The sequence below is a fragment of the Pseudorca crassidens genome, chromosome 4 (genome assembly GCF_039906515.1).
Source record: "Pseudorca crassidens isolate mPseCra1 chromosome 4, mPseCra1.hap1, whole genome shotgun sequence".
NCBI lineage: Eukaryota > Metazoa > Chordata > Mammalia > Artiodactyla > Delphinidae > Pseudorca > Pseudorca crassidens.
In genome coordinates, this window is record NC_090299.1 from 64,724,166 (window position 1) to 65,300,881 (window position 576,716).

At 41.8% G+C, this 576,716-nt stretch overlaps 3 protein-coding genes, 2 long non-coding RNA genes and 1 other non-coding gene across 40 annotated transcripts; 2 read left to right on the plus strand and 4 right to left on the minus strand.

The window, feature by feature from the left end:
- The first annotated feature begins 34,939 nt into the window (after positions 1-34,939).
- Positions 34,940-98,782, plus strand: NSUN7 (NOP2/Sun RNA methyltransferase family member 7). Of its 3 annotated transcripts, none has more exons than XM_067735811.1 (12): positions 34,940-35,586; positions 36,108-36,522; positions 50,197-50,255; positions 50,956-51,086; positions 59,858-60,010; positions 60,349-60,532; positions 61,683-61,893; positions 69,970-70,113; positions 76,108-76,209; positions 77,981-78,098; positions 96,230-96,353; positions 96,955-98,782. In XM_067735811.1, the coding sequence occupies exons 2-12, from the start codon at positions 36,195-36,197 to the stop codon at positions 97,588-97,590; spliced, it is 2,190 nt and encodes a 729-aa protein (XP_067591912.1). In that variant the 5' UTR covers positions 34,940-35,586; positions 36,108-36,194; the 3' UTR covers positions 97,591-98,782. The 3 variants fall into 3 exon arrangements, with proteins under 3 accessions (XP_067591912.1, XP_067591913.1, XP_067591914.1); XM_067735812.1 differs by having other exon boundaries at positions 61,683-61,761; XM_067735813.1 differs by lacking the exons at positions 96,230-96,353; positions 96,955-98,782 and adding an exon at positions 83,095-96,223.
- A 1,582-nt stretch (positions 98,783-100,364) lies between these two features.
- On the minus strand, positions 100,365-474,347 carry APBB2 (amyloid beta precursor protein binding family B member 2). Of its 30 annotated transcripts, XM_067735795.1 has the most exons (21): positions 474,141-474,347; positions 446,153-446,311; positions 400,993-401,149; positions 372,981-373,031; positions 363,733-363,838; positions 362,743-362,847; positions 333,876-333,992; positions 299,012-299,080; positions 287,111-287,926; positions 216,819-217,027; positions 208,338-208,400; positions 207,870-207,955; positions 207,715-207,775; positions 172,221-172,367; positions 169,016-169,143; positions 114,810-114,924; positions 112,156-112,243; positions 111,418-111,501; positions 109,619-109,734; positions 107,861-108,040; positions 100,365-104,187 (listed from the first exon to the last, which is right to left on the minus strand). In XM_067735795.1, exons 8-21 carry the CDS (start codon positions 299,028-299,030, stop codon positions 104,020-104,022), a joined length of 2,280 nt encoding a protein of 759 aa, XP_067591896.1. In that variant the 5' UTR covers positions 299,031-299,080; positions 333,876-333,992; positions 362,743-362,847; positions 363,733-363,838; positions 372,981-373,031; positions 400,993-401,149; positions 446,153-446,311; positions 474,141-474,347; the 3' UTR covers positions 100,365-104,019. The 30 variants fall into 30 exon arrangements, with proteins under 30 accessions (XP_067591896.1, XP_067591892.1, XP_067591893.1 ...); XM_067735791.1 differs by lacking the exons at positions 362,743-362,847; positions 372,981-373,031 and adding an exon at positions 356,769-356,840; XM_067735792.1 differs by lacking the exons at positions 362,743-362,847; positions 372,981-373,031 and adding an exon at positions 356,769-356,869.
- Positions 474,348-483,300: 8,953 nt separating this feature from the next.
- On the minus strand, positions 483,301-493,789 carry LOC137223660 (uncharacterized). Of its 2 annotated transcripts, XR_010942963.1 has the most exons (4): positions 493,607-493,789; positions 490,527-490,639; positions 488,743-488,994; positions 483,301-483,951 (listed from the first exon to the last, which is right to left on the minus strand). It is a non-coding gene; the product is annotated as an uncharacterized lncRNA (long non-coding RNA). The 2 variants fall into 2 exon arrangements; XR_010942962.1 differs by lacking the exon at positions 493,607-493,789 and having other exon boundaries at positions 490,527-491,562.
- A 21,971-nt stretch (positions 493,790-515,760) lies between these two features.
- On the plus strand, positions 515,761-527,956 carry UCHL1 (ubiquitin C-terminal hydrolase L1). 2 transcript variants are annotated; one of them, XM_067735818.1, is made up of 9 exons: positions 515,761-515,894; positions 516,015-516,026; positions 516,461-516,589; positions 519,362-519,512; positions 521,718-521,803; positions 521,882-521,929; positions 522,774-522,840; positions 523,729-523,787; positions 527,538-527,956. In XM_067735818.1, the coding sequence occupies exons 1-9, from the start codon at positions 515,862-515,864 to the stop codon at positions 527,622-527,624; spliced, it is 672 nt and encodes a 223-aa protein (XP_067591919.1). In that variant the 5' UTR covers positions 515,761-515,861; the 3' UTR covers positions 527,625-527,956. The 2 variants fall into 2 exon arrangements, with proteins under 2 accessions (XP_067591919.1, XP_067591920.1); XM_067735819.1 differs by lacking the exon at positions 516,015-516,026 and having other exon boundaries at positions 515,847-515,894.
- A 26,023-nt stretch (positions 527,957-553,979) lies between these two features.
- TRNAG-CCC (transfer RNA glycine (anticodon CCC)) lies at positions 553,980-554,052 on the minus strand. The gene has a single exon. It is a non-coding gene; the product is annotated as a tRNA-Gly (tRNA).
- Positions 554,053-561,858: 7,806 nt separating this feature from the next.
- On the minus strand, positions 561,859-566,872 carry LOC137223662 (uncharacterized). 2 transcript variants are annotated; one of them, XR_010942965.1, is made up of 2 exons: positions 566,744-566,872; positions 561,859-564,341 (listed from the first exon to the last, which is right to left on the minus strand). It is a non-coding gene; the product is annotated as an uncharacterized lncRNA (long non-coding RNA). The 2 variants fall into 2 exon arrangements; XR_010942964.1 differs by lacking the exon at positions 566,744-566,872 and adding an exon at positions 564,758-566,134.
- Between the last annotated feature and the right edge of the window lie 9,844 nt (positions 566,873-576,716).

Below are 576,716 nucleotides of genomic sequence, written 5' to 3' on the forward strand. Positions count from 1 at the left end.
CCCCAGACCCCTACCCCTTGGCAACCACTAGTCTGTTCTCTATGTCCGTGATTCTGTTTCTGTTTCATAGATAGGTTCATCTGTGTCATATTTTAGATTCCACATATAAGCGATATCATATGGTATTTGTCTTTCTTCTTCTGACTTACTTCACTTAGTATGATATTCTCTAGTTGCATCCATGTTGCTGCAAATGGCATTATTTCATTCTTTTTTGTGGCTGAGTAGTATTCCATTGTATATATATAATTCATCTTCTTTATCCATTCATTTAGGTTGTTTCCATGTCTTGGCTATTGTGAATAGTGTTGCTATGAACATAGGGGTGACTGTATCTTTTTGAATTATAGTTTTGTCTGCATGCATATGTTTTTTTGATACCCTGTTAAGCATGTTCCTTATAGCTACCACATGGCTGAATTTTGCTTTTTCACCAAATCTGGCAGTTTCTGCTTTTTAATGGGTACATTGAGCTTATCACATCTAATGTTCTTATCTTACACGATATTGATCAATTTAGATTTTTGTTTGCTCTTTTCCTTTTTCTCTATATTTGCTCATTTCAACCAGTTAATATACTTTCCATTATCTAATTTGGCATATCTCCTGTATTTTTTCCCATTCTATCCCTTTCCCTATCCTCTATATCAGGATATATGTCTCTAGTATTATTTGAAAATAAGTTAACCCTGAGTTGCAGTATAACTCCCACTATAATGTTCTAATCCAGCCCTGCTGACCACCACCCCATCCCCAACTCCCCTCCATCCCACAGCTAAGACCTTTAGGACAGTTCTACTCACTCTCCTTTTCCACTATTCTCCACGTCCCCATGGATCATCTTGGACTCCTCCTCCACAGACCCCGATAGCCAGAAGACCTATTGCTTCCTGGCCTCAGTTTTTAAAAATCTTCTATTTAAATCAATTAATAAGTCCATCCTTACCTATTTCATGGAGTGGTTGGAAGCTAAAATGAGAAACCTTCTGTGAAAGCACTTTGTGAACTGTGAAATAATGCCCAAATACTAGGGAGGGAGGATGTGTAGGGAAGACTTGGCTGGTCTTGATCACAGTGGACAGTTGTGGACAAGGTGAGATTATAGTCTCTGTGCTTCTGTGCCAGGTAGAAAAAGTGCTCCAGCTCTATTACTCAGTACAAAATCACCACTATTTGAGATTGATCTCTCTCAGCCAAGGTATTTTATTACAGGGTACGTGCATTTAATGGACACATTTTAAAAGATGATATCCTAAACGTCAGAATCTATTAACAACGTAGAAAGCTAAATATCTCACAGAAATGGGACTCTGAACAGTAAAGTTCTGATAGGATAGGACACTTTTGAAGTATGGAAAACTGCCTGGAAATAGCTCCATGAAATGTGTCTGAGTCCTCTCAGAGTTCCAGGCAGAAGACTGAGGGATCAGGCAGTACCTAAAAGAAGAGAAAGTTAAAAAAGAAGCCAGCACATTTTCACTTTTTCGTAGTGTTGCCTCCTGCCTGTGCTGGTTAAGAAGTTTGTGGTGTTACATGGACTCAAGCCAGGACATAACACTGTACCAGCGCTGTCATGCAGAAATATAATGAGAGCCACATGTATAATATTAAAATGTTCCAGTAGCGACATTTTTAAAAAGTAAAAATATGAAATTAATTTTAATAATATATTTTATTTAACCTAATATATCTACAATACTGTTATTTCAATATGCCATTAACATGAAATTATTAATGAGATATTTTCCTTTCTTGTTTTCTTACTAGGTCTTTGAAATCTAGTGTGTATTTTATACTTAGAGTATATCTTAATTTGGACTAGCCACAGTTCAAGAGCTCAATAGCCACATGTGGCACGTGGCTGCCTGATTGGACAGCACTGCTCTGCCGTGAGGATGGTAAATACAGCACAGTCTTGGACTCTCCCACACCTCACCCCAGGTGGAAGTCACCCATCAGCCACAGCATCCTTCCTTAATGAGCCCTGGTGTGGTTTCCTGATTCTTGTCACTAGAGAGAGCCTGACGGTCAGGCCCTCTATTAGAGTTGGTGCCTCAACAGAAGGCAAACTTCAGCAGAAGGTCATTTTCATGAGGGTGGGACTTTGGTCTGTTTTATTCACTGCTGTATCCTAACACCTAGAGCAGTGCCTGGAACGTAATGGGCATTCAATAGATACTTATTTAATAAGTTATATCTACTTGCCATTCTCATTGTAGAGATGGTGAACACAGCTCATTTCCAGTCATTATTACTATCTGAGAATAATTTTAAATTAAGCCTAAACTTTATAGAGAGAACATTTTCAAAACTTGTAAATTAAAAGAAAATTCTAAGTCAGTTTTAAAACTGAAAAGAGCCAATCCCTCTCTTGCGTCACTCACTGCGCTACTACTGAAAACAAATTTTAACCTTTACAGATTTACTAGAAGTAGACGTTACACTATGATATAAAAAAAAGGAAATCAGCCCATGGCTGTATTTATCACAATGCCTATAATCACGTTGTTTGCTGAATATGTGACTGCAGTACTATACAACAAAATCTAACACTTTGCAAAGTTTTCTAAACTTTCAGTCTATTTCTTAACAAATTCTTTGAAGAAGCACAGGATCAAACGAACAGGTGCATTCAGAGCAATTGGTCACAACACTTGAGTCAAGTCACTGCCTTTTAGAGTTTTAAAAAACATCCTAATAGAACCTTAATTTTATGATCATTATCATGGTTATTATCATAACTATTCTTTGTTGAGTGCTTATTACATTCTAAGGATGATGCTAAGGGTTTCATGCACATTATCTCATTAAAGCCTTAAAATAATGCTAATAGTCACTTACTTAAAGTCATCTAGCTAATACATGAAATAGCCAGGATGAAAATCCTGCTCTGCCTGACTCTCAAGTCTAGAATCTTGTCCACTCAGTTTGTCCACCCTCCCCATTTTTGTAGTGAGAATACTTAAGTCCCCCCAAATCATGTGATTTGTCCAAGATTATACAGCTATTAAGCGGCAGAGTCAGAACTAAAATCTACATCTCCTACTCTCAGGACCAGATTCTTTTCTCCATACAACGCAGTTTGTTCATAAGCGAAGCATGCGATAATAATTTATTCAAAACATATATTTAAAATAATTTAAATTAGAATTTGACCTTCACATAGAGAAAACTAGTGATTACTGATTTTTAGTCTATTTTGCCACTAACAGCAAAGTATTGTTTTGGGCAGCCAGGATGGGGATTTGGGGAAGCAGAATCAAGGCAGTCAGTAGGGTACATAATCATTGATCCTGGTCCCAAACTAAGCGAATGAAGTGAACCATTATCTGTGACAGTGGTCAGAGATTACATGTTACTAGTAGAGGGACTCCACAGAAATCCTTGGTTGGAGCTAAGAAGCATGAAATGTGATTTAAAGGGGAGAGAGCTGTCCTGGGTTGCTCACAGAGTGGAAACTGTCTCTCCAGATCCCTCCTGAGGGCTCTTCCCACACCTTCTGCCCACGTCTTTGAATCTCCAGCATGGGCTGGGTGATTCCTGGATGGCTGTGGGCCAGAGGCCGGGGGAGTGTCCCAGCCCTGGGTGTTTTCAGGGCTGCCCTGAATGTTCAGCTCTGGAAAGCAGCAGGTGCCTTGTCAATCTCCATAAGCCCCAGGAGAACTTAGAACAATGGGCTTCTCAGTCCTGGCAGTCCCGCTGCTCTCCTCAAGGCCACCTCTTTTCCATTTAAGTCCCTTTTTATTGAAGCCAGTTGAATGCTGTCTTATCCTCATTAAGGGGGCTTGGGCTTCTCCCGGCTACAGTTAGATTTTTATGCCACCTGGGCATAGAAGCTCACTTCATTTCCAGTGTCCCACCATTCTGGTAAATTTTTCACTTTGAAGTTCACAATTAATTTTTGTTCAGCAAACTATTAGATGAAAGGAAAACTACACTGGCACACAACAGTAAAAATACTAGCTGAGTTATTCAGAAAGTCCAGTGCAAGAGACATGGTGACTAACAATCAACTGTGGGAAGTAACTGTCTCAGCTCAAACACCTGAAATTGTTCCTATAACTCCCCTTGCTGGCCAATGTGAAGAGTGACACAAGAAAGAAAATTGTACACTTCCTGTTCTCCAGGATATTTCTTCCTTTTACCATGTATCCAAATACCTCAAGGTTAGAAAAGACAAAATGGTTAGAAAAAAAAAAAAATGGTAAGAAAAAAATCTAGTATGAGGGAAACTAAAATGAACAGCTTTGTTTGCTATGTTTTTGAGGGGTCAGCTATTCAAGTGGGAAATGCAATAGTGTAATCACTTTGATGGAGAAGGAAGTGTCTTCCTGGGTATGAAAACTACATGCCATTCACCCTCACTTACCTCATAAGAAAGAACATAAGTTACATGGGCAAGATTTATATCCATAGCACCAGGGATTCTAGCTATTTCAAAGCCATGGCATCAGCTAATCTAAGGGTAGTGGGTGAAAATGAATTATATTTATTGAATCTGGCACTAATCATGAGGAATTGCAAACACAAGAGTACCATCAATTCAGTTATCTCAGTGAAATGACATTTTTAATTCAGAAAGAAAATCCCTGTAACATATACATATTGAGAAATTAAATACTGGCACTACACTCAATTTATTTAATCTTAGGGAAAGGCGAAATGGGGAATGTAGTCCACCAAGTACACAGATTTCTGACAGTTATACTCTTTAGAATGTTTTGGAAGATATAAGCAGGTATCAGCTATAAAAACTCTTTGTCACTTAAAATTAAAGTACTAGTTCCTATGCCCCTGAGTCTTGTCTTATAATAGCAGATTTGTTCTTTCTTGAGGTTCTGCCAGTTAACAGTCCCATCTCTAAGGCAGCTTCTGGTCTTACCCCATAAACAAATTCTGTATAATCCAGAAAGGGTTTTCCTCCTGGTGGTTAAATTACTCTAAGAAAATAAGCTTATTTGAATGCCATTTAGAGATTTTACATTAACTTTCTGAAGTTCTCCCATGTTACTTAATACTTTTATGTTCTTCTAATAATTTGCAAAATGATATCCTCATGGCAATTATATTCACTATTGCTGATCAGGAGTGATTGTATATACTACAGGATATCAATGATTATTCATTGGTGATATGGATCAAAATGATCAAATATCAGATCATTCCCCCTAAAATGTTAAAAATCTGCCTATCCCTGCTTCAACTCATTTATCCTGTGTGGTTAATAATGCTGTTAAGCTCTTCCAATGACACCGGACATTGCAATCTTAAGATATGATGTCTAAAACAAGGACAACAATATAGTATTTAATGGTCAGATGAAGCTGGAGTACCATATAAGATTGAGGGACCTGGATCTGTCACATTCTAAAAGTGGCACTTTCAAATGGGAGGACCAAATTTCAAAGGTGAGACCAGGATACAGCAAGAGGACTCAAAGCATGTGATACCAGGAAAACATGACTCCTACACCTTCTCCTTACTTATCACTTTCTGTTTTCACCTCTCTCCCCTTACCGTTTGGGTTCCATGGCCCATTACTGCAGCTACTTTCTTATAAATAGCTTTGTCATCCTATCTCCATTTAGTTCTTCCATCGCAACTGCCAGGCAAAAGACTGACTCTGGATCAAATCACCTCTTCCCTTCTCTGCTGAGCTCCCCAGGCTGCTCAGCTTGCAGGAGAAATCATACAACTGCATGGATTGATTCCACCAAGACTAATGGTCTTCAACCTCAGTTGGTCTTCAACCTCAGCCTGGTAGTCATTTCGTATTTTCCTAGGTCGCTCTCTCTGTCTGCCATGCTTCACAGGATTCAGCTTCTCTTCACTTTCCTCAAATCTCTGACATCAGCACGAAATCTGCCTTCTTACCCAACAGAGAAAATGGTGCTATTCAGAGAGGAGCTCTTTCACTTTCCTACCTCGAGGGGTGTGGTGGTAAATTACTGATAACTGACAGTCTTCAGGGTGGGATGTGGGGGAGTTCTGATCTGCTGTGTCTGCCAATTTCCATGGTGTAAATATTCCCATTGTGGCTGAATTCAAGCTATTAACATAAGTTAACCGGATCTCAAAATTCCTGAAAGTTTAACAATTGGCTCCGGTGAGCTAGTAGGAGCTGGCAGCAGCACACACTGCGTGAAACCCAGAAACAAATGCATCCAAAACATCCTCTCCTTCCCTCTCAGTTACAATGAAAGAGACATCTCTCCTGTTTTCCTTATCTATCCAAAGTGAATGCCTCCTGCCTTCTGCAATATTTTGTTCTATCAGTTAAAACCCTTCTCTTGCATCTTGAAATTCTTTTTTTTTTTTTTTTTTGGCTGCACCACGAGGCATGAGAGATCTTAGTTCCCTGCCAAGGGATTGAACCACCAGGACCACCAGGGAAGTCCCTCTTGCATCCTCAACTTTCCCCTCTTTATTGGCTAATTCCTTTTATCTTTTAAATTTAGCTAACTCCCTCCCACTCTTTTTGTTTAGTTTGTTTGAAGAAAACTTCATTTGATCTCACATTTCTCTTCAGCTATGTCACAGACCCATTTCTTCAAAGGATTGTTTCCACTGCCTTATCTTCAGATCACTCATTTACCTACTAAAATCTGGTTTTCCACTGAAATCCCAAAATTACCAACAACTTCCTTGTTACTAAATTCGATAGAGAATTCTTGGTCCTTCTCTTACTGACTTCTTTTTAGCATTTGACACATTTGACCACTTCTTCTTTTCTTTGGCTTCTGTGACACAATGAGCCTCTGATTCTCCTCCTTCCTCTTGGCTTCTGGCTCCTTAGTAGGCTCCTCCCTTTGGTTCGTTTCTTACTTGTTGGTGTTCCTCATGATTCTGTCCTGAGATCCCTTCTCTTCTTATTATACTTTCCCTGGAACTCATCTCTTTCCATGGTTTCAATTACCATCTCTAGACTCACTGGTCCATGGCTCCAGGCCAGTCTTCTGAGCTTTAGACATGTACCACCCACTGCCCACTATGCATATTCATGGGGATATCTTTAGAGGCACCTCAAGCCTAATATTTCTAAAATTGAAATCTCCCCTTCTGTGCTCTCAGCTCAGTGAATGGTCCTGAGTTGCCTATGCCAGAAACAGAATAATCCTTGCCTCCTTCTCTCTAATATCGCATTCCAATGAATCACAAAGTCCTGCTGATTCAGTTCCAAAATCTCTCTTCCTTCTACCCATCATCCTCCCTGCCACCACCCTGGTTCAGTCACACTATCTCTCACCAAGATTTTCCTCCTAACTAGTCTCCCTGCTTCCAGGCTTGCTCACCCTAGTCCATTCTCCATTCTGCAGTAATCTCTCAAAAACTCAAATCAGGTCATGTCACTTGCCTCCTTAAAACCTTTTGATGGTTCTCCATTGTTTTGGGGATAGAGTTCAAACTCCCTGATGTGACCTGTGAGCCCCTGTGTGGTCTGACCCCCATCTGGGGTCTCTCTCTGCTTCCCACCCTGTTCCCATTGATCTAATTTTTTTTTTTTCAGATTCCTAACTATGCCATGTGCTGATTCATCTCTGATCCTTTGAATATACTGCTTATTTTGCCAGGAACACCATAATTTACTTCCTGCTGCCTCCCATCCCTCTTCCTCTAACTAACTCTTACTCATTCTTAGAACTTACTTCCTGCATAAATGCCACTAACCTGGCTTCCTTCACTTTTCCCACTATTGCATTTAACAAAATGTACTACAATGATTGTTTTACTTGTCTATCTCCCTCATAGATACTAATCTCCATGAAGGCAGGAACCGTGTCTCTTCCCTTCACCACCCCATTGATTTTAATTATGAAACCCCATATCCAGTAGCAGTCAGTCCCCATCCACTCCCCATGCCCAGTCCCTGGCAAACACTAATCTACTTTCTGTCTGTATGAAATTCATCTCCCTCAGCAAGTTCACAGTGAGAAATATTGAGCCTGGACCTAACTACAAACTTTTAGAATAAGAATATTGTTAGTGACTTACGGCAAATGATTAAACCCTCCTGTGTCTTATCTTCCTTAACTTTGAAAGGATGCCTACTCATTCAAGGATGCAGGCCATAAGAGGACCTGTAGGTTTTTTTTTTTTTTTTTTCGATACGTGGGCCTCTTACTGTTGTGGCCTCTCCCGTTGCGGAGCAACAGGCTCCGGATGCGCAGGCTCAGTGGCCATGGCTCACGGGCGCAGCCGCTCTGCAGCATGTGGGATCTTCCCGGACCGGGGCACGAACCCGGGGCCCCTGCATCGACAGGCGGACTCTCAACCACTGCGCCACCAGGGAAGCCCTAGGACCTGTGGTTTTTAATAAGGCATTCATCGCTCAATTTCTCGTCTATTTTCTTGGTCAGTTTACAGAATTTCCAATTCCACGAGTGTTGATTTCACAAGTGTTGCCCGAAGCAAAACCTCTCATTACGTTTCAAAAACCTCCTGTTTTGCTATGGCTGGCTCCTCAGGTCCCTGCCTTCTGCCTAGGATCCTCTCTGTTTCTCTAGACATGAATTTCTTCCACTCTGATCTCAAGGAACTTAGATCCCTGCAAGTTTACCATTTAAAAACTTGTCTTACATTAAATATTTTATTGTTCCCATCCAAAGCCTATTTATAATTAAGACTTTTTTTAGACTTTCAGTTTTTGTTTTCAGAAATATGTAATGAAAAAAGCAGTGAAAATACAATAGACATTATTGTAAGGGTCAAATACATCCACCATTTCCAAGAACTCCATGGCTGCTTTGTGAATTGTAATTGGAGAAATAGGCAGATTAATTAACCTTTTCCTCCAATATCATAGGTAATGTTAATTGAAAACTATGAAGTACCAGGTACAATGCTAAAACCGTTATTTACATTAGTCTTGAACTCAGGACAACCTTGAACTTGCTGCAACTCAGGGCAGCAAGGTAGGCAATATTGCTACCTACCTTTTACAGATGAGGAAACTGAAGCTGAGAGATTAAATGACTTGCCCAAGTTTACACAGCTAGTAACTAAAGGTGGAACCTTGGTCAATTTCTGACGACAGAATCCAGAATCCATTAAGTTCTTTCTGGAGAAAAAAAAATTAATGGTAAAAGTTAAATGGTAGCTTAATCTCAAGCTGTCTACCCTGAAAAATAGAATTAAATTCTGATTTAAATATTTATGGCATCCAATTTGAATATGTATTTGATAATAGAAAGATATAAATATTTACGTAGGTGAATACATGGGCACCTTGAGAAACACTCGTATTTCCTAACCACAAATTTCATTGCTTCTTCTGATTGTTAATATGCTATCACAGGATAGGACTGAACTGGGGAAGTGCAACAGTGAAATATGTCTGCTATTAAGCTGATTGAAATCCCTCTCATTTCCTTCCCATAATGCTAGATGCACATAGCTAAACTGAGTCATTTTCATTTTCGTAATAATTTCAATTAGCGGCATTTAGATCTCTGGCACATAGCAGACTCACTAAATATCTATTGAATAGATTAATGGGTTTGCCCCTTTTCACAACTCTATCACACTTAATTCCTAAAGTCGGGACCTGCAAAAAGAGAAGTTTGAGATAAAAGAGTACTAAGGATTGCAATTCTAGGAGTCTGTACATACCATTCAGTCCTAAATTATATACCACACTTGCTCCCTAAGTGCTTCATTTACTTTAGTCTTGTTTCCTGAACCAGATTTCAAACAAGGACTGTCATTTATATAAACCCCATGGAACCTAGTACAGTGCTGGTCTTATAGTAGATAATCTATCAAAATGCTCATCATGTTCTCTTAATGGTATCAGTTTAATAAATATTTGTTAATATGGTTATGAAAATTATTATCAAGTTGATAAATTTCATTGGAACCACCAACAACCTGTTTCCTTCTAATTTTCATAAACTGAACTTTAATTTTCCCCCAAGTTAACACTAGTGTAGTAGATAATTTACAACTTAAAATTTTAAGCCAGGTAAATATATACAATGTAATAAATAGCATTATAAAGAATTACTCTGATGTCACCTTTATGTTTATGAGTCAGATAAAATTAATTTGTTTGCATGGTCTATGTGTTTTTTTTCTTTTTTTTCTATGCGGGTTTGATCTCAGCCATACACTAGCATTTTTTTCTCATACAACTTTTTGATTAAGATATAATTCAAATGCTTAAAATTCAACCTTTCAAAGTATACAAGTTGTGCAACCATCACCACTAATTCCAGAACATTTTGATCACCCCAAAAAGAAACCCCATATCCAGTAGCAGTCACTCTTCATTCTTCCTTCCCCCCAACTCCTGGCAACCAGCAATCTATTTTTTGTTTCTATGGATTTTCCCATTCTGACAATTAATATAAATGGAATCATACAATTGGTGGCCTTTTCTATCTGATTTGTCTCCCTTAGCATGATGTTTTCAAAGCTCAATCCATGTTGCATTATGTATCAGTCCTTGATTCTTCTCTATGGGTTGAATAATATTCCATTATCTAGATAAAGACATTTTGTTTATTTGTTCATCTGTTCGGATTGTTTCCACCTTTTGGCTATTGTGAATAGTGCTGCTATGAACATTCATATACAAGTTTTTGTTCGGACACCTTTTTTTTTTTTTTAAGAAGATGTTGAGGGTAGGAGTTTATTAATTAATTTATTTATTTTTGCTGTGTTGCGTCTTCGTTTCTGTGTGAGGGCCTTCTCTAGTTGTGGCAAGTGGGGGCCACTCTTCATTGCGGTGCGCGGGCCTCTCACTATGGCGGCCTCTCTTGTTGTGGAGTACAGGCTCCAGACGCGCAGGCTCAGTAGTTGTGGCTCACGGGCCTAGTTGCTCCGCGGCATGTGAGATCCTCCCAGACCAGGGCTCGAACCCATGTCCCCTGCATTAGCAGGCAGATTCTCACCACTGTGCCACCAGGGAAGCCCTGGACACCTTTTTCTCATTTCTCTTGCACATATATCTAAGAATGGCATTGCCGAGTAAAATGATGATTTTACGTTTTCGTTTTTGAGAGAACTACCAATCTGTTTTCCAAAGTAATCGCACCATTTTCATTCCCACCAGTAATGTATAAAAAGCGTTCCAATTTCTCTGTCCTCACCAACACTTGTTATTTTCCTCTACTATTATTATTTTTATAATCATCCTAGTCGGTGTGACGTGGTATCTCATTGTGGTTTTGATTTGCATTTCCGTAATGACTAATGATGTTGAGTATCTTTTCATGTGCTTATTGGTTATTTGTGTATTTTCTTTGGAAACATGGCTATTCAGATCCTTCGCCTGTTTTTTGATAGGGATATTTGTCTTTTTTATTGTCAGTTACAAGAGTTCTTTATAATTTCTGGATACAAGTCTCTTATCAAATATATTTGAAAATATTTTCTCCCATTCTGTGGGTGTTTTCATTTTCTTGATAGTGTCCTTTACATCGTTAAAGTTTTTCCTCTTGATAATATATATTTAAACATTTGATGAAGTCCAATTTATCCATCTTTTTGTATATTGTACATATACTAAATTAAAACTTTTTCATGTGTAATCATATACATTATCCACCATCATTTATACAGAAGCAATACAAAAGATTATAGATTTAAGTAGTGGAAAATGACAATTTCCAAGTAATCAAGCATATTAAATAAGAACTCACAGTAAATACAGTTAATCTTAACAAAAATTAATCAGAAATTTTCCTGTCTTGAGGATAGTAAGTAAAAATATAATAACATACATTTCCTTTGTATGTTGCATTAAACTCAGTGACTTTTTCATAGCATTTGCTTAATCTTTATCTGTAGATAGTCCTTCTGTAATATTTTAGCAGGTAAGATGAATTTTGATAAACCCATTATATATCTTTCTTTTATTTTCAGAAATATAGTCAATTTTAAGTTGTCCTGTTCAAATAAAGTAGAAAGAAGTAATAGGCAAGATTAGAGCTATTTCCTTATTCAGTAGTTGATGTTGGAAATTTTATTCAAGGCAACATAATGTCAAGGTAGTTACTTATCAGACCTACTTAGTACCTTTCTTGAGCAGATATTTCAATTTGAAAGCATTTTAACAACTATATAAACTGTGTACCCAGAGAAATAGGACAGCAGCAGAATTCAAGAAGAGAACAAAGAAACAAAGATCAAGCAGGTTTGCCAAATAGTAGGTCCCTGTGTTTGAAACAACTGGAGAACTTTGTAGCAATTCCATTTTAGAAGTTTTCTGTAAACTAGAGTTTAACATCCAAAGCACAAAGCTCAATTTGGATCGCAGTTACAGAATCCTCCATAACTAGCATTGCTTCCTTTCCAGTATCATAATTTATTCTAATCCTCTATTAAATTCAAGTTTCTGAGAAAAAAATTGAAAGTGATAAAAAAGTATTCTCCTAAAGAAGACTTTGTTTTAAAAAAACAATTAACAGAAATTAGAATGAAGAGGTTTTACATGGATATTGAAGCAGAAGCTATTTTTAGTTTTCAATAAAATTAGGAAGATTGGCTGTGGGGCATTGGTGGTTCCTGAAATATAATTTACTTCATGTTGTCAAATGTCCTTTCAGATTGTACCTTTCATCCACAAAAGAAAATCTCTTTCAGCAACTAGAGGTGAGAACAGTTTGACATGGCACATATACAAAATCATGTGGCATCGTGGTTGTTCTTTGGGGACAGTGGTGCCCAATCCTTTCTCACTCTCATTTCAGTTGAATATTAAAAAATGTTTTGTCATCAGGAGGTTTGTCCACTTAAGATTCTTAACAGCCAGTTGACATGGCTATGAAAGCAAGCCTGCCTTGCCAGGGAATGATCACTCTGGGTTTTCCTACATTTTGAAAGTTGGTGAGTGTGTCTTTCCTTGGATTCTCTGAAATCCTTTTTGGTGACACTCGCTTGTTTGTGACCTGGGAACATACAATGGCTGCTTTTCAAATTGGGATACCAATGTAAGCTTTGTGATGGCAGAGACTGTCTTATAACTTCTATAGCCCTAATGTCTAAAATAGTCTGGTGAGGTGTTTATAAATAATTATTGAATAAAAGAGAAGAGGAAGAAGGAAGAGAAGGAAGAGAAAGAGAAAGGGGGAGAGAGATGGGGGAAGAAAGAGAAAGGGAGAAGAGAAAGCGAGAAGGTAAAGGGGAAAGAAAAAAAGGATCAGAGTAGAAGAAGTAGTAGGGGGAAAGTGTATACATTGATACTGCATCACTAGGATTATATGGTGGTGGGGAGGAGATATGCAAAATTAAAGGACAAGTATAGGACTATTTGGGGAGGATCAACTTTACCCAGAAAACGGAAGTGGGAAGCAGAATATTATATTAAAATAAACATAAATATGTGATAGAGGAAGATGCAAAACTTGTTATTAGATAAGAAACTTATTCCCTGCCTCCACAGACTCATAGAATCTCATATTGGGAAGAAATCAGAGAAGTTGCTTTGTCACAGCAGCCATATCAGAAGCTTTAAAACGGGTTGGCAAACTTTTTCTGCAAAGGGCCAGATAGTAAATATTTTAGGCTGTAAAGGGCAGAGCCTCTAGCACAACTGCTCCATTATGCCACTGTAGCATAAAAGCACCACACACAATATGTAAAAAAATGTGTATGGCTGTGTGTCAATAAACCTTTATTGACAGAAACAGGTGGTGGGACATATTTGTCCTGCGGGCTGTGGTTTGCAGACCCTACTTTCATATTTCCCACAATATCCAGACAATGCTTATAACCACTGTTAACATCTGCAGTAACAGAGAACACACTACTTTTCAAGGAAAACTATTCCATTTTTATATAGCTGTCATTATAGAAAGGCATTTTTATATTGAGTCAAAATACACTTTGGTGTTGTTATGGACTGAAAGTTTGTGTCCTCCCAAAATTTTGTATGTTGAAATCTAATCCCCAAAGTAATAGTATTTGTAGAAGGGACCTTTAAGGAGATACCTAGGTCATCAGAGTGGAGCCCTCATGAATGTAATTAAGTGCCTGTATAAGAAGAGGCCAAAGAACTAGGTCACCTGGGTGTTTTCCTCTACCATGTGAGGGTATAACAAGAAGTCAGCAGTCTGCAACCTAGATGAGGGCTGTCACTAGAACCTGACCATGCTGGCACCCTGATCTCAGACTTGCAGCCTCCAGACTGTGAGAAAGAAATTTCTGTTTATAAGCCATCCAGGCTATGGTACTTTGTTATAGCACCTGAACTAAGACAGGTACTATCTTAATGTTTATTTGTTTATTTTTGTTGTTGCTGTTTAAGGTGTTGTAATTTAATGATTTAGACCAGGATGTTTTGTTTTTTTAGACAGCTTCTGCTTCTACTCAAGATGGAGTAACAATGACTTGATTTACTCTCCCACCTGAAACAATCAAAACTGAACAAAATACAGGAAATAACAGAATTCAAGATATTGACACTAGGCAAACAAGGACAATGATCCCTGAGAGATGGGAAACAAATGAGGTAAGGCCACAATTGCCTGCAGCTTACTGACTAGAGAAAATTTCCAGGCCTCAGAGAGTTGGGAACCCAAGTGGAACCCAGCAGTATTTCCCCAACTCTCCCTTGGAGTTGCTGGTCCAAGGGAGCCAAGGTCAACAGAATTCACAGAGCGGATTCCACGATCAGAGAGAGCAGCACAGAGAGACACCTCTGGAGATGTGCAGAGGGTCCCCTTTAGTTTTTGGCTGAGTGCCGATCTGTGAATGTGTGTGAGGAAATTACCCAGGGTCAGGAAAAGAACCACCTGAAAGGATTAGAGGGAAGAGTGACCAGTTCTTGGAGCTCACGAAAGGCCAGAAATAGTCCCTGTTCCTAACAGACAGACTGGAAAATCTCATAATTTGCAAAGACTGGTTATAATTCTAAGAAGAGTCTTGTCTCAGGGGTGGGGGAAAATTATTCCTAGACTAAATGCTGCTCTGGTCCTGGATAAATAAACTTAAGAGTTAGATCTGAAAGGATCTGTTTCCAATAAGCTTAACTGAATTCTAGAACAAAGCTCTGGAACTCAGTTAAGATCTTTATACTACTTATAAAATTATGAAAATATTCAGGTCTTCACAAGGTAAATTTTACAAGGTATTGTATCCAGTCAAAAATTGCTGAGCATGCAAAGAAGCAGAAAAATACAATCCATAATGAGGAGAAAAATCAATTAAAACTAACCTAGGGATGAAACAGGTGATAGAATTAGTAGACAAGGATATTAGAACATATGTTCAAGAAACTAGAGAAAAGACTGAACATTTAAGTAGGGAATGGAAGGTATATATATATATATATTTGTATTTTATTTAGTTTTTTAATACAGCAGGTTCTTTTCTTTTTTTACTATTTTATTTTGAAATAATTTTTTTTATACAGCAGGCTCTTATTAGTTAGCCATTTTATACATATTAGTATACATATGTCAATCCCAATCTCCCAATTCATCACACAGACACACACACACCCCCCACCCGCCACTGCTTTCCCCCTTTGGTGTCCATACATTTGTTCTCTACATCTGTGTCTCAATTTCTGCCCTGCAAACCAGTTCATCTGTATCATTTTTCTAGGTTCCACATATATGCGTTAATATTCAATATTTGTTTTTCTCTTTCTGACTTACTGCACTCTGTATGACAGTCTCTAGATGCATCCATGTCTCTACAAATGACTCAATTTCATTCCTTTTTATGGCTGAGTAATATTTCATTGTATATATATACCACATCTTCTTTATCCATTTGTCTGTTGATGGGCATTTAGGTTGCTTCCATGACCTGGTTATTGTAAATAGTGCTGCAATGAACATTGCGGTGCAAGTGTCTTTTTGAGTTATGGTTTTCTCTGGGTATATGCTCAGTAGTGGGATTGCTGGGTCATATGGTAATTCTATTTTTAGTTTTTTTTTTTTTTTTTTTTTTGGTACGCGGGCCTCTCACTGCTGTGGCCTCTCCTGTTGTGGAGCACAGGCTCCGGACGTGCAGGCTCAGTGGCTATGGCTCACGGGCCCAGCCACTCCCCAGCATGTGGGATCCTCCCGGACTGGGGCACGAACCCACGTCCCCCGCATTGGTAGGTGGACTCTAAACCACTGCACCACCACGGAAGCCCTATTTTTAGTTTTTTAAGGAACCTCCATACTGTTCTCCATAGTGGCTGTATCAATTTACATTCCCTCCAACAGTGCAAGAGGGTTCCCTTTTCTCCACACCCTCTCCAGCATTTGTTGTGTGTAGATTTTCTGATAATGGTCATTCTGACCAGTGTGAGGTGATACCTCATTGTAGTTTTGATTTGCATTTCTCTAATAATTAGTGATGTTGAGCAGCTTTTCATGTGTCTCTTGGCCATCCGTATGTCTTCTTTGGAGAAATGTCTACTTAGGTCTTCTGCCCAGTTTTTGTTTATTTGTTTGTTTTTTGCAGTACGCGGGCCTCTCACTGTCGTGGCCTCTCCTGTTGCAGAGCACAGGCTCCGGACGCACAGGCTCAGCGGCCACGGTTCACGGGCCTAGCTGCTCTGTGGCATGTGGGATCTTCCTGGACCGGGGCACGAACCCGTGTCCCCTGCATTGGCAGGCGGACTCTCAACCACTGTGCCACCAGGGAAGCCCTGTTGGGAGATTTTTAATCACAGTTTCAATTTCATTACTTGTGATTGGTCTGTTTATATTTTCTATTTCTTCCTGGTTCAGTCTTGGAAGGCTATACCTTTCTAAGAATTTGTCCATTTCTTCCAGATTGTCCATTTTATTGTCATAGAGTTGCTTGTAGCAGTCTCTTAGGATGCTTTGTATTTTTGTGGTGTCCATTGTAACTTCTCCTTTTTCATTTCGAATTTTATTGATTTGAGTCTTCTCCCTCTTTTTCTTGATGAGTCTGGCTAAAGTTTTATCAATTTTGTTTATCTTCTCAAAGAACCAGCTTTTAGTTTTATTGATCTTTATTATCATTTTCTTTGTTTCTATTTCATTTATTTCTGCTCTGATCTTTATGATTTCTTTCCTTCTACTAACTTTGGATTTGTTTGTTCTTCTTTCTCTAGTTCCTTTAGGTGTAAGGTTAGTTTGTTTATTTGAGATTTTTCTTGTTTCTTGAGGTAGGCTTGTATAGCTATAAACTTCCCTCTTAGAACTGCTTTTGCTGCATCCCATAGGTTTTGAATCGTCGTGTTTTCATTGTCATTTGTCTCTAGGTATTTTTTGATTTCCCCTTTGATTTCTTCAGTAATCTCTTTGTTATTTAGTAACGTATTGTTTAGCCTCCATGTGTTTGTGTTTTTTACGTTTTTTTTCCCCTGTAATTTATTTCTCATCTCATAGTGTTGTGGTCAGAAAAGATGCTTGATATGATTTCAATTTTCTTTAATTTACTGAGGCTTGATTTGTGACCCAAGATGTGATCAATCCTGGAGAATGTTCCGTGTGCATTTGAGAAGAAAGTGTAATCTGCTGTTTTTGGATGGAATGTCCTATAAATATCAATTAAAGCTATCTGGTCTATTGTGTCATTTAAAGCTTGTTTCCTTACTAATTTTCTGTCTGGATGATCTGTCCATTGGTGTAAGTGAGGTGTTAAAGTCCCCCACTATTCTTGTGTTACTGCTGATTTCCTCTTTTATAGCTGTTAGTATTTGCCTAATGTATCGAGGTGCTCCTATGTTGGGTGCATATATATTTGTAATTGTTATATCTTCTTCTTGGATTGATCCCTTGATCATGATGTAGTGTCCTTCCTTGTCTCTTGTAACATTCTGTATTTTAAAGTGTATTTTAACTGATATGAGTATTGCTACTCCAGCTTTCTTTTGATGCCCATTTGCATGGAATATCTTTTGCCATCCCCTCACTTTCAGTCTGTATGTGTCCCTAGGTCTGAAGTGGGTCTCTTGTAGACAGCATATATATGGGTCTTGTTTTTGTATCCATTCAGCGAGCCTTTGTCTTTTGGTTGGAGCATTTAATCCATTCACATTTAAGGTAATTATCAATATGTATGCTCCTATTACCATTTTCTTAATTGTTTTGCATTTGTTTTTGTAGGTCCTTTTCTTCTCTTGTGTTTCCTACTTAGAGAAGTTCCTTTAACATTTGTTGTAGAGCTGGTTTGGTGGTGCTGAATTCTCTTAGCTTTTGCTTGTCTATGAAGCTTTTGATTTCTCCATCGAATATGAATGAGATCCTTGCCAGGTAGAGTCATCTTGGGTGTAGGTTCTTCCCTTTCATCACTTTAAATGTATTGTGCCACTCCCTTCTGGCTTGTAGAGTTTCTGCTGAAAAATCTGCTGTTAACCTTATGGGAGTTCCCTTGTATGTTATTTGTCATTTTTCCCTTGTTTTAATAATTTTTCTTTACCTTTAATTTTTGTCAGTTTGATTACTATGTGTCTTGGCATGTTTCTCCTTGGATTTATCCTGAGCGGTACTCTCTGTGCTTCCTGGACTTAGGTGGCTATTTCCTTTCCCATATTAGGGAAATTTTCAACTATAATCTCTTCAAATATTTTCTCAGGTCCTTTCTCTCTCTCTTCTCCTTCTGGGACCCCTATAATAAGAATGTTGGTGTGTTTAATGCTGTCCCAGAGGTCTCTTAGGCTGTCTTCATTTCTTTTCATTCTTTTATCTTTATTCTGTTCCATGGCAGTGAATTCTACCATTCTGTCTTCCAGGTCACTTATCTGTTCTTCTGCTTCAGTTATTCTGCTATTGATTCCTTCTAGTGTATTTTTCATTTCAGTTATTGTATTTTTCATCTCTATTTGTTTGTTCTTTAATTCTTCTGGGTGTTTGTTCTCTAATTCTTCTACGTCTTTGTTAAATATTTCTTGCATCTTCTCAATCTTTGTCTCCATTCTTTTTCTGAGGTCCTGGATCTTCTTCACTATCATTATTCTGAATTCTTTTTCTGGAAGGTTGCCTATCTCCACTTCATTTAGTTGTTTTTCTGGGGTTTTATCTTGTTCCTTCATCTGGTACAAAGTCCTCTGCCTTTTCGTTTTGTCTTTCTTTCTGTGAATGTGGTTTTCCTTCCACAGGCTGCAGAATTATAGTTCCTCTTGCTTCTGCTCTCTGCCTTCTGGTGGATGAGGCTATCTAAGAGGCTTGTGCAAGCTTCCTGATGGGAGGGACTGGTGGTGGGTAGAGCTGGGTGTTGCTCTGGTGGGCAGAGCTCAGTAAAACTTTAACCACTTGTCTGCTGATGGGTGGGGCTGGGTTTCCTCCCTGTTGGTTGTTTGGCCTGAGGTGACCCAGCACTGGAGGCTACAGGTTCTTTGGTGGGGCTAATGGAAGACTCCCGGAGGGCTCATGCCAAGGAGTACTTCCAAGAACTTCTTCTGTCAGTGTCCTTGTCCCCATGGTGAGCCACAACTACCCCCTGCCTCTGCAGCAGACCCTCCAACACTAGCAGGTAGGTCTGGTTCAGTCTCCTATGGGGTCACTGCTCCTTCCCCCTGGGTCCTGATGCACACACTACTTTGTGTGTGCCCTCCAAGAGTGGAGTCTCTGTTTCCCCCAGTCCTGTTGAAGTCCTGCAATCAAATCCCGCTAGCCTTCAAAGTCTGATTCTCTGGGAATTCCCCCTTGCTGGACCCCCAGCTTGGGAAGCCTGATGTGGGGCTCAGAACCTTCACTCCAGTGGGTAGACTTCTGTGGTGTAATTGTTCTCCAGTTTGTGAGTCACTTACCCAGTGGTTATGGGATTTGATTTTATTGTGATTGCAACCCGCCTACCATCTCATTGTGGCTTCTTTGTCTTTGGATGTGGGCTATCTTTTTTGTTGAGTTCCAGTGTCTTCCTGTTGATGATTGTTCAGCAGTTAGTTTTGATTCCAGTGCTCTCACAAGATGGAAGGTATATTTTTACACCTATGTTGAACTTCTAGAGATGAAATTAAAATGCCTGATATTAAAAAATATTACACTTGGAATTAATGGCAAATTAGACATTATGAGGAAATGTAAAAGCATAGTAATAGAAAAAAATTCAAAATTAAAGAGAGAGAGAAAAAGACTAGGGGAAAAAAGAGCAACAGTGAATTGTGGAACAACTTCAAGTGGCTAAAAATATGTATAATTGGAGTCACTGAAAAAGAGGAGAGATCAGAGAGTGGAAAAAATACTGAAGAAATAATGGCTGAAATTTTTCCAAATTTCCCAAACTTGGTGAAAACTATAAACCCACAGATATAAGAGGTTCAATGAACCCAAGTACAAGAAACATGAAGAAAACTACACCAAGGATAAATAACCCAGGATAAAGAGAAATTGTTGAAAGCTATCAGAGCAAAAATAATTATGTACAGAAGAACAAAGATAAGTTTATTAGTAATTTATTGCACCACAATAATTACCCCTAAGCCTAATGGTTTAAAATAACAAGCATTTATTATCTCACCATTTCTTTGGAGCAGGAATGCCAGAGCAGCTTAGTTCACTGGTTTTGACTCAGGGTCTCTCTTGAGGTCATAAGCTATCACAAAGGGCTACAATCACTGAAACCTTCTCTGGGTTTGAAGGGTCCCTTTCAAACATCATTCAAGTTCTATTGGTACGAGGTTTCAGTTTTTTGCTGGCTATTGGCCAGAGGCCTCAGTTCCTCACCACATGGGTTTCTGCACTGGTAAGTGCCCTTACCACATGGCAGCTGGTTTTCCCCAAAGAGAGTGAAAAAGGGAAAAGAGTGAGGCAGAAGCCACAATGTCTTTCATAACCTAGCTTTAAAATGAAATACCATCACTTCTGCCATATTCTGTGGTTCACACAGAACAATCTTGATACAGTGAGAGTGAGAGAGAACTATACAGAGACATAAAAACCAAGAGGTGAGGATCTCTAGAGGCCATCTTGAAGAAGGGGTACCACAGTCGGCCTTCTGGGCCCAAATGATTCACCTCCTTTCCAAAGGCAAAATATATTTACTTTCTTTCAAGGCCTCCAAAAGTCTCATTCCAAAGTAAGCAGAAGAAAGGAAATAATTAAGATCAGAGTGGAAATCAATGAAATAGAAAACAGAAGAAAATAAACAATAGAAATAAATCCATGAAACCAGAAGATAGTTCTTTAAGAAGATAAATAAAATTGATAAACATCTAGCCAGACTAAACAGGAAAAAAAGAGAGGATACAAATTACCAGCACTGGAAATGAGAGAGGTGACATCACTACAAGTATTATAGCCATTAAAGAATAATAATATTATTAATAACTTTGTTCCAATAAATTTAATAATGTAGATGAAATGGATAACTTTCTTAAAAGACACAAACCAGCAAAGTTCACTCAGGAAGATGCTGATAACCTAAGTAGCCCTATATCTATTAAAAGATTGAATCTGCCATGAAAAAACTTTTTCACAAAGAACTCCATGTCCAGATGTTTTCACTGTTGAATACCGTTAAACATTTAAATAAGAAATTATACCAATACTACACAAATTCTTCTAGAAAATTGAAGAGGATTGAACACTACTTAACCAATTCTATAAGAACAGCATTACCATGATACCAAAAGCCAGAGAAAAACATTGTGAAAAAGAAAATTACAAACCAATATCCCTCATGAACATAGACACAAAAATTGTTGACAAAATTTTGGCACATTGAATCCGAAAAAAAAAAGCATTTATTTGAGGAATATAAGATTGGTCTAAAATCTGAATATCAGTCAATGTAATTTACCATATTAACAGTCTAAAAGAAAGCAAAAAAAAAAAAAAAAAGATATAAATCCAGGGCCAGGACTAAGGTGAATTAAGTGATGCAAGTGAGGCACTTACCTCAGGCACAAAATTTAAGGGGGCACCAAAAAACTCAGTAATCAAGATAAATGATATTTTAGTGTAATATTTAAAAAAATTAAAATTAATGCAAAACATTCCTGAACAAAATATCAAAATTTTAACTAAAGGAAGGGTTGGCATGACTGAGTTTTCCTTTTGCCTCAGCTCTAGTATAGCTCAGTCATTGTTAGATTTCATTCATACAAAATTCTAGAAAATGCAAACTAATCTATAAGGACAGAAAGCAGATCAGTAGTTGCCTGGGGCTCGGAGAGGCAAGGAGAGGGAAAAGGGAGGGATTACTAAGGGTCACAAGGAAACTTCTGGGGGTATGTTTATTATACTGATTATGCTACATGATTTCTCAGAGATATACATATGTCAAAACTTATCAAATGATACACTTTAAATATGTGTGGTTTATTTGATATCAGGTCTACATCAACAAAGCTGTTTAAAAAAATAAAAACAATGGCTTTGTGACCCTGGGAAAGTACGTTTTTAAACATCATTTTCTTTATGTCTAAAATAGGAGTAATTGGGGTACCTATCTCATAAGGTTGGTGTGGGGATTAAAAGGGTACAGTGAACAGTCAGTGTAACAACATAGCCCAGTGTGAACTCCAGAATTAGATTCCTTGGGCTTGAATCCCCACTCTATAACTTACTATCAGTATGACCTCAGACTAGTTACCAAACTTTATGTCTAGGAATAACAGTACCTAACTCATAGGTTTATTATCAGGATTGATGACAAATATTTCTATAAAGCTGTCTTGTACATAGTAAGTGGTCAATAAATCCTAGTTGTCATCATTATTTATTTTTATTTGCCAAACGGAATGATCCAGAACAAGTCAGATGTTTTTCTTGAAGAATTTGAAAATGACTGCTCTAGGAGATTAATAATACTCAGATCTTTTGGCCATTTCTCAGCTGTCAGTTTTCAGACTTCTCACCCTTGTTGGCAATTACCCTTTGGAAGTGTTCCAGTTTATTGATATTATTATCCTTTTAACTGTGATGTCTGTGTCTGACTGGCTACTAATGGAGGGGAGATTTTACCCCCTCTGTCTATAGCTACTTTGCTCTGAACACTGCTTCCATTAAAACACCTTTTTCATAGCTACACTTCACTGTTAATAACATTTCAGGCAAGGTTTAGCCCTAAAGCTTTTTTATATGTGCTGCCATTCAATTCTGCTTACTTTATTTTTTTATGTCAAAAGAACAAGGTCTTACTTTTTTATTTAATTTTTTACAACTTTAATGGTTAAGGTTTTTCATTGTTGTTATAGTACATTGTTTCTTTGTGTCTTTCATTTCTTTGGTGTGCTGCCCACTGTACTTGAAATATTATTTGTAGGAATAATTTGAGGTCTAGATGAAGGGTTCCTTCCTCAAAAGAAGATTTGCATTTATTTTTGCCAGGTCCCTGGGGGGCACAACCAACATGAGACCAATAGGTCCAAGTCGTGAGATTCCCAACTCATACAGAAAGTCTGTCTGAAGTCTCATTTACTTCTGGTTCAGCCTGACCCTAAGAGTGTATCCCTTTGGGCTTCCAGCATACTGTGGGGAAGGTCTCTTATTAGACTTTGCATCTTCTGGCAGACCTGTGCTTTCATTTCTGACCTCCTCACCGGTCAAGGCCACCTCAACGAAGGTTCAGATTTACTGAGATCAACAAATACCCTCAGAGCAAAAGCAGATTCTGTATCCTGAGCACCTTTCTGGGTTCCTGGGTTAGCTTTAGTTTTAGCCTTTTAATTCCTTACTATTTTGAAGCATCCAGTTATTTTTTTCCAGAATTAATTTTTCTATGGGAACACTGACCTGAAAAGCCTTGTCCACCATTACAGGAAATGAAAATTCACCCATACCTACACCAACTCTTTGAGAAGAAAACAGAACCAGAGAAAACCAACCAGAGCCTATGAAAAGCAGCAGGTCCTTCAGAGTATGTTGTGTGGCACTGTGCAGAGCAGAGAGGAGAAAAGTGAGGGGACCACAAAGGGTGTATATGAAGTTGTGGTGAAGGAAGAGGAGAGGCTCCTAGAAGCCTCTGGGTGCAAGAGAATTTTAAATAGTGAAGATTATTTATTTATTTATCTATATATTTTTAAAAATAGTGACAATTTAATATAAGAGCTATTATGTACTTGTACTTGGACCCCCTTAAATGTTTGGGAGAACAAAGAGAAAAGTTTCTATTTTGGCTAACTTCTTTAAAATGATATCATTCTAAGGTTGTGCTATAGAAATCTCTGCTTTATCAACCTTATATGTACTTGTTTACTACAGCTGATTAAGAAAGTAAAAAGGGAGGGAGGACACAAAAAGGAGGGAGAGAGGAGCAGAGGCAACAAGAGCAAGGCTGCAAAGACATTTATTGTGTCAGTAGTGTTAGCATCTGTTTCATGTGAGAGACAGAAGAAGGTTGAATGAAACATGAACTCTGGCCTGTAGAAGCTCATTGTCCAGCGACAGGGGAGAACAATATATCATCAAATAATTCTAATACAATCCAGATCTAACGAATTTTATTAAGCATCAGCTAAGTGCCAGATGCTTTCTAAGAAAGAAAAAAGCAACACTTGACATCTACTGATTGACCTTAAACTTATAGCTATGCTTGCATGTGCTCAGAAGCTGGCCTAGAGCTCACTGCTAGGTCAAGTTATTCTCCTTTGGACATAAACAATCTCACAAAACACCAAAATCAGTCAAGGTCACTCTGGGACCACGAGAAAGTGAGATAAAACAAGACCACTTCATAATATTGTCCAAGCATGGACAAAAACAAAGTCACCATACAACCCACAAAATACCAAATAGCTCCATTTCCCAGCTAATAGGACTCAGTACTGCTTCCTTACCTTTAGAATTTAACCTCACTCTACTCTTCCTATAAATAAATATTGAATTATCCCATCATTAACTGTCCCTGCATTCTGACAGCACTCAATCCAGAGTGAACCTGCTTTTTTGACCCTCCCACAAATCACCCAATCACAGCCCAAATCCTGTAATAGGCCCTTTCTAACACCCTCCTACTGAGAGGCCTCCCTCTTCCCATGGTGTGCATACTCCCTCATTGCAATGAGTGATAAACCCAACTTATTCAACTGCAGGTGTGTTCTTAGCTTTGGCTGGAGGGCATCGCCATTTGAAATATATTATTTAATGTAATTTTCATAACAAAAGCATAAGCCTGAATTTACAGATGATCTTAAGGCTGCTAGAGGTTAATTTAATTCAGAATTACAGGCAGAAAGTGACAAATCTGGGATTTGAATATAGGCCCTTAGAATGCTTCTCACTATCTCAAATGACAGAAGACAGGGAGCAAGATAGAAAAAAGAAAGTCCAAAAATAGACAAAAGATTTTTTTCCTCACTCTCTTTAACTGTCACTTTCATGGAGCAATATCTCCATCTTGTGATATTTTATAACACAGGTTTTTAATAATTTGGATCTTGCAACTATAGGTGATCATTCGTATGCCAAGATTTAAGAGAATATTTTCTTGTTGTTTGCCCCATAGGCAAAGTAAAATTGAGCCATTCAATTAAAAACTATAGTTTATGAGGAGAGAAATATCTTTTATTGTCATCTACAGTACTTTTTTTCCCCTTGAAAGATAACCCTATTGCCTCCTTTCACTTTAAAATAATGCCCTTCCTTAAGATGACTAAAATCACATAGAGCATATTGGTTGTCTCTGTGTCAAAGATAGGAGTGAGAGACTTTTCACTGAATAATCTCTTATATTTTATTTTATTTTATTATTTTATTTATTTACTTTTTTGCGGTACGCGAGCCTCTCACTGTTTTGGCCTCTCCCGTTGCGGGGCACGGGCTCCGGACATGCAGGCTCAGCGGCCATGGCTCACGGGCCCAGCCGCTCTGCGGCATGTGGGATCTTCCCGGACCGGGGCACAAACCCGTGTCCCCTGCATCGGCAGGCGGACTGTCAACCACTGCGCCACCAGGGAAGCCCATCTCTTATATTAAAAAAAAATTTTAAACCATGTGAATAAATTACCAATTCAAAACACAAAGTAAAAATTTTTTAAGGTCAAAAATAAAATATACATCTATACCCCTTTTACTTTTTTAAAGATAAATGCTTGCACTGCTGGTGGGAATGTGAATTGGTTCAGCCACTATGGAGAACAGTATGGAGGCTCCTTAAAAAACTAAAAATAGAACTACCATATGACCCAGCAATCCCACTACTGGGCATATATACCCTGAGAAAACCATTAATTCAAAAAGAGTCATGTACCAAAATGTTCATTGCAGCTCTATTTACAATAGCCAGGACATGGAAGCAACCTAAGTGTCCATCATTGGATGAATGGATAAAGAAGATGTGGCACATATATACAATGGAATATTACTCAGCCATAAAAAGAAACGAAATTGAGATATTTGTAGTGAGGTGGATGGACCTAGAGTCTGTCATACAGAGTGAAGTAAGTCAGAAAGAGAAAAACAAATACCATATGCTAACACATATATATGGAATCTAAGAAAAAAAATGTCATGAAGAACCTAGGGGTAAGACGGGAATAAAGACGCAGACCTGCTAGAGAATGGACTTGAGGATATGGGGAGGGGAAGGGTAAGCTGTGACAAAGTGAGAGAGTGGCATGGACATATATACACTACCAAATGTAAAATAGATAGCTAGTGGGAAGCAGTGGCATAGCACAGGGAGATCAGCTCGGTGCTTTGTGACCACCTAGAGGGGTGGGATAGGGAGGGTGGGAGGGAGGGAGACGCAAGAGGGAAGAGATATGGGAACATATGTATATGTATAACTGATTCACTTTGTTATAAAGCAGAAACTAACACACCATTGTAAAGCAATTATACTCCAATAAAGATGTTAAAAAAAAATAACAAGGAGCCAGATATAAATACAATAGAGGAAGACAAACACTTCATGCTGGAGCATGTGAATATAGCAATGAATATATTCCCAAATAATCATACTATCTGGACTTCAAGAAAATCTTTTCTGAGTCACTTGAAAGAGTATAATTATAAAACAAAGTAGCATTGGCATATGGAGCAAGTACTGTACTGACATACTTATGCTAAAAAAATTATTTGTTGTTTATCTGAAATTCAAGTTTAACTGAGCATTCTGTAAATTATCTGGCAACCCTAGCTAAACATCCATTTAAAAAAATCATAGACAACTCATCATTTTACCAGCAGATGGCTCCCCAAATCTAGTTTAGAATAAGATAGTACACTCAGACCTAGTGAGGAGTCATTATTGTTTCAGGGTTTTTATTGTTTTGAGTGTTTATTTGTTTGATTGGTTTGTTGTGGGTGGGTTAGTTTTTGTGGGGCATGGAAATTTTAATTTAGTTATACAAAAACATAGAACATTCCTTCCAGCCATTTCATATGATTCTTCATAATCCTTAACTTTAGAATTAAAATGAAAAAGAAATAAGTTAATTTTTAATTTTTTTTTATATTTGCTCAAGCATTTAAATGCTAAGGCAACATGTATAATTTCAGTGTAAAGTGGCTCTGACATTTCACAAAGGAATTTCATACCAATTAAATTATGTATCCTGAGCTTTAGGGCAAAGCTCTCCATAAAAACCATACCTTTACCTCTTTCAGGCAGTCTGATTTGCTAGGATATTCTAGCATTGAGGCATGAGCTCTGTTTTTATTTGTTTATACCTTATTAAAAAAATTGAAGTATAGTTGACATATAATATTATATAAGCTACAGGTGTACAATATAGTGATTCACAATTTTGAAAGGTTATATTCTATTTATAATTATTATAAAATGTTGGCTATATTCCCCATGTTGTACAATATATTCTTGTAGCTTATTTTATACATAATAGTTTGTATCTCTTAAACAAGCTGTGTTTTGACCCAAAACACACACCCAGTGCTCCCAATGAAATCAGTGATTCAACAGAATTTTTTGACATGCCACAACTTTACTAACCTTTTGCCAATGCCAGAATGTCTTGATATATTCAAGTGTATTTTCTAAGAAAAAAGTATTATAGAAACAACTGTTGTCTTAAAGTCTATTTTGTTTGATAGTAGTATAGCCAGTCAAGCTCTCTTTTGGTCTGTTTTGCAAGGCTATAGTTTTCCATACTTTCACTTTCAGTCCATTTGTGTCTTTGAATCTAAACATGTCTCTTGCAGCCAACTTATAGTTGGATTTTTAAATCCATTCTACTAACCTCTGCTTTTTAATTGGTGTATTTAACCCATTTACATTTAATGTAATTACAAATTAGGATTTCTATCAACCATTTTTCTATTTGTTTTCTATATGTCATATGTCTTTGTTCCTTTATTCCTCCATTTCTGCCTTCTTTTGCTAAAGTAAACTTTTAAATGGATATTTTAAATAGATATTGTTAAGCAAATATTAAAATAGATATTTAAATATATTTCTCCTATAAACTGCCAATCTTTCTCAGTCTCATCAAATCCTTCCTCACGTGCTTTTTTCTTAGTAAATAAATCACAGACTTGAACATATCAAGAAACAAATAGAAAGAGTGAAGAGAGCTGCCTGGGGTTATGCAACAAATTCATGGCAACATTAGGATTAAAAACAAGGTCTTGGGCTTCCCTGGTGGCTCAGTGGTTGAGAGTCCGCCTGCCAATGCAGGGGACACGGGTTCGTGCCCCAGTCTGGAAAGATCCCACATGCCGTGGAGCAGCTGGGCCTGTGAGCCATGGCTGCTGAGCCTGCACGTCCGGAGCCTGTGCTCCGCAACGGGAGAGGCCACAACAGTGAGAGGCCTGCATACCAAAAAACCAAACCAAAACAAAAAGCAAACAAAAAAACCCCAGGTCTTCTGGACTTCCCTGGTGGCGCAGTGGTTAAGAATCTGCCTGCCAATGCAGGGGACATGGGTTTGAGCCCTGGTCTGGGAAGATCCCACATGCTGCGTAGCAACTAAGCCTGTGCGCCACAACTACTGAGCCTGCGCTCTAGAGCCCACAAGCCACAACTACTGAGCCCACGTTCCACAACTACTGAAGCCCACATGCCTAGAGCCCACGCTCCACAACAAGAGAAGCCACTGCAATGAGAAGCCCATGCACCGCAATGAAGAGTAGCCTCCGCTCGCCGCAACTAGAGAAAACCTGCCTGCAGTGACGAAGACCCAACATAGCCAAAAATAAATAAAATAAATGAATTAAAAAAAACACACACACAAAATCCCCAGGTCTTCTGACTCTAGTTTCAAAGTTCCCATTACTACTGTGCCATATAAGTGGATGGAATTAATCTGTGACATGAGATCCTTCTAATTTTTTTTTTTTTTTTGGTCAGTTCTGAATTCCTTATATTTTCTTCCTCTTGTTTCAGAGGAAGCATTGTTTCTCTAACTAATTCTTGAACTCAGAACTCTTAACACTGTGCTTCCCCAAGTGTGAGGCCAGCACCATTAAAGGTATGAGAAATGATTTGAAGTGGTTTGCCAAACCAGTGCTGAATAACAACACACAATAAGAAAGCTGCTTTATCCAATCCTCTTTTATTCCCTCTGTCAAGGAGAAAAGTGTCATTTTTGTACTGGTGTTTAATGCCTCTCTAACATTGCCTGTCTCCCTTTTTAAGCAAGAACAATCAACCTCAAGCCTGGATCATTGGTATAACCATTCTAGCTAGAATTCAATAGTGTTATTTTGCTTTTATTGTTGTTATTTCATTTATGGCAAATGATAATGATTTTCCATTTACAAGTTTTCTATTTAAGTAAAACCATGATTCTGAGTTAAAATAAAATACTGATGGGTGGGAGGGAGACGCAAGAGGGAAGAGATATGGGAACATATGTATATGTATAACTGATTCACTTTGTTATAAAGCAGAAACTAACACACCATTGTAAAGCAACTATACCCCAATAAAGATGTTAAAAAAAATACTGAGTAAGTAATATAAATGGCAGTATATGGATATGGAAAAATAACTCATGAACGTGGTGTTTGAATGACTAACTCTGGGAAACTACTCTGTTGCCGCAATCTATTACAATGGTTGTCCGTTGTAACCCTTGTTTCTCTTGGGCCACAAAGAACAGTCAAGGGCTGGGATGATAAGTCTCCAGAATCTTCTTTTCCCCTTTCATTTAACTCAAACTCTTCCTTAGCTTCTATGTCATTTTTGGCTTCTAAATCTCAGAATTATTCCTAATGGTGCTTTCTCTGAACTGCCATGCGCTGGACTTTTGTTCCTTTTCACTTGCCCACCCTCTTTGCTCTATCTCAGTCTTCTGCTGCTTCCAAATTAAGGAAGATTTTTTTTATCCCTCTGCAAGTGGTTATGTCTCTTTTGGTTAATCTTTGATGGTCTTGTGTTAAAGAACCCACAATCATATTTTGATTTTCTTAAAGGGATCTTTGCATTTCTTTTTCAAGTTGTTTGGGATGAGTTTCTGCAAGGACTAGGCAAGAAAACTCTTGAGTAATGCTACCCTCTGCAATATGCAAAGTATTCCTTCACACCAACTCTCACCCAGCATCAGAGGATGATGTTCCTTTACCTCAGGGTGAGTTTCCTGCCTTCTTGGGTATTTCCTCCTCCCTCCTCTGGAGTGGGCTATTTCAGTATCTGTCAGTCCCCAAATGTACCTTACCCATAAGACCCTGAGGATCCTCAGACAAAAAGGGTCCCTGATGCCTGCCCAAGCTTAGGTCCACAATGCAACACTAGATAGCTTTGCCAAATAAAAAAGAATAAGGAAAAGAATTATTGTAAAGAAAACTGATGGTACCATTTCTAAGTAACCATAATGATAAATTGTGTCATGATGTTTAAGAACACAAGTTAAAATTCTTTGTTTCACATGCTTTTTACATTTCTATAACAAGCTTCAGTGGAACTGAGCACAGTTTTTTATGCCCAGGTCAAACTGAAGCAAGTGAGCAAATGTTTTTTGAATAACTACTTGGCTAACATACAGGAGCTACTCTGAGTCAAATGCAAGGAATGTTAATTTACAAATATTTCCAATACTCTACCCCCTGGGGAAAGAAAATCACTTCTTTAAGTTCCTTTTGCAGAAAACTCCAGGTAACTAACTTTTAATTTTCTACACCATCTCTGATTTAATGTTCCGATCACATTACAGAGTGCAACTTAAACAAAGACTATATTTTTTTCCTATCTGCTTTCACAACAGTTGAATCCACGTACCCATCTCTATGGTTACTTCTGTATGGTGCTCACTGAAATCTGATATGCTTCCTTTTAGCCCTCCCCAACAATACTTTAAGTCCACAATGAGTCCATAAACCAGCAGTAAAAGGTAAGGAGGCAGGATTATACACATGCTTAGAGTAAATAGTAACCATGAATTCATCGACCCACAACTGCTGGCCTAAGCTTTACTTTGGGGATAGAGACTCTCATTAAATCTTGTTTTCAATACAGTGAGCTGTCACTTACATTGATCTATCATTAAAAACAAAACAAAACGAAAAAAACAAGAGCTCCTCAAATTACAGTTTGAAAGACAGTAGTATTTTAAAGTTTATAGCTAGCTTTTACCTCACATTTTCCACAGATTGTACGGTGTACTGCGTGGTGCATAATAAAATATATCATGATCCCTAAAACATCTTCACATTTATAACCTTCTGTGCAGGTATGTGTGTATGAAAGAGTGATATTTTGCTCTTTCTGAAAATAAAAAGCATCTGGGAATAAAAAGATATAATATATAATAAAATTTAAAAGATATGATAAAACTATTTTAGAGTGTGTGTATTGTTCAAGTTGTGAGAGTAGAAGGATGGCAGAAGGGGGGGTACAGAGCTGTACATAAATATATATAATAAAAATTGAAGGGTGTCCAAATACAAGTATATCCATCAATTTCTTGAGGGTAAGGTCCCGGATCATTCTATACACTCATTTAGTTTACCTCCAGGGCTGAGCAAAGTGAGAGGTATATGGTAAGAATTTAATATATACCTGTTAAATGAATGAATGAATGTGCATATGCATGCACAAAATGTTATGGGAACAGAGAGTAGGGAACGCTTGACATTGAGAATAATGGAAATGAGTGAACTGGTGGGTGATGGGGTCAGGGGGTAGAGGTTTGTAGCAGATTGCTACTAATAGTTCCCCAATATCCATTCTCCCCTTCTTCTCTAGCAATAGTACCCTTCATTTCTAGCTGGACACATTTGCCAACGCTCTTTGCTGCTAGGGATGTCATGTGACTGGCCAACGGAAGGTAAGCAAAAGTTATGTGTGCATCTTTCAGGTCATGTCTTTGAAAGTAATAGGCATGTCCTTCCTTTCCTCTTTATTCCTCTAACCACTGGCTGGAAATGGACATCGTGGTAAGCCATCTTGGGCTAAGCTGACAACGGCAAACCCTTCAGATGCATTCTAAAATAGGAGTCTGGGCCCTGACAACTTTGTGGAGGAGAGCCACTATGCCAACAAGACTTTATGTGAGAAATAAACTCCTATTTTACTGAAACCAGTGGTTATTTTGAGTCTCTGTTACAGAGGCCAAATTTACATCCTAATACAAGTGTCAGGAAGGCTTTTACAAAAGGTGATGCTTGCACTGAGTTTCAAAGATTGAATAGGAGTTCACCAGCTGGACAAAAAGGGAAGAGCATTCAAGACTGAGGGAACAGCATGTGTAAAGATATGGAAGTTTAAAGAGTGACTTTAGGATGCCAAGCAATGATGGTTTAAAGGCAGTTTGGGACTTCCCTGGTGATCCAGTGGTTAAGACTCTGCGCTCCCAATGCACGGGGCCCAGGTTCAATGCCTGGTCAGGAAAGTAGATCCCACCTGCTGCAACGAAGATCCTGCCCACAGCAACAAAGATCCCACGTGCCACAACTGAGACCCAGCGCAGCCAAATAAATAAACACATAAATATTAAAAAAAAAAAAAAGGCAAACAAAGGCCAGATAACAGAAGACCCTGTCTGCCTTGCTGAAAAGCTGGGTTTTGTCCTGGTAGACAAGAAGATACTATATGGGAGGTGTGCTGGAGAGTGAAAAGATTAAAGTCTCACAACTCACATGCAAAATAAGGTGGGATAATTAATCTGTTGTGTAGGACAGGGAACAAAATCTAAAGGATTTTTTCAAGTCAGGGATAGAGGTGGAATTAGAACCAGTAGTCTTTTAATTATACCAGAGTTTTTCCAACTGTGTGGTCTTTGGGCTGACTACATCAAAATCAGCTGGGTTACCTGCTAAAATTGCTAACTCCTGGGTTCCACTCCAGATCTACTCAGAATCTCTGGGGATAATTCCAGGAATTTGCACTTTTAACAAGGGTTTTAGGTGCGTGAAAGTTGAAAACCAATGACTATACCAGTCTACCTCAAACATATCTCTATTTTACTATTCCAGTAAAAGTCTTTCAGATGCTAGTTCAGCAGACTAGCTTTCTCTGTAATCTCATACCTTCTAGGATCTAAAGATTAAAAAAGGTGCTTCATAAATAAACCTTATAGAGGGGGAAAGGAGGGACTAACTACTGAGCTACTATTGATATTTTCCAGACAGTCTTCTTGACACACATCATTCCACTAAATCCTCACAAACATCCTCGAAGGTAGGCATTACTAACTCCACCTTACAGATGCAGAAACTGAGGCCAAGGGATGTTAAGGACTCGCCTAAGGTTACACAGATATCAGTTCATCAAATGCCAAAGTCTATCCCTTCCTGTTTAACCCACAGAGGAAGGACTAGTGAACAAAATTTGGAATTCCTGAGTGACCATAACTGATCTTAGTTATGTAAATTATGTTTCTTTTCCAGATTGGACCACTTTTACAAAGTAGATGAACAAAATCTGAGATTCCTAACCAGTAGCCAATAGAGTTATTTAACGCAAGTATATTTAGCATGCTTTTTGCTGAGTTTGGGGCTTGGACTTGCAAGATTTTCATGTGACTTTGTTTGATCTTAGTACAAAATGAAGAACTTCCCTCAACTTGCAGGCTTTGGTTTTTGCTTTATGGAGAAAATGGAGACCAAGTATCTAGCAGGTTTCTTTTTTTCTTTTAAGTAGATATTAGCAACTCTTTTATTGATTTTTAAAATGATTTCGACTTTTTTTCACTTAAAACTTGAAACATAATTTGTGAAGTTCCACAATCCAACGCCCATTTCTATTTTACTGAAGACTTTCCTAAACCAAGCAAGAAATGTGAAGTACATATATGTTATATTTCATTGCATGACCTTTATATATTCACATTTGCATTAGTTCATTGAATTTTACTGTAAGAAAAATTTGAGTGCATACAAAAAAGCTCTAGATATTCTGACTGGCAGTAAAATCAGTAGACTACCAGACCTATTGAAATCTGCTGGAGAAGTTTCAAAGTAGCAATACAAATGGTGTACATTAGAGGAAAAAAAGCCATCTTTTCCTTTCCAGTTTTAGAACATGCACTTTGGAGATAACAGGCTAAAAGGCTATCAATGAAGTGTTTAAAATGCACATAAACTCAATAGAAGATTTAAATCTCATTCATTTTGTTTTTATTCTAGAAATTAAGAGAGTATTTTTCCACTACTTTAAAAATGAGCACAGGGCTTCTGGCACAGTGCTTGAGAGTCCGCCGATACAGGGAACACGGGTTCGTGCCCCGGGACGGGAGGATCCCACATGCCGCGGAGCGGCTGGGCCCGTGAGCCATGGCCGCTGAGCCTGCGCATCCGGAGCCTGTGCTCCGCAACGGGAGAGGCTACAACAGTGAGAGGCCCGCGTACCGGAAAAAAAAAAAAAAAAGAGCACAGCTCACTTTCTTTGATGCATTATGATGCAGACTTCGCTCCAGGGCTCTCAAAAATTAAAGTAGCCATATTAAAACCCTTTGGGGTGGTTTATATATAATCCCAGTTCCATTCTATAATTTGAAGGGTGGGGTGAATTTGATTTTTTGTAGGTCCATTTCAGCAGCGTCTTTCTTTGCAGGCAACTCCTGGAAAGGAAGGATGCGGTCTTAAATTGGCAAAGGTCTTTACACAACTTGCTCTGGAAGGGTCCGTCTAATGTGATATCTATTGTCCTAAAAAGCGTGGAAATAAAGTCGACTAGTCCCTTTTTTTCCTTTTCTTCCGTAGTTCTACACTCATCTTTTTTTTTTTTTTTTTTGCGGTACGCGGGCCTCTCACTGTTGTGGCCTCTCCCGTTGCGGAGCACAGGCTCCGGACGCGCAGAGTCAGCGGCCATGACTCACGGGCCTAGCCGCTCCGCGGCATGTGGGATCTTCCCGGACCGGGGCACGAACCCGCGTCCCCTGCATCGGCAGGCGGACTCTCAACCACTGCGCCACCAGGGAAGCCCCACTCATCTGTTTTAACATTTCCTGCGCCCCCGCTAAACTGGGTGTTGTCAGCGATACAAAATTCTTGCTTTCAAGGAGACCGCAGGGGACGTGTTGGGGAAAAGGGGCCACCTGTGAATCTGGGGCAGTCGAGGATGCTCAGGATGGCGCGGTCCAACTGTGCATGGGCCTTCAACGCCACGAAGGGCTGACACAAGCGTCCCGGGACGAGGGAGGAAGAGCAACTCGCTGAGGAAAAGTAGGCTCTGGCCAAATCCCGCGGGAACTGCCCTTCCCTCCGGCGGCGTTCCCTCCCCCACCTTGGTTGCCAAGGAGACCCGAGTCCTGGGCCGGCGGACTGCTACAGGCGGGGGAGGCCTACCTTTCCGCGGCCTGAGTCGACTGCTTCACCAGTCTCGCCGTCCGCCGTGCTCCGCAGCCGCGTCCGTCAAGCGCGACAGCGCACGGGCGGGCGAAGGCCTGAGGTGCGTCCTCCCTCCGGGAACCGGAGCGAAGCGAGAGCTGGGGTCGCGACCCCCCTGCCCAGACCCAGGCGGGTGGGAGAGGCTCATTTGAACCAAACTGCCGGCGCGGGTTGCCGCCGCAGCCCCGGGGCTCCCGAGGGCGTTGTTTCAGGCACCAGCCACAGGTGCCCGAAGTGCTGGCGGCTGCGGCGTCTCTGTCCCCAAAGCCCCAGGGAACATCCGCCCTCTGGGGTGAGGGAGGACTCGCGGGAGCCAGTGAAAAGGAGCGCCCGAGGGGCCGCAGACGCTCCCAAACGGGCCTTGGTAAAAGTCTCGTCGCTTCGGAGGCGATTGGGAGCCGTCTCCACCCCTCTCCCTTTGTGAGTGTGTGGAGGTTTCGTTCGGACTTGCCCGGCTCGAAGTATGGGATGCTCGTGTCGGCCAGTAAATGCCACCTCTTGGTCTTTAGGGCCACACTGGGTGGGCCACCAAGTGTGGTCGTGCAGAAATAGTGATTTACCGAGATAATCTTTTCTTTTCAGAGACGATGCTTAAGGTACAAGGAAAACCATTTCCTGGGACATCTGAATTGTAATTCAAGCTTGAGTTACTACAGTGAAGGGGCAAACATGCTTGACCCCGCCAGTAAAGTGGAGTTTTCGGAAGAAGAAACTACCGAGGAGATCTCCCAACTCTCTTATCTCCAACTCTCTTCCCTGGCACTGTCAGGGGACACAGCATACAGCGAAAAAACCTCAACTGGTTTGCCCGAAAAAACTGGCTATCCGGACTCCGTTTACATTATGGCAGCGAACATTTTTCAGGGCATTCGATTCGAAAACTCACCAGAGAAGGTCTTAATAAAGTATGGGAATGAGCCCCTGCCGTCCTCCACCGAGTCTGAGGATGAATCCTTTCAGCGTTTGGCCTATGAGCTGGCTTTCAGTGCCCTGAAGTGTGAGTAGTACCCGTTTTGACAGTCAGCACTAACGGAAAATAATGAGAGAATTTGTGGAGTGCAGTCCCCCTTCTTGCCCCCTCATGCACACACCAGATTTTGTTTTTAGGCTTATGAATATCTTTGGTCAGTTGCAAATGTCCAGGCATTAGGAGAGTTTCCCTGTACAGCAAGCTCTTTCAGGCCAGAAACGTTTTTTTCTCTGCAGATTTCCCCGTGCCTAGAACCGTGCCTTGTCCTTAGATGGGTCAAAATTAAAGCAAGTTAAGATGATCCGAATCACTGCCATTCGCTTTAATTTTGGAAGCTTGTAAATTTATTTTTTCAAATTTTTGTAAAAGTCCCCTTTCTAACTTGCTGCCAGGATTTGAGGTGTAATATTGCAGATTTCCTCAATGGTGGGTAATGATCAACGTGAGTATGGAGTTGACTCCAGTACAGAATCAAATATTTTTACTGTGAGAGCAGTCAAAGGGCCTGGAGACATGTTTCTGTACTAGCTATAAACTATAATACAATATGAACTATAAAGTTTATATTGGTTTGTGTACTGAGTATTCCAAAAGAATTTCCAGAAATGTTTGGAGTATTAGCAGCCTGGCTGAAATGATGAGCTTCTTAGAGACACCCAGAAAGGGCATCACTCATTTGCATATATTTCCTTAGTGTTAGTACTTACTGGGCCTTGTACATCCTTGCACAGAGGCAGTTAACAATTGTTCAGTGAATTAAAATGTCCCATTAATTACTCAGATACGAATGTATATTTTTGGTTGTCTGCAGACATGAGGTAGCTCAACTCTGAAGCCAGGAATTTGCCATCACAGAGAAAAATTTATATGATGTTAAGAGGCAACTACTCTTTGGGTTTCATTTCTTTATTTTCTGCTTGTGATCTTTTTTTTTCTTTTAAAATCTATCTTAGCCATTTTTCCCTCCTCCAGTTTAATCTTTCAGATTCTATTTCATCCCTTCCCTCCTCTTCCTTTTTAAAATGCAGATTTAAAGACCAACCAGAGTGTTGTACTTTAAATCATGAGTCAGGTGAACATTTGAACATTTTCTCCTTGCAGCAGTGAAATGCAGACTAGGCATTTATGTTGATTAGTTGATATTTTAATGGTAATGCCAAAATTCTATTATAGACAATTTTTTTTCCCCGATAAGAATATTGAAACTTACCTTTAGAAATCAATTATAAAAGCCTGAAATTATTCTTTGTAAAATTAATGCATTGACTAGATGGTCATGCTATAGTGATGTGTATGGTAGATTATCTTTTTCTTTCTCTTGATCTATATTTGTGTTTTATGAAAGGGTCTTGTGACTGACATTTTTTAATAACCTAGAAATTCCCATTTAGATAAATTATTGTCATAGACATTTATAAACCTACTTTTCCTTGAAATGTTCATTTTTATAAGTTCAAATTCTAAGATGAGATGGCTTTGGTTGTTTACTTGGTACAACTATTACTTTCTTCTTAATGATAATAATATCTTGCTTTAAATTATCATCTGAATAATTTCTAATGTTCAAATGGAATAAAACTAGAATTCCTAAGTTCAGTGGGTTTCCAAGATAATTAAGAACCTGATATTTTGCTTTAAAATATTGGAGACTCTTATGCATTTCATTTTTGCCTTTTGTATTATCAGTGTTCTATCAATACTTTCACATGTAATATTTTGTAGACTCACATCTCGCTTATACAGTATAGGTTCACGGAATCACGGTTCAGGAAAGAAAACTGAGGATTTCTTCTCTAAGGTTTTATAGGAGCAGTAAAGCTGAAAAGGTTAATGTACAAATTAAGAGAGCTTGGGTAATGGTCTCTTTTGTTTGTGAATTTGTGAACAGATAATTGAATCATATTACCATATCTTTTTAAGGAAGTACGAAGAAAAAAATCTATACAAATGTTAAGTGTATTTTTTTGGTTGTGTTTTATGTTTTCCAGTTTTATTATTTGCCCTTTTGTTGATGTCCTTTGTGTATAAGGTATTTCAAAGCAGAGAGTGTATTTTTCTGATTAATCTTTTAAAGGTTTAAAGGGCTCAGAATCATGTTTGTTGAAATGACCACCTCTAGTCTCACTCTGCTAAATAACTGCAAGGTCAATTGTCTGTTAAAGAAGGTAATGAAGAGTAAGCTATTCCTATTAAGTTTGACTTATGTCAAAGAAGTAGAGTACTAGCAGCTAATTTATTTTTTAAAAGTATCTCTGGATGTTTCAAGGACTATTAAATATTAAAACAGAAGAAAAACTGGCGAAACGATTTCTTTAAAAAAAAATTAATGAACAACCCATTAAGAAAAAAAATTGAGGAAAGAGATGTTTCTGAAATTGTTGATCTTATTCCTGGTTTAATTCTTTCTCCAACCTCTCTAGTTGTAAATAGTATTTGATGACCTCTCAGTCCGAGGAACTGGCTGTGGCATTAACTTGGTCATTTCAAAATCATGTAACCTGTCAGTGAAAAACCTAGCAAATACTTAATATATATATGGTCTGGTTATGGCTTTGGGAATAAGTATGTGTAGTCAGGGATCCCCAAGACCACCCTCAAGTTCAATGATTCACTAGAAGGACTCACAGAACTCAGTAAAGCTGTTATACTCATGGTTACAGTTTACTACAATGAAAGGATAAAGATTAAGATCAGCACCAGAAAAATATACACAGGACAAAGTCCAGAAGAGACCAGGTACAGCTTTCTATTGTCCTTTCTCAAAGGAGTCTTACGGACAGTGCTTAATTCTCCCAGCAACAATGTATGACAACATCTATGAAGGTTGTCAAGTTTCCCTCTTTCCACAGATAACAAAAACCCCATGTACCTATATTTATAATTATAAGAGGGCCTTGGCATTCTTTTTTTTTTAACTGAAGTATAGTTGAATTACAATATTCTGTTAGTTTCAGGTTATAGCTAAGTGATTCAGTTATTTTTTTTTCAGATTATATACCATTACAGCTTATTACAAGATATTGTATATAGTTTCCTGTGCTATACAGTAAATCTTTGTTGCTTATCTATTTTATGTATAGTAGTTTGTACCTGTTAATCCCATACTCCTAATTTGTCGCTCCTTTTCCCTTTAGTAATCATGTTTGTTTTCTACGTCTGTGAGTCTGTTTCTGTTTTATGTATAGATTCATTTTTATTGTTTTTAGATTCTACGTATAAGTGATATCAGATAGTATTTGTCTTTCTCTGTCTGACTTACTTCACTAAGTATAATGTTCTATAGGTCCATCCATGATGCTGCAAATGGCAATATTTCATTCTTTTTTTATGGCTGAATAACATCCCATTGTATATATATACACCGCATCTTAAGCCAATCATCTGTTGATGGGCACTTGGGTTGTTTCCATGTCTTGGCTATTATAAATAGTGCTGCTATGAACATTGGAGTGCGTGTATCTTTTTGAATTAGAGTTTTCATCTTTTCTGGATATATACCCAGGAGTGGGATTGCTGGATTATATGGATCTATTTTTTGTTTTATTAAGGAACCTGCATATGGTTTTCCATAGCGGCTACAACAATATACATTCCCACCAATAGTGTACAAGGGTTCCCTTTTCTCCACACCCTCTCCAGCATTTATTATGTGTAGACTTTTTGATGATAGTCATTCTGACTGGTGTGAGGTGATAGCTTGTTGTGGTTTTGCTTTGCATTTCTGTAATAATCAGTGATGTTGAGTGTCTTTTCATGTGCCTGTTGGCCATCTGTATGTCTTCTTTGGAGAAATGTCTATTTAGGTCTTCTGCCCACTTTGTGATTGGATTGTTTGTATTTTTGGTACTGAGTTGTATGAGCTGTTTGTATATTTTGAATATGAAGCCCTTGTTGGTAGCATTGTTTACAGATAATTTTCTCCCATTCCATTGGTTGTCTTTTTGTTTTGCGGATGGTTTCCTTTGCTGTTTCAAAGCTTTTAAGTTTGATTAGGTCCCATTTATTTATTTTTGCTTTCTTTTTCTGTTGCCTTGGGAGACTGACCTAAGAAAATATTGCTACGATTTATGTCCAAGAATATTTTGCCTATGTTCTCTTGTAGGAGTTTTATGGTGTCATGTCTTATATTTAGTAATATAAGCCATTTCAAACTTATTTTTATGGATGGTGTGAGGGAATGTTGTAATTTCATTGATACAGGTGGCTGTCCAGTTTTCCCAACACCACTTGCTGAAGAGGCTGTCTTTTCTCCATTGTATATTCTTGCCTCCTTTGTCATAGATTAGTTGGCCATAGGTATGTGGATTTATTTCTGGGCTCTCTATACTGTTCCATTGATCTATATGTCTGTTTTTGTGCCAATACCACACTGTTTTGATTACTGTAGCTTTGTAGTATAGTCTAAAGTCTGGAAGCTTATACCGCCAGCTTTGTTCTTTTGCCTTAGGATTGCTTTGGCAGTTCTGGGCCTTTTGTGGTTCCATATCCATTTTAGGATTATTTGTTCTAGTTCTTGAAAAATGTCATGGGTATTTTGATAGTGATTGCATTAAATCTATAGAGTGCTTCACTTTAGCAATATTAATTCTTCCAATCCAAGAGCATGAACTACCTTTTCATTTTTTTGAATCATCTTCAATTTCCTTTATCAGTGTTTTATAATTTTCAGTGTATAGGTCTTTCACCTCCTTGGTTAAGTTTATTCCTAGGGTTTTGTTTCTTTTTTATGATGCAATAAACGATATAACTTTTAAAATTTTCTCTATCATTGTTAGTGTAAAGAAATCCAACAGATTTCTGTATATTAATCTTGTATCCTACTACCTTGCTGAATTCATTATTAGTTCTAATAGTTTTTGTGTGAAGACTTTAGGATTCTCTGTATAGAGTATTATGTCTTCTCCAAATAGTGTAAATTTTACCTCTTCCCTTCCAATTTGGATACCTTTTATTTCTTTTTCTTATCTGATTGTTGGGACTAGGACTTCCAGTACTATGTTGAGTAGAAGTGGTGAGGGTGGGCATCCTTGTCTTGTTCCAGAATTTAGTGGGAAGGCATTCAGCTTTTCACTGTTGAGTATTATATTGGCTGTGGGTTTGTCATAAATGGCTTTTATTATGTTGAGATATGTTCGCTCTATACCCACTTTGGTGAGAGTTTTTATTAGGAATAATGTCAAATTTTATGAGATGCTTTCCTGTGTCTTTTGAGATGATCTGTGGTTTTGTCTTTCCTTTTGTTAATGTGGTGTGTCACACTGATTGATTTGCATATGTTGAACCATCCTTAAGACCCTGGAATGAATCCCACTTGGTCATGATGTATGATCCTTTTTATGTATTGTTGGATTCAATTTGCTAATATTTTTTTGAAGATTTCTACATCTATATTCATTAAAGATATTAGCCTATAATTTCCTTTTTTTTGTAGTTTCTTTGTCTGGTTTTGGTATCAGAGTGATGGTGGCTTCATAGAATGAATTTCACAGTGTTCCGTTCTCTTCAATTTTTTGGAATATTTTGAGAAGGCTCAGTATAATTTCTTCATTGTATGTTTGGTAGAATTCCCCAGTGAAGCCATCTGCTCCTGGACTTTTGTTTGCAGGGAGTTTTTTTTTAAATTACAGATTCTATTTCACGTCTGGTGATTGTTCTGTTCAAATTATCTGTTTCTTCTGGACTCAGTTCTTGTAAATCTTATGTTTTTAGAAACTGTCCATTTCTTCTAGGTTGTCCAATTTGTTGGCATATAACTGTTCATAGTATTATGATTTTTTTGTATTTCTGTATCAGCTGTTACTTCTCCTCTTTCATTTCTTATTTTGTTTATTTGGGTTTTCTCTCTTTTCTTCATGTTGAACCTGGCTAGAGGTTTGTTGAATTTATCTTCCTCCAAAAAACAGCTCTTGGTTTTATTGACCTTTTCTGTTGTTTTCTATTTTACTTTATTTTATTTTTTTATTTTATTATTTTTTAAAATTTATTTTTGGCTGTGTTGGGTCTTTGTTGTTGCACATGGGCTTTCTTTAGTTGCAGCGAGCAGGGGCTGCTCTTTGTTGTGGTGCATGGGCTTCTCATTGCAGTGGCTTCTCTTGTTGCGGAGCAAGGGCTCTAGGAGCACGGGCTTCAGTAGTTGCACACGCGGGCTCAGTACTTGCGGCATGCGGGCCCTAGAGCACATGGGTTTCAGTAGTTGCAGCGTATGGGCTCAGTAGTTGTGGCATGCAGGCTCTGGAGCACACAGGCTTCAGTAGTTGTGGTATACGGGCTTAGTTGCTCTGCGGCATGTGGGATCTTCCTGGACCAGGGATCAAACCCATGTCCCCTGCACTGGCAGGCAGATTCTTAACCACTGTGCCACCAGGGAAGTCCCTCTGTTGTTTTCTACTTTTTTTTTAAAATTTATTATTATTTTCTTTTGCAGTACGCGGTCCTCTCACTGTTGTGGCCTCTCCCATTGCAGAGCACAGGTTCCAGACACGCAGGCTTAGCAGCCATGGCTCACAGGCCTAGCCGCTCTGTGGAATGTGGGATCTTCCCAGACTGGGGCACGAACCCATGTCCCCTGCATCGGCAGGCAGACTCTCAACCTTCCCTGCGTCACCAGGGAAGCCCCCTCTGTTGTTTTCTTGATCTGTATTTATTTCTTTTCTGATCTTTATTATTTCCTTCCTTCTGATGACTTTAGGTTTTGTTTGTTCTTCTTTTTCTAATTCTTTTAGGTGGTTGGTTAGGTTATTTATTTGAGATTTTTCTTGTATCTTGAGGAAGGCCTGATTCATTGTGAATGTCCATCTTAGATCTGCTTTGGCAGCATCCCACAGATTTTGTAAGGTTGTGTTTTCATTTTCACTTGTCTTGAGGCATTTCCTCATTTCTTCTTTTATTTCATTGTTGACCCATTGGTTTCTTAGTAGCATGTTGTTTAGTCTCCATGTGTTCATTCTTTTCCTGTTTTTCTTTCTGTGGTTGATTTCTGGTTTCATACTGTCGTGGTCAGATAAGATGTTTCAAATAATTTCTGTCCTTTTAAATTTGTTGAGGCTTGTTTTATGACCTAGTATGTGGTCTGTCCTAGAGAACATTTCATGTGCCCTTGAAAAGAATCTGTATTCTGGTTTTTTTGGATGTAGTATTCTGTAGATATCAATTAAGTTCAACTGATTGTGTCATTTAGAACCTCTGTTGCCTTACCGATTTTTTGTCTGGATGATCTGTCCATTGATGTCAAAGGGGTGTTAAGGTTGGCTACTATTGTATTGTCAGTTTCTCCCTTTATGTCTGTTGTTGTTTCTTTTATATGTTTAGGTGCTGCTGTATTGGAGGATTATATGTTAACGAGCATATTATCTTCTTGTATTGATCTCTTTATCATTATACAATTCCCTTCTTGTCTTTCTTTATGGACTTTGTTTTAAAGTCTATTTTGTCTGATGTGAATATTGCTACCCCCACTTTCTTTGTGTTTCCATTTGCATGAACTATCTATTTTCATCCCCTCACTTTCAGTTTGTGTGTCTTTCACCCTGAAGGAAGTCTCTTGTAGGCAGCACACTAAGGGTTCTTGTTTTTGTTTCTTCATCCAATCTGCCACGCTGTGTCTTTTGATTGGAGCATTTAGTCCATTGACATTTAAGGTAATTATTGATAGGTATGTACTTATTGCCATTTAACCCTTGTTTTTCAGTTGTTTTTATAGTTCTTTATTTCTTCTTTTTGTTTTTCCTTTTGTGGTTTGATAATTTTCTTTTGTAGTACGCTTGAGTTACTTTCTTTTTGGTTCTTGTGAAACTACAGTATATTTTAAATTTGTGGTTACCATGGAGTAACCACAAATTTAAAATATACTGTAGTTTCAAGTATGTTCAAGTATGTTAACTCACAGCTGTGTCTACTGGCTTTAAACTGATAGTCATTCAACTTCAAACACATTCTAAATGATCTATATTTTTATACTCCCCTCACCCACATTTTGTGATTTTGCTGTCCTATTTTCTTCATGCATATCTTTTTACTGTTAGTTGTAGTTATAATTGCTTTTACAATTTTTTGATTGTTTTTTAATCTGTGTACTGACTGAAGTGATCTTCTGTCCTTTTATATATTTACCTTTCCTATTGTGATTTTCCCTTTCCTATAGTTTCTTGCTTCTTTTCTATTTAGAGAATATCTTCAATATTTCTTTTAGGGTAGGTTTAATATTGCTGAGTTCTTTTAGTTTTTGCTTGTCTAAGAAATTTTCTCTTCTTCTAAATGATAATCTTGCTGGGTAGAGTATCCTAGGCTGCATGTTTTCCTTTTCAGGACTTTGAATATGTAATGCCACTCCTTTCTGGACTGCGAAGTTTTCTGCAGAGAAATCTGCTGATAGCCATATGGGGGTTCCCTTGTAACTGACTCTTTGTTTTTCTCTTGCTGCCTTTAGAATCCTTTCTTTATTTTTAAATGTCATTTTAGGGAATTCCCTGGTGGTCCAGTGGTTAGGACTTGGCACTTTCACTGCTGTGGCCCGGGTTTGATCCCTGGTCAGGGAACTGAGATCCTGCAAGCGGTGTGGTGTGGCCAAATAAAATAAAATAAAATAAAATTGTCATTTTAATTATGATACGTCTTGGTGTGGGTCTCTTTGGGTTCTTCTTTTTTGGGACCTTCTGTGCTTCCTGTACCTGAGATCTGTTTCCTTGTTTAGGTTTGGGAAGTTTTCAGCCATAATTTCTTCAATTACACTTTCAATTCTCTTTCTCTTTCCCTTCTGGAACACCTATTGGGCATCCGTTGGCACGTTTTGTATTATCTCATAAATCTCGTATGTTGATATCATTTTTTTTTTCATTGTCTTTCTGTCTGCTCTTCTGATTTAGTGATTTCCATTTTGCTATCTTCCAGGTCACTTATTCATTCTTCTGTGGCATTTAGTCTGCTCTTCATTGCTTCTAGATTGGTTTTTAATCTCAGCAATTGAATTGTCTATTTTTGATTGGTTCATCTTTATAGCTTCTAGTTCCTCATTACAGTGATGTGCATTTCTATCGATACTCTTTCTTAAATCAGTTAGAATTTTTATTATCTCCTTTTTGAACTCAGGGTCTAGTAAACTAGTGAGCTCTTTTTTTTTTTTTAGAAGATGTTGGGGGTAGGAGTTTATTAATTAATTTATTTTTGCTGTGTTGGGTCTTCGTTTCTGTGCGAGGGCTTTCTCTAGTTGTGGCAAGCGGGGTCCACTCTTCATCGCGATGCGCGGGCCTCTCACTATTGCGGCCTCTCTTGTTGCGGAGCACAGGCTCCAGACGCGCAGGCTCAGTAGTTGTGGCTCACGGGCCTAGTTGCTCCGTGGCATGTGAGATCCTCCCAGACCAGGGCTCGAACCCGTGTCCCCTGCATTAGCAGGCAGATTCTCAACCACTGCCACCAGGGAAGCCCGTGAGCTCTGTTTTATTATCTGTTCTTTCAGGGGATTTCTCTTGTTCTTTTAATTGGGAGTAGTTCCTCTGCCTTTTTGTTTTACTTAACTTTCTCTGTCTCTATGAATTTAGGAGGAACAGTTATCTACGGTGGTCTTGAAGGGTGTTTTTATGTGGGAGTGTCCCTGCATAGATTGTGTGTGTCCAGTGTTTTTGGCACAGTGGCTGGTTTTGGTATGGACTTCAGTCGCATCTTTCCTCAGGGTATGCTGGACATTATCCCCTTGATGGGAGTGTGGCTGGTATTCTGGTGTCCAGAGCCTGTACTGGATGTGAGGCAGGGCTTTCTCTCTGCTCCGTGGCTGTCACTGCCCTGTCAGGGGCAGGGTCTGCTCCCCAGCTGTTGGGGTGGAAGGCTTGAGGGTTGGGTTCAGTCGGACTCCATTGGCCTTGAGTACATGCTGTGCCCCAAAGGAGGTGATTTCTGAAGCAAGTGACGCCCACATGGTCACAGAGCACCTGTGTGCTGCCTGTGTAGGCATCCATAGTTCCACTCAGAAGCAGCCCAGGGTTGTGTCCCTTTCTCTGTTTTGTCTCAGATCTAGTTAAAGGCTATGGTGTGGAGTAGGCTGGGGCTGAGGGTCGGGGTGTTGTGGCTGCAGGAATTGAGGTGGCTGCGCTGCTGCCTGAGGTCTGGGCTGCCTCTGTGGCAGACTCCCAGGACCTGTCTGCCCCATATCTAGTGCTAAGCTGCGGTGTGGTGTGGGCACACTGGGGTATTCTTGCTAGGAGACTAACCACTGCTACTCCTGAGCTTGCTGACAGTGGTTGTCACCATTCCATCCACACCATGCCCCAGGACCTCCCAGCTATCTCTGCGGTAGCTAGATTGAGTTCTCTCCTAGGGCCTATATGCCCAAGATTCAGCACTTAGCCACTGCAGGCTCCTGTGGCGCTACCTCACATGCATGCTGACAGTGGCCGCTGTGGCTCCACCCGGATCACAGCCCAGGTGCCCGGTCTGTCTCTATGCAGCTACACTGAGTCTCTGCCCAGATTTCATGCCCGGCTGTGGTGTGGAGTGAATGGGGCCAGGGTGTTCGCCCCTTTGGATTGGGAAGTGGGGCAAGGTGGCAGTTGCCAGTGCAAGGCTCTCTTTGCCCTGGTTCTCAGGAAGCCAGCATGTGGTCACTCCTCATGTGTAGAGCCTAGGCTTCTCCAGCCCTCTGTCTGTCCCAGTGGATTTCTCAGCAGACAAGGGGGCCTGTCTCCTCTACGCTGGACTCCAGGACTGGGATGCCCAGATTGTGGTTCGACCTGCTTACTCCCCAGGGCGAGGGTCCACCTGTGTGGACCTTCTCTTCCTTACAGAGGTCACTCCTGGGGGCTCAGTTCCCAACCTGATGCTTTTTTTTTTTTTTTTTCTGTCTCTGCCTGGTTACGTGGAGCTGTTTCTTGCTGCCTTTGTTCTTCTGCCAGTTGCCAGTTAGTTTTCCCTGAAAATTGTTCCACATGTAGAAGTAATTTTGAACTCTTTTGGGGGAGAGGTGAGCTCCACATCTTCCTACTCCACCTTCTTGATCCCCCTCAGCCTTGGCATCCTTGAAATGAAAGTTCTAGAAGTGAATTATATAAAGTGGATCATTTAAAGGAAACTCTATGGACACAGTAAAAATAGAGAAGGAGAACCTAGGGGAGAGTCAAAAGAAGAAATATCTTCCATCTTTCTTCCAGAATGGGAGGGATGATCAGACAGACTGTGTGAGTTTTAGGGATCCAATAAATAGCACTCTTCCTTGTACACTTGAGTTTGGAACCCACGGAGAGGAAAAAAAAAAAAGATGTCCGGGGACATGGCTTTAGATCTTCAGTCAAGCAGGCTTGCAAATACTTTATTCCTGAATTAGAACTTCCCGTCTAATCCAGACACAGCTGAAGAATTGCAGATCCCTCCACCCAACTCATGCAAGGCGTGTGGCAAAGAGCAGTCTGGAATGCATGCCCACCTCCTGCAGAAACACTGGCAGACAAAGACTGGAAGGGGGAGGGAGTGATATATGCCCCTGTTCATTCTTCCAAATTCACTAATTAAATAAATTCAATTTTCTTTTCACATGGAGTGATAAGTAAGGGGTAGGGAGAGAGTCCAAGGGTGTTTCTCTAGGGAAGGCCTTCTGCATTGGAAACATGAGGAATGAGGATTAAGAGTTCCCTTCAGCAGACTAAAGAGAAGAGGCTTTAATTAGTGGGGCACTAGGGATAATTGGAGCTATTGTGCTGAACTAGGATAGGTGAGGTTTGCTATCTTCAGATAAGTCCTGATAACCCACATCGGTCATTAGCAGTATGTTTTATTTAGCCAGTATGGTTTGTTGTAAGAGTGAGTAGAGGATAGGCAGCATAATGTGGTGAGGAGCGTGCACTTGGGTGCCAGACTGCCTGGGTTTGAGTCCCTGATCTGACTCTTGCTGTGTGACTATGAAAATATTACTTAACCAGTCAGTGCCTCATTTCCTACTTTATAAAATGGGATAATAATGGTACCTAATTCATAGGGTTGTGAGGGTTAAATGAATTAATATATGGAAGGCATTTAGAACAGTGTCTAGCACATAGAAAGCACTATCTAGAGCATACATAATTAATGTTGATATTGCTATGTGAGAATGTTCTGTAAACTATAGATATATAAAGGCAATGCATTCTGCACAATATTAGAGACAGCCCAGAGATTGTCAGTTTTGACAGGAGCCCTAGGAAAAAAATGCAGTGTTGGCAAAATCATGTTCTGTCTTCTTTTCCTTCATTCTACTGCTCCTATTTTTAGGAGTCCAGCAACTCCATTGCTCAAAGTTCTATAGCCTATGCAGGTGTGCTATCTTAGAAGTCCTTCATTCTTTTTTTTTTTTTTGCGGTATGCGGGCCTCTCACTGTTGTGGCCTCTCCCATTGCGGAGCACAGGCTCCGGACGCACAGGCCCAGCGGCCATGGCTCACGGGCCCAGCCGCTCTGCGGCATGTGGGATCCTCCCGGACGGGGGCACGAACCTGTGTCCCCTGCATTGGCAGGCGGACTCTCAACCACTGCGCCACCAGGGAAGCCCAGAAGTCCTTCATTCTTATGACAAGTATATTTTCTGTGACAAAAATTGGGACTCATGCTGAGAAACTGTGAAGTAGATAGGAATTGGTTTGTGAGTACTAAGGGTGTGAAACTGTAAACTTCATTTTCCTTGTAAGTGAAATGGGGATATTGCCTTGTACAATACAGCCACAATTGGTGGCTAAAATATGGGTAATGATACCTGAAAGATTTCCTATGAAAACTGGAGTCTGTGCTCCCAAGTTTGTCAGTTCTTTTTAGTTTTCCCATCCCCCAGATAAAAACTGAAATTCAGTGTGTATTGTGTATATAGGAGATGTTCCATAAATGTTGAATGAATTGAAGCTGTCTTAGCTCCCTGTTAACTGATTAAAGCATTTGTTATATGATATATATACTTAAGTAGTTATAACAGAAGAACACTCGTGTGCCCTGTGGAGGTTTTAAAATGTGTTCATGTGTTTTCATTTAGTACCTCTGCAATTATCCCTCTGCCTGGAATGCTCTCTTCTTCCGGATCTTTACATGGCTAACTCCTTGTCATTTGGGACTTAGATTAAATGTCATCTTATCAGTGTCGTCACTAGTGAGTTCTACCAAATATTTAAGTAAGAAATAACACCAATTTAACACAAACTCTTCCAGAGTTTAAATCCTGATACCAACATTGACAAAGATATTATGAAAAAAAATTATAGACAAATATCCTTCATGAACATAAACATAGAACAAAAATCTATGTTTATTAAAGCATTTGTAATATGAAATATATATATATATATAGTTAAGTAGTTATAACGAAAGGAGACTCATGTGCCCTGTATAATAAAATATTAGCAAATTGAATCCAACAATATCCAACATAAAGAGGATAAGACATTATAAATTAGATCCTCTTTAACGTTTTTCAAGGGATATAAATTAAAGGTTGGAATTCCTTTATTACTACTTCAGCTATTCAGATAACGCTCCTTTGACTGTGATTCCGTGTGGAGCCTGAGTCACAGGGGTCCAGGATTCATAAAGATTACAAATATTTCATCATGTCATTGTAATTTGAATCTTTATCAAGAATTAGGTATGTTTTAGATATGAAAGTAAAAGTATTTTATAGCATTGTCCAAAGTGTATTTTGATTCCAAAATTTTCATTTTCAGCTTTGGAGTTTTCAGTAACAGACATTTTCCTTGTCTTGTAGTTCAAGATATTTTGGAAACTATGTTAATAGACAGCTATATCTTCCCAAGCACCATAATAGTAAGTGTATAACTTTTACATAATTACTTGTCTCGTGGTTGTTAATTAGAAACTACTAAAAAGCTTTCAGATTTAAATAACTAGTTTGTTTAATGCTGAGACTTCTTCAGAACACGTCCTTAACTCTCATACTTCTAGGGCTTCTAATATAGATCCTACTCCTTTCATTTTGATGAATCTGCCAAAAATTGTCCTTTTTGAAAGGTTTATTTTTTATTGGATTTTTTTTCTAGTTTGCAGTCCTTTTCTTTTTTTCTTTTATGTATGTATGTATGTATTTATTTATTTTTGGCTGCGTTGGGTCTTTGTTGCTGTGCACGGGCACTGTAGTTGCAGCAAGCGGGGGCTACTCTTTGTTGTGGTGCGTGGGCTTCTCATTGCGGTGGCTTCTCTTGTTGTGGAGCACGGGCTCTAGGAGTGCGTGCTTTAGTAGTTGTGCACGGGCTTAGTTGCTCCGCGGCATGTGGGATCTTCCCAGACCAAGGTTCAACCTGTGTCCCCTGCATTGGCAGGTGGATTCTTAACCACTGTGCTACCAGGGAAGTCCCTTTGCAGTCCTCTTCTATCTCCCAATTCAACCAGACTATGTATAAATAGTCATATTTTTATGACTGCTCTCTTATGAAAAACAATGGAATGGAAAATATTGCTATTAGATATTGTTTGTATGCTTTTCTGTATGTGTGTTTCCCCTTGGTAGCCAGATCATTTGAACAGTCTTATCATTGTGATGCTGTATGATTTCCAAGATAGAAAATTTCAAGCTCGTCTCATTTCTGATAATGAAGAGTCTGTAGCGGAAGTTCTAGAAGTAGAGAACCTTCTTAACAGGTAATTGTAAAGGTGAAAACAGTGTTTTATATGAAATCATTATTGGTATTTTCACTGGTGAAATTGTATACAATATAATGTGTAGATAACTGTTAAAATTTTATAGAGAAAAAATATAAAAGTTCATAAGTTTCTTGAGTTCCTTTACAAACAAATCTTGAACAGGGTAAATATTCTGCTTAAATTCAAGTTGTTTTTCAAAGCTTGAATTGTAAGATCCAACTTGTAAGTATTTGGAAAATGATGAAAAATTCCTGACAATTTTTAGCACGTACTTAAGTTACACTTCATTTGAAACTGCTATTATTTGTTTACCTGGCTTTGTTTATAGCTCTTTAAAAAAAATCTAACATGTATCAAACAAGAAAATTCCAACAGTAGATAAGAACCTATCACTCTTCCAAGTTGAAAAAAAAAATCTACAACTTCATGTTAGTAGTTAAGAACAAAACTAACATGTTTTAAATTTGTTTTCCTTTTATCCTAAATATCAACAGAAACCTAGTATGGGGATAATAATAGCATCTACCTAAAAAGGTGGTTGGAAGAAGTAAATAAACTATATAAAATGCTGAGCTTAGAGTCAGGCACTTAGTAGATAGTCAATCAGTGTTAAATGCTACTGTTGTTAGGGCTTTTGTTATTACATCGTTGAACCTTAATAGAAAGCACAATATAGCAACAACAGCAATCTTGTAGGAAGATTTTTACCAGGTGAATAATCTGCAACAGTTGTCATATGTCATGTTATATTATTATGGGAAACTCAAGCAGTTTCACTTACAGTATTGAAGGTTGAGACCAGAGGACTCACATAATGGAGTTATAGTAATAACTTACCTTTATTGAACACTTAATATGTATAAATCATTGTTATAAGAAGCTCTTTACATAACAACTCTTTGAGGTAGATATTGTTACCAACCTGTATTTTTACACATGGGAAAACTGAGGCACAGACATGTTAAAGGACCCTGCCTAATGCCATAGAGCTAGAAAGGGGAGTAGCCAGAATACACATTGAGGAATGCTGACTCTAGAGCCCAGGATTTAAGCATTTATATGCTACTACTCCTTCCACTTAAGATAGTGAGTGGTGGCTAAAGTACTCTAGAAGATGAAAGATATGACATAGTCATATCTCATGTCATTTGTAGCCATGAGAAATTTGGAGATGGAGAAAAGCAAAAGCAATCAGATGTATGTACCCTCTGTGTTAGGTAAGTAAGGATCTTGCCCCTGATTACTGCACAGGTTTCTGGACAACTACTTCACCCATACCAGTACCGGGCAACCTGCCTCTGAGGATGGGCACCCACGATGGGCGCAGATACATCAGAGAAAAGTTGGTGGGGCAGTATGCTCTGGGACAGGCTCTGAGTTTCAGCTTTCCTGAGCTGCTGTCAGTTTCTGTTTGAGTTGGTCAGGACTCAGGAGATGTTCATGGAAGTCTCAACTTAGTCTCAGTGAGCATAATGAGAGCTGAGGTTAGGAAAGCCACAGGGCTCCAACCAAGTAAGAAAGACCAGACTGTGGTTTCATGAGCAGCAGATTTTTAGCTGAGAATGTTAGCAAGCCAGGCAGGAAATAGGACAAGCAAAGGTCATGGCTCAGGAGGCCAGAGGAACCAGAAGATATTACTGTCTTAGGTTCCTGATTCTCCAGAGTTTTCTCTTTCCCCATAATGCATACCATGCTACCTCCTGCCTTGACACACATCTGGTTGCATTCTTGTCAGGGCGAGAAGCTGTCAGTGCAGTTTTTCCCCCTACCCAAACCAATAGAGCTTCATATAATGCAGATCTTATTCCCACATTAATAAGTTATTTCATACCCAATTCATGCTATACTCAATTCATAATATGCTATAGGAGAAATGCGTGTATTTAGTGATTGAATTGCAGAGAACAGTAGTGCAGTATACTTATATAAAGATAACACTGAAAAAAATCCATGTATAATGATAAAAATCATGCTGAGAAAATACATGTATAAAGATAACACTAAGGGTTTTAATCAAGAGTCTCAGCTTTCAAGTAATAGAAGCCATCTTCAGTTAGGCTGAGGAAAATGGAAAATGTTCTTATAAAGGTATTGGAATGTCTCATGCAACTCAGAGAATCAGGAAGAGGATGAAAGCAGGAGCTGGAAAGATGTTAGGACCTTTATCTCTGCTGCTTTGTCTCTTTATCTTTTTAACTCTGCTTCTCTCAATATCTGCTTCATTCTTTTCCTCTGCAGATCTGCCTTCTCTGCTTCTCTAGTCTACATGGAGAAAACCCTACTATTGCACTCCACGTCTTGAGCTTACTTGTTACAGTTGTATGTTAGTTTCTTCACTTAGACTAACTTATTGTCTCTAACCCCAATTCTAAATTATAATCCCTCCCCTGGGAATTTGATTGGCTCCATGAAGGTCAGGTGCATTCCTCTGGGCCAATCCCCCATAGCCAATGGAGCAGAATTCTGAACTGAGACAGAATGGTAGAGGCCAACATCTGTAGATCATCTGTGGCTTGGGGCTGGGCACTGTTGTCCCCAGGGAAATAGAATCATTGTAAGCTTGAAGTATACTTTAGTTATGCTTCTACCAAGAAGATTAAGACTAAGAGGTGATAGAAGTAATTATTTAGCAAGAAATTGAATGAGAATTATTTCCTCCTTATGAAAATTGTTTGATCTTTGTTGTTATTGTCTCTTCCAGAGATCCTTGTGTTTTATCACTCTACCAACTTGTATATTTTTTTAAAATTTTTCTTTTATTTATTTTTTTATACAGTAGGTTCTTACTAGTCCAACTTGTATCTTTTTCTTCATTTGTTCATAGCCTTAGAGATATAATCCAAGATGACACCTATTATCATTTTTGACATATGCAATGAGTTCTTTAAGAACTCATTCCTTGTACAAAATTCAACTATATTTTGAATACTATGTGACTGGGTTAAATAAAAGGAGACCACAGCTTCTTCCTTTCTTACTCCCCCCCTGCCTTACACTAGCCCAAGAATCTGATTCTGCCAAATAATTTGTTGGGCTTTGGTGAGGCAGAATTGGGGAATGGGCAGTGAAAGAGTAGAGAGGCAGGAGAAGAAAGACTTAGTGGTCCATCCTCCCAAACCACCCAAAACTGTCCTGAAACCTTCCCCATTACAATTAAGGCACCACCAGCTTCTTAGATATCATCCTTGATTCCTCTTTCCTCCCCTCCCCGGTGCCCATACCACACCTAATACATCAAGTTCTGTAACTCCAATTGGAAAACATGCTGAATGTGTCTACTTGTTTCTATTTCCACTCCTGCTGTTCAAATCCAAGCCACTATAATGGGTCACTTGGACTACTGCAATAGTAGTCCTCCTTCCCTGCCTGTAACTCTTACTTTTTCACAATCTGTTCCATATGGCAGGTAAAGTGATATTTTAAAAAAGTGATTATATAGTCATGACAGAGTATCTAGGATCAAGCTATATTCCTCCTGTAAACAACTAGATGGACAAAATATATGAGGCAAATATTTTGGACATTAGACAAAAAGCAGCACAGAATTTTGATCCTTGAGAGAATGAAGACAAATGAGGTGAGCCCTAGAATAGTCCTGGCTATATACCTACAGGTACTTTCCAACTGCAGTGCAGGAAGGAGGATCTCAAGAGGAAAACTGTAGTCTTACTAAAGTAAGAAAACAGAGATCAGAGTTTTGGGATGAACATCTGAAATGATCATTTTTTTCTCCTTTTTTGGGGGGGGATGGTACGCGGGCCTCTCACCGCTGTGGCCTCTCCTGTTGCGGAGCACAGGCTCTGGACGCGCAGGCCCAGCGGCCATGGCCCATGGGCCCAGCTGCTCTGTGGCACGCGGGATCCTCCTGTACTGGGGCACGAACCCACGTCCCCTGCATCGGCAGGTGGACTCTAAACCACTGCGGCACCAGGGAAGCCCTTTTTCTCCTTTATTCTATTAATGTGGTAAGGTAATTCACATTGAATGATTTATGAATGTTAAAACCATCCATGGATTTTTGGGATAAATCACTTTTGCTTGGATATATCCCTTTTCTTCTATTCCTCAGTTTTCTCATTCACATAATACTCCAGGGTTTCTCATTTGCTGAAATGCTTCCTAAACACTTGTTCATGGGTTTTTGTCTCTCATATTCTCTCCACCCCTTCTTTGGAAACTCTTAGCCCATTTCACTTACTTAGTGAATATTCTGAAACAGTTGTCAGTATGATGTCTGATTTTATATTTGTATGGGAAATTCAAACAGTTCACTGAAGATTATCCTTTGGCATTAAGAAAATATTCAATTTATATTTAAAGAGAACCATATTTCTTTTGTGTTAGGCATTACTAATGGCACTCCAAAACTTGAGATATTTTGGGAATTCCTTGGCAGTCCAGTGGTTAGGACTTGGCACTTTCACTGCGGAGGGCCTGGGTTTAGTCCCTGGTCAGGGAACTAAGATTCCACAAGCCATGTGGTGTGGCCAAAACAAAACAAAACAAAAACAAAAAGCAAAACAAACTAACAACAACAAAAAAAACTTGAAATATTTTGTTCATTGTTAGATAAAATTTCTGAAAATTTGAAGCCAAAACGGAGTAAAACCTTTTTTGTATTAGGTAGGATTCTTTTTTGACAACACACAGGACTCCAACTCAAACTAGATTAGACAAAAGAGAAATTTTACTATAAGGTATCACACGGAAGAATTGAACAATGAGACTTGCAGGAAAGACATTGATGTGGCTATGCTTCTACTAACTAAATCCTGTGGCTCAAGTATCATCAGGGCTCTCTTCGACTCTAGTCTCTGCCTCTTTGTGTGCTTTACCTTCATTCTTGGATCTTTTCTTCTGTTCATAGAATGGGAAACTTGGCTGCTGACTACTCAGGAGCTTTACATCGTACACAGCACGAAAACTAGAAAGACTGGCTTGACTCTCGGTTGCTACACACAAAAATTCACTTGACTCTGGTTTGGGTCAAGTGCTCACCCTCTCCCAATCAACTGTGGTCAAGGAGACAGAGTCAGTTAGGAACACCTCCCAAGAAAATTATATGAACGGAGGGAGGAGAGGAACATTTTTCGTAAGAGGGGAAGTTTCTATTCCCAGAAGGGAAGTGGTGCTTAGAATAGAAACCTGTAGGTTTCTGCTCTAAATGGAAACATTGCTCTGTAAATATGCTTTGCTGTTTAACATCTCCATTTTTTACGGTACTCTGCCCTCTGTCTGTATGTCTTTTCTCTTCTTGTGGTCTGGAAAATTCTTGCTCCTCCTTTAATAGTTCAGGTTTCTCCTCTTGGAAGTCCCTTTAGGCTGATTTTGTTCTTCTTCCAATACATTTACTCTCTTCTTTATCTATGTATCTTATAACATTAACCATGTTGAGCTATAATTATTTGTTTATATGTCTGTTTTACCATCTAATTGTAAATTACTTAAGGGTAGAAACTATCTTTTAATCTTTATAGCTCAGGTCTGATAACAGTACTTGATTAATACTAGTAATAAAAGAATGAGCATATTGGACTTTCCTGGTGGTCCAGTGGTAAAGAATCCGCCTTCCACTGCAGGGGACACGGGTTCGATCCCTGGTCGGGGAATTAAGATCCCACATGCCGCGGGGCAACTAAGCCCGCGTGCCACAACTAAAGAGCGCACATGCTCTGGAGCTCACACGCCACAACTAGAGAAGAGAAAACCCGCACGCCACAACTAGAGAGAAGCCGTGCCTCAACGAAAGATCCCGCATACCTTAATGCAGATCCCGTGTGCCTCAACTAAGACATGACACAGCCGAAAAAAAAAAAAAAAAGAATAAGCATATTAATCATTATCATTTCTTGAATAACTTAACTTTAAATACATTCAAAATTATCTTTGCAACCATTCTATAAGTTAGATACTACTTCTTAATTCCTAGAGCTTAGAGAAGCGAAGTAACTTGTCTAAAGTCACATAGCTAGTAATTAGTGGAACCAGAATCTGAACCCAGGTAATCTGATTGCAGAGTCCAAACCATACTGGCTGGAGAGAGAGAGGAACAGCAAAGTAGAGAAAGAGGGGAATGGATGTGGCATGTAAGCAAGAGTGGTAAATAGCTCAGTGTGTGACTAGAGGTAGATTTATGGATGTGAGTGGTGAGAATTGAGAAAGGAAGAGTTGGTTCAGGTTAAATTATTAATATCCTTGTGTGTCATGATAAAGAGTTTGGATTCTGGCCTGTAGCTAATGGGTTCATTTAAGATTTAAGCTTAGGAATTATATAACTACAATTTAACATACAGAAACAAAGCTCTGGCTACATGTATAACAGGGATGCTGATAAAAAGATAATTAAGCAACTCTCTGCCATAACACAAATTGTAGCAGGAGATGGAGTTCTGGATCAAGAATGTTGGGAAAGGCTGTTTTTGCTTCCGTTTTCATCACTGCAGTCTACCTTAAAGCTATGGAAGTATTTTTAGCAATCACAGGATATTTTATTTATGGAAGTGATATATCTGGTTATCCTAATAGCATTTGGATTTGGTCTTTGTCCTCAATCTGATACTGTATGTTTATATAAGAATCTTTATAACTGTACATATACTTCAAGTTACTTTTTATATGATTAAATTATATTAAAATTCACAGTCCAAAATGTTTGCTATCTGGGTTTTGGAAAATCTTTTCTCCCTATACTCCCTGTATATACACAACACATACATTTTTCTAGGCTTCACATCTCTGATCTTTATATTTAATGATTGAATAATTGTCAGTAGCATTTATTACGGTAAATTCGAACTATGTAGGTATTTGGAAGGACTGTTTAGTCAAAAATAGTCTGTTCTCAGAAACATCTCAGTGTATAATATAGAACAGTAACTCATCCCCTTTATATTAATTTATTCTTTGATGTGCATTAATATATAATTATTTTTAATGTCCCTTGCTGTAGTTCTATGACATTAGGACATAGCACTACACAAATCTAATTCTTTTTTAAAATTTAATTTAATTCATTTATTTGGTTGCACTGGGTCTTAGTTGCAGCACACAGACTCCTTAGTTGTGGCATGCGAACTCTTAGTTGTGGCATGCGTGTAGGATCTAGTTCCCTGACCAGACATCGAACCTGGGCCCCTTGCATGGGCAGCATGGAGTCTTATCCACTGTGCCACCAGGGAAGTTCCCACAAATCTAATTCTATGATAGTCCCAGAAGGCTTAATGTTTGATAACCCTCCCCTCTACCCCCACCCAAAGTGCCCCTGTGTTCTCATCCTCCCTCCCTCCCTCTCTCCCCCCCCCCCCCCCCCGCTCTCGCTCTCTGTCTCTATCTTATTAAGCTTTCTGCAGCCACATACACCATTCTCAAGGAACTTGACTTTTTGTGGCATCCCTTCCTCATTTCTCATTCAAGGTTATCCTTGAGGTTTATTATTCAATTAGATTCCTATTGTGAAAATGCTATGAATATAGGTCAAGAGTAAGTCCTGTATTCTCATTTATTAAAAATTTGGGCTATGACATTAAAAAAAAATCATTGGGTCTTCATGGTTATGCTAAACAGTTCTTGTTTTTCTTTTCTGTTATTTGGAATTTTGAGGTATGGGATAGTCAGAACTGGGAAGGACTTGATACATATTCATGAAAGTTCCTTAATCTTATCAAGAGTACACTGTTGCCATCTCTGATAATAATAACTGACCTATAATGAGGGCCTGCCACGTGCTAGGCACTGTGCTAAGTATTTTACACACATGACATTAATCACCACATTAATTGCAAGGTGAGCTGATCACATTTTACAGATGAGAAAACTGAGGCTGATGAGAGATTCAGTATCACACCTGAGGTCACACAGCTAGTAAGTGACAAAGCCTGAATTTTTTTTTTTTTTTTTTACAGTACGCGGGCCTCTCACTGTTGTGGCCTCTCCCGTTGAGGAGCACAGGCTCCGGACGCGCAGGCTCAGCGGCCATGGCTCACGGGCCCAGCCGCTCCGCGGCATGTGGGATCTTCCCGGACCGGGGCACGAACCCGTGTCCCCTGCATCGGCAGGCGGACTCTCAACCACTGCGCCACCAGGGAAGCCCCAGAGCCTGAATTGAACTTCGTTTGTCTGACTCTAAATCCTACACCTTTTTCACTACATAAAATTTGTCTCTCAGCCAGCAATTGTTTTAAATATTTGAGGAGGACTTCCCTGGTGGCGCAGTGGTTAAGAATCTGCCTGCCAATGCAGGGGACACGGGTTCGAGCCCTGATCTGGGAAGATTCCACATGCCGCGGAGCAACTAAGCCCGTGTGCCACGACTACTGAGCCTGTGCTCTAGAGCCCACGAGCTACAACTACTGAGCCCGTGTGCCACAACTACTGAAGCCCGCGTGCCTAGAGCCCGTGCTCCGCAACAAGAGAAGCCATGACAATGAGAAGCCCGCACACCACAATGAAGAGTAGCCCCCGCTCACCACAACTAAAGACAGCCCGCGTGCAGCAACGAAGACCCAGTGCAGCCATAAATAAATAAATTTTTAAAAAGAAAATATTTGAGGAGATACACAGCTATACAGAGACATCAAAAACTGAAGAAAAGAAGCAGGATTATTGGATTTCCATTTTTAAATATGGCAAATTTTAATTTTAGACTTCAAAAATTTGAAATAGAATTATAGAAGTATTTGTTAAAATTCTAATTGTTAATGTTTCTAGTGGAAAATTGATAGTCTTGTCTTCAATGCAGTACTTACCAAGAATGGATTTTCTGTTTCTAGTTTTAAGACAAAATTGGCTGCGGCATTGGCAAGATATCGAATCAAACATGATGCCCTTTCAATTTACCACATTCTTCCAGAAAGAGTTAGGAACCAGGAACTAAGGGCCTCAACTTTGCCACTTTATGCTTGGATAAATACGTGTAAAATCAGGTAAGATTTCTAATCAAATTCTTTATTTAAGTCACTTGCCTTTCAAAATAATGTGATAAGAAGTATTACCTTTTTAATGGATGGGGGGCTCATCTGGGGGAGTGATTGGGGAATCATAGTTTAGTTCAGGATTTTATCACCAGATTACCAAAAGTAATTACATAAATGTGTTAACTTTTTTGTCTCTGTTTTTCAACTTATTGTTGGCTAAAATTATGTTCCATTAGATGCAATATTCGCAGTGATATTTTTATTTATTGTAGGAAAAAGATTCTAGTGTTAAATACACTTTTGATGTGTTATATTTGTAATTAAAACCTAATGTTATATATTTACAGCCCTGAAGAAGTTTATCATAGTTTGAAGAAAAAAGGCTATAATAAAGTCAAATCTGTGTTGCATGTTCATAATAAAGTCTTTGCTGTGGATCAACATTGCTATGATGTCTTAATTTTTCCATCTCATCTTAAAAGTGATCTTCTAAATATAGATCTTTTCAAAGATTATAAACTTGTATTTCAGGTAAACTAACACTTACTTTCATTGTGATTCTCAGTAATCCTGTTCACCCAGAGAATTCCTCCACTTAAAAATAAAACCTAACAAATTGGTTATATTTTGTATAGGTTATCAAGGAAGTTTATAAGGCCTAATTTTCACCTTGAATAAAATTAATTCCCCTACAGCCAGTTTTCATTTTATACTTTGACATCTTTGCCCCATGTGAAGTGGGCATATTGTAAAGAACATATTCTTCCTACACACCATAGATGGGGGAACTCTTATTGCCTACAGCTAAAAGGCTATATTTTTCTCTCCCAAGGGAGGATTCAAGAGAAGGCACAATGATTCCTTTTCTTCTTTCCATTTCTGGGGAAGATGCTAGTGCCATCCTGCATTTGAAAACGCAATGTGTAATACTTTCCCATTATCTCTTTACTATATTCCTACAGCTTTGATTTGTAAGATGTGTATATATAAACGGCTATCAATGCAGGAAGAGAATGTGAGGTATAATGTGGTTTCAATAGAATGAGAAATTAAAAGAAATCAGGTTAAATTAATTTTTATGTGCTTAGATTTCAATTCTTGCCTCAGATTCACCTTAGTTTTGTAAGGTTTATCCCTTCATAGTACCTGCATTCTTGGGCAGAGTCTCTTGGCCTTATTTTGTTGTGACACCTTGTTGAGCACTGAGATCAGTTGCAGAAACTCATCTGTCCAGCCCCCTTTTATAAGCTTGTCAACCATCTTACTTTTAATCTCTGTGAGCTAGCAGCCATTTAGATGACAGTGTAATGGGGAAGAAAGAATGGCAGTAGCAAATGGGTGCATTTTCATGAAGGCTTAAGAATGGGAGCTAAGGCAGGACATCAGTAGTCTATTAATCACATTTTGGGGATTTTGGCATTGCCTTATCACTGTATAAAAGTTAAATGATCACAGTCATAATTTAGGCTAAACAAAGTTAGGGTATTGTTTTAAATCAGTTTATATCAGTTATCTTTGTTAAGTTTATATTTTAACATATGTTAAGATGTTTTAAACTCGAATGCGTTAGGTATCTCTTCAGAATTTCTGCCAATACTTTGTTTTTACCTGAGGCAAAAAGAAGTCAGTACATGCTTCTGGTCAAACCCTTCGAAATTCTAATTGTACCATTATCTTGTAGGACAAATCTCGAAGTCTCGCTGTCCATTCTGTGAAGGCTTTATTAAATATGGATGATGATATCTTAATGGTCAATACAGGTTCGTGGTACACAGTTGCCCATATGTCAGTCTTAACAAATAATAATGCCTCAAAAATATTTGTGTGTGGAGTACAATCACAAGCTAAGGATCCTGACCTGAAGAACCTTTTCACAAAAATGGGATGTAAAAGTATGTACAAATATTTATTTGTTTGGTGGTAATGTTCTGTAAGATTTAGAAATGTTAAAAATATTTGAATTTGTTATCTCTCGTAATATAAAACTCTATATACGAACTATACTCCTAAAATCCCCACTAATCTGTATTATATCAGGCTGTTCTTGTTACTTAATATTGGTTAAACAACTGCAGTTTAAATTAATGAATATATTGGCACTTTGGTATATTGCTTGACATTTACTGCATAATTTGAGTTTCAAACAATAATTAAAGTAACTGGTAGAAATTGTCATCTTCTAATAAATAAGAACACAATCACAGGAGTTCTTAAGGGACAAAGATAATATCTAGGACCAGATGCTAAGTCCTTAGGCTTCTTATTTTTAAAGAATTTTTCCACTGGATCATGCTGTGACAAAAGATAACATTTCATTATAGGTTCAGTGAAGCTGAAAAACTAAACGACTCTTTTGACAGATTCACAGGGTGAGCGAAAAGATAAGTAGAATCCAGGGCTTGACATGGAGAGGTAGACTGGTAAATACCCAGGATTTCATTGGAGCACAGAAGTATACCCTGGGTAGTGATCAGTCCTCTGATGAATTGAAGCCCAAATTCCAGTCATCTCAATTCCCAGTTGGATTAAGGTGATCTGGGATTGCCAGAGGCAAAAGTAAATTCTCTCTGGAAGAAAGTAACATCATCCTGGATCTCATATTATCTCCTAATTTTTTTCAAATTCTGTGTCTGGCACTCAAGAAAAAGAAAAATCAGACAAAATAGAAGAAAGATGTGAGTGAAATAAAGAGAAAAATACTGCAATAGAAGCAAACCCACAAAAGGGCCAGGTACTGGAGGTATCAGATGTGGACTTTAACTATGATTAATATGCTGAAGAGACTAAATGACAAACTGCAGAATTTCAGCAGAGAACTGGAAACTATAATTTTTAAAAAACTCAGAAGAAAATTCTAGAATTGAAAAATACAATATGTGAAATTAAGAAATAAACAGATTTAACAGTAGGTTAAAACTAAAAGAAGGAACAAGTGAACTGATCAGTCAGAAGAAACTATGCAGACTGAAGCATCAGGAGACAAAAGGATGACTAATATGGAAGAGACCATAAAATACACATGAGATTCAGTGATCCAGTGATGTCAGGTATGTTGTGATTGGGAACCCAGAAAGAGAGGAGAAAAGGAACTGGGAAAAAACAATATGTGAAATTGGGACTGGGAGTTTTTAAACATTGATTAAAGTCACAGATTCAAGAAGTGCTATGAACTCCAATAAAAATAAATGTGTATAAATCACAGCAAGATCCTTTTTGACCCACCTCCTAGAGAAATGGAAATAAAAACAAAAATAAACAAATGGGACCTAATGAAACTTAAAAGCTTTTGCACAGCAAAGGAAACCATAAACAAGACCAAAAGACAACCCTCAGAATGGGAGAAAATATTTGCAAATGAAGCAACTGACAAAGGATTAATTTCCAAAATTTACAAGCAGCTCATGCAGCTCAATAACAAAAAAACAAACAACCCAATCCAAAAATGGGCAGAAGACCTAAATAGACATTTCTCCAAAGAAGATATACAGACTGCCAACAAACACATGAAAGAATGCTCAACATCATTAATCATTAGAGAAATGCAAATCAAAACTACAATGAGATATCATCTCACACCAGTCAGAATGGCCATCATCAAAAAATCTAGAAACAATAAATGCTGGAGAGGGTGTGGAGAAAAGGGAACACTCTTGCACTGCTGGTGGGAATGTGAATTGGTTCAGCCACTATGGAGAACAGTATGGAGGTTCCTTAAAAAACTAAAAATAGAACTACCATATGACCCAGCAATCCCACTACTGGGCATATACCTTGAGAAAACCAAAATTCAAAAAGAGTCATGTACCAAAATGTTCATTGCAGCTCTGTTTACAATAGCCCGGAGATGGAAACAAGTGCCCATCATCGGATGAATGGATAAAGAAGATGTGGCACATATATACAATGGAATATTACTCAGCCATAAAAAGAAACGAAATTGAGCTATTTGTAATGAGGTGGATAGACCTAGAGTCTGTCATACAGAGTGAAGTAAGTCAGAAAGAGAAAGACAAATACCGTATGCTAACACATATATATGGAATTTAAGAAGAAACATGTCATGAAGAACCTAGGGCTAAGACAGGAATAAAGACACAGACCTACTGGAGAACAGACTTGAGGATATGGGGAGGGGGAAGGGTGAGCTGTGACAAAGCGAGAGAGAGGCATGGACATATATACACTACCCAACGTAAGGTAGATAGCTAGTGGGAAGCAGCTGCATAGCACAGGGAGATCAGCTCGGTGCTTTGTGACCACCTGGAGGGGTGGGATAGGGAGGGTGGGAGGGAGGGAGACGCAAGAGGGAAGAGATATGGGAACATATGTATATGTATAACTGATTCACTTTGTTATAAAGCAGAAACTAACACACCATTGTAAAGCAACTATACCCCAATAAAGATGTTAAAAAATAAAAAAATAAAAAATAAATGTGTAAAAAACATAGTAGGCACATCATAGCATAATTGCTGAAAACGAAAGACAAAGAACAATGTTCAAAGCAGCCAGGGAAATAATACATATTACCTTCGATGAGATAGCAATAAAACTAAAAATTAACTTTTCAACAGAAACAACTGAGGCCAGAGACAAACAATATCTTCATAGTGCAGAAAGAAAATGTCAGGCTAGATTTCTATACACAGCAAAAATTTCCTTTGAAATAAAGATACTCTCAGAAAAAGAGAGTGAATTTGTTACCAGCAGATACAATAAAGGGTTTACTAAAGGTTATTGTTTGAGTAGAAGGAATATTGTCTCATACAGAAGGTTGTAGATGCTGGAAGAAATGAAGAGCAATGGAAAAGGTTAGTACATAGGTAAATCTAAATAATTGTAGTCTAGTGTCTTGTGGGACTGTAAACTAATGTCTTGTGGAGCTAACAATATTTGTGTTATATGTAATTAAAATACATTACAACAATTGCACATAGTTTAGAGAAGGAAATGGAATTAATGTGTTCTGTCATCCTTGCTTTGTCTAAGAAATGATAAAAGTAGTAAATTATTAAGTCAGTGGTATGTGTTATAATATCAGGGGCAAACAATAAACAAATAATAAAAGAATGTAAAACTAATAGCTAAGGGGGAGGGGTGGAATATGGAATTGGAATCACCATAGTAATGTATAAAAGGCAAGACAAATAGAAAGGAAGTAGGTAGATTAAACTTTACAAAAAATATGTATTTATAAATCAATAAGTAAACATTAACTATGCATGAGTAATACTTGAATTACAAGACAAAGAACATCAATACTGGATTTTTAAAGATCAACGTTAAAATGCTATTTATAAGAGATACCCCTTACATAAAAGGATATTCAAAAAAAAAAACTTAGAAGGACAGAAAAAGATATTCAGTGAACATACTAACAAAAGGAGCTACAGACAAAGTAGTGTTATGTCAAGAAAACTTACTAGAAATATAGCATGTTTAAGTCATCAGGAAAATATACCAGTACTAAGAAGTATGTACATAATAACGTAGTCTCAAAATATATAAAGCCACATTATCTAGAATCAGCAGGTAAAATGCTCTGTGTATAGAAAATTCTAAAGAATCCATGAAAAAATACAGATTTAATGCAATCCCTATAAAATCCCTAGCTGGCTTTTTTGCAGAAACTGACATTCTGTCCTAAAATTCACATGGAAATCCGAGGGACCTGAAGTAGCCAAAGCAGTCTTGAAAAAGAACGAAGTTATAGGACTCACACTTCCTGATTTCAAAATTCACTACACAGCTTTAGTTATCAAGACAATGCGGGACTGGCATAAAGATAAACATGCAGATCAGTGGATAGAATTGAGAATCCAGAAGTAAAATCTTACATTTACGGTCAATTGATTTTTGACAAGTGCGCCAAGACCATTCAACAAGGGAAGAATAGTCTTTTCAACAAATGGTGCTGGGATAACTGGATATCCACGTGCAAAAGAATGAAGTTGGACCCTTACTTCAAATCATACACAAAAATTAACTCAAACTGGATCAAAGACCTAATTATAAGAGGTAAAACTATAAAACTTCTAGAAGAAAACACAGGAGTAAAACTTTGTGACTTTGAATTTGGCAGTGTGTTGTTAAACACAACAAAAGAAAAGATAAATTGAACTTCATCTAAATGAAAAACTTTTGTTCTTCAAAGGTCACTATCAAGAAAGTGAAAAGACAACCCACAGAACGGGAGAAAATATTTGCAAATCATGTATGTAATAAGGGACTTGTATCTAGAATATGTAAACAATAATAAGACATATATCACAATTTAAAAATGGGTAAAGTATATTAATTTAATTCAGCTCTTCAAGAAAAAAGTTTATAAAACAATTCAGTTATCAGTAATGGGCAAGGAGATATTACTACAGATCCTAGAGACATTTAAAACATAATAAAAAGATACTATGAGCAAACTTGAACATTTAAATGACATTGGCATATTCCTGGAACAACACAACTTACCAAAACTGACAGAAGAAGAAATAGAAAATCTGAATACTCTTGTATCTATTAAGATCTTAAAACTAGTGGATATAAATGTCTATTAAATTCATAATTGAAAATCTCCCCACTCACAAAGCAAAAAATTTAAAAACCTTTAGTCCTTTAAGGAAGAAATAATACTCTTTCAGAGAATAGAAAAAGAAGGATTACTTCCCAGTTAATTTATAACCTTGATATCAAAAACTTGAAATGGATATTAAAGGAAGGAAAATTATAGGCTAGTGCCACTCATTAGCATATTTGTAAAAATAAGTGTTAGCTAGCTGAAATAAGTATTAGCAAACTGTATTTAGAAATATATAAGAATAGTACATTATAAATAAGCTGGATTCTAGGAATACAAAGTTGGTTTAACTCTTAAAAATCAATGTATGTAATCATGTTAATAGGAGAACAATTTTATGGTCATCTCAATAGATGCAGAAAAGAAATTTGATAAAATTTAACATTCATTTATTATATATATACACAGCAAATATCATACTTGATGGTATGTTTAAAGCTTTCTGGCATCAGGGATTAGATAAGCATGCCTGCCATCACCACTTCTAGTCAACATTGTACTGGGAATCATAGGCAGTACAGTAAGGAAAGAAAAGAAGAAATAGAAGATATAATGTTTGGAAAGGAAGAAATAAAATTGTGTTTAATTTATGGGTGACATGATTATATATGTGGAAAAAACAAAGTAATCTATAAACTATAGATTTCATGTATGCCTTTTTAAAATTAATTTTTATTGGGGTATGGTTGATTTACAATGTTGTGTTAATTTCCGCTGTACAGCAAAGTGAATCAGTTACACGTATGACTTTTGCAGTGTTGCTAGATACAAGGTCAGCATACAAATTCAGTTTCTGTACACCAATAACAAAAATTTGAAAATGAAGCAGATACCTTTTACAATGAACAAAAAACCATAAAACTTTTAGGAATACACCTAGTAAAAGATGTGTAAGACCTCCTCATAAAACTTATGGAACATTATTGAAAGAAAGAAAGAAGACCTAAATAAATGGAAACAACAGACCGTGTTCATGAATTGGAATACTAAATGTCATAAAGATGAGTTTCTTCTCCAAGTTGATCTGTATTGATTCAATTCAATCCTCTTGATGCTACAGGATATTAAGGAAGAGAAGGTCTTTTTAGTAAATGGTGCTGGGAAAAAATGACCCCTGCTTCACACCATCTACACAAATCTAGAATGTATTATAGGAGAAAACTTCTTGACTGGGGCTGGTAAAGGTTTCTTAAACAGGGCACATAAAGCACTCATCATAAAAGAAAAGATTGATAAATTGGACTACAGTAAAATTTTTTAAAATTTAAGGACTTCTATGCATTAAGAGTACAAAGGCAAACTGTAGAGAGGGAATATATAAACTGATGAAGAGGTTTTTTTTGCCACAGTATACAAAGAATTCTTACAAATTAACAATAAAAAAGACAGCCCAGTTGGAAAATGTGCAAGAGACATGACCAGGCATTTCACAAAAGAGGATATACAAATACCAAAAAAACTTATGTAAAAGTACCTTAACCCCATTAGTAATCGAGGAAATGCAGTTCAAATCACAACTTACCACCACATATCCACAGAATGATTAAAATTAAAAAGATGGCAGTACCATGTGCTGACAAGGTAAGGAGCATTAGGAATGCTCAGACACTGTTGGTTGGACTGTAAATTTGTACAGTGACTTTGGAAAACTAGCATTAATCACTAAAATTGAAAAAATACATGCCCTTATGATCCAGCACTTCCAGGTTTATTACCCCTTTGAATTTTTACCTAGTTAACCAGAGAGAATAGGAACCCCTGGGTAACTAAGCAGTAGAGGAAGGGAAGTTTCTTCTTTTAGAAGCATTCCAGGTGATAAATGAAAAAGGGAAGACGGGAGTAGAATACGACTATTTTGCAACCCCTTTGCTGGTACCATAAAGGCAATTTAATGGATGAATGTGACCCCACTTGTGAAGTAGTTTTGTGCTCCCCACCCACCAAGAAAAAAAAAGAACTTGAATCTAATTAAGCTCTAAAGATCCAGCTACTAATAAACTACACTTTAGGAAAGTAATTAGCAAAATCCAGACTGTGGGAAACTCTAGTAGTACAAAAAAAACATGTTTCATTAAGAAATAAATGATAAGAAAAAATGGAGAGGGTACCTATAAACAAAAAGAAATTTAAAAGACATCAACTAATTGCAATGTATGTACCTTATCTAAATCCTGATTTAAATAAACTATAAAAAAAAATTTGACAAGTGTGAGACTATTGGAAAATTTGAGCCACGATTGTATGCCATTATTATTTGATGATAACAAATTACTTTTTAAAATGTATGGGGCTGTATTTTTAAAGGGGTTCTTATCTTTTAGTGATATATGGTGAAATATTTTATAGATTCAAAATAATATGGGGGAGTGGAAGTGGGTGTGGATATAGATGAAACAAGATTGGGAATGAATGGTTCATTGTTGAAGCACCATAATGGGTACTTGAGAATTTATTACATATTATGTCTATTTTTGACATAATATGTTGAAACTTTTACAATAAAAAGTTAAAAATAGGGGAAAAAAGAAAAAGGCCCACTTGATTAAAATTTTTTTTTCAAAAGAGACAATAGAAAGAGAGAAGAATTGATTAGACAAGAGAAGGGTTGGGTAGGGCAATTTCAAGAGCGACTCCTCAGCAGATGAGGGGAATGGGAGCCATTGCAGAAGTGAAGGGGTGGCCCTAAGGCAGGATCACAGATAGTTATAACCTGAGGGAAGGCAGACACTCTTAAACTAAATTATAAGGTCCCTGAGGACCTTTAGACTGTGCCTAAATAAAAATTATAAAATGCTAAGTGAAAATATAAATGCTAATAAAAATTTTTTTTCTGGGAAAAATAGAATATAAAAGGGGTTAAAAAATGGGAAGGGAAGTAACCAATACTGAGCATTTACTGTATACTAGGCACCATGCTAAGCCTAACTGCTTTATCTCAATCTTCACTACAATTAGATGAGGTGTAGGCTTTATTATCCCATTTTACAAATAAGGAAATTGAGGCTTAGAGAGATTGTCACACAGATAGTAAATAGTGAAGTTGGGAGTCAAACTTGGGTATTTCTGCCTCTAAAAGCCATTTCCCTCCACTATACCATACTGCTTTAAATGCAATCTGAAGTTCAGAATGGAAAATTTAAATTATATTTTATGTAGAAGATATTTAAACTTCAAAATCATTCTCTCAAGTAAAGGAGAAAGAACTCTATTAAGAGAATTCACGCATTAACTTTAGGATGTTATCAGAAAATAATCCTCTTTTCTGACTGCATTAAAATGACTTTTTGTGGGGTTGAGGATTTAAAAATGAACAATGATAAATAGATATAATTACATACTGATTAAGATTTTTAATTAATATTTTTACATACATTTTCTGTGTTTTTTCTCCCAGATATTGAAATACTTCACGAGACATTTATTAACCTTGAATCAAAGGATCATAGGTTACAGAAAGTTAAAGTGATTCTGCTGCTACCTCGTTGTTCAGGACTGGGTGTTAGCAATCCAGTAGAATTTATTTTAAATGAGCATGAAGGTACTTGCTTTAACTTTTAATTTCTAAATTATTGAAATTTTAATATTTTTAAAATGAAATTATTTAAAATCATTAAGATGACATATCAGATACATCTGATTAATGAATAACTACCATATATAGAGCACTTAATATGGATAAAGTATTTTACATCCATTACCTCATTTAATCTTTATTATACCAGTTCTGTGAGATACGGGCAAGGGGAATATTCAAAATGTTCAATAGTTAGAGTGATGTAGGCAATCAGAACAGATGCTAGTATGCTGTTCTGGCATATACCAGAGCTCAGAATATAGGCATTAACATTTATCAGCATTTTATAGATAAAAAAACTGAAACTCAAAAAGATTCATTCATTTTTATATAGTCACATAACTACTTGGTAAGAGAGCTAGGATTCAGATTTAGATCTGCCTGACTCTAGAGTCTGTGCTCCAAGATGATCCCAATTAAATCATGATCAGACTATTTCAAACTCAAGACTTCTTTAACCCCCAGTATGTATGTTTTATGATACGAATATCTCAGATTAAATATTCTGAGAATATTTTATTTGCTTCTTTAATAAATTAAGAAATATTATTTAACATTAACATTTATTGAGCACTTATGTATAAGGCACTGAACTAAATCCTTTGCTTGGATTATTTCATCAAATCCTCACAAGAACTCAATGAATTGGTTACTCATTATTTCTCTTTTATAAATACGGAATCTGAGGCTCAAGAGATGTTGAAGCCACTCAGAGTCTTTTGACTGGTAAGTGTCAGAGCCTGGATTCAAACACTACTGCTCTGACTCTGGCCCTTTGAATCATGCTGTTAATCACAGTATGTTAACTGAAATTGCTTCTTACTCTAATCCCTTGTTTATAGTGAAAGGCATAGGTACGGTTAACTAGAATATTAGACAAAGAGGACATTCCACCAACATTCAGAATATGTTGAGTAACTGTTTTCTATTTCTAGCAAGGACGGAATCTAAAATGAAGAAAAAGTAATTGAGGGAAAGAAACTAATATTTATGGAGCGCAACTATGCCCCAGTCAATATCTAGGAAGTGTTCATGCATTATAACTTAATATTCACAATAACTTTTTGAGGATAGTGTTATTTAATTATCTCTGTTTTATAAAGGGGAAAAAAAACCCCCAAGATTGAGACAAATTTAGCAAGTTGCCTGAGGTCATGTAGCTAGATTCAAAGCTGGGATTCAAATTCAGATTAGTTAGCACATTCCACTATACTACACTATAGAAAGAATTCCACTATACCAGTGGTCCCCAACCTTTTTGGCACCAGGGACTGGTTTCGTGGAAGACGGTTTTTCCACAGACCGGTGGTTGGGGTGGGGGTGGGGGTATGGTTTTGGGATGATTCAAGCACACTACATTTTTTGTGCGCTTTTTTTTTTTTTAATTTAAAAAATTTATTTTTGACTATGTTGGGTCTTCGTTGCTGCTCACGCGCTGTCTCTAGTTGTGGCGAGCGGAGGCTACTCTTCGTTGTGCTGTGCGGGCTTCTCATTGCGGTGGCTTCTCTTGTTGTGGAGCATGGGTTCAAGGCATGCAGGCTTCAGTAGTTGTGGCACACAGACTCAGTAGTTTTGACTCGTGGGCTCTAGAGTGCAGGTTCAGTAGTTGTGACGCACGGGCTTAGTTGCTCCGCTTAGTTGCTTAGTTGCTCCGCTTAGTTGCTTAGTTGCTCTTAGTTGCTTAGATCTTCCTGGACCAGGGCTCGAACCCGTGTCCCCTGCATTGCCAGGCTGATTCTTAACCACTCCGCCACCAGGGAAGTCCAGCAGGCGATTCTTAACCACTGCGCCACTAGGGAAGTCCTTATTGTACACTTTATTTCTATTATTGTTACGTTGTAATATGTAATGAAATAATTATACAACTCACCATAATGCAGAATCAGTGGGAGCCCTGAGATTGTTTTCCTGCAACTAGATGTTCCCATCTGGGAGTGATGGGAGACAGTGACACCCGAAGTGTGTTGCTTATGTCCAGTCTACTCCGTAAGATGCAGCTTAATTGTCACTTGCCACTCACTGATAGGGATTTTTTTTTTAACATCTTTATTGGAGTATAATTGCTTTACAATGGTGTGTTAGTTTCTGCTTTATAGCAAAGTGAATCAGTTATACATATGTTCCCATATCTCTTCCCTCTTGCGTCTCCCTCCCTCCCACCCTCCCTATCCCACCCCTCTAAGTGGTCACAAAGCACCGAGCTGATCTCCCTGTGCTATGCGGCTGCTTCCCACTAGCTATTTTACATTTGGTAGTGTATATATGTCCATGCCACTCTCTCACTTTGTCACAGCTTACGCTTCCCTCTCCCCATATCCTCAAGTCCATTCTCTAGTAGGTCTGCGTCTTTATTCCTGTCTTACCTCTAGGTTCTTCGTGACCTTTTTTTTTTTCTTAGATTCCATATATATGTGTTAGCATATGGTATTTGTTTTTCTCTTACTTTACTCTGTATGACAAACTCTAAGTCCATCCACCTCACTACAAATAACTCAATTTCGTTTCTTTTTATGGCTGAGTAATATTCCATTGTATGTATGTGCCACATCTTCTTTATCCATTCATCTGTTGATGGACACTTAGGTTGCTTCCATGTCCTGGCTGTTGTAAATAGAGCTGCAATGAACATTTTGGTACATGACTCTTTTTGAATTATGGTTTTCTCAGGGTATATGCCCAGTAGAGGGATTGCTGGGTCGTATGGTAGTTCTATTTTTAGTTTTTTAAGGAACCTCCATACTGTTCTCCATAGTGGCTGTATCAATTTACATTCCCACCAACAGTGCAAGAGGGTTCCCTTTTCTCCACACCCTCTCCAGCATTTATTGTTTGTAGATTTTTTGATGATGGCCATTCTGACCTGTGTGAGATGATATCACATTCTGACCTGTGTGAGATGATATCGCATTCGTAGTTTTGATTTGCATTTCTCTAATGATTAATGATGTTGAGCATTCTTTCATGTGTTTTTTTTTTTTTTTTTGCCTTATGCGGGCCTCTCACTGTTGTGGCGTCTCCCGCTACGGAGCACAGGCTCCGGACGTGCAGGCTCAGCGGCCACGGCTCACGGGCCCAGCCGCTCCGCGGCACGTGGGATCCTCCCGGACCGGGGCACGAACCCGCGTCCCCTGCATCGGCAGGCAGACTCCCAACCACTGCGCCACCAGGGAAGCCCTCTTTCATGTGTTTGTTGACAATCTGTATAACTGATAGGGATTTGATATGAGTCTGCAAGCAATTGATTTATTATGGTCTCTGTGCAGTCAAACCTCTCTGCTAATGATAATCTGTATTTGTAGCTGCTCCCCAGCGCTAGCATCACTGCCTCAGCTCCACCTCAGATCATCAGGCATTAGATTCTCTTAAGGACCACGCAACCTAGATCCCTCGCATGTGCAGTTCACAGTAGGGTTCACATTCCTATGAGAATCTAATGCTGCCCCTGATCTGACGGGAGGTGGAGCTCAGGTGGTAATGTGAGTGACGGGGAGAGGCTGTAAATACAGATGAAACTTCACTCTCTCGCCCACTGCTCACCTCCTGCTGTGTGGCCCAGTTCCTAACAGGCCACGGACCACTAGTGGTCCATGGCTGGGGGTTGGGGACCCCTGCACTACACCACAAAATTTTTAACTGGGCTTATACTGAACTATGTGGAATTCTGTCTTGCTACAGAAAATTTCTTTCCAAGACTAACCAACTCAGATGGGAGTATGGTGGACTGAGAAAATTCCCATACTAACTTTGGGAAATGATCAAAGAAGAATTAGATTTTGTAAGAAGAGGGGACGAAATAGCTGCAGCTACAATAAGCATTCCAGTTAAGAGAACTAGAACTTAGAACTACTGTGAGACTCTGGCCTTATCCTGGGTCATCTTGAAGTGGGAATGCAGAACAAAATAAACCATAGGTAAAAATCATTTAGAGGCTGGGGTGTGGGTGAAGCACAAAGGTAACTACAAATGACAAAAAGAGGGAAAGTAAAAAGTTTCCTAGATATTGATAATATTTTGAAATCCTTGAAGAGGTGACCGGATAAGCCAAGAAGTGGTCTTTGGCAAACCTGGAAAAAAGGAGGGTTTTGAAGGAAACTGTACTTTGATGAGGTAATAGCCAGAGCAAATAAGGAACTGCTGACCTAGTGATTATGGTAGAAATATTAGTCATAAATTTAGTGGGGATGAATCCAAAAGACTTAGATTCGTGAGAAATCATGAATTAGTTTGAAAAACAATTTAACATTGGAAAACATTACAACCAATTTTAGAATGTTTATCATAAACATTATCATATTTGAGGAATGTATGAAGTCGATCTCTGCTAACAACTTAGAATTATTTTAAAATGGGGTGAAAAGGTAAGCTGATATGGTTTTAGAGTATAATAATGGGTAAATAGTCCTTTAAAAAGTGATGAAAGAGAAAAATGTAAAGTGTAAAACTAAATTGGGAAGAAATGGAGTTTAATTAACCTTTAGTGATATTACTGGAGTGGGGAATAGCCAAATATATGGTATAAATAGTTGGCTTTCATACTGCAGGGAGTTACTGAGAGGCAGAATAAAACAGGGGTTAGAAGGTTGGTCAGATTGCCAAGCTAGAACTTGGCTCTCAACTAGTAGCCATGTGACCTTAGACAAGTTGTTTAATGTATGCTTGAACAGTTTTTTCAATGTTAAAATGAATAATAATGCTTTAAGGGTTGTTGAATAAAATAATCTATTTAGAGTAGTATTCAATATATCTTAGTTAATATTATCAAGAACTATGTTAAAAATAGTTTCAGGGGCTTCCCTGGTGGTGCAGTGGTTGAGAGTCCACCTGCCGATGCAGGGGACACGGGTTCGTGCCCTGGTCCGGGAAAATCCCACATGCCGCGGAGCGGCTAGGCCTGTGAGCCATGGCCGCTGAGCCTGTGCGTCCAGAGCCTGTGCTCCGCAACGGGAGAGGCCACAACAGTGAGAGGCCTGCGTACCGCAAAAAAAAAAAAAAAAAAAAAAAAAAAAAAAAAAATATATATATATATATATATATATATATAATTTCAGAAATTTAAAGAATTACTATAAGAGTTTCTTTCTTTCTTTCTTTTTATTAATTTTATTTATTTATTTTTGGCTGCATTGGGTCTTCGTTGCTGCACATGGGCCCTCTAGTTTTTTCTTCCAAAATTTCTTTCAGTAAGTTAATGTTTTTAACTGTATCCTTTTGTGTTCTTTCTTACTCAGATCTGACTATAGCCCATCAGTTTCTACCTTGGAAAATAAATCTTTTTTTCCTCTATTAGTACCCAGACTGACTGTATTTTGTTTTTTATACCTAAATGACTTATTTTGGCTGGTTGGGTGACTATATCATAAGAACTTGGAGAAAAAAGGAAAAATAATATTAAAACTAAGCAAAATTACCTTTATCAATTCAGTTTTTAAGTCAGTATTTTATAATACTGCCTATTTATTTATTTTAAAAAATTTATTTATTTTTCTTCATTTATTTTTGGTTGGGTCTTCGTTGCTGTGTGCGGGCTTTCTCCAGTTGCAACGAGCGGGGGCTGTTCTTCATTGTGATGCATGGGCTTCTCATTGCAGTGGCTTCTCTTGTTGCGGAGCATGGGCTCTAGGCACGTAGGCTTCAGTAGTTGTGGCATGCAGGCTTCAGTAGTTGTGGCTCACGGGTTCCAGGGCACAGGCTCAGTAGTTGTGGTGCATGGGCTTAGTTGCTCTGTGGCATGTGGGATCTTCTCAGACCAGGGCTTGAACCCGTGTCCCCCGCATTGGTAGGTGGATTCTTAACCACTGCGCCACCAGGGAAGTCCCCTGCCTATTTATTTTTGATAAATATTTTCCATGAAAACTTTCATTAATAGGGAAAATGATTAAAATATTAAATAATGTGATAATAGCAATATATGAAAAACATCTAATAGTGATATATTTAAAAGCATTTATTTCCTTTTAGATACAGGTTTACTTAAAGATTTCTCTCAAGGAGGCCCATCAGAAGATAAACTTCATGTTCTTGCTCAACAGCAATATGAACAGCTAACACATGCAATGAAATGTAAGTTTGTTATCAGTGTAATATGAAAATATGTTGTAAATCTTAGAAACATTAATACTTCATTTATCTGTTATATTCAGGCAATCATGTGTTAACCATAAGTGAATTTTTCAGAACACTCAGTTCCTTCAAATAACAAAATATTTATTTTTACCAATTTAATTCTCAAAAATATATGCTTTACTATCATTTTAAACATAGGTTAGCAAGAATAATTTACAGTTTTCTTTAATGCTGAAGTAAAATAATTACATACATCCATTGTTGTACAGTTTCATCTTCTTTATTTCTTTTCTTTGGCTTCTTACTCGATGTAATTTTTCCGTTGTCATTGTGCCTGCCCCTAACTCTTCTATAATCCCAATTTTAATCAAACTCTTACTTCTCTTAGTACTAAAAAGAGAACAGAGAGATGCAATTACAGATAAAGGCTAGATCTCTTTAAGTCTGAGTAACAAGGCTCTTTAAGTATTTATATTATTGCTTCAATCACTGCATTTAGATTTTGAGTACCATTTAGATGTTGAGTATCAATGCCCTTCCACACATAGATATGGAAATCTAGAAGTCTCTGAGAAATTATATAAACTTTAATTAATTCAGTGCATGTTTATCAAATGCCTACTCTGGGTCAGATATTAAGCTGGTTGTTAGGGATATGAGTGTGGATAAATCCTGACCTCCAAAGGCTCAAAGGTAAGTATAGGGTATAGATGATTTAATATATGAAGATATAACATATGTGAAGTAGAAATAAGGCAAAATAGAAAACACAGAGGAGTTCTGCCCCTTTAATTGATGTTATTAAAAATATTTATTTGAATATGATAGTATGTATATGATCTATGAAATGAGTTGATTGGAAGATGAGGAAGTTGATAAATAATGCATTTTTAAACTTCTTTCTCTGATTACTCTATTTAAAATTGCAAGATAATCTTTTGAAACTAACTGTCCTCTGTATCTGCTTTGATTTGCTCTATAGCATTTGTCACTTCCTAATGCTATATGTGTGTGTGTGTGTGTGTGTGTGTGTGTGTGTGTGTGTGTATTTTTACTTGGGCTGTGCCACTGCTTGGCTTGCAGGATCTTAGTTCCCCAACCAGGGATCGAACCTGGGCCTCTGGCAATGAGAGCGCTGAGTCCTAACCACTGGACCACCAGGGAGTTCCCTAATTTTCTTATTTATTTGTCTTATGTCAATGAAACATAGAAAATAAGCTCCTTGGGGCAGGGATTTTTGTGTGTGTATATTGAATGGTGAGAACACTGCCTAGCACATAGTAGGTGCTCAGTAAGTGTGAATAAGTGAGTGAGTTGCAGGTAATAAGATTACCTCATTTTACAGTTGAAGAATTGGAGAGTTAAGTAATTTTCCCAGGTTCATACAGCAGTAAGTTACAGAATTGGGATTCACATCTAAGTCTGTCTGTTTCTAGAGTCCTTTTAACTAGTTACGTGATATGGCTTGTGGAAGAATAGCTGGGAGTGTCAAGCTTATGGTAATCTGCAGTATTTATTTGTTTGTGTTTGTAATTAGGTTGGTCACATTTGATTAGATTTCCATACAATCCAGTTAGATTTATTTTATTTATTGGCCACAGCCTACATTACTAATACATGCTTTAAAGGGGAGCCATGCAAGCATCTATAGAAATAATTCCTATCAAAACCATGTGGTATTAGTACAGACAGACGTTTGAAAACATAACAGATTTGTTTAGGATTGTTACTGGGGTCATTATATTAATTCCATCTTCTTTAAATGTAGTTACTAGAGCTCAAGCAGTTGTTTACTGCACATATTCAGTTTATCCAGAAGAAAATGAAGCTGTTGTTAAGAAAGCACTGGAATTTCAAGACCACGGGACTAAAGTACAATCTTATAGGTAAGAAAGGAAGGATTCTTCTAAACACCTCAACCAAATATTTTTGAAAGTGAAAAATTTTGATTTTCTGAGTTAGAAGTAGAAGACGTTTCAGTTCCTTTTTATTAGACTTTAATATGACCAAATAGCCTAACTTCTTACAACTTGAAAGTAGATTCTGTAAAGCCTTTACAATGGCTTGGCATGTGCATTCTCTTGTACACTAAAAGATTCTTGTTTTTGTTGTTATTGTTAAATAAGGCTAAAGGCATTTGGGCTTATTAGACTTGATTAATTTCTGGATAAATTGAGTATAAACTTTATACCCTGAGTTTTAGATACATCTGTGCTTCAGTAGAAGAAAAGTAAGAGTATAAAATAACCTTAGAAAATAGAGAGAAAATTGGATGTTTATTATCTGAAAACATGTGTTTCTTAGACCCATTTAGCCTTTGGTACCCACAAGGACTAAGATAAGAATAGCTTGAATAACCATAGTAGCTTCTGGGTAAAATGCTATAATAAACTAGGGGCGGAGAAGAAAAACAGTAATACTCCATCCAAACTCTGGACGTCAAGATAAGGAGTATATTTAAGATTACTGTATGATACCAATTAGTTCTTCAAGACTGCGACAGTTAATAAGGTATTTTAAAATGTCTCCTATTTTTCACTTATTTCTCCTGTTCTGAACTTTTACTGTAATTCTTATAGTAGCATCTTAATATGTATATGGTTTGCTCTCTCCTTTTAATTAGATATTTTTCCTTTGCCAGTTCACAGGTGGACATGTTTGTAACCACATCCGTATTTCCCTTCTTACTTTGCTTCCTTATTTAGTAATTCTTGTTGGTAGCTAACAGCCAACCTTTTTTCTGGCAGCTTCTCAACACAGCATTAACTAAATCTCCATCTAGTGGCAAAGAGAATTATTTCAGGTATATGACCAAAATCGTTAGTGTGGATGACTCTTGATTTGTCTGTCGGGGATAAGGTTCTAAGAATGTAATACGGCAAAAATAGAGGAACACCTCCACACCCTCTCTAGCATGTATTATGTGTAGACTTTTTGATGACAGCCATTCTGACCAGTGTGAGGTGATGCTTCATTGTGGTTTTGATTTGCATTTCTGTAATAATTAGCAACATTGATCATCTTTTCATGTGCCTACTGGCCATCTGTATGTCTTCTTTGGAGAAATGTCTATTAAGGTCTTCTGCCAGTTTTTCGATTGGGTTGTTTGTTTTTTTGTTGTTAAATTGTATGAGCTGTTTGTATATTTTGGAAATTAAGTCCTTGTTGGTTGCATTGTTTGCAAATATTTTCTCCCATTCCTTAGGTTGTCTTTTCATTTTTTTAATGGTTTCCCTTGCTGTGCAAAAGCTTGTAAGTTTGATTAGGTCCCATTTGTTTATTTTTGTTTTTATTTCTATTGCCTTGGGAGGCTGATCTAAGAAAATACTGCTACAATTTATGTCAGAGAATGTTTTGCCTATGTTCTCTTCTAGGAGTTTTATGGTGTCAAATCTTATATTTAGGTCTTTAAACCATTTTGAGTTTATTTTTGTGTGTGGTGTGAGAGAGTGTTGTAATTTCATTGATTTACAGGTAGCTGTCCAGCTTTCCCAATACCACATCAACAAGTCTTCAAGAGAGACTGTCTTTTCTCCATTGTATATTCTTGCCTGTTTTGTCAAAGATTAATTGATCATAGGTTTGTGGGTTTATTTCTGGGCTGTCTGTTCTGTTCCACTGAACTGTATGTATGTTTTTGTGCCAACAGCACACTTTTTTTTTTTTTAAATTAATTAATTTATTATTTTTTTTGTGGTACGCGGGGCTCTCACTGTTGTGGCCTCTCCCGTTGCGGAGCACAGGCTCCGGACGCACAGGCTCAGCGGCCATTGGCTCACGGGCCCAGCTACTCCACGGAATGTGGGATCTTCCTGGACCGGGGCACGAACCCGTGTACCCTGCATTGGCAGGCGGACTCTCAACCGCTGCGCTACCAGGGAAGCCCCAGCACACTGTTTTGATTACTGTAACTTTGTAGTATAGTCTGAAGTCTGGAGGGTTATGCCTCCTGCTTTGTTCTTTTCCCTCAGGATTGCTTTGATAATTCTGGGCCTTTTGTTGTTCCATATACATTTTAGGATTATTTGTTTTAGTTCTGTGAAAAATGTCATGGGTATTTTGATAAGGATTGCATTAAATCTGTAGATTGCTTTGAGTAGTATGGCCATTTTAAAAATATTCTTCCAATCCAAGTGCATGGGATATCTTTTCATTTCTTTGAATCATCTTCAGTTTCTTTATCAAAGTTTTATAATCTTCAGCATATAGGTGTTTACTGCCTTGATTGAGTTTATTCCTAGGTATTTTTTTTGACGCAATTTTAAACAGGATTTTTTTTTTACTTTCTGAAATTTCATTGTTAGTGTAAAGAAATGCAACAAATTTCTGTATATTAATATTGTATCCTACTACCTTGCTGAATTCATTTATTCTCATAGTTTTTGTGTGGAGACTTTAGGGATACTCTATATAGAGTATCATGTCATCTCCAAATAGTGACAATTTTACCTCTTCCCTTCCAATTTGGATACCTTTCATTTCTTTTTCTTATCTGGTTGTTGGGGCTAGGACTTCCAATACTATGTTGAGTAGAAGTGGTGAAACTGGGCATCCTTGTCTTGTTCCTAAATTTAGTGGAAAGGCGTTCAGCTTTTCACTGTTCAGTATTATGTTGGCTGTGGGTTTGTCATAAATGGCTTTTATTATGTTGAAATATGTTCCCCCTATACCCACTTCTGTGACAGTTTTTATCAAGAATGGGTGTTGAATTTTGTCAAATGCTTTTTCTGTCTATTGAGATGATCATGTGGTTTTTGTCTTTCCTTTTGTTAACGTGGTGTATCATCACATTGATTGATTGTGTATATTGAGCTGTCCTTGCTACCCTGGAATGATTACAGCTTGATCATGGTGTATTATCCTTTTTACATATTGTTGGATTTTGTTTGCTAATATCTTGTTTTGAAGATTTTTGCATCTATATTCATCAAAGATATTAGCCTGTGGTTTTCATTTTTTGTAGTGTTTTTGTCTGGTTTTGGTATCAGGGTGATGGTGGCTTCAGAATGAATTTGGGAGTGTTCCCTCTTCAATTTTTTGGAATAGTTTGAGACGGGTAGGTATAAGTTCTTTGAAAATACTAACAGATACAAAGGGAGAAACTGACAATAATACAATAATAGTAGACCTTAACACCCCATTGACATCAATGGACAGATCATCCAGACAAAAAATCAGTAAGGCAACAGAGGTTCTAAATGACACAGTAGATCAGTAGGACTTAATTGATATCTACAGAACACTACTTCCAAAAAAGCCAGAATACAGATTCTTTTCAAGGGCACATGGAATGTTCTCTAGGATAGACCACATACTAGGTCATAAAAAAAAACCTCAACAAATTTAAAAGGATAGAAATTATTTGAAACATCTTATCTGACCACAACAGTATGAAACCAGAAATCAAGCACAGAAAGAAAAACAGGAAAAGAGTGAACACATGGAGACTAAACAACATGCTACTAAGAAACCAATGGGTCAACAATGAAATCAAAGAAGAAATGAGGAAATGCCTCAAGACAAATGAAAATGAAAACACAACCTTACAAAATCTATGGGATACCCACCCACTGGTGGTTGAAGCTGGGTCCTAGGGTTAGTGCTGGACTACTGACATCAAGAGCCAGGTCCTGGAGTCTGGTTGCAGGGCCCAGACATCCCAGAGCTGATATAACATGGCTGGGGGTGAGGCAGGGAAGGGGAGCAGATCCTGACACAGTTGGGTACGGAGTCTGGGGTGTCCTGAAGCTTGTGTTGGCCTGTTAATGGGCAGGGCCAGGGCCCAGCTGGTCCCAGGGCAGGGTCTGGCCTGGTCTGGACAGAATAGGTTTGCAGGCTGTGGGTTTGTGGTTTTCTTGCATCTGGTGTCTGCCCACGTTGGGTCAGCCTGGTCCAGAGGCTAGAGGAGGCAAGGCCCAGAGGATTCTGGGGCTGGTGCTTGCTCACTGGTGGGTGGAAATGGGCCCTGGGCCCTCTATTGGGCACGGCTGTGTCCAGAGGCAGATGTGGAGGTCTTTAGGCAGTCTGTCTGCTGATGGATGGTGCTGTATCCCACCCAATTAGTTGCTTGGCCTGATTTGTCCCAGCACTGGCACCTAAAGGCTGTTGGGTTGGGTGGGGCCAGGTCTTGGTGCTAATGAGCTAGAGGGAAGATTCCACAATGGTGTTTGCCAGTATCAGCATCCATGTGGTAGAAGGAACTCCCAAGAATGGCTGCCACCAGTGTCTGTGCACCCAGGGTGAGTGCAGCCGCCCCTCACCTCTCTGAGAGACTCTGCAAGACCAGCAGATAGGTCTGGCCCAGGCTCCTATCAAATTACTGCTTTTTCCCTGGGTTCCAGAACATGTGAGATTTTGTGTGTGCCATTTAAGAGTGAAGTCTCTATTTCTCCCAGTCCTGTGGGACTCCCGAAATTAAGTCCCACTGGCCTTCAAGGCCGAATGCCCTGGGGCCTTGTCTTCCTGGTGCCAGACCCCCAGGCTGGGGAGCCTGACGTGGCGCTCATAACTGTCACTCTTGTGGGAGAACCTCTGCAATATAATTATTCTCCAATTTGTGGGTCACCCACCTGGGGTTATGGAACTTAGCTATATTTCAAGTCTGCCCCTCCTACCTGTCTTGTGGCTCTTTCTTTATGTCTTTAGTTGTAGAAGATCTTTTCTGGTAGGTACCAGACTTTTTCATCAATGGTTGTTCTGCAAATAGTTGTGATTTTGGTGTGCTTGTGAGAAGAAGTGAGCTCAGAGTCTTCCTACTCTGCCATCTTGGCCAATCTTGGTCACTGTGGTTTTGATTTGAATCTTCCTGGGAACTAATGATGTTGAGCTTCTTTTCATGTGCTTATTAACTATTTATATATCTTCTTTGGACAATGTCTTCAGGTTCTTTGCCCATTTAAAAACTGTACTATGGGACTTCCCTGGTGGTGCACTGGTTAAGAATCCGCCTGCCAAGGCAGGGGACACGAGTTCGAGCCCTGGTCCAGGAAGATCCCACATGCTGCGGAGCAACTAAGCCCGTGTGCCACAATTACTGAGCCTGTGCTCTAGAGCCCGTGAGTCACAACTACTGAGCCCACATGCCACAGCTGCTGAAGCCCTCATGCCTAGAGCCCATGCTCCACAACAAGAGAAGCCACCGCAACAAGAAGCCTGCACACTGCAACGAAGAGTAGCCCCAGCTTGCTGCAACTAGAGAAAGCCCATGAGCAGCAACGAAGACCCAACGCAGCCAAAAATAAATAAATACAATAAATAAATTTATTTAAAAAATTGTGTTACAGTTGGCCTTCCATGTCTGAGGGGTCCACATCTGAGGATTCAACCAACTACAGATTGAAAATATTTGGAAAAAAATTCCAGCAATTTACAAAAAGCAAAACTTGAATTTGCTGCAACTATTTACATAGCATTTACATTGTATTAGGTATTATGAGTAGTCTAGAGATAATTTAAAGTATACAGGAGCATGTGCTTAGGTTATATGCAAATACTATACCATTTTATATAAGGTATTTGAGCATCTGTGGATCTTGGTATCCAACGGGTGTCCTGGAACCAATCCCCCTCATACCAAGGGATGACTGTATTTGTCTTTTTTATTGTTGAATTGTAAGACTCCCTTATATGTTTTGTATATCATACCCTTATCACATATATAACTTGCAATTATTATCTCCCATTCGTGGGCTGTCTTTTTACTTTCTTGATAATGTCCTTTGATGCATAAAAGTTTATAATGTTGAAGAAGTCCGATTTATTTGTTTTTTATTTTATTGCTTGTGCTTTAGGTATCATATTTAAGAAACTGTTATTTAATGCAAGGTCATGAAGAATTATGCCTATGTTTTCTTCCAACCATTTTGTAATCTTAGCTCTTACGTTTATGTCTGTTATCCATTTTGATTAATTTTTGTATATGTTATGAGGTAGGGGTCCAACTTCATTCCTTTGCATATGGATATCCAGTTGTCCCAGCACCGTTTGTTGAAGAGACTATTCTTTCTACAGTGAATGGTCTTGGCACCCCTGTTGAAAATCAGTTGATCATAGATGAATGGGCTTATTTCTGGCCTCTCAATTCTGTTTCATTGATCTGTATGTCTATACTTATGCCAGGATCGTAATAAGAGATTTTTAAAATCACTAATGGATGCCTAGTTTTATCAAAAGCCTTTGCAGCATTTAATGATATGATCAAATGTTTTTTCTCATCTGACATTTTAACATGGTGGTGAATTAATGCTAAATATTTTCTAATAGTGAACAGTCTGTGAGCTTGAAGTTTAGGTCCTGATAAGTTGTATTCTGTGTTTTGATTTTCTGTTACTAGTAAAGGTGGAGTATAGGGAAGATAAACAGTGCATGAGTGGGATTGGATTGCTCTTCTAGCCTTGGTGCTCATTAAGGTAATCAGTAATCACATACACCTGGCTTCTGATGGGTACTTTGCCCACTTCGCCTCTGTTGTTTCAGGATCTTTATTCTCATTGCTCTCAGTGAGCCCAGTTCTATAATGGCCTCTCCTACTGTCAGCCCTGGCCTAGGGAGGGAAGCCACCAGTGAACTCATGAGTGCTGCTAGTGCCCTCCCAGCAGCACACTCCTTGTTGCTCTGATAAAATGTGTATCTTCTGGGCCCTCCTCTCAACATAGTCCTCTGGAGAGTTCTTGAGCCCTAATAGTACATCCATTGAAGCAAGCTCACTCCTCTGAGGCTTTTAATCCTGTCTTCCACTGTCTGCCGTGACAGTCTGGCATTTCTCCTCACTAAATGTGAGCCATTGTGTATTAGCTTTCTATTTATGCTTAAGAAATTACCACAAATGTAGCAGTTGAAGACAGTACCTGTTAATTAACTCAGAGTTCTGTAGGTCAGTTGTCTGGATGGCATGGATGGATTCTCTGCTCAGGATGTCAGCCTGATGAATTCTTTGCTGGAGACTCTGGGGGAAAATTTGCTTCCATCCTCACTCTTGTGGTAGTGGGACTGAGGTCCTTGTTTCTTTGCTGGCTGTCAATCCAAGATTGCTCTCTGCTTCTAGAGACCACATTCATTCCTTGCCACTTGCTATTCCTCCATCTTCAAGCCAACAATAGTGCATTATACTCTGCTCGTGCTTTGAATCTCTGATTTCTTCTGTCTCTAACCTGTAGACCTGGATGGCTCCTGTGATTAGGTCAGGTCCACTGAGATAATACCCATAGCTTAAGGTTAACTAATTTGAGCCTTAATTACATCTGCAAAATTCCTTTTTCCATGTGTATTATTTGCCTGAGCTGCCACAATAAATTATCCTAAACTTGTTGACTTGTAACAACAGAAATTGATTCTCTCGCAGTTCTGGAGACCAGAAGTCCAAAATCAAGTAGTTGGCAGGGGTGATTCCCTCTAGGGCCTGTGAGAGGGAATCTATTCTGTGACTCTCTTCCAGCTTCTGGTGTTTGTTAACAATCCTTGGTGCTCCTTGGCTTGTAGCTTCATCACTCCAATCTCTGCCTCCATCATATGGTCTTCTTCCCTGTGTGTCTCTGTATATCCTCTCTTCTTGTAGGGACACCAATATTGGACCTAGGGTTTATCCTACTCCAGTATTAGCTCCTTTGCTAAGACCCTATTTCCAAATAAGGTCACATTCTGGAGTTTTGGGTGGACATGAATTTGGTGGGGGGGACACTATTGAACCCACAATAGTCCACTCTCTGGCCCCCTAAAATTGATGTCTGTTTCATACATAAAATACATTTATCTCACTCCAACATTCTCAAGTCTTCACCCATTCCAAGATCAATTCTAAATCCAAAATCTCATTTAAGTATCACCAACTCAAAAATTCCCAAATGTCATCATCTAAGTCAGGTATGAGTTGGACTCTGGGTATTAAGTTATTTTATTATTCAAAGAAATAGACTGTAAGTTGGGGTTTGAAGATCATTTTGTTATGCAGGGCCAATTTCTGTATGGTAACTTTACCAGTATTGATTATGGATTATTATTACTATTAGAAAAGATAACATGTATGTAGCTAAAATATATCATGGTCTATTAAATATTTGTTGAATACCTACTATATACCAGGCACTTTTCTAGGTGCTAGATATATCTAAGTGACAAAAATCCAAACCTTACATTGGTAAGAAATAATTATTTTCAGTGAGTATTCTTTATTTAATATATAAGTGAATTATTTTTTTTGATGCTTTCTATTTGTGTAGAGAACATAGACGAATAGGCTTCAGAAATTCAGTTTGTTGGTTACAGGGTTGGTAAGAGGAGTGACTAGCTGTGTAGAACCTACACAGCTATTATATTTCGGCTTAGTTCAGCACAAACATTTTATTAAGCACCACTATTGGCCAGACTCCTTGGCATGTCATTTGAGGTCATGTATGTCTGCCCACATCCTAAGTGACCTCTACATCCTCTTACTTACTCTCTACCTCAGCCACATGGAAATACTTGCTGTTCCCTGAACATACATCTTCATGACACTTGTGCTTTTGTTCATGTTCTTCTTTCTGTCTAGAATCCCATCTTTGCCTTATTGGAAACCTACTTATTCTTCAAGACATAGCACCAATGCTCCTTCCTCTGTGAAGTTTTCATATTTGCTATCTCCCATGGCCACAATTAATTGTACCTTATTCTGTATTTCTACATAATTTTGTCTCTACTTGGCTCAGCATTCGTATGTGGTCTTCTTTATATTATTGTATACCAATTAGTTTCTCCAACTAAATTGTAAACTATTTAAGAGAGCTAATATTTTATTTATGTGTTTTTCACATAGTAGGCAAATGAGTGAATAAATATAAATTTGAAATGGTTTTAAACTTCTGAATATAACATACAAAATTATTAATAAGAGTTCCTGATATTTTAACTTTTGTGGAAAATTATTTATTCCTTTGATTACATGTTTTATTTATAAAAGCATGGGACTATAACAATTATTGTTTATGAATGAACCATTTACTATTGAATGAAAAATTAAATATTAAATATAAAAACTAAAATTTTAGTTTAAACATATTAGTGATTAGAGATTTTTGTATTTCTGACACAAAGTCTTTTCTTTGGTATGTACTTTCTTGAACACCACATAAGTCATCTGTTAATCTCAAAAGTGATTGAGAAGAATAATGTAGTGATAGGCCATATTTTTATATTGTAATTGTGCAAAAAGTAACCAAAAGAAGGAAGTCGTACTTTTTGTATTCTGACATGTGGAGGTAAAGGATTTTTTTGGATTATACGTTTGTGATTACTATACATATTTACCTGTTTTGATAATGGAAGCCTTTTAATTAACATATTGGTGACTTGGGGAAGAGTTTTTAATATGTTGAAAGGTTCTTGGCATAGTTGTTTAAAGATGGGAAACTTGGGAAGTATAATAAACTATGAGCTAACGTGAAATACTAGAGCTTTTATTTTATAATAGTATTGTACTGCTTTGACATTCTGTTTTTTATTGACGTATGGTTGACTTTACAATGTTGTGTTAATTTCTGCTGTACAGCAAACTGATTCAGTTATACATATATATACATTCTTTTTAAAAAATATTCTTTTCTATTATGGTTTATCACAGGATATTGAATATAGTTCCCTGTGCTATACAGTAGGACCTTGTTGTTTATCCATTCTATATATAATAGCTTACATCTGCTAACCCCAGCTTCCCACTCCATCCCTCCCCCACCCCCCTTCCCTCTTGGCAACCACAAGTCTGTTCTCTATGTCTATGAGTTTGTTTCTGTTTCATAAATAGGTTCAGTTGTGTCATATTTTAGATTCCACATATAAGTGATATCATATGGTATTTGTCTTTCTCTTTCTGACTTCACTTAGCATGATAATCTCTAGCTGCAAATGGCATTATTTTGTTCTTTTTTTTTGGCTGCGTTGGGTCTTCGTTGCTGCGTGCAGGCTTTCTCTAGTTGTGGTGAGTGGGGGCTACTCTTCGTTGCGGTGCGCGGGCTTCTCATTGCAGTGGCTTCTCTTGTTGTGGAGCACGGGCTCTAGGCGCGCGGGCTTCAGTAGTTGTGGCAAACGGGCTCAGTAGTTGTGGCTTGAGGGCTCTAGAGCACAGGCTCAGTAGTTGTGGCACATGGGCTTAGTTGCTCCGTGGCATGTGGAATCTTCCCGGATCAGGGCTCGGAACTGTACCCCCTGCATTGGCAGGCAGATTCTTAACCACTGCACCACCAGGAAAGTCCTATTTCATTCTTTTTTATGGCTGAGTAGTATTCCATTGCATATATATGTACCACATCTTCTTTATCCATTCATCTGTCAGTGGACATTTATGTTATTTCCATGTCTTGGCTGTTGTGAATAGTGCTGCTCTGAACATAGGGTGTGTGTATCTTTTTGAATTATAGTTTTGTCTGGATATATGCCCAGTATTGGGATTGCTGGATCATATGGTAATTCTGTTTTTAGGTTTTTTTTTTTTTTTGACTGCGCCACACGGCTTGTGGGACCTTAGTTCCCTGACAAGGGATCGAACCCGGGCCCTCAGCAGTGAAAGTGTGGAGTCGTAACCACTGGACCGCCAGGGAATTCCCTTCTATTTTTCCTTTTTTAAGGAACCTCCATACTGTTTTCCACAGTGGCTGCACCAACTTACATTCCCACTAACAGTGTAGGAGGGTTCTCTTTTCTTCACACTCTCTCCAGCATTTTTTATTTGTAGATTTTTTTAATGATGGCCGTTCTGACCAGTGTGAGGTGGTACTCAAGTAGTTTTGATTTGCATTTCTCTGATAATTAGAAATGTTGAGCATCTTTTCCTGTGCCTACTGGCCATCTGTATGTCTTCTTTGGAGAAATGTCTATTAAGATCTGCCAATTTTTCGATTGGGTTGTTTGTTGTTGAGTTGTATGAGCTGTTTGTATATTTTGGAAATTAAGTCCTTGTTGGCTGCATTGTTTGCAAATATTTTCTCCCATTCAGTAGGTTGTCTTTTCATTTTCTTAACGGCTTCCCTTGCTGTGCAAAAGCTTGTAAGTTTGATTAGGTCCCATTTGTTTATTTATTTTTTTATTTCTATTGCCTTGGGAGTCTGACCTAAGAAAACATTGGTATGATTTATGTCAGAGAATGCTTTCCCTATGTTCTCTTCTAGGAGTTTTATGGTGTCATGTCTTATGTTTAAGTCTTTAGGCCATTTTGAGTTATTTTGTGTATGGTGCGAGAGTGTGTTCTAACTTTATTGATTTACGTGTGGCTGTCCAACTTTCCCAGCACCACTTGCTGAAGAGACCGTCCTTTTCCCATTGTATATTCTTGCCTCCTTTGTCGAAGATTATTTACCTATAGGTGTGTGGGTTTATTTCTGGGCTCTGTATTCTGTTCCATTGACCATATATCTGTTTTTGTGCCAGTACCACACTGTTTTGATTACTGTAGCTTAGTAGTATTGTCTGAAGTCTGGGACAGTTATGCCTCCTGCTTTGTTCTTCTTTTAAAATTTTATTTATGTATTTATTTATCTATCTATCTATCTATCTATCTATGGCTGTGTTGGGTCTTTGTTGCTGTGCGCAGGCTTTCTCTAGTTGTGGCGAGTGGGAGCTACTCTTCATTGTGGTGCACGGGCTTCTCACTGCGGTGGCTTCTCTTGTTGTAGAGCACAGGCTCTAGGCACGCGGGCTTCAGTAGTTGTGGCACGTGGACTCAGTAGTTGTGGCTTGTGGGCTCTAGAGCGCAGGCTCAGTAGTTGTGGCACATGGGCTTAGTTGCTCCACGGCATGTGGGAGCTTCCCAGACCAGGGATCGAACTCATGTCCCCTGCATTGGCAGGCAGATTCTTAACCACTGTACCACCAGGGAAGTCCCCTCCTGCTTTGTTCTTTTTCCTCAGGATTGCTTTGGCAATTCTGGGTCTTTTATGGTTCCATATAAATTTTGGAATTATTTGTTTTAGTTCTGTGTAAAATGTCATGGGTAATTTGATAGGGATCGCATTAATTCTGTAGACTGCTTTGGGTAGTATGGCCATTTTAACCATATTAATTCTTCCAATCCAAGAGCATGGGATATCTTTCTGTTTCTTTGAATCATCTTTAATTTTCTTTATTAATGTTTTATAATTCTCAGCATATAAGTCTTTCACCTCCTTGGTCAAGTTTATTCCTATTTTATTTTTTTTGGTGTGATTTTAAAAGGTATTGTTTTTTTACATTCCCTTTCTGATATTTCATTGTTAGTGTAAAGAAATGCAACCGATTTCTGTATATTAATCTTGTATCCTGCTACCTTGATGAATTCATTTATCAGTTCTAGTAGTTTTTGTGTGGAGTCTTTAGGGTTTTCTATATATAGTATCATGTTATCTGCATATAATAACAATTTTACTTCTTCCCTTCCAATTTGGATACTTTTCATTTCTTTTTCTTGTCTGATTGCTGGGCCTAGGACTTCCAATACTATGTTGTGTAGAAGTGGTGAGAGTGGCATCCTTGTCTTGTTCCAGATTTTAGCAGGAAGCCTTTCAGTTTTTCACCATTGAGTATTCTGTTGGCTGTGGGTTTGTAATAATTTTGCTATTATGTTGAGATACGTTCCCTCTATACCCACTTTGGTAAGAGTTTTTATCATGAATTGATGTTAATTTTGTCAAATGCTTTTTCTGCATCTATTGAGATGATCATGCGGTTTCTGTCTTTTATTTTGTTGGTGTGGTGTATCTTATTGATTGAATTGCATTTGTTGAACCATCCTTATGAACTTGGGATGAATCCCACTTGGTTGTGGTGTATGATCTTTTTTATGTATATTGGACTCGGGTTGCTAGTATTTTGTTGAGAATTTTTGCATCTATATTCATCAAAGATTTTGGCCTCTAATTTTCTTTTTTGGTGCTATCTTTGTCTGGTTTTGGTATCAGGGTGATGGTGGCTTCATAGAATGTCTTTGAGAGTGTTCCCTCCTCTTGAATCATTTGGAAGAGTTTGAGAAGTATTGGTAAAAGTTCTTCTTTGTATGTTTGGTAGAATTTGCCTGTGAAGCCATCTGGTCCTGGACTTTTGTTTGTAGAGGGTTTTAAAATTACAGGTTCTATTTCACTTCTAGAGGTCAGTCTGTTCAAATTATCTGTTTCTTCTTGATTCAGTTTTAGTGGGCTCTATGTTTCTAAAAACTTGTCCATTTCATCTAGGTTGTTGAATTTGTTGGCATATAATTTTCACAGTATTCTCTGTTTTTTTTCTTGTTTTTTTTTTTTTTTTTTTGTATTTCTGTGGTATCAGTTGAGATTTCTCCTTTTTCATTTCTTTTTTTAAAAATAAATTTATTTATTTTTATTTTGTTATTTATTTTTGGCTGTGTTGGGTCTTCGTTGCTGCGTGCGGGCCTTCTCTAATTGCAGCGAGCGGGGGCCACTCTTTGTTGCGGTGCATGGGTTTCTCATTGTGGTGGCTTCTCTTGTTGAGGAGCATGGGCTCTAGGCACACGGACTTCAGTAGTTGTGGCTTGCAGGCTGTAGAGCGCAGGCTCAGTAGTTGTGGCGCACGGGCTTAGTTGCTCCGTGGCAAGTGGGATCTTCCCAGACCAGGGATCGAACTCATGCCCCCTGCATTGGCAGGTGGATTCTTAACCACTACACCACCAGGAAAGTCCCTCCTTTTTCATTTCTTATTTTGTTTATTTGGGTTCTCTCTCTTTTCTTCTTGGTGAGCCTGTTCAGAGGTTTGTCAATTTTGTTTACCCTTTCAGCAAACCAGCTCTTGGTTTTATTTTTTTTTTCTGTAGTTTTGTAATCTCTATTTTATTTATTCCCTCTCTGATCTTTATTATTTCCTTCTTTCTGCTGACTTTATGTTTTGTTTGTTCTTTTTGTAATTCTTTTAGGTGGTAGGTTAGGTTATTTATTTGGGTTTTTGTTGTTTCTTGAGGAAGGCCTGTATCACTATGAACTTCTCTCTAAGAACTGTTTTTGCTGCATCCTATAGATTTTGTTTGGTTGTGTTTTCTTTGTCATTTGTCTCAAGGTATTTTTTAATTTCCTCTTTGATTTTGTCATTGACCCACTGTTTTTTTAATAGCATGTTGTTTAGTCTCCATGTAGTCGTTTTTTTCTCATTTCTTTTTCTGTGGTTGATTTCTAGTTTCATGCCATTGTTGTCAGAAAAGATGTTTGAGATAATTTCTATACTCTTCAATTTGTTGAGGCTTGTTTTGTGCCCTAATATATGGTCAGCCCTAGAAAATGTTCCATGTGCACTTGAAAAGAATGTGTATTCTGGTTTTTTTTAGTTGTCATGTCCTGAAAATATCAGTTAAGTCTAACTGTTCAATTTTATCATTTAGGATCTGTGTTGCCGTATTGATTTTCTGTCTAGAAGATATTTCCATTGATATGAGTGGGATGTTAAAGTCTCCTACTATTATTGTATTCCTGTCAATTTCTCCCTTTATGTCTGTTAGTATTTGTTTTATATATTTGGGTGCTTCTGTATTAGGTGCATATATGTTAATGAGTGTAAAATTCTCTTCTTGTATTGATCCTTTTATCATTATATAGTAATATATCTTTATCTTTCTTTATGGCCTTTGTTTTGAAGTCTGTTTTGTCTGATATGAGTATTGTGACCCCTACTTGTCATTTTTATTTGCATGAAATATCTTTTTCCATCCCCTCACTTTCAATCTATGTGTGTCTCCTGCCCTAAAGTGGGTCTCTTGTAGGCAGCATATTGTAGGCTTTTGTTTTTTAATCCAGTCCACCACTCTGTGTCTTTTGATTGGAGCATTTAGTCCATTGACATTTAAGGTAATTATTGATAGATACGTATTTATTGCCATTTTAAACCTTGTTTACCAGTTGATTCTGTGTTTCTTTGTTCCTTTCTTTTTCCTTTTGTTTTGCTTTTTGTGGTTTGATGATTTCCTTTTATTTTATGCTTGTGTTCTTTTTGGTTTTTGTGAATCTATTGTGTTTTTGATTTGTGGTTATTCTGTTTTTCAAGTATGTTAACCCCTTCCTATATCTACTTGCTTTAGACTGATAGTCATATAGGCTCAAACACATCTGAAAAAAAAAGAATCTACATTTTCTTACTTTCCTGCCCCACATTTTATGATTTTGATGTCCTCTTTTACATCTTCATGTTTATCCTTTTGCTGTTCATTGTCATCGTTTTCACAAAAATGTTTTGATTTTTAAAAAATCTGTGTACTGACTTAAGTGATTTAAATAAGCCACTGATGCCATAAATGGCACCGATGCCATTTAGCAGGAAGCACTGAAAGCATTCCTACTAAAATCTGGAACAAGACAAGGATGCCCACTCTCACCACTTCTACTCAACATAGTATTGGAAGTCCTAGTCCTTTCCAATTGTGATTTTCTCTTTTCTATACATTCTTGCTTCTCTTCTATTTAGAGAAGACCTTTCAATACTTCTTTTAGGATAGGTTTAGTATTGCTGTATTTTTAGTTTTTGCTTATCTGAGAAATTCTTTGTCTCTCCTTCTATTCTAAATGATAATCTTGCTGGGTATAGTATTCTAGGTTGCACATTTTTCCCTTTTAGGAATTTGAATATATCTTGCCACTCCCTTCTGTACTGTAACATTTCTGTAGAGAAATCAGCTGATAGCCTTATGGGGGTTCCCTTGTAACTAAGACTTTGTTTTTCTCTTGCTGCCTTCAGAATCCTCTCTTTAACTTTCGCCATTTTAATTACAATATGTCTTGGTGTAGGTCTGTTTGGGTTCATCTTGTTTGGGACTCTCCTTCCTGTATCTGGATTTATGTTTCCTTCTTTAGGTTTGAGAATTTTTCAGACATAATTTCTTCAAATTCATTTTCGATCCCTTTTTCTCTGTCTTCTCCTCTGGAATCCCTATTATGGGTAGATTGGCAAGCTTTATATTATCCCATACATGTCTTATATTGCTTTCATTTTTTTTTTAAATTTGCCTTTCTTTTTTTTTCTTTTTCTTTTTTTTTTTTTTTTTGCAGTACATGGGCCTCTCACTGTTGTGGCCTCTCCCGTTGTGGAGCACAGGCTCCAGACGCGCAGGCTCAGCGGCCATGGCTCGCGGGCCCAGCCGCTCCGCGGCATGTGGGATCCTCCCGGGCCGGGGCACGAACCCCGTGTCCGCTGCATCGGCAGGTGGACTCTCAACCACTGCACCACCAGGGAAGCCCTTAATTTGCCTTTTTATCTGCTGTTCTGATTGGGTGATTTTCATTATTCTATCTTCCAGATGACTTATTTGTTCTTCTGCATTATTCATTCTGCTGTTCATTGCCTTTAGCTCAGCTTTCATCTCAGCAAATGAGTTTTTAATTTTTCTTGGCTCCTCTTTATAGTTTCTAGCTCTTTTTTACAGTATTCTGCATTTCTGTCGATAAACTCTTAATTCCTTCAGTATTTTCATTATCTCCTTTTTGAACTCAGCATCTGTTAGACTGAAGAGGTCTATTTCATTGTTTGTTCTTTCAGGGAAATTCTCTTGGTCTTTTAACTGGGAGTGGTCCCTCTGCTTCTTTGTTTTACTTATATTTCCCTTACTCTGTGAGTTTAGGAGAAACACTTATCTACTGTGGTCTTGGAGGGCTGTTTATATGTAGGAGCAGCCCTGTGTAGCTTGTGTGGTTTTAATATTTTTGGTGTAAGCGTTGTTTTTAGTATGGATGCCTGCTGTCTCTTTCCTCAGTGTGTACTGGCTGTTATCCCACTGATAGGGGGTGTGCAGAGGCAGTGGCTGGCGTTCTCTCCCAGAGCCCGCAAAGGTGGCAGCTGGCACCCGCTCCCAGAGCTCTCGGTGTGGTGGTGGCTCACTCGTGCCCCTGGAGGCTGCGATGGCATTGGTGGCTCATGCCCACCCCTGAGCCCACAGCAGTGGTTGGTGCCTGCTCCTGGAGCTCGTGCAGGCAGTGCCCTGTCACCTTAGAGTGCATGTGCAGGGAAGGGGGCTGCTGTGGCAGGTCCCGCCCCTCCCCTCGCGTGCCCTCAACAGTGGCACCTTACCTCTATGGTGGGCCTGGGCTTCCTCTGTGTACACCCTTGGTTTCAGTCATACCAAAATCCAGCCCCTTCAGGCTGTTTCCCCACAGCCAACCCCAGTCTTCACCCCAGGTCTGACCTCCATAGCCCAAGCTTCAGCTCCCAGCCCCCGCCCACACTCGTGGATGCACGTCTCAGGCTGGGGAGTGCAACGCTGTGATACTGACTGTCTGTGCAGGTCTCTTTCCATTCTGCCTGCTGCACACCAGTTCTGTGCTCTCTTCTGAGGCTCCAAAGCTCCCCCTCCGTCCCAGCTGATCTCCCCATTGGTGAGGGGACTTCACAGGGTGCCGGAACCTTTTCTCTTTCACAGTTACCTCCCAGGAGCGCAGGGTCCTGTCCTGATTCCTTTCTCCCTTTTTTTCTTTTTTCTTTTGTCCTACCTGATTATGTGGAGATTTTATTGCTCTCTCAGAAGTCTGAGGTCTTCTGCCAGGGTTCAGTAGGTGTTCTGAGAATCGTTCCACATGTAGATGTATTTTTTTTTAAAAATAAATTTATTTATTTATTTATGGCTGTGTTGGGTCTTCGTTTCTGTGCAAGGGCTTTCTCTAGTTGTGGCGAGTGGGGGCCACTCTTCATCACGGTGCACAGGCCTCTCACTGTCGTGGCCTCTCTTGTCGGAGCACAGGCTCCAGATGCACAGGCTCAGTAGTTGTGGCTCACGGGCCCAGTTGCTCTGCGGCATGTGGGATCCTCCCAGACCAGGGCTTGAATCCGTGTCCCCTGCATTGGCAGGCAGATTCTCAACCACTGCGCCACCAGGGAAGCCCTGTAGATGTATCTTTGATGTATTTGTGGGAGGAGGTTAGCTCCACATCCTACTACTCCACCATCTTGATCCCTCCCCTTGACATTTTATTCTTATTTGGAATTTTTGTTTAAATAATGGGTAAAACATAATAAAAGAAAATTGGTTGCAATTTACTGTCTCTCTCCATTGGCAAATAAGACATTCTAACTGTTAATTGTTTGCTGTTACCTATTGCAGGCTTAGTCCTCCTGTCCTTCCACTCTGCTCCTTAAAGGAAATACATTTGTCCACCGACAAATTTTTCAGAATGGAACCATCTGAAATTACCAATGGTTGTTTTCTTTCGGTTCTAACAAGGGAGGTAAGGATAAAAAAAATCCCAATCCATTTCATACTTAGGAATTAAGAAACAACAAAGTCTCATAATAGGAATATAGGAACTTTATGAGCATTTCATAATAGTATGCTTATTTCATAAATAGCTAAAGGGCAGGAAAAACAATTATTATTGTATGGCGGAAATCCCTATTTTTATCTTTATTGTCCTCCTGAGTGTTTTTCCGTTGCCTGTTCTCCACCCCCACTTCTCCAAGCACTTTGTCAATATCCAGTTCATTTTAGCTCACAGATATGAGATAAGCTCTGGACATATATACACTAATATGTATAAAATAGATAACTAATAAGAACCTGCTGTATAAAAAAATTAATTTAATTAAATTTAAAAATTCAAAAAAGAATAAGCTCTGTAATTCTTTTTCTTTTTTTTTTCTATCAGGTTCACAAATGGGGAGATTTAAGTACAAAGAAAGTAGTTTCCTGAGGCTTATAGGATATATTAGAGACTAAGGTCTAAAAACTATTTCTTTTAGTATAACAAAGATATTCTTTTATCTTTACTGAAACACTGATAAGTATTTGTAATATGCAAAGTAACAATTAACTCCCACATTTAATTATAGCGGGACCCATCTGAGACAGTGTCTGTGAAAGATGTTTTGGCCCGTGCTGCAGCAAAGGGTCTACTGGATGGGATCGAGTTGGGTAAACCTTCAAAATGTGAGAAGAAGAAGAAAAAGTCAAAAATGTCATTGCCAAAATCTTCCACTTCTGATAGTAGGGGCATCCAGATGAAAATTGCTGAGTTCCTGAGTCAAGAAACTAACGCAAGTGCTCATCTGTCAGGGACGTTAACAACAAAAACATCTCTTCCACAGAAGAATACAAATCAAGTGGGTTCTTCCTCACAGGTCAGAAAATCCAACAAGCCCACCACCAATCCTTTAGTGCCTACATTTATGAAGAACACACCTCCCTCCAGACCATATGAACGGACGACAAACTTTGTAAGACCTCGCCCAGAAGACAGAATGATTGCACTGAAACCCATAGAGATTGTTTTGCCTCCAGTAATGTTGCCATTTTCTAGTCCCCAAGGGATCGGATCTCAGATACCAACTCAACATTTTTACTGTCGTTGCGCTGGGCCCAAGACTGTCATGCCTGGCTATCTTCCCACACCATCAATACCAAGTAGAGGGAAAAAACAAGAAAACTTACCTTCCTCTCTACCCAGGCATCCTCGACCATGGCTTTGACTGTCTTGTGTTTTTTACAGGGGTCAAGAGTAGTAGGGTTTTTTCCCAAAGTCTGATATTTCTCTGAAGGTTAGACATCCCTACACAAAATACTCATCCTTTTGGTCACTTAGTATCTTCTAAATGTGATTATTACCTTCAAGTGAATTAAGACAAGTGAGAATAATGTAGGTGAGTTAAGCAAAGCAGAATTCAGAGAGTTCAGTAGCTGGGTGCTGATCTGTTTTAGAACGTTCAGTTGTAGACTCAGTATCGGCTGTTAGAACTTGTCTCACTCTTGTTAACTTTCTGTCTGGACTTAGGACACTGGTTTTAAAGCTGCAACAATTTTTCCTGAAGGGAAACACTGTGTGCCTTAGAACAGACTTCTTTTCAAAGTTAAATTGTGAGGCAGTTTATTTAGAAAGCATAGGTTTGGAAAAGATGCTCTTGCACGGACTATAGATTGCTTTTCAGTATCGAGTCAGCTGTAGTTTAAAATTTTCAATCACTATAGAGGTTGATTTTTTTTTCCTTAAACATTAAAATAGGAGATGTTAGGAGCTTTTGTAATGTGATTGAAGTTGAGTATGAATAGGAAGAACAGGAAGGTCCAAAGTTCTAGGTGTGAGTAGTTCAGCTGTCCATTCACAGAGTGAAAACTGTTTCTCACTGGAAGAACCTCTAGGATCCTGAGCAGACTGAACATAAGCTTTCCCTTTTAACTATTTATGCCAAATACTGTTGTAAAAAAAGTGACTGTAAGCAAATTTCCATCTAAATAGTAATTCTGAGGAAGAGGCCAAACTGCTGAATACAAGTGACACCCCAATTGTTGAAGAAATCTATACAAGTTTATGATTCAAAGATCAGGTGAGATGGTCATTTCAAGTGGCACACAGTAATCAAACTTTGGTAAGTCATTTCTGATGCTCAATTAAAATATATCGTAGCACTATTTTAATTATATTGAAAGTCAGTTCATCTTGACTGTATTATCAATTGCCTTCCAAGAACTGGTTATGATTATCATTTCTGGGTCTACTGATTTTTTTTCATCATGGCAACAGAAAGTGACATTAAATCAAATATGTTACAACTGTAAATCCTACTGTTTAAAAACATGTTCATAGACACAAAGAGTTTGAATTTAAAGTTGTGTTTTCAGAATCCAGTTGTGTTGAATAGTGTTAAATAAATTCCTAAATTTCAATTCAGGTGGCATGATTTTAGTAGACTATTATCCTCTTCAAGATGAATATTTAGGTCTATTTCAGCTCTAATATTGTATAATTTTCTCACTTGAAGTGAGGGTAGAAAAGGGTGAATTTCATTGTAGCAGTAATAAATTTTTTTAACTGAAGATTTACACTTACTAGTAAAATGTCAGTGAAGAAATGAAACATGACTTTTTATACTTGAACCAGACTTATTTTTAAATCCCAAAAGAATTCTGTTAATTATGACTCTTAAAAAATACAGAAATGTTTTAAATGCTCAGCTTATTTTACTACTTTCAAAAATCAAAAACTATATAACATTTGCTCGGAAAGTTATAGTATGGTTTCCTCCTATTCCCACTCTCTGGCTTAGAGCCTTCCGTGCCTCTGGGAGGCCAGTGCAGGTGAACTGAATTTGTTCAGTAAAGAGCTGATATTTTACCCCAGGGATCTTTTATCCCTTTCCTTACATCTTTCCTCTGCCCCAGGCTGAAGAGTATTCCATTGTCCAAAAGTAGCAGGTCTGAGATTTTTATTTTCTGCTAATAGTTATTATAAGACGAAAACTCACAGTTATGAAATAGTTCAGGATATTTTTCTGATCTCTGTAGCAGCATGTGGTTCATGTCACATCACAACTTTAGCCCCTTATCTTCAGTATCTCATAACATGAATCCTGTCATAAATTATTTTTCTAAGTATATGGAGATTCTGAATTAAACCATTCATTCATTAAGCCTGCAGTTTTCTTCTTTGGAATCTTCTAAGAAGGATGTGATCAATTATTTACATATTTTGGTAGACTAAAAAGGGAAATACTTTGGATTAAAACCAATATGGGAGAATTCTAGTAAAGGAGAATATTGATTACATTGACATTTTTCTTTTTTCAGCTTCTTAGAGAAAAGTGCTGCAAAAATCTAAAGTAATGAAATTACTGGTTTTTAGATACTCCAATAGCAAATTCAGATTTTTAATGTGTAATTATTTACCACTATGTAATACCTGAAACCAAATGAAATTTTGCTCTTTGAGAGTAACTGCCTTTGATTGAGGAAAAAGGTAAACTACTGGGGGAAATGCAAGATGAACAAAAAATGGGTACACACTTTAAATTCTATTTATCTTCTTCCATATGTCTAACAGTTAAACTAAGCCAGGTTCAACTGCTGCTTTTCTAGTCACCTTTCATTTTGGATTTAGTGCCTGTACAACTCTATCTTTCATTCTTTGATATCAGGCTCTTCAAGGAAAGATGGACTTTTTTAACACTAGAAAGAGTGCTTACACAAGCATCAAGTTGGTGACTGAATAGGCCTCTATGTCCAAAATGCCTGCTGTCCTTCCTGAGTACCAAGGTAAGGACCATGCAATGAATTATTCAAAATTTAAAGTTACTTCCTAGTTCTTACCAGGTGGAAATATACAATAATCAAAGCAGAATCTTACATTACTAAAATGACTTTTAATTTGAGATAAGAATAATTTGAAAATAGAATGACTGGCGTGGAGACACTAAACTTTTATTTCTATTCCTGGATATGTATGACTGATGTCAGATAAATGAGCCAAACATTTTACGCAGCTAAGTTTATTCTCATAACATATTACATTTAAATGTGTAAAAGTGGTCAACAGCAAAAGGGGCAGAAAGCAAAACCAAATGTTCTTTTGGGATAAACAAGCTGCTTTGGATGGCAGGGAGTGCTCTCACTGATGAAGTGTGAGCAGTATCTTTTCCCTGAAGCTGAAATAAACTTCATTTTACTGGCTGTATAACACACGTTAGCTGTGTATTGGGTTAAGTGAGCCTGGCAAACTAGAGAGCTAATGCTTTTACTAGTTAAGCTGTGCTAATATCAGTTAGGGAAATGTTTCTCACATTGTTTACGAAATCTTGAGTTTCTGTTGCAATGCTTATGAAATGAGTGTGTGTCATATAAGAAGAGGAGGAAAGATTTAGGGCTTCTAGTAAATGACCTTATGTAGAATTGTACAAATGTTCGTTATAAAATCATAAAGTGGAATTTTTTAAAAAGTAGCAGTGCCAACAGTTTATCACCAAGAGCTTATTTTAATGGAAATGGGTCTAATGTCGCTTCATGCAGTAAGACAGACACAAACAAAAACAATGGTCCTAATTAGCTATGGGTGATCATATATCCAGGTGTAAACAAAGGGCAGGAGGACATGTGTCTGTCTCTTAGATGAGCTCACATGTGTCGTGAAGGATATAAAAACGAAGCACCAAGCAGTGCTTTAAGTTTGCAAAGTAAAGTTTTTAGCCATAGGCATGTTGGCTATTCCCCTTGATGCGGCCAAGGAGCACATATGTGAGTTGGCAAGTATGCGTCTATCTAGCTGCTTTTAAAAAATAAAAGGAACTTTTAAGTATTTTGCCTTTTCTTATACATATTCCAATAAAAATGTGACTACAAATCATTACAAAACCACCTTTTAGGCAATGTATAGTTCACTGAGATTACTTAGACCTGGATACATTGAGAGATAATATCCAGTAAAGATAATACATTAACACAATAATGCAGTATATTTCAGTAAAAATAGAATAAATAAAATAAAAATATTTTAAGCTGTATTTAACAGGTTAATTAAAAAAATGATAAGACATACAAGGCATAGTGAACATGCCTGCCTGTTTACCAAATCACAGATACAAAGAATGCATAGATAACTGAAGTGTCACTACAATATCAGGTAAAACGCTAGCATCCTTTCACAGAAAATACACACATACTTTCATACATACTTTTTGGCCATGGCAGAAAGTGTCTGAACATACGGCTTAACATAATTAATTTTATAAAATTAATTGCATTTAGTATGCAAAGCTATTTTTAAAACAAAGTATCTGCAGTAAAGTTTTCAGTATGTAAAGGCTATCATTCATCTTAATGCATCCATAATTGCATATATAAATCAGTTTGCTACTTAAAGCTAGCTCAGTATTCTTGATCCTGAAAACATATGTATGCCTTAAAAAAAAATGAATGGGTTCTGGTAGAGATGTCCAATATAAAAGTGGATCACTTTTTTAAGAATTTTGAAGTTTATCACACTAAAATGTTTGTTTCACTGTGGAGGTCACGATGAAAGATCATCAAGATTGAATTTTGAACAGCTTTTCGAAGGGCACAGTAAGGATTTTCTTAATGCAGTAATTTCTTAGGATGTAACTGGTAACTTTAGTAGAATGGTGTACAGGCTGGTGAGAGTATAATCCACTTCTAGAGTGGCATCTCTAGGGTGCTAGCAAACAATTCCAGAATTCTGAGAGGGAACAGAGGCAGGAGGCCACCTACTCATTCCATCATGTTCTCTGGTGGCTAAGTATCATGAGTTAGGAATATTTCTACCACATGTAACATTATCTCTGGACTGCATGTAGAATCCTGTCCTCTACAACACATTTGAGGCACACTGCAGGAAAACTGAGAGCAGGTAATGGTTTTAAATCACGGCATGAGTAATTTGGACATACTTCCCTACTTATACAGGGAATCCTAAGATTGCCTGATAATAACTGGATATGCCCAGCGTAATTTTGGAAAGACTCCTCCTGACTGGTGTGGAAGCAGCATAACTTAATAACTGGGAGTTGAGAAGCATGGGTCCTAGTTCTGGCTTTCTCACTAACTTTCGTGAGATCTTAGGCTAGGTGACTGAGCCTCTTTAATTCATATTTTTTATTTCTCAAATGTGTTTAGTACCTTCTCTATAAGGCTCAAATGTGACGATAAGAATGTGGAAACCATTTTGACAAGTACATAGCAGTAGATAAACATAAAGCATTACTTTTACAACGATGTTGTAAAATGGTAATTTTATCACTGAAAAGTAAACAAAACTAATGTCTAGATTGAGCTTCTTAGCAACTTCTTTAAAACATTATCAACAAGTGTCTCAATCTGTTTACAGCTAAGTCTCTCATCTATAGATAGATAGAGAAGCAGGAAAGTGCTGTTTTTTGGGAAGCCTGTTAAATAGTCCTTTGTTCCTATGTATATTTTGCTCTGATATGAAATTTTTAAATCTTGAACATAAATGGAAAAAATATAAATTTAAAAATATATCTAGAGTCCAACAAATTTTAATATTAAATACATAAATTCAGAAAGGTTCAATTTTATGAAGTTTGTTGCCATGGACAATACATGATGGACAGACAGCTTTCTGGGCAAAAAGCATTAAGGTAAGATTGAGCTAGATGCAGAATCCTAGCAGAACATTTACCTAGGAGGTGGAAAACAACGTGGTGGTGGAGATCTAAAATATAAATGACATTTCCTCAACTCCAAGTTGCATATTGGCTAATTATCAAACTAAGGATGAAAGGCTTATGAGGAATATTTCATTTTAATGTTTATGTAGAGAATGGCCATAGTGAACTATAATTCTCTAGCTGCATTGTACAGTATAAGGCAGAAGTTTGAAATATTTCCCACCCAAAATGCATTATAATTTTGTTAATCTCTTTCTTAATAATCAGTTTGAAAACCATCTGAACAGAAAGGCTATTTTTGTTCTGTTTTAATTTCTGAAATTTAGTTTTTCAATTTTGAAGCTTCACTTTTTTCCCAACATCCCCCAAACAGCTGTAGACATGAAATGGTGTCCATGTGTCAAAGAGCTCGTCAAGGAAAGTTGCCAGTTGGTTTCTATACTGATGCCAACAGCCAATTTTGTCAACCAAAGGTTCGATTTTATGAAGAACTAAAACGAAAACTAGTCATCCTGTTTTTACAGCAATTCAGTGGTATCCGGTATGCAGTGTCTACTCCAATGTTGAAAACAGGGCAAAGTGCTGTAGGACTTAAAAGTTGCTTGTGACAGATCCAGTCAAGAAGACAGTGAAACTAACCCAGGTGTCATTCACTCCAAGGACTCAGCTGCTTCACTGGGAGGGGTGTGGCCACATTCTTCCCTGTGTGTGTGAAGTTACATAATGTTCACGATATTTACAGTAAGAAAGGGAGCTTCCACTGCTCATGATGTAACTTACTGACAGCAAAAAAAATTAGTCATGCTTTTCATATCACACGACGGTGGCAAGACGAGAGAACATGCTTGTCTAACACTGTTTGGTTAAGTTATTAATCTCTGAAGACAAAGCATCAGCAACTGAATGGAAGGCCAGAGATCAGCTCCTCTTCTTTAGTGTAGCTATTCAATCTTCAGTAAATGTTACAGGATCCTTTCACATATGCAGCTACGGCGTTTCTGTGACAGGGCGTTTCTGTTTCAAAGTGTCAATGAGGGATAAGACCCCTCGTTTTACATTGGTTGTGACTCTCCTGGTCACAGAGTCTGCTGGCGGAGGAGGTGGTCGAACTTTCTGTGAAGGCGGCCTGGCTACCAGGCACTTCTGGTATCGTAACTGAAATTAGAAAGTTGTATGGTCGTTAATAATGTATCATCCCTTCTTGTTTAACGTGATCTTAATTCATAAATATATTTAACTCCCAAAGGTTAACGACCTAGCTCCTAAACACGAATCCAAGAGTTTATTATTTTTTTTCCTTAATGTGGAGTGTTTTAAATTCTTTTGAAGTTCTTTATATTGTTAGGCTGCGATGAATATACCTCATAGTCAAAGAGCTAATGAAGAGAAAAAGGATTGGGAGAGAGATTATTAACTTTTTCCTCAGACAGGTAATGAAGTAGGTGTTTATGGCTAGCCGAGTGAGGGTCAGCATGGTAGAAAGGGCAGGGTTTGAATCTGGCTCTACCACTTGTGAACCGTATGGCCCCAGGCAAGTTATTAAATCTCTCTGAGCCTCAGTTTCTTCATTTGTAAAATGGCTGAAGAATGGCGACCTTAAAAGACAGTGTTATGATTAAGGAATACCTGCAGAATGCCTCAGACAGGCCTAGCAACACAGAAGGCATTCATAAATGTTTGTTCCCATCCTGCTTTAATTTAAAAAAAATTACTAAGATTTCAGGATTTTATATACAAGTCTAAATCTTAATAGATTTAATTTTTAAAAATCCATTAGCACTGGCACCAGGGACAGTTTCCATCCTTCAGAAACAAAGTCACAATCCACCTGCTTTTGTATCAATGCAAAGATAAGTAATTCTTCAAAATTAGATTAAAAGGTTAAAATGTATCAAATGCTTTTTTTCTAATCCAAGCACTTAAAAAATCCAAGCACTTAAACTGATTTTCAAAACCCTACTTAAATATTAATAGGTTCCTTGGAACAACTGTGAAACAGGCTGATGTTTCCCTGTGAAAAGCATGAACTGTCGTACAGCAAGACTCTTATCACAATGTGCTGTCACAGCCCACAGGCCAAAAAATTAGCCCCTTTCAACCCAATCATATGAAAAACGATTTATCACGTCTCCTGTGTGTAAAGTATGTTTCTAGGTCTGCATCACAATCAAAACTACGCACTTCCAAACACAGTTTTATAATGCGCAGGTACCGCAGCATGGTATACTGGACTCGGAGTTTCTGATGTTAGTTACGTTATATCCAGTGCAAATCAGAATTGTGCCTGATGAACTTCATTAAGCGGACCCCTCTCCATCTCCCTCTAAATTTCATCAAAATAGTTTCAGCTGGGCCTATACCACTCAGCTGCAAAATAAAAATTCAGTAGATTCAGAATGTGTTAATGCCAGAGATATTTCAGATTGTATAAACTGATGCATAAACATTTCACATGGAGAATCATGCAGATTTGAATCAAGAGGAAGGCCACCCAGTTAGAAATGCTGGATACAGAGTGTAAAGAAAGGTTTGATTTTACCGGTATGTCTTATGCTGGATTGGCTGAGTCACTTAAGCTGGTGGCCCTAATACAATTAAAATAGTAAACAAATGAGTAGAAATTGTTTCTAGAGGAGAGAAAATGAGCCTGGGAATCAGAACAAACTGTAACCAGTGATAAAGCTAATTATTTAATTGCCATCAGCATTTAAAATGTATAATTAAGGCTGAAAGCCATTCATTTTATGACTAAAACCATCTGTTAACGATCCTTTACAATTTCACAAAATACCTCAACAGTCACCATGGATTTTTGCTTGGCTGGACTCTCCCATTTTCTGTTTTCTTCACACAGTCCCTTCATCCCATCTCAAATCCCTACGCCTGGTCAGGAGGTTCATCTTGACTGCTTCACCGCGCTGCTCCCCTCCACCCAGCCCCGGTCCTTTATATGCAGGTGGACTTGAGTTAGAATCCTGGCCCCGCAGCACCTGAGGGGAACCTGCACTCTAACACAGGACTGTGGCGAGAACGAAGCCAGATAATAAGTGCACAACACAGGTCTTCCCTTCCCCTCCCCCCCTCCTCCTCCCCTCTCTGTTTCCAAGGTGTCTTTTAAAATAAAAGCGAATTGGCTCTCTTCTCGTCCCCGACCTTTGCCTCTGCCATCCGTCCACCTCGTTCTTTCCCCTCTTTGTTAACTAGCAGTGTACTGTCTGTAAAGAGACAGAGGACGCCCTCCACCGCCCTCAGCTCCACCTGTTCCTGGACTCCGGGCATCTTCTGGCCGGTCTCAAAGTTACTCTAACCCAAGCAGCACTCTAACCCAACCCCAGGCCCTTCATCTACCACCAAGACCTTGGTCCAACTACAAATATAACCCCTATTTCAATCTGGCTTTACTGGCTCATCTCCCTCAGCCTCAAAACTGTGAGGATCTCCCCAACCCCCCAACAAACGAGCAAGTATCTCAACGGCATGCTTCCGGCTACTCCTTCACCACAGACCTGGTGAGCGACCCGCTTTCAGGGCCACCTTCTTCCTCCCGGTCACTCCTCCATCCAGTGCAGTCTTACACTTTCACTTAGAGCTCTTTCTACACCATAACAGAATTCTGGTTTACCCGTCTTCCCCATAGGCCTAAACTCCGTAATGCAAGGATCGTGTCTTATTCCTACTTGAACTTCCCAGAGTCCAGCCTACAAATGGTGGATTGAGTTAAATGAAGTGCAGGTGCTTCGAATTCAGCATTCCTCATTGCCAGCCAGGTGTTTCTCCATCACCTGCTCCTGTCTTTTCCCCACTGCCACTCCTGGTTTAGATGCAACTCTCCCAAGGACCAGTAAACTGGCCTCCTGGTCATCTCCCCACCTCTGCCCCATCCTTTCAACCCACCTCCTCTTTGTTTTCTTCTCTCTTTTTTGGAGTATGCTTTAAAGCCTAACGTGGTCTACACACTCTCCTGCTTAACAATCTCTGCGGAAGCTCACACCTTGGCATGAGATCACAGGCCCTTCGTGGACATGGACCTCGCCTCCTTCCACTTGGCTCCAGCAACCCTACCTCCTGTTGCTGGAATACACCATGCAGCCCAGGCTTGGATGTCTCCTTCTTACTAGAACTTTCCCAGTGCTGGGAATGACAGGAGCTCAAAGGATATTTGCAGAATGAATGACAAGGTGTTTCTGTTTGTTTGAAGTCACATATGTGGTACAAAGAGCACTGGCTTTATTACCCGGAGGCTCGGGGGTGAACGCAGGCTCTGTCATTTACCAGCTCTGCCCTGGGGCCTGTCCTTTCCTCTGAGCCTCTATTTTGTTATAAATAAAAGAGAACTACTTAACAGGGCCGTGGTAAGAATAGAGTTCATAGATATAAACAAAGTATGTAAGAACAATGCACTTAGACCAACTATCTAGAATAAAAACCATTCAATACACTGAATTTTTAAAGAATTATTGAGTTGGTTCCAAACAGCACCAACTCACACATGACCAGCATCTCCTGATCACATACTGAAATTACTTAGGGATCAAGAACTAAGAGGCCTCAAATCCGTGGTTTTGAAGATCATTGCTTTCAGTGTTCCTGGAGTCTCTACAGAAGAACCTGGTTCCATCCAGTCCTCCTTCTTTCAGGTGTCCTGGCCTCTTAAGACGGCAAAGTGCTTGTCACGATTCTGTCCGCAGGAGTGAAGGTGTCACACAGCAAGGCATTACTTTAGAGATCAGACTTGGCTTCTTTTAAGTCAGTAACTCTGCTCTAATTTACGGCATATTAAACAAAAGCAGGGGCCCGAGGGTTGAACCCCTGCAGCGGGCTCACTCACCATGCAGGCAGCCTGCACTGCCTCGGACACGTTACCGGCATTAGGCTCGCACCAGAAAACATGGCACTCAAAGTGCTGGTTCCCAGTGTCCATGATGAAGGCAAACGTATGCACATCCTTCCCGACGCCCATGAAGGACAGGAATCGCACCCGACACTCCACCAGGATCTCCTCTTCATTCTGCAAGAGACGCCGTTCAGCAGCTCTGGCCAAAGTCACAGACACGTTCGGACCTTAAGTCATAGAATCCGCCTGGAGTGGCTGCACAGAGGAAATGGTGTCTAAAAATATACAGCCAGACTGAATTTAGACAGGACTGTATTTTTCTAGAAAGGCAAGTTTCTAAATGTGTCTGGAGAGGCCTCACTGCTGTGGGTGCCTCGTTCCGGCATTTAATCTGCTCTGAACCACACTGCGACTGGGTATGCGTGTTCCGGACTCTGTCTGCTCGACTCCAAGCCCGTGGCTTCACTGTGGGCAGGAACAATGTCATGTATACTTTTTCCGTATTGCCCATACAGTGGCTCAGAACCCATTTGCCCAGGCAAACCCACCGGAAACCCCAGAGCACCAAGAGGAAAGGAGCCATGGGCTCTCTTTCCATACAGGTCTTCTTCCCCAACTAAACAGCACATTGAATCAGATTTCTATCTAAAACTGTGTAAAACAAAAAGTTGCCAAATACTTTTTTATTTCTTTTTCACAAACTGGTACCCATATGTTGCCGAGTTAAGAAGTGTTTGGAATTCTTATGAACACCACATCCTCTGCAGCAGCCATGTGCAATTTTTGAAAATTAGTAAATACATCCAGAAAAATGCTGACTTCTGGCTCACTAACATCTTGACTTATTGAATATTCACTCAGGTGCTGTGGGACTGATTAACAGGCAGACTAAGCTGGTCTTAGAGGCTGGGAAGTTTTGTTGGGAGAAATGACGTTTACATTGAGGTCTACGTAGGGGCTGGGAAGGCAAAGGGGTAGAGCACAGAAGGAGCAGCGCACTTGCAAAGGTGCTGAGGTAGGAAGAGGCACCACATGTTTGCAGACTTGAAGAAAATCCAGCGGCACAGGCTGGAGTGGCAGGCAGGGTCAGTGAGCATCTTACTCCTCTTTAGAAACTGAATTGGACTTGAAGGTGAGCTGCTAGTGGACAGAAGCAAGAGCAGACCAAGGACTTACGGTCTTTCCATGACAGATGCCTCACAGAGGCAGAATGGAAAACTGATCCTGCTACTTCTCGCTGTGTGCCTGGGGGGCAGTTACTTAACCTCTCTGTGCCTCAGTTTCCTCAACCACAAAGTTGAGATAATTTGTGTTGAGGCTAATGCTGGCCTCTCTCCAGATGACCAGTGGTCCCTGCTACCACAGGACCTTCCACCACAGAAGCATCTCCTATGTCCCAAGCCCAGATAACAGCCCAGTCAATACCAGAGCCTGGAGAGTGGCCAGAAAACCAAGCCCTATTAGTGAGTTACTGCTAGTATCACACAGTCACCTCTAGCAAATGATTCCAACCTCCCAGGCTTCGTAGGAAGGAAGAATGAGGAACGCCAGAATAGAAGCCTCTGAGGTGTGCAGAGATCTAGGCACAAAGGGCAAAATGTCTCTCTTTTTTTAATGTAGGCTCTTTTAATCACAAGCAAGCACAACTCCCCAGAGACCAAGCCTTGGCACGCACCTAAGTTTCACGGAAGCTTATTGTATCCGAAACCTCACTGTGTTCGACAGGCCAACTCCATCTGCCACCCTTCTCACCTTCTCACTGATGACAGTCACAGTAGCATCGGCCACATTCATGTTCACTGAAGGCCAGTCCTCCTTGCTGGACGAGGTCATAAGACTTTCTATGGCATTGTTCAGGGTATCCATTCCTGTGGATGGAAGGGATAACTGAAAAAGGTCCTAAAGCTATTTCTGAATCACAAACGTGGGCCCAAATCACCCAGTAACACCTATGCCCAGACTGGTCTTTTTTTTTTTTTGTAGCCCCAGACAAGACATTTCATTTGAGCCTTTCATTGCTCAAAAGAAAAGAAATGCCAGCTTTTTCAACAGAGAGAAGGGTCATGAGAACCTCCAGAGAAGGAGTGTGTGATGTCCTGTCTAACCAGCACATCACTCTCCCTCCCTCCCTCTCTACAAAGATTCCCCAGCTCCGAGTGTATAAACAGTATTCAAATGCTACCTTTTCCTAAGCAAGGAACCTTGAAAAAGGGGACCCAACAGAAGCCAGCATCTGCCAGATTACCCTGATAACCTTTCATTGTCCTTTGTCACTAAGTAAGGCCAAGTTTGGGCGGCCCCTGGACACGAACAGCATGTGCTAGTCGATGGGGCTCTTTGGCTGGGTGTTCCCACAGCTGCTTTTGGTGGTGGGTGGGTGGGAGAACAACGTTACTGAGCTATAATTCACATACCATACAATTTACTCACAGTGCAAAACTCAAACGGTTTTTAGTATATTCAGAGGTGTGCGACCATCACCACCATCAGGTTTAGAACATTTTCATCACCCCCAAAAGAAACCCCGTACCTTTCGGAAGTCACCCTCCATTTCCACCCAGCCCTATCTCTAGAGATCTGCCTACGCCACTCATATAAATGGAATCGTACAGGATACGGTCCTTTGTGACTGGCTTCTTTCATTCAGCATCATGTTTTCAAGGTTCAGCCATGTTGCAGCATGTCTAATACTTCATTCCTTTTTATTGCCAAATGAAGTACCACTGTATGGAAGTGTATTTTATTTATCCATTTGTCAGCTGATGGACATTTGGGTTGTTTCTGCTTTTTGACTATTATGAATGATGCTGCTGTGAACATTCGTGTACGAGGTTTTGTGTGCACACGTTTTCGTTTCACTTGGATACAAAGCCCAGGAGCAGAACTGCTGGATCAAATGGTAACTCTATTTAACTTTTGAGGAACTGCCAGACTGTTTTCCAGGGCAGCTGCACCATTTTACATTCGCCCAGCAGTATGTGAGGGTTCTGATTTTCCCACAGCCGTTTTTTAACCCAGGAAAAGGCTACCTCTCTCAGCCTCCTTCCAGCCTGGTATGGCTAAGCAACTAAAGTCTGCCCCTGAGATGTGAGCTGACTGCTGACTGCTGTGTGCATTTTTGGGTCACACCTTAACAGGAAAGCAGGAGGGTTCCTTCAGCCCCCTTTCCCCGTCCAGCACGTGACAAGGACTGAAGCAGGCACCCTGGCCCCAGAGATGGAAGCCTCAGTTCAGGACCGAGGCTTCCATCTCTGGGGGCAGGGCCCTTCCACAGCCCTGGCTCACGCAGCTCTGGACTGAGTGAATGAGAAATCAGGTCCACTTTGTTCAAGTCCCTGTATTCTGGGACCATGCATCCGAGGAGCTTAGCCTGTCCTGTACTGATCTTTTGATCAGGACTGTCTGTGCGCTCTGGCTGGTGACAGTGTGAGGGTCCGATTCGAGACAAGGCAAGGAGTGCAACAGCAGACCCCACCCCCATGGGAGGGTGAACATCTCTCATGAGCTCCCAAACGCTTGCAAAGTGGAAAGACGATGCACGTTTCACATACCGACTGGTTTGTCCACAGGTAGCATGCCCAAGTACTGCACGTGGAACTCCTGGACCAGCTCAGTCTTTGGTGTTGGAAAATCTACTACAGGGAGTAAAGCAACACATTTTTCTCAATGTTCTAACAGACACATAACATCCTGTGTTTCTAGAGGTCAGTGTGCCAATCATGCTATAAGAACAGCCATTTCTTCCACCAGACACTGGGGCTGTCAATCAAAATCCCATTCACCTTTCATTTCTAGGTAGGAAAGCATTTGAAAGCAGGAACTGGAATCTGTGTGTTAAGCTGTGACTCTCTCTTGGATGTGTGCTAAGTAGCAGCTTTGGGTGCTCTATTTATTAGGGGAGGTTGATGCCCTGAGGAAATTTAATCACAGAGGGCGAAATGAGAGACGGGAAAAATGACTAAACTGAGCTCCCCAAAATAGCAACCCACATATTTTTAAACTAGCTGACCCTTACCCCAGGCTGTACATGAATTACAAAAGCACTAAAGATACTTTTCTTTAATCTTGTCCAACAACAATAAAACTCATCCTGGCCCTTGATGCCTAACCCTGTTGACACAAAATCAGCTCTAAGCCGCGCCCGAGGTCCCAAGTGCGGGCTCGGCCTGGGTCTGCTGAGTCCAGCTCGGTTCTGAGGGAGACTAGATACACCAGGGAGCCGTCCGAGACCCTGCGCTTTGTGACCTGGGCAGAGAGCACCAGGCAGAGGAGCAGGCGCGCCGACCTACCTTGCAGGGGCACGTCGAGGTTCACGTGGGCCCTTTCCTGCAGGGAGCTGCAGGCCAAGGCTTTGGCGTTCTTCCGTTCGGCCATGATCTGAAGGAGAGAAAACACAGCTTTGGCTCACGGTTACAGACCCCGTGTCCTCAGCTGTTCCAGCCAGTGGAGTGTCTGCGCTGACTTCACTTCCAAGTTAAACTGGCTTCAGTCTGCTGCCTGACTCCTCACCCCCATCTCGGAGCCGCACGTTTTGAGAACTGTGCCCATTTTCTCTGGGGAGAATAGTGAACGACTGTTCCTCAGAGTAACTAACAGTCTCCTGATTGTTCGGAATTCATTCTTCCATTTACCAGGCTCCCACCTCTACCGCACGATCCCCCCGGTCACACGTACACCTCCCGGCCCACAGCGGTCGGTGGAACACAGGGCAACGGACTCCCCCTGCTGCCTCCACGTGGCCACTTTCAGGGACTCTTTTCAGGGCTCTGGGGACAGAGTACCTGGGTTCAAATCCCACGCCCGCCACTTACTAGCGGTAAGTGGCCTTGAGCCAGTCACCTGCCCTCTTGTCTCGTTTCCTCCACGGCACATGTGGATGATAATATTTATGTCCCTAATAATAAAATAATTTCAGTCCTGACAGTAAATACAAGCACTCAGAAATATTAGCTGCTATTGCTGTTGGTGTTATGGTCACACTGTTTAAATCTGTCGGCCGTCTTTCTAAATGCCTCTCCTCTGTTGGGGGCACTAACATCTTCACTTGACAGTCATCACTTCACACCCCTGTTCACAGTGCTGTGGGTTTAGGGACTCCAAGAAGCCACCTTCAATGACCGCAAGAGCAACTCACACCTTCATCCCCCGCCTGAGCTTTCCATCCCAAGTGGAACAAGTCATTTCCCCCGGAGCTCCACTCTGCCCGTCTCCAGATCTGTGCCTGGGTCAGCGGGCAGGAGGGCTGCTGACGGTAAAATCCAAGATTCACTGAGCACTGACTCTGGGCCAGGTTGTGTTCTGAGGGCTTTACGCTAGCATATAAGCTCCACCAGGGCAAGGATTTTTTTTCTCTTTTGGTCTCTGCTGTCTCCTCAGGACAGTGCCTGGCACATAAGCAGCATTCGGTTACACTTGCTGCGTGAACGAATGAGGAAACGAAACCCGGGCAGCGCAGCATGCTTCAGGGCTGCACAGGAAGCAGCTGCCCCAGTGCCACCCGTGCAGGAACGTGCACACGGGCTGGGGTGGACGCGGGGTCTCCGGACCAGCACCCACCCTGCAGGTCCCAGTCATTCGGTCAGAGCGGCAGACTGCTGCGCTATTCCGGTGCTGGGGCAGCTCCCATCCCTACCCTTCCCTTGGGAACTGTGGCTTACAGCTGCTCCGCTCCTGCTGCGGAGGCCAGGCTGGGCTGTGGAGGTGGTCGTGACCTGGGCCTGGCGAGCTCGGGAGGACCTGTGGGAGTGAGGCTGGGTAACGATGCCAGCCCGGAACTGGAAAGGTGACATTAACACAGGGGGCGGCAAAGTCCTATGTTTAGATTCAAGCAGTAAGTCTGGGGCGTGGAAAGGCCTGGCTGAAGGAAGTTGGGGACAGCGTCCTGGAGACCTGGCTCCCACTACTGGAACACAGGCCAGCAGGTAATGGGATTGCTGAGAACATTAACTATGTATCCCTGGAGGTCAAAGGACACTGTGGCCACGGTCCGTTCCCTGTCGACTCCCTTGTGGAACACTGGTTCCTTCAGGGGAACCAAGCAGAGCGTGGCCAGGAGAAAATGGTTAGGAGCCTGGTCGCCGCGAGACCCGGAAGTGGCTGAAGCGATGGGGTGGGGCACTCTGGACAAAGGAGGAAGCCAGGAGCAGGAAGGCTGGACAACAGACACGTGTGTCCAGCCCTCTAGGCACAGCGCGCAGCTCCAACCGCCTCCAAATCGCAAAAGCTGCCCAGCAAAGAGACAAACCAGGAACCTCTCTCCTCTGCTACAGGCCACACATCTCAAGTAAACACACGGAGGTCCACACAAGGAAGGGCTCTGCAGCGGCCAGAGCCGCTGCATCACACAGCCGTGTCCTGACAAGTACAAGGGCCGGGCAGAGGGCGGGACGAGCGTGTAGGCATGGGCTCTGCGGGGTGGGGTGGGGAGGCGGCGACTCTGAGGCTGTGACCACGGCCCTGCCTCGCCGCTGTGTGCCTTATGACGTCAGCACGTGTTCACGGCAACCCCCGGCCGCCTGCACTTCCACAGACACACCTGCTGGTTTCGTACCCCGCTCCCTTCTTCCCGGGTCCAGGCTCAGATCAGGTGGCCCCCGCCCTGGGAAAGCTGCCCTGACTCCCTGCCCCCGCTTTCCAGCTGGGCTCGGGATACACAGCTCCTCCGCCACACCGCTGTCCACCTATTAGACCTCCTGGACTGTGGGAGGCACCAAGGCCGTACTCCTTTTGTAGGTTTGTAGGTGGAGTACCATTTAGCACGACGCCTGACACGCAGAAAGAGCGTTAACCATGCTGGCTGGGCTGGCGGTCGGCCTGCTGCCCCTGCAGCTCGACCTGCAGGTCAATGTGCCGACTCCCCCGTCCTTCCACACGCCCTTCCCTGCTGAGTGGTGGGCGGGGGAAAAAGGAGCAGGGCGGACCCCTGTGCCCTGACCCACCTTACCTTGGAACAGATTTCGTGGAGACTTGTGGCAATGGCTTTTGCTGGTGTGTCACATCGAAATACATGACATTTCAAAATTCTTGTGTCTTTGTCTCTTGCTACATAAGCAAAATCTCTGTGCAAACAAAGTTTATCGGTACATTAGAATGAGGAACCTTCACAACACACATTCTAGTGATGAATGTTAACTGAGTGAGCAGCCAGCACGTCAGAGGTAAACACAGTACGCGGTGGTTAAAAAAATAAACAAACGTCAACAGCCACCTCAAACAGAGGAACAGTTGCATGGATCCTAGGAATTCATTTCTGAGTAAAATAACTACAGTGTTCCCCGGACCCTGCCTGTGGAGCTCCTGGAACCTTCATGAACAACGCTTAATGAAAACCGAACTTTACCGGAACCTTCTGCCTAGAGTAACAGCAAATATCATGGTTATAAACATTATGATCACAAAACAGAAGACAGGCTTGAGAGGAGCATGAATTTGCATGAGTGAGGCTACAGTCGTGTGTAGCAGAAGCAAAACAACAGGCTCTGATGTGTAAATGTGTGCCCAGAGACCGGATCTGATCCGCAGCTGCGGAGTAAGTTGATGGACAGTTACGGGCACACAAAGAGACGCCACAGACTGAAGTCCGGTCACAGGCACTTGATTCTGCTAAACACACCTCTTACTCCAGGGCTTGGGGCGACGGCGGCAGCGTCACCCTGTATACTGTCAGCTCAGACGCCGAGGTGAGCGTGCCGCTAGGGCTGGATTTCAGCATCTGCTTTACTGATGAGAAGGATACTGTGCCCGTGACACGACCTGGCTTCAAAAGAATAACACCACACAACTAAATTTCTCAGTTGTTATTGAGGACAGTGGCTTAAAAGATCAGAGTATTTATGAAAAATAGATGCTCAGATTGACCCATCTGGTAAGGGGTCACAGTGATTTCCCTGCACGTGTTGCTAAGCCAGGATCCCTGTCTGTAGATATAACCATGGATGAATTTATTAATTACTTCTCTTACGGTAAGAGCTGGTGGTGTTCTCACAGACTGGGATAGATTTTTTCCCCAACACAGACTTGGCTTCTTTGGGAAGGAACAGCAGTCTATCCAATGGAGGCAACTGTTCACTGTGAAGGCCCGGCCAGAAAGCCTGCCCTGTGGCCTTGCTGTGCCCCAGGCCATCCCGCAGCGGCTCCAGGCCAGGGGCATCTTTACCCACAGGCACTCGAACCTCCGCCTGTGCACACCTGCCCTCGGGTCTGCTCTGCTCCACCTTCCCCTGCGCCCTCACGTTCCACGGCAGTTGGTGTCCTCCATGCTAGCGCCGGGGGGACTTCCTGATGCTCCCACCGCCGGCCCCGGCACTCCACACCCAACCCCCGTGTTCAGCCGATTTTACCTCCTGACCGTGTCTTGAAGCCAACCCCTTCCTCGCCAGCCCTGCCACCACTCAGGCACCCTAGGTGGGTCTCGTCTCCCTGCCTTTGCTCACACCGTCTCCATGCCCCGGCCTCAGGTGAAGACGCAGCTGAAGCTGGGTGAGTACCCTGCCGGGTGCTGCTGTGTTCCCCGTACGCACAGCACTCACCACTGGGTACCATGGGCATCTATCTGCTCATGAGTTCTGTCTTCCCCACAACACCTCGAAGCTCCGTGAAGACGATTTGAGCCTTATCCATTCCCAACACCCAGTCTGGGCCCGGCCATAATTGGTACGGAGTGCCCCCTCTCTCAAGCATAGGGATCTGCAGCACGTCCCCCGTTTCCCGGCGGGAAAGCTGGCTAGTGGTCAGAGGTCTGAACAGGTGCCGTGACAGTGGGCTGAGGGCGGGGTTCTGGGTGAGGAGCTGGGCCCAGACTTTGGGGGCGAGCAGAGCCCTTTTCCACACTGTGCTCCTGAGGCCTTTCCATCCTAGTCTCAACCCCCATCGAGACAGCTTATTGCTTCAAAAAGGAAACGACGAGGGCTTCCCTGGTGGCGCAGTGGTTGAGAGTCCGCCTGCCGATGCAGGGGACGCGGGTTCGTGCCCCGGTCCGGGAGGATCCCGTGTGCCGCGGAGCGGCTGGGCCCGTGAGCCATGGCCGCTGAGCCTGCGTGTCCGGAGCCTGTGCTCCGCAACGGGAGAGGCCACAACAGTGAGAGGCCCGCGTACCGCAAAAAAAAAATGAAATGACGAGAAGGCATCACTTTTGGAGACATGCTCAAGGGCAGGCAGTCTTGTTTTTGGCCCCCCTCCTTCTGGCTACTTCTCTTTCCTGGATGGTTCCTACAGTAATATATGCAGTGTCTCAACACGCACAACTCTTCCTCTTAAAAATTCCACGTTCAGTCCTCATTTCCTGAGGCCACATCTCTTTGAAGTTCTGGGGTCACTGGGGTCCAAAGACCTTTGTCTGGATTTCTGGAGTCCCAAAATTTGTCCCACCAACTCCTCCAGCATCCTTACTCCAATTAAGGAGCTCTCCCCTCTGCTCCAGAAAGCTGGGGCTCCACCTCCGCTCACGGTACCTCCCCTTGCCTGGCATGGTGACCCCTGGCCTCCCTGTACCGTCTGGAGCTCACTACTCTACCTACTCTGTACGGCCCAGCTCAAAAGCCTGCCTGGCCCTCCGGTCCCCAGCACCTTGCTTGTGTCTGAATGCCGACAGGATCTGTATTCTGCACCACAAAGGATTACAGCTCGTTACGCCCTACCTTTAGTAGTTACAGTAGAGATCTTACCTCCCCATCTGTCCTCTCTGAGACTCAGAGAGAGTCAGGGACAGCTAGAGGGCAACGGATCAGGATCCAGGCGACCCAATTGCGAGTCCCATTCCGGACTCCACTGAGCTGTACAACACTGGGCATGGAGTCAAACCTCATCTCTAAGTGATGGAATATGATTTCCGAGGTCCCTTTCTGGCTCTGATATCCTATGATGTAAGCTTCCAAGATCCATCCTGCTCTCCGTGACAGCTGGTCGGCCTTACAAGTGTAGCAAGTGCAAGGTCACCATCACGGAGGACCAAACAGGCCCTGATCAATAATCAGCTCCCATCAAACTTCAGCTCTGTGCCCTCTGCTCTTTCAGATGCAACCCCTTAGCAGTAATTTTTAAAAATTATTAATCTTCATGTTCTTCTGGCTCAGGAGAAAGTGATTAATGCCTAAGGCAACCATCTGGAATCCACATCTCAAGAGGGCAGCTCAGCAGCCGCAGGCTCTGTTTGGGGGATTCTGACACTTTTTTTTTTCAACAGCTTTGTCTTTTCCTGTTCCCTCCCAGGTACCAGGCTAACAGATCAGGGAAGCAGAAATCTGCCCGGAACTAACCTCCCAGGAGAAAACAAGTGCCTTCCTCTCCTCACTGCGGGGGTCAGGAGATCTGCATGTCTCTCCTGTTTTACTCCATGAAACACATCCCAAGTCACCCTAAAAGAGCAGAAGGCCTCAAACACGGGGATTTGCGAGACCTCTCTCTGACCCGGAGCGCAGACAGTTCGACAACTTCCTTTGTGTGCAATGAAACATATGGCTGAGTTCATCTCATCCTTGTTCAGAACGGAAATCCAAACACCTCTTAACTGGTTGTTTTAAAACCTTGGCTTTTCAGCCCCTGATTTCTGAAAAAGGCTGCAGCAGGAGACAGAATAATGACCCTCCCGAGATACTCCTGTCCTCACTCCCAGAATCTGTGAATAGGTTACCTTACATGGCAAAAGGGACTCTGCAGACGGGATTAAGGGAAGGATCCTGAGAAGGGGCTGTTATCCTGGATTATCTGGGGCGGGCCCAACACAGTTACCAGGGAGAGGAGGAGGCGCTTTCCTTATAAGTAAAAGAACGGCGCAAGGGCTACGAGCCAAGGAAGGCACCAGCCTCGAACAGCTGGAAAAGGCAAGGCTGAGTTAGCCTCCCCGAGAGCAGCCTGGAGAAGACAGACGGGTAAGAGGTACCGGAAGGGTGGCTGCAGGACTGAGGGATGTGGGAGATGAGAAGGAAAATCCAGAATAACTCCGAGGTCCCTCCTGGGACAGCGAAGTACCCTCACACTGGGGACGGGAGGGGGAAGGATCTGGTGAAGGAAGCTGATGTGCTCCAGGTTGGACAATAGTGTGAGGTGCTTGGCGGTGGGGGGCGCCCACCAAGCAGGTGGACACTCGGTCCCTGAGCTCAGGCCTGTGGTCTGGGCCTAGGGGGCAGCTGAGGTCAGGGGAGCAGATGGGAGACTGGAGAATGAGAAAGACAAAACAAGGTCTGGACCCCAAGGAGGAAAGGCGTTTGAAGGGCTAATTGAGGCCAAAGGCCCAACGAAAGGCTGAAAAAAGAGTGCTGGGAGTAGGAAAGCCCAGGACAGACTGGCTCCAAAGAGCCAGGAGAAGTTTCGGGAGAAGTCCTCTGGGCAGCAGGAGACAAGCCACTCGGTCTCAGCGACGTGGAGGTCTGCGGTGACCTCGGCCTGCCGGGCCCTTCCCCTGGAGAATGGAGTTTGGGTCCCAGCTTCAGGGTGCGGGAGTCAAAAGAACACAGTACCTCTTCTTTTTCTCCTCCTTTCTTAAACTTCTCATTCTGGAACTTCTCAAACACACAGTAGAGAGGACAGTCAATGAACACCCATGGCCCATCGTTCACTTTCACAATGACCAAGATGTGGCCTAACTCAGCCTTTCAGACTCTTTTCCAATCGGTATTATAATCCTAAAGGTCCTCATGCCCATAAATAAGAGCAATTTAACATATTCTAGAGCTTTTCCTATATTGAGGGGGACAAGAAATTGCTTTAATTACCAGCCTCCACGGCTAGAGTATCCCTGACAGATCAGCCCAGTGCCACGCGTGGGAATTTGGGAGGACAGAGCAGCGGGCGTCGGTGGGTGTCACCCAGCCAGCTGGGCAGCGCCCGCAGGGGCTCTGACACTGTGCGGTGCACTCGGGCTGCAGCTACCCGGTGCCCACAGCACGGAGAGTGTCCCAGCTCAGAGCCAAGATGCGCTCAAATGGGTTTCCATGCCGCCCCCGTGGTCACGCCTCCTTCCAGGGCCTCGGTGTGGTCTATAAAACCACAGAGCTGGCCCAAATGGCCCCCGAGGTCCAGTCAGAGCAGGCGCCCGTCTTTTCTAACAAATTCTGCTAGATGCCCGTCCGTCTGAGTCACTGTGTCTGACACTGAGCAACAAGGGCCACTTTTGTCCTTTGCTCCAGCTCGCTCCTGGAGACGCCATTTGCTAAAAGAGGTGCCGGTCCCCTCTGGAGTTTTGCCCCATTTATTTCCTGCAGTCAGGGGGATCACTGCATTTCCTTTGTAAACCAGGAAGCGGAAGGTTTATAGCTAAGTCTCTTCCTTACACTGTAACAGAAGTGAATCAACTACCTTTCACCATTTGCTGGCTAAGCCCTTGTGTCTCCAACTCTTTTTGTTCCTCTCCTTTTGCTCTGTTCCCCAGTAATTATTCCCCCAGAGGACCCGCAGTGAGTTCTGACAGGGAAAAATGTCAGTGCTAAGACATCTTACATGACAGCCTCAAATTTCTTAATGGCAAAGAAAACGGGCAAAAGATTGCTTTTATTATTCTCAGCTGAACAGCATGTAGGGGCTTAATCCATCTTTACGGAATGAATGAATAAACGACTCTTTATTCAAATGTGTTCTATTAGAAAGTAGCCAAAACAGAACTGCTCAACCTTTCCCTAAATCTCTCCCACCACGACCCTTACATAAATGAAATCTGCTTATGTGTTTATCCCTCCTCAAAAGGTATTTATAGGCACCTACAGGCCTCGTAGCAGTTACCCAGGCTAACATTTCAAAGTCCCTCCTTCTACAGCAACCCAGACAGGTGGTGCCTAGAATATATCAGTGGTATAAAACCTCATTCACTTAATGGATCAGGAGCTCCACTGCTGAATGCTCGCTGTGAACCAAAATATATTTTTTCTTAACGATGAATGGAAACTTGCCTCCCTGCAACTTTTGCCTGTGGGATTGGGTTCTGCTTTCTGGAGCTGCCCTCCTCAGGCACGTGACAGCCCAGATGTGTCTGGCAGTAGCTCTCTCCTCTCTTTTCTGTTAGATTCCCTGCCATTCACTCTCTCGCTCAATCTTTTCTGTTAGCGCTCCTGACCAAGTCTCCACGATTTGGTAACGTCTTTCACACAACCCGTATTTTGCTCTGGTCAAATCTGCGAAGGCTAGCACGTGAAGGCAACTGAATAATGTTAGTTGTTATTATAAGTGAGGAAAACGAAGTCAAAGAAAAAGCCCACTTTGAAATACTGTCTCCGTATCCACGAGGGATGTTTTAATAAATCTTTGTACAGATACGAATATAATAACACTTGTTGAAATGAACCTAAAGACCCTTATCCTCCCAGCTTATCTTTCAGTAGAAGCAATAAGCGAACAGAGTTGTTACCACTGCAGAGGGCGGGTCCCACCTGCAAAGAAGGACAGAAGGGCAGCAACCGGATTGGATCTAAACACTCTATTCCCAGCCCTTTATGATAAAGGGCTTTCTCTCCATCTCACCTGCATAGGGCCTGGAGGGAGGAATCCTGTTTTCAGGACTGCCTGCTCTTCTTTGCCTAACTGCTCATTTTCTGATTACATTTTGAAAATCTTGTTTTGGGGGGGTTGGAGGAGGAAAGAGGGGGGAAAGGGGATGAGAAATGTCATCTTCCTAAATAGCTAATCCAGAAGGTCACACACACACACACACACACACACACACGACTTTGTTTTTCAAACTGTACCCACTGGCACATGCACCATATGTGGGCATCATTAATTTCACAAAGCTCAGGCTCTGGTTTGATAAACTCAAACTCTCCTTCTTTGCAAGCTTAAGAAGATGCTAAGTTTGTAAACTCTGAAAGGGGCATTCTAGCAGCTCATCACCTGGGTAAACACAAATTCTCTGCAGGGAAACCCTCACCAGGTGCTTTCAGGAGACACACAGACTGTGTACAAAGCAGATCTGAAATTCTACCACCTGCCAATAATCCAGGTGGCTTGGGCGAACCAGAATTTGTAGCCCTCTCTAGAACAGTCTTGCTGTTAATATTCAGAGCAACTGGTTCCCAGCGAGGACACGGAGGGTAGAAACTAGCAAAGATCTGAAAACATCCCTACCATGCACTCTGACAAGAGGTGTGGTGACTTGAGACAAGGGAGCTCGTATCCAAACCCAGAGCCCTCATCCTCCAGAAACCTGCATCACCTCCAGGGGCCCAGAGCCTCCTCAATAGTAGTGAGAAAGTCAATTAAGCTCCCAAATTCTCCTAAGCAGACCCTCTGGAAGACCGACTGTGGAAGTGCTACCCACCCAGCCTACGCCCTCTCCCTTCCCTCCAGCCATTGAGCTATGACAGCAGCTTATCCTAAGGGAGGACAGTGGCCGCTAGCTGGAGCTCAGCCCCAGCCAGGAGGGAGGCCCCTGGGACGGACTCCAGCACAAAAAGCAAAGAGGCCAGCGTTGGTGCCCCTTCACTTTGCCAAGCAGTACTCACAATCATTTTTTCACGGAGAAAAATTCCCAAACTTTCTCCTTCCATCAAAAATGGAGCTTTCATTAAATGATTGAGCTGAGGAATCATGGGGCTTAAAAGCCCCCAGTCAGCCCAATGGTCAGGCTGATGGTCAGAGCGCGGGAGACACACACATCTGAGGTACAAATGCCTTTCCTTTTGGAGTTCCAGCCTTTTCATCATTATGTTCGTCTACAGGTGAGAAGGGAGAAGAATTCCATAGATGTTTGCTAATAATCCAGACTGAAATTGAGTCAGTCCTTCCAGCTACTGGCCTAGAACCAAATCTCACCAACGAAACTCTATAGAGAAGTCATAACAAGCAGGTCCTAGTATTAGTTCTTCACGAAGCACAAAAACCCTCCTACACAACATGGTACCTAGCCTGACTATTTCTATCACGCCTTCTCCCTAGTATGCTGGTTAGACTCTGCTCAGCCAGTAGTGAGAGGGACCAAGTTACTGTTCTGACCAACACCTTCCCCAAACAGGGTCAAGCAACAGAGGATCAGGGACCCAGAGGCAATTCCACACTATTTTAAATGCAGGACACATAACAATGATGATGAGAAAAGGTTAAACAAAACGAAGTTCTGCCTTTCAAAGACAGCATGGCTATGATGGTGGCAACAGGGCATGAAGGCAGCAAGTGAGCTTTGCCAGACACTGAAGACAGCACAAAGGGGGAGAAGTGAAAATTGGTTGGTTACCTCTCTCTGAATCCGGGAAGGCATGAGGGGACAGAGCAGAAACAACACGTTAGCATTCACATGGCAACCGGTGCATAACAGTCCCGTTAACGGCGACTCTGAGCTCTGACATCCCATCTTATTTCCCAACTTGGCTGCAATTAATAGCCTTTCGGTGCTTATTTTAGCTGAACTCTCTCACACAGAAGTGTGTATTTTGAGCCACATTACGATGAAGCCAAGAGATGCCAGCTGAGTTTACAGAGGCAACATATCAACCTGGGGAGGTAATCAAGCCTAAAATATCACAGTGAAATACAGGAAACCATTTGCAGTGAACAGCGGCAGAGTACTTATCCTCCTTTTCCAGCTCCACCTGCTGCCAATAAAAAAACATATGGAGGGCTTCCCTGGTGGCGCAGTGGTTGAGAGTCTGCCTGCCGATGCAGGGGACACGGGTTCGTGCCCCGGTCCGGGAAGATCCCACATGCCGCGGAGCGGCTGGGCCCGTGAGCCATGGCCGCTGAGCCTGCGCGTCCGGAGCCTGTGCTCCGCAACAGGAGGGGCCACAACAGTGAGAGGCCCGCGTACCGCAAACAAAACAAAACAAATAAAACCCATATGGAAAAATTGACATGGCAACAGCCTTACCTGCTTTACCAACACTTCTGACATCCTATTAATAGAACTACAACATTACACTTCAGATACTTTCACGGAACTGCGTCCACACAGGGCAACAGAGCAGGAGGGGGCGGAAGCAGAGCAGAGGGCCAAGGGCGGAGGTGGGACGAGGCTGGGCCAGTAAATGAGCTTAAAGGTGAGAAAACAGATTTGTGCCGGGGAAGAGAGGGGTGGAAGGTGGAGAGGAGCCGACAGCAATTTGGAGTCTGGGGCTGAACGCTTTGAGTTCCATCCCCAGAGCTGCTCTGAGCTGCCAGAGCAACGCTAATGACGCCACTTAACCTCCGACCCGGAGTGCTCACCACCCCCTCCTGGTCTCAGCACAGCCAATTTGAAGGGGCCCCGAGGACAGAGCCCCAAGTCAGTCACAGGCATGCATCCCACTTGAACAGACTGAAGAGGCGGATAAGGAGGAAAGGCAGAAAGCCGCCCTTGCAGGGGCGCGGTGGCCAGGGTCACGGAGCAGCCAACAGGGCCCTGCGGAGATGAGGGCTGAATTCACGGCGTGGAAGAGCAAGCACGCCCCGTCGCTGGGCGGAAAGGTGAAGCTGTCCACCCTGATACTGAACAGCGACCATGACATCTTATCAAATGGGGGGGAAGGCAAGCAAGCAAAAACAACCCAAGTTGCAGATATAAGGTCTTACGGGAAAAAAACAACAAATGTTTGAGTGTGTATTTTAACGTACGCGTGGCAAAAAATCTGCAACAACTTAACATCCAACTGTCAGCTCTTACCTGGAGGGGAGATTACAGAGGACTGTATTTAATATATTCGTTTCTACCTCAACACTTGAGGAAAACCACCGTGACACGCGTGCCCCGAGGCGCAGGTAACCACCCTGTGGTAGATGTGATGGCCACAATCACACTCCCAGCGGCTCCCAGACTACCGTTCACTGAGCTCCGGCTCTGTGATGCCGTAACAGCAACCTGACAAGGCAGATACTACTGTTCTCACTGACAGAAAAGGAAACAAGCTCAGAGGACTCGAGCGACTTGACCAAGGTACACGGGAAGTCAGCGTTCGACCGTAGGCCTGCAGGACTCTCATTCTGGTCTTCTGGGAATGTGCCTAGGACGGGAACCACACGCTTCTTCACAGTCCTGCAGACTCACCTCACGGTTTGTCTCCCAAATGAGCCAGCACGCTGCTATGCACAGGTGTTCAAGATGGGGCAAAGGGTTTGCAACTGGGGTTTTAGGTAAACGGGGGGACCCCCCCCTCCCTCTCTGAGGCCTGTGAACTTTTGCACGGGAAGAAGGCAGCTGAAAATTCCCAAGAGAGGCCCTTTAGCTGAGTAAGCAGTCAGAGCTGTGTTCATACCCTGCTGGCTACTTACCCTCTCTTTTTCCTGGGGTCCCTCTCTGTGGCCCTTGGAACCTGTTTCCTCGTCAGTGAAAAAGGGACAAGGACCTCTGGCTCAGGGTAATCATGCGAACTCAATTAAACGAGATGGTGTGTGCAAAGAACGCGTGTTCTGTTACAAGTGCGACAGACTGCATCACTATAGCTATCATCCCCAGGTCACCTGACGGTGTCATGTCTCAGTTGGGTCGTGCTGGGCAGCGTTTGAGATGAAATGTCTCCCGCCGAAGGGAGGTCACTTGGGGGAGTATCTGTGGCCTCAGATTTACTGGGCACCACTTAGCATAGCATGGAGGGCAACTCCCTCCACCTCGAGCCTGCCCCTCTGCACTGCCCCACTATCAAAACCAGTCTTTGGAGGCAATTTAGATCATCAGCAAAGGATCCAAAGACCTGGACTCTGGTCCCAGTGTGAGTAAACACTCTGCAAGTCACTTAACCTCAATCTTGGGTTTCTTATCTAAGATCACATGGTCTTGGAATCTCCTAATGCTCAGATTTTTATCAGAAAAGAATTCAAGTGCTTTGACTCTTCCAAAAATGAATGGGCAGCATTTCTTTGACTAACTTTTGATTTATGCCAGGTGCTTTTAATTTTTTATTCTTAATAAAAAGCCTGTGGCTAGTATACGTAGTATATTTAAGTAACCTTAAGTCTAGACCCCCAAGGACGCGATCTGTTTCTTTCGTGTACAATTATTATGGGCGCCTTGGATATTTGAAATCAGACCCATTACTCGTGATTCACTTAAGGAAATGACATCGATATGTAGCTACACTGCTTTTTCCCTGAGGGCAGTACTCAGAAAAATGACACTGAACCTTTAACAAGGTTAATTCGTTTGGGGTTAATAGACACTGCTCAGATTTAAGTGTTGAAGAGAAAAACAGCCATAAATAGGGACTTCAGAGAGATCTTTGAAATGTCATTGGAAAAATGCAGCAGGGTCCTAGTGGCCGCGGCTTCACCAATTCGACACCTTGTAATGTGCTGGGGCAGAAACAGCGGCCCAAAGTTGGGCTTCTGCGTGAAGTGTCATTCTGAGAGCAGGGAAGGCTCCATTTAGAGCCAGGTGCAAGCTTACTCCCGTCTCACCCCACAAGATGCCAGTGGGAAGAATTCAGCCCCATGATGAATTCCACACCAGCCTCACACCCGAAGCCTGCCCGATCTCCATGTTCTCGGCGGCGGTTTCTTGGGAAAATGAACGGAGGAGTAATTGGCAACGTTTTCATTAAAATAAGCCTGAAATAACAGAACTACTTGGCATGTGTAACCGGGCATCCAAATGAATAGGAAATTCCACACACACACACACACACACACACACACACACACACACACACACACACAAAATAGCATACCAGAATAACAATGTCTACTCCAGCTCTTTGGAAGAGGATGCATCTCCCCAGCACAGCCACCTACTTCTTATGCAATGCACACCGTCTACTTTTCACAAACTGAGCATGTAAAGCAAAGACTTGCCAGGGTACTTCTCGCTCCATGTTTGCAGAACTCTCTGCTTCGTACTACTTTTTGGTGCTCGTCTGCCATCACTGAGAGTCTTTTGAGCCTTCTGAGCGCCGGCACAGACCAGCATTACCCACGTGGCAATGAAGTAAAGACATAAAACTTCATGTCATGAAGGCTCTCAAACAAACTCATGAACCTGACAGTTTCTTTTTCCCCAGCTTCAAGTTTTTTGTCCCTGACATTTATTCACTGTCTGCATTTGGTCAAGGCCCTTAGCCTCTTTGTTCTTCAGTCTCCTCGTCTGTGAAACGGGAGCAATAAGTGGTACTACTCATTTCCTAAGAGTGCTGTGAGGATCGCACCCATTAATCCGTGTCAGACTCTCACAGCAGGACAGTGTGCAGTGTGGACCGGATGGGTACGCTGAATAGTGCCGTTACCAACCGAGAGGGAGGAGGTCTGCCAAGAGGAAGGTTTCTAACCTCTTTTGGATCATGGAACCTTTTGGACTCTGATGAAAACACTCCAGATAGAAATACATACAGACCCACACTTCCACACACCATCGCAAGGTGGTGGTGGGGAGAAAGTTCAATAATCCCTGAAACTCATTCACAGACCCCTTTAGAATCCACACCCTGCAGGTGAAAGACCTCCGAACTGAACTCTGAGTTTATGCAAATTTACCATCTGGTGTCTAGTGAGTTTCAGAAATGCAGCTCAGGGAAAGGTTCTGTCCTTCCCAGAACCAAACGGCAGCAGGAACACCTCTCTCTGACAAGTGTACCTTCCTTTGCAAAACGAGTATCCTTCCCACCTCCCTGCTCCTGTCTCCCCCTATCCCCTACCCCAGCACCAAGGAGCCTGTTAATTGGTGACTAGCAGACACAGGCCTTAGCGTTCCAACTAGAATAAGTGTGAAGTTGCGGATCTAAAGTGGTTTAAGGTTATTGAAATTCAAGGCACATTCTTCTAAACAAAGGACTTTCTCATGCCACCAGAGAAGACACAATAGTTACCAGTCAGCTTACTACTGAGGCAAAAAAGGATATTTGGGAGTAACCAGGAAATGAGAATTTTTTTTAAGTCCGTCTTTGAAGACAGCAAGAATTAAGGAGCGTCTGCTTTCATCTGTGCTGTATTACAGTTAAAAAAAAAACCAAAAAACCTTGCTTCTCTGAATATCTGAGCAAAAAGAGAATACACACACACAACTTATATTGAGTTCTCAAGTGAGAGATAGTTCATGCCACATTATGGTTTCACGGTATAAAGTTCAGGGCACAATCAAAGGATAAAATTAATGTAAAATATACCTGAAGTGTGAAACCATGGGCTGGCTTCCTTCCTGAAAGCAGAGATGGCAAAACAAAAAACAAAATACTTTGATACCCGGAAGGCCCCTATCTGACGAGGTCTGAGAACAAGGGAACATTTAAAGACTCTGGTACAGAGCGGGGAAGATGACAGTTCCCCGTACGGGGAAAGTGGTTTCCACGCAAGAAGTTCCACGACGGCACCAACCACTGGCAGGGTACAGACCAGGCTCTGAGTTAAAACCACGGCAAGCCTGTGGGGGAATTTCCTTCAACTCCATGCACCCAGTCTCACGGAGGGCCTCTTGTGGGGAAGACACATTCTTAAATCTGTTTCTGAATTTTCAAGAGGCTTTAGGGCTATACCTATATAGCCAATCCCCATTCCTTTGTGCAGACAGAAGGAATACGAGTACAGATAACACAAAAGGCCAAAAGACATTTGGTCTCCACTTAACATTATGGAAACTTACATGTAGATACAAGTATCCCTAATACTCTGTAGACTCAATAATACCTACACAAAAATAGACATCAACACTAGAATGACTGATTGCTAAAAACAAAGTAACACTGGCGGTTCCCATTTTATTCCATCTGCCACCCAGCCAGCCAGGCTCTGTTCTGGGTGCACATTAACGCCAAGCCACACGATACCCTTGAAGGGGAGCCTCGCGACTCTCATTTTATGAGAGAATCTAAGGTTCACAACCCACAAGCTAGAAAGTGGTGGATCCACAAATGGGAGACGGGTTGGCCTGGCTGGTCTCGCCTTTGCTCTGTGTTTTGGGGGCACCTGAGCCTGCCTCCTTCCCAATGAACGGGCTCTCCTCAGGACCTCACCCCTTGATGAAGAAAGGTGGCCTCAGCTCTCTGCTCCTGTCTCCATCCCTACTGGATTTTTGGTTGCGCCACAGCTGGACCTGGTGACAAAAAATTGTGTTGTGGGACTTCCCTGCTGGAGCAGTGGTTAAGAATCCACCTGCCAATACAGGGGACACGGGTTCGAGCCCTGGTCCGGGAAGATCCCACATGCTGCGGAGCAACTAAGCCTGGGCGCCACAACTACTGAGCCTGCGCTCTAGAGCCCGCGAGCCACGACTACTGAGCCTGCGTGCCTACAGCCCGTGCTCTGCAACAAGAGCAGCCACCGCAGTGAGAAGCCCGCGCACCGCAATGAAGAGTAGCCCCCGCTCGCCGCAACTAGAGAAAGCCCACGCGCAGCAACGAAGACCCAATGCAAGAAGGGAGGGAGGGAGGGAGGAAGGAAGATCTCCTGGTATTAAGAAATTGTTTAAAAAAACATAAGTGCTGTGTTTGGTCTAAATAACTTTGCAGGGCAAAGGCTGAGGACTTCATTCTTTACACAGCAGACACTTACCCTGTTGCTCCCCTGCTTATGACTCTTCCCCCACCCAACCCCACACTCCCCATCTATCTTTCTGACCTCACTTCCTGCCTCACCCACACTTGCTGGGCTCCAGCCACACTGTGTTCACAAACACGCCCACCGCTTCTGCCTTGGAGCCTATGTGCTCACTGTTCTGCTGCCTGGACACTGAGTCCCCCAGATCTCCCATGAAGGACTCCTTGTCATCATTACCTCCAGAAGACCCCTCCGGACCACCCAGTCACCACCAACTCTCAAGGCTTCTAAAACTACCCTGCTTATTTGTTTACTGTCTGTCCTTCCTTCTGCCCGACAAAAAAGTAAAATTCGCGCGAACAGCAACGTTTCTGCCTTGTTCACTCACCACCATGGGGAAGTGTTCACTCCTCACTGCCTGGCACATAATAGGTCATCAATAAATATTTTTTACTAAATAACTAAGTAGCATAAACAAAGGTCTTCCTCCCTTATTCCTGATCATGTTGGTAAGAGAATAATGCCGTGAATAATAGGGACTTGGCTGGATTTCTTTTTCTACTGCTATCGTTTATTACAGCCAGCACTTTAATAATGGCTTTAGTTCACATTCCGTTCTCATGTCAATGAGAAAGAATGTTAATAAAACATATATTTTATCTGAATGGGCAGGAAGCGAGTTCTTAGAAGATTATTAATCTCTTGTGACTCAATTTGAAAGCAAAGCAAATCTATACTCTGATCATCTCCAGCAGAAACGTTTCCAGAGCCCCTAACTAGGTTCCTTCTTTAGAACATTTGTCTAAATGAAAAACGGTTCCTCTGCTCCTAAAGAAATCAATATATAAATTTCCCTTGTACATTGATTTCTATCAAGAGTTACTGACTCCCCAGATACTCTTCTTTATCTTTGTACTCTAAGAGAAATAAACTTTTGTTTAACATTTAGAGAAAAGACCCCAGACAACACATTTCCATACATGCGGAGGCAGAGGAAGTATGGAGAGCTGGACTATATATAAGGCCGCACAGAGCATTCCCCCAACGCCCCCCGCATCCCCAGCCGGGAGGTGCGACACTGTCTGAGCAGGGGTTAACTTCTGGATACAGTTTGAAAGAAGACACACCGTTCCTGTTGAATGAGGTTACTTCTTATACACAGTTAGCCTCCTTACTCCAGAATCTTTTTTCTTTTCCCTCAAATATAATAAATCTTTAAAAAAATAAAACCACAATCCCATCACGTTAAGCATCCTGTTTTTACTGTCCGAGTTCACCTTCCTTTTATTGTCCATATGTCTTCACACTTGACAAACAGAATTAACATGCCATCTCGAAGAAGCTCAAGCGTGGGTTCAGGGACGTTCAAATGACGGTCTGTCGCAGAAGTACCCCCACCAGCCTGACCTTCTTCAGGAGTGCTCTCTGGAGACTGGTTTTCAGAGCACCACAAAGCTGCCCAAAGGTGACCGAGCCTCCTTGCTTCCAAAGGACAAGATCTCTATTTCAGTTGTCACTGTGGTTTCCACTCAGGTCCTCCTTTACATCAGGGGTCGCAAATGACGGCCCCAGGACCACAGTCCAACCACCCCCTGTCTGCTTTTATAAACAGAGTGTCACTGAACACAGCCGTACTCCTTCATCTCCTACTGCCTAAGGCTGCTTCTGTGCCAGCGTGACAGCGCTGAGGAGCTGCAACAGAGACCACAGAGCCCCAAAGATTTAATATCTGGACTTTCACAGAACAAGTGTGGAGCCCTGCTCTAGATGTCGGCCTGATTCAGAGGTGCAACACACAACATGGACCGACAGCGAGACTAGGACCAGCTCAATGACTTGCGGAGCCCAGTGCAAAATGAAAACGCAAGGCCCTGCGTGAAAAAATTATTACGAATTTCAAGATGGTAACAGCAGAGCAGTGAACCAAGCGTGTATTAAACCCGTTGCGACTGGCTGAGATGGTGGAATAATCCTTCTCACAGGTGACAAACTCCAGGGCCAGCTGGAAACTATTCCACCCAGAAGCAAGAGTAAGAACTCTTCCAGTTTGCAGTTTTAGAATCAAAATATCTTTTGCTCAACTAAAATGCTACATGGGTGCCCGAAATGAGAACCAGAATCAATATGGGTCTCTGCTCCAGCCATGTGATTTTGGAAGAGTCACTAGCAGGCTATGACTCTTCTTAGAATGTTTTTCTTTTTTCTTTTTGGGGGGGTGCGGGGGGCTGGATAAAGAACAAAACACACTGGACTCCTTGAAAACAGCATTTTCCTGTAACCTGGCAAACAGATGCATGCTTTGACATGACAGAATCAGGTCAAATCAGCCCCGATTGTCAACTGTGTTCTCTGCAGCTGCTTTTCCTCTATCATAATCATTTCAGCTGTCATAATTTATTCATCCACAGACTCACATGTTCTAGGGTAACAAGTCCAGGCTTCCAGATCAGAAGGGATGGCAGCCCAAGTCACTTCTGCCCCTTCTCATCTGCCTAAAATTCTGACTGTGGAAGAAATATTTTCTGCATCAATATTTTTCTGAAAACCCAAACTAAAGATGGTTTCAAAACCAAAGTTAACTGACAAAGACATTGTAAGCTTTCATGTTCACAAATCGGAAGCTAGAAGGAGGGGCCCCCCCAAAAAAATCCCATCAGAGACCAAGTATTTCATTTCTCTAGTTTTTAGATACAAGGAAATGGCTTTTCTAGCTCGCAAAATGCACAGTGAATTTCCCGCAAAGTTACTAAGGAATATTACTCTTTCTGATTTTAAATAGATATAGAACAAGTCTTATTTACAACAGAATATCTGTTGTTGGAACAATGGAGGATACTGTATATGAAAGAAACAACTTCAGATGCAATTATCAATGGTATCTTATAAATCTGGAAGGAAAGGTAGAGTAATTCCGTATGGATTAAAGCTTAAACCTGTCTTCTTTCTTACTTTGATCCTTCATTTTTATGACAGAACAGAGAAAATGCTCAAAGGTCTGATAACCAGTTGAGAAGGATAGTCAGGGCACTGAAGGGTGAACATGTCCTAGAAACGTTGGCCAAGTGCACGGCACTCCACTGGGTAGGGCCGCTCATCTGCACTGGAGAATAAGACAGAATTAAGTCAAGGTCTTGGTATAATATAAATTGAAAGTGAGTCGCTCATTGCTTAATTGTCTTTATACAGTCATTATTTCTATTAATACATATATCCAACAGAAATAAACAATGAATCTAAAAATCCAGGTACGGTCCTAGGTGACTCCTTGTCCTGCATCTTCCATAGTCAACCCTGCCAGTTCAACCTCCACAACCCGCTTCTCTTCATCCCCTCTGCCACCACTTTGATCTTTCCCGGACCAGGACTCAATAACTGAACCCTCAGCTTCCAGCTCAGCTGCCAACATCCATACCCCTTAATAGCATTCACTGAGATCTTTCTTCATGAAACAAATTAGATCATGGCACTCCCCTGGTTACCACCTTTCAGAGGTTTCTCATGGCATTAAAAAGAAAATTCAAACCTTCAACCGTAACCAAAAAGCCCTGTATGATCTTGTCCCCCAGGCCCCAAGCACCTCTTCCACCGCAGCACGTATCACTGGACTTCCCGCTCCGGGCTCCAGCCACCCTGGCCTTCTCTCACATCCCTGAACATGCTGAGCACTCCTCGTCCGTCCTCCTTCCTCCTGCTCCCGTCACACACCCGGCTTCTTCCCAGCTTTCAAGGTCAGCTCAAATGCCACCTCCTAGGATGGGCTGCCCCTTGGTGGCCCCTTTCCCCACCGAGGTACTCTCTCTCTGTTGCACTGTGCTGTTGACCTCACAGCACCCATCATAATCCGTATCATCTTGCTTCCTGAATTGTTTTTCCAGCTTATCTCCCGCCTCTTTGAACCCTATCTCTCCCACTTCCTCATGTACCTCACGAGATGCCTGACACACGGATGTTCCACATCTGCTGAAGGGCAAATTAATCTACAGATTATAAATATCAAGTACGTGTGATAACCATAGTTAAACCCTAAAAGCAGAAAATGAAATATTTCACCTACATTCATTCAACAATTCAATTATTTATGGAGAGCGTCCTATGCTAGGTACTATGTTAAGAACAAAGGAATTCAAAGAGCTAAGACCTTCTCAAAAATGTCATAGTCTTTATTTAAAACAGGCAGTTGAAAAGGACAAGTTACACTACTATTTAGTATGTTTTCACATGACCCTAGGGATCTGTGGAAAAGTCTGAAAGCCCAGATGAGTAAGAAATTAAGTACCATCAGTACACTCCCCCAAATCCATGAAAAGTAGAGAGTGCATGAGAGGGGTTTCCCAACCACGTTCCAGGTCTCTAAACCTAGGAGTCACCTCAACCCCTGGGAAACTGGGGACAGATATAAAGCTTAGCTCAGTCAGTGGTCCAGAATGAAGTTCATTTCCCTGAGGGGCTGTTCAAGATGAAAGCTACCGAGGTGAGACTAGGAGACTGCATGAAGGATAGTTTTTGAAACAGACCGGAATTACCACATCTGAAAAAACAATGCCACTGTTCAAACTCTTTGAGAACTCAGCTTCTCCTGGCCCTTCTTGCAGTCCCAGGCTCCTCCGAGAGGTATCCACCATCAAGGCAAGCATGTTCAAGACAGAGTCCAGCGCACAACGACCCACTGGTCTGATCAATACCTCCATCCTTGGCGCGGAGGTGACTTTGGCCCCATCTGTTTGTACCTACAGCCTGGGCTCAGCTGACCTCCCGGGCAGCAGCTGGCAGCAGCATCCTCCTGGCTCACCTCGGGGTCATCCACACTGCTCCCCAGGGATGCTCCAGTTCAGAGGACCCAAAATGGATCCTGTGCTAGAACAGTGTGAGCGCCAAGAAAGCAAGAAGGTACTTGTTGCATTTACTATTTGATCATTAGTGCCAATGCCAAGCACAGAGCAAGTGTTCAATAAACGCTTGTTAAATAAATTATCCCCATTGCTCAAAAGCCAGGACTTGTTAGAACGACAGAAAAACTCATAAACGAACTAGCAGCGGTCAGAAAGGTGGGGCTCCTGACCAAACCGGCACACGCAGCCCATGCCTTCAGTCTCAGTCAAGTCCGATAGCACTTTCTACAACGACAGTGGCTGATGCCTTGTAGAAAGTCTTTCCCCTACTAAGCTTGTTCTACACATCTCACTTTGGACAACAAAACCGCTGGTAACTTATAAAATTACAGACAAAATTTACAAATACAGATTTAGGGCTGTTCTCCTCACAAAACATTACGTATCTAACTTCTTGGGAAAGACCTCAGGACACCTCTGTTCTGAAAGACTTCACAAAGCAAATAACAACTCAAGGGCAGTGGCAAAGATCTGAACTTTGGGGAGAAAGCTTAAAAACTGCTTTCGTGTCAGAGTAAGGCTGGAGGAGAAACTGACTGCTCCACGGTCTAAGGAAACCAGAAAGAGAACAACACGAGGAAAGCAGGCGGAATCCACCATTCACGATACTAGTCAAAGCTAGGCTGCAGCTGCAGTTATAAAGAGAAAGAAAAGACTAATGAGATTGCTCCTCCCCCGTCTCTTCCCACCCAAGGCAGTAATGAAGAGTCACAGCTAACACATTAACTGGGGAATCGATAGACATGCCTGGATACAATACTGGTACAGGGAAACAGATAATACACAGATTCCCCGAGAATCCAATCAAGTGTTGTGTTCAATATTTAGATCACGTTTTTCTTAAAAAAACAAAACAAAAAAACCCAAACCAAAAATCTACTTTTTTTTTTTCAGTGCCAAGAACAAGCACGTGATAAGTTGGCAGCTTTTCTACCTTTTGGGAATTTGAGACATTTGCGTGGAAGTCCACCAATACTGTAAGTCATCCAACTAAAATTATTTGAAACCGCACAGTCTTTCTACACCAAAGGATATTGCTTTTAATTCAAAAATCGGATTACCAAGATCCTGCAATATTTTTCACTCCTAATGTAGACAAGAGGACATAAACGTGGATTCATAAGAGGGCATGTGAGATGAATGCACTCATTTGCTCAATCATAACACTGGACACAACAGAAATGCCCAGGGTGGACCATCTGAACAGCCCACCCCTGAACAGCTTCCTGCCACCCCGGTAAATTGCATCAAAAGACTCCTCCACCTTCCCTCCATTTCATACAATACTCATCCTTCCCTCCAGCAAGGCAGAAAGACCCCTCCTCAGCCCTCCCGGCCGCCCCGAACCTCGCAAAGCACTGACTCCGGGGAAGGGAGGATGCAGCCTTTGTCCCGCGGGTCGGGTCTCCCGGGCGCAAGCTCGGGCGCCCACCCCGCCAGTTACCTCTGCGCTCACCTGCAGACAAAGGCGTGCCGCTCCCTCCCCACGCCCCTCACCCTGGCCTCCCGGGCGGCCCCGGGGCTGGGCGAGGATGCCGCCCCCGTGCCGGGGACGAGACCAAGTTGCGGGTATCAGCCACCCCGGAGCGGTCGCTCACACCAGCTGCTGTGCGTTCCTTCCGTCTCAAGTTGAAGCAAGTGCAATCCGCGCCTCCCCACGCGCGGCCCGCCCGCCGCCGCAGCCCATTGGCTGCTGGAGAGGCACGTGGTCCGCCCCCGCTCCCCGCCCGTCCCCGCCCACCGCTCACTCCCCTGCCAGGTGCCCCCGGCCAGGTGCTCTCAGCCGCTGGGGCCAGGGACAAGGCGTGCAAAAGAGAGGGGCGGAGTACCCCCATACTGTGCCGAATGCTTCCCTTTTGGGACTCCCAGGACTTTGAAACTTCATCCTAATCCCACCTCTTTAAAAAGCTGACATGCCGGGCCTGGGTTTCCGGTTTCTCTTACAACCTGCCTGATTGATGCCAGGGAGACGGGCTGTCCTGCAACCCATAGCCAGAAAGCCTCTGCAATATTACAACTAAGCAGAAGCAAACTGTAGTTTAATCAAACAGGCAGCAAGTTTTGAACTGAGCTGAAAGCAGTTTTTACAGATTCCTTGACAATTTACACGAAGCCCATAACAGTGGTTCACCCCTCCACACCTTCCCCCTCCCGGCCTCTCGTAAGGCACCTTTCCCAACACTGTCATCTAGCTGGGAGCTTCCTCCCTCCCGCACATACTTGGAAGCAGAAAAGTGTCCCCTTGGCTAAACAACAGCATTTAAGTAAGAGTGCTGGCCAGCCACTGGCCAAAACAGTTCTGAAAGGAAAACCCAAGGTCTCTTACTGACCATATTTTTTGGGTAATGAAAGTACTTCCTTTTCCTAATTATTTCTGGGCAAGAATAAGTTATTTGAGCGATTACAAAATGAAACAGGCAGGGAATATCATCCATGTTTTCTGCCAAATTCAAAGTTCTATCCCTCCTTTTATAAGGAAAGGAACAGAAAATACAAAGTATACATGGAAAATCAAGGGAGTCTGTAACTAAAAGGCCTTGTCTGGGTTTAGTAAAACATACCACAGATATACTGGAAGCTCTTTTTTAATGTTTCTGTTTTAAAAGAGGATTAAGCATCTCACTCATTCAACATTTATCAAGCTCTTCCTAAGTGCCAGGTTCTGTGCTGACAATTTTGTATTAGGCTTTTCTGGTTAGCGACTGTTTTTCAAGGGGGGTATGATTTAATTCACGGTGTATTGAATATATGACCAGTAATACCTGAGTGATTTAGAAGCACTGTTTACAATGAACTGCTCTGGCAACCGCAGCTGTTTGGAACACAGCCAATACTAGAAGTGGGCATGGGGGTGGGCTTGAGTCTTGGGGTTCAGCAGGGGTTCAACAGGTGTCACCTAGTCTGGAGACATGAACTGACTTCACCGGACTGCACCTGTCACCTTGTCAGAGGGCACCTTTCCTTCCTTACACATAATTCTAGTCAGTTTGGTTATCTGCTTCTCTGCCTACAGCCAAGGGGAAGCCACAAATCAGATGGGGCTGCCAGGTGCCCACTGGTGACAGCACAGTATGACAGCCAAGGGTCTGCTGGCAGGGATGACAAGACCTGCCAACTCTACCTCCTCCTGCTGTCTCAAACTCACCCCCTCTCTCCGACTCCAGTGTCACCACCTAGTGCCAAGCCCCCGTCTCCTCCCATCGGGATGGTCGTAATAGTCTTCTCGGAGTCTCCGTTTTCACTCTTGTCCCTGACCGGCTATCCTCACTGCAGCCACACACATGACCCTTTAGAGAAAGAAACCACACATCCGAGCATCGACGCTCCTGCTTGCAAACTCTACAATGGCTTCCTGTTAGTTGGAAATAAAGTCCATGATCATTTTTGGGGTCTCTGAGGCCTCCTGGGACCTGGTCCCTATTTTCACTCTAGTCATTGCTGCAACCACATTCCCTCCTCTTTCTGTCTGCTCCGCCTCCTCTCCTTCCAGTTTCTGGAACACGCCCAGCTGCTTCCCACCCCAGAGCCTTTGCACCAACTGTCCCCTACCCCTGAGATGCTCTTCACTGCACTACTCACCTGGCTAATCCGTCTCATCCTTCAGATCTTAGTTTACTTACCTCCTTGCGAAAAATCTTCCTAACAGTACCACCCATCCCACAACCCCAAGCATCCGGACTCTTCCTGCACAGTCCCCGTCTTCTTCATTTTCTGGTGAGTTTTATAAACTTATAGTGGGGTTTGGTTTTGTTCCTGAATAGTAAAGAATCCAAAAAGAGGTCTGGCTCTTGCCATCGGCTTCTGGGAGGTAATCTTGAAGACATGGAATGTCATACCTCATATGAGTGTTTTTGTTTACCTGGGGGTCTCGGGTCACGCCAGATAGTCTAACAATGTGATTTAGGGTAGGGGCTTTGGGTCATTTGGCCTTAGTTCCACCTCTTGTGGGGCTAGAGACGTAGCTCAGCCACATGGATGGTCAACTATGTCCACGTGATGGAGCCCGCCATAAGAAGTCTGGACACCAAGGCTCAGATGAACTTCCCGTGTTGGCAAATACTCTGTGCACACTGTCACACATCAGTGCTGGGAAGGCTATGCTGTCCATGAGCCCACGGGGAGAGGACAACGGAAGTTCCTTATGTGGCTCTCTCCTGGTCTTGCCCTACGTACCTCTCCTCTTGGCTGAGTTTAATCCGTACCCTTTAGCTGTGAGTGAGTTCTGTGAGTCCTTCTAGCAGATTATCGAATCTAAGAGTGGTTTTGTGGGCTGTTTCTCATATTTTCAGCAGTGAGCACATTTCCTGACACACAGTAAGTGCTTAATACATTTAATAATCAAATTTAATAAATCACAATTTTTTATGGGTACTTTTGAAATGAGCACATAATCAACATGTAATGCCTTAACAATTTAAGGAATAGATGTCCATCTTGCCAACTCCTACTTCTGAGTCAAGGTCCAGATCAAACGTCATCTTTTCCCTGAAGCCTTTCCCCACTCCCTAGGGCTTGCCATCCTTGCCTGTGTTTTCTGGCCCATTGCTCTGCTTTCAGAGCAGTCAGTGTATTGAAATGTCTCTTCTTGAGAAAGAGCTATGTTAGATCAACTCTGAGTCCCTAGCACTGGGCATGGTGCTTACACAGAGCAGGTATACAAAAGGTGTTTGCAGAATAAAGGCAATTTTTAAAAAAAGGATTTGGTTTATTGAAAGATAGGTTCAGTTATCTGTGAAATCCTGGTACATATTACAGCTCATTCCCTGAAAAATAAGGTAGCTGCTACTGTAGTAACTATTATAATGGTGCTCTACTCTATTATTTCCTTTTATTCTTTCTAAAAATAAAAATGTTCCTCAAAATTATTAACCACATTAAAAACCTGACATGCTTTAAATAAAAATATGAAAGCAGATCACCAAACTTTTAAGCATCTGACTCCCTAATTAGAAGGAAATATTAGCTTATTTACATAATACATTAAGAAAAAAAAATCCAAGCCCTAATCTTATTCTCCTCTGTACAAACCTAACTGAAAATTCAAACAGCACACCAATAACCTATGGTGTCCGCAAGTCGCACAGAAAAATCAATTTTATTTCCTTCAGACCTGTATTTAAACTGGATAATAATGCTATGATGTGCGACAGCCATAATCCAATTTCAATTTATTTGATTAGGTGAGTATAAACATTAAATAAGAAACCAATAGGATTGTCATAACAATGTTCACGCTGTTAACTCATTATAGGCAAAGCATTTTAATTTGCTCCTAGAAAAATGTGCTGCTAGAAAATATGCAAATATGGATTTGAACAATCCTTAAATCCCATACACAAAGATCCTTACATTGCCTCACCCAAAGACAAAAGCAGCTTTGAACTTGGAGGCCACTTGAAACTCCCCCTGAATTTAGGATAAGGAAAGCTCCAAATGACTCCTTGAACGTTTGAGTTTTTTGGGTTTTTTTATAAACATTCCTTTGTATCACAATGCAGAATCACAGAGGATATCAAAGCAGTACCCACATTGGTGGTTCTTAAATTATAATGTGCATAATAATTGTTAAAATGAAGATGCCCGGGCTCACTCCAAGACAGTGATCCAGAAGGTCTGGCTGGCGTGACCCCTTGCTCTTGTCACAAAAGCACCCAGAGGACTGGGAGGCAGGTGGCCTGTGAACTGTACACTGAGAAACTGTTTCCAGAGAAGGGGACAGGAATTCTGTGTGGGTGAAGGAAGTCAAATGACACAGATAAAGACAATGGACAGTGCGATGCTGTAGCACTTTCTGTGTCCCCCACTGGACTCTGAGCTCCTGGGAGCTCAACCATACCTTTTTTGGTTTTGTGTCTTTGGGCCCAGGTCAGCACCAAGCACTGACTAAATTAAGTTCATTTGTAGCAAAGTGGCATGCACCCATGCTCTCACCTACAGGAACATCAAGTGAATTAACCAGGGTGCATTTCTGAGGGTCATACATAATCCTAACAAGGTTATCGACAGAGCAGGTGGGTGTCTGGGCAGGGCCTAGATCAGCGCCTTTCAAACGTCAACGTGCAAATGCATCCTCTGAGGACTTGTTAGAATGCCAATTCCAATTCAGTAGGTTTGGGGCGGGGCCCGCATTTCTAAAAAGCTCCCAGGTGATGCCAATGCTCTAGTCCAAAGACTCCACTTTCAGAGGCGAGAATCCAGAGGTAACTTAGCCAAACATGGCCACCATGACAAAGAAACAGCAAAAAAGAATGCAACCCTCAGATCTACCATGAACCTGGCAATGAAAGCCAAGGAGTGGTGGACCAAGAGTAATAGTTCCCAACTTATTTTAAAGGACTGTGTACTCGATGGTTGCTCCTGGAAGAATCCATAACGTGCATTTGTAAAGGAAAAGCCCCACTGCCCCACAAAACATCAGATGCAGCAGAAGACTTGCTTGCACTCACACAAGGGTGTGACCTCTATTCTAAAAGACCTCCAGGTTTTACTACAGTATCTCTCTTAACTCAGCTCTAGAGAAAATTTTTTTTTTTTGCGGTAAGCGGGCCTCTCACCACTGTGGCCTCTCCCGTTGCGGAGCACAGGCTCCGGACACGCAGGCTCAGCGGCCATGGCTCACGGGCCCAGCCGCTCCGCGGCATGCGGGATCTTCCCGGACCGGGGCACGAACCCGCGTCCCCTGCATTGGCAGGCGGACTCTCAACCACTGCGCCACCAGGGAAGCCCTAGCCCATTTTCTTTATGCAATATTCAGCAGACGGAACCTCCTACTAGACCAAAGACAGTGGGCAACTCCCCGGCACTCAGTGTACTTTAAAGATACTTGACTTATCCCTCCTCCCCCACCCCCGGGCCCCCCTCCCCGCCTGACAGTTCTCACGTTGCCAACTGCTCCGTGGTGGGCAGCGAGCATAAACCGTTACCCTCGAGGAGTCAGGATCCTAACAGAACCGACACAACACTCAATTCTTAAAACGCGTCTGCTCAACCATCTTCCTTCTCAGCCCCAGGGCCTGCTCTCTCTGGGACACAGAACTGCAAGGTGGCGCAGGGGCAATGAAAGCAGGAGGATGAAGACACCTCCAGACTGTCCTCATGCTCACTCAGCAGGGACACTGGAGGACCAAGGGAAATGCACGTTCGCCGGCAATTTCCATGATTAAAATGAGAGAAAAATCATGTTTGTGTTTTGCATTAGAAACTCTACCTTAAATTGATACTAAATCCATGGCCGGGAAGGTGGGGCAGGGGTAACAGGGTAGGAGCTGGTAGAGTGAAGTCAAGAGAAGTTCTTGAAATAAATTATGTTTTCCTTCATCTCGAGCCCACCACTGCTCTGGTTTATGTCCCTATAGTTTTGTCTTTTCCTAAATATCACATACATGGAATCATATCATATAGAGCTTCTGAATCTTGCTTTTATCACTTAGCATAATTTTGGGGCAGGAAAGGATAAATTTTATTATAAGGCCCAACGTCTTTTTTCTAACTTTCTTTTTTTAACTTCCAGTTTTATTGAGATATAGCTGACATACAGCACTGTGTAAGTTTAAGGTGTATAGCATAATGATTTGACTTATATACATCATGAAATGAGTACCACAGCAAGCCTCATACAGATACAAAATTAAAGAGAGAGAAAAAAATTTTTCCTGTGATGAGAACTCTCAGGATCTACTCTCTTAATAGCTTTCATATATGACATAGAGCAGTGTTAATTTTATTTATCATGTTGTACATTACACCCCTAGCACTTAATTATTTATCTTATAACTGGAAGTTTGTATGTTTTGACTGCCTTCATCCAATTCCCCCCTCCCTACTCCTCCACCTCTGATCTCTTTTTTCCTATGAGTTTGTTCGTTGGTTTTTGAAGTATAATTGACCTACCACACTATGTTAGTTCCTGTTATACAACATAGTGATTAGATATTTCTATATATTTCAAAATGTTCACCAGGATAAGTCTAGGTACAATATGTCACCACACAAAGATATTACATAGTTATTGACTATACTCCCCACACTGTACATTTCATACCCCCGACTCATTTATTTTGCAACTGGAAGTTTGTACCTCTTAATCTCCCACACCTACTTCTTCCCCACCCTCCACACTCCTCTCCCCTGAGGCAACCACCTGTTTGTTCTCTGTATCTATAACTCTGTTTCTGTTTGGTTATGTTTGTTCATTTGTTTTGTTTTTTAGATTCCACATATAAATAAAATCATTTGGTATTTGTCTCTGTCTACTTATTTCGTTTAGCATAATACCCTCTAGGTACATCCATGTTGTCACAAATGGCAAGATTTCATTCTTTTTCATGACTCATACTCCTTTGTATGCATATGTATGCACCATATCTTCTTTTCAAATTTATTTATTTATTTTTGGCTGCGTTGGGTCTTCATTGCTGCACGCGGGCTTTCTCTAGTTGTGGCGAGCGGGGGCTACTCTTTGTTGCGGTGCACGGGCTTCTCATTGCGGTGGCTTCTCTTGTTGTGGAGCATGGGCTCTAGGTGCGCGGGCTTCAGTAGTTGTGGCTCACGGGCTCTAGAGCGCAGGCTCAGTAGTTGTGGCGCACGGGCTTAGTTGCTCAGCGGCATGTGGGATCTTCCTGGACCGGGGCTCAAACCCGTGTCCCCTGCATTGGCAGGCGGATTCTTAACCACTGCACCACCAGGGAAGTCCACACCATATCTTCTTAATCCATTCATCAACTGATAGACACATAGGTTGCTTTCATATCTTGACTATTGTAAATAATGCTGCAACAAACACAGGAGTGCATATATCTTTTCTGATTAGTGTTTTTGTTTTCTTCAGATAAATACCCAGGAGTGGAACTGCTAGATCATAGGTTAGTTCTATTTTTAATTTCTTTAGGAATTTCCATACTGTTTTCCATAGCTGCTGCACCAATTTACATTCCCACCAACAGTACACAATGGTTCCCTTTTCTCGAAATCCTTGCCAACACTTGTTATTTGTTGTCTTTTTGATAATAGCCATTCTGACGGCTATGAGGTGATATCTCACTGTAGTTTTGATTTGCATTTCCCTGATGATTAGTGATGTTGAACACCTTTCCATGCACTTGTTGAGCATTTGTATGTCTTCTTTGGAGAAAAGTCTATTTAAGTCCTCTGCCCATTTTTAAATTGGACTGTTTTTTTGCTATTGAGTTATAGAAATTATTTGTATATTTTGGATATTAACCTGTTATCAGATATATTGTTTGCAAATATTCCCATTCAGTAGGTGGCCTTTATTTTGTTGACAGTTTCCTTTACTGCGCAAAAACTTTTTAGTTTGATTTAGTCCCACTTGTTTATTTTTGCCTTTGTTCTCCTGGCCTGAGGAGACATATCCAAAAAAAAAATGACTAAGACCAATGTCAGTGAGCTTACTGCCTATGTTTTCTTCTAGAAGTTTTATGGTTTCATGTCTTACATTTAAGCTTTAATATAGTTTGAATTTATTTTTGTACATGGTGTGAGAGAGTAGTCTATTTTGATTTTTTTGCATGTAGCTGTCCAGTTTTCCCAACACCATTTATTGAAGAAGCTGTCTTTGCCCCACTGTATATTCTTGCCTCCTTTGTCATTGATTAACTGCCCATATAAGTATGGGTTCATTTCTGGGCACTCTATGCTGTTCCATTGATCTATGTTTCTGTTTTTTGTGCCAGTACTGTTTTGATTACTGTAGCTTTGTAGTATAGTTTGAAACTAGGGAGCATGATATGTCCAGCTTTGTTCTTCTTTCTCAAGATTGTTTTGGCTATTAAGCGCCTCTTGTGTTTCCATATAAATTTTAGAATTATTTGTTCTAGTTCTGTGAAAAATGCCATTGGTATTTTCATAGGTATTGCACTGAATCTGTATTTGCCTTGGGTAGAATAGTCATTTTAACAGTATTAAGTCTTCCAATCCATGAACACAGTATACCTTTCCATTTGTTTGTGTTGTCTTCAATTTCTTTCATCAGTGTCTTACAGTTTTCCAAATACAGGTCTTCTTCCTCCTTAGTCAGATTTACTCCTAGATATTTTATATTTTTTGATGCAACTGTAAGAGGGGTTGTTTTCTTTATTCCTCTTTCTGATAGTTTGTTGTTAGTGTATAGAAATGCAACAGATTTCTGTATATTAATTTTGTATCCTGCAACTTTACTGAATTCATTGATAAGCTCTAGCAGGTATCTGGTGGCATCTTTAGGATTTTCTATGTATAGTATCATGTCATCTGCAAACAGTGAGTTTTACTTCTTCCTTTCTAATTTGGATTCCTTTTATTTCTTTTTCTTGTCCAATTGCTACAGCTAGGACTTCCAATACTATGTTGAATAAAAGTGGCATGGAGTGAGCATCCTCCTCTTGTTCCTGACCTTAGAGGACATGCTTTCAGCTTTTCACTGTTGAATATGATGTTAGCTGTAGGCTTGCCATCTATAGCCTTTGTTATGTTGAGGTATGTTCCCTCTATGCCCACTTTATGCAGAGTTTTTATCATAAACTGATGTTGAATTTTGTCAAAAGCTTTTTCTGTATCTATTGAGATGATCATATGATTTTTATTCCTCAGTTTGTTAATGTGGTATATCACATTGATTGATTTGCAGATACTGAACCATCCTTGCATCCCTTGGACAAATCCCACTTGATCATGGTGTATGATCCTTTTAATGTATTGTTGAATTTGGTTTGCTAATAATTTGTTGAAGATTTTGCATCTATGTTTATCAGTGATGTTGGCCTGCATTTTCGTCTTTTGTGATATCTTTGTTTGATTTTGATATTAGGGTGAGGCTGTACTTAGCATAATTGTTGAGTGTATCAGTGGTTCATTCCTTTTCATTGCTGAGAATTTCATGTATGGATATACCATTGTTTGTTTATTGGTCTACCAGTTGATGGGTATTTGTGTTGTTTCCAGTTTGGGGCAATTATGAATAAGACTGATAATAAGAAAACAAACAACCCAATTTTTTTAAATGGGCAAAAAATTTAGACATACACTTCATCAGAGAAGACAAAACCAGAGAAAACCAGAAGGTTTTCATAAGCACAAAAAGATAATCCATATAATTATTTGTTAGAAAAATGCAGATTAAAACTATGAGTTACCACTTCACACATTTTAGAATGCTAAAATAACAAAAGCCCACAAGCAAACAAAAACTTGGCAATACCAAGCGCTGGTGGGGATGCTGAGCAACTAGAACTCCCTGACACTGCTGGTGGGGATACAAAGTGGTACAGTTACTTCAAAATGCAGTTTGGCAGTTCCTTATAAAATTCAGTATGCCATTGCCATGCAACCCAGCAATCTCACTCCTCGGTATTTACCCAAAAGAAGTGAAAACTTACGTTCTCACAAAAACTTGTATGCGAATGCTTATAGCAACTTTATTTATGGTTCATGATTAACTTCCCTTTTAAGATGTATAGGCAATTGTCTTTTGATGGGTTTCCTAAAACTCCTTTGGTTTATTTTAGTTTTCCAAAGTTCACAGACCTGGGCATCTCAGTGATCTTTTAAAAATAATTAAAAGATTACAAAATAGAACCACCTACTTCCTTGGTGATCACGAACCTCTATTCTTAGGAGCTCGCTGTTGAGTCTTCACCCTAGAGGAGAGTTTAAACAGGAGCTCACCTTGTTATTGCCACTTCCAGAGCCAGGAAGCGTAAAAAGAAACAAGGTGGCATTCTGACCCCTAACTGTTCTTAACCTTGACTCCCTCCTTCACCCCACTTTGCTCATCCCCCAGAGAGATACCAGCTACATCAGGGGCCTATGGAAAGTAAAGCAGATAAAATGTGCCAGCATTTTGATCCTTCAATGTTGAGTTTAAATAAAAACATCATTTATAATTGCTAATATTTGTCTTATCTTCATGCTCAACTGGAAGCTCCTAATTGGGAAGGACTGTGGCTTTTTGGGTCAATTCTGGTACATCATTGAGCACAGGTGTACTTGTTTTTAATAAACAAAGATTTATTGGAACACAGTCACACCCATTCATTTATATCTTGTCTACGGTTACTTTTGCCTAACAGTGGCAAAGCTGACTAGTTGAGACAGACAGAACGACCCATACAACCTAATGTATTTATCGTCTGGCTTTTTTTTTTTTTTTTTTCTTTTGCGGTACGCGGGCCTCTCACTGTTGTGACCTCTCCCGTTGCGGAGCACAGGCTCCGGACGCGCAGGCTCAGCGGCCATGGCTCACGGGCCCAGCCGCCCCGCGGCATGTGGGATCTTCCCGGACCGGAGCACGAACCCGTGTCCCCTGCATCGGCAGGCGGACTCTCAACCACTGCACCACCAGGGGAGCCCCTCGTCTGGCCTTTTATAGAAGAAGTTTGCTGACTCTTGATCCAAGAAATGGCCCATTTAATCATTCAATTAATATGAATTATTAGTATACTATTTGTATAGCATTGTATAGCTACAAATTACTAACATTTTTGTAGCATTTTATATCTTCAGGTATGAACAAATGTCTGCTCATATCAATCATTTCATTACAGAATCCCATTAGCCCTATTAAGTCGGCTATTATTATTATCACCATCTCCCTTGACAGACAAAATAGGCTCGGAAAGAATGAATGAACTTACTTATAAGCGGTGAAGCCAGAACTGGAACTTATCTCGTTTCTCCAAATCTTCTGCTCTCATCACAAATAAATAAAATGTAATAAATAAAAATACAGCACACATAGCAAGCTGATCAGTCAGTAGACAAGCTAAGATCACCTTGGACTTTCATCTGCTTAATGCTCCACTGAACTCTTTCAATCAAAGTAACTTGCACACAAAGTTCACATGTCCTCTGAGGTGATGTCCCCACTTACCCTTATTACTGACACTTTTAGAGATTGCTTAACCTACAAAAAACTGCTCTTTGTTACAAACTCTATTCCTTGTATACATATCAGTTAATTATATTCATTAATTATCAGAGTTGACTCAGGTTTTATGGGAACGAAAGCTTAGGCAATTTCTGGGGACTTCTTTAAGAAAATGAATACAAAAATATCTTCCTTTTGCAAGTTTTACAACAACCACGTGCTCTTCTCAATAGGCCCCCTCCCCAGGGCCTTGAAAGGGGCCCTACGTTTTAAGCTTCAATATCATAATAGTAAATCCTCCTCTGTGTATTATCTTTCCCCCTAAAGAAAGGAAACTCATATAATCCAGGTTGAGTTCCTAGCAAAGAGCGGAGCCTTCTGACTGAGCAGACTAATCATTTAACCCTGCCATCCCCATCACTTTCTCTTAAAGCCACAAAACTGAAAGCACTATGCCTATTCTCAGCAAATTCTCTCTTCAGCCTAGAGCAGTGGTTTTCTAAGTGTGGTCCGTGGATGAAATTAGCCTCACTTGGGAACTTGTTGCTACTGAATCAGAAATTTTGAGGATGGGACTCAGCCGTCCTTGTGTTTACAGAGACCTGCAGCTCATTCTGATGAGTACTCAAGTTTGAGCATCACTGGCTATTAGGCCATACATTCCACTTTCTCCACTCATGTAGAAAATTTTTTGATGGAAAGAGAGGAGACTATATCATTTAAGCAAGTTCATAATTTCTCTTTAAGAACAAAACAATCGGGCTTCCCTGGTGGCGCAGTGGTTGAGAGTCCGCCTGCCGATGCAAGGGACACAGGTTTGTGCCCCAGTCCGGGAAGATTCCACGTGCCGCGGAGCGGCTGGGCCCGTGAGCCATGGCCGCTGAGCCTGCGTGTCCGGAGCCTGTGCTCCGCGACGGGAGAGGCCACAACAGTGAGAGGCCCGCGTACTGCCAAAAAAAAAAAAAAAAAAAAGAACAAAACAATCTAATCAGCAATTTTAACAGTAAGTGTTCCTAGTTTTAGAATTTTGGAAAACTATGACATGTGAGATGTGTCAGGATTAACCAGGAGGAGAGAAGCAAATGCTCACAGCTCAAAGTCTACTTTGATGACTTCTGAGTGCACTGATGATCAATTTAAATGAATTCATGACTTATTAACTGAGTGGTGGAAAATGTATATTTAAACACTCCTGATATAGTCAGAAGACTGAATCAGTAATTCCAAACTCTGAATCATCTTAGAAGTTGAAGGAACTTCCCACAAAAGACCTAAATTACTTACCTCAAGCAAAATTCCTTATTTTCAAAGAGGAGTTGGACCAAATTGGTCCTTTTAACCACCAATGAGCCATTTTATTATTTTAACCACCCAGGACCTCTTATTCTAATATATATTTCTTATACAAATAACAAGCTAGTTTGATTTGTCCCCATGCCACTTTTCTCTGTTAATCAAAGGTCTACTTAGCCACTACTCATAACTTCTGATCATCATGAGATAACCAATGTTGCCGCTCTGAGCTGATGTATTTTCATTCCCGCCAGAAGCAAAGACCCTTTTTGCACAAACGCGTAGTTTTCCCTTTGCCCTCTCCTCACCTACAAAATGCAAATAATAAAACCTGCCTCCTAACACTGTTATTAAGAATCAAAATTTAAAAAACAAAACCAACAAAACCAGCTATAATGTGATTAGCACCGCCTCTGGTGGATGGTGGGCACCCAGATATGGCAGTTGTGCTTCCCATGATTATGAATCAGGCTGTTAGAAATCTTGAAATGGGCTCTCTAGTGCACACCTGTGATCCCCTTTTCTGTAAAACACCACACCACCCCAACCTATGTGGCAGCAGCAGGCCCCCGGGTGACATCTTGTATGAAGTGACCTGGCCAGTCAGTCTGACCAGGATGGGCACCTGGTCTATGCTGGGTATGAGTCTCTTCCCTTAGGAATTTAAGAGACTACACTCCAAGACTGGCTGGAAAAGAAATGTATGGGGTCATTTTCTACCATAAGAACTAAGAAGCAGAGACGAGAACAAAGCCAAGAATAGAGGTGAAAGACAGAAGTGATCCTGATACTACTTCAGACCCTGTTCTGTCCTCTTGGCCATCCCCCTAGGGGCCTCAGGGTTCCAGAAGACACCCTAATCGTCTTTTGCTTAAGATCACTCAAATCATTTTCTGTTGCCTGTTATCAATGATCTTTCACCCCACCCCACACTGTGGTGGAACCCCATGAGGACTGAGGTCAGTTCCAACTTGGTGATGTATGACCCCAAAAGCAGTCACTGGCTGTGAGGATGGCTGTTCCTCTGCATGCATCATTCAGCCACATCTTCTAGTATATGGGAGTCAAAAAGGAAGGGGGCCCTTAGGCAAGACATACATTGTAAATTCAGACTAATTAGAGTCGAAGATACCAGCCCATTCAAAGCCTCTGTACGTAGAAGGAGAGATTGAGTGAAAAGGGTTTCATGCTGGAGTCTGTCACCCACTAGCTGTGGCATCCTGGTTAACTCACTTCACCTCCTGAGCCTCAGTTTCCTCCAGAGTTTCCTCTGAGGTGTATGAAACAATGATGACAATAGCAACAGCAACAATAATAATGACAGTAAATGTTTACATAGTCTATCGGTCGGGGCACAATGATGAACACAACAACTGCTCTAAATATTTGAAGCAGACGGAATTTAATGGAATTGGTGACATGGGTGATGGAAGAGTTGAAAAGCAAACAGGAGACAGGGAGGCACTCAGAGATCAGCAACAGCAGGAAACTGAAGGGCCCAAGGAGGTGGAGGCTACCCAGCAGTGTCACAGCCACGGCGGCCTGTGCAGAGGAGGCTGGAGCCCTGAGGAGACACAGCCTGGAGGTAAAGAGAGGGGAGAGGAACCATGGCTTCCCTTCCTCCTGCTTTCACCGCTTCCAGGGGCCAAACCCAGGCAGAGGCTGGAAACACAGTCTGCAGGGCAGAGGCCAGCAGGGGAGGTCGGGAATGGAACTGAGGGCAAAAGGACCAGGGCTCTCACTATGTATGTGCCAGACACTGTTCTCAGCTCCTACCAAGAGTAACCCAGTTTCTCCTAGGTGGTAGGCAATGTAATTCTCTGATGAGGAAACAGAGGTACTGAGGGGGTTACATAACTTGCCCAAGGACACATAAATACTTGGTGAAAGGGCTGGGATTCAAATCTTAAAAATCCGTTTTAGGGCTTCCCTGGTGGCGCAGTGGTTGAGAGTCCGCCTGCTGATGCGGGGGACACGGGTTCGTGCCCCGGTTGGGGAGGATCCCGCATGCCGCGGAGCGGCTGGGCCCGTGAGCCATGGCCGCTGAGCCTGCGCGTCCGGAGCCTGTGCCCCGCAACGGGAGAGGCCACAACAGTGAGAGGCCAGTGTACCGCAAAAAAAGAAAAAAAAAAATCCATTTTATTCCTTCCGGTGGTGTGGCAAACAAAAACAAAAGGCCACATTGTTGCCAGCACTATGTGTCTGTTGTTAGACAATGCAAATGTTTTAAAAATTTAATATTCAAACACTGTATTTATGCTGTTTTACCCACAAATGAATGTACGGGGTGTTCTTGGTCCTTTTGAGCACTGTAAACTGCTCCATGCCGGGAGCTGCTACAAACTCAGAGCCCTCCTGATTCACAATCAGGTACTGAAAACAAGTTTTCCCATTGCATGCATGGTCACAGCACTCTAGAACAATTCTCTCCTTCCTTTCTTCCTTCAATAGATATTTATCAAGAAATCACCAAATTTCAGACATGTTGGGTAAGTACTGAGAGTATTCGATATTTGACCCCCTCTTTTTTTTTTTTTTTTTCAGTTTTTACCTTTCCTGTATCAAAGTTATTGTTAACCAATGACTCTGGGGAAAGCCAACTGTGTAAGGGCCTAGATGAAGTAATAATCCCAATAAGTACTTGTTCAATACTCATGCTGTGTCATGCCTATGTCCTACTCCGTGGCCATGGCAGACATGACTAACAGATCACAGAACCCCTCACCCAAGCCTGGATCTGGTTTCCTGGCTCTTCTCCACCCAGCATTTCAGGCCCTTCGTGTCATGAGAGCCAAGATGGTGAGTAACCCCTACTTACTAACCTAGCATTAGCATAAACATTTCCTAAAAATAAGGCAAATGTCTAAAGGGACTGCTTTATAAACAAACTAGGCTAGAATTTTAGATTCTGAAGGCAGACAATGAAGTATGTAAAACCACAAAAGCGTTTGAGAAAGAAATTGGCTTTGGTATTTCTTTCTTTGAACTTTTGCATTAGTTTCCTTGCCAATTACATAACTGTTTACTCTTCTTCACAGCCTTAATGTTGTGAAGGCTTATTACCTATGGTACTTATCACTAAATACTAATATTTAGTAAATACTAAAATTTATCGGAATTCATGTACACTAACATATCAGGTTCTATCTACTACTTTAGAAATGGAAAAATATGAGGTCACCCCACTATGCACAACTGTATTTCTTGAAAGGAACAAAATGCAAATGAATACGCACTACATTACCTTCAAGCTTAACTGGCAGAGAGAAAAAACATTCAAGTGTCTAAAAATGTAGGTACCACATCATGTTATACATCATTTTGGAGGAAGACATAGTACTCTGGCAATAAACTGCTCATCCGTGAAATGAAATAACCCTTCTAGGAAAGGATGATTAATTATTTAATAAACATTGTGTATTTTTAGATTCACTAAGAAAAATAAATGGGAGGAGCCAAAGAATGCCAGCAGCAACCAAAAGCTGGAAGAAGAGGCAAGGAATAGATTCTTCCCCAGGCTTCTGGAGGGAGTGGGACCCTGCCCACATCTTGACTTTGGCTTAATGAAACTGACTGATGTTGAACTACTGGCCTCCAGACTGTGAGAGAACAAATTTCTGTAGTTTTTTTTTTTTTTTTTTTTTTTTTTTTTGCGGTACGCGGGCCTCTCACTGTTGTGGCCTCTCCCGTTGCGGAGCACAGGCTCCGGACGCGCAGGCTCAGCGGCCATGGCTCACGGGCCCAGCCGCTCCGCAGCATGTGGGATCCTCCCGGACCAGGGCACGAACCTGCGTCCCCTGCATCGGCAGGCGGACTCCCAACCACTGCGCCACCAGGGAAGCCCTTCTGTAGTTTTTTAAGCCAGCAAATTTGTGATAATTTGTTACAGCAGCCTTAGATAAACTAAGACACTGACCTGCTGAATTCTAGCTGGGATTTTTGCTGTGTGGCCCCTTCAGCTTTGCTATGACCCAAACGCCAGGAGATATACCCCTATCCTGGTTAGGAGCTTTCAACTCTTTTTCTGAAGCTTCCTTCTCCCCTCCCCTGTGTGATCCTCAGCACAAGTAAAAAAAAAATTGGGGTGATCATATTAACAACTACAAGGAGTAGGAAAAACCACTGGCCCAGGATTTAGAATTCATGGTTTCAGATATAGCTCAATCACTTTTTTCTGGTGCAACACTAAGCAAGTCATGTGCAAGTTCTGGGTCTCATGTTCCTGATCTGTTAAAGGCATAATACTATGTCCTTTGGTCCCTGAAAAGATTAAAGGAGATAGGGTACACAGAGCCTTAAACTATAAAGCATTATATTAAAACATGGAGGGCTTCCCTGGTGGCGCAGTGGTTAAGAATCCGCCTGCAAGGGACATGTGTTCTAGCCTTGGCCCTGGGAAGATCCCACATGAGGCGGAGCAGCTAAGCTCGTGCACCACAACTACTGAGCCTGCGCTCTAGAGCTTGCCTGCCACAACTACTGAGCCCGCATGCCACAACTACTGAAGCCCACGCGCCTAGAGCCGGTGCTCCACAACAAGAGAAGCCACTGCAATGAGAAGCCCGTGCACCACAACGAAGAGAGAGAAAGCCCATGCACGTCAACAAAGACCCAAGGCAGCCAAAAAAAAAAAAAAAATTAATTAAAAAAAAAAAACATGGAAAGAGTTCTGATTATTCTCCCTTCTCTCCTCACAATTAAAAGCATTTTTAAGCACCTAATATAAGGACAGCATCATGCTGAGTTACATACAAGGAAGTATAAAAACATGGTGCTGGCTATCAGGGAATTTACAGTCTGAGGAGACGCACATATTCACAACATTAAGTAACAACACAAGGTTGAAAGATTAACTGCCACTAAAATCTACATGACTACGGAGATAAAAGAGATCATAGGGCACTGCAGTGATGTGAATATCCAGTCCCCTTCCTAGGGAAGTATATCTCCCCATCCCCTGAAGTCAGGCTTGGTAACGTAACTTTGCTTTGGCCAGTGAAATGTGAACAAAAGGGTTAAGTGTTGTTCCCAGGCAGAAATTTTAAGAGTCAATGCATCTTTTCCTCCTGATACCATGGCTGGCAACACTCTAGTCTAAATAGTGACTGTATCGTCTGCCTTGGACACAGAATGAGGACAATACTACAAGGAGCAGTACCTCCAGCCAACATGCCATGGACATTTAGTAGAATGAGGACTGTTACTGAGTCTTTTGGTTGTTACTGAAGCATAACCTAGCCAGTGCTGAGTGATGCAAATAGTGACAAAAAGGCTAACAGAAAAGGTGGGACCCTAAGTCATAAGAACAACAATGTCATCTAAAACTTGTATAGGAAACAAACAAAAAACAAACAAACAAAAACTTGTATAGGGCTTGGTAGTTATATTACAAAGTGACAGAAAAGGTGGGACCCTAAGTCATAAGGACAACAATGTCATCTAAAACTTGTATAGGGCTTGGTAGTTATATTACAAAGTACTTCATGGGACTTAAGAACTCATTTAATTACTTCCTATTACTATTCCACTTAGTACTGCCCATGAAGGCAGGAACCATGAAGTGCTTGTTCAGAGCTATATCCTTGGTGCCAAGCATAGTGGCTGACACATATTGGGGACTTAATACATGGGTGTCTACTAAGTTCCCAGAGAGGCAGATGGGACCATACAAGAGAGGAAGAAGGAGGGAGAAAAGAAATTCCACAGCTTGACACTTCAAGGGAGGAATAAGGACGATATGGCCTTGGACATGATGAAAGCCACCTTGACAGATCATTTAAAAATACACAGGTACAATTATGGTTAAATTGTAAAGCTTAAAAAAAGAAAAATGGTGCCCCTTCCGGATGATGACAGCCATTTCTGTTCTCCTCCTGCCCTGATTAACATACCTCTTTGCTATAATCTGTTCTAACAGTATGATTTCAAGGCATAAGACAATGATTAACAACATTATGATTAAAAGTGACCCAAGATTTAAAGACTTAAGATATACACCATCTTCTCTTTTTTTTTTAAAAGAAGCACTCTAATTCGTACAGTATAGACATATTAAAACCATATCTTTTATTTAAAAAAAAATCTCCCTTTTATTTCAACCCTTGACTTAGTGAATTTAAATAATAGGATTAGGCTTTATCTTTCTTTCTTTCTTTCTTTTTTTATTTTTGCTGTACGCGGGCCTCTCACCGCTGTGGCCTCTCCCGTTGCGGAGCACAGGTTCCGGACGCGCAGGCTCAGCGGCCATGGCTCACGGGCCCAGCCGCTCCGCGGCATGTGGGATCTTCCCGGACCGGGGCACGAACCCGTGTCCCCTGCATCGGCAGGCGGACTCTCAACCACCGCGCCACCAGGGAAGCCCCCCCTATCTTTCTTAATAAATATCTTCTACAGTTTCTCCTGAGTCGAACAACAACAACAAAACCCAAAGCAACTCAAGCTAGAAGCTATATAGAGATAAATCAAAATATTTCCTCTAGGCAATAAAGGGGCACAGACAATTACTCTAGGCCACCAAATTTGCGGGGGGAAATATATTAAGAAATTCCACACCATCCATTAGACGTAATGCTTTTAGTAATTGCTGTTTACCTTTGTAATGAGATCCCTGGTGGTGGAGAAAACTAGTCTGGTAAAGCAGGTACCTTAAGGGCTGAGGTGATTTCTGCGACACTATTATTCTCTAAATCATGGAGAAAGCCACAAATGTCATTTGGATTGGTCAATAAATATTAATTGTCTGCAAAGATATATTTTAAAATTTGCTGTTCTTAAAGCCACCCAGGGATTGTACAGGGGGAAAAAAAACACTCAAAATACTCCTCATTGCAAAATGCATAGCATTTACCAATTATTGAATAATAGGGAAATCAGAAAAAAAATCTGTATTTTAAACACTCTATTGGTTAATGGGGCATTACAGCTGGACTCTGTTTACTTAGTAAAATTTATATCCCATTTGCTTCCCAAAAGAATTAAATAGTTTACAATGAAAGGCACACATTCTATCAGGCTCTTAAATTAGAAGAGTAAAATTTGAAACCAGATGGAGGGAAGAAGTGAGTCTATAAATCAGTTAGGCTAAATGTTAATTTGAACCACATTCAACCATTTCTGATCCACAAAAAAGGCAGTCATATAGTTCAGTCTATTATTATTACGGCAATTGAGGGTTTGATTTAACACGAAACTTCCTGGCCAAAAGGGAAAGGTGACAAAGTACGCAATTTTCACTGTAGGCCAAATTCTCTGAGAATTCACTGACTGCACTGAAAGCTATGCTTGTGAAAATACCACACTTTTCAGTGCAGGCACGGGGGTGGAGTGCCTGGCAAAGGAACATCTAAAAATAGAGATCTGTGATAACAGACTGTGATATAGAGTCATCATTCAGAATCCCTAGATCAGTGTAGTTCAGTGTTTTCTAATCTGGCGGGCTCCAGAAACACCACTGATTCCCTGAAGTTCATTGGTAGGAAGCAATTAATTTGTTTTATGCTCACCAAGTTTTAAGTGCAGGACAGCTTAGAGCCTTCAACAGCTAAGCTGTGTATTCGGGGCTCTCTGAGAGCAGGACGTTTCCTAACATTAATGGTCTGTGGAATCTTTTTAAATTTAAACACCAGGTATTAAGCTGGTAGAGTGTTCAGTTCAAAGACTTTTTGGAAAAGTTAACCAAAGATCAGTGTTATTCAAACTATAATCAATTAGTGGTCACAAACAGCGTTTTGAAAGTTAAATAGAACAGAATGTAGCAAAGAAACAAATCAAGGAACAGAACACACTGCTAATGTAAGTAGTGTAAAACTTTTGTGTGAGTCAAGGAAAGAGAGAGAGGAGGGAGGGAGAAAATCTAGGTCATGCCATAAACTGTATTTCTTACAGGTTAGGACAAAATAGCTTGAAAGCCAATGACACAGAAAAATAGATGACTATAAAGAATGTGGGCATTCATGCACAAATTTTTAAAAATCTAATAACTGTCCGTGCAAAATTTATTTTCACGTGGGTAGATACACACATATAATAATCAAGTTAAATAAAGCTTCTTCCTTCAGAGGTGCTGGGGTGTAAGTTCCCATAGGCTCTGGCTGTGCCCCAGAGGAGGGAACAGTCAGTTCAATCCAAGGAAACATAAAGGTCTCACCAGGAGGGTTTAGAAAATGAGCAGGCAGGAAAGGGCAGTGCGGGGCAAGGGCACAAGCCGGTGCAGCTGGGCATGTGCACTTGGCCACCATACTGGACGAGAGGTGGAAGAGCCTGGGGAGGGGCAGCTGACTTAAGTATTAAGAGGCCAAAGCATTAGGGTCTGACCACTCCCTACATGTGGTGGGGGTAAGAGGACCCCCAAGTTGTTGACTGTGTAGCTGACTAGATGGCAGAACCATGAACCACACTGGACTAAAGGCAAAGGTGACTTGGCCATAGGTTAACCAAGCAGGCGCCACGCACACACGACTATCTACGGCCTTGTGGTTCGCCGTAAGGAGAGAAGCTTCTTTCATGAGGCAGCTGAACTCGTTGGAGTTCAGACAGACGCTTACAGATTTAGGAGCGATTTGTGCCCTCTTATCCTATCCCACTCCCCATTCCAGTTATGTCCAAAGGCAGATGGGGTGGGAGGGCTGCTGAGGGGTCAGGGCCAGGGAGAATCAGACACTTTCGATCTGAACTAAATATCTATTTCACAGATTTGGTAATTAAAGAAATGATACTGGTGACTCTACTGGTGCTGTACGTAAAATTCCTGCAAAACTTATCCCATCGGCTGCCGTTCTCTAGTTTGTCTCCTGGGACCGACCTGGTTTCGGTGCCCTCCTAGAAACATTTGGTTCTACTGGGCTACAGACTGAGACTTAGATTTTTCGGGCTTTGTTTCCAATACATTGATACTTGGGAGTTCTCCTTTAGCGGGTGGCAAGAAAGGATTTAGAGATGAAGAGGCAGGAGCCACAAACAATTTTCCAGTTACAAAGGGACCCTCCTTTCTATCATGACCTGCCCCATTCTGGGCTGGGCGACTCAGGGTATGGGGCCCGGGCGCGTGAGCCCTACCTGAACGCGGATCTCCAATGGGCCAGGGTGCTCTGTGCAGGTAAAAAGGAGCCTTTGAAAACAGAGCTGGAGCCACTCACCCAAAGAGGCCGACTTGGCAAGACAGGGTAGATGACTAGGCCTAGAGAAGCAATTAGAAGCACAAGGCACTGCCTGCGTAGAGAAAGGCAGTCCTCACCTGGTTGGCCCTTTCTACTCATGGCCCGCCCCCTGCCGCATGACTTGACAGTTCTGTTTGCCACGTCAGCAAGCCCTGTACTCAGCCTCCCCCGACCCTGGGCTCCTTCAGAGCCTGTAACTGGGCACCCCTCACCCCAGCCCATCCCACCCCAGTACCTTCAAACACTCCTTGCCCTCGGGCATGCTTCCGGTGTAAAATAACAGGTAGAATGACAAAAGTTTCTACGTTTTATTTCTTACTCCCCCTACCATCCAACTCCTCCGGATATGCGAATGGCACCAGATCCAGTCTGTCACACCCACTCTGTGCTCCTTTATTTATAATCTAAATGATTCTTCCTGGGTTTAGAGAGATTTACCCTTTGCACTGAAAATGAACTCCTTGGCTCACATATTTGTCATTTGGCCTCAAGCCTGACTTGGTATTTCCAATCTCTGGCCACTGCGACAAAGCCTGCCTCATTCCGCTCCCAGGACTTTTTTACCCTCAGAAATTGAGTCCTTGCCTGAGGACTCTGACTTTAATTTCTTAATTCTTGTTTTTGATTTCCTTTCTCTTCTTTACTTTTCTAAAGAGCAGTTCCCCAGGGCACTCTTTGGGAGCTGCCTAGAAAAGAAGAATTCCCAGCTGAAGTTATAATAAAGAAACAGGGCAGCCGGTGCTGGAGCCCAAAGGTTGTGTGCCGCTAAGAGGGAAAACAGGGAACATAATTCGGTTGTCCTCCTGCTGAAGGAGAGAGGCCAGCGAGCTGGAGGAGAAGAGAAACGTGGGCTTCAGTGGGAGCTGGTGCAGCTCGTGCTGACACAGACAGGTATGACAGCAGCAGGAAGTCTTGGATCCCAAGTGACTGGACTGAAAACTCATTACAGGATAGTTTTCATAAATTCTCACTTTTCTCTATTAAAAAAATAACTCCTGCATACACAGTTCATGGCCAGGCTTTAATTCACAGCTGTGATACAGAAGTACCAAGTCTGGTTTAATAAGAAGGTTAGAAACACACTAAGCCACTTGGTTAGGGCAGGAAGAGGGGAGGTTCTAAATATCAGTGTTGGCCTTTGAAGAGGCATCACATCATCAGTCAAGACTCACAGGGAACCAACAACGGGAAGAGTTTTAGATATTTAAAGTCAAAGACAAAATAATGCGAACCTCCCATGTTTTAAATTTTCTCCTGATTTTTGTTTGTTTGTTTGTTTGTTGCGGTACGCGGGCCTCTCACTGCTGTGGCCTCTCCCGCTGCAGAGCACAGGCTCCGGACGCGCAGGCTCAGCGGCCATGGCTCACGGGCGCAGCCGCTCCACGGCATGTGGGATCCTCCCAGACCGGGGCAAGAACCCGCGTCCCCTGCGTCGGCAGGCGGACTCTCAACCACTGCGCCACCAGGGAAGCCCTCTCCTGATTTTTATAATCTGTTACAGTTGACCCAGGGTAATATTTCAAGGAAATATTAATTCTTAATAAAAGTATTGCCCCTGGGGACAATGCCTGACAGTTCTATGAAAGCACGTTCACATCTCTGCCATTCCAGCAAAAATCCCCACTGCAGATGGAGAGGCTGGGACACTAAGTCCCCAACACCAGTGCCAGGGAAGAACCATGATTAAATTGCACATGGTGTGATTCCTATACCAGTATTCCTTCTCTTGACCAACCTGGCTCTCAAAAACTTGACATAATTATATGTGGTGAGACTCCCTGAGTTCCACCCGATGTTCTCAAATTCGTCTTCTCCAGTAACCAACTGTGCACCATGATACTGTAATATAATAAGAAATATATATTTGGTTTTCGTCCATGATTCCTGACACAAAGCTTCCAAGACCCTTGTAATTTCCTGAGTGGCAGGAGCATCTTCTGTTATAATATTTGGTCTTAGACTCTGGTTCCTGACACAAGAGCTTTTAAAACCCTTGGAATCTCCAGAACGACAAGAGTACCTTTCTGCACATTAATGAGATGTCTGGGGGCCCTTACATAGCTTCAGCGTGAGGGCTGCTCCCAGAAAGACCAGGTTGTGATTAAAGGGTTGGAACTTACAGTCTCACCCTAACCTCCAGGGAAGGGAGAAGGGCTGGAGATTGAGCTAGTCACCAACAGCGAATGATTTAATCAGTCAGCTTATGTAATGAAACCTTTGTAAAAACCCTGAACCATGGGGTCAAGAGAGCTTTGGGGGTCGGGGGTCGGTGAACACATCCAGGTGCGAGGAGGGTGACATACCCCAAACTCCACGGGGACAGAAGCTGATAACCCTTCTGGACCTCACCCTTTGTGCTTCCTCATCTGGCTGTCCATTTGTATCCTTTATAAGCAACTGGTAATAGTAAGTAAAGTGTTTTCCTGAGTTCTGTGAACCGTTATAGCAAATCATTGAACCTAAGGAGAAACCTCCATGGGAACCTCTGATTTATAGCTGCTCTCGGGCAGATGCAGGGGTGGCCTGGACTTGTGGCTGGCATCTGAAATGGGGGCGGTCTTGTAGGGACTGAGGCCTTAACCTGGGTGGGGGAAGGGTCTGGGCTAACTCTTGTGTCAGAATGGAATTAAATTGTGGGACACCCAGTTGCTGTCGGCAGAGACCTGGAGAGTCGCCTGGTGTGGAAAACCGACACATTTGGTGTCAGAAGTGTTCTGTGAGTGAAACGAATCGGAGCTGCATTATGCTCTCCATCACTGGATTCACTAGGAAGCCCCAAATCTCAGACGACCGCATTTAAGTAAAAGAGTTCAAGGTGATAATCTGTGTACGAAAAACAGTGACTATCCATTCATCTGCGATAATGTAGGGCTTTTAGCGATTTATCAAACACTTAATCATTTGTTGAGTATATACGACAGGCCAAGTGACCAAATGATGCTTTGGGTTACAATAGTTACACCTTTTTCTGCTCTCTAAGACACGAATCCATGTCTGCATGGGTCATTAGGCTTCTCCTCCACTGACACTACTCTTACTTCTGGTTTCGGAAGGCTCTAAGTGTTCCAAGAAGATCGCAGTACTTTCAAGACTGACGGAGAATCACTGGAGCCTAGCATGATGGCTCACCCTCATGCTACATCCAGAATGGGCCATCCCTCACCTGGCTTGGGACTCAGGGGAAGCGTGAGATGGAAGTTGCTCAGGGATCATCATCAGAATCTTTTGCTGTTGACACGACAATCTCAAGCTCCCACACTACACCACCTGGTGCTGAAACATGCTTATGAGAAACAATGGATTATGCACTGAGCCAGCTATCGAAACACAGGATGCGTTCTTCGGAAGAAACTGTTGTCTTCATATATCCACTAAGGAAGGATCGGCTTGAAGACACACTCAAGGCATGCCTCTGAGGGAAACTTTTCTTAGACAATCTCTTACAATGTCTTTCCTTACAGGTTATTCTACATTGAAAGTATGAGCAAGCATCCCAGCATGATTCATAGAAGGCAAGAAGGCCACTTCTATAGAGATAAAATATAACTACGGTGTAAGTCAGCAGAATGGTCAAGTAAATCCTGATGCCTCTGCTTATCATGTGTCTATATTAAAAAGAAATTAGCTCTAGAGGTCAAGATAATACTGGAACATAGGGAGAGAATTACTGCTCTCTCCCTGAAGATCTTTCTCCCTGAGGCAAGGAAGGCAGCATATACCTTAGATTAAACTGTTATCAGATCTTGGGATTCCATCCATCTTTCATTACTGGCTAGCTCAGAGAACCCTCTGACTACATGTCATTAGGAAGCTCTCCATCCTCCCCGTGAAGACCAGCCTTCCTCCATCACGCCTAGGAAAAGAAACAGTGGCAAAGGGAAAATAGAGATAGCTTTCAATTAGATCAAAAACCAAGAGGCCTGGGACTTCCCTGGTGGTGCAGTGGTTAAGAATCTGCCTGCCAATGCAGGGGACACGGGTTTGAGCCCTGGTCCGGGAAGATCCCACATGCCGCAGAGCAACTAAACCCGTGCGCCACAACTACTGAGCCTGTGCTCTAGAGCTCGCGAGCCACAACTACTGAGCCCACGAGCCACAACTACTGAAGCCCACGTGCCTAGAGCCCGTGCTCCGCAACAAGAGAAGCCACCGCAATGAGAAGCCCGTGCACTGCAACGAAGAGTAGCCCTGCTTGCCGCAACTAGAGAAAGCCCAGGTGCAGCAATGAAGACCCAACGCAGCCAAAAATAAATAAATAAATTTATTTAAAAAAATGTGGATATTGAAAACATTAAAAAAAAACCCAAGAGGCCCACTATTTCTAAAACCCTGTCACCTAAAACAGAACTGCCCTTTATCACTGGCAACTTCCACCAATTTAGAAAGGACGTCTCCTTGGCACACATGCTGTTGTGTCACCACAGTGTGCAAAGCTGCACATGAAGAACAGCTCCACTCACTTGCTCTCCCGAATGCCCTCCTCAGGGCAGGCACGCCCTCATGCTGCCTCCTTTAGTCAGTGCTAATTCCATTTAAGGGTCAACTCGGGGGTGTGCAGGCAGGAGACAGGAACCACACCAGTTACTGGAACAGAAAGATCATTTAAAGGCCTGTAACTACAAAACTAAAAAGGGAATAGGAAGAAGTTATCATGGAGGCACAACTGCAAGAGGGGGCTGTGACCTGGAGGGTGGAGAGAACAAAGGGCAGAGGTTGGAATTATCAAAACCTAGAAGCATGGAGAAGCCCCATGGTGCAAAACCTCTGACACTGAGGAGGTGGTGCTGCTGGGCTGGCGTCTCTAGACTTGAAGCAGGTCGGGGACTCAGACCTTTAAAGAGGGCACCCCAGCCAGTGGCACTGGTGGCTCTGAAGAAGGGGAATGATGAACGGTTCTGCATGTCTGTGAGTGCTGGGAAAACTGCGTGAGAACTGACACAATGGGATGAAGAAGTTGTTCCAGGATGATGCTCACAGACACAGGAAGCAAGTTCCTTCTTCTTCCTCCAGCCTTGCAGCCCCCTCTAGTCAGAGTCTAACGAGCAGCAAACTAGAGAAGCAGAAACGTTTTTGCAGAGTCCCAGCTCCGGTCTCACAAAGCGAGCAGAGAAGGGTGGGTTTGGATCTGAGGGACAGCAGCTTAATAACTGGCACAGGAAACAATAGGTCACAGGCTGGGAACACTGAGGTGATTCCTTTTCAGACTGTGTCAGAGGCTAGTTGTTTCACCTCATCTTTTTTAATAGCGGTATTAACTTGGCAATTGTTGGCCCAGCTAGAGACTCCATTTCCCAGAATCCCTTGCAGCTGCATGTGGCCAAAGGGATACGAACAGAATGTGGGCATAATGTTACGTGTGCAAGTTCCAGGTCCCCTTCAACTTACAGACAAGTCCCCTGGCTGGTCAGACTAGGAAGACACTGGAAGGATGGCAGAACAGGACTTGCCTTTTCCACAGACTTCCTACAGAAGCCACAATGACTGCCTCATTCCATTCTGAATGCATGTTACTGTAAATGCTCTTTCTGGAAAGAACCAGGCCATACTGGGTCCTCCACATTTGGGTCCCATATTATTTTTTTCCTTTCCTTAAAAAAATTTTTTTAATACATTTATTTTATTTTTATTTATTTTTGGCTGTGTTGGGTCTTCGTTGCTGCACACGGGCTTTCTCTAGTTGGGGCAAGCAGGGGCTACTCTTTGCTGTGGTGCGCGGGCTTCTCATTGCGGTGGCTTCTCTTATTGCGGATCACAAGCTCTAGGCACGCGGGCTTCAGTAGCTGTGGCTCATGGGCTTCGTTGCTCCGCAGCATGTGGGATCTTCTCAGATCAGGGCTCGAACCTGTGTCGCCTGCATTGGCAGGCAGATTCTTAACAACTGTGCCACTAGGGAAGCCCATTTTTTCCTTTTTAAAACAACCCATTAAAGATGGAAAAACCATTTTCAGCTCAGGGCCATATTTTGTCAACCTCTGCTTTTAATTCACACCTGTGGTTTCATCTCCCCAAGGAAAGAGCCCAGGCCCCGAGTGCAGAGTTCTCCGTCTCCCTGCTGACCCCAGGTTATTTGAGACCATCCATTATCTCTTGTCAGATTAACAGAGGAGCTCCTATTTGGACAGAGGACAAATTCCAGGAGTCTGTCTTTGCCCTGTCACAACTAGATGGGTCACCTAAGGCAAATCATCCCCTTCTGTCCTCAGTTAATCTCTAAAATAAAGAGGTTGAAAGACAGTGGTTATGAAACCACCTTTTACATTTGAAAGCCTACAAGTTACAGTTTTGCATATTCTGACTAACCTCAGTATTACAGCCAGGATGCCCATGCACCCCCCAACCCCACCCCAAAATTAAGCAGTTTTTTCAAAAGAATCAACACAGAACAACACTGGCAGGAAAACAAAAGCATGAACTATGTGTGGCAGTAGACTTCTAAAGCAGCTTAAAACCAGGGGTTTGGGCTTCCCTGGTGGCACAGTGGTTGAGAGTCCGCCTGCCGATGCAGGGGACACGAGTTCGTGCCCCGGTCCGGGAAGATCCCACATGCCGCAGAGCGGCTGGGCCCGTGAGCCACGGCCGCTGAGCCTGCGCTCCGCAACGGGAGAGGCCACAACAGTGAGAGGCCCGCGTATCTCAAAAAAAACAAAAAAAACCCCAAAAAACCTAGGGGCTTGGTGGATATAAACCAGTTGGGAATATCCCAAGAGAAAACGAAAAAAATATTCAGTGCACTTGAGACTTACTATGTTATTTAGATAAAAGTTCCTGAGATCTTAACCAGATAAAACAGTTAAGTCAAAGATAAACAATGGGAAATTTATGAATAATCTATCACACAGTAAGATTTTATTAAAAATTGTTCATCAAAAGCAGAAAAGAGACACATGAAACACCTTCTCAGAAGAGAAGTTCTGCTACACAAACTATAAGCACAAACAGTATCACAGGGTCAACATTTAACCTGCATAAGAAAGTGCTTTTTAAAAGGCGCTTGTGCACAATGGCTGTGATGGCTGCTTTTAATCATAAAGGAATTTTACCTTCATTAGAGCAGGCCCAGTGGGGTCTCCACTTACAATGGTTATTTATTACAAGGAATTCCAATTTTTCCTAAAGACAAAACCAGCGATCTAGGGTTGCCACTAATTTAAATTAATGAGTTTATTGACCAGAGCAGCGTTTCCCAAAGTGTGTTCCGTGAGACTGCATTTCCATGAAGAAAAGGGTTCCAGTCCACATCAGGACAGGAGAACCTCCGAGAGGGTCCAAAGCAAAGGGGCCTGATGCACTTGGTTTAACCCACTTTCCCAACTGACCCTAGATCCTTTTTTTTTTTTTTTCCTTTCAAGGAAAGTCTATGAACATTTGACCTGATTAGTGCTCCATGGTACACCGACCTGGGAAATCCCACTTATGGGGTCTGAAACCCTGGACTATACCACCCACCCACTTTCCTTTCTCATGGGAAACAGACAGGATTAGCAGATTCTATTGCCTATTGGCAACGTACAGAAGGATCTGTGTGCCCCTTCCCTTACCTGTCACAAGAGGCAAGGAAAGTCCCAGTTTAAAGTCTCCTATGTTCAGAAGTTATGTCTGCTTGCTCTTGATATCTCTTTAAAAGAATAAGGAGAGTGCTGCTTTCCAGGGCCGAATGAATAAACAGGAGAACTGTGGCCGGATTAGCACAGCCCCTGAAATTGTTGTGAAATCCCTCTCACCCCATCCTTGGAAGGGCAGCCTGCAGGTCCATAGAGACAAGATGAGAGATGGCACTGTGGTCACCCGCCCCAGTCACTGGCGGCAAAATGCCAGTTCTACAACCCAGGGCCTCCTTCCCACAGGGGTGGAAGCAGAGCAGGTCAATCTGGGTGCTCCCTGGTGCTGCCTTTGATTGGAAATACAAGGCTCATGAAACCCCTTTCACCAGTCCCATCTCTGGGAGCCTTGACATTTATCTCACTGTGATCAAAAGGAACCCAAGCAGGAGGAGGGAGCCCACTCTTTGTCTGGCAGTAATGCACATGGGCTCCCAAGAAATGCCATAATAAAGGCAGGCGTGACTCTCAAGAACAAGACAAAAACTTCAGCCCAGTCCTGCAACCACCAGCATCCCACAGAGAACCAAGGTCTGATGCGATGGCGACTTCTCAGCCATTCACAATAAGAGGCTTCTCCAAATCAACCTGGGGTATTGGTGGAGTTTGTCACAGCTGGATCATCCCCTCACCCAAAGTAAACTTACTCCATAAGGAATTTCTTCAGAGCAAATCAAATCCACTTGAAAGCCTTAAGAAAATGCTAAACCCAAAACAACTTTATAAATCCTGAAATTACATGGCTCAGGGAAGCACTCTGAATTTCAAGACAGACTGTGCCCTTCAAGCCTCTGGTATACATACTTTTCATATTCATTTTAACCACATCAAGAAATTCCCTAAGAGATTCCATTTTCTCGGCAAGGGAGGTTACAAAAGAGAATGTGAAATGGACTCATTTTCTCAAGCAAAATGAAACACTTTTATGTTTTATTCATGCAAAGTGTAAACTCCTTTCCTTTGCAGCATTACAAATTGAATTTGCGCTTGTAAATTGCTGTAAGAAAAAAAAAAGGAATCAAGAGCAAAAGAAAGTATTAAAAGAAAAAAAAGCAGGAATACAAAGGCCTTCTTTTAGAGAATGAAAACTCAGGGGTCCAGTGGGAGAAATACAACCTTTCACTGACAAACATACTTTTTTATTTACTGCTTCTAAAAGCAATCTAGCTCAAGGGACCCCAACCACTACATGAGCTTTCTGAGGTCCTGACAGCTCATGCAGAACCCTCAGTGTATTTCTAAATTACACTTATCTGCTAACATTGAGTAAGAATAAGAAATGGTTTAAAAAACATGAGTGGGCTTCCCTGGTGGCACAGTGGTCGAGAGTCTGCCTGCCGATGCAGGGGACACGGGTTCGTGCCCCAGTGCGGGAAGATCCCACATGCCACGGAGCGGCTGGGCCCGTGAGCCATGGCCGTTGAGCCTGTGTGTCCGGAGCCTGTGCTCCGCAACGGTAGAGGCTGCAACAGTGAGAGGCCCGTACCGCAAAAAAAAAAAAAAAAAAAAAGAGTAACTCAGCCCACATTTCAAAAACATAATGAAGGCAAGGTAACCTAATTTACACTGATATCACTGGGTGGCAAGGGGAGTGGCTCTTCCTGCTTTGTAGGACAACTGAACTCTGTCTGAAACAGCCTCTCGCCCTCTGTTATCAATGATAAACTGTCCTCGAAACCTCCCCAAGGTCTGACCCCTCCCTCATCCTCCCTGTCTTTGAAAGGAAGCCATGTAATTAGCTGTCTCTGCTAGTGGATGTTGCTTTAACGAATCAAGAGCTAACATTCATTAAGCATTTTCCACATCCCCCATCAGTGGGCCAGTTACTATACACACACAGGCACATACATACACGTGCTCTGTCATCCTTATTATCACCCTCGTTTCACAGATGAGAGAAAACTAAGCTCAGGGCTTGAATAATTTTCTCAATTGGAATTTTTTTTTTTTTTTTGCGGTACGCGGGCCTCTCACTGTTGTGGCCTCTCCCGTTGCGGAGCACAGGCTCCGGATGCGCAGGCTCAGCGGCCATGGCTCACGGGCCCAGCAGCTCCGTGGCACGTGGGATCTTCCCAGACCGGGGCACGAACCCGTGTCCCCTGCATTGGCAGGCAGACTCTCAACTGCGCCACCAGGGAAGCCGTCAACTGGAATTTAAATCATATTTTCTCCCTGAACAAAGAGCATTTGGCCTTACTTTAAAGAGTTGGGGTGAACTGAAAACCTCATCGATGAAATCCACTCACAAGCTAATCTTAAGCTAACCTTAAAAAAACACAACCCCATCCAGTTGTACACGTATATCATGATCTTCACCTTGACTCCTGTCTTGAAAACAAACTTGGAGGACAGGACGTAGGGAAGGATCAAGTATATTACACTCTTCCATCAAGGCTAAATGTTTTTAATGATACACGAACATCCTCAGATATTTTCCTCTGTAAAATTAATCAGTTCACACCAATGCATCAACTCCAGTGCTCCAGCTCTGCTAAGCAATTGAATGACAGGTGTGGATGCATAATCTATCCACTCATTTCCCCCCAAAGCACCTGGTCCAGCTGTCACCATGCATCACTGTTACAAAAGCTCAAAGACACAGCTGCGCACCCACGAAGGTTTATCCAATCAGCTGTCAGAGGACACTGCAGCTCTCTCTTTTGCAGACCATTCTTCACCTGTGATTCCAGCAAAAATGCTTGTTCTTTGATGAACGCTTAACCACTTTCCTTTCAGGCTTAGGACTTGGAACTGAATCAAAAAACTATCAAATCCACTACTGCCCATCTCTGGGAGACCAAGGATGGCGAAGCCAAGGCAGAGCCACCTAGAGGATCCCATGACCCAGTAAGCCAGGATGTCCAGGAACGGAGCCACCCCAGGGCAGCAGTCTCTCTGTCGTCTGGGGTTTTCAGCAGCTTCTGCAATGCTCTTGCCCCTTTTCAACAGAGCAATACATAATCATCCTATAGCTTGTCCTAAATGCTAGGAGAGCCTCGGGTATACCTCGAGAGTTGACAAAGATGAATTTAATTCAAGAGTTAGATGTATTTCATGTAGCCCAATTACTTAATAAAGTATGATGCCTGTGATTACTGTCACTTTATTAGTTAGAATATGTACTTGAAAATCAGAACTTCCTTGTTTCCAGTCACTGGAGAGCAAAACATTCACAACACACCTATTAAGAAGTACTTGCTGGCAATGACAAATATTCAGTAGAATTTCAGAAAAATACACATTGACTGGAACTTTGGTATGACCAGACATTTCAAACGTTAAAAGAGTTCAGCCATCTTCAAATTCCAGAAGCTCCTTATCAGCATGAGTTAATGATCTAAAGCTTGCGATCTGGATAAACAAAAAGGTCCTGCTGTATAACACGGGGAACTATATTCAGTATCCTATGATACACCATAATGGAGAAGAATATGTATATCTATGCATAACTGAATCCCTGTACAGTTATACTGTACAGTGTGAATTTTGCTGTGCAGCAGAAATGAACACATTATCAATCAACTATACATCAATAAAACAAACTTAAAAAAATAATAAAGCATGTGATTAAAGGCTGTACAACCTCTCCCTTCCAACAAGCCCTCTACAAAGAAAATACCAATAGCAGAGCATCTGAGATAGCTGAGACTCAACTTCAAAACAGACTGCAGAGAAGACAAAAAAAAAAAAAGGTGGGAGTTCAGAAAGCCTGGATGAGTAGGGAACTTAGATGAATGAGGATGAGCGGCGGTTGGGGGAGAAATACATGGAATCCGAGGCAGGATCCAGAGTTGACAAAAGGTCTGAGGTACAGAACGGAAGGGGCTCGGAGGGTCGACGAGGCAGGGATAGAGATGTGCTTTAAGTTTTTACATTTCTGTAGAGAGCCTACTGTCAAGTTCCATATTCAGCAACATGCAGTAACAGTGAGGCCGCGCTTCAGGGTTAAGCTAAAACTGGGGCACTGGGTGAGGTGACAAAGGACAGCGCCGGCCCGGGGCACTCACCGGCCGTTGTCGCGGCCCACGCCCCACACGCGGATGCTGGCGATGGGCTGCGTGTGGAGCGCGCTGTGGTCCATGGGGTCCACCAGGCTCAGCGTGTCGTTCTCCAGGACCAGGTACATGTCCTTCCCCTGGGAGTCAACGAGAAGACAGGTTACCTTCCTCACGAAACCACATGTCCTCGGGATGTCTGTGGCTACCTGGGGGTGTCGGTTCAACGATCAAAAATTCACCCTTGTCGTTTGTTCTCCTAAGGGAGAAACATCCCCTCCTGATTAAAAGATTCATAAATCTTTCACCTTCCCCTCACATGCCCAATTTCTCTCTCCTTCTCCAAATCCTCTGAAATGTGTCCCTAGCCCGCTTTCTAGCTGGTTCTTATCTTTAATTATTTACACTTTGAATCTTGACTCTAAGAGAAAAGGCTAATGGCGCGTTCCCTGGAGAATCTGGCCTCTTACTGACTCCAAGTCTGTCATCCTCTCACAACCCCTCTGTCCCCATTCCCTCCCCTCTGGCCAGACCCTACCAGGCATCCCCTTGACGCCCTTCCCAGGTCCACAACATGTCTGTCTCTTCTCAGCTTTTACACCACTTCTTATCTGTGTGATCCGGCTGGTAAATAGCTTTGTGACGCTTCTCGGTGCCCCAACAGCTAACGCTGAAGTGGCTTTATCACATCTCAGATGTTACGCGACGGGCTTCAGGTTTCTTGGCTCGTGAGTGCTCTAACTTGCCTCACAGCTTGGTTTTATTACCTGTGATTAGCGGATGGGAAAACTGAGGCTTATAGGTTAATTTAAGTAACCTGCTCACGGCCTAACACAGAAGCCGCGAGGCCTTGAGCTGCGCATGTGCTGTTGTGATACCAACACGGGGGAGGCTGAGGTTTCTTGCATCACTCTTCAGGTTTTGGTCTCCTGTCTCCCCAAATATTGGCTCTTTGAGGGTAGGAACGCTAGGTCATCCAACTTCACTCCCTTTGCAAATCCTCAGGCATCATTTTAAGAAATTATTAAACTGTCCACTGAACGTCACGGTCAGCCCAGATGCTGTGGCGTGGACGCTAGGGCGGTCTAGCAAGGCAGCACAGTGAGGCTTCCTGGCAGATCTTCAAATCCAAAGCAGGACAGATGCTCCTTGGTCTGGTTTTTGGGCACGATATTTTAGGTCCCCATCAAAGGTTCTCAGAGAAAACACAAGCTCTGCTGCCGAAGTGGCAGACATGGGTGTTTCGGTGCCTCTGCTAGTCAGTGTCTAAGCCAAGCGTCTACAGATGAGATCCAGGATGAGCTGAAATCATCCCCCTACCCTGCACTGAGCTGGGTGGTGTATTTCTTTTGGATTGATTCAGCTTAGAAACCACAACTGGTCCACACAAAGGCAACACAGGCCATCTTCGTCAATGACCTCTGTCGACGGTCATCGTATTACTGGACAGAACCAGTGACAGCTGCCAGCTGGTCATCTGAAGTGAGAATGGTTGGCTGAGTGCGCACTATCCCTGAATGAAAACGCATCGTGGCTTCTGTTGAGTTCATTAGGCACACTCGTGTCTTCCCATATGTGCCCTTTCCCTTTCCTCATGAACACTCAGCAACTCCTGGTTGACCACTGTAAAGTCTTGCTAATTGGTGTTTGTAACCCAAACGACCAATGCTTATGCAGGTGTCATCTAAAGATGGGACGCTCATCTGAAAGTCATGACTTTATTTTCAGTCAGCCGATCAACAAACCTTTAAGGAGTTGTGCTGTGCGTGGTGAGGCATGGCAAAAAGTCACAGCTCGTAACCCTAAACACTGAGCTGTACTTTATATACTATGAACTAGAAACACTGCTTGAAGAATTTATCGTTTCAGAAGAAGAGGAAAGGACTGAGAAAAATAGGAATGGCCTAGCGGAGGCTAACTAGGTGGGAAGGCATAGCACATTTTCAGGCATTGCTGGCCCATCCAAAGCTTTCTTTCCTGCTGGAATCGTGCCAATTGGAGATTCCTTTAGAATCTTACTTAGCTCTTCTAAATAACTGGTGGTATTCATTAGTCTCTCAAACAGCAGTATAGATTATGCCAGCCGTCCTTCTAAATCCTAGCTGAGATCTATGCCTTTGGTAGAACGGCATTTTGAATGAAGAAGAGAGAAGACGGATAATTGGGTGGGAGAAATAGGCCTGGGTATTGGAAAGGTAATGCAGTGAAAGGATAATAGAGGCAAATACCAAAAAAGTGTCCTTTTTTTGGCGGGAGAACATTCTTCCTCCCCGCCCCCCCCCCCCCCATGCCTGGGATCTAAAAATCTGGTTGGCGATGCAGCTCAGCCCCATTCTAGAGCAGACGGACTCTACCATGCAGAGCCTTGGGAACCTACCTCCTGCTATGACAGTGCTGCTAGGATAAAAGGTGACAGGGGCTCCTAAGAGCCCAATCACAAAGCAAACTTTCGCTGCCAATGCTCTTAAGTGGGGACTGATCGAGTGGATTCACGCGGACCACTGTCTCGTGATGCTCCCCATGTGCTTGTTGTACAGGTCTCAGAGCTTGGTAGGAATATGGCTTTTCCAATTTCATGTGATTTTTATACAGATTTGGTATTTTTACTCATGACTTTCTTTTCTGAAATGATCTCAACTAACATTTCAAACTGGAATTGCTTTGTTCATCACAGTAAGACAGAATACACAGGTATCAATTCCAAGACTCATGTACGAGGTGGATTTTCAGATCGCAAATAAAGAAGACTATTATAAAAGGATGATGCGTCAACTTTTAGAGAAGGCGCAACAACATTTTGGGGTGTATATGTGGGGGTCACGTTCCCCTTCGAGAATGTATTTTGAGAGAGGTATGGGTCTTCTTCCCAGAAAACTGCTCTTGTAGACCAGCTATGCATGGAGGTTAGGGGGTTTCTGGGCCCTTAAGTCCATCCATGGATCCTTGGGGACTCAGGATACCAAAGTAGATCCTGTCATTTAGACACCGAGAAATGCCCTCTCCCAGGGCCCCAGTCCTCAACGGGCTCTGGCAGGGCTAATAGGTAAATCACAGGTGCATCATGTCTACACCAGCTGCCTTCACGGGAAAGGGACCCCGATAAATACCTTCATCAGCCCTCAGTACCAAATCTCTCGGCTCTCAGAGCTCTGGGGTTTCGTGAGGAGCAGTGGAATGCAAGCAAGTCTGCCATTAATGATTTTCACCTGTTACTTACCTCTCCCCAAATGCCAACTGTATCACGGATGTCATTTTTGCAGTAAGAAAGCTGCCTGATGCAGTTGTTGACGGCAACACTACTCTTGCCAGGGGCGAGGTCCTCCTCTGCCATTTCCACCCACCCCAGAGAGCGCACAGCAAAACACTAGGAGGAAAGTCAGAGAACAGGAGATTACTCACAGGCCACAGGTCAACGTACCTTAAAATCCTCTACAAGGTGTACTCAATGCGTCTAATTACTACAAAATGTTCAATCATCTAATTTAGCAACGAATCCTAGATTGTTGGAAAATTAAATTGTGGCTACTTTTTGCCATTAAAAAAATGTAGTAGGACTTCCCTGGTGGTGCAGTGGTTAAGGATCCACCTGCCAATGCAGGGGACAGGGGTTCGAGCCCTGGTCTGGGAAGATCCCACATGCTGCGGAGTAACTAAGCCTGTGTGCCACAACGACTGAAGCCCACGCGCCTAGAGCCCGTGCTCCGCAACAAGAGAAGCCACTGCAATGAGAAGCCCGTGCACCGCAACGAAGAGGAGCCCCCGCTCGCCACAACTAGAGAAAGCCTGCGTGCAGCAACGAAGACCCAATGCAGCCATAAATAAATAAATAAATTTAATTTTGAAAAAATGTAGTAATAACTATCTTCTTGCCTAACTTTCTCTCTGTGTGTGTGCGTGTGTGTGTATGCTTGTGAGTGTGTGAGTGTGTTCAGGTTTTTTTTCTTAGAACAGATTACTAGAAGTAGAATTACAGGGCTAATGGGTATAAACATTTCTAAGCACCTGTATCTAGTATAAGGCAGGGTTTTTTTTTTTTATAGTAAGAAATGTAACCCCTGTGAAATTTGTTACTTGTTAAGCACCTGCGAGAAAGAATTAGCTACATGTTTGTCACTTGTTTCTTTCTTTTTTTTTTTTTTTGCGGTACGCGGGCCTCTCACTGTTGCGGTCTCTCCTGTTGTGGAGCACAGGCTCCGGACGCGCAGGCTCAGCGGCCATGGCTCACGGGCCCAGCCGCTCCGCGGCATGTGGGATCTTCTCGGACCGGGGCACGAACCCGCGTCCCCTGCATCGGCAGGCGGACTCCCAACCACTGCGCCACCAGGGAAGCCCAGTCACTTGTTTTTAATAACAATGAGGCAAAATGTATTCTCTAATAACCAGAAATAAAAAAAAAAAGAGGAGAGAAGATGTGCTTTCATGATAATAGGTCTCAGCGTTTGTTACTAGCACCAAATCCTGAAAGCCTGCAGAATGGATGGACTTGTGAGATACCTTTTCCATTTATTCTTTTACCATTTAGAGATATTTGATTTGAGATCACACTCCTTGTCTTCCTTTGAAAAGTTCAGGTGTTCAATTTTAAGAAATATAGAAAGTATCTTATCCATATTGTAACAAGCAAAAAATCCAAAAATTTATAAAGAAAGAAGTTCCTGGGACATACGAGGGTGATCTGGCTAGAGCATCTGCCTAGCTGTTAATCACCAGGTTTACCAGGTGGCTGGAACTGCGGTTTCTCACCGCGACCTGTGACCCAGGTCTCCTCCTGAGCTGCACATCAACTGAAGAGACCACCTTTTAAGGACAGGAGGGCAGATAAGGTGCCACACTTCTGTGGAGCCAACAGGCTGTTTCTCAAAGAGTGTCTTCTGAAGTTCCCCTAAGTGAACTTCATAATACAATGAAGAAATGCAGCCAACTGTCCCAAAGTGACCACATTCATTCTAGTTCAACCTTCTCTGTTTCAGACCCCACACCCAGACTTGGGGCCTCCTTCCTGAATTGCTAATCACACTTTCTCAGGGAAAAACAAAACACGAAAAGACCAAAGACAACCCGGTTACGCTAACAGAAGGTGGATCCTCACGTCCTAAAGGGAAGGACCGAGGTACCTGCGTCACCGCCCGGAGTGGAACGTTTCCTGCTCACTGACGGTGCACACAATGCCTTTTACAAATACACCAAAAAGAGAAGGTCATCCCTACAACAGCCGCGAAACCTGCTCAGGACCCTGTGTCCTGGGGAAAGGTTCTGGGAGATGTCCTCACATTTCACGTGCTCATGTGTTTCTGTTGGAGAGAAACTGCCCAAGGGGAAGAGGATGTCACAGGTGCAAGGGCAGCCCCTTACCGAGAACTTCATGGGGCTATGCCCAGGAACTTCCCTCCCTTGTTGGTTCCCAACATAGTCCCTCGTGAGTAAACTCACAATGCCACAACCCAGCCCTCCCCCGTCATTTTCATCTTGTCACGTACCACCTTGTAATGGAAAAACTCAGCTTTTCCGCCTTTACCAAATGTGTGGAGGTTTTCCTCCACACCAACAAGCGATTCTCAGACCCCAGTAGGGTGTCCGAGAATTCAACTCAATTCTGACACCATCTACCTGGAGAGAGCGTCAGATCCCGCAGGTTAAGGGCTCAGTTCTACAAGACTGTCCCCCCAACAACTGCCCGCCCCACCTCCTGCCTCCGCCAACTTCACATGCCAACCCCAAGTCCAGGGTGTCGCCTGTACTTCTGGCTGACCAGCTATAGATCGAGGTTCGGATGACCCCCTTCTTGAGTTCAATTAATTTGCTAGAGTGGCTCACAGAACTCAGAGAAACACTTCGTATGCCAGATCACTGGTTTATTATAAAAGGACATAACTCAGGAGTAAATAGCCAGAGGGAAGAGATGCACAGGGCAAAGTATGGGGAGAGGGCCCGGAGCTCCCATGCCCTCCCCAGGCGCCACTCTCCCCATGCTCCACGTGTTCGCTGGCCTGGTAACTCTCTGAACCCTGCCCTCTGGGTTTTGTGGAGGCTTCATTATATACGTGCGACTGATTAAGTCACTGGCCACTGGTGGCTGAACTCAACCTCCAGGCCCTCTCCCGTCCCTGGAGGTGGGCGTGGAACTGGAAGTCCCAACCCTCTAATAAAATGGTGGGCTCCACCGGCAACTAGCCCCCATCGTTAGGTGAGTCACCTCATAGGTATTTAGTCATTTAATCCTCTCCTCAACCCTGTGAGGTCGATAGGAAGTTACTGTACCCATTTCACAGAAAGGAAAGTGAGTGAAGCACAAGGCTGATAAGCGGTGGACCCAGGATGCAAGTTAGGCAGTGCGACTTCTGTGCCCTCACTCTTAACCACTCTGCCATATGCCTGAGAGCTTGCTGGAGGGACAGCATCCGATGGGGCTGGGTCCACAAGAGAGGCACAAGAACACAGCCAGTGGTGTCAATACAGTTTGAGTGTACCTGGCCCAAGAGCAGGGACAGCCTAAATTATAATCTTAGCTCTGACTTACAGGTACTGTGATCTTGGCCGTATAGCTTACAGAGTCCCAATTTTTTTCGTATTTGCAAAAATGGGAATAATAATGATAGCTAACTCAGAGGGTTCTTACAAGGAGAAAACAACATAATACAGGCAGAAAACCTAGCACACAGAAAACACTCCATGAGCATTGCTGAGTGAAAAAGCAAATGAATACAGTGTCACATACATCTTAAAAGGAGTCATCAAAGGGGGAAAATGAAAGGAGATTTGAAATCAGCATGACCCTATGCTCCAATTATCCTCAGGAGGGTTCTGATTTATCTTTGTTGCTCTGGAAAAATTATTAAGAGCAGCTCCTTTTACTCTTAAAAGTGTCCTAATTTGTATAATAAATTATTATAATTACTCTAGCCAAAATTCCAGTGATGAATCTGGTAAAGTTGCAGGATACAAAATTAATGCACAGAAATCTCTTGCATTCCTATACACTAATGATGACAAATCTGAGAGAGAAATTAAGGAAACACTCCCATTTACCACTGCAGCAAAAGGAGTAAAATACCTAGGAATAAACCTACATAAGGAGGTAAAAGACCTGTATGCATAAAAACTGTAAGATACTGATGAAAGAAATTGAAGATGATACAAACAGATGGAAAGATACACCATGCTCTTGGATTGGAAGAATCAATACTGTGAAAATGACTATACCACCCAAAACAATCTACAGATTCAACGCAATCCCTATCAAATCACCAATGGCATTTTTTACAGAACTAGAACAAAAAATCTTAAAATTTGTATGGAGACACAAAAGACCCCCAAATAGCCAAAGCAGTCTTGAGGGAAAAAAACGGAGCTGGAGGAATCAGGCTCCCTGACTTCAGACTATACTACAAAGCTACAGTAATCAAGACTATGGTACTGGCACAAAAACAGAAATATAGATCAATGGAACAGGATAGAAAGCCCAGAGATAAACCCACGCACTTATGGTCAAAGGAGGCAAGGATATACAATGGAGAAAAGACAGTCTCTTCAATAAGTGGTGTGGGAAAACTGGACAGCTACATGTAAAAGAATGAAATTAGAACACTCTCTAACGCCATACACAAAAATAAACTCAAAATGGATTAGAGACCTAAATGTAAGACTGGACACTATAAAACTCTTAGAGGAAAACATAGGCAGAACACTCTTTGACATAAATCACAGCAAGATCTTTTTTGATCCACCTCCTAGAGTAATGGAAATAAAAATAAAAACAGGGCTTCCCTGGTGGCGCAGTGGTTGAGAGTCCGCCTGCTGATGCAGGGGACACGGGTTCGTGTCCTGGTCTGGGAAGATCCCACATGCCGCGGAGCGGCTGGGCCCGTGAGCCATGGCCGCTGGGCCTACGCGTCCGGAGCCTGTGTTCCGCAACGGGAGAGGCCACAGCAGGGAGAGGTCCGTGTACCGCAAAAACAAACAAAAAAAACAAAAACAAATGGGACCTAAAGAAACTTAAAAACTTTTGCAAAGCAAAGGAAACTACAAACAAGACAAAAAGACAACCCTCAGAATGGGAGAAAAAAATTGCAAACGAATCAACGGACAAAGAATTAATCTCCAAAATATATAAACAGCTCAAGCAGCTCAATATCAAAAAAACAAACAACCCAATCCAAAAATGGGCAGAAGACCTAAATAGACATTTCTCCAAAGAAGACTTACAGATGGCCAAGAAGCACATGAAATCTGCTCAACTTCACTAATTATTAGAGAAATGCAAATCAAAACTACAATGAGGTATCATCTCACACCAGTTAGAATGTCCATCATCAGAAAATCTACAAACAACAAATGCTGGAGAGGGTGTGGAGAAAAGGGAACCCCCTTGCACTGTTGGAGGGAATGTAAATTGATACAGCCACTATGGAAAACAGTATGGAGGTTCCTTAGAAAACTAAAAATGGAATTATCATATGACCCAGCAATCCCACTACTGGGCATATACCCAGAGAAAACCGTAATTCAAAAAGACACATGCACGCCAATGTTCATTGCAGAACTATTTACAATAGCCAGGTCATGGAAGCAACCTAAATGCCCATTGACAGACAAATGGATAAAGAAGATGTGGTACATATATACAATGGAATATTACTCAGCCATAAAAAGGAACAAAATTGGGTCATTCGTAGAGACGTGGATGGATCTAGAGACTGTCATACAGAGTGAAGTAAGTCAGAAAGAGATAAACAAATATCGTATATTAACACATATATGTAGAACCTAGAAAAATGCTACAGATGAACTGGTCTGCAGGACAGAAATTGAAACACAGATGTAGAGAACAAACGTATGGACACCAAGCGGGGAAAGCGGTGTGTGTGTGTGTGTGTGTGTGTGTGTGTGATGAATTGGGAGATTGGGATTGACAAGTATACACTGATGTGTACAAAATGGATAACTAATAAGAACCTGCTCTATAAAAATAAATAAATAAAATTCAAAAAAAATTCCAGTGAATTCAGCCTCTGGCATAGAAACCAAGGCTTGGATGGGATACTGAGATATGCCCAGGTGGAAATGGGGTTCAAGATCAACAGCAGCTGCTGTCAGTACAGCATCCTGGTGATCCTGGTGGGGGTGAACCCTAATACACCAGCATTACTGTGGGATGGTCCTATGCCCTAAAACTAGAAGCCAGGAGCACATTTCCCCACCTTCTCTAATAGCCTACTCGAGAGTCCTACAGCCTGTGAAGACTCAAAGAATTTATTAACAATAAGGAAGGTGAAAAAGAATACTGGCTGCATAAAAAGAAACGAAATTGAGTTATTTGTAATGAGGTGGATGGACCTCGAGTCTGTCATACAGAGTGAAGTAAGTCAGAAAGAGAAAGACAAATGCCGTATGCTAACACATACATATGGACTCTTAAAAAAAAAAAAAGTTATGAAGAACCTAGGGGCAGGACAGGAATAAAGACGTAGACGTAGAGAATGGACTTGAGGACACAGGGAGAGGGAAGGGTAGGCTGGGACGAAGTGAGAGAGTGGCATGGACATATATACACCACCAAATGTAAAATAGGTAGCTAGTAGGAAGCAGCCGCATAGCACAGGGAGATCAGCTCAGTACTTTGTGACCACCTAGAGGGGTGGGATAGGGAGGGTGGGAGGGAGACGCAAGAGGGAGGTGATATGGGGATATATGTATATGTATAGCTGATTCACTTTGTTATAAAGCAGAAACTAACACACCATTGTAAAGCAACTATACTCCAATGAAGATGTTTTAAAAAAATTAAAAAATAGAATGTGAAAAAAAAAAGAATACTGGCTGCTTTTTTGTCCTTGAGTCCAAGAATACATGGATTTCAAAAAACAAGAGCCCTCACAGTATGATTACTTTTCCGTATATAATTTAGTATCTGATCTGAGAAGCTTCACCGCTGGTCCCTACGGACAAAGGAAGGGGAAACGGGTTTATGGAAGGGAAACTCCACTAAGCAGCGAGCTCCGTTTCCTTTCAAAGAACCAAGCGGCAAAGAGCAACCTGCGCTATTTGGTGCTGCCCTCGTGTGGCTAGGAAGGTTTATAACCAACACCACTTTTCCTTAAACTCGGGAATTAGAATCAGCTCTGTGAATAAACACTCATTTCAGAGAAGAGGAGGAGCTCAAAATATTCAATCAAAATATGTAATCAAATGTTTAATCAATCTGACTTTTCAAATACTTTTTTTAAAGTTACCTGTTGGTCATTTTATTTATTTTTTAACATCTTTATTGGAGTATCATTGCTTTACAATGTTGTGTTAGTTTCTGCTGTATAGCAAAGTGAATCAGCTATATGTATACATATATCCCCATATCTCCTCCCTCTTGCGTCTCCCTCCCACCCTCCCTATCCCACCTTTTTCAAATTTTGCAAAAAATATCAACATTTGAGTTTTGGACCCAAAATGAGTAATGGATGGTTCAGGGTATGGACTGTGTCATCAGATGGATCTAGATTCAAGTCATGACTTTGCTCTCTACCAGCTGGTGACTTTGGGGAAGTCACTTAGGTCTCAAAGGCTTCGTTTTTTCATCTGTAAAATGGGAATAATAATAGTACCTATACTTTATAGTATTGTTGTTGGACTAAGTGAGATAATGCAGGTAAAATATTTAGCATAGTGCCTGGCATGTAATAAGAACTCAACAAACCTTTATTATGCTATTGATAAATTTTAACTTTTTCTCTACGTGTGGATTTTAAAGATTTCTCTAGTTTCACAGATCTCAGCCAAAGCTAAAACACCCAGAGGGCTTTGTTAAAACACAGAAGACTGGACACCATCCCCATCGTTTCTGATTCAGCAGTCCCCAAACCTGCATTTCTAACAGCCTCCCGGGTGACACTGAAGTTGCAGGTCTGAGGACCACACTTTGAGAACCACTGCTGTCCAGAGACGGCCCCTTCCTTACTCAAAGTCATGCTGTTCCTACGACTGGAAAGGCGAATCTGGCAAGTTAGTTAACCTCTCTGTGCCTCAGTTTCCTCATCTGTAAAAGGTGGGTACTAAAAATCCCTGTCTCACAACGACCTATCTATGCTGTGAGGATGAACAGGGCAGGGTTTGCCGCTGTGCCTGTTGCTGCTGTTAGTTACTACGAGCATTTAGGGAACCAGGGTCATGGCTGAACTGGGAGGGACCCAGCTCTTGGCTTGGGGCTTCCTTCTCTCCCACCGGGTTTCTCTCCCCCGCCCTGGAACCAACTGTCATATCCTGGTTGGAAGCACACATCCTGTTTCAACTTCTGTTTCTTTGAGTCCTCTATTAATAGAGACTGACGCCTGGGGAGAACCTCTTCCTAAGACATGTGTCGAGGGGTAGAACTCAGTGCCAAGCCTTGGTTTCCAGGGCCAGACAGTCCCGGGTCTGCATTCCTATCAGTGGGAGGTCAGCCTCCACGAACCTAAGTTTACTCAGTTGCAAAATGACAATAACCGTAAGCTCAGAGCACTTCCGGGAGAGCCAAAAAGCAAACGAGGAAGGTCAGGGCTGGGGCACTGCAGGCCCTCAGCAAATGTTCCCTCTCTTCTCTCTCTGGCTGCAGGAGACCCTCTCATGGCCGCCTGTGTTCTCCCACGGGCCTTCCACTTCTCCTTGTCCGAGCTTCGACGAGGACAAGCAAGATGAGAGCCTGCCGGCAGAAAACTGGGGGCCTCGTTCCTGGACCACGAGGTGGGGCAGGGGATGGAGGAAGGGAGAGACGAGGGAACTGGAGCTGCTGGAGCTACAGTCGGACACAAACCTTGCCTTCTCCCAGGCGAGCCAGCCTCCGTGCACGGCACCAAAGAAGATGCTGCTCAGATGAGCACAGTCTGTGAAGTAGCGCATTTGAAGCCCAGAACACAGTCAGTGCTCTACGTAACTACGGAGGGATGATGACGAAAAAGTAAACGATACCGGAATTGACAGCGACACTAAATTATAGGTATGAAAAAACTGAGAAAATTTAAGAGAAGAGCTACAATTTGGTCTAGCGCTACAAATGTAATCCTAATGAACACTCACTTATAGGAACTGCTTACCATTTAAGCCTAATTACCCTGCAGCACAATAACCACTGTGCCTTCAAGTCTACAAACGTTTACTGAGTGCCTATTAGTTCCTGGAGACATAGAGAAATGAGTGCGACGCGGGGTAGACAGAGTGGGAATCCACGACACGGCAACGAGAAATAAGGGGACGCAGAGGCCCACGTGTGTGTTGGTTGCTCATGGAGGGAGGAGTCTTTTTTTTTTTTTTTTTTTTTTTTTTTGCGGTACGCGAGCCTCTCACTGTTGTGGCCTCTCCCGTTGTGGAACACAGGCTCCGGACGCGCAGGCTCAGTGGCCATGGCTCATGGGCCCAGCCGCTCTACGGCATGTGGGATCTTCCTGGACGGGGGCACGAACCTGTGTCCCCTGCATCAGCAGGTGGACTCTGAACCACTGCGCCACCAGGGAAGCCCGGGAGGAGCCTTTTAACTCACAGAGAGGGAGTTATGGACAGCTTCTGGAAGCCTGGGAGGAGCCTTTTAACTCACAGAGAGGGAGTTATGGACAGCTTCTGGAAGGAGATGGTGTTGAGCTGAGCCTTGTAGGATGGATGGGTTCATTCGTTACACAGAGATTTACTGACACCTGCTATATGCCAGGTACTGGAGGCACATCAAGGAACCAAAGAGGCCAAACACTCTGCTCTGAGTAGTACTGCAAAAAACCGGAAGGGCGTATTTGTTTGGCTGTGACACCAGAGGTCACACAGCTCTGTGGACATGAACCACAAAGAGTAAGGTACAGTGGTATGGGGGGAGGGGCTGTGAGCACCGTGGTTTAGGGCCCAGGTTTTCAAGTCACTGCCTTGGGATCCAATCCCAGGCTGGCCACTATGAGCAGTGTGATCTGAGCCAAGTTACTTAATCTTGGTGAGCCTCAGTTTCCTCATCTGTTGCAGTGAGGATAGCGGTATGGACCTCCTGGGGGTACTGGCATGATTAACGGGAAAGCTTATGCTAAGAACAGGGCCTGGTCCGTCGGGAATGCTCACGGAAAGGTGGCTACTGTTTTCACAAGGTCTCTGATCCCTGTCAAAAGTGTCAGGATTGAGGAACACCACCAACAGTCCAGCAGTCAATCCTGTTTCGTTTTTCCAACTAATGATCTAACCTCACTACGGCTATACCTTGGGTGCCTGGGGGTGGGGAGAGGCCCAGGGCCTGGGGAGGAGCAGGGGGTGGAACCCTCAGGTCCACCTAAGAGTCCCCAGACCTTGGAGAGCCACGGATGGGGCTTCAGCAAGTTCTAAACCTCCTGCAAATATATCCAAAAGTATGTGTGTGTTTGCATACTGCACAGCCTCTGGGGGAGCAGAACCTCGGAAATGGCAGGCACTGCCATTAAAAAGAAAGGTGAGGGAAGTCCAACAGCCAGTTTTGAAAACCAGTGACTGTTTTTGATGCAATGTAAGCCCCCTCGATATTACCCTTGATGCTCCAGCAAAAGTCTGCTACAGAGATGGCTGACGTCAGGAATTAAGAGAAGGGTGTACTCCTCCCCTGGGGAGACGCTTGGTGGAGGAAAAGTAGTGGTGGAGGCCTCAGAGTAGAGAACAGGGAGTCAACACAAGAGAAACATAAGCCCAGGGAACGGGCAGAACTGTGCTGGGGAACCCATGGACATCGCAGGACACGAGACTGGGATTCAAGCCCATTTCACCTGGATTCTAAGAGCATATCGATCCTGCTGCTGCCTGAGCTACGCAGAGCTGCTCTGCAGAGACTCTATATCTGTGCTCTTGGGGTCAGGTGGAAAAAAAATAAAGATGTTCTCACTGTATGTGACTATGAGGAAGGACCTTTTGAATAATCATACATCCCACGTAGAAACTGTGAGAGAATCCTTTTTTATTTCATCCTGGTGGCCACAATAACATACCCATTTAGGGTACATTCATCATATTTGACAGCCTACGTCCTGGGATCTCTCCCTAAGGATTCAGAACAGCCCTCTGCCCTTTCCCTTCCCAGTTACTGCATCAGAGACAGCACGAACCTGACTTCTGCCCACAGGCCGATCGCTGGACCATCCAGATTTTTTTTTTTTTTGGCAGTACGCGGGCCTCTCACTGTTGTGGCCTCTCCCACTGCGGAGCACAGGCTCCGGATGCGCAGGCTCAGAGGCCATGGCTCACGGGCCCAGCCGCTCCGTGGCATGTGGGATCTTCCCGGACAGGGGCATGAACCCGCGTCCCCTGCGTCGGCAGGCGGACTCTCAACCACTGCACCACCAGGGAAGCCCGACCGTCCAGATTTTGCCAAGAAATAAGGCAGCCAGTAAACGAAGGGCTGTGACCTCAAATGACTTTTAGAGTCTGTTCTAAAAATCCATAGGCTTTTCAAGGTTCAAAATATCTTCCCTGGACATGGCTTCCGTAATAGGGAGGTCTTTAGCAAATCAGAGTTTGTGGTCAGGATACATAGAAATGTAGATCATTGTCATTACGGACACAGTTTGAAATAAAATTAGGCTTCATCTGCTACTGCTTTTCTTTGAAGCACAGAAATGCTTTCTAAATCCAGCATCTCAATGGGCTCGGCCAGAGAGGTGCCTGGGGACTCTGGAGTGGAGCATGACCCAGTTCTCCATCTGGCTGAAGCAAAGAATCAGCCTGATTAATTATTCAGCACGGCAATGACCTCGGCAGCCAGGGAAGACCCAGAGAGCATTTCTACACTGACCCCAATGAGCACTTCAGCTGTTCCTTCTGCTTCTCCCCGGGCTGTCTGCAACATGGTGAGCATTCGGGCAGAAAACAAGACACCTGGCCCTTTGGGGCTCTGGGCCCGCAAGTGCCATTTCCTTAACTCTCCCTCTTGCCTATTTTTCAGAATAAGATCACCCTACTGGAAAGATACATCCTATGCTAACATCCTATGCTGACAGCTTCTGCTACAAAGAGGACAGTCATCATAATAACGACCACGCCTGTGGTACTTACAGCGTGCCAAGCACTAAGGACTGATCCATAATTGAAATATCGTCTACAATGCTCACCTCCCTGCCTGCCTGCTCGCCTGGTTCCTGGTGGTCAGTTCATGGAGGGGGGTTCACAGCGGGGGTCAGCGCTGTCTCTAGTAAATCACGGGCTCCGTTCCTAGTAAACACTCTGGAAACCTACAAGGTCAGAGGGCAGGAATGCCAACCAGATTCCCTATATTCAGGAAATGCTCAGAGCATGCGCAATGACAGGGACTCAAAGCTAAATTATCTAATGGAAGGAGGGGAAGGTGCACCACCGTTTAGAAGCAGTGCCCGCAGTCACCTCTCATGCACAACGTGGAGCCATGCAGGTTTCTGAGATTTAAGGATTCGGTGACTTTAAATCCTTAAATGAAAATGTAAGGATTCTTTCAAAGCCCTGTGCCTTGATTTCTCCCTCTTTGTGCCATTCCCCAAGTCAGCTCCTGCCTGCGACGACTATTCCGCAACTGCTCCTTCTGCTTTATAAAAACGCTTGCTGACTCACCACTCTACCACATCAAGAAAAGCAATCATTCTGAGATTTACCGGAAACGAGGTTTGAACCACTGATGTGCCGAAGGGCACGCGCAAGGGCAGTCACACTGGGAGGACCGAGATCTGATTCTGCATGACTTTAAATATTTAACAGTCTCTGGGGTGTCTCTGCTTCCTCACGCCTCCTCACTGCACGGTCTCTTTGGTGGATGAGCTAGTCCAACTGGGCAGAGCTGTAGCCTGGGTTCCTCCTCTCCCCTCAGGTTGAGGGGGGTGGGATTCCCACTGGGGAGTGGGACGGTGCCAGTGCACTGGGTTTTGACTTTTAACTTCAAACACATGTTTGAGCAGCACTGAAATCATGACACCAACAGGTCTTGCTTTTAATTTAAGACATAAGACATGCATTTTTGCACAGCAGTGAAATCATGATATCCATATGCCTTAAGCATATTTCTAAGTGTTTATTATTGTCTTAAACACAATATTCTCACTGCAGCACTATTTACAATAGCCAGGACACGGAAACAACCTAAGTGTCCATCGACAGATGAATGGATAAAGAAGATGTGGCACGTATATACAATGGAATATTACTCAGCCATAAAGAGAAATGAAACTGAGTTATCTGTTGTGAGGTGGATGGACCCGGAGTCTGTCATACAGAGTGAAGTCAGTCGGAAAGAGAAAAACAAATACCATAGGCTAACACATATATATGGAATCTAAAAAAAAAAAAAGGTTCTCATGAACTTAGAGGCAGGACAGGAATAAAGACGCAGACGTAGAGAACGGACTTGAGGACAGGGTGGGGAGGGGGAAGGGTAAGCTGGGACGAAGTGAGAGAGTGGCATGGACATGTATACACTACCAAATGTAAAATAGATAGCCAGTGGGAAGCAGCCACAAAGCACAGGGAGATCAGCTTGGTGCTTTGTGACCACCTAGAAGGGTGGGATAGGGAGGCTGGGAGAGAGGGAGACGCAAGAGGGAAGAGATAAGGGAACATATGTATATGTATAACTGATTCACTTTGTTATAAAGCAGAAACTAACACACCATTGTAAAGCAATTATACTCCAATAAAGATGTTAAAAAAAATTCTCAGTAGTGCTCAGGTGAGGGGATTTCAGAATGAGAAGGAGGAGGGAGGGAATTTGCATTTATTTTGTTCCTATGATAGAGGCTCTTCATTGATTACCTAATTCAATTTAGTTTAATTCTCACAATGAAGTGAATGAGGTATTCTACCCATTTTTGAGAAGAGGAAACTGACTCCTAAAGGAATCCTGGCAAGTTTAAGGCTTCATAAAACATTTTGGAAAATCTGACTTTGCGGCACTGTGGTCGTCACACTTGATGCTAACTAACACTTGTGAATGTGGTGGTGAGGAGGGGGTTGAAGTGGGCGAGAAAGAGGTGGCGGACAACAGTGTCACACGCAGCATTTATTACGAGTGTCTGTGCAGACATTACACAACGAGTGGGAAAAATCCACTTCTCCTTTACTACTCACCCAGAACGCTTCACTTCTGACCCTTCTCGTCACCAAATGTGAGGGGGGTTTTCCCCACTCCAAGCAAGTCTCTGCAACACCAGCTGGGTGTGCTACAATTTAACTCAATCCTGACACCATCTACGTGGATAGAGAGTCAGATCCCATAGGTTAAGGGCTCAGACCCACAAGGCTGCTTGCCCCACACACCTGCTCAGACACCAACTGCAAGTCCAGGTTGTCACCTGTGCTTCTGACCGACCAATCGGCTACAAATTGGAGGCTCCCGTGACCCCCTCCTCGGGTTTGATTAATTTGCTGGAGTGGCTCACAGAACTCAGGGGAAGTTTACTTATTAGCCCACCAGTTTATTATAAAAGGGTACAACTCAGGAACATCCAGATGGAAGAGGACAAGGTGTGTGAGAAGGGCGTGCAGCCTCCAGGCTTTCTCCAATCATGCCACTCTCCCAGCACCTTCACGTGTTCCCCAACTCAGAAGCTCTCTGAGGCCTGTACTTTAGGGGGTCTTCATAGAGGCTTCACATGATGAAGGTACGATTGATCATTAACTCCATTTCCATCCCCTCTCTGGAGAATGGGGGTAGGACTGAAAATTCCAAGCTTCTAATCGTGGCTTGGTCTTTCTGGTGACCAGCCCCAATCCAGGAGCCTACCTAGAGTCACCTCATTAGAACAAGACACTGCTATCGTCCAGGAAATTCCAAAGGATTTAGGAGCTCTGGGTCAGGAACCAGGGGCAGATACGTGTGTGTGTGTGTGTGTGTGTGTGTGTGTGTGTGTGTGTGTGTGTGTGTGTGTGTGTGTGTGTGTGTGTGTGTGTGTGCCACTTTCTTTTACCTATTTAATCAACTCATGGCAACATATGAGATAGATGTTATTACTATTCCTATTTTACAGATGAGGAAACTGAGGCACAGAGTGGTTGTTATGGACTGAATTGTGTCCTCTCAGAATTCATATATTGAAGCTCTAACCCCCAATGTGGCTATATTTGGACATACGGCCGTTAAAAAGGTAATTAAGATTAAATGAGGTCATAAAATGGGCTTAATCCAGGACTAGTAGGACTAGTGTCCTTATAAAAAGAAGAGGAGATGCCAGGAATGTGAGCACACATAGTAAAGATTACATGAGGACACAGTGAGAAGGTGACCGTCTGCAAGCCAAGGAGAGAGGCCTTGGGAGAAACCAAACCTGCCAGCACCTTGATGTTGGACTTCTAGCCTCCCGAACTGTGAGGAAATCAATTTCTGTTGCTGTAAGCTACCCAACCTGCGTGGTATTTTGTTACGGGAGCCCGAGTAGATTAATACAGTGGTGTATACAAACCTAAGGTAACCAGCTAGCATATGGTAGAGCTGGCATTCAAACCCAAGTTCATGTACTGACAAATCCCTGTCAACACGCCACGCTGCCTCCTAGGAGCCGTAACATGGCTGGTTTTCCTAAAGGGGGGGTGGAGGGCAGGCATACCTCACTCTACACCCAGGGACCTCAGGGAGGACCTATAACCCCTCCCTCAACCTGACACACCGTGCACATGCCCTCCCCCAGAATCTTAAGCTCTCAACAGCTAGACCAGGCTGAGACCAGAGGTCAGGAGTCCTGGTCCCACTCTAAAGAGGCCCCGGAGAGGGGCTTCCCTGGTGGTGCAGTGGTTGAGAGTCCGCCTGCCGATGCAGGGGACACGGGTTCGTGCCCCGGTCCGGGAAGATCCCACATGCCGCGGAGCGGCTGGGCCCGTGAGCCATGGCCGCTGAGCCTGCGCGTCCGGAGCCTGTGCTCCGCAACGGGAGAGGCCACAACAGTGAGAGGCCCACGTACCAGAAGAGGCTGAGGAGAAGGAAATCCCCCCCCTGAGCAGGGAATGAGTACTTCAACCCTTGTACCCGTCCCAGGTCTAGCTTTATTGCTCCAGGCTGGCCCTGAGACTTCTCAGAGGTCTAAGAGGGCCCCTACCACAAGGCAGTAACTAGCCCTGAAGTGGTGGTCTGGGTGCTCTTGTGCACACTGTCCATCCGGGGGCACCATCACCCTTCTCCCTCCCAACCCCTTACTCCCGGTAACAGAGCCCTGGAGGTAAGGAGTCTGCACGGGGGGCAAAGGAAATCAAATGTAATCCACTGCCTGATGCCTGTGCTCTCATCCCTCTAGGCCAGGGCACAGCTGCTCCCACTGTGTTCTGGGAAGGCCTAGGGTGGTTAGACTCTGGGACAACCTGTGGGAGGGGCTAAGGGGCAGCCAGTGCAGCGCTGAGGCCTCTGGGGCGCCTCAGCCCAGGTCCTGCCCTTTCTCTCCCATGAAAGGCTTTCTTCAATTAAAGAAAGGCCAGCGTCCCGTGGCAACGTCCACAGTGACGGTCGCTCATCTGTTACGGAGCAGGGTGAACTGTCACCACATTATGAGGAATTTATATACATTTAAAAACAAACACCAGAATGTCAATTTATTAATTTACAGAGGGAAATGTAAGTCTGACTGGATGCTCAGACTGGCCAACAGGAGGATTCATCCTCTGGAGGAAATCCACTCCAGTTTTAACCACCAGCCCGCCGCAGGCTGATGAGCAGAGAGGCAAGCAGAGGGAGCCTGCTTCCACGTCTTAATGGCCAGGACGCTCGGAGACTCATCGCTAGTGCAAGACACAGGCCTCCGGGTTGTGATTTAATACATAAACAGTTGATTGTATTAGTCATTTCCTGCCCAGGAACCAGGCCGGCATTATGAGGCCTATTTTTATCAATGGAAAAGTTGAGTGGAGGTGGGTTCAACCAAGAGGCTTAGCCCGGTATTTCCATAATGTCACAGAACAAATGAGACCTATGTGCATATTTAAACATAAACCTGCAGACATATCGCATCCGACATCTTCACGTACAATCGTCATCGTCTTTCTAGCCATGCCATTTAGCCAGTGCTTACTCTGTGCTGAGTATTTAGTACACAAAATTAAGAGTTTGGACTTGGAGGGGAAAGCAAGGCGGCACTGACATTTATAGATCATTTGCTCAACGCTTCATGCCTTACAGCACGTAGTACAACATGTTCTCACAACCCTACAAAGCAGGAGCTCCTTGTTATACATGTGAGAAACTGAGTCTGGAGAGCTGAGCTGAACTGCCCAAGGTCGCAGCAGCTGGAATTTGATCTGAGGTTCAGTACTCAAGGTGGATTACTGTCTTGATTTTACAGAAGAGGAAACCAGCTCAGTGAAGTGCAGCGAAGTGACTCAGCTGTGGACTGGCTTGATCCAAGGCCTTGTCTTGCTCTCACCATTCTTCGCTCTACATTAGCTGTTCTATAAACAGGAGCACTGAATCCAAAGGAGGCTCCTTGAGAACAGGCCTGTTCTGTGGACCTCTGAATGCCTGCCACCCAAAAGAGGGTCTGGCACACGCTACATGCTCAATAAATATTTGTCGGACTTCCCTGGTGGCGCAGTGGTTAAGAATCCGCCTGCCAATGCAGAGGACACGGGTTCGAGCCCTGGTCTGGGAAGATGCCACGTGCCACGGAGCAACTAAGCCCGTGAGCCACAACTACTGAGCCTGCGCTCTAGAGCCTGTGAGCCACAACTACTGAAGCCCACGCGCCTAGAGCCCGTGCTCCGCAACAAGAGAAGCCACCGCGATGAGAAGCCTGCGCACCCCAACAGAGAGTAGCCCCCGCTCGCTGCAACTAGAGAAAGCCCGTGTGCAGCAACAAAGACCCAACGCCGCCAAAAATAAATAAATAAATAAAACAATTAGTTAAAAAAAGTATTTGTCAAATGAAGACACGTGAGCTGGAGGCAGACCGAGGTACGGTGGCAAGAATGGACCGGATCTGACTGGGAGTCCTCAACCTGGCTGGGCCCTAGGCTAGTCAACTGACCTAAGTTTCTGCATCCTTGGAGGGATAACGCCACAGACGCTGGTGAGAACTCAAGGGGGTGTACCAAGCACTGGTAGAGAGCCTGGCATCGCCACTTTCACCATAGCAAATGCATACAGCCTGGGTTATGAAGCCAGAGCACCCAGGTTTGCATCCCAGATGCCCACTTAATTCCTGAGTGATGCAGCTTTCTAATCTGTAAGATGAGACAATGATAGTACTTATGTCGTAAGGACCATTGGGAGAAATAAATAGTATGGTGCATCTAATGTGCCTAGAATGGTACATGGTAAGTGTTCAGTGTGTAAGCTATTATTATGATTAGCTCTAAATTATCAACAAATCTGATCTAGGGTATGCCTAGTGATATAAAAGTCATATAAAAATATCCATGTAGCCAGTAATGCGAGCTAGAGTCAGGTATCACGGGCCTCCAAGTGCCTCCACTGTGAAACCGGAGGGCCAGTCCTTCTGGAGGCTAATCCCTGCCTGGGGCCCAAGCCAGCCTTATCGGCTTATCAGGAGCCTCACCTTCACTAGCTGGTGGGGCCTTGACACAGCCCTGCAGACAGAAGCCCACATTTAAGGGTCCTGGGACACAGGCACTGAGGAACAACCTGAGCCCTTGCTGTGTTTGCAGCCCTTCTCTCTGGACTTCCAGTTGGTCCCTGATCCACACTCTGGGCACCTGGCTGGACCAAGAGTCCTGTCCTGGAGTTGAGTCCCCTGGCAGTGCTTTGTGCTAATGTCCCTTGAGGTGCCAGTGGGATCTAGACACCTCACTGTCATGCTGTCCCTCCGTCCCAACCCTGACTCTGAGCTAAAGACCACTGAGATGCTACAAGGACCGGCTCATCAGACGGGTCCCTCTGGACATGGAGCAAGACGGCCAAGCCTCTGGGGAGTACAATGTGGACCATTCCTACACTCACCCAAGCAACACGGACAAGTGTAGAGCTCAGTACTTTGTTCAACTGTTCAAAAATTCAAAAGCTTCCACGGAAGATGATTTCTTACATGATAGGAAACGGTGGCTCTCTTACGAAGGGAGGGAGGGTAGGCGCACTTCTTAAACCTGATGCCTGACATGTCCAACTAAGGCACCTATCAAATCCCACCGGCCAAACGCCCCATCACAGCCCCTCCTGGACAGCCCGACCCGCCGCAGCAGCCCAAGGCCCGGGAGAACTGAGTCACCACACAGCATCGCTGAGAATCAGAATCTGACAGTAACCACAGAAACTTCTCCTGGTGGAACAGCGAACGTGTTACACAAAAGGGAACTTCTTGAGCTGGAGACACCCGAATGCCAATAAAAGCTGAGTCTGTGGCAGTAACATCAGCTCACGGCCCACTCTCTCACAGCTTTAGTAAGAGCCCATGCCCGTCCAGGCCCAGCAGCGAGGCTGGCTGGAGCCAGAAGCAGCAGACGTCTTCACTCCTGGGAAACCATTGTTCCGCCCTGGAAGTGTGAGTGGTCTTTTAGTTTTCCCATACAGGAGTCTTGGAAAAGATTGAGAGGCAAGTCGTATGGTCCACATGGCTGATTTACACTACAGATTTATATTATTTCTGTTGAGAAATGTTATTTGCAGAGAAAGCACAGAGTAAAACCATAATGAAGACTCAAGTTCTGCACATAAAGTTGGCCATTTTATCTCGCTGGGGCAAGCAAGATGGCCATGTGAGCTCTAGAGGGGATGCTGATCCAAAGGAAGGAGCAGAGAGAGCCTGAGGTCAGGAGACAGACTGTACCCTCTGCGTTGGGGGCTGGGGACCTGGAGACCTGGGCATAGTCGGGGCCGGGACACTGGGGAGACTGGGAGGTTACAGATCCAGTGTCAGCTAGTACCAAATCTATTTGCAACACGGAAAAATGCAAAATTCAAATAAACAGAGTACCATTCTTAATAACACTTAGCCAAACGCTGCTGTTTCTGAGGAGATTCAGAACGAATTTGATCCTCTTCTAAAATGCGCCCAATAGATGACCCCACTAAGAATGATGCCACGTGGGTCTTGAATAAATCCTTCCTCTAAATAGCTCAACTGCAAATACAGTTGATCCTCATTATTTGCGGATTCCGTATTTGCACATTCACCTACTCTCCGACATTTATCTGCAACCACCTCCACATCAATATTTGTGGCACGTTTGTGGTCACTCGTGGACATGCAAAGACTGGCAAAAAATCTGGGTTGCATGTTCCCAGCTGAGGTTGAACAAGTCTTCTTGTTTCAGCCCTCATACTGCAAACGAGTGCCCTTTCCGTGGTCTATTTAGCACCTTTTTGTATATGTGCGTGTGCTTTTCCTTGGTGATTTCGCTGTTTAAAACGGCCTCCAAGTGTAGCACTGAAACGCTGGCTAGTGTTCTGGCGGGAGAAGGCTGTAATGTGCTTTCTGGAGAAAATCCATGTGTTCGATGAGCTTCACTCAGGCGTGAGTCAGTGCTGCTGACCGTAGGCTCAAGGCTAATGAATCAACACTATGTATTAAGTCAGGTGTCTTTCAACAGAAACACACATAACATTAGGTTATGTATTGACAGGCTGACAAAAATGTGACCAGAGGCTCGCGGGAACCTAACCCTGCACCTTCCCGAGGAATACTGTTTTTCAGCGTTTGCTAATTCAGTGTTGGCAGTGCCTTTACAGAGCTTCATAGACCCACTACAACAGTGAGAACCAACCATACCTGCCCTTCCTCCTAGAGCAAGGCCGGGGGGCGCAGGGTGGTGGAGGGGGACTGGATCACTCTAGCTTTCTGGATTTGGGTATAGCCGGTGTAGGTGGGACTAGGAACCACGGAGCCCTGGGCTCTCGTCGCTGGCCTCCAGGCGGATCCCTCCTCCCCGCAGGCTCCCCCTTACCTCCCTGGTTCCCTCCCTCACATCTTTCTCATGTCACCTTCTCAGGAGGCCTTCCCGGACTCTTTAAAACTGCACCCCCTCCCAGCACTGTCTAGCTCTTTTCCCTACTTTATTTTTCTCCCTATTTTCACCTAATGTATTTTCACCTCATGTATGTATGTTCCACTTTCTGTGTTTTGCTGTTTCCCTCTCTCCCCACACTGGGACACAAATTACATGAAGGCAGGGGCTTGGTCCGCAGTCTCCTCTGCCCCTAAGCACAGAATCTGATCGCTGTGAGGGTTAAATGAGTTCATACACATCAAGTAGGCTTTGAGCAGTATTTGGTGCCTGGTAAAAGCCATACTCATCATCATTATTGGGACTGATGGTAGTTTTTACTGCTGGCTTTTAAGAAAGTTTTTTTTTAAAACTGCATTGCTCACGAAGAAAGGAAAAATCTGCAACTTTTTACAGTGTCTGAGATGAATGCAGTAAACTCATAAAGCGGGAAGACCTATAAAGGCCTGAATTAAAAGCACAGCTGTTGATTGAGCACCCCTTAGGGGAGCATTCACCAGGTCCTCGCTCTTGAAGCTGACTCCTAGAAGTCTACACGGAACACGCACGGCCAGAGCCTTTGCCCACTGCACGGAGACCCGGAGCACGAGGGATCTGGGGATCCCGGAACCCGACCATCTCATTTCACAAATGAGCAGACCTGAGTCCCCGAGAGCACTGCACAGAGTTGCCGCTAACAAGAATGAGTGTCCGTCTTGTGCGGGGTGCAGTGGGCAGGGAAGTCTGTCCCTAAAGGGTTCCCTTAGTCACCGCCACTTACTGAGATGGTACCTGACCAACTGGAATCACTGTGTAATGCAAAGATGAAGTAAGTAGGAATACTCGCTATTCCACGACATTTATGGCAATTCAAGAAGAAAGAAGTATTTTAAGTAGTTGTTTTAAAGACTTTGCTTCAAATTAGCTATATTGAGTTTGTAGGGTAGGAACGCATGTTCAGAGAGCTGAGATATTAAAAAGGAGGACATTTCCAGCAATAGACTAAAGGCTAAAAACCTACTCCCAGAGGTGACAAGGTATCTGAAGAACAGACTATCCAGGACTCCATCTGAAGACAGATTGACCAGAGGCTCCTTGTGGCCCCTCCTCACAAGCAGGAAACACACCTGTGTCTCAAGTACACTCAGGTTTTATCCTGTGTGTGTGTGTGGACACAAGGAAAGAAGGAGCCTTAAGGAACCCTGTAGCTCCAGAAAGCAGAAACTTCTAAGACTTCCCTGGTGGTCACACGAAATAACCATGGAGAAGGGAGGGCCCAGAGAATGCTGCAAGGCAATGGATTCCCCAAATTCCAAGGGAAGTGACTGCAGATTGGATGCTGTCACAAAGCCTCGAGATGGAAGCAAGCAGTTAGTGGAGGCGAGCCTTGCTGGAGACTTACAGACGGGGGCAGAGAGGAGTTCCTGGCAGGAAGGGGCAGAGGGCAGAGGGAGGGAGAGAGAACTTCGCATTATTCAGGGTACATAGCCTCGGGGCCAGGACACCTCGGGTCACGGCAGCTCCTGCTGTTGCCTGAGGCTCATGACTGCTGCCTGTGGGACCACTGCAGCCCTGCCCCCTGAATGGACCTGGGGTGGAGGTCCAGTGATTTGGGCCAGATTCAAGGAGAAGCCTCATTCCCAAATTCATCTCCCCTTTTCCTGGACTCTTACTGTAGATACTCAGTAGCTCACCTCTTAATGCTCTACTATTCTTTGAATTAATGCCACCTCCCCCATTAGCCTCTGAGCCTTGTTTTCAGAGCTGAACTCAAAGCTCTGCTTGTCCCCTTTGCTTGACTGATGAGGCCCATCAGGGGAAGTGACTCATCCAGGGTCTCCTGGCCTGTGAGCGGCCAGTACAGGTGAGCAGTGGGGTGTCCTGATTCTCAACACCGTACCCCTCTCCCAGGAGCCACATGAGGTCAGGGAGCCCTTGTGTGTGTTTTTCTTCTCCCACAATGCCCAGGTAAGTGCCACACACACCAGCAGCACTTAACATCTGTTGATTCATTTTTTTCTTCCAAGGAGAAGATGCAGGGTATCCTGAGAAAAATCACCAAAACTAATCAAAGTGCTATGGGTCCTGTGAATCGTAAAGAAAGGTGGAGGGAGCCTGGATTAATTTTCTCAGAGAAGAATGAGAAGCGTTATCGTGAAGCAGTTGAAAAAGTGTGGGGAAAATGCAACCCAAAGTCATCCTTCTACCTAGGGCGTCGAGCAAGGGGTAGGGGCTCTGGAAAGACAAGAAGAATCTGGAAAGCAGTAATGATGAACTTCATAAGGAAAAGAGATACTAAAACAAGAAACCCTCTACCAAGGGGGCTGTGGACTCTTCACTCCTGGGGCAAAGCTTTGAAAGTAGGATGTTAACTGTCCCCACTGATGTTCCTGTTTCAACAGAGATGACCAGACCAGAGACACGAGATTTATTCTGTACACAGGTTACGATTCTGCATGTAAAATACAACCTCTGTGAAACTTACTTCATGTCAATACATGAGAACCTCAACCATCCCATTTTTCGAAACTTACTTCATGACAATACGTGAGAACCTCAACCATCCCATTTTTCGAACTGCTTTGGGAAGAGTCTTTACGTCTTAAAGGAGAAAGACGGTAGTTCCACTTAAGCACATAAAAGAGGACACAAAATAAAATGTATTTTTCTGTCTTGAGAATATCTTCACTTATTCACGATGTGGAGTGCCCTAGGGCTGGCGAAACCGCATTACCTTAACTCCACACAGCTTGCTCTGTGGGAACGGGGACCAGCCTCACCCAGTACACACATCACAACCCCGCCAGTACACCGTTAGCTCTGGCGCGCGCTCACCTCTGCGGCCTTGAATCTTTCATAGAGAGAGGTCCGCAAAGAACGTTAGAGGAATGGGGAGGTTCCGTACGTAACGTGATGCCAAAATACGCTATGGGCCACTGGTGACTTTCTCAGCTTCCTTCCTGGGTCAAATTTTTCCCCCCATGTTAACTTTTAATAAGTTGAAAAAAAGATTTTTGGGAAAATGTTTTACAAATGCTACATTATTTATCAACTCATCTCGTGGACAATACGAGTACTTTAATGCTGCTAACGGCAGCAGGCCAGATTCTGCTGCAGTCCCCCACTTTTCGGCAGTCTTTGTAATCTCTGAAGTCGCTGTAAATGCTGGGGAGAAGTAGCAACTAAGGAAGGAAAAATCTGGAGTCTCCTGTAAAAGGGGGGCAACTTCGATGTCAATAATATGTACATAGAACTTTGGAGTAACTCTTCTTTTCTTAAAAGCTAGTATAAAGCTCCTGGTGGCTGAAGCCCAAAGCTTTTCAACCAGAACTCTAGAGGCTGAGACCAGCCTGGGCTTCTACCCGGGCACTAGCGCACTAGGAAGGGAAGGCTTGCTGAACTTGTTACTGAACTCAAGGGCTTCACTGCTATTCCAGGTGAACCACCCAGCAATTCTGAATTGATGAAGGCTTTACATAAATTCGCCCTAACATACAGAAAAAGGGGAGAGCAATATGCTCTACGTAAAGTGAGAAATCACACACACGCACGCACGCACAAACGGCAACGAGTCAAAAACCTGGTTCAAGGTTTGTTTTGTCTATAAGGTGAGGCACCAAACACTCAATCCCACTGACACAAAGGAAATTCCTTATTCCTAACATCACTGCCTCCGTTCCAAAAATTAGATTAAAGCTCCTCGTATAACTTACATAAGCTGGTACTATCTGCATTTTCGTTAATAACCAGTGTGTTACGAGACATTTCCTATTTTATTTCTAAGGTCTAGAAAAAAGAAAGTAATGCTGCTTCACTTAAGCTATGACACATTGTAATACTGTGATCGCCAAAATGATTCCCAAACTAAATGGATTAGAGAGAGAGGGAGGGTGGCCTTAAAGATGGCATACTTGGGACTGGGCTCAGTCCCACACAGCCTCCAGCTGATGGGACCTACAGAGCAGCAAAAACACGTAAATCACCATGACTGACGGGGCTGCTGGGAACCATTACATCCGAATTTTTAAAGAAACTTTTGGAAGACCAAAACCATACATCATGTTCAGCTAGTGCTGTACAGCAAAACACTGCTATTGTATAACATCTTACTTGGTCTTCACAGTAATACTATGAGTCTCCCGGACTATGCATTAGTACCATCCCATTTTACAGATGAGAAAAGTGATGTTAACAAAATCACACAGCTCATCCCCGACAGCACTGGGCCCAGAACCCAGGGATTCCAGCTCCTACTTCACACCCTTTCCCCTTGGAACATGGCCCTGCATTAGAGACAAAGACTCTAGCTGTTTTTTCCTCTTTTGTCATTCACCGGGAGTCAAGTACTTGGGTAATCCACTAAAAGACACACACATACACACAAAACCAAAACACACACATAAAAACATATTTTATTTTTCCTCTCAATCTTTCATACAGTGGCACATCTTCAGGTGAACTTGAGCTCATGGTATAGAACTCCCACACAACAATCACACAGGGACTCAGAGAACCAAACCAAAGGCATGCTTGCAAGACCACGGGAAGGCCCACCTACACAAGAGGAAGGACAGCCCAGAGGTTAAAAGCTTGGTCTCTGAAGCCAGACTGCCTGGGTTCACATCTCAGCTCGGCCATCTATCAGCTCCGAAACCGTGGGCAGGTCATGTAGGATTCTGTGCCTCAGCTTCAACTAAAAATAGGAGAAATAAAAGAACACAGCTCCTGGGGTTTGTGGGAAAGCAGGACAGTGGGAGTCCCATGGGAGTGCTTGCTACTGCCTTTTACAGAGGTGCTAGATAAGCCTGAAAGACAGAAACTGAGCTTACCGATAATGGCCCCAAACCACCTTGGTATATATGTGCCCCGTAACATACTAAATGCTCAATAACATCAGCAATCGTCACCGTATTTTATTATCAGAACACGGGCTTTAGAGTCCGCTTCACTCAGGCTCAAATTGCAGTTCGTCCATACAACTGATGTGTGATTTTAAGAAAGTGACGTGGGTTTTCTGAATCTCAATTTCCTCATCTGTAAAGTGGGATAACAACATCACCCGCCCCCTTGCAGGGCTGTTCCGAGAATCAGATGGCCCGCTGCAAGTACAGCACCCAGTAGGGTGCCCAGCACATGGCTGGAATCAGAGCAACGTTAGTTTCCTTCTCCGTCCAATCCTCTACCGTTGCCAAATGATGAAGGTCTACGCTGGATATCCATTCATTTTATTGTTTCTAGATCTCAACCAAAACAGGGCAGACATGTATTAGAATATCTGAAGAAGGAGAGATGAGCTTCATATAGTATTTGAGTTGCTAAGTGACACTGGCCTATAGCATTAGGTGAAGAGGGAAAACTGACATTTTCTATAAAATAGGTTGCTATAGATCTCATCTGAACTCACAGCTCTGAAAAAAATCACGGCTCTCAGGAGAAGGGCTTTTTGAGAAATCATATATTCTTGCTTCTAGGGTCCATGTGTCATTTACATGGGCCAACGTTCCAGCTTCAGTAGAGACAGGGGTCACTTGCTGGTCAAACCTACCACTGGGAATGTGGCTGGAGCAGAAAAGTGGGCCCTGGGTGTGGACCTGTGTCCCCTTCCTGAGCAGCAGGTATGCTGAGAGAATGAGAGACTGTAAGGGAATCCAAAGAGACACATTTTTGCTCTGTGCCCACAGGAGGTGAATTGCAGTGTTGTCTGGCTGGAGACGTGGGGTAAGAATGTGCTGGTTTGGGCTTCCCTGGTGGTGCAGTGGTTAAGAATCCACCTGCCGAGGCAGGGGACACGGGGTCGAGCCCTGGTCCAGGAAGATCCCACATGCTGTGGAGCAACTAAGCCCGTGCACCACAACTACTGAGCCTACACTCTAGAGCCCGTGAGCCACAACTACTGAGCTCTTGTGCCAGAGTTACTGAAGCCTGCATGCCTAGAGCCCATGCTCTGCAACAGGAGAAGCCACCGCAGTGGAGTAGCCCCTGCTCATTGCAACTAGAGAAAGCCTGTGCGCAGCAACGAAGACTCAACACAGCCAAAAACAAATAAATAAAATAAATTAAAAAAAAAAAAAGAATGTGTTGGTTCATCAGCTAAGCACAGTCTTAATGAAGTGATTTTTAGTCTGAGGATCTTTTAAGGTCAATTGAGTTATTTCTAAATTAATTTTTAAAAACTGAGATATAATTGATATATAACATTTGTGTAAGTTTAAGGTGTACAATGTGCTGGTTTGATACATTTATATATTTCAGTAAGACCACCACCATGGCATTCGTTAACACCTCTATCATGTCTCATTTTTATCATTTCTTTTCTGTGGTGGGAACAATCAAGATCTAGTCTCTTAGCAACTTTGAAGTTTTCAATACAGTATCGTTGACTATAATCACTACACTGTGCATTGAATCCCCGGGACTTACTTATCTACTAGTCGTAGGTGTGTCCCCTTAAACGACATCTCCCCAGTTCCCCTGTTCCCGGCCCCTGGTAACCTTCTACTCTGCTTCTAAGAGTTCGGCTTCTTTAGATTCCACTTATAAGAGACATCATACAGTATTTGTCTTTCTCTGTCTGACTTATCTCACTTAGTATAACACCCTCAAGGTCTATTCGTGTCCAAAGCTTGTCACAAACAGCAAGCTTTCTTTCTTGTGGCTGAATAATATTCCACTGCATATACATATGACATCTCCTTTATCCATCCGTCTGTTAATAAACACTTAGGCTGCCAATTTCAATTATCTATGGACTATGCTCAGTGAACTGATCTCAAATGTCTCCTTCAACAGGAAGCAACTGAAATTCCACATACAGACTCAAATCGTCTCTTTCTCAAGTCCAGTAACATTGTAACTGTCACTCTTAAATGGGATTACCATTTTTCTCTGCTGCATTACTTTCTTCTGCTCCTCTCCTCGGTCTGATTATCTCACCTTGCATGCAACTGTTGTTGAATAAATATATGTAGAATGAGTGGATGGATGGCTTGTTTACAGACAACTGTTGAGAGCTGTCGCACTTCCTGTCAATTTAGAGACTGAAAATATGCAAACCTGACTATTAAAACCATTTCCTTAGAAGCACCAGAGCCCGGAGCAGACGGAGAACTCAGGCTCTGATCACTGTGGCTTCACACTTCAATAAGATTTTAAACAGGAGGCATAGGCATGAGGGGACAGTGTGGCTTAGCTAAAATGGCTCAGTGTCTGAATTATTCTCATAGTCCTGTAGGAGGAACCATCACTTCTCTATCAATTTCATTAACTGCAAATAAATAAGAAATGTTCATGGTACTGCCTCAGTACCGGCACCGGCATTAAGTTCTCAGGCAACAGCCCAGAGAAGAGGACGCCTGGTATGTGTTGTCAAGTTTCTGGGCAGCCTCGGAAGGCCAGCTTCGGGACACCCTCAGGGCTCGACCAACTGGCTCTTCCTAGAGGACCCAGCCCTGCTCGATGAAGGTACCACTGCTGCTGCTTCTACCTGAGGCTGTCCAGCTCTGAGAATAGCCACGGCCCAGAATTCTCTGGCAGGATCTCACGGGGCCAGGTTGACACATCTGCTGCCCCTGCACTCTCAGGATGCCCACCTCCACCCCTGCTGCTGGGGGCCGCCCATCACCTCACCTGTTTCCTGCTTCCTTCCTTCAAGGGAAGAAGGAAGTCTGCCTCTCCTTAATTAGCCATCTAGGCATCTGCCCACCAGAGGGCGCAGCTGTCGACAGGTGGATAACAATGCAGCTCATTTCAACGGTGCCTTTCAAAACCCGGGGGCTCCCGTGGCTGCCAACTCCTCAACTGCTCATTCAGGCAAGCGTGGTGACCAGAAGTTAATAAGGGAAAGGGAGCCGTGGCTCTGCCAGAAACACGGCATTATGCATGGTCATGTTGGCAAATAAACGGAGGAAAACAGTTTTAGAAACACAAAAGCTGGCCTCTGGGCCCGGAGACAAAAATGAGTATCGAAGGCCAATGGCTCAGTGTCCAAGAGACAGTGAGTGTCGCCATGCTCAGTGGAAAAACCACGCTGGACCAGGGTCAGGAGCCTGGCTCGAGTCGTGCTCTTCCCAGACGAGCTGTACACTCTTGGGCAGATAACTCTGCCTCTCTGTGCTCCTTGCACCTCTCCTAAGGCTTGACTGAGATGGTCCTTATTTTCTCTTTGTGAATGTCAACCTGAAAGCCGTTCATGAGAGGATGAAATCTCATTCTGCCAGGACTTGGTATGTTCGTCATTGGCTCCGTGCCTTGGTTTCTTGATTCAACTGTGTTGACAGTTATGCCCCTCACTAAGGGCGTTTTCGCTGAATAACTAAAATGTGAGAATAACATCTGTCACAGACTGTAGGTCCCAAAGATGGCAGGAATAAAGCACCCTCTCCCCTGCATCCTACATGCTCTCTGCAGCATGACCCTGACACTCTCCCTCAAGAGGTAGAGTCTGTGTCTCCACCTTGGGTCTGGGCTGTGACTGCTCTGATCAACAGAACAGGGTGGAAGTGATGGGATGCCATCTCCTGAAACAGCCTTGTCTCACCTGGTGGCTTCAGGAAGCTTCCTGCTTCTTGGAAGCCAGACACCATGTGAGAAGTACACCTGCCTACCCAGAGACCACCACTGTGAGAACTCCAAGCCACACAGAGAGGCCCTGGAGGATGAGATGCCACATGAAGAGAGACAGTGGCCAAGGAACACTGAGCCACCAAGCACGTGAGTGAAGAAGCCATCTTGGAAGTGGATTCTCCAGCCCCACCTGCCCCCAGATGCCCCCATGTGGATCAAAAAGGAACTGCGCCACTGAGCCCTTCCCAAATTCCTGAACCCACAAAATTTATTTCAGGAGCAAAATCAATGGTTGCTTTAAGCTACCAAGTTTGGGCATAGCTTGTAACAGTTTCCCAAGAACTGCTTGGGAAAAAATAATCCTCCTTACCCAGTTCCCTTGTTGTGGATACCGAAGAACAGTGTTCTGAAAGCAGTTCTAATTACTTCTCCTCACAAATATCCTGAAAATGATTTGTTACACACTCTTGACTCCTGGTCAGAGGCCCAGGAGACCCACCTTTGAATGCCATCTCCACCACTCATTGTGGAACCCTAGGAAAGTTATGCACACAAATTTTCTGGGATTCACTTTTTCACCTGTAAAGGAGGACCATTCGATCACCTTTAATGTCACTTCTAGCTTTAAGCCATTCAATGACTTCAAATGAAATGCTAATTTCTTTAGGGACGTAATTTTAATACTGTCCACAAGATGGCAGAACACTTCCTTTACAGAAGTCTGAGCATAGCGAACACAAAGGAGAGGAAAGCACTCTAAGGTATTCGTACATATTTTTCAAAGCATTCAGTTTTCTACAATTTAATTAAAACTGGCTTTTATTTTAGGGTTAATCATTCTAGTCAAGCATTTGGCCAGCAATAAGCCACATGCCACGAGAAAAGGAACGTTTTAAAGGGCTAAATTAGGGTTCTAAGGTAGTAGGATGAGCCCAGGGGGCAGAGTGCAGAATCGTGGGGATTCAGAAGTGCAAGCTACCTGGCCGCTCAGACATGACTAGAAATTGCCTTCTTGATAAATGAGGCACAAGAGGCAACTATCTACAAAAAGCTTGTACACGCAGACATTTAAAAACATTTTACATGGAGCAGTGACACAAAATAGAGAGAGAAAAAAATAATTAGAAAAACATCTTTAAGATTACAATAACAAAGTTTTGAATTTAAAAATGCAGAGGGACTAAACACCACGTACTGTCCTGAGTTAGATCCTGGAACTGAAAAAGGACCTAGAAGAACGACTGGTAAAATCAGAATAAAGTGTTTAGTTAATAGTTTCGTATCCCTATTCATTTTTAGGTTTGACAAGTGTACTACGGTTACGTAAGGTAGGACCTTGGAGGAAGCTGGGCGATGGGTATACAGGAACTCTCTGTACTATCTTTGTCACTTTTCTGTAAATCCAAAATTATTCCAAAATAAAATTTTTATTTAAAAAATGCATAGAAAAATAAGGGCAAAAGACAGCCAAGAAAGGACAGAAACACGGAGTTTCATAATAAACATAGGGTTTTGTACCTACCAAAACAAATGTCCTATGTTGATGATAATTTAAGAGGGGGGAGTTTTAAAGTAGGAGGTAGTAGCTCACATGCAATAAAATAAGGTAAATAAGTAAAAATGACAAAGCCTAAAGAATAATGGGCAGTGGATAAAGGTGTCTTCTAGGGTATTACAGATGGAATTATATGCCGCCGTAGCCTTTTCTGAAAAGCAGTTTTGCGATAAATGACAGAAGCCATAAGTTCATAGCCTTTGACACGGTAATACCGTTTTAGCAACCTGTACCAAAGCAATGATTTAAAAGAAAAAAAGCCACCTATTTTTATGAAGTTGTAACTCTGCCCTGTAGTACTGGAAATTGTTCCTATGGCCACTGGGTGCCTAGACAGATTACGGTGCTATTAATTAAATGGAATATTATAATGGAATTAAGAATGATAAATCTGAGAATTGTGGAAAGGAATACGTGAAGTAGTTTTTTAAGAGCTCAGTACATGCAATGTAGTATCCTAGATTAGGTCCTGAAAAGGATATTAGTGGAAAAAATGGGAAAATGTGAATGAATAAAGCCTATTTTAGTTAATAAGACAGTATCAATATTAATTTTTTAGTTTGGATAATTGTCCGTGATTATGAAGATGTTACTATTAGGGAAATGTATATGGGAACTCAATATCTTTGGGACTTTTCTGTAAATCTATAACTATTTTAAAATAAAAGTTAAAGAGCTCAGAATTATATACAAACTCATGCACATACTGCAATCAACTAAAAAAATATTTACTGTATATAAAGTTAGGTAGGCTCATAAAACACTGTCAGAGTTATAAAAATACTTTGCCTTTGCAGGAGGGGGGTGGCATGGGGGGAAGGGTTCATTTATGTCGCTACTTAGATGTTTCACTGAACAACTGATTATCAAGATGCTCTGACTCAGAGTGGCTGGGGAGAATTCTGAAGGATTCATATCCTGATAGTCTAAAAATGACTTTTATTTTTCCAGCATCTAAGTTTCATTGAGGGAGTAACGAAGACATTTTCTATAATAATCTTTTGAGTAATCATTCCTCGGGGACTATATTTAGAATTCCATCGTACATGAAATTAAATATTTTTGTTTCCTAAAGAAAGGATACCTTCTGCTTCTTTGCGGGGCACTCAGTTCCTGAGTCCTTGGCAAATTGAAAGAATGGAAAGGGTTAACTAAAGATACCCTTTAGATATCTTTAGATCTATCGAAAGCGTGAACATCTGGGAACCTAGATCTTGCCACTTCTGCCTGCTTAGGTGCCCCAGGCAGCATTAAACAGGTGAGGAGTGACTAAGGGGGCAGATGGGGGAGGCCAGAGGGTGGTGGCGATGGGGAATACCTCCAAAGTGGCCTCATCAAAGTCAGCTCCAAAGCAATGGACTTGTTCCAAATTTGTAAAAAACAATTTCGTTTAGTGCTGTTGGAAACAGCATTGAAGGATCACCTTAGCCTTCCCTGCAGGCTTTCCCTTGGCCCACTTCCATCAGGAGGTGGAGAGACTTGCCTCCAGAGAAGGACAGCAAGACTCAATTTCCCCCAAAGGGACGCCATCTGTGTGGGGTATCTCAAGTGGGCAGCTCGGCCAATCGCCAGACACACAGATGAGCTCCACTCCAGCCCCCACTTCCTCCTGTTCTGGCCCAACTTTTATCATAAGCCTGGTTGAACTTACACCACTGAGGGATGGTCTGAAAAAACCTGCAGCCCATCCATTCCACTTCTAGAGTCTAGGGTTCATCTCTGCCTCAAGTCAGACCGGGAAGCTGGTCCACGCTGTCATAATCCTCCACCAATTTACTTGAAATGGGTTTGTCCTTTGCTTCCAATGAGCAAAATCCAAACTTCTATGTGTCTTTACATAAATTTGGAGTATTGTTAAGCACACTGATCACATTGATCGATGGCGGCCCCTGAATGCACCTCCAAGGGAGACTTTTCTTTGGACAGTCTAGTGAGCCTGGGCTCTGGAGCCAAATGGCCTGGATTCAAATCCTGACTCTACTAGTTAAGTAGCTGTTCAATCTTCTATGCCTCATTTTCCTCATCTGCAATAATGACAGTCAGCCCCTTGAATTTCTGTGAGGATGAGAGTCAACAGCAACGAAGTCTTTAGGACTAAGCCTGGCAAAAAGTTAGCACTCAATAAATATTCATTATTACAATTATTTTATAACAGAGCGCTAGAAAAACCATTATATTCCACAAGGAACTGAGATGCTTTTCCCTCATGCACAGTGTGATTCATAGAAAGCAGGGTTCTGAGACCCTTTTCCCCTCCCAACAGACTTAGGGTCCTCAAGAGTGACAGTGACCTTCTATAGCACGGGGCACCTTCAGAATCTCGGGTGGGATGGGAGCAGTTAGAAGCACGTGTAGTTTGCAGAGGTTTTTTTCAAGATTCTGAGATGCCCTTACAGGAATTCATGCCATTTACCATAAAAGTCCTCAGTAGAAATAATCACCTGGAGGTACAAAAATGGACCCAAAGGTCACTTTTCTTAACTATGCCAAGTCCTATGCTCTGAAAAAAAGTCCTATGCTTTTTCCTCCTCCCCAGTCTGATCTGTCCTAACTCCATGTACTGTCCCAGTACAGACAGATGCACTGATTCTTCCCTTATGTTTTCTGTGGCTTGTAAGTGCTTTCATAAGTCTCCTCAGATCTTTTATAGAACAAAGAAGGATAAAAAATAAATAACACAATACACATGCTCTTTTGTTTAGAACTAAGTGCAACTTTAGTTACTTCTAAGAAAGCTGAGCCTCCTTATTAACATAAACAAATTCCTAATAGGTGCTAGAATAGACACGTTGGGAATAGAACAGCGGTAGATCAAGAGTTCAGTAAGCAATACCACTGAGGGGGAAAAAGAGAAAGCACCCTCTTCGGTAATAGCTCAATTACCTCCAATTCCCGCTACCCATTCAATCTCCGTTCCATGCATCACCCTTCCGGCCCACGCTTGTCAATTTCACACTCAGCTTTACAGACATCACTGGCCCAGCCCTTCCGGGTGGAGAAAAATATTGCTGCTGCTCGCCCTTCCTCCTCCAGTCTTTGCTGATAGCCCTTATAAAACACTTGGTAGCAAAGCAAATTACTGACAGTCTGCCTTCCTGTTTTACTAGGTCCCTTCCCTTCCTTGCCATAAGATTTATCTTTAAAGGCCAGGGTGTCAGAGGCTAACCAAGAACTTGTTCAGAACACCGCTGGCTCTGGAGCAGCCTTAACCTGATCAGGCTGTGCTTAGAAGGAAGCTGAGCAAACTAGGAGCAACAGAGAAGCCCTGGGATTCTTACAGAACCAATGGCAATGTGGCAGCTTCCGGCCAGGGAGCCAAGGTTTTGAACCTGCACGGTGTTCCCCACTGAACTACTGCTACAGGAACCTATCTGCTGTTTTATTCGTAGACACAGATCTACTTTGGGATTCAGAAAAATATCTAGGTTCAGCTACATAATTTGCAAATGAAAATGAAATATGCAAAATGAAAACACATGGCCCCATGTTCAAAAAGCGGGGGGGGGGGGGGAAGCTGTAAAAAGTATTAAGACATGAAGCTTTATCCTTTCTTCTGCATTCTCTCTCTCAACTCCTAACGGTGTTTTTTGCTTGTCATTTAATGTCACCCTCTCTCGGGCACGGGGATACTTACAGGGTGAGTGCAGACCATCACAGGCTGCCCACCGCTACAGACCATCAGCTGCTAGGCCGATGCACCACGTCCTGGCCAGGGGTGGGGAAACTGAGCCAAGAATCCCCCTTCCCCGTGGACTCACCACCCCAGCCCACAGCAAATGGATGACCCTCTGTTTGCAACACCTGTGCCGGGACACGCTAGGTACCTGGATTGGGAGTGGGCGGGGCCTCACTGAGTCACCCGCGAACTCACTGCTGTGCTGTCCGCCTGAGCTGGGCAGGCCACTACCTTGTCCCCTCCTGAGACACCATGGAGTTTGTGTACCCGGCATCAACTCTCCCCAGGCTCACACCTAGCTCCCTACAGGGGTGGAAGGCAACAGTAACTGCTGGGTGGGGGGCAGGGATGGGGAGGGGGGCAGGGCCTGAGGTGCCAAGCAGCAGGGGAACGGGCAGCTGAGAAACACTGCGCAGGTAGGGAGGTGGCGGGACTGTGTGTAAGGCAAGGCTCCAACCCCCCGGGGCACACTCCGTTGCCCCACTGCACTTCATCTACAGAGCACAGAGTCAAAGATAAAAGTATGCAGAACGTCAAGAGAGCAACTGCACAGAAAAACACGGGGCCCTGATTCTCCGCGCAGGGCCCCGTGCAACTGTACAGGTCGCATACCTGTCAGCTGGTCCTGCTGGTTCCCCACCATGAAACAGGCCTGTGTTTAGGACAGGAATGAGGAGGAACTTTCGCTTTGCACAGGTGCGAGGCTGCCCTGGAGGAGGTGGGTGTGAGGGGTCTGTGGCACCTGTTCACCGCCCCTCCCATGGCACTGCAAGGCAGAGCCTGGCTTATCTTCAAAGGCTTCTGAAGCCCACCTGTTCGAACGATAATTTTAACTTACTGCGATGCACAAAGAACTGATGTAGTGAGATACAAGCAGAGTCGTGATGATTACAGAAATCCTCCCAAACCTCACTTGGCCGAGGGGTTTACCTTAATTGTTGGGGAGATTAGGAAAGAGAGAGGACTGAGGACTAATTCCTTATTAAGTGGCTCTGGGTTGATGGTTTGTAAAAAACTGGGCCGTTATCCAAAGTCATTATTTTGATGCAAGAATATTAACCTGGTCGCTGAAAGCACTTTCTTACAAACCTTAGCTTCTGGGTCACTGTTGATACTACAAGAATCATCATCATCAGCATGTGGGGCATTTCTAGAAAGAAAAACAGAAAATTGGACTTAGAATTCTATTGCAATCTCTAGCTGCACAAAGCCACTCATTACGGCAGGTGCTCTGAACGCCCTACCTGAGTTTCAAGGATGCATAGCGCAGTGTTGCTCCTTCAAACTCTTTTAAACTGGGGTCCGGGTTGACTGTGGCTGCATGCAAATCCTAGAGGAAAAGAGATCCCTGTTAATGTAGAAAGGGGAATGACCCAGTACATGGCCTCAAATATCAAAGGGGAGAGAAGTCCTCCCAGCACGAGGCAGAGAGTGTATGTGAGCTTAGGCAGAAAAAGGCATGCATGGGCTGCTGATGCCGGTTTGGTGCAAGTGCCGCTTCTTACAAGACAACAGGAACCTGGGGCAATCAGCCTGAAGTCATTCACAATGGGAGACATCAAAAAAGGCGACACGTGTGAGTCCCACAGCCCTAGCCAGAAGCCCCATCACTCCGTCCCTGCAGAATGCATGATATTCACAAAGAAGATGCAGCCACAGCCATGCAAAAAGGACAAAATATTAAATGAGCTAAAATCTGACAATATACTTGCCTTCCAAATGTCACTATTAATCTTTCCCCCATTCAGAACAGCAAAATCACTCCATGGCTGTTTCTAGACATATAATTATTCACAAGGAAAAAGCACATTGATTTAAAAAAAAGAAAGAAAGAAAGAAAGAAAATAATAAAGGATAGAAAAGGAAAGGAAAAAAAAAAGAAAACACACACACACACACACACACACACAAGACACTGTTGTTAGCATTGATATTCACAGGATGGGTTAGGGAACAAATTCACTCTAACAGCAGCATGTGAGCTCGCTCTCCCTTGATCTAGATCAACACCTGAGGCCTAGGGCAGGAGGAAAGAGAGGGCGCTTTAATTACTTACCAAAACAAATGGCTGAACGTCATTACCAGACATTGAAGGTATCGATACTTTCTAAATGTGGTCTTAAAAGCACACACTATGCATCAAAGTATTAAATGCCCAGCGTACCTAATTTCACAGGCACCTTTTTGTCTCCTATTAACCAAACAGAACTGTTTTCTTGAGGTGGAGGTGGAATTAGGGATGATGCTTGTCGATGTGCTGGATGGAAACGGGAATGTCCACGGCTAAGGGCATAAAAAAGCTGGGGGCCAAATTATTTTCACTTAAAAGAAAAAAATGGCAATGATGGAGGGCAAAGAACCCAGCCTGACCTCATCTTGCTGAGATTTAATCTAATAAAAAAATAGCTCTAGACAATCTAATGTAAATTCCTCTTGTTCATAAAAAACTCTACTTCCTTGCCACCCAAGCCTCTTCACAAATGAATATTCGATCACGAAATGCTTTTCTAAACATAGTTATAGAACAAAGTGCAAAGCCTTGCCTTGCTGGGCAACCTCTGACGATAGACCTTCGAATCTAAACAACTCCTTCCTTTATTCACCTCGGACAACAACGGAAACATTTGTTTTCTTTCTACTATATTGACTGAATATTCAAATATTTTTCACGTGACATTTGGGGAAATAAATGATACTAATAAGACACCCATAAAGTTCATCCTTATGAACTTGTTCCACTTGTCAGGAAAATCTCTTTTCTTGAATAATGAATCAGTAAGAGAAACTTTTCCACTAAGTAACTTTACAACTAAAGTTCTTTGAAAATGAGACAGTAGTACTGACCCATAACTTCCGCACACAATACAATTTTTAAAGCCACTCAAAGCAAGAAGCAGTGAAGATCCAATGTCCCAGGTGTTGAAAAAATGCATTTATTTGGCTCTGAAGGGCTCTCTGAGGGCATGGTCATTGCAAATCTGGATCCATTATCACGTCTACACAGTTGGTGTCATTGTTGCTTTCTTTGCTGGACTAGGCACCCAACCTGCAGTTTTTCAAACTAAAACAGAACTTGGACCACTGCTGTTTATTTATTTTTTAAAAATAATCTCTTTTACTGAGCACAGAGCAGAAATGCTGTCCAGCCCCTCACCTCTTTCCTCACTCCATCCCCAAAAGCAGTGTTCAGCTTTCACTGAGGAGAAAATATTACAGGAAAATCTTAACCTGTCAGCTGTGGTGACCGATGAACCCCCTGAAATGGATGTGGGATTTTGTGCAACTGCATTTTATCCCCAACTTTTCTGTTCTCAGAAGGGCCAGTGACCGAAAAATGTTTCGAGTTACCATCATAGGGGAATTAATAAACACGCATGATAAGGACTGGAAATATCAAGTACAAAATAAAATTTTAAGCTAAAATTTCTTTTTAAAAAAGAAAACAAGCCTATGGTCCCGAATTGTCACCATCATTTACACGTGAGCATTATTTGGTTTTCGTTTAGGTTGAACTTTGAAAATGTAATCAGATGGTGAATTGGGAAGATTCAAGATAATTGTGCTCTTGTGAAGACATTTTTAAAAAGGCATGTGTGTCTGACAAAGGGAATCTGATATCAGAAATTATACCCAAAAGACACTGTGTCAGGACTACAAAGAGTGAAAGAAGAGCATTTTTTAAAACAAGTATTCAGAAAAGGCTTTGGCATTTTTATCAAACACTTCTCTATACGTGTGTGTTTAAATTTTTTTATGTATTTACTCTCTGGATGTAGGAGTCCCTGTAAAGTAAAAGTTGATTATGGTTCTGAGACTGCATGGATCTTGCTCTCATGCTACGGAGACAGGAGTCAGCTGGCAAACTTCCAACAATCAACTTTTACAGATTTAAATAAACAAAGGCCCTATACAGTGATTTTGCAAAACCTTAAAATAACATAAGTATTCCTGAAGAAACCCTTTAGCACAAAACTCAAGCAAATAAAAATGGAAACTAACATTACATGCTATGAACAGGCCAAAGACCTTTTTTCCTTCCCATGTTTAAAATTTTCATTGACATCAAAGATGAGAAACTTTCTCCTCCATTTAAGTGACTATTATTTTTTAAGTCAAGGGCAATGAAGGACAAAACAGTTTGTCCTAAATGTTAAGAACGATATATTCTATTCATCTATTATTATTTTTTTTAATTAAGAAGAGAGAATACAACATTTTAGCTAATCATTTAAAGAAAAAAGACACCAACACAGATGCTTGGGTTGTACAGAGAGTCTGCAGTCTGGGTGATGGGAGTGAGAGATGAAAGAAGAGACAAAGAGAAAGACAATAAAAGAGGAAAAGGCAGGCGAGCAACATGCCCCAGGGAAGACAGACACAAAGAGAGGTAAAGGAGAGTAGAGGACGAACAGGGACCATCTTCCATGGGTAACAACCTCCAATCGGTCATCTCTCAGGCAATGCAGCTAAAGTCTTGCACAGCTGAGAGATGGTGGCGTCAGAGTTATGGCTGGGGACACACCCTCCTGGTGCTCGTCTTGACCTTGGCCAGGCTGCAGCACCCCTTATCCTGATTACGGTGATGACACTCAGGTTCTCGAGAGCCCTGGAGCCCTAGCTCCTCAGAGACAGTGGGGACAGACCCAGCGCCTGGAGCACGGCACCTGCCATGACCCTTCATGACCTTTCAGCATGGCACCCTCGTGACCTACTAGGGGAATCAATCTGACGGTATAACCTTGACTACTGAGAGTTTTCTTCTTCCATATTTTTCTTCTGGGATCTTAGAAGACTTCCCACCAGCGTGTGGACACAGTGAGGTCAAGAACATGAGCCCTTAGCCCAGGGGCTGGCTGCCTGAAAGTGCCCAGGAATAGCAGTGTCCTTATCTCTGCTAAGGCATTTGTAAGAATAAAAAGTCTGAGAGCCTAGGGACTACATAGGGTTATGAGTTATGCTTCGTAATCCTCTTTTGTCAAGACTTGAGCCTTGGTATGTGTAGCCTTGATGATAAATGGCAGAGTACCTGGAATTCTGGAATTCCAAGGAATAGGCCAGTCAATGTTAATAAGCACTGTATCCACATATGTGTGTATATTTTTTCCTTCTTTTAAAACTGCTTTCCGTGTTTTGCTGGATGCAACACTATCAAAAGAACAGTTATGGTTTATGATGCAAATAAAATCCAGAGACGTTAAAAAAAAGAATCTAACTGGAAGACAAACTGACAAATGCTTGTGCAATTAAATTAGTCTCTGTCAGCAGTAGCACTATTTACAAACTAGAGGGGAATCAGGAGACCTGGGTCTCTAGTGCTGGCTCTGCCGCTACAGCAAGTCAACTAAGAGCTCCCTCTGCTACAAAGCTGGTTTATTCCTTCATTCAGCAAACATGTAATGAACATTGACACGTACCAGGCACTGTGCCAAGTGCCGAGGACACAAGACGAGGCGGGCAGGTCCCGACACCCCCCAAAAGGGAGGCGGACGTGCCTCAAGTAAGAATACTATAAAGAGACACAATGGAATAAAGGTTAAAGGGCTTTCAAAGCAGACGGGTGAGAACAATCCTTCCCAGGAGATGCTAGCGGGAAGCCAAAGAATTGAAGGGGAAGTGACATATAAATAAAAACAGGGAGACTGAATTTGCTAGAAGACCAGCTCTTGTACTCACTCAGAATTTCCTGCAACGCTTATGATAGAGGCAGATTCTCAGGCCCTACCCTTAGAGAGTCTAGCTCAGTGGCCTGGGGTAAAAATAAGGAAACTTAGCATGTTCTACAAGCCCCAGAGGACATCCTAGCCACCATCCTTGGCTCCCAGGCTGAGAAATACTGCCGTAGCATTCACTAAGCCCTTCTCAAAGGTTCTTGCCAGCTCTAAAATGTCATGATTACTTGATCAGGTCAAGAATTTCAGTAAAATGATGACAGACTGGCCCCTTTATGTTGTCACCTTATTTCGAGATGTATGTGAAAATCCATAGGTTCTAATGCAATACGTGGGTTTTGCCCCTCCTGGGGAGTTAGCTGCTCAGGCCCCTCCCAGACTCCAGAGGCAATGCAGCAAGAACAGAGTGAATTGTGATCAACAAGAAATCACGGTCCTGAGAAACAATTCGACCTTCCCTTGCTTCAGACCCACTTGGTCCTCCGTACTCTTATCCTTAAGGAACTTGGAAACACCTTCTGCTGGAAGGATTCTACGTAAGGCTTGCTTACGGGCCAATAGTTATTCATTACAATATTTTGTGTAGCTCCCTCTTCTCTCTAAAATTCAACATCTAAGTAACTTGGAACAAACTGATGGGCTGGGGGAAGATCATCTTTGGGCCAAATTTCAGCAGCAAATGCTTCCCGGCCAGTTTATAAACTTTCAAAAAATACTGCTGGCGTATGCAGAGGGAACATTATGTGCTGCGCCTAACACTTCCCTGGTGAACTTTGGAATGTGAAATGTAAAATTTTCAAACTGTAAGGAAGCCCTTCCGTCCTAAACTTTTGTGAAGCTGAGTCAACAGATTTGGCACTTTTTTTTTTTTTTTTTAAGCCAGCTCAGGAAAAATCTGTGTAAGATGTGCGTTTCTGACGCGACATATTACAAGTTTCTTCTCGCCCTTAACATTTTGCTTTCTCTCATGTTTCCAAATTAGTCAAAATAGATTCTATTTAGGGACCAAAGAAATGGCATCAAAGACATAATCATTTCTCTTCAACTGGTATTAGCACCTGAGACAATGTTATCAAGAGAAGTCATCTTCTAGAAGGTGCTGCATATGTCACCTGGAGTGAGATGAAGCCATTCAAGGCTCTCCAAGCCTCCATACACACATAGGGAAACCTGGGGTAGGGGCAGGGGCCAGCAGACCTCCATTCAGGCTTGACTCCACTAGGTATTAGGTGTGTGATCCTGGGCGAGCTCCCTCACCTCTCTGTGTGCGTTGTCAAATGTAAGAAGGTAATGACAACTGTCGCACAGATGCGTAGGGTTTTATGAGGAGTAAGGAGACAAGGCATGAAGCTGGTGCTCTAAACACTCGATTACCCTTAGTGCTTCTGCTTTAACATCCGTGTCAGCACCTGCCGGACCTGGGAACGCAGCAGTCTGTGTCTTCCCCCACCTCTCCCCTTCCTCTCCTCTCTACCTATCTGCTCATCCCTTTGCCCCTAGGATTTTAATGTATTGCCTTTTAAATCTGCTTGGTTCTTTGACTTAGCGGATGGCCTGATGTCCAGGGGAAAAAATGTACGTGAAGCAAACAACCGAAAGGTTGATCCAAAGAACATCTATCCCATTGGTCTATTTAAAGTGCTGGGGGCCTTCCCTGGTGGCTCAGCGGTTAAGAATCCGCCTGCCAGTGCAGGGGACACGGGTTCGATGCCTGGTCCAGAAAGATCTCACATGCCACAGAGCAACTAAGCCTGTGCGCCACAACTACCGGGGCTGCGCTCAAGAGCCCACGAGTCACAACTACTGAAGCCCATGTGCCTAGAGCCCGTGCTCCGTAACAAGAGAAGCCACCGCAATGGGATGCCCGGGCAATGCCACGAAGAGTAGACCCTGTTCGCCGCAACTAGAGAAAGCCCGCACACAGCAACGAAGACCCAACGCAGCCAAAAATAAATACATAGAATTAATAAAGAAAACTGAAGAGCTGGAAATGGGTCTCCCTCTGAAGCTTCAAAAAACTACACCTTTGTTACCATGTTTCTTGGAGGGATGAGGCTTTGTCCAACACGATGGCAACAGAAGAGAGGAACAGAACCATCCTGCCACCCTGACGCCACCTGCCTGGTTACTCAACTTGCTGAGCCTCGGTCACCTCTTCTCTTAAATGGTAAACATAATAGCTGTCATCTCTGCTGCGTGAAGAGTCTTGAAGGGGACAAATGAAGTGACGTTTATGAAAATACCCTGAAAGCCACAAGAAGTCATGAAGAGCAGCTGGGAGGCGGACCAGTGGGGATGTGATGGAAACACTGAACTCCAGGAGAGCAAGTGAGGCAGGGCGGCCACAGGACACAGTCGGAGCCTGGGAAGGGGGGGCTAGGCAGTGAGCGGGAGGGGGGTGGAAGCAGGCATGGACGGGCCAGAGCAGGCAACAGTGGGCATCAGAAGGTGGCTCAGGGATGAGAAGAGGACTCTGCTTCTCAATAATTATCCCCAGGGCCAGCAGCCCACCTGTGCTGCGTTCTTCCTAAGGCTTTTCACAGAAAACATGAAAGTGAAAGTCTACCATATTAATCAAAGAAGTAAAAATCGGAGCCACATAAACCTCGGGATGCCCTCCTTGGGCTTCACCCCACCCACGCCTCGGCCTCAGGAGGCGGGCTCCGAGACAAACTTCATTTCTTCCACATACAGAGGACAAGAGATTCATTGAACAGAAATGGTATCTCAAAGTTAGTCTGATCTCCTCACCTCTGGACCAAGAGAAAGCAGGTCGGCTGAGATCTCAGAGCCAGGGAAGCCAAGGGAGAAGGACTCTGACCTGTAATTCAAGGAGGATTCGGGAACCCTGCGTTCTAGAGCCAGCGTGGCTGCTGGTCACTGGCCTCTCTGTGCCTCGGTTTCCCTGTCTGTAATGGACAGATACTGGTGCCAATGCCCCCTTCCCAACCGGGCATTCTCTGGTTGCAGGGCCCTCCCTGGGGGTGAAGGCGGTAAAGGGTTACAATAAGGGGGATGGAGCCGTGGAACGGAGAAAGATTCTAACAGAGATGCCGAGAGCCAAGCAGTACAGGTGAAGAAGAAAGAGGGGCTCTGTGCCTCAGTGAGAGCCCAGGGGCATCCTGGCCCGCTCAGCCCCTGGGAGGCCACTCTGCGGTCCAGGGAGAAATGCCAAGAGGTAACTGGGCCAGAATGGAAGAGGGCTCCACTTCATGCGGAGCTCCACGAGGAGCAGCCTGTGTTGGTTCGTCTTTATCCCCCAGCACACCTCACATAAGGCGAAGAAATCGACTGAATGGGATGTGCCCTGAGAGGAGGAATATTATGCTAATAAAAAGTTATCAAAATCACCCAGTGATAAGCAACAAAATCCTAAGTGATTCAGTGGAACTGAAGCACATACCTGATCATCAGGGCCAAGCACCAACAAACCAAGGCCCTGGTCTATCAACGGGGCCTATAGCTCGCCTCAACCCATCACTTGAAAGATGGAGAATCTGAGGCCCAGGTGGGGTGAGATGCCCGAGCCCAGTAAAAGCAGGAATGTGGCTGGAATGTAGGTCTTCCTGCCTCCCAGAGAAGAGCAAGTAAATAATGGAAGATGTTGTTTACTTTCAAAGACAGGAAGGGTGATAATAGCGGCAAATATGTAGAGAAACTTTGGGGTGAGAGACGCAGTTCAAATTCCTTCCATGTCCTCAAAGTAAAAGAAAATGAGTTGTTTAAAGAGCAGAAGACTGTGATCAAAAAAAGGCAGAAGTGCCCGTGTGTTAGGAATGAAACTTCTTTTCTCCAGCAAAGCCATTACTTAACTCTAACCTTTTCCCACTGTAATTCTCTTGAATATTTAGTTATCAGGATTCACAAAGGTTCACTGCAGGGATTTTTGTATTAGTAAATACCACGATGGAATTTTTTAATGCCTCAGTTCTTTGTTTAAACATCAGATTTCATCCTCAGGGACAGAACAAATTTATACTGCTAATTACTTCTAAAACAATGTCACTTCTGCTAAATAAACAGATCCTCTTTTTTTTTTTTTTTATTAGAAATTAAGCATTTAAGGGCTCTCAAGGGTTATTCCTGCAGACATTCTCTCCATGCAGTCAAATGAGTCCACGGATATTAATAAGATATGCAGTAATTATAACACATCTGGCCAAGAGACATTCTTCTGTGTGTAAATATTTTATGGAACCAGCACCACGCAACAGCACCTACAGAGTAAATTACTGCCTCCGTGAGCCCCAGGGAATCTTAACCACTTCTCATTAATCAGCCTCTCTTACTTTCTGTACCTGAAATGGTGTTTCGAGAGACCAAAAGCCATTAGAAAAATGAAAACATCCCTGAAAGATGGTATTAACACTCTTCACTAAGAGGAAGCATTTCGGTTTCAAATGCAACATGCATGAAAATCAAAAGCTTACCTGGATGACCTGTTGGGGCAGAAGCAATAAGTCTAAGGAGAAATCACAAGTTACATCCACTCTACTAAGCCATCACAAAGACACTCCATTTTACCTCGTTCTCTGGGGTGGGAGATGGCGTTACAGAACTAAGGGACCCTTTCCTAGAACCCTGGAGATCTGCTGGGATGGAGACAGGGCGTTCCCACTGAGTCGTCCCGGTTGGTATGTGCCAATAATAGGTCCCAGCGATGTCACTGATTCTTTTCCAGCCAGGTGGCAAATCTGGATCAGTCTGAAAGGAGTGATCGCTCCATATATCTGCTGGAAAATGGAAAAAAAGAGAGGGTTTTATTCAAAGAGGAAACAAGTACAGTCTTCCAATTTTACTACCAACAGTCAGGAGGATTCCACAGACAGATGTGTCCATAGCCCAAATGAGAACTGAAGCCATCCTATGGACACGAAGTATGGAAAGAGGGGGAATACGGAAAGAAACATGGAAAGAACTGGAAGGTTGACACTTGAGAACATGGATATAAAGGACCCATTATCAAGTCATCTTACAGCTCCAAGGACCCTATGAACTAACAGGCTAAAGCTCCATTAGTCAGAATCAACTACCCAAGCAAAATTTGCACGGCTACACACAAAACCTACTGTATCCCTTTGTACATTTGTAAGATTTACTGTTTGGGATCATATATCATTCCCAGCGATGAGTACAACTCTAATGTTCTTTAACTGCTTTCTGGATGAGTTACTGGATTTATGAGTACTGGATTTATACCTTTCATTTGCTTTAACAATTCCTCCCATTTGATTGTAAACATCTACAACGTAGCCATGTCTTTCGTAATACTCTAGCATTCTAAACTGCACACAGAAGATTCCCAAGGAGGGCAGACTGAAAAAGCCTTGGAATTCGAAAAGGAACCAGACTGACTCTAAAAACCGGCCAGTAATATAAATGCATGAAGGAGGATAGGTGTGGGATACAACAGAGAATGGTGAGGATGGTGGCAAACTGGTAAGCACGTGCAAAGTCCAAAGGCATTTAAATTCAAAAAATAATTTTTTAAGAACTGTATGTGTGTGGGGGAAATAAAATACACCTACTGGGCAATTTCAGTCATCCCTGGCTTATATCAATATTTTACTAATTTACTGGATAACTATTTGTTTTTTAAAAATCTCATTTTTGGCCTTCTTTGAGTTGAGTATGAGATGGATTAAAGTGCTAGAGAAGAGAGGAGAGACATAAGGAAGCAGAGTAAGAAATCCATAGAGAGGGAGGCATAATGGAGGAATTGCAGGTGGCTATTATCAACATACATAGGTAGAAAAACTTAATAAACTTGTGCTTTAAACCTAGGGATCACTTCATTCTAAGGATGAGGCCCTTTTCTGTGTGGTCATTCACAAGAGGCTGGAGCCTTTTCTTTTTCTTTGTTTTTTTGCGGTACGCGGGACTCTCACTGTTGTGGCCTCTCCCGTTGCGGACGGAGCACAGGCTCCGGACGCGCAGGCTCAGCGGCCATGGCTCAAGGGCCCAGCCGCCCCGCAGCATGTGGGATCTTCCCGGACCGGGGCACGAACCCGTGTCCCCTGCATCAGCAGGCGGACTCTCAACCACTGCGCCACCAGGGAAGCCCGAGGCTGGAGCCTTTACAGCAATTTAAATGAGAAAGTGTGTGGGCCTTGCTCTCAGCAAATGTCACTGCATCCTGTGGGCTGGCGTCACTGAGGCTGCTACAGCCGCAAGAAGAAAAAAAGAAACCAAACAAAGAAGTTGATTAAGGCTATGGGCACAGATGTGCATTCATGCAGTTGGTTAGCATCCCAGCATTCACTTTTCTCATTTAAATCTGCCAGAGGCAAAACTGCCACTTGTCTCAAATTATGATGGAAATTTCCCCTCCCCCTACAGGAAATTAAGCACAATTAAATAATTTCAAGTTACCCAAATCTTTCAGAAGCAACTCGAAACAAACATGTGCATACACTCCTCTGTCCTGTCTCCGTTTTAGGGGGTGAGACGGTTGTTTCTGCTGTTATTTTGTTTTAAATATTTCAACTGGGATGGGAAAGGTAAAATACACAGGTCTTGGTATTAAGTTGGAGAAAACCCTACCAAGGGTGTTCCCTTGTCCAATTCTAGCAGCTCAGACAACAAGCTCGAGATGGAAACTAAAAGGACCTAAAGAGGACGCTAGTTACCGTTTCTGTTGTTTTTAAGGTCTGAGGGCCTGAATTTACACATGTATCCCTGTTGTCTCTACAGCTGGGACATTAGCATATACGAAGAATAGCTACATAACACTATGAGAATATAAAATCACATCAGCACAAGGGCAGAGACCAAGGTCAGCAGTCTTCAGGTGTGGCTTTCCAAAGTGGTTGAGAGGGGCCTTGGGCTGCATGGCAGAAAGTGGTCTGTTCTGTTTCAACCAGACCCATTCACTTATATTTGGTTTATATTTTGAATTTCTGGTGAGATTTTGTTGGAATAAAAATTACAAGGTGGGTTATTCTGTTGCTAAAGATTGGTGATGATCAGATGATGATGATGAAGGAAGTGAGGTGGGCACATCTACAATATTATCAGCAGTTCAGAATCATTTATAGAATCCCTTCCGCATCACCCTACCCTGGTTGTAAGGAATGTAAGCCCCGTGAGGGCAAGCAGACATTATCTCTGTCATGTTCACCATCATATTTCCAACACCTAGCATGGCAGGTGTTCAATTACAATGAGCTGGATGAATGGAGGATAGATGGTGGATGGATGGATAGACAGAAGGGTAGACAGAAGAAAGGAAGATAAGAAGGAAGAATGCACAAAGAAGCAGGGAGAAATAAGTGAATGAAGTCCTGAATGATGGGAATTGAACTTGGCGCTTAGCAAAGGAGAATTCTGAAGAAATCAGTTCTGCGTAATTTCATAAAACAGAGCAACTTCACAAAGCTCGGGAATACTAGCTTCTAGTTAAGAGCATGTCTACTTCCCTTGAAGGCATATGTGAATGTTGTTATGGACAAAAAGAAATACAATATGATAAACTGGAAAGAGTCCTGGGCTGGCGTTGAGATTTTGTTTCATTTTTTTATTGATAGGTTCCACAGGAACAGCAAGAAATATGCCTTCTGAGGTACCTCAGTGCCACTACACTTCATTTTGTTTAATCTTCAAAGCCCCAATGTGCTTTGTTTTCCTACATAGAACTATGTACACCTTTAAATAAGTACCCTGGACCTTATTCAACAGGTCACTGGTTTTCAAATGTTATCAAATGGGGGAGGAGGACAGTGGTGCAGGTAGGTGGAACTCCAGGCCTGTCCAGAGTCTTTTGACTGTTGCAGCAACATTTTTACCTGTTTTAAATATTGGTCTTGTATGCACGATTTTCCTTGAAAACAGGGATTAGTTGAATGCTCACATCAATCCCACCAGAAGGTAAGAGTGGGAATAATAGCCAGCCAAGACAAGAGGCCGGGCCTTTCAAGGCTTAAACCCAAGTTCTCGTAATGCTGCCATGAGGTTCTCAGCAGCTGGTGACAACTGTGCTGTTATTAACAGTAAAAGTAACAGGGATGCTGATGTGGGCTGTGGGCTGAAACACCCAGCTGCTTTATTGCTTCTCTACTGCAGGAGCTTGTGGAGTGTCCACTGCTGCCCTATGAAGGACACACTATGGTTATCCCATTTCTAAGGCTCGGAGAGGACGGCAGTTTGGTTTAAAGCCAAGGGGGTAAACTATGTCCCTATGTAGAAATGGATGTTACTTTTTCAGAGATCTGAGAAAAATCAGTTGTGGTCAGCTTGGGGGAATTTAGAAGGTGTATAAACGGGGCGGGGGCAGGGGAGGGACACATAAGAAAGGACACAATGGCTTCAAGTCTGAAGCTATGAGACCGGCCAGCTGACCTGACCAAGGTTACAGAGTTGGTGAGTGAGGGCACCAAGATTTGCCCTGGAGACTAGGTACATCCATGCAAGGACACTTCCAATATAGGTGTTGCATAGGGTCCTCCCTTCTGTGTCTCCCTCTCTAATTCTGCATCCAGTAAACCCAGGCAGCCACTTCAGCGGGTCCATGGATCTGCAGCCTCTCCCACTGGAAACCCGAGGATCCTATTCCACACTCGGGCACACAGCAGAGACTGAGATCCCACCTATTTCTCCCTCCTCCCTTCCCTACAGGATCTCACTGCTAAGAAGCTTTATGGTCTCCTGTCATGTCATCACTGCATCACTGCATCTTGCTGAAGGCGCCTTCAAGGAGAAGAGGGAAGTGGGACACGGTTCAGTGGTAAGAGCAGAAAGCTATAGATATCCTTTCTAAGTGGCTCTGTGGCCCACGTTGTCATTTGCAGTTTTGTTCCAGAAGCAGGGCCTGGAAGTCGGAGTGTAAAAATAGCAAGGCTGAGAGCCCCAGAAAGTCTCTCTTGTGCTGGGAGCCTCTTGGGCCAAGAGCAATACTTGGCATAGAAACAAGGAGCCCGTCTATGAGCAGCAAGGACCTGCCCCTTCCAGCCGCCTTGGGCGCCAGTGCCGCTGCTGGCCTGGCGCCACCTCTACCACTTCTCTCCTGCTCTCCTCCCTGGTCTGTGTGTGAAGCAAGCCTGCCTCTCATCACCCTCTCCCCTGGGTTCACTTGCAGGAACTGAAGGGTCAAATGAAAACGAATTAGCATCTAGCAGCAGCTGGAAATCTCCCCTCTTGCTCCGGAGGCCACAGGAAGAAGGGATGGGTGAGCTAGGATTCTAAATTTGGCAACGTCTGCAGTGCAGAGCACAAGAGGCCTCCCTCTGGCCCTCTTAATGGCACTCACTCCCTTCCTTGACAGTTGTATACCCAGTGCCTTCAGTGTGTACGGCAGGGGGTGAGCACCTTTCGAAGAAAGAGGAGAGAGATTAACTCATTCAACAAATATTTCCTGTCTACTCTGTGCCAGGCATTCTTCTAGGGCTGGGGGGCACAGAGTTCATCAGACAGACCTGGGTCCAGCATCCGTGAACTGGGGCAGTGGTTCTCAAGGTTCACAGTCACCTGGAGAATCTGCTAGAACACAGACTGCTGGGTACTACCCACCCCCACCCCTCCGCCAAGGTTCTGACTCAGTTGCTCTGGGGCGGGGCCTGAGAATCTGCATTTCTAACAGTTCCCAGGTGGTGCTGATCTCTTGCTGCTGGTTTTGGGACCACACTTTTAAGAACCACTGGCCTAGGAAAATAGAAAAGGTAATTAATCTTTTCCACCAAACTCCATCTAACTGCTGGCTCCAGAGAATAAAAAATGTGAATTATATTCAATCATTCTTTCATTTATTCACCCACTTATTCATTCATTCTCTTGCACTGAGGACCTCCAATACATTCCAAGCACTATGCTAGAAGCTGAGAATACAGTAATGAATAAAAGAGGCAATTCAGGTATAATGATCAATTGGGTCTGGGGATAGGGTGGGCTATTTGGATAGGATGGTCTGAGGAAGGAACAATGTCACTCTAAACTAGAAGGGGCACCAGCCTTGGGAACAGACAAGAGAACAGCACTCCTGGAAGATGGAACAGCAAGTGCAAAGGCCATGTGGCAGGGAAGAGCCTGTTGTGTCATTACAATAGAAAGTCACTTGAATGAGATGTGAGTGGTCTAGGATAAGATTTAAGGGCATAAGGGCTAAGGATTCACCCTCTATGCAAAGGCAAGCTCCCGAAGCTCTTGTGTGGTCTGTGTTTTCAAAATCAGAATCAAAATCAGCACAATGCTCCCATTCTTAGAGAAGAAAAACCTCTCTCTTCGGAAGTCTTAGCTGCAGCTACTGCTGGCTTGTCTTTTGAGCACTGTTATTCCAGAGGGAGCCAGATGCCTTAATCCAAACTATCTGAATTTAGCTTTAAAACACTTTCTCCGGGACTTCCGTGGTGGCGCAGTGGTTGAGAGTCCGCCTGCCGATGCAGGGGACGCGGGTTCGTGCCCCGGTCCAGGAAGATCCCACATATCGCGGAGCGGCTGGGCCCGTGAGCCATGGCCGCTGAGCCTGCGCGTCCGGAGCTTGTGCTCTGCAACGGGAGAGGCCACAACAGTGAGAGGCCCGCGTACCGCAAAAAAAAAAAAAAAAAAAAAGCATAAAAAAGGCCAAATTTCAAAAAAAAAAAACAACAAGAAACACTTTCTCCGGTCACCGGTGGTCTGCTTCCTTTGCCTCTCTTCTTTCCTAACTCACTACTTAGTCCCTTAATTTTTTCTGGACCTAGAACCTCCTTGTCAGAAAACAGCGAGAAGACTCTTCATTCCCTCCAGCTTCACCACCGACTTCTGAAGACAAGAGCGTGGAGCCAGGACTCCAGGTCTGGATCATTTATTATAGGTGTGCTGAGGGTTCCAGGCAGCATACAGAGGCTGTTGAGAACCCAGGGTGAAACTGTCCTCAGTCAAAGGAACTGGCAAAAACAATGACTGTGGAAAACAAGGGAATGCGCCCCAAATGTACAAAATCTGTGAGCGCTCTGACCCGCTGGCCTGCCAGACAGAGGGGAGGAAAGCTGACCTAAAACAGTTTCAGGGCCCCTGCTATTTCCTGATATTTATTTGCAGGGCCTATTTGGGACCCTAAAGTGTCTATCACAGCCTCAGAAAAATTCATGTTGTACTCAATTGAGCTTTCCTGTGGTTGCATTCTTTTTACAGGTGTAATAAACCTCTTAACAGTTTTGGGAGTGTTGATTTTCTAACTCTTTTTCCCTATTTTCCTTTAAAAACATTAACATTAAGATATTTAGTGTACCTGAAATATGTAGTTATTTGTAACTGAGGATTTTTCTGTTAAAGATTTTTTTAAATTTAATTTTATTTACTTTTTAATACAGCAGGTTCTTATTAGTTATCTATTTTATACATATTAGTGTATATATGTCAATCCCAATCTCCCAATTCATCACACCACCACCCCCCCCTCCCCGCCACTTTTCCCCCTTGGTATCCATACGTTTGTTCTCTACATCTGTGTCTGTATTTCTGCCCTGCAAACTGGTTCATCTGTACCATTTTTCTAGGTTCCACATATATGTGTTAATATATGATATTTGTTTTTCTCTTTCTAACTCACTTCACTCTGTATGACAGTCTCTAGATCCATCCACATCTCTACAAATGACCCAATTTCATTTCTTTTTATGGCTGAGTAATATTCCACTGTATATATGTACCACATCTTCTTTATCCATTTGTCTGTATACGGGCATTTCGGTTGTTTCCATGACCTGGCTATTGTAAATAGTGCTGCAGTGAACACTGGGGTGCATGTGTTTTTCTGAATTACGCTTTTCTCTGGGTATATGCCCAGTACTGGGATTGCTGGATCAGGTGGTAATTCTATTTTTAGTTTTTTAAGGAACCTCCATACTGTTCTCCATAGTGGCTGTATCAATTTACATGCCCACCAATAGCGCAAGAGGGTTCCCTTTTCTCCACACCCTCTCCAGCATTTGTTGTTTGTAGATTTTCTGATGATGCCCATTCTAACTGGTGTGAGGTGATACCTCATGGTAGTTTTGATTTGCATTTCTCTAATAATTAGTGATGTTGAGCAGATTTCATGTGCTTCGTGGCCATCTGTATGTCTTCTTCAGAGAAATGTCTATTTAGGTCTTCTGCCCATTTTTTGATTGGGTTGTTTTTTTAATATTGAGCTGCATGAGCTATTTATATATTTTGGAGATTAATCCTTTGTCCGTTGATTCATTTGCAAATATTTTCTCCCATTCTGAGGGTTATCTTTTTGTCTTGTTTGTAGTTTCCTTTGCTTTGCAAAAGCTTTTAAGTTCCATTAGGTCCCATTTGTTTATTTTTGTTTTTATTTCCATTACTCTAGGAAGTGGATCAAAAAAGATCTTGCTGTGATTTATGTCAGAGTGTTCTTCCTATGTTGTCCTCTAAGAGTTTGATAGTGTCTGGTCTTACATTTAGGTCTCTAACCCATTTTGAGTTTATTTTTGTGTACGGTGTTAGGGAGTGTCCTAATTTCATTCTTTTACATGTAGCTGTCCAGTTTTCCAAGCACCACTTATTGAAGAGACTGTCTTTTCTCCATTGTATATCCTTGCCTCCTTTGTCATAGATTAGTTGACCATAGGTGCATGGGTTTACCTCTGAGCTTTCTATCCTATTCCATTGAACTATATTTCTGTTTTTGTGCCAGTACCATATTGTCTTGATTACTGTAGTCTGTAGTATAGTCTGAAGTCAGGGAGTCTGATTCCTCCAGCTCCATTTTTTTCCCTCAAGACTGCTTTGGCTTTTCGGATCTTTTCTGTCTCCATACAAATTTTATGACTTTTTGTTCTAGTTCTGTAAAAAATGCCATTGGTAATTTGATAGGGATTGCATTGAATCTGTACATTGCTTTGGGTAGTACAGTCATTTTCACAATACTGATTCTTCTAATCCAAGAACATGGTATATCTCTCCATGTGTTTGTGTCATCTTTGATTTCCTGCATCAGTGCCTTATAGTTTTCTGAGTACAGGTCTTTTACCTCCTTACATATGTTTATTCCTAGGTATTTTATTCTTTTTGTTGCAATGGTGAATGGGATTGTTTCCTTAATTTCTCTTTCTGATCCTTTGTTCTTAGTGTATAGGAATGCAAGAGATTTCTGTGCATTAATTTTGTATCCTGCAACTTTACTAAATTCATTGATTAGTTCTAGTAGTTTTCTGGTGGCATCTTTAGGATTCTCTATGTATAGTATCATGTCATCTGCAAAGTGACAGTTTTACTTCTTCTTTTCCAATTTGGATTCCTTTTATTTCTTTCTCTTCTCTGATTGCCATGGCTAGGACTTCCAAAACTATGTTGAATAATAGTGGCGAGAGTGGACATCCTTGTCTTGTTACTGATCTTAGAGGAAATGCTTTCAGTTTTTCACCATTGAGAATGATGTTTGCTACGGGCTTGTCATATATGGCCTTTATTATGTTGAGGTAGGTCCCCTCTATGCCCACTTTCTGGAGAGCTTTTTTTTTTATCATAAATGGGTGTTGAATTTTGTCAAAAGCTTTTTCTGCATCTATTGAGACGATCATATGGTTTCTATTCTTCAATTTGTTAATATGGTATATCACATTGATTGATTTGCATATATTGAAGAATCCTTGCATCCCTGGGATAAATCCCACTTGATCATGGTGTATGATTCTTTTAATGTGTTGTTGGATTCTGTTTGCTAGTAGTTTGCTGAGGATTTTTGCATCTATATTCATCAGTGATATTGGTCTGTAATTTTCTTTTTCTGTAGTATCTTTGTCTGGTTTAGGTATCAGGGTGATGGTGGCCTCATAGAATGAGATTGGGAGTGTTCCTTCCTCTGCAATTTTTTGGAAGAGTTTGAGAAGGATGGGGTGTTAGCTCTTCTCTAAATGTTTGATAGAATTCACCTGTGAAGCCATCTGGTCCCAGACTTTTGTTCGTTGGAAGATTTTTAATCCCAGTTTCAATTTCATTACTTGTGATTGGTCTGTTCATATTTCTATTTCTTCCTGGTTCAGTCTTGGAAGGTTATATCTTTCTAAGAATTTGTCCATTTCTTCCAGATTGTCCACTTTATTTGCACAGAGTTGCTTGTAGTAGTTTCTTCGGATGTTTTGTATTTTTGTGGTGTCCATTGTAACTTCTCCTTTTTCATTTCGAATTTTATTGATTTGAGTCCTCTCCCTCTTTTTCTTGATGAGTCTGGCTAAAGTTTTATCAATTTTGTTTATCTTCTCAAAGAACCAGCTTTTAGTTTTACTGATCTTTGTTATTGTTTTCTTTGTTTCTATTTCATTTATTTCTGCTCTGATGTTTATGATTTCTTTCCTTCTACTAACTTTGGGTTTTGTTTGTTCTTCTTTCTCTAGTTCCTTTACGTGTAAGGTTAGATAGTTTGAGATTTTTCTACTTTCTTGAGGTAGGCTTATATTGCTATAAACCTCCCTCTTAGAACTACTTTTGCTGCATCCCACAGGTTTTGGATTGTCGTGTTTTTGTTCTAATTTGTCTCCAGGTATTTTTTGATTTCCTCTTTGATTTCTTCAGTGACCTCTTGGTTATTTAGTAATGTATTGTTTAGCCTCCATGTGTTTGTGTTTTTTATGGTTTTTTTCCCTGTAACTGATTTCTAATCTCATAGCATTGTGGTTGGAAAAGATCCTTGATATTATTTCAATTTTCTTAAATTTACCGAGGCTTGATTTGTGACTCAAGATTTGATCAACCCTGGAGAATGTTCTGTGTGCACTTGAGAAGAAAGTGTAATCTGCTGTTTTTGGATGTAATGTCCTATAAATATCAATTAAATCTACCTGGTCTATTGTGTCATTTAAAGCTTCTGTTTCCTTATTAATTTTCTGTCTGGATGATCAGTCCATTGGTGGAAGTGAGGTGTTAATAGTCCCCCACTATTATTGTGTTATTGTCAATTTCCTCTTTTATAGCTGTTAGCAGTTGCCTTATATATTGAGGTGCTCCTACGTTGGGTGCATATATATTTATAATTGCTATATCTTCTTCTTGGATTGACCCCTTGATCATTATGTAGTGTCCTTCCTTGTCTCTTGTAACAGTCTTTATTTTAAAGTCTATTTTGTCTGATATGAGAATTGCTACTCCAGCTTTCTTTTGATTTCCATTTGCATGGAATATCTTTTTCCATCCCCTCACTTTCAGTCTGTATGTGTCCCTAGGTCTGAAGTGGGTCTCTTGTAGACTGCATATATATGGGTCTTGTTTTTGTATCCATTCAGCGAGCCTGTGTCTTTTGGTTGGAGCATTTAATCCATTGACGTTTAAGGTAATTATCGATATGTATGTTCCTATTACCATTTTCTTAATTGTTATTGGTTTGTTTTTGTAGGTCCTTTTCTTCTCTTGTGTTTCCCACTTAGAGAAGTTCCTTTATCATTTGTTGCAGAGCTGGTTTGGTGGTGCTGAATTCTCTTAGCTTTTGCTTGCCTGTAAAGCTTTTGATTTCTCCATCCAATCTGAATGAGATCCTTGCTGGGTATAGTAATCTTGGTTGTAGGTTCTTCCCTTTCAGCACTTTGCATATATTGTGCCACTCCTTTCTGGCTTGTAGAGTTTCTGCTGAGAAATCAGCTGTTAAGCTTATGGGAGTTCCCTTGTATGTTATTTGTTGTTTTTCCCTTGTTGCTTTCAATAATTTTTCTTTGTCTTTAATTGTTGTCAATTTGATTACTATGTGTCTCGGTGTGTTTCTCCTTGGGTTTACCCTGCCTGGGACTTTGCGCTTCCTGGACTTGGGTGGCTATTTCCTTTCCCACGTTAAGGAAGTTTTCGACTATAATCTCTTCAAATATTTTCTCGGGTCCTTTCTCTCTTTCTTTTCCTTCTGGGACCTCTATAATGTGAATATTGTTGTGTTTAATGTTGTCCCAGAGGTCTCTTAGGCTGTCTTCATTTCTTTTCATTCTTTTTTCTTTATTCTTTTCCACGGCAGTGAACTCCACCATTCTGTCTTCCAGGTCACTTATCTTTTCGTCTGCCTCAGTGTTTCTGCTACTGATTCCTTCTAGTGTATTTTTCATTTCAGTTATCGTATTGTTCATCTCTGTTTGTTTCTTCTTTAATTCTTCTGGTGTTTGTTCTTTAATTCTTCTAGGTCTTTGTTAAACATTTCTTGCATCTTCTCAATCTTTGCCTCCATTCTTTTTCCAAGGTCCTGGATCATCTTCACTATCATTATTCTGAATTCTTTTTCTGGAAGGTTGCCTATCTCCACTTCATTTAGTTGTTTTTCTGTTTTTTTTTTTTTTTTGCGGTATGCGGGCCTCTCACTGTTGTGGCCTCTCCCGTTGTGGAGCACAGGCTCCGGATGTGCAGGCTCAGCAGCCATGGCTCACGGGCCCAGCCGCTCCGCGGCATGTGGGATCTTCCCGGACCGGGGCACGAACCCGTGTCCCCTGCATCAGCAGGAGGACTCTCAACCACTGCACCACCAGAGAAGCCCTGGGGTTTTATCTTGTTCTTTCATCTGGTACAAAGTCCTCTGCCTTTTCATTTTGTCTGTCTTTCTGTGAATGTGGTTTTCCTTCCACAGGCTGCAAAACTGTAGTTCTTGCTTCTGCTGTCTGCCCTGTGGTGGATGTAGCTATCTAAGAGTCTTGTGCAAGCTTCCTGATGGGAGGGACTGGTGGTGGGTAGAGCTGGGTGTTGCTCTGGTGGGTAGAGCTCAGTAAAACTTTTATCACTTGTCTGCTGATGGGTGGGGCTGGGTTCCCTCGTGTTGGTTGTTTGGCCTGAGGCGACCCAGCACTGGAGTCTATCCAGCTCTTTGGTGGGGCTAATGGCGGACTCTGGGAGGGCTCACGCCAAGGATTACTTCCCAGAACTTCTGCTGCCAGTGTCCTTGTCCCCAAGGTGAGCCACAGCCACCCCCCGCCTCTGCAGGAGACCCTCCAACACTAGCAGGTAGGTCTGGTTCAGTCTCCTATGGGGTCATTGCTCCTTCCCCTGGGTCCCGATACACACACTACTTTGTGTGTGCCCTCCAAGAGTGGAGTCTCTGTTTCCCCCAGTCCTGCAATCAAATCCCACTAGGCTTCTAAGTCTGATTCTGTATGAATTCCTCCTCCTGCTGCCATACCCCTAGGTTGGGAAGCCTGACGTGGGGTTCAGAACCTTCACTCCAGTGGGTGGACTTCCGTGGTATAAGTGTTCTCCAGTTTGTGTGTCACCCACCCAGCAGTTATGGGATTTGATTTTACTGTGATTGCACCCCTACTACTGTCTCAGTGCGGCTTCTCCTTTGTCTTTGGATGTGAGGTATCTTTTTTGGTGAGTTCCAGTGTCTTCCTGTCGATGATTGTTCAGCAGTTAGTTGTGATTCCAGTGCTCTCGCAAGAGGAAGTGAGCGCACATCCTTCTACTCCACCATCTTGAACCAAGCTCTGTTAAAGATTCTTGAGTAAATGTTCCAAGAACTCACTATTTAAATGGTTCTTAAATTTGGGCCTGGCAATACTGTATACTTTGTGTATTTTTATCAAATGTTTTGGCATAAGATCAACACAATATTTCTTAATTTAAACTCACTGGGGACATAGTTTTTGCTGGGCTTACTCTATTAAATTTGTTTCAGGGCCACATTACTATCACAGGCAGGAGCTCTGGAGAGAGTGGACAGTCTTGAATCTCAGCTCCAATGCTGGCTAGCTGTGTGACCTCGGACAAACAGCTTAATTTCTAATGGCCTGTCTGCTTACTATGACAGAACTGATGACAGCTTCTGTGCCATACAGTTGATGTGGAACAGAGTGCCTAGCACAAAGCCAGGCATGTAACAATCACTCATTAAATGTCTGTTACTATTCGCTATTTATTACTTCATTCAAATGTGGCTTTGGGGGAAAATACTATGTAATAGAAACATTTTTGAAATGGCATCAACCATAGTGCATTTCATTGAAAAACTAAGACTTCTGAGAGTTTGCAACCACCAAATGTGTTTTTACTGAAAAGGTAGTTTTTATTTAGATCAAGAAAACTAGATGAGAACAGTGGTCACTTACATATCAATTCAGAAACAACATATCACATGAGGACCCACTGGTCTGAGTTTGTGGCACCTCTTTAATAAGCATGTGGGGGCTTCCCTAGTGGCGCACTGGTTAAGAATCCATCTGCCAATGCAGGGGACATGGGTTCGAGCCCTGCTCTGGAAAGATCCCACATGCCACGGAGCAACTAAGCCCGCGCACCACAACTACTGAGCCTGCACTCCACAGCCCATGAGCCACACCTACTGAGCCCTCGAGCCACAAGTACTGAGCCCACGTGCCTAGTGCCTATGCTCTGCAACACGAGAAGCCACCGTAATGAGAAGCCCGCGCACTGCAATGAAGAGTAGCCCCTGCTCGCCACAACTAGAGAAAGCCCACACACAGGAACGAAGACCCAACGCAGCCCCCCCCAAAAAAAATCAGCATGTGGTTGCTTTATGTCATGCAGTTGAGCCATTGAAGAAGCAGAAATGAAATCAGAACAAAATAGTTTATGAAGTCTGCTTTATTATTTAAGACATCCTTCTTCTGAGACTGTTTCTGCTCTACCTTATGTCCTCAAGAAAGTATGTAGGGACTTCCCTGGTGATCCAGTGGGTAAGACTCCACATTCCCAATGCAGGGGGTCCAGGTTCAATCCCTGGTCAGAGAACTAGATGCCGCATGCATGCCACAACTAAGAAACCCACATGGCACAATTAAAGATCCAGCATGCCTCAACTAAGACCTGGTGCAGCCAAAATAAATAAATATCAAAAAAAAAAAAAAGAAGAAAGTATGTAAATAGGAACTGATCCGATGATGGTGGAAAATAAAAGGGAAATTATGCCTCTCTGTTCACAGACTGTTAACCAAAATAAAAACAGAGTCAGGGGGACTCTGCAAAGACAAATTTAAAAACTAAAGGGCATGAAATGTAAGCCACTAAAAATTATCCAGGGGGAAATATTGGTATTTGTAAATATCCAATCATACATCCATACCTATACATAGATATAACTGAAGTTAATCATATGACCTGGCTGCAGAATATTTTAAATATCATAATAAGGTCTCATCCGAAACACACAATAAAACATGCATTTTCTTACAGGTTATAAAAGGAGATACTAAAATTTTAAGATATGAAATATAACCTAAAACACTATTTCCTTTTAGAGCGTGCACAAAGTAGCATAATTTACAATCACTATTGAGAAGCCGCAGGCTAAAAGTCTTCCCTCCCCTCCAAAAAATGTAAAAATAAAACCTTAGAACTTGAATGCAGAATAGTACTTTAAGAAAGCTACAGACCATTTCAATAACCTCAATTTTGTTTTCCTAAGACGTGCTGGGAAACACCTGTGTTGAAGCCAACCAATCTCTCAAATTCAAAAGTCTATTCACACAAAAAAAACGGAGAATGGGTGCAGGTGGGCATGCTCTTGAATCAGCAACTTGCTGGTGATTTTAAAAAGTAAAGGTTGCAACATATTTATATAAAATTGCTAGGCAGGTTTATTACTTTTTCCTCCAGTTGTCTGACTATACCACTCAACTAACTGAATGGCAGCAATGCATCCTGTTCAATACCAGACGGGATTATTCAGGTTTGGCAGGAAGATCAACAAGTCAGCCCTAATATTCTTTGCTTTCAAGTTTAGGTATTTAGTGCCTAAACACCGTGTAACAGGAAGACCTATAAGCATATGGAGATGAAGCAACTGTACAACATCGTTCAGAGAACATGTCCAGCTGCCATGTCTGCAGTCAACCAACCACACATCTTCCTCATTTGATTATTCCTTCACAGTGAGCAGTTGGAGAAAAGACAAAATGCCACCTCGGGCAGCAATCTTTCTTTGGCTTCCATGCAATTACACAGATACAATTACTACTGGCACCATACTCTTTCAAGGTAGACAGGTCTGAAAGTATATTAAATAAAGCCTGTTTTCTTTTCCACTATTTTGGCAGGGTCTTCAATACACTTTTCTCTTAAGAGCTGTGGTCCTCCTCAGGCTGGTACACAAGAGCACTGATAACAAGGTGGAAGCTATTCTAGGGGCTGCCTAGACCAACTTCAAGGTCATTATTATTCTATACAGTGGCATGAGAGGCCTGGCCTTCTCATCTCCATTAAGTATTAGGACAAAAGATGATTATGGAGAATCTAGGAAATCAACAAAGTATTCAACAACCAACTACAATTTGGCCTTTTATCAGCGTGTTAAAAGCACAAGTGGAAGGGGATGCCATCTTTTCTAAAGTCATAATCGGTGTGTGGGAGCATCCAGAACTATACTCCCATAGATTAAAATGTGTGTATTTTGTTTCTGATACAAGAACAAGAGCATGCACTTCTAGAGCACTATGGAATTTTCAAAGTCCTGTAACTAATTCAATCTCATTTGATCCCACAAAATCTTACAAGACAGGTACAAGAGATACGATTCCCATTTTACAGGTAAAGATACAGATTTCAGCAACGTTATATAACTTGATCAAGGTTGGGAAACTGGTTGTCATTGACTGTGGAGAAATCTCAGTGTATTTTTGTTTGGGAACCATTCTATTTGCTAAATGTATTTTTAAAGGTTAAGTGCCCTTTAAAAAATCAGCATAACTTTAGTAATTTGTCCAGTATGCCTAAGTGGTTAGTGGACAAGCTTTAACATTTGACGTAAAATGTAAAATAGGGTTTTTAGGCTGTGGATGGGGCGGAGGAGTTCAGAGAGAAATGTTTTTCTGAGATTAACTTTTAAAAACACATTTAAAAGGATCAGGGTAGGGCTTCCCTGGTGGCGCAGTGGTTGAGAGTCCCCCTGCCGATGCAGGGGACGCGGGATCGTGCCCCGGTCCGGGAAGATCCCACATGCTGCGGAGCGGCTGGGCCCGTGAGCCATGGCCGCTGAGCCTGCGCGTCCAGAGCCTGTGCTCCGCAATAGGAGAGGCCACAACAGTGAGAGGCCTGCGTACCGCAAAAAAACAAAAACAAACAAACAAAAAGGATCAGGGTAAAAGCTGTTTTTTATTACTCTTCTGAAATATTTATTCTCTACCTAAATTAAAAGAGAATTTTTTCTCTTTTAAGCAGCTTATATAAAATATATAAATGTATTTGAAACCAATAAAATAACATGAGAAAATAGAGCCATGGAGTTGAGAAGAAATTTAATTTCTAGCCCCTAAAATTTACAAAGTTTTAGTTATCTAATAAAAGAAGTTTACCGAAACAGAAACTTTTTCCTGAGCACCAAATCTAAGAGGAACTTAGCATGTGGTAAACAGCACTGGAAGTAGAAAGGCAGTAACTGATGATCGTTTCACATTGCATCTAGGTGGTTTTATTTTGTAATCTTGTTCTAAATTATAATCATGTTGTACACTAGGTAATTACGTGTAAACTTTTTTTTTAATAATAAAGTTAACTGGGCAAACCATTCTGTGCTTTTCCTTTTGTCTATGAGAAGCCTGGTGTTTGGGTCTCATAAATAAAGCAGCCGACACTACAAGGTGTTCATCAATGTCTTCTTCCTTTTTATTGGACACATGGCCATCTAGAATACATTTCTCAGCTTCCCTTGCATGCAGGTAACATTCTAACTATTGGGATGTAAGTACAAGGACTGGATGGCAGCTTCTAAGAGCCTTCCTTATAAAATAGCTGGCAGGCACATTTTTTTCTGGCTGCCTGGAACAGACAAGCTGCCTTGGACTGTGAGTACTCTGGCTATACCCTAGGTATGTTGGAGTAGTAAGGTCAAGGAATTTGGGTTCCTGAGGTCTTTGTGGAACAGAGCCACTATATCGGTGGACTGCCAGGCTTCTTCTACGTGAAAGGGAAATACATTGCTATTGTAATAAGTCACTGTTATTTTAGAGTCTTGTATTACTAGCAGTTGAAGTTGATCCTAACTCATTCATCTAATGGCAGGAAACTGAATTCCAGACCTAGTACCTAGGAAAGAAACAGCTTCTAATGGATTGTCTTTGCAACCCCATATTCAATACCAAACTTACAGGCATCTAAATTATAGAGTTGAGTTAAGAAACCCAGGTTCCTGGCTCCCAACTCCTCCGACACTGTCCAAAACAGCATATTGTTGGAATATAACCTTGTTGGTTATCATTCATTCATTTTCACCCCCACCAATCCAAGCATTTTCACCTCATCTCCAACTCTTGTAAAAAAATACCAAATGCAGACACTGTGTTGGGCCTAATTTTTCACAAACCTCAAAAAAAGTATCTATCAGGATTCAACCAACCACAAGCAACATTCAGCCATTCATTTGACTCAAGGCTTTTGATTCTTTGATTTATACCATCCTCCTCCCCTACTCTTTCCAATTCTAGGTCAGGAGACAAAAACAAAGGTTCTCCAGGGGAAAACAAAATGGCAAAACCTATTAGCTGATGTACACCTGTGCAATAGCTTGGTTATTCTTTTCCAGCAATGAAAGAGTGGTATGCAGAGCTCTGAGTTTTCCAAAGATGCTGAGGCTACTGGCAGAAAAGAGGCAGGGGTATTTGTGGATCCCATCTGCCAAGGATGCACGTGTAGAAAGTCTCATTTTTTTTACGCTTCTCATAATAGAACCGAGCATAAGACAGTATTAGGTAATTGGTCCAAAATTCCAGGAAAGGACAAGTAAACAGAATAATTATTCTCGAAAATCGCAAACAATAAATTAGTGCTCAAAGTTTAGAAGGATTTCTTTAGTGATCAAGATGTGGAACTATCTGGTGTTTAAGTTGTGGGTCCTCAGAAGCAAAAAGATCAGAAAAAGTGGCATAGAGACGCTACTAATCACAAATTAAACAGATCGAAATTCCTTAAAGCCAAGATCAAGCTTGTTCCTCTTTTTATTTTAATCAACCGATTAAATGTACCATATTTACATGTACCGCATTTGCGATGTACCGCAAACATGTCTCACGCACAGTAGGTGTGCAATGTAAGTTTTCTGAAGGTAAGTGGATATAGCTGGGAGTGGCTCCCTTTTCTCATATCTCATCCTCTGAAACTGCAGAGGCTACCGAGATAACACCAATATGAATGAGAGCTATAGGAAAGCGGAGGACAAAGAAGGAAAGGAGGAAGAAAGAAAGGGAGCTAGGGAGGAAGGGAGGGAGGGAGGGAAAATGAGGCTGTGGCCTGTACCACTAAGCTGCCTGCCTCCTGAGTCCCAGCTGAGTTCTACCTTGCACTGACATCCAAAAAGAAAGTAGAACCACAGTTTGCTAGTTTTTATTTACCCACAAATGTACTGGTTACCCACTAGGCCATAAATCCCAGGCAATATGCTAAAATTATTTTCCTACTAGAAAAATGCTCCTGAAGCATTAGGGGTTTCTTATCTGCAGGGTGTCTGGGAAGGATTCCAAATTTATTATGCTACAGAAATAGGTTTCTTTTTCCTCGTCTCAAAATCTAAGCCTCTTACTTGTGAAAACTCTGATTCATACAAAGTTTTTGTTCTGGGTTAGTTCCATTTCCTTCTTTCTAGATCTACTGGTAGTTAGGGTCCATCTGTAAATGACGGTCAATCTGTTCATGAATTCTGATACTAAGCATCTTCCTCCTCAACTCTCCCTATTACTTCCTCTCTGAAAGAAATTACTATAACCTAAAGGCCTTTTGAGAGAAGACTCTGCTCAGCACACACAAATGATCCTTAGATCTCAGAAGTGGGTACAGAGGAATACTCTTTGGAAGCAAATGAATCAGACGCTGTGTCAAAGTCTTCCTTGTTGCAGGCAAAGAGGCAGAGATCAGTGGGGACAAGTGTATGACTACGTGGAAACTTCACCCAGCATAGTTGTTTGTGTTTCCTTCCTTGTAGAAACAAACTTTGTGTGTCTTCCTGTGTCACAGGTGCACTTTGATAAATGAACTGAGAGCAATTATCCCTCCCTTAGAAACTATTACAGTGGAAAGTACCTAACCATGGAGCCGGGACCGGAGAGGAGTTGAGTAAAATAAAACACTGTATTTTTGTTTTGTTTTGTTTTGTTTTATTCTCCTTGGAGAAACAAATAGCATAAATTACTTTTAAAAGGAAGAGTGCATTTTCAGTGTATATGTTCCATGGGATTTTTTTCTTTAAGGGTAATAACTATGTTTTTTCTTCCACTTTCTGCTTTGATGACTGATTCATTAAAAACACATATATTCTACTCTGCTGACAGAGCAAAAGTTGCAAATTTTCTTATTGTGAATAAAGGCTACTTGCACTTGGCCCAAATTCCAACTGGCCACCCTGGGAAAGCTGACCTGTTTCATGGCCACTGGGTCTGTTTGAGAAACACATTTATAAGAACTGAATTGGTTAGCGAGTCCTAAAAAAAAAAGCCACAATTTGATTCACCTTACCAATCAAAAGGATCTGATTCAACAAACACTTACAATGCTGTATTTTTCACTGAACAAAATTATATAAAAGTATATCCAGGGCTTCCCTGGTGGCGTAGTGGTTAAGAATCTGCCTGCCAATGCAGGAGACACGGGTTCAAGCCCTGGTCCGGGAAGATCCCACATGCCGCAGAGCAACTAAGCACGTGCACCACAACTACTGAGCCTGCGCTCTAGAGCCCGCGAGCCACAACTACTGAGCCCATGTGCCACAACTACTGAAGCCCACGCGCCTAGAGCCAGTGCTCTGCAACAAGAGAAGCCACCACAATGAGAAGCCCACGCACCGCAACGAAGAGTAGTCCCTGCTCACCACAACTAGAGAAAGCCTGCACATGGCAAAAAAGACCCAATGCAGCCAAAAATAAATAAATAAAATAAATACATTTTTTAAAAAGTATATCCATCAATAAAAATAAGATATCATTTTTTTTCAAAACAAGTAAATAATATACACCCTTTAACCCAGCAATACTAAGTGTAGAGCTCACACCTCCTCACATCGTTCCACTGGAGGATCCAAGCCAGGGTGTCCCCTGTGAGATTACGTACGGTGCTGGGGAAAGGGGCACACCCTGGGAGTCCACCATTCTACAAGGGGAAAGGGAAACACCAGAGTGCCATGCGGCAGTTAGAAACAATGCATTAAATGTCCACCCAGCCTTATGGATAGATCTCTAAAACAAAGCGCATGGGGAAAAAACACCCTTTAAATAAATTAAGAAAACACACACAAAAAACAATAATGTACATCGCAGGTACACTTCTGAAGAGAAAGTTACACATTAAACACATTAGGATCGTTGCCCATGGGTGGAGAGAATAGGAGCGAGGTAAGGGAATGAAACAGGAGGTAATTAAGTAAGAACATAAAACAAGATGTTTTATATGGACCAGTGATGAAAATACATCATGAATTGTGGCCTATGATTAACTCAACTGTCTGCAACTGAGGTCCAAATCAAACTCACTTTTTCACATTTACATATTTTCCTTAACAATAAAAACACTAATTTTGAAAAATCATCAAACATAACAGCCACTGTTTAGGTAGCTACTGAAGTGGCCCAGGGCTCTGAAAAGGCCAAAGTTCCAGGGCTGTGATGTCCAATATGGTAGCCACTAGCCACATGGGGCTACTGAACACAGGAAATGTGGTTAGTCCAAGTGACGATGTGCTGCCAGTGTAACACACACTGAACCTGGAAAACTCAGCATAATAAAAAGAATATAAATATCTTATTAATAATTTTTATACAGATTATATGTCAAAATTATAATATTTTATTTTTTTAAGATGAGATTGTTTATTTATTTACTTTATTTGGTTATTTGGTTGCGCCGGGTCTTAGTTGTGGCAGGAAGGCTCCTTAGTTGTGGCTCACCAGCTCCTTAATTGTGGCTCACCAGCTCCTTAGTTGTGGCATGTGAACTCTTAGTTATGGCATGCATGTGGGATCTAGTTCCCTGACCAGGGATTGAACCCAGGCCCCTTGCATTGGGAGTGCAGAGTCTTAACCACTGTGCCACCAGGGAAGTCCCAATATTTCAGATATACTGGGTTAAATAGTAAGATACACGATTAAAATTAATTTCACCTGTTTCTTTTACCTTATTTTAATGTGGTTATTAGAATATTTACTATTACATATGTGGTTCACATTGTATTTCTAGTGGATGGCACTGCTCGGAGGCCTCCAGTAAGCCAGGGGTACAAGAGGGATCCTTTCTATAAAAATTTCTTTGGAGCCTCAAACTGGAAGGTCCTGAAAAACATAATATGGGCCCCTGACTGGAAGGATATAAAAGCAGTGCAGGATTAAATATTAAAATTCTAGGTCAGGAATTGCCAACAATTTTGAACCACTCACAACCTTCCACTGCTTTCATTTTAAAACGTCTCGAGGATTAATGCTGCTCTTCAGAAATTTAAGCCCAGTCCTCTAAACTAAAGGAAAAGAAATTCCAAAGCTATGGTTTAAAATAATAAGATATAGTTGGAAAAGCCCGATATAATTTATCAATATAGTTGCACAAATATATGATTTAATCATCCACTCCTGGGAGGTGCTTTTTCAAAATCAAAATGACCTTGGCAGTAACAATTTAGAGATTATGTATTCAGTAATCCCCCCTCTCTCCCTTGCTCGTTTTCTCTCTCTGACACGTGTGGTCCTTTGTCACATGTGGACTATTATTTCCTGCACTCTTTTGTGTGGACCAATGGCCACCTATTAAAGGCCTCTAGGCTCCTTTATGACAAGACCATAGCGTTTTTACCCTTGTATCCCTGGCACTGAGTACAATGCTTAGCACATAATGGATGGTCAATAACTACCCATCAAAGTAACCAGAAGTGAGTGTTTCTAGAGGGGCAGGCTGAGATGTTTGGGGAAGAATAGAGTCAGATAACTTATTTTCTTGAGATTGCTTAAAAAAAATGATGAAAAAGTACCAAATACTCAACAATGTTTCCATTTCATCAACACCAGCATCCACGTTGTTTACTTGAAGTGCTTGCCACGTGTCAGGCACTGTTCTAAGCACCTCATGTTTATCCATTCACTTACTCCTTACGAGAACCTTTTTAAGGTTGGTGTTATCTTATCGCCATTTTATAGATGATGCTTAGAGAGGGTAAGTCACTGACTCTTGGTTTCCACAGCTAGTAACAGCAGAATTGGGATTCAAGGCAGGCAGCCGCACACCAGAACCCTTGCTCCCGAGTACCTGTTAATCAATACACAAAACTATCTATTTCAGGAAATGAATCTGGAGCGGTACAGCGCCCTCATACTCACGGCCTCCAACCCCAACAGACTGCATGAGTCCAAGCTCTCAAGAGCCTCACCTGGATTCGAAAGTGGCTCATAATCAATTACGGTGACTACACGGCTCCTGCTAGTCATACTGCAGCTGGTAATCTCCCAGAGAACACCCATTTCAACCACTCCCTGTTCTTGTTCCTGCACAAAAGAAATCGACCTCCTTTAGCATGGCAGTGCATCGAATCAATGCCCCCTTCAATGCCTTCCGCGCCCTCTGCCCTCTCACTCCCTTATGCCCCTTCCAGGCCAGGCCGGGTGCGTACTCAGTGTCTCGCAACAAGCCATACATTTCTGCATCCCTGTGCCTTTGCTTGTGCTGTTTCCCTGCACTGGAATCCCCTTCTCCATTGCCTCCACACTAAAACCTGGTCACCCTTCAAGGGTGGGTTCCTCCAAGAGACTTTTCCTAATCATCCATTTTTTTAATTAACCATTTCCTCCCTGTACGACCACCTCCCTTTAGAGATCATTTAGGACAATTTTCTACTTAGGGTAAAACAAAGAATGTTGCCCACCATCCAGTTCTACAAGGATTAAGTCATTAGCCACTGCAGCTGCTGCCTGAAACAGTACACTCTGAAAGGAATTCAAGATGAAAACAGGATAACGCACTCTGTGCTTTGGAAAAAACAGGCCGCTTAGATGGTTAGAGATATCTCAGGAGAAAAAAAACAATTTTTTTTTCGGGGGGGGGCGGGGTGCTGTGTCTCGCGGCTTTCGGGATTCAGTTCCCTGACCGGGGACTGAACCCAGGGCCACAGCGGTGAAAGTGCCGAGTCCTAACCACTGGACCACCAGGGAAGTCCCAAAAAACAATTTTTTTAATGAACCCCGATTCTTGCATCTTCCCATACATAAGCACTAAAAGCATTAACTGAAATATCTGATCCTCGTGACTAGCAGTAACCTTTTACTGAGATGTGTGCTTGACTGCGCGTATTCCCCTGCCAAAACCATACGTACACTCAAGAGCTAGCTGAGAGGCTGTCTCCCAGCCTATTATTCACTAAGACCTGGAGTAAAATTCAACTGACAGCTCTTACGCTGTGGATTTTCTTTCAGTCGACGTTAGTATTATAGTTTCCAGTGTGATACACGCATCTCCCTCAGCTCCTGAAGGCCAGAGTCAAGGTTCATATGTGTGTGGGATCCACAAAGGATGCCGTTGAGAGAGAAAGTGGAATGTGAGGTGGAAGCTACTTTTCATAGGGCCCCTACACAACCACATTTTTAAGCTCAGAATTTATTATACAGGCAACAAAACGCTATCGAAAGTTTTGAGCAGGAGACTCCATATATTTTGAGAATATTATTACTGACAAGACAGAAAATAGACGAGATAGAATTGTATGTATTAATGCAAAATTTATGTATTATAACACATGTTCAAAAATTACATATCAGTAATAGATGTGAAAATAGAGCCCAAATAACACATAATTACCAATTCTCCATCCCTATTTAGTTTTGCTATCAATATAAATCAGTGATTAAAAACGCAATCACTGGCCATTTGAAAGAGTCTTTCTTCCCAGCGTGTAACTGTTGTCATGACAACATGACTTCCGGCTGTATCTCTGTGAACAAGCTTATGTTTAAAAGGAGAGGATGAGGATCAATCAGTTTAAATAAAGAATACATTGACCAATTTTGAAATGTAAGGAAATGTGTCTCAACCAACGTTACCCAGTATAATCTCTTTAAATCCCCGTAAGTAATAGAACCAGGCTGGGTGTTTTTAATCAATAAAATCATGCTTTAGCATCTATATTCTTTACATATAATAATAACATGCACCTAAGTTCTACACACTAGTCCTGTAATTAGTGAGGAATTTTTCAAAACATATCTTGCTCTTACACTTACTGGTATTATCCTAAATCTTCCTTTCAGAGGTCACCCGTCTTTCTTCTGTCTCATCCCTTCTGAAGGATGTACTCTCATTAGGAACTGATTCTTTGATTCCAAGGAGATGGGATGGGGGTGCAGGGTGCTTCCAAATTATCTAAATGTTGGACATCTTGCACGACTATACAAATTAATTTGAAATTCTGTGAGAACTAGTAATTATTTGTGAATAAGAACCACAAACAATAAAAAGCTGACTAAAAGTTTATAAATAGAATCAATTTTCTTATTTTTTTAACAGGCACTGGATTTTCGATGAACATTGTCTATTAGAAAGTCTGTTGAGATCAATAAATCTAATCTTAAAAATTTTAAAAAAATAAACCATTTTCACCTCTCCTTACCTCTCTTTTTGTGCCAAAGGCATTTAAACTAACTGCATTTGGATTTTTGTTTGTTTGAAGACTGAAGGTGGCTTCCTGCATCCACCTTACTTCAGTAATGGTCTTGCCCAGAGGACCAGAGTGACATATCATGCTATCCCGAGAGATTCCCTAGCCTCGGGCTAGACTCAGAGTGGTCCCTACCTCTAGGGGACACTTGAAAATGTATGGGAGTGTTTGGGGTTCTCACAATGGGTGGAGGCGCCACTGGTGGGTGGGAGCCAGAGATGCTAAATGTCCTACAATGAGCAGGGCAGTCTAGCAAGGGTAAACAACTGTCCTAGTTTTCCTGGAACACTTCTCATTTTATTTTATTTTTATATTTTTAAACTTTTAATTTTATATTGGGGTAGAGCTGATTAACAGTGTTGTGATGGTTTCAGGTGCACAGCAAAGTGACTCAGCCACACATATACATGTATCCATTTTCCCCCAAACTCCCCTCCCATCCAGGCTGCCACATAACATTAAGCAGAGTTCCCTGGGCTATACAGTAGGTCCTTGTTGGTTATCCATCTTAAATACAGCAGTGTGTACATGTCGATCCCAAACTTCCTAACTATCCCTTCCTCCCACCCTTCCCCCCTCGTAACCATAAGTTCGTTCTCTGAGTCTGTTTTGTGAATGTGGAACTCTCTTGATTTTAGCACTGAAAGTCCTGAATCCTAGGAAACCTCCCAGTCCCAAGCAAACATCACCTTAAGTCCAGCATAAATAAAGGTCTGTCACTGTCAAACATTGGAGAGCTTCCTCTCTCAAGGGTAGTAAGTATACATTTGCCCCTCTGTCCTCCAAGAATTCTCTATGGTTCCATAACTCACGAGTTCCTCACAAGGGTGAACTTTCAAATCAGCATTTCTGTGAATGATTCCTACATCAAGGCTATGAAGTGTCTTCTCATGGCTCGGCATATTTCTATTGACTGAGAAACTCCAGTGAAACCTAACAAAGGGGAGCACAATTCTTCCTTAGGAGACTCAAACTCAGGAGGAAAGAAACATTTTAATCCTAAAATTCAAACAACATATTGAGAAACAGACCAGTGGCTTTCCGAACATGCCTTCTCTTATCTTTGGTTTCCTTCATTAATTTTTTAAAAAAATTTTATTTTATTTTATTTTTGGCTGCGTTGGGTCTTTGTTGCTGCGCACGGGCTTTCTCTAGTTGTGGCGAGCGGGGGCTACTCTTCGTTGTGGTGCGCGGGCTTCTCATTGCGGTGGCTTCTCTTGCTGTAGAGCATGCGCTCCAGGCACGTGGGCTCAGTAGTTGTGGCACGTGGGCTCAGTAGCTGTGGCGCACGGGCTCTAGAGCACAGGCTCAGTAGTTGTGGTGCATGGGCTTAGCTGCTCCACGGCATATCTTCCCGGACCAGGGCTCGAACCCGTGTCCCCTGCATTGGCAGGTGGACTCTTAAACAGTGCGCCACCAAGGAAGCCCCATTAATTTTTTTTTACAAGTAATTTCCTCCGTTACTCTTAAGCTGAAAAGGCATTTTATACTACTGAGAACTATAAAAACTAGATTCTGTACTTATTCAAATAAAGGACACAATAATGGGGGTGAGAATCCCTAGGGATAACATTATACATCTTTATGCAGAAATACCAGACATTCTCTGTGGGAAAATGGTTAGGTCGGCCACTTTTTATTCTCTTTAAATTTCCTCATCCTGAGGCTATTAGATAACATAGCTGCTCAAGGATTCTACACTATTTTTCCTAGAAATGTTCTCCTTATATGGTAATCAAAGGAGTGCTGGTTTCTGTTTAGTAATGGTGCTTTGGAGGCCCAGAGGAGTTAATACGCCTAATTTAATACCGGAAAATGTTTCAATAGCAAGGGAAGAAAGTCTACCACATAACTGCTCCCTTTGACACCTTTCGGTTCTTTAATCTGACACCAGGTGGCAAATATTTTGCATTAAAATTAGTAAATGTATTTGTGTAAGCAGATAGGGTAGGGGGTCCCCAGAGAAAGAGATCAGGCATGGCTTTCTTGACATAAGAGAAGCCATTTTTGGCCCAAGCCATTTTGTGATCTAAGCCTGGCCACCGTGCTTGCCCTTGGACAGGTTTCAGTAATTAATGATCTTAAGGGACGTGAGGGAATGCAGGAACAAAGGAAAAGCAGTCGAGAAACAATAGTTCAGCATAAACCACAGTCCCAGTTCCTCCTCAAGAGAAATAAGTAACATCTGATACATACCTCTGAGCTCTGCAGGAAGTAAGGGCTCTACCTAGGTGGAGGATGGAATGATGGTATTGACCTTTTCTGACCCTCGTGAATTCAATCAAGTAAAGCCTGGACTCTGTCAACCTTTGCCCCAAGTCTATGCTGAATTCTCCTCTGCTCAAGCCCCTTCATGAATGTGCATGTACCCTTAGCTAAACACGTCCCCAGTTTTGCTGTTCCAGGAGACACTGCTTTGGGAAAGGTCCCTGGTGTTCCCCTTACTTTGCTGCAAGTCATAAATCCTTCCTTCTCCTGACTTTTGGCTTGGTTGTGTCTTTTGGCTCAACACCCATCCAGAGGCAAACCCAGTTTTGTGGGTAACATTCCCCCAAATTCTTGGTCTAGATTTCACCATTGATGCAGACGTTAAAAGGCTATATACTGCATAACAAATCTTTTCATATTCACATTCAAGTTTTCATTTAACTTCAGTTAATACTTTTATGGATAGATCAGTTTATGAGAACATTGACCAAAGAAAACAAAAAGATAATATTTGGTCTCAATATCTAAAAATGAACAAAAGCTCTCTCAACAAAAAGTAAAACTTCCAAAAACTGAATCGAGAGCTATAAAATAAATTGTAGACTGTTTTGTTTTAGCACGCTTGCTTTGTAAAGGATCCATTCAAATATTCCCTAATGCAGTTATTTTGTCCAATTTTGTATATTTTAAGCCACCCAGTAATTTTCAAAAACTCCTCAACAGTGAAGAGGAAGGGTCTAGAATAAGCCACAGTGGCACAGAAATAATTTTGAGCTGAAGGTATTTGAGTTCTTGAAATCCCTTATCTGCCTAAAAGCAGAGCCTCCCAAGAGAACTCAGCCGTCGTAAGTTCCTTCCCTGGGAGCAACTCTAATCCCTCTGGGAGATGGGAAGTCTACACCCAGACAGACTGTCATCAAACTATTATATCTCCTATCTATTCCCCTAAGAGCCCAATCTTTCAAAAATCATTTGTTTTTCCAGAGTTCCCTTTCTCCCCTCTTCTAAAGTCATTTGTTCTCCCAGAAGTACCCTCTGTCCCTCCCCATCCTCTATTAAGACTGTATATTAAGCCCCAAAGTCTCACAGCCTCTTTGAGTCACATTTCTTTGTGAACTCTCATAAGTAAGTATGTAATTAAATCTTTTTCTTTCTCCTGCTAATCTGTCTTATGTCTGTTTAATTAATTATGGCCCCAAACACTAAATCTAAGAAGACAGAGAAAAAGTTTTTCCTCTCTGGCAAATACAGGAACTCTGTCATTCACTCACTCATTCATTCATTCATCAATTCATTCAGCAAACACCTGCCAGGAGCGAGGCTGTGGGTTAGGTATTGGGACCTAGCAGTAAACATCCACCATTGGCCTCATGAAGCTTGCAGTCCACAGGGAAAGAGTGGCATCTAGTTTTTAATTTCAAATTACACTGAGTATTATGAGACAAGTAGAGGGTTATGGGAGTTTTAACCCTTGTTAATATAGTTGGTGCCTACTAGACTAAGTTCTTTAAGGGTAAGGACAGAGTCTAACTCACTCAGCGCTTATCCCCAGGGCTATCTAGTATCCAGCACTACAGTAGGCACTTAATAAGAATTTGTTGAATGAATTCCACTGCCTTAAATCTTGTACTCTAAAATAAACATTTTTGGGTAGCCTATATCGGCAATCACAGTATTTGCTGAGAAGCAGTGGTATGCATAGTACTATCTTAGACATTAGATTCTTTCCTTCTCATAGAGAACAGATACCTTTGAATGACATATACCTCTTACCCCAAATGTGTGAGATATTCTCCAGTTCCCCGCTAGAACTACTAACCACTCTTTCCACCCCGCCCTGGACGCTAAGAGCTAAATCCTTGGCAGATTCGGCCAATGAGAGGCTCAGCGGCGATAGGAGTGCTGGAGGAGAAAGAGGTCTGAGTACAAATTCCCCAGCTCCCTCTCTGCAAGAGCACAGTCATGCTGAAAAAGGAGGGAAGGGGGCAGGGCACAACCTTTAAAAGAATGACATAGCTGTTGAGGATATGACAAAAACTGGTTAGAAGCAACTAGGTCCAAGATGGCGGAAGATTTCCCTGGTGGCCCAGTGGTTAAGACTCCACACTCCCAATGCATGGGTTTGATCCCCGGTCCGGGAACTAAGATCTCACATGCTGCACGGCACGACCAAGAAACAGAAAAAAAAAAAAAAAAAAAATTACCCAGCCCATAAAAACTAAGGCCCCCACATTGCAGGGCCTCTTGCCTTCTGAGATGGCCCACACTCTGTCTGTGGAGTGTTTTTCTCCCATGGCCACTCTCACTTTCCAAGAGGACCCCATGCCCTGGGGTCACTCTCGCCTTCTGAGACAGACCACATTCTGTCTATGGAATGTGTACCTCTTTAAATAAATCCACTTCTTACCTATCACACTGTCTCTCACTAAATTCTTTCTGCAACATAACGAACCTGAGCTTCATTAAGTCCTGAGAATAGGTGTGTAATCTCAATTAAAAGACAGTGCGTTCAAGTCCCAATCTGGGTTTTGGTTGGGTTCGAGTCCTGGCCTGTGGGTTCAGGTCCCATCTGAGCTGTGCAGTTTCAAGGCCACCGCTCTCCTACACTCGCAGCTGCAAATCTGGTTCTGCCTGGATTCCAAGAATTTTCCCTCCACTTGGCCTTTTAGACCTGGACATGCTGATGAGAACCTGGCTGCCAACCCCAGAAGGCTTCCCCACCCCTTGGAAATTCTTCTTAATCTTGCCCAAACATCTGTAAACAGTGCCTCCTTTAAACTCTCCTTGGCTACCTCACTGGAGTAATCACCTGTTTCCCTCTAGAACCCTGATTCATACAGAAATGTATAATGGTTGTATTCCTTTCCTAGGGCTGCCGTCACAGAGTACCACAAACCAGGTGGCTTATGGCAACAGAAATTTCACAGTCCTGGAGGCGTGAAATTCAAAAGCAATGTGTTGAGGGAGCCATGTTCCCAGGCCTCTATGGGAGAATCTTCCTCTGCCTCATCCAGCTTCTACCAGCCCCAGACGTCCCTTGGTTTGTGGCAGCATCAGTCCGATCTCTGCCTCCATCTTCACATGGCTGCCTTCTTTCTGTGTCTGTGTGTCTCTGTCTCTGCATGGTATTCTCCCCGTGTGTCTGTTTCCAAATTTCCCTCTCCCTATAAGGGCAGATTTGATGACATCTGCAATGACCCTATTCCCAAATAAAATCACACTCAAATGTACAGTGTTAGGACTTCAGCATATCTCTTTGGAGGACACAATTCAACCCATAACAATAGCTAATATATTAGTGATACCTTCTACACCCAGAATTGTTTGAGGGCATGAAGAAATCCTCACCAATCTGGCCCACAGGATCTAGCCCAGGGCCATGCCCACAGAAGGTGCAATACATGTGTGCTTTAACAGACCCAACAAAACAGTAAATTGATAAATGAATGGCAAATACAGCTATTTAAAAAAAAAAAAAGAGCTTACATCTGCCTGTACATCTAGTTTTAGGCATATCTAATTCTAACATCTCCATGAAGTTCTGTCTAGAGAAGTAACCCTCTTTAACACATTCAGGGAACATCTACTGAACAACTCACTGCTTTGGGCTGGACTCTGAGATAAATTCTGAAGAGACAGATGTGAGTGAGCTATGGTCACTGCCTTCAAGGAACTCACATTCCAGTGAAGGCAAAACAACCCCAAATACAAACGCTGAGGGCGTCGTGCTCATTGCACATTTCTCTGCTTTCTTCAAGTGCTCAAGCGTACATGTGACTCAATTACGCCAATTGTCACCTGCTACAATGAGAGACACTAAACTCTTTACCTCTACCCCTGCTATCCAACATGCTCTCTGAGCACTTAAGATTTGTTCTGGGTTCCTGCCCCCTCCAACCCTGCCCCCATGCTGAGCTATCACCTTGCTAATATTGGAAGGCTTGGCTCTATCAGCTTCTTTTTTCTCCTGATCCTTCCTTCCACCACCCAGCTCCCTTCTAACCCATTAAATCTAATCCCCTGTCTTCTATAAAGCCATATTAGAAACATGTCTAAATCAGAGTAAATAGGTTTGGAGCAAGGGCCTGGAGGCTCTTTTATTAAAATTTATTTGTTTATTTATTTTATTTATTTGTGGCTGTGTTGGGTCTTTGTTGCTGTGTGCGGGCTTTCTCTAGTTGTGGCGAGCGGGGGCTACTCTTCGTTGCGGTGCGCGGGCTTCTCATTGCGGTGGCTTCTCTTGTTGAGGAGCACGGGCTCTAGGCGCGTGGGCTTCAGTAGTTGTGGCACATGGGCTCAGTAGTTGTGGCTCGTGGGCTCTAGAATACAGGCTCAGTAGTTGTGGTGCACGGGCTTAGGTGCTCCGCGGCATGTGGGATCTTCCCGGACCAGGGCTCGAACCCGTGTCCCCTGCTTTGGCAGGCGGATTCTTAACCACTGCGCCACCAGGGAGGCCCGGGCCTGGAGGCTCTTAATAAGTGAAATGAAAGTGGTTCAGCATAGGGACAATGGGGCCTCTATTTTTGGCTTCTTAATAGGTTTTTGCCCTTGTTGCAGCTTCTCATCATTGATCTAGTTCTGCCCCTACCCCTCTCCACCAGGGTGGTTTTCTACGATGAGCAGTAATCACAACTAATTTTGTCTAATTACATGGTTTAATTATTGTCTGACTCCTGCAATAGAATTTCAGCTCCTTGCGGCTATAAACAGAGAAGGATATAACGGTGGTTCTTTAGCATCTTGTACAATATTTGGTATATGCTACACGTTGGTAATAAATGTATTCATCCTGTAACGTTTATGACTCCTGACTACTCCAGGCACCATACACTTTATGTCATATAATCTTATGGTTAGCCTAGAAGGGAGGACATTATACCGTAAGGTCGCTTACACAGTGCCTAGAAACAACTTTCAGGTAAATAAGGGATTTGAATGCAGTAAGAAAAGAAAGAAACCCTACTTTCCGCTATATAAACCTCATTCTTTACAAAACAGACACATTCTTTACTTATTCTAGGGAATTTAATAAACACCTGCTTTCTCATCTAATCCAAACCAGTAAATTTAAGTTACTCAAAGGTTTTTGTTTTTTAATGGATTTTTATGCCTTCTTCTGAACAAAACTATTAGGAAAACTATCAGCAATAATAAGGTTTATGCAAACTCATGAAATATTAATAATGTTTAAGGCTATTTTTGCTTCATATAAAAGTTACTATTTCTCTCTATAAAATTCAGTGCTACAGAGTTAACAGTATATAGAAAATTTACTAAAGTTAGATTTTAATTCCAAATTATTTTTTAGATCTGGAAAAATCCAACAAATCCAAAAATTCCAGCTTCATAGTAGCAAGTTAAAAGCAATTTCAGAATGGTGCTTGTTTTAATTTTATGTGAACTGTATAATTTACTGTAACTAAATTAACATTAATGGGACTCACTAGGTATGAGAATTAACCAAGATGCTAATTCTTCATCTGACACCAGGTGGCAGACATTTTAACATTAAAATTAGCTAAGGTATTCCTCTAAATCCTTTGATTCAGAGACTGCAGACCTTTGGGGATCACATTACTTACTATAGGAATTCCCAACTTCTAAAAAGCAGGAAAGCGTCTACATATTAAAGAGTGGTCCTAAAACCACTTACCAGTTGTGATCACAAAGCCTTTGACCACTAACATACGTATTGAAGCTACCATGTGAGGGTCATTCTGTTAGGCAGTGGAGTCATGGATAGACTCAGCCTGGGGATCATGAGCTTCCAGTCTAGGGGTGGAGGTGACCCAGACTATTAATCAGATATTCTTAATTCAAAGAACTAAAGAACTGAAAAATTTATTAGTGCTACAAATGAGAAGCCTTAGCCTTGCCAGTTTTCTTTACACACCTCACAGAAGAAACATGCCGGAAGACTTGCAATAGGGAAATATCCCAAATATCTCAAAATGCAAAGCACCTTGCTGGATGCTGAAAGGGCAGTGGCTCTCAACATGCAAGCATGAGGGCGTCTTTTATTATATTCTTAGTAAGTACTGATTAGGTAAAGACCTAAATTACAATGAAGTCAGTGTACTTTTAAAGAAACTTACGCTTTATTCATCTCAAGAGCAACTAAATACATTTGAAAAAGAGTCACACACATATAAATATACACTGGGTACAAACAGAAACGCAGACCCTGAAATATCTCCTTGTTCCCAGAGGTCTGAGGCCCACAGACTAGGAATTACCACAGTCTGTGACAGATAGAAAGATGACTGCCAGAAGACACTGGAGACGTTGTCCCTGACCTCAGGAACCTTCTTTCCAATGGAGATTTAACAAATCTCAAAACCAATGTACAAATGAGTTTCATATCAGAGTGTAAAACACAAACCCCGTGCTCCAGGGCGCAGGAGGGTGTGTTACAGTGATGTGGCCGATGATGAGAGGCTTCATGGCAGAAGCAGTGACAAAACGGTTCAGCCATTCTCACGTGAAGGTAAGAGATGTCCCTGTTTGTGCCCATAGCCAAGCGCTGATATATATGAAGACGCAAGGGATGGGACTCAGAAATAGCTTATGGTTGCACTGTTTTCTCGATTTGGGGTAATTTGCCCACCAGTATGCCTTGACAACTGCCAAAGATGTGTGCTCAGACCGAAACTGGCAATTAGTCCATTGCTTCACCCCCAAATCAGGCAGCTCTGAGGCTGGGCGAAGCCATACAGATGAGTGAAGGACATTCTGCTCCTACTTGACACATCCACAGCCTCCATGCTGGGACAAAAACTAGCTTCTTATTTGGTAACAGTCACTCTTCAAGCTAAGGACGAGTCTACCCACCTGCGAGGTCATTTAGCAGTGGGCAGTCTGGAGAGGAAGCCTGAATACAAACCGCTATAGAGAAGCACTGCCTTGTCAGTGGTAAGATTCTACTACGGAAGAAGACATGGAGAAAATATTCAATCAGCTTTATACTTAAATAAGTATTTTTTTTAGAACTAGCAAGTATCACCAAATATGGGGGGAGAAAAGCATGGAAAATTACTTAATGAATATCAATCCAGCTGTCCATCACAATAAAAGGGTTTTTTTGGTGAGGCAGTTGAATCATAAAAGCTTCCTCTGGTTCCTCTCCCCACCCTCAGCTCTCTAACTCCTTGACTGTATGAGTCATCATGACAATTATGAAAATTACACAAATACAAACAAACAGCCAAACGCTCATTTTATCCAAGATTCTATTTCATTTAGTAACTAATTCATAAACACATTCGAAGAAAAATGTTCCAATTCAAGACAATAATGGCAAACAATGGCAAACTGTTCATTAAAGTCAATGAGCTCCTGATTAATAAGCTTATCTTTGAGAAAAATCTAGAGACACATAGGAAAAGAAATGATAGAAAGGGCCAGCAGACCCCCAGCCTTCCTCTATTCCATGACCTTGGGAAGTTGCTTCCACTGAGACCGTTTTCTAATCTGTATAAGGAGTGCAGGTAACTGGATGAGTGAGCTCTGGGGTTTTCTAACACTTTGACTTTAAATTCTAAAAGGAAAGGGTAGATATTTTATTCTGCTTAACAACGTTTCTCCAAAAAGTTGCAGATTAGAATCTATACACCTAATTCTAGACTCATAGAAATTAATACTTTTATAGAGTTTCTAGCCAATTAACAGTCAAGATTTGGTGCCCAACATATAATTAACAATCTTTGTATATGTGGTAGGCAGATTTCTAAGACGGTTCCAAAATTCCTGCCTCCTGATAACATTCTCTGAACAGTTCCCTCCCCTGAGGATGGGCAAGACCCAGGAATACGATGGGTTATCACTCCTGTGATTATGTTACACTGTAAGGTGAAGGAGTCTGCAGATTTACTTAAGATCCCTAATCAGGGACCTCCCTGGTGGTTCAGTGGTTAGGAGTGCGGGTTTGATCCCTGGCGGGGGAACTAAGATCCTACCTACCGCACAGTGCCGACCACAAAAAAAAGGATCCCTAATCAGTTAACTTTGAGCTAAATGAAAGGGAGATTATCCTGGATGGGCCTTACCTAATCAGGTGAGCCCTCAAAGGTGACAAGCAGCAGCAGACTGGCCTTGAAGAAAGCAAGCTGCCATGTGTAAAAGGAAGGAACCACAGGGCAAGGACCCAAGGACCGCCTCTAGAGCTGAGGGTGGTCTTGGCCGAGAGCTAGCAAGAAAACAAGGACGTCAGTCATACAGCTACAAGGAAATGAACTCTGCCAACAACGAGTGAGCTTGGAAGAGGACCCCGAACCACAGGTGAGGCTGCAGTACTGGCTGACAACGTGACTTCAGTCTGCGAGGCTCTCATCAGAAGACCCAGATAACCCACACTCATAATCCAGACCCACAGGAAACACAGATGTTTGTGAGCATTTGTGACTCAGCAAGAGAAAACTAATCTAGGACACCTAGACTTTTGGGAACAAAATCAAGGGTTGATTCTCCATTTTACCACCAGCTGGACCTTTCTCAGTCTTCTCCAGTCCATAATCTCCTGGGGAGCACTCTCTGCTTTCCTCATGATTTTTTTCTTTCGCATCCAGTTTGGATCCATTAACACTTCTCTAACCCTGGCCTGAGAGATCAGTAGCCATTCCACTGTGGGCATGAGATGAAAGAAAGGACGTCCACATATGGTCCACGAAGGGATACAGCAGAGCCAGTAAGTGTCCAATAAAAGTATGACCATTCAGCTCGAACATATATAACACCGTAGAGGGGAAGGTTTGGTACAATATCAAAAACACTAGAAATTATAGTCCTAAAGTGAGATCCCTTCTCCATTTTGTGCAATCTAGTAGACAGTGCTTACGGTCTCATAGCTTGATAAATGCGTATGGGTACAAAACAAAATTTAAATCGTGTAGCTTTAGGGATAAGGACCAAAAAAGGCAGTAAGAAGTATCCCAAACCTACTATTTCTCCAATTCGGGTTTTTTTCTCAAGTCTATTTCAGCTTCCAGTCTCTTTTCAGGAGAAATCTCAGGTTACTGAAGTGGGATGGGAGGATCACCAGTGTCAGATTCACTTAGGGATACCTGCCAACAATGGAGATTCCTGGACCCCATCTAAGACCCGACTGAATTGGAATCTCTATGGGGAGGGGTCCAGAGAACTTGCACTTTAACACGTTGAGGCTTTTGCACACTAAATTTGCAAACCAGTGATCTAACTTGGCTAATCCCATCCATTTATAGGTAAGGAACACGAGGCTAAGCAACTTGTTTATAGAGATATGGTTAGCAAGGAAAAGAGCTATAATTAGAATCGAGAATGTAACATTTACAAACACAGACCAGGAAGCTGGGAGTCAATCAGTGTCTCTGCATTTTCCACACTAATATTCTCCCCCATTAGTAGAAACAATTAAGCATTAAAGATAAAATGACTTTGTAGTGACAGAAATATGTAAACACATTAGGGGGAAAAATTCCATTTCACCAAGATCTGTGAGTAGTTAGCGTTTTATGACTGGTGCAAAATTTGACAGTATACTGAGATATCACTGGTATGACTTGCGAGGAAGGTTCTTCATTGAATATCACCTCCCAAGCACCCATCAGCTCCAAACAACGAGTGTCCATTCTGGTTGCAGGTGTGGTCCCTGCTCCCTGTAGACAACTAGGCTACCGTGATGACGTGTGCAGGCTGGTCCTACTCTCTCCAGGTGCAGCCCCTTCTTCCACTGCAGCAGTCACATTCGTGTTTGGGACTATGCTTCCTTACGTGCTGAGCATGCAGAAAAGTAGAATCTGCCTTAAAATAACCCCCAAGCTCACTCAGTCACCAACAAATCACATCCTATTGTTGTGGACTAGTATGCATCCCTTCATTAGGGTATCATTTCAACATTAGGTTGAAATCCTAACCCCCGGTTCCTTAGAATGTGACTGTCCATAGAGATGGGGCCTTTAAAGAGGTAACTAAGGTTACATAAGGGTGTTAAAGAGTGGGCCCTAATCCAGCAGGACTGGTGTCCTTATAAGAAGAGGAAGGACACCAGAGACGTGGGTACAGGGGAAAGACTGTATGAGAAGGAAGCAAGACAGCAGCTATTTGCAGCAAAGAAGAAAGGCCTCAGAGGAGACCAACCATACCGCCATCTTGATCTTGGACTCCCAAGCCCCCAGAACTGTGAGAAAATTAATTTCTGCTGTTTAAGCCTTCCAGGCTGTGCTACTTTGTCATGGCAACCCTAGCAAACTGATCCACCGCTCTATAGTAACAATTCTCACTAAATAAAAAATCCCTTACATGATAACCAGAGATAATAAATAACATATTTGAAACTGCATTCTAGGCATCCTTCTCTTCAGATGAGGCTGATTGGTTCTCTGATTACAGTAAACCCTCCCCCCCCAAGATCAGAAAACATGCATTTATTCAATGAATTAAAAACACCCCATATTTTCCCCTGTAAGTCTTCAAATGTATTTCTTTGGTCATGAAGTAATGAAAAGTCACAAAAATAATGCATATTGGTGACTTCTTGTTCATCACTTAAAAATCAATCTTAGTTTTTAACAATTAAACCTAAATACACACAGGAGATAAATTCAATGGAGAAAAAAGCCAAAACCACTCTCCCCCCCCCCCCAGGATGAACTTTAATAACCAATGTAAACAAACACAAAGATGGAGCAAAAGCACATGGGCAGGGTTCCTTCTCACCTGGACTCCTACCAGGACGCAGACCATCAGGCATGTCCGCCTCCTCTTCTTCCTCAGAGACGCAATATCCAAGTTGCAAAAGTCCTTCCACTTGTTCAAATGCAGCAAGTATAGAAGGGGCAAACTGTCCCCTCTTTGGAACCAACAGGTGACAGACCCCTGACATGTACCTGGCTTTACACACCTTGTGCTCTGAAGGGAGCTGGAACTGCCCTGTGTCACGCCTTCCCAGCCTGACCCACTCAACGGCTGGGGGAGGATAAGAATGGAAGCAGACAAGGGAGACACGTTAGCTATGTTCAAGGAGGCAAAAATAACAAGAGTAGCTGACATTTATTGAGTACTTACCATGAACCAGACACTGTTCTAAGCACTTTTTGTACATTTAATTCTCAAAGCTTCCCATTTCACAGACCAGGAAAATGAGGACCAGTGAGAGTAAGTAGCTTGCCTAAGGTCATACAGCTACTGAATGGTGGTGCTGGGATTCAAATGCACTAAGAACTGATACTAAAGCAAAGATGATTTAAAAGGCATTCGTTTGGTAATCTACCAACCCATCTATGCTATGAAGAGGACTGTTTCTGGAAAATAAGAATGAAACACACATTTCTATAATTTAAGTGTAAAATGTTAGGAACTAGCAAACATTTCAGAGATATTCTCCTCCCTACCATGCTAGGAGGCATGTAAATATTATCTGTCTCAGTGATAAACAAAACAGCTAGAGCCGACTTAGTATTCAGTTGGCCAAAAGGTTCCTTCTTTTTTTTCCCTAAGAGGGCACTAGTAGCTCTTAGCTGTCTTTAACTTCATTGGAAACAATTTTGTTAGACTGTATTGTGACAGCTGTCATATCAGCGTGCATTAAAAAAAAAAAACTTATCAAAATTGGTGAATTTTTGTGTAGCCATTTTAATATTGAAGATGGAAGGAAAAAAGCAACATTTTTGGCATATTATGCTTCCTTATTTCAAGAAAGGTAAAAACTCAACTGAAATGCACAAAAAGATCTGTGCAGTGTATGGAGAAGGTGCTGTGACTGATCGAAGGTGTCAAAAGTGGTTTGCAAAGTCTCGTGCCCGAGATTTCTCGCTGGATGATGCTCCATGGTCAGGTAGACCAGTTGAAGTTGATAGGGATCAAATCGAGACATTCATTGAGAACAATCAATGTTATACCACGCGGGAGACAGCTGACATACTCAAAATATCCAAATCGAGTGTTGAAAATCATCTGCACCAGCTTGGTTATGTTCATCACTTTGGTGTTGGGTTCCACATAGGTTAAGTGAAAAAAACCTTCTTGACCATATTTTCGCATGTGATTCTCTACTTAACGTTATGAAAACGTTCCGTTTTTAAAAGAAATTGTGACGGGCGATGAAAAGTGGATACTGTACAATAATGTGGAACGGAAGAGATGGTGGGGCAAGTGACATGAGCCACCACCAACCACACCAAAGGCCGGTCTTCATCCAAAGAAAGTGATGTTGTATATATGGTGGGATTGGAAGGGAGTCCTCTATTATGAGCTCCTTCCGGAAAATCAAACGATTAATTCCAACAAGTACTGCTCCCAATTAGACCAAAGGAAAGCAGCACTCGACGAAAAGTGTCCGGAATTAGTCAACAGAAAATGCATAATCTTCCATCAGGATAACACAAGACTGCAATGTTTCTTTGATGACCAGGCAAAAACTGTTACAGCTTGGCTGGGAAGTTCTGATTCATCTGCCGTATTCACCAGATATTGCACCTTCGGATTTCCATTTATTTCGGTCTTTACAAAATTCTCTTAATGGAAAAAATTTCAATTCCCTGGAAGACTGTAAAAGGTACCTGGAAGAGTTCTTTGCTCAAAAAGATAAAAAGTTTTGGGAAGACGGAATTATGAAGTTGCCTGAAAAATGGCAGAAGGTAGTGGAAGAAAAGGGTGAATACGTTGTTCAAAGAAGTTCCTGGTGAAAATGAAAAATGTGTCTTTTATTTTTACTTAAAAACTGAAGGTACTTTTTAGCCAACTCAATACAATGTCACTGCAAGTCTAAATCCCTAAATCCAGAGTCCTGTGTACTATGATATTTTGATCCCTGAATCATGAAGTCTCTCATGAGAGAAGAAAAAAAAGGCATTCTTATCTGCGACACTGCCGGTGAATTCACTGTTCAATGAAATGATCCAAAGAAGACCCTGGCTCAGCAAACATCTGGTTAAAATGCTAGGGGTGGACTATTCCACAGATTCATAACTTGATCTTGACCTTTAGAGGCAAAAGAAGGCAGCAGTGCACAACGACCAGTGCAAGGGATCGCTGGGTGAAGTTGAAAAATTGACGGTGTGTCAGACTACGGAAATCACAGACATGGGAGGCCTTTCCCAGTTGTACTAGGACAGTGGTCACACATGAAACCCTCAGGGGGCCGACCTGGGAAGTTGGCCCATCCCAAGATCGTCAGCATTTGCACTGTCTTTTATAATAGAATCCCCTGGCAGTCCAGTGGTGAGGACTTGGTGCTTTCACTGCCGTGGGCCTGGGTTCGATCCTGGGTTCCCCTGGTCAGGGAACTAAGATCCTGCATGCTGTGCAGTGCAGCCAAAAAAAGCAAGAAAAATAAAAGTTTGGTCACTGAGCCTAGAATCAGGTATCTTTGAATGAGTTCAGAGCTGTCTTTCTTCCTTTCGGGGATCTTAAAGGACCTAATTTCTGAGAGAATGGAGGGCAAAGGTAGATTAGGTAAAATTAAGCATGGAATTTAGGGTTTCGAAAGAGGATGCGTGGTCACTGGTCAAAGGCACTGTTCCACCAAGGAAGCCAAGGGCTGAGCAACAGCTGGGGGTCAAGGAGGTAGCATTCCGTGACATCCCCACTCAAAGGCATCTTGCTCTGTGAAAACAGTGCTGGCCTGACGGTCATGTGGTTCACCATAGTGATGTGTTCTGTACCATCCAGTCTCTTGCAGCCTGAAGAGGTGAAATGACAGCACTAGTAGCGAAGAGGCAGAGAAAATCTGCCCAGAGGAAGCTGGGAATTTAGTGTGTTGCCTCTTTTTTTGGGGGTCGGGTGGGTAGAAAGAATAGTTTCCAGTAAAGATGCTGACATATTGCAGTATTTCATATTATGAAACTAATAATAAAATACATTTTAATAGATTTTTTTAAGACTCTACCCTCTTGATGAATACTATATTTAATATTGTTGCTGAGGCCCAGGCACAAGGAAACAGAGGTTCAGGAACCCACTGTCTGTCACAGCTTTGTTTATAACAGTAAACTTTCTTGGCAGTGGTATCTGTCAGAAGTGCTTTATCCAAATAACTCCTCTAGAAAAATATCTGGACATATTCATGAGATGCATAAGATTCATAGAAGACTAGTTTGTTACGAGGAAAACAAGAACAAACCTAAAGGCCCGGCAATAAGGAACAATAAAAATAAATGTAATATACCTAAATTCGAGATTATTATGTAGCAGAATGAGGAGGTCTTTGTACTGAACGTGGCATCTTGAACTAGACTTCCCGTATTCTAATCCCAGCTCCACCACACACTTGACAGACACCTCTTACAAGGTTTATTACTATGAACAAGGCTGTAACAAACAGTGGTCCATGGATCGCTGTTTCCCTGTTTAAGGGTCTGGCTACATGATCTTAGGAAAATTCTGTAACCTCTCTGGGACTCAATTTCCTGATATTGTAAAATACAAATAATAATAATGGTCTTCTTATAGGGCTCATGGGAGGTTTATAAGCAAAGTGCTTAGAACACTGCCTGACAGAGAGTAAGGGCCATAAAAGCGTTAACTATTAGTAGCAGCATCTCCAATATGTGTCATGTGTTGGAGGGGGACGCAAGGAGAAAAATACTTATAGATTATCCCATTTATATAAAATAAAACCAGTAAGTCACAACCATAGCTCTCCTCTTCTCCCCTACCCTCCTTCTTTCACTAAATACACACACACACATACACACACACAGAGAGCTTCCCTCTGGGGAAGAGAGAAGGTGGGATGGGGAGTGGGTACGCGAGGGAGTTCTGACTTATAAGCCTGGACTTCAGAACTGTCTGAATCTTTTGGAACCGGAATCATCTACACTGGTTTCCTCCAAGTTCCTACCTCCTGCTCACTCCTAACGCTACATCAAACTGCATTCCACTCATATCACATCTTCAAAATTACTCTCCTCGGGCTTCCCTGGTGGTGCAGTGGTTGAGAGTCCGCCTGCCGATGCAGGGGACATGGGTTCGTGCCCCGGTCTGGGAGGGTCCCACATGCCGTGGAGCGGCTGGGCCCGTGAGCCATGGCCGCTGAGCCTGCGCGTCCGGAGCCTGTGCTCCGCAACGGGAGAGGCCACAGCAGTGAGAGGCCCGCGTACCGCAAAAAAAAAAAAAAAAAAAAAAAAAAAAAAATTACTCTCCTCTAGTCATTAATAACCTCTTGCTGCTAAAAATCAAAATGTATTTTTCAATTCTCATTTTATTCCACTTCTTTACATCTTTCAACCCTCTTTTAAAAATGGCTTCCAGGAAACTGCCCCCTCCTGTCTGTCACTACTGGCCGTTCTGCTCCGCTCCCACACCCCTCAGTCTCCCCGACTCCCTCATGCCGTCCACGCGGGCCTTCAGTGCTGAAGGCTGATGCCTGGGCCCTTTCTCTGTACACCTGATTCAACTTCTAGGCAACCTCCTCCGTGCCCAGGGCTCCGGTTAGGCTCTCTAGGAACTTTCCTCTCACACTTACAGCCCCGCTCCAGATCCTTCCTGAGGTCCCGGCAACACCGACTGCCCACTTGGCATCGCCACTGGGATACTTTCAACTTACCATGTCGAGGCCTGGTCCTCCGGCTTCCATCAGTCCCTATCTCATCCTTCCAGTTACGGAAGCCACTTAGTCAGGGCTCTTCCTGACAAATCCCTCTTCCTCACGCCCCTATATCTAATCCTAGAATAGCTGGTTACTGTATCCCTCTTCCATCCATCTCCTTCCCTCCCTCCATCTCGACTGCTACCTTCTTCAGGCTAAAACAATCTCTCACCTGGGACACTGCGATTACCTCCTAACTGGTTTCCAGCCTTTACTCTTGTGTTCCTCCCAGAGGTTCTTAACCAGGGTCCGTGGACTCCGGAAATATTACATCTCTCTTTCATTAATCTCAGAATGAAATTCAGCATTTCAATCAATCATGAACATTAACAACAAACCATACTAGTATTAGTACTGGGAGAAGGCTGACATTATTGGGAGAATACCAATACTCCAAATGCTGTCGTGATTTTGCCACCAACAGAAATCAGGTATTTTCATATAACATGACAGTTGTTAGATATATTCTTTACTGTCATCACTACTTTGAAATTACAGTAGCTATCAGACTTCCCACTAAATCTTACTATTTAATGTGTTAAGAAGCACATATACCACTACATCACATATGTGTTTAATATTTTGACAACTATATTTCAATACAATTGGTCTCCTTTGTAATCCTATGTGTTTTGTGTTATAGATTTTAAAACATGATTCTTAGAAGGTGTCTCTGAGCTTCATCAGACAGTCAAAGCCATCAACAGCATAATAAAGGGCAAGAACTCCTGCCAGCTAATTTTTCACACCACGACCTCACAGTTATTTTCTCAAAACACAAATCTGATGTCACCTTCACATGGTGCTGATGTCACTGTCACCTGGCTTCCCACTGTCTTGCTAATAAAAACCAAAGTACTCAATATCTTGCCCCGGCTCGCCTCTCTGGCCTCAGCTGGCATCAGTGATCTCTTGTTGCCTAGGTTGTAGCCACACCAGCTACAACTCAAGCTTGCAGCAACTCAAGCTTGCCATCCTCCACCCACCCCCAGGGACTTTTGCTCATCCTCTTCTCTTCCTACTCATCCCTACCTCCATCTGTTGACACAGCTAACCCTTTTCCAATTTTCAGACCTTCCTGTAAACATCACTTCCTCAGGAAGACCCTCCTGAGGGACCCCAAGGCCATCCTTTCCCTTGTCTCTACACTCTCAGGGCTACCAGAACTTTCTCCCCATAGCACGTCTCATGATCAGTATAACCAACTTCCCTCTGCAAAGCTATCAGTTCCATGAGACAGGAACCATGAGCGCTTTGGATCTATTCTACTGCTGACCTGGGCTAGAAAATCAATGAACATTTGTCAAATGAATGAGTGGTAGAAAAAGGCCAACCTAAATATCCAATGATGAAAGTAATTAAATAAATGATGGCATTACACACTCAAGTTACTGGGCAGCCATTAAAAATCATGTAGTAGGGATTTCGCTGGTGGCCCAGTGGTGAAGACGCCACGCTTCCAACGCAGGCTGCACAGGTTTGATGCCTAGTCGGGAACGAAGATTCCCACATGCCATGTGGCACGGCCAAAAATTTTTTTTAAATAAATAAATAAAATGGTCAGTACTTAAAAAAAATCATGTAGTAAAAGTATGTTTGCTGACATGAAAATGTATCAATATATCTAATATTTAATGTAATAATAGGTGAAAAGGGCAAGTTACCAAGCAAATGTTCAGCAATTTCATCTTTATTAAGAAGGGAAAAAACAGACATCTAAACATATGAAAAGAGAGAGTGCCACAGAACTAAGTCTGAAAGGATAGTGATAAAATACATAACAGTCCTTACCTCTGGGTAGCAGAGTTAGAGAAGATTTTAAATTGTTAATTTACGTCTATCTATGTTATCTAACCTTGTCTTCAAGGAACGTGCGTTGATCTATGCAGGTAATAAATTACTAAAATTTCAAACTCTCTGCTTAACTATTTTTAAAAATAATTAAACAACCCATAGTGGTAAGCTATGTTTAGCTGAGTCAATTAAAGTCCATTTCAGCAAGGTTAATCTTAGGAGACAAGCAGAACTTTTCAGGAGGCTACATAAAGGACTGCAGAACCTAAGGATACACCCGACAGTCAGCACAGTGTCCGTGGTGAGATCACTATGACCAGAAGAGGTCTTTTCAAGTTAGTATTGATTTCATTATCTTGTAAAATCCACTTTAGTTATATTAAATTTCACGTTCAATATAATGACTAATCTACAAACCGCAATAAAGGAGAAGATAAAAATCATGGTAATTTCTATTATTAAAGGCAAATTTCTTACCAGATATACTGAAATTAAAGTAATATTTTTTCATCCTGCTACAATTTAGCCACATTAAATCTCTAAGTATTAAAATAATAAAAAGATAAGATTCATTAATTTGCGACAGAATGAAGCTGAGTAAAAAGATGAACATTAATAACTTCTGGAAAGTTGAGCGAAGTAGCATTTATAGACATATGTCAAACTGAGAGAAGCATCATGGGTAATAATTACACATCTTCAGATCTGGTTTATATGTCATTACAGTAAAAGGTTACTTTGCCCTGCACTAAAGCGTTTGGCTTGGAATGAACTTGCTGATTCATATTGTCTTGAGTACAGACTTTTTCTACTTGGATAACTTAATAGGTTGTCACAGAGAAGAAATTAGTGACACATGAAGGAGAAAAAACAAGTTTTGTAACGGATTCTAGTTGTTTGAAAATCTTCAAGCTCCACGGATCACAATTTCCAAACCTCACCACTCAGGCCACAGGAAAGCTAAGAACTTAATTTTGAGACCACTCTTTTCAAGCTACTCCATCAATTCAAAATTGCTCATTTCCTCTTTTTAGGATCCCCCCGCCAGCCCAACAAAATGATAAGGTAAAAAATAAAGTTCCAAAGCAATCCGGAAGCAAGCTTTAACCAATGACATACCATGGGTAGTAAGAGGTTACTTACAACCTCTCACTGGGACAGCACAATCCACTCTCCGCTCATCTGCTACCAGCATCCTTTAGGTTTTTGAATGACATTTCTCAGCAGTTTCCTATCCTCCTCCACATACCTCCAAGTCAGCTCCTCATTCCAAGCAAGGCAAACAGTTTTGTGTGTAAATAAGAATTTAGTCAATTAGCCCAAGCAGAATCGACTTTTAGGGAAGAACGAAATCACCTCTCCCATTCACCTTTGCCTGGACATCACACTGCTGAAGCTCCACATGCAAATGGCATCAATGCCTCCTTGTCTGGATGGGCTAGGAACCCAGCAACTAAGAAAAGTGCATTCACCACTGAGCTGCTTCCAGTTTGAAAGGCACTGATGAGTAATCTGACTTATTCCCTTCAAGAGATGAGATCAAGAAACAGGGCATCTGGACCATGAATCTACTACATTGATCCATCACCCATGATTGATACTAGGTAGTCACCTAACGGCAAAAACTCCTCATATACACATTCCTCTTACGAGCACAAAAGAAACCACTCAAAAAGAAGATCTTCACTGCAAATTGTTTGGATAAACATGGAGGGGAGAAAGGAGGAAATAATGGAAAATAATAAAGACAGATTTAGGAGACACAATTCTTCCCAAGGTTCTCATTAAACTTCACAGGAGCAAAACAGGAATGGTAGAAATTGATTTTTGGGAAAGGCTATTAAAGAGAGTGCTGTTCTCATCAGAAAGTCCCCCCCACCTTTTTAACCATAATCAATAATTTAAAGCAAAGCCAAAAATCACATCAGCCAAAATGACCAAGAAAACTTTTTTGTGTGCAATATAGGAGTAAAATTAAATTAGTGTCTGTTAGGAAATTACTACTCTTAAGAGAATTATTAGGTAAAAATTTTAACTCTTTTCCACAGCTTGCCAGTATGGTGACTTGAAGAGAAAAGCTCAATGTTAAATAATAAGATGCTGAGTATATATATCAAAAGAGTAATAAATTTATCCTTTTTATTACGCGGACATTTGATTTGCTGTCAAAGTTTAAAAGGTCAATTTTGAATTTGTCAGGCACAAAACATACTTCAGAACTTGGCAATGTAATTGTAAAAACTTGTTTTCTTCCTCAGTTCAGCGAATTTCTTAATCTAAAGTTATAAAATAATCAGCAGGAAGCTTTGATGGTTTGATTACAAATTACACTGAACCAGTTCTTTATTTTACTGTTCCTGTTCACTTTAGGTAATGATTTGTACCCTAAGGGATATATTTCACAGGACTTTTTTTTTAGATCTTACATTCAAATCCAATGACTAATTCTTTGAAATATATTTAAAATTATATAGTCATCATTTCTCAAAATGAAGGACTGAACATAGTGTCGGTGTGTACAATTTGTAACTAGGGCATGAGAATTCTCATGGTGTTTCTGGCTGGTGAGCACAAAATGGAAAAAGTTGAAGAACTTTGGCAAGTAGATATGTATCACCATGTTAATGAAGGCCCCTGTTCTAGAACTCGTTATGGAGGATGATTCTGAGAGTCTCCCAAGGCAAAAGAAATGAAAGCAAAAATAAACAAATGGGACCTAATCAAACTCATAAGTTTTTACACAACAAAGGAAACCATAAACAAAACGAAAAGGTAACCTAACTATTAGAGAAATGCAAATCAAAATTACAATGAGGTATCATCTCACACCAGTCAGAACGGCCATCAATCCAAAAGTCTACAAATAATAAATGCTGGAGAGGGTGTGGAGAAAAGGGAACCCTCCTACACTGTTGGTGGGAAGGTAAATTTGTGCAGCCACTATTAAAAACCATATGGAGGATCCTTTAAAAACTAAAAATAGTTACCCTATGATCCAGCATTCCTACTCTTGGGTATATATCCAGAAAAGACAAAAACTCTAATTTGAAAAGATAACATGCCCCCCAAAGTTCATAGCAGTACTATTCACAATAGCCAACACATGGAAGCAACCTAAATGTCCATTGACAGTGGAATGGATAAAGAAGATGCGGGTGTGTGTGTGTGTGTGTGTGTGTGTGTGTGTGTGTGTGTCATCTGCAGCAACATGGATGGACTTAGAGATTATCATATTAAGTAAAGCAAGTCAGACAGAGAAAGACAAATATACGATATCACATACATGTGGAATCTAAAAAAATGATTAACAATGACTTTATTTATAAAACCAACCGACTCACAGACATAGAAAACAAACTTATGGTTATCATAGGCGAAGGGGGGGATAAATTAGCAATTTGGAATTAACAGATACGCATTACATTATATAAAACAGATAAACAACAAGGACCTACTGTATAGCACAGGGAACTATATTCAGTATCTTATAATAACCTATAATGGAAAAGAATCTGAAAAAGGAGATATCTATACACACACACATACATATATATATATATGAATCACTTTGCTGTACACCAGAAACTAACACAACATTGTAAATCAACTATACTTCAAAAAAAAAAGGAAAGAAAGAAAGAAAAAAGAATGATTCTGTGAGCTGTAGAGCATCTCTCCAAGAACCTAGTGGATGGCTTCCCTGGTGGAGCAGCGGTTAAGTATCTGCCTGCCAATGCAGGAGACACAGGTTTGAGCCCTGGTCCGGGAAGATCCCACATGCTGCGGAGAAACTAAGCCCGTGCACCACAACTACTGAGCCTGTGCTCTAGAGCCCAAGAGCCACAACTACTGAAGCCCACGCGCCTAGAGCCCGTGCTCCACAAGAGAAGCCACCGCAATGAGAAGGTTGTGCACCGCAATGAAGAGTAGCCCCGGCTCGCTGCAACTAGAGAAAGCCCGCGCGCAGCAACAAAGACCCAACGCAGCCAAAAATAAATAAATAAATTTATTTAAAAAAAACCCCAAAAACCTAGTGGATTCGTCCTAAGCATGTGCTTAATGACCATCTCTTTAGGATGGAGCAGAAGGGAATTAGAAGGCAATTACAGTGGATAAAATCTAAAGTCCCTTCAAATTCCAAGAGTCTGTGGTCTTTCACTACATTAAAATGAGATTTTACACTCCAACAGCATTCATCAAACAAAAGTCAATCTCTCCAAACCTCAGTTTCCATGTCTAAAAAAATGGAAATAATTATATCCAGGAATATTTTATGAATTGAATGAGATAATGGATGTGAACAGACTGTTCATACAGTGGGCGAGAAACAAATGGTCACCATGACTAAGTGACTGTGCCCCAAGGATGATTCAAAGCCAATTCTGACAAGAATTTCAGAGCCATATTATACCTACACACACAATCCCAACAGCTGCAGAACCAGATCTGATCCAAGTGTGTCATTCCCATTGTACTTGTGCTGAAAGCCCTTATTTCAATACCCACTATACTCGAATGCAAATGACTAGAGCTTAATTCCCACCCCCCCCAAATCCACCCTTTTGTTTATAAATGCCAGGGGCTAGGACATGGGACACATACAATTAATATTACTGTAATGAATGCTAAATAAATGAAGTGTTCTTCTGATGTCCAAAGTCTTCTGGATTTTTCAATGTTTATATAGTGGGTGAGAAACAAATGGATTTTTCAGTGATACAGAGAAGAAAGAGGAGGTTGGTAACGTAGCCTCCTTTTCTACCTCATTTACTGCTGCATGGGATTAACAGTCAGGTTACCATTATTACCTGCTTGGACTCTCAAAGAAGGCAGGTATCCACTATGCCTTGCCTCTTGCTGCACTTTTCAGGGGGCTGAGGCAGAAGGAAAGCCAAGCTCAGCTCACACAAGATGCTTTCTCCCCTCGCCTATTCACTGAGGCACACCAGGATGTACCTGAAATACGCCTTCCAGAGGTGGACATTTCTCTACAGAAAGGGCTCATTTCCAGGAAGCAAAACCAAAATCTCTGCATCTAAAATCTATGCTTCCAAAAATTATGGCTTTTCTTTCATCACTTAGCTTTTATAAAAACAACGTGCACATAAGCTTAGTGGAAATCGATAAAACGCAAGTTTTTAATTTCCCGAGTCGACTAGAAAGTACTTTTTTTCCCAAAGCCATCCCAAACGTGTCAGATGTTCAAACTAGCTACATATTTACTTTGTCTGATAATATGCTTGTTTGTTTTATTTATCCTGTAATTACTCCAATAAACAATTTAGAGCGACTTACGGAAGTGCATGCATCACAGAGATTATCAAACCTCCCAGTGAATCCTGGTCTCTGTTATGCTGAGCTCTAGAGTGATCACTGTATCACGAGGGCTTCATCTGAAGGGGAATGTGTTTGCTCTAGGGGATGCTATTACAGATGCCACGTTCATAGATTAAATAGCATGCAACCAGACTTTCTAATCCAACAGCAACAAAGATCATAATCACTGGGTATTCAGGAAGAGCAAATCTTGGCCTCAAAGAGATCTTCAGTGGACTGTCTGTCCAAGTGGGCAAAAGAAAGAAAACGAAAGAACACATACAAAATGCTAAAACTATGTCAATCGTCAAAGAAGAGGTCCCAAAGATGGACTTGAGACCCTTACTGTGTTCCAGAAACAGACTCCTTTCCCCTTAGTGTTCCCTGTTCAAACATCTGACTTTCAATCACATTTTCAGGAAAAGGAAAGAAAAGAAAGGGAACATGCAATCTGAAGAGACAGACCTTGGTGTGAATCCTGATCGAATGGTTGCTTACCTATGTAATTTAAGTCATGATTCTTACAGCTTTCTGAGCCTCCGTGGAAGGAAGGAAGGAAAGGAGGGAGGGAGGGAGGGAGGGAGAGGAGGGAGGGAGGGAGGGAGAGGAGGGAGGGAGGGAGGGAGGGAGGGAGAGGAGGGAGGGAGGGAGGGAGCGGAGGGAGGGAGGGAGAGGAGGGAGGGAGGGAGGGAGGGAGGGAGGGATCTTCCCGGTAGGATTGTGGTGAAGATTAAATTCCCTCAGGCTTGGATAGAGACGAACACACTGTAGGCATTCAAGAAATGGTGGCGATTATCACTGCCATAAAGTGAGTACTGTCAAGGCGTTTTACAAGAGTGAAACTTTCTGCAAGGTTAATCAACGATTCTCAACCTTGCCTGCACAGTGGAATCATCTGGAGAGCTTTAAAAAATACTGATACCAGAGCTTTAAATAAATACTGGTACCATCACAGACCAGTGAAATCAGAGTCCATGGTGGGAAGAGTCCAGCACAGATCATTTCTTAAAGTTAAGAGATTATAATGTAGGCCAGAGTGAGAACTACAGGATTGAATCCTTAGCCAAGGACAACCCCGCATCTTTTCTTATTCCCCATCCTACGCTTACCTACCGTAGGTCTTTAACCCACCTGCTACACCAATAGTCTCAAAAGTGGGAGTGGTACAATGTGGAAGTAACCCAAGTGTCCATCAACAGATGAATGGATAAACAATATAGGGCATACACATACGATGGAATATTACCCAGCCTTAAAAAGGAAGGACATTCTGACACTTGCTAGACATGATTCAACCTTGAGGACATTATGCTAAATGAAATAAGCTAGTCACAAAAGACAAACACTGTGTGTTTCCAGTTATATGAGGCACCCAGAGTAGTCAAAATCATAGAGACAGAAAGTAGAACGCCGGTTGTCAGGGGCTGAGGGGAGGGGAGATGAGGGGGTTATTATTTAATGGAAATAGAGTTTCAGTTTTACAAGAGTTCTAAGGATGGGTGGCAGTGACAGTCACATAAAAATATGACCGTACTTCATGTAACTGAACTGTACACTTAAAAATGGTTAAGATGGCAAATTTTGTGTTACGTGTGCTTTATCACAATTTTTTTAAAAATGGGAGACGTGCAAGATAGTCCACCGGGATTATGAAGAAAGTATATCTTCTGTTTATACTTAATTGTTATTATATCCACTTATTTCTGTTTTTGTATGTTGAATCTATGCACAGAGTATATTAGTATGTTGCAAATGTGTGGGGTTTATAAACACATATACATATGATCACGATGTATATTCAAATATCAGAAAGGACAATGAAAAAAATTTGCAAGTTGTTTCTAGATTTCCTAGAAAGAAATGCGGATCCTAATGCCATCTTAGAAGGCAGGCCTGAAACATGTCGTCATTAAACAGAGCCAGGCTTACAGACTGGGGCAGGGGAGGGCAGGCAGGGAAGGAGGAGCTTACAGCACACAGGCAGCCTGAGCAACATAAGACAGTCATTCGGCAGAGCAAGCAGTAGGGTTCAGACCCATAAAATCTATTCTAGTGCAAGTTCCATTCTGCTGGCTCTACAATAATAGCTTAGACCAATGTTAACACCAGATCAAAGGAATCACCACTGAGCATTACGAATATTTTAGGAAACTAGATATTGATTGATTCCTGCCATGTGCCAGGAATATACTTTACATATACACACAACTCGCACATATTTTAGCACATACACTTTCCACATGTTGTTAGCTCATTCGATCACCACAGGAACTTTATGAGGAGGGTGATAGCAGCCCACTTTACAAATGAAGAAACTGAGGCTTAGAGACGCCTCATAACTTGCCCAAGGACACAGAACAATGAAGCGGATCTGGGATTTGAAACCTAGATATATCTGACTCTAAATACCACTCTTTTTCCACTATGCCCCCAGAATGCATTTCCCCTTCATAATCCAGTAAATACACATGTTATTTACCCAACTCTAAAAACTGTTTCACAAAATAATACTTAACCTAAAGCTGACAGACTTTGCCTAGTTTGTTGCCCAGCATCACGCGAACATTCCAGCTGTATCAGGTGTCTAACCTGAGACAAGTGTTCATTTTACAAAAGTGCCAAAAACAAGTGGTGAAATTCATCCAAAGTTAATCATTTCTCATGAAAGCACTTGTGCCATAACCACATTTTATACCAAAAAAAAAAGAAGAAGAAACAGAAAAGAAAAAGGAACTCAGCAAATAGCTCAGCATTTCATTAGCCTACCATTCCAAACCTTCCAGACTCCCAGAAGGCTCTTGACAGAACTACGGCAAGCTCTTGGGGGAAATGCTTCGCCTTGATGGAATCCAGTCCAAATATGCCATCATGCAGGAAATGCGTGGTGGGTCCAAGTGCATCCATGTGGGCAAAGTAATGCAGATTAAATAGTGATTTATTTCATCCCAAACTACATTCATCATTTTAAAACTATGTTTCACCATGTTACTCCAAACTGTATATGGCATCTTCCCTTCCACTTGTGCCAAGGAAAGCAAAGACTCTGAGATTCAGCTCATAAAGATTTAAACAGGGTTTATATGCTCTACAGAGGCAAGTGGAGGAAAAAGAGAAAGAAGTAGGGAGAATTCTGAACAGTGAGAGGAGGGTGGAGGATTTAGTCTGCTGATTGCACAGAATTATTGTCATTTTAAATTAGGTTCTGATTTTTAGATTTCTTATTTTGCTTTCTGGTATTGATAAAAAGGCCCCTGGAGAACGTCATGCCTTTTGAAACATTCATACCCTTGTTGATATTCACCTGTTCTTTCCTTAAGTGTAAGAATATAACCTTCAAAACACTTTAGATGAAATTATGGTGGTCCAGAGTAACTTATACTAAATGATTCTGTTTATTTATTTTTTTTACAAAAAAAAAAGTATATTTGGAAACATGAAGTATGGCATGTGTTTGAGTTGATAATATAGAAGGGATAATATAGTATGTTTTTTTTAAAACATACGCAAAGAACACAGAAAAAAATATACACAGAGTTCGAACTCCAGCAATTTTCTCCTGCTTGTTGATACTGAGTTTGAAGTGAGATGATTTTGTTTGTTCGTTTTTGGCAAATGAGCAGAGAGAGAAGCAAAATGTAGAGATACGCTCTAGACTTTTTAACCCCTCTTCGCAAAACAGACGGGCTTTTAAATTTACAGCTTTGAAAATTCTCCTTCCCTAATTTAGCTTATCCGTCAGTTTTCTAGGTTTCCTTTAGAATCTGCAGAACAACAGAAGGTATTTTTTAGCTGAGGATTCTACTCATCTTACCCTTTCACAAGGGGGGGCTGAGGCTTCTCTTAAGAATGTTCAGGATGTTCAGACCATCTAGTTTATAACTAGAAAGTTAGTTATAAACGCTACCAGCGACAGCACTCTACAACCAAGAGAACGTTTGTTTTATCCTGTCTCTGTCTGCCTCTGTCTCTCTCCCACACATGCACATACCACAAACTCATACTGAGAGTAACAGAGTGAAACCTGTCAAAGTAAAAAGATATGAAAAATAAAGCATCTTTGCTAACACTTTCTGCAGCTAATACTCAGAACACCTTTTTGTGAATGAAAAGTATGATACTTCGTCTGACTGGTTTATCAACATAGCTTTTTAGTTCATTTTAGCAGCTATAGATTCCTCTTCTGAAATAATTAAACAACATGTTCGATATCTCCTGGACAGTATTCTGGGATGCCTCATGAATAAGCAGTGAGGAAAAGAGTAAACCAAACTTGGAAAAATTGTTCAATGAGGAGCACAGGATGGCTGGGGAAAAACACCAGGACTCTGTGCCCGTAACCCTGGCTTGTGGCTGGGAGTGTCAAGGGCAGAACCCAGACCTCCTGATGCCCAGGACCCAGGGGACTGCACCACTCTCAGGACCCACCCCTCCGCCCTACCCTTTCAATTGAGGCTGATTCTCATGGGCAGTGACTCACAAACCAATCTCTGTAGGGCCTGACGGAAAGCAGGCCAGCCTTCCGCTTGCAAGGCCTTTATTAAGAACCGTATCCTTGTCTGCCTATTTTCGTCTCTTCCGGCGCTTATCTGAGAGCATTCTGTGTTTGTTCGTGCACAGGATCCTAGTCCCTTTTTGACCGCATATCCAGCACTGTGCCAAGTGCTCCACATGCCTTACTTCACTTAATCCTTGCAACCACCCATGAGCCAGGTACTACTATGAACCCCATTTTACGGAGGGGGAAACGCATGATGTTAAGTGACTCAACCACAATCACCCATTAAGTAATGACAGAGCGGGGATTTTAAATATTCAATCTTTCTGTGGCATCAAAGCTGATGTCACAGATCCCATTTCAGGGTCAAGAGCCAGAGAAAAGGCTTCCAGTGGTTTAATTTCTGGAGCCTACAGCAATTAAGAACACCTCCTGCTTCTACCAAACACAAAACAAAGCATTGATTTTTTTTAAAAGGAAACGTATTTTTACACGTTTTTCATTAGAATTATAATTCTTGTTAAATTTTGCCCAGAGCAGTACTGACTCTAAAAGGAACATGGTACTTTAAACACAAGTGCAAGCCCGGACTAAAGCAGACCCTATGTCAGAAATCTAGGTAGCTTAGAAAAAGCAGACCATAGACTCAAATTCCAAACAAGAGAGCATCTTAGCGAATTCAAGGATTCTGGGTCCATGGTAGCATCATCCCACAGGGAGGGAACACAGGACACATCAGGCCATTCCAGTTTGATACCATTTAAACTTGAGCTTCATCTGACTCTCCTTTGGCTAAGACCATGTTCCCCAAGCAAACTTCTGCTTATGTCTGGGTTTCCTGTTGTCTAGAGGGAAAGAATGCCTAGTCATATAGTTTAGGGCAAATCAGGCCGTGTGATCATTATTTCTAATTAGGAAATAATACACTGGCACTGAGAGTATGCATTGATTGTATAATGTCAAGAAATCCAGTGCCTGGAAGAATGATCATTCTCATCAGAAATTAAACTGATATTTTTGCTGTAGTATTTCAGTCTCATGAATTTGATTAATGAGTCCATTCCTAAGAGACAGATCTGCTTTTTAGAGCCTGTCAGCTAGAAAGGTCACGAATACCACTTCAGGTAAGGACTGCTGGGTGCCTCACCTGGCAGAGACCCTCAATGTCAACTTGTGAGTGGAAAAGTATGCTTGTGGCCCCTTAACTTTACTGCAGAGAAGTAGAAATAAGAGAAATGGAATGGGTCACCCCTGTGTTTAACAGCTCAATCACCAGTGAATGAGATAGCTAGCCATTATTCTAGAAGTATGGCTAAATCATGTTTAATATTTAAAATGGGAAAAAAGAGCAGACTGGTTCAAACCATCATCAACTATTTCAGTGGTTTCTTTCTTTCTTTTCTTTCTTTCTTGCTTGCTTGCTTTCTCTCTCTCTCTCTCTTTTTTTTTTTTGTGGCAACCCTCTAATACCACCCAACCTGGTTAGGACACCCATGTTCCCACTCCATCCTTAACCTATCACTCTTCTAAATCTAAGTATGGTTAAAACATACTTAGACACACCAAAAGAACATATAAAAGTCCTAGACATAGTGGAAGAATTATGTCCAAGTAGAGCCACAACTCTAACTTCAGGACATTACCCCCTGGCTATTCCCACACTGTCACAAACTCATACATCTAAAATCAAAAACAGCATCTTCCTCCAAAAGCGAATTCCTCCTCCCAACCTCACTATTTCTGAAAACCGGCATTTTCTTGGTCCTCAAACTGAACATCTGACATCTTTGATTCTCTTGTCTCTCTCATCACCCCTATCTAATCTATCACTCAATCCTAGAGAGCCCTTTCTTCCACCTCTGCTCTGTTTTTAAAGCTACTAGTCTCCAGTCCTCATGGTCTCAAATGGATTGCTGTGAAACTCTCATAACCGCTTGCCTCATTTGACCCTCTGACATATTCTAAAGCATCAGACAGGCGCTTTGTCAGATACGCCGTCCTCAAACTCCACCCTGCAAATGGCACTCCTTTTCTCATAACCATCAGCCATGTTTCGCCGACAAAAGCAAGTTCACAATTAAGCGTTAGTATTCTCCAATCTGGCCTCCACCTACCTATCTGACCTCTCTCACAGTTATCCTTCACAGACTCTCCTCTCCAACAAAACTGCTGGAAGCACTAACCCTCTCATGGAGAGCAAAAGTTCCCCAAGGGGATTTCAGGGGATCTCTGAGGTCACAATTATTTTCATGATACTAAGATGTTGTTTATAGTCTTTTTCACTGAGTTGACATTTAACTGATGGGATGCAAAAAATACAGATAAAATTGCTGGCATCTCAGCACAAAGCAAGAAAATGGCACAAATTGTACTAGTAATTACTGCATTCCCTAACACTACATACTCCTACTAAAACCAACGCCAGTTTCACCTAAGAATGTCCTTGTTGAAGGAGTAAAAATTATTAATTTTATTAAATCTCAACCCTCGTATACACTTCTTTAAGGTAATTATGCATAGAGCACTTCTGCTGCATAGAAAAGTATGATTGTTGTTTCAAGGAAAAGCACGTGGAACCAGCAGTCTTTTTACTTGACAGAACCACTGACAGACAAACTATGGTTATTCGAACTTGGGTACCAGGCAGGCATTTTCTCAAAACAAATGAGGTGAGCCTGTCACTTCAAGGAAAACAACTGACAGTATTTGTTGCCAATGACAAAATGTGAGCCTTCAAGCAAACACTAGAATTTTGGACAAACCCGTATCCACCACTGAGAGCTTGACAGCTTCCCAATAATTAACGACTTTTCTGATGAGATGAGTGGTAGGATTAACAAATGTAATGTTTTTACATTGTATAATGAAATGTGTCAACATTTGGAAGATCTTCATAACTCACTGAACCAACATTTTCCAAATTGCCAATGCATGATGTTACAAAATTATGTATGACAGACCAATGGATTTTAATATAACACAGGACGAAAAAGTTTACTATTGTGGTTTCAGATTCTACATTGTAACTAACCTTTAAGAAAATACCAATCACCAAGTTTTGGTGTAACATCAAAAAAAGAATATCCATAATGCCTGAAAAGGCTATTTCTGCCTATATATCTGTAAGAGGTAGGAAGGATTTTCTTCACCTACTTTAATCAAAACAATTTACTAAGACACACTAAAGGTAGAAGCAGATAAGAGAATCCAGATGCCTTCAACTAAGCCATACATTAAAGAGATTTTCAAATAAATAAAACAATTATCGCTTCTCTCATAAATTGTTGTTGGCTTTGGGGAAAAGATGGTTGTGCTTCACAAAACATCCTATTTTGTTAACATTAATGGGTTTCTTATTCTTTTTTAAATAAGTAACTTTTTAAAATACCTGTTTTAATTTCTAAATAAATAAACACTTATAGATATAATCCACATAAGCAAAGACCTTTGGGGTCTCAATAAGTTTTAATTATTAATTAAAATTTTAATTTAATTGTTAATTTTTAATTAATAATTCTCAATAATTTTTGAAAGTGTAAAGAGGTCCCCAAGACCAAAAAGTTTGAGAACAGCACCTTAGAGCAAACTCTTCTTTTGATTTCTTCCAGTTTCTTTGTTCCGTGTGCCCACTACTTCTTTATTTCTCCAAACCCCATCTTTCAATTTTGTCCTCTTCTTGTATCACAAGAGCCCTCCAGGTCAAGAAATACCTTATCCGGAACTTTATGACCGTGATCTGTTCTGCATACTTGGCAAAAATCTAGCCGGTACCAACTACTTATGTTTTGAGGTATGCTTATGTTATTCTTTTAAGACAAGTATAAACCAGGCACTGTTTACACTGTGTGCTCCGGATAAAGCAGCGAATAAAACAGACTGGACCCTTCCTCCTGTGGTCTACAGTCCGGTGTTACCACTCAGCGTGCAGTCAAGCACCAGAGTTATGACAGAGCTTGCTAAAAATGCAGAATCTCAGGCCCTAACCCAAACCTACTGAATCACAATCTACATTTCAACACGATCCCTGGGAGATTTTCCTGTACGTTAACTTTGAGAAGCGGAGGATTTATGCATCCTCTTAATTATTGGGAATTTCTTGAAGGTAAACTATTACCTTTCATTTGTTGCACTATAAATAATACAGTTTACCTATTATGCTAAGCAGTCACTCAAACATGAGTACCCATCAAATGGAGTCATTTCTGGGGATTAAAGACAACAACAACAAAGGCAAAACAGCTTACACCCGGAAGAAGGTTTCAATCTCATAGCAAAGATAAGACAATAAATATAATGACAGTTAACATTTCAAAAAATGCTTTCTGTGAGCCAGTTATTGCACCAAGGGCTTTAAGTAACAATTTTATAAGGTCGGTACTATTATTATCCCCACTTTAGAGATAAGAAACTTGGGACTCAGAGGTTAAGAAAGTGATGGAACTGGGATGAGTCAGAATGTTTGACTCTAAAGCCCAGAAAGTGGTAAGACAGAGATTTAAAATAATCTTGAGGAAGGAGCCTCTGAGTTCCTTGAATGAAAGCTTATGCCTCAATCTTGGAATCACCCAGGGAACTAGCTCAGTTCCTTGCACATACTAGGAACTCAGTAGACATTCATCAGCTGAAAGTATGTGAGTAGATTAAGGTTAACTTATCACCCTTACTAAAAAGTATCCTAAAAATAAACAGTCTAGACTTTACCAACCCAACAATGCTTAACTACATTGAAGATACAACAGACCTGAGGTGAAAATGCTTCTCTCTGATACATTATACAGAGAGTCCATTCACTGACTCAGGGCTCTTATTCCATAGCATGTAGAAGAAAAATAAACAAGAGACAGAGGGACAAGACATCGACTAAAAGGTGAAAGCCACTAGGGAACGCTGAAAAGAAGCTGATGCTTTTTCCAGGGAAAGAAAGGAAGGGCAGGAGGTCATACAATGTCTTCCTTGTCCATAGTAAGCAAAGGATGAAAGGAAATGTTGGTCAAAGGTCCCCCAAAGGACACATCCCTGGAGCAGAAACAGAAAAGTAGGAACTGAGGAGTAAGCCCATTACAAAGAAGTGTCCCTGGAGGCTTCCAATTACCAGGTATCTAACTCACCACCCTCAGCCCTTGAACTTCCTTTGCTACACCTCCCGAAACCATTTCCCAATGGTTTGGAGTTGGGGGTCATCTCCATTCTTCCACTTTCTGACAAAATCACATAGAACTATGATCACCTTTTCTTCTAGAACATGCTGAGAAAAGGTCCTACAGTTCTACTGATACTATTTCACATGTCTAAGTAGGCTTTTATGGGCCAGCCGTCTTGTATACCTAACCATCACGTACACTACCATGTGTATGAGAAAAAAAGTGTCCTGGTAACAAAAAAATAGCAGACCAAAATCAGCTTCCTAAACAAGCCACTTACAGGATGGAGATCTACCTTTATAATATCCTAGGTGTACCAATTCAGTACAGTTCTATATGAAGATTTCTGCAAATTATGCTGAGGAAGAAGAATGATCACCTAACGATGTCCTTAATGATATTAAAGAAGAATCCTTGCAAAGATTAAACTCAATCATATTCAAGAGTAAATCTACAGAACGCAAAACAAAGAGGGAAAAAAGGGAAAGCTCACGTAGTAATAAATACCACCTCCTCTCTTAGATACTGACAACAATGTTTTAGAGCTGGAGTTATCCCGTCCTCTCACGTTCTGACCCTTACACATGGAATGCTGACCACATATGATTTTCTAATAGTTAAATGATTCAATTTTCTAGTCAAATCTGTTCGAATAGGAAGATTTTATTTCACTGCTTTGAACCCAAGGGATCTGAAAGGGAAACACAATATAAAAATTATAAGGGTAATTGGTAACTACCCTCACATTTATGAAAGCAAACTGGGTGTATTAACTGAGCCAGACTTGAAGCACAAAATTTATGAACCACCTACAACCTAGCTTTTGAAAAGCTAATGTTTTCCCTCCTCTAACCAGATTAACAGATGGAGAACTCTGAGAAGTCATCTAAAGATGTCTTTGGAATTTTCAAGCATGTTTTGCTTAACAGTTCATGTCACACTTTATAATTCTACCAGAAGGCATGGGACTGAGACTAGGATGACTATGATTAAAAGAAGTCTGCAGGGGGCTTCCCAGGTGGCGCAGTGGTTGAGAGTCTGCCTGCCGATGCAGGGGACACGGGTTCGTGCCCCGGTCCGGGAAGATCCCACATGCCGCGGAGTGGCTGGGCCCGTGAGCCATGGCCGCTGAGCCTGCGCGTCCGGAGCCTGTGCTCCGCAACGGGAGAGGCCACAACAGTGAGAGGCCAGCGTACCGCAAAACAAAAACAAAAACAAAAACAAAACAAAACAAAAAGAAGTCTGCAGGTGCAAGCATGCTGCTACTACACAGCATTACAGTTGCACGCAGCTGTAACAGGCAAGACCAACCAAGCCTAGTTCTTCCTACTAAAATACTTTCATGTGTGTGTGATGGCTGACACTTAGAGCAGGAATCCACAGGCCTAATGCCTTGAGCCCCAGAAAGCAGGACCATCTAAAGGGCTGCCGCCGACTGGGGCCTCCATGGCATTTGAGCCCAGTGTTATGAGATTTCTGGATTTAGAAAAGAAAGGGGAAACCCATATTTCTATGTAAAAGCTCCCAATTTCTAAGCATTGGCATCTAATTCAAAACATCATGTGCTAGACAAAACCTGTCTGCAGGCTCCCTGCACACTCCCCAGCGCTGTGCACTTGTGATCTCTGAAACTTTCATGGCATCATATTGCCTTTGCATTGCCCTAAAGTTAGGGTCATAGTTTTTCTTTTATATTCTGCATAGCTCCTAAGAACATACTCTATGTTTGGTAAGCAATGTCTCTTAAACAGAGGTAAGAAAAGCATGGCTGTTGCTAATATCCCTGTCTGTCTGTTTGTAAGCTTTGATCCAAAGGAATAACACCATCCCCATATTGCCAAGTTCCCTGAACTATCCTGTTCAGAACCGAGCCAGACTGCTAAATGTGAAGCTTTACAGTGTCTTTATCACATTTTCCTGCCCTTCCCATACTCACTCCCAATCTCAGTTGGGTTTATGGTTTCAGATTCACCAGTAACAGGTCCACACTAAGTTCCTTCATAGAAGAATTTGGGTGAAGGCAACCAAAACTATCTTGAGGTCCTCTGCAGCATACTCTATTCATTTGTCAATTCTGACAATATCTGCAAGTATTAACTTTCCTTCCTGAAAAATTTAAGCATAAATTTTCTGCAAATATCCTTTCACATCTCCTCTGTGTTGCAGATATTAAGGAATTATCTACGAAGATATTTGTACTGGGTTGAACAGTATTCCTCTAAAATTCATATCCACTCAGAACCTCAGGATGTGATCTTATTTGGAAACATGGTCTTTGCAGATATAATTAGTTAAGGTGAGGTCGCAGTGGATTAGGGTGGGCCCTAAATCCAACGACTGTTGTCCTTATAAGAAGGCCATGGGAAGACACAGGCAGAGGCTGCAGGGATGCAGCTATAAGCCAAGGAATGCCAAGCATTGCCAGGACCCACCAGAAGCCTAGAAGAGGCAAGGAAAGAGCCTTTAGTGGGTGAATAAGCCCGCTGATAACTTGATTTCAAACTTCTAGCCTCCAGAACTGTGAGAATAAATTTCTTTGTTTTAAGCCTGTATGGTATGTTTTTTTTTTTAAAATAAATTTATTTTATTTATTTATTTTTGGCTGCACTGGGTCTTCGCTGCAGCTTGTGGGCTTTCCCTAGTTACAGCGAGCGGGGGCTACTCTTCACTGCCCACTGCGGTGGGCAGGCCTCTCATTGCGGTGGCTTCTCTTGTTGTGGAGCACAGGCTCTAGGCACGCTGGCTTCAGTCACTGTAGCATGCGGGCTCAGTAGCTGTGGCACACGGGCTTAGCTGCTCTGCGGCATGTGGGATCTTCCCAAACCAGAGCTCGAACCCACTTGCCCTGCATTGGCAGGCAGGCTCTCAACCACTGTGCCACCAGGGAAGGCTTAAAACAAAGTGTATGGTAATTTGTTGCAGCAGCCCTGAGAAACTAATATAACATCTAAACACCTTCTTCTCTTCTTTGCTAGTAAACTTACACTACCCAGGATCTGGGGATGGGCTTTATCTTTCCGTACTTCCTGAGGCATGCCGTGTGAAATGGGACGAAGAACCCAGGGACGCATTTCAGATGGTGGGGACGTCTTCCATGGAGACAGGAAACTGTAGGTGAGCTATCTGAGGTCACAGACTGGTTCTAATTTAATTCTATGTCTGGGGCACCTAGCACAGTCCCCAGAGTGGACATTAAAAAAATAATTGGCATGAGTACATATATATGAATTAACAAATGAAAAAATGAATGGATGAATTAAAACAAAGCAATGGTGAACAAACCATTAAGTTTATTAACTTAAGGGTCTTTTGTGAGGACAATGGGTCAGGGCAGAATGTTCATGAGGAAATTGGACTAGAAAGCTTCTGAAAGTGGCTGGTAGTACTTTTGTCTCTGTGATCCCACTGAGTCACAATCTTAGAGGCGACATGCCCTCCTCCAAGGAGGCATCACTGGCACTTCCGGGAGCACTTCACGCAGGACTACTGGAGGACTGCAACCTGTCATTTCCTAAGCAGCCACTCTCTGTCTCTGTCCACTCCCTCTCCCCAGAAGCCGAGCAACCTGCCAAACTAGGTTCTAAAATTTTTAATTTCAAGATGTCAGTAAAGCAGACATAAGAGTGGGGGAAAAAATCATGAATTACACTTCTTCAGTGATTAATTTAAAAAAAGAAAAGGACTCCTTACTTTTTTTTTTTTTCTTTTCTTTTTGCGGTACGCAGGCCTCTCACTGTTGCGGCCTCTCCCGTTGCGGAGCACAGGCTCAGCGGCCGTGGCTCACGGGCCCAGCCGCTCCGCGGCACGTGGGATCCTCCTGGACCGGGGCACGAACCCGTATCCCCTGCACTGGCAGGCGGACTCTCTACCACTGCGCCACCAGGGAAGTCCAGGACTCCTTACTTTTTTAACAGCTCTGAAGGGCAATGATCTCCCCACATCTTCATCTGTTGAAAACCTATTTAATCTCCAGCACAGATAACTTCGATGCCTGAGCTTCCATATCCCAGTTTCTTCCTCCTCTAAGCTCTCCTTACCCCACAACATGCCACCATCTCATGGCTCCTTCCTGGTTTCATCTTGAATATATCAACGGTCTTGTGTTCACTACTAGACTGGTAGACTTCTTTTGCCACTCATAGCACTGTATTCATTTTTTTGTGTACCCTGAAGTACCTAGTATAATACTTTATAATGGAAGGCAACCAAAACCTATCCTATCATTCAACTGAATATAAACTGTTTCTAGAACTTTCCAAAAATAATTAATTGAGCAAAATCATTTTCTTCCTTAAGTTCATGAGGTGAGATAAAAAATATTTTTATACATCTTACTCCTGAGATACTAAAATCTAATTTGGAAATCACACCATCCATCCCAGAACTATGTGTCCAAGCTATTTTGGAAACATCTCACATCTGTCTTCTTGAATTCCTCCTGTCACATCAGGGAACACTCAACTGAGAAGACAAGAGAAGAAGGCTAGTGACTCACTAAAGGGTGTTTGAAAGATTAAAAGTAATTCAGCAGGACAAACCAGCTGAACACTGGGTCTTTTCTATATCCTGGAACTTTTTTTTTAAAGGGATGGGAGCTTTAAAAAAGCAATTTAAAAGTAATTTATGGTTGAAATTACCAAAATCCATTCCACATAAAATGAACATCTAGAAGACGTTTTGGAAAGTTAATAATATAAACTTATCCAAAGCTCTAACACTCTTAAGCTAGCTAAGGCCAGAAATAATTAGTGCTGCCAATTGTGTTGACATAATTAGGTCTGTGCCTTGGCTTTTGCTCTCACCAGCTATCCAACTTGCAAGAGTTCCACTTTGCTTGCCTCAAGACTGGAAACCAATCAACTTAAGACAGCAAAGGATTCAAACTCTCGAGCAACATGGTTCAACTTACAATGCAAGGCGAAGTGTGAAGGTAAGTGAAAACAAAATGGTCCTTTTCCTTAACCCTGGCTATTCTGACTTGTAGACTTAAAAACTCAAACACAAAGAACGTTTGTGACACACTGAACTACTGGCCCCAACTCTTCGTCCCTCCCTGGAGCCTAGAATACAAATAAGAATCACCGTATCCAGGTGTTCTGAACAATTATTTTATACAAGTTGTGCTTACCTTTTCTATTTCTAAAGCTGTACTGATACAGCAAACCTCAAAGTATGCATGTTTGTGGTCCAGCTCTATCTACCCAACCAGCAAACCGATAACATTTATGGAGCCTGTCACTATGTGTTACGTACTGTGTGAAGAGGTTCACATCCACACGTAATGAAGACTTAGCTCCTACTTTCATGGAGCTCCAAGTCTAAACAAAAACTTTCCAGTAAGGTTACAAACTGCTGAGAGGAATGTGATAACAGAGAATTGGAAATATTTCCTTGAGGTACAGAAAAAGGACTTTCAACAGCTCAGAGGGTCTAGAAAGGTTTCACAGAGAAGATGAAAATTGAGCTAAAACTCAATTGTTTACAGGAATGGAAAGGTTCTCTAAAATATAATTTTCTATCTTTCAGATTATCAGGATAATCTAGTTGAAGTGGATAAAGTCTGATGTATTCAGCCACTGGTGCCACTAGCCTAGGTCTCAGAACTATGATACAGTGGAAAAGTGCTGGATGCTAGGTCCAAAGATCTCGGTTCAAGTCCCAGCATGGCCACCTGAGTGTGAGAGAGTATCACAAACAAGACCTGGCACCCAGAATTTCACTGTGCCTTCCCCAGAAATTTGTTAATCAGTATCCCCCCTCCACTGTGAGGCAATATCATCAATTAAGTTAAAAATATGTACCCAATATCAAAATCAGGCATTGATTAAAGTATAATATTAAATGATTTACTCAATACATCAGGGCCATTTGGAGATATATGTAGCTAGCTTTCATTTTTATTCAATTAGTCATTATTTATTTACTAAGTTTACCTGCTATATTTCAGGCACTGACAGCATAAAGATGAAGACAAACCAATCCCTGCCCTTAGAAGATGCAGAAAGTCCTAACTAAAATCAGAGCCCAACGTATGCAGACCAGGGGTGGAAAGGGGGGTGGGGTGGGACGAATTTGGAGACTGGGATTGACATATATACACCACTATGTATAAGACAGATAACTAATGAGAATCTGCTGTATAGCACAGGGAACTCTACTCAATGCTCTGTGGTGACCTAAATGGGAAGGAAATCCAAAAAAGGGGATATATGTATTCATAAAGCTGATTCACTTCACTGTACAGCAGAAACTAACACAACACTGTAAAGCAACTACACTCCAATAAAAAAAATTTTTTTTAATATGTAGTAAAATCAGAGCCCAAAATATAGGCAATCCGTAATTAAGAGAGAAGTAAACTTTTATCTCACTGCTGTACGGATAATGATTATCACTAATAATGATAAGCACTAATATTTATTAAGCTCTTGCTATATGCCAGACACTGTTCTAAGAGCTCTTCAAAGATGCTCTCACTTAATCTTCACAACAGATCTATGCTAAAACCCTACTAGCACCACCATTTTACAGTTGAGAGGCTATGCAAATTGCCTACATGGAACCCAGCTGAGGTTTGAACTCAGGAAGTTGACTCTAGAGCCCATGCTCTCAATGATAAATTAATGCAGCATTGGGTCCACTGTTGCACCACCCAGATTTGATTTTGTCGGTGTATATTCTGCCTTTGTACACTTTAGTAATGAACCTAATTTTGAAATGGCTATTCCACAAGATCCACCCAGTTTCATACTTTGTATCTTCAATTTTATTAAGCCCCAAATTAAACTTAAGTTACCTGTTGGTATAAACTAGGTACCCTGGTAGTATCAGAATGTTGTGTCTTTCCGAAGTTTTCATGAAGCAAACATAAAACACCAGGTGATTAATGGAAAGACTACACACAATCTGACCAACCTATATTTATCTGAGCCATCATGCTTACCTGGGGCCCCTGAGGGGACTGCATCTCTGGCAAAACCTGAACACACTTAAGGTTCCCACTTTCAAGTACCAAAATGATGCAACACTTTCTTTTAGAATCCAGGTCAGAGCATTCTTTTGAACTTTTCTAAATTCCTATGAAACTCAGTAACTCCGCTGATGCTTCCCCACCGCCCCCGGCTTCTAATAACCTCTTGCTTCTCAAAGGACAGACGACATAGGAGGAAAAGAGGAGAAACATACATACATGATTGACTGTGCAAAGAAAGTTACTAACGTGCCAACCTGGGCAATTCAGAAAGAAAGGGAAATAGAAAGTGGTCAGTCTCTGGGCTGGGCAGTGCATTTTATTTTATAAATAGCATTTTATAAAAATATTTTATAACTTGGAAAGCGTGCCCCTAAGGTAGAAATGAGTCTATTTATTTTTCCAGGCTCCCCAAAACACAGTCTACAATCCAAAGATAACTGGGTCAATATTTAGTCATACAACATACACCACTGTGATGAATACTTGCTTAGCACACAGTGAACAAGCAAGTATGTACACTTTGTATATATGTATATATGTAAAATGGTGCTGCATACTAGTATCTTACAAAATACTTGCACTTATTTCTTTTCTTTCAACAATTAGTATTTTGTGTTTATTTTACATATATATATATAAAAACTCATATATACTATATAAAACATATATAATAATGACTTCACCATTAGAAGTGTTTAATTTAAATTGACTGTGGGACTTCCCTGGCAGTCCAGTGGTTAAGACTCCGCACTCCCAATGCAGGGGGCATGGGTTCGATCCCTGATCGGGGAACTAAGATCCCACGTGCCACACAGTGTGGCAAAAAAAAAAAAAAAAAAAAAAAGACTGTGATCACTGTGAACACTAACAGTATGTTTCACTGGAAAGATTACCTCAAAAAAAATACCAAGGCTGAATAATCAATTATTTTATTTTACTTGCTATTTTATGTGATCTGTGTGATCATGAAGTAAAGAGGTGTCTTTTCAGTTGGAGTTCACAACTGGCTCTAAGGAAATTCCAAAAGAATTATTATAATTATTATTAATATTATTAATATTAATAATAATAATATTATTATTATTATATAATAATAATATATATTATTATTATTATTATAAAGATCCCGAAGTGATGATTTTGAAGGGATGGCTTCTAGCATTTGTAAAAAACTCAGTCTCACAGCTTCAGAGAGTTGGGTCACAGCTAACACACTTTTTCAAGCACATCTGATTCAAAATGTCTATCCTTAGCTAGCCATTACGGGCCATCACCATACTGCCATCCTTACTCTAAAACTCAAGGTCTTCAAAAGCGACTTTAAGAATGAAAAATGAATGTATCCTCTCAACACGTCAGAAAACTCTAATCCAGTTCACATCACATGCCAAGCCCTGTAATGGGTTCTGTAGAGAAACCCCAGCAGCAAGTAACACCAGGACACCGAGCAAATGAGTGGTGAGCTGAGGGGACCCTGGAAAGGCCCCCTGGAGAGAGTGGCAGTGGACCAAGCCAGTGTACAGGTACAGTTTAAACTTGGTGCTCTTGGGACTTCCCTGGTGGTCCAGTGGTTAAGAATCTGCCTTCCAATGCAGGGAACGCGGGTTCGATCCCTAGCCTGGGAACTAAGATCCCACATGCCGTGGGGCAACTAAGCCTGCATGCCCTGAAGCCCTCACGCCACAACTAGAGAGAAGCCTGCGCACCACAACAAAAGGTCCCGCATGCTGCAACTAAGACCTAATGCAGCCAAATAAATAAATAAAATAAAAAATAAACTTGGTGCTCACCACCAGCCCTTTTTGACACCAGCACTTAGTAAGCGAAGGGGCCAGGGACAGAAATACCCTAAACACTCAGCAGCGAGGGAATCATTAAATAAATCATGGAGCTTACAGAGGGTGGAACAGCATGCTTAATACTTAAATTCAGCCTGAGGTAGAAAAATGCTATATCCTGATATGAACTGATCTGCAAAATATACACTTTGGTGGAAAAAGCAAAGCGTTTATAAAATATGTAATGTGTCTTTTTTTTTCTTGTTTTAATTTTTACTGTGGAAATTTTTAAACATACAAAATGAGAGAGAACAGAATAATAAACCCTTATGTACCCACCTTTAACAAGGATCAGCTTATGGGCAAAATCCCATATACAATATTATAGTATAATATATTATATTATACTATAATATTTTAGTATGTATCTCTAAATGGTAAGGACTCTTTAAAAATATCATTATAAAATTTGGGTAAATTTTAATATTTATTATAAATGTGGGTACATGCCTAAAATGGTTTCTGAAAAAAAAAAAAACTAAAAAAAAAGTAGTGGTTGTCACTGGAAAAAAGGGGGCCAGAGTGAGGAACCGAGGAGACTTTACTGTTACTTAATACCTTTCAGTAATATTTAAAATATAGCTACAAAAGGGAGCACAGGGCCTGGAAGAGCAGCAGAAAGGCTGCCACGACGTGAGGAAGACAGTGTGGCCTCAGTGGAGGGCGCTGGACACACGAAGTTGAGTTTGAATGTGAGACACTCAAGGAGCCATTTATATAGATTCAAACACTAGCAGGTGACAGTGTCCATCGGCTACAGGATATGAAGTCTCTAAATGTGAAAAGTAATAGAGAGTTGTGAACTCAGTGACATTACTATACATAATTACGATTCCAATAATGTGCAGATCCAGGCATTTCTGAGATGAAATGGGCTCATCTCAACCTGTCTACGGCCACATCCAGCTACAGGAGGCTGATGAAATCTATCATTTAAAGCACTCTGGTTTTAAAGGGCACTTCAAAACCACTTTTTTTTTGTTTTTTTAAACAAGTTAATGTCTTACTTTCTCCTCTTTTCCCATCTGTAGTCCTTGTAATTTCTCTGCCTTACAGGTGGGTAAAATGTCAGTTCCTTCCCTGGTGGTTCTATCTGTTACATCTGTATCACATTAACAGAGCCCTGGGATCCACCAGAGGCAGGGTTAGGTTAAAGAAATAAGCCTTTGTGAATGCCTGTTTACAGTGAATTCAGACACAATACAGTTCTCCAGTCTTTTAACCTCATGATCAGTAAAATAGGGGCTATGAGAAGATAAGATTAAGAGTAGCTGATTTTTAGGACCCTGTTCATTTCTGTGACAATTTTCACTCCTCTGAAAAATCCAAAGATGTTACAAAATAGAGACAAAAGTTAGGAAAGACTGGTCTCAACTAGACTAGCTAAAATCCAAAACTTCTAAATATATGTTAAAAGAAACACTACTTTCTCACTTTCAAATATCACTTGAACAAGGCTAATAAAATGTTCCCCAGTAAAGGTCAAAAAGGAAATGTCTTTAATGAATAGACTTTCAACTTTTTAAACCTTAAACTTTTCATTAGCTTGAGCATAAATAAAGTTTTTTCAGAGAATTTTAAAATACCTGGTTCTCTTTTTCAGGTTATATCTTGCCCCCGGCAAGTGTCTCCCTTTTATTATTTTCCTTAACAAAACCCAGCATTTCTACATAGTATATAGAAATAGTTCACCTAACCACTGGCAGTATAGTTGCTAAATAGGGGATGTTTTACTGTACTTAACACCGGGGAGCTATTTCTTTTACAAAAATGCTTCCCGGGACAAACAACTTATGTATGAATCAAAATGAAACCGCTGAGGAATCTAATGATATTTTCACACAAATTGCCCAATTTTACCCCAAGAGGCTCAAGTTCTTCTCTACCTGCAGATGAAAATTTGGGGGAGGGGGTCAGTGTAGAGATTAATTCCATCAATACGGGAAAACACCAAGAGAAAGTGCCACCGTAGGCTACACTTTTCCCAGGTACCTGTCTCATCTGCGGAGCTGGGGGAGGCACTGTCTTGGGACAGGGTCGTCCAGCTGGACTCCTCGTCGCTCGGTGCCAGGTTCTGGATCCGGTGGAGTGCACAGTCAGTTTTGGCCCCCGTTTTAGGGTGATCCTTCTTGGTCTCCGGGCTGGATGATACGGTGGCTATCTGGCCATCCTCAGGGCTGAACTGGGGTCTGTTTGGTTTCTGCAGCAGTAAGTCGCCATTCCCAGCAACGGTGGAGGCCTGGCTCTGGCTTGGCTGGGCCTTCTCCTCCACAGCCCCGTGCTGGTTTCCCAAGTTCTGCTCGAGTTCTCTGGTTGAGGTTTCCAGGTCTGCATAGTAATTCAGGAAGCTCTTGGTTCTTCGGGGCTGGGAGGGTAAAATCTCGCAGCCCGAGGAATCCCGTGGGTGGGGCTCTTTACCCTCTAACTTCTCAGAAGTTATGTTGATGACTGCAGTGGGGCTGACGTTTCTGTTGGGGTCCTGCTGCCCTTGTTCTGCAGCCTTCCGGAGCTGGTTCTCTCCATTTTTCACCAGCTTGATGTTGGCAGAGCCATTTCCCAGCAGGGGCTGTGCAGCCGGATCCGAGAGGCCCATCGCCGCCTGGATGTTAGTCAGTGCATATTTTTTCCTGCATTTGGGGGGTGTGCTGTTCTTGGTTTCTGTGTGTTTTATTTCAGCGTTCAACAATTCATTGTGGGAGGAACGGAGATTAAGGGTGTTTGGTGGTGTGGCCGGGCTATTCCGATTCGTGACGTCTGTCGTTCCGCTGCTGGCCATAAACACTGCCAAAGTGTCTACACCTGAGTCAGCTGGAAAGAAAAAAAGAAAACTGGTCATTAGACGCCTGGCATGATTAAACTACTTAGCATAGAGAGTGAGCAAACATTTCTATACAGAAAATTGAAAGAACCAATGCTTCCGTTGCAGTTTTGTAGAACAGACCCATTTTCCTCTCTCTTTTCAACGTTTGCTCATACATTAAACAGGAGCAAATAAAAGGCTTAATGTGTACACACAAAAGCCAATTTATAGAAAAGCTAGGAGGTCTGAGGGTCCAAATTTTACTTAAAGTAAAAAAGTATCTCTCTTTTGAAATCATATAAAAGCATTTTCTTCCAGCAGCTGGTCTTCGCTTTTTCACAACCTTGCAAATCATCCCCTTTCTAAACATTTACATCACATTTCTATTCTGTCATTCCCTCAGGCAACAAAAAAGTTGCTCAAAAATCCTCTGGGGCTCCAGCTTTCTTAATTAACCTGAAAGGTCACTGTTCAATGAAGCACCATACATCCAAGGTAATTTTTCTTCACCATGTTTAGAAATTGTGTTCTGAACACCAGGAAAAATCAAACCTCCCTTAGAGTTTGATAATGTCTTGTGAACATTTCTGACCTGAGCTTACTGTTTGTACTAAACAGAAATTTTGGAGAAATGGCTTAATTGCTCAAGAACATACATACTCACATAAAACTATTACTAATAATGTAGCATCGAGCCCTTGGCTAAAGACGTGTTAGACTCCCCAAAGGAGTCTGAATATATTCCACTGAATTAAAACACAGACTCAGCGGTTTGCAGTCACCACAAGCCCTTGCAGAACTCCTAGGAAATTATCTGACAGTGCATTTATCTCAAATATTGTTCACACCATCAGTGATTTGTTCCATGCGTCTCTTGCTAGGAAGACAGAAAGGTTTCTCAGACTAGAAGGGAATAAAATTCATCAGCAAGAATTTCTAAGGTTTCAGATTTCTCAGTCTATAAGGAATGACTTCTTTCTTATCTGATCCCTTGCCCTCCAGAGACCTCCGTGGGCTCTACACCAGCAGTAGATGAACCAAAGCACAGCTCCCAACATTCCTGAAATTGTACTATGACAACTCCCTCTTCCTCCACCAGGCAAAACAGAGACCTCCGCAGGGAAGGAAGGTAAGAATGTTCTACTGTTTGGAAGCTTAGAGGTATCCCTTTCCATCATCCGATACTCAGGATGAGCTATTTTAGAAAAGAGTCACCCACTGATTCTAGAGTCTGTGTGCTTCTTGGAAGCTAGGGAAATCTGTACACTCCAGGCAGTGTCCATATTTACGAAAGAATGACCATATGGCCCACAGAGATAGCTAAGGCTGTAACCCAAAGTGGTTAGACTTTGGGCCCCATTCTTTAGAATTATTATTTATAAGGATTCCTGCTTACCCAGCACCTACTGCACTTGGGATTCATTGAGAATCTGGTTTGTTTTTCCCTTTTAAACACTATTCTGATGACTAAATTTTAAACAAAAATGTATACTGTTTTGGCTACTACTACCATTTTACAGAAAACATATTTCAATTTATAATTCAACCTCACTCCAGAGCAGCATTTGATATGAAAAGGGTCCATATTGAACCCACATGAAGTTTTCCCTGAGACACACAACCATAACATAGGCACACAAGAGAAAATTACACTTAGACTTCTGGGTATTTAGAGTGACATTATTATAAAAAATCTGGCAATCTGCTGGCTTTTTAGAAGGTATGGCAAAAAAATTGCTATGAGGCTATTTTACGATGTTAGATACTATATCCTAGCAATGTTATTAGGGAGAATTTTTTTTTTACTCTGCTTATAATTATAAACATTTTAAGAAAGAATACCATCAAAATTTCTTGGTGAGTTAATATTTAAGTGGCTTTTATACCCTGGATGTGACAGATAAAAACTCTGAGCCAACAGAGCTGGAGGAATCAGGCTCCCTGACTTCAGAATATACTACAAAGCTACAGTAATCAAAACAGTATGGTACTGGCACAGAAACAGAAATATAGATCAATGGAACAGGATAGAAAGTCCAGAGATAAACACACGCACCTATGGTCATCGAATCTATGAAAAAGAAGGCAAGAGTATACAGTGGAGAAAAGACAGTCTCTTTAATAAGTGGTGCTGGGAAAAACTGGACAGCTACATGTAAAAGAATAAAATTAGAACACTTTCTAACACCATACACAAAAATAAACTCAAAATGGATGAAATACTTAAGTGTTAAGACTGGATACTATAAAACTCTTAGAGGAAAACATAGGCAGAACACTCTCTCACATAAATCGCAGCAAGATCTTTTTTGATCCACCTCCTAGAGTAATGAAAATAAAAACAAAAATAAACAAATGGGACCTAATGAAACTTCAAAGCTTTTGCACAGCAAAGGAAACCATAAACAAGATGAAAAGACAACCCTCAGAATGGGAGAAAATATTTGCAAACGAAGCAATGGACAAAGGATTAATCTCCAAAATATACAAACAGCTCATGTAGCTCAATATCAAAAAAACAAACAACCCAAACAAAAAATGGGCAGAAGACCTAAATAGACATTTCTCCAAAGAAGACACAGAGATGGCCAAAAAGCACGTGAAAAGATGCTCAACATCACTAATTATTAGAGAAATGCAAATCAAAACTACAGTGAGGTATATCACCTCACACTGGTCAGAATCAAAAAATTCTACAACAATAAATGCTGGAGAGGGTGTGGAGAAAAGGGAAACTTCCTACACACTGGAGAGGGTGTGGAGAAAAGGGAATGTAAATTGGTATAGCCACTATAGAGAACAGTATGAAGATTCCTTAAAAAACTAAAAATAGAGCTACCATATGATCCAGGAATCCCACTCCTGGGGATATATTTCTGGAGAAAACTGTAATTCGAAAATATAGGTACCCCAATGTTCATTGCAGCACTATTTATAATAGCCAGGACATGGAAGCAACCTAAATGTCCATCAACGGAGGAATGGATAAAGAAGAGGTGGTACAAATATACAATGGAATATTACTCAGCCATAAAAAAGTAAAAAAATAATGCCATTTGCAGTGACACGGATGGACCTAGAGATTGTCATACTGAGTGAAGTAAGTCAGACAGAAAATGAAAAGGCAACCTTTGGAATGGGATTTTTAAAAAGGAAAGAAATAGGCACAGAGGGGGACATGATTAAGGTGTCAGATGTGAACAGTGAGGAATGCACTCCAGGATCTGGCCTGAGGAGGGCAGGAGACGGAGCCGGGAAGAGGGTGAAGAGCTAGGGGAAAAGGAAAAGGCCAAGGGGTCAGAGGTCTCTGAAAGGTAAGGGAACAGGTGTGACAGGAACAAGGGATTGCTCCAACCCTAGCTGCATGCACACCTTGGGGAGCTTTTAAAAAGCCCAGAAGCCCAGGCCCCACCCCCTAAGACACTCCCAAATTCTGATTCAATTAGTTTGGGATTGGGCCCAGTCAGGGTATTAAAATGAAATGTTCTTTGGGTGATTCTAGTGTGTGGCCAAGGCTGAGAACCACTGCAGTAAGTGAGAGATTTGGAAGAAAAAGATGATACATAAAGATGCATACAGATGCATATCTTTATGATACATCTTTATGATACATAAAGATGAAAAAGATGCATATTATATACATACATACATAAAGATGCATCTTTATATACATAAAGATGAAAAAGATGCATATTAATGATTTCAGAAGCTCCTGGAACACTCTGGTCACACACGTCACGTTCCTTGTACGTGCACACATTCTCAGCATCCCTCCCTCCTTCCTGGCAAATTTCTGCTCCACCTTTAAGATTCAGGGTAGATGTCACCTCTTTGGGAAGCCTTCTCTTGCCCCTCTAGACAGATTCCAGGGCTGCTGCTTCTACGCCTTTCATAAATCTATCTCCATTTCTCCATAGCATAACAGCATTTCTCACACTGTTTTATTTTTAACCTATTTGAGTTTATCACTAAGCTGTGACTTCCAGCAACAAGCACAGCGGCCTATCATGCAGTAGGCACTCAGTAAATGTTCGCAGAATAAACTGTTGAATAAAATGAAAAAGACAAGTGTTTCATTAACATCTCAAGAAATGTTTACTTAAAAAGCCTAGGTTAAATTTTTGAGTTTCTTATTAAAGATTGAAAGGAAACCACCATTACTGCCTAAATAGTCAACGGTAAATTCATTTTTCCTTTCCTTGAAAAAGACGAATGCTCTCAGAAAGGGAAAAGGTGATCAGTGGTCAGTTATCTCAGCTTTCCCCCCATGCACGCAGCATCTGGGCAAGATTTAAAATAAAATCCTTCAATACTGTCTAGACCAATTTATTTTGTTCCTCAGTCTCAGCTCAAGAAAATTCCTGTTCAATTCTGTCATAACTCCCCAAAGAAGAAAAGACTATTTAGAGTCAAATAGCCTTTTTTTTTTTGACCCAGAGCAGACTGGTGTACTTCTTTGCCAAACATGATTTCTCACCAGCTGTGATCCCAACAGCTTAAAGTTCTCCGTGCTTTGGTGTGAAGAAAACTGGAGGCCCAGCAGAGGCTCTGGTGCACACAGCACACGTGCTCCTGTCACCCCGTGATCCCCATCACCCAATTCCGGGCCTTCCTCTGTTCCTTATCTCCTCCTGTTTACCATCTGTATCATTAATAACACTGAACAGAAGAGAATTAAGTAGAATGGGAAATAGCAACATAACAGTAATATAACAAATTATGTTGAAAAACAGATGCGCTATGGACGTGGAAATGAAAGGATATAGAATGAAAGATGCTATATTGAGACTCTAATCAAAAGTTGGTGTATTTAAGCTGGTTCCATTTTTCTCTGCCTCACATGATTTTACTATAGTTATAGATCAAAGAAAACTTGGTGTACTACTCCCTATAAACTGGGGAAAGAGGGGAAGTTAAGTCCACTAATGCACGGGCTGGATGCTAACTGAGAATTCATGGCATTGCCATTCTCCCAAATTCCCTGCCTGGAAACCTGGGAATAGCCCTTCATGAGTTTCTTATCCTACCAAATTCTGTCAATTTTACTAGAAAACGTTTCTCCAATAAATTGAGTTCCCCCTTCTCACCATCTTTATGGCTGCTTTCAGGTTCTCACCACTTGAAGTTTCCTCCTATATCTCCCAAGCACAACAGTCTCTCAAACTCCAGTCTACACTGACACAGTTCGTCCTCTGCAATTCTAAAAACAAACGGATGGTGCAATTCTCAGTTTAAAAATTTCTACTGGGGCTTCCCTGGTGGCGCAGTGGTTGAGAGTCTGCCTGCCGATGCAGGGGACACAGGTTCGTGCCCCAGTCCGGGAAGATCCCACATGCCATGGAGCGGCTGGGCCCGGGAGAAAAAAAAAAAAAAATTCTACTGGCTCCCTGTTGTCCAAATTCAGCTCAGTATACAAGGCACTTCAAATTCTCCTCTGCTAGCCTAAATCTACCCTTCCCACCACATCTCCTGTCACTGCACCTCCCCCTCCCATCGTGGTCCCTACATGACAGCAACAGTGAACTTTTCTGAGGATGCTAAGCCTCTTCGCAACTCTTTGCCTCTGCACATAGAATTTGTTTCCTCTGCCCGGGAAGGTCCTTTGCCCTCATCTGCTTTACCCCTGCCCTATTTCCTGCCTGAAAACTCCTATAAATCCTTCAAAACCCAGCTCACATGTCCTCCTTTAGGTCTTCTCTGACTCCTGAACATAATCCTCTGTGCTAGGTGTGTGACATGCAGTTCACATCAGCACTTCTATACTATACTATAATATCAATTGAGAGATCTCTCTCCCCTTCAACACTGCAAGCGCCTTGAGGGCAGTGACTGTTTTGTTCACTTTTTATGACAGTTTTATTGAGATATAATTCACATACCATAAAGTTCACCTTTTTAAAGTATAATTCAGGGGTCTTTGGCATATGCACAGAGTTGTGCATTCATCACTACAACCTAATTGCAGAACGTTTTTATCACCCCAAAAGGAAATCCTGTACTCATTAGCAGTCACTCTCTATTCCTCCCTCCCCTAAGCCCCTGAAAACCACTAACCTACTTTCCGTCTTCATGGGTTTGCCTGTTCTGGACATTTCATATAATCAGACTCATACAATATGTGGTCTCTGTGATTAGCTTCCTTCACTTATGTGTATCCTTAAGGACCATCCATGTTTTAGTATGTGTCACTACTTCATTCCTTTTTATGATCAAATCATATTCTACTGTATGCATCTACCACATTTTGTTTATCTGTTCATCAGTTAACACAGGTATTTGGATTGTTTACACTTTTTAGCTATTATGAATAACGCTGCTATGAACATTTGTGTACAAGTTTTTGTGTGGACATATGTTTTCAATTCTCTTGGATATATACCCAAGAGCGGAACTGCTGATTATAATTCTCCCGTGATGTGCACACATATATACAGACATACATACCATATGTATACGTGTGTGTGTGTGTGTGTGTGTGTGTATAAAACCTTGTGAGGAACTGCTAGACTGTTCTGCAAAGCCGTTGTACCAGTTTACATTCCCACTAGCAATGCATGAAGGTTTTGATTTCTCTACATTCTTGTCAACACTTGCTATTGTCTCTTTTTGATTATAGCTACCCAAACAAGTGTGATTTAATTTTGATTTGCATTCCCCTTTCATGTTTATATTCCAGAGTTTCCAGTTCCTTTTACAAAGCCTGGCACATAAGAGCACTCAATAAATGTTTGGTTCATTAATCGTTCACTCATTTATTAACTAAATATTTTTCACTCATTCATTAACTAAATACTCTCTGAGCATCTATTACATGCCAAGGTCAGGAACACAACCGTGTACAAAATAAGCAAAATGAATGAGGAATGAGCAAGCACATGTCCATGACCCTGAGGGCCTGTCTTCAGTACAAAGGTGGCTCTGCCCCTGGATATCTCGAAGGTGAATGGGACCCATGACTTTGCCATCACCTCCGCATCTATTCATCATGCTGTCTCGAGCATAACTCACAAAGATGTGACATCCATTCAAGAGGCTCCAGAGCTCAGTATACGTTCAGAGCTAAGAGTGTGACGAGAGCTCATATTATTCCTGCTGTCACTCTCCTGCATGCACGATGCACAAACATCTGTTATGACCTGGCACGTATTTCCTTCTTTTCTGGTAAAAGCTTCACAGTTTTTCTTGAGAATCAGCCTCCGTCCACGCTCATTCATTCATTCAACAAATATTTTTTCGTGCCTTACTATGCGACAGATACAGTTCTAACTGCTGAGGAGACAGCAGTGAACAAAACTGACAAAATTAAAATATCTGCTCTCACAGAGGAATTCAGCCCCTGTGTTTCAGGCAGAGATGACACTACCCCTTATTCACGAGGTCCATGGCCTAGGCCCAGCCAATCAGAGGAGCACATCTCCATGGCTGTGGTGACTGGATCAAGGAAAAGCATATGACCAATCCTAAGCCTTCTGCCAGAATGATCAGAAGAGAAGTGCTCTCTTTTCTCTTTTTCTTGAACTAGACGATTTATAAGCCTAGAGCTTTAAGAGGTCACCATGAAGAGACACCTGTGTACATAAGACCTAACAAACGGGCAGAGAGAGCCAGGAAACAGAGAGAAAGTGAACATGCCCTAATGACACTGCTGGAATCCCTGAAACGAGTCATGCCTGAAACATGAGGCGCCAGGACTTCCAGGGTATTGAAGCCAATAGATTTTCAGCAACTAAAAGAGCTGTAGTTAATATAATGCACAGAGTATTTTTTATGAAGCCTAACTAAAATTAGGTAAGCCAGGGTCACTTTAATTTCATGGCTAACTAACAAAGCTTTCCTCAAACCCTGAGTCGCAAAGATCCCAGCCCTGAGATGTAACCCCGTAACTCAGGTGACATCCTAATACAAACCCATGCTGGAGGCCGGAGTTAAACCTGTCCTCCCCGCTTCTCTTTTCTGAGACCTCTAGCCTCCTGTCAAAGAAAGTTTGTCAGTAATGACAGGAAACTCCTCTCTTCAATAACCTCCTGCTCTCCCTCTGCTCCCTGGGCATGTTTAACAAAATTGGAAATTGATAAACGGGCCGGGGAAGCTCAACGCCTGACCAATTCTTAAAGGAGACTTCACATTTTCTTCATTTTTTTAAATTTTTCTGCTATACAACTTTATTTCCACTGAGGAGTTAACAGCAAAACTTCTGCCCTGAGGAATGTTGCCTTTTGAACTAGACCTCAAAGTATTAAGGAAATGAAGTAAACTCAGATTTTTTTTTTCTTTTAGGAAGGAGAGGCAAGATAAAGCTGGTTTCCTGAAATTACTCATGAAAGTAAACTCTCAATGTGACAAAAATGATAAGAACTTCTCTATGAACAAAGGAGGCGAAGGTTATTAGGAGGCAGCTTGGGTCCCTGGGTCAGAGAGATCACAGGATTAGAACCTTAGAAGTTTTTAAACCAGGACAACCTCCCCAGGCTCTAAGATAAAGAGGTGATTTCACCCACTAGGTCTGACCCACCTAAGGGGTTTCCCATGCCCCGTTCAGCTAAACTGCCTGAGGGCTCACTCTGCCCAACATCCCAAGTGGATCTGAGGAAGGTCAAAAAAAAAATGCACGGAACACTTTTCTTCAAGAAACTCAGGGCAGAGACAAAAGGATACATTATTAACAAAACTCCCAATGTCTAAAGTAAGCACAGGGTCTTACGAGAAGGTATTAAGGATGAGGACAGAGGTTTAAGGAAGACTCCCACAAAAGGAACAGCTGAGCTGGGTCTTGAAGGATAGGGTTAGGGTTAGGGTCCACCGGTGGACAAGGAAGAGAAAGGCACTCCAGGTGGGAAATTAACCTGGTATTCCAACATCACACCCAGCAGATGTAGTCACCTTGGGATATTATTATATGCTTATCCCAAGGATATTTTCTTTGCTCAATTTCTAAGCTGTTTTCATCATTTCATCTTCTTCCAAATGATGTCTTCTGAAGACAACTGTATTTCTTAAATATAGCTCTAGAGTTTTATGGCCACGTTTGATTAACATAGTCAGTGATCAAGCTGGTTTAGGTGAGGAAAAGTAGGTTAGCTAAAGTAACAACACAGATTTTCTTGAAAAACTGATAAGCTGGCCTCAAGTCAATTCCAAAAGAGAAAAAACAAAAAAACATTAGACAATGGCAGTGTCCTTGAAATAGGGTAATTACTATGTCACAGGCTGAGACCTACTCGGAAGGGACTCCCATGTTGAATCTCGAAGGTTCAACAAGAATTTTCCAAGACATATAAGGGTATACATTCTGGCATGTTTGTTTTTTTAAAGGCTCTTTGTAGTCACAGCTCCTAAGAGTTGAAAATGGGCTTGAAAGCAAACCTTATCCCAATTATTGGTCCATACTCTACTTCACTAGCTGCCATTGGATTTTCACGTAAAAAATGGCTGGAATGATACTCTATTGAAATAAAAATACCGTTTTCCTTGTAAAATGTGTTACATCCTATACCAATGCATGATAGTAATAGGTGTTATTAAAAACCACGCTGGGCTTCCCTGGTGGCGCAGTGGTTGAGAGTCTGCCTGCCGATGCAGGGGACACGGGTTTGTGCCCCGCTCCGGGAAGATCCCACATGCCGCGGATGGCCGCTGAGCCTGCACATCCAGAGCCTGTGCTCCGCAATGGGAGAGGCCACAACAGTGAGAGGCCCGCGTACCGCAAAAGAAGAAAAAAAAAAAAAGAAAAAAAACCCACGCTGGATAATGGTTTCATTATCTCTTATATAACTACCAATGAATAAAGCAATTTGAGTAACAACAGTTAAAGTGAATAATTGGTATAACAAAATATAGTGACAATGAGAAATTTCTATAGGTTATTTGATTAGTTCGCCTCTATTTAGAGGAAAACACATCGTTTACATGTTTGCCAGCTTTATTCTTATGTTTCCATGCTGAGTCTATTTTGCAGTGTAATAAAAGACTTTAAATGCTAAAGAATTCCTAGAAGGAATTCTTCTCAACACTTAAAATGTATTCGTCAAAGGACACATGTATTTGCTTTGATTTTGCAAAATTAATATACTTATTCAAATATGGATTTACAAAGAAAATCTACTCCCTGCCCCTAAACCGGCTTCTAAGAATTGCCTCTAAGTTCCTAATTTTCCTGTGTGAACTTAGGTTGGTCACATTGTTTTCAGCTGTCTTTAATAAAAGGATATTTCTGGTCACTCAACTGCCTCTACTTAGCTTAGTGTTTATTTTATTATGTTTTAATTTTAGTTCTCTGTTGAGATGTAACATGCAGTGTTATATAAAGGAGAAAAAGACTTGGACATACTTATTGAGCTTAATTTTAGAATTTAGGGACATTAACATCTATTTGTCCATGGTTTAAATTTACTTACTTAGAAACTCAGAATTTGCGGAGGGGTATGTGCCCTAACAAATATAGAATCTACCTAGATCTATTTGCCACTTACAGTCTTATATTATGTTTAATTCAAAATGTCATTGCAATTGCTTTTTTCTTATTATATTACTATGAGGCTAAGAATTAAATCCCACACCACACTGTATGCAGACTAGCATACATCACAACACAGAGAAAGGGGCATACAATGAAATTAAGTTGGTTTTCTTATTAAGGCCTCAAATTAATCAGCATTAGATCCAGGGAGAATTCTGAATTGGGAGTTCTATTCTAGACAAACCCCGCAATGCCTGAGATGCTGTTTATGCAGACTCACCACCAATGCCTCCTTTGTTCAAATTTAACAGTTCACAGGCTATAACATGCAATGCTACATGGCAAAATGTGACAGAATTTTAGTTTTCTGTTATAGTCAACTAAAATGTTTTCACATTATGATATTAGTAGAGTCATGCAATTAATACATGCATGCAGTTAAGTTCAATTACTTCTTCTATCTTATTTTAAAGATCCACCTTTCTAGTACATTAGTGAAAAACAATAAAAAAGCCAAAACATGTTATTATAGTAAATCATAAGTTTAACATCAAAACAATTATCTAGTATATATATCTGTTAAAGTTTTAATAGTCAACTAGTATGCTGCACTGAAACATGTGAAAGTATATCTGACCTGGAAGTACTTCTGACATGGGTCACTGGATGTCAGCAATGGTGCAGGAAATAGGTTATAATCTGAAATCTGAAAAGAGGAATCATTTGAGAAATTAAAACCCCAAATAACAAAGCATGAAAGGAAAAAAGCATAGCATTGAAAATTCTTCTAAAAGCTGTTAAAAATGTTAAGCAAATCTTGGCAGACAGTGTCCAAATTTGGTTTACTTATAGTTGGCCAAACCACTTTTGACTAAAATTTGAATTCCTGCTTAACCACATTTCCCACAAACATTTCTTGAGATTTTTTTCCATACCAAGTTTAAGTTATCTATCTATCGATCTCAAGTTTCCAATGCCTTTTCTCATTAAGAACACACAATTCAGAAGCCAGTAAAGAAAAAAACTGGTAAATTTAACCACATAAAAATTTAAACCTTCTGTTAAGAAAAAAAAAGGGCTATAAACACAACAAAGAAAAAAACAAACTGAAAGAAAAATTCATTACAAATGAACTCATTTACAAAACAGAATCAGACTCACCGACATGGAAAACAAACTTATGGTTACCAAAGGAGGAAGGTAGGAGGAAGGATAAATCAGGAGTTTGGGATTAACAGATTCACACTACTATATATAAAACAGGTAACCAACAGGGACCTACTGTATAGCAGAGGGAACTATATTCAATATCTTGAAATAACCTATAATGGAATAGAATCTGAAAGAGAATATATATATATATATATATATATATATATATAAAAAACTGAATCAATTTTCTGTACACCTGAAACTCAATGTTGTAAATCAACTATACTTCAATTAAAAAAAGAAAAGTTCACACCATAGATGACATAAAAAGGTAAATTCCCTTTATATAGAATGAGTTCTTTGAAATTAAGAAAAATATAAACAAGCCTGTAGGAAAATGAGCAAAGGACAGAAACAAGTCCTAACAACTAACCTCACTCAAAACTGAAGAAAATGCAAATTTAAATAACAATGACTTACTAGTTTTCCTGTAGCTAACTGCAAAGATTAATAAGCTTGATAACACATAATCTAAGGCAAGGACACTGGAAATAGGAATTTCCAAATCTTGCTGGTGGGAGTAAAAACTGGTAACACTCTTTGGAGAGCCATTTAGAAATATATGAGCAAATTTAAAATGCATGGACCCTACTGCTCAGCAATTCCTTTCCTAAGAATTTATTTTACAAATAAAATTACATAGACTCTACTGTTCTAAAAGCAAAAAATCAGTAACAACCTAGCTGTGCATCAGTGGATAAGTGCTTCATTAAACTATGATGCAGCCATACAATAGAGTACTGTGCTGCCATTACAAAAAAAATGAATCGAATCTACATGACCTGATACAAAAGGGGCCTTAAGACACATCACAAAGGTAAATAATATGCATGATCGAATTTGAGCAAAATTTTTAAAAGCATATACATATATATATGTGTGTGTATGCATATACACACACACACACACACACTTGCATTTACATAGAAAATGTCTTAAAGGAATAATAAAGAACTACATACACTGGTCAACTGCCAGTTTACCACATTAGATACATAACAAGGAAAACTGAAAACAGACTTTGTTTTCAATGAGTTGCTATCAGGAATGTCACTTAGAATAACAAACTGCTGTATTAATTCAAATGTGGACACTGCATGATTCCATTTATATAAAGTACAAAAACAGGAAAAACCTATCTATTATGTCAAGAGAGTTTGCCCTGGAGGGCAGGAAAGGGGAAGAAGCAAGAAAGTAGCCTCTGGGATGTTGTGATGGTAATATACTTCTTGATCTGGATGTGAAAATTCATCAAGATGTAGCCTTTTGTGTACATTTCTGTATGCTTACTATACTTCCATGAAATGTTAAAAAAAAAAGTTAAATGTTAGTGGTTTTCTAAAGCATTATTCAAGTTGAGAAACTTTATATTTGCAAAGACTAAATTCTAATTTAACCTTTCCAAACTAGTAACCTTTAATGGGCATTACTTCCAACTTATGATTTAGATAATGACCTGACAACCTTGTCTACTGGTCCACCATACATTTTTTAATTATATTTTCACATATTGTGGGTAAGGCTCATTACTTTGCTATAATTAAAAGGGTGGGCTTAATTTAAACCGTCCTGAAACAGCAAGAGATGTTTCCTCTATGTACCTTTGCTTCTGCCCTATATCTTTCTCAACTCCTTAAAAGTATTTCACAATTCACTTTTCCTTTCTTTCAGTTTTTGTCTTCAGTATACCTTCAGTTATAAGCATAGCAGATATGAGGTGATAGCTATCAAGAAAATGAATACCAATAAAGTAGAAAGAAAGCTAAGAAAAGGCTTTACAGGAGTATTTTGAAAAGGCTTGAACAAAAATTAAAAATTTGCATATCTTAGTTTGTATTATACTTAAAATAAAATATTCATTTTTTCCCCAACACAAAACAAACTCTGATTTCTGTAAAGTTAAGAATTGGACATTCTGCTAATCACTTCATTTTTAAAAAGGCCCTGTGCTGGTATTATCATCTGACCAATATTTAATCCATACGTGCCATGAATTATGCTAGAAGCACGAAGCACTTCAGTGAACAAAAACACATTCTTCCCTCTTTTGGAATTTATAGACTAGTTGGGGAGACGGATATTAATCAGATAATTAATCAAATCAGTGTGTAAGTATATATGTTCTAGAGGAAAAGAATTCAGTTCTATGAGAAAATGTAATGAAGGAACAGGTGATATAGAGAGCCTGGAGAGTCAGGAAACATTCCCCTGAGAAAGTTAAATTTATGTTGCAATTTGCAGACTAAACAGGATTTAGCAGGATAAGGTTATTAAACACCTAAACGCTACGCAAGGCACTCCCTAGCCCTGGAGATGAAGCACAAAATGCAGAACTATTTTTCCCTAGGTGCTTATATCCTTGATGAATAAATGTAATGTAGTAAAACAGTTTCCGAGGACTTTGCAGCATGCATTAATTCTACATCAATAATAACCTGAGAAAGTATAAAAGCACTCAAGTATGGTTTTAAGAATATTCGATAGCAGGTAGCCACTAAGTGCAACATGGAGCTACTAACACTTGGAAGGTGAGTTTTTAATTTTATTTAAGTATGCAGTTGACCCTTAAACAATGCAGGTTTGAATTGAGCTGATCCACTTACACCTATTTATTTTTCAGTAATGAATACTGTTGTAGTCCTACATGATCTGTGGTTGGTTGAATCCTGGGATGTGGAGGGAATGCTTAATCCCTGAGCAATCCCAGTATTGCTCAAGGGCCCACTGTCATTAATTTAAATATAAATTTATAAACTGATGCTTGACTCTTTGGGGGAAACATTTTAAATAAGTTTGGAACTTCTTGGGTAAGTAAATCTACTTCCAACTCTAAACCTTATGATCAAGTATTTCCAGTGAAAATTCTACATCTGAGTTGAGTGTTAAAACATGCTGATCTTGGAGCCTTTGCATGAAAATAAATGTAAAATATCTCAATAATTTTAAAACATTGATTACATGTTGAAATGATAACATTTTGAATATAATGAGTTAAATAAGATGCATTGTTAAAATTAATTTCACCCATTTTTTAAAACGTGGGTACTAGAAAATTTCAACTTACATATGTGGCTTGAATTATATTTCTATTGGAGAAGTACTGACCTAGGGAATGTAGGTGGATTCTGAAACTTTACCCTACTCAAAATACTATCTTCTTTTCCCAGAAAAAGCAAAGCAAATGCTCCCTCAGCTGTAAGCTAGAGGAGGTATAACAGCTTTCAGAGGAAGTGCCTTTGTTTCCATAAAAATCACATACTGAGTTGCCAAGACACCCAAGACCCAGGGTAGGCCACCACAAGCTCCACGTTAAGAATATAACTGTGGGAATTCCCTGGTGGTCCAGTGGCTAGGACTCTGCGCTTTCACTCCCGGGGCCTGGGTTCAATCCCTGGTCGGGAAACTAAGATCCCACAAGCCTAGGGGCGTGGCCAAAAAAAAAAAAAAGAGATATAATCATGATTTCAAAACAAACAGTGAAATTAAATGAATCAATCTAGCAACAGGTTTCCCTTCCAGCAGTGTTTTTATGTGTCGCATTTAGGAAAATCCATAATGCTTATGCGCCTTGTGACAATGCCATTGGAGCTCAATAAATGTCCGACATGACCACAGAGGAGCAGCCTAAGCAGAAAGCACTAGTAAACAAATAAAGAAGTGAACAAGTAAACTGAATGCCCACTTGTATTTTGGTTCAGTATAAGATGCTATGTACTTTTCCTCCCCATTGGACGTAAATATAAAAATTCAAAATTATATACATACATATTAGTTCAATGTTTTATATGATAACACTCCAATCCTCAATGCCTTTATTTTTGTCAATATGATACGCCCAGACCAAGAATGCTAGAGTATACAATCTCACTATAATCAGGCCTTCATGTGCTCCATTTGCCTCAGTAACTGACTGGTCTTTTTATTTGTGATATTGTGTTTGTAATTTAGAATAAAAAGAATTTTTCACTTATTTTTATTGTGTATTTTACCTTTTTTCAATATGTAATTATACACTGTACCCAACAGGCTTCAAACAGGAAGTAGATGACACATTCAAATTGCATATTTTGAGGAGGGTCTAATTAAAGGACTATTTTTTTAAAACAAAGTGGGCAGAATAGGAAAACGACAAGAGATAATGCAGATCCCAGGACCAGTAAAAGCAAGTTACCACTCCTGGTCTGCAGGAAGAGAGAGCAGTGTGCAGGGTGAGCACTGCCCACCACCACCATGGAGGTTCACAGCCAGCTTTCAGCAACCTTGTGCAAAACTGGTGTCTTCTCCTTCTCTCACTGCCTGATCCTTTGGCTATAAGGATGAGAAATTACTCCTTAGTAAGCTAAAGTTGTGTGTAACTCCTTTTTTCCAAAAATAAATGAAAACTCACAAGTGTTCATCCATTCAGATCCAGCTCAAGTACTACATCCTTGATAAAATGTTCTCTGAATACCTACTTGTTTAATCACTATTATCCCACCACTAAACTTTCTACATACTTCTATTATTATGCTTAACATTAAATTTTTAATTTTAATTTTTTTTTCCCAACAGAGGGTAAATACCTTGAAAGGAGGACTGCCTTACTTATTTTTATTTTTTTAAATTGAGGTATAATTGACATAAAATTATATTTTCAGGTGTAGAACATAATGATTTGATATTTTTATAGACTGCAAAATGATCACCACACTAAGTCCAGTTAACATCCATCACCATACACAGTTACAAAACTTTTTTTTATCTTGTGATGGTAACTTCCTATGTACTTTTAAAGGATGCCAGAGAAACAAAAGATATAAAATAAAAATAAGACAAAGAATTTCACTTTACCTCTCTTCCCCAAATACAGTTAAAAAAAATATCTGAGAAATTCCTCTCAATTTACTTCGCTCTCTGTCCTGTGCACCGCCTCTTTAGACCCTTAGTACTTCACCTGGTTCCATAATTCCTATCATGGCCTCAGTTTAATCCCTCCTGACACCTCCCCCCAGATCCATCCCAGCTCCACAACGCCAGACAAACACTGCTCTGTTCACAATCACTCCCAATCCAAATGCCTCCAGAATAAAGTTCTCTCAGCCACTGAGAACCTAATACCCACTTGATTCTAGAACTTATTTTTCTCACTGGTTTTTAACCTGGGAAAACTATCTGGGGAAATGAGCCACGTTAAGTGTGTCCTAACATATTTCTGAGTTTATGGACCCTCCCCAGCTCATCTACCTTAGCCTGGTGTTGGGCCCACAGTAGGTCTAAATAGTTATTTTTAGACACTTTGTGATCTTCACAATTCTGAGGCTGCTTGTCCTCTTCCCAGCTTAAGAATATTGGGTGGGGCTTCCCTGGTGGCACAGTGGCTAAGAATCTGCCTGCCAATGCAGGGGACATGAGTTCGAGCCCTGGTCCAGGAAGATCCCACATGCCGCGGAGCAACTAAGCCCGTGCGCCACAACTACTGAGCCTGTGCTCTAGAGCCCGCGAGCCACAGCTACTGAAGCCTGTGCTCTAGAGCCTGTGCTCTGCAACAAGAGAAGCCACCGCAACGAGAAGCCCATGCACCGCAACAAAGAGTAGCCCCCCCCGTTCGCCGCAACAAGAGAAAGACTGCACACAGCAACGAAGACCCAGCACAACCAAAAACTAAATATATACATAAGCCTGTGTTCAGACCATCATTTAAAAAAAAAAAAAAAAAAGAACAAGTATGTAAAATTGTATCTCACTCTGCAGGTGGGTTCTAAAGTCAGAAAATGAGGCAAAACTTGACAACAGTCAAACTTACTTTGAAAAATCCTTTAAATTGCCTCAGCACAACACACAGTTTCCATTAAACAAAGTGTGTGCAATTTTATGATGCATACACAATAAAGAGTATTTCATAAGTATAGGTATATGCAAATTTTTATCTCAGCATTTTGTTTTTCCATGGAGAAGAGAGGTGTGACATATAATATTGCACACTATGGGAATAAACTTGATTTTTTTTAAAATTTGACATTTAATTACTAGTACAATTTCTTGCCATCTGCATATCTGGGTACTGCATATCTGCTGTTAAGAATCACTGTTCTAGAAGAGCCTAAATTTACCACTTCTAGAACTTAAAATAGAGGGAAAAAATTGCAGCAATAAAGGTACAGGGACTAATCCTATCGCTAACGTCTATATCTGAAGCAAAAACATTTAAAGAGGTTGATTTGCGATTTTAGCTTTTTATCTTACTTGAGTCAATGTTCTCAAAGCCAGATTTCAAAACCAACTCCAAGAACAAAGAAAAATAAACACAGGAAAAACCATGTTTCCGGAACTATATCCCAGGGGAAAACATCAACAACTAGAAAAGAAATATTTTCAAGACAAAACAATAAATGTAGGATTTTCCATTTACAAATTACCTTTATAACTTTTTTTTTTTTGCGGTACGCGGGCCTCTCACTGTTGTGGCCTCTCCCGTTGTGGTGCACAGGCTCCGGATGCGCAGGCTCAGCGGCCATGGCTCACGGGCCCAGCCGCTCCGCGCGGCATGTGGGATCCTCCCGGACCGGGGCATGAACCCGTGTCCCCTGCATCAGCAGGTGGACTCTCAACCACTGCGTCACCAGGGAAGCCCCTCTTTATAACCCTTAACAAGAAAATTTTTATGCTCCCCCCACAAACATACTTGATCCCCATTTTTCATATTTCAAAGGTATAACATCTGCAGTTTAGAAATAACAGCAATGTTTAATGCTTCTAAGAAGTGCCAACTTAGGACCTCCCTGGTGGCGCAGTGGTTAAGAATCCTCCTGCCAATGCAGGGGACACGGGTTTGAGCCCTGGTCCGGGAAGATCCCACATGCCGCGGAGCAACTAAGCCAGTGCGCCACAACTACTGAGCCTACATTCTAGAGCCCACGAGCCACAACTACTGAGCCCATGTGCCTACAGCCTGTGCTCCGCAACAAGGGAAGCCACCGCAATGAGAAGTCCGCGCACCACAATGAAGAGTAGCCCCCACGCACCGCAACTAGAGAAAGCCTGCGCGCAGCAACAAAGACCCAACACAGCCAAAAATAAATAAATAAATTAATTAATTAAAAAAAGAAGTGCCAACTTAAAATCTGCTGCCGGATGGCTGTGGAGGATGAACTGCGTTAATGGCCTCAATCAACAACTTCTCTGTATCCTCACTGTCTGCGCTGTCGCTTTGCAGTCCCTTCTCACTGACTGGCCTTGCTATGTCACTTGCTTTGGTCAGTTGAAGGTTAGCAAGTGGGATGGCACAGAAGCTGGCAAAGCATAGCCCATTTCCAGCTCCCTGAGAAAGATATGATCTGTACCACCACCACGAGAACACACCCAGGCTGGCCTGTTGAAAGGATGTTGGAGACTTGGGTAGCATAGCTGAGTCCTCTTGTCCAAGGCCACTGAGATCAGCCTAAGCCAGCCGACCATCAGACATGTGGGAGAGCCCTGCAGAGATCTGCAACTATACCGGCAGCTGACTGAAAGCACATGAGTGAACCTAGCAAAGGCTGTAAAAATGACTCATCCATTCTGTAGAAACTAATGGCTACCGTTTAAGCCACTAAATTTTGGGGTGGTTCATTGCATAGCACTACTGTGGCAACAGACAAATGATAACACTAACTATACCCACAACAACCAAAATGAGACAACAGAAGAGCCATTGGGATCAAACCTGAATTGATCCAGGGGACGTATGATGCTATGTGAGGACCCTGCTTCAGGGAATCAAGTTTTTTCTTGGAGATTTATGCCCTCCCTCAGTTACATGGCACTGTCTTGATCAATATAGGCTGCATCTTTGGTTTCTACAGTTGTTCATTCACAATACACAACCATTTACATGCTGCACATCAGAATACTCCATGACAGCAAATTTTAGGAATTTGTCATAAGGACATATAAGCACCATTATTTCTACCAGGAACAAGTTAAATGTCCATCAATAGAAGACTGATTTAATTTATACGATGGAATACTATGCATCATTTATTTAAAAGTGAGGATATTTCTATATTTAGTTTTATAGAAAGATCTCTACTAAATATTGAATGAAAAACTAACAATAAAACAGTATGATGAGTATACTGGCATTTCATACCCAGTGCTGGCAACTTTTCTGTATGTTTGAAAATTAAAATAAAAAGTTGAAACAAAGGCAGCATGTATAGTGTCATTCTTTCATAATTTTTTTTTTTTTTTTTTTTTTCCGGTATGCGGGCCTCTCACTGTTGTGGCCTCTCCCGTTGCGGAGCACAGGCTCAGCGGCCGTGGCTCACGGGCCCAGCCGCTCCGCGGCACGTGGGATCCTCCTGGACCGGGGCATGAACCCGTGTCCCCTGCATCAGCAGGCGGACTCTCAACCACTGCGCCACCAGGGAAGCCCCATAAATTTTTAAAACTATTTTTATGGTAAAATAAAACACAGATTGAGAAAATCACACAAAACAAATAGTTTATTAATTATTATAAACAAACCACTCGTATAACTACCACCCAGATCAAGAAACAGACTTTTCTAGCCAACTCAAAATGCCCTCCATGAATTTCTTCCTTTCCTCTAAAAGTAAACAAACTATCTTGAACTTATCATATTCACTTCCTTGTGTTTCTTTATGATATCATTACCCAAGGTTACAACTCTGGTCAACACAGTGAATTCTTATCCATTTTTTAAAAAAATGTGACATGTATTTTAAGTTACGTTTACTCTACCTCCCCCATTATCCTTCGCTTTATCTTACAATTTATTCCTTAGAGAATCTGGACCACTTGAACTATGGAGTTTCCACAGTATGAATTCTGCTGACTACATATTCATGGTGCAGGTTAACATGTTCCTCCACCCTCCGAATTTCCTGCAAATTGGCATCTGGGTTAGGAGGCTTGAAAAATACTGAGATTCAATCCATTTGGTTGTATGATCTTTCATCAAGAGGCACACGAGATCCGGTTTTCTTGGGTTTCTAATGTCAGATGCCATTGTCTCTCAATACCCGGATCCATTAAATCAACGGGGGTTGCAAAATAATGATAGTCTAATTCTCTCATTTCATTTTCATTTATTGGGTGGAAAAAAATTTAGGAAGGGCCTCCCCTCATCTACTACATGGTTATCCAGTGATCCGTTCATATAAGAAAGGCAGGGTAAACACGTGGTTCCTTCTTGACCACTTTTAAGACAATGAATTGGTGATCCATTAACCTCAGGTAACCAATAATTTGTTTTCCTTATCATCAACCCTCACAGATTTAAACATCCTTGGAATTCTTATTTTTGAAGCTCTAATTGCCCCATGCCAGTAGAGGCCCCTTCAAGTTGGCTCCTGAGTCCTTTAGACACGGTCCTAATAATCTTTGATAACAACCTTGCTAGCTATTATCTTGAGATGTCCGGGCTCATCTTGTATCTCTCCAGTTATTTTCATTGTTTAAAGCTCACTCTTTAGGAGATACCTTAAGAAGAGTTCATGGGAACAATATTTCCTCCTCTCACTTCTTGCATGTTGATGCAATGTTGGTGTTCTTCACATTTGCAAGTCAATATTGCTAGACATAAAAAGTACAGGCTCATATTTTCTTCTCTTCGAGGACTTTAAATATGTTATCCCATTTTCTTCTGATATAAAAGGTTTCTTCAAAGAGTCTGAGAACCATCTAATTCTTTTGCTGCTGTTTTTCTCTTTTTTTCTAGATGCCCAAAGGACTTTGCTTTTTCTTCTTTTTAATCCAGTAATTTTACTAAAACATCTTGGCATTGATTGTTCTAGGCTGATACCCTAAAATACATGATTTGCCCTTTAAAAATGTCATTTAAAATCTTTTTCTCAGGAAAATTTTCTTGAAATATAGTATTTGTACTGTTCCCTTGCTTTGGTTTGCTTTTCCTATTATGGTATGTTCGATCTTCTTTTCCTATTTTTAATATCTGTCACCTTTTCCCAAATTTTATTTCTTTCTTCATTTCCTATCAATTTTTAACTTTTTCCTCCTTTTCACCCTCAATTTCTCTTAGGGCAGTATTTGTGGTATTTATCTGATTTTGTGTTCCATCTAAGAATTTATTTCTAAAGTGATTTTTTTCTAATTTCTAATTCTTTGAGCTCTGTCATCTTGTCTGAGATTTTTCTAATTCAGATTATGCTGTTCTTTCATGTCTTGGATAATTTTTAATGATCTCTTTTTCTTTTGAAATAATATATTAGTTTTTTTTTAATCATATCTTTTGGGCATGTTTTCATTGTCTATAAGGATATAACTGTGTTCCCTTTTTTTCTTCTTAATACTAAGTCTGTATGGGGTTTAATCTTATTAGTTTTCTGTACTTTTATAAAGTTTCATGTAGGTGCAGAACACTGGCAAAGTTAATAAATAGTTCATAAAGGAATGAATAGGCAAATTCATCAAAATGTTAACAGCAGTAATCTCTGTGCAGTAGGATTTAGAAAAGTGCCTTCTAATGTTTCATGTTGATTTGTGTAAATTTTTTAATAATGAGTATGAAGTGTTTTCATATTCAGAGCAAAAGAGTTATTTTCAAATTGAAAGAAATAAAGTGTGTACATGAAGATATATATACACACATGCCATGTATCTTTTAAAATAAATAGGTAAAGAAGTAGCAAGCAACCCATCCCATTCCCCTCCCTGCACTACATATGTCTCCTATTCATAAATGAAGGCTCTGGGGTACACGGTGATAAGGCTAAGTTTTACTAAGGAAGACTAGTTTAGAGTTTGTGAAAAGGAAGACAGCTACCACCCAACTGCTTTCCCTGCTGTATGTGACAGATTTTACTCTGCAGCTCAGAAAACATGTTAATAGGACTTCTCATGGTGAGAGGAAGAGATTAAAAAAGCAAAGAACCCTGGTGTGACAGTTTGGCACTACATGGAAATGGCTCACAGTGCCTGTAATGCATGGAACAAAGATAACCTCTTTTCATAAATCTATACTCCAAGACATTCCAAATATACATGTGAGAAATGCCGACGGCAGTGATAGCAAAGCACCGAACAGAACAATCGCAAACAAGAATGAGATGAAGCCTTAATTTGCTTAACTGGGCTTTAATATACCTCTCAGAGAAAACATAAGAGATGAACTGCCTCATAAAGCAATGGTCTTCTCCAGTTCTTTTTTTTTTTTTTTTAACAAGATAATTAAAGGAAACGAAAGAGCAAGGATCTTGTTAAATTGACCAAGGAAAATGATTTCATCTGAAGTAGAATGCGTGAGTTTTTGAAGAAAGGATTTCAAGTTTCCCCACAGAGCTGACACAGGTCATTTGGTAATGCCTACATCAGAAAGCGAAGCCATTCCACGGACAGAGAGCATGGAACACCCGGCAGGCCCTATTAACAGAGGCAAGACGGAAGGCTGGGGGAACCATGGTCTTGTGGAAAGAGCACCGGAATGGGGAGTCAGGACACATGGGATTTGACTTCTTGACTTGTGACTCTGAAGAATCTAGTTCACTTTGTCACCTGTTAATATTTCTTAGAGAAACCCATTATTCATTCCCCTATCCTATCTCGGTAGTGAGAACAAAGGAGGTAACGAGAAAAATCTCTGCATGACCAAGACTACAAGTGCAAAATGATTAGTTTATAATGAAATTGTGTTTCAACTGCTAAATATAAAAGTCCCACTGTGCAGTAATGTTGTGAATTAAAAATCAGAGGAAGGGAAATGAGGGTCCAGGTATTCTGAACCCAGCAGAAGAAGAAACTATGTCCACTTCTCCTCTAAGCTCTAAGACACTTTTCTGAGGGAAAGGAGAGGCAGATAAACGTATACCTCAAAAGCGACTCAAGATTCCATGCCAGATCCTTGACTGAGACAGTGATAAGAGCCAAGGGTCTTTTATGGTTTTGGCTGGGATTCACCCCGAACAGGCTATGCCCCCAAATGTCACCACATATGGCTTGCCCACGGAGCCCGAATTTCTAACCAAAGCTCCGGGGATAATATTAAGCCCTGGGTAACTAACAATTGCTGAAGGCTTCCTCTGAGCTAAACATACACAGTGTGCACAATCTTTCTCAGATCTTACAAGCCCTAGGAGGTGGGCACCATTATTCTCCTCCTTTCACAAGCAGGACACGGAGCTATATGGAGATTAAGAAACTTGCAAAACATCAGGCAGCTAGTAAGCGGCAGGGCTCAGGCTCCAAACCTGGTCTCCTGATTGCGGGATCCTTAGTTTAATATCCTACTCTACTGCCTCTTCCAGGAAGTGGAAAGAAAGAGGGAGCTGGCGAAGCAGGGACTCCAAAGGTCCCATTTACAGAGTTTATTGATCCCTCAGCTACCGGTTCCAGGAGAAGGTGAGTGTCATAACCAAGCAATCAGGAAACGGCTTCTCTCCTGGCACATAACGAAAGCAACACAGAGCTTTCCTTCTGACCTGCTTCCTAATTATCTCTGGAGCTCTCTTTTTCTGCCAGCCAGTGAAATCCTTTCCCCTCTCTCCTTTGGACTTTTCCTGATGCTTCTAACATCACTTCCCCAATGCCTCTCCATGAAAACCAAATCCACTCTACATTTCAGAAACTATAGTTTCATCTCATTTCAACACATTATGCATGTGAATCAATCCTGATTTCACCATACAGCAGCTTAGAAGAGATTTGGAAATTGTCTGAATAACAATAATTTCTAATACTTTTACCACACTGACTATTTAACAGGTACTGTTTCAAGACTTATGTATATTAACCATTTCAATCCTTATATTCACCCTATGAGGAGGGAACTATTATTATCCCCATTTTATAGATGAGGTAACAGGCAACAAAACACTGAATAATTGCTCCAGGTCATATCTGCAGCAGGTGATGATGCTATTTTGTTTTCAACATCTCTGAACTTCAGTTCTCTCATCTTGAGAATAACAATAACATGGTCACTAGGCAGAAATGAAATAAACACACATAAAGCAATTTAACACAATACTTAGATTCCCCCATCTCCCTCTAGTATTTCTGGGATCATCTTAAGGTACTACCCAGAAATTTTTAATTGAATGAGAACAGGGAGATAAGAGAAGTGCTCAGTATTCAGACATGCTGTCCCATCTGTGCATCACAACACCCCTTTGACGCAAACATTACCTCCCCCATTTTACGGATGAGAGACAAGAGAAAGCATGGACTTTTTGCAAGTGACTGGACCAGGCCTTGAACCCACATATGCATCCTGTCTTTCCAAGGTTTTTAAGGGGCTTGAGGACAGGGATAGCCCAGTCTTCTAGTCCCTTCATCTTCCCCTTGTAGCCAGACCCAGAATAGCGCATGCTGCATAAATTCCACACGCAACCAATGCTTATGTGACTTGCCAGGGTTACCTTTCCCTGGGAAATCAAGATGTAAAACCAAAATCAAATACAACAATAGGTGCATCACATTTACTGACCCTGCCCAATTAGCAACTCCTCCGATTAGAGGGGAAAAAAAGAAGGATGGAAGGAGAAGGAATGATGGAGGCAGGAGAGGAAGAAAAGGAGGAGAAGAAAATGCCCAAGACTGCAGATATTGTGATGAAACATAAACCCAAACGGTAACTGCCACGTTCTCTCATCCACTTCAGGATTTTTTTTTTCCCAGAAGGATATTAGCTACCGATCTTGCTACTGCTGTCCCTTCTGGGTCCTTCAGCTGGGACCGGAAGTTAGAGTCCTCAGAGAAGACCTGCCAGGCCAGGATCACCCTTCTCAGAAAGGCGACAGGAGGCAAGAACACTGCTCTCAGCCCTGACCTGCGGGCAGAGGCCGCCACCGGAACAGGGCGTTCCTCCCAGCACCGGATGCCCACTCACAAAGGAACACCACCATCTCCTCTATCTCCCTCCCATCAACACATAAGACCTAAGGGAGGACAGGAAAGTGGAAGTCAAGGGTCACTGCTGGGGAAGCTGAAACAAACAGTGCCCTCCAGATGCAGAACCACACCCATCACCTCTCCTGCTCTCACACCCCATATTCTACTTTTTTTAAATATATTTATTTATTTACTTTATTTATTTATTTTTGGCTGCATTGGGTCTTCGTTGCTGTGCACGGGCTTTCTCTAGTTGTGGCGAGCGGGGACTACTCTTCGTTGTGGTGCGTGGGCTTCTTGTTGCAGTGGCTTCTCTTGTTGCAGAGCACAGGCCCTAGGGCGCAGGCTCAGTAGTTGTGGTGCACGGGCTTAGTTGCTCCGTGGCATGTGGGATCTTCCGGACCAGGGCTCGAACCCGTGTCCCCTGCATTGGCAGGCAGATTCTTAGCCACTGCGCCACCAGGGAAGCCCCACCCAATATTCTTAAGCTGGGAAGAGGACAAGCAGCCTCAGAATTGTGAAGATCACGAAGTGTCTAAAAAATAACTATTTAGACCTACTGTGGGCCCAACACCAGGCTAAGACAGATGAGCTGGGGAGAGTCCATAAACTCAGAAATTTGTTAGGACACACTTACGTGGCTTTCTTCCCCAGATAGTTTTCCCAGGTTAAAAACCTGTGAGAAAAGAGGGCTCTAAAAATAAATCACCACCTTCCCAACAAATCTCCTTCTCAACTTCCCTAATCCAGTGAGGCGGACATCCAAGCGATGTCTCAATTATCTCTGACTCTGTCCCTCCCCGGCCTCCATATGCAGTTGGGGACCTGGCACCACTGATCCATCTCAGAAGCTCCTGCCAGCTGTATTCTCCTCCCTTCATTTCCACGCCAAGCTTTTATTACTCTCCTGGAGGCCTTCCATCACCTCCTGATCACCCTTCTGCCCTCACTTCGATCCTCTTGAACTCTCCTATAGATCCATCTTCCTAAGAGAATCCACCACCTTTATCACCACCAGACCATGTTCTAGACCATTAAAAGTGGGACTCCAGGGCCAGTCCTGGGTTCGAATTCTTTCTCCATCGTGTCCTATGAGTATCTCTTTGGGTTAAGTCATCTAACCTCACGGTGCCTCAGTTTCCTCAACTGTAAAATGGAGATGAGAGTACCTACATCAAAGGCTTGTGGGAATTAAACAGGCAAGAGCACGTGAAGCATTCAGAACAGTGGTGGCATACAGTCTGGGCTATGTAAGTGTTAGCCATCATCATCATCGTTATTATTTTAAGAGCACCTCACTGGCTACCAAATAAAATCCCCACTCCATTGATGGGCTCTCAAGGTGCTCCATGCACTGGCCCGAACTGGCCTGAACTTGTCCCTAATCTCTATGGACACAGGCCTTTCCTCTACCGCCTGACCCCAAAGGGGCACCAGACTGGGCTTTGCACCCTTTCCTGAACTGCCTGAAATTGTCCCACTCACACGCTCTTACCGGTGGCTCTGCCTGGGAAGCCCTGCCTCCCACCAGTGCCTGTCAAACCCTCAGCAGCACTCAAGGATGAGCTCAAACGCTGATCTACCCAAGGTCATCCATCTGCCATCTGAATTCCAGCACACGGCCCTAAAGATGTTAATAAATCTAGAAGGTTTCATGGTCCTGCCCAAGAGCTACTTTCTGGTCCACCTTAAAGAAATAACCTTCGTCCTCTACGGGCTTCAGTTTCCTATCTGTAAAATGAGGCAGTCAGCACAGACAGCTTATAAAGCTTTCTTCTGAAGGCCCTTGGGTTATACAAACAATGTCTCCTTGTTCCTTTGGGAAAATCTTTCATTAGGGAAGAGGGTGCAGAGGGTAACCACATGTATTTTTATTTTTTAAATGAATGACTGTTTTAAGTCTCAACTTTTAAGGTTATGAAAAAAGTGAGATTTTATTAGATGATGTCTACAATTCCTTTCTCCTTATAATATGATGACCCTATGACTTATAGTCCCTTTTTTCCCTAACAGCTTAGAATACAATTTCATTTTTTACTTTATATTAGCTCCATGATGCATACCACAGGGCTATTTCTACTTTCCCCATGGAAAACAATTCATTGAATGCTATACCCAAAGACCAAGACAGTAAAAACAAAAACAAATCCAAATTATTTCCCCTACCCCTCAATTCAGCAAGTGAGAATTCCAGGATAAGTTTTTTTCCATAAAAATACAGATCTAGACTCCAAATTTCTTGAAACCACCAGGGTGGAACTTAGCCATAAGAAAGTTTGAAAAGAAGCAGAAAATTTAATAATACCATTACCCTGAAATCCAATAAAGCCTGTTGAAGCTTCACATTTTTAAGAATCAGACTATTTATGCTATTACCCCTAGTACTATTATAGTTTCCTATAAAGCCATAAATACACACGATGTAGTTCACCAGAACACTGACTAAGACCATCACACAAAAGGCCATAAGGAAGATAGTGGCCATGAAGCATGGCTCTGTGGTACTTGCTACAGCAGGTTCACACAGACGAATTCATCTATTTCAAAAATTATATTTCTAAGGCCACAACTCATCATCTTCAACTGTGAACAACTTTTTTTTTTTTTTGCGGTACGTGGGCCAGCTCCCGCTGCGGAGCACAGGCTCCAGGCGCAGGCTCAGCGGCTATGGCTCACGGGCCCAGCCGCTCTGCGGCATGTGGGATCTTCCCGGACCGGGGCACGAACCCGTGTCTCCTGCATCGGCAGGCGGAGTCTCAACCACTGCACCACCAGGGAAGCCCTGAACAACTTTTAATACAAGTTAGAACTTCCTTTTCAGAAACTGTTTTCACACAGGCTAAAGGTCATACTGAATATCAAGGGACATTTATGAGGTAATCACAACACACAGGATGAAACTTATAACACCGCATCTTCATATTTGCTTCAGTTAGCACTGTGCTCACCTTTCAGTGTCAGAAACCTAACGAAGAGTGGATGCAACAAACTGGAAGTAGTGGACAGGCTCAGGGTTGCTAGTGTTGGTTCAACAGGAACAATGTCAGGGCAGGTATCTCCGTGATACCTTTGGCTTTTCCTTTCTGCTTGTTACCTCGTGGTGACATAAGGGCTGCTGTGCACTCACACATCTCATCAGCATTCGAGGCAGAAAGCAGAGGCAAGCAGCAAAGGGTACTGACAGGCTCATTTGTCAGGTTTTATCAGGACAATAGCTCTGTCCCAGAAATCCCACCCCCAACCCAGTGGACTTATTCTCAGGTCCCACTGACCAGGACCAGCTCACATGGCCATGCTGGTTACAAGGAATGCTCGCAAGTCAGGGGTCAGGACTGGCATGTTGGCTCAGACCAGCACAACCTACTGTCTGAGGCTGATCACCACACCACCCTGAATTAAAGCCAGGTTCTAACAGCAAAAATGGAGCAGGATATAGGTACTGAGTGAGTGAGCAACTGTGCCTCCATTTTGAGTCTCCACCTTAGAAATAAGAAAGTCATCCATTAGAGAACGTAATTAATTATAGTATTTCCAAAGTGTCTTCAGCTCCCCACGCCAAAAGCATCTACTACATATAAAGTCATATTTTATAAATTCAAGGCCTATAAAAGCAAAAATAGTTTTTCATCTTTAGGTTCATATGCTCATATGGTTTGTTCATATGGTTGTTCTTTATATATATAAATAGGTATAAATTGATAGTCAAATGGTTAAAAGGTACGTATCAAGCCTTGTTGCTGTGAATCCTGTTCACAACCCGAATACTAAGAAGCTTTATCTGACATGAGGTTCATCTTTCCCCAGGCAGAAAGGCCACATTAGCTGTGATTCAAACTTTTAAGGTACCAGATGGGGGAGAAACATCCTAACTCTTCTTTCCCCACCTTGTTTCCCCGCTTCTCTCAGGCTCCTCCCTGCCCCGGCCTGCTCCAACAGGCATCTAGTTAACACCCTGGCTCTCCCATGGGACCATGCCACCCATCTACTTAACACGCAGTGGCTTCCCACTGCTCTTAGGAAACAATCTAAACTCCTTACCAAGGCCCTCAAGTCTAACTGAGCCCCGCCTCCTTGCCCAACCTCATCTCCCACCAAGCCTCAACACACGCCCGTTCTGCCGGGGCCACCCAGGCCTCCTTTCCATCCCTTGGACTGTCCCTATCCCCACAGCCTGGAATGAGCTTTCCTCATCCTTCACGCGGCTGGGCTTGTCTCATCCTTCAGATCACAGATCAAATGTCACTTCTCCAGGGACATCTTCCCTCTGCTGCCCTATGCCACGTGGGCCCCGCTCAGGAATTCTCATCACACCACTGACTCCTCCACAGCACGGACCACAACCCATAACCATCTTCCCCGTCGAGTAGCTTTCCATCGTCTGTCTTCATCACCAGAATGAATGGAAGTTCCAAGGGAGCGGCGACCTTACCTACCTTATTCAATGCTCTATCCCCAGAGCCCAGCACACCGAAAGGGCTCCTGACCATCGGTTTTGCCCCTGTGCTTCCTGGATGGGCTCGATGCCGCTGACCTCTAACTCCCATCTACATCACTAACGCCTCAGCGTGACCACCAAACAGACACTGCATCCCCAGCACCCAGGCCCTGCAATCTTGACCTTGACCCAACAATTTCCCTTGCTTGTAACTCCTTCCAACTCGTCTCACACTGACTGAAGCAGTCAGCACAGTGGTTAAGAGCACACACCCGGAAGCCTGAGAGCCTGGATTCAAATCTCAACTACACCACTTACTATATAGCCTTAAATAAGTTACTTATCTCCTCTGTGCCTCGACGTCCTCAACTGTAATTGAGTGATAATAGTAATATCTGTGTCACAGAGAGTTGCTGGGAGGATTATAAGGATACACCTGAAGTGCTGAGAACAGCGTCTGGCTATGTACGTGTTAGTCATTAATAATAATATAAATAGGGACTTCCCTGGTGGTCCGGTGGTTAAGAATCCGTCTTCCAACGCAGGGGATGCGGGTTCAATCCCTGGTCAGGGAACTAAGATCCCACATGCCATGGGGCAACTAAGCCCATGCGCCACAACTACTGAGCCTGCGCACCACAATGAGGAGCCTCCGCGCCACAGCGGAGGATCCTGCACGCCGCAACAAAGATCCCACGTGCCGCAACTAAGACCCAACGCAGCCAAAAATTAAATGAATATTTTAAATAATAGTAATAATATAAATAGGCATTATTATGAACATGCTTTGTTCTCACCAGGCTACCCAGTCCCTTGAACCCTTCCCGTGTGACCCTACTTCATGAAGTCCCTCCATGATATCCCATCTCACATGCTCTTCAAATACCACCCATGGCACCTGCAATCCCATAGCTGCTCTGCCACTCCAGGATCAGAATCATAGCTAATACCAGACCTTTATGTCCTATTGGAGGAAGACATTCTCTAAATCTGTTTTTTAGCTCTTGAACTTCACTGATTACACATACCTTTACTGGCCTTCCTCTCCTCTAAAGTGCTACATCACATAATTTGAGTCTAACTGACGCAGTTACTACCTTTGGTCATGTCTACATATGAAAACATGAGCTCTTTGAGGACAATATGTAACTCTTCTCAATACTCCAGAGAAGCCAGCACAGCATTCGAGTACAGCAGATGCAGCATCAATCCTTCTATTGTTTGGCTGTGATCACCCCCCTCCAGCCTTAACGCTACTCTCTCTCTCAACCAGAAAAAAAAGGAAGCTTCTTTTAAGCTTTGTTTAAATTGGACCCTTCAGTGTGTGGAATAGTGGTTTCAAAAACAAAAAGCTTCTATCTCCTGATGTTCAGGAAATCCTCCTTCACCCTAACCAAGCCCCCGTCACAAGGATAAGATGGTAGCAGGTATGCGTGATTTAGCCAAGTCATGGTGGATTTACTGGTATCAAGTTCCAAATAAGCAGTATGTAACTTAAGCTCTTTGTACCCTAGGAGATGCGGATCAACTTTTCCCATAATTGGACACTCCCAAGAAAGAATTCAAAGGAGAAATCAAGTGTAATCCCATGGATTTAAGTAATTTCCATAAAACTAAAAGATGAAGAACGACTAAAAAGTCTAGATGTAGCTTTAATAAAACATTCTCAACAGAATATTCAGTAGTACATGTTTGCTATTTTCTATTTCTACACTATCTACCTACCTACCTATCTATGCATCCATCCATACATACACACATAGACATAAATACACACACACACACACACACACACACACTCATAAAAGGAAGGTCTAGAAGGTACAGATGTTAACAACAAACTGACCTATCTTGTGACGCTGCAATATATCAAATCATTCCTTTCAGAATTCAATAGGTTTCATTTTGTAATGGTTTTTGTGGCTGTCATTCAGGTCATCCAAGTTCACTTCCCCCAAGAACAATTTCAAGTTTGCATAAATGAGCAAGTGTCCAGGAAACCTGGAAAAATAATTCTATTTGCTTTGGTTTCAAAACTGTCCCATAAAGTTGCCTATTTCTCTTCTTTCCTTTCCCATCTTCTGCTCCCAGAAGATGGGTCTTAAGCTCCCACAGTCTGGCTGGGGCATTTTCTCCCAGTTACTCCATTAGCAGAAAGTGCTGTGGCCACCTCCCTGAGGACAATACATCCTTCTCCTCTCTCTGAGTCAAAGCCTGTCTGCGTATCCCCAACATCCCAATCGTCTTCACATGGAGTGTGGGAAAAAGGCTGCTCAGAACCCCCTACAGTTATCCCAGAAATGCTGGGCATGCAGTCTGCAGGGACTCACCACACTCTACTAACAGGTTCTCTTGAAGCAAGAAGGCTAGTCTTTAGAAAGATAAAAGGGAGGCACACTTAGCTCTCTCCACGGATTATTTTGCCACGTTTTCCAGAGTCTCATTCCACAACCAACACAGGCAGGCTCCCTTCCAGGATGTTGATTCCTACTGCTAAAGACTTGACATACGGCTCCTTAGTTCTGTTCTCTCTTTCTGATCCTACAGGGGAAAGCACTAGGTCCAGAGCAGCCTTGTGAAGAGGAGACTTTTTTTTTATCACAACAAAAGAGGATTTCAAATCTCTAGCTTAGAAGAAGTAGATTATAGAGAAGGTTTTTTTTGTTTTTTCTTAAAGCAAAAATTTACAAAGAAGAGATGTTAATTTGGATGATCGAACTTTGATTTCTGTCTCCAGAGAAAGATAAATATATAGAAGTAACCTTTCTTTATTACTCTTAATATCAAGATAGAACCTTATTTAATAAGACATGAAATAAGATCCATATTTGTAAATACCTAAAAATACAGTCCCCAGGTAACCATTTTCACAGCTTGGGTTCACATGCCATGTTAAAACCTAGAACCTAGCCTACTGATTCTGAGACGTGCACAGAAAGTGGTATTCCACAAGGAATGAAGTGGCTACTGATGAGACTGCACTTCACTACACGACACAACTGTGGTTACTCAGGTACAAGGCAACTCAGTAAAAGGATCTGCAGAACACCCATCCACTGGATTAATATTTACTTACCACTTATTTATGTTTAAAGTTCTGAGGAAATCAGGGATTGCAATCTGGTGATTCAAAAGTCTTACAAAGGGCTTCCCTGGTGGCGCAGTGGTTGAGAGTCCGCCTGCTGATGCAGGGGACACGGGTTCGTGCCCCGGTCCGGGAAGATACCACATGCCACGGAGCAGCTGGGCCTGTGAGCCATGGCCGCTGGGCCTGTGCATCCGGAGCCTGTGCTCCGCAACGGGAGAGGTCACAGCAGTGAGAGGCCCGCGTACCGCAAAAAAAAAAAAGTCTTACAAATCCTTTAATCAGACTGCAGTGATAAAGTTTCTAATCAATATGGTGAGCAAAGATGACAAAGAATGACTGCCTGTTTCAAACACACAGAAAAACTGAATAAGATATAACTAACGACATTTTAAATACAAAGAAAAAACGTCAAAATCATGAAAAATAAATCCCTGGGCCAGAACTGAAGGTGGAACTCAGAGTCAGTGGAGAAAGTTGAAGCTTTGAAGACTTAAAGGCTATGAGAACATGATATAGCCTTAATGTCGAGGGCCTAAGACTCTGATGATCTATAGGAAGGAAAGGGGCATACAGACCATAGGGCCCATGAAACTGGCTGGCTAGAGCTGAGCTATTAGCTTAACGGGGCAGTCATACAGGGTTGCCCCTCAGTAGAAAACATTCATGCCCCCCACTCCCTAAGCTTTGCAAGGAAGCTTTTATTTGGGGATCGGGTAAAAATAAATAAATAAAAATCAACTTTTCAAAACCTCACCAATATGAAATCAGCATTCCAAGACTGTTCCCACATGGAGGTATGGTATCCACATACATAACCTCCATGTAGTAGCAGGGCCCCAGGCCAAGAAAATAATACAAAAAAATGGCCCAGAAGCAATGATACCCACGGGCACTGACTGAGACAAATAAGAAAACTCCTCTGGGTTCCCACAGTCCCAGTCCCATGAAACTCCCATGTTAACCCTCACGGAAGAGGCACTCACAGTCACAGGTTAAGACCAAAGAAGAAAAAAACCCACTCTAAGAAACAGCCAATGCAAATGGAAAAATAGGTGCCCCAAGAGCTAAAAATAGCAGAACAGTGTGAAAGAGACTTTAAAAATATATTTAAATAACTGAAAAAAAAGTAAAAATGGGATAATGTGGAAGGATAGTAGGTGAAACTGAAAAAATCTACTACAAACTCCAAAAGTGAAGGAAGGGAAAATTAAAAAAAACAAGATCCGACTTCCCTGGTGGCGCAGTGGTTAAGAATCCGCCTGCCAATGCAGGGGACACGGGTTCGATCCCTGATCTGGGAAGATCCCACATGCCACGGAGCAGCTAAGCCCGTGTGCCACAACTACGGAGCCCATGAGCCATGACTACTGAACCCGTGTGCCACAACTACTGAAGCCCGGGCACCTAGAGGCCGTGCTCCGCAACACGAGAAGCCACGGCAATGAGAAGCCTGCGCACCACAACAAAGAGTAGCCCACTCTCGCCACAACTAGAGAATGGCTGCGTGCTGCAACGAAGACCCAACACAGCCAAAAATAAATAAATAAATAAATAAATTTATTTTAAAAACCCCCAAAAAACAAGATCCCTCCCTCTCTCTCTCTCTAGACTGATCTATAGAAAGAGAGATACACATACACACAAATCAATTCTACTTCCATGCACTAGCAACAATCCGAAAATGAAATTTATAAAAAAGTCCATTTATAATAGCATCAAAAAGAATAAAATAGGAATAAATTTAACAAAGAAGTGCAAGACTTGTACACTAAAAACTATAAAACATTATTAAAAGAAATTAAAGGAGACTTAAATAAATGGAAAGCTATCCATAGACAAAGATTTGGAAGAATTAAATTATTAACATGGCACTACTTCCCAAAACAATCTCAAGATTAAACACAATCCCTATCAAAACCCATCTGGTTTCTCTGTAGAATACAAAAAGCTTATCCTGAAAAGGGAAAGAATAGTCTTTCAACAAACAGTACCGGTACAACTGGATATGAACATGCAAGAGAAGGAAGTTGGACCATATACAAATATTAACTCAAATGAATCAAACACCTAAAGGTAAGCCCTAAAACTATAAAATTATTAGAAAAAAAAGGGAGTAAATCTTCAACACCTTGGATTAGGCAATGGTTTCTTAGATATGACATCAATAGTACAAGTGACCAAAAAAAAAAAAAAAAACCAGATAAATTGGACTTCATCAAAGTATAAAACTTTTGCGCTTTAAAGGACACTATCAAGAAAGTAAAAATACAACCCACAGAACGGGAGAAAAATTGTATAAATCTGATAAGGGTCTAGTATTCAGAATATATAAAGAACTCTTACAATTTAAAAAAAGGGTACATAACTCAATTTAAAATGAACAAAGGATTTGAAAAGATGTACAACATTAGTAGTCATCAGGTAAATGCAAATCAAACCCAGAGTGAGATACCACTTCACACCCACCAGGACAGCTATAATCAGAGACTGACAATAAAAAGTCTGCAAGGATGTCAAGACACTGGAACCCTCCTATAGTACTGGTGGGATTGTGAAAGGGTTCAGCTACTTTGTAAAACACTAGCAGTTACTCAAAAAGTTAAAGACAAAAAAAAAAAAAAAAAAAGTTAAAGACAGGGTTGCCTTATGACCTAGCAATTCCACTCCCATATAGCTACCTAATGAAAACATTTGTCCACTCAAACATTTGTACATGATTGCTCACAGCAACATTACTCATAACAGCAAAAAGTGGAGACAACTCAAACGTCCATAAACTGATGAATATATAAACCAAATGTGGCATATCTATACAATGGAGTATTATTCACCAATAAAAAAGAATAAAATGCTGGTAAGTACTATCAATACAACATGGGGGAACTTTGAAAACATTATGTTAACTGACAAAAGGCCATACAGTCATCCCTTGGTTTCCGTGGGGGATTGGTTCCAGGACCCCTAGGAAACATCAAAATCTGCGGGTGCTCAAGTCCCTTATATAAAACAGTGTAGAATGTGCCTATAACCTACACACATCCTCCTGTTTAACTTAAATCATCTCTAGATTACTTATAATAACCTAATACAATGTAAATGCTATGGAAATAGTTGCCAGCACATAACAAAGTCAACTTTTGCTTTTTGGAACTTTCCGGAATTTTTTTTCCAAGTATTTTCTATCAGCGGTTGGTCGAATCATGGATGAGGAACCTGCAGATTCAGAGGGCCAACTACATATTATGTGATTCCAGTCATACGAAATGTCCACAATCGGCAAATCCATAGAGACAGAAAGTAGATTCTTTGCTTCCTGGAGAGAAGGAGAGCAATGTGGAGGGACAGTCAATGATGGATACAGGGTTTCATTTCAGGGTGATAAAAACATCCTGGAACTAGATAGTGGTGATGGTTGTACAACTTTATGAATATACTAAATGCAACTGGAGTTTACACTTTAAAGGGGTGAATTTATAGTATGTTAATTATATCTCATTTTGGGAGGGGGATGGATGCAAAAACCCTCAATGCGCAAGTTCAGGAATAGAAAAGAAACAGACAAAGAGGGAACTCATGAATTTGAAGGTGGCTCAGCTAATAAGGAGGGTTTGTTTTAATAGGGGTTGCAGATTTGCCAACAAAACAGTATCTTAAATTTGGGGCTTCTTTATATTCTCCTCTGTACTATACCTTGCCTCCTAGTCCTGTCAGCTAAGGAGCAATCTTACCCTTTTTGGTTAGAGTACCTGGCACAGCAATTCAGACATGGAATGAATGTTTGTTTGTTTGTTTGGGGAGGAAACTAATATTTCTCTAGGTAAATGCAATAGCTCTGTGTGTGTGTGTGTGTGTGTGTGTGTGTGTGTGTGTGTTCCTATAACAGCAAATAGTTGGCAGTAAGTAGAAAAGGAAAAAGTTCAGGGTGGGAAAGGAAAAAAGGTAGGCTGAATAATGTCATCCCCTCCCCTCAAAAGATATGTCCATCCTAATCCCTAGAAACTTATATGGGCAATAAAACAGCAACTATGATTAGGTTAAAGTCTTGAGATGGGGAGAGAAGCTGATGTTCTGGGTGGACCCTAAATGTAATCACAATTTGTCTTTGTAAGAGGAAGCAGAGAGAGATTTGACTGCAGAAGAGGAGAGGGTAATGTGAGCAGAGATGAGAGTGATTCACTTTGAAGACGGAGAAAGGGGCCACAAACCAAGGAATACAGGCAGTCACTAAAAGCTGAAAAAGTCAGGAATGCAGATTCTCCCCTAGAGCTTTCAAGAGGAATCAGCCCTGCCAACTTGATAGCCCAGTAAGACTTCTTGCAGACATCTGGCTTCCCAAATAGTTAAGAGAGTAAATTTGTATTAAGTCACCAAGTTTGCAGTAATTCATTACAGCAGCAACAGAAAACTAATACAAAAGGTAAGCAGAAGAAGAGGAATAATTCCGCCTTGAGAGAAACAAAGGAAACTGATACCAAAACATACAAGGGCATTAGAGTTACTTCCCAGTTTGGCGTGAGAACTGCCTCCCAGATTGCAGAGGAGAACACTAAGGAGATTTGGATGAGACGGTTGATGCAGTCAGGTGGGTGCAAACAAAACGGGTTATCATGTTCAGAAAGAGGCTACCCTGAACACAACTAAAGCAGTAGAACCATGTGTGTTAGAAAGTAGGATTTGGAAAAACTTGTAATGTGCAAGGAATCCCCTTTGTTCATTCATTACATATAAAATATATGTATGCATTGAGCATTTACTATAAGTCAGGTCCTGTACTTAATGACATTCATAATGGTTCTCAGGACTTTTCCTATCAGAAGCATTTACACAATGACACCAGGAAACAGGTACTAACACACCTGTCTAAACTGGCGAGCTATCTAAACACTATCATGTAAAAGCACTTGTGTTTTTGTCACTGCAGTTGTGTAGTAAAGTGGATTACCTTTACTTACTCGGCTCTGACCTCTCATTTCAATGCTCTTTGTCTTGGCCTGTTTGCAGGTATTTTAAGCAGTTAAAATCCAAGGTCAAACACTACTTCACTATCCGTTCATGTTTTGTGTTCTACGTCTTGAATATAATTGCTCTGCCTTTGGCTTGGTTCTCCCTAGAGCCAAGGTTCAGTTGCAGTTCTTTCTCTGGAAAGCAAATATACTAAAGAATTTTTGAACTAGAGGTTAAACATCATCCAGTCCAGCTCCTCAATTGACAGATGTCAGAAGTGAGATTCAGTTGGTTCTAATGACTCTTCTATGCCCTCAGCCCAGGAACGGCAGGGCCAGGGCTAGAACTCAGGCCTCCCATCTCCCAGTCCGAGGACTCTCTCACAGGCTGTCGACTTTTAAGTCCAGAGTTCTAAGTCTGAGGGCTTGGTTTCATATTTTAATTAAATCCCCAAGTTATTATCATATGAAAAATCTAGCAACCTTATCTCTTTAAAGAATCAGACTTTCAGCTTATAACCAATACAAACTACGTGTAATGAAGACAAGTCATATTACCAACACAAGTCAAATTGACTTTTTTTACATTTGCATCACACATATTTAAAGTGGCTGATTTTGGGCTACTGAACAGATAAACTTTTTTTTTAAGTTTAAATAAACTGAATTTAAAAATTTTAAATCTAAGCCTCAATATTAATAAAAAGGAAACGCAAACTACAACAATGAAGATAGCATATTTCACCTATCATATAGAAAAGTGTTTTTTTTCTCTCTCTGTCTCTGTTTCCAGAGTAGGAAGAAATGGACAATCTTCACACAAGAATGATGAAAGTAAATAAAACTTCTCTAGAGAGCAGTTTGGATGTGTGTAGCAATGTCTTTAAAATATGCAAGCAACCCTTCAACTTAGCAATTTCACTTCAAATATTTCTTAAGCACACACACAAAAAAAGACTTAGTAATCTAGAAGGACAGCAACAGACTGGAAATAACTTAAATGTTCAACAATGGGTGACTGTTAATTATGATACATCCATGCATTGTAATAAAGTATAAGATCAGTAAAAACCACCTACTAGAAGAATATTTAATATCAGAAATTTCCATGATGAATTAAGGAACAAAAAGTAGGTCATAAAATAAGATGATGATGACAATAATGCTAACATGAAAGAACAGGTGCTTATATAGACACACACACAAAGATTATAAAGACATGCAAAATGTTAAGGATGGTTTTTTCCCCCTTGGGCTTTTTAGTATTTACACATTTTCTAAAATATATAGATTTTTTTTCCTTGCACAGAAGAAAAATCTAATCAGTGTACTTTAAAAATTGTGTTCCCTTTAACCTTTCCCAACTCCTACATACATCCACTTTTCATTCATGGACTCACTACAACCCTGAGACTCCCCAGGGGCTTCCCTGCTGTGATCCCCTGCAGGTGATCTGGACAATCCTGCAGGCCTTCCTCCCACACCAGGAAAACCAATGAAAACCAGAACAGAAAGCCCCTCTCCTGGGATGCCACGTCACGTCCTGGCTGTTCCAGGCAGTGAGACCCACACTTGGCTGTGAATGATCTTGGGCACTGCCCTCAGGCTCCTGGTCTTAACTCAAATTCCCAATGTTGGGACTTCCCTGGCGGTCCAGTGGTTAAGACTCAGCACTTCCACTGCAGGGGGCACTGGTTCCATCCCTGGTCGGGGAACTAAGATCCTGCATGCAGCGCGGTGCGGCCAAAACAGAGGAACAAAAAATTCCCCATGTTTCCTCAAACCCCAACTGAGTTCAGAACCCTCCCCGCCTCCCTGAAAACTCCAAGTCTGCCCAAGCTTGCCCTCCAGTACTCTGTAATCTCTAGGGCAGTGCTTTTCAAACTGAGAATTGAGATGTGTTAATGGACGGAGAAAACCAATTCAGTGGGTCCTGGCCAACGTCTTCTTAACCATGATAAAAGTCCCTCCTCCTGTGGAGGGGAATCAGGCTCCCTGCACTCACCTGCTTTTACTGCCTTCCTCTGGGACATCACGTAAGTAAGTCCACTACAGGCTACAGATACTTCTGAGTTGCTACTGGTCTAGAAAGGTATTTACGACACTTTGTTGAGTAACACAGTGTCTGACATTATCTTATTACTGTAAATAAACAGAATAAATAATATATTAAGAGAGAATACTAGAAGTACAGGAAAGCATTCAACAAAATGTTTAACACAGTTATCTCTTGGTATATAGGGTTGTAAGAACTTATTTTCTCTTTTCGTCATTTTTAAAATTTTCCAATGCTCAACATCACTAAGAATTAGAGAAATGCAAATCAAAACTAAAATGAGGGACTTCCCTGGTGGCGCAGTGGTTAAGAATCCGCCTGTCAATGCAGGGGACACGGGTTCGAGCCCTAGTCCAGGAAGATCCCACATGGCGCCGACCAACTAAGCCCGTGCACCACAACTAATGAGCCTGCGCTCTAGAGCCCGTGAGCCACAACTACTGAGCCCACGTGCCACAACTACTGAAGCCCAAGTGACTAGAGCCTGTGCTCCATAACAAGAGAAGCTGCTGCAATGAGAAGCCCACTCGTCGCAACTAGAGAAAGCCTGTGCGCAGCAACGAAGACCCAACACAGCCATAAGTAAATAAATAAATTTATTTTAAAAAAACCTCACACTGGGCTTCCCTTGTGGCGCAGTGGTTGACAGTCCGCCTGCCGATGCAGGGGACACAGGTTCGTGCCCCAGTCCGGGAAGATCCCACATGCCGCGGAGCGGCTGGGCCCGTGGGCCATGGCCACTGAGCCTGCGCGCCCGGAACCTGTGCTCCACAACGGGAGAGGCCACAACAGTGAGAGGCCCGTGTACCGCAAAAAAAAAAAAGAAAAAAGAAAACCAACCTCACACCAGTCAGAATGGCCATCATCAAAAGGTCTACAAACAATAAATGCTGGAGAGGGTATGGAGAAAAGGGAACCCTCCTACCCTGTTGGTGGGAATGTAAATCAGCACAGCCATTATGGAGAACAGTATAAGAGGTTCCTTAAAAAATTACAAATAGAGTTACCATACGATCCAGCAATCCTACTCCTGGGCCCAGAGAAAATCATAATTCTGAAAGATTCATGCATCCCATTGTTCACTTCAGCACTGTTTACAATAGCCAAGACATGGAAGCAACCTAAATGTCCATCTACAGAGGAATGGATAAAGAAGATGTGGTACATAGATACAATGGAATACTACTCAGCCATAAAAAAGAATGAAATGCCATTTGCAGCAACATGGATGGACCTAGAGATTATCACACTAAGTGAAGTAAGTCAGACAAATATCATATATCACTTATATGTGGAATCTAAAAAAAAAAATGGTACAAATGAACTTATTTACCAAACAGAAACAGACTCAGACCTAGAAAACAAACTTATGGTTACCGAAAGGGAAAGATGGAGGGGCGGGATAAATTAGAAGTTTGGGATTAACATATACACACTACTATGTATAAAATAGATAATCAACAAGGACCTACTATATAGCACACGGAACTCTATGGGAAAAGATTCTGAAAAAGAATGGATATATGTATATGTATAACTGATTCACTTTGCTGTACACCTGAATCTAACACAACATTATAGATCAACTATACTTCAATATAAAATAAAAATTTAAAAATTTCTATATTAAACATATGTTACTTGCATGATTTTTAAAGCATTGTTACTACTTCTGTATTATTATTACTCTTTCTATATGAAGTGCTCTCCTAGGGCCTTCACATTACCTGTAATTACTGGGTTCAAATAATGAATAAAAGAGGAGATATGAGACAGATGTCAGCATCGTTTGATGCAGAATCTTTTAGGCTTCTAAGACCATGTTACTAAAAGCCATGGTGTGGAGAACAGGAGAGTGGACAACATCTAAATAAGTGATCACCCAAGTGATGACCAGGTCACTAGAAAGCCTGGTGGGAGGAAAGAACACAGACAGAAAAGGCAGATAAACCTAGGCTCAAACTGCAACTCCGCGGTGACAAGTTACTTTGTTGTTCCAAGCCTCAGTATTCTCATCTGTGAAATGGGGATGATATGATGACCCTTTCGAAGTATATCCCATTTGAAGTGGAGAATTTCTAGTAAATTCAGTACACAGTGAGTGGCATGGAGTAGGACTACAAACAAAACCAATGTCTTTCATCACTGAGAACAGGGGAAGTCAAGGAGGGAAGGCCAAAAGAATCATATTTGCCTGCTCCTGTTTAAACTTTTTAAACGGCAATTTCTTAAGAAAGGGAGGAAGTGCCCACCCTGTGAGTGAGAGGGAAGGAAAGGCAGGAGAGCCAGGGGTGGGCAAGCAGCACAGGGCCCAGCCCATGCACAGCCCTGGAGGCCTTAATTACACCCTCTTGGCCTTGGCCTTGGCCTTGGTCTGCACAGGTTCCACCAAGTTCTCTGGAAAATGCTTTATAGGGGCTTCCTGAGGACAGTTATCACCCAGTGTCACCCCTAAGCCCAAAGTGATTCCACAAATATTTGAGCTTCTACCACTGATGGAGCACTGTCCTCATACACAGAGGAGAGGAGGGAGATGAAACAGAGTTTAGTTTCAAAGGTCTGACGAAGTATACACGCACACCAAGATAGAATGAGTAATTTGGGACACAAGCTTCACAAGGGAGATGTAAGAGCTACAGGAACGCGTGCCTCCTGCTGGGAAACGAGGGAAGCTTCCTGGGAAAGAGGGCAACTCTGCTGCACCCGAAAGTCAGAATGGGGTTTTAGCAGGTTCTCCACAGAGGGACCCTCATTCCAGAGAGGGCACAGCACGAACAATGAGTGACCCAAAGGCAAAGGGTGTGTCTCGGCAGGAGCAGCCCACTCGGGCCAACACAGGACAGTATTATAAGGAACAGTGAAAGAAAACGTGGAGGACTCCAATGTCAGGGTGACCTTCTGGACTAGCGGGGATGCGCTGAGCACAGGGAAGTGATGTGATTAGAGCTGTGCTTCTGTGAGATTAATGTGGCCACCATGCAGGAGTCAAATTTGCAGGGAGAGAGACTTCCGGCCAGAGGTCCAGACTCTGATGGTCAGGGTTAGAGCGGATACTGCAGTCACACAAGGAAACTACAAGATGCAAACAAAAATAAATAAGGATGCAATCTGACTAGTAATTTCCAGGATAATTCAACTCTAGTCTTAACACAAGCACAAATATCTATATGAAAAGTGGGGGAAGGTCAGCTCTAGCTACTGACTTCTTACTTTGGTGCTCAATGGATGCCACTCCACATTCCACCAAAGAACAGCATCCTGTCCTGAAAAAAGCCTTGAAAGGCACAACAGTGGTCCCAAAACACGAAAAAGGAAAATCCGGAACTCCCATTTGCCATGCAAGCCTCGGAATCAATTCAGAGCAGTATGTACTTCCAACCCTTGACGGAGGGCTGTGACCACACTTAACGACAAAATTATAAACTCCAGAGAATTTCTTTCCCCTGAAATAGTTTCCCATCTCCAGGGAACTATTCATGTCTAAAGTTCCTGATCAGACCTAGGTCGGGCCCGGAGGCCCCAAGTCATCTTAGATTTCTTGCCTTAGGTGACAGGAGACACAGCAGCTGAGGTGAACGTTTCCTACCACCAAGGGTAGCCACTAAAGAATGTCAGCTGGAGATTTCAACAAGCAAATCTTACTTAACAATCAGGAAAGGGGAAGTACAAAGGGGAGGGGGAAAGAATGGAAAACAAACCGCATAAAATAAATGATGGTTTTAATGCTTTGGACTAGGGGATCAATAACACTGGAAAGGGAGGTGGAAAGCACAGAAGGGTGGGAACCACGTTCTAGGTCCAGGGAAGGATGGTTCAAGGAACGCATTACGCAGACACGCAGCAGGCCAAGGGACCATCATGCATGCCCCCTGGACAAGGCAGACACGCACCCTCCTTCCCGCCAGAAAAAGGCCCAGGTGACATGTCCAGCAGAGGCCTCGGCGTATTCATAGCAGCCACCTCTATCCTGGGGGTGGCTAGCTCATTCCTAGCACCCAGGAAGGGTGAGATAAGAAGACAGTTTTCTCCTAGAGAGTATTAGTAAGAATTAAGCCAAGTGAAAAAGAAGCGCTTCCTCTCAACTACTTGACGGCCCTTTAGAAAGCTCTGGAGAGGAGAGGTACGATGGTGGTGAAAAATGAGCAGGACCACACTTGTGAATTTTCCAAGGAAATTTACTTCTTCTACTCCAAGAAACCAAACTTTAACATCTTAGGCATTTTAAAGGAAGAATTTCCTCAAAATATATTAGATTGAACCATAAGCAATCAGCATTTTTGTAGGTCAAAAACAGTCGAATGTTAACAATTTCATGTGATTGAATTGTACTACATGCCTTCCAACTTTTTCTACAGCAGAGACAGGCAAATTTTTTCTTAACAGACCAGACTGTAGGTATTTTAGGCTCTGAGGGCCAAGAGGCAAAACAGATTACGTAGGTAACCATTCAAAAACATGAAAACCATTGTTAGGCCCTACAAAAACAGGCATGGGCTAGATCTAGCCCATGGGCCACCCTTTGCCAATCTCTGTCTTACAGTATGACAAGGGTAAACTTTTTCTGATAATGTTCACTATAAAAATGGCTGACTTTAGAGTAATACAGTGATGCCCTTGGAGGATACGAAAGTCTATCAGTAAAAGCCACTGCTCCCATCCCAGCCAGCTCTAACGCTGGTGGTTGGTCTGAGCCCCCAGTCTGCTGTCAGCGCTCCCTTCTGCTGCTGCTTCCACCGATCTGGCTTATTTTAGAAGCAGTTGTCTGCGGGAGGGTTTGAGGGTGGTTCTAACTTTTCTACGAAGAAAAAAGAAAAAGAAATGTACAAGGAAATGGGGCTTAACGGTAACTGTGAATAACCATTAACTCCAGAAAGGATAGGGGAGCAAAGGCACTCTGAGGAATTACCCCAAACACACCCCTGATTTGAATTCAAAATTCCAGAGGTCCCAAGGGCAGCAACAAAAACAGGTAAATACCTAAACAGCTGGCCCAAGGCTGAAAGACTAAAGAGAGCAAAAAATAAGTTTGAGACAGACTATGCTTTATAGAAATAAGAGAGATTATTAAATGAGCAATAATCATTCTTCTCCTAAGTTATCAGGGTAGGGCCAAATAGAAAAAGGCTGCATTTGTAGCCACTCCCAAAAGACTACTGTTGGGAAAACTTAACTGTTGTGAGACATAGAAAGTCATCACTGAGGGAATCAACAGCTTCCTCCAATGGAGAATGTTAAGAAATTAGAGTCGGGGGCTTCCCTGGTGGCGCAGTGGTTGAGAGTCCGCCTGCCGATGCAGGGGACACGGGTTCGTGCCCCGGTCCGGGAAGATCCCACATGCCGCGGAGCGGCTGGGCCCGTGAGCCACGGCTGCTGAGCCTGCACGTCCGGAGCCTGTGCTCCGCAACGGGAGAGGCCACAACAGTGAGAGGCCCGCGTACCACAAAAAAAAAAAAAAAAAAAAAAAGAAATTAGAGTCGGGGACTCTCTCGCCAACATGTATTCAACAATGACACACCCTGAGGACCTCTTCCGGGTCCATGAATTTTTTTATTGCAAAAGAAGTTTTTAAATCACTGGGAAATGTTTCTAATTTATGGCATTGCTATTGTTTCAAATGTTATATATTGTGATGAAAAAGGAAAACTTAAACAAACAAACAAACAAAAAAACCTGTATGTGAGTGGATGCGCTGAAAGAGAAAAGGCAGATTGCTGATATACACTTCTGATCTGTCTTATAGGGCCACTGAATTATAAAAATCCTAATTTAGATAACATTTCTCATCATTCAATATTAAAAACTTACCCTAGAGCAGATCCATTCTCCTGCATTTCTAAACACTGTCATGTATATCTTATAAACCTCCACCAGTTCAGTAGCCTGCAATATTCTACACCGAAAATTAAAGGAAAAAAAGAGAGAGACAAATCCCATACATACATGAGCTGCCTGGATAACAGTGAGCCTCTGGGTACCGTCTGCCCATAGCGACCAGTCAGCACATTATCAGGGGCCCCGGCAGTTTCCAAGTACTCAGGAAAGACTGAGATGTTTAAGCTGTGGTACAGGGAGGGGGAGACAAAAAGAAAGTAGAAATAAAAAAACAGATTTAGAATAATGATTGCATATTTTCATTCAAATGCTACTGATGACCACAAATTTCCAGATAACCAGGTTTATGAATTATTCATAGTCACAGCCGAGATGAAGTCTCCCTGTCACTGTTGGCAGGCCCAGAGCACGTTGATGATCATTAGCATATGGCCCCTCTACTAAGTGTGACAGAAGTGCACGTCGCTGCAAGTCTATCCATCAGGGCTGGCCCTCACTGGCCCTCTTTATTTATTTATTTATTTGGCCACGCCACGTGGCATGTGGGATCTTAGTTCCCTGACCAGGGATCAAACTGCACTCCCTGCATTAGAAGGGCAGAGGCTTAACCACTGGACCGCCACTGGCCCTCTTTAGAGGACCAGACAACCCCACCCACGCTGACGCTTTTTCATCTCACTCTTCCTTAACGTCAAGGAATACCACTAGCCTGGTTCTTTGTTGTGACATCTAAACTGATATTCTGTAAAAAAAAAAAAAAAAACTCTAAAAGCTTGAAAGGAAAAACTAAATTTTCTACACTGGGTACCAAAGACATCAAATTAATTTTTTTTTAACTTTTCATGGAAGCAGAACATAAATGTAGAAAAGGATGCATACCACACACAGCTCAATGAATTTTCCTCCACTGAACACACCAGATCAAAACCCAGAGCATTATCAGTACCCCAGAAACCCGCTTCGTGCCCCCTCCTAAAGGTACTACTATGCATAGATTACTTTTGCCCTTTTTTGTAGACATCAAATTGATTTATTGTCCTTATCCAGTCTTCACTTAAAAAACATACATTGAACGCCTCCTATATGTGAAGACATAAGGCACTGTCTCTGTCTTTAACGAAAGCAAAGTCTAGTGGGACCAAGAAACACACACAGCTGACCCCAAAGGGCAGTGGGATGAGCACAATGACTGAGATTCATGGCAAGCAGCCCAGAAATGGAGAAGTCGGGGAAGGCTTCCAAGTACCAGGGGTGCCTGGCATGTCCTCAGGCTGGGCAGGACTTAGCCAAACGGGGACTGGGAAACAAGACAACGGAAAATACAGGAGTAAGAAAACTGCCTGGTGTATTGTGTTGCTGGGCTCTCTAGAGCGAGGCCAGGAAAGAAGCTGGAGCCCGACTGTAACCTTGTACACATATTCGAGAACTTTAGTTGCAGACAGCCACTGATGGATCAGAGCTGGGTTTCAGATGCATGACTCTCTCTCGGGATGGATTCAGAGAGGGCAGAGTAGCGGCAGGGAGACCAGTTAGGCTGGAGAGGAAGGGTGAAGATTAGGGCAGTGGAGGTAGGTGGCGAAGGGAAAAGGAGAGAAGAATTAGTACTTGGGAAACATCCAGACACTAAAAGCAGAGCAACATGGTACCTGACTACATGTGGGTGGACGGCAGTGACAAATGAGGTAGAGAATACTAGTGAATTAACAAGTTTAATAAGGAAGACAATGGGTTTAGTTTGGTGCATTAGAAATTGAGATGTAGAAGATTCGAGTGAGGACAACCAGATATTCTTGGGAGTGAGGCTTGGGGAAGAAACCTGAGCAAAACGTAAAGGCACAGAAGTGGTCACTACATAGAAAGTAGCAGAAATTAGATTAGCGGGTGATATCACTGAAGGAACATGGGTAGAGGGAGAAGACTGGAGGATTAGGGCCAAAAGCAGAACCGTAGAGACAATGACAGAACTGGCAGAGGAAAAAGATCTTCTGAAAAGGACCAAGGAAGAAAGGCAGGAGGTACCATGGAATACAATGAGATGAAGAAAGATAAGAAACGAAAACTATAGCTTTGCCTTTGACACTTAAGCAGTCACTGGCCACCTTGACTGAAGGTGGTTTCACTGAAGTGGTAGAGGCAGTGATAACAGAGCAAGTGAAAGAAGAGAAAGGAGAACGAACAGTTGTTGAAAGGCACTGGTGCTAATTAATGGAAGTCCATATTGACAGCAGTAGAGACGGAAAGGTTGAGTGTTCAAGAGGGAGGAGGTAAGGATGGAATAAAATCCCAAAGGAGGTGGGGGAAAAGGGTCAGGAGTACAAACGAAGGGCCTGACCTTGAAGAGGAAGGGGGAATTCACAACCCTCTTATATTAGAAGTATATTAGAGGAGTGAAAACAAATCTGGTTATAGTAAGTTTGTAGGTAACAGCACTACGATATTAGAGGCAATAGACTAAATGGCATCAGTGTTGTAGATAAATAGCTGCTATGGTTCTTTGCTAGGAATAAGTTGACACATAAATGCTTTGATGACACAGATCTTGCAAATCTTGGTTTCTGGCATGCTACCCTGTTATAAGTAGTCTGACCCTGTTTTAAGGTAGATAAACATATACGCCAGTACATATCAAGGTGGGAAGGGGCATTTGCGAGATAGGCACACCCACAGTAGAACTTAGTAGTAGTACCAAAAAAAATAGCATACAAGCAAAAGATTCAGAAGAACACTCTTCTTATAATGATCTTTGTTCCCCGGTGCCAACCTTTCCAAAGGTTTACATATAGTTTCATTTAAATGAAACCACTACCCATTATCGTACAAGGCCTCTTAAGATGCTTCAATTCAAAGATTCTTTCTAGCATGACTAACCTAATGAGAATGAAGAGTCAGATATCTTAAAGAAAAGGCAAAAAGAAGAGGAGGGTGGAGCTGGCAGCGGCACCTGCCTGCGATTTCCTAGCGAAACGTCCCTTAAGACTGCAGCTCAGTCATCATCCTCCATCTCCTGCCCAACTCTTTTGCCTCAGGTTTTGGTGAATCCGGAAGTGGGTGGAGTGACCTAGCTCTTGGAAAGCACTCCAACGATGCCAAAAGTAGCAAGGCTCATTAGAAAATCTAAGGCAATGGAAAACACCTTGAAAAGCAGATTTTTCTGTTCTCTAGGCAGCCTTTGTGATCTCACAAACTCTGAGGCTGCTCCAGGGTTGTTTGTCTATTCTGGTCACATGAACATGTCTCCAGGCCATCTTTGGAAAATGACAGAATTTTAGAATTCTAGATAAACCCATCATTATCATCCTTGAAGTCAGCCAGGATTGAGATGGTTCCAGAGCCATCAGATGACTACTGACTGGACCATTCGTCTTTGTGTCCCTGGGGCACGGGAGACAGAGCAAGCAGTCCATAAATATGGAATCAATCGATAAACCAATACATAAGCGAAGAGTTCTCACAACGAGGAGGTAAAGAGGCCAATTAAAGGGTGAGAACAGAATTAGTCTTTCTATTCCTTCCTTTCCCACCCTAACTGACTCAGAGCCAAGCTGCAAATCGCATTCAACTGCATTTACTTTCCTCTTCACAGAATAACGTCTCTGTGAACTCATAAATAAATATTGTGTGTTAAGAGAAATCAGAAATCATGAAATTATGAAAAACAGGATGCCTCTTAAGTGGGAAAATAAGTAGGTGCGAACATTTTGAGCGTACAAAGAAACAGAAATTGCCCACTTTACATCTATCTGCCTTCTTTGTTATCCTTTGGTGTGAAGGACAGACCCATTATTACTTTAACAGCAGGGTGCCTCTCCTCCCAGCCGTGCATTCACACAGCAACCCGCTCAGCTTCAACCCACTGGGCAACAGATCCTAATGAGATAATCAAGTCTCGCTTCCTTAAAAATTCTGATCCTAAAATGTATTTATATTATGCATCATCTCATTTCTTTTGTAACGCATAAGCTCTAAGGTATCACTGATCACACTGAACACATTTTACACATGACAAGAAGCGCACTGTAGCATTGTTTGGAAACAACTTTAAGGATAAAGTTCCCAAAAGTGAGGAATAGTGGGGTTGTTGTTTTGTTTATTAGTATGTACTATGTGACATTTTTCTGAACTGTTATAAAATAACTCGGTCCTGAAACATCCAATCTGTTTCTGCCCATCTGAATAGCAATATATGGAGAAGGAAACAGATCTTTGAGACTGCCATCCTTTTTCCTATTCTTGATTAAGAATCTAGGAGACCAAGATGAACAATACACCATTCACTTGAATGCAAGCCACCAAGGGGAGGAAAGGAATATTTATGCCAGTGCACAAAGTGTTTAGTGTGCAACTTTTTAATTACTATATTTATGGTATTACCATAATATATTCACTAACACAAATGCTCTACAGGGACATTAATCCTCAACAAATACATCAATGCTTCCCTCCTCTCCTCCAAATTCTTATTATGCTGACATGGGGCAAAAATGCCAAGAATTCTCTCCGAAATAAACATTTCATGTCAACAATCACTTGTTCTACTATCTCCCTTTCTAACTGTTTTATAACATAACAACTCTACTTAAGTATTTGCTATTAACCTAAAAGACAAATTTGTAAGCAAAATATTTTTTAAAGGGCTTTGTTTAATGTAACATCTTTTTTGATACGAAAGCTGGTTCAAGCTACTAAAAACGTTATGTTCTAAATAACATATTCTGTAACTCATCAAATTATAAGTCTCTGTATCACTCTGCACTTATAGTACTATATAATTTCTGCTTTTTAGAAACCTCAAGGGGTAAGGCATTGAGGATGATGAAGAGTTTCACAATGGCTGAAGGATGACCCATCTAAGTAATAAAATGGGTTTAATTTCAACCATACTGGATTTTTTTTTTTTTTCCTAAAAGGTAATGTCTTCTCAGAGAATCCAGAATGTGATTAGGCTTTGGTGACACAGGATCATCAATATGACTATCAATTATCATGCTCTGTTAGAACATGAGAACACTATCCCTGAGGAAAAGAAGCTGACCCAGTGGATACTAGGCAGAGGTTGAGTTTCTACCACCATGATGAGAGCTAGATGGGGAGTTCCCACCAAAGCAACAGGACACTCTGAGAATCAAAGGGAAGAGATTGATGAAATTCAAACACCAAGGAAAAGGAGAGCCAAAGGTGAAATCTAAGTCACAGATCCAGGTCTAGAGCCAAGTGGAGTCAGGATGTTAGTGGAAGATGAATGGATGGGATAGAGGGACAGGGCGTAGGACTGGCTTTATGTGTGTGCTGCTGGTAACGGGACTGACCTTGCCTAGAGTGGCCAGTGGCAAGACAACCTTTCCAGGCACAGAGGGATGTCTGTTCCTCTACTCAAAGGTTGCTGACTGCTATATTTTGGGAGATATTTTTGCCTACCTTTCGTAGTTTGGTTATGTCCTCTCCCTTGCTGTCAAGAGTTGAGTCTCATTGCTTTTAGAGTATCAACCTTTCCCTTCTTCAAGTCAGCTATGATTTTGGAAACCAAATAAAACTAAAAAGCATAAGAGAATTAAAACTTAAAATACCAAGCTCCAGATAAGCTCTGAAGGACACAGTACACAGACTCTGAACCCATACTGGGGCAGCTGAGATGTCTTTTTTGTTTATTCCTTGGTTCTTACAGAATTCAAATCGTATTCCTTAAGTAAGACTCGCACGAAGTCATTTAGTACAGACACAGCCAAACCTAAAACATGCCCTGGGGTGTTATTTTTATTTATTTTTATTTATTTTTAATTTTTTTGCAGTATGCAGGCCTCTCCCTGTTGTGGCCTCTCCCGTTGTGGAGCACAGGCACCGGACACGCAGGCTCAGCGGCCATGGCTCACGGGCCCAGCCGCTCCGCGGCACGTGGGATCTTCCCGGACCGGGGCACGAACCCGTGTCCCCTGCATTGGCAGGCGGACTCTCAACCACTGCGCCACCAGGGAAGCCCCTGGGGTGTTATTTTTAAGTGACTGCAGTTATATTTCAAGGACTTCTTTTAGAGAAACCCAATAAGTTGAATATCCAGGAACACAACCGAACCAATTGCTCTGATGTGAAGTACCTGCGGAAATGTGGGAATAAACTCAAAAGCTGAGGAAGGGAGGGCTTTGTCACAGGATAAGTAAGTGGCTGTGGGCAAGTCAATTAGCCTTCTACTCCCATCTGTAATATGGGTTAATGATACCTACCTTGCAAAGGTATGAAGAACAAATGAAAGGCTCAGACGATACCAAAAAATGTAAATTAGACCTTAATTAAGTGGAAACGCACTACATAACTCCCTATGACACACAGATCTTTATTTAGAGCTGAGAAAGTCATCTGCCTAGTGGTTCCTATCCAGCTCTCACCACCTCATATGATAAGATTCTCTTCCCAAATTATTTTTGACAACTTTCCTTTTGGTTAATAAATAAAATGTTTTCAACTTAACTGTTTAAATAGCAAGTACAAGTATTACTGCATTTTCAGGTAAAAAAAACTAGAATGTAAAGCTTCCCCCCATTATGATATTCCCACTTTGTTTCTTCCTCAACTTTTTCTTATTCAAATGATTTCTTTTCCCTTTTTCCCATTTTTCTTTTTTGAATCCTTGCTCTCTCACTGTAAGTTATGCCCCTGCAATAATAGTAACTACCAACTTTATGTTATTTAGCAGTTTACAAGGCACTCTCATATACAATACCTTATTTCCCTTAAAGTACTTTTACTTTCTTCCCTTTATTTTTACCTTGCTCCACTTTCCAAAACACAAATAGGACTTCCTAAAATCAGCAAAGAAGCAATTTTTCTCCTTCCGACTGCCAACACATTACACAATACTTGGCAGAGTTGTCTAAAGCAAGTTAGACTATATAGAGTATACCTAAATCCTGACGCATCCAATTCTTCTTGCAGATTATTTTTTTCTCCCCTGGTGATGATCTTTTGAAGTTAAAATACAGTGAACATTATGTAAATGTACCACCATGTTAAAATAAGACAGGAAAATCTCTTTAAGAATCATCAAAAATAGTAAATGAAAAATAAAAGGGAAAGATGAGGTAAAAAGATTTACAAAGAGAAAAAGAAAAAGCAAAGTTGATGCTTTGGCTTCCAGGAAAATCTCCATAATCTATCTCACCAGACCTATTTTTCTCCAAGCTCTGCATTAAATAATCTGATTATTAAACCTGTGAAAAACCACAAGGGATGAGCCCATCTCATTAAAAAAAGATGATCTTTTGAATTATGATCATGAGAAGGAGCATCTATTTCTGGTTTTAAGGACAGAAGTACTTCCTGTTTCTTGCTCAGAGGCAGCGACACTTCTAGTAAGCTTCAGCACAGCACAGATGCCTAGCACCCTTTACCTATCATGATGAAAACAGGGACCTTCAAATAGAAATGTTTCCTCTCAGAAGCTCTACATACTCTCAACCCTGACCAACAAAGAACATGAGGTGTCTGAAACAGGAAAATATTAATTCTACCATATGAAGGTAAACATTATTTAAGAAAAAAAAAAGGATTCTGTAAACTCTAGGGTGGGAATCAGATCAGATTCCCCTATACTCATTCAAACCCTACAGGACACAAAAAGCTTTAAAGTTTGAATTGGCTTTCCCTTTGCTTTACAATGGTTGAATAAGGCCCATAGTAATTTTACAGAAATTCTTGACATACCTTAATACATTAAACATTATTTAAAAAATCAGTTGTTAAAACTGGAGAACTAATAAAATTTAAGGAAAAAGTTGAAAGAGAGGTCATATTTGGTCCTGATTCTGCTGTGGTGTTCACATGTTCAATAATGTAAGCCTTTGGCACATTATGAAATCTTCTTCATTTTACAAGAGATATTCTGAGATTTCATCCTAGGAATGAGAAAGATATCATGGTCTGACATTCTTCTATAGAATCTACAGAGATGCTTCATGGAAACTCAGTATCCTACAGAATACAGCTGGGACTACCACATAAAACGGTACTTAGAAAAGAATGTTTTTCCAGCTTGGACACAACTCAAGTCAAACTAGTAGGGAATCTAAGAAAGACTGACCCAACTGGGATTATGGCCGTGGAAAACCTGAAGGGATGGAAGTCATTTCTTTGAAATGTTGTAAATTGTGTGTGTTATTCTTGTGACTGGGTTTGAGGTCAGACTTGGAATTTATACCTAAGAGATAACTGACCCTTTTTCCTATTATGTACTCAAATCAAGAAAGGATGACACCTAGTTCAATTTTGACAGTGAGAGTAACAATCTCTGAATGAAACTGAAAAGTATAGTAGATGGAATCCATCCTAGAGTAACCAAATTAACTCTTCTTTAATGGACCAGACAACCATGTATCCAAATGGAAAGACCAAATCTCAAAAGTTCACGATTAAGGATTTTCAGCATCAAGTGGTGGATTATAATCATGTGCTTAACTGCATTCCCTCCACTAAATGACACCAAATAAGAGGAAGAGATAAACTCACAAGAAGAAAGAGAATGGAAAGAGAGAAAAATAATGGAAAAACTTTTTGGAAAATGGAAAGCAGATGGGAAAATGACGAGTGAATTTTCAAAGCAGGGACAGACAAAACTGAAATGCCTACTAGCAGAACTGACAGGAAGAAGCCAGACAATACGGGGCACAGACCCTTCAGAAAGTACAAAGTCCAGTTCCATCCAAAGTGGGGGACGAATGGAGAAGGAAGCGCAGAGATGGCATTGAAAACCGGAGAACTGCTTGCAAGACATTTTAAGGAGTAAACCTCCAGATCTGTCCTTCGCCATGAAGCTTGTCAACTCTCTCCTTCCGCCTGAGAAAGTCTAGACTCAGGGACACTAGGAAGAGTGACTGGGTGGAGGTACCATTCTGAAACAGAGGACTGAGTCAAAGTGTACACTGAGTGGAGAGACCCCCAGCCCCTCCCTTGCTGGGTTTCTAACCAGCCCAAGAGAAGAGATCTACAGTTACCAAAACTAGGGAGAAAGGGGGCTTCTGAAAACAGAAAATCATCCTAGGGCAAGTAAGGTCACCAGGTGACATGAGAGAGCCCTGTCAGCTTGTTTATGCACAAAGAGCCTCCACATAAATAAAAATGGACAGCCAATGATCACCAGACATGTGATGAAGAGCCTAACGTGACAGACAGGAACTTTAGGAGAAAGGACAGTCAGTCAACGCTGGGAGCGGGGAGAAAACTTCATACACATTATTAAAAAGACACTTGTATCCATAAAGCAAAACAAGAAGAGGATGCTATAAAATAGAAATATTATTAGAACAAGAGCTACTAGAAATTAATATTATGATCACAGAAATTAAAAATCCATAGAAGGGTTAGAAGATAATAGAGATTTAAATGTTCCCCAAGAGTAGAACAAAAAAATAGCAGGATAGAGATCAGGGACTTTTTTTTTTTTTTTTAAACAATAAGTAAGTTGGAGGAAAAATACAAAAGTTCCAGCATCTGACAAATAAGAGTTTCAGAAAAGAGAAAACAGTGGGAAGAAAATTATCCTCCACCACCTGCCGCAAAAATCATCACAATGGATGGAAAAAGTTACACACCAAGGCACATTATGCTGAAACCTCAGAAGATTAGGGGATTAAAAATAAAAGACTCTAAAAGCTCCCCCGCTACACCCCTCCCAAAAGAAGTCACATATAAAGTAACCAGAATCAGAAACGCATCCAACAATAGCAAAATTGGAAGCGGAAGAAAATGAAGCAGGGACTCCAAAACTCTCAGGGAAACTAATTTCCCACTTTAAATTCTGTATCAATCATATGTGAGGAGAGACTAAGTGATATTTGCACACATGCCAGATCTCCAGAAAATTACATCATACACACTCTTCTTTCTTAAGAAGCAACTGGGCAATGTGCCTCCCCCAAAAGAAAGAGGAAACCAGGAGAGATGCTATTCAGTAAACAGGTCGGTCAAGAACTCCTAACATGGTAGTAAAAGAAAATTCCGGGTCAACAGCTGTGCATAAGGCCTCAAGAGCAAACAGTCCAGAAGGGAGCAGGCAAGCAGAAGGCTCCCGGAAAAACGTCACACACACCACAGACACACACATAAGAACTGAGAGCCAAGCCGTTGTGTTTGACCTTATTTGAGAATTTGGGGCTGAATAAGTAGCACATAAATAGAATAGGAAGCCAAAAAAAAAAAATTTTTTTTTAATATGCTGAACAAGAAAGAAAATAAAATCACAGTACACTGCATAACTCAGCTGTGAAAAATATTTATGGTGAAAATAAATCGAGATATATACTATCTCAGAGAATGAGAGGCAGGTATTTAAGGGAGGGAGTGTAAAAGAGAGCTAACCCCTTATATTCCTTAATAGAAATTCAATGTTTAATGTCTAGAAAAGAAAAAAAAATTTCAAGAAACATCATTATAAAGATAATTAGCTACATGGAAGTAAATATCAGAAGAAGAGCTCACTGAATTGAAAGTAGTTGCCTCTGAGAAATGGGAAATGATGATGCAAATAAGCAGGCAGCAACTTGTAAGCTACATATATGTATTACTGCAAATAAAAAAACATTTTTAAGAGGGTAGAAATTTATGAATAAAATATATAAACCATCTATAAATCATCTAAGACAAACTGATAATGTGAAGTTTCATTTTATACTATAAATTAAAAAAAAAGATAAATCTTAATCTGCTCCTCCTAGTTAATCAAATTGTTAAAATTCCATTTAATGCATTTTATCTTAAAGTAGTAAGGAGCACACCGTGAGAGGTCAATTATACCTAAATTGTCAAGTGACACCTCTAGCCTTAGTTAACACGTGATGAAAGGGTCCCTGGATACCAGTGCACAAGAGGGAATCCGCCATCTCTGTTATCATAGAGTGGTCAACTACAGCTTCAAACAGATAAACATGTTGGCCGCTCCCCATCTACCAGAGCCCAGATGGTGGTTTCTTATAGTGAAGATTGGTCCTTATAGAGGGAAGAAAGATGGAGACTATTCAGCATCTGAACCCCCTTCTTGTATTTGGGAAATTTCTCATCATATGAGTATTGATGAGAGACACACCTTTCAACATAGAGACAAAAATGGCTGGACACTCACCTTGCCAGACTCCCTTGCAGCTAAGGCATGGGACCTAGTCTTGGCCCAACCTGCATCTAAAGCTGGAAACAGGGGCAGAAGGAACTTGTTGTGGGTGAGGGCAATGGCAACAACATCTAGTGCCCAGAGGCAGCCGAGGCTGAGGTGACAGAGTTGGTAGCAAGTGTCTGGTCCCATTGGTGTGGTCAGTGTGAACCAGCATGATCCTGTGTTCAGTGACAGGGTCCACCCTGCATAGAACTAATCATAGCATATGACCTTGGCTATGAACCTGGCTGTGTAGTCTCTAATTGCTCCTGACCTTTTCCTAACTTTTAGCAGTTCTAGAAACCACCCAACAGCATCTTCTCCATAAATTACTTCTCTGCGTAAAGCATTCAGCCAGTCTCCATTGCTTCTGTCTCAGAACCCTGCCTGATACATTGCCCCAGGATACGCAGGGGGAGATAGGTGGCCATGTCTTGAAGTTAAGAATGAAACATTTATGTTCCTTGTGATACCAAAGCAGAATCAAGGACATTTTTCCACAGGGAAACATGGGGGAAGGTTAGGTTTTAAAGTACAAATAAAACTATACCGCTGGAATGTTATGGGTTAAAAGTTTTAGCGGGCTCATCTATTCTTTGAATTCTTTTCTCCCATTAGAAAACACATTCCAAGTTCAAAACCACTAACTGACTTGAGAACAAGCCACGAGAACGTAATCAGTTTGTGAACTGGGAGTTGTCACTACTCACATTTGGCAAAAGACTTGTGCTAACGATTCTCACTGTTGTGAGTGGGCAGAAGAGCAGTGGGTGAGGAAGAACAATTTTCTTTGTCTTTCTACTTAACACAGAGCTTTCTGAGAGCTGAAGCTATCTGAAAACCAGTGGTCAAGAACTGCACATGAATATGAAAATGCAAACCAAGGCATCCAAAGATTTATATTCAGCCGTAGAAACATCAATATTGCTGAAAAGCTACATCCATCAGCTCAGCCTACTGCAGCATATTTAGTTCCAAGACTGAGAAAGCTGAACCCTAGGCAATTTATCTGCATGTGTGTTGGGCTAACCACACAAATTTTGCAGACGAAGCTGGAAGTTAAGATAGATAGATTAGAACAAACTGTTGATGTGACCAAAAGGGCTTCATAAAAGAGTAAAGTGCAATCAGGACATTAATAGAAATGTGGATGGAAAGAAAGAAAGCCTCTCTCTGTGATGCCCATTGTTTCTGGAAACTGAGGAAGTCTTTCATGACAAAGTACAGCTACAGTTTTTGTTAGTCATACTGAACAAGATTATACGCACTCTGTAAAGAAGGCTAACAAAGTAAATGCAAAGCCTGATGTACGCACATAATTTCCCCTCCTGTGGTGTTATTTCATAAAGACTTGCCAAGAGATCAATCCCTCAGTCACACAAGTCAGGCTATATAAATCACTTTGGAAAAAAAATTAATTGTATTTCAGTTGGTGATGTAAATGCTACTTCAAATTCTATCAACTGCCAAAGCATCTTTACCATATATTCTTCTCCTGTGCTGTCAGTTTTTATAAAATATCTAATGGCCACTAAAACAAGAGCTTTATTCCACAGTTGTCCAGGTGAATTATATTGTGCTCACACAGTGTTTTGAAAAGCTGAGATAAATTCATCTCAGTTAATCCCAGATCACCACCCCGCCCCCAGCTCCCTGTTTCATTTGGAGATTACAATGGACAGTGATTCCACACAGCAACATGCGTGTGTGTCAAAGTAAATATGCAATCTAATCACCACAGCTCTGTACAGAACAAAGCACAGGTTTGATTTTAGCTCTGTACAGAACAAAGCACAGGTTTGATTTTAGCTCTGTACAGAACAAAGCACAGGTTTGATTTTAGCTCTGTACAGAACAAAGCACAGGTTTTGATTTTGCTACTTAGGTTTCAGAAATGAAAAGGTGGGGGGATCCCAAGAAATCAGTCTCAAAAGCTTTTTCCAAGACTACTTTTGTGAGAAATTTTAAAATAAGGCTCAGTTTCTGATACACAAGTATAAAGGAGGCAAATTCACAGCTAGTTACTGAATTTCAAAATGGTGAAACCCTAAAAGCTATTTCCAAAACAGACTCACTATATCCAAAGCCTGAATTAATATTTAGGTATATAGAAATATTTCTTTGTTTTTCTCCCCTCTCCAATGGCTTAAGACATCATTCAGAAATTCACACTGAGGGGTTTTGTTTCATTCTGCATAGGTTCTGCTTCCAACCATCATAAGTAGCAGATTTTTTTTTAACTTTTACTATAAGAATCTCTATATCAGTATATAATCTCTCAAACACCTTCTTCATCTAAATTTTTTAAACAAATGACAAGATGTAACTAAAATGGCATTGGTTTCACCAATATCACACAATGTAAACTGACAGTCAATGAAGTTCTAAGGAAACTATAAAATGGTGAAATAGTATCGCTCACTTGAAAAAGTAGTAACTGAAAGCAAGTCAAATGAACACCAATCCTTCAACATTTACTACAAGCACAGCAGTTTGTAGTAGGTGTGGAACAGGAATGCGGCATGTGACACACCTACTGGCAACAGGGAACTTAGCACATTGCAGAAACATGACACATGGAACACTGATGAACACTGGATCACAAGCCCCCCAGAAAGATTTAAATGTGAAGGACAAGAGGTTGGATAGGTCAACTGAGACCAATTTCTGTCATATTATTAAGCCTATTATACACACTTAAAAGATTTTATGTGACATGAATACGTCCACACCTCTTATATCATAAAGGATACCAATCAACAATACTGTCAAAGTCAACTTCATGCAACTAAGAAACTTTACCATATCTTTCCAACATCACTCATATTGCTGTATTTATTTTTGACCAGTCTGAGTCTCCCACTGGACTATGAGATATTACAGGTCAGAGGTGTGCCCTACTGAACTTTTAATACTTAGCTCTTGGCACCACTGAACACAGAATAGTCCAATATACTGATGATGAATGAATGAACGGCACTAAAATAGTAGCTATTTATTTGGTGATTTATCTGAATACAAAGATTGATTCTTGACAATAAAACAAAGTTCAGGAGGCTTCTACAAAGTTATATTTTACTAAGAAAATGGTCAAAATTAAGAATCAAAAAATACGCAAAAGAGGTGTTCACTGAAGCATTACTCATCATAGGAAAAATGGCAATATTCTGAATTTTCAACAATTGGGCAATGTGCTGTTTTACTACGGTCAAAGACTGGATAGATTATGGAACCATTAAAAATGACAAACATGGGGCTTCCCTGGTGGCGCAGTGGTTGGGAGTCCGCCTGCCGATGCAGGGGACGCGGGTTCGTGCCCCGGTCCGGGAGGATCCCACGTGCCGCGGAGCGGCTGGGCCCGTGGGCCATGCCCGCTGGGCCTGCGCGTCCGGAGCCTGTGCTCCGCGGCGGGAGAGGCCTCAGCAGTGAGAGGCCCGCATACCGCAAAAAAAAAAAACAAAAACAAAAATGACAAACATGAAGGCCTGCAACAGAGGAAATTAAGATGTAACAATAATAAAAAAAGAAGGGGTCAACATAAGATGTATACTACAACTACAACCAAATAAAAATATATACATATGTTAAAAAAGACTGGAATGAAATACACACAAAAATACTTGTTTAAGTAAATAGATTTGGAGCTTATAGGTGATTTTCCCACTCTAAACTTTTTGTAATACTTGATATTTATATCGTCATTTATAGCTCCTATGGTAAAACTGTTATATTGCCATTACAGATTCTTGCAAAAGTAGCATTTCAACATTACGTGTCTAACAGTAATTGTTACAATGATTATTAATAGAAACTTATTTCATCAAATCTAAGTGCTACTGGAAGCTACACCACTATTTTATGTGCTAAGAATAAAAACAAAAGTGCTGCCAAGAATAGTTACAAGATGTCAGCAATGGCAACATACATCAAATTTCACGAATATTAAAATGTGAAAGATGTATGTCTTAGAATCAATGAGACAGAAAAAAGAATAAACAGAATAAAGCAACTGTACAAGAAACTATTTTATTGGTGAAATAAAAGTGATTTCTAGATAACAAGAAACTAACAAATCTATGAGGAAAGTGATAGAAATCTCTTATCAAAATAAATTATTTGACTCACAAATAAGTCTATATAAAGATTGGGATAATGAGAGAAACAAGGACATCACACAACAGAAGTCAAGTCTTCATCATACCCCTGAGATCAAATATACTTGGTCCAAATGGATTGAATAAATGGACTACCAAGAAGTAATTAAGGGTTTCCCTAGTGCCACAGTGGTTGGGAATCCACCTGCCAATGCAGGGGACACGGGTTCGAGCCCTGGTCTGGGAAGATCCCACATGCCGCAGAGCAGCTAAGCCCGTACGCCACAACTACTGAGCCTGCGCTCTAGAGCCTGCAAGCCACAACTACTGAAGCCCGCAAGCCACAACTACTGAAGCCCGCACACTTAGAGCTTGTGCTCTGCAACAAGAGAAGCCACCACAACGAGAAGCCTGCGCACCGCAATGAAGAGTAGCCCCCGCTCGCCATAACTAGAGAAAGCCAGTGCGCAGCAACAAAGACCCAATGCAGCCAAAAATTAATAATTAATTAATTAAAAAAAAAAAGAGAGAAGAAGTAATTAAGGTAAGCCAACAGGCCTGGACAAGATTTTTTAGCTCGGGGTAGGGTGGGGGCTATGAAATGAATTGCTTTGAGTGGCATTCCCTTGAAAGTAATACTGAAGCTTCCTGTTGGTTTATAATCACAGAGAGGGCCACTGACTGAATTTTGGTAACCTCAAAATTTTTGCATGGAGGAGTAAGATGGGAAGAAGCAGTAAGTCCACATCAGTGAATGAAGCATCATGGTTCACAAAAACAGAGTTAAAATTTGTAATTTTCTACCCAGTCCTCTAAGCTTTCCTCCCTAAGTTCACGCATTTCTATAAATAATTGGCTTTTTACTTAAAATAATAATGGAAATGAATTAATCTCACCTGAACTTTTAGCAGTTTAACATGAAGAAAATGTAAGGAACTTTCCAGTTGGAAACCAAATCACGGGACACCACCTTAACTATCCCTGAGAGAGTAACCACAACAATGCAACCAACTGTAAGAACAAACTACAATGAGCAATGAGACAAAAATATCACCCAAGAAGAAAAAATGTCAAGTGCATTATTTTAAAAGCACCGATTATTTAAACCCTTCATACATCTACATATGTAAAGGCAAAGGGGTCTTACTCATTGCCAAATAACAAAAACAAAATACAGAAGTCTAATACTAAACTAATATAAACATCAGTTTGCTTACTGTAAGAATGAATAAAAGTCATAAAAGCCAACCTCTGGGAAAAATCAACAAAGCCAAGAGTCTGGTTCTTTAAAAAGTCCAACAAAATTGACAAACCTTTAATTAGACTAAAAAAAAGGGAAGAAGACTCAAATAACTAACATCAGAAATAAAAAAGAGAACATTACTACCAATTGTAAAGATATAAAAGGGATTATAAAAGAGTACTATGAACAACTGTATGGTAACAAATTTGACAACCTAGATGAAATGGGTACGTTTCTAAAAACACCTACCAAGATGGAACTATGAAGAAAGAAAATCAGACCTATAACTAATAACAAAACTGATCAGTAATCTCAGAAAGAAAAGCCTAGGACCAGATGGCTTTACCAGTAAGTTCTATCAAACATTTAAAAAAGAAGAATCCTTCTCAAGTCCTCCTAAAAAAATGAAAGAGGGGGAAACACTTCCAAATTCATTCTATGAAGCTATAGCATTACACTAATACCAACGAAAGTTTTCTACATAAAACAAACAGACAAACCCCTACAGACCATTATCCCTTATGAATACTGATGGAAAAATCCTCAGCAAAATACTAGCAAACAGAATGCAACAGCATATTAAAAGTGGCATTTATTGCCGAAATGCAAAGATGGTTCAACATATGAAAATCAAGCAATGTAATACACCACATTAAAAGAATGAAGGAAAAAAATATCACCTGATCATCTCAATTGATGCAGAAAATAAACCTGAAAAATTCAATACTCTTTCATGATAAAAAACACTCAACAAATTAGGAATAGAAGGAAACTACTTCAACAAAATAAAGGCCTTATATGAAAAACCCACAGCTAACAATATACTCAATAATGGAAAAGGCTGAAAGCTATTCCATTAAGATCAAGAACTAGGCAAGAATGCTCACTCTTGCCACTTCTGTTCAATATAGTACGGGAAGCCCTACCCAGAGCAATTAGGTAAGAAAAAGAAATAAAAAGCATCCAAATTGGAAAGGAAGAAGTAAAATTATTTCTGTTCACAGATGACATGAAAACCCATCACAGATGTAGAAAACACTAAAGATTCCAGAAAAAGAAAAAAAAAAAGGTAGAATAAGCAAATTCAGCAAAGTTACAGGATATAAAATTAACACACAAAAATCAGTTGCATTTCTATACATTAACCATGAACAATCCAAAATGAAGACTAAAGATAATTCTATTTATAACAGAATCAAAAAAGAATAAAATACTTAGGAATAAGCTTAACCAAGGAGGCAAAAGGCTTATACACTGAAAACTGCAAAATGTGGCTGAAAGAAATTCAAGAAAAGTCAAATAAATGGAACGATATCCTGCATTCATAGATTGGAAGACTTAATATTGTTAGGATGTCAATACTACCCAAAGAGATACACATATTCAATGGAATCCTTATCAAAACCCCAAAGACATTTCTGCAATTGTGAAGTCCGCACATATTCTCTCTTTCAGTAAATTTTAAGGGTGAATTGCTCCAAGTTACCAACAGACATTAATAATAATTAATCAACCTATAAAGTAATATATTGAACATTGCGAATTGAAAGCTACCATTCAGACATACAGAGGATTCAACGTTTAAAATAGGGTGGCATCATCACTAACATTCAGGCTGACAATGGACCAAATCCATAACTTTTTGCACGAGACAATCACAGGGGAGACTTGGTGAGCCTGTTCTGCCACTGCACTTGAAAAGCATACCAACGGAATAGTATAATATCAGATAATGGGTAGAAAGGCCTTTTCCAGCAACAGATACCTTGGGTCTCCACAAAACAGCTACAGTCACAAACCAGGGCAGTGTCAAGGAAGGTAATCACCATCATCAGATACAGAGAGGTTCAATTTGTTCAAAAATGGTACTGTGCATTTTTTTTTTTTTTTTTTTTTTTGCAGTACGCGGGCCTCTTACTGTTGTGGCCTCTCCCGTTGCGGAGCACAGGCTCTGGATGCGCAGGCTCAGCGGCCATGGCTCACGGGCCCAGCTGCTCCGCGGCATGTGGGATCTTCCCGGACCAGGACACGAACCCATGTCCCCTGCATCAACAGGCGGACTCTCAACCACTGCGCCACCAGGGAAGCCCTGTACGGTGCATTTTTAGGAGTTATTATAGATGCATAGAATTTCTGATTGACAAAGACCTTTAAAATCATATTACATGTGAAAATCATTTTATGGATAAGAAAATGAGGACCCCAGGAAGGGGTACCTATGTAACTCAAGGTCACACAACTAGCAGTTAGCAAAACCGGGACTAGAATCTAGGTTCCCAGTGTTTCTCCATCTTCCCTAATAAAACTCCTGAGCTTCAGGTCGGGAGTACCACCTTAGTCTGTTGGCAGAAAAAATCTCCCCACAAAATGATTTCTTTTTCTTTCCAGTTTTATTGAGCTATAACTGACATATAACATTGTATTAGTTTAAGGTGTACAATATAATGACTTGACATGTGTATTTATGACTAAATGGTCACCACAGTAAGTTAGTTAACATTCATCACCATGTATAGTTAAAAATTTTTTTCTCTTGTGATGAGAACTCTTAGGATCTACTCTCTTAGCAACTTTCAAATGTACGGTACAGTATTGTTAACTACAGTCACCACGCGGCACATTACATCCCCATGACTTATTTATCTTATAACTGGAAGTTTGTTCCTTTTGACTACCTCTCCCACCCACAAACCCCTCACCTCAGACAACCACCAATCTGTTCTTTGTTTCTGTAAATTCAGGATTTTTTTAGATTGTACACATAGGTGAGATCATACAGTATATTTCTTTCTCTGTGTGACTTATTTCACTTAACATAATGCCTTCAAGGTCCATCCATGTTGTTGCAAATGGCAGCATTTTCTTCTTTTTGATGTCTGAATAATAGTCCACTGGATATATATGCCACAGTTTCTTTATCCATTCAGCTGGTGACGGATACTTGCATGTCTTGGCTATTGTAAACAATGCTGTAATGAACATGGGGGAACAAATATATCTCTTCTAGATAGTGATTTCATTTCCTTCAGACATATACCCACAAGCGGAATTGCTGGATCTTATGGTAGTTCTATTTTTAATTTTTAGAAGAACCTCCATACTGTCTTCCATAGTGGCTGCACGATTTTACGATCCCACCAACAGTGCATAAGAGCTCCTTTTCTCCACATCCTCACCAACACTTATCTCTTGTAGTTTTTTTTTGTTTTTTTTGCGGTACGCGGGCCTCTCACTGTTGTGGCCTCTCCCGTTGCGGAGCACAGGCTCCAGACGCACAGGCTCAGCGGCCATGGCTCACGGGCCCAGCCGCTCCGCGGCATGTGGGATCTTCCTGGACCGGGGCACGAACCCGTGTCCCCTGCATCGGCAGGCGGACTCTCAACCACTGTGCCACCAGGGAAGCCCCTGATTCTGAATTTTTTGATAGCTGTGGTTATTGTCCCATCCCTGGGGTAAGCGGTTAGGATCTGCCCTGTGAGAGGTGGACTTCCCAGTGTCAATTACTCTGGGAAGAGGCAGAGCCTGACATAAGAAATGAAAACTAGGAAGGAAAGACCTGGCAGAAATCTTCCCTCTTCCAGGACCTTAATCTATTTGATGCCTGGCCTCTACAACTAAATATGCTGATAGTCCCTTCTGGGAGAGGGGGCTGGTGGTCTAGGCCAGAGAGGTAGCCTTGTAAGGGTCCAGTGAGGATGGGTCTCAGTATGCCATATCTAGTAGCAATTTTACGGGACTCTCAGGGTTTTGCTGAAGGTCATAAACTCAACTTTTATCTACTACAGGGAATTAAGGACATGTTTCCAAGCTAAGGATGGAGTGGGAAATAGGAAAGCAGAGTGGGATAGCAGAGCTATCACAGTGCTGGCAGCAATGATTAGCAAGGTCCCCAAAGAAAAGGGAACCTTGGGACAGGAATCCTGGCATGAGAGCTAGGTTCACCTCATCATATGAAGATGGTGTCCTTTCCCAATCACCTCAGAAGAGGAAGCATTAGTTTATAACTAGGAGACACAATGGGTTTCTTGCAAATCATCACAGGTTAAACAGATTTCCTGATACCAATAACACAGGATGATATTCAGTAGGTGAGCACCGTGATGACTGTCCAATGTTTATAGTCAGCATCCATTCTGATTGGCCAGAATCTGGTTGTCAACTTTTTGAGTCTCATCCTTCCAACAATAATACATGTCTCTCCATCTCAGTTTCTGCTATTGATTCCTAAGCCTTGGAGAACATTAACCTTTTCGTTAGTGCTTATCACAGATGCAGGAATGAATAAACACTATATTAATAAACTCTAAGCAATAGATACCATTATTCCCACTTTATAGGCTAGAAAACCGAGGCTCAGAGAAAGAACTCACCCACAGATAGCCTGAGGCAGAGCCAGAATTTTATTCCAAAACAATTTTAAGATTGTATAGAAACAGTCCCTCTACTCTGGAAATCCACCCTCCTATGAAAGATAACATTGCAGGGAACAAGAAACTATGGGACTTGAAGGTAAATGCATCATTATCTCATAAAATATCAATATTAATATGGAAAAGACTGGTCTAATAAGCATGATTTTAATCCTACCCAACTCTCATGCTGCAATTATTGTCAAGCATTACCTGAACACCTAAAAAGCTTTTACATATATCTGTATGACAAAATACTAGTTCATGTCTTCAAATCCATGTGAACTATAAAACCAATTTAACCCTGTTTATTAAGAGAAAAGCCCCAGCATATATTCTATTAATGTGCACTGAATTCCTATGTGAATCTCACTTGATTAAAATATTATTACTATTAAAATATTATTACTATTAAAATATTATTACTATTATTACAAAAGACACAATTTAACAGATTTAAGGAAAAAGTTTGAATTCAACAACTTCCCCTCCGGTCATTTATTTAAACCTCTGACAAAACCTCTGTTCTAAGAAATTATTTCCTCTACTTTCTACTTAGAGAACAAATGAAAGCACATCTGAATTAAATTACCACTGCTGTGGAAACACTGAAACTCTAAATAAAAACGAGCAATCAAGACAAGATTATCTCAAAAGATGCTAGATTCCCTCAACACTGCCCATCATCAGGACAGTCTTTAAATGCCCTTTCTCATAGGCTATGCCAGTCATTAGTTGTAATTAAAGTTCTTGTTGAAATTGGCTTATATCTCTCTACATCTGAATCTTTTCAGGTACCGCTCATTTTCTCTTCTTCCTACTTATTATAAGACATCAGACACTAGTCTGCTTCGAAATTTTACAGGTACTACATCCACATTAAGGTAATTCATCAAAGTAATCTGAATGCTGTAAAGATTATTTTTTTTAATGATACAGAATGTCACCAAATTCCCTTATTAGTAGGGTGGCCATTTAATTTATCATCCAAACCAGAACACTTGGTTCTGAAAGGGGGCATTATCAAAAATAGCAACAGGCACAGTCAGGACTGTCCCAGCAAACTGACACACATTGCCACCCTACTTATTAAAGAACCAAACACCGTGCTTAAAAGCCGAAAGTCTCAAAAAAGTGAAATAAGGTTCATGGTGGGAAAGAGGGCAGAGTGGGTTCATGTGTGAATAGAAAGTCAGAAGAGTCCAATCAGAAGGTCAAGAGAAAGTTGCATTCTCTCTCAGGCACCCAAACGCAATGGCATTTCCAGATTACATAAACACAGCTCCTTCCCACGTTGGATATTAAAAGGGTTTGTACATATGAATCAAGTCTGTCATATGTCGTGTGCTCTCCTTATTTATTTATCGGTTTATTTTACGGCTACCCACACACTCCTCCTCGATGTTACCTTATCTCCCACCCACACCCCACAACCCACAAGCTTCCTTTCCTCTCTCTTCCTTATTTTATGTCTCATCACTGAACCAATAAACCAGAATTCCTAGGAACTTGCTACATACCAGGCACTGTGCTAAGTCCTCCTACATAAAATGGGGATCCCAAAACTGAATTAGATTCAGTCCTTGCCAGCTCATTGTTCAAATTTTTATTCACCACTCTTCGTTTAAAACTCAACACAGGGGACTTCCCTGGTGGTGCAGTGGTTAAGACTCCACGCCCTCAATGCGGGGGTCTCGTGTTCAATGCCTGGTCAGGGAACTAGATCCCACATGCCTGCCGCAACTGAGAGTTCACATGCCACAACTAAGGAGCCAGTGAGCTGCAACTAAGGAGCCCGTGAGGCGCAACTAAGACCCGGCGCAACCAAATAAATTAAAAAAAAAAAACAACAAAAACTCAATACCATTTCACCCCAGCCTCCATTTCTGCATGTCCTAAGCAGCCCAACCAAGGAGTACAGTTGCCAAGTTTCCTAGTGAAGTCACCTCTCTATTTATTTGTAGATAATTTAGTACAGTATATACATTGATATAAAAGAAGAATAAACTAAACAACTTTCATTAAGGCGTCAAAATTCCCACATCTTAAAAAAACTTTATAAAAGCTCTTCTGCTCTCCTAACCAAGACACGGCAGCTTTTGGAGGGGAACACTCTTTCTTGCACACCTTTTTCCTCCTTGAAGCTGGTGAAGGATTATGTCTTGCCCACCACTGAATTTCCAGCACCGTGCAGAGTGTCTAGCACAAAATAGACACTCAATAAATATCTGTTGAATAAATGAATGAATGACGGGCTCATGGTTAATGACTTTTTTTTATGTCAACACCTCAAGATCTTTGCTCCATTGATCAACTCCTCTCTCAAAAGGCAGTCTCCCCACTCCCTCCCCCGCCTCCCCACCACAGTAACAGCTTTGGAGTCAGCCAAAAACCCCATATCAAATCCCAGCCACCTAATAGCAATGTAACCCTGGACAAGTTTTCTAATCATTCTCTATGCCTTATTTTTCTTACCTATAAAATAGAGCTAGCACTATCAAGTTTGCTAGGTTTTTGCGGTATTTGTGAGATTTGAAAACAGTTTATGTCAAGGGCCAGGCAGGAACCCGCTAAATGTATGTCAGATGAAAGAATAAAATGCCATTCTGTTCTGTGGCTCCAGGTCAAAATGTAACCATCAAACTGTAATTTGCCAAAGCTGATCTTCATTTAACAACAGATAAGCATCAGAAGTGGTAACACACAACTGGAGTCTGTCTGCTGTGGAACATCAAAGGGAGAGTTTAACACCTGCTTTTAAATGCAGGAGAATAACAATTAGTGCACAAGTAAAAGGGAAAGGTATACAATCCGATTTTATTTTCCCCACCAGGGTATCCATGTATTAAGGGATTACCAGCTTAAGGCAGACTAAAGCTTTTTTGCAAGGGTCACTTAGTAGGGGGAGGTAACCCTGGAAATGGTTTTTAAATTCAGCATTTATTGATAGCTCCTGCTTTTCACCATCAAGAAGGTACAGGCCAAGTCTGCCCTTCCTTCAAAGTGCAAAACTAAGCAATCAAAAACTACAAGAATAAGACGGAGGCTGAAGAGTATTTTTACCCAACTTGTTAGCAATCGAAGATATTAAACCTCAAAAGGGAATAACGTCATGAATCTTTGTGCAACTTGAAATTTATGAAATGTATGCCTGCGATGGACGGGACACTTTGTTTCCACTGTAGAGCCACGTTCTGAGACCCATTCTCCTGCTGTCAGGCCGAGCAGCAGCCGTGGGAATAAGCAGCTCCCTGTGCTTTATTGCTAGCACACCTGAACCTGCCATCAACTGCGACCGTGACAGCTATTTACGGGCCCTTACTTTCCCCTTTTCCAGTAACAGCGGCAGAGACAAGCTATGAAACTTCCCCAGGGTTTGCTTTCCTTCCTCACAGCTCTCTTGGAAGATGAAAGAAACCCCAGAGTTTTTCAAAGCCCAGAGGCAATGTTGATCTTGAGTAACATTTTCTATTTTCTTAAAAGACGTCGTTTCCTACTCTCCAGCATACGGAACATGAAGCAAAGCCTAAACTACCTCCTTAGAGTTCAGGAAAATAAATGCAGTAATTACAAGAGAACGTGAACTCTGGTTTAAAAACAGCAAAGGGTTAGGGATAAACACGGGCTGTAATACTGAACCGTCAAGTTCTGTCCTACGAGCTCACAGTTTGGGCCTCCTTTTAAAGAGTGTCTGAGCAAAAGTGGCTCCCGTCTGAATACGGATATTTCTTCCCTAAATTCCCAGTGAACCAAGTACATGAACCTATTATAACAACCTGTTTTCTTATCCATCTTCCTTTCACAGATGCTTTCTTGTCATGAGTCACAGAGCTCATAAACCAAGAAACTAGGGTGCAAACCTAGGCAGACTGACCTGAACGGTCTCCCATAATATGCCCTGAACCAGAAAAGTACTTCTGTTTGTTGTCTAAATCTGAAACCAGCCAGGACCAACAGGAGTAACCGTCAACACAAGGGCTCCACGTATTTTCACAAACTGAGGTCCTTACCTGCATGAATGATGGTGTAGTATTTTTTATGGACTCAAAAATATCATTTAAGACAGTTTTATACCTGCCATAGCAATGAAGCAGCAAGCACAGCTTTACAGCCTCCAAAAGGGCTTACGAGAAGTGCATTTTAGTCTCAGCTTCAGTTTTGGACAGCAAGTCACAAGATAAAGTGGCAATTAGGAATTTCCTGAAACTTTAGAGATCAATCTAGATATCAAACAACTAAATAGATAAATAAATAAACAAATATCAAACTAAAATCCAATTACCCCCATTTAAGTAACACTTGATATAACTTCAACAGAAGCTTTACATATATAATTTTAAAACACTGAATTTCAAGGGACAAAATATCTTAGAGATTATTCATCTTATCAATGCAAATTTTATTGAGCAAAGAGTTATGAAAGACAAAAAAAAAAAAGTGAATGAGACTGGATCCCAGGCCTCAAGACCTTACAGTCTATTAAACATTATGTAAATAACTATAACCCAATTCAAGTTAAAAACAATAAAAGATAAAAGCAGAATATACTATCAGAGAGACTGAAGTAGGGTATTAAGGGAGTTTGACACACAGAAAGGATTACTTCTGATCATAGCACAGTGGTTAAGAGTATAAACATGAGAGTCATACAGACCTGAGTTCAAATGTTGACCACTCCACTCCCTAGCTATGTGACATTAGACAAGTTATTTAACCTCACTGAGCCTCAGTTTCACAATCTTTATAATGGGGCGATAACACCTACCTCTCAGAACTGATATATAGGATTAAATAAGACGAAATATGTAAAACTCTTACTACAAATCCCAGCACACTCCCAGGGTTAATTGCTAGCAGTGGCTTCCAGTCCCAGACCTATTATTTCTCCAACTCACATGCCTAGCTACTTCTCTTACCAATGCTCCTTAATTGCTCTGGTCCAATGCCCTGCTAGATCCTACTACCAACTCTTCTTTAAAGATGAAGAGATGGACTTTGAGAAAATGGGGAACATGCCCAATGCCACACAGACTCCTGATTCCTTGGGAAAACACCGCCCCTTCCTCAGCAGGCCCACAGCATTTGTGAATCCATCTTCCCTACAAGCTCACCAGAGTCAGACGGATACCTCATGGGCTTTAAAGTTAGATGGATCACAGTTAGAATCCTAACTCAAACCTTTTCTAGCTGTGTGAATGCTGGAGAGTTACTTTCCCCCGAGTTTCAATAATCCCTACCCTAAGAATTACTGTGACAATCTAGTAACTCACTGCTATGACTTCCACACTTGTTCAGACAGCGGAGCCAGTCTAAGGGCAGAATATCAGAAATCTTGGTATATTTAACTGTACCACATGAACCAAGAATTATTCTACTAGGAGAAATTACAACTGCATTATATACATACTGCTTCCCAAATATTGTGTGTGTGTGTACACGTGTGTACAAATATATACACACATGTTTTTTAAATCATTTTTCTAAGTTTATTGATTAAATGCTTGTTATTCATTAACTTTTTTTTTCCTATTTGCTAATTTAACTTAACAAGCAGTAGCAGGTACCAAAAGTTCAGGAAAATATAATGAAAAAAAAACCCTTAAGGATTAGAAAATTCTATTCATGATTTATTTTGGAAGGGGTGGGTCAATGAATATCATTACTGAATGTTAGTAGTCAAACGCCTCATTTGAATATATCCAGAATATCACATGATACACACTGAATACATGTTATTTGAATCTGAATTTGAAACTCAAATTAAGTTCCCTGAAAGCAAGAGCATATCTCATTCATCTCTGTATAAGGAGCTCCTAACACAGTGCCTGGCACATGGTAGTTGTGCAAAAAATGCTGGCTCAATAAATGAACCTAAAATTGAGAAGGCATGCAAAGGTCTACAATACATTTTGCATCTCCAATTAATTTGGATTTCAATTTGCTCCAATAAATTATATTCCAAAGTCTATGAAACGTTCCTTCTGTACCCATCACCTCATCTGAGATATTAAGAGCTTCTTGGGAGGAAGAAATACATGGGTAGAATCCTTCCTTAGGCACAGAAATATTGATGAAGACAGCTAAGCGGGAGGAAGATGTCACCTGCACTCTTGTAATATAACAAAGGGACCAAAGAAGACACAAGCTTTATACACAGTACCTGTCAAACAGTGACATTTACCATTTTGAACACATATTTAGTCCCACAAGCCTCCTGTTCAGAACATGTCTGGTTACAGTAAACACAGTAGAGATTGTAGAAGGTGAATCCTAGTCTATTCTCTGCTCACAGATGAAAAACCCACACCATATATTTCACATACTTATACTCCCTTCTAACTGAAAGCCAAGATCACCTAAAATTAAACAAAAAGCTAAGATTCAACTGTTTCTCTTTCACTAAAAATGATATTTAGACAAATATTTATTAGCATGGGAATTCATTATTTATTAAGTGGAAAAGAAAGGATACCAAATAATTTGTAGCATATACTACTCTGATAGTATTAACATAAAAATAAACATAAATATGTATTAAACAGGATAATAAAATACAAGCTATTTTCTACTTCTTTTAAAATAATCCATGGCTAATTTTTCAAAAGTGCATCCACATTTTGTCAATATTATAGACTCAAGTTTCCACAAACCTACTTCAAACAATTAAATAAAACACTTGAAACAAGGAAGTCTTTGAAAACATATTTGTGATTAAGAAAAAACTAAAAGTAGAGGAAACTGGGAGTTAAAAGGAAGTGTGGGGTCTTCCCTGGTGGCGCACTGGTTAAGAGTCCGCCTGCCAATCCAGGGGTCACGGGTTCGTGCCCGGTCCGGGAAGACTCCACGTGCCATGGAGCGGCTGGGCCTGTGAGCCATGGCCACTGAGTCTGCGCGTCCGAAGCCTGTGCTCCGCAACGGGAGAGGCCACAACAGTGAGAGGCCCACGTACAGCAAAAAAAAAAAAAAAAAAAAAAAAAAGGAAGTGTGGTGGTTGTTTAGGGTTCTGAATTTTCCCTAAAATTGCACTAACTTCCCCCAAAATAAGTCACCAATTCATTTAAGTACCCCTTACAGTTTTCAAAGTACTGTCAGAAACATTCACCTGTGACTTTTGTAAATTTCAGAAGGGACTTCCCTCTATCTCCCCCCACTCCGCCCTCTCCCTTAATGTTTACTTCCATATAACTAGTTCTTCAGCACTAGATTTATACAGAGCATACTTACGCATTATAACCACCTTCTTTTTAACTTAAAAGTCAACTGTGAACATCCTTCTGTGCATATAAATTTTCACCTATGACATCAGTTTCAGTAAGCAGGGATCCTTCTGCCATAGTCCCTTTGGTAACACAGGGACTGTCTTTAGCTTACTGTGCTGATCAAAAGTCCTACTGATGCCTTGCTTCTACAAAATGGAAAACTAACTTTTACAGCAATATCACAAAGGGAATATTTTGGTGTAATGGACGAAAAATATTTCACCAGGGACTATATTAAATTTTAAAGAAATGCTAAATTATTTGAAAGGCAGTTTAAGTAGCTCACTTTCTGGGGCTAAGTTGTATTTCCAATCTAAACACCACTGCAAATATTGAGATCCTAATGGCCAGAGAATTAATCTTTTGCTCTTTTCGTTCTACTTCTGTGGACAGACTGGTGACTTCCAACATAATCCTCTTTCAAATATCCTTCCAGGATGGAATAAATATCCTTTATTTTAAGGTTAATATGTGAATACAAGGCTAAAAAATTCAACTAAATATATTGCTATCATTTTTTTTTAATTCCACTGACAATAGTATTTCACTACTGCAAATGTTTCACTGTAACAAAAAAAAAATGTTTTTGGAGAAAATTTTCGAAGTCCTTGCTTTCATTGGATTTATATTTTAGCAGAGACTTGATGGCTCTCAGAAACTGTTTTTGTGGTGTGTGTATACTCCGTGTGTGTATGTAATATTTTTTCAGTACATCTTATTTAACTTCAAAACAGCTTCATAATTAAAGACCCTTACCTTATTAAAATTATTTCAAATAACACACAATTTAGTTCTAAATAAATTTACACTACAAACAATATAACAATAAAATCTGATCTTACTGTTTAATGCTTCTATGGAACTTCTAGAGTATAGTTCTTTTCTGTCTTGTTTTGTTTTAGGAATGTTTCAACTATCTCATTTGTACTGTCAGAAATGTAGAGGAGCTGCAATACACAAAGAATACAAAGTTTAGAAAACTATCTAGTGATTTAATGAGCAAACAGTTCCTACTGTCAATGATATTGCTTCTGGAATACACCAGAAAGGAGGTGTGTGTGAATGCGTGTGATTGTGTATGTGTGTTGTTTCGCTTACATTCCTATGGGCCACTCACATTTCCAAGTACTATCTACAAAAAAGTAGACTGTATTACTTTTAGGGCCCATTTTACCTTTCTCTTCAAAAAGATCAGGGAAATAAACTGAACTTTATGGCGCCGAACAATTTCTTCTACAAGATAGTCAAGCCATTCACACAGGTTTCTCAATTAAACTATCTCAGAGTTTCTCGAAAAAGTTATAAAACAATAAAACTGACAGATGCATCAATTCTTCCAAAACCAAGCTACATGAGGGACTTATTGAACAAGTGATTCCACATTTTATTTTCCTTTCCAGACAAGAAAAGAACCAAATGGATTACATTCTTATTCTAAAAAATTCAGAACCAAAGAGCTTATCTAAAAGTCTAAAACTCCTGAAGCTCAGAAAACTGGACTCACTTTTCCGTCACACCATATTACACTGTCTTACCTTTAGAGTTTAATTCATCTACTGAACACCTAATAAAGGTTTTATCACAACCCTGAGGACTCAGTTTATGAAATCACAAAGAAATGGCACATTGCAGAAAGTCATCCTAATCTCCTGAAACGTTGTTTTATTTTTTTTAAAGGTCTCCTGAGTCCCTTTCCATGTTTCAAGTCTGTAAGAGCATATAAAACTTACAAAGCCAGGAAAGAAAGGAAGTAGAAAAGCCACAGACAAACTGTTAACTTTCTGAGAGAAATGTAACAAAATTTTTAAAAAGCAAATTAGAAAATTACTTACTTTTCCCAGGTCTTTGGTACAAAGCTCAGAAGGCAATTTCCCTTTTCCCACAAAGTCTTGTTAATTAATAGCAATCACTCAATGAGGTCAGGCAGCCCGAATATATCTAGAAATTGTGTAGAGACAAAAAGTTAACATTCAAAGTCAGATTAGAAATTAAAAATCAAAACACCCCATTGCTATTCACAGTCTCTGCATAATTAAAATACAGATTTCATTGGAATATCTAAATGATGAGCTATATTAGCTTCTTTTCTTTCAGAACAATACTAACAAGACTTGCTAAATCTAGATGGTGTTTTGATCTGTCATCTAATTAAAGTTACTAAAGCCGGAATCAGCAAGGCTTGTTGGCAACCGTTCACGATAAAAATGTCCTTCTCAGGGAGTTCTAAAAAGCAACTTAGGGAGGATGTGGACTTCTAATTATACTGTGACTTGGGAGGGAAGGTCTTCCGAAATCACACTTGCTTGCCTCACCTTCCAAAGATGAGCTTATCTCACAAACACAGAAGCAGTTGTAAATAGAAGTGAACAATAACAACTTAAAGAAATTCATCAACAACTTGTAAATGCCCTTCAGATGTATCCATTGAAGCACACTTCACTTTTGAAGGTGGGAATGAGAAGAGAGAGGCGTGTTAACTTTTTTTAAAAAATAAATTTATTTATTTTGGCTGCACTGGGTCTCTGTTGCTCTGCGCGGGCTTTCTCTAGAGTTGCAGTGAGCAGGGGCTACTCTTCGTTGCGGTGCACGGGCTTCTCACTGTGGTGGCTTCTCTTGTTGTGGAGCACAGGCTCTAGGTGCACGGGCTTCAGTAACTGTGGCACGCAGGCTCAGTAGTTGTGGCCGAAGGGCTCTAGAGTACAGGCTCAGTAGTTGTGGCGCACGGGCTTAGTTGCTCCGAGGCATGTGGAATCTTCCCGGACCAGGGCTTGAACCCACGTTCCCTACATTGGCAGGCAGATTCTTAACCACTGCGCCAACAGGGAAGTCCCAATTTTTTTCTAATAAAACAGAAAATTCGAAAATTCTGCATGATGATAATCTCACTTAAAACATAAGTTACTTCCCCCAACAATGCTGTGAACGAATACATAGGTAATACATCATTCATAAGATAAACGAGTTTAAGTAGGTATAACAGATGCCACAGGTACACCATAACCTAAAGTCTGTGCACCTGTCAGCCTCTCCCACACTGGGCCGCACATTAGATGTAATTCTAAGAAGCGTGATAAATTCATTTAAAAGCCATAAGAGATTGAGAAATAGGTCCTTTAGGAGGAGGCAGGAAGCACTGCCACGGTAGGCAGTCAGAATCCCACAGGCATCAATAGTCATCATTTATTATTACTGTCATTGTTACTGTTACAGTTTAGAGTTACTATTACTGTTACAATGTTACTGTTACACTTACACAGTATCCACTCGCAAGCCATGTTCTTCTCTAAGTGTTTTTACATGTATTAACTCCATTTAGGATAGAGACAAGCAGAAATATCCCCTAGACATCACCCTGGTGCCACATAGTACACTCAGTTCTCCTATAACACTCGTGTTTGCTCCAAGGTTGATACAGTAGGGAGCAACTTGAGCGTAACTTCATTTTCACATTTGTTTAGGTATGATTTCACTGCAAGAAACATTAGGTAATAGCAGAAGATTGCACGGGGTGGAACCCAGCTGTCTAAGGATACACAAAAGGCACAAAACCCACGCCTCAAATATCTGTTGGTGATCTCAGTCCCCCCGACATGTGCCGAGCCACAGCCCTCCAAGCTGGGTGCCCCAACTTTCCTTCTGATTTCAGGTAACCCTCTTTCCACCACTTCACAGTGACGCATAAACTGCAACCCTTCCAGGGCCTCAGTCCACAGGAAATGTCACGACTTTCTCAAGGTAAAATGCCATATTTAGTGCACTTTTTATCTATTTACTTCTTGGCCAACTAATATGTGTAAAACTGTGCTCCGATTTTTATTCAGTTCCCATGTTACTTTTTTTTAATGTGTCACTGATAAAGGTTTTTTTTTTAATTTATTTTTGGCTGTGTTGGGTCTTCGTTGCTGTGCGTGGCTTTCTCTAGTTGTGGCGAAAGGGGCTACTCTTTGTTGAGGTGTGCAGGCTTCTCATTGCGGTGGCTTCTCTTGTTGCAGAGCACAGGCTCTAGGTGCGCAGGCTTCAGTAGTTGTGGCACGTGGGCTCAGTAGTTGTGGCTTGTGGGCTCTAGAGCGCAGGCTCAGTAGTTGTGGCGCATGGGCTTAGTTGCTCTGCGGCATGTGGGATCTTCCCGGACCAGGGCTTGAACCCGTGTCCCCTGTGATTCAGTCAGCTGTGGCCAGGTCGGCAGGGCCATGTGACAGGCTTTCCTCACAAATGGCTCTACGAGTGGTGCAGGTAACCTGCTAGTGTTGGAGGGTCTCCTGCAGAGGCGGGCAGTGACTGTGTCTCACCATGGGGACAAGGACACTGGCAGCAGAAGTTCTGGGAAGTACTCCTTGGCGTGAGCCCTCCCAGAGTCTGCCATCAGCCCCACCAAAGAGCCCAGGTAGGCTCCAGTGCTGGGCTGCCTCATTGATAAAGGTTTTTGAGTGTTATGTCCCTGATCCTACTTTTCCCTTAAGCACTGGGGGATTTACTGCATAGCATGGTGGTTTTTAGAAACACATATATTGCATTTTAGCAGAACTCACTGTATAATAACTAGTGTTTACAAGGATGCTTGTGTGTTGTGTGTTTTGTTTTGTGTTTCGGGGTTTTTTTGGCCATGCCACATGGCTTATGGGATCTTAGTTCCCCGACCAGGGATCGAACCCAGCCCCATGCAGTGAAAGCGCTGCGTCTTAACCACTGGACCACCAAAGGAAGTCCCAGGACGCTTGTGATTTAGACCAGAGGGGTTAAATTATGATTTTCAAATACTTTCATTATGTTAAAGAGGATAGCAACATATGTAATTTAATTTTAGAAAGAATCACATTCACATACTTTACAATAACCTAGTATGGACACTTTTAAGGGTGTTTCAGTTACGTGAAAAATTTATTTATGAGAAGTTCCGTAATGGTGTTGTTAGATAAATGAAGTGTTACTGCACCATTCCAGACAGACCAACATGATGGTGTTATAAAGATACAATTCTTGCAGACAAGAGGACTTAGCCAGAATTGCTAGAGAGGAGAAACTGAATTACTTGTCATTCCTTGAAACCAATAAATTTTTAAAAGATTAAAGTTATCTGTAAAAAAAAGTCCAAGATATACATAAAGATATGTACAAAGAAGTTTTCTATTAAAGTAATAACATTTTAAGCAATTTTAAAATATAAATATTCAGCAATGGATAAAGTTTTTAAAATCTGTAAGATATTTAATAAAATGAGAAAATGTTTTTAAGCAGTGTTCATTGGGAATGCAGACTATAAGATGATTTGTTCCATATGATCTCAATTTTGTTTAAAAGTATCTATACCTAGAAAAAAGACTAGAATGAAAAAAGTCAACATTTGTGTATAGTTGCTAATTAGAGATAACAGAATAAGGATAGAATAATTTTTATTTTCTTTGCATTTTCCTGTGGTTCCCAAATCTTCCACAATAATCATATCTACTTTTATAGTTAGAAATAATCATATGCTATATAAAAATAGGACTAAGGCATTTGGTGGGGAAAAAACCCTCTTTTTATCCCCACTTTAATTCTGAATGTGACTCCAGCCAGTAGAATGAACACCAGCCCAAGAACAAGGGTACCAGATGCTTCCTCCACAGGTATTAACAGATCCAGTCACAGAAAGTATTTTCTATCTCATAATTCAAGGGCAAATACATCCCAAAAGATGTTCAAAGTATATAAATCCGTTTTAGAGGCCAAAATATAATTTGCTTTTACTGGCTAAAACAGTTATAGATTTAGTAAAATCCAGATGAAAGAAGACTTTTAATTATATAATTGCATATTAGCTGTCTTAATGTCTGAAAGAAATTTAGTTATGAATGAAGAAATTGTGCTCTGGATAAAGCTCCTTTCAAACAAGATCAAGATTAAAGAAATACAAGAAGCAACGGATTCGGTTGTGGGGATGAGTGCCTCACTCGGGGAGTTTTCGATATAAAGTAAGAAAGAGATATTGATCTTTACGACCTCCAAAAGAACTCAGCTGTATTAAAAATTTTCCCAATAACCATAAAACTGGACTTTGAAAATAATCCATTTGCCAAAAACGGTGACTCCTTATTAGTCATCAGTCTGCTTAGTTTAATCCCATGCACTGAAATTGCATAAGAACTAAATGGTGAAACTACAATACTCTGAAGTCAAGGGCCAGTGTGGAACAGTTTGGCCACCACACAACCCGAGTTCACTTACCTATACTGGCCAGCAGCACATTTAAAGGATGTGCCCCTTTCCATCTTCAGCATAGCATTACTCACATCAAATACCCAGTAACTATTTGGTGTAGAGCAATTGCTTTAGTACCACTCTCCATTCTCAAGAATGCACTGAGGATTAAAAATCAGTGATTGTGTGTGTGTGCGTGTGCGTGGTTTTGTTTTATAAAATTATAAAGCATCTGTAACATGCAGTGTATACATCTGAATAATAACCGTATTCCTGCTGTACAAAGTATAGATGTACTAGTCTCTGTTTTGTTTTGTTTTTTACTTCCAAAAATGCTGACTTCAATGGAAAACAAACAAAAAACCCTTCTGTTTCAAATTTGCTTTTGTATTTTTAAGCATTTTCATAACTTCCCTATCAAATGGAAACAAAGCTACTGATTTCACGTTTTGTTCTGGTTTGTTTCACAGAATAGAAGAGGCAAATGAATATTTTAATTACGCTATCATATACAAGAAGAGATCACAGAGGTGATTCTGAGTTCCAGAAAAATCAGTTCAAGTTCAAGATCAGAGACTATCATTTTATCAAATGTATGTTGATTACTTTGGAAAATAACTGAAATTCTTGGCTTCTGTGTCTCACAAGTTGCTGCCTAAAATGCTGCACATATGCACCTTTAATAATTTGCAACCACGTATTATAATCAGCAAATAAATTCAGATACTATTTTCAGTTAGGAGTGTTCAAAATAAAAACTATGAATTTTAATTTTTAAAAGAAAACATGCAGAAATATACATCTACCTATATACACCTCACACTGACTCTGAAAATACAGAACACCTAGGAACTCTCAGTATGGAAACTATATTTCTTAAATTGCTCTAAGAATTAGCATATGTATAGCTCAGGGGAATACACTCTCTTAGCATTACTGGATATAAAAAAGGGCAACCAATTTTCAGAGTCTACCTGGAAAATAAGCAGAAATTATTTTCTCAGGCTCTCTAGTCACTCTGTGGGCAGAATTCCAACATAATCTAAATTGGTCTTGGCACTATCTCACTCCCCCTTTTTGCATCACTACACCACCTCTGGTCCAAAGCCCAATGACCTTCTCTTTCAACGGCCTCCTCCTCTCATTGGTCCTTTCCTTCCAACTTCTAAACTTCCAATGACTCCATGGCAATATTTTAGCAGAAGCTGGGGAATGGGGGAGTTTCAACAAATGATTAAGGAATTTTAACTTTCTCTGGATTATATGCATTTTTAAAGAAAAATTTGAGTACCCAGATCTTGTTTTTCTAAGCACCATAGCTCACTGGAGAAATAGTTGGGTCCAGGCCCGGGGGTAAGGAAAGTACAATATAAGCCTAGAACATCATACTATGCCAGAAAGCAAGAAGTGCTCAAATATTAATGCAGACATGACAGAAGGACACAGGAGCTGCCTTGAAGGGGCTCCCACTGGCCAAATGTGGTACAATTTGAACAACAAAAAGAATGATACGGATGAATTATAACACACTCAATTTTAAAAAAAGGAACCATAAATCCACAGATATTCATGGAAAGGGGGATAGTGGAAAGCTCTTTTTTACAAAGAAAGCCAGCTAATAAACACCAAAGGAATAGCAGAAATAGAAAGTCCCACTTTGCAACCACCAAGGCAATGATTGATTCAGTCAAGGGTCATTAATGGACGCTAAAACCATTAGGGAAAGGGTTGCTATGGAACAGGATACTCACACAGCCTCAGAATATCACCCCACAGATTACTTATCACTTACCGAGGGGAAGAGGTATCTTTACAATGGAGAGCTCTGGCAGACCACCTTACCCAAGTGTTGGTTGGCACAATCAATTACAGGATAACTGAATGTCATGTCTCCACAGGGACTATGTAGTACGTTTGTCAAAAGGCTTAATCTGTATCTCATCATAAAGTAACAATCAAACAAATCCAGTACTTGTGGTACTTTCTGCAAGACAATTATCTTGGCATTTTCCAAGATACCAGTGCCATGAATGACAAAAATAAACAAAAACAGGGTGACTGTTCTGGATTAAAGGAAAAGAAACAAAATGCAGTGAATGACTGTTGATGAATCTTGGATGAGGAGAGGGGTTATAAAAAGACATTACTGGAATAACTGGGGAAATTTGAATCCGTATTACGGACTATGTGGGAGAATATTCTTGTGTTTGGGAGATACATATTAAAGTCTTAATATTTCAAGTAAAGGGTCATGACCTCTATAACTAACTCAACCGGTTCAGCAAAAATGTTTTAAAGTGTATGTATACAGAGACAGAGAGACAAAAACAGAAAGAGACAGAGATAAAACAAATTTGGCAAAATGTTAGCATTTTATTTGGCAGGCTGGTTGTAACCTCTAAAAGCCAGTAACTACAGTTACTTGTAGGCTGTGTCTATTCCATATGAAGAGAGATCATAAAGGAGCCTACAGTTGAAACCAACACAAATAGAAATAGAGATTACTGGTGTTAGAGCATTTAGTCCATTTTTCAGAAAACTTTTTCCAATGCATTTTTCTTCTGTAGCAATTAATGGTCATTAGTTGGGAGGAAGAAGATTTACAGAGAAAAAGAAACCCAAGGAAGAGGATAACAATGGATAAAAATTAGGCACAGATAATTTCAGTTCTCTTCCATACCTCTTCTTTGGAAGAAGAGGTAAGTCTCGAGGTTTAAAAAAATTGTGCATTGTTTTCCATCCTGGTGAGAAACGCTGGATAGATGTGTACCTTTCCAAAGAGCAAGAAAGAGTCCCTCTGCAAGAGGTATTCTGACCAAACACCAGGACCAGTGAAGCTGAGCACTTCATTTCATGCCCAGTCCTGGCTAAGCCTAGAACAGAGGGGCATGTGTCTGAATAACGAACATTCCATGTGGGCAAACTTGCATCCCAGAAGCGCAGCTTTCAGCAGCTGCCTCAAACTGAATGTGTTGGAAACAGAATTCTCCTCCACCAAACTTGATCCCTTGTTTCTATTACCTCTCTTCTCAGTCTATCCAGTCTCAAAAGTGCAGCTTCATCTTTCACTTTGGTTCCCATTGGCCCACTCTTCCTCATTCACATCCTCAGGGCCATATTGGCCACAAGGTCTCTCGCAGTCCAGGTAGAAGCAGCCTCTCTTTTCTCTGTTTCTCCTCAATACTTCTATCTATGGCACTCACTTGACACTTTTTAAATATCTTTGCCACACGGTACTGATTCTGTACTCACTGTAGGCAAGAACTTTACTACGTTACCTCATTTAAAAATCACTGAGGGCCTTCCCTGGTGGCGCAGTGGTTAAGAATCCGCCTGCCGATGCAGGGGACACGGTTTCGAGCCGTGGTCTGAGGAGATCCCACATGCCACGGAGCAACTAAGCCCGTGAGCCCCAACTACTGAGCCTGCACTCTAGAGCCTGCGAGCCACAACTACTGAGCCCACGAGCCACAACTACTGAAGCCCGCGCGCCTAGAGCCCATGCTCCGCAACAAGAGAAGCCACCGCAATGAGAAGCCCGTGCACCGCAATGAAGAGTAGCCCCCGCTCGCTGCCCCGCTCGCCGCAACTAGAGAAAGCCCGCACGCAGCAACGAAGACCCAATGCAGCCAATTAAAAAAAAAAAAAAATTCACTGAAATTCTGTGAAGTAGTTTACGTTATTTTGCTTCTATCTACGGAAGAAATGGATACTCAGACGGGTGAAATAACTCGTCCGAGGTCACAGAGCTGTAAAGTTGATATTCAGACCCTGATCTTCTGGTTCTACCCTAACACCAAGGTGCTTCCGATTTTATTTATCATTTTAAACACTGTCCCCTGTCCTTAAATCAAGCACAGACTCCTTGAAGGAAGGGATCTATTTTATCCAGCCTTGTGCTCTCTCCAGAGCCTAGCAATACTCATAACTCATGTTCACTGAATTATATTTCAAGACTCAGTCCAGAAACCATTTTTCTTTCTGACTTCCAAGCTCAATCCCTGTAGCACCACCCACCCCCTCCCCTTGCCCTCTATATGTTTCTACTGCAGTACACGCAAGCCTTAACGGCAGGCTTCGTGACTGCCGCGTGTGTGCCCTGGAACACAGCAGGCACCTAATGTATGTTTGCTAAATGAAATGTTTATGCATGAGACAGCTGGGTTCCTTATCAAGGCTACTATGTCTTGCTAGAAAATTGACCTCATTTTTGTCTTTATCACATACTGAGGAAATTATTTTAGGAAAGAGTGACACAGGGAAAATGGAGAAAAACAGTCTTGGCCTTTGGGTCCTACCCACTTCACCTGCTGTCCTGGGTATACTGTGTTCTGGAGAAGTGCTTCCAAATTTTAATGGATACGTAGTATCATTCAATACAAATTACGATTCAGTATGTTTGTGGTAGAGCCCAAGATTCTGCATTTCTTTTTCTGGGGTGTGGGGGGATGCAAACAAGAGGCTAACCCAGATTCTGCATTTCTAACAAGCTCCCAAGACACGTTGATGCTGCTGATCTATGGACCACACTTCCCAGGAGCAAGAAGTCCTAGACTGTAATAGTGAAACTGCCCATTTAAGGAGAAATAACATGTAGACTAAATGACCAGACATAAATTCAGAGTGTTAATGCTAGTTATCTCTGGGTTTCTTCTTTCTGCTTTCCTGTAATTTCCAAGTATTCTATAATGACTCTTGCTGATGGAAATAAAAATTTTAAATGCTATATATACACATGCATAAAAAACTGTACATTTGGACATTTCTACTTTGCATGGTTACATCTTTATTTAAGCAACAAATATACTTAAGAGGACCAGACTTGGGAAATAACAAGATGGTGAATTTAGCAATTCCCTGTCTGCTCATTTTATCATGTAGATTAACATAAAACAGTAATTACCCTTAGCAAGCAGTCACCACCACAAGCATTGCTTTTCTCAGGTTCCTTTCCCTTAGAAGAAAGAGAAAGAATCCATTCAGTTGGAAGACAATAAAAGGCAAACCAAATTAAGGACAGAAGAAAAAACAAGCAGGTGCTACAATGAACCTCTTCCAAGTGGGTCAACAGAACCTCATGAAGTTGAAAAGGAGGTGGAAATGCGTTTCCCCCAGCAGAGGTGGGGTGGGCTGGGTTCCCCGACAAGGCAAAGTGCAATAAATTAAAGCAGCACTCACTGTGCACCTGCAAGCGAGGTGCAAAGAAATGGTCCTCAGAGGAGCCTCCCTTCCAAACATAACAAGGAAAGACCGTCAGGAAAAGGCAATTAGAGGGTGTGCATTTGCAGGAAAGCACTCCCCAAATACCTCCTTCTCTTCCGTGTTGTTCCAAAGGATGCCAGGTTTATCCTATGAGTTGCAGAAGTTGCAGCCCAGGCAGGTGGGCACCTCATGCCCACTCCCATACCCGCAGCTATTCCAGACTCTTGCCCAGCCATAGGTACCTGTGACTCAGGAAGGGCCAAAAACAAAGGAGGCACTTTGTAACCAGAGTGTTCCCGGTTAAAGTAGGACCAACAAGGTTCTGCATCCTCTGTTTTCCAACCCACAGGCCTAAGTGACTTTTTGCCTTAAAGGAATATTGTGAAACTCACTGTGAAATTACCCAAAAGGATTGGAACTTAGTGTCTGGAAGGCTTATATGTACAATGGGACTAAAAATCACTTCTGTGTGTCTATTAAGGATGTGGTTTCCTGTCTGTGAAGTTTAGACACGCTAGACATTCAGCTCAACTGAAAACAGTGAGTCACTTTATTGCTATTGAGTTCTGTGAGTCTAGAGCTGGACCATTCAAGGCAAATAAGCATATGCTGAGGTATTTAAAAATGTGATCACTTGAGATTTCGATAGCATCAAAGTCATCATCTTGATGGGAGAAAAAATCTGAATCTACTTGGACTTGCTTAAATTTCTTTTACTGAAATTCAATATTGTTTTTATTTTGAATTAGATGGATGGTAGATGGGGTGGGGGAGGGGAAAGCACCATAATCTTCTCGGTGCTCCAAAGCCTCAGAGTCTTAATATCTTAGTAGGAATTTTAGATTTGAGGAGACGTAAGAGGCACGACAATCAAATAAAATGCAGTACACGGTCTTTAGCTTGGATTCTGGTTTAACTTTTTTTTCAATGCTAAAGACTTAGGGCATTAAGTCTTCGGGAAATTTGACTATGGACTGATAATAAATGATATTTGAGGACGACAATTAATCTTGTTGGCCATCATAATAGTACTGCATTTACATAAGGCAGCTTCTTTATTTCTTGGAGATGAATGCTAAAGTACGTAGGGGTAAAATGCCATGATGTCTAAAATTTATTTTGAAATGGCTCAGCAAAAAATAATATATGTAGGGCTTCCCTGGTGGTGCAGTGGTTGAGGGTCTGCCTGCCAATGCAGGGGACACACGGAGCGGCTGGGCCCGTGAGCCACAACTGCTGAGCCTGCGCGTCTGGAGCCTGTGCTCCGCAACGGGAGAGGCCGCAATGGTGGGAGGTCCGCGCACCGCGATGAAGAGTGGCCCCCGCTTGCCACAACTGGAAAAAGCCCTCGCACAGAAACGAAGACCCAACACAGCAAAAATAAATTTAAAAAATAATAATAATAATAATATATGTAAATGTACACAGATGAAGTAAATAAGAAAAATGCTAATAGTTACTGAAATCAGATAGGGGTTCTATGGGTTTTCATTGTAGTATATTCCTTCTACTTTTTTCTATATTTGAAAAATTTTAGAGTTAAAAGTTTAAATTTATATCAAAAACATTTATGACCCCATAGTTTTATCTCCCTTGTCCTATTCTCTTGCCATATTAGACCACAGTCCATCTATAGTAGATTATTTTCTTTTCTCTAGAACACACCCTCTCACGCCTTCCACCTCTGTAACTTTGTGTGTTATATTGTCTCAACCTGGCATTTTTCTCCCTCCAATAACTGGGCCTCTGGTGAAAGCTGATTTATTCTTTCAGGTCAATCTCAAAGGCTACCCCCTCTCGGAAAACTTTCCCAACCTCCACCCCACTTTATGCATCTCCCCTTTTCAGACTCCCCATTACACCTTGTACCTCTCAGCATACCTATCACATTCTACCCTGCAAGGTAAACACTGAAGCTGACATTTACTGAGAGCTTCCCACGTGTGAGGCCCTGTTCACATGCTGTCGCATGCAATCTTTACTTCACTCATTTCTTTCCTACCCCACTGAGGTAGGAGCTGTCATTACCTCTTTTCACAAGTGAGGAAACAGGCTTTGAGGGGCTGGGTGACCTACCCAGTTACAGGGTCAGTAAGTGGCAGTGCCAGGCTTCATTCAAATACAGCCCATCTGCTTCTAAACTCTTTAAGCACTAGTGTGTATGTCATTTGCATGGCGGCCTGATCCTTTCCTACTACATTGTAACAATTTAAGGGCAGGTATTACATCTTCTTTCTTTATTCACTCAACCAATAATTGTTGAAAAGCCACTATTATCAGGAAACCACTGCCCTATGTGATGAGGTAAAGATACGAGTGAAAAGGACAGTTTTTGACCTAGACAAAAACTAAGGAAATCTGAACAAACTATGGACTTTAGTTAATAAAAATGTATGTACTGGTTCATTAATTGTAACAAATGTACCATATGAATGTAAGATGTCAATAATAGGGCAAACAGGGTGAGAGGTTAATGAGAACTCTGTACTATCTTCTCAATCTTCCTGTAAATCTAAAACGGTTCAAAAAAAATAAAGTCTATTTTAAAAAAGGAGAAAATAATGTGACAATGAGGTCAGTTTTCTTGATTGGCTCATAAACTCCCTATAAAATCAATCCTAAAGAAGAGTGGTTCAGTCATTCTAGCAAAAGGGGTGACAATGAAACGCCTGACTAGGGCCTATCTGGGGAATGAATTCAAATGAGGATCTCCAGCTGAATGTGTGGCACGTGTTTTTTAAACCTAGTCTCATACATGTATGTCCTTCCCCTCATACAACACTAACATGCTTCAGGCTCCAGTTTCTGCAGCTTAATTCACGATGTTTTAATGAACATACACAGGAAGGGATGTACCACATCTCCTACTGCCCTAAATCAACTCAGGTTCTTAAGTTCTCAGAAAGACTCTTAGGATATTCAATTCCTTTTTTAAGCATGGCTTATTTTTTGGTTTTGATTTTTTTGTTTTTGCTTTTTTCCTTAAAGAATCACAGAGTTTCAAGTCCCACACTCCACAGCCATCTCAAACCCAGAACTTTAGGTACCTACACATTAATATACTGAACCATCCTATGCCTGATTCTTCCCTAAAAAAAGGGAACTCGGTCTTTCAGATACTGTTCAAGGATTCCTCTCCACTTTAGTAAATGGCTGTCTCCACCACATTTGTGAGATCAGCTACATTTCCACATATAAAAACCTTCCTATGTGAAGCTAGCCTAATAAACCACCATGAGTAACAGTAACTCTTTTTTTAGATCTAACTCCTGGAAAACTTCAGCTCGTCACAGCTATGTAACTATTTAACAGACACCATTTGACAATATTAACCATAGTAATAAGTAACAGCATTGAGAGTATTTCACTGGTTGTGGTGCATTTTGGAAGTTAGTCTCATAAAAGTACTGTGATATGGGTGGTAAAGATATCATCACCATTTTATAGATGAGGAAAACTGAGGCTTACAGTTGAAGTCAGAACTCACTCAAATACACCACTGCGTGACTTTGTTCCGCGGGGGATCCTCCAAGTCCTGGTTCAAAGCCAACAGTGCTTTTGCTCTCTCCAGTCAGAAAGCCAGCCCCCCTCCCGGAAACTGTCCACAGTCCTCGCCTCATCCCTGGAGGCGCTCTTTCTCTACAGGCCGTGTATCCGCTCATGCATCCAACCTCCTGAGAAGAATCATATAAACTAACTCAGGACTAGGGCCCCGCTTCACTCATGCTTCAGCCGCCACATGTTAACACACGGCCTCACACAGTGGGTGCTCCCCAAGCCCAATGGTCCACAACCTCATGAACGATCCTGAGCTGCAAAGCTTACCCACGGGCAAAAGCCATGAAACAAAAACATACCCTGTTCTGGTGCTTGACAACTAATGCAAAGTTCAAGGTGACTTTTTTTCATTGACCTTAAAGCAAAACAAATTATATTTAAGTTTTACAACAGGGCTGATAACCATAAATAGAAAAGAGAGAGTTTTGTTTTCCCCATGAGTCCTCAGTGAGACCTCCAACTCGGGGGCCAAGAACATTCAGGGAATGTGCCACAGATCTTGGTTTTCATCCAGAGTCCAGAAAAAGGGCAGAGGCAAATGAGTTTTACCAGCGATACAGTCTGAGTTCGTCCTACAGGGACCACCCTCTACAAAATAACGCCTAAAATCGGCTTGTGCATATTCCTCTTTCTATAGACCTCTTTCTAATGGCCAAGTTGACGGTTCTGTTATTAGAACCTTGGATTCTTTAAGTCAAATGAAAAGTCAAATATTTTTAAAATATCAAATCATTAAAAAAAAATTCTTCTGTGCCCTCTGGTACCAAATATAAAGGTCCTGACTTCGCACAGAGAGTGAGTGATTCAGAGTTAACTGCTCCTGCCTTGAAAGGAAAGCGAAGGCTTCCAGTGCACCAGGACATCACAGAAGTTGCTGAAAGAAGCAGTTTACTGAATCGTACTTCTGTGTCTTCAAAGTTTTAACATGCCCAACAGTGGAAAACTAAAACCATTTGGATCAAAGAGGCTAAAAATCAATGCTTGCTTTGTTTGTTTTTAACCAGAATAATAACCAAAACTGAATATAGTTCACCAAGGTATTAAATTCTGTCTCAGTGTATTTTTCCTTCTGTATCCAACTATACAAGAGACTTTTAAAAAAAAATAATAAAATGCTCTATTCTACCATCAATAACACACATGTGCTTTGAATTTTTCAGGAATGAAAGATGGGATTGTGGGACTCTCCAAACCCTTCCTTGTGTGTCCAATGGCATATATTATAAGACTGCTCCCCTGCACTCATGAGAAAAGTGATCACAGGATACCAGAGGGAACTTACGGAGTGTGTGTGTGTGTGTGTGTGTGTGCGTGTGCGCGCGCGCACACGCACACACGCACACACTCAGCTGTGGTGTATCTATGGGTGGGGTTAGGGTGGGGGAGGGCAAGCAACAGAGTGTTGGAACTCCTAAAAAGTGTCATAGGTGTTGCCTAAGATCTAATATTCCACTCGCCCCTCCACTTTTCCTCTCTGTTCTTTGCTCCAGGAAGCTGACCCACTTGACAACACACTCCCTCAAAGCAATCCTGAGGAAAAAGAACAAAGCTGGAGGCATAACCTCCCAGACTTCAGACAATACTACAAAGCTACAGTAACCAAAACAGCATGGTACTGGCACAAAAACAGACGTATAGATCAATGAAACAGAATAGAGAGCCCAGAAATAAACCCATAAACTTACAGTCAGTTAATCTTCAACAAAGGAAGCCAGAATATACAATGGAGAAAAGACGGTGTCTTCAGCAAGTAATCCTGGGAAATCTGGACAGCCTCAAGTAAATCAATGAAAATAGAACACTCCTTCACACCATATACAAAAATAAACTCAAAATGGTTTAAGGACCTAAATATAAGACATGACACCACAAAACTCCTAGAAGGGAACATAGGCAAAACATTCTCAGACATAAATCACAGCAATATTTTCTTAGGTGAGTCTCCCAAGGCAAAAGAAATAAAAGCAAAAATAAATAAATGGGACCTAATCAAACACATAAACTTTTGCACAGCAAAGGAAACCACCAACAAAACAAAAACACAACCAACAGAATGGGAGACAATATGTGCAAATGATGCAACCAACAAGGGGTTAATTTCCAAAATATTCAAACAGTGCATACAATTCAATATCAAAAAAAAAAAAAAACAGACAACCCAATCAAAAAATGAGCAGAAGACCTAAACAGACATATCTCCAAAAAAGACAGACAGATGGCTAACAGGCACATGAAAAGATGCTCAACATCTCTAATTATTAGAGAAATGAAAATCCAAACTACAATGAGGTATCACCTCACACTGGTCAGAATGGCCACCATCAAAAAGTCTACAAACAATAAATGCTGGAAAGGGTGTGGAGAAAAGGGAACCCTCTTGCACTGTTGGTGGGAATGTAAATTGGTGCAGCCACTATGGAAAACAGTATGGAGGTTCCTTAAAAAACTCAAAAGAGTTACCGTATGATTCAGTAATCCCATTCCTGGGCATATTTCCGGAAAAGATGAAAAATCTAATTTGAAAAGATACATGCACCATGGATGGACCTAGAGAGTATCATACTAAGTGAAGTAATCAGACAGAGAAAAATAAAATAATACAGACTCACATAGCAAAGGAAACCATAAACAAGACCAAAAGACAACCCTCAGAATGGGAGAAAATATTTGCAAATGAAGCAACTGACAAAGGATTAATCTCCAAAATTTACAAGCAGCTCATGCAGCTCAATAACAAAAAAACAAACAACCCAATCCAAAAATGGGCAGAAGACCTAAATAGACATTTCTCCAAAGAAGATATACAGAGTGCCAACAAACACATGAAAGAATGCTCAACATGATTAATCATTAGAGAAATGCAAATCAAAACTACAATGAGATATCATCTCACACCAGTCAGAATGGCCATCATCAAAAAATCTAGAAACAATAAATGCTGGAGAGGGTGTGGAGAAAAGGGAACACTCTTGCACTGCTGGTGGGAATGTGAATTGGTACAGCCACTATGGAGAACAGTATGGAGGTTCCTTAAAAATCTACAAATAGAACTACCATATGACCCAGCAATCCCACTCCTGGGCATATACCCTGAGAAAACCATAATTCAAAAAGAGTCATGTACCAAAATGTTCATTGCAGCTCTATTTACAATAGCCAGGAGATGAAAACAACCTAAGCGTCCATCACCGGATGAATGGATAAAGAAGATGTGGCACATATATACAACGGAATATTACTCAGCCATAAAAAGAGACGAAATTGAGCTATTTGTAATGAGGTGGATGGATCTAGAGTCTGTCATACAGAGTGAAGTAAGTCAGAAAGAGAAAGACAATACTGTATGCTAACACATATATATGGAATTTAAGAAGAAAAATGTCATGAAGAACCTAGGGGTAAGACAGGAATAAAGACACAGACCTACTAGAGAATGGACTTGAGGATATGGGGAGGGGGAAGGGTAAGCTGTGACAAAGTGAGAGAGTGACATTGACATATATACACTACCAAATGTAAAATAGATAGTGGGAAGCAGCGGCATAGCACAGGGAGATCAGCTCGGTGCTTTGTGACCACCTAGAGGGGTGGGATAGGGAGGGTGGGAGGGAGGGAGACGCAAGAGGGAAGAGATATGGGAACATATGTATATGTATAACTGATTCACTTTGTTATAAAGCAGGAACTAACACACCATTGTAAAGCAATTATACTCCAATAAAGATGTAGAAAAAAAGCAAAAATAATACAGACTCACAGACATAGAAAAGAAACTTATGGTTACCAAAGGGGAACACGGGCAGGAGTGGGGTGGGGAATGAGGAATATGGGATTAACAGACACATACAACTATATATGAGATAGATAAGCAAGAAGGATTTTCTGTATAACACAGGGAACAATATTCAGTATCTTGTAATAACCTATAATGGAAAATAATCTGAAAAAATATATATATATATATATATATCTGAATCCCTTTGCTGTATACCTGAAACTAACACAATAATGTAAATCAACTATACTTCCATAAAAATAAAAACAAACAAACAAAAATCATGCTCCCTTACCCTCTGGCTCCTGGTTGGGTTTGACCAATGTGGAGGTTCCACAGGAGGACAACCACAGGAGAGCAGAAGGAAGGAGGAAAACAGCTCCCTCCCTGCAGGCTCTCAGGTCACAAGTCCTGTCCAGTGGCCCACTACACACAGCTCTCTGACTCCCCCCTCACCCCTCAGGGCCCCAAGTGGGAGGAGCTTGGCTGCCACAAGCCCCAGGGCGATGCAGATCTCAGGTAGTTCCTCGACACCCTGTCCAAGTTCTCAGTATGAATGTGCCACCTGTTTCCTGATGAGACCTGGGCTGATCGTATACCTAAAACCTTTGAATACTCACCTAACAAGATACTGCCCTAATCACTACTGTTTTGATCCCACCTTTATGGCAGCCTTACATCAATTATGTCAAAGAAAAGTCACTCGACAATATTTCAGGACCTTTTCTTATTTATTTATTTATTTGGCCGCACCACCCGGCATGTGGGATCTTAGTTCCCCAACCAGGGATTGAACCCATGCCCCCTGCAGTGGACGCACGGAGTCCTAACCACTGGACCGCCAGGGAATTCCCCTTCGGCACCTTTTAAAGCTAGCTGTTTTTCACTTTGTTATAAAGCAGAAACTGACACACCATTGTAAAGCAATTATACTCTAATAAAGATGTTAAAAAAAAAAAAGCTAACTGTTTTGACTAGTGTACTGACATGGTTTTTGCTTTTTTGTCGTTGTTGTTTAATCCACAAAATGCCATCATCTGCAATAAACTACACAGTAGAGGAAATACACTTATAGCTTAAATGATATTTTTTCAGCCTTACTGAGGGATAATTGACATACTAAATGGTAAGATATCTAAAGTATACATTGTGGTGATTTGATAGACATTGTGAAAGGTTTCCTCTCACCTAGCTAATTAACACATCCATCACCTCACGTATTTTTCTTTTTTTCTTTTTTTTGATGAGAACATTTAAGTTCCATTCTCTTACAATTACACAATATAGTGTTATCAACTACAGTCACCATGCTTTACATTAAATCCTTAGACCTTATTCACCTTCTAGCTGAAAGTTTATACCCTTTTACAAGCCTCTCCTCTCTTCTACTGTTTCTATGAGTCCAATGCTTTCTTTTTGATTCCACACTTATGTGATACCATAGAGTATTTGTCTTTCTTTGTCTGACTTATTTTACTTAGCATAATGCCCTCAAGGTCCATCCATGTTGTCACAAATGGCAGGATTTCCTTCTTTCTCACGGCTGAATAATATTCCATTGCATGTATGTATATGTGTGTATGTATACATGTATATATATAACATCTTCTCATCTTCTTTATCCATTCATCTGTTGACAGACATTTAAGTTGCTTCCATATCTTGGCTACTGTGAATAATACTGCAATGAACATGGGAAGGTAAATATCTCTTTAAGATCCTGTTTCCATCTCCTTGGGATTTTTACCTGGAAGTGGGATTGCTGGATCCTATGGCAGTTCTATTTTCAATTTTTTGAAGAACCTCCATACTGTTTTCCAGTGGTTGCACCAATTTACATTCCAACCAACAATGCACGAGGGTTTCCTTTTCTCCACATCCTCACTAACACCTGTTGTGCTTGTCTTTTTGATAAAAGCCATTCTTACAGATGTGAGGTGATTATCTCACTGTGATTTTGATTTGCATTCCCCTGATGATTAGTGACAGGGAGCACCTTTTCAGTACCTGTTGGCCATTTGTACGTCTTCTTTGGAAAAATGTCTATTCAGTTTCTCTGCTCATGTTTTAATTGGATTATTTGGTTTTCCTGCTGTAGAATTGTATGAGTTCTTTATACATTTTTTGGATATGAACCCCTTATCCAATATATGATTTGTGAATATTTTCTCCCGTTGAGTAGGTTGCCTTTTCATTTTGTTGATGGTTTCCTTTGCTGTGCAGAAGCTTTTTAGTTTAATGTAGTCCCACTTGTTTCAGTGATCCTTTTTAAAATGTAAGTCAGATCAAGTCAGCTGTGCTCAAAACCCTGTCATCTCTGAGAAATGAATATTTCAGGTCCTTATTCTGTCCTGTACCCTTCGCAACCTGTCCCTTACTCCACCCCCATATTTTGTGGCTTTACTCGGCAATACTCTTCCCTTTGTTCCCTCTGCCCTAGCCTCAAGGGCATCTTGGCTGTTTCTCAAACATGCCAAGTTCACTCCCACCTGAGGGCCTTTGTCCTTGCAGTTTCCTGCACCTAGAATGCCACCTCCTGGGTCTCCATATCACTAAGTCCTGCTCAACTGCAACTACTCTAGGAGGCCTTTGCCCATCACCACCTCTTAAGCAGCCCTCTCTTGCTCTATCTCTCTCTCATCCCTTGATTTTTCTTCATTGTGCTTATTACCCCAATACATTTTATATTTATTTGTCTATGGCCCACTTCCTCCCACAAGAACGCATGGTCCCAGCGAGCAGGGACCTTGTCTGTTAGGATCATCACTCACCCCCACTGCCCAGAACAGTGGGTGGTGTACAGTCAGCACTCACTAAATCTTTGTCGAATAAATGATTTGCTTAGGGAAAAATAAAAAGGACTGCTGGTCTGCTTTCCTAATGACTGCAGCTAAATTTCCAGCGACCAAGAAGATATTCAGTAGCCATCTTTAGAGATGCTATAGAAGGGATTCTGTAAACTAAAAGATGAGTTTATGGAATAACCTGCCATCCTACGTGAGGATTTTCCACACTGCACATCAAAACCAGCAGAGTACACAGGAAATAATAATAATAAAAAATATGAACAAATTTAAACAATTATTCAAACCAGAGTGGCAAAGATTTTCTGTAAAGCGCCAGAGAGTAACTAACTTACACTTTGCAGGCCACAGAACCTCAGTCACAACTACTGAGCTCTGCTGCTGCATGATAACAGCCAGACACAATACATCAGTGAATAAGCACAGCTGTATTCCAATATAACTTTACTGATGAACACTGAACTATGTATAACTTTCACGTGTCACAAAGTATTATTCTTCTTTTAATTTCTTTCAGTCATTTAAAAATGTGAAAACCATTCTAGGCTCGTGAGCCATATAAAAACAGGCCGTAGGCCAGATCTGGCCTCTTAGCTGTAAGTCTCTGACCCCTGATTTAAATCCTTTCTAAGGGTGTTTTCTTTTTCCTTTTCCTATAGATGAAATACATTCTGGTCCATACAATCTGTTGGATACATAGTCTACAATTAATTAAGCATGGAACAATTGCCTTTGTTAAAGAATAATAAGCTGGATAAACAATTTATTTAGGTGAATAAAAATTACTAACTCACTCTTCCAGGACTGTCTTTCCACCCAGATTTTGGTCATCTTCAAATACAAGCTCTGTTATCACCTTTTTCCTCATCTAAGTATTTTCATTTTCCAACCTAGTGAAGAAATTTCCATTTACTCTTTCTTCCTTTATAGAGAGGGAAACTGTAACAAAATCTTAGGATAGAGGGGAGAGTGGCTTCCCAGGTTGGAGGCAAGGCAGATTCCAGTACAGTGTTTTATGATGAAGCGTACAGTGTGTTGCTTATACTTTGCTTCCAAGTGCTTTCAAACACACCCTGTTGTGTGGGCCCTGGAATGAGAACTATTCTGATTGCAGGTGCTGCTAGCACTCAGGGTCATCTGTCCCCATGAGCCACAGAAATTTGCTGAAAAGGCCAGGCTGGGAGATGGCACAGCCAAAACAAGTTATTTCGTAACTTAAAGCAGAAGAGTTTAAATTGCTCTCAATTATAATGACAGCTCATCTCTCTTACGTAATAGCAATATATGAAAATAAGGACTTTGAAGAAGCACTCTTCATGATATCACTCAGAAAAGTCGACCAAAACAGATATATTAAAATCAAACTTGGACTTCCCTGCTGGTCCAGTAGTTAAGACTTCATGCTTCCAATGCAGGGGGCACGGGTTCGATCCCTGGTCAGGGAACTAAGATCCCACATACCTCAAGGCGCAGCCAAAAAAACCCCCAAAAAACATCAAACATGTCTATTTGACACTGGACACACAGTAGAGAACGGGAACACTTCACTATAGGCTTCGGATGCTCTCAATATCCTGATGTTGAGTGTCCCAGGAACCCAATCAAGAAAGAATTCAAGAGAAAAGTTCTCATGTTCTCTAAGCATAGGAGCCATGGAACAAAACCAACATTTATTTTAACCTAATTAATTATAGACTCCACTTGCCCAACCCACTGTGAAAGTAGATCTACTGGAATGTGGAGTGAACATTTTTTAAGTTTTTGAAACACCTCTGGTGCTCTGTTTCTTGATTTTCCCAGTGAATCAAATTCAAATAAACAAGCTAAAGGAAGTCAATGGTTTTCCAACTCCTACTGTAAGTAACACAGATTTACTGTGAGATTTAAGCCTACAGATTTACTGTGAAAACCAGGGATTAAATTAAGCTTCACTTAAATTTCAAGATGCCAGAGATGGTCTCCTGAGAAAGCAGACTTGGCTTGAAACCATGGTGTCTCACACACATGGCCCAATTCCCAGCAAAGACAGCCGTCCACAAAGCCGCCCTGTCTCCGCAGGCATCTCCTCCGTTCTGCAGAGCGTGGACTATACACATCAATGAAAGTTGAGACATCAAGTCATGGAAAAGCTGTAAGATAAGCGCCTCTGCTTCATCTCACACTCTTAATTGAGTTTCTGAGGGAAATGGAAATGCTGACGAGGCAGGCAGCTTCAAACAAAAATGATCGGAAGTGAATGAATATCCCAAAGAATTGCCACCATAGTTGCCTGGTAATCTGAATGTGTCAGCATTCAGATCGACACATTCTTTTGGGGAATACCCAGGGCACCAGGGAATCACCCCCTTCCAGACACCCAGGGGGACTGTGATGCTGAAACCAGGTGATGGAGAAAGTCACAGGAGGAAGCTTCCCTGAACAAACCTGGCTTCAGCTTGTATTAGTTTGCTAGGACTGCCCTAACAAACTACCACAGACTGTATGGCTTACACAACGGAGGTCTCTAAGTCCAGGATGAAGGTGTCAACATCAAGGTGTTGGCAAAGCTGTTTTGTTCTGAGGCCTCTCTCCTCTGCTGGTAGATGTCCTGGCGTGGTCTTCCCATTATACGTGTCTGTGTCCAAATTTCTTTGTCTTATAAGAACACCAGTCATAATGGCTTAAAGCCCACCTCCATGACCTCATTTTAACTTAATCACCTCTTTAAAGACCCTATCTCCAGGGGCTTCCCTGGTGGCGCAGTGGTTGAGAGTCTGCCTGCCGATGCAGGGGACACGGGTTCATGCCCCGGTCCGGGAAGATCCCACGTGCCGCGGAGCGGCTGGGCCTGTGAGCCATGGCCACTAAGCCTGCGCATCCAGAGCCTCTGCTCCACAGTGGGAGAAGCCACAGCAGTGAGAGGCCCGCGTACCGCAAAAAAAAAAAAAAAAAAAAAGACCCTATCTCCAAATATACAGTCACATTCCGAAGTACTGAGGGTCGGGACTTCAACATAGGAATCTTGAGGGGACATAATTCAGCCCTTTGCCCTGCTGGAACCACTGCCATGGCAGGACTCTGTTTTTGTTTAGTCCTACCGGTGCCAAAGGCTAGACTGATAACCCAATTCTCACTATTTTGAACATTAACTACCTTTCTTTTATAATGAAAGGATATTACATTCAACAATGTCCCAACCCTAACCTCATTTTGATAACAACCAAAAAGACCAACATATAATTTTCACTGCCTTTATAAAATACTCTGTTACATACCGAATCCAATCATAAAGAAAAGTCTTCGGGTGTGGGCGCACACTCTAAGCACCAGCTGCTGCCAGGCCACATTTTTTTTATAAGCAATTTGCACTGCAACCAAGATCCAACACAAGGAAAAATCAGGACATTCAGTTGACATTCATCGTCATGGGAGGCAAGTGTAAAAAAACACATTCTCACTTATTTCGTGTGTACCTTTTCATGCAGACACTCACGTCTTTGCATGCAGGATTATGGACTGCTGTGTTAATCTGTACTGCCCGCTCCTGATAGTGAAATGGGTTTAAAAAATAACACTAGTGTTGTACACCTGAAACTAATGTAATACTGTAAGACAACTATACTTCCGTAAAACGCACACCCCCACACTGAAATCAAGACTTCTATTCAAACCAGGTGTGTGACCAGGCAAACTGTAACGTTTTAAAGCCCTACATCTAAATGATTACCAAAGCTCTTTTTAAAAGAAATACCAAAACCAGTATCATTTAAATGTGTTTAATCTCAATTTAAGCCTTAACAAGTTCTGACCTTATAACCATTTACGCCCTCCAAATTCGACCATGTTATTCATCAATTCAATAAACATTTACTGAGATTGTACTATGTGGCAGGCAGCATTCTAGGTGCTAGAGATACATCACTAAACAAACAAAATCCCTGCCCTCCTGGAACTGACAGTCTGGTAAGATACACACATCATTTCCCCTACTGTCCTACAAACTCATTTACCTTCCCAAATTCCCTGACTGGGGCATGAGTATTTCCAGCCTCCTAATTTCCCAAAGACAAAACTGAGCAGCTATGTTATATTTTTCATTCTCTATCACATCCCTCCTGGGTCTCTAGTGGCTACTTCCCACCCTGCTTCCTCCACCTGCCTTTCCTAATACAGATAACATTACCACCTACGAGCCTCAGCTATCAGCCCATCAGCCCTGTACTCCCTGTCATTCACCACATCCTGTTAATCCCACCACTGGGGTCCCTCCCCAGTCTCTTCCGACCTCTCCACTCCCATCGCCACAATCCTGGTCATTTTTCGTCTCAATTTACACATCCTCTTAGAAGACGAAACCTATAAAGCAGAAACAGTGATCTACTCACCTTTGTATCTGCACCATTACTTGTGTTTGCATAGAACTCTGGACGCACTATATTAAGTCAATATACTCTGTATTCCTGGCCACCTCCCCACTAGACCATGTGCTCTGAGGGCAGGGCTTATATCTTTTTTTTTTTTTTAATTCTCAGTGACAGACTTGCAGTAGATACTACGTGCCTCTTGAAAGCCACTTATTCGTTCATGCAACAAGTATTTATCAAGCACTCACTCGCCACCAGGTATTATGCTAGATGATGGGGATATACCAGTGAACACAAGCCCCCCCAAACCCCTGCCTTTTACAACCTCTATTTACACAAATTCCTATTGTACAAATTTATTTTAGAGTGAGGGTAGAAAGATAATAACTTAAAACGTAAGTATGCAATGTGTTATAAAGGGATAAGTTCTATAGGAAAAAAAAATAAAGAAGGAGAAGAGGGATTTGGGGAAAGGGGCAGGAAGGTTCGCAATTTTCAATACCATCAGGGTAGGTAGGTGGGTTTCACTGGGAAGGTAACACCTGAGCAAAGATGTAAATAAGAGAGGAAGTTCACCAGGTGGATATCTGGGGAAGAGGATACAGGAAGAAGAAACAGCAAATGTAAAGGCCCTGAGGCAGAAATGTGCCCAGTGTGTTCAAAGGCCAGTGTGGCTGGAGTGGACTTAGCCAGGGGGAGAATATGAGGCAATGAGGTCAGAGAGGAAAGGAGGGGGCTTAGTATGGTGCCTGTCAGGTAACTGGAAGGACCTCATCTTTTACCATGAAGACAGAGAAGTCATTTCAAGTTCTGAGCAGGGGGGTGTCGTAGAATGACGAGTTTAAACAGGATCACTCTACTGAGAACAGACTAAAGAGAGGCAAGGATAGAATCAAGGAAAGCAGCTAGCAGGTCCTTGGAATAATTCAGGCAAGACAGAATGGTGGCCTGGGTCAAGGTGGCAACATGGGTGTGTTCTTAAGGCCGAGTCAATAAAGTTTTCTGATGGACTGGACCCTCCGAAACTGATCTACATTTCTTCCTTTTCACGGATAATAACGAAGCCCCAGCCAAGACCCTGCTCCTTATTCCTACATGGCTGTGAAAGTCTAGGATTTGTTCTTACCATCTTCAATTCTCCCCTCTCTTCATCCTAAAAGCTGCAGCGGGATTGTTGCTCGGAATGCTGCCCCCCCATCACAGCATCACCTGCTCGCAGTGGAGCTCCCTTCGGGGCACAGACCTGCTCTGAAGCCCTCCACCTTCTCCTCACGTGCCCAGTCCTGTCCCAACACCTCAAACACCTTCCCATCACCCCACCTCTGCCCTCCATCACCCTCCCTGCTCCTCTCCAGTGCCCTGGATCTTAAGGCCCTTGCTGCCCTTTAAAGTTCACTGCAGGTTCCACCTCCTCTAGGACATCTTCCCAGGATTGTCTGGCTCATGCCTGTTTCTACCTCCTCAGGGTTCCTGTGGCCTTTACTGCCCATCCTAAACATCCCACATCACACTGGCCCATCTAGACTGTGTGCCGCTAGAAAGCAAGAGCCGTGCCGTACATTTTTCAGGCCCCATGCCACCTACTCTACAGGCAGCAATCATAACACTCGCTGACAAAGAACATCATAGGGAAAAATACAGGAGTACAATGTTTGAATTATTTTTATTTATTTATTTATTTATGGCTGTGTTGGGTCTTTGTTGCTGTGCGCGGGCTTTCTCTAGTTTGAGGTGAGCGGGGACTACTCTTCGTTGCGGTGCTCGGGCTTCTCATTGTGGTGGCTTCTCTTGTTGCGGAGCACGGGCTCTAGGCGCACAGGCTTCAGTAGTTGTGGCACGCAGCCTCAGTAGTTGTGGCTCGCGGGCTCTAGAGCGCAGGCTCAGTAGTTGTGGCTTGTGGGCTCTAGAGCACAGGCTCAGTAGTTGTGGTGCACGGGCTAGGCTGCTCCGCGGCATGTGGGATCTTCCCGGACCAGGGCTGGAACCCGTGTCCCCTGCGTTGGCAGACAGATTCTGAACCACTGCGCCACCAGGGAAGCCCTGAATGATTTTAAATGTACTGCCAACACTTGAAGACTGGGAGCAGTCACATAAAAATCCAAATTTATGTCTTCTTTTGAAATACTAGAAGATCAGGCAACACTGGCCCTCATTCCTCAACAGCTGAGTGGTCATCATGCCCCCCCCACCTTTTTTTTCTTTTCGGCCGCACCGCGCGGCATACAGGATCTTAGTTCCCTGACCAGGGATTGAACCTGTGCCCCCTGCAATGGAAGTGTGGAGTCTTAACCACTGGACCACCAGGGAAGTCCCTAATTGTGCCCTTTTCCCCTTTTTCTGTCAGGTCCTGGTAGGCATGTGAGTTTGTGATCCCCATACTAGACACTGGTTACCTTGAATATTTTAATTATCAAGTTATTTGGGGAACTGAGTATGTATTGAAGGTAATATCAGTTTTTCTCACTCATGATATATTGTGACAGACTTGTTTCAGACATTTCTACATTATAAACATAAATAATTACATACATACACAAATATACACACATATATGTATTCTGTATTAACATTCCTAATAGATTACAATTCCTACACTATGGTTCAAACACCTTGAAATATGGGGGCTATAATTCTTGCCATGACTAAGTATAAGAGGGTCAGATATCAGTACAGAAGCTATGCAGAAAGAAAGGAAGATAAAGCAAAAATAAATGTTACTGGTAAGCTATATATCAAACCATTTTAGGGGAAAAAAAGTCACTAAAATTCTTTTGAAACTAGAAAAATTCCATGGCCTTGTTGATTTAAAAACAAAACCTCACGGATTAGAGATCAAACTATGTACACATAAGGGATGTTACAATGGGTTTATTCTCCAGACAACTGCCTACATTCTAAAGTAAAACTGTCTTCTTCCTATGATTAAATTTCAGCATCCAAACTGAGACCAAAGGAGGTAAATCACACCATAAAGAAACAGATACAATGGTTTCCAGAGAAGCCTACCAAGAGTGGAAGAGTTAAGCAGTTACTGTTTCGGGAATAGTTTAGGGGAGTCATCTCCTTTGACCTATGACTCATGCCTGGGGTTTTAATTAAGAGAAAAGCAAGAAGTCAGAAGATATTTAAAAGGCACCCTGACTTTATCTGTGTATCAATCCTAACTTCTACTCCAAACAGGCAGGCCTTTCTCAGCAAACAGCTTTCCTGATGAGCAATCAGATTTTGAAGACTTCCACTGCCACCTCCAGCCCTGTGGTCTGAAAAGCAAATACAATTCAGTCTAAAGCTCATATTTAAAGCAAAGAAGGGTACACTTTCAGACATACTTCAGCACGAAGGGATTCTGTGTCCTTCAAGTCACATTTGGTAAATATCTTTCTCCTTTCTCTTTCCCAACTCAGTGTTTTAACTAATAAGCTTTCAAGGGAACGTTCGCTGGCTTAGCGCATACTTTACCACTCTTCCCATAAAAATTACCTTCTTCCTCTGCATGCAGAGAGGCAAGAAAGACTGACGAACATGAGAAAAAAATTTACAGTGTCTTTACAAACATTTAGTAAGGTTTTATAAACTGCATTAAAACACAATGGATGGGACTTCCCTGGTGGTGCAGTGGATAAGAATCCACCTGTCAATGCAGGGGACACGGGTTCGAGCCCTAGTCCGGGAATATTCCACATGCCGCGGAGCAACTAAGTCCATGCGCCACAACTACTGAGCCTGCATTCTAGAGCCCGCAAGCCACAAATACTGAGCCCACGTGCCGCAACTACTGAAGCCCATGCACCTAGAGCCTCTGCTCCGCAACAAGAAAAGCCATCACAATGAGAAGACCGCATACCGCAACGAAGAGTAGCCCCCGCTCGTCGCAACTAGAGAAAGCCCGAGCGCAGCAACGAAGACCCAACACAGCCATAAATAAACAAATAAATTTATTTTAAAAAAACAACAACGAATGGTTATGGTCATGATCATACACTGCCCAGCTAGCTCTTGATTCTTGTTTAAAAGGAAAGAAAATGAATAAATGAACATGGCTAGAAAACTCAAATAATATGGAAAAGAAAAAGGTTTTCAGTGTAATATCTCCCTAGGGGGAAAAAATGTATGTACCAGCATATATACAATATCTTCTTTAAAACATTTATACAAAAGGAAATGGTAGTCACATGATTCTGCAAAACATTTTTTCATTTTATATAGACACATGCACATACATACATATATAAGTTGTATATGTATATGTATATATAAAAATAATGTAATTCCAAATCAGCACACTTATAGAGTTTTCATTCTTTACAAATATGCTGTAATATAATATACCTTGTATAAATATCTTGGCATAGTTGTAAGTGAACCTATTTATGAAATTGCTGGTGATTTTAAATTTTAAACTATATTGAGAAATTGCTCTCCAGTGGCATCTACTTTATAATTCAATCTCAAACAGCCGTCCCTTTTCTGCATGTAATATAAGTATCAAAACAGACCTGCTTTGTCTCAAACTGCATCACAAAACTGCCAGACAACCAACCCATCACAAAACAAGTCAAGCTCTTCTAGACAACACAGACTCTACGAACCAAACCAGAAGCATCACATATCAAAGCTGGAGGCTGGCAATCACAGCTTCATAAAGGGTTCTGCGTAGCTGACCTTTTACGTTTTTCTATATTCTTTGTCTAAGACAAAACTGCAGGAACAGGGTGGGGGAAAGGGGAGATTATCATCTGCTAGGTATTTATCCTAGTCCATTCGGGATGCTATGACAGAATATCAGAGACCGGGTGGTTTATAAACAACAGAAATTTATTTCTCACAGTTCTGGAAGCTGGACATCCAAGATCGCGGTGCTAGCACAGTCACCTTCTGGTGAGGGCCCTTTCCTGATTCATAGCTGGCGTTCTCGCTGTTTCCTCACATGGCAGAAGGAGCTAGGATCTCTCTGGAGCCTCTTTTATAAGGCAGTAATCCCATTCACGAGGGCTCCACCGTCATGACTTAAGCACCTCCCAAAGTCACCACCTCCTCATACCATCAACTTTGGGGGGTTAGGATTTCACCATGTGAATTTGAGGAGGGGACACATTCATTTACACCACAGCAGTGCTCAACTACGAATACTACCAGGGAAAACACTGAAACTGTCATAGAGTTGAACCCCTTGGTCCCTCCCCACTGTCAAATATCATGGGGGCCCCCAAGGCAGGCAGTGCAAAGAAGCTCGAAGCCCCCCAAACAACAAGTGTAGAATCAGGGTCGGGGACAGTCAGGGAAGTCCAAGGCTGACCTTCTTCCTTCCTTCTCTAAGTAGCTGCTTGGGAGGGTCTGATTCCCTCAGTAACCAGATACCTCCGGGTAACTCACAGCAAGCTGACAGAGTGCATGGCTGGGCCACATACCTTGGCTGTAAGATCGTGGACAGACTCCCAAACATGCCATGCATTTTTATTTCCACCTCTGAGGTTCTGATTAGGTATTCTCCTCAGGTAAAAAGCCTTGAAAACCCCCATCCACTTACAACCTCCTACCTCTTATTCATTTATCAAAAATAGCAAAATGCCACTTCTCCAGATTAATCTACATCCAAATTAACCTCTTTCTATTTGGAAATTCCAAAGCATCCTATTCATACAGTACTTTGGGCCTTTATTATCTCATTAGTTATAATAATGATGAAAGATATATAAAGAGATACAGAGTTTTCTACAGGCCAACCACTTGAGAGGCTGTGCTTTTATTTACACAGGTATAGCATGAGGTTTGAGAAAAAAAAAGTTTAGATTCAAATTTAAATTAGATTCAAATTTAGATTCAAATTTAAATCTAAAAAAAGTTCAGATTTAAATTAAATTTATCCAGGGCTTCCCTGGTGGCGCGGTGGTTGAGAGTCTGCCTGCCGATGCGGGGGACACGGGTTCGTGCCCCGGTCCGGGAAGATCCCACATGCCGCGGAGCGGCTGGGCCCGTGAGCCATGGCCGCTGAGCCTGCGCGTCCGGAGCCTGTGCTCCGCGACGGGAGAGGCCACAACAGTGAGAGGCCTGTGTACCGCAAAAAGAAAAAGAAAAATTTTATCCAAGATGTGAAACTTGGATAAAACCATTTGATCTCTCAGCTCCTGAGATTCTTTATCTACAAAACAGGTAATACTGTCTCTCTCATAGGACTGTTGTGAGGATTCTCCCCACCCCTGTCCCAACCCATCAGAAGCCAAGAGAGTGTTAAGTCCTTAGCACACTGGACAAGCTCAATAAAATGTTACCTCTCCCAGAAGGGCTTGTATTCTGGCTATCTCTCCTCCAGGATACTTCATTTTGTTCCCTCCAGCAACTACCAAAGTAGACTTTGTTAATACCGTTAACAAGTTCATTTGGAATTTAACTGAATTGCACTGAACCAAGTAAAATTAACTCAGCATCTCTGAACACTCATAAATGAATGCCTCCTCAAGGTCAGTGGTCATTTTTAATTCAATTTTAGAATCATCGAGGACCTGAAGTCTTGGTTGGAACTCCAGACTTTCTATTTCTGAGATAAGTCTTTGGTAAAGCCACTAGTTACCCTCCTACTTTCCCAGGCATGGCCACTGTCAAGCTTTAACCAGACACCAGAAAGGAGCCACAGCCCTCACAAACTATTTACAACCTCAAGTCGTCAAGAAAACCACCCTTATGAAACCAAGCACAGAGGAGTTACTAACATTCTAAATTCTGTCTTCAAAGGGCCTCAGCAGCATGAAGAATGCAGGAAAAACTAATTTTTTCATTCTTAAAAAGGGCACACTAGCAAATTGCACAGAGCAATTTCCTAAAGTAAGCTAGACTGATGTTGATATTCATTTTCTAAATAAATGACTGGCTTGGATACTGTCTACGTAAAAACATCCAATAGACTTATTTTTGTTTATAAATGAAGATGAATTCTTCTCTCAGCAGATAGTAATCAATTTGGAAACTTCAGAAGTTCTGAACAGTTATCGTGTCATGAATACTATAGGTCTTATTCGGACAGTATAATCAAACTAAATGTTTTATTCATTACAGGTCACTATGGGACTGAGAAACTACTGCTTGTTCTTACATCAGAAATTACACTAAAATAAACTGACTACATGTCATTGGAGTATGTTATCTTTGAAGGCTTTTAAAGGAAATCCAATACCTCACAGATTATGTAACATAAAAAATATAAAGACAAATAAAAAGTCAAAAGATGTAATATTCCAAATTCTAGTAATACAGTACATATATTTATCATAAACATCCTCATTAGAGGTTTACACAAGAATGTGGTTTCTCCTAACGAAAGCAAGTTCCGGACATGCTCTTTATTCTTGCATCAGGCTCACCGAATGTGACCAAGTTGATCTGATTCTGCGACCAAATGATTATAAATAGGCAGGAGCCTTCACAAAATGTAATTGTACCACAACTCAAATTGCAACGGCTCAGCCATTCCGAACCCCTAACTTCAGTCAACACAAGGCTCTATTCAGAATAAAGGGCAGTTAAGAAGTTACCCTCACCCAGCCCTAGTATGTTTCAGCTCCCTAAGAAAAACAAGACCAATAGGACCGTATCCTCCTAGAACATTATACTACACTCCTCATAAGGTCATTCATCATTCTGCAAACAGGTCACAAAGATTTTTAAAAGGGCACCAAAGAGAAAGAAAGGACAGAAAGGAGTGACTGGGTTAAAAAAATCATGATACCCACATCCTAGAGAAATAAATGAAAGCTTACCTACTGCTTTTTCTTTTCAATGAAAATAAAAAGAGTAATTCCATGTTGCCCATGGGTGCATTTTTATGAAGTGACATTATCAGCCAGAGGACTGCAAGGAAAGCAAAGGGGCCAGGTAACAAAACACGTCAGCTCTACCCAGGTGGAAATGAGAAGATTACAAGAAAGAGCAGGAAGCAGATAAGCCATCCTGGAGAACTGAGCCCTCCGGGAACAGGGAGGCATGGCTTGACCCACTAATGCAACGGCAGAAAACATGTTCTAAATCTAATCATGTGATTTTAATATCTGATTAAAGTCCAATAGCAGAAGTCAGCTTTTAGCTATATGCCAGAGAAGAGAAATGTCTCTGAATTTCACCAAGACTAAATTTATATTTTGTTCACATTAAAAATAAAAGTCATTCCCCAAACAAAATTGTAACTTTACTAGAAAACAAAAAAAAAGGCCAACTGGAATCCAAACATCACAATAAAGCACTGACTTTTCCTTTTTAACCTCTATGCATTCACAATTTTCACAGTTATAACTAAAGAAGAGATATAAATTTGCAGTCTTCGTGTTTCTAACATAATTATTTTAATGTCTCCACAGCAGTCTATTGAGAACCATACCAACACAAAGGCAAAAATAGCACAGGTAGATATAAAAATGTAGCTAGCATTTTAATTATATTATAAAAAATGTCCAATTTTCAGAAAACATAAAACCATACTATAATCCCAAAACCCAAGACATTTCAATTCATAGAGTTTCCATCTGGCAAAATAACTGTTTTGTGAAATTTACCTTTTTCTGTATAAAAGACCCAATTCATATAACCATTAATGAAAGTACTTGAAATTCTTGAAATAATATACCAAATGTATAAATCTTTCAGCCAGTAATTATTGGTAATGATTAAGACAGAGGTAATGAAAAAATTTTAATTTACTCTGTTTTATACAAATGGATAATGGGCATAAAAAAGCTTACCACTTTTATGAAAAACAAAGTAGTTTTTGGAAATAAAATAATCTAGAAAATGCATCTAGACTGATCTGCATTCTCTCCTACGACTTCAGATTTCCACTGTTATCCCAAAGAGAAATAACCAGAGACTAGTACTTTTAACAGAGTGACTCAAACAGGAACGGAGATGAAAAGTAGCAAAGGTACAACAGTTTTGTTTTTTTTTTTTAAAGGGAGCTATACTGCAGCTTAGGTCCATTTCTTGAACAAACCTTTTTCATAGAAAAATTGCATTGCAAAAACTTAAGTGAGGTGTGATACTGACATAAGGAAGAGAGAAAAAAAAAACCTCTTACATTTATGGTCAATGAAATTTCCACAGGGATTTCCCTGGTGGCGCAGTAGTTAAGAATCTGGCTGCCAATGCAGGGAACACAGGTTCGAGGCCTGGTCCGGGAAGATCCCACATGCCGTGGAGCAACTAAGTCCATGCGCCACAGCTACTGAGCCTGCGCTATAGAGCCCGCGAGCCACAACTGCTGAGCCCACGTGCCACAACTACTGAAGCCTGCGCACCTAGAGCCCACGCTCTGCAACAAGAGAAAGCACCGCAATCAGAAGCCTGCGCATCGCCATGAAGAGTAGACCCAGGCTTCCCTGGTGGCGCAGTGGTTGAGAGTCCACCTGCCAATGCAGGGGACACGGGTTCGTGCCCCGGTCTGGGAGAGCCTGTGCTGCACAACGGGAGAGGCCACAACAGTGAGAGGCCTGCGTACCGCAAAAAAAAAAAAAAAAAAAAAAGAGTAGACCCCACTCAACGCAACTAGAGAAAGCCAGTGCGCAGCAAAACACAAATTTTAATTATTTTTTTTAAATAAATAAATTTCTACAAAGGTGCCAAAATAAGTCAATAGGTAAAGGATAATCTTTTCAGCAAATGGTGCTGGAAAAACTGGATATCCATATGGAAAAAAGAGAGAGAGAGAGAAAAAAGAGGAGAAGAGAAGAGAAAAGAGGAGAAGAGAAAAAAGAAATTGAACATATACCTGAACCTTACACCATACACAAAACTGAAAATGGATCATAGACCTAAATGTAAGGGCTAAAACAACAAAAGTTTTGAAAGAAACATATGAGAAAATCTTAGCAACTTTTGGTTAGGCAAAGAGTATTTAGAAACATCAAAATCATAAGCTTCGGAAGAAGAAAATGATAAATTGAACTTCATCACAATTTTAAATGTTTGAGTTTCAAAAGATACGATTAAGAAAGCAAAAAGACAAGCCAGAGACTGGGAGAAAATATGTGCAAATCATATGTCCAAAAAGGGACTTATAGACAAATAACCTAATATAAAAATATGCAAAGGATTCAAATAGATATTTCCCCAAAGAAGATACAGGAATGGCTAAGAAGCTCACTGACTGAGTTACCAGCTCAATTACGAGGGGATAAATTTCATAAATACCATCCTTTGTCCTTTTCATAAAGCTACAAAATAGGATGATTTCATTAGAATTTCCATAACATGTTACTTTGTTCTCATGTCACAGTAAAGTTTTCAAATCACTGTAAAATGATACTAACATCCATACTGGACAAGAAATAAAACTATCTCTATTCACAGATTGCATAATCTGGTATATAGACAATCCTAAAGAAGTCATATACACAATTAAAAAACTATTAGTACTGATAAACAAGTTCAACAAGGTAGAAGAAAACAAGAGCAATATACAAAAAACAACTGTATTTCTATACACTAACAATGTATATACACTCTGAAAGTGAAATTTTAAAAATGATTCCATTTATACAGCCATCAAAAAGCAAAAAAAAATACACTGTAATAAATTTAACAAGGAGGTGTAAGTTGTGTTCCCTGAGAACTGGGACAAAGTGAGAGAGTGGCATGGACATATATACACTACCAAAGGTAAAGTAGATAGCTAGTGGGAAGCAGCCGCATAGCACAGGGAGATCAGCTCGGTGCTTTGTGACCACCTAGAGGGGTGGGATAGGGAGGGTGGGAGTGAGGGAGATGTAAGAGGGAAGAGATATGGGGACATATGTACATGTATAACTTATTCACTTTGTTATAAAGCAGAAACTATTGTTATAAAGCAGAAACTGACACACCATTGTTAAAGCAATTGTACTCCAATAAAGATGTTTAAAAAAGAAAACGAAAACACAGTTGAAAGAAATTTTAAAAGACCTAAATCAATGGAAACACACCCCATGTTCACGGATCAGAATTCTTAACATTGGTAAGACAGCAATATTTCTCAAATTGATCTGGAGATTCAACACGATCCCTATCGAAAGGCTGGTTCAAAAGACAGGTTGTCAAAGCCCACAGTGTACAACACAGTCAACTCTACCGTAGACTACGGACTTTAGTTAATAATAATAAATCAATATTGGCTAATCAACTAACAGATACATCACACTAATGCAAGACGTTAATAATATTATGAGAAAACTCGGGGCTATGGGTATGGAAACTCTACTTTCTGCTCAATTTTTCTGTAACCTAAAACTGCTTCCCCAAAATAAAGACTATTAATTTTTTAAAAGTCAAACGAGGTCAATTATAAAAAATAAAATAATAATCATAAAGCCTAACATGGAGAAGAAGAAACAAATCTTTAAAGTTCATGAAGCACTCGGAATTCTGCTGACACCGGAAAGCCAACTGACGTTTTGTTGAGAAGAGCAGCTGTTCCCCTGTGGTGTTCAAATAAACTCTGGACAACTTTCTGATAACCTCTCATTTGGCTGCTCCCGAAACAATTGTGTGTACAGTAAATACCGAGACTCTACTGCTGGCGAAGCTCTGAAATTATCTCTCTTATCTGCAATTAACTATACATTCTGGAAAGCCTCCCTTTCTTTCAGACTCAAAAGGCAAGTAATTGAATTACATACAGTTCTAAAAATGTTCCTGTTTCTCCTTTGTTAAATAACAGCTCTCTGTGCTGGTCTCTCCCCAAGCCAGCAGAATTCCTAATTCCCCATCTCTTCTACTCCCACAGAAATTAGTTCTTACCTCTAGGGATACATTTTTCACACTGTGGGTCAGCTAACCTAATACTGATCTGGCTTAGCACTGCAAAGCCCGAGGGCAGGGACTATGCCACAGTCATTTCATGCTAAGACCTCCTACCTGGAAGGATGTTTTCAGATGTAAGCGACGGACACCTAATTCAAACTAAATAGCTAACCTGCCTGGAGAGTGAAACTGGAGTTGCTGGCTTTAGGGGCTGCTGAATCCAGGGCCATAAGTTGTGGGTGTAGGGTGGGTGTATGTGTGCATGTGTCCCCCTCATCCCCATTCCTTTCCCTCCATCTCCCTGCTCTGATTTCCTCTGTGTTGACTTCATTCTCAGAAAGGTTTTCCCTACGTGGTAGAAAAGAGGGTCACTAGTAGCTCCGGCTTAACAAACCCACAGAAAGGAAAAACCTTTTTGCAACGGTTTCATAACTCCATAACGGACCCTTGTGACCCTGACTAGCCAAGCTGATGTCACATGCCTATGAAAGAGGCAGTGGAGTCACCTCCTCTAACTATATGGGCTGAGAACAAAGCAAGGGTGACTGACAGCCCGGGGAAATCCGGGTGATTTATTGAAAGGAGGAGGAAAGGGATGCTGGGTGGGCAAAGCCAAGAGACTTCACTACCTCACAGGCTCTTAGGACGGCCGACTCCCTCCCTTTTGCTGAGTATTTATCCACTGCTTATTACGTGTAATGCTGAGTTAACCACCGAATATTCAACAGAAAGTGTTTGCAGTGCCCGTCCCTGTATGATATTCTTTCTCAGAATGAATTCTTTCCCACCTTACTGCCACATGTGAGGTTGTTTATGCAGTTTCCTGCTCCTGGTCCACAGTGAGGCTATGTGGCATTTAGTCACATTCCAATTATTTTCAGGACATTTCTTCTCCTCCGTCCTATGTATCTTAATGGCAAGTGCACACACTGCTGAAAATGAATGTGTTGCTAGCTTTCGTTTGGGGGGAGATAAAAGTAAGTAAAAACTTGCCAAGCAAACCGAAGGAGCACACACACAGAAGAACCCCTCCCCCTCAAAAATTTGGCAAGTCTTCACAATCGACCCTTCTTAGCGTGGAAACACAAATGAGGGCAAGTCTCTGAAAGTACAAGCCCAGGCTTTCTCGAGGACACGGCTTTCTCTCCAAAATAAAGCCAAGATCATGGAGTGATCATGGGTGACCTCTGGCTGTGGCTTCCTACACGTTTGCTTAAGCTTAAGATCTTCCTCTCTTTTCTGAGAGAGAGGATGGGACAGAGGAGAGGAACAAGGAAGGGAAAGAAAGGAAGACCACACAATACACTGTACACAGGAGTCTGTCAGGCTATACCTGCCATCTGTACAATGCTAGGCATCTCTCAAATAACTGGGAATGTTTATTTGGGACTGTCTCAAAAACACTCCGTGGAATGAACACCACCTTCCCCATCTGACCCGGTCCCTTTTACCCAGCCTCTCTTATCTGATACCAACCTGATTTTGCTTAAGTTATCGTCTGTCTCAGGCTTTCACAGGAGCTTTCTTTTATGGATTTTCCATCCAGCAAATGTTTCTGTTCCACGGCTGGGCAGAGCCGACCACAGCATGCTTGGCTACGGACAGCAGCTGCTCACCCCACGGCAGCTCCGACCTGGAGGGGCGAAGGCCGGAAGCCATTAGAGGGATTCACAGGCACAAACTCTCTCTCTCTCAGGAGTGTATGTTTGGCAAGCTAATCCCCAGCATCTTCCAAACGTTTAAACTCATTAATGAACAGAGACGACAGTTTATAAGGTGTTCTAAAGACAAGTTTGCGCTATTCTGAGGGGAGGACTGAAGTATTTAATCATTACTGAAAAGGTCTGGCCAAACACTTATGCTCTGTTTGCGGAAAATTTAAAAGCCAGATGTTTTAATTAACCACAGAAAACACGAGCTACAACTAAAATTTCATGAACACACTCATCTGCCCTGTGGAAAACCACAGGAATGTTCTGGCAAGGCTCAGTCTGGATTCTTGGGACACAGAGGGCTGGAATCTTTCCCCTTAGGAACCCGAACAGAAAATTAATTTGCTCAATATGTTTAAAAAAGTAAAATGAAACCCTGATTTAATCTCAGTCAAATACAAAAACATTTTAGGACTTCAAAGGGCACTACCAAAAGACACATAAGGGAAAGGTCATAAAAAATTCCAACGTGGTTCAGGATTTAGAATGTATTTTCAAGGCAAAGTGAATAGTGTAACAGAAAATTTTATAGGCTAAATAATCCAAAGGGGAAACTAATCATCTTTCATTTCCTAATAGAGGAAAATGATATATGAAAACCAATATTCAAGTGAATCATAAATATTATCAAATGTATAATATATTCAGGCAAAAGGAATCACTTAACTATACTACTTCATGCCAAACCTGTGGCCTGGCCCACACTAGCTACTATGCTTCAGCCTGAAGAATCAAGGCATTCAGAAAAACTGTTAAAATAACTTAAGTTCACTGACATTGCAGCTAGCGATTTAGAAACAGAAAACTCAAATGAGGGAGCCCTATAAAAGCAATTAGTGAACAATTAAGAATAGCTTAAGAAGTCTTCGTTAATTATAGCAATAGTTATGACATCAATATATGCCACATATTGAAAGCCTGTTCAAGAGGGAATGAGACATATGTTATTTTCAGATACTAGGTCCACAATTCTATTTCTGTTAAGTCAAAGCAGACCCCGTCACAAGTGTGCCAAGCATAATATTACATTAATCTCCACCTTCATTTGAACCTCTGTCACAAAAATCATTTTGAAAGGAACACGGCAGGAAAAAAGCAAGCTATCAAGTTATGTACCTGTGGTATAATCCCAGTTTTGTTCTACAAACTGAGTGCATACAATCTAAAGACTCCAAATTACGAACAATAATAGCTATTTCTTGGTCATGGAATTAGAAATATTTGTGTTTACATCTCAGTATTTTTCAAGTTTTCTACAATTAATACATATTGTTTGTAGAATTAGGATATTTTTAAATAAGGTTTTTCTTACTTTTTTTTATTTTTTGCGGTTCGCGGGCCTTTCACTGTTGTGGCCTCTCCCGTTGCGGAGCACAGGCTCCGGACGCACAGGCTCAGCGGCCATGGCTCACGGGCCCAGCCGCTCCGCGGCATGTGGGATCTTCCCAGACCAGGGCACGAACCCGTGTCCCCTGCATTGGCAGGCGGACTCTCAACCACTGCGCCACCAGGGAAGCCCCAAGGTTTTTCTTATTAAACAGTATGGGAATGCAAATCAGAAATGGGATATCGATATACTATATTAGCCTGATCTGTGAGTTTCCTCTTATCTGAACAGTAAGAGCTAAAATTTAAAAGTCTTCATTTATCCGAACTCTGTAATTCTTCATTTAGAAGTTCAAAACCCGAGTGTCCAATAACACTCCCAGGGCTGAACGACTACTTTTCCAGAAACAAGAAATCTTGTTATTTTGCAAACTTGTCACAAAGAAACAGGAAGACCCAGAGTTATTCCTCTCCCTTAACTAATGCATCCAAACTTCTCTATCACTAGCCATGCCATACAACTGTCACTTAATTAAAAAGAGTGCCTCCCAGGGCTTCCCTGGTGGCACAGTGGTTGAGAGTCCGCCTGCCGATGCAGGGGACACGGGTTCGTGCCCCAGTCCGGCTAGGCCCGTGAGCCATGGCCGCTGAGCCTGTGCGTCCGGAGCCTGTGCTCCACGACGGGAGAGGCCACAACAGTGAGAGGCCCGCATACCACAAAAAAAAAAAAAAAAAAAAAAAAAAGAGTACCTCCTGGTGTTACTTATGATTTCACAGGGGCAGAGCCCTTAGTGAACACTGCCACACTCCATTTCTGATACTCCTAGCATCTCAGAAAACACAAAACACAATGGTAGAATCTTAACACTAGGGTACTTGGCAGTCCATCATTCTAAGAAGCCAACCTCCTCAGTTTACAAATGAGGACACTGTCACCCAGAGAGGTCAAATGTCTCTCCCAAGGCCACACAGTTGGTGGGGCAGGGATGAGAGTCCAGATCGCCTGGCTCCACTGTGACCAAGTGCTCTTTCCGCCACTACAACATCTCAGCATGCACTCCTCGAAATACAAGTTCGTATGAACCACCAGCACATGTTAAATTCATAATCAGCAAAACCAGTAGAACGAGACAGAAATTTATTCCATCAAAAATGAAATGCATGCAGGAAAAAAACCAGAGACTCAAAGGCTGCCTAAAATAGACGAGGCTCTGCCCAGAACCCGTTCCGTCGGAGAAACAATGGTTGCAGTGTGCTTGGGCAGCAGGTGTCTTGAACAGAAACCGCCTGTCACGCTGAAAGCTTTTTGGTCCTAGTACTTGCCCTGCTGATGACAGCACAGTCCCACTGCTCAAAGCAGGACGAGAGGTTTTCAACAAGAGAAAATGACACTGGCACCTGTGAGCCACCTGTAAGAGAGAGGAGGGATGCATGCTTGCCCCAGTGCTGGAAGTAAATGATCTACTAAATGGCCAGGCATCAAGTCTGAGCCTCTTCCTTCCTAAACAACTCAAGTTTTAGGGGAGAGATATTACTGATTCCAAAAAGTAAGAAACAGAGTGGGGATCATTTTGTAAAGTACAGAAACAGTGAATCACTACGTTGTGTACCTGGAACTAACAGTTTTATAGGTCAGTTATACTTCAATAAAACATTGTTAAAAGGAAAAAAAGAAAGGGAGGGAGGGAGGGAGGAGAAATAAAAAAGGAAAGAAAGGAAAAGAAGAGAGTCACTAAAAACTAAAATAAAATAATCCTAATGCTTCTTATCTTACGCCTGCTACAAGCTTGGGGATGAGCAGGACTTTTCTCTCTTCCTCTAAGTGATGTACAGGAACACTGCTCACCTCCACTTCTTTCTCAGCGTTTACCTACAGCGTCCATGCCACACCAGTCAGAAACCTACGAGTCCCACAAAACGCAAACAGCCTGACGAGCAAGGGAGACGAGAGGACAGATGGCAGTGACAAACTCAGAAACACTCCCTGAAAAGCCTTCACTGAGTTCCCTCTGTCACCCCTTGCCTACTGTGCAGCAGGGCCACAAAGGCAGGAACTGTGAAGCCACTAATAAAAAAGCCACATCCAGGGATGACGTGAGCTCCCTTTGTGAGTGCCAGGACCAATACAATGGCTCCGTCCCGCCTCATCTCAGGAGTCAGGCACCCTCGAAAAAGAAAACACGAATTTTTTCCACCCCAAACTGCTCCTAAAGTCCCCACCATCTCTTTGCACGGCTGGATCCTGAAGGAAAGACGATATCGACAGTGTATTCATTCTTTTCTGTGCCTCAGATCGGACGCTAAAGGTTAATGTCCACAGATGGCAAAAGGAATCAGATTCTTGTTGCTATTTCACAGTGAAATCAAAGCTTGGTGGTGAGTATTGTGCAAGGAACTCTTTAAAGTCATTTGTAAGGTAATGGCAGGAAGTTTAAATTTAGCAGTCTGGTAGAATAAACTCTGACCTGCCAATCAATTTGGCCGTAATCTTGCTGAAGTCAACACATTATCTTTCTCAATAGAGACTAAACAAATTAGAATTCGATCGGATGCACTGATTTTGAAATCCTTTCTTACTTGGAACCTTAGCTGTGTGTCGTCTGGTTCTTTAGCTTCAGTGAACGCCTTTGGCAAAACATACCCCCAGACACTGCCACCATCGGAGAATCTTAAACGGATGGCCAGCATTTTTTTTTTTCCTATTTTAACGTCAAAGGGAAAGTTTCTCCTTCTTGAGCCTGATTCTAGAAATATCAGCCAAGCCAATTCAATACTTCTGAAATTTCTCTCTCAAAATGATCAGGCAGGAATATGTCAGAGAACATTCCTCTCATGGCGCTGGAAATTGGATTTTAAAATCTTAGATTGAAAGTACTGATAATTTCACGTCTTAAAATGTTTGGGACAGGGCTGGGTTTGTTTTAAATTACCCATCACCAGAAACTGAAAAGAATCTATTATAAGTAAGCAAAACTGCCACCCAACAAAGTTTGTGGAGACGTGACGACAATCTGGAAAAGGTTTCACCTAGTAATGTCCCGTGTCATGCTCTCAAGTAAAGGGGGTTTCAACAGTTGGGGGAGGTGGGGAAGGAATTTATGCTTTCTAATGTTTTAAAGGCTGTTCCGGAAAGAACAAGGGACAAAGAAATCAGCAGACATAGAGGTTGTGGTCCCAGCTCTGCTACTTATGACCCAAGGCTTTCTGGAATAACTCATTTACACTCTTTAACCTTAGTTCCATCATTTGTAAAACAGCCAGCTTCATGGGATTGTCAACCAATGAAACCAAATATAAAGGCATTACAGCAATTTTTTAAGCTTTATGTACTCATTCAACAAATATTTACTTAAGAAACTACAAAGCTGCCAGATACAGCACTGTGGATACAACCATGAACATGAGACCCAGTCCCCTCCTGCAAGGACCTAAGTGAGGGGACTCAGTGTGATTTGCGAGAGGCACAGGGGGCCATGGGAACGTGCAGGCAGCCTCTAATCCGAATACCAGACAAATTTCAGGTATTGTTACCTTCACAAGCCCTTGAGGAAATTTTTCGGTGAGAAGTGGTAGATGTGGTTTTTAGTTTGGGTTGGTTAATTATTACCTCATTCACTTCGTACAGTTTTATTAAACACTCACTATGTGCCAAGCGCTATTCTAGGCGCTGGGGGTTTAGCACTGAACAAAATTTCTGCCCTAATGAAGCTGACATTTCCTCATCCAAATGAAATGCAAAATACATGAACTAAACAGATTTAACTAGCAAGGCTACTTCTGCTGCAATACAATGCTTTTTTTTTTTTTCACCAAAATATCCCCACACAAAAGTTAAAAGGAATATTCTAATTGATCTAAATACAGTAAATACTTTATTTCTTAAATCTCCCAGGCTACATTTTACAGTATACCAAATGACTGCCATCATATGAAAGGCACTCTTAGGTCTGAGGGATTAAATTTGCATATTTTGGCATGGAGAACACTCCCACATCTTGCCCCCCTCCCAAGGAAAAAGAACAAATGCTGGAATCTATCCAAACACAACCTCAGTTTTAACAGGGGGAATATAAGTTATTTTAGAAGCATTTCCTGTAGTCATTTTTTTCCAAGGATAAAAAAAGTTGAATTATTTAGCGTAACCTGAAGTTCAATTTTAACATGCCAAATGTCTGCCTTCACAAAGTTTCTTTTAAAAATCTATTTAGGGCTTCCCTGGTGGCGCAGTGGTTGAGAGTCCGCCTGCCGATGCAGGGGACGCGGGTTCGTGCCCCGGTCCGGGAAGATCCCACATGCCGCGGAGCGGCTGGGCCCGTGAGCCATGGCCGCTGAGCCTGCGCGTCCGGAGCCTGTGCTCTGCAGCGGGAGAGGCCACAACAGTGAGAGGCCCGTGTACCGCAAAAAAAAATAAAATAAAATCTACTTAAAAGAGATTGTGGGGGAGGTGCTGAGAACTAGGCTGTCCAGGAAATAAGTCAACCCAACTGTCTAAAAATTCAATATGGGATGATGGGGAGGTAGATGAGGAAAGGAAGAGAAAGAGAAAGGAAGGTACAGGAGTGAAGAGTCACACAATGATCTCTTGGATTAAACACCTGAAAGCTCACATACTCAACCCATACCAAGAGCCAATGTTCAAAATACTGTAGAGCAAAGAAGAATGTAAATACGCAGGTAAAAAAATGACCAAAATGCTACTCAGCCCAAGAGCAAGGGTTCCTAAACCTGGAGTTCCTATCAAAAAATACAAAGTCCAGAGCCCAGGTGCTCTGATGTACTAGGTCTGGGGTAGTGTTCACGAATCTTTATTTTTCTAACTGGCCCCAAATGATGCGGATGCACATCATTCCCACAGCTGGGAACCACTGATACAGTGTATTTCCTTATTGAAAAAAGTACTGGAATGTTTTTATTATCATAATGAATAACTGTTTTGCTAAGTTCTTTCTATTACTCTTCACATCCATCCTGAAGTAGGAACTATTATTATGCCTATTTTTAAATGGGGAAACTTGAAGCATGAAGCGGTCAAATAACTTGACTGATGTTACACAGCTTTTAAATCAAGAATCTGGGATTTCTGCCCAAGTCTTATCTGCTGCATATTTTCTTAGCACTCTGACCTGGTGAACTGTAGCAAGCTAAATCTGTTTCCCACTCTGTAGTCTAAGGATGGCGTATGATTAATCATCTTAATAATATACCATAGGCATTAATGCAGAACTTAAATCCCAAAATTCAGTAATAAACTGTATAACCTGAGATAATGTTGGAAAAATCATAGATAAAGTGTGGTCTACTCAGAGCATTAGGGAGGTGTCTGGTCAGGTATGCAGTTATTTTAACTGCCTTCCCTTCCAACTTAAGATCAGTAGAAGTATGCTTCTGATCTTAGGGAACACATGCTCCTTCACCAACATCAGCCCTTTACCTAGAAAAAAGCTGGACACAGTGAAGTCGGCCTCATTAGGAGTTACTGCCAAGGGCTTCACACCTCCTCACAATTTCACGCTGTTGTTAGTATTACTCCACCTGCCTAGACTGTCTCAGCCTACTACTCTGATGTGCCAATTACTCGTCCTTTGAGGCCCAGCCCAAACATCACCTCCTTCATGAAGCCTTCTCAGATGCTCTGGCGGAAATAATCACTGATGCCTTTGTGATTCTCAGTGCTTCTCCTATCACATAGGGCGGGCTGATGCTTATTCAGGAATACATATGCCTCATCTTAACAGAGTGCTTGCAGCATCTCACCTCCTTACCCTTTGTTCTCAGGTGGCCTCAGTTCTCTCTGGTTCTTCCCCACCTCTCTGAAAGTTCTTTCTCGGGCTCCTTCTTAGGCTCCTTTCTATATGACCACTAGAATATCAATGGTGTTCACCAAGGCTTCGTCCTGACTCTCCTCACACTTCATACAAACTTTCTGGGTGACTTCGACCACGACGCCAAGTCCAGCTACCAGGATAGTCTGAAGACGCCCATCCGATACATCACCCATTCATTCATCAAACATTTATTGAGACACGCTCTATGCCAAGTACACACCATGCTTTCTCTCTCTTGACTATTCTATGTCCAACCTACTTGGATCTCAATTCCTGGTTCATTCATGCTCTAACTCCATATTGCATCCATTCTAAGAGGCACATTTCTTCCATTTTCACACAGGTAATATGGAGATGTGCCTTACAAAAACGGCATCTTAAACATCTTTGGCAACGTTTTTCTTAAAATCTTACACACATAGTATAACGGTGGCTCTTATCAACAGTGGCAACTTAAATCAATGAACCGCAGAGATTATCTTAGTGTATTTCCCTTCCATTATTCCACAACAGAGCTATCCAACAGAACTTTCTTCGACGATGGCAATGTGCCGTATTTGTGTTGTTCAATATAGTAGTTACTACCCACGTGTGCCTTGAAATTTGGCTAATATGACTGAGGAACTAAATTTAATTTTAATGAGATTTATCTACAAGTTTACCAATTTCTTTATCATTCCTTTTCGCATTTCAGACTTTCCTTCTGGAATCACTTTCTTCTCCATGAAGCACATCCTTTACGAAGTTTCTTAGTAAAGGTCGGCTGTGGTAAGGTTTAATTTTTTTGGAAAGCGTATTTTGCCTTTTTCTTGAATGACAGTTTTGCTGATATACAACCAATAGTATTTTCTTTTAGCATTTTGAAAATATTTTTCCAGCTTCCATTATTGCTGAGAAGTCAGCTGTCAGTCTATTATTCCCTTGATTAACAATCTATCTTTCTTTTCTGGGTATGCTTAAAATCATCTTTCTTACTTTGGTGTATTTAAGTTTTCCTATGTCTAGATGTGGATTTCTCTTTGTTTATCCTATTGGTATATGCTGTGCTTCCCCCCTTATCTTGTCCATAAATTACTAAGATTTAAGGAACACCGGTCATTTATGTTCTTCATGAACTCTCTCTGGAAATTATTTGTACACTAGATTCTCAAATATTACTTCCCTCTATTTCCTCTATCATCTTTCTGGGACTCTGAACAGATCTCATCATAGGCTTTATAGTCTTCAAACACACCTTCATGTTTTTCTTTTTATTTCTATGTTACATTCTGGTTATTTTCTTCGAATCTTTTTTCCTAGTTCATGAATTGCTTCTTTAGCTGTTGCCAATCTAATTTATTGAGTTTTTATGTCAACAGTTATAATTTTTTCCCTTAGGTTTTGTTCTTGCTTTTTTCCCCTAATCTGCCTGGTTAATTTTTTTCCAGTAACAACCAAACACCTAGATTTATGTTGCCCTTGTACACACACACCCTTTATTGAGATATAACTGACATACAACATTGTATTAAAGTGTACAACATAATTTGATCTATGTATATGTTGCAAAATGATTACCACAGTAAGTTTAATTAACATCAATTACCTCACACAGTTACAGTTCTTTCCTTATGATGAGAACTTTGACTATCTACTCTCTTAGCAACTTTCAAATATACGATACAGTTTTATTAAGTATAGTCACCATGTTGTACATTATCTACCCAGAACTTATTTTTCTTGTAACTGGAAGTTTGTATCTTGACTACCTTCATCCATTTCCTCCATCCCCCACCTCTGGCAACAATTAATCTGCTCTGTTTCTATGAGTCTGGGATTTTTTGTAGATTCCACGTATCAGTGAGATCATACAGTGTTTGTCTTTGACTTACTTCACTTAGCACAATGCCTTCAAGGTCCATCCATGTTGTCACAAATGGCAGAATTTCCTTCTTTTTTATGGCTGAATAATATGCCTGGTCATTTTTTTAAAAAATATTTATTTATTTATTTGGCTGCACTGGGTCTTAGTTGCGGCACATAGGATCTTCACTGCAGCATGCAGGAACTTTAGTTGCGGCATGTGGGATCTAGTTCCCTGACCAGGGATGGAACCTAGGCCCCCTGCATTGGGAATGCGGAGTCTTAGCCACTGGACCACCAGGGAAGTCTCCATTTTTTTTTTTTTTTTTTTGATTGAAGTATAGTTGATTTACAATGTTGTGTTAATTTCAGGTATACAGCAAAGTGATTCAGTTATACATATATATGTATATATCTATATTCTTTTTTTCACTTCTTTTCCATTATTGTTTACTACGAGACACTGAATATATTTCCCTATGCTATCCAGTAAATCCTTGTTGTTTATCCATTTTATAAATGGTAATGTGCATCCCATACTCCCAATTTATCCTTCCCCCACCGCCTTTCCCCAAGCCTGGTCAATTTTTATCTTATGCTCTCTGCACTTATGTGTGATTATATATTTTATTTCTTAAAGCATTTCAAAATGGTTATTTTATATTCTGTATCAGATAATTTTAATATCTAAAGCCCTCAGGGTTAAGCCTATTGTTCTTTGTTTGTTTCTGATGACCCTCACTCCTGGTGGCTCGTTTTCTAGTAGGGTTAGAAATCTTTGATCCTCAACTCTTATTTGGTTGATCTTAGGAGAATCCTAAGGTCTAAAGTAGGCATGCCTTCCTCCAGAAAGGATTTGCATTAGCTTCTGCCAAAAGCCAATGGGCTCTATCTTCTTTTACAGGTCCTAATCGAATGCAGGCTCTTCTAACATTGCCACTCACCCAAGGCTTAGTCTCCAACCACACTGGTGAAGGCAACCCGTCTTCTGTGTTTGTTTACACAGAAAGCTCCCAGCTTGGGTTTTACCTTACTAATTCATGGTTGACACTTTGGAGATGTCTTAGTTCCTGTGATCCCAAAAGTGCATTAAAAAATGTTTTATCCAGATTACAATGCTTTAGTGAGGAAGTGCGTTTGAGTATCCAGTCCACCACACTGCTAGAAACCTGCATCTCAAACTAATCATCTTGTCTCAAAACCTACTTTTTCTCCTTTGTTTCCACATTTTACTGAATGACACCACTCACTCTCACCCAAATCTGAAACCCAGTAAAGCAAGTACCAATGACCCTACTCTTTCCTCCACTACCCACCCCAATGCAACGAGGCACCAAGTCCCAACTTCTGGCTTGATCAAAAGTGGGTTTGCTTTTCTGTTTCTAATCATCATGGCACCTAGTAGTATGAATTTAATCATCAAGGACAAGGAAGAAAAATAAATGAAGCTAAATTAAAACCAAAATCATACGTTCTGGCCAAATGAAGGTGCTTTATATGAAGGAAGGTTTGAATATAGGGAAATAGAAGGAGAAATGAACTGGGACTTTGGCTGTCAGAACCACGATCACATTTCCAAGGAGAGGTTTAATTTTAGCCCAGAAGATTATCTGTCGTGATAAATTGATGTTAATTTGAATGTTATTGGTTTTGCTTGAATTTACTCTATAAATTTGTCATTGTTTTATAGTTATATAAGAGCTGGAAGCATAAGGAGTTTATACCTAGTTTTATGTTCAGGCATATTTAAGCTACTTCATAATAAAAACATTTATGTTAGTACTGGGAATTTGTGAGAAAGTTTTCCTTTAAATAAAGAGGTCCATAAATTACTGAGATTTAAGGAACACTGGTCTTTATATACTTCGCCACCCCTTTGATACATTCATCATTCTCTCCATAAATGAACAGAGAGAAATGGAATACAACAGCACCAGCAAGAAATCATTTTCTAAGCTCCAATTCCTCCCCTAAGTCTCCAACTGTTTGAATCAGCTCAATACTGATGAATCTTTTAAGGCAGCACACTTTCTTTCCTCCAACAGTGGCAGTTTCTAATAGATAAGAAATATGCTTCTAATATATAGACGCACTGCTCAGCCCAGCTCCAACCACCACCCATTCCTACTAGAATGTATAAAATGGCACAAACCTACCTAGCAACCGTAGAGCAAATGCAATGTGTCAAACAAAGGCTAGTCCTTGCCTAAGGAAGTCCCTTTCCTGGTTGGGTTTCAATAACTGGGAATTGGGGTGAGTACAGCATTGTTGTTCTGAATGAGTACAAGAAACTCCCAATCATTTCTTTTTAACTTCTGTATTCTTATTCTTTATGGATTGATGGACTGTAGTTCTTTCAACCTCTAGATAGTTCATTTTAAACGTTCCCCTACAGGGCTTCCCTGGTGGCACAGTAGTTAAGAATCCACCTGCCGGTGCAGGGGACATGAGTTCAAACCCTGGTCCAGGAAGATCCCACATGCTGCGGAGCAACTAAGCCCGTGCGCCACAACTACTGAGGCTGTACTCTAGAGCCCATGAGCCACAAATACTGAGCCCACATGCCACAACTACTGAAGGCCGCGTGCCTAGAGCCCGTGCTCCACAACAAGAGAAGCCACCACAATGAGAAGCCCACGCACCACAACGAAGGAGTAGCCCCCGTTCGCTGAAACTAGAGAAAGCCCACGCACAGCAACGAGGACCCAGCGCAGCAATAATTAAATAAATTTACTTTTTAAAAAAAATAATAATTAAAAAAAAAAAGTCCCCCTACCAAGAAAAAAACTCTCTCTCCAACATACTGGCCCATGTGTCAACATCTTGTATTTCTCTTCCCACAGAGTCTGACCCAGTAGGAACCAGCAGGGAGGTCATAGCATATCCATCCAATCCCTTACTCAACAGAGGAGCACACCAGAGCCCAGAATGTTGAAAGGCTTACCCAGGGTCACACAGCTGATGGGCAGAGACCAGAACCCGGCTCTACCCAGTTGTGCCACCCAATCCAAGTCTGTGAGTCATCTGATTCATTTTAAATCATAAGTAGTTTGAACTAGGACTTCAAATTGATGCCTCTGGTCATCATTAAAATTTTTTTTAAAGTCAAGTAATTTGATATTTTGCTAATAATAATTTAAGGATATCCACAGTGTATGAAACAGTTCATGTTTCAATAAAAATCTAATGAAAGTTTCTAAATTCTAAACCCTAAGTCCAGGATTCGTATTTGAAATTCGTAATTCCTATTACCCTTCAAGCATGTGGGAAAGGGGCTTTCACGGAACAGCACTCCTAAACGCTGGCCTAATAAATTATGTTGAGAGTGGCTGCTAAGAATTTAAAAAACCAACTCAAAGCATAAATGGTGCTGCTACCCAAAGAACAGGTGAAATCACAAACTAGTACACGGTACGGCAGATTTCAGGCCCTCAAGAAATATTTGTTTAATTAAGAAGCAACTCCAGCTCTAGCTGGAAATCTATTTAACCACAGAAGTGAAATCATAATTAATATGATCACATCTAATTTTCCCCATGTTTGTTTCCTCAGGGCATCTGTAATGGCTGACGTGGAAATGGAACCGTAAGTATTATAGTAATAACATTTGTTGGAAAGCTCATCCTATATTTTCACAGCTCATACATTGATAGATATGGCTTTATTAATCCTTCACAGGCTTTTTCAAAGAAATCTCAACTATTAAAATTACATACTTTATCCACCTGAAACCAAGTAATACTGGCAAGCAAAACCTACTAGAAAGGACAAGTGGGAGAAAAGAAAAGGGGAGGAATAGGAATACAGTTAATTGAGGGGGAAAATTCAAGAGTAAACAATGCAGGAATTAAATGTAGCTAAAAATACAAACTGCTCCTTCATGGTCCAGATCCTGTATCATTTTAACAAAAGAGGGATAGAAATCCCCAAAAGACATTGTTCTGAAGGAAATCACCAGAGCCCCTGAGCACACTGAATCTCCCTGTGCTCTCTAAATCCATCACCAATCCAGCTTCATTCGTCCATCCATTCATTCATTCATTCACTCATTCATTCCTTTTTCCTTTTTTCATTTCAGGATAACATTTAGCAGTGCTTATTTTATTCGCCGTATCCAAAAGTAAATCCTGATGTTATATTAGGAAGAGAGAAGAGAAAACTTTTATCTGCAAACTAATGTCTGCTGTGAAGCTGAGTACACAGTTTTAGGAAAGTATTAGGAAAGTTCACAGGCTTTGGAGTCTTGAGAGAAATGGGTTCAAATCCTGATTGCATCACTTATTATCTGTGTGACCTTGAGACTGGCTCATCGTTTAACTTGCTGAGTCCATTTCCTCCTCTATAAAAAGGGGGCCATAACATCTACCTTCCAGATGGCATGAGGATGAGGGCTAGTGTCCTAAAGGACCTTAGCACTGTGGCCGACACCCAGCAAGTGGCTGTTTTTATTGTTCTTTCACACCTGCTGCATTTGTCTGAGGGCTCCACAACTTTCTCGGGCAGGTCGGTCTAAAGCACGTATGCCCCAGACTATCAAACACTCTGGCCCAGGCTGCAACGGCTCCCGCGTGAAAGCTGTCCTCCAAGACGGTCTAACGCCAGGCTTGTTAAAGCCGTGAGCCGGCAGGCCCTCGGGAACTGTGCTCCGCTCTCTTCCGAGTACAGACGAAATGAAAGCCACTCTCCTCAGGCTGTCTCAAAGGACCAGCCACCCTTGAAGGGCGTTCAGTCTCGCATTTTGGCTATAGTGAAAAAAGCCAAAGAAATGACCCCCAAATTCTCACCCCTGGAGCAAGCTAACGCCTACTGAAGAGTACGCGGGAGAGCGGAAGTTGCAAACATGCGAGGCGGGCTTGTCAATTTGCTCTACTGCCTTCATCCCCACCTGCCAGGACACACACCTGCTCCAACGTATGAATCTTACTGAAATCTGAACCAGGCCAGGATACTCCAAGAAATAACGCAGGGTCAGTAAAAAAAAAAGAAGCTGCTGGTTCTTAGCAAATTTCCCCCAGCCCTTAAGTAAGAACTACACTCTCCAAAGCCCATTTCCAAGGCAATTCTATCTCTGATTAAGAGAGGAGGAAAACACGAGGGACGAGGGCACGGACTCCAAGGCCAGGTCGCTGGGGCTCAAAACCTGGCTCCACCCCATCCTAGCTGTGTGACCTCGGACGTGTCATGCAGAAGGGGCATAATGACAGCACGGAACTCGTAGGGCTGGTGTGAGAACCGAATGGATTAACAGTCACTCTGATTTGTCTAAAGCAGTGGCTCTAAGCCGGGCCGGCATCAGGAGCACCTAGGAACCTTTTCCAAAAGGTACATGTCTGGGCAGTAGGTCAGGTTTAGAGCCCAGAAGGTGTATTTTGACAAAGCAATGTCATTCCCATGCCCACCCGGAGGTTAGACACTGGCTGAAAGCAAGTCCCAACTCTACCAGACCAGCCTTTCTTGGCAGGGTGGGGTGTTTCGAAGCTACCACTGCCCACCAAATGCCTCTGCAACCTGTGTGCTGCGGCCCGAAATCCCTTTAGCAGGAGCCCTCCACTGCACGACTCAGAAACACATTTTAAACCCGAAAAGGAGCCAACATTGGGTGTCATGCCCTTCATACCTATGTCCCGCTCCTCTAGGTCATCCCATGGCACAGCTCCTGTACAAAGGAGGAAACCGAAGAGCAGAGAGGTTCAGCAGCACAGCCGAGAAGGTTCTATAGTACAGTGGGCATATCTGCCCACTGCGCCACACTGCCTCCTGGCCTATCACCTGCACTCAGGAGCCCTGGACATGGTTCTAAATCAAGGACAGGGCTTCCCTGGTGGCGCAGTGGTTGAGTGTCCGCCTGCCGATGCAGGGGACATGAGTTCGTGCCCCGGTCCGGGAAGATCCCACATGCCGCGGAGCGGCTCGGCCCGTGAGCCATGGCCGCTGAGCCTGCGCGTCCGGAGCCTGTGCTCTGCAACGGGAGAGGTCGCAACAGTGAGAGGCCCGCGTACCCCAAATAAATAAATAAATAATAAATAAATCAAGGACAATGAAAGTGGACTGAAGGAGAAGCTCCAGACACACACCCCACCCCACCCCCAGGTCCTCTCCGGTGGTACTGAACCAAGAATAAGCTGGAGTATAAAGATACAGAAAGGAGTCCTCCACTCACCCTTTGCCTCTTCCTCCAGGAGAGGATTTTAGGGCAATTCTCAAACTCACCAAGCCTTGATGCTATAGCTATAAATAGAATTTATTAGCCTTAAATCTCTCCCCTCCTTCTCTCTCTTTTTCCTAGGCAAAAGGAAAGGAATAGATGAATTAACGGAAATAGATAAAAATGGAGAAGATGACCTGATCTACCTCAAAAAAACAAACAAACCACTATACTGTGAAGCTCAATAAGATCACAATATCCACAGTAATATTAGCTAATGTTTATTAAATTTAATCAGTACCAAGAACACATCATCTCCCGCCAAGCCCTAGAGATTTCCATTTTTCAGATGAGAAAACTGAGGTAGGAAAAGGTAAAAATAACTTGTCCAAAGACCGACAGTTTGTCAATGGAAATTCAAACCAGGTTAAAATCTAGCCATCTCAACTCTTTTTATTTTTTTTATTTTTTTATTTTTTTAACATCTTTATTGGGGTATAATTGCTTTACAATGGTGTGTTAGTTTCTGCTTTATAACAAAGTGAATCAGTTATACATATACATATGTTCCCATATGTCTTCCCTCTTGCGTCTCCCTTCCACCCTCCCTATCCCACCCCTCTAGGTGGTCACAGAGCACCGAGCTGATCTCCCTGTGCTATGCCGCTGCTTCCCACTAGTTACCTATTTTACATTTGGTAGTGTATATATGTCCATGCCACTCTCTCACTTCGTCACAGCTTACCCTTCCCCCTCCCCATGTCCTCAAGTCCATTCTCTACATCTGCGTCTTTATTCCTGTCCTGGCCCTAGGTTCTTCAGAACCATTTTTTTTTTTTTTTTAGATTCCATACATATGTGTTAGCATACGGTATTTCTTTTTCTCTTTCTGACTTACTTCACTCTGTATGACAGACTCTAGGTCCATCCCCCTTGCTACAAATAACTCAATTTCATTTCTTTTTATTAGCCTTCTCAACTCTTAAGTCTAGTATGTTATTTTCTCTATAAAATCTTTATGTAATCTGTCAAATCTTATAGAGATATTATTTTCCTTGTTATTAGGAAATTTCCATGAGCTGTAAAGTGCCTCAAAGGTGCAGAAAAAGCAAAGGGATGTGGATAATCTAAAAACTGGAATCTCATCCCTGGAATAAATAAGAGAAGCTTGTAAACCTATTTTCAGCGTAATGAACAGAAAATAAATTGACGCATCCAAAGAAAATGAAGGCAATGAAGAAATAACATTAAGGAGGAAAGCAATAGGCTTAAGGGCAAAAAAAAAAAAAAACCAAAAAATCACAGGATGATACTTTGTGGGTGCCGGAGAAACAATGCTATTTATTGGGAAACATAAAGGATGAAAACAAGGATGGAGAAGTAATTCACACAACTGTGAGGCACTGATCCAGGGCCTGGAGCAAGCGGGCTGGAAGGAACGGGCAGGGGCCTCCCAGGTGCTGCCGGCCTGGATGGGGAGGACAAGGGTCTGAGATCACGAGGCCTTAGAAAGGAAGTGACAGAATCCCTGCTGCTTAAGCGATTAGTCAGAGTGCCCAAGAACACCACGCTTCCTCCCTGCCCTACAAATGCTAGGGTATTCCAGACTTTCCTTCTCAACACAGGGGATGATTTTTTGTAAATACTAGATAGATCAGAAAGACTGCACCCTAGTCATCAGTGAGGATGCCAAACGAGACTTCAGGAAGCTGAACACAGCCACAGAAATAACCAGCAGCCAGGGGACCGGATTCCAGAGGTGGCTCCACTAACTATGCCCTCAGCCAAATCCTTCAGCAACTCAGTCCATCAACAGCCAAGTGACAGGCAGTGCAGACAGGATAACCTCTAAGAGGCAATCCTGGTCACGAGCTCCCTTCCCAGGTTACCCTGTTCTCGCTCTCATGTCCCATAGACTATGGTGAGCTCTCCAACGTGCTTCTAACCCCGAGAGAGAGAAGGAAGCAACTGAGGATAACAAACGTACTTAAGCCTCAACGAGCCTATAAGAATTAGAAATCCAAAATACAAGCAGCACTAGTGGAGCCAATGAGAATATCTGCCATTTATTGAGCCATTATTATGTGCCAGGCACCGTTCAAAGCACTCCGCATGTACTGGCTTATTTAATCCTCACAACAACCCTCTAAGGAAGGTAGGTTAAGTCACCTGTCCGGGGGGACACAGCCTGTAGTTAAGCGGGGACTGGAACCTGGCCTCCAGAGCCTGAGCTCTTCTTAATCACTACAAACACAGCATCAACTTTGTGGATAAGACTTCCCAGCTCACGACAGGATGCTGCTTTGCTCTTTGCCTGAAATTCTATCAACTCAAACTCACTGACAACGTGTGTTACAGAATGCTGCCAGTTTCCCTGGGGAAGAGGAGGCAACGAGTTTGGAAGTAGGATCTGGCAAATACACATCTTGAATAAAATCATGCCCTTCACAGACACGGCTCCTTGAATCCAGACTCTTTCTCCTGGAGTGCAGGCCCAAAGTCTCTCTCAGAAGAGCAGCACTGCAATCGACCGGTGGCAATGAGGACCACCCAGTGAGCTCATTTACTCAGGAGAGTCTGTGAGGCCCAGAAGCGTTGAATGGGTGACTCCAAGTCACACAGGTACTTGGAGAGTGAGCGAGGGCTAGAACCTGAGCCTCCCAAATGCCAATTTCATGTCCTTTCAATTCTTTAAAAACAAGATTCATGTCTTATCCCTTATTTTATATCTCATACCTTTTATTATGGAAACTTTCACACACATAAAAAAGTATAAAGAATGAAGGAATCCCTGTAACACCCATGATCCAGCTTCAACAATTATCCACTCACACCCAATCTAGTTTGCTCTCCAAAACCGCATATTCCCTACCCCTCCACCACTCCCACCAACTCCAGGCTGGCTGAAGGGAAATCCCAGGCATCACATCCTTTCGTCTACAAGTATTTCAGTGTGTATCTCCTACATATAAGGATACTCTAAAGCATAAACACACTAACATTATCGTGCCTATGAAAATTAATCGTCATTTCTTAACACCAGTTATCTGATCAGTGCTCCAATTTCCCCAATTGTCTTATGTTTTCTTACAGTTTGTTTGAATCAGAATGCAAACAGTGTATACATTGCAACTGGTTGATATATTTCATAAGTCTCTTTTAACCTCTAGGTCCCCTATTCATCTCTGTCTGTCTCTCTTTTTTTTTTTTAATCGGAGTAAAATGCTTTACAATGTTGTGTTAGTTTCTGCTGTAGAATGCAGTGAGTCAGCTATATGTATACACATATCCCCTCCCTCTTGGACCTCCCTCCCACCTTCCCCCGCCCATCTAGGTTGTCACAGAGCACTGAGCTGAGCTCCCTGTGCTATACAGCAGGATCCTACTAGCTACCTATTTTACACATTGTAGTGTGTTTATGTCAAACCTAATCTACCAGTTTGTCCCACCCTCCCCTTCCCCGTGTCCACATGTCCATTCTCTACGTCTCCGTCTCTATTCCTGCCCTACAAATAGGTTCATCTGTACCATTTTCCTAGATTCCACATATATGTGTTAATATACGATACTTGTTTTTCTCTTTCTGGCTGACTTCACTCTGTATGACAAACTCTAGGTCCATCCACATCTCTGCAAATGACACCATTTTGTTCCTTTTTATGGCTGAGTAATAGTCCTTTGTATATAAGTACCACATCTTCTTTATCCATTCATCTATCGTTGGACATTTAGGTTGTTTCCATGTCCTGGCTATTGTAAATAGCACTGCATTGAGGAAACCAGGTCAATTGTCCTGTAGTGTCTCCCAGAGTCTGGATTTTGCTGAGCTTTCTTTTTATCTCTCTCGGTGCTCTGCACTGTACCTTATACAAAGGAAGTATGCCTGGGCTCACCCACAGGCATTCACATTCATTTTCATGTTTTCACTCTCTCCCTCCCTTCTTCCCTTCTCCTCTCTGTTTTAAAAGAGTAAATTCCATCTAACTGTGGATTCAGTTCAACAACTATCTACTGAGTGCCAACACGGCAAGGCTGATGGAATACCAAGGTGAATAAGACAAGATATTATCTCTGAGAAGACACAATCTCATGAGGGTGATAAAGGCCATAATGTTAATTCAAAGGGGACAGATGAGAACTATCTGAGAAGGGTCTAGAAGAACTTCAAGGATGTGGTGGGACCTAAGCTAGACTTTGAAAAAACATGGTTTGGGCCCATTTGGAGCAAAGGACAATATAACATAGAGGATAAACTGGGCAATGTTAGTAAGGTGGGAATGTTTCTGGCATGTTTTAAACTGATAGCAGCGCTAGTGGATAAAAGATTTTATGGGAAAAGAGTTTGGTAAGGAAAGCTCCTGAATATCTGCTGGGGATTTGAGAACCATCGAGCATGTTTGATGAGGGGAGTAGCACTAGATCTGTATTAGACAGAGTTAGCAGCAGCACTGACAATGCCCTAGAGGCCAGGAATCCAGTTAACAGGGCTCTGTAAGAGGCCACTGGGAATGACCAAAAAGAAAAGGAAGTGACATGATCTGTCAACTGAATACGTGGGAGCAGAAGGCAGGAAAAGTAGAGGATGAAAAGCTGATGTGAGAAAACAGAAACAATGTTCCTAAGGAAAAAAAAATTATTTCCATAATACTTCAAGTAACACACTTTTTTTTTTTTTTTTTTGCGGTACACGGGCCTCTCACTGTTGTGGCCTCTCCCGTTGCGGAGCACAGTCTCCGGACGCGCAGGCTCGGCAGCCATGGCTCATGGGCCCAGCCACTCTGCGGCATCCTCCCGGACCGGGGCATGAACCCGTGTCCCCTGCATCGGCAGGCGGACTCTCAACCACTGCGCCACCAGGGAAGCCCAAGTAACACACTTTTATAGCTTCCAATTAAAACCCACATCAATATAAACATTCTCTAACGTTTCAAAGACAGGGATCATAGAAGGAAGAAACTTAACTGTAAAGATAAATCCTAATAGGCTCTATATTTATTTTATCTAGGAATACAATGTAAGCAAGAGTAAATCACAACCTCAATCTCTGAATTCTCAACTGATTTTGAAGGTACACACAAATTACAATCAGTAGTTTAGGGCTACAAATTTCCAAGACACTGACACAGGGCACAGGAGAAGGCTCCTTTGATTTAGAGATGATCTCAAGACACATAATTTCCCTTTATCTAATTAGAGAACACAATAAATTCTCCTAGTACCAGACAGCACAAACACAATTAAGTGCTTAAAAGATACTTCTGTGATGATAAATCCCTTTTAAAAAGCAAACCAGGCGACCAGGAGAAGATGGCGGAAGAGTAAGACGCGGAGGTCACCTTCCTCCCCACAGATACATCAGAAATACATCTACACATGGAACTGCTCCTATAGAACACCTACTGAACGCTGGCAGAAGACCTCAGACCTCCCAAAACGCAAGGAACTCTCCACGTACCTGGGTAGGGCAAAAGAAAAAAGAAAAAACAGAGACAAAAGAATAGGGACGGGACCTGCACCAGTGGGAGGGAGCTGTGAAGGAGGAAAGGTTTCCACACACTAGGAAGCCCCTTCGTGGGCGGAGACTGCGGGTGGCGGAGGGGGGAAGCTTCGGCGCCGCGGAGGAGAGCACAGCAACAGGGGTGCGGAGTGCAAAGCGGAGAGATTGCCGCACAGAGGATCGGTGCCGAACAGCACTCACCAGCCCGAGAGGCTTGTCTGCTCACCCGCCGGGGCGGGCGGAGCTGGGAGCTGAGGCTCGGGCTTCGGTCGGATCGCAGGTAGAGGACTGGCGGCGTGAACACAGCCTGAAGGGGGTTAGTGCACCACGGCTAGGTGGGAAGGAGTCCGGGAAAAAGTATGGAGCTGCAGAAGAGGCAAGAGACTTTTTCTTGCCTCTTTGTTTCCTGGTGCGCGAGGGGAGGGGATTGAGAGTGCTGCTTAAAGGAGCTCCAGAGACGGGCGCGAGCCGCGGCTATCAGCGCGGACCCCAGAGACGGGCATGAGACGCTAAGGCTGCGGCTGCCACCACTAAGAAGCCTGTGTGCGAGCACAGGTTACGATCCACACCCCCCTTCCGGAGAGCCGTGCAGCCCGCCACTGCCAGGATCCAGCAATCCAGGGACAACTTCCCAGGGAGAACGCACGGCGCGCCTCAGGCTGGTGCAACCTCACGTTGGCCTCTGCCGCCGCAGGCTCGCCCCGCATCCGTACCCCTCCCTCCCCCCGGCCTGAGTGAGCCAGAGCCCTGAATCAGCTGCTTCTTTAACACCATCCTGTCTGAGCGAAGAACAGACACCCTCAGGCGACCTACACGCAGAGGCGGGGCCAAATCCAAAGCTGAACCCCGGGAGCTGTGCGAACAAAGAAGAGAAAGGGAAATCTTTCCCAGCAGCCTCAGGAGCAGCAGATTAAATCTCCACAATCAACTTGATGTACCCTGCATCTGTGGAATACATGAATAGACAACGAATCATCCCAAATTGAGAAGGTGGACTTTGGGAGCAAGATATATTATTTTTTCCCCTTTTCCTCTTGTTGTGAGTGTGTATGTGTATGCTTCTGTGTGAGATTTTGTCTGTATAGCTTTGCTTTCACCATTTGTCCTAGGATTCTGTCCGTCAGTTCTTTTTTTTTTTACTTTAAAAATTTTTTTTCATAATTATTTTAATAACTTTATTTTATTTTATTTTATCCTCTTTCTTTCTTTCTATTTTTTCTTTCTCTCTATTTTTTCTCCCTTTTATTCTGAGCCGTGTGGATGAAAGGCTCTTGGTGCTCCAGCCAGGCATCAGGGCTGTGCCTCTGAGGTGGGAGAGACCACTTCAGGACACTGGTCCACAAGAGACCTCCCAGCTCCATGTAATATCAAACGGCGAAAATCTCCCAAAGATCTCCATCTCAACACCAAGTCCCAGCCTCACTCCACAACCAGCAAGCTACAGTGCTGGACACCCTATGCCAAACAACTAGCAAGACAGAAACACAGCCCCATCCATTAGCAGAGAGGCTGCCTAAAATCATAATAAGACCACAGACACCCAAAACACACCACCAGATGTGGACCTGCCCACCAGAAAGACAAGATCCAGCCTCATCCACCAGAACACAGGCGCTAGTCCCCTCCACCAGGAAGCCTACACAACCCACTGAACCAACCTTAGCCACTGGGGACAGACACCAAAAACAATGGGAACTACGAACCTGCAGCCTTCGAAAAGGAGATCCCAAACACAGTTAAGATAAGCAAAATGAGAAGACAGAAAAACACACAGCAGATGAAGAAGCAAGGTAAAAACCCACCAGACCTAACAAATGAAGAGGAAATAGGCAGTCTACCTGAAAAAGAATTCAGAATAATAATAGTAAAGGTGATCATCCAAATATTGGAAATAGAATAGAGAAAATAAAAGAAACATTTAACAAGGACCTAGAAGAACTAAACAGGAAACAAGCAATGATGAACAACACAATAAATGAAATTAAAAATACTCTAGAAGGGATCAATAGCAGAATAACTGAGGCAGAAGAATGGATAAGTGACCTAGAAGATAAAATAGTGGAAATAACTACTGCAGAGAAGAATAAAGATTGAAAAGAACTGAGGACAGTCTCAGAGACCTCTGGCACAACATTCAAATTATAGGGGTCCCAAGAGAAAAAGAAAGGGACTGAGAAAATATGTGAAGAGATTATAGTTGAAAAACTTCCCTAATATGGGAAAGGAAATAGTTAATCAAGTCCAGGAAGCACATAGAGTCCCATACAGGATAAATCCAAGGAGAAACACACCAAGACACATATTAATCAAACTATCAAAAATTAAATACAAAGAAAACATATTAAAAGCAGCAAGGGAAAAACAACAAATAACACACAAGGGAATCCTCATAAGGTTAACAGCTGATCTTTCAGCAGAAACTCTGCAAGCCAGAAGGGAGTGGCAGGACATATTTAAAATGATGAAGGAGAAAAACCTAGAACCAAGATTACTCTACCCAGCAAGGATCTCATTCAGATTGGATGGAGAAATTAAAATCTTTACAGACAAGCAAAAGCTGAGAGTTCAGCACCACCAAACCAGCTTTACAACAAATGCTAAAGGAACTTCTCTAGGCAAGAAACACAAGAGAAGGAAAAGACCTACAATAACAAACACAAAACAATTGAGAAAATGGGAATAGGAATATACATACTGATAATTACCTTAAATGTAAATGGATTAAATACTCCCACCAAAAGACACAGACTGGCTGAATGGATACAAAAACAAGACCCATATATGTGCTGTCTACAAGAGACCCACTTCAGACCTAGGGACACATACAGACTGAAAGTGAGGGGATGGAAAAAGATATTCCATGCAAATGGAAATCAAAAGAAAGCTGGAGTAGCAATTCTCATATCAGACAAAACAGACTTTAAAATAAAGACTATTACAAGAGACAAAGAAGGACACTACATAATGATCAAGGGATCAATCCAAGAAGAATATATAACAATTGTAAATACTTATGCACCCAACGTAGGAGCACCTCAATACATAAGGCAAATACTAACAGCCATAAAAGGGGAAATCGACACCAATACAATCATAGTAGGGGACTTCAACACCCCACTTTCACCAATGGACAGATCATCCAAAATGAAAATAAATAAGGAAACACAAGCTTTAAATGATTCATTAAACAAGATGGACTTAATTGATATTTATAGGACATTCCATCTAAAAACCACAGAATACACATTTTTCTCAAGTGCTCATGGAACATTCTCCCAGATAGATCATATCTTGGGTCACATATCAAGCCTTGGTAAATTTCAGAAAATTGAAATTGTATCAAGTATCTTTTCCGACCACAACGCTATGAGACTAGATATCAATTACAGGAAAAGATCTGTAAAAAACACAAACACATGGAGGCTAAACAATACACTACTTACTAACCAAGAGATCATTGAATAAATCAAAGAGGAAATCAAAAAATACCTAGAAACAAATTACAATGAAAACACGACAACCCCAAACCTATGGGATGCAGCAAAAGCAGTTCTAAGAGGGAAGTTTATAGCAATACAATCCTACCTTAAGAAACAGGAAACTTCTCAAATAAACAACCTAAACTTGCACTTAAAGCAATTAGAGAAAGAAGAACAAAAAAACCCCAAAGTTAGCAGAAGGAAAGAAATCATAAAGATCAGATCAGAAATAAATGAAAAAGAAATGAAGGAAACGATAACTAAGATCAAGAAAACTAAAAGCTGGTACTTTGAGAAGATAAACAAAATTGATAAACCATTAGCCAGACTCATCAAGAAAAAAAGGGAGAAGACTCAAATCAATAGAATTAGAAATGAAAAAGGAGAAGTAACAACTGACACTGCAGAAATACAAAGGATCATGACCGATTACTACAAGCAACTCTATGCCAATAAAATGGAAAACCTGGAAGAAATGGACAAATTCTTAGAAATGCACAACCTGCTGAGACTGAACCAGGAAGAAATAGAAAATATGAACAGACCAATCACAAGCACTGAAATTGAAACTGTGATTAAAAATCTTCCAACAAACAAAAGCCCAGGACCTGCTGCTTCACAGGAGAATTCTATCAAACATTTAGAGAAGAGCTAACACCTATCCTTCTCAAACTCTCCCAAAATATAGCAGAGGGAGGAACACTCCCAAACTCATTCTACAAGGCCACCATCACCCTGATACCAAAACCAGACAAAGCTGTCAGAAAGAAAGAAAACTACAGGCAATATCACTGATGAACACAGATGCAAAAATCCTCAACAAAATACTAGCAAACAGAATCCAACAGCACATTAAAAGGATCATACACCATGATCAAGTGGGGTTTATTCCAGGAATGCAAGGATTCTTCAATATACGGAAATCAATCAATGTGATAAACCGTATTAACAAGTTGAAGGAGAAAAACCATATGATCATCTCAGTAGATGCAGAGAAAGCTTTCGACAAAATTCAACACCCATTTATGATAAAAACCCTGCAGAAAGTAGGCACAGAGGGAACTTTCCTCAACATAATAAAGGCCATATATGACAAACCCACAGCCAACATTGTACTCAATGGTGAAAAACTGAAACCATTTCCACTAAGATCAGGAACAAGACAAGGTTGCCCACTCTCACCACTATTATTCAACATAGTTTCAGAAGTTTTAGCCACAGCAATCAGAGAAGAAAAAGAAATAAAAGGAATCCAAATTGGAAAAGAAGAAGTAAAGCTGTCACTGTTTGCAGATGACATGATACTATACAGAGAATCCTAAAGATGCTACCAGAAAACTACTAGAGCTAATCAATGAATTTGGTAAAGTAGCAGAATACAAAATTAATGCACAGAAGTCTCTGCCATTCCTATACACTAATGATGAAAAATCTGAAAGTGAAATTAAGAAAACACTCCCATTTACCACTGCAACAAAAAGAATAAAATATCTAGGAATAAACCTACCTAAGGAGACAAAAGACCTGTATGCAGAAAATTATAAGACACTGATGAAAGAAATTAAAGATGATACAAATAGATGGAGAGATATACCATGTTCTTGGATTGGAAGAATCAACATTGTGAAAATGACTATACTACCCAAAGCAATTTACGGATTCAATGAAATCCCTATCAAACTACCACTGGCATTTTTCACAGAACTAGAACAAAAAATTTCACAATTTGTATGGAAACACAAAAGACCCCGAATGGCCAAGGCAATCTTGAGAATGAAAAAATGGAGCTAGAGAAATGAGGCTCCCTGACTTCAGACTATACTAAAAAGCTACAGTAATCAAGACAGTATGGTACTGGCACAAAAACAGAAATAAAGTCCAATGGAACAGGATAGAAAGCCCAGAGATAAACCCATGCACATATGGTCACCTTATCTTTAATAAAGGAGGCAAGAATATACAGTGGAGAAAAACCTCTTCAATAAGTGGTGCTTGGAAAACTGGACAGGTACATGTAAAAGTATGAAATTAGAACACTCCCTAACACCATACACAAAAATAAACTCAAAATGGATTAAAGACCTAAATGTAACGCCAGACACTATCAATCTCTTAGGAGAAAACATAGGCAGAACACTCTATGACATAAATCACAGCAAGATCCTTTTTGACCCACCTCCTAGAGAAATGGAAATAAAAACAAAAATAAACAAATGGGACCTAATGAAACTTAAACGCTTTTGCACAGCAAAGGAAACCATAAACAAGACCAAAAGACAACCCTCAGACTGGGAGAAAATATTTGCAAATGAAGCAACTGACAAAGGATTAATCTCCAAAATTTACAAGCAGCTCATGCAGCTCAATAACAAAAAAACAAACAACCCAATCCAAAAATGGGCAGAAGACCTAAATAGACATTTCTCCAAGGAAGATATACAGATTGACAACAAACACATGAAAGAATGCTCAACATCATTAATCATTAGAGAAATGCAAATCAAAACTACAATGAGGGCTTCCCTGGTGGTGCAGTGGTTGAGAGTTCCCCTGCATCAGCGGAGCGGCTGGGCCCGTGAGCCATGGCGGCTGAACCCGCGCGTCCGGAGCCTGTGCTCTGCAACAGGAGAGGACACGGCAGTGAGAGGCCCGCGTACCACAAAAAAAAAAAAATTACAATGAGATATCATCTCACACCGGTCAGAATGGCCATCATCAAAAAATCTGGAAACAATAAATGCTGGAGAGGGTGTGGAGAAAAGGGAACACTCTTGCATTGTTGGTGGGAATGTACATTGATACAGCCACTATGGAGAACAGTATGGAGGTTCCTTAAAAAACTAAAAATAGAACTACCATATGACCCAACAATCCCACTACTGGGCATATACCCTGAGAAAACCATAATTCAAGAAGAGTCATGTACCACAATGTTCATTGCAGCTCTATTTACAATAGCCAGGACATGGAAGCAACCTAAGTGTCTACTGACAGATGAATGGATAAAGAAGATGTGACACATATATACAATGGAATATTACTCAGCCATAAAAGGAAATGAAATCAAGTTATTTGTAGTGAGGTGGATGGACTTAGAGTCTCTCATACAGAGTGAAGTAAGTCAGAAAGGGAAAAACAAATACCGTATGCTAACATATATATATGGAATCTAAAAAAAAAAAAAAAAAAGGTCATGAAGAACCTAGGGGTAAGACGGGAATAAAGACACAGACCTATGGGCTTCCCTGGTGGCGCAGTGGTTGAGAATCTGCCTGCCAGTGCATGGCACCCGGGTTCGAGCCCTGGTCTAGGAGGATCCCACATGCCACGAAGCAACTGGGCCCGTGAGCCACAATTACTGAGCTTGCGCATCTGGAGCCTGTGCTCCGCAACAAGAGAGGCCGCGATAGTGAGAGGCCCGCTCACCGCGATGAAGGGTGGCCCCCCCTTGCCACAACTAGAGAAAGCCCTCGCATGGAAACGAAGACCCAACACAGCCATAAATAAATAAATAAAGCAAACTGTCAACAAGTAAAAATAAATAAACACTATTTAAAAAAAAGAAAAAGACACAGACCTACTACAGAATGGACTTGAGGATATGGGGAGGGGGAAGGGTAAGCTGTGACAAAGTGAGAGAATGGCATGGACATATATACACTACCAAATGTAAAATAGATACCCAGTTGGAAGCAGCCGCATAGCACAGGGAGATCAGCTCGGTGCTTTGTGACCACCTAGAGGGGTGGGAAAGGGAGGGTGGGAGGGAGCGAGACGCAATAGGGAAGAGATATGGGAACATATGTATATGTATAACTGATTCACTTGGTTATAAAGCAGAAACTAACACACCATTGTAAAGCAATTATACTCCAATAAAGATGTTAAAAAAAAAAGAAAGCAAACCAAAAAACCTTTTTTTGTATACAAACTGCCTGAAAAAGTGAAATAATAATATCACTTCTCATGGTAACTTTTAAATAACTAAAATAGCTATTTTATCCCCTGAATTTCAAATCCTGTATCACACTAGCTTTAATGTAAACACAAAGAGTAAACTCCAAATATTTTTAGAACCAACAGAAAGTCATAACTTTGAGGTTGATTCCTTTCACTTAGGAATGTTCCTAAATGATCCCTTAAAGCATACCTATTTTTTAGAGGACTATATTAAATCCAGGTGTTTAAGTATATATCAAGGTTAACATAATGTCCACCTTCTGGGCGTAATTCTGGATTCTCATTTTTCTTTTTAAGTTTTATTTTACAAAGGATTTTAAGTGGGTATATTTTTCCTTCGGCCCCATTTTCAGAAAGTTTCACCATCGGAGTAATAAACCACTTCCCTAAACCATTACATCTTGAATACTTCCCCCACAAAAAAAATCAAGTATTTTGTATTTCAATTGACCATTTGAGATGTCTGCAACACATGCACATAAAGGAAGGCAGTTTGAGATTTGGAATCCAAAGAACCTCAGGTGTGCGAGTTTTAGCTGTGTATCACTCGTAAATCGCTTGTCTATTTCCTCACTGTACGCTCGGGTCACATTAGCACCTGTCTCTCGGGAATGCTGCAGAACTATCTCTGATTCTCTGATCCTCCAATGCCAACTGGGCGTCCTACAATTCAATTTCGACACCAACTACCCAGAGGGAGCATCAGACCCCCAAGTTTAAGGGCTCACTCCTGCAAGCCGGTCCTCATTTCAGATGCCAGTGACGAGCACCCAGTTCCCAGGTCCCTTGTATTTCTATCTGACTTAGCCCACAACACCTACCCCCTCAGGTTCACGAGAACAGCTCACAGAACTCAGGATAACACTTTACTTACATTTAGTAGTTTATCACATAGGACACAACTCAGGAACAGCCAAATGGAAGAGTCGCACAGGGCAAGGTCTCAGGGGAGGGGTTACACAGAGTTTCCATGCCCTCTCTGGGTGCGCCACCCTCCAGGCACCACAATGTGTTCACCAACCCAGTCATCTGGGGGTTTTACGTAGGTTTCATTGCCTAAACATGACTGATTAAATCACTGGCACTTCGTGACTGAACTTAATCTCTGGTCCCTCTCTTCTCCCCCAAACCCCCCCACCCCGAGTTCAGGGAGGGGCTGAAGTTCAGCCATCTAATCAATGAGGCTTGGTGTTTCTGGTGCCCAGCCCTCATCCTGAAGCTACCTAGCAGTGTCCTTCCATCCCTTAGCCAGAAGTCATCTCATTAGCATACAAAAGACATTCTGACCACTCAGGGATTCCAACGGTTCTAGGAGCTCTGTGCCAGCAACCTGGGACAAAGACGAAATATTAACTTTTTGTTACACCACGTGCTGAACATAAATACAAATGGTGGCTATTGGTGTCTTTATTAATACCAAATAGTAGTCAGTCTTGCAGGTGCCTCCCCAGCATTGAATGGCAAACATATGGTTTAAGTGAGACTGCCCACCCCCATCCCTATGCTCCTATCTTCCTTCTAACAGTCAGTGGTTCGAGAATGGACAAATAACAGGAACAAGGAGCCAATGGCATTCCCCTGATCACAGGGAAGGGCTCTGAATTGATCTAATCGGTATGAACCTCAACACTTTTGAACAACAGTTAGGAAAACTCTTTCCCTAGATGTGAACAAGGATACACATCATTCTGGAAGCTACTAGCAGCCATTTTACCACCCCGAAAAAAACACACTGCAAAAGCTGGCAGGAAAGGCCAGTCCCAAAGCAGGGCTTCTCAATAGCCTGTAACAGTCTATTACAAGGTCAGGACAGAAATAAGCATGTTTAGAAACATTTACAGCAACTTGGCGGAAAAGTTTTACATCTGTTGAATTTAACTTTAAAAATATGGGATAGGGCTTCCCTGGTGGCGCAGTGGTTCAGAATCTGCCTGCCAATGCAGGGGACACGGGTTCGAGTCCTGGTCTGGGAAGATCCCACATGCCGCGGGGCAACCAGCCCCGTGAGGCACAACTACTGAGCCTGCGCGTCTGGAGCCTGTGCTCCGCAACAAGAGAGGCCGCGATAGTGAGAGGCCGGTGCACCGTGACGAAGAGTGGCCCCCGCTTGCCGCAACGAGAGAAAGGCCTCGCACAGAAACGAAGAGCCAACATAGACATAAATTAATTAATTAATTAATTTAAAAAATATATATATGGGATATATTTGTCTTTCTAAATTTCATTTTTCTAGTAATTCACATGTGTTTGTATTGTATTTTATAAAAGTACTGACCTGCACTGGTTTAGAATTTTTTCTTAAAATATTCCTTTCCAAAAAAAAAAAAAATTCCTTTCCTCAGATAGCTTGAGAAGCACTGGCCTAAAGATCTGAGCAATGAAGCCACAGCCTTGTTCAAACCATACGTAAACCCGATATGTCATCTCTACTGTTTAGTTCACTGAGCCAACAGATACTCTACTGCTTACGCCTATTTGAGTTGAATTTTCTGCCATTTACAATAGCATCTATCCTACCTGATACTGGAAACTGATTACCAACCCAAAGTAAGGTGGAAGAATGGACAAAGATGGAGGTAAGATACAGCACAGGCAAAGGTACCAAGAATTCCAATCATTACATAAAACTCTACATGAAACTGAAGAAGAAAATATCCAAGCAAAGATATATATTCAGATAAAGGCTTTCAGAGCCCTGCAATTAAATGGCCACCTTGATGGATTTCCTTCCTTTAAAAAATGAACTCGTGCAAACATTTCATTGTTTCACTCATTTCAGCAACTGTCAATTTTGAGCCAAATGAATTATCTTCAAGCAAATGTCACACACAGTGGGGAGTGATTTCATTTTCCTAAATTGTTGTCAAACCTTTGAATACTGAAGCTTCCAAAAAAGGAGAATTGGAAAAATGACAGTTTAGAGGTGGGAGAGAAACATGAGTTATTTCAAAGCAGCAGCCTGTGATACAGTGAAATCTTTCTTCTAAAGTGTCTCCATCTAACATTTTTCAAGCTGCAATCATTGCAACTGCTGGCTTTCAGTATATTTATGCTAAAATGTAGCTGATTTATTTTAATAGTATTTTACCAGCGTGAAAAGTCAAAAATGAATAGAGAAAAAAAGGAAAAGAAAATATTACTGTAGGTTTTCAAGATAAAACTAGAAATGGAAGGAATTAGGAAAGAATGAACTTTGTTAAGAAAAATGTTGACTAGTTTTATTTCTTTTATGAATCTAAAACAACCCTAAAACAGAATGAGGTTACTCTTAAGTTAGAAGCCCATGTATAATAGGTGAGGTGAGTAGGTTATGGGGGGAGGGGGGAGGTACCCACCCTGAATAATCAGTTCAAGCCCAGGGAACTCCTAAAACCCTTAACAAGATCTGGTAAATGAGGCAGTTAGCAAGGAGTCATAGCCTCCTCCAAAGCTTCCCTCACGGGGGGGTCCAGGGACATTTTCCCCAGGAGTCTGAGATCTAGAAACTTTCTATTTGTTTTTTCTTTTTTTTTTTGATGTTTTTAAAAATTAATACATAATAATATAAGCATACTTTAGGCCATTCACATGCCAACCTTCTTACAGTCAAGTAATCTCAATTCCTACAACTGCATTTATAAGCATGCTGGTACCAAGATCACTCAAAATGACAGCATTTAACTCTTGTTAGTGTTTGTCAAGCCGCAATGCGTGCCCCCAGACATAGTCTCAGAGGTCCACATTATCTGAAGTTTGAGAAGCTTGAGCCTACTTAATGCTATCATATCCATTTGGAAGGAAGAACAAATAAATTACTTTATAGTTAAAAACCGAGGAATGATATGAGGCCCTGAGAAGCACACAAGATCACTCCCACAATATTCCTTACAAAAATGCATAACCTTCACGCAATCATGAAGAAACAGCCAACAAACCCAAAATGAGGGGGGGCATTCTGCAAAATAACTGGGTACTACTCTCCAGAGGGTCAAGGTTATGAAAGACAAAGAAAGGTGAGGCATTGCTCCATATTAAGACGACTAAGGCACTATGACAACTGAATGTAACATGAATCCTGGATTGGATCCTAGACCAAAAAGAACAATAATGGGACATTAACTGGCAAAATTTATATAAGGTCCCTGGATAATAATATTAAATCAATGTTTAGTCCCTGATTTTTGATCACTGTACAGTGATTATATAAGACCCTTACATTAAGAAAATCTTAATGAAGAATGTAAAGGAATTCTTTGTATTTTGCTATTTTTTGGAAAGCCTAAAATTATTTCAGAATAAAAAGTTTAAAACACTAAAAAATTTTAAATAGACAAGGAAGTGTATGAACCAACGTAAAAGAAACCAAAAGCAGCAAAAACCTGTACAATGTCCATTAATGTCCAGTGGACCAAGGGGTCTCGTATCCTCTGCAGAGATGGCCCTTATCGAGATCTAACCGATGCATGATGTCACTCTCATTTGGCTTCCCGGGTAGGTTTCCCTCCAGAACTCATGTCCAGACCTCTTTCTGGCTCTAGTCTGTAACATTAACCACCTGATATTTTAGTTTACATGAATCTCTTATGATTTGAGTTAACAAAAGCCCAGTCCCCAGAGTCCAATCACCTTACAGGTGTGCTGAGAAAAGAACTGATTCTCCAGGTTATTAAAGCTGAGAGCCAGACCCCAAACTACGGCGATAAAGAGCTACTTGCCGTGGGCCCTGCTCAACAACCATTCTGCAAGCCTGTAACACCCAAAGATCATTACTGTCCACACTTTCTTGCAAAGATTAACAGGCAGCTCCCAACAAAAAGAATGTACTCAAGGTACAGGCATCTTGTAAAGCAGGAGATGTCAGCAGCCAGCTTTGAATCTTGCTGAATAAAGGATTATGGAGGACAAAATAGCCAAGGGCCAAGAGCCAAACTCATACACAACTCAGCACAGGTTTAGCAGCCTGTTGGTTTCAACTGAATAACCTTTTTATATGGCTCCCTTAGGACCTATATCCACAGTGGCCTAGAACGATCCTTATGAAAGGTAATCCTATCCATCTCTTTCCCCAACCTAAAACTCTTAGATAGTTTTCCGTTGCATTTGAAATAGAAACCAAAATCTGGGTGGTAGCCTGGTGTCCTGGGCCCTTCCCACTACCCCACACTTCATCAGGGTCCCTCCCCCTTGCACCCTCCAGTCCCTGAGTCAGCCTTGACCTTCACTCCAAAGACTCAGTGCAAACTGTGCTCTTTGTCTAGAATGTCTTCCCACCCCTCTACCCCGACATACACACATACACACACACACACTTTAGCCTAGCTAACTTCCACTCATAAATATCATTCAGGTTTCAGCTTAAATATCACTTAATCAGCAAAGCTTTCACTGACCAACCTTGAGAACTAATGAGCGCCCTCTGTTTGGTGGTGTTCTCATAGCACCCTACAATTTCTCTTCATAGAACCTACCACCACTTCTAATTACATAAAGGCTCTTGGTCTCCCGATTAGATTAGGAGCAACCAGAGGGCAGGGACTAAGTCTGACTTGCAAACCACCACATCCCAATGTCTAGCACAGCATTTTGCACTTCAGACACAGGGGTGGATGATCCTGCCCAAGTCCTCGGCTTCTTTCAAGGTTTAAATGAAGCATAGTATGTCAAGCACATGGATACGGTAAGCACTCACTATGTGATAGCTATTAGAATTACGGGGACTTCCCTGGTGGTGCAGTGGTTAAGAATCCGCCTGCCAATGCAGGGGACATGGGTTCGAGCCCTGGTCCTGGAAGATCCCACATGCCACGGAGCAACGAAGTCCGTGCGCCACAACTACTGAGCCTGTGCTCTAGAGCCCGTGAGCCACAACTACTGAGCCCGCATGCTGCAACGACTGAAGCCCACGCGCCTAGAGCCCACACTCGGCAACAAGAGAAGCCATGGCAATGAGAAGCCCGCACACCGCAACGAAGAGTAGCCCCCGCTCGCCACAACTAGAGAAAGCCCATGCGCAGCAACAAAGACCCAGCACAGCCAAAAATAAGTAAATAAATTTATTAAAAAAAAAAAAAAGAATTACGTCATGATGCCTTTGCTCTAAATATGCTTGAAATTTACAACTGCTTTTTCTTTCACCTGCTGGAGGAGAAAAAAGCCTAGTAAAAGATGCCAAGTTGTCATTTTTTCAATGATATTTTTTGACTGTCAAGTCAGCTTATTTTTAGGATATTGAAAAACTTCAAACTGCAAGGTATAACATCAAGAAAGAAAATGCTTCTAAAATTAACACACTACACTTTTTTTACTCTGAGATAAATCTATACTCATCATCAGTACGTTTTCACTTCCCTCTGTAGCCTTTATTGTTGCCTTCTCTTTCAAACACCTGGTTATTGCAATAAGGGCATTTGCTCCTTTATCAAACAACAAAGACCCCTCTAATAACTTTCATGAAAATGAGTTTTAACTATGGCCAAAACTTCATTTGCTTGAAAAACCTGCTCCTACCTCAACTATGAACTCATGAAAGTAGGATAAATCACAGCTATCCTGCGCAGTCCTTGTTCATAGGAGGATTTAAAATAATTCACAATTGTTAAGTTAGTGAAAAGATAAAAGTGGGGGATTGAAACACCCAAACTGATCATTTTTTCAAGATATGTTTCACTGTAACAGCAGCTAAATTCTCCTGGGCCCAGGCAATATACTCAGGCAAAGGAAACCAGAGGAGAAATGAGAATTCAAGTGTGCTGTTTCCTTAGAAGAAAACTACACTTCAAAGAACTTGGCTCTAGAAAATGTCTCCACTGAACTTCCATATATATATATATATGTGTGTATATATATATATAGACAGATATATATATATGTATATATATATGTATATATATATATAAAATATGCAGCAATATCTAGCAGCTGCATGCAAAGCCCAGTGGGTAATTCAACGATGGACAAAGATGGGGGTGGGGGGAGACTTTCCTTCTACCCTCCTAGGTTCGATAGCTATGTCTACAAAATAAACTGAGAACAGGCAGATTAACAGGAGAAAAGGGCTACAAATTTATTCATTTTTAATATTACACACATGTGGACATCACAGGAAAAATAAAGTGAGTACCCAAAAAAAAGCAGTGAGATTTGAGAGTTTATATACCATCGTGATACGGGAAAGAAAGGGAGGGATGTTTGTTGGCCTCTCAGGGGAGAGTAAATGATTTTTAGGTAAGGTGAATGGGCCCTTAGAAGAATAGATGGGAGACATGAGAGTTTGTTATAAAGTCTGTCTGGGTGCGGTGTATGTGAAGAGGTAATCTTCCCCGGTTGATGAAACTCCTGGGGAGAGGATCTGTGACAACTGAGTTCCTTTTGGAGGGTCTGTCTTTAGGTAGATAAGGGGAGTTCAGAGAAAGCCGCGCACTGCATGTGCTGTTTTTCAAGTGCCTTTAGTTTAAAACAATCAATATACCAAGGCGGCACATTTTGGGAGGCATGTCGTGAACTCCTTCAGATGACAGCACGATCCCTATCCTCACAGCCATCGGATAAACAGACACGTAATACGTACAAATATGCACACACATACATCTGCTACTGTGACTCTCATGAAAGCTAAGAACCTTGGTGGGGGGCAGGGGTGTTTATGCAAAAGCAGAAGCAGCTCTCTTAACTGTTCTCCCCTTTAACCGACTTGCCAGATTAATCAGCACATCCCACTGCCTCTGTAGAGCATAACAACTGATGTTTCAGCACACCAGCGGCTCACAGCCAGTAAGAGGTGCTCCCTGAGCCCAGGGCTTCTCAAGGTGTGGTCCAGAGATGGATGCCAGTCTGCAAACTATTTGTTACCAGCTGCCCAGCAAATGGAGAGTGAGCATTTACAAACGTGGGTAGTCATTACACACAGCTGCCACATCCAAGTGCATGAATAGTGAACTCATCTCAGTGACCAGTTCTGGCGGTGCTGACCCTGTGAGGTGAGCTGCGTGAGGCACCAGCTGCCTACTAGTCAAGTGCTGTAGAACCATGTGACCACGAGGAACGGTTTAAGGTTACTTTGTTAATACATTTTAATATAAATGTATTAAAATCCACATCCATTTTTTTCATCAAAAGATCATTTAAATTTGACCATAAGTTTAAAGGACAAGTTGGAACTGGCTACTGAGGAAGAACTGAAGGTGAATTTTGACGCTGGAACATCGCTTGCTTCATTTTGAAGAAAAGTGAAAAATGAAGATCTTCAGCTTGCTGAAACTGCTTTGCCTTTTTTCATCTTCATCAACATCCCTCTACAAGGCCAGTTCCGCTACCATGAGTGTTATTAAAACAAACCCACAACCAATTTAGATATACGTTATTCATTAACCCCAAGATAAACTATCACTAACCCAGCCTAGAGTAGATAAACAAGAAAGAAGTTCATTTCTGACACTAAAAATCTTAAGCACTGATATACACAGAGTTTGTTAGAAGTATACATAGGGTATTTAATGTGGAGCATCATCATTTTACTCACAAATTTTGTTTAGTTATAACTGGATTAACAAATTAACAAGAGTAATAGTGATTCTTTATGTGAATTGCCTACACACATGCTTCTGAAGAACACGTACAGATTTTGTAATTTTTTTCCCACAATATTTGTTGTGCTTGTACTTACTGAGATGTAATTTTATTTATGTTGTTTCTAAAATGTTAAAAAGAATTAAGGCTTGCATATCATATGTCTTTTTTATTTCTTTCCTTTTTTGTTAATAATAGTATAGGTCCATGACAGATAGAAAATAAAAAGACTAGACCTTCACCATATATAGGTTAAGAAGCAGTGATGTGCTCCCACCAGCAAAGCTGTATCCTCCTCTAGGGTCAGATGTGTTTACTTCTATTTATGCCAGTTGTTCTTATAATTTAACTTAATTGTACCCAAACACATAATAAATTGTATATAAATACATAAAATATGAGTTCAGAAAAAATGTTTCTATGAAAACGAAGTTGAACATCTGAATACTGTGGAATAACACAATAAAAGAGTAACACTAAAATAACTGCTGTTATATTAGGCATGAAGAAGTGGCAAAGGATGGGGAGGCAAATCAGAAAAATCTGGAAGGATTCTACATTCATAGTTCACAAATATCCTGAAGTTCCAATAACACTTTAAAGCAAGCCAAACCGAAAACCAGGTGGACCAGACATCACAGGTTATGGTTTAAGTGCAAAAAACAACATGGAAACCACTTACCAGGTCCTACCTCAGAAATCAGCAAACAGATGTACATTTATATGTTTGAATTTAAAATAAAATGCTTAAGATATAAATGTAGCTTTTTTTTTTTTTTTACACTTCTCCACTTCAACTGAGCAGCTGCTGGTCATGATAATCCCAGATAAGAGAACTTATCCTGTAAACACAAAATTCTGCACAGAATATTCAAGAGATTCTGGCCTCCTGGCTCTATTACTGAGACATAACTGGTAGATGATAAAACGGGGACAAAATACAATGTACAGGAAAGATACACCAATCACAAAAAGTATAAGGACTCCAAAAAGAGGTTGTAACCACATGAAGAAAATGTAACAATTTGTGAAACTGCACAGCATAAGTCTCTTTTTAGTAACATTATACCCACACCCAATTCCTACAGAGACTATGCTTTTTAGCAGTTAACAGCATTAACCAAATAAACGCAGAGCCCTCAGGGGACTTTCTTTCAAAGGTCAAGAAACTAGCGCAGAATCAAAAAGTAATATATAAAAAGTCCTTCATGAGATACTGCAAAACATTTTCTCTTACTATCAATATAGAAAGCTGTTTTGAACCATAAACCAAACTAAGCCAATGCCATAGGTTTAGTTTAATTCTGAACTCAGACTTTTTTATAGCTTATCCACGTTGGCCCACAGCTCAGGATTAAAGTTTTAATTTAGCGTTAGGAAAAACAAGCAAAACAAATGAAAAGTACAATAGTGATGAGGGAAATTAACATAGGAAGTCTCATTTAGCATTATTGGGTTGAAAAAACTAAAATTATAGGGAAAAAATTTTAAGATTGTATTAATACTCAAATTGAAATGATTTGAACAAAAACTCATTTTGAACTAATAGTCCTACCCCCACTTCAAAGCACTGGGACTTGGCTGAATTAATACAAAATTTCACTGTCAATTATACTACGCAAATGAAATAGAACGCAAACAATATGCAAAAAAAAAAGGGGGGGAACATAAAACCCTGTAGGGGAGGAAAAATAATTTTCCCTCCACACTCCTGAGTTCTTAGCTGAAACCCTTGTAATAAAAGACAGATTAACAAGAGAAAAACAAACAGAAACTTATTAACATGTATACTTTGTATACATGGAAGATACCCAGAGGAAAATGAATAACTCAAGGAGGTGCCTTAGAATTCAGACTTAAACACCATCCTAGTAGGGAAAGGGGAGGGGGAAGCTGGCCTCTTAGCGGAAAGTAAATGATTTTCTGGAAAGATGAACGGGCCCTAGAAGATTAGGCAGGACGTATGATAGTTTGTGACAAAGTCTGTCTGGGGGTGGTGTCGACACCTAGGCTCCTCTCCTGCGATAAGAGTCAGTGCTCCCTGGTTGATGAAGCTCCTGGAGTGAGGATCTATGACAACTAAGTTCCTTTTGGAGGATCTGTTTTCAGGCAGATAAGGGGAGTTGGGTCAAAGCCTCTCCCTTTCATCTATTGTTTTTTTCAAGCGCCTACAGTTCAGAATAATCAATACATCAAAGTGGCATATTCGGAGGTGGCACGTCCTAAACTCCTACAGTCATTTTTTGGGGTGGCATATGCCGCTACCCTCCACGTGCAAAGCCTAAACCATGCTGTTGGAGGGACGCTGGGCCGATGTCCCGGGTCCTGCCCTCCAACTGTGGCTCTTCCGATAATTAGCACCATGACCGTGTTTGCTTTAATTCTCGGGTCCCCATCTGTGATCTCTGGGAGTCAGCTGATGTACACACACCACAGGCGCTACCCACTCTAAGATTCTATTGCCCTGGAACTAAACATCCAACTGAAATGGACTGAAGCTCTTATGGGCAATGGAAGGCAAGAAGCAAACATAAAATCTACTACAGTGACAGATCTGGACACTCACCCACTTGGCTGATAGTTATTCTGGTTATGAAACAAAGGAAAAAATGGGGAGACATGCAGCCTACAAAGCAATGTCAAGGACTACCAAATTTTTATAATTCCTCCTGGCAAAATGATAAAACCACAATATAACTTAAAAAAATTTTTTTGCATTAAAATAGGTTTTCTGGGCTTCCCTGGTGGCGCAGTGGCTGAGAGTCCGCCTGCCGATGCAGGAGACACGGGTTCGTGCCCCGGTCCGGAAAGATCCCACATGCTGAGGAGCGGCTGGGCCTGTGAGCCATGGCCGCTGAGCCTGCGCGTCCGGAGCCTGTGCTCCGCAACGGGAGAGGCCACAACAGTGAGAGGCCCGTGTACCAGGGGAAAAAAAAAAAAAAAAAGGTTTTCTTCCTTATTTTGTAATTGGGAAAAATTTATTTTTAAAAAACACAAAGGAAATATATTGAGACAAGGGATTCACAGTGTTTATGTAAAGATTGCTTTACTGGCATCTTTATCTTCTCTTACAGAACGTTAAATTAATTCTTTCTTTTTAAGTGAAAAGGTGCTAACGAAGTAATTAAGAATGTATAATCGGAACTAGATGGCCTGGGTCCAAGTTCCACTTACCAGCTGTATATCCTTGAGCAACGTTCAGTTTCCTCATCTGCAAAATGAGGATAACATGGTCTCAGCACCTCACATGGCTGTTGAGGGTTAATAGGAGTCAATATATATAAAGCACTAAGCACAGTGTCTCTGGCACACACAAGAACCTGTACGTGTTCACTAATATTTTATGGTAACTTCGTGTTTAACTAAACACAGATGTTCCCTAATATACCAAATGAAAACCAAACAACATCAAGACCCTAGAAAACTGCACATGAAAATATCAACACTAAACATTTAAAACATTAAAATAATTCCAAAATATGACACATATACGTCCTATGACAGATGTATGATATCTATAACAGTAGCTTCATTTAAGTGTTTTCCCAGGCTCCAATCCTTCGTCAATCCATCCTATCCACTAGAGGAAACTTCCCAAAGCAATGCTGGGTTTAAGTCACTCCCTGCAAGAACCTTAACGACTCCATACAGTACAGGGTAACCCTCAGACCCCAGAACCAGACTAAATGAGCCACTAGCACACTGTACTTCACAGTATTTACCACAGTTTGTAATTACATACTTGAGTGATTCTTTGGTTAATACCTTTCTCACCACTAGAACGAAAACCCAGGAAGTACGGCCTGCATTTTACCCACCACTGTCTATCATAAGGCATGGCCTGCTGCAGGTGGCGGTAAGTATTTGATGGATGAATGAATGGCCCTCAGCAACCACCAGGGCTCACAGCAACACCTTGTAGGTATGACCCTTCATGGCTTGCAAAACACTCATATAAATTTTCTCATCTGAGCCTCACAGTAAGCCTTTAGGGAAGGCAGAGGCCCCAAATTCAGAGCCACCCAAGGTCACATTCAGTAGCAAAGAACCAAAGTGCCAACCCCTAGTCTGGAGTTCCTTCCAGAATATTCTCCTGCCCGAGTTAAATCCAATAAAACATACTAAGGCCTCGGCCTGGCCTCACACTTTCCAGCCTCTGTGGTTTTCACTCTTTCCTTCTACTCACCTAGAACTGCCTCCGACCTCTTTTCCTGCTTTTCATTCATTCAGCCAGGATTTATTAAGGACTGTGATTGATGGGCAAACCTTCCTCCTTCCTTCAGGGCCCACTACTGTGTCATATATGTGCCATTTCTAGTGCATGGACATCCGTGTATTTACTCAACAAAATGTCTTTCATTGTACAGACATTTATTTGTTCGTTCAATATAACAGTGAGCACCTACTAACTGTCCTACTGCGTGAGGTTCCAATGAGAACTGCACAGTTGGAATACTGGTGTCCTAGTGGTTTGAAAAACTACTGCAGTTTCTAGAAGAGAATAACAATGTAAATCAGTCTGCTTTAAAAAGCAATACAATTGCTGCTGTTCACAGTCTGAGACATCCCAGGTACCTTAATTAAGAAGTAAAGCAGCCACCAATATCCACGAAAATAATACAGATTTTATCAATTTTCATATCATTTTAAAAAGGAATACAGATTAAATTGATGTACCATCATTTAAAAAAAAAAAAGACTCACACAACGACATCCACAAGCCAAGTATCTTCAGGTCTACTCCACCAAAATGGTTTTTGTACATCAGGTCTTTTAAACAGTTATCGGCCCTTCTCAAACTTGTCAGCTCAAAAGCACACACAATTAAAATGGAAACAACATATTAAGGAATCCGATTCCTCTGAATTACTAGCACAGAACCACAACTCTAAATACTACAGCAATAAACCTGCAATAATCCTCGTGAAATACAGGATCAATTAAATGTTGGTGCAAGAAATGTAATGCAGAATTACTGCCGTATTAACACTCCCTGAAGATAAGTCACCAAAGACTTTAAACAAGTGAAAATCAATTCTATGAATATTTAACACAGCTGGCTTTATTTAAAATTTCCCATTACACACACACTGGCATAAAACAGAGCCGCAAAGGGTTAATAATGCGAGATTATATATGAATTCAGAAGAAAGGAAGACAGCAGCCTAGGAATCTTCCTTTATCTTGGAAATGACAATATTTTACAGCCTCGGGGGGGAAAGAAGACAAAACAGTATTCCATAATGTTAACTCATTACCAGATTTAATAGAAACACTACCCAACTAATTTTAATCCTCCTCTTTCTTTCCCACCTAAATTTCATTGCTGAATTTAAGAGGCCAATCTCAGATAAGACAAAAAGGAAAGTTTCAAGAACACAATAACGAGAGGAATGGACAAAAACCTGAGAAATCATTTGTCTCGAGGGCGAAGGCTTGGGTCTGTGAATCCGTATAAAGCTGCATGTCTGTCTCTACCTCACGATCTCCTACACGGACACAACTGCTTTCAAACACCGTGGTCCCACAGGTCTTGAACAAGCCCAAGTAAACCTGCAGAATGGTGGGATTGTGCTGGTTTGCTTGCTTGAGGGTCTTTAAAAGTAGAGTGAAACTTGCCCAGGTGTTTTCTTGTATCTTCCAATGGACCAAGGGGCCTCCCCACCCCCATTTAAGTCTCCCGATCACTCTGCCTTTCCACACCTTGACCATCTACGAGGCAGTGATTTATACATCCCACAGAGAAGCCATGACCAGCCTCAAGGAGCCTCATTAGGAAAAGCTTCCCTTTTATTAAGTCTAAAGCTCTTCTCGTTGTGCAGTTTAATTCCACTCCCCCCCCCTTTTTTTCGTCTGTGAACTCAGTAGAAGGGAATAAATCTCTGAAAGAAAAAAATCCCTTTCATCTCACAAAATAATCACATTTGCGAATTCTGTGAGTTGACAGAATAGGTGTGCCCTTCAAAGAAGAGAGGACATTAGTGATCAAATTTAATTCTATCATTTATGTTTAAAAGATTCAGACCTAATATGGCCTTGTAGAAACAAAGCATTTAATATCTCCTTTGATTCTGAAATGGTACAGGTCTCCCTGAAAGTTTAAGTTCACACCTTCACCTACATTCAGTTCCCAGCAGGTGCACAGAGCTTTTCCTAACGGCTTCACTGAGTCACTGAGTAGGTGCAGATACAACACAAGGCCCTTCTGTTTAACTACTGCAGTTGCCCTTTGGGGTCTTCTGCTTCCTTACCTTGTTGGACTGGGAAGATGATAGGAGGTGATATTCCAGTCTGTCAATTACACCTTACTCCTAATTCTTGATTTTAACATACGCGAAGGATGAAATTGAGAAGCTACTAAAATTGTTTTTGAATGTAAATTATCCTGAGGGCTAATTATGTACAATTTCTTCATTTTCCTTATTCAAGCAAGTGAATCCCAGATAAATTTCCTTTCAGGTCAAATTTTTCTTCCCTTATAAATTCATGACTAATCCTATATAACCCTAAGACTACCTTACTCACCCCTCAAGAACTCAGTATTACTATATTATCCTGCTGGAGGAAAGGAGTTAAAACTTGTCTGAGAGGGACTAACATAACATACTTCGGCATGAAGTTGTTATTACCAAGCAGAGTTAAGGTTAAATAACCCTGTAAAAGAAACGGGGAGGGAGCCTGAGAAGTACCTGACCTCCATTCTAAGACAGTTACACAAAGGTTTCCCAAAGGTTTTCCCCTTTCTAGCATCCTAGTTACTCTGTACCTCTGGGGTGAACATGGACCCCCAGCCTCAGCAAGCTAGTCGTAAAAGTAAGAGCTGCCTATATTTACAGCCTCTACTTTCTCTCTTCCCGTTGAGTTCACCCCAATCAGGCTTTCATCCCTGTCGTTCTATCAAAGCTGCTCTTGTCAAAGTCACCAACGGCCTCCATGTTGCTGAAGCCAGTGGTCAATCTGAATCCTTATTCTAAGGGATGATTACTCTGTCCTGAAACATATTCATTACATGCCTTCTGAAACCCTGCCCCCCTCTTTCTTTGGGTTCACTTTCTACCTCACTGACTCCTCTTTCTAGGGTCTTCTTTGCTGGTCCCTTCTCATCTTTGAACTCTGGATTCCAGAATCTCTCATGTATCCAATTGCCTGCTCAGCCTCTCTACATGAGTGTCTAGCAGGCATCACAAACTTAAGTCCTAAATCAAATTCCTACTATTACCACCTAACTGGCTCCTCCCAAAACCTTGCCCATCTCAGTACATGGCAACTCCATTCTTCCAGTTGTTCAGGAGCCATCCTTGCCTCTGCGTTTGTTTCCTCTCTTTCTCTCCCCTCTTCTCTCCACTTCTAATCTAATCTAATGGGATAACAGCTCTACCTTATATCAAGAACCTGACCACTCACTACCACCTCTAGCACCTGGCACAGCGAACATCATCTCCTGCCTCAGTTATAGCAATGCCTCTGCTTCCTCCCTTCATTCTGATCTCCACAAAGCATTTTTTACAAAAAAAACATAAATCCGATTATTATATTATTAACCTGTTCAAAACCCTCTAATGGCTTCCTACCTGTTGTGGGTTGAAGTGTTTCCCCCACAAATTCATATGTTGAAGTCTTAACCCCCAACACCTCGGAATGTGACCTTATTTGGAAAGAGGGTCATCACAGATTAATCAGTCGAGGTCCTTAGGGTGGGCCCTAGTCCAATATGACTGGTGTCCTCATAAGAAGGGGAAATTTGGACACAAAGACACACACATAGGGAGAACGCCATGTGAAGATGAAGGCCGAGACCTGCAAGCCAATGAACACCAACTACTGCCAGCAAATGATCAAAAGCTAGGAGAGAGATGGAACAGAGACTCTCTCACAGCTATCAGAAGGAACCAACCCTACAATACCTTGATCGTGGACTCAGAACGTCCAGAACTGTGAAACAATACATTTCTGGTGTTTTGCCATGCAGTCTGTGGTACTCTATTACAGCAGCCCTAGCAAATTAATACACCACCTCACACAGAATAAAAGGTGAACTCCGTGCCACGGCCCGAAGGCCCCACATGACTGTACCCCGACTCACACACTGGGCCCCTTGACGTTCCCCCAACAGGCCAGACACACTCCTCCTCGGGGCCCAGCTCTTCCCATAGCCCGGCCTGCTCTGCCCCAGCGCCCTCAGTTCCTTTAGGTCTCTGTTTAAATGCCTCCATAAGGCCTTCTCCCTCCAACACTCTCCACTCCCCTCCCAAGCTTTATCTTTCTCCATCACTGTGCTGTCACCTCCAGATACTTTAAACACTTACTGTGATAGACTGGAAGATCCACTGCTAAGACCCGCAGAGCAGCTGCAGGTAGACAGGCTCCAGGGCCCAGCTCCTCGGGGTCAGCTGGTCAGTCTTAGTGCAGAGAGCTTCCGGCCGGAGGCCACACCCCTCCCGGGGCAGCTGCACCTGGTAACACACCTGAAAGGAGTGAGGTCATCGCTCAGTGTCGGAACCTCTGCCAGGGAATCCACGTCACTCCAGAGGTCTCCACAGGCTGGTGGGGGCTCTGTCACGTCAAATCTGCATCACAGTTCAACTTCTTCCTCGGCCCAATGCTGCTTCCACCCTCTTCTGTTCACCGTGTTGATCCCAAATAAACATCTTGTTCCCCCAACTCCATCTCAGCGTCTGCTTCAGGAAAACCCAACCCTGAGACACTTGTCTACCTTCCACAACCTGAACGTAATCTTATTGAGGGAAGGGACTTTGGTTCAATGTGTCCCCAAAGCCTAAAATACTACCTGGTACAAAACAGGAAATGACTAAATGGGAATACTGGAAGGAAGGAAAGGGGCGGGGCGGGGCGGGGCGGGGAGGGAAGGCATTGACCATTTGGATAGGAGACTAGCCCCTGGATAAAACAAAAGCCTCTTAATATAGTCACAAAGCAAAAGGAATACACACTATCACAATGAAACTAGGCATGAGGTTTCTAAAGTACACATGGCTATTTGATTTCAGAGAAACTTCGAAAAAAGTTGTGCACAAAGTTCCTGAGATTCGCTTATTACCTTGAGACTCCTGACTCTTCCCTTCCTCCTAGGATTTTAAATTTTGCAACCTCAAGTTCTACCATCGAGAGGGTTTTCAGGACCCTAACCTTTAGGAAAGATACTGTATAATCACTGTTCGATAGCTTTGTGACATCTTATATGTTAATTCTTAACTCCCACTAATGAGAAGCTCTGCTCAGCATTTGATCATAATAAATAGCTTATTATAGCCTTTCTCTTTACTGACTGCGTCTTACTTCAAGCCTCACTCAAGACATTCTTTTTTCTTTCTCAGAGAACTGCCTTTCACTTTATTGCAAGACTAACTGCATTCAGCTCTGGCAAATGATTTTAAATATATTTTCCATGCTCCACAGCTGGCTACTCATTCAGATCCAAATAGAGCTGGTTTCTACCGGGTTCCGTATCTCATGGCAATTCAGTCAAGAATATGTGAGGTCTGACTATAAAGTAATAAAGCTGGGAGGGTTGTGTGTGCTTGGTTTATAGAATTACTTTCACTTCTTTACATATCATTGCACGATGAGATTCTAAGGGGAAAATGTAAAGACATGTTTAACACCAAAACCAACAAAATCACCCCTAAACTAGAGTTACTACTGTTCCACTGGTCTGAACTACTCTAAGACAAATGGTTTCAGAACACTGTGTTCCTAGAGCCCAGGAATGTCATACATAGATGTACCTGAAATATTTTATAACCATAAATATGAATAACAGAGTCTTCCCAGTGAGACCCATCTAATTTCATCAGCCTTCTGAAATTACATCTTTCACCAAAGCAGCCTCGGAGCACAAAGGCAATAAGATAACATTAATTAAAATACATAAAACCATCCAGGAGTAGCAAGGAGTATGCAACCTTTTTTTAAGGGTAGAAATTGAACTAAAAATAGTAATCAATGTTTTGCCAGCTTAAAAAGCTAGGTCTTAAAAAAAAAAAAAAGCTAGGTCTTACACAGTGCCTGAAGCTATAACTCTACCAGACCTTCTCCAAGGCAGGATAATAATTAGCATGTTATTATTCATTTGTCTGGTATGCAGCTAACTTTGCAGGGTGCCTGTGCATGCTCACTTTGCAACCGCGAGCTTCAGTTCTCTGCTACCTGGTTGCCATTAAGGAGAATCCAGGAAGTTCCAAAATACAATGTGTCATCCCTTACCGCTATGCCAACAATCGAACCATGCAAAAATGAATCCTAATGAGACCCTCATTATTATCACTGCTGAAGTTCAGCTCTCCACTCCATTTGGAAGACATCTGGGGACTAAAAAGAGAAAACAGATTCCTGGGACATTTCAGAAGACTGGCCATTCCTGTCGATGACCTACCTGGACAAGGCAAAAGAAAAGGATCTTAAACAGGCAGGAAGGTTTCCAGCTTTGGTGCCTGTGGGGACGGTGGTGCTGTTAACGACGGTGGGGAACACAGCAAGTCCTAAAAGGGTTAAAAGGTGGTGGCATCACACATAGCTGGCAGGGATGTAAACCTGTACAACCACTTTGACTCCATTAAGGCTGGACGACCAGCAATCCCATGCCTAAGAATACACCTAGAAGAAATGCATGCTACATGTCCACCAAAAGGCATATACAAGAATATTCATAGCACCATTATTCTCAATAGCCAAAAATCGGGAAACCAACTATCTGTCAACAGTAATGTGAATAAGTGGAAGTATATTCACACAATGAATAAGTGGAAGTATATTCACACAGAGCGGAAAAGAATGAACTACTGCAACTCACAACAACATGGGAGGTTGAGCGTTAGAGCGCCAACATGAAAGAGCACATACTGTATGACTCCAAATATGTGAAGTTCAAAACAGGGAAAACTCAGCTACAGTGACAGAGGTGTAATGGGAGGGCTATCCTATGGAAGGGGACAAGAGGAAAGCTGCGGGAAGGATGGAAATGTTCTCTATCTTAATCTGGCTAATGGCTACACAGGTGCATACTCACGGGAAAACTCATCCAGCTGTACACCTAAGATTTGTGTACTTCCCTCTACAGAAGCTATGCCTTAATTTTTAAATTTCACGAGTAAATTAAATTCTCCTAGCCCTGCAGCTTTACAGGGATGACAAATCCCCTCCTCGAAACAACTCACTCACCACAGCTACCTGATAACAAAACAGGCCCACTTCAAAAATCAGGCGACAAAAGCGTCTTCACAGACCGAAGTCCTCAGTACAAGTAAAGGCACAGTTATGAACATCTGTATGTAATTTATGTACCATTGAGCTTGCCCAAGGAAGTCATTACCTAAACGTTCTGGACGTGAAGAATCTGGCTCCAGATTCTTCAGGTGCAGAACTGTGGCCCTGACATAGTATGTCATCTCCTCTCTCCTACTTTCTCTAAAACCCCCCAGATGTAATTTATTGATCCTTCTTCTGTGTTAAAGGAACAGGTCTCCATACGCTAACACTGTTTATCTGTGAGCCCCAGGGAGACAGGCTGGGGTCAGTGCACTCACTTTTGTCCCCTAAGCACCTTATACACTGCCCTAGCACAGTGCAATAAATGTGTACTGGATTTTGAACAATTCAACACACCTTCAGTAAAATTCTTTTAAACCTTCATGGCTAGGGACTTCCCTGGTGGCGCAGTAGTTAAGAATCCGCCTGCCAATGCAGGGGACATGGGTTTGAGCCCTGCTCCAGGAAGATCCCACATGTCATGGAGCAACTAAGCCCATGCACCACAACTACTGAGCCTGTGCTCTAGAGTCCACGAGCCACAAATACTGAGCCCACATGCCACAACTACTGAAGCCTGCGCGCCTAGAGCCCGTGCTCCACAACAAGAGAAGCCACCGCAATAAGAAGCCCGCGCACCACAAGGAATAGTAGCCTCTGCTCGCCGCAACTAGAGAAAGCCCGCGCACAGTAACGAAGACCCAACACAGCCAAAAATAAAATAAAAGCTTACTGGCTAAGAAATTGGATTTAAAAAACAAAAACAAAAAACTGGCAGAATTCTAGTCTCAGCTCAACTACTTCATGTACTAAAATTCTTTAATCTCAAGATTCCTTTCTAGATAACCAGAATATATTTACTTAAATAATATACATTTCATCCACTGATTACCTCAACAGTAAAATAGGAAAAAGATGAGAAAGACCTGGGGGAAAGAATGAATGTAATTGGAACCTACTATGTGATAGGCCCTCTCTTAGGCACTTTACCTACACACATTATCACCTACAAACCTCACAACCTTTTAAGGTGGGAATTGATCTCTCCAGTCCATAGATGAAGAACACTGGGGTGCGACTGGTCCATCATCACAGTTACGTGCCAGAGCTAGGATCTGAGGTACAGACTGAAGAACACCAAAGCCTCAGACTTTCTCCTAGATGATGATTCTCCCACTGGCATTCCTGGGCTCTCCAAATGGAAACCTGGGGCTCCCCAAGGCTACTTTCATCAGCAAGCTTCACGTTTCCTTGTGGAGGCTGCTGTTTTCTGCATCATTAATTCTGCAGCTCTCCCAAGACCCAGCTGGGAGCAGGACCACCGTTTCTGCTGTTACTGCAGCTGTCTGAAAAATACAGCACAGCCTTGGGCAGGTTGGAAGAGCCTGAGGAGGTGTGGGAGAGGGAGAGAGAGAGAGAGAGAGAGAGAGAGAGAGAGAGAGAGAACACACACGTGTGCACACAAGCAAGAAGGTGTACGTATGCGTATGAACTCTAATAATAAGGAAGTAAAGATAAATTTTAAGTCATCCAGAGAAGTGGTCACATTTCTTTAATATGGTCACCTCAGGATCTAATACATTAGTCTTTACTTATTGGGATATTTGTATATTTGAAATATCTTAAGACAAAAGTTTACAAATATAGATACACCGATATCAATATGATATATAAATACACACATCTGGAAGGTTACCCACACTATTAACTATTAACTATGCTACATACAGTGAGCAGGAAGAAAGAATGGGGCATTTATACTTCATTCTGTATATCCTGAGAAGTAAATAAGATAAAACCTAAAGAACAAACATAAGTTTTCAATAATTACTACAGTTTTATACAGAGATGTGATTTACTTTTAGATTTGACCCAGCTGATCACACCTCTCCCTTGAAATACATCTTCACTTGGCTTCTAAGACATCACACTCCTCCATCACTGCCCAGTCCCTCTCAGTCTCCTTTGCTTCTTCTTCCTCTCATCTCCCCAACCCTAACTTGCCAGTGCAAGTCTTCTCTAACTTCACTCCCTCTCTGGATGATCTTTATACTCCCAAACCTGTAACTCCAGCTCAGACCTCTCCCCTAAGCTCCAGACTCCTAGATCCAACTGCTGGGTCCACATCTCCAATCAACGTCTGTTAAACACATCAAACTGCCATATTCAAAGCTGAACTCCTGATCCACCTTGTCTTTATCCATTCAGGTTGCCATAACAAAATACCATAGAGTGATGGCTTTAAAGCAACAGAAATTTATTTCTCACAGTTCTGGAGGCTGGATGTCCAAGATCAAGGCACCAGCAGATCCGGTGTCTAATGAAAACCCTCTTCCAGGAAGGATACAGACTGCCAACTTCTCATATCTTCACGTGGCGGACAGCACAGAGGGTTAGCAAGCTCTCTCATAACTCTTATAAAGGCACTAATCCCATTCATGAGGGGTACACCCTCATGACCTTATCTAAAGGCCACATCTCCTAGTATCATCACATTAGTGGGTAAGGTTTCCAACATAAGAATTTGGTGTGGGGACACATTCAGACCTTGACACTCCCTCACCAAAGCCTGCTCCACTCAATCATAGTCTTCTCCATCTCAGTTCAGAGCAGCCTCATACTTCCAGCTGCTCAGACTAAAATCCGTGGAATCATCCTTGACTCCTCCCTTTCTCTCACACCCCACATTCAAGCCATCAGTAAATCCCACTGGCTCCAATTTGAAAATATACTAAGAATCCAGTCACTCCCACCGCTACTGGCCTTGTCCAACTCTCCATCATCTCTCAAACCAGATTACCACAACCATCTTTGGACTGATTTCCCTGAGTCCACTCAGCACTCCTAAAATCTATTCTCATACAGCCACCAGATGACCCTTGTGAAATGTAACAGTTACCCCTGACTGGGAACCCTCCAGTGGCTTCACATCTTAATTGGCATTAAAGTCAAGGCTGTTCCAATGGCCCAACCAGCCCTAGTGGGATGTTTCACCCCTTCACCCCACCTTTTCATCTCTCTGATCCCATCCACTCCTTCTCCCCTCATTGCAGCCATGCTGATACCCTCCCGCTCCTCGAACACCACTGCCTGGAACACTCGTTCCCCAAGTATGCACAGCACAGGCCACCCTCCCTCACCTCCTTCAAGTGTTGATTCAAATACCTTCTCTGTAAAACCTTCCCTGACTGCCCCCCATTTAAAATCACACAGAATATAAAAAAAGAATGTGTGTAAATATATACATATATGTGTATAACTGAGTCACTTTGCTGTGCAGCAGAAATTGGCACAGCATTGTAAATCAACTCTACTTCAATTTAAAAAATAAAATAAAATCACATCCCCTCCTTCTCACCCTCCCCTTACCACCCCATCCCTCTGGTCTGGTTCATTTTTCTCCACAGTACTTCCTCCTTATGATATCAATTACTTATTTGATTTAGTTACTGTCTATAATCCTGACAATGGATGCAACTTCCACAAAGGCTCAGATTTTTATCTGCTGTGCTGTGTTCACTGCTGTATCCCTAGCATCTCACTGGCACTCAATAAATACGCTTAATGATGGGCTTCCCTGGTGGCGCAGTGGTTAAGAATCTGCTGCCAATGCAGGAGACACGGGTTCGAGCCCTGGTCTGGGGAGATCCCACATGCCGCGGAGCAACTAAGCCTGTGCGCCACAACTACTGAGCCCATGAGCCACAACTACTGAAGCCCATGTGCCTAGAGCCCATGCCCTGCAACAAGAGAAGTCACAGCAATAAGCCTGCGCACCACAACGAAGAGTAGCCCCCACTTGCCGCAACTAGAGAAAAGCCCATGTGCAGCAACAAAGACCCAATGCAGCCCAAAATAAATAAAACTAAATAAATTTATTTTTAAAAATGCTTAGTGAGTAAATATAACCTTTTTTCAGCGACTTATTTCACCAACATTTTTAACTAGTTTAGTGTAAAACAATTCCATGATCATCATTATGTTGTTCCTGTCCTGAATTTTCTAATTAAACATCTCCCCAAAAATCTCACTCACCAGCCTGCCCTGTGTCCAATGCTGGCCTTACTGCCCCTGCAGTCGAGAAAGGCCTAATTTTTTTGCAAGTGGCAAGAGGCTTAGCAGGCTCTACCCCAAGTGTTAACAATTATTATCTCCAAATGTTGACATTTCTGGTGATGGTTTACTTTTTATATTCTTTCTGCCTAAGTCTTGTCATAATGAGTACATTTGACTCTCATGATCAAAGAAAACCACAACTGGAAATGACACCCCCCTTTAGAAACTAAAAATAAAAGTAGATTGGACCACAGCTGAAATCATTCATGCATTTGTCATCACAGCTCTGAGAAGTGTAGCCAAAGAAATCCCGAGGCCACACGCCTCCTTTCACCTCTAAACACCTGCCAATTTAGCAGCACCACCAATGGGCTGTGTTCCAGTGATGGTTTTTCTAAACTTACCCTGGTTCAGAACACAGACTGATGTCACCGGCTAATTTGGAGACAATTAACAATAAACCAAACCATCTTTAAATTGATCACTTAAAGATACAGGTGGTTCACCAGATCTAAAAACAAAACCATGTTGGCTCAACATGCTGGTTTATTCTTTTAATTTTGCCTAATCAGCAATCTGCACAAAGTTTTGTGCCAATGTCTGGCCTCCTTTAATCACTTTTTCCTCTACTTAAACAATGTATTTTTTTCACCTCCTAACCCAAATGTTCAAATGGTGAAAGCTGTTTCAAGAGAGTATACAGACCCAAGGGTACAGCATTTATCCAAGCCCACAGGAATCGCTGAACTCGATTAAGAATCTTAAGGGAACCCTCTTAGCCCTTGTCTTCTTTTAGCAAATTGAAGAGTAATAACATTAATTAGAGCCAATACTTTTTTTAAAACACTTACTTTGGACAAGCACTGATCTAAGCACTTCAAATTAATATGCCCATTTAATCCTCCCAAAGTCTGTTATCCCTATTTAAAAGATGAAAATACAGAGGCATAGAGAGGTCAAGAAATTAGCTTAAGGAGACACAGCAGTAAGTGGCAGAATTTGAATCCTGGCTCTAGGACCTATACTCTTGTACCACTATGAGTAACCACTGGCTGTATCTCCTGTGCATGCCATGGTGGTAATACTCCATGTCTTTGGATATACTACTCCCATTTCCCCTAATGTTCTTTCTTTCCTTTGCTGCCTAGAAAACTCCTATTCAACCTCCAACACCCATATGTGGGAAACCTTCCCTGATACTCTGAAACCCTGAGAATTATTCAACCTCCAAAACCCATATGTGGGAAACCTTCCCTGATACTCTGAAACCCTGAGAATTAATCATGCTCTTTCTACTTTCTACCACCATTTTCTTTGTTCATATACTATTTCATCAAAGTGTAAGTGAATTAATCTTCCCTGACTTAACTATTCATTCTATGTGAAAAGGAGCTGTATCTGATTCATATCTGAATTCTCCACACTTAATAAATTTCAAACAAATGAATTAATTTACAAGTTTGAAAGCTTTCTGGGTTTATTTAATAATATAACAACAACATTTATTAAGTGCTTACTATTCTAGGCACTTCATGTGTTTTAATTCACTTAATCCTTACCATAACCCTATTGACAAAAGTACAATTATTGTCACCATTTTGCAGATGTGGAGGCAGAGAACGTTAATGATTCTGTTATCGCCCAAGGTCAAAGCTAGCAAGAACCAGAATTTGACCCCAGGCAGTCTGGCTCCATGCTCACTGACTGCGCAGTTCATAGGTCCTGTACTGGGCTTCCCAAGGTCCAAGGAAAGGTCAAAGCCAGTTCTTGCCCATAAAGATGCCACGTGGAATCTTCTTTCTAAAGGATCTATGAGGGTTCACCCTGAACACTCACTGTCTAGCATGAGGGTTGTCATTAAAAAAGAAGCTCAACAGATATTTGTTGAAGGATCAAAAATCATTTCTATATAGTTTTTTAAACGACTGAATTTTTCACATGTAATAGCACCAGGCACTGCCAAGGTATTAAACATAGATTACTTTATCTTCAAAATGACCTCATGAGGAAGGGATTCTTTTTAGTCCTACTTTACAGATGAGGAAACTGAGGCACCACGAGTTTCAATAACTTGCCTTATGGGCTTCCCTGGTGGCGCAGTGGTTGAAAGTCCACCTGCCGATGCAGGCGACACGGGTTAGTGCCCCGGTCTGGGAGGATCCCACGTGCCGCGGAGCGGCTGGGACCGTGAGCCATGGCCGCTGGGCCTGCGCGCCCGGAGCCTGTGCTCTGCAACGGGAGAGGCCACAACAGTGAGAGGCCCGCGTACCGCAAAAATAAATAAATAGCTTGCCTTATAACTTGAGGTTCAAGACCACAACATTAGAATGTGAAGCCAGGATTCAAACTTAAGCAGTCTGACTCTATAAAGTCTTGTCGCTTCCTGGGCCTGCTGGAACAAACACAAACTGTGTGCCTTAACCAACAGAAACGTATTCTCTTAAGAGTTCTAGAGGCTTGAATTCTGACATCAAGGTGTTGGCAGGGCCATGCGCGCTCCAAAGCATCTAGGAGAGGATCCTTCCTAGCCTCTTCCAGCTTCTGGTAGCCCTGGCGTAACCTTGATCGTCACATAGTCATCTTTCTTCTGTGTCTGTGTATCTCTGTCTTCACGTGGCATTCTCCCAGTCTGTGTCTATGCCCAAATTTCGCTTCTGATAAGGACACCAGTTACAATGGATTAAGCGTCCACCCTACACCAGTTTCACCTCATCTTAACTTGACATCTTCAAAGACCATTTTGTAAATAAGGTCACATTCACAAGTACCAGAGGTTAAGACTTCAAGGTATTTGTTGGGGGTGGGGGGTGCACAAGGGGAGAGACACAGTTCTAAAGGTAACAAATACCCTATACAGAACTGACTCCACAGATGCAGGTAAATGACTCCGTTTTTCTAGCCAGTTAATTCTCTTGATTGGTGCAAAATTTGTTAGCTCTCAAATCACTCTTTTGAATACAGAGGGGAGTGGTTAAATGTTTGAGATTCAAGGGTTAAATGTTTGAGATTCAAGCGTTTCTTTACATACAAGGTAAACAGAACACAATCAAAATGTAAACATATTTTAAGTAAATTAGAAACTTTATCATAAAAAAGCAAGTATTTCCCTAGAATGGAAGCCAGTTAATATACCAGAAAAATTCGAAGTAAAATACTTATAATCTGCTTACCTTCCCACTCTCTTCATTTCTCTCTCCATTTCTTCCATTAAGGCAATACTTCTGAATTTTGACCAATGAACAATCATCAAACAATATTCTATAATAGCGACCTATAATCATTTGATACTCTCTTTTAAAACTCTTAAGAGAGGTATCCATTTCTTTTGATTCTTTGGGGCCTACAGCTAACAGTTAAAGATTACATGCGGCCTTCAAATTTTTATTAACAAAAATTAGCCCTCAAGGAAACATGTAAATGAAGTACACAACTATGCAGGTAAACAGGTGTGTTTCAAATTTCTCCCATTGATAGCTTCCCTATACCTCCAGAGTCTAATGTCAAACTTGCACATGCACCCTACATCAACTGTGCTTTCTTTATCTGTTAATCATGTGAAATACCTTTACCACACACTGGAAGCCTGATTTTCTCTGTATGCTAAGGAAACAACCAGAAATTTCCAAAACAGGCTAATTCAGAATTTGGCCCTTTAGGGACTTCCCTGGTGGTGCAGCGGTTAAGACTCCATGCTCCCAATGCAGGGGGCCCAGGTTCGATCCCTGGTCAGGGAACTAGATCCTACATGCCGCAACTAAGAGCCCACATGCCACAACTAAAAGAGCCCGCATGCCACAATTAAAGATCCTGCATGAAAAAAAAAAAAAAAAAGATCCTGCATGCCGCAACTAAAGATCCTGTGTGCCGCAACTAAGACCCAGCACAGCCAAATAAATAAATTATTTGTTTATTAAAACAGACTTGGGGAAATTCTCTGGCATAAATAATTGTTAACCAACTCACTACTCAGGAATTATTAAGATGGTTTTCTTAGATGACATTATTGATAACTAATTCAATGAATACATTTTATTATACTAGCATCACCCACATGGCAAAAAGGACCACAAAGTTGCCTTAACTCATTTTAAAGATCAAAATATAGCATTTAAGTCAGGATGCACAGTACACCAAAGCTAGTCAAAGCAAACATCATAGGGAAAATGATATTTCCTAAAATCAAATTCTTGACCTGAAATTCTATCTGCTTTCTTGTATTCCATCACTATCCTGACTCAAATAGAAGTGGAAGTACTAACAGGTTATTCCAAAAGATCGTTCAATTATTTTGGAAGAAACAAATGACCTATATATTTTTTTTAATAAAGTAACAGGCTTCCTGTAGAAAAAGGTCACTATTAACATGGAATAAATTAGCAAGTAAAATTCAGTTTTGCTAGTACACTGCATTAAAATGCAATTTTCAGACTAATACGTTTACAGAACATTTCAAGACCGCCAGTTGCTCACCCCTGGAGGCTGGAGCTTATCCTCTCTAATTATACTGAGCGCATTCTCAGGACAGAATGCTCAATGATTAAAGAAATAACTGATTTTTTTCCTCAAGAAAAATATCACAACCCCAGTTACAATCCTTTGAAAGTATATATCACACTACAGAGAGTATAGACATTTTCTTTGTTTAAAACAACAATTAGAAAGAAATGCAAAGCAGCTACAATTACAACCAAACACAGTTTGTGTTTCTGACACGAGCTTTCTCATGCTGGTTGGTCCTTAGACTCTCTCTACTTTCCCAGGATATTTCCTGATTTTGCAACGCTCTTGTGTCTCAGGGAAATATCAATTAAAGGGTATGTGTGTGTACTCAAGCACCTGCATTCACATTTACCGAGTGCCTTCCCCATGCCGAGTTCTGTCCTCATAATCTACACTCAGCCCAATCCTATCACCTGCTCTAGCTGTGTGCCCTGGGACAAACTGGGTGAGCCTCAGCTTCCCCACCTGTATCTGCAGATAACTACAGCAGCTACTTCACAGGCGCATGGGACCAAATGATCTCCACGTTAACACGTGCATCACAGACAGTGGCTGCTGTCTCACAGGAGGTGCCCAATAAACATTAACCCTTATAATCTCTACAGGATCCTCTTCAGGTGAGAAAAAGTAGGTAACTTTTGCTGATAGAGACCAATCCAGCATCAAATCCCAGCCCGTAGGTCTTCCACACCTATTAAACTATAATATGAGGCATCAAAGACACTGAGGAACTGTCATCCACATTCTCTGAAGATACTTAAAGGGGAGGGGGGAGGTAACAGTCAACACCAAGACTATGTAGTTGAATATAAAGCATTAAAAACCTACTACCGGGGGGCTTCCCTGGTGGCGCAGTGGTTGAGAGTCCGCCTGCCGATGCAGGGGACACGGGCCCGTGCCCCGGTCCGGGAGGATCCCGCATGCCGCGCAGCGGCTGGGCCCGTGAGCCGTGGCCGCTGGGCCTGCGCGTCCGGAGCCTGTGCTCCGCAACGGGAGAGGCCACAACAGTGAGAGGCCCGCGTACCGCAAAAAAAAAAAAAACCCTACTACCGGGCTTCCCTGGTGGCGCAGTGGTTGAGGGTCCGCCTGCCGATGCGGGGTACGCGGGTTCGTGCCCCGGTCCGGGAGGATCCCACATGCCGCGGAGCGGCTAGGCCCGTGGGCCGTGGCCGCTGGGGCTGCGCGTCCGGAGCCTGTGCTCCGCAACGGGAGAGGCCACAGCAGTGAGAGGCCCGTGTACCACACACACAAAAAAAAAACCTACTACCAATTACAAATATCTCCCCATCATTCTTCTTTAAAAGAATTATCTGTTTAAATATTTTAATACTAAACATATGTAAGTTTTTGATCAAGGACCATCTTCCACAGCACAGTAACCGATGTGGAGTTAATCTAAAATCCTGGTCCACCTACCAACGACTTCAACAACAGGAAATCAAGGCAGTAAATATCTTGATCACTTTATAGCACACATTTTCACATTATCACAGGAAACCCTCCCACCCAGGTAGGTATCACTCTAGATATTTTATAGAGAGAAACTGGGGCTCAGGCAGGGCACCCACCTATATCCACCTATCCCAAGGCAGGGCCCAAAGTGAAACTCAGCTCTGTCTAGATCTGAAGTCCATGCTCTCTTTAGAACCACAAATGGACAAGGCAAAAGAAGGGTGAGGCCAGCTGGTCGCTTGGCTATGAAGGCACACTCAACAGAATACATGGGAAAGGTGCCACAGTTTTTGAGGACATCCCAATGAAGATTAATTTTTACCAAATCGCTTCATCTTCAAAGCAGAAGTCAGTAACATACATGACCAAAAACATGACCCACACAGAGCATACCCAATTTCAAACTTCAAACCCACATAGAGCATACCCAATTTCAAACTTCACGATTTCAAACTTGTCTGGATCAGTGTTAGTCCTACACTAAAGAAAGCTTTTGAAAACACAGGAGTTGAGGATCAGGTTCAGCTGAGTGGCACCTGTACCCTCCCCAGCTCCTGGGGTCCTGGGAACCCGCACAATCTCAGAGCCTCAGCCCCGGGGGCAGATTGCACAGACATCAGAAGAGCTGCCCCAGCAGCTTCAGTCCAGTGCAAATTAACTCCTCCTTCAGGTTCCACATTGACAATAAGTCAGAAGTCCTTGGGTCACGGTACCTCTGCTGGTGAGGACACAGGACCAGTTCTCTTTTTTTGGGGGGGGGGAGGGGTTAAACCTTTTTTTTAATTGTGGTAAAGTGTACATAACCAAATTTATCATTTTAGCCATTTTTAGGTGTACAGTTCTGTGGAATTAAGCACATTCACAGTGCTGTGCAACCATCACCACCATCCATCTCCAGAACTTTTTCATCTTCCCCACCTGCTACTCTGAACCCATTAAACAATAACTCCCCATTATGACCTCTTCCTTCCAGGCCCTGGCGACCACCTTCCACTTTGTCTCTGTAAACCTGACTTCTCCAGGCACCACATATAAGGACATTCATACGATATTGGTCCTTTCGTGACCGGTTTATTTCACTAAACATGATACCAGTTCTCTTTCGTTCCCAGTTAGTCTCCTTGAAGAAACACCCCTGAAATGCACATCCTTTAGATGAATTAAGAATGAATACATGAGAATTATGTTTTTCCCTTTTACTCATTGCTAAAAGGATACAGAAACACTGAGGGTGGCTGGGGAAGAAGAGAGGGAAAGCCAGCAGAGTCATCCCCAACATCTCTACTTGTTTCTACTCATTCTCCCACGAACTTTTGCTTTATGCAAATGAAATGTTTAAAATCACATCACACGCAGATGTAGAGAATGGACTTGAGGACATGAGGAGGGGGAAGGGTAAGCTGGGACGAAGTGAGAGAGTGGCATGGACATATATACACTACCAAACGTAAAATAGATAGCTAGTGGGAAGCAGCCGCATAGCACAGGGAGATCAGCTTGGTGCTTTGTGACCACCTAGAGGGGTGGGATAGGGAGTGTGGGAGGGAGACACAAGAGGGAGGAGATATGGGGATGTATTATACGTATAGCTGATTCACTTTGTTATACAGCAGAAACTAACACACCATTGTAAAGCAACTATACCCCAATAAAGATGTTAAAAAAAAAAATCACATCACATTGGGTATCCTCCTTTGACCTAACCATCTATCAAAAGGATATATCTGCAAGCATTTCAAAAGTTAGCTTTCAAGGTCAACACTAAGGAAAAGCAAATGTGATTTCATAAAAATGTGTATCCACCGAGCTCTCCTATAGAAGGAAATTGTTTTGGGCAAGATAGCACCACACTGTTTAATAGCTGGTGCTGCAGAAAGAAAGAAACACCTTTACAAATGTTCATACAAAAATCATTTAAATGTTAAGCAAAAATGTATATAGACTCTGAATGGGGCCATCCATCCCACTATTATCTCTCTCAATGGAAAACAGCACAATAGCATCTAATGAAAATCCTGTTTTCTTTACAAGAAATAAAGATAATAATGCCACAAATCAACACTCTCCCCAGTCGTCTATCTTTATTGGTTTTTCTTGTAAGCCACATGTTCTCAGAACAAAAGGGGGAAAAAGACAAAATTCAATACAATGCCACATCTTATTTTTGCTTTTTATTTCTACTTGCAGCTTGTAAAATATACACATAACAGCACGATCTGGTACCAGTAAAGGAAAATGACTTAAGCTAAAATAAAACTCAAGTCAGCAGGAGATGGCTTTGATCGGGAGACCATTATATGTTAAGTAGATGGAATGCAAGACTTCCTCTATTTATTTTAGTACAAATAACCTCAAGTCCTGGAAAAAAAGACATTTTTAGAAAACGACACTGACCCAATTGCTAAGTCTCATGAATAAGAGTGGTGAGTGTTACTTCTGTTGCACCACTGCTCATACATTTTCTGCTCAAATCATTGCAATACGATTAATTCAAACACGGGGTTTTTTTTCCCCCTGAAATTCGGGATAATAGATGGTTGAAGACATGGAGATACTGACCACAGTAATGGTATGCAACACATCTACTGTTCACACTAAATGTACTGTCCCATTTAGGGAAAGCACCAATGCCAAGAAGAGTACCCTGACAAGGGGGACCCAAAAGCACCAATCACTGCACATTCAAAGTCTAAATTCCCAGAACTAGAAGGAACCCCCAGGGACCCCCAGCCCTAATTCTCCTTGTGCTCCACACTGGCTCCTTCCCTGGGTGGAGGGTTTTGGGGGCTATTCCATCTATATCTGCAGCTTCTTTTAACCCTCTTCTCAGTTAAGTCCTACTGCATCTTTCTGGGAGTTGCCCCAAGAATTAAAAATCAGCAGCACAGGATAGGGGCCTCCTCCCATCCCTGAAAACTGAACCAACACTCTTTTACTCTGAATTATTCTATCTATGCAAATATTCTTTCAAAAAGACTCATCCAGGGCTCTCCCTCAAATGAAAATTTTCAGTGAGCTCGCCCGACCTAGTCCATTTCCTGCCCTCCATGCCAAACTACAACCATAAAGATGATCAGAGAATGAAATTCTTCACAAAGACAGACCTAGTCCGTCAGCTCTGACCGCACGTAGGACCAAAACTAAACACACCTCAACAGAAAAAAATCTAAAAGCCAATATTCTTTTAAGTCGGGAAGATTCCAAAATGTCAGCAAAAACCCAGGACAGGCTTAAACAAGTCTGACCCCAAGTTTATTTTTCTCATACCTAATGCTCAGCCTTAGCAACTCCAGCTGGTCACTCCTCTCTCCCTCTGTCCACTTAGAGTCAGCTGGCCTCCAAGACAATGTCTAGATATCCGAAAGATGCAATGAAGTCATAATTTCAACAATTCAAGTCAAAAACCACTCTCCGTTAGCCAGCTCCTCCCCTAAATGCACCACGCGAGCAATGATCTCTCCGGCTCGAGATGCCATTTATCTTTGGACCCAAGCCAGTGGGACCGATCCACTGATCAGGCATGAGGAAAACCAATAAAAGAAATGCTGTCCCCACTGAAGATCCTGCAGTCCTCCACAAGGATGAGAAAACACTGAAGGGTGAGCAGAGAAGTCTGCCTCACGTGCAATGTTCTTTCAGGGGCATGCAAAGCAGAACTTCTAGAGCTGGCTGTCCAAGGTGTGTGCCAAGAAACACCAGTTCACAAGAGACTGTGCAAGATGCACCCACAGGCAAATGCGGGGTTAAAGGAAGTTAACAAACTTCGTTTCAGCAGGACTTCTTAAATATGCTGATGGAGAGTAGGTATACACAATTTTCTGAATTTAATGGCAGAAACCTTTATTCACAATATATTTCCAATCACTCGGGTTTCCAATCACTTTGAGAAACACTGCTTTAGAGTACCTGGAAGCAAGCCTGGAGCCGAAGCGTGGATGACCGATGACCAGGCACAATAATAATGAGATATCAATCCAGTTTTCAGGACTGCAGGATCATTAGGGCTCCTTAAGGAGCTTTTTTCGTTTGGGGGGGGGCGTGTTCCTTGAGTATCTTTTTTTTTATTAAAGTATAGTTGATTCACAATGCTGTGCTAGTTTCAGGTATACAGCAAAGTGATTCAATTATACGTGTGTGTATGTGCGTATTCTTTTTCAGATTCTTCTCCATTATAGGTTATTACAAGATACTGAATATAGTTCCCTCTGCTATACAGTAGGTCCCTGTTGTTTATCTGTTTTTTGTTTGTTTGTTTGTTTTTTGTTTTTTTTGCGGTACGTGGGCCTCTCACTGCTGTGGCCTCTCCCGTTGTGGAGTACAGGCTCCGGACGCGCAGGCTCAGTGGCCATGGCTCACGGGCCTAGCCGCTCCGCGGCACGTGGGATCTTCCCGGACCGGGGCACAAACCCACGTCCCCTGCATCGGCAGGCGGACTCTCAACCACTGCGCCACCAGGGAAGCCCTATCTGTTTTATATATAGTAGTATGTATCTGTTAATCCAAAACTCCTAACTTATCCTTCCTGCCACCAAGAGATGCTTTAAAGTGAGGCCCTCTGTACCATTCTCCTGGCCTAAAATTGTTCCTCTCCATGATCCTGACATGGCCATCACTTACTGCCACTAGGGACATAGCTTAATAGTCACATACTAGGACCACTTGATCTAAAGGAACCCACTAGGCACTTTACATCACATCACCCGTCTCTATTTCTTCACAGACCCTCCCACAGAGACAGCAGAGAGTGTTTTAATCATCGCCATGCCCCTCAAACCCACTGGCACATAGTAAGTGCTTAATAAACATTTGCAGAATGAATAAGGAAATGAAGTATTCTGGCTATCCCTCCTTCTGGCTTGGAGAAATGATTAAACATCTGGTTATACTTAATTTCAGTTCAATATGATTTATTATTTCAAATAAAGGGGCCATGCTTATGCTGTGGCTAAATTAAATGACATCTGCATTTCCTGTGAACACATATTTTCATCCTGAGCCACTATAAGAAAACAATGTATTTTTGATTCATTCCAGAAACAATAATGGGTTTAAAGGTAGCCCCTCCCCTAGACTTCTCTAGAATCCGGACACAAAAACCACAGAGTTAATCGGCTCTTATGTTAACCCCATTAACATCATACTATAAGCCTATACCACCATATCTGGGGATCAACTCTCAGGAAAACTAGCTGCTGAAAATGTCCTGGGGCATATTTATCAAAACCTCCAACGATAACATTCTTGTTCATTCACATACTCATTCTTTGACAAATGTTAATCAAGCACCCAGGACTTCCAAAACACTGGGAACACAAAGATGAAGAAGCCACAGTGCTGTCCCTCCAGGGCTTATGGACTGGAAAAGGAGCCAGGGAAGTAAACGGTTACAGTTCTGCGTGCTAACAAAGGTGGGATGTAAGTGGGTGTGAGGGAGCTCACCGTGGGAGTGAGAAGAACCAGTCACCCTGTCCTGGGTGACCATGTTCCAAGTGCAGTCCCCAGATGAGCAGAATCAGCATCTCCTGGGAAATCATTAAACTGCAAGCTTTCATCAGGCTACAGACACCACAGGCCTATGGGATCAGAAGCCCTGGGGTGGGGCCGGCCGTGTGTGTTTTAAAGAGCCCTCAGGTCACCCTGCCGCACACTGAGGTGGGTGATGATTAAGCTACTTCCCCAAAGGAGGAACTAAAGTCAAGCAGGTAAAGAGCACACAGACGGCAGGGATGGTTGCAGGCGATGGGAATAGGACAAAAGGCCAGAGAAAACTGTCGTGTTGTAAATACCGTGAGGCCCAAGCTCAGAGCACGAGATGCAGAGCAAGCAGGCCATGAGGGGCTCACATGCGGTGCCAAGGAGCTGGGCTTCCTCCTGAGCGCGGCGAGGAGCCCCTGCGGGTGGGGTGGGCGTGCCCAGGCCTGCGGATCTCAAGAGATGACCTCGGAGACCCTGCTGAGAACAAGGAGAGGCCCTGGAGGAGGAGCTGCAGACTCCTAGGTGAGAGGCAAGAGCGGTGGGAAGGAAGTGGAGGCACGCTTCGGAGCTGGGAGTCAGGGGCGCCTGACACAGTGGCAGAGACGGAGGGGCCAGGTGTGCGGTGGGATAGATGGAGCATCCCTTCTCCTGGGAAGCTTGCCTGACACACACCCCACACCCAAACAGAGCAGCTGCTGATCTGGGAAGCACACATCGCATTTTACCGTAGCTAGTTCTTCAGCTGTCAGAGGCAGTGGCCGTCCCAGTCAGTTTCCATGTGCATCGTTTGGAACGGCGCCCAGCACTTGGAAAGCCAAACTGATTGAATGGAGCTGGACAAGCCGAGAGGCCACTGAGAGGCCACTGCTCTCATTCAGGGGAGAGAGGACAGTGTCATGGGGAAGGAAATTAGAAACCTATATCAACTGAACTTAAGTTTTCTCTAGTCTGTTGATACCATTCAAGACACTGAAGGAAAACCTTTACAAGTCAATCACGTGATAAAAATTCAACAGTAAATTTGATCTGTTGTGTGGAGTCCACAAGCTCACCTTCCAGCTGAAAGTCAGAAAGGACCATGGTTTGAGTGCATGTGCAAGTGAAAATATGACACAGCTCTAGGCCACAGAGAGACTGCCACCTAATCGAGATAACAAGTCCGCTTTCTTTTGTTTTCAGAACAACTCTGCAAAGCCCAGAGGTAGAGGACAGAGCCATTTCAAATCCCTCTGAGACAGACCGAGTCTTTACTTTGATTTTTAGAAATGATCTCCAGCAGGCAGATAATGCTGTGACCCAATTACAGGATATTTTGGAAACAGCAGGCACCTAACTTGGGGGTGGAGCTGGTGGGCGCAGAGGGAAGGGTTACTAAGCAGACGGTACCACCTGCCTCTCGGTCCTGCATGGAATTTGATAAAGAAGGGAGCTGTGACAATCAGGAAGTAATGCAACATCTCCCTTGACCTTCTTCCCGTTTTCTCACCATTCCCAAAATAGACAGAGCTAAGGAAAATCATAAATATGTTTCTCAGCCCTCTAGGGGGAAGGTTCATTAAAGGCATAAATTTGGGTCCCTGGGGGAAAAAAAAAATGGATGAAAGGCAAAGGAAAGCCCTAGAATCAAGAGGTGGTAACAGTGGAAAATAAAACCCATGGCCGAAAAGGAACAAGAGAAATAAAAACAATGGTCAGCTCTTACCCCAAAGCACACTGAGAGGCGGTACCATAAGCTCAGCTGTCCTGGATTCTCCAAACTCAAGCTCTTCGGAGACAAAAGTTAAAGTTGCTGCTTAAAACTAAAAATAATAATAGCTGTTAAGGTCTTACTTTATGCCAAGTATTGTTTCTTTGTTTGTTTGCTTGTTTGGGGTTTTTCTGTTGTTTTTTTTGGCCTTGGCGCACGGCCTGCCCCGACCAGGGATTGAATCCGGGCCACAGCAGTGAAAGCACCAAAATCCTAACCGCTAGGCCACCAGGGAACCCCCCCAAGTACTGCCGTAAGCCCTTATCATACCTTACCTCACGAAATCCTCATAACTACCACACTATGAGGAAACTGAGGCACTGTGTAACTCTGTTGTCCAAGTGTAACTGTGGTGTCCGAGATCACATGGCTGTGAAATTGCAGAGCAGTACTGGAATCCTAAAAGTCTGGCTGGTAACCACCAAATTTCACCTGCCTCCCCACAGGGCTGTCCTGTGCACACACTGCAAGATATTTAGCAGCATCCTTGGCCTCCACGCACTTGATGCCAGCAGTACTTCTTCCATAATCATGACAATCAAAAATGTTTCCAGGGAGTACTGCCAAATGTTCCCCAGAGAGCAAAACTGCTCCCTCTGAGAGCTACAGAGATTTGAAAGGCCAAATCTCTAGGTCCTTTATAGAAGCAGAGGCAAATCCTAGGTGTTGGATAGAAGAAGCAGGCTACAACACTTCCACTAAGCCAAAGAAAAATGGAAAAGGAGACAGCTGAAGGGTTTTCTGTAGCGGGTTCCGCCACAGTCCTTTGCCACGGCTCCTATAACTGTAAGGCCTCCCTCCTCTCCCCTCCCTCAGAGCCTCACACACATGCCTCTACTGAAGCACCTTATATTGACACGCTGGTACATTCCTTTCTGTCTTCCTGAACTTCCCACTGTACCTGGCACCAAGTATGTGTTCAACAAACATCTGCTGAACAAAGGCATGGACAAACGAAGCCGAAGTTTCTGAGTGTACCCAAATGAATGCATGTCCGTCTGCACTAGTGACCTGGAAAAGGTATAAAAAATAAAACTTGGTTATCGGGGAGGATAAGAGGCTCTGCTCAGAAGGCAACGTTGAATCAGTGTTTCCCGAAGTATCTATGCCCCTCTGAGATCACTGTGAGTCCAGATCATGCCTCAGTTCTACTCAAAAATTCAGCTGTATTTGTTCACTCAAGAATGAACCAACTCAGGAAACCTAACTCGTAAGGAAATTCTATTTATTCATAACTTCCACTGATACAGAGTACTGCCCAGCAAATCAAAGACACTCAATGTGGCAGGTCTGCTGCCTGACTCTACTGCCCAGGACAAAGGTCTACTTGGGAAACCAAATGAAGATCAGAAGGTAAGAACAAAGCCATCAAGCAGGAGTTTGATGCTCCCAGAAAGGGGTACCCACCATCCTCTCTCTAGCAGCCAGAAGTCTCAAGTGAGCCTCAGCGCTGCTGGAGAGGCCCTGAAATCCTCACATCAACTTTCTGAAGTCATCAAAGGCCTCTGTCACCCCAACACTGCCTCATGATTGGCATGTGACAACTAATCAGATTCTGGTGTATTGTATTCACAATAGCAATAATCCTAGACCGGAATCCGCCCAGAGAGATTCAACACAGCAACCCTTAGTTTCAGACAATATTTAGAAATTATATTTGGATTTTCCAACTATTCAATTTGTGTTCAGACGAAAGAAATGCACATGGGGGCCATAATCTGGAGGCGACAGCTCCACCACTAAGCATATGCAGATTTGGGTTAACGGGATTTTGAAAATGGACAAAAGGAGAAATTTTCACCTTCTCCCCAAGGCTGAATCTAGGAAAGTTTCATGTTGTGGTGGAAATAATAATACAGGCTTTGTTTAGGGCCTGGGTGAGTCCTTTAATGTTTCTGAACCAGACTTTCCTCACCTATAAAAAGGGAAAAAAGAGGGTACCCCAAAAGACAAAGTGAAATGTTTCCCGTATAGCACCAGGCAGAGGTGGCCCTTAATTAATAAATGTTATTTCTTCACGCTGGCAGTTCCTCAGCAACCCATAGACTCCTCTGTGTTGATTACAGTTCCAAGGCAAGCATCACTGTTCACTGTGTAGCCTTTAGTGAAAAGGACCTCAGTTTCCTTATCTCTAAAATAGGAATAGCACTACAGTATTTTGTAAGAATTAAATAGGGTAACAGCTGTAAAGCTCTTTGCACAAAGAGATCCACAATATTAATAATATATTATTATTACGACCAGTGAGATCCAGATATTACGAAGCACAGATTTTTTAAGTATTATCTGAAAATACATTACCTATTTTCTTAAGCTACTATTTAAAACTCAAAAATAATTTGGGTTTTTTTTTTTTCCTCTCCTCCCACCCACTAAAAGCAACTCAAACCTAAGGTGAATAATACCAATTCCATGAGCAAATTATTCTTAAACTTCCTCTAGCGACTTATCAAGGCTCACCCTGGAGGGCATGGCACTGCAGAGATCCAAACCAAGATGGCTATAACACAACTCCCGGTTCTATGGCTGTAACTCCATCAGCATTTCCTAGAATCACCAATCCTGAATTGCTAAAGCACGCTGTTTGGGCAAACAGAGACCTGTATGCAAAGAAACAAAAACCGAGATGTGTCATTTCACAGCCCAGCCTGCTAAAATTCACATTTCAGTCCCTTGTCCTTTCTGCTCTCTCAGAACCTCATCTTTCATCTTGGCGTTTTCCTTGTCAGTCTTGGGCTATAATTCAAAAATACTCGCTGGTTCCCAGAGCACTTTCAAAATTAGCTTCTTCTCAGCTCCTAGGACCTTGGGTCTGTACCAATGACTCCACATTCCTGGAAGGCCTGGAGGCGCCATCAGCCCACCCAGAAGCTCCAGTTTGGCTTGGCCTCCACTATTCAACTTGATCCTGAGGGCAGAGCTCTCTACATCTCAGGCCCAGATTCCCAGACTTATCAATTTCATGGACCATTAAGCTGCCAAATAAAAATATTCCCATCAATTTGTACAAGAAATCTTACCCCATATCCGAATGATATCATCTCAGAGAAAAGGACACATCTAATGTGAACACACTTCTGAAATATTCACTACACTGCCATCATCATCACTTGGGTAAGGAGAGTGGAAACCTCACCAACAGACAACAGCCCTGGCACTGTGACGTGCACATAGTAGACACTCAGTTACTTTCATATTGTGTAGAAACTAAGCTCTGATTCATAGGGGAGCGATTTGGGGAACGCTGCATTCCATACCACCGGTAATGCCAAGTCTTCCTTCTTCAACAACAGAGGTTCCCTTCACTCTCTGGAGCTCTGCAAGTTCTCCCCAACCTTGTCCTCCAAAGCACACACTTCTCCTAGCTCAATTCCAAAAGTGCAGTCATTTTAGTCAACTTGAAAGGTAAAAATCAAAACAAACCATTCTGCCTCCTATTCCAAGCATTCCTGAAGCATACTTTCCAGGAGAGTTACACTGCAAAAACCTCAGTTATCGCCTAGCAGACAAAATTTTGCAAGATTTTCACAAGAGGCAAAGGGTAGAATGGTTCGCTTTATTTACAATGACCAAATCATTCACAAACAATAAAGAAAAACCTTAATCCATAATTCCATACCATTTATTCTTCGCATGTTCTCTTTCCATAGCTGTCCATATGAATCTGCACATTTTATACACCAATAAGTGATACATTGTGACTTTTTTCCTGCTTGTAAAAGTAATGCCTGCCCTAGCATTTGTTCAATGCTTAGAAGACTAGGTAGGATCCAAATATTATGGAAATAAGGTTATGTACAGAGGGAATGTCTCCTGTAACTCTACACCCAATGGCCTCTGATACCTTTAAACCGATCAAGGCTTCTTACTTCTTGCCAAGTTGTGACGACTTGACTTTCTAGCCTCCATGTCCTTCCTCTCTTCCAGCTCTCACCTGGTGTTCGCAGTTACTGCCCCGCTCCTACCACAGGCCCAGCAACACTGGAGCCTAGTTATGATCAGAAACTCTAGACTTACTATTTATTATCACTTATTTAAACGTTGACAACTCTGGCTTCTCTTCATCTGCCTCACTTAAACGTTAATGAGGCTGAGTTTTGTGACCATCTTAAGAGCAAAGTATACTACAAACACCAGGTTTCCTTTGCTCTCTGCCCCATCATCATGGCTTGCCAAAAGAAAAGTTCACGTAGCTGCATCCCGACAGCCATCACTCCTGCTACTACGGCAGCAGATCAATACAGCACCTGCTCAACACAGCGATGGTGCTAACATGAACTGATAATGATAATTTTATTCCAGAGACCAAGGGCGGCAATTCTGATCAACAGCTGAATCGACAGGACAGGGACATGGGAAAAGTTTGTCCAGATTTCACATGGGTAGGCCCCAGCAGCCAAGGTACAGGGCGGCCTCCTCTACAGCCCCAGAGGAGACTTATTCATTGGATTACCTGCATGCCCAAGAGCAGAGCGTCTCCTCAGAAGATGCCATAAAACAGTTTCAAATATCTACTACGGTGCTCTACCCAAATCTAATCATTACCTTATCTCCTACCTAAACCTGGCAGCGCCACAAAGAGTTAATGTTATGACAACCATCCTTTGACAAATAAAAACCAGAACTGATGTAGGAATTGGCCAAAAAAAAGGAAGGGCATTCCACAAAGCAGGACAGGCCAGACTTAGTGAAACAAAATCGGCTTCATCTAAGGTTTTATCTATAGTCCCCCTTTCCAAATGGATGCATCACAGGCCCCTGGACTGGGACATGAAGGCCCAACAGACACCCAGAGGGTGCTTTCTACTGTTACGCTCTCATTTTACATATGGGAAAACTGAGATCCAAAGAAGTGAACTGACTTTCCCAAGGTCACACAGTAAATTTAAGTAGTGGACGACCCTGGCCCAGGGTCAAATCCCACCAGACCCTTTATTATGGAGAATCTGTCACTCTGCCTTTGACAAACTATTTCAACCGAAAGAAACGCCATCAACACATATCAACATGCAGAATATGCACTAATAACACATAAAATTAAAATGGGTAATCTGGGCTTGCCTTCCTTACACTTATTTGTTGGTAGTACAACGTTGTTGAAAATAAATGAACATAAAACAGTTTTTAAACCTGGATGGAGGCTTCTTAAAAACATTCAAATCATCTTGAAGACATGCTGTTCCAATCAAGTCTAATTCTAAATAACAAATATGTTATACAAGAGAATGCTTACTGAATAATAATGAAAACAGTTGAAGATAGTCTCATATAAAATAAAACTTTGAAGTTCTATTGCTGTACAAGCAAAGGACTGTCCACCTCCTCAGAGGGACTTTCTTGGGAAACTGACATTTATGTCAAAGATGCTGACACATAAGATATATAAGAAGTTCAATATCAGACTTGACACATAGTAAATAATGAACAAATGCTATTTTCCTTAACTTGGGATAGGAAAATAACCATCACCCACATAAGTAGTAATATCTTCTTACAATACTTTACTAAAAGTCTGTCCTATGCCCCTGGAAAAGTTCAGGGGTTATATCATCAGGGTACTGAATATTTTAAAACTGTAACTGAAGAAGGCACAGAGAGACAACATTCCATTTCTCTTAAAAGACAAATTTAGATATCCTGAAATTAGGGTAATCAACATAACCCTGTTCTAGTACAATGGCAAGCCTTTCAGTATTAATTCCTGCTGTAACAGAAAAGAGAGGAAAAAAAAAAAAGAACTTGATGTTTGTTTTTGTTTCTCTGGTGGCAGAAAAAAAAAAGTCATCAAAAAGTTGAAACATGACATAAAAAGAGTTAAGTTTTAAAATATTTTATCTCTGTACACGTGGATTCTTGCACTATTTAGTAGACTTTTCCTAGATGATTCTGTAGTCAGTATTCTTATTACTCCAGTTAACTGTAAAAAGCCAGTCTTTCACACTTTAGCTCATCAAGTTTTTCCACTACCACTTTATAAAAGTTTCAGAAAAGGGGACCCTGTTGGCTCCCTGCAGATGAATTACTTAGTTAAAAGTATCCTTTTGAAGAGAGAATGAAAGAAGTAAACACCTTCCCTGGAAAAGGATCTCAACTTTAGAGTTCTTTCTCAAAGGCCCTGAGCAAATATCTAGACCAAGCCCAGCCTAGGAAGACCCTGAGTCATTTTTCGAGGTCATATAGTAAGCCGATGACCAAAGGACAGCTATAGAAACCTTGCCATCTGTTTTCCCCAGGTGTTCTGACTACTGGACCATTGTACTCTACTGCCACCTGTGTTCTCTCAGCATTTCCCCCAGCGTGGACGTTCCTCATCCTCCTGACAAACGTCATCCTTTCAAAACAGTGCCCTTTCTAGGACTGTGCAAGTTACGATGAACAACTGTTGAACAAATAACTGCTTTCAAGCTACAAACTGAAAACACAACAAAGCGGCTTCATAAAGAAATCCCCCTTCCTGAAAGGCCATCTACCCGAATTCAGATATTCTTAATTATCATGGCCATTTAAAGACGAGATTTGAAGTATAAATCCATGACAAGAAAAATAAACCAAAGACTTTAGAGAACCAAATCCAGAATAACGGATCAGGATGCCACTGTCTGCTTTTTAAATCAGTGAAATATTAAAACAAATGACAAACCAGTGCCAACCTCACAAAGTTTCTTCATTTCTTGGAATTCAAACAGCACTGCTGGCATCATTTTATGATAATCCTTTAAGTATTTTACCTAAGTCATCAGGCGCAATGTAAAGCCAGTGACTGAGGGACTTCTAAAAAACCTGCGCCCAGTCTTGTGTGAGCTTCCGACACTGACCTTATTCTCCTCTCAGTGTTGGTCCTCCCCAACCACTCAATCCATCCAAAACCGTCTGGGACAGTCATGGCTCTAAACAGCGCTGAACTTGACTACAAAACGACTACAACTCTAAATCTGATTTCTTCAATGTATGATTTTTTTAAATCCAGGTCCCACGCTCCTTCGGCCCTTGGCCCCTGACCCCTCAGTTCTAGACCTCACCGCCGACATCAAGATCACCTTTCATTGTTTCTATGGGACTCCGCACCCCTCCCTCCGTCCAGCAATCTTTTTCATCGCACAAATGTCATTTCTAGCGTTCAACCCTCCATTCCGCCCGGCGGGCAGCAGAGGGGATTTCAGGACCAGCTTCCCTGACTCGGTCCCCTTCGCACAGCCATTTTCTAGTTAAAACGCTCCCTGCCTCCGAGGGGGAAATGAACTTTTCCCCCTTTGAATCCCCTATAAGCCAGCTCGGTCTTCAACTCCCCGGCAGGAGCGCGCTGCCGCACGGGGAGAGCCCAGCCGCACAGCGGAGGCCGGTGCCAGGGCAAGGGGGTGTGCGCTCTTCCCCGCCGGCGCCCACCCTCACTTTTCCCTTCCGCAGCCCCCGCCCAGCACCCCCTCCAACCCTGTCTCCCCCGCCCCAGGCCCTGCGAAGCCCCGGCTGCCGATGGAAAGAGGGCGCCGAGAAGCCAGAGGGAAGGAGTCAAGGAGTGAGCCCGCGGGCGCCGTGCCACCCAGCCCTGCGGCGCGGGCGCAGGGCGCACGGGACTCCGCAGCAGACGCCCGCTGCAGATGCGGTGGCAGCTGCTGCAGCTGTGGCTGCGGCTGGGCGAGCGGCAGTGGCCGCGCAGCCCTCGGGGCCGGGAGGAGAGGAGCAGCCGCCCCGGCTACGCGCAGCCACTCGCCGCAAGCTGCTGCCGCTGCCCGGGTCTCTCACCAGTACTCCCGGGCCGCCCCGGGGTCGAGAGCAAAAGCAAGGTAGAAAGCGGGGCTCACCGGCGGTTCGCGCGGCGCTCGCCTCGGCTCCGGCGCCCGGCAGCTCTGCTCCAATCTCGCCCTGCCAGGAGCGCCAGGATCAGCTGCGGGTACAGCGCACGAGCTTCCTACTTGAGACCAGGACTGGCTTTGGCCACTGAGCATGCCCAGTGCCGCTCCACGAGTCCCGCTCAGAGAGCGGCGCCGGCTAGATTCCACTTCTCCGGGCTTTGGCGGCGGCTGCGCGGAGAGGCTGGAGGAGCCCAACCGGGCGGGGGCGGATCCCGAGAAAGGCGGGGCCGGGGGCGGGGGCCTAGAAGGAGGGGGCGGGCCGCGCTCCTAGAGCGACCCCTGCAGGCAGAGGCTTTGGGGCCTCTTGAACTCGCGCTCCCTCTTATCTGAGAAGATGGCAGGGAGGAATGCGGGCCAGAGTGTCGACACCCAAGGCGATGCATCCCGGTATGATAACCCCTCCATAAGCCTCGGCGTCTGTCTGCACCAAAAGGTAACCTTATCCCTGGCTAGTCTTTTCTCCCACATGTCTGCATTCCCTTATAACGGGAAAATGTCCTCAGATGAGAGCTGCCCAGGCCCATCCAGCTGCAACTTGTAGGTGAGACCTTCTCCTTCCTTCTGTCTCCTTATCTAGAACCCCAGGCATATGCCACACACACACACACACACACACACACACACACACCATTTCTTGATATGAAAATCACAGCAAGATCGCCTCAAGGAAGAAGTACACCTGCAGGAGGGGGAAAACATAATTTCCTTTTCACCTCCAGGAATATTAACTAAATTTTAACCAATTTAAACAGACAAGCAAGATCCTGATAAGAATGGATACTCAATAGGTAGTAATCAGTGCTCTGCCCCAGACACTGTGAATAACGTCCCCAAGGCATCATTGGGGTTGCTCTTCACCGATGCGGTGGTCAAAGTTGAGCCTGCGTCAGAATCGCCTGGAGGGTTTTTGGAAATTGATTGCTGGACAGAGTCTCTGAATGTGTATGTCTGTGGTGCGGCCCAAGCATCTGCACATCTAACAACTTTCCGGGTGCTGCTGGTGCTGCTGGTCTGAGGACCGCACTTTGAGAACCACTGCTCTACACACAGCCTTACCTACTATCTCCTTCAGGAGGATTGTGCTAAAAGTAATTTAATAGTAACGACAAAGTGATGGCTCCTCCTCACTCATCCTCTTCCTCACACCTCCAGAATGCACTCCTTCCTCAAACAGCAAACTCACACCCCACCGGTCCTTGTTCTTCATGAGAGGACTCAATGCAATTGGGGCCGGCATTACGTTTTTCCTTCGACGTCATAAATTTATTGAGGACCCACAAGATCTTATGGTTAGCCTGGGAATAGCAGTGAATAAAAAAAGAGCCTAGACCCCTGCTTTCATAGAGCTTAGTCCAGCGAGGTAGTCAGAAATCCATTAAATAATCACTCAAAAATGTCATTTCAAACATGAAGAGTGGGGCTTCCGTGGTGGAGAGTCCGCCTGCCGATGCAGGGGTCACAGGTTCGTGCCCCGGTCCGGGAAGATCCCACATGCCGCGGAGCGGCTGGGCCCGTGAGCCATGGCCGCTGAGCCTGCGCGTCCGGAGCCTGTGCTCCGCAGCAGGAGAGGCCGCGACAGTGAGAGGCCCGCGTACCGCAAAAAAAAAAAAAATATGAAGAGTGTTAGGAGGGAAATCTATTAGGTGTGTATAAAAGAGTGTATAATGGAACCCTGACGCACACTCGAGTGGGGTTGGAAGGAATGAGTGGTAGGAGGAAGCTGCCTTGTGGAAGAGGGGTTTCTGGCATTTGCACCCCCAAACCTCTGCCACAAACAATTTCCCTCAGACCAATCTGGAGGCCAACAATCACGTCACTCCTTCTGCAACGCAAAGACAATATTGCCACTGAGAAATCCCTATAAATCCATGAAAGTGCTCATCCTTGGGGCTGAGTCTCTGCACCCCAAGATACGCCTATGCAGTTCGTGCACCAAGGATAGTTGGGGGCCGCAGTTTAACCTACTTTGAGAAAATTCAGACTCTTAACTCTAACGCCTTTTAGTTCTAGCCTATGTCCTTCAGGCCTAGAGAGGCGAGGAAATTAGCCCAAGACCACCCCTTCCGTCAGCAGCAGAGACGGGACCCGCCACCGGCCTTCCAGGCAGGTCATCTTTCCGCAGGTACTCTATTCCCTCGAACTCCACAGCTCTCCAGGAGTCCGGCCCTACCATCCCCACTCTCGGGGGTCCGGGGCGGTGAACGGCGCTCGCCCCTGCAGGCTTGATCTCTTCGGGACCGGGAGGAAAACCCGCGGTGGAGTCCTTGGCGGCGGGGCGGGGCGGGGAGACGCGCGCAGGCGCAGTGGCCGCCAGGTTGGGCAGAGGAGGCGCCGGGCTCCACACCTGATGCAATCAGCCTTCCGGAAACGGGCCCCGCGGCCGCGCTCACGCAGGAAATGCTCCTGCGCCCTCTCCCGGCCGGTGCGCCACCCGCCTGCCCACGGAGCCTCCTCGCTGCTTGACTTCGTCCTGGTCGGAGGGCGACATTCGGCGATCCACAGGGGACCCGCAGGAGGAGTTGGGAAGTCACCGCCAGAAAAAGCAAAATCCCTGGCTGCCCCTAATAGTGACGTGGAAGCGGCCACAGAACGTTCCGTGGCTGCAGGAGGAAATTCCCTTAATGATGTATTTCCAGAGAGGATGGGGTTGGGAGGAGCTTTTAACCTTCCTTGCTTGCTTACTTGCTTCCTTCTTTCGCTTCCCGACACACATTTTCTTTCTCCCTCACGGAAAGGAACGTTTATAGTCATAGCCGTTTTCAGGCAGTATGAAGAGGACTCCTGGCCACCCCCCCCCGCCGCGTTGCTTCATAAGTAACAGCACGTTAGCTCTGCTGCCTAGAGCCTTCCACCACGCATTTTACAAATAAGTCATTGGTTTCTTTGTACCTCATCATTTCGGTTTACAAAGAAAATCATTTTTCGTTTCACCACCTCATGCAATTTTGATATCTATTATGTTTTTTTCCCCCGTCATGCTGACTCACCCATGAATTATTTTCCAAGGAAATGAAATATTCCAAGAGCATGTTTATAAAAGCACGGAAGTAAAAATTACCTGTTTACGTCCTTTGAGACCAAAGGGGAAAAGAAAAGTCAGATTCAAGGAATTTTATTTGGAAGGATACTTAGGAGATCATTCTAGAATCAAGTCTGGGTCAACTCTTAGATGCTGCAGAGGACCTGTGGCCCAAAGATGGCTTTTCCTAAACAGACAACTCAGCAGAAGTGGCACTTGAACACAGATTTCTTGACATCCCAATCTAATGAAAAAATACATTTGTTATTTGCATAAACACTAAACAAAGTGCAAGACTACATCACAATGCTTTCAGTCCAAAGGTTACCAAGTACAAAATCGATGGCAACAAAAGAGATCCTATTACTTGTTCCTATTTCTGAAGTCATTAGTCTTTAAAGAGTACTTGATTTATCCAACCACTATACAACCTATCTAGCTACTTCTAAGATAATCAGAGACTAGGCATTAAATATCTTAATTACAGCAGTACGACATTCTTCAGAACTTCCAGACATCGAGAAATCTTTTGAGTCAACATTTAGAGCTTTTAGTATTTTTGCTTGATCATGTGGTGTATGAACTAAGGTTAAACCAAGGGAATTTTAATGATCACAACAAAATATCAGGGTTAAGATTTTCCACTGTACTGATTTAAAGTACTTTATCAAAACAGAAATCAAAGTGAAATACAAAAATGACTACAAATAAGAATTTTCAGAACCCTACCCACTTTTTTATCTTGATGAATGTGTATTTCTTTTCTGGAATATTCTGACATTTAGAGAACTGGGAGAATACCTTCACTTATGCAAAAACAGAGTCAAGTAATGTCAAAACACAGAGGTGCAAAGTGCAAACATCACAATAAGGTACTATTTACAGAATAGGCAGCCTTTAGTGGGTGCTAAGCCAGTACCAGATACTGGCTAAGCATTTTACATAGGTTATTTAACTTAATCTTCACCATTACCCTATGAGTTAGTACTATTGTTATCCCTATGTTACAGGTAGTAAAAGTGAAGTTTGAGAATGTGAAGTAATTTAACTCAAGGCACAACAAACCGGTTCAGTGGCAGAACTTGGATTTGAACCCAGGTGTTTGCCTGGAGCTTGAGCTCTTAAGTAACACTCTATACAGAAAAATGTAAATACTGAGAAAATGACTGTGATTTTTGTCTCATATAAGAAAGGTAGCGGGGGGAATTCCCTGACAGTCCAGTGGTTAGGACTCCACGCTTTAATTGCCAAGAGTGTGGGTTCAATCCCCGGTTGGGGAACTAAGATCCCACAAGCCACGTGGTGCAGCAAAAAGAAGGGAAGGGAAGGAAAAAGAAAAGAAAGGAGTGGAGTATTGTACTTACTCTCCTTCCAAAAATAAGACTTGGTAAAATTAATTTGCTGTCTGCAGTAGGAAAGAACCTCTTCCTAATTAATGAATTACAGTCCCCAAACTTAGGACGAATCTTACCCACAGATATAAGGCAGATGATCAAATACCTAGTGATTTTTGGGGTTACCAACAAGGCCTCTCCTCTAATGGACTGTCTCCATGTCTGGCTGGTTTCTCTAGTTCTAAACTGTCCAATGTGATAGTCACTAGCCACATATGGTTTTTTAATTTATATTCATTATAATTAGAATTAAAATTTCAGTTCCTCAGTCATATTAGCCCCATTTCAAGTGTTCAATAGTCGTGTGGGCTAATGGCTACAATATTGGACAGTGCAACTATAAAATACTTCCATCACTGCAGAAAATTTTATTGGACAGTGCTGCTCTAGTCCTTTATCCCAATAGTGTAAGACTTTAATCTCCCCTAATTCTTAATCATTTCCTCCTCTGAAAGGAACCATGTTTTTAGCTCTATCTAGCTTTCCTCTGAGCTTTAGTCCTATTTTTCCAAACTAAAATTGTTGTCAGAGTATAGAATACCATCATGGAAAGATACCAGCTTTGGAGTAAAACTCTATTTCACATCCCAGCTCTTTTATTTATCATCTGTGTGATCTTGGCAAGTTACTCAACCTCACTGGACCTTGATTTTCTTATCTACAAGATGGGCATCTTAATCTTTTCATCATCGGTTTGTTTAGGGTTAAATGAAATAACACATATAAATCTTCTGGTAGGCCTCACAGAGATTTCCTTCCTTCCATTCCTATTTCAGTTAATGATATCACCAATTACTCAGGTTTCCAAACTAGAAATCTCAGTCATCTTCAATTCTTCCTTCCTCCTCCTTAACCACCTGCATCAAATTAGTCACCAAGCCCTGTTGCTTCCACCTCAGGGATGTTTCTCAAATCTGGGCCTTCCTCTCTGTCCCACTTCCACTGTCCTCACTGGCTTTTCATGCACTGTTTCAGTATCCTGCTGACTGACCTTAGGGACACTCATCACTCCCAGTCCAAGCACTTCCTCCGTGCTGCTGCCAGAGTAATCCTTCTAAAAAACGTTGCTGATGATGTCACTCCCTTTCCTTAAGACTACTGATGACTTCCAGTTGCTTAAGGATAAAAACTACTAAACCTAAGGACTCACATGACCGCCCCACCCCCACTCCATTTCAAACCTATATTCGGACTCCTCTACTACCAGCTTCCCTTTCGACCAGCTGTTCCCCACCTCCACGCCCCCAGTACACCCCCTGCACTGACAAATTCCTGGAATAGGTAATGGCCTTTCTTGTCTCTGCCCTTGCACACACCCTTCTCAAGCTGAACTGACCATTTTATGTATTCTGTACCTGGCAAAATCCTACTCATTCTTTCTTATTATCTCTAGTACAGAATCTTAGTCAACTCTCCTAGGAAAAAGTGATGACCAGCTCATCCGTGACAGACGCTGTGTTCGGGCTACCCAGGTTTAAATCCTAGCTACACCACCATGCCACTGGTGGTTCTGGAAAAGTGACTTACCCTCTGCAACCTCAGTTTCCTCATCTGAAAAGGCTGATAATCATAGTATGTACAACTCAGTGTTGTTGAAAGTATATACTGAGATGTTGCACATAAAGCTCATAATAGTGCACCTGGCTCAGAGGTAAGCATTCAATATATATTACCTTAAAATTATTACTATTACGATCAATATTTATCTATTTTATCCTCTTGCCATTAGGTGGCTCTTGTTACATTTTAATTCAATTCTTTACTTTCAAGGATTTTTATATTTTACATTTATATTGGATTTTACATTAAATTAAAAGTGTTTTATTACAGAAGTAATTGATATTCATTGAACAAAATTTTGGAAACACTGATAACAAACAAAAAAGATGAAATTCTCTATTGTTTGAGACACTTCTTGGTTGCAAACAAAAGGAACCCTCTGTAGTTCATGTATCCAGAAAAAATTACTGAAGGGTTGTCATGTAGCCCACTGTATCAACATATAGATGGAGAATTGGTTCAGAAAAGGGTCAGGATCTATGGAAGCTGGCAGCAAAACACAGACCAGACTATGGCATACTATGTCACCAATTGCCCCACTCCACTGGTCACTTGCTGTGGCCACTATTCCTGTACATTGGCAACTTAGCATCACTGTCTCCCTATTCAAGTTCACAGGTGGAAATAGATAAGGTCACACGTCCATGTCTCAGCAGTCAGAAGGCAGAGAGAGGGAACGTTTGCCTCCCTTCAGATTCCCTATTGGGAGGTAGGGCCTCCCACAACCCAAATTCATATGATAAGGGATTCACCAAAAATGGAAAGAGGGCCTTATCCCCTCCCCAACTCTCCCACCCCATGATGTGTTACCCATGCTTGCTCACTCACTGGCAAACATCATGTACTTCCATGCTTCTGTGCCTTTGCTTATGCTATTAACTTTAGACTCCCTGCTTTATTCATTCACCTTCTGCACTTTTCAAAATCATACTCCTTCTTTAAAGACCAAGATTCCTCCTTGAATGTACTACACATGTTATGAAACCGAGCAGGACACTGCAGGGCCCTCCCAGGTACAAAAGCCCCTCTGAGTCACCTGTTTCTTGTTTATAGAAAAAAGCTTTAGTCTCCTAGGCCTTCCCTGAATTCCAAAGAATAGGCACAAGCAGTTACTAATTAGAGAACTGAGAGAATGCAGAAACAAAGTAAAAGTTGTTAAACAAAAAATATAATGACAATAATTCAGCAAGAAAACAGAGTCCTACTTCCTCCTTAAGGGATATACATAACACTCTGACACTCTCTAAGTTGTTCTACAGGAACTAAGGCCCCCCGCCCCCGACCCACCCAGGTGGAGGATGGTGACTATAAGCATGTAGACCCCAGACTGGTTGGAACCCAGAAGATTGATGATTAAGATTCCCGAAACTTCACCCTGTTATTTCACCAACCAGATAGAAAAAAACACACACCCTGCAGCCCTCACACCAGTTCTTGCCTTTAAGAACCCCTCACTGAAAGCCACTGGGGATTTCAGGGCCTTTGAGCATGAGCCACTCACACTCCTTGCTGGGCACCCTACAAATAAATGGTGTGCTTTCCTTTAACACAACCTGGTGTCAGTAAGTTGGCTTTGCTGTGCAGTGGGTGAGTGGACGCAAGTTCGGTTCAGTAACAGTTAATTGCTCATTTCTTGATTCCAGAGCCTGACATTCCAGAGCCCCCCTACATACAGTTAGATGTTGTATGATTCTTTGTTGCTATACTGTGAACTCCTATTTCTGGGCTTATCACATAGAAGACACTTGATAAATATCTGTTCAATGAATGAAGAAAAGAGAAAATGAAAATTAGCTTTTATTAAGGTACTGTACTAAGCACTTTACAATTTTAACTCCGTTCATTCTCAATTTATAACTCAATTCTTCCTCAGGCTGTATCACCATTTTATAAGGGGAAACAGACACAGAGGCGTTAAGTTACTTTTCCAAGGTCACACAGCTATTAAAAGACAGAGGCAAAAAAAAAAAAAAAAAAAGACAGAGGCAGAATTTGAGCAAGGCAGTCTTGTTCCAGAGCTTAGGCTCTTACCTAATGAGATGTTATGACTCTGTGAAAGGTAGTATATGGTCCTTTTTCTAGGGAATTCCACCACAAATTTTGTTTTTGTTTTTGCTTTAAAGCCCTGACAGCTTCCTGGTAAGAGGAGAAAGCTAATTAAATTTCTCTGTAAATTTTCACTATTAAAAATATATTCAGTAAATTTTATAAACACTTATTCCATGGTTCTTGAACAATGATAATGGATGGACTTTATACAGGAATTCATAGAAACTCAATTTATTAGCACATCAGCACACAATAAAATTCATCACATTCTTTGTGTCTGCCTTTCCCCCAGGTTACCAAGAGTTGTTACTGCAGACTGTGGCATTTATTGAACTGACCCTGGCTACAGAGAATTTATGTTCTTATGCTCAGGGCAAACTCCATCACTGGCCATATGATATTCTCTCACCCCTTCTAAAATCCTTGTTTTGCTTATCTTCAGACAGTAGAAATTTTAGTCCAGAGTACCAATGTACCTGATATCTCACTATTAATCATCTGCACAGATAAAGGCTAGAATTTAAATCTTGTAAATGGAGGAAACCCATCACCTTCATGTTCAAAGGGTAAAACAAATAATACCATCCAATCTGGAAAAATACTGAATTTTAAATTTATATAAGCATAATTAAATAGAAAGGGGGAAATCTGAAATAAAGTTGAAAGACAAAAGGGGTTATAAAAGAACCAGAAATCATTAACAAGAGAAAAATGCTTCAGTCGTAGCAGAGATAGACAAGAACCATATTGCTAATTTGCAAAGGAATTGATAGTCTTCTGGATCAAGCAAAAAATTTGTCTTCTCCTTTCTCTACATGTTCCTGCCAGTACCTTCCACTTTTAAGCACCCCATTGCCTTGTCTACAAAAAGAATGCAAGTGAAGGAAGAAAGGAAGGAAAGGAGGGAGGGAGGGAAGGAGGGAAGGAGGGAGGAGGGGAGAGTGTCAGAGAGAGACAGACAGGACAAAAAGGGAAAATGGAGAAAAAGACCTAACGATCTCTTTGATGTAAAAGATTTTTTTATTATAAGTAAACATATGTAATTAATTTAAATGAAGCCTAGCTTCTTACAAATATCTGAGAGTATAAAAACAGAATTTGGGAGAAGAGGAATTATTACAGGAAAAAAGTATAATTAAAAGCAATAGCACAGAATTAATAACTAACATGGAGTTTAGACAATAGAAAAAAAACAAGATTCTTGGGAAGGTCAGTTATATAAAAGGAAAGACTTCAGAGGGATATAACAAGTGCTCCATCCCTTGAGACATTTAAAAATTAACCTAGACAAAGAAATAGAATATATTTTGTAGAAAGCAATTCTTTCTGACAAGCTGGTAGATTATCTCTAATTGATTTTTCCACTTCTAATTTCTTTGAATCTCTGAAATGCTGTTCTTAGAAGACAAATGAGTTTTCTTTGAGGATGAATTTTCTGTCTTTATTTTAATGAAATGAGTTATGATTTCTCGTGAAAATAGTTTTCAAGACAATGACTTTGCAAGTAATAATTGTTATTTAGATTATAGAAGTTAAAAATCGAAGTTACAGGGCTTCCCTGGTGGCGCAGTGGTTGAGAGTCCACCTGCCGATGCAGGGGACATGGGTTCGTGCCCCAGTCCGGGAAGATCCCACATGCCGCAGAGCGGCTGGGCCCGTGAGCCATGGCCGCTGAGCCTGCACGTCCGGAGCCTGTGCTCTGCTACGGGAGAGGCCACAATAGTGAGAGGCCCGCGTACTGCAAAAAAAAAAAAAAAAAAAAAAAAAAAAATCAAAGTTACAGACACCTGAAACTAACATAATATTGTATGTCAGCTATACTTCAATTAAAAAGGAAAAAAAAGTCAGTCACAACATTAGTAAACATGATAAAATACAATATATTTTCTTCCACTGTGCACTAGCAATAATCTTGAAATAAAATGCCCAAGATGTGGGGGACGGATAAATTAGAAATCTGGGGTTAACAGATACACACTACTATATACTGTGCTGTACACCTGAAACATTGTAAATCAACTATAGTGCAACAACAACAAAAAAAGTTCCCAAGAAGTGGAGGAATAGGATAGAGTCCAAAAACTGGAAAGGTGGAGCAGGCAAATATTCTACCATTTTTTACTTTTTTGTTCTAGCTTCATATCCTGTCTAGAAGGTTATCACTGAGAGAAAAACATTTAGTTTCATTGAAATTACATCAAATTTTGTATTATTATTTATTTATTTTATTTATTTATTTTTGGCTGCATTGGGTCTTCATTGCTGCGCGGCGGCGAGTGGGGGCTACTCTTCGTTGCAGTGCACGGGCTTCTCATTGCGGTGGCTTCTCTTGTTGCAGAGCATGGGCTCTAGGTGCGCGGGCTTCAGTAGTTGTGGTGCATGGGCTCAGTAGTTGTGGCTCGTGGGCTTTAAAGTGCAGGCTCAGTAGTTGTGGTGCACGGGCTTAGTTGCTCCGTGGCATTTGGGATCTTCCTGGAACAGGGCTCGAACCCGTGCCCCCTGCATTGGCAGGTGGATTCTCAACCACAGTGCCACCAGGGAAGTCCCCAAATTTTGTATTATTGAATCATATAATAGTTTTGAGGAGATGGGGACAATATCATCATGTACATGTTATTTATTGTAAGAAAAGAACTAAATTAGAAATGTACCTTTGTTATATATCTTGATATCTGCTAGGGTAAGCCTCTCTTCTTTCTTCTGCTTTATCAAATCTGCCATAACCCTTCATTCACAATATATCTTCCTTATAAAATTTATAGTAAATGTATCATTTTGATGAAATATGTTTAGAATTTTGATTAGTATTATATTTCATATAGATTAATCTGAGGAGAACTGACATTTTTGCTCTATTGAATAATCTCATACATAAATGTATAACATTTTTCCATTTATTTAAGACTTCCTTATTTTAACAGTCTGTACATCTACTAAACTCTAAGCCCAGGAAAACCCATGCAATTTTTCAAGTTTGAGAATGATATTAGTAAGATGACTTGATTTTTTATATTGTCTTAAATCTGATGCTACTTTGGCTGAGACAAAACTCCTGCACAGAAGTCTATAGTTCTCACTTTATTTTTCCTGGATTTGATCTTGAAAAAAGTCAGTGAGATGCAGAAAATCAGTCAAGCACATTGCCTTTGTCAACGTGACTTGTGTTTATATAAATCCAGTGTGGTTAGGATTATTAACCTCAATTCCAATGAGGTTTAAGATGACAGTGCCTCATTTATATTAATCTCCTAAGATTTGCAAGGGAAGTCACAAAGAAAAAATAAACAGATTTCTTTCTTTTAACCAGTGTTTTACACTGCTTACATTTAATAGTCCCTAGAGTAACCACTAAAAGAAAAAGAGACATGGCTAAAAGTACAATACATAAAGTAAGAGAGAACACTGAAAGTATTTAAATAATCCAAAAGAATATAGGAAAGGAAGAAGAGAGAACAAAACATAGGAAACAAGCAAAAAACATAATAAAATTGTGGACCTGTCTAGCCATATTAATAATTATATTAAATATAAGTGGTCTAAACACTCTAATTAAAAGACAATGATTCTCAAATTGGCTATAGAAATAGATGACCCAATTATATGCTATCTACAAGAAAGCCAATTTAAATATAATTATATAGGTAAATTAAAATCTTGGGGGAAATATATGATGAAAACTCTAGTCAAATGTTATTATTTTTCTAAAGCTGCCTTAACAAAATACCACAGACTGGGTGGCTTAAACATCAGAAATTTATTTTCCTCACAGTTCTGAAGACTGGAAGTTCAAGATCAAGTTGCCAGCAGGGTTGGTTTCTCCTGAGGCCTCTCTCCTTGGCTTACAGATCACTTCTTTCTCTCTTTTGTCCTCACATGACCTTTCCTCTGTGCAAGTACCTGCTTAGTGTCTCTTCCTCTTCTTATAAGAACACCAGTCATGTTAGATTGGAGCCCAACTATATGACTCCATTTAACTTTAATTACCTCTTTAAAGACCCTATCTCCAAAATATAGTCACATTTTGAGGTACTTGGGGGTTAGTGCTTCAATATATAAATTTGGGGAGTAGGGGCACAATTCAGTCTATGACATCAGAAGAAGGACTAGTTACATTTATATAAAATAAAGTAACTTCGGAACATGAAAAATTACCAGGGTTAAAGACAGACAATATAAAATGAGATATGGATTCATTTGTCAGTAACACAACAATCTTGATGTGTGTGCACCTAAAAATCCAAGGCCAAAAATACACAAAGCAAAAACTGATAGAAGTGAAAAGAGAAAGAGACAAATATACAATTATACATGGAGTCTTCAACACTCCTCTCTCAGTAGTGAGTGAAACAAGTAGACAAAAAATCAGAAAGGATATAAAAGATCTGGAAATTACACAACATTGTAAATCAACTATACTTCTATTTAAAAAAAGACTTGAATACTCTAGTCACCAACTTGGCTTAACTGAAATTTATAGAATAATCTGGCTAACAACAGCAAGATACACAAATGTTTCAAGTACACAGGAAAAACTGAAATCATCCTAAGCTTTTTCTCTGATCGTAACAGAATTAAACTAGAAATCACTAACAGATTATCTGGAAAATCCCCAAATATTTGAAAATTAAACAATGCACTCTTAAGTAATCCATTAGTCAAAGGAGAAACCACAGGAAAAATTAGAAAATAGTTTGAATGCAAATACAAAATATCAAAATTTGTGGGATGCAGCTAAGTGTTTAGAAGAATATTTATAGCATTAAATACTTTTTTTAAAAGGAAAATACTCAAACCAATAATCTAAGCTTTCATGCTAAAACAAAACAAAACAAAACAAATGACAATAACAAAAAACAACAAATTAAGCCCAAGGTAACTAGGAGATAGGAAATAACAGTATTAATAAAATAGAAATTGAAAAAATAGTAGAAAATATAAATGAAAATAAATGCTGGCTCCTTGACATAAATCAATAAAATTGGTAAGCCTCTAGTTAGACTGATCAAAGAAAAATAAAATTTATAAATTGCCAATATCAAGTTAATAAAAGAATATTAACAACTTTATGCTAATAAAGAGAAAAAAGAAAACTTGAAAAGCCCTATATACATTAAAGAAATTGAAAACTTCAAGCCACTAGTGAATTTTATGAAACTTTAAAAGAAGAAATAGTAAAACTTCTAAATAAACTTTTTCATAAAATAGAAAAGGAGGAAAAACTTCCTAACTCATTTTATGAAGCCAGAATCATTCTGATACCAAACCAGATAAACACAGACAAGAAAAGAGAACTACAGAGAATATAGGTATAAAATCTCTTAACAAAATTTTAGCAAATTGCCTCCAGCTGCACATACACATGTTGTTGTACCTGTGTGTGTGTTTGTATGTGTTAAACATATTAAAGGAATTCAGATTAGAAAGAAGTAAAACTGTCTTTATTTGCAAATGACATGATGATTTATATAGCTAATCCAATCGAATCTATAATGAAGCTACTAGAACCAAAAAGGAAATGTAAAAGGGTCACAGGATCCAAGGCCAATGCTCACACACACAAAAACTGAATTTCTATTTACAAGCAATGAAAAACTGAAATTTTAAAAAAATTATGGTAGCATCAAAAAAATTGTATTTCTGAGCTTCCCTGGTGACGCAGTGGTTGAGAGTCCGCCTGCCGATGCAGGGGATACGGGTTCGTGCCCCGGTCCGGGAAGATCCCACATGCCGCGGAGCGGCTGGGCCTGTGAGCCATGGTCGCTGAGCCTCCGTGTCCGGAGCCTGTGCTCCGCAACGGGAGAGGCCACAATAGTGAGAGGCCCGCATACCACAAAAAAAAAAAAAAAAAAAAGAAAAATTGTATTTCTATTTACCAGTGATGATTGAAAGTTTTAAAAACATTTATAATAGCATAAAAATATCAGGAATAAAAATGATGAGAGATGTGTAAAAGCTATATACCTAAAACTACAAAATATTGCAAAGAAAAGTTAAAGAAAACCTTATAATTAAATGAAGAGATATACCATATTTGTGGAATGGAGGAATCAATTTGGTAAGGTGGCAACGACCCCTATGTTGTTCTATAGATTCAATGCAATCCCAGCCAAAATCCTAGCATACTTATATAAAGAAATTGACAAGGGCCTTCCCTAGTGGTCTAGTGGGTAAGACTTTGCACTCCCAACGCAGGGGGCCCAGGATTGATCCCTGGTCGGGGAACTAGATCCCTCATGCATGCCGCAACTAAGAGTTCGCATGCTGCAACTAAAGATCCCACATACCACAACTAAGACCCAGTTCAGCCTAAATAAATTTTTAAAAAAGAAGAAGAAATTGACAAGCAAATATGAAATTTATATAGAAAGGTAAAGGACTTAAAAGAATTTCTTTAAAAAGCCACTACCACATTTTAAGTTTTTATTATAGCAGCACCCCATTTCCAGGTACCAATGTCTGTTTTCCTTATGAATTGCCATGTAACAAATTACCCCTTGCAGCTGAAAATCACAACCACTTATTGTCTCACCATTTCTTTGGGGAAAGCATCTGGGTGCATCTTAGCTGGATTCTCTCATGAGATCGCAGTCAAGCTGTTAGCTGGGACTGCAGTCATCTGAAAGCTGGACTGGGGAAAATCTGCTTCCATACTTGCTCACATGATTTTTGGCAGTCCTCAGTGTCTACCTGGATGTTGGCCAGAGACTTCAGTTCCTCCTCATGTGAGAAGCCTGAGTATCTTCATGACATGGGACATGGCCGCTGGATTCCCCTAGAGCAACTGATCCAAGAGAAAGGGCAGGAGGGAGAGAGAGAGAGGCCAAGACAGACCAGGAGAGACCAAGACAGATGCCATTGTGTCTCTTACGGTTTATTTTTCATTAAATAATATTAGAAGAATTCATGCATTTTTATCAAATATCATATTTTTCAAGAAAGAAGAGGTTTTAACTTTTTTCCATGAGAAAACTATAGGCTTTCATTTGAGACAAACGATAATAATAAGATTCATAAAATAAAAATGAGCATTTACTATGTCCCACTCCACTGAACACAGAGGTTAAGACGATGGTCTTTGGCACAGACTGTCTGGTGTTGCCTTTCTGATCCACCACTTACTGGTTATGTGTCTCTGGGCAAGTTATTTAACTTTCTGTGCCTCAATTTCCTCATATATAAAATGAGGGTAATAATAATATTTACCTCATAGAGTTGTTATGAAAATTAAGTGGGTCACTAAGGTGCTGGCATTTTGTCAGGTTTAGCTGATATCCATAGTAGGTAGTATTTACAAATATCACCTCATTTAATACTCAAAATACCCTAGGAGGTAAGAACAATTATTATTTGACTTCATAGGTAAGGCAGTTGAGCCTTGGAGATGTAGGTTAAGTAACTTACCTAAATGTACACAAATGAGTGGCAGAACTGAGCTCTATGCAATTCTCCGGCCAGAGGTTACTTAAAGCAAATAAATAAGAAGTCCCAGATGTGGGTGAAAAGAGATCAAAAGTGCAGGTAGAATCTAGATTAGAGAACTCATTGGCAACTGTAATTGTTCGGAAGTTATTGTAAAGGAATATTGAAATAGAAGAAATTTTAGAGTACCATCAAATCACCGTATAGTTCTTACAGGAAAAGTGAACATAGAATATCAGATAGTAGCTAACCTGGCAAGAATATAAGGAAGCAGAGGAAAGACATTTGAGAACCTGCCACCCATCTCCAAAGTCTGACCAACTGACGTTGGGGTCCCTTTTCTATGCTACTAAGTTGGAATGGTTCCAATAACCAGAATTGCTTTGCATTAAATACCCATCTGCCACTCAGGGTGTGGTAGACGTTAGGCCTGTCCACAAATATTCCAGTTGTCCTCCTCCTGGGAATATGGTGGAACTACATTTCCCACCCTCCTTTTAAATCAAGTATCGCCATATGACTTGCTTTGTCCAGTGAAACATGAGTGGAAATGATGTGTGTCAGTGCCAAGCGGAAACTTTAAGAACTAATATGCCTTGTGCTCATGTCCAGGTGATACCTCCTTCAGCCCGGATCCTTGAGGGGCTATAGTGAGCAGAGCCTCCCTCTGACCTTCTTTGGACATGTAGTGTGAGCAGGTGGTAAACCACTGCTGTTTTAAGCCACTGGGATTTGAGGGGTTGTTTGTTACCCCAGGATAACCCATCTACTCTGCCATGATTATGCACGGTTTCAAAACCTTCTTCGTAAGAATTGTAGTATCTACGAAACTTTAGTGCAGAAAACATTTTGTTGAACTCTATTACTAGTTTATAAGGTACCAAAAGTACCTACAGCTAGTATTTAGCTGCTTATAAACTGTAGCATCCCTGGAACTGAAGCCATCCTTGGTCCTGAAGGAGAGAGCTCCTTAGCTTTTAAGGCTCTTCTGCAATGGGTCAGTTGTCCTGCAACATAAACCATCAAAAGTCAGCAGAGCTTACAGTAAAGAAAGCCAACACTAAACATTATATATGTTAGAGTGGTAAAGTTCCTGTTGGATTATAGTCATCAGAAAACAAACACACTGGCTCCTGTTTTCATCATTTAAAAAACAACAGTATAGCACAGGGAACTATACTCAATATCTTGTAATAACCTGTAATGGAAAAGAATCTAAAAAAGAATATATAGATAGATAGATATAGATATATCTATATATAGATAGATAGATCTGAATCACTTTGCTATATACTTGAAACTAATACTACACTGTAAATCAACTATATTTCAATAAAAAAAGAAAAACTTTGTTAAACACCCACTCACCCCCAGGGTACAAGAATGTCAAAGTTGGGTAAGACCTGTCAACTCTATATCCATGTTGTAATGTAATCCTGGGATGACACAGTTGGTTACCTGAAAGTATCCATTTTTGTACTAATTTATAACCCAAGTAAAACAAGGTGGCCTGAAAACATCAACAACAAAAAAATAGAAAACAACTAAACCTGACAGAGATTGGAGAGATGACATCAAGCCAGGAACACCAAGAGAGGAGCGTAGAACAGATTCCCCCTCAGAGCCCTCAGAACGAACCAGCCCTGCTGACACCTACCCTCCAGAACTGTGAAGGAATAAATATTTGTTGTTTTGAGCCATCCAGTTTGTGGTATTTCATTATGGCAGCCCTAAGAAACCAATACACCCATCCACTCCAAAGAAAGACCTTTCAAAATAGATAAACAGCATACAGAAAAACTTTTATTAACATAAACTAATGTCTCTAAACTTTAGAGATTGTCGAAGGTATCAAAGACAAAATAAAGTCTAAAACGTTCTTGCAAAACATTATCGTCTTTTTCTGAGGAGACACATTGATGACACACACTAAAAAAAAAACCTCCCTAGGTTCAGAGTTATTTTACCTCCATTTTATTTCAGTATTGATTTTGCAACAATATGTAGAACGAACAGCACATCTGATAAATGGATCCCCCAAATATCATTTGCAGTAACAAGAGAGGCACAATAAATGTCTCACATTTTAGAGTACAATTTCCCTCAGGTGTTAGCCTCACACAGTCTTCTATGTGTATAATATAATTAAAGCTGCTGCCAGGGGTTTAGAGGAGGGGGAAATAAGGAGTTATATTTTCAGAGTTTCATTTTTGCAAGATGAAAAGAGTTCTAGAGATGGACAGTGGTGACGGGTGCACAACAGTGTGAACGTACTTAATGCCACTGAACTATACACTTAAAAACGGTTAAGAAGAAAAATTTCATGTTATGCATATTGTACCACAATTTAAAAAAAAATTTTACAGAAGTACACTGAAAATAAAGAAATAATACTTTTTCACTGTATTCAAGAGTGTAGATATATACCTCATACAATAATCTATATTTACAAAATAATTCCCACTTTTTCATTGGTGTTGCAGAGTAGAAAGACTTTTATTGAAGAGGACCACCACCACATTAGTCACGGTACTTTGAGTTATAGGGCCAGAGCAGACTAGGGCAAAAGAGAGAATGCATTGGCACATATAACTAGAGAGTTTTGGTGTAGGCTGGTGATGACTGGGACCAGTGGATTCCCAGGATATCATCAGAACTGGGTCTTTCTCCAGCTCCATGTCCTGCCTCCCTGCTTCTGTCTGGGCTGAATCACCCTCTGGTAGAGCCTCTCCCCATTATGGCATCCAGCTGCTCCAGACTGCACTCTCCTGGCCAGTGATCCCAGCAGCTCTGGCCAAAGTCCTGGAATTGAGAGCCTGGCTTAAGGCTCCTGCCCATCATGAAGCCAGAAACGTAAGGGAGTGAGGGAGTCCAGCCCCACCAAAGCAAACGGCTGGGAACTAGGGAGGGTGTCTTTCCCCTCCCCATAAAAAGGATGTGCTGTTAATAAAAGGGGAATGAATGCTAAGTAGGCAAAAACAACACATGTCCACTACATGAACCAATTGAATGTCCTCTAAAAATAATGTCAGATAATTACATTTGTTAAACATGTAGAAACAGCCTCTATACCCTCAAGCTACTATATGTCTCCCTAGCTGGTTATAATTATCCACAGATATGTCCAATTCTCTTGGACTGGAGAAAACACAGATAGAAATTAGGAGAGATTAACCCAAAAAGTAAAAAACAGAAAAAAAATTAAAGTGGGTAAGTTCTTTTAACCAGGGTCTGTACATAAAGTAGCTAAAAAACTCTGTGATGAGCACAGTAGCTTCTATTCCCCAATCCTCACAACCGCTTCAATGAGAGAAAGATCCTTCCTAAAAGTCAGCCTGGGAAGGTATCTGTGTCAGGCTGGTCCTCCTTCCCATCTTCCCTTTCACGGTCACTCTTCATCTTCTTTACAAAAGAAAGGCACGTCTCTGTCCCAACCTGATTCTAACTCTGGTGTATTTCCTCAGGTGTAAAACTAAGCAAAGGTACAGTTCAACATGCTGCCAGCAGTGCTGAAGTCGTTAAAGACTATAAAAGCTGTGTTGGTGTACAAGTCCTGTGATTCTGATTCTTTGCAGTTAAAATTGAAGGAATGAATCATCAGCTAATAGATGACTGAACATAATCTTTATATGATTTTGGCATATAACTTAGATGAAGTGCAAAAATTGTAGTGGCATTGGTACAACAAAATTCCTTCCATTCCCATCTATTCTTTTCATGTGAATAAGGTTTCTCCAAGCTATATCTGTAACACCGAAAAACAATGGAATTGATGTCAAGCCCTGTCTCAATAGTAGAAGAAAAAGTTTTACTATCATTACTATTAAACCTTCTAGCAATAGTAGTACCTTTATTCATCTAAAATACATAAATTAATTTTTTTAAATGCAGCCTCATTCATCTCATTGAGATGCACTTCCAAAAACATTTTTACTTTTTATGTTTAATAATTATTCATAAAATTTGTAACATACGGGCTTCCCTGGTGGCGCAGTGGTTGAGAGTCCGCCTGCCGATGCAGGGAACATGGGTTCATGCCCTGGTCTGGGAAGATCCCACATGACGCCGAGTGGCTGGGCCTGTGAGCCATGGCTGCTGAGCCTACGTGTCCAGAGCCCGTGCTCTGCAACGGGAGAGGCCACAACAGTGAGAGGCCCGCGTACCGCAAAAAAAAAAAAAAAAAAAAATTTGTAACATATGTATGGTACTTTAATTAATAATCTGCTGGTAGTAATAGTAACTCAAACTAGGAGATACTTTAAAATATTTACAGACTTAGGTCACAGGAAATAAAAATAAAATTTAATTTCTGTATTGCAGAGAATTATGCTAGAATGATAAATGAAATACTGTTAGGGACAAAAATACATTACATTAGGATAAAATTTTCTGGGAGAAATGGAATGGAAATATGAAATAAAGAGCAAAAAGGGACAATATAAGATTACCAACTATTAATGAACAGCTGGCTTAAGTATATTAAAAATACATGATAGTGAGTATCAAACTGCTGTGATATTTAATTCTTTTGAATACATTTAAAAGAATAATACTTTATAAATATATCTAATGCACCAGAAATTATATTCTTTGCATTGCTTTAAACTTGAGAAAAAAAATTTTAGATGTCAATTTAAAAATGTGTGAGGGGAGGGCTTCCCAGGTGACACAGTGGTTGAGAGTCCGCCTGCTGATGCAGGGGACACGGGTTCGTGCCCCGGTCCGGGAAGATCCCACATGCCGCAGAGCGACTGGGACCGTGAGCCATAGCCGATGGGCCTGTGCGTTCGGAGCCTTTGCTCCACAAAGGGAGAGGCCACAACAGTGAGAGGCCTGCGTACCGAAAAAAAAAAAAATGTGTGAGCGGGGTACATTGTTTATACAGGTAATAAATGTGTATAAATGTAGTCCATGCTAGCCAAAAATACTTGAAGAACACTGATCTAAAGGAAGAGACAAGATGTATACTCAGAAAGAAAGTAATACAATAAGGAAACATATGAGTCCTAAGGGACCCCACGTAGAAGAAGATACATATGCTTAGGAAACCATCATATATGTAGTGGTTTGAGAGAAGGTAAGGTTCCCCCAGGTAGAGGCAGGCTGGCTGCCAAACCTGGATCAGAGTTCCAGCTTTTAGTCACAGAGACTTAGTTTGGTCAGAATACTTTATAGTTAATACTTCATATTCACCACACCGGCAGATTACTTAATTTATAGTAATAACTGCAACTATCACGCTCAGTATGATGTGATAGAAACCAAATTATATACAAGCAGAAGGTCATTTGCTAGGTCTGGTGGAATCAGAAGAAGGGATGAGAGTGGTGTATCAGATGGCAGCAGGTGGACCCCTGTCACGGGCACTGGAGGACTCCAATTCAGGGGTCAGGCTGTAGGCATGGGCAGGGCTGGGAGGGATTCTGCCACCTTCTGGCTTTTGGGGCTTCCTGGTTTATGCTAGGCCATGCTTTTTCAGACTGATTTTATTAGAATACTAGGAACATAGTAATCATAATCAAATTCCAATCCTCCCTCCTGCATTTGACCTGCTGACCACCTAAACTGAAGTTTCTTGGCAAATCCATTCCTCATTTACAGAAAATATCTGGCCGCCTTCTAACATAAAATGGATTATATCCATTATGTGTGGATTTTTTCTTGTTTAAATATCAGGTAAGGACTTCCCTGGTGGCGCAGTGGTTGGGAATCTGCCTGCCAATGCAGGGGTCACGGGTTCAAGCCCTGGTCCGGGAAGATCCCACATGCCGTGGAGCAACCAAGCCCGTGCACCACAACTACTGAGCCTGCAAGCCACAACTACTGAGCCCATGAGCCACAACTACTGAGCCCCCATGCCACAACTACTGAAGCCCTGCACCTAGAGCCTGTGCTCCACAACAAAAGAAGCCACCACAATGAGAAGCCCATGCACCGCAATGAAGAGTAGCCCCGGGCTTCCCTGGTGGCGCAGTGGTTGAGAATCTGCCTGCCAACGCAGGGCACATGGGTTCAAGCCCTGGTCTAGGAAGATCCCACATGCCGTGGAGAAAATGGGTCCATGAGCCACAGCTACTGAGCCTGCGCATCTGGAGCCTGTGCTCCGCAACAAGAGAGGCTGCAACAGTGAGAGGCCCATGCACCGCGATGAAGAGTGGCCCCCGCTCGCCGCAACTAGAGAAAGCTCTCGCACAGAAATGAAGACCCAACACAGCCATAAATAAATAAATAAACTTATTTAAAAAAACAAAATATATTAAAAAAAAAAAAGAGTAGCCCCCACTCGCTGCAACTAGAGAAAGCCCGTGCACAGCAATGAAGACCCAACACAGCCAAATAATAAATAAATTAAAAATAAATAAATAAGTATCAGGTAAAATTTTATTTTGAAATCTTTGTGGGAATAGAGATGATGGGGATCTCATTCCCAGATATCATCTATAAAACATGTAATAAGTGCAATTATAAAATTAACATATGAGAAGAAGAAAATTGAGCATATGAATTTTGCAAAATAGGGCTAATTAAGACCACTCACACTGCCCTGTACTAGTCACAGCCACTTTGAAGACAGTTGGCTAAGAAGGAAGCTTAATTAATTCAGCACACATTTATTGAGCTCCAACTCATGTGCTGAAGCATGCCAAGATGAGGGGATAGTGTTACCAAACGCAAGTTTGTATGTTCCACACACAGCGAGGCCAAACAAACTGAAACGGAGTTTGGAGCAGACAAAGGATTATTACAGGGACGAGAAAGGAGTACGGGTGTTCAAAACCTCCGACATCCTGAAGGGTTACAGCAAAGCATTTTTAAAGGCAAGGTGAGGGAGGGGCATCCCAGGGTAGGTGATCACCTCCTGCACAATTCTCTGATTGGTTGATGGTGATCAATCCTTAGGTGCCAGAAGGTCTGGGGGCTACAAGCTCAAGATCATCAAGCAGTTAATTTCTTCCATTTGGTGGTGGTTTTAGCACCTGAAGAACTCAGGAAATATGCATTAGATATTATTATCTAGGTACTTCAGAAAGGAGCTAAAGCAGAGGATATGGAGTAGAGGCCTGTCCCGGGAAGGCCCTATAGGGTCCTGCTCAATTACAATAGGAAGAGAATTAAGGCAGACTCTGCTATCAAGCCCTCACATGTAAGCAGATAATTCTCATACAGTGTGATAAATGTACAATCAAGGAATAAAAGAGGGTTATAGGAGCACAGTGGAAGGGAGTGAGGGATGGGCTTCACAGAAGAGACATTTTGTCTTTGTCTTGAAGGAAGAGTAGAAATTTACTAGGAGGATACAACCAATATTGAGAGTATAATTGGTATCTGGAAACCTGCAAGGGCATCGCCTATTTTGAGAATGCTAAAAGTTCAGTGTTCCTGGAACTTAGGGTTTGGTGGGAGGTGCAGAAAGTAAAGGAAGTTTGGATTCTACCAATCTGCAGTGGGAGTATGAATATGATTTCACATGGATTGGACCTCTGGGCAAGCAGGGAAGTAGCACTTTTTAGTAGAAGAAATCAAGTATAGGAGACCACAAGCCTAAGAGAGGGCACCCCAATAAGAAGTTACAATTCCTTGCCTGGTTTCAGGATCAGATTGTTTTCAGACCTAGACTCATTGACTGAGTCCCCAGGAATAAGAATCCTGCAGCACCATGGTGAGTATGCATGGTAATGATAACCTGGGTCCCTCTTAAAAGGGACCCATGGATATTTACTTACATAAATGTACACTGGGGAAAAGGTAATACCCAGACCTTTCAAGGACTATTGGACACAGGCTCTGAATTGAATTGCTACCTTATCACAGCCCCTGTTAGAGTAATAAAAGGAGATCTGACCAAGGCCTGGCTTACAGTGGGTCCACTAGGTTTGCAAACTCATCCAGTGATCATTTCTCTGATTCTCAAACGTAAAATAGGAATTTACATATCTGGCTGCTGATGCAATCCCCTCATTGGGTCCTTGGCCTGTGGGCTAAGAGCTCTGAAACCATAATTCCTTGGCTAAGACAGTAAATCAAAAACAATATCATAGTCTGAGAGTGGGTGATGGTGGAGATTAACACCACCCTTCAGGATCCAAAGAATGCAGAAGTGGTGGTCCCCATAATGTCTCCAATTCAGCGGTCCACCCCCTGCAAAAACCAAATGGATCCTGGAAGATGACTGTAGACCACAAGTAGTAGCTTTACCGTAACTGCCTGTCAGATGTGGTATCTCTGCTGGAACACATTACTATGGCCCCAGTTACATGGTGTGCAGTCATTGATTTAACAAATGTGTATTTTTGTATTCCAATCCAAAAAGAAGGGCAGAAACAGTTTGCATTCACATAGAATTGGCAACAGTATACACTTATGGTTTAGCCCTAGGGCTATGCTTCTTTTCTCATCTTCTATCATAACACAGTGTGAAGAGGTCTAGACTTTCTGGACATCCCACAGGACGTCATGCTGACCCATTACAGTGACAATATTATGTTGATAAGGCCAGATGACCACGAGGTGCTGGCACACTGAATGCTTTGGTGAGCCCTTGTCATGGTGCCATTCCCCAGGGAGACCAACCAGTCATGTGGTGGCAGCATGTTGACTACATTGACCTCCTTCCATCGTGAGAGTGACAGCAGTTCATTCTCATAGAAACAGGCATGTATTGTTGGTATGGCTTTGCCTTTCCTGCCGGCAAGGCTTCATCCCACACCGCTATCTGAGGACTTATGGCTTGTCTGATTCCTCCTGGCATGGGAACACAGCAGGCCAAGACCCACTTTATAGCAAAGGAAATGTGGGAGTGAGGTCAAGACGGAGGCATCCACTGATTGTGTCCCCAACCATACAAGCTGGATGTTGCCGGCGTGATGGAGCATTCACACAGCCCAGCAAGACAGCACAGCCAACAACTGAGAGGCACAAAGGCCGCTGCCTTGTCCCAGAGGAAGAACGGTTCTGCAGGGTGGTTCATGCTCCGCAGCGTGCCCCTGTGGATCAGGCCAAGTCAGACTTTACCTGAGACCACATCCCTGCCTGGCTCTTTCCCTTTATTTTGCTTCCTTCCCTCCTTTAAAGGCTTTTCCCGGAGAAATGCTTTTCCATCAACAAATCATCGTGCACTGAATTCCTCTTCTGGCTCTGCTTGTTTAGAACCCAACCTAAGACAACCGCCTCCCCCTGCAAAATGCCCCTGAGAGAGGCAGCATCAGGAAATGTGAAACCATGCTTGCTCAGGTCCCCAGAGCGGCCAAACTCCTGCTTTGGACAAAGGATCTGCCTTCATTAGTTCTTTCTAACTAAACAGATCCTGAGGGCTGGGAGTCGGTCTCTGGGTTTTTATACTCTTGGAACATGGAACCACATTCTAGGAGTTATTGGAAATCATAGGATAAACCCACATCCTCCTGGAGTGACAAATGTGTCAGAAAACTTGCGGTAAATATGTTACATTATGCACATGTATTATGAAGTAGGGTACAAGATGGGCAAAAATTTTAGACGAAATACACGATCTCAAAAGGCATGTCTCTCCTGAGGCAGGCAACTGAGGGTCCCCAGAGTTCAAGTTCCTTCTCTGTAAGAGGTGCTGAGGTGGGAAAGTTTGATGTGCGTCGGAGAGTTTGATGAGCAGAGCTGGTGATGGTTGCTTTGAACAAGACAAGGAAACAGCCTTCAACCATCGGACCAAGGCAAGAAAAGGAAAGAAACTGGAATTCCACCAGACCAATTCATAATACGTTTCTATACCTTCCCTTTGTAATGTCTGACATATTTGAGGGCTTATTTGCTAAGCACTTCACATGCATGAACTAGCTTAATCCCAGCAACACTCTGTGAGGTGTGTACTGTGAGAAGCCTCATCTTAACATGTGGGAAATGCGAAGTTCAGGCAGGTGAAATAACCACCAAAGGAACGGAAAATATGTGGGTATCCACACCTACCTCCACACTCTGTGTCTTCTCTACTCTTTGTGCTCAGATAATGTGGGACATATAAAAATAGAGAGACACAGGAACTTGCCATCTCCAGAATTAAATGTCACTGAAGTCAAAAACAGCTGAAATCCTTCCTGAATTAGAACATTTCATTTCCCACCTTTTACCCTAATGTTCACTTGATACTTTTGTTCCCTTGATTTCATATTTTTCAGCTGGATATTTTAAATTAAAAACTTTGACTTCTCTCTTTTACCATGCTGTATTTAGTTCTCTCTTATCACTTACATAAATTTTGCCCTGGATATATCCTCCTAGGCCTGGTATGCTTCATGAAAACAAATAACAGATAAGTATGAAAATATTAGAGATAAGAACAAGCAGGTTTTACAAGTCTAGAAGTTATAAAGAATCTCTTTGTAAAGGTGACATTTTATTTCTTTATTAAAAATTTGCCAGGTTCGATGTATACTGTTCATCTGCCTGTAAAAAAAAAGATTTAAATGCTGTTTCAGGGTCTCATAAATACAACCTCAAACCTATAGCCTCGAATTTTTCATGAGAAAGGATGGAAGTTGACTTATCCCTCACTCATCAATATCATCAATTAAAAAATGCTTTAGTACTTTCTTCCTACTCTGCTGAGTTGCTGGGCATAAATCCAGGAATATGAGGCATATATAGCCAGACTCTAAAGATGATTTCTATCCCTTTCCGGCTTGCAGTTTTATAAGTCAGTCTCATGTATCAATTAACATTCATATTGATATATTTCCCCAGAGTATTCTAGCTTGCATTTGTGATATGGGAGCTGCTGTCACAGTTTGTTGTATCTCCTTAAAAACTTTGCCCTTGTGGATATAAAACATTATTTTTCATAGGTAAGTTAGCCAAGAGCTTCAGAAATTTTGTCAAAACACATGGTTTCTAACATTTAAGTTTACATGCACAGAGTACAATAGTTACACACAATTAAAATCAGTTTTATTTTATTTATTCTTGGCTGCATTGGGTCTTCATTGCTGCTCATGGGCTTTTCTCTAGTTGTGGCGAATGGGGGCTACTCTTCGTTGCAGTGTGCGGGCTTCTCATTGTGGTGGCTTCTCTTGTTGCAGAGCATGGGGTCTGGGCATGAGGGCTTCAGTAGTTGTGGCACGCGGGCTCAGTAGTTGTGGCACACGGGCTTAGTTGCTCTGTGGCATGTGGGATCTTCCTGGACCAGGGATCGAACCCATGTCCCCTGCATTGGCAGGCAGATTTTTATCCACTGCACCACCAGGGAAGTCCTTAATATCAATTTTAAACAGATGATTTAAAACACTGTGAAGTACAGATGGCCAAAAGGCACATGAAAAGATGCTCAACACCGCTAATTATTAAAGAAATGCAAATCAAAACTACAACCAGGTATCACCTCACACCAGTCAGAATGGTCATCATCAAAAAGTCTACAACAATAAATGCTGGAGAGGGTGTGGAGGAAAGGGAACCCTCCTACACTGTTGGTAGGAATGTAAATTGGTGTAGCCACTATGCAGAACAGTATGGAGGCTTCCTTAAAGAACTAAAAATAGAGCTACCATATGATCCTGCAATTCCACTCCTGGGTAAACATCCAGAGAAAACTGTAATTCGAAAAGATACACGCACCCCCATATTCATTGCAGCACTATTTACAATAGCCAAGACATGGAAACAACCTAAATGTCCATCGACAGATGAATGTATAAAGAAGATGTGGTAGGGAATTCCCTGGCAGTCCAGTGGTTAAGACTCCAATCTTCCAACGCAGAGGGCACGGTTCAACCCCTGGTCAGGGAACTAAGATCCCACGTGCCACGCTAAGACCCCACATGCCCTCACAGCCAAAAAAATGATGTGTGTGTGTGTGTACATACACACACACACACACACACACACACACACACACACACTGGAATATACTCAGCCGTAAAAAAGAATGAAATAATGCCATTTGCAGCAATATGAATTAACCTAGAAATTATGATACTAAGTGAAGTCAGACAGAGAAAGACAAATATCATATGATATCGCTTATATGTAGAATCTAAAAGAAAAAAAAGACACAAATGAACTTATTTCCAAAACAGAAAGATACTCACAGACACAGAAAACAAACTTATGGTTACCAAAGGGGAAAGGGGGTAGGGGTAGGGATAAACTGGGAGGCTGGGATTAACATATACACACTACTATGTATAAAACAGATAACCAACAAGGACCTACTGTACAGCACAGGGAACTATACTCAATATTATGTAATAACTATAAGGGAAAAGAATCTGAAAAATACATATATACATACACGTATAACTGAATTGCTGTGCTATACACCTGAAACTTACACGATATTGTAAATCAATTATACTTCAATAAAAAATTTAAAAGAAACTCTATGAAGGCCTTTCTGACAAGCATTCAATAATTTTAATATCTTTTTCAGGGTATCATCTTACTGCTTATTATATAAACTGTTTTCCATCTTTTTAAGCTTGTTTTTTGATATGTAAACAACTCCTAACCCACTAATTAAACTTCACAGATACTAAAACTTATGTGATCTTGTAGATACAAAGACATCATATAAGCCTAATAAATATACGTAAATAATAATAAATATAAATATATTAATTGGAAATCAGGCTGTAACAATGTGGCAGTTTTAGAGAATCACAAACCGAGCATTTTGATTCCAATCCCATGCATTACTCTGGCAGTCTAGGCCACCTAGAGTATAAAGCAGTGGTAACAAAAGTAATGATGAAGATTCACTGCAAATGAATACTATGAAGAATAGAAATGGAGGGGAAAAAAAAGGAAAGGAAGGAGGAGAGGGAGGGAGGAGTAAGGAGCAGAGAAGGGAGGGAGGGGAGGGAGGGACGGGGAGGGACCCAAACTACAAGCGGTTCCCTTTACTCTCAGTTCAGGTATCTTCTGAAGAGGACAGCAATTCAAGGGAAATCAAAGGCAGTTTCTAGAGAAATAGATTTCTTTGTTCCGACAAATTGAAAGACACTGTGTTGAAGGAAGCTTTTGCCAAGCACACCACATTGGATCTTCTGTCCAAGGCCATCATCAAGGTCAGGTTAATGGCTGGGCTTCTGAAAAATGTGGCCTTAGTGAAATCTAGAAGGAGTCCTAATGCTCTTTCCAACAGCCACATAAATAACCAAGAGGCATGTGGCACAGTGGGTTTCTGTCTTACTCTGGCCAGTCACTGGTATTATAACTTTTGGCAATTCCTTTAACCATTTGGAGCTTCACTTTTAACATGTAGAGGTGACAAGCAGACATGGAGTGAAATTCCAGGTTCATCTCTTATTACTGTATGATTTTAGGAAAGTTATGTAACGCCTATGAATTTCTTTCTTCAGCTATAAGATGTGAATAAGACATAAAAAGATCATTCAGAAGTAGCCTGACTTAAAAAAAAAAGGACATAATGTATGATTCTATTTATATAAAGCTGTGGAAAATGCCAACCAATCTACAGTGACAGAGAGTAGATCAATGGTTGCTTGGGGAGCTGGGAAGCAGGGAGGGGTGGGGAACAAAGAGACCTCTCAGGTGGTGGATCTGCCCCCATCTTGATTTGGTGCTTGTTTCACGGGTGTATATGTATGCCAAAACATCAAATTATACATTAAACATTGTAAACATTTATTGTTTGTCAATTATGCCTCAATAAAGCTGTTTTTTTAAAAGGGTGAGAGAATTAAATGAGATAGTATGTGCAAAACAATTAGCACAGCATACGGTACAAGTTAAAGTCTCCAGAAATATGGGCTCCTTTCCCCACTGATGTTAAAGGGCTATTTAAAATAGTACTGTGCTCCATAAACATCCATCAGTACTATAAACACTGAAATCTTCCCAGAAGTTTTATAGCTTGATAAATATTTTCAAAGAAAAATATGGGACAATATGAAAATATCTCTGTGGCTTTTAAGGATATAATTTGGAGGCTTTCTTTCAAATCTTCATTAGAAGCATATTTTCATTGTTGGAATCACATTACACATAGGACTTGAATGCCACTTTCCACTCCATGTTTTTAAGTAAAATGTCTTGCATGTTGTTTTTAATGGCTGCCTTGTAATTTTTTCAGTGGTAAGAATTCTGGATATATTTTAAAGATAGAGCTGCCAGGATTTGCTGACAGATTGAACGTGGGGCATGAGAGAAAGAGGACTCAGCGATGATGCTGAGGTTTCTGGCCTGAGCAATTAGAAGTTCAGTAAAGTGGACAGTTTTTGAGATGAGGAAGAGTGTGAAAAGGGCAGATTAGAGGGGAGGATGAGGAATTTAGTTTGGACAAGTTAGGTATCAAACATCAACATGGAGATGTGGAGTAGGCAGTTGGACTTGAGGTTAGAGAGGAGGTCTGGCTGGAGATAAAAATTTGGGAGTCTCCAATATGAAGATGGGATTTAAAACCATGAGCTGGATGAGTTTTTCAAGGGCGTGAGTATAAATAAACAGAAGAGGTTCAACCGCTGAGTCATGGGGGCCATCTAGTGTCAGCAATCCTGGAGCTGAAGAGGAATCGGCAAAGGTGACAGAAAAGGAGTGTCAGGAGGGTGGAAATCCCAGAAGAGGTGGCTGTCCACAATGTTTATATGAGAGAATGCTGCTGGTCATTTAAGTAAGAGTGGCTATATCGAGGGCAATTTTGGTGGAGTGCTGTGAGCCAAACTATTATTGGAATAGATTCAAAAGGTTATCATAAATAGAAATTTCTCCAAGGAAGATAATGGCCAATAAGCACATGAAAAGATGCTCAACATTAGTAGCTCTCAGGGAAAGACATATCAAAATGACAATGAGATACCACCTCACATCCGTAAGGATGGCTACAATCAAAAGAAAAATAAGTGTCGGTGGAATATGGAGCATTGCTTTTATAAAGGGGTAAATTTTCAGAGATTCTTGCACTGTCATTTTCCCTGATGTCTCAGTTAGCATTCCGGGTTTTATCTTCTCAGGAGTAGTTTATGTAAGAACGTTTACGATCTGTTCCTTGAATATTTGGTAAGACTCACCATGAAAGAATTTAAGTCTGGATATTTCTTCATGGAAAGATTTAAAATTACTGCTTTATTTGGTTTCACAACACAGGCTTTCTATTTTTTTTCTAGGTATTTGAAAATTTTCTCTAAGTTTTGAAATTCATTGGCATAAAATTATTCATAGTATTATACTCTTACCGTCTTTTAAATTTATAATGTATATGTGATTCTCATTTTACATCCTTAATATTATCTATTTGTGCATTATCTCTTTGCCCCCCCCCATAAATCCTGCCAGATGATTGTCTATTTTATTAATCTTTTTTTTCAAACTTTTGTTTGTTGGTCATCTCTATTGTAGTTTACTACATCATCTATTTCTGCTCCTTATTATCTACTTTCTTCTACTTGCCTTGAGGTTATTTTGTTATTCTTTTGCTAACCTTTTAGGTTGGATGCTTAGCTCACTAATTTTCCACATTTCTTCTTTTCTAAAAGAAGCATTTAATGTGACGAATTTCCCTCAAATATTACTTTCATTGCATCTCATACGTTTTGATATTTAAACTTTTATTATTGCTTAGTTCTAAATATTTTCAACTTTCAATTATGGCTTTGACCCATGATTTACTAAAGAGCATGCATTTAATTTCCAAAGTTAATTTTCAAAGTCTCACTTGTCATTTTATTATTGGTATTTGAATTAACTGCATTGCAATTAGAAAATGTCATCTGCATAGTACTGATTCTATAAGATGTGTTGAGTCATGCTTCATGACTAGGCACTTAATCAATGTTTATAAATGCTCCATGAATGCTTGAGAAGAATGCACATTTTAAAATTGTTGGGTACAGAGTTTTATATACGACCATTAGATTAAGACTGTTTTATTGTGGTATTCAGTTTTGTTTTTTAATCTTCTATATGTCAGAAGCTCAGCCAGCTGAGCTGGGGGGAGAGAGAGAGAGAGAGAGAGAGAGAGAGAGGGAGGGAGGGAGGGGAGTGAGCTGCCAGGTGTCAGAGTAGCTGATGAAAACAAGCCAAAAATGAAAGGGCTTAACCACTTACTGCTTTGGAACAAGCAAGTAGCTAAACTGCAGAAAGTGCAGACTCCTTCTATTCCGCTTTCCCCCAGGAAAGTACACACTGGTCCAGGTCAGCTGATCAGTGATGTGGGGATCAGCTCACTGTTGAGGGAGCCCTGGAACAAAAGACACCAATAGTTTTATGGCCCCTGGGGTCGGGGCTGAGGGCAGGGGGGAAGGATGAGGCGTGGAAAAGTACTGAGTAAGCCTGGGCAAAGGTGCCTTTGACGGTTCCCCTCTGCTCCCCATAAGGAGGCCTCAGCCCAGGCACCTGAGGAAGAGATCTGCCCAAGGCTTAGATAAAAGCTTAGAAATAAAGGTTCTGGGAGTAGGAATGCAAGTATGCCAAAGAGCATGATTGGCCAAAGGGGCCTGAGTCCTTGCCTGCAAGTCCTCTCAGAGGCTGCAATGCATTGGCTGTACCCCAAATCTGATGTAGGCCTCTTCCCCAAGAGGCCTGCCAGGTAAAACTTTTGTAACTGCCTGTGATCAGACCTGAAAAAAACCACACATAGGTTTTAACCAGGTACCATACTCTTCACTATATTGTCAGTTTGACTTATAAATAATTAAGAAAGGTGGGTACATGGTAATGATGGATTTATCCATTCTCCCCTGCAGTCCTATCAAATTTTGTTTTACACATTTGAGGCTACTTTATTAGGAGCATGCAACTTTTGAATTGTTGTATCTTCCTGATGAATTAAATAATCATAATGATACCCTTATCTCTAATCATGCTTTTGCTTAACAATCCATTATGTGGATATTAATATAGTTACACCAGGTTTCCTTGGTTAATAATTTTGCTGGAAAACTTTTCCCCTTCCTTTTACTTTTGATCTTGCCATATCCTTATGCCGTAGGCATGTCTCTTAAAAATAGCACGTATCTAGATTTAAACAATCTAATTTGATAAAATGTAAGTTTAGTCCATTTACATTTAATATGATTTTTAAATTTGGACTTTTTTCTACTTTTCTCTCTCTTACCTTATTATTCCTATTTGTCCTGGATTTTCTATGCTTTTTTTCCTCTTATCCTGCCTTTTTTGGGGGGGGGGGTTGATTGTGTTTCTTCCCTTCTCCTATTTAGTTCTAATTGTTTGGATTTATATGTTTTTTCCTTTTCTTTATCAATTGCCCTTGAGACAACTTAACAAAGCCTAAAGTTAAATAATTCCTTAACCTCTGCCAGAACAATAAAGAACCTGTGAATACATTCACTCTCCTTGCACTTCCTCACATCGTATATATTATTATGCAAAATCGTATTTTAGCATTATTCTATTCATTTGGATTTACATATATGCTTCCACTGAATATTATTATTATTATTATTATTTTTGCGTACGCGGGCCTCTCACTGTTGTGGCCTCTCCCGTTGCTGAGCACAGGCTCCGGATGCGCAGGCTCAGTGGCCATGGCTCACGGGCCCAGCCGCTCTGAGGCATGTGGGGTCTTCCCAGACCGGGGCACGAACCCGTATACCCTGCATCAGCAGGCGGACTCTCAACCACTGCGCCACCAGGGAAGCCCCACTGAATATTATTTTAATCCCTTTTCTTAGACCATCGACTGGATCATTTTTTCTTCTTTAATTACATCTTTTAGAAGTTACTTGTTTGTACAACTCTCTAAGTAGTAAACTCAGCTTATGTTTATATGTAAATTTTTTTCACCTTTGTTTTTGAAAGATAGTTTTGCTGAATACGAAATTCAAGGATGACTGTTATTTTCTCTCAACACATTGGGGATATTATTCCATTGTCTCCTGGCTTCCTTGGTTGCTTTTGAGGAGACCGATGTCATTTTCATTTATGCTTTCTTTGTGGCTGATTCTAAAATCTTTCTTTGTTCTTGGTGTTCTGCAGTTTCACTACTTATATCTAAGCATGTATTCCTTTTAGGGATACATTGTGTTTCTTTAATTTGCCCTTTCTGAGATACAGTGTACTGCCCACTCTGCTTAAATGACTGAGGTCCTCTTACTGAGATAGGCATAAGTCTCCGTTCTGGTCAGTTTTCACAAGGGCAGTTTTTAAGGAGTAGTGGGCTGCTGGTGAAAGTTTGGTAGCTGATAAAAAGAAGCAAACAGCGTATAAACTCAAAATGGATTAAAGACCTAAATGTAAGACCAGATACTATAAAACCCTTAGATGAAAACACGGGTAGAACACTTTTTGACATAAATCGCAGCAATTATCTTTTTGGATCCACCTCCTAGAGTAATGGAAATAAAAACAAAAACAAACAAATGGGACCTAATGAAACTTAAAAGGTTTTGCACAGCAAAGGAAACCATCCACAAAACGAAAAGACAACCCATAGAATGGGAGAAAATATTTGCTAATGATCTGACTGACAAGGGATTAATCTCCAAAATATACAAACAGCTCATGCAGCTCAATATCAGAAAACAAAGAACCCAATCAAATAATGGGCAGAAGATCTAAACAGACATTTCTCCAAAAAAGACATACAAATGGCCAAAAAGCACATGAAGAGCTGCTCAATATTACTAATTATTAGAGAAATGCAAATCAAAGCTACAATGAGGTATCACCTCACACCAGTCAGAATAGCCATCATTGAGAAGTCTACAAACAAGAAATGCTGGAGAGGGTGTAGAAAAAAGGGAACCCTCCTACACTGCTGGTGGGAATGTAAATTGGTGCAGCCACCAATGTAAATTGGTGCGTGCTGCAACTAGAGAGCCCGTGCACTACAACTACTGAGCCCATGTGCTCTGAAGCCCGTGTGCCACAACTGGAGAGCCCACGCGCTGCAACTAGAGAAGGCTGCATGCTGCAAGGAAGAGCCTGCGAGCTGCAATGAAAGATCCCATGTGCAGCAACTAAGACCCAACACAGCCAAATAAATAAATAAATAGAATATTTAAAAAAAAACTTATAAATAGAGCTACCATATGATCTAGCAATCCCATACCTGGGCATACGTCTGGAGAAAACCATACTTTGGAAAGATACATACACCCCAATGTTCGTAGCAGCACTATTTACAATAGCTAAGACGTGTAAGCAAACTACACATCCATTGACAGATGAATGGATAAAGAAGATGTGGTACATATATACAATGGAATATTACTCAGCCATAAAAAGAATGAAATAATGCCATTTGCAGCAACATGGATTGACCTAGAGATTATCATACTAAGTAAAGTCAGATAGAGAAAGACAAATATCATATGATACCATTTATATGTGGAGTCTAAAAAAATGATACAAATGAACTAATTTACAAAACAAAAACAGACTCACAGACTTAGAAAACAAACTTATGGTTACCAAAGGGGAAAGGTTGGAGGAGGTATAAATTAGGAGTTTGGTATTAACGTATACACACTACTATATATAAAATAGATAATCAACAAGGACCTACTCTATAGCACAGGGAACTCTACTCAATATTCTGTAATAACCTAAATGGGAAGAGAATCTGAAAAAGAATAGATATATGTGTATGTATAACTGAATCACTTTGCTGTATACTGGAAACTAACACAACATTGTATATCAACTATACTCCAATATAAAAGAAAAAAGAAAAAACCAGGGTATCTGCTTCTGGCATTATGGCTGACCCAGTGCTCTAAGGGGCTCTTCCATGGAAGGTCTACTAATACAGTGCATAGGACTCACTGTTTGAAATGCTGTCTGTCTCACAAGAAGCAAAGGAGTTCTCCAGTGACAACCTCCCTTCCTCCCCTCGCCCTCAACGATCCCCCAAAAGAAAATAGACTTGAGCTGGGATCTAAGAAAGCAGTATAGAGTTGGGACTGGAACAGTGGGCAGCCAAGTTAGAAGGAAGAGGATAATAAATGTCGATAGCAACAGTATACAGATGGCCAAGTACTAGAAGGAATATGCGGAGAAATGAAAAGGTAAATTTCTTAGGGTAGTGAATTTATGTATGGGTTGAGTTTATTTTTTTAATTGCTTCACGTTCTTAGGCCACTGAAGTTAAATGTCTAGGTAAGACCAAGACACTAGACATCTATAAATTGATCTATTTACTCAAAGGATTCTGGAAAAATCCAGTTCTAAGACCTAACCTTGGTTAGGTCTTAGAACTCAGCAGTGTTCTCAGGAAGACATTTCCTGGTATGTTTATAGATTTAAATTTTTTCTACTTATCATATTCCTCATATACTAATCTCCTGGTAAAAGGATATATGTAACAAACAGCTCAGAAGCACACTTCAGAAACCAATTTTAACTGATAAATCTTGTTTATTATATCCTAGTTACATCAAATAGGGCTAATGGCTAAAATCAAGGAATTAGAGATGAAAGTAGACGTAACCCAAATTTTTATATGATTTGGTCTATATATCTTTTATTTTCTGCTGCTTAAGGTCCTTGGGATGCTAGAATTGGGAGAAATTGTAGTGTTCCTGTAACACTCATTTCACTGTTGAGGAAACTGGGATGTAAAGAAATTAATTAAACTGCCTGTGTTCACATTTTGGATGGCGGATCTGGGTCCACCAAAGCCCTCTGATTTCCAACTTCACAGCTCCACAAGAAATAGTAACTGAGGGACAGTAGGGCAGGATCTCTATTTCACCTGTCCTGAGAACACCTCTCATTATCTGCTACCAGTTGCCAGCTGTGTCATATTTCTCCTATGTCCTCAAGCCCTTTCTCTATACCTTAGAAACATAAGGCATTTATTTTTCACTGTGGACAGTACATGCTGCTAGCCGTCCTGAACACTGTGAAGAACTTGATAAAAACCAGAACCGGTGTTTCCTTGTGTCTAAGATGTACTTGTTTTTCACGTTTAAACATTTTTGAAAAGAGAGATGCCTTACAACTGATAAATACATTTGATGCACAGGATCTGCCCCCTTCTCCCCACAAAAGAAGCTCTTAAATTGATCATTATCTTAAAATTGACGACATTTAAAAGCCCAGGAAACATGGTCTATGCCTTACAGCTGTCATCTGCTAACCTCACCCCCAAACCAGGTAAGTGTAGTATAGTGTCTGACACATAGTAGGGTGCTCATAAATATGTGTTGAATAAATACATGACTATATGAAGTAAGGTATAAATCCATGAGGACATGCACTCTCCTCTCTCACATTTATGTTTCTTCCTTCCGACATATTTGTAGATACCCAGTTAATGAACCGCTTTTAGGAAACAGTAAGAAAATTGACTTTACCATGGGAACTAAGTGCGGTAATTTCTCTGCATTATATGTAATTTTTTTATTGTGTTATTTTTAACTTTAAAATATCTGGATGTCAGAACCTTGCTTCTGGGGAAACTTTATTGACAGGGGAATTGCCAAGTAATTTTTTTAAATGTTGAGGAAGTACTCTGTCAATAATTTATGTGCTAATTATAAATTCAAACTAGACTCTCAGACCTCAAAGTGAGCCACGCTTATCAGAGTTGAGTGACCTGCTCTGGCCCTGGACACTGGGGAAGTCATTTAAGTTCCTTTTTCTCAGAGGTTGATCTTCATACTTATTACGACTTACTATGACTAAGGCGGTAAGGCTGGCCCTTAGATGGAAGTAGGCAGGACAGTTGAACATGCACAAGTTTTTGAATCAAATAAACTTGGGTTGAAACCCAGACTCAGACACTTAGTAGCTGTGTGACTTTAGCAATTTAAACAGTTTCTCTGAGGCCTCAGTTTACTTACCCGCAAAAACAAGGTAGAAGTATGAATATCAGAGGATTTGTCTGAGGATTCAATGGGGATGACAAATACAATGTCCTTTGTATAACAAAAAAGGCTAGTGCTCTTTCCGTCCTCATCTCCCTCCTTGGGTAACTTCTGATTTCAGGCAGAAACACCCACTTCTCAAAATATTTGGGGAGCACTGCTTCAGTGCTTGAGTCGCCTGTCTTCACAAAGACACTGTATACTCTACCCCTTCAACTAGTAACAGTCTTTTGTCATTAGAGGTTTCCTATCTTTGAGATTTATGAATGACTCCTATTTTTTTTGCAATATCCTTATAGACCAATAATACTATTTGCTTAGTATATGTTAGACCTGCCCAAAGATTTAACAGCTGTGAAATCACAAACTTGTTTTAATTATACACACGTACGAGAACACACAGCTTTTATGATGTGCATTAAAACAAATAACTATTACATGTTTGTGATTCACCTAGAATCATCTCATGTACTTCTACTGGTATTCCTGCAGTATAGCAATGCAGGAGTCCACAACTACTTTAGGCATTTTAAGCAGAATGGAATTTAATACAGGGAATTAGGTGCTTACAAAACCACTGGAGTGCTGGAGAAAAAACTTTGTGGGCTGAGCCTTCAGGATTGACTCCCATATACTGTAGGACTGTTCTACCAAGGACGTTTGAATATATCTGTCTTATTAATTATCAGAATTTAAAAAAGGTTGGTTTCTAAAGGGTCAATCCCAAATCTTATTGCTAAAAAACAAAACAAAACAAAAAAACCTCTTATGATAAAAATCCTATTCCTGGTGAATCAGAAATGGCATCTTTATTTATGAAGGACAACTTATCCACTCATTGATTTTGTTTTTCTGCCTCTAACAGGTCTACTCCATATTTACCCTGCGTATTTGATTTTTTAAAAAATGGTTTTCCTTCTGATCTTTGTGTATCCACTGTTAATGTTTATAAACAAAATGTTGTGGACTTGTTTTTCACTTGATATTTTCCACATTATTACATACCTTTACAACCACAGAATCAAGAAAAAAGTGACTATAAAGACCAACTGTACTATGATAATTGATGTGCAGAGCTTCATACATATCCCTACTGAATTTTTAACACCTTTGCTAAAATAACATTCACCCATTTAAAGTTTTTTGGTATATTCATAGGGGTGTACAATTATCACCAAAATCTCTATTAAATTTCATCATTTAATTTTTAACTCATTTTTCTGAATCTCACGACTCTGCCATTTAGTTTGCTTATTCTCGCTTGCATGTGCTCTCTCCCTCTCTCTCTCTGCTCCAATAAAACTGCACAAGACAGGATTAGAACCATTGTTGGGTGGCTACAGGTTGAGATTACTTCATTCAGCAGCACTTCTTTTTTAAAGGTAGAGTAATTTAATAAGCTATAAAACCACCTCAACTTTAATATCAATTGATGTCAACCCAGGCAGCATGAAGAAAGAAAACAATGAGAAGTGTTCTACCAGTCCATCTAGCTAGTAAGCCCGAAAGAAAAGGAGATAAGTGTTGGCAGACATAACGTCTTCAAAATGCAAGCATTCTATTTTTTCAAAGAATTCACTACTTATGAGTCCTAGAATTTGGCTAATGATTGATATCGAATCTCCTGGTCTACAGTTTCAGTGATACATTCTCCCCTGGCTCTCCCCTCCTTTTTAAAAAAATGATCAGGATACAGGTTGTTCATGTCTAGTCTCTGGCATCTTCTTGTAAGCAGGGAGCTGTTTTATTCATTGCTCTGATGCTTCCTGGCACATAGTAGGCCTTCAATATATATATATTAGTTGAGTGAATGAGTGACTACCTTTAATGAAGATTTCTGAAAGTGTTATCATTACTTCTTTTTTAATTAATTAATCTTTGGCCACGTTGGGTCTTTGTGGCTACGCACGGGCTTTCTCTAGTTGTGGCGAGCGGGGGCTACTCTTCGTTGCAGTACGCAGGCTTCTCATTGTGGTGGCTTCTCTTGTTGCGGAGCATGGGCTCTAGGCATGCAGGCTTCAGTAGTTGTGGCATGTGGGCTCAGTAGTTGTGTCTCATGGGCTCTAGAGTGCAGGCGCAGTAGTTGTGGCGCATGGGCTTAGTTGCTCCGTGGCATGTGGGATCTTACCACACCAGGGCTGGAACCTGTGTCCCCTACATTGGCAGGTGGATTCCTAACCACTGTGCCACCAGGGAAGTCCCTCATTACTTCTTTTTAAAAAATTTTATTGAAGTATATTTGATCTACAATGTTATGTTAGTTATCATTATTTCTTTTACTATTAATTTTTGCAATAACTGTAAACTGCTAACTTCTACAGGTCCATCAGGCCTTATATTAAATGTCACTCCCTTCAGGAAGTCCTTCCGATTCCCTATGCTAAGCGTTCCCGAACTCTACTCCCTCTCACACTACTCTTATTACTGATAAGAGCTCAATGACAGAAGTTACTTTGTTCACCTTTGTATCCCCATTACACAGTAGGTGCTTAATCGGTACTTGCTGAAAAACTGAAGTAAATTAGGATGTAATTTGTCTCAGTCTTAAAGGCAAGAACTCATTCAACATAGCCAGGTATTCTTGTACTACTATTCACTTGTCAAGACTTTCAAGTCTTCTATTTTTTTTTTTCAGAGAGCGATGCTTTGGATTTTTTTTTAATTAATTAATTAATTTTTTGGCTGTGTTGGGTCTTTGTTTCTGTGCAAGGGCTTTCTCTAGTTGCGGCACGCCGGGGCCACTCTTCATCGTGGTGCGCCGGCTTCTCCCTATCGCGGCCTCTTTTTGCGGAGCACAGGCTCCAAATGCGCAGGCTCGGTAGTTGTGGCTCACGGGCTTAGTTGCTCAGCGGCATGTCGGATCTTCCCAGACCAGGGCTTGAACCCGTGTCCCCTGCATTAGCAGGCAGATTCTCAACCACTGCGCCACCAGGGAAGCCCAAGTCTTCTATTTTTAAAGAAACAACTTTAGTGAGGCATGATTTACATACCACAAAATTCATCCATTAAGTTCTCCTTACTAATGTCTTTTCCTCTCTCATGTTCTGTGTCAAGGTCATTTTTCTGATGGTAAAAATGGGAAGAAAATAGAAGTGGAATGTAGTGGAATTTTGGATAGAGAATGGGCTCCTTGAGCCCAATTTACTAGGGTTTGCTTCTCAGTTTTACTTTTCAGTTGTTATCTTAAAGCAAATTAACCTCTCTAAGCCACAGATTCTGAGCTGTAAAACTGCACTACGAAGAGTTTCTTCATTGGCTTCTCTAAGGGTTGTGAGATGACATGCAAAAGATCTGATCCACAGTAGAGGTAATAACTCAAAAACAGCAGATCCCCTCCCTTCTCTATGTCATCTTTTAACCTTGGATCCCCTAAACAGTAAGTCTATTCTTCCACCATCATCATTATCTTGTTCTGAGCATAAGTGAAAAAATACCCAACCTTCTTCTTTTCTTAGGATTCAGCAAGCCCCACTTCATTCTGAGGTTTTGTTTTCCTGCACTATTCTTACAGATTTTGTTCCACTTTTTATTCATTCTTAGGCATATGCTATTTGTCTCCATCTTTTGAATATGCTGGTAGAAAAAAACCCAAACCCCACCTGAGATCATTAGAGAACAGTGGTTTTTAAAGTTGCCATTACCTTTCTTCTTCACTGGGAGTATTCTATTGTGAACTTAATGTTTTATTTTTCAAAGCCTCCCATTCCTTGAAAAAAGTGCGTTTCCTTTTACAGCCTCTCATCTTGAAATTATACCTGTCTTTTTCCCTGGATATGTTTCCTAAAGTCTCCGACAGCCTGCCTTCTCTGTGTGTCGTATTACAGCCACATCCCCCAGGTCTCTACCGCTTCCCCAAGACCAACCAATTCTTCCCTGGGAGTCACATTACATCAGCATCACTAATGCAATATGTGCTATATTACAGACTATGTTTTATTCTAGGCAGTCAATTAAAAACGAACCTCGGTGCTGGTTTGCTTTAACATGGAGGATGAATTATCTAAGGTCAAATGCAAACTGCTGCTAGATTTATATTCATATTAAATATATACCTGTTGAATTTGGGCTTTTTCTCAGTGCTTCAGAGACTCTAAGCGTTCAGGTAACTGGGATGGTCTCAAGTGTGGGCTTCCAGAAACTTCACAAAAAATCAACTCCATCAAAAGGACTGCTCCACACGCTCAAGGAACACCCACCAACAAAACCCATCTCCACAACCACCAGATTATCTCACCAGCAAGTGAGACTGCAAGGTTTGGGGGCTTGGCCGTACCACTCCGCGCTGCGCAAGGGGGGGGTTCGTGCCCATTTGGCTGCGACTGACCGTTTCTCTTCGCTTGCTTTTGCCTCTGCTCCCCCTGCGCAGGCATCCAAAGTGCGTCAGGCCGGTGCTTTATAGCTGCAGCCTGGGCGTCTCCGCTCTCTGTTTTTCCTCTTCTCTGGCTTGTGCTTCTTGCCGTTGTTCGCGAAGATGCAGCTGAAGCCGATGGAGATTAACCCGGAGGTGAGCATCAGGTGTACTTTTACTCGGGGAGCGCGGCGCCGAGGGTCAGCCCTCACCAGCTAGCGGTATCAATGACTGCTTTTATCTTTGCATTTTTTTTTCTTTGCATTTGCCTTCCAGATGCTGAACAAAGTGAGTGACGTCTCGGGCTGCCTCTGTCTCCCTCCCACGGGAGCACGGAGGGGGAGGCGCCCACCGGCTCCGGCTGTTTCTCAGGGACCGAGCGGCGCCCTGCGCGCTCCGGAGGCGGCGGGGCTGGGGCGCGGCCGGGGTGCCCTCACTCTGCCCCTGCCTCGGGGGCGGCGGTGACTGTGAAACCGGTCAGAGGTGGGATGTAGGAGGCTACGCCCAGATGCTAGCCCCGGGCGTCGCGGGAGCCACGTGTGGGCCGCGCTTTGTGCTGTGTCATTGCGCTCGGCCTGGGTGGGGGGCGGGGCGGGGCCGGGCTCCTCCCAGGCCCGGGGAGAGGTGCGAGGATGCAGAGCCCGCCCCGCCTCCCCCGCTTCCCGGTAGGTGCCCGCCACTTGCCTGTCTCCGCGCCTGGCCGCCATGTTTTTTCCCCGCAGGTGCTGGCCCGGCTGGGGGTTGCGGGCCAGTGGCGCTTCGAGGACGTGCTGGGACTGGAAGAGGAGTCTCTGGGCTCGGTGCCGGCGCCTGCCTGCGCCCTGCTGCTGCTCTTTCCTCTCACGGCCCAGGTAGGGCGTGGGGCCCGGGGTGCGCAGGCGCTGCGCGCGCTGCCCCTAGACCGGAGTGAGGCGTTGAGGACGGTGCAGGCTCTCCTCTCGTCCTGGCCTGGGCTTCCAGAGCTGGCACACTGCCCCTTCCTTGTGGCGGATGGAGGGAGGAACTCGCACTTTCATGGTACCTACTCACTGGGCTTCTGTTGTAACAGAGTTTATTGCCTGGTCGTTCATCCATCCAGTATTGCCTTGAATTTGGAGGACAAGCAGTATCTCAGTTCCATCATCCCAGTTATCCAGGAAGACAGTTCACCCTACTCATGAGTGCAGTTTGAACCTAGGCTTTTTGGCAGTTTGAGCCAAGGAATGGCTGGTTGGTGGTTCTCCTTTAACGGCTGTGACGTGTCGTTTTATTGTTTGGTTCTCAGACTCCCACCTTGCTGTAAAATGGAGGGGGATGGACTTGCCTAAACCACAAGAAAACAATAGGTTCTTTAATTTCCCACCTCTGCTGCCTGGGTCTTCAGTGGGTTCAGGGGTTTCTTCCCAGCCCTCCACCCCCTACAACGTACACACTTGGTCTTTAGTTTCTCCAATGTGTTTTTCTAAAGCTTAATCATTTGTGTGTGGTTCCTGTGTGAGAACCTCCTTCTACCTCTCAACCTCTTTCCTGTCTGACCTTGTAGTTAAGTGAATAGGTGGGCATTAGACCAGTCTTGGGAATGCTTTTTCATTGCCCTTTAGATGGTCTTCCGCCTGCAAGTGTGCAAGTATATATGTACCTCAAAGGCTGAGCATCAGATATAAAAAGGTAGCTGGGGTAATTGTTGTCTTGGATGTGTGGAATCCCACTAATTAGCATGGTTTTGTCTATCTCCTATTGCTGCCACTCGACCCCTGATGGAGGAGTGGTTGAATTTTGCTTTAGTGAAACTTGGGGCATTAGTATATACGGCATCGTTTCAAACAGAGTGAGCTAAACTGAAGCACCATCCTAATGCCGGGGGTTCTAGAAGCATCCTCAGCATAAACTAAGCCCTATGGGAAGTTCCAGGCGTTCCTCCTAGTAAATGGGCTAAGTATTGTGGGTTAAAAACACTTAGTAAAGCTATTAGGATAGTCCCACTGACACGTTTGTTATTGCCAAAGCCTTTACTTAGGTGAAAATGGAGTTCCCAAATAATTGCAAGTCAAATTAGCTTCCCTATTGATCAAATCAAGTGCAATGTTCTCTCTCTCATTTGAGCCTCTCCCAGAGGTTTCTTATTAGAGGAACCATGATGACTCGGAGGTTTTTGAGCAGCAGCGCTCAAAGGCGAGGCCTTGGGGAGGCAGTGGTGCAGCGCGTTTGTCTTGCAAAAGCCCACTGCTCTCATTTTGCTGCATCAAGCAGATCTTGGTTAGTAGAACATTCTGGGTAGGATGTTTTATGTTTGAAAGAGCTCGATACTATGTCTTTTCGCTCCAGTTCTGTCTATCAGATTTACTGAATGCCTGTTATGTGGCACAAAACACCTATTGGGCTAAATACTGAAGCAAATTCAAAGAAAAGTCGAGGTTTATAGGTTGACTTCCAAACAAGCTAATGTTAATTTAGAAAGCATCTAATTTTGTCTAAGAATATTATGAAATCCTAAATGGACTACTTTTAACACATTTTAAGGGATCATGAAATACTTACAGAAATGTCTGCATGCAAGAGCTCAAACAACCCTAAAGGATGACGCTATCCCATTACAAAAAAATTAAGTCTTTTTAGAAAAGTGAAAATCCTTAACAGTCAATAAGTAGCTCAATTCAAGGATCCAGTGGGTAGATACATGATGCTAGAACTTCCTACGAGTTGGAGTTTAAGTTGATCTTGTGGGACAAGAGAGCTTATTCCTCTGATGGTACCACAGACGAGGCTTACTTCAGTTCTGTGTACAGTAATGCAAGGCTTCTAGAACTAGAAATACATGTACTTCTCGGGTTCCGTACGGTTTATACCAGTGGCCAGAAATTAGTGTTTCTATAGCATCAGCACCCTGCTTTTAACTGAGCAGTCATACCTTTAAGGTCTTTAGAACTCGTTAGTGAAAGGGCCAGACAAGCCCACTATATTACTGTACAAAGAGATAATGCTTTGAGGAAACTAGTCTCCTCAAATTGTATAGTTGTCAAGGACAAACGAGTTACATCTTCTTGTAGGATGAGAAAGTTTTGTGAAATCACAGTCCAACACCCCAGACCAGTTGTCTTTCCTTCCTAAAAAAGGATGAGGGAATAGTTAATTTCTTTAAATTGCTCCTTTCTTTAGTTAAGTTTTGTATTGTTTTGTTTTTGAAGAGACATGTATTTGGGCAGAATAGAAGTAGAACTTCAAAGAATCGTGAGATATAAACTAGCTGGTGTTCTTGGGCATTCAACTGCCCAGCGCTTGTTTGGAATGCCTGTGTGAAAGTCGTTAGTGTTAAAGGAAGAAAATAACGAACTTGTCTGTTTTTCTGACTTCAGCACGCCATCCATTTCAAGCTAAAAGGTTGCAGTGGTGTCTAGACAAAGTCTTGGGCAATGTCCAAGGCCGCTACTGCACTGCAGCATCAGGGTGGAGTGTCAGAACCCCACGGGCTGGCGTGGGCGTGGGTGGCAGACGGGCCATTCTCTGGGCACCAGCCAGCACCTAGATCCAAGGTTCCTGGTCACATTTCCCACTCTGTTTCCATTTAGGTGGTAGAACCCGCTGTGCTGCTGTCTGTTCTTTGCATTTTCATTTTGAGATGTAAAAGTGTTTTTTTGCACTCACAGCATGAGAACTTCAGGAAAAAACAGATTGAAGAGCTGAAGGGACAAGAAGTAAGTCCTAAGGTGTACTTCATGAAGCAGACCATTGGCAACTCCTGTGGAACCATTGGACTCATTCATGCAGTGGCCAATAATCAGGACAAACTGGAGTTCGGTGAGTGGGTTTTGAGGCCAGTCATCCTCTGGTTGACCTTTAATTAACTGTAATGCTTCCTTCCAACACCCCCAAGCCTCTATTTGGCAAAGCCATTGCCTTAGATTTTTTTGAAAATCTACTTATGCAGATAGAATCAGTGGGTGAATTCTCATCCTTCCTCCCTTTTGAGGAAGGGATGCGCATCCAAGAAGTATAGTGTGGTTTCCTCCCCCTGGAGAGGCGGGGCGGGTGACAGTGCAGTTTTGTACTTGCCTCTCCGCCTGGGCTCTTCATGTGCAGATCCTCCTGCTGGTCTTGACAATTCTAAAGAATTAGAGATGCTGTTAAGGCATAAAATGCCAACCTTCAGGACCTTTCTTTAATGGTGCTGTGTCTCATAAGCAACAGGAGAACCAAAACAACCTAAAGCAGCAGGACACAGCGCGAAGTCCTGCAGGGAGGCCTCGCCGCAGGCTGGCACCTTGAGAGATCCATCTGTGAACAAAGCTGGGTCAGGAGTTTTTTGTTTGTTTGTTTGTTTGTTTGTTTTTTGCGGTACACGGGCCTCTCACTGCTGTGGCCTCTCCCGTTGCGGAGCACAGGCTCCGGACGCGCAGGCTCAGCGACCATGGCTCACGGGCCCAGCCGCTCCGCGGCATGTGGGATCTTCCCGGACCGGGGCACGAACCCGCGTCCCCTGCATCGGCAGGCGGACTCTCAACTACTGTGCCACCAGGGAAGCCCAGGGTCAGGAGTTTTAGCTCGCCTCCAGTGGATGCCATGGAGGATAGAGAAGAGATGAGTCTCAGCCCTTAAGTTGTCAGAAGTGCAAGTAACAGCATTGAAATATGTTAAAATACACGGCATTGTGTATGATTTTGGCCAAGGGTCAGCAAACTTTCTTAAAAGGCCAGAGAGTAAATCTTGTAGGCTTTGAGGGCCACATAATCTCTGCCCTTGTAGTGCAAGAGCAGCCATACACAAGATGTAGAGCAGCGGATGTGGCTGTGTTCCAATAAAACTTTATTAGGTGGCAGTAGTTGGCCAACTCTTGATTTAGACAATGGATGGGGGTGGCTGAGAATTGAATAAGTTCAACTAACAGTCCATGCTGTTGCTTGTAGCAGGTCAAATACTTTTTTTTTTTAATTTAAACAAGGGAATTGTGGCCAAGATTCTACTCCTGGTATACTTCTGAAATTTAAAAAAAAAAAGGCTCGTCTGGCCACAAAGGTCCAGATCTTCTAGAAGTTGCTTTTTTCAAATATTGAGTGAGTCATTAAAAAGTCGTAGTTTGATCCTTTTTATTTCTTCTGCAGTAAGTGTCATTTCTTTTAGAATACTGTGTTCCTGAGGTCACAGATACTGTAACTCTTCCATAAACATGGTCACGGTCACGGCTTAATCTGAGTCACAGCCCTCCTCATAAATTTGAGAGGATTCCTATAATTTCCAGATTTTCAGTGGTCCCCATTTAACACATTTGTTTAAGTTTAGAGCTGAAAGTTCAGATTGAGGTCTTTTGAAATACAAGTTGCTCTTGCATCCTAGATTCATCCACACTGAGCAATGACAAAATGCTTATGCCAACCATCAGCTAGTTAGCTGTCTCTAGGCCAGACTGTTAGGGTCTTTGTACTTCTATTTAAGATCTGTAGGTTGAAGTCTTTCTGGGTAACCATATTACTAAGATTGCATTTTCTACCCTGAAATAAAAGTCTTCGTTTGAGAACTGTTGATATTGATAGATTAGAATGTTATTGTTACATCATGTATGCAATAAACATTAACTGTGCATTGCTAAGTGCTGTAGATAAGAGCAATAGACAAGACAGTTCCTGCCTTTATGGCACTGAAAGTCTCACAAATACATGTTACCAGTGGATCAGTGCTGTAACAGAGATGGTAGGAGATCTGAGAGGTGAGGGTGAGGTGGAAGGTGGGGAGGGGTCAGGGGACAGGGAGGATGTGAGGAAGAGCTTGGCATGCTGGAGGAACTGAGAGTTCTCTGGCTTGAATGCAGTGAGAGGGGAGTGGTTGGAAAAATAGGCTGGGGAAGAGGCACCTCGCTCATCCACATCCTCAGAGGCCATGGTAAAAAGTCAGGTTTCCAAACGTGACAGACTATTGCAGTGGCTTAAGTCAGCAATAAATTGCAACCATTTACATTACCGGTACTAACATATGCTTTTTTTTCTTTTCTCTCTTTTTTGTTTTTTAAAGAGGATGGGTCAGTTCTGAAACAGTTTCTTTCTGAAACAGAGAAGTTGTCCCCTGAAGACAGAGCAAAATGCTTTGAAAAGAATGAGGTAGGAAGAGAACTTCTAGAGCATCGATTTTCAATAACTCTGGAGGTTTTCGTGCTAACTATTCTCTGTTTTCTGCAGGCCATCCAGGCAGCCCATGATGCCGTGGCACAGGAAGGCCAGTGTCGGGTAAATACAAGTTAGAGCCAGGCTGTCCAGGTGTCACCCATGTTTCCCCAGAAATATGTGCAAGAACCTCTTACTGGAACACAGCACATGTTTCCACCCAAGGCTGATGAATGCCAGCAAATTCTACCAGAATAATGCCTTGACCAGACCTGTTCATAGAAATGGCTCTTCAAAATATCTGATTGGCAGTTGACACAGTCTTGAGTAAATTCAGGCTGGTAGTGTTTTATATAGGTCCAAATGGGTCTAATTGAGTAGCACCCGTCTTAATAACTGAACATTTCACATACTCTTCTCACAGTCTATTGGAGAGCAAGCTGGACCAACAAGGACGAAAAGTTTCTAGATGACTTAAATGTACCATTAATCTGAACACAGCCTTCAAGTCAACTGTTGATTAGATTGAAGTCAGTGATAGTGTCTGTATAACTGCAGTTGACTCTGTCACATTCTAGTCTTGACCTTGGGTGAAGTACTTATCCTCTCTAAGCCTTAATTTCCTCCTCAGTAAAAAGCAAGTGTTAGAGTTCTGAGAGTTACAGTATATCTACTTTAATGGTCTTAGAATAGTACCTAGTATATAAGAAAGAAATATTCGCTATAATCATTTAATATGTAGGCAGGTTGGTTCAAGCATATTTACTTAGAGAATTTATTTTTAACAAATTAAGTTCTGCTTATAAAATAATCATATTGCAAAATATGTGTATCAAATCAACAGGTTGTAGACCTTAAACTTACACGATGTTATGTCATTTATATCTTTTCTTCCAGCTTTATTTTTAAACGCAGTTTATAATACAATAAAAACTCATTTTCGAAAAAATATCTTGACTCTCTGCAGGTAGATGACAAAGTGAACTTTCATTTTATTCTGTTTAACAACGTGGATGGCCACCTCTATGAACTTGGTACGTCTCACTCCAGTTTTGGAATCTAATATAGATGCATGCCTTCTCTCAGACATAATTCCTCTCACAGGACTGGTGTGTGACTTTATGGCGGCACTTAGTATATCCGTTTATGAAGCCAGAACACTGAGGTATTCTCAAGGGGGCACTTAACCCTTTATCATACCCAGAGCACCTCCCTCAGGAACCTGGCCTGCGGGATGAATGGCTTTAGTTACAAACCAGTAAAGAGAACTGATCAGCCTGTTCAAAGTATACACGTTCAGATTTTCCCTTTCCACCTTCCACTGTAATAGCATCACCAGTATAAGGTCTCCACCGCCATCCTTTCCAGGCAAGGAATACTTTTGGAAGGAGGTAAATGCCTAAACACAACCTGGTTTGTGTAAAAAGAATTCAGACATGTCCATCTCTGTATTAAGAAGAGCCATCTCCTTTTAATGGAGGAAGACTTGCAGCTGTGTCATCTCAAGCCAAGATACTACCTATGGCAAGCAAGGGCAAAGAAAACTTGGGGCCGCTCAGCAGTCATTGAGGGGCAAATGAAATCTCAAGGATCCTTTTTCTTCCCTCCACCTTCTGTGTACCTCATAGACTGCTGACTTGCTTTGTGGTCCTTCCCAAGAGATGGGCACAAGCCCTCCTAGTAGGGTAGCTAGTCTGGCCTGGTGTGGTCTTGTGGTCTTGGTGCTTTAGACTAGAATTGCCTGGGGTGGATATCTAGGAACACTTGAACCTCATTTCCAGCCTGTTGCTTCATAACCAGCCTAACTTTTGTGGGAGTGGCAGTGGTATTTGGAAGAATCTAAAACTTGCCTTTAAGCTGGACAAGCACAGTAGACAGAAAATGTGCAGAGAAAATTGACATGCCTGGCTTTTTCGTTACAGATGGACGGATGCCTTTTCCGGTGAACCATGGCGCCAGTTCAGAGGGCTCACTGCTGCAGGTAGTCTTTGGAATCCATTTCCGCTAGGGCCCATATTTCTTGAGCCAGTTTGTCTATTCTAAAGTGCAAACCGTTTTCGGTACAGGCAGCGTCAGTCATCTGGGATGAGAGCAGTCTTTAGGGCTTAAAGATCATCTCAGTCATTCTGTTTGCTTTATTTTATAGCAAATAGTCTTAAACGGCATCCTTTAGAGCAGCCCTGCCTGATCTGTATTGCGTGCTGTCTTTAGCCCACAGTTAGATTTAGCCTGAAAGCCATTGTTTATTTCCTTGTGAGGTTAAGGTGACTGTTGTCCTCTTGTCAGATTACATCATAGCCAATGACTCAGACTCATGGAACAGCAACCCAAGCCTTTCCTAATCCCTCTCTGATGGCTGGATTTGGGTCAGTCTTGTAGGTAGCATACTATGGATTCTGGTTAGGCAGTTACCTCTGTGATTGTTTTCTTCCCACACGGTCGGTCCACTGTTCACAGGTCAAAGGAAGCAAATTCAAACCATGCCTGACCAGAACTTTAAGATCCAGGGTCACTGTGTAACCGTCCTGGTAAAAGTGACGGCAGAAATCTCTTAATTCTGAACACGAGTTGGTAGACTAGTCCTCTGCCCTCTAAAAAATGAATCTCTAGAGTTTAGTCAATTTGCTGTTGGAAAGGAAAATGGCTTAATTGTGATAAAATTTAAAATGATGTTGAGGTATAATTACTTCATTTGCTGTAATAACAGCTAAACTTTTTTGCGTGCTTCTTGTGTGTAGACGGGGGGGGGGAGGGGTTGGCATACTTTTTCTGTGAAGAGCCAGGAAATATTTTAGGCTTTGTATAGCATATGGGCTCTGTTGCAGGTATTCATTTCTGCTGTGACAGCTCCAAAGCAGCCCCATAGGCAGTGTCTAAATGAATGTGTATGGCTGTGTTCCATTAAAACTTTATTAACAAAAACAGGCAGCAGGTTGGATTTGGCCCACAGGCTGCAGTTTGCTGACTCCATGCTAGATGCTGTTCTAAGTTAGTTACCTCTTTTATGGACTCCTTTTAATGATGCTCTGCGGTAGTTAGTATTACATTTTACAGATGAGGAAACGGAGGTGCAGAGGTAAGTGATGCCCAAGGTCAATGGCAAACTACAGAATCATGGTTCAAATCTAGACAGTCTGTCTCTAGAGTCTGTGCTCTTAGCCACTGTACAATACTACCTTTATAGTAGACCTGTCTTTGGAACATCGTAGACCTGATGACCTCAAGGTACTAGTGGACCAAATTATGCAGTCCTAGGAGGGACGGTCACTTTCTCTAGCCTTCTGTCACATACACCTGAGATCAGTCAGAGCTAATTCTTGGATATACCAGGGGTAAATGAGAATAGTGATATGGAATGAGAACTAGACCTAGAGAAACAGAATGGGGATTTGCATGAGAGTCAGGATTCACTTATGGGAGAGAATAAGAACAGGGGCAGAATTTCTGGGTATGACCTATTTGGAGGAAAGATTCTGGTCCATGTAATAAAGCTTCCTAGGTACATACCAACTCCTATCGAACACTGTCTTAATACAGGCACACCTCACATTGTGGGCTCAGTTCCAGACCACTGCAGTAAAGCAGATATCACAATAAAGAGAAGTTTTGAGTTTTTTTGCTTCCTACTGCATATAAAAGTTATGTTTACACTATACTGTAGTCTGTTAAGTGTGCAATAGCATTATGTATAAAAAGCCAATGTACATATCAATTTAAAATATTGTTAAAACAATGCTAACCATCATCTGAGTGTTCAGTGAGTCAGTCTTTTTGCAGTAGTAACACCAAAGATCAGTGATCACAGATCACCATAACAAATATAATAATAATGAAAAGTTTGGAATATTATGAGAATTACCAAAATGTGACACAGACATGAAGTGAGCCAATGCTGCTGGAAAAGTGATGCTGATAGACTTGCTCCATGCAGGATTGCCACAAACCTTCAATTTGCCAAAAAAAAAAAAAAAAAAAAATGCAGTATCTGCAAAGGACAATAAAGTGAAGTGAAATAAAATGAGGTATGCCTGTACCATAAAATGTACTCTGCATAGGATACTTAAAACTGTTATGTGAGTAGAATTTATGAGGTGTGGGGAAGGTAAAACTTCTTTTGTTTTTAAAAAAAAACACCAGAATCACATTTTAAATTGACTAGAAAATAGCTTTTTTTTTTTTTACATCTTTATTGGAATATAATTGCTTTACAATGGTGTGTTAGTTTCTGCTTTATAACAGAGTGGATCAGTTATACATATGTTCCCATATCTCTTCCCTCTTGCGTCTCCCTCCCTCCCACCCTCCTTATCCCACCCCTCCAGGCAGTCACAAAGCACCGAGCTGATCTCCCTGTGGAAAATAGCATCTTAATTAGTGGAAATTCTTATCCTAAGTAAGGCTGGTTCTATATGGTTAGAGATGTTTTAGGTTGTCTAAACTATACCCCGAATTAACTTGTTAAATTGGTGAGAAAGTCCATAAACTTAACCCAAGTATCCTAAACTTGAGTGAATTAGGTCACTGCTTATTGTCTATGTAGGAGATGGCTGTTGTCTTTACAGGCACACCCTTAACATTAATCAACAGCATGGGTCCTAAAGGAAAGTGGCTTTGGGGAAGGCAGGTCTGGGATATCAATATATTAAAAATTCTGATAGAATAAAATGTAGATGTTACTCTAGATCCTCTTCAGTTTTTCTAAGTGGTTCCAAAGCAGAAACAAAACCGGGGTGGGGTTGATGCTTTTTCAGGACCACAACTCATTATCAGGTTGGTGATTTTTAGGCCTTGGGAGCTGATGTTCTGTGACTGTTCTCTGTCATAGCATATCCACTGTCCTCTTGAAGGTCTCGTATTTAACATTGTTAGTGGGGCTTTCTTTGCGCTGGACTTTTTACAAATTGAACAGTGATTGATATTCTGATCCCAAGGCATTTAAACCCCAGAATTTCTCAAGTAACACTGGGGTCAGTTTTCTATTCCCAATCTTTGTAATCTAGGTCTTAGAATTAGTAACACATGTGATTCCCTAAATATGTAGGAATCCATCACTTATCTGTACTTGGAATACCAGGTATTTGAACTTTAAGCCTGTTTTGTAAAATGTTTACTTGAAATAAATCTGTCTTTACTCTGGGAATTTCTGAGTTAGAACTTTTTCCTTATGGAAGAGAAATCAATTTTCTGTCTTTGGATTTGAGGGAAAGAGCACCAAGAGTATAGTTTTCTTGTCAAAACCAGGCACAAGGTGGCAGAAGCACAGAGCATTTGGTAGAAAGAATAAAGGAATCAAAGCTTCTGGAGCTGGATTTGTGATGTGGGTCCTTGTCTTTCCTATCACCTGATTTTTTTTTTTTTTTGCGGTACACGGGCCTCTCATTGTTGTGGCCTTTCCCGTTGCGGAGCATAGGCTCCGGACGCGCAGGCTCAGCAGCCATGGCTCACGGGCCCAGCCACTCTGCGGCATGTAGGATCTTCCCGGACCGGGGCACGAACCTGTGTCCCCTGCATCGGCAGGCGGACTCTCAGCCACTGCGCCACCAGAGAAAGCCCTCATCACCTGATTTTTTTCCTCTTGCCTTAAGCCCTGGTTTTCAAGTTTATTGGGAGGTTTAAAGTGGGTCAGGGTGAACTTTGGGCATTAATAGACCTTACTAATACTTTCCCCTTGAAGCTTTCATTTTGAGCTGTTGCTGTTTAGACCTTAATTCATGACATTCCTCCTCCTCAGGACGCCGCCAAGGTCTGCAGAGAATTCACTGAGCGTGAGCAAGGGGAGGTCCGCTTCTCCGCCGTGGCCCTCTGCAAGGCAGCCTAATGCCTCATGGGGGGGCACTTCGCTTTCTCCCCCCTTCCCTTCGTCGTGAAAGTATATCCCTACCTATGTGGTCTAAATGCTTCAGTACTTGTAGAGCACAGCTGTTCTCCTTCGGTTCCACAGATACGCACTTACCCTCAACTTCGCCCACGCACTAGCAGAGCTCCATCGAGCAAGTTTGGTGTCACCCTCTGATGGCAAAGCATTCCCCTCATTGTATGTCTCATACCTCAATATCTAATGCTTTAATGGCTACTTTGGTTTGTGTCTGTTAGCTAAGGCCTTGGATGTGGTTTGTCCTTAAAAGGAATAAAATTTTTCTGCTGATAAGAGATGAGCCTAAACTGGTTTTCATTTTTCCGTCCCCCCAATATATCCCAAATTACCATAGTAATTACATATATATCTTCCATATAAGAACTTATACAGTACAGGTAAGAAAATTACCATAAAAATATTATCGGTTTAGTGTGTTTCTACACTTTTTTCTATACATTTATGTTACTGTGTGTACCTGTAGACTTAAAAAAATATATTTTGGAATAATTATTTTTATTGAAATATAGTTGATACTATTAATTTCAGATGTACAACATAGTGATTCGACATTTAAGTACATCATGAAATGATCACCACGATAAGGCTAGTAACCATCTGTCCCCTTACAAAGTTATCGCAGTATTAGTGACTATATTCCTTATGCTCTAAGAATGATTTTAGTTTTACAGAAAAATTGAGAAGATATTAGAGTTCCCATATACCTTTCATTCGTTTCCCCCATTACATCTTACATTAGTATGATACATTTGTAACAACTGATGAACCATTAATTGGCTCTTCTTGGCTGTGACAGTTTCTCAGGCTTTTCTTTTGATGATTTTGACAGTTTCAAGGAGTACTGATCAAGTATTTTGTAGGATGCCCCTCTCTTGGAATTTGCCTAATGTTTTCTCATTAGACACGTGTCATTAGACACGTGTTACGAGTTTTGGGGGAGGAGAACCACAGGTAAAGTGCTGGTCTCGTCATGTCATATCAGGGTACATAGCATCAACATTCCTTACCGTTAATGTTAACCTTGATCACCTGGCTGGATGGCGTTTGTCAGGTTTCTCCGAGTAAAGCTACTTTCCCCACCCTACAGTCCTCTATTATAGACTGGAACGAAGTCTATGCACAGCTGACCCTATAGGAGTAGGTTGAATTAAGCTCTACCTTCTTGAAGGTAGAGTATCTATATAAATTATTTGGAAATCTTTTGCAAGGGATATATGTCTCTTATCCCCTATTCATTTATATCAGTATGAACTCATGGCTATTTTATACTCTGGGTTATAATCTAGTACTACATTTTGTTTAAATTGTTCTAGCTTTGGCCATTGAGAGCTATTTCAGTTGGCTCCTGTGTCCCTTTGACATACTCCAATCAATGTGGGTTTTGCTTTTTTTTTTTTTTAATCGATAGTTTACTATCCAGAAATTAGTTTTTTTAAAAATCAGTGTCAGTGGGGGCCTGGATGGTGGCTGGAAACGGGGCTTTCCTGGGAGGAGGAGGGCAATGGTGGGGATGCAGCAGCTCCACAGCCCCAATCCCTGACGAGTGGGGCTCATCTCTCAAGGCTGCCTCTGGTGCAAGTGAAGGCCTTGGTGAAGGCGGACCCCAACGTGATGCTCGTGGGACAGGAAGCCAGCTTCATTTTGGCACGAGCCGTGGAAACCATAGCAAAAGATGCCTACTGTTGTGCTCAACAAGGGAAGAGGAAAACCCTTCAGAGGAGAGATTTGGGTAATGCAATAGAAGCTGTGGATGAATTTGCTTTTCTGGAAGGTACTTTGGATTGATTGATGAGCTGGGCAGTTTTGTGAGCCTGTACCCGCATCCTTCAGCTAGGCCCTCTGCAGGCCTTTGAAGAAGAGTCTTTGGAATACTGAACTTACACACTTCTCCTGTTCTGCCTTCACCTAAACCTGGATAAGCAGAGATCTCACCTGTTAGCTTTTCTCTGTAAGGTCTTCCACTACTTGTGTCTTCCATTTCTGGCCTGGATGCAGCTGCTGCTGCTTGCGGTAGAGAGAGAGAAAATGATTTTGTAGGTTGCTTCATAAATGATAAGGACCAAATAAAAGTTTCTGATCAACCTCAAAAAAAATGTCTTTGCCATTTGTTAAACCTTAACTATTTTATAGATTAGGATACACTAATATGTAACTTACAGGCTTGCATTAAATGTTAAATGACATTTGTTCTCAACAATTGATACTTGAATATAACAGTTACTCTCTAGTTACAGGGATTAAGCCCTGTGGGGAAGAAACCCCCAGACCTCCTGCTCTTAGTGTGATCCTCACAGAAGAGCTTTATCCTGTCTGTTGCCAGGAGCCCAGGTAGCTTGGGTTTCAGCTGCCTTAAAGTTTTCAACTCTTGATTATTCTATGGTGATAATACTTCTGATTCCAACTTTGAAGTGAAGGATATTTTGGTTCTTAGGGGGAAAGTGATCACTACTATTCCTTCTAATGTAGGAAATTAAATACATGGTGACTCAGGTGATTCTAATTGCTTGGAGTTGAAGCCAGAGGGATGCATTTTCAGTTCTAATTTGGTGTGTGACTTTCATGCAGCCACCTTGGAGATTGACTTAGGGGAAAAGAAACAGAACGAGCCTCCTTCCTGCTAATAAGAGCTGGTGGAAATACTGCTTTCGGTCTCAGGAGTACAATTATACCACTAAATGCAGCTGTAAGACTTTATGCATGAGAAGCATTAAAATGCTCACAAACACACCTTAGCATGTCACACCATGGAGGGTCATGTAATGGCTGTTGTATGTGGGTGATTGCAACCCTGGAGGTGCAGAGAAATTTGTTTTACTGAGGAAACACAAGTTAGTTTACATGCCCAAATTCTCACTGCTAATTACTAGGGAAATAGAGGTAGCTGTCCTCGGTTAGGAGTCAATATCATAGACTTCAGGGCTTATCAAACGTCTTTGACCTCAACTCTGCCTCTCAGTAACTTTGGGCAAAGAAATTACCCTCTCCCACGTCTTCATTGTTTCACGTTAAAATGGACAACACAGGGCTTCCCTGGTGGCGGCAGTAGTTGAGAGTCCGCCTGCCAATGCAGGGGACACGGGTTCGTGCCCCGGTCCAGGAAGATCCCACAAGCCGTGGAGCGGCTGGGCCCGTGAGCCATGGCCACTGAGCCTGCGCGTCTGGAGCCTGTGCTCTGCAACGGGAGAGGCCACAACAGTGAGAGGCCCGAGTACCGCAAAAAAAAAAAAAAAAAAAAAAAGACAACACAGAGTGAAGATGTCTGGGAAGGGCCTGGCTTCTAGAAGTTTCCCTCTAGTACCAGCATCTTCCCTACTGCTCTCCCTGAGACCTCAGCCATGTGTAACCCCATGGGGTAACATCAACTTTGTATTCTATGTGAGGGCAGCACCCCCTGGAGTTGTGCAACTCAAGAGGTTCTTGTTTCTCCAATAAACGCTATTAACTGACATCTTGGATTTATCAAAGATCATGTCCAGTTGGCTTATTCTTTAGAATGTTACTAATCTTTGGCAATGAAAGTAATTTTGGTTTTTTTAATTGAAGTATAGTTTGCTGTACAATATTATGTAAGTACAAGTGTACAATATAGTGATTCATAATTTTTAAAGGTTATATTCCATTTATAGTTATAAAATATTGCCTACATTCCCCTTGTTGTACAACATATCCTTTATTTATTTTTGGCTGTGTTGGGTCTTCATTGCTGTGTGTGGGCTTTCTCTAGCTGTGGCGAGCGGGGGCTACTCTTTGTCGCAGTGCGTGGGCTTCTCACTGCAGTGGCTTCTCTTGTTGCAGAGCATTGGCTCTAGGTGCATGGGCTTCAGTAGTTGTGGCACGTGGGCTCACTAGTTGTGGCTCACAGGCTTTAGAGCACAGGCTCAGTAGTTGTGGTGCATGGGCTTAGTTTGCTCCACGGCATGTGGGATCGTCCCGGACCAGGGCTCGAACCCACGTCCCCTGCATTGGCAGGCTGATTCTTAACCACTGTGCCACCAGGGAAGTGCTTACAACATAGCCTTTTAGCTTATTTTATACCTAATAGTTTGTACCACTTAAGCCCCTACCCCTATATTGTCCCCCGCTTCCCTCTCCCCAGTGGTAACCACTAGTTTGTTTATATCTGTGAGTCGCTGCTTTTTTGTTATAGTCACTAGTTTGTTGTACATTTTTAGTTTCCACATATAAGTGATATCATACAGTATTTGTCTTTCTCTGTCTGACTTATTTCACTCAGCATAATACACTCTAGGTTCATCCATGTTGTTGCAGATGGCAGAATTTCATTTTTTTAATGGCTGAGTAATATTGCATTGTATAAATATATATATGTACCACATCTTCTTTATCCATTCATCTGCTGGACACCTAGGTTGCTTCCATACTTAGGCAATTGTAAATAATGCTGCTATGAACATTGGGGTGCATATATCTTTTTGAATTAGTGTTGTTGTTGTTGTTTCCCTGTATATATACCCAGGAGTGGAATTGTTGGGTCATATGGTAGTTCTAATTTTAGTTTTTTGAGAAACCTCCATATTGTTTTCCATAGTGGCTACACCAATTTACGTTCCCACCAGCGGTGTACGAAGGTTCCCTTTTCTCCACATCCTTGCCAACATTTGTTATTTGTGTTCTTTTTGTTGCTGTATGCGGGCCTCTCACTGTTGTGGCCTCTCCCGTTGCGGAGCACAGGCTCCAGATGCGCAGGCTCAGCGGCCATGGCTCACGGGCCCAGCCGCTCCGTGGCATGTGGGATCTTCCTGGACCGGGGCACGAACCCGTGTCCCCTGCATCGGCAGGCGGACTCTCAACCACTGCGCCACAGGGGAAGCCCCCTTCTGCTTGCTTCCTAATCGGGTTTTTGTTTTTTGATGTCGACTTATATGAGCTGTTTATGTATGTTGGATATTAATCCCTTATTGGTCATATCGTTTGCAAATGTTTTCTCCCATTCAGTAGGTTGTCTTTTTGTTTTGTGGATGTTTTTCTTTGCTGTGCTAAAGCTTTTAAGTTTAATTAGGTTCCATTTGTTTATTTTTGCTTTTATTTCCTTTGCTTTAGGAGACAGATTTAAAAAAGTGCTGCGATTTATGTTGAAGAGTGTTCTGCCTATGTTTTCCTCCAGGAGTTTTATAGTATCCAGTCTTGCATTGAGGTCTTTAATCCATTTTGAGTTTATTTTTGTTTATGGTGTTAGAGAATGTAATGAAGGTGACTTGTTGTGCTTTCAATAGATAAAGCCACCTGATGCTAGGTTTCCCCCCTTTTTAACTAATACCCAGAATGTCCAATTGAGGAATACTTAGGTTACACATCTATTCAGTATAATATGGTCTGTCTTAAAGACCCATGATCATGAAAAAATGTTTATGCATGAAACTAGTGAGATAGTTTTGTAAAATGTGTATGCATATGTGTTTAGAAAAGACAGGACCATAATAACTAGATGTTTACTATATTCTAAATTAAACTTAGTCACAGCGAAGCTTAAGCAACTTGCCCAATCTTACTCAGCTAGTGAGGAATGTTGCTGACATTCAAACCCAAGCAGACTGGCTCTAGGAGCCCACGATATTAATGATCATTGCTGGGCAGAGGTGGACCTACCTTAAGGTGAATGAAGTTTAAGCTTTAGGGCCTCACACTTGAATGGCTCCTTCCAGCATCCTGGCTTTTGTGTCCTTGTGAAATTTACAGATCCTTAAAAAACGTGGGTCAGCTCCTGCCTCTGGATGTTGAGATTATGAGTGATTTTAACTTTATATCCTCATTTTCCAAGCTTTCTAAAATTGCTATATTACTTTTATAGTAAAAAAACTTAAGTTTTTCTCTAGGACTGTAATGAATGAATTACGGAATGAACTCTGTCTGAGCTGCTGCTGGTTAGTTTAGCTTACCTCCCAAGTTTCTTCCGTTTATAACTGAAGTCCGTGCAACTGAGTCTTCTAAGATGAAATGGGCTTCATTACAAGGCTACTTTAGAACTTCAATGATCATCTTTATGTTCTCCTAAACGCCAAGTTACTTGGAACCTGTTCAGTTTCCTGCACATCCTGACATGTTCAATAATGACTTGACATTTGGGAGTTACTTTGTGTCCCTTGAATGATGTGATCTTATTAATTCATTTGTATTACAGTGTTAAGTTGTTCATCCTTTTCATTCTTGACCTGGCTTGGTGTAGCGGCGAGGAGTGGGGTGCTGTGCATTGCCTGTGTGGTTGGGGTGTCTGGTATAATCCTGTAGAATGGGCATTACAGGACCTCTCCCAGGATTAGGAGGTTGGAGCTAAGATAAGGCACGTAGAGCTCAGCACATCGTGACCATGCCTTGAGCATTTTTATTAATGTAACATAAACTGTTATAGGAGTGGAGTGTGTGTGTGTGTGTGAATATTTATGAACAAAAGAGAAAGAGAAGTAGAGACGTCTCAGCAGATGAAATAGTATGGGTAATGTTCCCTCCTAGTACAAAATACCTGGATTTGGACAATTTAAGTCACCTGATGGTTTCCTTTCCCTGGTCATGTTAATATCCTTAACCTGATTCAAAATCAAATTTTATAGTAATGCATCTCTTCACTCTTAGGAATCAGATGCTTTCCACAGTGTTCATCATTCTCTAAAAAACAGGCTTTTTTATTTTTTTAATCTTACCTTAGTATGGTAGTACATTGGTCACAATGAATGAACTAACAATGATATGTTATTATTAACTTAAGTCCAGACTTTATTTCCTTAGTTTTCACCTAATGTCCCTTTCCTGTTGCGAAATCCCATCTAGGATACCACATGCTATGTCGTCGTCCTGTCTCCCTAGGTTCCTCTTGGCTGTGATTTATTGAACTAAAACCAATTACGTTGATCCAAGGTGCTGCTTTGGCTCTGGCTCTTGACAATTCCACTGTTTGTGGTCTCCTGGGGCCAGTGCAGGCAGCACAGCTTGTGGTTGAGACCTGAGGGTTGTGCCATCATCTCTGCCTCTTACCAGATGGGTGCCTTGGCCAACTTAACCCCTGCTAAGCCTCGATTTCCTCATCTGTAAAGTGGTTCAGTATCTGCCTTGTAGGTTTGTTGTGAAAGCACATGAGAACACTCGTGAAGTGCTTTGGGGTGTGCTAGAATAGCAAGTGCTATGGTTTTAATTTTCATCACCACCTATCTCTTTGCATCCATCTCTCCTTTTTTTTTTTTTTTTTTTTTTTTTTGCGGTATGCGGGCCTCTCACTGTTGTGGCCTCTCCCGTCGCGGAGCACAAGCTCCTGGACGCGCAGGCTCAGCGGCCATGACTCACACGCCCAGCCACTCCGCGGCATGTGGGATCTTCCCGGACCGGGGCACAAACCCGTGTCCCCTGCATCGGCAGGCAGACTCTCAACCACTGCGCCACCAGGGAAGCCCCATCTCTCCTTTTTATCCAACTGAAATTCCAAGCTACCAAGTGTCCCCTATTTCCTGGGATAAGGGCCCATTTCCAAAGCAACTTTTCCTAAAAGTTATTATCCTAATTCATGGCTCCCAGTCCGTCAGTGCCTCATTCTTTGCAGTGAGTGGGGTACATTCTGTTTCACATCAAGACATGTTTAATACAAGTGTATTTACCCTCTTGTAGGCCACTGATATTTAAGAAGGGAATCATATGATTGAACTTTAAAGTATAACTTTATAAGGACAGAAGAGGGGCTTTGAAAACGGAGATTCATAGGTTTATTTGCTTTGCTTGACATTAAAGTTGCTCTAGTCATTAGAGGAAACAACTTTAAATGTCCAGTGTTTGGACGTTTGAGTCCAAATTGAGTGGCCAATACCTGAATTCCCTATTTCACATTAAAATACAATACGTAGAACGACAAAAGCTTTATTTAACTATACTCACTACATCCAGTAGGTGGCAGCAAAGGAAAGCTTATGGCAACTTCAAAGCTAAGTAGGTTTGAACAAAGTTGAGCCAGGAAGGAAAAACCAGTAGCTTTTGGTGACTGGCCCTTCTGGGCAAGATGGAGAAGTATGATAGTGCTCGGGCCTTCATTTTGGCCCACTGTTTTGGACTGGACTAACCAGTTCTAGTGTAGATTGGCTAAAATCAGCCTTGTGAATTGCATGTTGGGCTATTCAAAATTTTGCCCAGGTTCTATTTACTTTATCAGAAAAATAAATAGAAATGAGCAGGAATAATTTCAAATCACAAGTTCATTAAATAAATGCTTCCTCTGCTGATGTTGAGTTAGCTATTATCCCAAATACAATTGATTTGATATAATCAATTCTATAATCAACTCTACATTAGTGGAATCTGGCTTTCAACATCTTAACATTAGAAAATAGTAGACTTAATTGTATAATATTAAATTGTTATGACATCTTTAGGATAATATTTTTCTCAACACTTCAGTTACACAATGTGAATTTTATTTTCAAGTAGTTTCTTTCTCCCTTTTTTTTTTTTTAAGACTGCACCAGGCCACTTATGACATCTTAGTTCCCCAACCAGGGATTGAACCTGGGTCACCACAGTGAAAGCGCTGAGTCCTGACCACTGGACCACCAGGGAATTCCCTTTCAAGTAGTTTCATATGGATGGATTTGACCTTTACCGTTAAGAAAACTGGGTCTGGTCCAGTATTAACATATAAGTAGTTGGGTGACATTAACCAATTCCTTTTCTGGCCTGAGTTTCCTCTCTTTTAAATAAAATAATTAAATCGACTCAAAGCTTATTGAAGTGCCTCATCTCCACGAGTTTAAATACCACAAGCTCCACCATTCTCGCTCTTGGCCAATCCCAGCTTCAGGAGATGTATGCAGTAGACCTTTGGCTCTCAGCTCTTCAGATCCACGGCCCCTCATTATAAGCACTATGTTGAAATGCCCCCTTTACAATCCTGAAAGAGTTCATAGCTAATATAAGCTACCTATATACATAAGAAATCAGTTTAAAGAAAATATGTTTCAATGGGTAAGTGCTCAGGTATCGTCATGAGAAGATGTAAAGTGAGGTGAGGCTTGTACTTAGAATCACGAAGACAGGGACAGCTGCAGATGGAGCAGGGGGTGGTGCGTTGACAGTTCAGATTCCACGAGCAGCCTTGTTATCGGTCATGCAATTTTCCCCAAATGGTGAAAATCTTGGTAAAGTCCCAAACAAAGTAATTACATTCTTCCCCTGACTTATTCACTATTGTATTTATGTAAACTTCAGTGCAAACAGCATGCAAACAAAATAGAGTTTCAGACAATTATACACAGATTTTTCATCGACACGAATGCCTCGAGGGACCTTTGAAAGCTGTGTAACATACAGCACAATTCCTCACTGTGTGAGGCTGTCTTTTTACGACCTGGCCCCGAATACGAAATGCCAGTGGAACATATCCCCGTTACCACAACAAAATATTTGCCCATGAATTTCCAAAACATCCATTAGGGCTTGGTACCACCCGCCCTGAGGATCACTTAGCTGCATTGGAGAAGCTTTCCTAAGTTAACTTGTCGCAGGTAGAATTCCAGAGTGGCCCCCAAGCCTCCCAGGTCCTTCTCCTGGGCACTCAATCCAACACTAAAGGGAGTTTGCAGATGTAATTAAGGTCCCCAATAAATTGGCATTAAGATAGATTATCCTCAGTTGGCCTGACCTAGTCCTCAGAAAGGACTAGGCCTTTCTTGGCAAAGGAATTTGGGCAGCCTCTAGGAGGTGAGAGTGGCCCCCAGCTGACAGCAGGGAAATGAAGGTCTCAGTTCCAGAGCCTGAAGGAACTGAATCTGGCCACCAACCAGAAGCAGATTCTTCCCCAGAGCCTCCAGAAAGAAACACAGCCGACACCTTAATTTCAGCCTTGTTAAGACAACCCAGCCAGGCCAAGCTGGACTTCTGGCCTACAGCACCGTGCGCTAAGAAACGGGTATTGATTCAAGCCTCTAAGTTTGTGGTAATTTGTTATGCAGCAAAAGGAAACTCAGACATAATGAGCCGATGCAACATGTTCGAGAGTCACTGGACTGCCCTGACCGTCCTCTCTAAACCACCCCTACGTGGTCCCCACCACTGACCCCCGTGGCTGCCCCGGGAATAAGTCCCATTGGTTCTTCTCAGTCCCTTTGCCCTCCCCACGTCTCGGAGCGCGAGGGCGTGAAGAATCTGCTGACATTCCGGGAGACGACAGCCCTCCCTTATATTCTGCGTCTCCCGCTGGGGTGTGTCAGGCCGCTCGGCGCCCTGGTCCAACCCGCGGCCCGAGTTTGCCTCACGAGCACCCTCCCAGCTCTGCCGGTGCCTGTCCTCGGCAGGCACCAATTGGGTGACGCATAAACAGGTACGGTGATGCGTAACCTTAATCACTTACTGAAATCCGGCCTGCACATTTGACTCATTGCTACAGAAGGTCACATAAATCTAAACTGTATGAATATAATTAAAAAAAGAGAGGCCTTAAGATGCATGGTACTTGGGAGTTCCCTGGTGGTCTACTGGTTAGAATTTGGTACTTTCACTGCCGTGGCCCGGGTTCACTCCCATGTTGGGGAACTGAAATTCTGCAAGCCGTGCCTCGTGGCCAAAAAAAAAAGTCATATTTTGTGTGTAGTGAAGAATTCCAGGCCTTCAGGTACGAGCTGCTGCCTGCTTCTCTCTGGGACTATTTTTTCTATAGCTTCTCCTGTAGTCCCCTCCCCACCCCAGTACTGCTCAGAAAGGCCACCAACAGAGCCACATCACTCTGGAAGGCTCCCTTTTTTATTCCTTTTGAAAACATGACGCTACATTTGAGAGTTTTATAATAATTATTTAAACATTTAAGACCCATAAAATCTTCTTTGAAATACATGAAGAATAACAGTTGGCTCAGAGACCAGGCCTAGTTTTTTTTTTTTTTTTTTTTTTTACCTCCGTGCCTTTATTTGCTTCTGTGGGATGCTATGGGCCCATGTCCCTTCTTCAAAGACACGTGCTGACAGTACAGAGGCCATAAGTTCATTATTATTTGTGCCAAGTCGACTCACTTCATGGATTTTCCGTGGGGGTCTCTTCTGATGGTCTTGAGCCATCACAAAAGGGGCCTTCAAATGTATATATGACATTTCTCTCTCCCTTTTCCTTCTTTCTTTCTTTCCTCCCTGCCCCCTTCCTTTCTTTCTGCCTCATGCTATACTTTTTATTCCTTTTAAAATCACAGCATGCATTGTATAAGAATTTTCTTCCTAATCTTTCCGATTACATTTATTCCCAATTCCCTTAATGACTTTATTAAGGTGTAGTTTTACGTACCATAAAATCCACCCATTGTAAGTATTCTATTATTTTAGTAAATAGAGTTGTAAAATCATCCCCACAAATCCAGTTTTAGAACATTTCCATCATCCCCAAAAGTTTCTTGTTTCTGTTTACGGTTAATCCCTGCTCCTACCCCAGCCCCAGGTAATGACTGATCTGCTTTTTGTCTCTACCAATGTGCTTTTTCTGGACATTTCATATAAATAGAAGCTTGCTTAGCACAAGCTCATTCATATTGTAGCCTGTACCAATTGTTCTGTCCTTTTTATTGCTGAGTAGTATTCCATGGTATGAAAATACCTCGTCTTTTTTATCCATTCATCAGCTGATAGACATCTGTGTCATTCCCAGTTTGGGGCTATGATGAACAATGCTGCTCTGAACAGTCAAATACATGTATTTGTGTGGATGTGTTTTCATTTCTTGTGGGTAGACTCCTACAGTGGAATTGCTGGGGCACATAATTAAGTTATAGACTGCCCCCAACACGGGGTAACATTCCTTCTCAACAAGTACATACTACTCAAAAAGTATGATAGGAAATCAACTTTGTAATCGGTATCAAAAGTCTTGTAAGTATGTAGCATCTGATCAAGTGACTCGAATTCTTAGAAATAATCAAAGGTCTATGTGCAGATTTATGTAGTAAGATGTTGTTCTTAACAATATTATAGTAGTGAAAAAGGAAACAATATAACTGACTAGGGGAAAGACATCTATATAACCACAAAATAGACAAAAATCTCTGGGTAAACAATAAACATATAAGCAAAGTATCTGGTATGGTAGGAGGTGATGAAAGCTATGGAAAAAAGAAAAAATAAAACAGCAGAGCAAGATAAGGAGGTGGGGGAGAGGCAAGTGGTTGAATGGAAATGTCAAGGTCAATCTTGAATGTGTTGAATGAGGCATTCAAGGTCAGTCTCATTGAGGAAATGACTCTGAGCAAAACTGATGCATCTGGGGAAGAGGATTCCCCACAGAGGGAAGAGCTGGTGCTGAGAGGCCAGTGGGGTTGGAGTGAATGAAAGGGGAGAAGAGTAAGAGCTGAGAGCAGAGAGGTCATGGGCGGGGGCAGGTCATAGGAGACCTCGCGGGCTGCTGTAAGGACTTTGTCTTTATTCTGTGTGAGACGATTGATGGGAAGCCATTCCAGGATTTTAAGCAAAGGGGTGACATGATATGATTTTTGTTTTAAAACAATCCGCCTGGCTGCTGGGTGGAAAATGGACTATAGGGAAATGAGAGAGAAACAGAATAGAGGTACAAAGTGAATACTGTCCAGGTTTGAATGATAGGGGAATGAAGAGTTTACAGTACTGTCCTTGCCCACCTTCCCTCTCACATCTGCCTCTTTTCCTTTCCCTTTTTAGAAAACACAAACACACCTCAATATACACACCCCATCAGATAGGAGTGGTAGTGTAGTTGGGATTGTGATAGGAAGCCCACCACCCGGTTCTGATTTTCTTATCTCCAGTAAAATCATGCATGGACATGGTGCTGGTTCTGGAGGCACAGAAATAGCAGCACACAGTCCCTGAGAGAGACAGAGACAGAGGGAAGGAAAGAGAGGCAAGTAAGAGCACGGTGATGACGTGACCCAACTGCTCATAGGTCTCTGGCACGGACTGGTTGCTTTGTGCGGGGAGAGTGAGGTCTCTAACTCTGTGGTGGGGGTGGGGTGGGGTGGTGGTGGTGGGGGGGGGTGGGAGGAGCTAAGGGGGCAGTGGAGCCTCACAGGTGGCTGGGGGCTGTGGTAAGCCTTGAGGAGGAGGAGAATGTCAGGAAAACCTGGTTAGTGGGGAAAGTGTGTTGTGGGCCGGGCAGAGTGAAGTCCCAGGCACAGCGGAGAGAGAAAGTGTGCTTTCCTGATTCAGAAACTGCTGACAGTTGAGGGCTGGGTGAGGGGAGTGGGACGGCAGTGGGAATACGAGGGTTTGGGAGCCTGTGCTCAGGACTTTGGCGTCTGTCTCTGTGCAGAGAGGAGTTATGAGTTTTAAGCAGAGTTTTAAGCAGTCCAAATGGTTTTCCATGTAACCTCTGTGATCCTCACAGAGGTGGCAGCCCCCGCCCCTTTTCTATCAGGGGCGACTTGGAATCAAATTCATTTAATGGGCGCTGGCGCCATTGCCCTTTACTGTGAGCGTTTACAGCTGGGTGGTTTCTCCACTAATGCAAGCCAGGCCCGGCAGGGCAGGAAAGAGGTAAATCTCCTTCATTCAGTAACAGCAGAGTCTATGTTGCTCCAAAAGGGCAAAGCCAACAGCTTTTGCCTTCTGTTCACTAAACTCCCTGCGAAAGAGCAGGGAGTAGTGTCCTATATTTACACTGTACTCCCAACACCAAGGATTATGTCTGGAGCTCAGTAGACAGACATTCAAGACTTAAAGACAAATTTCTTTTAAAAGGGGTGGAAAGGCCAAAGCCATGTTAATAGGAGAATCATCCTTGCCTCTGCACGAGGCACGGATAGCAGGCTGACTGTGTCATGGTGAGGTGTGCTTGGTCCCCTCGGGTGCCTGGGAGGGATCATCTATAACTCCCTCTGGTGGGAAGACTGAATATGGTACTTACAGCTGCCCTTGTTCCTGGCACTGGGAGATCCCACCCTCATCCCCCCGCCCCAAGCCCTAATGTCAGCCCGGTGCTGACACTAAGACCCTCAGCATCCTTGAATCTGCTGTAGGTGCTCAATAGATGTATTCACTGACTGAGCAGAGGAGAGCCTGAATGAACATCTGGTTGAATCCAAACCATTGCTCGTGTTTGCAAAATGCAGGGAGACCCAGGGCCTGAAACTCCTTTCCTTGAGGGGAGGGACCAAGTTTTCTGACTGGGGCCACTGGGCTGAGGAATTTGATATGGGGCTCAGAGAGTGTAAAGCAGGTTTGGGAAAGGAGAAGGTATTCCTGGGAGACCCTCTCCTGGGGGAGAGGCAGTAGAGGAAAAGACCAAGTTAGAATTCCAACGTGTTTCCTATCACACTTTCCCGGCATTCAGAGGTTCGTCCTGACTCTTCATTGAAGGACTTTGAGAAGTCTGGTGCTGGTCTGGTGGTGTCCATCCAGGAACCACTGCCTTGTGAAGTGTCTGCAGAGAAGGAGGGGAGTGGAAGGGACAGGTCAGGGTCTTATCACCGGATATTGGCTGAGCCGCCATATGTGGCGGTGGTCTCCTCAGGCATGAGAATCCCTAAAGTAGAATCCACTGATGGTCCCTGGGAGTTCTCAAGGAGCACACTTCAAGACCTCCTTTTGAAATGTTCTCTGTTACTCTTGTGAATTTACCGTGAGAGGCAGTGCAAGTCAGTAAGAATTTCAGAGTCAGAAGACTTGGACTTGAATCTTGGTTCTGTCACTAAATATATACATTTCTGTGGTCCAGCAGCTTAATGTCTCAGGATCATTATCTAAACGGGAAAATACCTACCTAGGAGGGCTGTCATGAGGATTAAAGGAGAGAATGCTTTTCATGTGCTTAAAAAATTAGAATGACTATATTTTATTGTTTAAACCTTTCAAATTATATAACACAGAAAGACCTATAAAATAATTGTCCAACTTGATGACAAAAATTTTTAAATAATGAGTGGTTTCCTGATCTTTTATTTCCCACAGCAAATCTGCCCTTCTAACCTGTTATTTACCTGGCTCAGCGCTGGTTCAAGGTAAAGTTGAAATGTAACAAGTATTTTGGATGGCTTTCACTTCCCTTTCTGTGGTCCTTCCCTTATTGTTACCCGCACGTGAGATGGTCTGTGATCAAGTTCCGTCACTCTCCAGGCATCAGGGTTGGGCAGGCAGTTCAGGCGTCCTTAGAACATCTTACATGTGAACATCTTACATGCTTCTTCCTAAGACCAGCTGTCTAACTGCTGAACCTGGGATTGCTTTTTCTCTCTTGAGCAGACTATATTTTTTAGTCTTCTTGTTTGCCTTGAAATAGATATTTTGGATACCAAGTATCAGAGTCCTTGATTTTCTGTTAAATGCAATGCCAGGTGGTCCCCACACCTTGCCTGCACAGCTTTCAGCTCTCTGTCAAAAAACAGGATCTTTTATTGTCCCAATCGTCCTAAACCCCTAAAGATAGGATTGCTCCTTGGGTGATTACTGTTGAATTATTATAAGGCAAGCACACTTGGAATCACCACCCAGGTGAAGAAATAGAACTTTGCCAGCCACCCAGAGTCCTCTGTGTGCCCCATCTCAGTCGCAAGCCCCTGCTGCCCCCAACAAAGAAACCATTATCCTGACTTTAAAGATAATCACTTTCTTGCTTGTTGTCACTGAAGTGTACATCCCTAGATGCTATAATTTTGTCTTAAAAAAATTCTGTCTCTTAAGTCCCTTTTTACCTACGAGTTTTTTTTTTTTTTTCCAATCTGCTTTTAAAAAGATTGTATTTTAGAGCCGTTTTAGGTTCACAGCAAAACTGAGAGGAAATACAGAGATGCCCACATCTCTCCTGCCCCCCACCCCATGCACAGCCTTCCCCATCATCAACATCCTCCACCAGAGTGCTGCGTTCGTTCCAGCTGAGGGTCCTACAATGACACATCATAATCACCTAAAATCCACAGTTTACATTAGAGTTCACTCAATGTTGTACATTCTATGAATTTGGACAAACATAATGACATGTATCTACCATTATAGTATCATACAGAGTAGTTTCTCTGCCCTAAAAATTCTCTGTGCTCCACCTATGAATCCCTCTGCCCCCATGATGCATTTTTTAATACAGTGTCTCCAACTGCCTCCCAGACATAGTTTGAGAATGAATTCTAAGAGAGATGGCTAATCAAAATCTTCAAACATAGCAAGTCCAAAAGATTGCAGCCCCATTCGCCTTTTTTCTTGTTTTTGTTCTTCCTGTTCCTAAAACCAACTGAGATCATCCCTGCCTTGGCTTCTTTGTACGTGACGTTTCTTCCATCTGATATACTCTTCCTCCGTATCTTTGAAAAACAGACTCTATCACATCATTTAAGACATAACTCAATTATCACCTTGACAACCTGTATCACCGTCACCACGACAACCTGTATCACCATCACCACCACATCGTCCTCTTTCATTTCTCCCGTACCACTCTCACTCTCTGCTTTTATCTGGGACGTTACCTATTTTCCCCAGTGGAAATCTCCTTGAGGCTTGTGTAGGTTGCCTTTTTACTCTGTTGATTGTGTCCTTTTTTTTTTTTGATTGTGTCCTTTATATATAGAATAAAAAAAAATCTTAGTTGCCCGACTGGGGATCGAACCCGTGCCCACTGCAGTGGAAGCGTGGGGTCCCAACCACTGGACCACCAGGGAAGTCCCAGAATTTAAAAATGTTGATGTCACCCAATTATCTATTTTTTCTTTTGTTGTCTGTGCTTTTAGTGTCACATACGAGGAATCATCGCCAAATCCAATGCCATGAAGCTTTTCCTGTTTTCTCTTAAGAGTTATATAGCTTTACCTCTTACTTTTAGGTTTTTGATTGACTTTGACTTAATTTTTATACGTGGTTTTAGGTCAGGGTCCAACGGTATTCTTCTGTGTGTGGACATCCAATTTTCCCAACAACACAGCAACCTTTTAACTAATAGGCCTTGCCTTACCTTGACCCACCTAAACCATCCTCGTCCCCTGGTCAGGGTGACCGTTCACAAATGTTTAAAACCCTGTTTATTGCTTCCGCATACAATCTACACATAGCCCTAATAATCTGGCGCCTGCCTTCTCCAGTCTCAGCCCTCCCCACTTCCCAGGATTAGCTACACTGAACCGAAAATTTGGCAGTACAGTTTCTCTCTGCCTGGAATCTTTCTCCCCCCATCTTTGCTAGTAAGCTTCAAATAGCGCTTCAACTCTTCCAATATTGTTAAATTAAAAAAAAAAATTTTTTTTTTTTTTTTTTTGCGGTACGCGGGCCTCTCACTGTTGTGGAGCATAGGCTCTGGACGTGCAGGCTCAGTGGCCATGGCTCACGGGCCCAGCCGCTCCGCAGCATGTGGGATCTTCCCGGACCGGGGCACGAACCCATGTCCCCTGCATCAGCAGGCGGACTCTCAACCACTGCGCCACCAGGGAAGCCCTAAAAAAAAAAATTTATTGGAGTATAGTTGCTTTACAATGTTGTGTTAGCTTCTACGGCACAGCAAAATGAATCAGCCATACATATACATATATTCCCTCCCTTGCAGAAACAGAGACACAGAGGTAGAGAACAAATGTGTGGATATCAAGGGGGAAAGGGGTGGGGTGGGAGGAATTGGGAGATTGGGATTGACACATATACATTATTGATACTATGTATAACATAGACAACTGATGGGAACATACTGTATAGCACAGGGAACCTACTTCATGCACTGTGGTGTCCTGGTATTTTTAAATTAATTAAAGAAGGAGGTCATTAGACTAAGTGTTCTAAAGCCTTAGCAGATGACAAAAGCAAACCCAAACCTATGTCTGTAAAAGCCTCAGTCAACATCTAAGGACAATCACAAACAGGCAGTGAGGCTTTCCCTTAAATAAGGCAACTGCTTAAGCTATAGCAATCAAATGATTTCCTTGCTTCTCTTCTGCCTCTTCTCTTGCCCCTAACTCCTGTGAGTAGAGCACTCCTAACCACTTCGGGTTTGGTGCTGACCAATTCAAATAGATTTTTGCTCAAATAAATAATTAAAATTTTTAACATGTCTCAGTTTATTTTTTAACAGTTCCATGTTTCTGAAACACCCTCTTCCCTTTCCAGTGTGTATTAGATCAGGAGATGGAGAATGTCAGCCCTCAGATCAAATCCAGCCCACCCCTTGATTTGTAGCATTGCCATGCCCAGTCACAGATGTATTATTTCCTATGGCTGCTCTTGTACGAAACGGCAATTGCAGAATTAATTAGGTGTGACAGTTGTAGACGGCTCCAAAAGGCAAAGAAACCTATTCGTGGCTCTTTACAGGAAAAGTCTTTGGATCCTGGTTTAGATACCTCTCTTTGTGGATTCCCATTTTCATCTTGCTGTGATGGAATGTCACAGTATAGGCCATCTTGTCCTATATCTGCTTTTTCCCTCGATTCCCATCATGAGAGTAGGGCCTGGGCTAGCATAATGCCTGGCACGTAATTGGTGCTCCATCTATGTTTACCAAATGAGTTAAACAATTGCTTCCTAAAAATATCCTTGTAAGGTTACTCTAAATAAACTCATTCAACTGAATGGGAACCTTTGGGATCAGGCCCATGACTAGGCCCCCAGGAGGGGTACCAAAGCCTTAGGAAATTTTGTCACCATTTCTGAGAAGGACATAAGAATTTAAGGGTCTTAATGGGGTATGAGAATCAAGTTAATCAAATTAATAAAAAAGAGAATGAATAAAGCAAAGTAAGGATGTACTTGGAATGCAGAGGACCAGGAAGAGAGACCCTGGTGGGACAAATTAACAAATGCTTTCAGAGCATAGGAATCCTGAGTGGTTCCAAAGTTGACTGCACATGGTAATCAGCTGGAATGTTTTAAAGAGTACTGATGCCTGGGTCCCACCCTGGGGCTTCTCATTTATTTGATTTGGGTACAGCCTAGGCATCTGGATGTTTTAAAAATCCCTAGATGAGTGATGAAAATGTTCTGGAGCTAGATAGTAGTGATGATTGCACAACACTGTGAATGTATTAAATGTCACGAATGTGACACATGTATACATTTCATGTTTGTGTATTTTAATACATACGTGTGCACTCATGCACGTGCTCATCTCCGAACGTGTGCAGACAGACACACACACACATACACATGCGCGCACACACACACACGCGCACACACACACACACACGCACACACACACACACGCACACGCACACACACACGCACAGAGTTCCCAGGTAATATTAATGACAAGCCAAAGCTGGGACTCAATGAGCCTGTATTACCATTTCTCAGATAATAAGAATCAAGTGGAGATCTTTATTAAATAAATAGGCTGCCAGACCTCTGAGCTAGAAATTTTGATTCTGTTGGTCTGGTTGGGGGCAAAGAAATTTTCTTTCCAGCTAGAGCCCCAGGTGCTTCTTATCACAAGAGAAGTTTGGGAAATCCAGCCTAGTTTAGTGCTTCCCAAACTTGCTCAATCTCAAAAACACTTGGGGGCTCTCTTAAGCTTTCAGATTCTGGGGCTACCACCGCAGACCTATTAAATAAGGGTCTACAGAAGAAAGATGGGACTCAGAAGGTTTAACAAGCTACCCAGCTGATTCTTTGGACCAGGCAAATTTAAGAAGCACCATTTAGTTCAGTCCTTTATATTGGTTGGCTCTCCCACAAAAACTTCTGAGGGCTTGAAAAAGTGTCAAGTTCTCTTCTCCTAGAGATGCTGATTCTGGGGCAATGTCTAAACATCTATAGCTTTTTTTTAAGGTACCACCTCTGAGTTTGAGGAATAACTAGGGTGAATTATAATTGTAGCCATATTTTGTCTTTCTACTTCCCTATTTTCTCCCTTCTCCTAGTTTTACTGAGGTATAATTGACAAAATTATAAGATATTCAGAGTGCACAGTGTGGTGATTTGGTATGTGTATGCACTGTGAAAGGACCCCTCCCCTCGAGTGAATTAACATATCCATTACCTCACGTATTTACTTATTTTTTTTTTTTGGAGAGAACGCTTAAGTTTTACTCTCAGCAAATTTCAATTATGCATAGAGTGTTATCAAATATAGTTCCTATCTTACACATTAGATCCTCAGACCTTGTTTATCTTATAACAAAAAACTTGTACCCTTTTTACCAATCTTCCCCTATTTTCCCCACCTCAGAGCCCCTGATAACCACTTTTCTAGTCTCTGTTTCTACAAGTTCGACTTTTTTTCCCCTCATATAAGTGATATCATGCAGTATTTCTTTGTCTGGCTTACCTCACGTGGCATAATGTCCTCCAGATTTAGCCATGTTATCACAAATGAGAGGATTTCCTTCTTTTTTAAGGCTGAAAAAAAGCCTTATTGTATATTTACAACTGTATATTCTACTGTATATTTATATATACCACATCTTCTTTATCGATTCTTCTGTCAATGGACACTTGTTTCCATACCTTGGCTATTGTGAATAATCCTGCTATGAACATGGGAGTACAGATAACTCTTTGAGATAATTATTTCATTTCCTTTGGAGATATATCCAGGAGTGAGATTGCTGGATCATATGGTAATTCTGTTCTTCAGGAACCTCTATACTGTTTTCCATAGTGGCTGCACCAGTTTACATTCCCACAATCAGTGCCCAAGTGTTTCTCTCCACATCTACTCCAGCATTTGTTATCTCTTATCTTTTTTTTTCTTTTTTTTTTTTTTTTTTGCGGTACGCGGGCCTGTCACTGTTGTGGCCTCTCCCGTCGCGGAGCACAGGCTCCGGACGCGCAGGCTCAGCGGCCATGGCTCACGGGCCCAGCTGCTCCGCGACATGTGGGATCTTCCCGGAACGGGGCACGAACCCGTGTCCCCTGCATCGACAGGTGGACTCTCAACCACTGCGCCACCAGGGAAGCCCCTCTTATCTTTTTGATAATAACATCCTAACAGGTGTGAGGTGATATCTCATTGTGGTTTTGATTTGCATTTCCCTGATGGTTAGCGATGTTGAGCATCTTTTCATCTACCGGTTAGCCATTTGTGTGTTGTCTTTGGAAAAATGTTCTTTGACCATTTTTATGTTTAATATTTTTATTTTTTTTTAATTTATTTTTTGCATTGGGTCTTCACTGCTGCGTGCGGGCATTCTCTAGTTACGGTGAGCTGGGGCTACTCTTCATTGTGGTGCACGGGCTTCTCGTTGCAGTGGCTTCTCTTGTTGTGGAGCACAGGCTCTAGGTGCGCGGGCTTTAGTAGTGTGGCATGTGGGCTCAGCAGTTGTGGCTCGCAGGCTCTGGAGCACAGGCTCAGTAGTTGTGGCTCACAGGCCTAGCTGCTCTGCTACATGTGGGATCCTCCCAGACCAGGGCTCGAACCCGTGTCCCCTGCACTGGCAGGTGGACTCCCAACCACTGTGCCACCAGGTAAGTCCCTGACCATTTTTAAATTGGGTTGTTTTATTGCTATTGAGTTGTATGATTTCCTTGAATATTTTCGATATTAATCCCTTATTAGATATTGTATCCATTCTTTTGGAAAACGAATTGCCCTCATGTTTCATGGTTACATATTGACTCATCAGGCATGTACAGTTATACCTGGCACCATATCTAGAAGCTGAAAATTGAAAAGGTAAGGGGTCTGGACCTGCCTGCTCAAAGGGCTAAGAAACAGTCACAAAGGAAGGAAGAAAGGGATTAAGATGTATCCAGACTAAAGAAATAGGATCCCCAGTGACAACTTGGTGTCATGTGGTGGGAAGTAGAGTCCCCTGGTAAGTTTGGACATCTCCAAAGGGCATAGTTGGCAGAGTGACCAAGGCTCAGTCTTGGGGGACAGTTCTGGTGGGCTGTGTCCATCCTACGGCCTGGTCCCACCCTAATTAGGAAGTTTGGTATCTTCTACCTTCCTCCCAGCCAGGAAGCTCAACAATTGATTCTGACCAGGATATAGTTCTACCTGGGGCTGACAGGAATAATGCAAGAGTCTGATAGTAAAATAGAGCGAATCAAAATTCATTTATTTTAGTAATCTTTATATCTATACAAGGCAGTCCTCTATTACTCTGCCTGTCCAAGTTAGGAGTTTTAAATAGTCTTCCACAGTCATATGAGCTTATTCTCTCTGTCTTGCAGGATCTTAGTTCCCCGACAAGGGATGGAACCCAGGCCATGGCAGTGAAAGCACCTAACCACTGGACTGCCAGGGAATTCCCCAAATATTCTTTTCTTATGTCGAAAGTGTAGGGGAAAATAGACACAGGCACGGCCTGTTGTCCCATAGCGCCTTGAATGGTCCTCAGAACAAATGCATTCCAGATCCAGACAGACAGAATTCCAGCCAGAGCAGTAACCCATAACAGTGCTGCTTATCTAGCTTTTCCTGTTCTGGTCCCTAGAATCTTGGCGGCCATGGTCAGATAGGGTTCAACAGTTCAGTGCTTATTGAATGTGCTGAACTATAAGGAGACAATTATATTGTAAGGATTAGTAATCTTCCTTCAGATTACTTATTTCCATGTCTGTCTCCTGGCTGGATGGCGAACTTCTGGAGACAGGAGCTTTATTTATTGTGATATCTCCAGCAATTACCTCAAGGGTTTGGCCCAGACTGGAGAGTTGTAATTGTTGATAAAATTAATGATCGGGATAGACTCTGTCTCTTTGGAAATAACAAAATGATGGTAAGTCTAAATTTATAAGAGAAATATAAACGGTTGCACAGATAATAACCCATGCACTTTGATGTGTATGTACCTGCACCGTGCAAATTATGGTCCAGTGGCCTCGCTGTCACCAAATAAACACTTTCTACTTCTACTCCTGTTGTTAGGTATTAAGATCTGCTTCAGATGGCTTAATTAAGCTTTTATTTTTTTTTGTTCCACTCTCCATTGTGCGATTCGAAGAAAATATTCACGCTTTCATAATGTACTTTAGTTTGATTGTCAATTTCCCCCCCACATTTTTCATTTGTCAAATTATATTTATTCATAGTTTGCTTTCTCACCAGAGCAACACGTTCTGAACTCATCTACCTGCGGGATTTCCACCTTCAACAATAATAGGCATGAAGGTGGAGCACACAGAAAAGTAAACATTAAATCTCAGCCTCAAAACACAGTGGGAAACCTCAGAAGTTTTCGCCGGAATGATTGCCACATACAAAGGAAAACCACCCAGCAATCACCAGCTGAAATGTTAGTGTCCACTGGAATCAGCACTGGTGACCTATTTTAGCAGAGACAAAGCATTGTGTTGCTGCATCCTCCCAACATAGAACTTGAGTCAGCGTTTTGGAAGAAAAAAAACAAACACTCATTTTCAAAGTAAGCTTGACCTTGTGTTTTATGAGCTTTTATAATAGCAGCATCATAGTGTTTGCTACAGTTTAATTTTTTCCTAAAGAATCTCTGTCCCTGGGCATTCATTTAAACTAAAACTGACATTATACTACTTAAAATGTAAAACATTCAGAACGAACAGAGTAGAAAGAACGGGCTGATTTTCATGTATGTCTAAAAGACAATGGATCATATTGACTGGGATTTTATTTGGGAATCTCCTCACATGCTAGGAGTTTTCAATATGAAAAATTCAGGTTTGGGTTAGCCAAAGGCAGAGGAACTATTTTGTCCTGTTTTTGGGTCCATGTGGAGATGGAAGAGAAAAATCTTCTCTTGCAAAGATCTAGGAAAGCCATGCTGATATCCTTTAAAACATGGTTTGCTAGTGAGTCTGGTCTATATTAGAGAACTTCTACCTTACGTTTCATAACCCCCTCATTTGAGGGTAAGATTTAAAGAAGCACCAAGATGTAATACCCCATTGGTATTTTGGAATATTTCTCAAGTACATCTCAATTCCAGGCTGGTCTTCCCTCTTGGTTGCAGGCTTCAGCTGCTCTCTAGTGATCTGATGGTATTTGTGTCTGACTGTTATTACATCTGGTTGGTACTGAAGATTTAGAAGAATGTTTACGAAAAGACTTATCAACTCTTTTTTTTTTAATTTAATTTATTTATCTATTTATTTATTTATTTTGGCTGAGTTGGGTCTTTTGTTGCTGTGCGCAGGCTTTCTCTAGTTGCGGTGAGCGGGGGCTACTCTTTGTTGCAGTGCGCGGGCTTCTCGTTGCGGTGGCTTCTCTTGTTGCGGAGCACGGGCTCTAGGTGCATGGGCTTCAGTAGTTGTGGCACGTGGGCTCAGTAGTTGTGGCTCGTGGGCTCTAGAATGCAGGCTCAGTAGTTGTGGCACACGGGCTTAGTTACTCTGCGGTATGTGGGATCTTCCCGGACCAGGGCTCGAACCCGTGTCCCCTGCATTGGCAGGCGGATTCTTAACCACTGCACCACCAGGGAAGCCCAACTTATCAACTCTTATATAGGTTTTCATTGTCCAAAAGCATCAGTGACTGACATCTCTAATATCTACGCCTGTGAGACCTGTGCCCTTCCTCACCCACATGGCCACTGTGGGAGATGCATTTTCTTCTGTGACCCCAGCCCTTAATCTAAGATGAGCTGGGTCTCTTCCTTGAATTTATTGTAATATGGAGAAAGCCAGTCTACAGTGATAGCCAACAGAGCCAAAATAGAGAGACTAAGAAGAATGGCCAAGAGAGGAAGGAGCACTGGCTGGTTTTAGGACCCTGGTTCTAGTCCTGGGCTCAGCCACATCCCTGCTGGGTTTGGTCTAACGCTTCTTGAGTTCTGCAAACCAATAAGTTCTGCTTTCTCTCTCTTTTGCTTAGAGAAGTGTTTCTATCACTTGAAACCAAGCAAATATTGGGTTGACCAAAGGTTCCTTCGGTTTTTAAAGTAAAAATGAAAGACACATTTTTCATTTTCACCAAGAAGTTTATTGAACAACGTATTCACCCTTTTCTTCCACTACCTTCTGCCATGTTTTAGGCAGCTTCATAATTCCATCTTCCCCAAACTTTTTATCTTTTTGAGCAAAGAACTGTTCCAGGTGCCTTTGCAGTCTTCCAGGGAATTGAAATTTTTTCCATTAAGAGAATTTTGTAAAGACCGAAATAAATGGAAATCCAAAGGTGCAATGTCTGGTGAATACGGCAGATGAATCAGAACCTCCCAGCCAAGCTGTAACAGTTTTTGCCTGGTCATCAAAGAAACATGCGGTCTTGCATTATCCTCATGGAAGATTATGTGTTTTCTGTTGACTAATTCCGGACGCTTTTTGTCGAGTGCTGCTTTCAAGTTGGACTAATTGGGAGCAGTACTTGTTGGAATGAATTGTTTCGTTTTCCAGAAGGAGCTCATGATAGAGGACTCCCTTCCAATCCCACCATATACACAACATCGCCTTCTTTGGAGGAAGACAGGCCTTTGGTGTGGTTGGTGGTGGTTCATTTCACTTGCCCCGCGATCTCTTCTGTTCCACATTGTGGTACAGTATCCACTTTTCATCGCCCATCACAATTTGTTTTAAAAACGGAATGTTTCCATTACATTTAAGTAGAGAATTGCATGTGGAAATATGGTCAAGAAGGTTTTTTTCACTTAACTTATGTGGAACCCAAACACCAAAGTGATGAACATAACCAAGCTGGTGCAAATGATTTTCAAATCTTGATTTGGATATTTTCAGTATGTCAGCTATCTCCCGCATGGTATAATGTTGATTGTTCTCAATTAACATCTTGATTTTATTGCTATCAACTTCAACTGGTCTACCCGACCGTGGGGCAACGTCCAGTGAGAAATCTCCAGCACGGAACTTCACAAACCACTTTTGACACGTTCACTCAGTCACAGCACCTTCTCCATACATTGCACAAATCTTTTTTTGTGTTTCAGTTGCGTTTTTACCTTTCTTGAAATAATAGAGCATAATATGCCGAAAATGTTGCTTTTTTTCTTCCATCTTCAATATTAAAATGGCTACACAAAAATTCACCAATTTTGATATGTTATTTTTTAAAATGCACATTGATATGACAGCTGACACAAGACAATCTAAGAAAATTGTTTTGAATGAAGTTAAAGACAACTAAGCGCTATTGGAGCCATCTTACGGAAGAAAAAAAATGAAATTTCTGGCCAACCCAATACAACATCAAGAACAGTTTAGGGTCACCACCAGGCAAAGTTCTTTTTCCGGCACTTACTTGAATGATCTGTATCTCTAGACTCTATTTGACTGCTGGAAACAGTGTTATCTGAGTTGATATCTTCAGTAGAAACTGCTGGTGGAGATAAAAGGGGAGAAATAAGCTCTATGAAGATGTGTATTTTCCTTGAGCCAAGAGATACCAAAAGATGGCATTACAGACACATGATAGAATGGCTTTTAAAACAATATTTATTTGGCTGAGCCAGGTCTTAGTTGCGGCACATGGGCTCTTCACTGCGGCACGTGGGCTCTTTTAGTTGCGGCATGAGGAATCTAGTTCCCTGACCAGGGATCGAACCCGGGCCCCCTGCATTGGGAGCGCAGCGTCTTAACCACTGGACCACCAGGGAAGTCCCTAGAATGACTTTTTTTTTTAAGTATTTGTAAGTACACTTATATGTGTTTAAGCCTTCATTCTTTTTTTAAAAAATTTATTTATTTTATTTATTTATTTTTGGCTGCATTGGGTCTTCGTTGCTGTGCACGGGCTTTCTCTAGTTGCGGCGAGCAGGGGCTACTCTTCGTTGTGGTGCGTGGGCTTCTCATTGTGGTGGCTTCTCTTGTTGTGGAGCACAGGCTTCAGTAGTTGTGGCATGTGGGCTCAGCAGTGGTGGCTCACGGGCTCTAGAGCACAGGCTCAGTAGTTGTGGCTCACGGGCCTAGCTGCTCCACGACATGTGGGATCCTCCCAGACCAGGGCTCGAACCTGTGTCCCCTGCATTGGCAGGCGGATTCTTAACCACTGTGCCACCAGGGAAGCCCTAGAATGACTTTTTGAATAACTTTTCTAACAATTGTAATTATCTTTCATGAAATTCAAATAAAAAAAGCATACAAGAACACCTCCTATGTGCTAGGCATTGCACATACAGAGATAAAAGGCCAGTTCCTTCTGTACAAGAAGTTCATGGTCTAGGGCAGTGATGCTCCAAGTGCGGTCTTTGAGCTGGCAGACTCAGCATCACCTGGGAACTTGTTAGAAAGGCAAATGATCAGACTCTGGAGGTGAGCCCAGCAGTCTGTTTTAACAAGCCCTCCCGATGATTCTGATGTAGCTAACGTTTGAGAACAACTGGTCCAAGGATTTGTTTATATATACCTGAGTGTCCCATCTTCTTTCTCACTAAAGGGACCATTTGTGACTCTCCTGAACTATAGTTAATGCAAACCCGTGCCTCACCCCTGATTTAAATGATTGAAAATGGAAATCACTCTGAGCTCTCTGAACAATAAAGCCAAGTGTAGAAACCCTGGGAAAATCTCTCTTCTCCTTGCCCCAGGGCCAGCACGAAAGGAAGGTGTGTGCTCTAGGCCTGTCTGAAGTGGCGCCAGTTTATCGTGGCAGAGCAGACAACATATGGAAATAAGTGGGAATGGTTGTTCGTGCCGTCCTGGACTCCATCTTGACACCACCTCACTAAAACCCAGTCTATGAGCAGGGTCTGTGCCAGAGCCTCTGAGGGGAGGTGTCTGAGAAAAGTCAGTGATATCGGCCCTCAAACCCCATCGCAGGGCTCTTCATCCTCTATTCAAACTTACCACTTGGTTCAAAAAGAAATAGAGGGATAGTTCTATTTTTAGTTGTTTTTTTTTCCCCCCTGGGAAAACCAGAATTCTAAAAGAGTTATGTACCACGATGTTCATTGCAGCTCTATTTACAATAGCCAGGACATGGAAGCAACCTAAGTGTCCATCAATAGATGAATGGATAAAGATGTGGCACATATATACAATGGAATATTGCTCAGCCATAAAAAGAAACAAAATTGAGTTATTTGTAGTGAGTTGGATGGACCTAGAGTCTGTCATACAGAGTGAGGTAAGTCAGAAAGAGAAAAACAAATATCGTATGCTAACACATTATATATGGACTCTAAAAAAAAAAAAAAGGTTCTGAAGAACTTAGGGGCCGGACAGGAATAAAGATGCAGACGTTCGTGGAGAGTGGACCTGAGAACATGGGGAGGGGGAAGGGTAAGCTGGGACGAAGTGAGGGAGTGGCATGGACATATATACACTACCAAATGTAAAATAGATAGCTAGTGGGAAGCAGCCGCATAGCACAGGGAGACAGCTCAGTGTTTTGTGACCACCTACAGGGGTGGGATAGGGAGGGTGGGAGGGAGACACAAGAGGGAGGAGATATGGGGATATGTGTATACCTATAGCTGATTCACTTTGTTATACAGCAGAAGCTAATGCACCATTGTAAAGCAATCATACTCCAATAAAGATGTTGAAAAAAGAAAAAAGAAATAGAGGGATAAATTGAGAACCAACTAAAATCAGTGTTTAGAGAATGTTACGATTCTTCCTTCCCGAGAGCTTCTACTTGACTTTGTCTTTCTTAAGACTCTGTCTCCTCCTTGCCTTCTAATTTGTTGTTTTCTATCCTTTTGCTTTCTTGCTTCTTAACTTTCTATTTCCCATCGCTCAATTCAATTAAATCCTCCGTGAATACCTATCACGTTCCAGGCTCTGAACCAAGCACCATGAGATGAATGAGATTTAGTCCCTGTGAAACCGTGAGTAATCATTAGTCAAATCCATTTCACCTACCTTCACTGAGCAGGGTCATTTTAATTGTTGCTATAAAAGACTTGCACGTCCTCCAAGCAGCACGTAGACTAAACAATAAGTTTGCCCAAGTTCTTTTCCCGGAACTTGGAGTCAGCTGTGTCTAGTTCAAGCTGACCTGGTTAAGACTGGGTAGGACCACTGGCCCTCCAACTAGGCATGTGTGAGTGTCTGCTCAGTGACCTTTTGGTGTCAGAGGGCTGGAAACTCCACCCTCAGGTCTTGCTAAGTGCCTCCATTTTTTCATGGACAGCTGTTTGTAGCTTAGTTACACCTGCGCAGAAAGACTATTTACTACACTTTCTTCCAATCACCTTTCCCCACGCTCCCCACACGTCAGACCACCCTGTTTTTTTTTTTTTTTTTTTTTGCGGTACGCGGGCCTCTCACTGCTGTGGCCTCTCCCGTTATGGAGCACAGGCTCCGGACGCACAGGCTCCGGACGCGCAGGCTCAGCGGCCATGGTTGACGGGCGCAGCCGCTCCGCGGCATGTGGGATCTTCCCGGATCGGGGCACGAACCTGTGTCCCCTGCATCGGCAGGCAGACTCTCAACCACTGCGCCACCAGGGAAGCCCCACCCTGTTTCTTTATTCTTTGTGCCGTAAATACCCCAAGTCCCTTGCCGTCAGGGAGGCAGATCTGAGACTTGTTCTTTCTGCTTCTCACTTGGCTGCCTTGTAACCAAACTGGCTCGTTGCTGCAAACCCCTCCTCTCAGCGTTTTGGCTTGTTGGGCAGCGGTCAAAACGAACCTGTTTCGGTAACACCTGCTCGCAAGAAGCACGTAGTCAGGAATACTTCACAATCAGTCAGTCGCCACTGATGGCTGAACTACATGGCAGGCATTTGAACTAGGTTCTGGGGGTTCACAAATGAATACAGCATGGCCCCTGCAATGAAGGCGTTTGTCAGTAGGAGGAGATGGGCACACGTGAAATGTGATAAGAACTGCAGTGAAGGTAAGAAGGCTCAAAGAGACAAGAGTGGTGGACTCTATCTGAAGGAGCGGAGGAGGGCTGGAAGGAGAATTTATCCTTGGAACCGCGTTGGGGGGTGAGGGGGGTTGGATAGGGATGGCATGTGACAACATGGTGGGACCAGAGTAAGGGGAGAAGCTCATGGTGCCTAGAGCGCAGGCTTCATGATTGAAGGCTAGGATGGAACAGTAAGTGAGGACTAAGTTGTGGCATATGCCACATGCCACGATAAGGAGCTGAGACCTGATTCTGTAAAGATAGGTTCATCAGGGTTTTCTTAAGCAGGGAAGACATATGTTCAGATACAGGCTTGGAAAGAACCGGGAAGCAGTGTGGAGAAATGATTTGAGGGGATAAAAGCAAGAAGCGTTTTAATGATCACTATAACAAATGACCCCAAACTTAGTGAATTAGAACAATGATGATCTATTTCTCATAATCTTGTGAGTCAGTTGGGTGGCTCTTCTAGTCTCACCTGGGCTCACTCACATGGCGGCATTAGCTGATAGGTCAGCAGAGGGCTGGACAGGCCTCGTTATCCACATGGTCTCAAGGTCTTTCTCTCTCATCCTGAGTGCTTGGTCATCATTTAGCGTCTAGGCCATGTTTTCGTACATAGTGGTGAGAACATTCCAAGAAGGCAGAAGCTGAAGCTTCAGATCTCCTCAAGGCCTACCTCAAAGGTTGCACAGTGTCATTTCTACTGCAGTTGACTGGTCAAAGCCATGTGGGAGGAGACAGCACAAAGATGTGACTACAGGGAAGCATGGTTTATTTGGGGCCACACAACTAGGTTATTTTTAGAGAATAGGGAAGAGACAGTGAGGGGCTGAAGTAAATTAGCAGTTGTGTGAGTGGAGAGGAGCAGATATTTAGAAAACATAAGAATTAGTCATACCGTGGGACATCGTATTAAAGCTCAGATGAGAGTTACAGGCAAAGTGTAGTGAAAAACAGGTCACAGGTGTAGTGGTTGCTGTCGGTACTCCCTCCCCCATCCTATTCATCTGCTAATCTCCCATCCCCTCGCTGCTGTGTTGGCTGATAGCAACTCACAGCTGGCCCTGTCTCTGGAAAGTTGCTCCTGGCTGAACAGGAGCTGTCTTCTACTCCACCCCGCGATTGAATGGCACAAGGTGCAAAAGGCCACCCCTTGCCTCTGGGTGTTACAATGGTACAGTTTGTGTACCAGAGCTTTCCTGTGGGATCAGAGTCAAGCTCGTCTCAAGTGAGATGGCACCTTTGCTTAGCTGCCCCCCTGCCCTATGTTACTTCCCTCGCTCCCCTTCTCCTGAGAGCATTCCCTGGACCTGCTTTTAGGAAACCCAGCGTAAGAAGCAAGGAGAAAATATTCAAATAGACACTGGAATTTCTGATGGGCTTTGCTCCTCTATGCTTTCTTAGTTATGGCATTTTCTCTGTCTATTTTCAGTTTATGCTTCTCAAGCATTTCAGTATATGCTTCCCGTATAAATTAGTTTCCCTTCTTCTTAGTTACAGATTTTTTTTTTTTTTGGCATAGCTGGACAGATTTATTTAAGAATGCTTAAATGATTCTTTCTGTGAGCCTGAATAGATCTGCAAAAGATACGGCCTTTACAGAAGTAAAGCCAACAAGTGAGGCTTAACCTAAAAAAAATGACCTCAGTCTTATAAAGTAATGGCTGTTCTGTGGACAAAGAATGCAGACTATGAGTTTGAAGACATGGCCCAGTAGACATCCGTTGTTTTTGTCCTTCAGCATCCATCCACCCTCTGGCAAATAGCCTGGTTCCTCCCCCCAGGGACCACCCCCCTCCTTATTCCCTGGTCTTCAGGTGGGGTTGCATTTCTGATTCAGAGGAGAGCATGTAGCCTAGATATGAACTAGTCAGAACCTGGAGTCAATGACTAGCTCACAGATAAAGAGCTCAAGTCAGGCCAATCAGAGACAATCAGACTCGATTCATGGCTTTTCCTTGAGTTCTCAGAGAAGGAGCTCCCTGACTCTACGGCTACATGAACCACTAATTTTTTTTTTTTTTAAAGCTGGTTTGAGTTCAGTCCTGCCATTTTCTACCAGAAGAGACTTAAGCTCCAACTAAGACACATGGGATTTTTTTTCTTAATGAACTACTTGGTTTATTATACTCAGACATCTACTTTCTGTTTGTCTAACATGTGCGGTGGATATGAAGAGTTTATATGGACATTTAAGCAGGGCTGCAGCTTCTTAACTAGACTATAAATAAAGAGCAGACAGTGTTGGCTGAAATGAAGGAAGACTGGCCAGTAGGGGAGGAAAACACGTGGATTCTTATCCTGATCTTGCCACAGAATCACCCTGAGACGGCTGGTCCAGCATCCAGCTTGTCACGTGGCCGCTCAATTCTCAAGCACTTCTATGCTGCTGCTCTACTTGCTCCCTTGTTTCTATCGAGTCTTTGGATATTTTTCCCCCTCATTTCTTTTTAATCTCTAATCAAGTGATGGAGCTAAGATTTGAGGCAAAGCCCTCTGCAAATATGAGACCCCGGTTTTCATGTCTCTGGCCTCGTTTCAGATATTTAACCTCCAAGTGTGCCCCAAACCTTACCACGGTACAGCCATGCACACAGACTGTTTCACCAGTAATTTATGAATGCTTGCACAAGTGACCATCAATTCACATATATCAATGCCTTCAATTCTTAGAGCAACCTTGCAGGGTAGGTATTCCTGGATCCATCTTAAGATGAGAATATTTAAGTTCAGAGTAACTTGCCCAGAAAGAAAAGCTAAAAGCTGGTAAGTGAGAGGATTCAAAGTGAGTTCTGACTCCATATACTCTGTTCTTTCTATTCCCTTCCAGGAGAATACAAGGCTTTCTACAACAGGTACTTTTGCACACACTTTCCCCAACCTTGAAACCTCTTTGAAGGTTCTCCGTGGGAATAAAGCTGCACATTCATTCATTCAGTAACTTAAGAAAAAATTAATGAGTGCCTACCAGGTGCCAAGAATAGTTTTAAATGCTGAGAATACAAAAGAGACAAGAGAAAACTTTCCTAGTCCTCAGAGAGCTTACCTCTCATTGGGGAGGACAGACAATAAACATGCCAACATGTGTAATGTCATGTCAGGTGGTAATAAGTCCTTTGGATTAAAAACGAAGCAGGGTAAGGGTGTTAGAGAGTGATAGAGTGCTATTTTAGATGGAATGTTCAAGGAAGACATCTTTGAGGAAGGACATTTGAACAGAGACCCAAATGGAGCGACAGAGTGAGGTATGCAGTTTTCTGGAAGAGAAGTGTTCTGTGCAGCAACTTTTCCACTACTGTGGAGTATCATCAGGTGTAACTTTTATCTGGCTCACCATCCTTCTGCTAGATGGGATGTGGGGAAGCCCTGCAGAAGAAGAGCAGAAGCTCCAGTGGTGATGGGAGTGCCTGGGAATGAAGGGAGATAAGCAGATGCTGACCACAGACAGGAATCCGCTCTCTAAACATGCTGGCCACCTAAATGCTATGTAGTAACCTGAAGTGGATCCTGGAATAGAGAAAGGACAGTGGGATAATTGGTGGGAACCTGAATAAAGTCTGCAGTTTAATAATATTTACCAATGCTAATTTTCTTAGGTTTTTTTTTTTTTTTTTCCGGTACGCGGGCCTCTCACTGTTGTGGCCTCTCACCGTTGTGGCCTCTCCCGTTGCGGCCTCTCCTGTTGCGGAGCACAGGCTCCAGACGCGCAGGCTCAGCGGCCATGGCTCACGGGCCCAGCCGCTCTGCGGCATGTGGGATCTTCCCGGACCGGGGCGCAAACCCGTGTCCCCTGTATCGGCAGGCAGACTCTCAACCACTGTGCCACCAGGGAAGCCCAATTTTCTTAGTTTTGATCAATGTACGGTGATGTTAACATTAGGCAAAGTTGAGTGATGGGTATGTGGGAGCTCTGTACTATCTTTGTAACTCATAAGTCTAAAACTATTTCAAAATAAAAAGTAAGAAAAACAAAAAAATGCTAGACGCTGTACATTGGAAACTATATAATATTACTGAAATAAAATAAATGAGGCTGAAATAAATGGAGAAATATACCATATTCATGAATCAATGGACTTCAAATTTTAAAAACACCAATTTTCCCCAAAATGATCTATAGATTTGATGTAATCCCCCCAAATCACTGCAGACTTTGTGTATGGGAAATTGATGTTTCTAATTTATATGGAAGTACAAAGACCAAGATAGCCAAGGCAATCTTTAAGGAGAATATACTAGATATCAAGACTTACCATTACTAAGACAGTGATGATACAAGGGTAGACAGAGACTGGAACAGAATAGACAGTTCAGAAACAGACCATATAAAGTCACTAGATTTATGCCAAAGGGACAATAAAGTACAAGGAAAATAATGGTCTTCAGTAAATTGTGCTGAATCAAATTGGATATCCACAGAGAAGAAAATGAATTATGATCTCTTTCCTACATGATATGCAACAATCAGTGCTATATGAATTGTAGGAAAACAAAAGAAAGCTTCTAAGAGAAAACAAAATATTTTCATGACCTTGGTGTAGGCAAGTGTTTCTCAAACAAGGCACAAAAAGCACAAACCACAAATTATGGGATAAATTGGATTATGTAAATAAGAACTTCCTTCATTAGAATATCCCATTAAGAGAATTAAAAAACCATAACATGAGAGAAGACATCTTGTATTTTATATAACTGACAAAGGATTGGTATCCAGAATATATAACTAACTCTTACAAATCAATATAATTCAACAGATACTTTTAATGCACAGAATAACATGGATGAATATCACTAACATAATGAGTTCAAGAAGATAGACCAAAAAAATGTATATATTGTATGAATTCATTTTTAAAGTTCAAAAGCAGGCAAAAGTATTCTGTGTGCCATGCTGGTTACCTTTAAGGTGGCTATGTAATTGGAAGAGACTTCTGGGATCTTGGTAATATTTTATTTTCTGATATGAGTGCTGTATAAAGGGATGTATTCTTTTAGGATTTGTATACTTAAAAAAAAATTTTTTTTTTAAATTTTTGGCTGTGTTGGGTCTTCATTGCTGCATGTGGGCTTTCTCTAGTTGCGGCAAGCGGGGGTTACTCTTTGTTGCACTGCGTGGGCTTCTCATTGTGGTGGCTTCCCTTGTTGCGGAGCCCGGGCTCCAGACTCACGGGCTTCAGTAGTTGTGGCATGCGGGCTCAGTAGTTGTGGCTCGCAGGCTCTAGAGTACAGGCTCAGTAGTTGTGGCGCACGGGCTTAGTTGCTCCGCGGCATGTGGGATCTTCCCAGATCAGGGATCGAACCCGTGTCTCCTGCATTAGCAGGTGGATTCTTAACCACTGTGCCACCAGGGAAGCCCCAGGATTTGTATACATTAACATATATGTTATACTTCAATAAAAGTTTATTGAAATGCTATATGACTTAACTGGAAAGAAAAGTCTAAGTTGGAATTACATGAATAATTTTCTGGTGAACTGTTGAACTCACTATTGTATTATGTACTGCTATATAACAATTATTCCAAAACTTAGTAGCCTAAAACAACAAACGTTCTCTCACATGGTTTCTGAGGGTCAAGAGTCTGGGGGTGGGTTAGCAGGGTAGTTCTGGCTCAGAGTCTCTCATGAGGTTGCACTCAAACTGTTGGCTGGGGCTTTAGTCGTCTGAAAGCTCGACTGGGTCTGGGGGATCCACTTCTCCCCTCATTCACCTCTTTGGCAGGCCCCAGTTCCTTGTCTGCTGTTGGCTGGGTTCTCAGGTCCTCATAATGTGGCCCTTTCCATAGGTTGCCTGAGTGTGCTAACATCATGGCAGCTAGCTTCCTCCAGAGTGAGAGAGGTGAGGGAGAAAGAGAGTCCAAGATGAAAGCCACAGTGTTTTGTTTTTTTATAGCCTAATTGTAGAAGTGACATCCCATCACTGCTGCTGTATGCTGTTGGCTACATAGATCAACCCTAGTACGGTGAAAGGAGACTACCCAAGGGCATGACTGCCAGGAGGTAGGGATCCTTGGAGGCCATCTTGGGGACTGGTGCCCTTGCCCATTTTCCTCACCCCCTCTTACTAGATTATTTGTAGAAATTCTGAGATTCCCAAACTTCCTATTTCTCCTGTTACAATTTCTTCAATATGCATAAACTTCTCCAGCTGCTTTCAAACTGGTGACCTCATTGGAAGAACTTGCTGGTAGAGGCTCAGAGAAACCTGGGAAGGGGACAAATTCTCCCATTGCTGTCCCATGGGACATTTACACTGTGAAGATGGCCTTTCAGGCCTGTGATTACAGAAGTTCCAGCAGGCCTCCTCGTCCCTATTACCTCAACATAACTTCTTTTGATCACCAATGGCTGAGATCCTACCAGTAGAAACCTACACCATTAGCAAGAGATGTTGTTTTCTGGCCAAATGCAGGTACATGATCAGAACATTACAACAGTGTTTCTCAGTCTTGGCTGCCCATGATAATCCCTTGGGAAGAGGTTAAAAGTACGAATTCCTGAGCCCACCTAGACCCACTGATTCAGATCTTCCAAAGGTGAGCACCCAGGATCCATATTTTGAGAAAACTTCTTAGGAGATTCTGAGTTAGCCAAGCATATCACAACAAATCCCGCAGTGGCGCTTGGAAACCACTGATATATACCATGAATGTATGGGATTTCAGAACCTTTCCAGAGAGTGAGTTTCAGTGAGGGGAAGCCATTTGTTCACCAAGAGCCCATTTTCCTTTCTACCTCCATCTGCTCAACGTACTGAGTGAGATAATGCTTCTTGGCCTCTTTGAACGCTTTGTGGTCTCAGTTTGGTTCCCATCACGTCAGCCTTGAAGGTGGAGTGGACTGTCAGCACCGTGGGCTTCTGAGTGGAGCCACAGAATCAACTTTATCCTCCTCAGCTTCAGACTCTGCTGTGTGAATCCAGTCTAGGAGGGCCCGGAGACTTAGGGTTGAGAGCATGGCCATCCCTGGACACAGCCAGATGTTTCCTCTTTGGCAGTAGAAGGACACAATGCCTTCTAGAGTTGCCACTTAATATACATGAGATTACAGTTTGTGGACTGGATGAATCTAGAGACTTTTCTCACCTATGGGAAAATACACAAAGCATGTGAAAATCCTGCAAAGCACATTTTAAACACAAGTGTTTGTTTTTTCATTCATTCCCTTGGCAAACATTTACTGAGCATCTCTGACCTTCCCTTCTGGTCTCTTGCTTTCTCCATTCCACCCACACTGGCCCCGTTGCTGATGGTAGAACAAAGCAGGCACCCCCCCCCCCCCCCCCGCCTTAAAGAATGTGCTTTACCTGATCCTGGGCCGAGAACACTATTAACCAGCTATCTGCTTGGCTAACTTCCTTCCCTTCTCCAAGTCTTGCTCAAATCCCACCTTCTCAGTGATGCTTAAGCTGACCACTTCGTTTAACACTGCAAGCAGCTTCCCTTCTTGACCTTGCTCTACCTTTTCCTTTTTCGATGGTGCCTTTCATCTTTTAACATACCATGTACTTTATGTCGATCATTTATTGTTTGAGTTCTTGCTCTTGCATGTAAGTTTCATCAGGTCAGGAAACTTTGTTTTGTTCACCAAGCATCCCAAGGAACTAGTACAGTGACCTGGCACTTAAAAGACACTTGATAAATATTTGTCGAATTGGTAAGGCGGTACTGGAATAGTGGCAAACAATACAAGTGTGACCACTGCTGTCACAGAGCTTATGATTTATTGGAGGGGACAACGAACAATTATAGAAATGCTTCTTTAGTGATCATCATGAGCTAGAATGGAAATATATGGAGTTCTGTAAGAGAGTGTATGAAGGGCCCGACCTATTAGGGTGTCAGGGATGGTTTGCTGAGGGAGAAATATTTAGCTGGAGACCAGGAGGTTGAGTGGAGTAACCCGGCTGAAGGAAGGAGGGAAGGCGGAAGAAAGAACCCTGAATCTACTTGCATCCCAGATTTCAATTAGTTTGCAGTAGCCTAGCTTCTTCTGACAACTGAGTATGCCCATAACAGCCTCATCTGAAGGTGCCTCTCTTTTCTCTCAAAGCAGCTATTCAATTAAGTTTCAAAGAATCTGTAAACAGTTTCCTCCACCACTTGTGTCAACATCTGAACATCACTGCAGAACATTTCTCCTGCTATAGATGGATATTCTTTGGCAATTACATTCTTTATCTTCTGAACTTCTCCTTAATCAGATGAAAACACATATAAATAAATGTTTCTCAAAATTCAGGGATCAGTCCATTGAATAAGTAAAGTTTAAGTGTGCTTGGCAATGAATTGAGAATTTCAGAGATGTTGTCTCAGAAACAAAACCAAATAAAGGCTGAGGTAAAAATGCTTCATACGGAGATGAGAACCTCAGTTGATGAGTAATTCTTCAGGTATTCTTCCAAGCACCTGAAATAAAGTACTTTGCACAAGACAACTGAAAAAAACCTCTGTGGGGATTCCAAGGTCAAAGTTATAACAGTTGGTCACCGGCTAGAGATCACCTGACTGCATAAGGCAGCTTTTTTCTTTTTATTTCTCAGAAGAACAAACATTTAAAAGAAAACACACACATATGGAATACTGAGTAAGTGGTAAACACTGTGAAAACGATTAGAAAAGCTCATGAACACTAACAGACCTTGAATATTCACTTGTTGACAAGGATGTGGAAAAAAGGGAACCCTGTGCACTGTTGGTGGGAATGTAAATTGGTGTAGCCACCATGGAAAGCAGTATGGAGGTTCCTCAAAAAATTAAAAATAGAACTACTGTATGATCCAAAAATTCCACTTCTAGGTATTTACCTTAAGAAAGCAAAAACACTAACTCAAAAAGATATATACACCCCCATGTTCACTGAAGGATTATTTACAATAGCCAAGACATGTACACAATCTAAGTTTCCATCAACAGATGAATGGATAAAGAAGATATGGTACATGTATGCAATGGAATATTACTCAGCCATAAAAAGGGAATTCCAACATGGATGGGCCTTGAGGGCATTATGCTAAGTTAAATAGTCAGATAGACAAAGACAAACACTGTATGGTCTCACTTATATGTGGAATCTAAAGAAACAAAACAAAACAAAAACAAAAAACCCAGCTTATAGAGAGCAGATTGGTGGTTGCCAGAGTCAGGGGTAGAGGTGTGGGCAAAATGGGTGAAGGTGGTCAAAAGGTACAAACTGCTAGTTACGAAATAAATAAGTCATGGGGGTGTAATGTACAACATGGTGACTATAGTTAAAAATACTGCATTGCATATTTACAAGTCGCTAAGAGAGTAAGTCTTAAAAGTTCTCATCATACACACAAATTCGTAACTAAGTATGGTGACAGATGTTAAGTGAACTTGTGGTGACCATTTCACAATATATACATATATCAAATCATTATGTTGTGCACCTGGAACTAATACGTTATATGTCAATTATACCTCAATAATAATGAAGAATAAGAAAAATTCACTTGTTAACTCACCTCTGGGAACTCAACCTTGGAACTGGAAGCAGGAGGAAAAACAACATCCTTTCTGGAACTCTGTGTTCCCAGCTTCAGAGATGCTCCTGTGATCAAGCCACAGATGAGACGGTACCTGAGAACCAGACTTAACGCTTACTGGAGGAACGTGTAAGTGCCTCCCCGGAGGACTTTAGCTCCATTAATAAAGCCTCTGAGGACTCAGTGTTCTTGTTTTGTTTCTATTTTATTTTGTTTTTGCTCAGTTAGCCAGATTATGGAGAGGAATGCATAACTTCACTTGAGGCTTGTGGTGGTTGTGATCATTTCAAAGGAAGCAGTAGCTTTATTTCAGGATTTCTCTCTCTATCAGTCAGGAAAAGCTAGGTTATGCTGCTGTAACAAACAAGCCACAATCTCAGTGGCTTAAAACAATTTTTCATGTAAGATTACATGTCCATTTCGGATTGGGCAGGAGGGATTGTCTCTTCATATCTAGCAACTCCTGCTCTCCTGCTCATGGAGCAGCCATCATCTCTAACACTGTGGGTCATCAGACCAGAGGGAAAAACTGGAGGGTTTTGCACTGACAATTAATTGGTTATAACTCATTGCCCCAAACTAATTACATGACCCCACCCAATCCCAAGAGGAATAGGTGGTACAATCTTACCATATTCCTGGAAAGGAGGAGAACAAGAAATATTTGGCAAACAGCTTTAATAGCTCTCATGCCAATCCTTGACCTGGCCATTTATTATTGGGTGTAAAACCCTCTCTGAAAGAGATGGGAGTACTTTGCAAGGGTCAAAAAGAGCCTGGAAATTGCTGTCCTTCTGGTCTTAAATGAGAAAGTATAAGCCTCTGCTGAGTCATGGAGGGAGTAACTGAAGGGGAATCATGAATCCACATCCTGTTATACCCCTGTTACTTTTATTTCTGATGAAGACGTGTTGTTGTCACCCATCCTTTTCTTTAATACACATACTACACTAATTTTAGCCAGCTGCATCTATCAGGCTAAACTTAGTTTTGCTGTGGTTATAAATAGTCTCCAAATCTCACGTCCTAACTATAACAAGTTTATTTTTCATCCATGCTACTCTCCACTCTAGGTATGTATATATCTGCTTACCTCAGTCACTCAGAGACACAGGAGTTCTGAGGCTGCATCACCACATGTGTTTCCACATCACCCTGCAGTTGGAAAGTGAGGTGGTGACCCCCCAAACCACTCTTCAAGTTTCTTCTTGGAAGGGACACACATCACTTAATGCTCAAAATTCACTGGAGACACCAATTCACATGGCCATATCTGATTTCAAGAAGACGGGAAAGTACAATCCTACCATGTGCCCAGAAAAGGGAGAAACCAGGAAAAGTTGGGGAGCAACCCCATAGACTACCCCACCAACCAGACATGGAACGAAGGTTAGAAACCCTCTTGGATGGAATTGCTACAGTAATCTCTAGGCAGCCCAGGATTGGTAACTGATACAAGCAGCTGAGCAGTTGAGGAAGAACTTGACTTTCCCAAAGCATTGTAAAGCTCAAAGCTATTTTCATGTTCCTTCTCTCTTTTGCGAGATAAACCAGGCATGAGTTATTATCCCCATTTTAAAGAAAAGAGAGGCTCCGAGAAATGACATGTTTTTCCAGATTCCACACTGCTTCAGGTGACAAAGGCAGAACAACCACCAGAGCTCCAATTCAGAATCATCTCCCATCCCTCTGTGCCAGCCACCACCCTGGGTACATCTTCGGGCACCAGCGACTCCTGAGCCCCAATCTGTGCTAAAGTAAGGCGTGATGTGGGAGATTGGAGTGAGTGGCTAGAAAGCAATAAGACCGGCAATTAGTTTGGTGTTTTAAGTAAAAAGATGCCTTGTTCATCAAAAACAAAGAATTCAATATTACTCTTGATATAGACTTTTTGACTATATAAGCAATATATGGTCATTGTAAGTATTTGGAAAATATTAAACATATTCAGAAAAAAATTAAAATTATCCACCCAGATTTAAATACTGTTTTTGAAAAGCTCCTTGTTCAAATGAAAATTCTGGGCCTATAAAAACATATGAAAGAAACCCAAGTGTACTCACCATGCAGCTTTAGAACAAGTCATCATTGTAATTGCAGTTGAAGCCTCCTCTGTAGCTTTCTGATCCTCTCCCTTTCCCTCCAGAGGTAACTAGTATCCAGGATTTGGTGGGTTTTTTTTTTCTTTTTTTGCGGTACGCGGGCCTCTCCCATCGCAGAGCACAGGCTCCAGACGCGCAGGCTCAGCGGCCATGGCTCACGGGCCCAGCCGCTCCGCAGCATGTGGGATCTTCCCAGACCGGGGCACGAACCCGCGTCCCCTGCATCGGCAGGCGGACTCTCAACCACTGCGCCACCAGGGAAGCCCCAGGATTTGGTGTTTATAAAATTTTCTGTATGTCCTAATGTCAACTACATGTGAATATACTCATAAAAATTTGCTCATGCTTTCAAATTTTATTTAAATGGCATCATACTATACTAACTTTTGGCGACTTGTATATTTTTTTCTCTGAATATTATGTTTTTAAGAGTTATCCAGGTTGACACAAGCAGCCCTAGTTCATTCATTTAACTGCCTTGAACCGCACTTCTCAAACTTTTATAGGCATAAGAATCACCAGGGGAGCTTGTTAAAATACAGGTTGTGTTTGGGTAGGTCTGGAATTCTCAGGTGCAGTGAATGAGGCTGGTGAGGAATCACATTTTGGGGAAAAGGGCTGTATAGTATTCCTTTGAATGCACATGGCACAATTTATTCATCTAGTCCCCTGCTGATGGACTTTTAGCTTGTCTGTAAATTTTTGTTTTGCCATTACAAACAATGTTATGGTGAGCTTTTCTTTTTTTTTGCATCTCTCTTGGCACACCTGTGCAAGAGATCTCTCCCTTACAGACGGAGGAAAGGAGTTGCTGGGTTACACAGCCTGCAGCTGTTCAATTTAAGTCCTGCTGAGTTGCTCTCCAAAGTTGTAGCTCCAGTTGATCACTGCCAGCAGTTCAGAAGAATTCCTTTTGTTCCACATCCTTGCTGCACATGGTATTGTCAGTGGTGAGTTGTTTTTTCATATATTTATTGGACATTGACTTTTTTCTTTAACATCTTTATTGGAGTATAATTGCTTTACGATGGTGTGTTAGTTTCTGCTGTATAACAAAGTGAATCAGTTATACATAAACATATGTTCCCATATCTCTTCCCTCTTGCGTCTCCCTCCCACCTCCCTATCCCACCCCTCTAGGTGGTCACAGAGCACCCAGCTGATCTCCCTGTGCTCTGCGGCTGCTTCCCACTAGCTATCTACCTTACGTTTGGTAGTGTATATATGTCCATGCCTCTCTCTCACTTTGTCCTAGCTTACCCTTCCCCCTCCCCATATCCTCAAGTCCATGCTCTAGTAGGTCTGGGACATTGACTTCTTTAGTCTTTCTTCCAACCTTATGTGGTGGGTACTCCTCTCAGTGCATAACTCAAAAATACAACTTTTTCACTTTACCCAAACACAATTGAATTTAATTTTGAACTTGTATTTTGCTATGCTGGTAGAAAATGAATCTTGCTTAGTTTGGAGTTCTCTCATCACTTCTTCCCCCTGAGTTTAAACCTAAATTCCAGGAGGTGTATGTAGTTCCAGGGGGTTGGGAGCAGGCTCTGGGTCTCTCATCTCTATGTTGACAGTGAGTTGTTCTTTATTCCTGCAACCTGGCTCTACTGTCTCAACTTTGAGTGCAGCTAAACTATCTGCTTTTCTTGCCATACTGGGTGAGGAAACATCTGCTAGGCTCTCTGAAGACCCAGGGGCCTAGATTCCTCAGGTAGCAGTTTCCTCCCTGAGCTTTTAAGGGGTCTTCTTACTAAGGATATCACACTGCCCATCCAACAGCCCCCTTCTGGGACCCATTAACTCCCAGCAACTGTCTTCTTTTTGTCTGTTTTGCCAGTCTTTACTGGTCCCCTAAAGGTGGATACTTTTGGAAATGAAAGTCAGGAACACTCCTTTGGTTTTTCTTTCAGTCAGTCACATCCTGCCCCTGAAGCGATGGGAAGAGAAAGGCCTAGCTGCTTGAATGGAGGGAAGGCGGAGGGAAGGGGAGATGGTGGCCGTGTGAAATGGTGCAGCCGATGTAGAAAACCATTTGGCAGTTTCTCAAAAGGTTAAACATAGCGTTACCATGTGACTCAGCAATTCTCCTGTGTGTACACCCAAGAGAAATAAAAATATAGGTCCATATAAAAACAGATGTTCAGGGCTTCCCTGGTGGCGCAGTGGTCGAGAGTCCGCCTGCCGATGCAGGGGACACGGGCTCGTGCCCCGGTCCGGGAAGATCCCACATGCCGCGGAGCAGATGGGCCCGTGAGCCATGGCCGCTAAGCCTGCGCGTCCGGAGCCTGTGCTCCGCAACAGGAGAGGCCACAACAGTGAGAGGCCCGCGTATTGCAAAATAAATAAATAAATAAATAAAGATGAATGGTGTGCTGGTACCTGCTACAACATGAATGAATCTTGGAAACATACAAAGTGAAAAACGCTTGACACATAAGACCAGGTATTGTCTGATTCCATTTACATGAATGTCCAGAACAGGCAAATCTATAGACATAAGGTATATCAGTGGTTGCCTAGGTCTGAGGGGAAAGGGACTGGGGAGGAATGAGGAGTGGCTGCTAATGGGTCTGGGGTTTCCTTTTAAGGTGATGAATGTTCTAGAATTGATTATGGTGTTGGTTACACAACCCTCTGAATATACTAAAAGTCATTGAATTGTACACTTTAAAAGTGTGGATTGTATGGTATGTGATTTATATCCCAATAAAGCTGCTAAAAAAAAAAAGTGAGCCGATTGAAAACATACTGGTTGTTCCCCACCAAATGATGTATTTTCCAGCTACACGAACATCATATATATTACAGATATTTAAAAAATTGGAAGCAGATCCTATATACAGGTTATCCTACTTTCCCTCCTAAATATGTATTAGACACCTACTTTGATCCAAGTACCATGGTGGATGCTGTGGAAATACAAAGAAGGGTAAGGCGTATCCCTTCCTTTGAGAAGCTTACAATATGATTGTTTCCATCCGCTTGACTTCTAGCTGCTGTGGTCTGCAGGTGGTATCAATTATTCTTTTCACCTGTCCAAATTAACATTACAAACTTTACTGAGTTGAGAGCAGCAGTTGAAATAATCAAGAGGTTAGAAGAATTCTGTAAGAAGTCATACTAAAAAGATTTAAACTTTTCAGTCAGTAAAGACAGATGTGGAGAGGGCTAAGTTGCCTTGAACTGAAATGTATGCTCCAAGTCTAAGAATTCTCAACTTTGCAGCCTTTGAAGAATCCCTGTTGCAACCTATATTTATTAAGTCAGACCCTGGGGGTGAGATACAGGCATAGGTAGGTCTTTAAAACGCCCCACTGGATTCTAATATGCATTTTGGAAACTATGGGCTTAGATGTTTGAACCAAGTGGTTTGTTGTGAATAAGGAAATGTGTTACAATATAAAGGGGAGGGGCAGTTAACTTGGGGAATGCATTACCCATAAAAGAGTATGTCTGGAAGGTTAGGCCGTACTCAGTGTGACTTGCCTGGGTGACATGGTGATGTAAATAGGTAATGTGGCTCCCAATAGCACGTTTGTGACAAACAACAGTCATAAGGACATAGGTGTTTACAAAGCAAGAACTAGACCGTAGGTTAGAATCCATAAGAGGCAATCATCAGTCCATTAAACTGGAAAGGCTAAGCCAAAAAAAATGTGTTGAAGGATGTTCAAGGAGAATTGAAGAGGAGGAAGTGAGAGAAGCAGGAACTTCAGGAGTTAACTCCTTGAATGCTGAGTGATGACTCTATGTGTGCCCCAAGGTAATTTGGCTGGGTCAAAGGTGAAAGTGTTATATGACTGAGTTAGGTTTATGAGGACTTGTAGGCTATAATTAAGGACAATTAGAGATATTTGGGACCTAGCAATACCTTTTGGGCTTAGATCATGAAGGGCAGCAACACTATTCCTTGAAACAGTCATGAGTCTCCACTCTTAAAAACAAAATATTGGGCTGAATGGGATTGCCCTCTGGTCTGGCTCGTCATTCCAACGTTCTAATGTCTTCCTTTTAATTTTCCATTTTTTAAGAAAAGGATTGATTGTTAAGATGAGAAGGGGAGGGGCTTCCCTGGTGGCGCAGTGGTTGAGAGTCCGCCTGCCGATGCAGGGGACACGGGTTCGTGCCCCGGTCCGGGAAGATCCCACATGCCGCGGAGCGGCTGGGCCCGTGAGCCATGGCCACTGAGCCTGAGCGTCCCGAGCCTGTGCTCTGCAACGGGAGAGGCCACAACAGTGAGAGGCCCGCGTACCGCAAAAAGAAAAAAAATGAGAAGGGGAAGAGAATTATGACTGGTATTTTCGTCCACCATACGATAGAAGCAGGGGCACATGTTTCTGTGTTTGCTCAAGGCCCTATGCTGAACAGGATGCACTGTAGACATCATGGCTTTTTGCAAAGCATTATTCCTTTAGTAGCAGTGGAACTGAACACAGAATGTCAACCTCCATATTATTGTGGTCTTGGCATTGGAGTTAAGAGTCTTGGCACTAGGAGCTATTTCCTGGTGCAGGAACCTAGAGGAACCACTTTCCTGTTATGTTTCAACTATCCAATTCATCTATCTTCTCTTCCAAAGGATCCATAGAAGCAGGCTAACTCGGTTGTGGCGAAACCCCACCCAGGCCTTTTGGACGGATAGGCAGAATGTCCCCTGGCAGATAGGCTGTCTGCAAAGCAGGAACAGAGCATGCATGGGGAGGGTCCAAGAGAGGGTCTAATCACAACATTATGGAAGACTCTGGCAGCTGGAGACCCCCAAGGGCATTTGGTTTAGAATCAAGTCAGAATTTACTCAGCATCTCTGAAATAACTCTAAACTGAATATCTGAAGCTATCTTACAGGGGAGCCATTTGATAGTTCGTCTCTTTCTTTGGTTGCGTTTTAAAGTACATTTTAACCCAAGTTCCAATTCCTCGTAGGATTGAGCCTTGTACTTTGAAAAAATGAGGGTATTTGAGATTTTAAAACCCATGTGCTGGGAAAGATAAGGAGTCCCAGAATTTTAGTTCTGCTAACACGGTCATAAGAGAAGATTGTAGCTTTTGCAAAAGCAAATGGGTTTTTGGTTGGTTTGATTTTGATAGAATGGATCGATTATTGATATTAAAGTTGGAGAAGGGCGAGATTTTGATATGAGACGCTGGACTTGTTTTATTTGTTCTAATATCTCTTCATTTGGCTACTGGTCTAATCTTTGAGCTGGAAAAACAACGTTGTTGTTAAGGGTTGGAATTGTCTCAATTTTGTTCTTACTTTTATGTATGTGGACGCTGTTTGATTAAAGCACTTGCACATTCAGTTTATTTTCTTAAAGTTTGTTATAGACATAACCAAAGTTCTGCAGATTTGTAAATAAATTATATCTAACTGTACATAACCTGGGTTACATTCCTGGGTGAATCATATCAACATTGGCAGAACGTTTAAATAAACATTCTAGAGAAGGTTAAACAGAGGTTAAACAGTTTATTCTCCCCTTCATACCAAGTTCCTTAGACGTTTGAATTCATCCTTAAAGCTTCTATTTGACTCAACAATTTCAAGAACAAAAAATTTCAAGATCAATCTAAGTAAAAACTATTAATATTCTTTGATAAGAAAGCATGTTAATCTTTCACTAATCACTCAATTGAAACAGATCCTTAAAAAAAGAAAAAAATCACTGCTCCCCCCAATGTTACAATATAAAATATGTTTGCTAAAGAGATTTTCTCACTATAACATCAACAGGAGTTTCAACTTTTAATAAAATTTATGGGTGGAGTGGGCATTGAGGTAAAATAAATGAGTTAGAACGTTGGAATTCCTTTGTGTTTCTAGTGAGGCCCAGCATCCCTAACTTCTTTCTATAGTAGACTTTATCCCTTTGAACACAGGAGTTGACACATGACCTCTTGGCCCCAGTGCTTTGTCCAAAATAGACATGTGATCCAATCTGGACCAATTTTAGTCCTTCCTTGAAATTGGAAATAAATAATTCTTTTTCCTCTCAGAGCAGGGAACTTTTGGGATGTAAGTCCATCACAATGGGCCACCATATTCCTCTTTGCATGGAGAATGAGCTTTTGGAGTGTGAGAGAATGAGAGCAACAGGTAAATAAAAGGGAAGAGAAACAGAGATGGGTATAGTTATAGGAGAATTGTGAAAAATGGAAGACACTAGAGTTACTGAAGTCTAAATTGCTGTTAGGTAGGAGTGTTAGGAATGCCAGGAAACTGTTATGTTTATTATTTGGATGCTACTGAAGATGCTCGTCCACTAAATCACTCAGTGTACTCTTTGTAAGGGAATATATTTCCCACTCCTCCTGTTACCTTGTGGAGAGAGATCCCTACTGTCACACTTGGCCTCTCTTGCCACTTCTTACCCCATGGCAAGAGGGGTGCCTGGTTTAACTGGTAGTGTGAAAGAAGAAACTGGGTATGGTCAGCTAAACTCTTCCCTCTTTCTTCTCTTTAGGGATTTGCCTGCCATTGAAGAGCCTATGTTCTGGTCTGGTTCAATGATGTGCATGTTGAAGTATTGGGGAGAAAAAATAAGATGGATTCATGGATAGATAGGACAGGTGGGTGCCTAATTACAGAACAAAGCAAGAATAGTAAAACATTAATGTAGCATTTAGGTAGAGAGTGTATGGGTGTTAACTGTAAAATTCTTTCAATTCTGTTGTATGTTTGAAAATTTTCAAAACAAAATTTTGGAAAAAAACCCAGTGTGCATTATGATGTTATAGCTTGACACAGGCATTTGATATAAATTGAGAAGTAGATAGAGACTATATTCCTTAAAAAGAGCCTGTTTTGCATCAGATATTGTTTTGCAGATCACATTGGCATTACAACCACGTGTAAGTCTAGCTGTACAGCTTCAAAAAGTGACCAGGAAAGGAGAGGGAATGAAAAGGACACTGAAGCTGTGTGGCTGACAGGGTCTTGCTGCTCCAGCTGTGTGTCAGGCCTGTGCCTCTGAGGTGGGAGAGCCAAGTTCAGGACACTGGTCCACCAGAGACCTCCCAGCTCCACGTAATACCTACCAGCGAAAACTCTCCCAGAGATCTCCATCTCAATGCTAAGACACAGATCCACTCAATGACCAGCAAGCTACAGTGCTAGACACCCTATGCCAAACAACTAGCAAGACAGGAACACACCCCCACCCATTAGCAGAGAGGCTGCCTAAAATCATAATAAGGTCACAGACACCCTAAAACACACCACCAGACGTGGTCCTGCCCACCAGAAAGACAAGATCCAGCCTCATCCTCCAGAAGACAGGCAATCGTCCCCTCACCAGGAAGCCTACACACCCCACTGAATCAACCTTAGCCACTGGGGGCAGACACCAAAACAACGGGAACTACGAACCTGCAGTCTTCGAAAGGAGACCCCAAACACAGTAAGTTAAGCAAAATGAGAAGACAGAGAAACACACAGCAGATGAAGGAGCAAGGTAAAAACCCACCAGACCAAGCAAATGAAAAGGAAATAGGCAGTCTATGTGAAAAAGAATTCAGAGTAATGATAGTAAAGATGATCCAAAATCTTGGAAATAGAGTGGAGAAAATACAAGAAACATTTAACAAGGACCTAGAAGAACTAAAGAGCAAACAAACAATGATGAACAACACAATAGATGAAATTAAAAATTCTCTAGAAGGAATCAATAGCAGAATAACTGAGGCAGAAGAATGGATAAGTGATCTGGAAGATAAAATAGTGGAAATGACAACTGCAGAGCAAAATAAAGAAAAAAGAATGAAAAGAATTGAGGACAGTCTTAGAGACCTCTGGGACAAGATTAAACGCAGCAACATTTGAATTATAGGGGTCCCAGAAGAGGAAG

Bases quoted from the DNA above. Each gene is read 5' to 3' on its own strand.
- APBB2 (XM_067735799.1), bottom strand. The intron at 207,776-207,869 runs GTAGGGCGTTCA...TTTTCTTTCTAG, and splicing joins TATGCATCCTTGAAACTCAG to AAATGCCCCACATGCTGATG. The intron at 114,925-169,015 runs GTGAGTGCCCCG...TTGTTTGCACAG, and splicing joins GTGGGCCGCGACAACGGCCG to AGATTTTGCTTATGTAGCAA.
- NSUN7 (XM_067735811.1), top strand. From the start codon at position 36,195: ATGCTTGACCCCGCCAGTAAAGTGGAGTTTTCGGAAGAAGAAACTACC. The intron at 36,523-50,196 runs GTGAGTAGTACC...CTTGTCTTGTAG, and splicing joins GGCTTTCAGTGCCCTGAAGT to TTCAAGATATTTTGGAAACT. The intron at 60,533-61,682 runs GTAAACTAACAC...ATTATCTTGTAG, and splicing joins ATTATAAACTTGTATTTCAG to GACAAATCTCGAAGTCTCGC.
- UCHL1 (XM_067735818.1), top strand. From the start codon at position 515,862: ATGCAGCTGAAGCCGATGGAGATTAACCCGGAG. The intron at 519,513-521,717 runs GTGAGTGGGTTT...TGTTTTTTAAAG, and splicing joins TCAGGACAAACTGGAGTTCG to AGGATGGGTCAGTTCTGAAA. The intron at 523,788-527,537 runs GTAGTCTTTGGA...CCTCCTCCTCAG, and splicing joins CAGAGGGCTCACTGCTGCAG to GACGCCGCCAAGGTCTGCAG.